At 42.3% G+C, this 567,981-nt stretch overlaps 1 protein-coding gene across 1 annotated transcript; it reads left to right on the forward strand.

Moving 5' to 3' along the window:
* The first annotated feature begins 110,223 nt into the window (after positions 1–110,223).
* CUX1 (cut like homeobox 1) lies at positions 110,224–467,142 on the forward strand. Its single transcript, XM_030536988.1, is given in 25 exon segments — positions 110,224–110,391; positions 191,219–191,329; positions 272,704–272,751; positions 292,515–292,593; positions 310,470–310,607; positions 321,398–321,521; positions 323,578–323,654; positions 325,394–325,422; positions 325,424–325,461; positions 375,555–375,603; positions 385,741–385,845; positions 389,290–389,478; positions 404,060–404,118; positions 407,741–407,789; positions 410,091–410,187; positions 411,239–411,910; positions 412,954–413,019; positions 414,426–414,527; positions 417,011–417,834; positions 420,397–420,562; positions 421,160–421,216; positions 439,143–439,445; positions 444,753–444,941; positions 450,227–450,491; positions 455,346–467,142. Coding segments are annotated over 25 exon segments (4,617 nt in total). The 5' UTR covers positions 110,224–110,328; the 3' UTR covers positions 456,064–467,142.
* Positions 467,143–567,981: the final 100,839 nt, after the last annotated feature.

Consider the following 567,981-nt stretch of genomic DNA (forward strand, 5'->3'; position numbering starts at 1 on the left):
GCAGCCAGGAGGCATAATTTCCAACCCAGAAATGCTATTTGCACTATAAACATATACCTAAGAATGGTCTGGTCCAAGTTTCAAGTGAGAACTCAAGAGACAGGAACTCACCAGATTTAGCATGAGAACAGATCGGAGGGGAGGCAGGGGGCAGAGAAAGTAAGCACGCTGTAATTTCTAAATGACTCATTCCTACCAACCCTAGATGCCAGCCCTGTGACTTCAGAAGTCAGGTGACAATTGCTCACAAAAACCTTTAACCTGTTCTTTACAAATGGATACATCACTATTACAAAATACAGGCACGTGGAAGAGTCACGATGCAGTTTTCTCAGTTCAATTCCTCAAAGGAAGAAAGGCCGATGATAAAGCAGAACTGGCACTGGGAGAAACACCCCAAAGAAAGGGTGCCTTTTTATAGCTTTGCCACAATATCTCTTCATCTCCCTGCTTTTTAATCCACTGCCACAGTTCACTTCTTTATGCTCATTCATTTCATTGAATCAGTCTCACCGATCTCAAAAGTTAATAAAAACAAAGGGTAACATCTTCAGATGCAGATATCTGAAGTCAGGCATTTAAATACATATTCTGATTTTTCAGAGGTGCTGAGCACCCACAGATCCCAGTGACTTCAAAGGAATCTGTGGATAGGCTGCATCTTTAAAAATCACTTATTTACCTGCTTAAGTAGGGTCACAATCCAGAATAAATACATTGTGGGGAACATTTTCAAAAGCACAGAGTGATTTAGGAGCCTAGGATCTATTTTCAGAAGAGACTTAGGTTCCTATATGTTTAAATCACACTAAAATCAAAGGGATTTAGCCTCTAAATCCCTAAATCTCTTTTGCAAATGAGATTTAGGCTCCTAAATCGGTAATATGTTTTTTAAAAGTTTACTCAATATTTCTCTTTCTCACAAACAGGCCCCCTCCCCACACCCATGGGTGATCACACCTGTAACACTGTAGGTTTCAGAACAGCCCATATGTAGTCCAAGCCATGTTAATTGCCATGTATATTTCAACAGAAACTCTGTTGCCTAGAGACAGACTACCCAGAAGCATTGAGTTCTGTAGCCACTTAACACCCCGAGGAAAGTCTCTCCTGCATTTTTCTAATGCTTCTGTTCAGAAGTTGGAGGCCATCACGTGGGAACATTTTTTAGATTTTTCCCCTATTAGAGGTTTTTGGCCAAGGTTCAGTTTTCTCCTGGACATCTGTTTATCACTCAGCTAGTGATAGCCTCACGGTACCCAGAGTATTGCCATGCAGCACGTGACCTGCCAAAATGCTTTAAGAACAAAGAAGAGGTGCTGTTGTGGGTTTGTGGTGAGTGGGGGGCAAAGCCAGACAATCATGTCAGTCTAAGCCTGCTGGCAGATATAGGAGAGCTGCAGCTGTCATAGGGAAAATGGATAAGGGGTCCAGAAAGATAAATTCACAACAGTGACAACTACAGGATGGAAAAAATATCTCAACACATGGCAGCGTTTTACTGACGAATTGTTGGCCTGCAGTTCAATTAATATTGATCTAATGCATTGACCTTTAACATTTGGATTCCTCTTGGTGTCAAATAAAGTCAAACAAGCCGCAGGTCTTAGCAATAAGGCTCTCAGAGTGTTGACTGATCAGTGTCACTGATTACAGGTCAAAAGTATCTTGCCAGTATTTCATAGAAGCCCAGAGCAAAAGATTCACTCAACTCATATATTCTCTCTCTAGCTTCTTGGATACTTTTCCTGCCTCTAGGAAGTGGTGAAGAGCCTAGACATTGTATATATAATGCAATTGTTATGGGTTTTAATTAAGAAGCATCTCCAACAGGACAAAGCAGTCGGTAACAATGTCTTCCAGAGCCTGGATCCTGCGAAATTTTGAATAGGCTTGGATCTGCTATCATCTAGAAATAGGGGGCTGATTCTCCTCTCATTTATACCAGTTTTACACCAGTGTGACTCTATTGACCACAGTGGACTTACTCTTGCTTTACACTGGAATGAGAGAAAATTCATTACCACTATGATCTTTGAGAAGATATATCTTACCAGTCTACCCCACAATGTACCACACAGGAGAATTTCTTTAGGACTACTCCCTTGTGTGGAAGACCTGGGATTGATGTTACTGTACTGATCTCTATCTGCACTGTTGAGTCCTTCTTAGAGCTGTTGAGGTCCCTCATCATTGTGGCATTGGAATCACTGAGGCTGATACTGTGGCTGTCTTAAATGGACATAAATCAGAGCTTCTCTTGATCTCCTCGTGGACTGTGAGTGTTAAATCCAGACAAGGAATGGTGTCTGTCCATAAATGTCCATTTTTATGTGGTCCATTGTTTCTAATAACATAACTTATAGCTAGTTCAGTCTTTTATAAGTCTATTTCAATCTCTCTAGTACCGTTATCCATTTGGTCTGGAGCAATGGCAGGAAGTTCTGATCTCCCTGAAGAGAAAGGTTGGCTTTGTGGTTAGGGAATTGCACTGGGAGCCAGGAAATGAAGTTCTCTGCCACAGACATCCTACATGATCTTCAGCAACTCATGTTTTCACTGCGTGCCTCTGTTTCCCATCTGTAAAATGGGGATAACAATACTTCCTTTCTCCCACTCTCTCTTGTCTTTTTAGACTGTAAGCTCTCTTGGGCAGGAATTATCCCTTACTATATCTGTGCCTCGCATCGCACAATGGGACAGAAATTAGTTGAGGCCTCTGGATGCTATCATAAAACAAATATCAGTCATCTCTAGGGGAAACTATAATTGGTCTTTTTCCGGATACTCTTCTAATTTCTGTACCCTGTGTCCAGCTACAATCTTCTTCTAACTCCTCAGCCTACTATTGTGTCTGCCTCTGTACACTCTTTGGGATGGTATTCCAGTTCACCTCTGAGCTGGAAGACAATCACAGGAATTAGATAAGATTCCAGTGAAATACTTGATTTGTACAAATTCTTCCTTTGGGTTTCCTCATATATACAAGACCCTTTCCTGTTCCCTAATATAAAATGTACCTTTCTAATATGATAAATAAAACTCCCTATCTGACCATGTCTGGATAGATTTTTTTACCTCGACTGTTTCCTGGGCACAAAATCCTGCTTGGAGCTCTCGTCTTGCAATAAGCTTTCCATGTAGTAGCTATTCATCATAGCAATTTCATAGGCTCTCTTCAGCTGTTCGCTCCATGAGTTGGTGTAGCTGGCATGGGTATTATCCTCTTTGTTCTGTACAAAGTCAGAAAGAGCTGTGAATAACTGTGGAGACCACCCATACAGCAGCAAAAATGAGTGGCCAGTTTTTGTGCTTAAGGCAGTGATAACCATGCAATATTTGGGTTACAGTCCTTCCAACTTGATTTAAGTTCCCCAGTCAAAGTTTGTAACTTTGCTAAAGTGAATCTCTCAAGCAGGTTTTCTTGTGGATGGTAGAGTGGGGAACTGGAGCATTGTAACCCACTATATTTGCAAAGGTTTTTGTTTGTTTGTTTGTTTGTTTTTTTAACAGTTAATCCTCACATCCTGTATCTTGGTCAAGGTGGACAGTTTCAGGAAACTCAAATGGCAGGACAATGTCTCTGAATCAGCTGCTGTTTTGCCTGATATACTGGTTGCTGGATAGGCCTGTAAAAACTGATGATGTTCTTAGGCACGAATGATAATAGAACAAGAAAAACAAACATTACTAATGTCTAAATGAAGGTCAGCTAGAGACAAGTGGTGATGGTAACTGTGCATGTTTGAGAGAGGGGAGTTGTTTAACAGTAGGTTCATTTAACGCATAGCATGCCTGGCCTGCTGTGCGACCTTGGGCATATCACTTCCCCTGTTTCCATTTCCTTCCCACCCTTTGTCTGTCCTGCCTAATTAGATTGTAAATACTCTCATATTTATCTCTTGTGTTGGGATGTGTTTCCATAGTGCCTTTTACAAGGGGATTGGGGCTTTGAGGTAAAAGTCCTGATGATGATATCCAGTTCAGGTAGAAGCAGAGGGATGAGACGCACTATTGTTAGCAACTATCACCACTTTCACACTTAGAACACTACAATGGCACAAACGACTGTAGCGTTTCAGTGCAGTCACTCACTACAGCATCAGGAGGTGTTCTCCCATCACTGTAGTTAATTCACCTCTCTGAGTGGTGGTAGCTAGACTGATGGAAGAATTCTTCCACGGACTTAGTGCTGTCTACGTTGGTGGTTAGGTCAGTTTAACTACGACGATCAGAGGTGTGGATTTTTCACACACCTGAGCAACACAGCTAGTTCAACCTAACTTTTCAGTCCAGACCAGCCCTGAGAAGCTCCAGAAAACATCTGAAAGTAAATGGCATGGAGGAGAGAAATTGCTTCCAACTTTAAAAAGATATTTCCCCTATTACTTATTATTAATAATAGTTACAACAGCTATCTCTTGGGGCATTTCATCCATAGATCTCAAAGAGCGATACAAAAGATGGGGAAACTTTTTTTTACAGATCAGGAAATGAGGCACAGAGAGTGAAGTGATTTGCCCAAGGTTACCCAGCAGGCCAGTAGCAGAGGGAGAAATAGTACTCAGATGTGCTGCGTCCTAATCAGGTGCTCTATATACTATGCAGCATTGCCTTCAGCTATTAGAAGTTTATAATGGTAATAAAGCCTTCTACAGTGTTCCTTTATCTGTCCAATAAGGACAGAATTCTTTAGAACCCACCACTGATAGCTAAAGGCTCTTTGGAATGGATCTATGGATTATAATTCTATAGTCTTTTTCTGCAGGCCCATTTCTTGTGGCATTGGCTCATGTATTTAAGAGATTAATTTTGTGTTTGGTTCAAAGCAGAAGGATTAGGAACATAGGAGGCTCAAAGTGCTCAATAAGTAGTTAAGAAAACATCTTCTAAATAAAGATTATTTCAGAACTGCACTCAGCGCAGGTTACAGCTGAATGCACTATTTAAATGAAGAAAGGGTTTTTTGCAATTCCCTGCCAAGAACAGCAGCTCTTTAACCTCCTTGAAATGAGAAGACCTATGGATTGGAAGGATGTGAGTAATCTCATTGACTTCCTTGGTGCTCAGTCTTTTTGCAAGATCAAGTCCTCATTCTCAGAGGCGGCTCTAGGGATTTTGCCGCCCCAAGCACAGCAGGCAGGCTGCTCCGGCGGTTTGCCAGCAGACCCTCCGCAGGCACGCCTGCAGGAGGTCCACCGAAACTGTGGGATCAGCGGATCCTCTGCAGGCAAGCCGCGGAAGGCAGCCTGCCTGTCACCCTCGCGGCACCAGCAGAGCACTCCCCACGGCTTGCTGCCCCAAGCACGCGCTTGGCGTGCTGGTGCCTGGAGCCGCCCCTGCTCAGTCTGTTGGTCAGATATCATAGGTACAATATCTATGTAACTTAGGGCTTTCTATAGCACCCACTAGTGTACTAAGGGCTCTGGCTGTTTAAATAAAGTGATAATAATAAAATAGTCACCTTTAGCTGTAAAACAGCTCTTCAACTGATATGGCTCTAGGCCACATTGCAAAAAAACGGTCATCTGCCATTTTAGCTTCTATGTGCTGTTGTCACTTAGCTCATAATTTCATATCTTTACATTCCTAACCTCTGAGATAATCTGATGGGGATAGAACAAGACAGATGCCTTTATGCAACTAGAATCAGGTGGTCTCTTTGCTATGGTAACTAACCTGCCTACTGGAGAACTGGTTTATCCATCAATTCAGCCTAACCCTTTTGTAAAGTTATTGTTTGATATAAAAATAATGATGAGTTCTTTCTATTTTTAATTATTGAAAGTAATGTGCTGAGTGCATGCAAGTGAAGATGGTATGGCCTAAAGCAAACAGGGGATAAAGTCAGTCCTTCACACTATATACTGTGCAGAATAAATACTAACACAGAATACTGAAAGCAAGGAGAAAGAGAATGCGGGGGAAGGTTTGGGGATGAGCTTAATATTCTACACTTTCCACAAAGCTATCAATTCTGGAAGATGAGACTGAAAGTTTTGCCATCAGAATGAGAAAATGTTGTGGAATGTGGGGGTGAAATCCCAGAAATGTTGAAATCAATGAGAGTTTTGCTGTAGACTTCAATGGGGCTAGGATTTCAACTGTGATGTTTAGAGCAGATTGGGAGTCAGGGCTCTTGGCTTTGAGCAAGTCACTTAGGACTAGACTTGCAAGTGCTCAGTACACCCAATTGGGCCAGATTTTCTGAAGGGCTCAGCTCCCACTTAGACACCTAGGTGAAGGTGTTTTTTGAAAAATTGTTCAGCAACCAACATGCCCCATTGGAAAACTGAGTTTTTTTCAAAATCTGCCAGATTACTTTGGTGTCTAAATGGGAGTTGAGTTCTTTTTTAAAATCTGGCCCTCAACTCCTTCAGGGAAGAGGGATAGCTCAGTGGCTTGAGCATTAGCCTGCTAAACCCAGCATTGTGAGTTCAATCCTTGAGGGCCATTTAGGGAACCGGGGATTGCTCCTACTTTGAGCAGGGGGTTGGCCTTGATGAGAAAATGTGGCAAAAGACCACCTTGGCTTACCCTTGAGATCTTGCGTGACCTACAAAATAAAAAGGCGTCATATAAAAAATGGAAACTAGGTCAGATCATGAAGGATGAATATAGGCAAATAACACAGGAATGCAGAGGCAAGATTAGAAAAGCAAAGGCACAAAATGAACTCAAACTAGCTATGGGAAACAAGAAGACTTTTTATCAATACATTAGAAGCAAGAGGAAGACTAAGGACAGGGCAGGCCCGCTGCTCAATGAGGAGGGGGTAACAGTAACGGGAGACTTGGAAATGGCAAAGATGCTTAATGACTTCTTTGTTTCGGTCTTCACTGAGAAGTCTGAAGGAATGTCTAGTATAGTGAATGCTTACGGGAAGAGGGTAGGTTTAGAAGAGAAAATAAGGAAAGAGCAAGTAAAAAATCACTTAGAAAAGTTAGATGCCTGCAAGTCACCAGGGCCTGATGAAATGCATCCTAGAATACTCAAGGAGTTAATGGAAGAGGTATGTGAGCCTCTAGCTATTATCTTTGGGAAATCATGGGAGACGGGGGAGATTCCAGAAGACTGGAAGGGGGCAAATATAGTGCCCATCTATAAAAAGGGAAATAAAAACAACCCAGGAAACTACAGACCAGTTAGTTTAACTTCTGTGCCAGGGAAGATAATGGAGCAGGTAATCAAAGAAATCATCTGCAAACACTTGGAAGGTGGTAAGGTGATAGGGAATAGCCAGCATGGATTTGTAAAGAACAAATCGTGTCAAACTAATCTGATAGCGTTCTTTGATAGGATAACGAGCCTTGTGGATAAGGGAGAAGCGGTGGATGTGATATACCTAGACTTTAGTAAGGCATTTGATACAGTCTCGCATGATATTCTTATAGATAAGCTAGGAAAGTACAAATTAGATGGGGCTACTATAAGGTGGGTGCATAACTGGCTGGATAACCGTACTCAGAGAGTAGTTGTTAATGGCTCCCAATCCTGCTGGAAAGGTATAACAAGTGGGGTTCCGCAGGGGTCTGTTTTGGGACTGGTTCTGTTCAATATCTTCATCAACGATTTAGATGTTGGCATAGAAAGTACGCTTATTAAGTTTGCGGACGATACCAAACTGGGAGGGATTGCAACTGCTTTGGAGGACAGGGTCAAAATTCAAAATGATCTGGACAAGTTGGAGAAATGGTCTAAGGTAAACAGGATGAAGTTCAATAAAGATAAATGCAAAATGCTCCACTTAGGAAGGAACAATCAGTTTCACACATACAGAATGGGAAGAGACTGTCTAGGAAGGAGTATGGCAGAAAGAGATCTAGGGGTCATAGTGGACCACAAGCTTAATATGAGTCAACAGTGTGATACTGTTGCGAAAAAAGCAAACATGATTCTGGGATGCATTAACAGGTGTGTTGTAAAGAAGACACGAGAAGTCATTCTTCCGCTTTACTCTGCGCTGGTTAGGCCTCAACTGGAGTATTGTGTCCAGTTCTGGGCACCGCATTTCAAGAAAGATGTGGAGAAATTGGAGAGGATCCAGAGAAGAGCAACGAGAATGATTAAAGGTCTTGAGAACATGACCTATGAAGGAAGGCTGAAGGAATTGGGTTTGTTTAGTTTGGAAAAGAGAAGACTGAGAGGGGACATGATAGCAGTTTTCAGGTATCTAAAAGGGTGTCATCAGGAGGAGGGAGAAAACTTGTTCACCTTAGCCTCCAATGATAGAACAAGAAGCAATGGGCTTAAACTGCAGCAAGGGAGATTTAGGTTGGACATTAGGAAAAAGTTCCTAACTGTCAGGGTAGTTAAACACTGGAATAGATTGCCTAGGGAAGTTGTGGAATCTCCATCGCTGGAGATATTTAAGAGTAGGTTAGATAAATGTCTATCAGGGATGGTCTAGACAGTATTTGGTCCTGCCATGAGGGCAGGGGACTGGACTTGATGACCTCTCGAGGTCCCTTCCAGTCCTAGAGTCTATGAGTCTATGAGATCCTCTCCAACCCTGCTAGTCTATGACTCAGTGTACATATCTATGTGGATAATCCTTCATTAATGTTAGCAAACTGTTATGAGATTCTCAGCTGAAAAGTGCTGGAGAAGAACAAGGTGTTCTACCATTACTCATAAAGAAAAATAAAATGAAACCTTACCTCATGGGCAGAATGACCAGTCTCCTATGCTACATCACGTGTGGATGTAATGTTGACTCAGTCTATTCTAGAAGGAAGGGTAGGTCTGTTTATCTGCAAAGTTATATTCTCCTACATGCACATTAGAAACTTCCAAATATGAATGGCAGAACTATACCATACAATTCTGTTCACATGCACAGCTTATTGTTACTGGGCCAGATCCTTGGCTTATATCACTCAGCATAGTACCACTGACTTCATAGATTTCATTTACATCAATGGAGCTACGCCAGTTTGCATGAGCTGAGGATCTGGCCCCCCAATACTATTGTTTTTAAAGAGCGTGTTATTGCTGATGTGTCTGAGAGGATTACCACCGATTATCCTAAGATAAGCACAAAGAATGCAAACATTACCCTTCCCTTTAAAATAATTAAAATTTAATAACGCAAAGTAACAGGCTGTCTCCATCTATTTTGTGTTAGTGGTCTATGGAGTTTTTTGTTTTGTTCTTAAAATAATTTTTACTGGTGATTAATGCTCATAAGATTACTCCTAAAAGGCTCCTGGTTACACCCCTGTAAGACAATATTACCCTTGATTACACTAAGGAATAAATATGAAAGTAGAAGACAAAAAGAGAAGGAACAAGATTAATAAATTACAATAGTTAGTGAGTGCTAACATGTATCAGAAATGGCAATCCTCTGGAGGATAGCTGAGCCACTCTTATTCAGGTCAACGACTCCTTTTGTGATTCCCTTCTCCAAAAAGAGCATTTTTCAATGATTTATGTATAATTACCTCTACATCAGCATATCTTATTTATCACTATTTGTTAGCTGAACATGTACCAAGAGTCTTGTACTGAAACCATTAGCAGTGGAAAAAACAAGTGAGATAATGGCATAAAATTATACATATATAAAAATAAATATCAATGTAACTATTGAATATTTATGTGAATGTACATGTAAACCAAGAATATGTGATGATGTGGTATAAAGGCTTTACTAGCATGAGTTCCTTATCCACATTGTTAGGGCTGCTTCAAAAATTTTTTGAATGAAACTTTTTTTACTATCAGAAAATGGGGTTTAATCAAAAAGTAAAACTTTGTGAGAAAAGACTTTGGAATTCTCCATCAGGAAAATCTAAAAATATTTTCTTTTGGGCCAACAGTCATCCTGGCATCCCTCTGAGCCAACATCACGCATCATTGGAGTTGTGCTGGCTCCCTTGTGCCTACCCCCATCACCTCCCGGACTACATCAGCCATAGTTTCTCAGTGTGCATCTTGGGAGATCCATGGTGACTCAGACTGCAGTGCATCATGGGAGATACAGTCCTGCTGAAGCACTTGGACAATTTGTTGATTTGATTTGGGGGTCAGAAAAAATACTAGTCTATAAGAACATAAATGTATATCCCAAATTAAAAAACACCGTAAAAGAACTAAAAAAGAGCCACCATGGCTTAACAACCATGTAAAAGAACTAAGAAGCAGTGAGAGATAAAAAGGCATCTTTTAAAAAGTGGAAGTCAAATCCTAGTGTGGTAAATAGAAAGGAGCATAAACACTGCCATATTAAGTGTAAAAATGTAATAAGAAAAGCCAAAAAGGAGTTTGAAGAACAGCTAGCCAAAAACTCAAAAGATAAAATGTTTTTTAAGTACATCAGAAGCAGGAAGCCTGCTAAACAACCAGTGGGGCCCCTGGACAATCGAGATACAAAAGGAGCACTTAAAAGACAATAAAGTCATTGCGGAGAAATGACACTTCAGTCTGTGACAATTCCTCAGATGTGTCACCTACAAAGGACGGCTCAGGTTTGGGAATCTCCCTAACATCCTCATCTCAAAAAAGATATACTGGCATTAGAAAAGGTTCAGAGAAGGGCAACCTTCAGAGAAGGTTCAGAAAAGGGGTTTGGAACGGGTCCCATATGAGGAGAGATTAAAGAGGCTAGGAATTTTCAGCTTGGAAAAGAGGAGACTAAAGGGGGATATGACAGAGGTATATAAAATCATGAGTGGTGTTGAGAAAGTGAAGAAGGAAAAGTTATTTACTTGTTCCCATAATATAAGAACTAGGGGTCACCAAATGAAATTAGCGGGCAGCAGGTTTAAAACAAATAAAAAGAAATTCTTCTTCACACAGCACACAGTCAACCTGTGGAACTCTTTGCCTGAGGATGTTGTGAAGGCTAGGACTATAACAGGGTTTAAGAGAGAACTAGATAAATTCATGGAGGTTAAGTCCATTAATGGCTGTTAGCCAGGATGGGTAAGGAAAGGTGTCCCTAGCCTCTGTTTGTCAGAGGGTGGAAATGGATGGCAGGAGAGAGATCACTTGATCATTACCTGTTAAGTTCCCTCCCTCTGGGGCACCTGACATTGGCCACTGTTGGCAGACAGAATATTGGGCTGGATGGACCTTTGGTCTGACCTAGTACAGCCATTATTATGTTCTTATTTAAAACCAAATGGAACAGAATTGACAACAGACTTGTTTTATTTTATTTAAAAAGTTTTCGGTATGGACAATGAAAGCTTCTGTTGTGATGGCTAATGGCTGTCTTGACATGACAGTATCCCATTTAGACTGATGATTCAAAGGACTGACATCCTTTCACTTCTGGGTCATCTAGTCACAGGTCACCTGGCTAGACAGTGACAGTGATGGCTGTTCATTGGCCTGTGCAAAATAAGATCGGGGTGTCAGTCCGGTTTATAGAGGACAGAGCTGGGCAAAAGCAAACTGTCCATTACTACTTGCTAATGTTTAAAATTAATTTTAAAAGGGCAGATTGGACCAGTTTTTCAAAAGACTTAGGGCCAGAATTAAAGTGCTCAGGACCCAACTGGGGCCAGATTTTCAAAATGGTTCAGCTCTCTTTGGCACCTAAATAAGGGCCAGATTCTCCAAAGTGCTCAGTACCCACCAGGCCCCACTGCAACACTTATAGGCAGGTTTTCAAAAGAGCTCAGCACCCAACATGTGAAATCTGTTCGCAGTTCTGGAATCCCTTCCTTTTTTGAAGGTTTCCGTAATCCAGTCAAGGAGCAGAACAATGCAATAGGACAAATGTGACAAATCATGCACCCCAAACAGCAAATCCTGAGACTGCAATATGACCAGGTATAGAGCACAAGGCCTGTGTGTCTTTAATCCAACTTCAATTTAAGTGATGTATATGCCTGGTGTTGGGCTTCTACACTGGGACGAATTTCACCACGAATGAATAGCCACAGCAACTCATAAGCAAAAATATGCTTAAAGAAAACATTCTGATAACTTTGGTGAAAATCCCAACTAAAAGAGGTAAATGTACTGAATAAATTACTTGCTACATATAGTTTCTTATTCTCATTAGCCGGCTCAGCAGAAAGGACCACGACTGAATAGGCCATGTAGAATAACTTTCTCCTCCCTGCTCCATCCTGGAGATAGTTCATTTGTTAGCTCAAATGTAGAACAAACCCGCCCTACAGCTGCTGCCTATGCTGTACCAGTACTGTGCAGCTAAACAGGATTTCAGTCTCCTACCCAGTCTATACAACATCTTTCAACAGCACAAAATCCATTTTAAAAACCTTGCAAAATCAATGGATAAAATGGCAGCTTTTCTGAGCCTCTGAGAGAACAAGTCTGCACCTCCAAACCTCTAGCCAATGTTTTGAAGGCAACACTGCCTTAACTCCTAGAGTCCTGGTCTTGAAATTGACTGGGTAATAAGTAGGCAGTCAACTCCATAAATATTTCAGAAGGAAAAAGAATGTAGTTTCCCAAGCATTGACTGGTCGCATATATTATTTATACAGAACCATAACATAAGTTGAAGAAGCACTGAATGCTTGGAGGATGTACTGATTCACAGCCTGCCCAGCAAGTAAACACAAAAGACACTACCTATTTCCAAGACTTCCATAATTAAACAGAAATATAATAAGATCTACACCTACAGGTGAACTGCATAGATGGAATACAAAATTCCAGTGGCTTTACCAATAGGTACCAATAGAATCTCACCAGGTATCCCTGGTGCTTGGCCTGTATGTGCATCTAGTGAGAGACAGTCCCTACATCAGTGCTACAATTCCAAAGAGATGACCAAACAAAGGTGGAAGAAAGTACAGCATCATTACCCCCATTTCACACCTGGGAAACTGAGGCACAGGGAGATTACAATGTGCAGGGCAATGGAAAAGTCCAGCCGGTATAGTCATTTATGGCTATGCAGAATGGTAGCATTTTACACAGCAGTAAATAACTACATACAGTGAAGGACAATAGAGAATTGGGTCCCATGTGTCTTGCAGGGGGCCTGCTGCAGAGCTAGAAGTTGAACAGATCTCTCAAGTCCCAGCCCAAGGCATCAACCACAAAACCATCCTGGCCTGTTGTTCTATTCAGGAATGACCAACAAACAGACTTATGGTTTTTATTATTCAGTATTGCCCAAACAAACATTTTAAGGGAGCATATTTCAGCCCCTGGGAGTGTGACAAGCTGGCATTCTTTGCCCAAAACACTCCACATTATCAGTATGGAGCAGTGCTGCTGGGAAAGGACTAAGGCTTGGTCTAGACATACATTCAGTCAACATAGGTACAGTGGTCATGCCTTACCAACACAGGTATGCCAACCTAACCCCCAGTGTAGACCCAGCGCTGTCGACAGACAAATGCTTTCTTTGACAAAGTTACTGTTGTTCGCAGAGGTAGTGGTCCCCGGGGAAAAAGTCTTTCCATCAGCTGCATCTACTCTATGGGTTATGCTGACATACCTTATGGTAGCATAGCTGTGTCACTGTAGGTATATCCACACTAGGGCAACTAAGTTGTTTTGCTAACTCATTACCACAGCTGGATAGCAGGGAGGTAGGAGGGGCTTCCTTGAAGAGAGATAGGAGTGTGATGGGTTTGGGCCTTTCGGGGTGTCACCTGATGTGCTGGGGTGCCACTGAGTCAGTCTATTCTGCCAGCCTGGATCCCCTTTACCTGGTCTTGCTGGGTTAGGCTCACAAGCCAATTCCAGCCAAGCGCACAGGCAGGGACACACCCAGCTGCACAGAGAGACAGAGATCCGCTCTGGGAAGATTCAGCCTTAGGGGCTAGCTCCAACACTCTGGTGCTCACTCCCTTTAAGGGGCACAAACCCAAAGGTTTTATGAAATTTGCCCCCTCCATCAATGTGGTGGGAGATATCCACAACTCCACCCCACCCCACCCCAATCCCTGGTTAGAAATTGCATAAACTGGATATTCTAAACAAGAAATAAATTTATTAACTACAAAAGATGAATTTTAAGCGGCTATGAGAGATAGACAACAAAGCAGATTACTGTCCAAATAAAGCAAAATATGCAAGCTAAGCTCAATATACTTAAGAAACAGGCTAAAAAATGTAAATTCTCACCCTAAATGTTATTTTAGGCAGATTGCAAAGATTCTGTGGTTCAGATTTCCAGTTATATTCCCTTTCAGACTGGACCCTTGTCTCAGTCTGGACTCGCCCCTTGTCTTCCCTTCAGGTGGCTTTAGCAGTCTGTCATCTTGGACAGACAGGCCATGGTGCAGAAGAATCCAGTTTGCAGGGCTGCCCGGGGGGGGGGGGGGCAAGTGGGGCAATTTGCCCCTGGCCCCGGTTTCCACAGGGGCCCCAACGAGAATATAGTATTCTATAGTACTTCAATTTTTTTTATGGAAGGGGCCCCCGAAACTGCTTTTCCCCAGGCCCCCTTAATCCTCTTGGTGGCCCTGCCTGTTTGCCTTCCTCCCCACCCTTAAATAGGATTTACATAAGGTGGGAATACTTTGTTTCCCAAACACGACCGCCCTTCCTTTCCAGTGGAAAGTTACAAGAAGTCCAAGGTAATGTTTAGGGCATGTCTTCACTGGCAAAGTTAAAGCACTGCTGTGGCAACGCTTTAACCTGGCTTGTGTAGTCGCAGCAGAACACGGGGAGAGGGCTTTCTAGAATACCCACTTCCACGAGGGGTGTAGCTACCAGCACTGGGAGCACGGCTTCCAGGGCTGGTGCACTGTCTATACTGGCACGTTACAACCCTGAAACTTGCAGAGCTCAGGGGGGAGCTTTTTCACACCTTGAGCGAGAAAGTTGCAGTGCTGTAAAGTGCCAGTGTAGACAAGCCCTAGTATCAGGTGACAAGACCACTTGACTCTGTAGTATCACAGCATCCATGAGTCAGTGACAGTATGTCTGCAGGAAGGCCAAGCCTTTTCACAGTCCATTGTCCTCGCTGATGGGCCATCTGCCCTGTCTGGCTTTTCCATTGTTGTACCTGAAGTGGTAGCAGTGAGCGTCACCCAAAGTAGCATAGTTGAAATACAGCTACATAGTCAATATCCCTAACTTCAGATACAGAAAAGATACAGGAATATATTTTGGATAATTACATCCAGTAAATTATAATCTTTCCAATGATATCTTACAAGATCCATCTTGCATAAAGTACATCAGTTATGTCATTCATATCATAAGTATATTTTCATAAAGAATATGGAGTGAAACATCACAAGGAAGTCTAAGACGTAGGCAATAGCACCACTATTTTATGTATTTATTACTAATCAGGCAGCTAAAGACCTATGTTTAAGCGAAGGATAAAAGTGGGCAAAAAAATACATTTTAAAAAGCCAGGTGCACTAACAAAGCTTCCGCCAATATCAGTATTTCCTTCCCTTTTCCCAGGGATGCATTTATTGTTCAAACACAGTTCAACATCAACTAAATCAGCTCCTGCCCCCTAACTCCTTCCAAGGCCTCTCCGCCTGCAAGGGGTTCTGCTGCTACTTGCATAGCAGATATCCCAGCCAGGTCTTCCACCGAGCTGCTGTCACAAGCCTCCTTCCAGGTCTTTTCCCTAAGCGGTTCTTCTGTTGCTGACTTAGTTTAATATTCTACATTAACATAGCATAGCAAATTTCAAAACAAAAAGTCATTTAAAAAACAACCAACCAAAAATCACAATGTTCCATTCCAGTAAGGTCAAACACTGGGTTTTTTCCAAGTTTTTTTGCAACAAAATTTTGTTAAAATCAACATATTCCAGCAGATTTCTACAGAACAAATCTTCCAATCAAAAACAATACAAAACATTCCTTTGGAAAATTTCTATCAACTTTAGCAGAGTCTACACCCAACTCCCTCAAAGGAACAGCCCATCATGTGTCACACAGGAATTCATTCCTGTTGTTACTTCACTGACATGACATCCAGTGATTAGTTTAGTCCTGAGCTCACAAAATGTTTCCATCTCTATCGTCTGACAGTAACATTTCGGTTACTTTGCTGTAAAACTGATTTAGACAACAGTGATGTTGTGTCAACTTGTTAGATGCATGTTTGTATACAGTTAAAGCTGTTAATGGGACTTCGGTGATGCATAGGCCTTGACTGCATCCCACCCTAAACGTGAAGGGAAACAGGATTGTGTCCCACCAACTTCCTCCTGCACTGACTTGTGCAGAAGTGAATTCACATGAGAAGTTTATGAAGGCCTGGGAAAGGAAGTCCTGACACAGCAGTATGAAATCACACGCAGTTCTATCACTTCAAAGCCTCATGCTATAAAACCTTCACTGCTCAACTCTGTGAAACAAAATGACAAATGACACCAGTCTAAACTTTGCAGTCAGGGTTCTAAATCTCCCCACCACCACCCCCTTTCTGCCTGAATTAGTTTTAGGTGCTATGTGAGAGAAATTGAATTTTGCATTCTTCCAATCAAGGCGATAGATGGATCTAGTTTTTAAAAGAAAAAGGAAAATATTAACATAGCTAAAAGTCAAAGTACCATAAAAATAATCAATACCAGAAGGGTATTAAAGCAGCTTGTATGATATTTATCAAAGGAGTATCAAAGGGAAAAACCGTTTTTGAGAGTCCTTTTTGGAAGGACTTTGAAGGTTAAAATAAAAGGCTGCCGTAACATATAGCTTTAAGTTGCAAGGTGCCAGCTGAAAGACTTTAGTGGGTGCAGGAATGGGCCATGAGTTCTGCAGTTTGTCTTTTCTCTGCTCAACAAGTGCTTTGGTGTCAATTCTATATTTTGTCCATTAGAGTAACTTCCTCCAAGCAGGCCCCACACATCATCGTCTGTGTCCTGAACAGCAGCAAGTGCACTGTTGGTACTTAGTACTGATATCCAGAGCTGGGGACAAACTTGCCCTGAAGATGGGGAGCTATCAGTTGAGCTGCTTCAATTCACTCCTATGTAAAGGGCAAGACCATGCCTACGGGCTCTGAGAGCTTAAATGCTGCATGGGCCTTGCTGGCTTATTATAGGAGGATGGATTCCTTCCATCCATCCTGACTACTGAAACTTTTGGGATGTAAGACTCCTATGACCATCGTCTGTGCTCTTCACATACTATCTGCCTACCTAAGATACTCCTCTGGGTCCTCACCATAGTATTTGAGCAATTTATCCTTACAACCTTCCCCATGTGAGGCAAGGCCATGCTATATCCCCTATGTTACAGATGGAAAACTAAGGCACAGAGAGAATGTGACTTATCCAAAATCACATGGAGTCTGTGATAGAGAGGAGAGTTGAATCCAAGTCTGCAGTTAACATCCAAATCACTGAACTATCTTTCCTGTCCTATTGAAGAGGGGGGCTGAATTGGGCCCCCTACACCTAAGCGAGGAGAGGAGAGGAGGGAAAAAATGCAGGGTTGCAATTAATGGCTAATGTGGCCAAGCCCTATAATATTTGTTTTTCTTAAAACCCCAGCTCCTAGAGTCATGTGATTATGTGAGAATTTCAGCTTTCATTTTTAAAAGGAAAGTTTCTAGCCTCCAAACATAAGCTTGAAAGTGGGAACCCTGAAGGCTTAAATCCCAGATGCAAATAAAAAGGATCCATATTTTATAATCTTTGTAAATGTCATGGTTTTTCAGGCAAGGTCATTATGACTTTCAAATGCTTGGGCTAAGTGCAAATGATCCTTTCAAGGGTTCTGTTAGCAAGATGGCTGTCTGCAAATGAAGAGAGACTGTTGCTCTTCCCTCCCCAACCCCGATTACAATTTGTTTCTCTGAGAAGGAAATATTCAGCCCATTACCTTGCCATCCCCACAAAATAGTAAGAGTTAATTTGCCAGAATGTATCTGAGTGTAATAACTGATTACATTTTTCCCTGAAGGAAACTTCAGTTAATTTGGTTAGTGACTCATATGCCAGGCTGCCAATTACAATACAGATGATTACACACATAAATTCACATCAGAGTGGCTCAACAATTGGGGGGGGGGGAACAACCCAGAACAGATTCCCCTTTTCCTTCCTTGTGGGAGGATGTGCTGCAATCCTGCAAGGTGTGGGTGCACTTAACTCCCATCAAGGTTTGTGAGAGGAGAGGTCTTTTGTACATAAGACCTAGCACGTTGCAGGACTGGGCCACAATATCTCCAAAACAGCAATGTCTCTCCAGCTTTCTGTTTGGGGCTTTTGTTGCCTAAGTGTACTGTGCACTCAATAAAGGATTGTTTGCTGGGATTGTTAGAAGAATCCACAGGCAAAGAGTGCAGCAAGGAGGTTAAATTAGCAGTGCTTGGCAATACATCAGTAAATCACTTAAAGATAACCTGTTCATACCAATAGTGGAAAAAAATCCAATTAGAGTAAATTACAAACCTAGTCCTCTTTCTGAAGCACTTTACATTTCATAACGCCAGGCTGGAGGAGGACCAGGACAAGGAAGTCCGAGCCTGACACTAAATTAAAAGCAAAGCCCAGACTAGATTGTAGATATTCCTAAATGCCTGGTCAATTGGCCAGTGCAATTAATACCAGGGCAGTTGTTCAGGCTCCTTCAGTAGCTATATTTGGAGGAGAGATAGACTTTGCACTTTGTAGCAAAGGGAAACCCTGGCATTTGCTAAAGCATGTAGGTGGATGGAGGTGTTAGTCTAGCCCAGCTTAGCTGGGGAGGTTTTTTGCTGTCTTAAATCACATTAATCTCTCTGTATTGCTCTATATAAAGATCTAAATACATTTCATTTACTTAGGATCAGTAGGAGAGTTATTGAATAACTCCTTACCGGGGTAGGGTGTGGTGTGATGGAATGCTTTTAAAATATTTAAATTTTACAGCACCTATGTATTATACCAGTATTAAAAGGGTCTAAACAGAGGTTAAGTGACTTGCTACAGAACCCACAATAAGTCAGTGGCAGAGAAGGACATTGAACTCGAGAACTAGTCTCCCAATCCCAGCTCTAACCACTAGACAACAATCCTGTTCTGACTCTATATTAAATAACCATTACAAAGTATATTCATGGCAATTTGGAACTAAGTAAACTGACTCCTTCCCATAAGGCAGCAATTGCCTGTTAAATAAATACCAAGTGATTATTAAAATCCTATTCACTGTAGGGTGGATCATCAGCATGACTCTTAGGTTTCAATAAGGAGGTTATTGCTTGTTAAATAAACATGAAGGGTCAAATCCAGATTGATACTGAACACATTCAACAATCCCTGATTTTAATGGGAATTGCAGCTACTCAGCACCTTTCAGAATTTGGGCTCAAGTGATTATTGAAGTCATAGGTATTCAGGGACAGGATTACCAATGCCAAAGCAGAAATATGTCTATTAATGGAATAACTAGGGGCCAGATTTTGCTACCATTACTCAGGCTGAGTAGCACTTTACTCTCAATTAGTTGTACTACGTGCAGAGTAAGGTACTCTTCATAACGTGAGTAATGGTGGCAGAATCCAGGACTATGTTATTAGTTAACATATTAAAAACTGGCTTTCCTCTTCATGCTAAATTGAATGCAGATATGGGAAACTTAATTTACTTCTGGTTTTATTATAACTGCACCAAAGGGGAATGTTCCAAATACACTGGAATGGACACACACGTTCTCTCCCACCCCCAAGAGAAAACTGTCAATCTGCCAATCTTTTCATGTTGAATCCAGGTGTGAGTCTGACTTGTGATGCGTACCTTGTTTTGCCATTATCAGTGTACCAAGATCTGTGCATGCTATGGACCTGATTCTCATTTGCACTTCAACTCTTTTACACCACAGGGGTGTAAATTATACTTCCATTCACTCTGAGGTTCCTTACCCTGCCAGAGTGGTGTAAAGGGGCCCTAGCATACATGACAATCCAGCCTGATATATATAATTTTTTTTAAAAGCATCAAAATGTTTGTTTCACAAAGATACAACATCCACACTGCAGCTGGGAGCATGTGTCCCAGCTCTGGTGGACAGCTAAGTGCCAGTTCTGCTCCAGTTAGTACACTAAAAATAGTAGTGTAACCAGTGATAGCACTGGTGGGTGCTGGGCTAGTCACCCTGGGGGTCCTGGAGTGTTTGCACTCAGGTGGCTAGTGTGAGCCATGGCACATGCTATTTTTTGCATGCTAGCAGGTATGTCTAACACCCCATCCTCATCTCCCAGGATGCCTGCTTCTAGCTGCAGTGCAGATGTCCCCTAACCCTAACAGCACAGGATGCTTTGCAAAAGCTAAAGTGCCCATCAGAATCCTAGCCCCCAAGACAGTCCTGAGCCCCTCCATTTTGCATATACCATGCAACTGCTGCTTTTGTTAAGAGACAAACATTTAAAAAGTTGCTTTCCCACCCTTGACTCAAGTCCTTCAGTTGTGGCTCAAATAAAGATACCTGCAGTTCCAGACTTAAACACTAGGTGGCGCGCCTCTAACAAAGAAACAGCTTTGGCAAGCCCATCATAAACCCAAGCTTTCAGCAGTCACCTGACACAATTTCACACTGTGGAAAAATGTTCTTGATTTAAACACCTAGTGCTTCACATTAAAAGCTAAGGCCCTCGCCGCAGGCCAGCATGGAATTCCAGCTAAGGCGTACAGAACACGTTGTACTGCAGGCATTACATAAAAGGAATTATTCTTGTGGTTCTTATCTACAAAGCTTTAACAAGATGTTCGTTTCCTGTTAATGTTTCCTTAATAGTCTGTTACTCTTTTTCTTGCGCTTAGTCTGTTTTGGTCTAGGCAACTGGAGGAGACTGAAGGTTAAGAGATACCAAAAGTAGGATACAGACTCCATCTATGCTTGACCGAGAGGGGGAGAGTGTGCCTTTAACCGTCCAGCGTGGATTCCCTATGAATCCAGATCCAAACAGCAAGTGCACACACACATACACTCCAGTTAGAATGTTAGTAATAATTAAGTGTCTGACTCCTTAGATGCTCCCACACACGGAGAATGCTAAAGTGCCAGTCAGCTAATTTCTTTATACCTAACAGACACCTCTAATGCACTGTGTGTCTGCTAAGGAAATGGAACAGGCAGAACCTGGAACAGTGATCCCAGCCCCAGTCTGTTTCAGGAGACCTGCCTAAAAAAGGGAAAATGGATAAGAATAGGGAGGAGTGCTGCTGTTGCAGCTGGGCTGCGCCTTTGCCCCAAACTCAAAACAACAAATAAGTACAGGGAGAGACCTAATGGTTTCAGTTCACATAGCTTCCTGGGAGTCTTTTATTTGGTTTTGGTTCACACACTTCAAAGCTGCTTAGTTTCAGGTTTTAAAAAAAATCCCCAAATTCAAAACAATCTTGGCCACATGCAAAGCGTCACCTGATTTGCATTCAAAAACACAACTCAACTGAGGCTCATGGGAAATTAGCCTGAGCCCATTCAGGGCTTGGTCCAAGCATGCTCAGTTCTCACATCAGCTAAAGTAAAAACAATGAGTCCTTGTGGCACCTTAGAGACTAACACATTTATTTCAGCATGAGCTTTCATGGGCTAGAACTTCATCTGATGCATGGAGTGAAAAATTCAGTAGGCAGGTATAAATATACAGCACATGAAAAGATGGGAAATGCCTTACCAAGTGGGGGGTCAGAGCTAATGAGGCCAATTCAGTTAGGGTGGATGTGGCTGAAGTGTGATCAAGGTGGGGTATCATTCAATGTGACTCGTGCTTCAGGTTTGTAATAAACACACAGGCAAAGGTCACTTCCGCAGCTGGCTTTGCTATGACCTTTCAGCCCAGCTCCGATAGAACCAACCCACTTTCAAAGTTCCTAAAGTTCAACAAACTATTTTTTTTAACTAGTGCCCAGCTCTTTTGCCCCAGTGCCTGCCCCAACAGCAGAAAGGCTCTGAGAGGAACTTTGGTAATGGTATTTCCAACCTAGTCCATATCATGAAGTACTGAAAGTCTCACGAGCAAACATCTTCTCATAAGGTTCCCAGGCTGGTTTTTAGATGGAAAAAGACTCAGAGGAATTTGGATACACTTCAATCCAGAAGAAACTTTTGGATGAATCTACAGTCCTTGGCAGCTTTATCATCACTAGCCAATGGAAATATCTTTGGTGTCTCTAATATCAGAAATGGCATGGATACAATTAACTAAAACCTTGACTTCCACTGCATGGGTCAGGTGAAGGAACAGCTATAGAAGCAGGAAAACAGATCTCAGAAATTCCTTTTAGTTCAGTGCATGCTTTGTCTTTGTATAAAACAGCTACCAGCAAATTTGTGAAGGCAAAACAAGTCATTCAAAACTTCAATAAATTAAAAGGAAAAAAATTCCTATCACCTTTTACTCTACTTCACATCAGAGAAAATCACAACAGATTACACACATAATGTAATGATGACTTTCCCCCTCAAGGGGTTTCTCTGCATCTCTCTGAGCTTTTAAGATCAGCACATTTCCCCCCATTTTAAACCTCTCCGCTCCTGGCTAGAGCGGTTTCAAATGCAGTGGTTTTGATTCATGGAGGGTTGCACAGTTTCTGTTTGCATGATTAGTACCCACTGATCTTTTTACCTGCTCAGGGATCAAAACCATAATAAAACACCTAAAGCCATCAATTTGATCATTTCGGCTTAAAACTCAGCTCTGGGCATGCTCAAAACTCAGCCCTGAAACTGCTCAAGACTCAGCTTTGGGGTTGCTGAAAGATTCAGGAACTGTAGCAAAGCCAGAAGCAATTCCCTTCATTTCAGGTTTTATTACCAAAGTTTCATCTGCAATTGCAAAGTCCCACATCGCAGTAAATCATCCTTGCAGTAGATTAAGATTGAATGACTCTCCCTTTGGAGCTGTCGGTGTGTCTCATAAATAACCTAAGGGAGTCACTGTTGAACCAAGTCAACTGCTGGAGAAGGAGTCCTTCAGTAGCTAGCCTCTGTTGAACTCCCAAGCCCTGGGGAGTGAGGACCTAGACTAGGGATCAAAACTAAAGGCCCAATTGTCTATTGTGTTATGGCCTCTTTACAGCACTCTGGTGGTACAACAGGGCCTTACAATCAGTGGCTATGGCCACCAGAGAATTCTCCCCTGTGCCAGGAGCTTCCTTGGATGGTGCAGAACCAACGTAATGGCTCTAGAAACCACCCTTTTTTACAGCTCCTGACATACAGAGAATGGCTGGGGGGAAGTTGGCTGTGCCATACAAGACCTAAGGAGTCATTTTAAACACGGTGTGGCTGATACTCAATGAAATTCAAACTCTACCAGAACTAAACTAGCCACACAGACTGACACAAGTCTGATAGGCAATCATGCAATTGCTCTGGGGCCTTGGAATAGCTTCAGGAGCTGCATGATGTCATGATGTTACAAGACTATGTGATGTAAGGAAGCTATTGGATCTTCTTGACGATACAGCTTCCCTACTTTAGTTTGAAAGCTCTGCCACTTTGAAATGAAGCATCAGAGAACAAAGCTTTTCCTGTCAGCCACACGGTGCCTCAGTTCAGAGTCCTGGGTTCAAACTTCCCCGTATTCAGACCCAGAGCTTCGGTTTGGACTCCTCTCTAGTAATCAACCAGCCAATTGTCTTTCCATCTCTGAAGCAGCTTTGTGGTGGTCTGTTTTTCTCTCAGGTATTCACACTAACCCCCACACAGCTTCACCCTTTACTACTAATTGCATATCCCCAATAAGTCAAATTCACTTGCAGCTTTTGAGAGTCTAAATAATCAAAAGAGGGTAAAAAACTATGCATGTTGCATTCATTAGAGCGATCAGAGTGGGAGCTTAGAATGGAAGAATTTTCATTCCAAGGTGGCCCAGGTTTGCTCTGACCTGTGAGAACCCAGCTCTGCATGAAGAGGCAAACTAGCACTGTGAGGGGGATACGCTAGGTTAGGCTGCATGCACAGTCCCACCTGATATCAGTGGGAGTGCTGTGGCTGCGCAGGGCACAGTGCTGTATAGGTCTGAATTATGAGCACCGGCGGTTTCCACAACAGTGCGTACCAGGTGTGGTATGCTCAGAAAAGTAATTACAGCTACAAATAACTCTCGCCTCGTGCATGCACAGCATGGAAATTTTGCTTCTGTATCAGTAGTTCCCATATGCCCCCTCCCCATGGGGGATCATGAAGCCATAATATGGTGTGAGGATGATAGGGGTTAGACATGAAACCAAGCAAACACAACAGAGACAGGGGCATCCAGAGGAAAGAGTACAAGCTGGAAAAGGAGAGATATATGTACGTATACAGCCAGATTCAGCACTGGGTAAACTGGAATTGTATGGTCTTATGCCAGAGCTGAGTATAACCTAGACAGCATAGGAACATACTCCTACACAAAGCAGGCACATCTGTATACGGAACATAATAGTCTAAAATACACACAGACCAGGCACACAAACATAGCTACACACAATTCCTTCTCCTAATCTCATATCCAGGCATTTCTCTGTGTTGTGCTCTTTGCATAAAGACCCCTCCAGCCACAAAGGAAGCATAGCACAGACATGCGATATGTAAGGGCATATACACATGATAAAATATATAAGATAGGCCTATACAATACACATGTATGGTACATAAAACAGGCCTGGACACATACATGTATACATCTTGGAGTACATAGAACAGGCACATGCAGTTCACATATATAGTCATATGTATGGCACCCAGATAGGGCTTCTCTTTTTCAGGTTTTAGTTTTAGCAATTTTTGAGCTTTATGTAGCTGATTAAAAATCAGGGTTTGGGGCCTCTTTGTGCTGTAATATTATATACATTACTCTTTACAGTAGTATATACTGCAATGAGTAGTCACTTTGTAATGTTCCTAATTATGCTTTAATGTAGTACTGTTTCAAACAGCAGTATGTTAAAGTACTGGGCAAACTTCAGTGCACAGCAGCAGGGTCTACACAGACCAATTATTAAGCAGCATATTAGTGAGCTTTAGAAATCATACCCCTGTAGTCTGCATTGAAAGAAACCTCAGAAGGTCATCTAGTCCAACCCCCTGCTCAAGACAGGACCAATCCCAGCTAAATCATCCCAGCCAGGGCTTTGTCAAACTGGGCCTTAAAAACCTCTAAGGATGGAGATTCTACCACCTCTCTAGGTAACCCATTCCAGTGCTTCACCACCCTCCTAGTGAAATAGTGTTTCCTAATATCCAACCTAGACCTTCCCCACTGCAACTTGAGACCATTGCTACTTGTTCTGTCATCTGCCACCACTGAGAACAGCCAAGCTCCATCTTCTTTAGAACCCGCCTTCAGATAGTTGAAGGCTGCTATCAAATGCCCCTTCACTCTTCTCTTCTGCAGACTAAACAAGCCCAGTTCCCTCAGCCTCTGTAGGCATGGCCCAACATCTAAACAAATACTTTGCCTCAGTCTTTAATGAGGCTAATGAGGAGCTTAGGGATAATGGTAGGATGACATGTAGGAATGAGGATATGGAGGTAGATATTACCACATCCAAGGTAGAAGCCAAACTCGAACAGCTTAATGGGATGAAATCAGGGGGCCCAGATAATCTTCATCCAAGAATATTAAAGGAACTGGCATGTGAAATTGCAAGTCCATTAGCAAGAATTTTTAATGAATCTGTAAACTCAGGGATTGTACCATATGACTGGAAAATAGTTAACATAGTTCCTATCTTTAAGAAAGGGAAAAAACGTGATCCGGGCAACTACAGGCCTGTCAGTTTGACATCTGTAGTATGCAAGGTCTTGGTAAAAATTTTGAAGGAAAAAGTAGTCAAGGACATTGAGTTCAATGGTATTTGGGACAAAATACAACATAGTTTTACAAAAGGTAGATTGTGCCAAACCAACCTGATCTCCTTCTTTGAGAAGGTAACAGATTTTTTAGACAAAGGAAATGCAGTGGATCTAATTTCATTAAGGCATTTGATACGGTTCCACACGGGGAATTATTAGCTAAATCAGAAAAGATAGGGATCAATATGAAAACTGAAAGGTGGATAAAGAACTGGTTAAAGGAGAGACTACAACGGGTCATACTGAAAGGTGAATTGTTAGGCTGGAGGGAGGTTACTAGTGGAGTTCCTCAGGGACTGGTTTTGGGACCAATCTTATTTAATCTTTTTATTACTGACCTTGGCACAAAAAGTGGGAATGTGCTTATAAAGTTTGCAAAAGGCACAAAGCTGGGAGGTTTTGCCAATACAGAGAAGGACTGGGATATCATACAGGAAGATCTGGATGACCTTGTAAACTGGAGTAATAGTAATAGGATGAAATTTAATAGTGAAAAGTGCAAGGTCATGCATTTAGGGATTAATAACAAGAACTATTGTTATAAGCTGAGGAGGCAACAGTTGGAAGTAACAGAGGAAGAGAAGGACCTTGGAGTATTGGTTGATCACAGGATGACTATGAGCCACCAATGTGATTTGGCGTGAAAAAAGCTAATGTGGTCTTGGGATGCATCAGGCGAGGTATTTCCACTAGAGATAAGGAGGTGTTAGTACCGTTATACAAGGCACTGCTGAGACCTCATCTGGAATACTGTGTGCAGTTCTGGTCTCCCATGTTTAAGAAGGATAAATTCAAACTGGAACAGGTACAGAGAAGGGCTACTAGGATGATCCGAGGAATGGAAAACCTGTCTACATGCTCAGGGTTTAGCCGATCGCCATATTTGGAAGGAATTTTCCTCCAGGGCAGATTGGCAGAGGCCCTGGAGGTTTTTGCCTTCCTCTGCAGCATGGGGCACGGGTCACTTGCTGGAAGAGTCTCTGCACCTTGAAGTCTTTAAACCATGATTTGAGGACTTCAAAGGCTCAGACACAGGTTTGATACAGGAGTGAGTGGGTGAGATTCTGTGGTCTGCATTGTGCAGGAGGTCAGACTAGATGATCATAATGGTCCCTTCTGACCTTAAAGTCTATGATTCTAAGTCATGTGCCTCAACCCCCTAATCACTTTAGTTGCCCTCCGCTGGACTCTCTCCAATTTGTCCACATCCTTTCTGTAGTGGGGGGCCCAAACTGGACACAGTAGTCCAGATGTAACCTCACCAGTCCAGAATAAGGGGAATAATCACTTCCCTCGATCTGCTGGCAATGCTCCTACTAATGCAGCCCAGTATACCGTTAGCCTTCCTGGCAACAAGGGCACACTGCTGACTCATATGCAGCTTCTCGTCCACTATAATCCCTAAGTCCTTTTCTGCAGAACTGACCAAACTTCTATTATTACTGCTCCATGTAGACAAGCCCTTAAATACAAAGTAACTATTTCTGGAGTTTATTGGATAAACACTGATTTTTTTAATTGGGGTGTATTATCACCATTTATCGATTAAAATGTAAAATCGGAAGCCCTATACATAGAAAGTCCCAGGCCCTATACACATTAAGGATAGGGGGAAAGCAGAGAAAAAGATGATTCAAAAGTAATGCAGAAGGGAAGTCACATCCAATCTAGCATACAGCAGCTGAAGTCTTTGTGCTGTCCATTTTGTGCGGTTTGGGTAGGAAGAGGTGACTCAATCACACAGACATTTTGCATCGGCTGCACTTCTGAGAAAAGGTTGAGAACCGTTGCTCAGTGTGACCCTTTGCTCAGCAAAAGCAAAGCAAACACATATCTCTTGACGGTTCCCAAGTACCAGCTTTAATCAGGCACCATGATGACATCAACCTTGCTTTCGCAATTATTTAACCTCTGTCTTTCAGATCAGCAATGAACCAGCAAGGGTGACTAATACACACATCAGCTCTGGAAAGTTATCAACATACTGGAAAGGATGCCAGCACAGAGGAATGAGCTATCTTTTGTGAGTTGATTCATTTTGTACTGGGAAAAAATGTATGAAACTGAACATCATTTGCCCATATGAGGCTGCAGGGATGCTCCTTGTCTCATGAAAATGTCAATCCTTTTGTCACAAAGCTTCAAATACAGCAAGGACAACTGCTTGTTCTTATTTCATGTGTTACTTTGATTCCCCCTATATTACCCACACAGGTAGGGGAAATATGGACCCTCATCTCCTAAACATCTGCAATAAACATGCCCAATCTTCAAGACGTATACTGACAGGATGGCATTTTAACAGAGTCTCTGAGTCAACCCCCAGACCTAATTAGCATAATTAATGACAGAGAGGCAGAATCCTTGCAAGATCCATAACAATGAACACTACCACGGCAATGTCTGGACAGTTATAGATTTTCTAGAGGTGAATTCTGTCACTTGAAGTCTTTAAACTATGATTTGAAGAGTTTGGTAACTCAGCCAGAGTCTAGGGGTCTATTTCAGGAGTGGGTGGGTGAGGTTCTGTGGCCTGCAATGTGCAGGAGGTCAGACTAGATGATCATGATGGTCTCTTCTGACCTTCAAAGTCTATGAATCTATAAGAGCAAATCAGAACATGTGTGAGACAAATAAGTTGTATGCTAAGTATAGTCTCATAGAAATTCTGAATTCCACTGGAAATATCAGCAATCACCCTTCGGCCATCGCATCCCTGCTTTTAACTAGAGATGACCTTGAGTCACAACGATGGGATTGGAATCGGATCTGAAAAGATTCCCCCCAATGTTCTTCTGTTCTGGATTCAGTATTCCAGTTTGGCTTATTAGAGAGAAAGGGGGACAGCTGCAAAGTTTGGATCCAGACCCCAAATTTCCCTAGCATTCAGCAGGGGAGGGTGGAATTCCAAATCCAGTGCTCTGGTTTGGGTCCATCTCTGCCTTCAATATAACCCTTGCACCCTTTTAAATTTTACCCCCTATGAATATTTCCCTCAAGAGTTACCAGTGAAGAAAGTGAGCCAGGATTCATCCCTAGAGTAATTCTTTTGAAGTCAAGTCAGCAGCAGTGAATGTGGCCTATTTATTAATCATTTATTTATTAGCCCTTTGTTCCTCAATAGTACCTTTCACCTAAAAAGATCAAAGCCTGTTGCAGACACTAATGTATAAAAGCCTCATTGAACCATTGCGAGACAGGGAAGTATCAACCCCCCTTTTAGAAATGAGGTGGGGGAAACTGAGGCACAGAACAATTAAATGACTTCTGCATGGTCATACAGTGAGACAGGGCAGAGCTAGGAAAAGAAGCCAAGAGTCCTGAATCCTCATCTTTTTCTCTAACCACTAGTTAGATATAGACCCTGTCTTCGAGAGGTCACAAATACTCCTTCCCCAGGGAAGATTTCTGACCTTCTTTGAACACAGAGTGGTGGGGTGAGGGTGTCTCTAATTCACAGACAAGTCTGGCACTCATATGGGGCAACACAATGTACCTCTTTGCACCCCAACAATATACCAGGAAATGCTACATCTTGAAGGTGTAGTCAGTTGTTGGTTTTTTTATTTATACTGTAATAAAACCTCAAGACCCCAGGAAGAATGGGCCTGGCTGTGCTGAATACTATCTACACACATAGTAAGAGATAGTCCCTGCCCTAGAGAATTTACATTGTAATAGTAACAAGTGAGACAATGGAAGTCTAGCCGATGGTGGCATGCTAAACTGATGCTCTTCTTTAGCTTGAGTGTCTTGAGAATCCAAAGTGCCTGTGTTCGGCTGGCTCCTGCTGCATGTGTCTGGTCTAAATGCCAGTGCTGTTGTTTTTTGGAGCTACAAAAGGAAACATTTTTGTTCATCTCACAAGAGCTCTTCAAAGAGAAACAGGTGCTGGAAAAAGTGCACACAGCAACTGCAGAGCTCCCTGTTTTCTGCAGGTTTTGAAATGGGAAGTTACAATTACAGACCATGCCGAGCTTTCTTATTTCACACGTATGTGAACCTCGTAAGGGACCAATAGCTCTGCCTGGAGCCAGGAATAGCATGGGCAGCTTCCCCACATGCAACCTTGCCAATGCACTTTAGCGAGGACCTGCAGCACATATGCTGTAACATCAACTGCTATGCAGGTCTGCTAGTGTCTCTTACTTCTCAACTCCAGCAAGCCTGCTATTCCAGTTCTGGGTCACTCTTGAACATCATGTGGTGATGTGGGATATCTTGGGCATTAGTAGCAAAACCAGAGCACACTTATTTAGTGCTGACCCCAGGCTTCCAGCTTACTGTTAACTAGAAGTCCCTGGAATAAAGTAGAGACCGATCAGAGGCACAGGATGACATTAGTGCTCTGTTTTAATTTCAGCCTGTAGCCAGAAACTGCCAGTTATGTCAGATTCTAGGGACCAGTGGAGACTAAGAAGAGGCTACTGCTTCCACAATTGTTAACACTTGTATGAACTAACCAGAACTGGAACCCAGAGTGCAGATCCTCAGCTGGGGTAAACTTGCAAACCTCCCAAATCTCAGTTGAGCTATACCAGCCTGCACCAGCTGGTAGTCTGCCCCCAATCATCAAAGACAATAGGCTAAAATCTGCTGATCCATGCCAGCCTCCCCAACTGGCTCTTTATTGTGTTTTGTATTTTCTAGGAAAGGAAACATGAGGGAATTTCAGCACAGAATACGGGACTTGATTCTTTCTTACATCTGATTTACACTAGTGTAACTCCACTGATTTTAGTGGAGTAACTCCTGATCTACACATCTGAGAGAGGAGAATTAGGCCCTTTATGTTAATCTTTTACTTGTTCTCTCTTTTAAAACATCTGCACTTGCAACAGTTAAGAAGAGTCAGAAGAGGAGACAGTTTGCATCAATTTCTTCCGTGTCACCATCTTTTGCTGCTATTGTGGAAGCAAAGCACCGCTCTGGCTATTTCAGTCCACAGATCCATCCATCAGCCCCAGCTGGTGACCATATGATCAGTCCCTCTTGAGAGCCAGAGAGATATTTGTCCTTCTGTGTTTGACTTCTGCATGCAAAACTGTGTTCATCTAAACCTGCCTGCCCACTGCAGCACCTGGGTGCAACACATAGTTCTCTTTAGGTCTCCAGAACAGACCCAGACTGACAATAAACGATTTTTGGGAAAAGCACAACTCGACTCGATTAGAATTTCCTCCATGAATAGCTCCCTATGTCAGTACTTAAGGCCCCAATTCATAGGGAAATCTGGGACTCGTTTCCTCTGGAATTGCTAGTTATTTACAGAGAGAAAGTGCGGCATTCTGGTTTTGTTTTCTGGATTGGGTGGGGACACAGTGTGCTTTGTTGCTTACTCTGATGGGCTGGATTTGTGCTGAGCTGGTAGTGAGAGGGTAGAGATTTTGTTTCTTAGTGTTACCACTTGCTCCAGATCTTTCCTTGCCTCAGGGAGGGACTAGTGCTGTGAATATCTGATCAGCTGCTGGAGAGTACCACACCTTAGTGCTCAAATGATGGCTCCATTGGCTTCTTATCAAAAGCCTGGGGTGTACCCAGTTTATATAGAATGGAACAAAGTGCAGCCACCTTCCCTCTTCGGTAAAGAAGCCCCAGAGCCCTTAGCCTGTGCTTTTCCACTTTGATCTGAGGACGCTCTGCCTACAGAGATGACAGTTCCGAGCCTACGTGGGCCACAATCATTAGCCCATAGCCTATATTGTGGGCACAACTGCCTTAGAGCCACATGCAGCCGCCTTTACTCATGCTCGGTAGTACCTCACTGTACATTGATTTCGGTGCTCTATTGATGGAGAATTTAAGGGTAGTAAAGATGGCACAATCTGGCCCTTAGATGGCAATTATAATGTGATCAGACTATATCACAATGGTCTCTTCTGGCCCAATAAGTTATGAATCTATTAAACTAACCCCCCAGACCTACAGACAGTTTTCATATGATCAGGGGGTTTGTCTCACTTGCAAATGCCTAACCCTTTCCACATACTGCTTCTTCTGATCTCAAGTGCAAACAAGATTGGATGCCTATGGCATTTTACTTGCTACCGCCCTCCCACTCAGCCAGTGTCTGTCTATCTCCCTGTCATTTGACCTCAATTGCTAAGCCCATGTCAGGACCCAGTTGAGAATTTCACTGTGCTTTTCCTGCACTTGCTAACAGGATATACTCGTCCTTTATATGGACAGCCTTCTCAAAGTCCAAGTAAATTATATCTGCTGCTTTGCTCCTGTCAGCTCTCATTGTCACATCCTTGAGGGAATTAATTGGATTAGTTAAGCATGGTGCTCTCTGTATAATCCACGCTGACTGTCTAGGACCAGTCTGTGCCTGGTCCAAATGTTCTGAACCAGGAACTCTTGAATTGTTCCCCTCAGATTGGTCACACTGTACTCTTCAGAGATGTCCTGTTAAGAAACAGCATCAGGTTATGACTTCTCTGTCTGGTCCACAGCACTTCTGTTGCCAGCGTTGAGTTTCATAGGTTCTTTTCTTTCCTTTTCAGGTGTACCAAGATTCTGGGATGCAGGCCTCCTCCTCGCTCCTACAACCTGTTCTATGTGATCCTTTATTCCAGTCCCTTTTGGGTCCATGCATGCATACAAGGAAATTTTCCTTCACTTGGTGTTCCTTTGCTTGCTGATGTCAAAAAAAGCCATCGATTATCCCAGCAGAAGCCACCCCTCATCAGCAAATGTTACCCTCCTCTTGATATTTCATGTGGTCCAGCAGTCTGTCTCAGAAGCCTCTAGTTTATGTGCTGTTGCTGTTATGGGAAGGATTACAGGCATCTCCAAAAACTCACAACATGAGCCCCACTGAAGGAGATCACATGATTTTAATAATGGTCCTCTCCCACCCTTGTACTTTTCTGTACCGCACATTGCATGGACAACGTCCTTTATTTGTCATTGGGTCTTCTGCAAATTTCTGTAGCGGAGATGCAGGAGCCTCAGTTTCAGTTTGGATTAGCACCCACAAGTCTGTATATATGTTGGAGATGGGCCTGAACTTTGTGGGGTTTCAGAATCTGAAGCCAGAAGGGGGTTCAAAGGGTGTGAGTGCATGATTCCTTCATCAGTAGCACTGACCTGGGGACTTATATCCCTGACCTTTCCCTCTCTATCCTACCCACCAGCCACAGGATTTCCTTTCCACTCCTAGTACATTTCTTTCTCAGAGAAAGGCGCATTTCCTGAGCTCCTGCTAAGGTGCCTTTGAAGGCTCCCTATTTCCTTACTGGGTCTTCTCAATCATATACAGCCTGAGATCAGAAATCTCTCCCAAAACAATGTTTCAGGGCAAATAAAGACCCAGTTCAGCTAAGCACATCCGTATGTGCTTAACTTTGGCTGAATCCCCTCCAGCAGCTCCTGACACTTCAGTCTCCTTGTCCTGGATAAGCCAAGTCCAGTGCTTCTAAATGATAATTTGTTTGGAGAGTCAAATCAAGACTACCACCACTACTACCACCCTCCCCCCACCCCCCCCCACACACACTTCCAGTGGTGCCAGAAATTCCAAAAAAGCAAAACCATCCATCCTTTCCCCAGAGCTCAGAGCACTTCATATGCTTTTCGCCCTCCTCAAGCTCCCCCAATCACCTTCAAAGCAGGGCTTCACAAGTCCTAGTGAGCTCTTCCTCAGGACTTCCAATGGCATTACAGAGCCAGGCCTGAAGCCCTCTCAAATCCCCAGTTTCTCTCTGAGCAGAGTAGTTCTGTCAGGCTTTCTCCAAACACAGGGTTTCCCTTCAGTCCTTTCCCCTCTCTGTAGATCCCCTTTAAAGAAGCATAAAATGAAACAAGTGATTAGCATCAATCAGACTTCCTAAGTATCTCAGATAAGTGCCTGCAGATCATGTTTCAGACCCATTGCTTAATTGAGTTACAGGTACTCCTGTGAGGTAAAATACGCACCCACCATCTTATTGTCACACCTAAAAGAATTCAAAATGGTGCCTTTCTAAAAGTTTCCTCCTGCCATGGCAGGTACCTGTAAACGTTTACTGCTGGGATCTTCATTAGGAGAAAGTCCTGTAAACAAGGCTAGTATTTCAGCTCCTTTGACTTAGTTTTTCTTTCCCAACACTACATGTGTACGAGCAGATCTGTCTACCACTGTACATCTGCAATGGCAACTTTCAGAAGGGGATAATCTGCAACTGCACGAGTTTTATCAAAGTTTGTCTGTTGTCAAACCACAAACCACTTTCAAATAAAGCTGCACCTCTCTGGCCATTTCCTGGGCCTTCTTCCTGGCCCACTGTGGAGACGCTTCCACCTAGTCCTGATACAGAAGAACTACCCTGCTCCCTATGGGTCTCTTTATCTACTGAGCTCAGAGCTTGGCCGTTTATCAGCTGATGCTATTCAGTCTTGTGACCCTTCCTTGCATGTGTCTGCAATTGTTAGTTGCTGAGGCTGGCAGCTAGATAGAAGGGTTAGCCCCTTCCCTGTCAGTCAACTGACTGGGAATGGGCTCTGCCTCCCATCTCATGGTGCAATACAACCTCATATCCCAGTTCTGGGATTGGAATGACCTCGGTGGCCCCCACCAACATACAGAGTTCTAATGGCAGGATCAGAGTCTTACTTCTCAAATGCCGTACTGAGCTAAACAATAACTAACAGCAGAGGGAGAGAGGAAGTAAGTTATAAGGACAAAGGAGAAAATGTGGCCCAGGTCGTTCAAGGATTTTGCTTAGCTCCATTGACTTCCCTGGAGTTACTCTGATTTACACCAGCTGAGTAGCTGGCACTACTTTTTTCAGATGAGCTTTGAAATCAGGAGAGGCAGTGAGGCACAGGTATAGGGAGGCTGCCCTGAACAGCCGGGGCTGAAGAGGCAGAAGGACAAACAGTGTGGCAAGGCGGTGGGAAGTTAGCAAAGAGGCCAGTGATAACGTGAGCAGATGCTGAGAGGGCAAGAGGCAAGTCCTGAAGAATCAGTGTTAGTAGATACATGTTTTGTTTGCTTTGCATTGCAAACCGATTTCTCCATCTGCAGCCTCTTAGCTTTCAGTGTATGACATTAGGACCCAGTGTCAGACTTTAGGGTACTCTTTGGAGGGGCAGAGCTGACTCATTTTTGATAGTCAGAACAGATAAATCCTATTAGCACCCTTCCGGAACATAAAAAAGTCTGAAGTCCCTCTATGAGCCAAAAGGGAGGGACAGGAGGCCCTGCTGGGAGGAAACCCTAAGAACACCCTATTCACGAGGAAGCTTGGGCTGGGGGGGATAAGGCCCAGATCCTCAAAGGTATTGAAGCTCCTCACTTCTACCGATTTCATTTCAAGCCTCAATCCCACTGAAGATCTGGGCCTATGTGTTTGAGTACAGCCCTGCTTTACATCCAGAATAAAGGGAAAAGCCTCAAGACAGGGTGAATTTGGGCAATAAAAGCCCGTTGTTTGCTGCTGTTTTAGGAGCAGGATGACACTTCCACCTGTTTGCAGACAGATTGTACTGCATGGTTACCCATCCCCATCTTTTCCAGCCCTCATCCAAAGTAACAGCAAAGTGGTGACTTTGTCCTTGACCAGAAAAATGCAGCTTTGTTCTATTTGTTCCTATCAATTTTTTTTTAAAGGGCTGTGAGGATTTTATACCACATGCCCATGTTTATTACCATATAAAATTCCCTGTTTGCCTAAACCCCACCCAGACACTTGTACACACCTGCATAAGTCTATAATTTTCCCTTATGAATCATCTATATCATCGGATCACACCCGAGTTACCAGAACTTAAGGAAATGGCAAGCTCATTACACTGGTTTTCATCTTCCAATTTTCAAATAAAAGGATTTTTATTGCCTTGCTGAATCACAAGTATTAAAAAAAAATGACAGGCAAAAGAACATGTAAAATTAATTAATTAAACACAGAACAAAAGCAAGTACAAAGGTAATGAGAGCTAGTAAATGACTTGTTAAAGAGCTGTTGGGACCCGTCCTACAGTGGTTAGACCTAGCTTACCTCTATTATCAACCCCAAGCATTCAAAAATCATGAATCAAGCCCCCCCAAAATCAAGAGATTGGCTTTAAAATCATGAGATTTAAAACATACATTTTGGGTTCCATTTATTTGCTTTCTGGTTTTTGAGTCTTGGAGGGGGACATTCGGGTCATATTTTCAAGCATTTCTCTACAACCATGAGGGTAGAAACTTACAATTTTTTAAGGAAAGCTGAGATTCTCTCATCACTTGCAGAGCTGAGGCTTTAAGAAAACCAAGAAATATCATGAGCTGTCAACACTACTCACTCTGCTTCATGTTATCCTTTATGATTATGGCCTTGTACTCCAGTTGATAGCTCAGGCAAACACAGCAGTGAGAGACATGCCCCAGCTTCTGGAGTCACATGATTAGCTGAGAGTGATCTGGTATTTAAAAAAAGAGTCAATTTCTAGCCCTTGTGGTTGTAGAGTAAAGCTTGAAAATATGACTCTAAAAACTGAGTCATCTAACTCCCACTGGAAATACCAACAGGAGTGTAAGTGCCTAAATACCTTTGAAAAAAAAGAACACAAATAAAAATACAATATTTTACATTTGTAATGATGATTTTTAAGCTAATCTCATGACTCATGATTTCTGAACACTTGGGGTTGGCGATATGGCTTAAACAATACATAGGCATTGGGGTGTCCCTCCACCTAGGGATGAATTTTACCCTCACTATGGACTGAGCCAGGGTTTCTCAAACAGGGGTCGCCGCTTCTGTAGGGAAAGACCCTGGTGGACCAGGCCAGTGTGTTTACCTGCTCTGTCCACAGGTCCGGCAAATCACGGCTCCTACTGGCCGCAGATCGCTGCTCCGGGCCAATGGGGGCTGTGGGAAGCAGTGCGGGCTGAGAGACTTACTGGTCGCTGCTTCCAGCAACTCACATTGGCCCGGAGCACCAATTCGCGGCTAGTGGGAGCAGCGATTTTCCGGACCTGCAGACAGGGCATGTAAACACCGTCCCGGCCCACTTGGGGCTTTCCCTACAGAAGAAGCGACCCTCTTTGAGAAACCCTGGACTAAGGCCTGCTGTCCTTACTTGAGCAGACTTCCAACCACAATAAATGAGAGTTCTGTTTGGGTAAGAACTGGGAAAAGCTGCATTTAGTCCTGTGAGCCACGCAAGGCAATAGTGAGAAATGTATGTAAAATTGTTCCACAGTAAGAATCCAGAATACTCCAGTTTATCAAAGAGCTACTGCAGTGTTTGGGAGCATTACTGGAAAGTACAGGAACAAGAGACAACCTTCATATGGTGCTTCTGTTAAGTGGCTGGTGTTTTTTGCGCTCTGTATTTTGTGCAAATACCAATGTCGTCAATTGGCCACTCGATGTTGATTTACCGACCTCCTAGTGAAGGTAGTAACGATTATACTTCCTCAAACTGCCCTTTCCAGGACCAAAAAGGACAGTTGGAACAGTCCTCGCAGTATGCCAACTTAATGTAGACGGGATATCCAGGGAAAAAGCAGATTACCTCTTGAGGATCCTCAAAGACCATCACATTGACATTGTTACCCTCCAAGAAACACATGTGAAAGAAGAAGATAAAGCTGCCAGACATAAAATCCATGGCTATTCCAAAATCGCTGCTGTCAACCATCCAAAACATGGGCTAGCAGTGTACATCCGAAATGAATTAGAGGATGTGGAAGTTTTGGAAGAATCATTGATCAATGGAAGAGAGATCAACATGGTTAGAATTAGGGACATCATTATAGTAAACATATACAAGCCACCTAAAATCATCTGGCCTCATCCCATCTGACCTTCCCTTCCTCATCCGGTCATCTACATAGGTGACTTTAACAGCCATCATGAAGACTGGGGATACTGCTCAAATGACACAGCCAGGGAGCAGATCACAGAATGGGCCTCCCTTGAAGACCTCCACCTGCTCTATGATCTAAAGCAATCTGGATCTTTTTGGTCTGCAAGGTGGAAAACGGATCACAACCCTGACCTGTGTTTTATGACCCATAATAGTGCAGGTGTCCCACTAGCCACAACAAGAACCATCCTGAGTCACTTCCCACACAGTCAACGTCACTCAATTATCCTCTAGATTGGCGTGGAAGTGCCTCTTCTGCAGTCTGTGCCAAAGCCACATTGGAATTTCCACAAGGCTGACTGGCCCGCCAGCACTTCAGAAACAGAATTGCAGATCCTACAGCTCAAACCAATACCTAGAAACGTCGGTCTTTTTAAAAACATCCTAAATTTGACCGCTAAGAAGTACATCCTGTATGGTCACCACAAGGCTTTCACCCCCTGCTGGACAAAAGAATCCGAATCTCCCCTGAGGGAATATGAAAGGAGTGGCAACCCAGATAAAGCCAGCATGCAGCTTGAGTCCTTGAATTCAGTGTGCCTGGAAAAATAGTGTTGAAAGCCTTGATTTCACCCATTCAAGCTGTATGGCATGGGCTCTTTTGCAGCAACTTGGAGGATCCCAGCCAGTAACGCAACGCTCAGCGAAGGTGACAGCAAATGCTGTTGCCTCTCATCTTCTTTCTAACAGCAAGATGCCGACAGACAAGATTACATGCTAGGAGGTCCAGCCGAAACTCCACAGAAACCTTCAACAATGCCTGGAGGAATCCCCACTCTTTTCCCCATATTCTGTCAAGGAGATCAATGTTGCACTGTTGGAAACCAAAAGCCAGAAAACTACAGGGGTTGATGACTTTCCTCCAGAGTTTCTCAAGAATATGGGAAGATGGGGATGGGAATGGCTGGCGATGCTCTTTACTGCCTTGCATAGAACTGGAGAAGTGCCAACAAGCTGGTGACAGGCAACTGTGTTTGCCCTACTGAAGCCTGGGACACCTCCAGAGGATGCAGCCAGTTATCGCCCCATCTTTCTCCTCTCAACCACCAGCAAGCCCATGGAATGGGTGCTGTTCCCCATCTGTCTGATATTATTGAAGACATCCTCCCAGTGGAGCAGGCAGGATTTCGCCCAAAGAGGAACTGCTGTGACCAAGCAGCTTCACTTACCAGCCACACTGAGGCAGATTCCAACGTATGTTGAAGATAGGAATCGCCCTTGTTGATCTGTCCTCAGCATACGACACTGTCTGGAGACAGAGCCTCCTCCTCAAGGTCTCCTGTGTCATTCACTGCTGGCGAACGATCCACGGTCCACTGGGGACCACTGCTTTAAGATACCCATTAATGGCCAGATCAGTAGATCAAGAACTCTTAACTCAGGCATCCCTCAGGGCTCTGTCCTGGTCCCAATACTTTTTTAAATCTATACACCGCAGATATACCAGCGACGGAGTTCAGGAAATTCATGTATGGGGATGGTATTGCACTAGCTGTTCAGCATACAAGCTTCCATACCATCAGCTGCACCCTAACCCGAGATCAGAGCACAATGGCTGATTATTTCCAATGCTGGAAATTTAGGCCTAATCCAAAATAAATCCATGGTAACTGCTTTCCACCTGAACAATGAAATGGCTAATAACAAATTTGATGTGCAGTTCTGCGGTGAGCACATCAGGCACAAAGCTAATCCAAAGTATATTGGTGTTACTCTGGACTGGAGTTCGACCTTTCGACAACACCCTCACGATAAGGTCAGGTCTTGTGTCGCACTTATCAGAAAATTGTCCAGAACATCATGGTGCTCCAGTCCAAGGACCCTAAGAACCACAACACTTGCCTTGGTATATTCTACAGCTGAATACTGTGCACCAGTGTGGTCTCACAGCCGTCACACTAAACTCCTTGACACTCAGCTCAATAATGCTATGTGCATAGTGTCGGGGATGCTCTAATCTACTCCAGTTGACTGGCTTCCAGTCCAATCACACATCCAGCCTCCACAGATTAGAAGGGCTGCTCAGACATCTCACTTTCTTAATCATGTCAATGCAAATACAAGGATCCACTGCACCATGATTGCATAACCCACCAAAAACTAGATTAAAATCCCGTAACCCTTTATGGAACCGTATCAAGATCCTTACACTAACTTTGATGCTGAGGCTCAATGGAGAGTCACATGGAGCACTTCGACCACTCAAAACAAACAGCTCATCATTGATCCTGTTGAGGAACCACCAGGTTTTGATTTATGTCAGAAAGACTGGTGCAGATTGAATCACATCAGGACATCTCGTGAGAGGTGTGGACAAACATTCTTTAAGTGGAAAATGAGGCAAACACCTGTATTCAACTGTGGTCACCAGGCACAAAAATAGAGCACATCATATCTGAAAGTCCCCTTTGTTCTTTAGCCAAGGGCCTGAAAGACATTCCTGAGCTCACTGCTGCAGCAATGCGCTGGCTTTCAAACTTAGATATAAATTTGTAGTTGTTGCTACCTACCCAAACCATGCAGAAGAAGAAGAAGACTGGAAAGTACTGCAGTATTTTTTTTCTAAAAGAAATACAACTGACAATAGATATGATTTACCTCTCCACCGGCTGCTCTGGGTGCCTGAAATGATGTACCCGAGCTGCTAGGGAATGGTGCATGACTGCTCTTGCAGCTTCCCTGTGGGAAAGTCATTTTTCTGCAGGGAAGCAAAGAAATCTGCAGGGAACATGAATTCTGCATGCACACAGAATTCCCCCAGGAGTAATCTCTCTCTTCAGGCAAAACTCCAATCTTTCTTACAGTGGTGTAAATCTGAGATCAGTGCAAAGGAGATCTGAATCAGCCCTTTAATCTCTTGTCACCCCCTCCTCTCCACCAATGGTCTGTTGGTCTGCTTCCCCAGTAACCATTGCTGAGCTTTTACCAAGCTTCCACCTGGGTATGAAAGACCCTCTTCTTGTCCACCAAGTAGTCACCTTCTTTAAAACCTCACCTAAAGTCACACTTCTTTCATCACATCCCTGAGATTTGTCACCAACAATATTACATGATTTTTTTAAAATAACTTAGTCATTTCTTCAACATTAACTCAGTTGGATTGCCCATCCTGCTTAGTTATGGGTGCATGTTTTATGGCAAACCTTTATATATTACTGTACACATCTAACCAGAAAAGCAGGAATAGAAAAAAGTAATTTTTCAAACAGATCTGTGGCCACTCAGGCTTTTCTGGAGGCAGCAGGAAATAGAACTCAAGTCCTTCTACTTCAAAAGGCCTATAACATGTCAACCCCTTGTTGGGGCTTATGACACAACACAATTGAGCTGTTCAGATTCTATGCAGTAGAGCACATACATACCTTACAACATGTGCAGGGGCACCAAGTTAATGTTGCTGTTAGAACTCTTCAGCAACTCCCTAGTGTGCTCCATCCTTCCCATTCACATACATCCACATTGCAAAAAACCAAAACCCACAAACACAATGAGTCTTCAAGCCAGGATCTACAGACTCGGGCTTGCCAAGCTCATACTATGACACTAAATATAGTCGTGCAGCCGTTCCCACTTGGACTGTGAGACTCATCCCCCCCAGCTAGGTTTCAGAGCCCAAGCAGGAATGTCTACACTGCTATTTTTAGCACCGTAGCATGAGCTGAAGTCTGTAGATCTGGGCTGAGACTTGCGGCTGTGGGGATTTTTTCTTTTAAATGTAGATGTACCCTTACAGTCCCCTCAGGTCCTCCAGTGTTTTCATAGACCTTACTGCTTCTCCTCCAGCAACTTAGCTGGTACCTAATTTCTCCATGACTTGATGCACGAACTGTTGGGTGAAGCTGGATGCACAAACTGCTGCTTTGTTCTAGGCCTTTGCTGAAGAGGCAGTGAGAGCTAATGGACAGGGCTCTGGACTATAAGGGTATGGCTACACTTGCAGCTGTACAGAGCTGCCGTGGGAGCGCTCCCACGGCAGTGCTTTGAAGTGCGAGTGTGGTCGCAGCGCAGTGCTGGGAGAGACCTCTCCCAGTGCTGCAGGTACTCCACCTCCCCGTGGGGATTAGCTTACAGCACTGGGAGCCACGCTCCCAGCGCTGGGGCACTGTTTACACTGGCACTTTACAGCACTGTAACTTGCTGCACTCAGGGGTGTTTTTTCACACCCCTTGAGCAAGAACGTTGCAGCACTGTAAAGCGCCACTGTAGCCAAGGCCTAAGTTAGGAGACCTAGGTTCTATTTGAGACAGTACCAAGTGACTGTACATAAGTCACTTCCCCTCTGTTTCCCTTTCTATCCATTGTTGGTGAAGATGAATGAGTGTAGTTCAAGATCAGTGTGACAACCAGCCAGTAACCAAGCACAGTAATATGAAGAACTGTAGGAGCTCTGATTCCATTACAGCACAAAGTACAGGAAGTCTGGGTTAGTTGTTTTCAACCTGAGCACTGTTGTAAGAAGGGTTTGTTTTGTTTTGTTTGGTTTTTTTTTTTGTTGTCTGAATAATTCTATCAAGTGGGGATAACCCTCAAGGTATATTAAGGTGTGATGGTCTCTGTTAATTTAGCAGGTGGTAGCTCTCTGTCTCTCTCGCTCTCTCTCTCACACACACACACAGTGCTAACAAAATCTTTTCATTACTCAGCAGGTTATCCAGTTACTGGTGAGATGCAGAACAAGTTTAGGTACCAATGAGTTTGAGCCAATAATAGGCCCAGCATATTATTCTCTCTCTTTCTCTCTGCTTATCACATATGACAAGCTATTGTCAAAGGAAAGAGAAACTGTCCGTCTCTCAGGTTCTGCTCTTTGGAAGCCAAGTCTCTGCTCAGGCTTGCCATTTGTCTGTTCCCTTTTTGGAACTCTCAGCAAAAATGAGGCTCTTTCTCCTATACCCTTTAGAGAGGTTTCCTATTAGTCACCAGAATAATTAAAGGTTCCAGTTGCATTGCATTAGCACCTTTCATGTCATTAGAGTCCAGCTGCAGCACGAAATTGCATATTTGCAGAGACTTCCATGCCAGCCAGCACTCCAGGAGCAAAGTTTTTACATGTCACACTTTCTAAAAGCAATATAACTAAGTGTTCCCTGATCCTATTGCAGGCAGCTTGCAAGAAGGACTCTAAGTACTGGTTCACTGCTGTATCTGGAGCTAGTGATATTTAAAACAATCCTTTCAAAAGGGCATTATGAATATTTAAACCAGGGTATCTAAGGCTTAGTCATGTTATGCTGTACCATGTGGCCACACACAACATTCACAGGGAGAACAGGGCTAGCACGCTGACCATTCTGCTCCAAACAGCACAGCACGAGGCATTGCCACTTTGGCATAGGAGACACTGTGTTAGATGGAGCATAGTGGCTCTATGATACACCATTGAACAGTTCTGATTCCATCCTGTAGAGGGCAGTGGGGAAGACACTCTCAGTTCATTAGAACATTAATGACAGATCTCTGTGGGCTAGTCTAGTAATGAACACTGTGCTAAATATACAAATAATAAATAAGCTGCTCAATAAGTCTGCCAGGATCCTCAGTTTTGATCTACTTAGACACATGGCCTCAGCACTAGTACTGAGAACCTCACAATCTCTTACTGTACCCTCTGAAAGGTAGCAAAATATTATTATCTCCATAGTTAAAGTTGGGGAAACTGTGACACAAAGAGAACTACCAGAGGCTGCCACAAGAAGTCTGAGCAGAGCACGAGATTTGACCCTTCATCTCTAAGTCTTATGATTAGCATCCAATCCCCGGATGATCTTGCTCAGTCTTTTTTTTTTCATTTCAATTTACATCAGTTAAATTTACACCAGTGTAAGATTGACCCACTGCTTTATAGCTTGATTTGTTTCTCCTTCTGTCTTAAAAAAATAAGCTAGTGACCTATAGTAGACTAAATGCTGTTCAGAATAAACCTCCTTCCTCCCCAAAAAATCGTGACTGAAATTGCAACCATTTATGTCACAGACTAAGTGTGAGCCAGCTACCTTTCAAAACAAAATAGCTTAAAATCAGCTCCGCTTACGTCGCTGCCAGGACCCAGATTTCTAGCCCTCAGGGTTCTGCGTGCCCTCTGGCTCTAACATCTCTAACTCAGGATAGAGAGTAGGGGATAGGGGACAGATGCCTCAGTTTTATAGGGACAGTCCCGACTTTGAGTTTTTTTTTATATGGTTCCTATTGTACCCCATCCATCCCAATTTTTCACATTTGCTGACTGGTCACCCAAGTAGGGGGACCATGCTGTGCTGCTTTCGAGTTTAGCATATCCACAACAGAAGTAGGGGAAATAGAAATCTCAGCGCCTAATCTGGACTTCAATCCTGGCAAGTATAATAGCCCTTCAGTTCATCTATCAAATATAGATTTGTAATTGCATAAGTGGATATATGTGCTCTGTGAATAGTATGGGATTTCATGCACTGTTGTAATGTGAGTGACTAATGTTACACTGCGTTATTTATACCTCTAGTGTGCTAGGCATTTTACAAACATAAGAGAGGCATGATCCTTGTCCTGTGAAAACTTGCAGTCTGAATGAGACATCACTAAGAAAGTGAGATCAGCAGGGAGCAGCAGGGCCTGGAGTACATCAGTGGCAGACAAGAGGTGATTAATAACAGGGTGAAATGTGCTTTCATACAGCAGCCATGCTCTGGGGTTGGCAGCTGAGTGGTAATAGTCACACCTAGTCTTGCCAACAGGCGGCAGGAGGGCTCAGCCCAAGCTGGATGAGAGAAGCCCTGCCTCGTGCCCATTTCTCTGATGCTCCAAAATGGGGCAGTCTGTGCATGACCAGCTAAGGACCTAGCCATGCCCCTGCCTGTCACGCCATTCCCTTGGAGTCACAGGGCACCAGGCAGGCAGCAGCAGCACCCAAGCCCCTCAAGGTGCTCACTGGAGCACTAGCTCTTGTGTTGCACGTACGGGCTTTTTCGCCAGCACAGCCAGCAAAACATGGGAAGTTTCTAGTATTCGTCAGAGTCCGGAAAACAAGAACCTCTAGTCCGAGAACAAGCGCGATTCCATTTTCTTTTCGTTCTGATCCTTGACTCACTCCCTTTCCAGGAAGACTCTTACATCTTCTCAATAGATGCTAAGGATCTCACTGCCATTACCTCCTACCACGGCCCTCAAGATACACTTCCCCATAATTGTAGCTACTGCCATGAAGAGCACTACACAATCCCTCTCCAGGACCTTGTCAGCCACAAGGGGGCACTCTTGGGTGACATGAGGATCTTCAATCCTTTCTCCTGGTGCTTCTGGTCTGTAGACAGCACAATCACTGTTACTTGCGCTGCCTTCCTCCCCTATGAATTTCTCTCTCTCTCTCTCTCTCTCCACAGTTTAGGCAAGGCTAGGGGACTGCACCAGGAAGTCACATTTTGTTGCTCTGTGTCTTGCAGGCAGTTGTGGCTTCAGCTGCTGCAGAAGGCCATGACTCGGCAATTTTTCCTCCTTTCCGGCTAATATTAATCTATCTAGCCTGGTTGCTCTTTCAGAGGTGTGGCAGGATGAATTCATTAAGTGCTGGTAAAGTACATTGAGATCCTGAGATGAAAGGTTGCTTCAGAAATGCAGAGTAGACTATTAAATAGGGAGTAATCAATCAAACATAATAATAATCAGTAATTAACACTTTGTACTTCCATAGCACTCTGTCTAAACATCTAGGGCCTGATGCAAAGCTGATTGAAGTTAATAGTTTTCAGAGGTGTCATTGGTGTCAGTGGCTTGATTCCTTCTCCTAGATCGCTTTACACAAATATTAATGAGCTAAGCTTCCAGCATCAAAGTCTCAGCTAAGAGATAGGTCAGGATCATTAACCCCATCTTACAAACAAGGAAACGAGGGCACAGAGAGGGAAAGTAAGGCTTGCTTGATAGAACCCACTGTACCAAGCAGGAAGAAACCCGGATCTCATGTCTCCCATTCCTGAGCATCAATCACTGCTAGATGATGCTGTCTCTAACCTCCAGACCGTTTAGCAGAGGCTGGACGAGGGTAAGAGGGTTGGTTATCTCAATCAACCTGAATGCCAAGTTTTGAAAGCCAGCCACCACTAGTTACAGTAATTTGCCTAGAGCCTGAACTTTGAGACAGCACTTTAGCTGTGTAATCATCTAGCCAGTCAAAGTAGTATTAATTGTTATTCGGCCAATTCAAAAGATTAAAAGTGGTTCAGCTAAGGCAGGGGTAGGCAAACTACAACCACGGCCACAAGCCGTTTAAGCTGGCCCACGAGCTGCAGCCAACTGGGCACTGTATAGCATTCCCAGTAGCTTGCTGTAGCCTGCACCTGAGTTGGGGCACAGAAACCAGGCTATTGTAACTGGGCTTGCTGGCACCCCTAACTCTGTTTGCTGAGCACAGCAAAGAATCAGGCCCTGAGAGTCAAGCTGGGGCCTTTCCATTTCAGATTCCAATCACCAGTAATGAGGACCTGCGAGTCAGATTGGGTCCCAGTGACATCTGAGCAGCTCCATGGGTGTCAATGTGGTTTACACAAGATACTGATTGAGTTTAGTAACAGTTCTGATGTGGATAAACAAGGAGAAAGCTAGAATTCAGCTCTGAGCTTGGGCTGATTCTGTAGGGCTACATCAGTGGGTGATGCCAAAAAACTTGATGCGGGGGCAATGTGTGAAACCCAACAACATATTTTTCTATTTTCAGCTAATTGAAAGTGGGGTGGGGCTGGAGTTTGGACTGGAAGCATTTTTTTTTATTATTATTCGAGTATTTTTCAGTGGTTTTGAGGGTTTTCTAAATAAAATTAAGGAAACTTTCTAATTAAAAATGACATTTGAATGAAAAATCAAAATGTTTCATTTGAAAAATGCCAAAACAAAACAGTCCATTTTTTTTTCAGAATTCCTTTCCCATGAGCTAAGAATTCAGTAAAATCGACATGAATTTGCAAAACATTTTGGTGCCCCCGAATCCTTTTTTTTTTTTTGCTGGAAAAAAGTTTTGGCTGAATATTGTCGCCCAGTTCTGCCTGCGATACGTAGGGAAACAACTCTTTTTTGGCTATGAAGTTACCATTACTACAGCTGAACTGGCGCTGCGGGATGAACCGAATGCCGGGTTAAGGCGCCCGATGCCAACGCTCATTCGGCATTATTGCATAGTCACTTTTCATACTAGAACTGCATTCCAAGGAAAGAATTAACCAGACTTTTCCAACCCTCTCACCCAAGGTTTGTGCTTCTTTAGGTTCAAGGTCTGGAGGAAGGTTAAGTTTTGTTCCTATTAGAGATGTGTGGCCTGGTGGTGAGTGGGCACTGGATGCTCCTGGATCCCCAGCTCTGACACTGACTCCTTTTGTGGCTGTCAGCAAATTACTTTTTCCCTATTTTACAGATGGGGAAACAGACCGGAGAGTTTGATACTTACCCATCTACCTCATAAGGTTGGTTTAAGGATTAATTAGTTTGAGTCTGTAAAGGGCTTTGAAGATAAAAAAGCTTGACACAATTGATAATTGCTGTTCTGCAAACCGGTTCTGCCATCCCTGGTAATGAATCAGTACAGGAGGGTGACGGGGCGTTATTGGCTGAGAAATGTTTCTAATGGCAAGTCTTAATTTGAGTAGAGATGGGCCAGAACCAAACCCCCTCTGATCCAAGCACCCTGAAACTCTGGAAGAATTTGGCTCCAGATCCAGCCTTTGTAGGTGATCCCAGCTCTAGCTATCAAAGGTTAGATTGTGCCAGTTCAGGATTCCATTTTTTCCCCCCTCTCCTGGAAAAGAAGATTTACTTCTATCCCTCTCCATAGTCCCTCTCAGTGTTTAATAGCATTCTGTGCCTTTCAAAAGCTTCCATCAGTCCATGAAGCCTCCCCTTTCCCTGCATGGGGTTCCATCTTATTATACACTCATTTGTTACATCCTCTGCTTCAAAGAGCCCCAGTTCAAAGGGTCCTAGAAATGTTGAACAGGTCAGCAGTTTAAGGCTGAGCTACACACCGTTAGACAGCAGCCACACTGCCCCAGTTTTGTTCCTGAGGGAAATAGAGATTCACTGGTTTATAGAGTTTCCTTTGGCCTTGAAACAGGCCACAGAATTGTATGTGTCTTAGTGGCAAAGATCAAGCACCAAGGAATCCTGTAGTGGAGGAGCTCTGGAAAAGCTCATTATGAGTAACTGACTTGTTCTTAATGGGAACTGAAGAGCGACAAAGGAAGGGAAGAGAAAGGAGAGGGCATACCACAGGGGACAGTTTCATTTAAAATAATTCTAGCCAAATACTGATTTCTAAGAGGGGCAGGGTAGGGAAGGAATGGCTCTCAGTAGAGATGAGCAAAGCCAGATCAGGTACAATGCTACCTCAAATCTCAAACATAACCTGAAATGAATGTTCCTCTGAGAATGAAAAAAGTGCAGGGAAGATCATTTTTAGCATTATTTTTCCTTTGCACACAGCTCTGACCTCGCAGGTTCTAGCTGAGCCTAGGTGTGAAAATCCTGTGCAAACGGCTCTTCTGGACCAAGAGGAAGCAGGAAAAAGCAGAAATCCTTGAGTTCTCATTAGATTTTTTAACAGTTTTTTCTAGACAGAGGATGTTTAAATAGTTTAAAGAAACAACACTCAAATACTAGGTAATTATCTAGGCTGAATCCAAATGCCAAACTTTCCTTAACAATAATACCTATCTCTTATCTCTCAAACCACTTGACAAAGGAGGTCAGTATCATTAGTGTTGTTTCACAGATGGGGAAACTGAGGCATAGACAGGAGCCCTCTCTTTGTCCAAGGTTAAATGGCAGGCTCGTGGCAGAGCCAGGAAATGTCCTGGGGCCTAGTCTGGTGCACAATCCACTGGGCACACATCTTAAACTCCTTATTGACTAAGCTAAACTGCAGCAAGCCATTCTTTGTACTAGCTTAACTACACATGTTTTTTAAACTAGTCACAAGAGGGTTGCACCAATTTAACTTTATAGTGACATCCTGAGAAGAGAGGCGGCGCGTCACTCATCTCTTTTACGCCTGCTTTACACATATAATTCCATTGGCTTCAGTGAAATGACTCCCCGTGTAGCGCCATATAAATATGTGCAGAACCTGGCTTGTGGTGTCTATTTGTGATTGGGTAATAGATAGCTAGGTGCTGTAGAGAGAAAAGGATTGAGAGATTGCCGGTGGGCATGTTACATGTGGAAAAGCTTGGTGTTATGGCACCTGTATTCATTGTGTTGTGAAATACAGCTCAAAGTATCTCCATCTAAGTTGTTACAGAAGACATATAAGAGTGTGAAATTCACCCCCATGTAGGCAAGTTCAAGGCGTATGCCTCACTCAACCACTTAAGCCCTATTTTGATGGCTTGAAAAGTATATGGGCCTTGTGCTGCAGGGGCGTGGATTTCATTCACTGTGAGAGACTTGGGTTATGGATTTAGGGCAGGTGAGCAAAAGGAGAGGCTCAGGCTCCAAAAACCCTGTTTTATCCCAGTTGCTTGATGCTGGTTCGGCAGAGAGAGAATCCAGGATATAACTAAGAAGCTGCTTTCTTCTTTTCTCTTACCTTCTCTCATTTTATCTATTTGCCTTTAGTTCCTGGGGGAATGGCATTTTAATTTAATTGGTGAACTTTTAAAAGCAACACTTAGCTTGGTCCTCAGCCGATCTACTCTTTTCTCAGCCAGCAAATCCCGGCACTAGAATTTCTGGAAAGCTGTACTAATCATTATGCAACCAGATCCAAATCTAAGCCAAACTTTCAAAACTAGAGCCTTAAGTTGACTGAAAAACAAATGAGGTGTGCTGTAAAAATCCACATTGCACAAGCAAACATGTACAGGTGCTTGATTTGAATACATAAAAACAAGTTATTGGATGCAACACAAGGTATGAGTTAGACAACTCTGGCTCACACTATCCTTGGGTAAAGCAGTTTGTAAGTCCCAAGCCATCCTTGCACCTTCAGTAGAACTCTCGGAAAAAAGTTTCACTGTTCCTCTTTCCAGGGCCTGGGTGGCAGGATCTCTTAATGCATCTGCCTGTTTATGTTAGTTAATGGAAAGCAGCTTTGTTTATGGAAAAGATCTATTTTTGTTTTACTTCTTTCTCTCGATTAAACTGACTTTTATCCAAGATTGCTCTCTGCTCTGGGAAAAGAGGTGGTCTGCTTCTCATAGACTCATAGACTTTAAGGTCAGAAAGGACCATTATGATCATCTAGTCTGACCTTCTGCACAATGCAGGCCACAGAATCTCACTCCCCCACTCCTGTAACAAACCCCTAACCTATGTCTGAGTTATCGAAGTCCTTAAATCGTGGTTTAAAGACCTCAAAGTGCAGAGAATCCTCCAGCAAGTGACCCATGCCCCACACTGCAGAGGAAGGTGAAAAACCTCTGCCAATCTACCCTGAAGGAAAATTCCTTCCCGACCCCAAATATGGCGATCAGTTAAACCCTGAGCATGTGGGCAAGACTCACCAGCCAGCACCCAGGAAAGAATTCTCTGTAGTAACTCAGATTCCCACCCCATCTAACATCCCATCACAGACCATTGGGCATATTTACCTGCTAATAATCAAAGATGAATTAATTGAAAAAATTTGGCTATCCCATCATACCATCCCCTCCATAAACTTATCAAGCTTAGTCTTGAAGCCAGATATGTCTTTTGCCCCCACTACTCCCCTTCAAAGGCTGTTCCAGAACTTCACTCCTCTAATGGTTAGAAACCTTCATCTAATTTCAAGTCTAAACTTCCTAGTGTCCAGTTTATATCCATTTGTTCTTGTGTCCACATTAGTACTAAGCTTAAATAATTCCTCTCCCTCCCTGATATTTATCCCTTTGATATATTTATAAAGAGCAATCCCATCTCCCCTCAGCCTTCTTTTGGTTAGGCTAAACAAGCCAAGCTCTTTGAGTCTCCTTTCATAAGACAAATTTTCCATTCCTCAAATCATCCTAGTAGCCCTTCTCTGTACCTGTTCCAGTTTGAATTCATCCTTCGTAAACATGAGAGACCAGAACTGCACACAATATTCCAGATGAGGTCTCACCAGTGCCTTGTATAAGGGTACTAAATACCTCGCCTGATGCATCCCAAAACCGCATTAGCTTTTTTAACGGCCACATCACATTGGCAGCTCATAGTCATCCTGTGATCACCAATACTCCAAGGTCCTTCTCCTCCTCTGTTACTTCCAACTGATCTGTTCCCAATTTATAATCAAAATTCTTGTTATTAATCCCTAAATGCATGATCTTGCACTTTTCTCCTAGCCCCAGCTTGAAAATCTGGTCAAGGGCAGTGGGGAGCGCATCCTGCACATATTCTTTAATTGGGTAGGATTACAATAAAGCTTAAGAAATCTAGCAGAACAGGATAGTTAATCTCTCTCTCCTCTTTGCAGCATTTTTTCATATGTCTCCATGAAATGGCATTTGTTTGTGTACCACACAAATCTAGAAAAGCCACACTGGAAACAAGGCCCATGTTTGCATTTTATGAGCAAGGAACTGTGTGAAGAAGCGAGATGACTGGAGTTTGAGTCAACCAATATCTGCATTTCCTGGAGAAAAAAACTTTAGAAGTGTCAAGGTCCTGTGAGGATAAATCACTTGACTGGTGTGTCTTTCAGCTACTTTGGGCTTTGAGCTTGAGCCAAGTAGAGTCAGGACTTGGACGGGGCATCTTCCAATGAAGACCCAGGGTGGGACAGTCAGTGGTGTGGATGCGTCAGAGGGCAATGCTCTTCCCTTGAAGTCATTACTGAACCAAGAGTCATATGAGTTCTGCTGGAAGTGCCGCCTTCTGGATGAGAAGTGACACTGACGTCCTGACCAGCTGTGGTCATAAGAGTCTGCTGGATGCTTTTTGGCCCCAGTAGGCATTGTATCCCTGAGTCCTAATTCTGACTCTAATACTGACTTGCTTGATGGCTGTTGGCAATTCTCTGCTTCCTCCTCAGTGAAATGGAGATAATACTTTCCCATCTTGCAGAGCTGAACAGAATACTTGCAAAGTGTTGGGTACGTGGGTGGCTGGATAAAATATGGCCACCATTTATATACCATGCTAGAAATACTGGGTGAAATTCTGGCCCCATTAAAGTCCATGGCAAAACTCCCATTGATTTCTGTACAGCCAGGACTGCTTCACTCATAGCTTTGTGACATAAGAAAGTATCATTTTTCACAAATGAGGATGTAAACTGTGTATGTGTGTGTGTTATATCCACTCATATTATCATCCTTTATGTTACATAAAAAACACAGTTATTTAGGTTGCACAATCAAGCCCTGTGGAACTGCCAGAATTAAGGTTGCCCATGCATTATAGTACAGTCCTTAATTACATGATCACATATGATTTTGTTCCACAGGACTACTGCTTCATTTCAATTTCAAAGTCCTGCTGCAAGCCAGGAAGGTGTTAAAGCTCTTCAGACTAACAGTAGCAAGAATTTTTAGATGGAAAGTGTTAGGTGTCCCAAGTATAGTGGTGCTGCCACTCTCCAGTGATAAGTGGGTAGTGTAGCCAGATTACAGATAATTAAGAAAAATAATACCAGTAATAATCAACTCAGAGTACAGGAATACTAATTTCTGGAGCTAATCATTTGTCTCCTTTGAGACCATCCAATTCATATAAAGAGATTAATATGGTCATCTCATTGATATAGTCTGATTTCTTGATGTTTTGCCTAACATCAGATTTGATCAACGGAAATTATTAGATTTATCCATGTTCTGAAGTGCAGTTCAGAGAACTTGTTCCCACAACACAGGACTGGTTTAAGAGGAAGGGATAATAAGAGATCAGCTAGCTTCTGGCAGGTTGCCCATTTGACATTGAAGATCTGTGCAAGGCTGTTTGTTGCATTTGAAATAGAAAACAGCCAGCCATGGAACACCTCCTGGTGCGTATGCGCACACAAGCACACACCAGTTATGGGCTCCTTACCCACAGCCATCCGTCATTGTGTGCCAATCAGAGGAAACCACTAATATTACTCAACCAAGGGTTCATTATAGCTTCCTCTTCATCTACTGGGCTAATGTAACAATCAAAATCTTTAGGTATGTCCGGCCAGGAGGACTGGGCATTTCAGGGTCTTGGTAAAGGGACGCAGCCTTTCATTGCTAGGTGAGCATGTTAAAGTGACCCACTATTGTTACCATCATCCATGACAATATTCCTTCTTGCACTGAGCATAACCCATGTATTGTAGCAACGCAACCTTTACTGGCATCCAGGCTTCTCTGGCTTGCACTGGACTGCTTTAATATTTCCTCATCTATCTACCTATTCCACTACACAGCCTTCCAGCTCTCTGCTTGTAATGGGATACTGTCCCTTTAAGGCCAGACTGTTCCATGTGTCCTGGGAAAGTGGATGAGGGCCTTGAAGCAGTCAGATGGAGAGAGAGGTGGTCTCAGGGAACAGTCAGTGTCTGGGAGGGGGAAGGTATAGGAAAACCCAGATCACTAGTCCTCTAAGGACTGGGCACCAGAAGCCTTGTAGAGTGGGTGAAGCACAGTTCCCCTGTCTCCCAGCCAAACACAGACAGATATTTGGGGTTATTAAAACCACTTGGGAAGGCTTAAGAGGCTGATAAAATGACTCGACAGGGAGTCAAAGAGAGGCTCCAAGCCAGTCATCTAAATATATTATCCCCTAAGAGAGGGGTAATATTGTTTTAAAGACTCTGAGTGTATGTGAGTTATCTTGGTACTCAGGGAAACTGAGGCAAAGTGCCCACAGGGCCACCCCAGGCCATGACTGGGCACCCTAGGATGACACCTGTCTACACTATCTCTCTCAACTCACCTGTTTACATTAAATTCTAACAAGTCTCGCTCTAAGGAATGTGCCCAGCATGCTGGATTTCCCGAAGCCCTCTCAGTTTATTGCAGCCTTCCCAGAATTTGCTCCCAGATGCCTCCATGCTGTATTTGCTCAACATTCATTCATATGATGCAGCCTGAAACTCTACAGGACAATCAAAGGTTGCATCTTGGTAGTAATCTCTATTGCTTGTCTGGACTGCAGTGGATTTTGCTATAGTTAGAACTATTTGTATGGGAATATTGTATGGGAAATCCTTGGGGCAGAGACACGTATGTACAATGCCCAACACAATGGGGCTTGGATCTCAATTGGGCCCTCTAATTGCTACCATAAACTGCAAAGGGAGGAGGGGAATTCAGTGAAAATCATGCCACACAATCAGAATCCCCGGGCCCCAATTTCTACCTGAAGCACATGCTGAGGATACATTTAATGTAAGGGGCGTTGCTAACTGACACCCTTGTAAAAATCAATCCTTAAGGCTCCTTCTCATGTGCAACTTCCATCTAAGTAAAGGGGATATTGCATATCAAAGGTGGCTGCACCAGCCACTTTAGTTTTATTAGTAAATCCATTGAAAAACATTTCCAGGGAAATAAATCTCAGCCTGCTGACTTCCTCCTATTCTTTACTTTATCCTCTTATTGATTTTCGTCTCAGGAAATTTACCTCTCGATTTGTTTTATGAGACACTTGTCGAACAAATGACAAGAAAAAAGACAGCGCTGGATATTTTCCCTTAGCAGTTTTAAGTGTAACCCTTCTGCCCCTCTAGTTGGCAGCAACAAGGGCCGGGTTCAGTATCCAGGGGATCCGTTTCAGTAACACAATGCATAACCGGCTCGAGCCCCCACCCAGTGACCTGGGACACTCACATACCACCCCCCTGGGCGCCTCTAGGAGGCAATACTTCCCCTCTCGCAAGCGGGGAGTCTGAGTGTAGCAAAATCTTTTTAATAAAGGAAGGAATCAATGCGGCATCCCATTGGAGAAACACCACAAACAGGGTTATAACACAAACCATAAACAAAAACCCACCTCCAAGTACATTTACCACTGTCCTTTTTCCGCTTAGGGTTTTAAGTCCAATCACCCCAAAGTCCAACAACCCAAAAGTCTCTGGTCAATGCCACCCCAGAGTTCAAGAGTCTATCTGTAGAGGTCCCCCCCCCCAGCCTGGGTAGAAAGGGGCACCTTACGTGGTCCGGGGCCAACTGCCCTGCCTCTCCGTGGGTTCTGCTTCCGCCTTCTCCACGAACTGCTCCGCTTTACCAGCTGCTCCACTCTGCTCCTCCAGCCATCCTCAGGAACTGCTCCGCTCCACCAGCTGCTCTGCTCCATGAGCTGCTCTGCAAAACTGCTCGGCTCTGCTCACTCTGTGGGCCGCTCCACCTGTCCCACAGCTACTCCGCTCTGCTGCCACCAGCTGTCCCATGATCCGCTCCAGCCATCCCCGCAAGTGCTCCGCTCCACCAGCTGCTGGCTCCCCCACTAGTTAGCACAATGCTCAGTGCTCTCAGCTCAGTCATTTCAGCTTTTTTGTGATTTCAACTCTTAGTGATTCCAGCTCATAGTAGGGGAGCCCCAGTGCTAGTGCACCATTAGCCCAAAGTGATTTCAGCTCAGTAACCTGTATCTGGATTCTTAAGGAAATAAAAAATCAACTCTGACATTCCACAGTGGAGAGAGGAGGGGGTGCAACTGGTGCTTCTAGCTCCACAAGGTGCCTGCACCACCAGGCACAAATACCTGTCCCCAGCCTCTCTCAATTCTCTGGGTTTTGGAACCCATGTCCCATGTCTAGCCAGTACCACCCAACTGAGGGTGAGCAATTTGTCACCAAGCAATCCCACAGCTTGGGAGTCTGAGATAGGGTGGGCGTGCCTATGCAAATACACTCTCTGACATTCTTTCCACCAGATGTCAGGGTAGAGCTTATCCTGACTCTGCTTACATCAGTAGGAATAAAGAGCGTTGCTTTGAAATTAGTCTTGCTCTTGTGACACGGAAGGAAGAATATATCTGACAAGCCCTTCAGAAAGCTTTAGTTCAGTGCATGGAGAAAGCTCGCTGGCCAGCCTCTGACACAGCTACATGGTGGCTGTGCCCCAGAAGCTCATTGATAAATTTGACATGTAAACAAGCTGTTGCTAAAAATATTTAACCCTGGGGACACTGGATGGTTTGGGAGACTGGTAATGGGATACTATACATATCTTTTCATCTCTAGGCATCAGTTCAAATCCAGGCCATTGACTGAAACTCATTATCATCTGATGGCTGCTCAGTGCCCCATGGGAAGTGAGTTGGTGTGTTTCTATTGGGTAAATTGTTATGCCACGGATGTTGAGGCTAGCTCTTAATGCTCTGATGTCTTAGGCTGCTTCTACCCATCAGAGAAGGTGCCCTTAAAGGGGCAGACTCTGTGAACTTTGTCTGGATGAGGAAGTGGCATCCAGGACACAGATGCCTTGGTGCAACAACTTCCTGCCCATCTGCTCATGCTGGCTCCAACTAGCAGGGATGGGAGGGCTCTCTTAAAGAAGCAGGGTCCCTCCCCTCCACCTAAGCTGTCCCAGCTGATGAGTGGGTGGCCAGCCTGGAGTCAGTTCTAAAACTGAGCTATCTTAAGTAGCATTGATATGGCCCTCCCCTAAACTTGGCCCTACAAAGAGGTCAGGGAGTGAATAGGCCACAGACTGAAATATCCATTTGCCTTAGAGGTCATTCTTTCAGAGCAGCATTGCATCGTGTTGGGGAAGCTTGTACTGCCCCCTTTAGACTGTAAGGTCTTTGGGGCAGGGACTTTCATTTATTATGTGTCTCTACAGCACCTAGCACAATGGGTCCCGAACCTGGTTGTTATCTTTAGACACCACTACAGTATAAATGTTATGGAACAGAACATGTCCTGGGGATAAAGAATTTCACTCTCCCGGGCTGGCAATCAGGCCCCTTTCACCAGGACTAAACTGAAAAAAGAAAGTTGTGTTACATGGCAAATAAGGAGTGCACACTGCACATTTCCATCAGGACCTTCAAGTGCCTATAGACCTTCAGTGTCCAAAATTTACTTGCATTCCCTGATGTTTTGCCTTTTCTAGACGAGTACAGTTTGCAGGAACAGCTGGTTCTGTTAGTTTTAAATAACATATCACAAAACCTGGAATCAGCAGTAACAATGAGTAAGGGACCCTTCCTTTAGTCTCTCCTTTTCCAGTGGTCCCAGAATTGCACTTTTTGTAGAGATTTGGGGAGGGGGAGGAGTTACTAGAGGTGGGTGAGAGCTAAATTCAGTGTGAGATTCAGCAGTAGGTTGAAATCAGATCACAGCTCTTTACAGTGATAACAACCTGAAAAGAATAACCAGTCTCTACTGGCTTGGCTACTCTGCCACAGGCTCTTTCTAATATATGTGTTGGGATTATACATTTAGACAAACATAAACTTGGGGTTTCCCCATACAGCTGACAATGGCCTCAATGCCATTGAGTTCAGTGGAACACCTCACATGTATAAACATTAAGCACTTGTATACGTGTTTGCAGTATTTGGTCCTTGGTCCATAACCTTCGTGCATGTTGTTAGCAGTGTTTCCACAAGAAAAGCCGATCCCTATTTTCTTTTTTCATACTTGGGAGACTTTCTATTGCCGACCAATGGTGTAATCCCCATGTTCTTCCTGGGTAGAGGCATGCTTAACTGAGGATTAAAGGGTGCAGAAGCGTTCTGTAGGTCTCTTCCCAGCGAATTTCCTCTACTGTGAGTACTTGGTATAGTAGAGCACAGAGCAACCACACAATGGAGACCCTTTCTGCCCTGCAGAATTCAGAATGCTTTTGTCACTAACTTAAAAAAAAACTGAAGTTATTAATCTGGCACCTTGACTAGTTCTTTCTTTCATTCTATAGGTTTTCAGTTCAGATTTAAGAGCAGGGATCTCAGACAGCCAAGTTGCCATGGTGCTCCCTAGGGCAAACTCTAGCTCTACACATGATGGAAGGGTAGAAGGGACTATGTCAGACAATGCTACCAAATCTGCAGCAGCTTCCTCCATCCTGGATTGTACAGGTTAGGATGCTAGTGGGAAGTTTACTCCTCCTCATCCTGTGTTCTGCGTTTTAGAGAGAGCATTTTCTTGTACTGACCACAGTAAGTTCGAGGCCCTCGTGGAAATCCAGACATCTCACCACTTGTCTTGGCTCTGGTTAGAGGCACGTTGCAAGCTCCCCTTCCTCCTGTTTATACCAGCCTCCATCCCCTGGTGCCCTAAGTCCCTAGACAAATGCACGCACCAGTTTGGGACCCATCAACTATACACCCTCTTTGCAGGACTGATCCCTCCCACCCCCAGCCATCCAATTGGCCATGGAGCAGGACAGGAAGGGAGAAGATTACAGGCAAGTTATTGGCCATTGCTGCTGAAAAGCCCATTCAAATAGCCCCATATTTGCTTGAAACCCACCATGAAATAATTCCTATAGATGCATAAGGAGTTATTTTTGCGTACGTTAATCAATGTGAATGTTTCACAGATATGGAGAGGGGTATTATTACAAGGAGGCCTTCCTCCCTGCCCCCGCCATAATTTTTGGCTCTCTTTGGAAGGCATCTTGAGAAGGACTAATGGCCCTCTGGTACAGGCCCACTTCCACCAATAATTGTGGATCAAAAGTTAAACTGGGCAGAGAGGAATGGAGACCAGGTAATACACACTAAAAATCTTGACATTCTAACTGAGAATGATCCAACGCAAATTACAGTAGTGTGTCTGTTTTACCTCAGTTCTCTTCAAGTGTGGCCTGATCCTCCTGTGCCCTCAGTGGCTCAAACTGCCCACCTGACTTTAATGGGACTGTTCCCTTGACTAAGGCAAGCAGGCTTTGAGCCCTGCAAAGTCTCCTGGAAATAACTTGAAGAAGTTTGAGAGTTTAGGGTTTGGCTACATTTGCAACTGTACAGCGCTGGGAGTTAAAGCTGTCTTGTACAGCTGTGTAGGGAAAGCGCGCAGTGTGGCCACACTGACAGCTACGAGTGCTGCAGTGTGGCCACATTTGCAGCATTTGCAGCGGTGTTGGGTGTGGTGCATTATGGGCAGCTATCCCAGCGTTCAAGTGGCTGCAACGTGCTTTTCAAAAGAGGGGGTGGGGTGGAGTGTGACAGGGAGCATGGGGGAGAGAGAGAGAGTGGATTTTTGGAGCTGACTCTGTGTGAGCTCCCTACCTTGCAAATTCTGACCACTTCCCCCACCCCTCTCTCATTCACTCTTAAATGCAAATAGCCTTCAGACCAGATAAGCAGCTGCTCCGACAGACTCCCTCCCCACCCACCCACCATGCTGTTTCTCTCCTCAAGCAAACACTAGCTGTGGAAATTCCCTGCCTGCCTCTGCTCGAGCAAACAGTAGCTGTGTTTATTTTTTAGATAAGCAGCTCCCGGAACCCCAAGTTCACAACAAAACAAAGAGAGTTCTTTAGTTAAAAGCATTATGGGAAAATTCCGGAGGTCAGTTACAGCGTAGTAAGATTAATTGCTGTTTACACTGGCACTCCAGCGCTGCAGCACCAGCGCTGTTCTCTTTATTCCTCTCATCCATGTGGAGTACAACCAGCGCTGTAGCCAGGGAGATACAGTGGCTGTATGTGCCTTGCCAGTGTGGACGGGGAGGAGAGTTGCAGCGCTGTAAAGCACTACCAGCGCTGCAACTCTCCAGTGTAGCCAAGGCCTTAGTATAACTTCCCTCCTGGAGTTATATGAACAGGAAGATATTTTGCTTCCACAGTAGAAGGATCTTCATCTCATTCCTCAGGTAAAACAGACACAGCTATCTGGCGTGTCCATCAGAGGGAAGGTGTTTCAAAAGGGAAGGGATCTTTGGATAAATATAGCCTGTAAAGAGAATTTCTTATATCAACTAATACTAGCGTTTTTCACTTAGGTGCTATCTGAGGGCCCTAAGAAGTTTTACAAACATCACAACACTCTGACAAGGTAAGGAAAGAAAGAATCATCCCCTTTTATACACTGGCAAATTGAGGCAGGATGGGCCAGTGGCAGTGTTACCCGAGGTTCTCTCAACCCAAAGCTCTTGGTAACTTTCACTCTGTGCAAGGTGGTGTCAGGAAATAAATCAAGGGAGACACGGCCATCCAACTGATAGATAGCTGGCACAAACAGGACAATACAGCCAGCCCTATGTACAGCAGAGCCTGGTAGAGAATTCAGGATCTAGACTGCCAGTCCAATCCTCTAACCCAGTGGTTCTCTTCTGATTTACCATTATGGACCGCATATGCAGCTGTCTGTGTGTTATGTGGGCCCCATCCACACAATATAATACTGCCTGTATGGCCCAGAGGATGACACATGGGTCGCAGCTGTGTGCTGATTGGGCTGTGGGTTGAGAACCGCTGCTCTAACCAGTAGCTCACACTGTTTCATTTGTTTTGTTGTGTGTCCATGCATGACTTTTTCCTCTCCCACCCACGTATCTCCCTTTTGGATATTTTGAATGAGTACAAAGTCAAAAACAGAAGTTTGGCACTCGTTTATTTGTCTGCTTGTGTATTAACCATTAGTTCAGCTTTCATTGAACAGTAATCTTGTTGTTCATATTTTCATGCTGTTTCTAAAATATTAGAGCTATTAATTTCAGACTTCAGTTATTCCATGTCACAACTGAACATGTAGACACTGAAACAAGCTCCCTATCATGGGAGCAGACCGCTGTTGTTGTGATTCGTGTCCAAGCGGTTCAAGAGAACAATCCTGTAACACTAAATAAGCAGCCTTTCATTAGAGTTGCACCTTGGAGCTCTTCTCTGAATAGGAAACATTCCAAAAAAGTATTTAAAGTTATATCCCACACCCCTAAACTTTTTTTCAGCCTAGTTAACGTCATAAAATGGATCATGATATGTCCTTTGAAAAAGATGCCAGTTCTGTGTAGCTTATACAGTGTGTATTTGTTACCACTGAGAAAATTTGCCAAGACTGTATAGAATGTATGTGCTAGAGAAGACGAGAAGGTTAAGGAGGGAAAATATATACTGGAATGTGGTGGTATAACAAATCTATCTTGAAAGCTGCATAGATCATAAGTAATGAAACTAAAGATGAATTATCACATCTCACCCTCATTATTTACAGTTACATGTGTATTATCTTACGGCATAAATATTCCATCTGTGCTTTGTGATTATGTTTTTCTTCATCTAAGAAATAAGTCACATTTGTCACACATCCATAGCTGTGAATGCCTCTTCCAAGGGAGAAGTTACAGAGTAACGTAACATTTACAATGAAGCTAGTTTTCATGCAAAGACATTTTCACAATTCAGAAAAGGGTCTTTTAATTTTAAGGGTTACAAAGTCTGCTCCCCTTGTTCCTGTCCTTTATCATCTTCCACACTGTGTTCTTATAGACAAGAAAGGCTGGGGGAAATCCTAGTGTGTGTCTACACTACAGTGTAAGCCCAGGGTTTGAACTCAAGCTCAAGCCTAAAACCCTTTCTGTCTACAGGCAAATCACTTGGACCCAGGGTCCCAGGACCCCATGGAAATGGAGGGGCCCAAACTGAGTCAAGACAAGAACCTGTGTTCAACCCCTATTGCTTTGCAGCACAGACCCAGCCCAACTGGACTCTTGCTCTGGGAGTTCGCCAAAAGTATCCCACAATCTCATGGGCTGACTTTCTTTGTCCTCTGGACAGTCGAATTTTCCCAAACGCACCATGAACAAGGGCTAAAGCAGTCACCGTTTGGGAGGACTCCATGAAGTTTGGGATATGGTGGCTGGACTCGGGCCCACGTAATACAGTGTAGGCACTGGAGCCCCAGGTTGGGACCCAGGATTCACAAATTCCGACCCTTGGATTACAAATGAAAGAGAACACTCAAGCCCTAGGTTAACAAAGCCAAGGTCTGCTAACTCAAGTTCTATCAAGGCTGGGTTTACATCCCCTGTGTCTAATAAATCTGAAATCCATCAGGCCCTTGAAACACTCAGTCTCCTTCCACGGTTCAGGTGGCATTACATTCAGCAAGAGAACAAATGCACTTTGTTCTCAGAGTTTTTGCTGTTGGTTACAGAGAAGTCGCACACATCCAGTGTTTTTGCCCATGGAAATGTTACTTTTGCTCATCCTGTTGACTTTCCTTATTTTAAACTAAAGTCTTTCTAGAGTGAAAGTAAATATGTTGCTTTTTGTAAATGGAAACAATGTGGGAGCCAAAAGACCTAAGGGACCAATTTTCAAATGTTCAATATCCACAATTAGGCTCAAATTTTAAAAGACCTCAGCTCACATTATGCACCTAAACTAAGGGGCAGATTGTCAAAAGTGCCCAACACCCGGCAGTTCCCACGTGGACAGGGGTGCCAGATTTTCTAAAGAGCTGAGCACTCAATGTGCCAAGCTCTTTTGAAAATCTGGATTCAGTTGTGGATACTGAGCCCTTTGGAAAACTCTGACCCTACTCCCAGGGCCCTCTGTGGTTCAGTTTTCTGCACCTGGTAAACGGGGAAAACAACAAGCCATTTCACAAGGCAAATTCATTAAGATTTGTGAAGTGCTGTTCAGATCCTTGGCTACTGGGCACTATATGTATCACTATATGATTTGCATGGCCCCAGTCCTCCCTTGTGGAGTTTAAATAAAAATATACAAATAAATTGCTCCAAACAGGAAAATGTAAATGCACCTAACAATTCATGCCAATTTGCAATGTGTGTAATAACCAGTGTGTGTGGTTTTAGTAAAGGTGAACGTTCCACATAAGGAAGACATCGTGCTTAGCTAAATGTTGCAATAGCACCTTCAGACCCCATAGGTGTTCTCGACTGCAGGCAGGAAACCTTACAGACAACAACAGTTTCAAGGAGAAGCAGGAGAATGGTCACTCAGGGCCAAACTTTCAACAGTGCCCATGCTAAATTGCACACATACAGACTGTGTACCGAACACCAGCAGGGTTTGAATGCACTGGCACTTTTGTGCACAATTCAGGCTTGTGCAAAGTACACATGCAATTTAACACATGGACTCTTGAAATGTTTCCTTCAAATGTTACGAGAGCTATGTGGAACATAGCTGTAGCCAAAGTGTGGGCAAGCAAAGTGTGTGCTGTATTAACTGTTTGCTCTGCTCCCTCAGTCTGGGTGAATGACAAAACAAGGCAACAACCCAGTCTATCCCCCATCAATGGCCTTCCTTGATGGATGATCTGAGGCTGGAATTGAGACACTTTCCATGGTATGTAAGGAAAAGATTCATAAATTCCAAGGCCAGAAGGAACCACTGTGATCATCTAGTCTGACCTCCTGTATAACACAGATCATAGAACTGCACTGAATTGTAGCTCTGCATTTGCAAAGTTAACACCATTATTTGGGCTTGAATAGGGAGTGGGAGTGGCTGGCTCACTACAAAGCAATTCTACCCCTCTAGGTATTGACACCTCCTCATCAATTATTGGGAGTGGACCACATCCACCTTGATGAATTGGCCCTGTCAACACTGGTTCTCCACTTGTAAGGTAACTTCCTTCTCTTCATGTTTCAGTATATTTATGCCTGTATCTGTAATTTTCACTCCATGCATCTGAAGAAGTGGGGTTTTTACCCACAAAACTTATGCCCAGATAATACGTTAGTCTTTAAGGTGCCACCAACTCCTCATTGTTGTTGTGAATACAGACTAACTCGCTACCCCTCTGATACTGTATCAGATCAGGTTAGCTTAAGGAAGGGAGCTAGGTGGTACCTATTGCTGTTGGAAACTTCAGTACATGCCAGCAGCACCACTGCAGAATTTCTAAGGGAGTCCGCCAAGTTGAGTGTTCACACATTAGAGCAGAAGCCTCTCTTCAGAGTTGCAGTCCCCAGTGGTGGATTCTTAAGCAAACGGTTGAAAATTGTGTGGTAGAAAGCTAGAGCTATTGCAGCCATTTCCTATTAGATTGTGTCTCAGTGGCAGGGTAGGGTACTAGGACAGGCCTGAGCTGCTTAGCATCTAATATTACCCTTAATTTATACATTTATCACTGGTTCTGGTGGAAACTCAGAAGTTATATGCTGTGGAAAATTGCAACATTTTAAAATTTTTGAAAAAAATCATTGACAATGTCCCACAAAAATGAAATTTTTGAAAAAAAAATCTATTTGGGTCAAAGTTCTGATTCAAAACTTTTTAAATTTATATACGACATTACAATGTATAACATATAATTTATCTTGAAACAAAGTCTTTTGAAATAAAAAATTGAAAGGGTTTTTTCTAATAAGGTTGAAATGGAAATTTGGTTTTAATTTTTTCTAAACAGAATTTCATCAAAGTGACACGTTCCCACAGAAAGTTTAATTTTTGACAAAATTGGTTTTTCCAGTGGAAAAACATTCCATTGAAAAAGATTTTAGCCAGCATTAATTATCATACTCTACTAGAGAATATCTCCAAATTTAAGAGGGGGGGTGTATTTATTGTTTTGTTTCAATACATTGCTCTGAAGAAAGAAATTATTTGAAACAAAATAGCCGCTGTTACTTATGTAGGGTGTAAGGTATTTCCATTTTGCTGGCACAAAGCAAGCAGCGGGAGCCCAAGAATGACCCGTATTCCCCATAGCTGTACTGACATCCCTGTTGATTCATGTACACTAACAGGGTAATAAACAGAACATCTTTTGAATTACAATTCTATTAAATACAGGGGAAAGATCAGTGTTTGCCAAATGGAGAAGGACAAAACTGGTAAGGAAGGAATCTTATGTGTAAGCTTCTCAGAGGCGATTAAAAGCGCTCTCTTAATGACGACTGAACAAAAACTGAAATGGTGTGTCATTGACCATACAGACACTGCCCTGCATATGTCCCACACCCACACCCACACCCCATGTGCAGCAACATGGAGCCAAATGCATAAGGTTGCTGCAGAGCATTTTCTAATAGCTTTTCATCCTTCATCTCCTCGTGCTAATATATAATAAGAGACCTTGTTTTCTTGCCCTGTAGTCCCATGTGACCAAAATGAGGGACATTAGTGAGTGTTAGAAAAAGTATTCAAGTGTGAAATGAATTTCTCAAACATTAATAAGTATTTCTAGAACCTCACTTTCATAATTTGACAGTTCCACAGTTAATAAATCACAGTGAAAGGAAAGTGTGATAACAGCACAGCAAAGGAAGCCTGGATCTATGAAGTGCAGCTGAGGGGTAAGTGAAAGAAAACATGCTGATGACCCCATGTTTACTTTTTGGTGTTCTGAGCTTCACTTGATTACATTCATTCCTCTCCTCTGAAGCCCTCTTATGTGCATTTACCTGTGTTCTCAACTGTTGTTTTTTGTAATTTGGCCTCTTTGCCAAGTTATTTCCATGATTTAAGGAGCACCAATTTTAAAAAAGCTGAGATGAAAGGAACATCTACAGTGGAAGCTAAAGGCCTTTCTAAAGAGATGGGTTGATTATAGTTGAAGTGCTGAGCGAAACAATTTCTGGACTTGACTGGCAATCTCCAATAATCATACTTTGCCCTGTGGATGAAAAGGGGAGTCAGTTACACACAGCAATGTAGCAACAAGGCAATCAGTGGGAGTAATTATTTGCATTAAGGTAACAGCTAAAGGCCCCAAATGAGGTTAGGTTCCATTGTGCTAGGTACTGGAAATACATGTAGTGTAAGATAGCCCTAGCCCCAAAGGGCTTGTTGCATTGCAAAGTTAACTCTCACTGAGTCTGTCTGCACAGCAACTAGACCCCCAGAGCTGGCCTGTGCCAGCTGACTTGGGCTCACGGGGCTTGGGCAATGGGGCTGTTATATGCACTCCCCAGTGAAGTGGGAGGTCCCAGACCTCTGGCTCCAGCCCAAGCCTGGAAGTCTACACAGCAATGAATAGCCCCGCAGCCTGAGACAGGCGGGCCCAAGTCAGCTGGCACCGGTCAGCTGTGGGTTTTCTTTGCTGTGTAGACATACCCGCTCTAACTCAAGTGTTACCCTAACTGAAGTCCCATCCCCACACAAAAAATCCTTAACTCGAGTGTGGCAGTGCTTTAACTCAAGTTGGCTGGCCCATGTCAGGGCACAGTCTAAGCTTGAATTAGCATAACTCATCGGCTGCTAACATGACCAGTCATTAGTGTGGATGCGGGCTAGTGACACCCAAGTGCTGCTTGTCCTCCAATTTCCCTCCTGGTGCCCAGAGGAGACAGACTATTTCTCCAACAACTTACTGGGAAATAATTCATAGAGTGACTCATCTTACTAAGAATCATGAGATCTGCCCCCAGAAGTCTTACAGACACACATGAGGGAGTGTAATGCCAGTGAGAAATTGCAGAACTGGAATTAATGTGCAAACTGGATACCATCAAATTAGGCCTGAATAAAGACTGGGAGTGGATGGGTCACTACAAAAACTAATTCCATCCTGCTGATACTCACACCTTCTTGTCAACAGTTTGAAATGGGCCATCTTGTTTACATTGGCCCCATTAGCACTACAAAAGTGATTTCCACCTCTTCTTGTTAACTGTTGAGAATAGCCCACTTCCATCTTAATTGAATTGTCTCATTAGCACTGACCCCCCACTTGGTAAGGCAGCTTCCATCCTTTCATACGCTGTGTATTTATACGTCCCTACTATATGTTCCATTCCATGCATCTGATGAAGTGGGTTTTAGCCCATGAAAGCTTATGCCCAAATTAATTTGTTAGTCTCTAAGGTGTCACTGGACTCCTTGTTGTTTTTGCTGATACAGACTAACACAGCTCCCCCTCTGAAACAACAGATCTGGTGTTATTTCACAGTGTGACTGCACTCACTCAAGCTAAGCTAACTCAAAAGGAGTAGCTCAAGTGTAGATAACTCAGATCAGTTCTTTAGTGAAGACCCAGTCAGAAAGTTTACAATCTAAATAGACAAGCCAGACAAACAGGGAGAGAGGAAACAAAGGCAGAAAGAGGGGAAGATCACATACAAAGTCAGTGGTAGAAACAAACTAATCTTTGTACAGCACTTAGCACAATGGGGCTTTATTTCAGTTAGGACCACTAGACATTACCATAATGCAACTAATAATAATAATATAATTAATAATAATAACACTCCTGCTAGGCAACTCTTTCACTATACTATTTGTGGAAATAGACCACCCAAGTGCCACAAACACAGGCAAACTGAACCAGTTTAATGATTTGAACCAGCAGTCACAGAAAAACATTCCCAAGGCCTGGCCAGCTCAGACAAAGACGGACAAGGCCACCAGGATTTAATCTATAAAGTAGCATACTTCTCAGTTCCTGCAGCTTTTCTTACACACAATTCCTAGACCCCAGTTTTGGAAACCCTGCACACAGTATAGAAGCCAGAGCCATTCATAACTTTTAATAGGTATCGAGATGACCGACTGGGCATCTGCAGATTTGTTATCGTATGAGGTTGAGAACTCTGACACTTGCATGTCATATGCTGGGACAATGCAGCAGCAGCATGCACACCAATGTGCTCACTCACTTAGGATGTGAGACTGGGGCAGCCACAGGAGGTCAGGCTATGATACATGGAGAGAGAGCGGAGAATGGAATTAACTTCAATGAGAAAACAATGCTTCCTTCTTTCTAGCCTCCTTTAAACCAAATGACAGTTTGTGGGGCGTCCTTGAGGCTTTGTTAAGGATGGAGCTGTAGAGTCATGTGCCTGTTAATGTCCTTCCAGTGGCTTACTGAAGGTCTGTCTGTGACAGAGTGAAACTCCAGCAGGAATAGTTCATCTTGTGTCCACTTGATTTCTTGCTCAGTCTTTTCACCTGTGGTGAAAAGGTACAGTAGTTGTGAACTGTCACTATCTACACAATAATTACAGCAGGGTCAGTTTACTAAGGAGGGGCATAACTAGAGAGGGGCCTGCCTGTGTATCCAAAGAGACCTGAATCTCCTTGCTCCACAGTTTATGCAGTCGCTAGCACCTGTGCATTCTGCTGCAAATTACTCAGAGTGGGAGCATTTTACACCGCTTACTTTGCACTGGAATAAATGATGACAAGTAAACCCCAGATCCAGATCTAGCTTCTGTTCCTTAATTTGCAACCTGAACCCATACAGTATGATGTGCTGCATCTAAACACCTGTACCAGTGTGTATGATTCTGATAGGAGTGAACCCAGATCTTAGGAGGCTGTAACCCTAGAGACAGACATTCTGTCCCCTGCTGTGGCCTCTATGCACACGCCAGCAGGATACAGGGGCCCTACAGGAGCTGCAGCTGGCCAATGGAAAATTCCCTGGTGCAGTCAGTCAGCTAGCTCTGTGACAAACCCTGGCATAGAGGGTGCACTGGGAATGGCAAAGAAAGGGCACAGGAGGACTGTGGTGCATGAGGTTACCAGGATTCTGCATTGCACTTCAACCTGCTCGCAGTCAGGGACAGGCCACTGAACCTTAGATCCCCAGAACAGCCCAAAATGCAAAGCCACCCACCTTTTCCTCCAGATTCCTGGAGCACATATTCCCAATGTTGTAACAAAAGCTTCTTTTCTTCACAAAGTCAGACACTGGAGTTCGATAGGCTTTCCATGGACTCCAGGGCCAGAAGGGACCATTGTAATCATATAGTCTGATCTCCTGTATAATAGAGGCCACAGAACTTCCCCCAAAATATTCCTAGAGCAGATCTTTTAGGAAAACATCCAAAATTCAATCTTGATTTAAAACTTTTCAGTGACGGAGAATTCACCACAACCCTTGGTACGTTGTTTTAATGGGTAATTACTCTCAGCATTCAAAATTTACACCCTATTTTCAGTCTGAATCTGTTTAGCTTCAGCTTCCAGTCATTGGACCGTGCCAGTTATTAAATATTTGTTCCCTATGTCGATACTTATAGACCATAATCAACTAACTCCTTAACCTTTTCTTTGTTAAGCTCAATAGATTGAGTCTCACAATAAGGCAGGTTTTCTAATTCTTTAATCATTCTTGTGGTTCTTCTCTGAACCATCTCCAATGTATAAACTTCCTTCTTGAATTGTGGACACCAGATCTAGACACAGCATTCCAGCAGAAGTTGCACCAGTGCCACATATAGAAGTAAAATAACCTTTCTGCTTCTACTCAAGTTTCCCCTGTTTATGCATCCCAGGATCGCATTAGCCCTTTTGGCCACAGCATCACATTGGGACCTCATGTTTAGCTGATTATCCATACAATCCCCAAATCATTTTTCAGAGTCACTGCTTCCCAGGATGGAGTTCCCCATCCTGCAAGTATGGCCTAAGTTCTTGGTTCCCCGAGGTTTACATTTACATTTAGCCATATTAAAATGCATATTGTTTGGTTACACCCAGTTTACCAAGTAATCCAGATCACTCTGAATCAGGGTGAATCTCAGTATGAAGGCCACCATGTATAGCTATCTAAGCAAACAAAGGGAACCCAGCAGGGTTAAAGAATTTTTGTCTGTTGTCTGTTTTAATTTTCTTCAGTTCCAACCTGAATATATTGCCCTTCTTCTGCCAGCAGTGCCTGAAAACCTGTTTAGTTCAGGGTGGCTATGAGCATCCTCTCTTCACACACACACAGCTCTGCTGATGTTCCCTAACTCTGGACCAACAACACTCCTGGGCCTCAGCTCAGTGGAGTCTTTAAGTCTGGCCACTTGCGCTGCACTGCCTGGTGGTTTTCTGCTATGGATAAATGGGAGTAGGATAAAACCTGCTAATTCATTGTTACTTTTGATTGGATTTTAGAATCTGAACCCAAGTCTGAGCCAGATTCTGACCTCCGATACACTGGTGGAAATCTGAAATAACTCCATTGACCTGAATGGAAAAATTCCAGTGTTGGGCCCTGCTTTAGGAAAGCATCCATATTCAAGACAGCACTTCAGCATGTGCTGAAGTCCCATTTAAGTCAGTGTTGAAAGTTAATCACTTGCTTAAATGTCTTCCTGAACTGGACCTTTTTGCCTCTGTTGTAACTCCAATCTGAATTTGAGCTGCTGACACTAAAACCAGAACATGATTACCATGGAGTTTACCAGCCAGGCATCCCTCCATGTTTAAAGAATTTAAATGGGTTTTAAAAAGCTAGAGGTCCCTCTCCACTCCTTGGGTATTTGTTACCCTTGTGAGCAGAATCCATGAATAAAGGGGCAGAGGAGGCTGAAAGCTGCTCAGACTCTGGAGTCTGGGGCTTTGGGGAAGAGTTGGCTTTTTTATCAGAATGGTGTAAGTGCCACTGGTTTGTGTTAAATCACCTGATCTCTGGATTAAGCCAAAGAAACTTTGACAAGCTTGAAAAAATGAACCTGGAGGAGGGGGGAAGAGGCTTAAAGTAAAAAAACTCAGGTCAAGCTGTCCAAACTTCACATGTATCAATGTCTCTGCTTCCTGCAGTGACAGGAGAACATAAAGGTTTTGGGGAGGAAAGGACTCCTTCTAGAGGCTATTGTTCTAATGCACCTATGTTTATTTTAAAAGCTTTTCAAGGAGGAAGGGAAGGGAAGCTACTGTCTCTCTGTGATAAAAGATGGATGACTGAAGACGCCATTTGGGGGCAGTCTGCTCTCTGTCTCTCTACTTGCTGTTGCTTACGAAGCCCTTAGTACTCAGGTAAAGCAGGCTAATGAGGAGGCAGTTATAGCTGTAGAGTACAGTTGAGCGCTATAGGGAGGGAACTGCGAACTGGAACTCCTGGACGGTTTTATTCTTGGTTTTGCGTGGAACTCTGTTTAATTCAGAGGCAGGGAGATACGAGATTTCAGTCATGTTTATAAATCACATTGGGATCCTTGGCTGAAAGGAGGTACAGAAATATGATATATTAGATAGATGAACAGATACATAGGTGGATTCATGAGACCAGATCCTCAGCTAGTCTAGATCAGCATTGCTCAATGGAGAAACACTAACTGACTTCAGATGAGGATCTGGCCCTATAATAGTGAGACATGTTAGATCGATACATACATCCTCCATCTTCCTATTCTACCTGGCAAATAATACTGTGGCTTATGACTGCACCATCTGCAACAAACCCTGGGCTTGTGATAGATTTTATATGGCTTCAAGCTGAAGTCTACTGTGCTGCACGGGAGCCTGTCTGTATTAGAGGATAAAGCTTTTGCTTCAGTTGCTGTCATGAACAGACACTGCATCCTAGGTCTTGCGGAGAAAGCTCACTGTGGACCGTATCTCAGCAGGTTGTTATAGATAGTGGCATTCTTGGTTTTTAGTTCAGGGAACCTGTTGTGCCAGAAGATCAGAGTCAGTTCCAGCACTGGCTGACCCCTGGTGTCCTCACAACTGCCCTTATTGAAGTGAAAGGGGGGGTGGAATTCTCTCTCTCATATGATGCTGTCGGTCCTTTATGAAAAATGACATTTCTCCCCTGCTTTTCAGATGTCCTCAGCTCACCTGAAAACATTGGTCCAAGTTAATCTTCAGTGTAATTCCAAGTGAAGGCATTGAAGTTGCACCAGGAATCAGTTGCGCTCTGTGTTTTACTTAAATTGGGCTTAAAAGGACAGACTTCTGAATGCTGCTTTCTAAGGATGTGTGAATTAGGGCCCAGTCTGGTGAGGTTCTCAGCTTCTTTGGCTCCTGCTGAAGTCAATGAGAGAGCAGGGTTCACAGGACCACACAGTCATCAGACTCTCGCAGGGTGAGTCCCCTTCATAATGAATGTAAAACTCCAAAAGCATTCTTCCTCATCACAATTTGTGATACTCTGAAGAGCTGGCCCATTTTCCAGCAAATTGGCCCTCAGTATTTAGATAAAGTAAGATAAGAAGGTGAGGAGGAGACAGTTGTCTGAGAAATATTTGATGCAGAGCTAATGAGGAAGAAATGTGGCCAGTTCAGTGCACTGGGAACCAGGACTCTTGGGTCGTAGTCCTGGTTCAGTAACTAGCATGCCATGAGATGCAGCTTCATGTCAGAAATATATGAAAACTCTACTTAATGAGTGGTTTATTTATTTATTTCGTGTATTGCAGTAACACTAGCAACCCCAGTCATGGACTAGGTCCCCATTGCGCTAGGCACTGTACAGATCACAAAAAAAAAATGGCCCCTGCCCTAAATTTCCTCTAAAGTTTTCCCAGTGCTGAATTTAAAGGGGAGGGGTCACATCAGCTAAAATGGAGACCCTTTTTCATAAAGTTTCTATGAAATGAGAGCTTTGAATGTCTCCCAGCTTTCTGCTTCCACCCTTTTCTTACCATGTTAACATCTCTGTCCATGTCCCACATGTTTGTGTCATGAAGCTCAAAGTTACCATCAGAACAGTATATCTCAAGAAAATAAATCAAGTTTAGTCCATAGCCAACTTTGTGGTAGACTTTTATATAGTGATACAACTTTAAATAGCACCTTTCAGAGATAAAAAAAAGACATGGGGTGAAATCCTGACCCCACTGAAGTCAATAGCAAAATTCCCATTGACTTCAGTGAAGCCTGGATTTCACCCCTGGTCCCTGCCCCAAAAAGCTAACAATCTAATCCTGAAAAGGTGACACACTTCTGCAGACTCCCTCCACCAATAAGGATTCCCATTTAAGTCAGTAGGATCCCACACAACCATAAGAATCTGTGCAAATGGATACCATTACTTTAATTAGATATACTAAGGAAATGTAGCTAGCAGACAAAGGATGAGGAAAGGAAGGACGAGAGTTAAAGCAAATAAAAAATATTATTATGTAGCAAAAAAACCTCATAAGTTTTGGTATTTTTGACTGAGCCTCCAGCTGGGCAAGAGGAGAGGAGCAAAGAGCACAGGAATGGAAGCCAGTGATGAAAATGAAGATGAGCCTTGAAAGAGGTGAGTGAGGCCATTGGGCCACGGGAAGATAGACTTTGTAACTATCATATAGGGCCCAGTATCACAGTTCAGGGCAACTGCACCTGTGTTCCTCCTCCATGGTCAAGCACGTTTCTAGCTCTCCAGTCATTCTTTCTCTTGGGTGGAGACCCGTGTCTTTCTCCCTCCTGAGTGGGGATTTCCTAGGCTGCACAGTTCCCTGCCTACACCTGTGAGTTCCCCAGCAAGCCAGACTGTTTAAGCAGGCCTTCTCTGCTTTCTCTTCAGAGGCTATAAATAGCGTAATTGCCCACTGTCAGAGGGTACCACACAGCTCTCTCTGAGAAAGCACATTTATTCTTAAGGTGAAAGCATTACAGAGAAAACATATTAAAAACAATAAAAGAACCTACAAGCATGCTAATTATGAGAGATCAAACCCCCAACTCCAACAGAGTCTCTGGCAGGTGTCAGGCTTTGCAACCCTTCACTAAGGATTGGGGGTCCCCTTGGACAGAAGGTCCTGTCCATTTGCTCAACCAGAAGGAGGCCTTCAGTCAGTTTGAACTCAGGCTATTTACGCAAAAGACCTTTCTTTGTCTCTTGGTCTTTGAAGAATCCAGTTAGAACCAGTATGTGTGAGCATCTCCAGATTGTGGTACCTCCCTAGAGGTATTACAACCTGAATGGATTTCTTTAATCACTCTCTGGCTGTTCTTAGTTCCGGGAGAGTTGTGGTCACCCTTCCCCATCGAATTACAGAACATCACTGGCTTACAATGGTACATCAATTGAATATAGCCAGATCTCAAAAAAATGTTGCAGGAAATTGCAGTATCTGTCAGATAGATTTTCAAAAGAGATAAGTACCCAGTGTGCTGAGCTCTTTTGAAAATCTAGCCACTTATGTGGGTGCTTAATGGGACGTGAGCCCTTGAAAATGTGTCCCACATAGAGAAACATGAGAAAGGCCCCAGAGATGAAAATGAGATGAGGAGACCAACGGAGCCTCAAGGTGATAAAGAGGACACAGGGAGCAAAATGCGGAGCAACAGAAGAGGAGATGGGAGAAGAGCAGAGCTGTGCATAGTGTTAGAATACAAGATAAGGAGCATAAACTTTATGCAGAATGAGACAGAGGCCTAGTAAAGGGACTCTGACAGGAAAAGGAAGAGGTTAAATGAGCCCAGGGAGAGAGAATCAGGACATGAAGCAAGGAGGACTGGGAGGAAGAGATGGAGTTTGAAAATGCTCCTTCTTCTGATACTCTCCTCTAATGAGCACATCAGCAGCAGGATGGGAGGGAGCTCTTTGTGGAAAGCAAAGAGGGTGTAAAACAAGGGAAATTGATCTTTAATTGACCAAGGTTAGTTTATTTATAATTCAGTGAATAAAGAGTCCTTCCGCATTTAAAGAATTTCTAGTCTTTTCCAAAATTACAAATAAATGAACTGGGAATTAGCTAGAGATAAGCCTGAACCAGAACACTGGATCAGAACCAAGACGCTCATCCCCATCCCAGAGAAACTTTGGGGATGTTTGGATGCAGATTTAGAGGCCAAACTTAGGCCTATCACAGAATGGGCTAAAGATGGTCACCCAATTCCAGCAGCCCAGACACCAAGGAAATTCTGATTTAGATCTAATTCTGGGCCCAAACTTCACAACTCAGGCTCATCTGTAGAACTAACCACAAAGGGAAAAGAGGTTATGAACTCTGGCCCTTAAAACATACATGCACTTGACTTAATCACTCTGGGATCTGTCCTTCATAGTCTATGGCATTGGCTTAATGGAGCTAAGGCCTGGGAAGGGAAACAGGTTGCACTGATGCAGTTAAGTGCAGCGCTGTAGCTGCTGTTTGTCATTCTGCGACTCGTGATTTGTCTAAAGAGAAAAACAAATAACTTGTTGGGGAAATAAGGAAGAAATTGGTTGTGGCCAGGTCTTCCAGAAGTGGGTATAAGGCTCAGCATCCAGAGAGCCTGGTGTCAGCAGCCCTCAAGGGTGGCTACTAATTATCATTTCAATCTCTCTCTCTCTCTGCTGGTTGTTGGGGTAGGAGGTGTCTGTGTTGTCAGGTGAAGGAGGGAGCGAAGATAAAAATCTGTGGTGAGGAAATGCGACAGCTTTCTCAGTCCCTCCTTTGATGTGACAGGGTAAATTAATTTTACAACGGAACTACCCTGAGCAGTTGTGGTCATGACCTCCTGAACTGCCCTAGCGCAAGGAAAAGGGCCCAGCAACATCAAAGACAAAAGACAACTGAAGTTCCCCCAGCACACAAGGTGAAACCACGGCAGGGCCACTAGCACAGACCTCCATTGGAGATGGGTTATTACCACAAAGGAAGAAACAAATACCTGACATCTGACATCTGGGAGGGAGCTGCTCCTTGCTCAGTAGCCTCATTAAGTTCAATGGGGTTTGTTCTCAGTAAAAGAGAACAGAGATAGGGCCAAAGATTCCTGTTTAAGACTGATTCTTGCTCTGCATCCAGGAGAAAAACAAAACAGCGATCATGCAGCAGGACAGAATTCCCCTAGTGGAAAGAAACCTGTGAAGGGTGGAGTCATCCTTCAAATCTAATTCCCATGATTTTGGACTGAGTTCTAAATTTGGTGAACCAAATTTCTTTCTTTCTTTCTTTCTTTCTTTCTTTCTTTCTTTCTTTCTTTCTGTGTATTAGGACTCAGGAGACCTGGCTTCTATTCCCAGCTCTGCTCTTGATCCGCTGGGTGACACTGGGTAAGTAACTCCATCTTTCTGTGCTTTAAGTTCCCCATCTGTGCAACAAAGATCCTAATGCTGATCTTATGTTGGTACAAGAGCTGGGTATTAATAGTAGTATTGTATTATGTTTAGCTAGTCTTAGATATTTCTAGGGTGCCCTTTACCATTGTCTCTGAGCTCCATGACACTTTCTCACGTATTCCCCAGCTGTAAGGACTGATCCTGGACAGAGCTGAGCACCTTGTATTCACATTGGGAATGTCTGCACTGCAGCGGGAAGCAAGCCTCGGAGCCTGGCTAGATAGACTCACGCTAGCAGGGCTTGAGCTAGCATGCTAAAAATAGCCATGTGGGTGTTGTGGCAGAAAAGCCTGAACTGCAATGTCCACACTGCTATTTTTAGCACACTAGTGCAAGTTCATCTACCCAAGCCAGGAGGCTTGCTCCCAGCTGATGTGTAGACATCCTCATTGATTTCAGAAGAAGATGTGTGTACGTCTCAGGCTTGGGCTCATGATCCCCACTCCTCTGTTCAAGCATCTCATGAGAAGTTGATGGCACTTGAAGGACATCTGGCCAATTTCTGAAGCCCTTACTCCCCTTGATGAGCAGTTACCATCTCTTATATGACCCCCTATTAATCTGGGATCTAAGCACCTCATAATGTTTATTGTCTTTATCTTCACAACACCCCCATGAGGTAGGGGAAAACTAAGGCACAGAGAGGTTAAATGATTTGTCTAAGGTCACATAGGAAGTTTGCGTCTAAATAGGGATGTGATCCCAGGTCTCTCAAGACCTAGGCTGGGGCACCAGCCACTGGACCAGCCTTGCTCTCATGAGCAGAGTTACAGCAGTGAACACAAGGTGAGGATCTGTTTATTTTTGCAACAGTAAAACAATTCAGCAGCCTGTCTTAGCATTCTGAGACAGCCCCGAGGAATTCCACAGCACCTGGCTACCAATAGAAGCTCAGTTGTTCCATTTTTTATTGTCCTTGTGCCTGTTATAAAACTGTAGCAAAAATAACCAGAAGCAAGTAGATGTTCTCAGTAGGCATCAGTGCTCCAGAGCAAACTTTAAAAACCCATGCATGATATATATAAAGGCATTGGGAGTCTGGCAACACAGTAATGGTGTATGTGCACCCTGGAGTCCTCAGACACAGCAGGATCAGAGGCAGCAGGGAATGCAAAAGCTAATCTCCTACAATATGTAACAATAACACAGTGGAATGGCTCATTTTCTGATAGAGCCAGATCCTGTCCCCATCCTGTGGAGAAACTTAGGGCCAGAGAAAGGGGAAGACTGTGAGGCTGTCCTGACAACTTGCCCCAAAGCATTCCTGCAAGGGTGAGAAGATTGTGGGGGCTATAGAGACAGTAGGAGATGAAGTGTCCCAACCCTTCAGATCCAGGATATCCATGGAGAAGGGAACATCTTCATTCACAGAGGCAGGAGCCATCCTGCACACATATGGCTGTTCCTCTGTGTGTTTATTATTGGCTGAGTCCAAGGGTGACTGCAAATCCTGACCCTCCTCCATGGAATAATCTGGAGAATGTCAGGGGTTACAGGAAGGGGGAAAAGAAGGCTGATGATGATGTTGAGGTGTGGAGTCCTATTGACTTCAATGGAGCTGCCCTGATTTACACCAGTTGAAGGTCTGTAAGATTGGGATAGGAATACTGATGCCTCTTTTCTAAAGGGCTGTGAGGTCTGCAGATGGAAAGTGCTATGTATTATATTGCTGGACAGCTATAGGGAGCATTGTTATATCTATTTGGATTATAGATATAGAAATAAGGAAAGAGTTTGGCAGACTAATGCAAGGACTAAAAAGAAAACATTCTGATATGCTGTCATGCGGAGAGACCCCTCCCTAGAAAGGTCGGGTGAGGGCATTTCTCAGTGCCCACTCTTTGTCTGAACTCCAGCTGCCTCAGTCCCAATCCAGCATCGATTTATCTGATTGTGTTAAAATCAAACATTCTTACAGGTAGATGTCAGTCAGCCATTGAGGGAAAGGGAATCACTTAACTTTCTACTTAAATTAAAAATATAAATATATGGAGATATACCTATCTCATAGAGCTGGAAGTGATCCTGAAAAGTCATCAAGTCCAGCCCCCTGCCTTCATTAGCAGGACCAAGTACTGATTTTTGCCCCAGATCCCTAGTGGCCCTCTCAAGAAGTAAGCTCACAATGCTGGATTTAGCAGGCCAATGCACAAACCACTGAACTATCCCTCCCCCCTTGCACTATCCTTCCCTGCTTCTTTGTCAATTTCCCTCCATAATAGTTCTTGTCAATTTACATTATTCATGAATAGCAGAGCTAACTTAAAATGTATCCTTGATGGAATATAATGCAAACAATTTTCTGTTTGGATGGGGAAAAACAAAATAATAATTACAATACACGATGATAGCACTTATAACAAAATAACATTTAGTATAAAAATCTTAGTGGCAAAAATAAATCTTCCAGCAACAAAAGAACATCAAGAAAGAAAAACATCTCTCTGTCTGTATCAGATTCTATCAGTGACTCTGGTGGTATCCTTGTGTAAATAAACATTGTGTCTTCATTGGAAAAGAGGAAAAAAGTAGAAAATGTAAGACCTGTGAAGTAAACCCTTAGCTTGACAGAATAAAGTAAATCAGCTTCTGTCTTTGTGTCTCCTGGCTTACACACAACTAGCTTTCCCCCATGTAAGGCTTTTACTGAAAGCTTTTGTCAGGATCCACTACCCAGTTATTTAGGGTTTGGTAGTTTATTGGAGTCCCATGAAATTGTAACAGTTCCTGTCATTGAATCCATGCTGATTTTACTCTGCCTTCAGTAACATGAGTTGAAGATTGTCAATGGAAGCAGTTTTGCCCTGGATAACTGACATTGATTTTGAATTATAGTGTAATGAACTGTCTACACACACAGCCCTCTGTGGAGGGAATCAGAACTGCTCAACTGTGTGTCATAGGTGGTCCGCTGCCAACAGCTACAAGAGTCTCCTTCACCTCAGATAAGGGATGATGCAGTCAGAGTAAGAAGATCTGAGTTCTATTCTTGGATATTTGTGCATTTCCCAGTGGCCCTGGTGTGCAGCAGAAGGACAGCCATGAAGCTGTATGTGACTATGGATTTTTCAGAATGTCCTGGATTGATGGAGCAGTCCCTTTCATAACAGCATGGTTGTATGTGATTCCCACGGGGTAAAGACCTCTTGAAAAAAGATTTTTTACTGAAAAACTATGATGATCTGTAAATTATGGTGTGCATCACCAAAATACATATGACCTCAGCAGTGTTAAGTGAATCCAAACAGCATGCTCAGAAGCCAGCTGTTAGGAAGATAGAGTTGTCTGCAGCATTGATTTTCTCTATGGCCTCACTCAACTTACTATCCCAGACTCCTTCATAGACCACAATCCATCCAAACTGAAGACAAACACATGAGTCAAGCAAAAGAGATCATGCAAATGAGTGGAATTGCATCACATGTGACGACAATGTGAAAACAATCACCCACTGAGCCCAACCGAGGGATCTCCTTGCCATCCTAGAAGGGCTTATGGGTGCTAAACCCAGGTGGCCTGTTGGGTTAACCCAGCTGGGGAATAGGAGGGCTGTAGACTAGAGAGCCAATCTAAGAGTGGTAGAAGTATGTGGTTCCAACCAAAAAAAGGGGAAAGTAGAAAACCTGTCCACTAAGGGTGAATCGGAGACGGACAAAAAAGGGTGTAAGGCTATTGGGCAGAACCCGAAAAGATGATGGGAGAGGGACACAAAATGGAAAAGGAATAGTCTTAGGCAACTATTCATAGCCCCTCCACCCCTCCCATCAGTACTGTATTCTAGCTGCCAAGCCACTTCCTCCAGCCCATTTCTTCTTACGACAGGACATCAGGTTAGTTCCTCTTCTAATTTAAAGCTGGTTTCCGAATGTGCCTTAACTGGTGAGAGGGTGAAAGGGTGGGTAATAAATTGTCCATGGAAAACATTCTGTGAACAAACAATCACTGAGACAAGCTCTATTTCCAGATGCCTTGAGTAATAATATTTATATGGTCCATTTTAACATAAGAACATAAGAACAGCCCTACTGCGTCAGACCAAAGGCCCATCTAGCCCAATATCCCGTCTTCCAACAGTGGCCAGTGCCAGGTGCCCCAGAGGGAATGAACAGAACAGATAATCATCAAATGATCCATCCCCTGTCGCTCATTCCCAGCTTCTGGAAAATGAAGGCTAGGGACATCATTCCTGCCCATCCTGGCTAATAGCCATTGATGGACCTATCCTCCATGAATTTATCTAGTTCTTTTAGCCATAGATCTCAAGTCACTTTACAAAGGAAGGTAAATATCAGTACTGTATCCCTATTTTACAGATGGGAAAACAGAGGCACAGAGACAGGAATAGATTTGCCTGTGGTCACACAGTGAGCCTTTGTCAGACTCCGAGGTGAGTTTCTATCCACTAGACCACACTACTTCCTATTAATTAGTGTGGGTGTAACTGAGAGTGGGTAGTGGTTTACAATCTCCAGTTTTATTCCATCAACCAGAGTTTACAGCAAAAATGAATATCAAAGATCTTGTAGATGGTACCTGCCTGTTCAGCTGATACTTCCATGGCATGCTGGGGGTTAGAAAGTAATTCATTTCATGTTTTCTTCTTTTTCTTCTTCAAGCTCTCTCACCTGTAGTGGAATACAGAGACTTTCTGCTGGAGGTCAACAGTTCACATCTAACCCTGGTTTGTAATGAATAAAACTTGTTCTTTTTTAATGGCTATTAAGAGGACTGTGTGAAATGAGGCAATAGGTTTTGGTTCGGTTGATCAGTGTTCATGTCACCATAACCATCACTGGTACTGGCTGGCAGCTTTAGTAGAAAGATCAAGGACTGAATGGACAGGGGGCTAGGCTAACCTTTCTGTGCAGGAGAAGATCACTGTGTGTCAAGCTTATGAACAGGGTGTTGTGTGGGAAGCTTGTACTGTTGAAACTCGTGCCATGCCTGTTTGGCAGATAAATAGAGAATTTCAGTCTCCAAGGCTGTCAAGTCAGCACTAAATTCACATTAAGAAAATATCTTTGAGATTTGCTTGCAAGACTTCAAGATCCTCCAGGCAGGGATACGCGTTTGTAAAGCACTCAGCATAATGACCTTGATCCTGGTTGGGGGCTCTGGCTGCTACTACAATACAAATAAGAAGAATTGCACAATGGTTCCTTGGGTTTGCTGTGCCAGGTGCAATACAGGGACAGTACCAGGACACTGCTTGCAGGCCACAGCTTTGTATGTGGACTCAACACTAATTAGTGCACTTGTCCACTTGCCCTTTCAATTATCTTGGTTAACAAGATATTTTGCAACACCACCTTTCCCCCAGAGGCTTTTACCAGAAACACAAGTGGCAGCCAAAAGGCAGCCATGGATTGAGTTTAGGTCTAAGAGCCAGGAACTCCATAATTCTGTTCCTGGCTTTGCCACTGATTTACTTTGAAACCTCAGGCAAATCACTGATAGTTGGATTTTCAAATGTGCCTAAGTGACTTAGGAGCACAAGTCCTGTTGAAAGTCAATGCGCTCATAAGTCACGCACGTGCTTTTGAAAAGAATACCTTTAATCTCTCTCTGTGTGTCAGTTTCCCATCTGTAAAATCAATCTTAAAACTTACCTATTTCAGAATGGAGTTGTGAGGTTCAATTAGATAATGTTTGTAAAGCACTGAAGTAGTGCTAGCCATTATTATTATGCATCTTCGTGGCAGCTAGTCACAGCCAAGGGAGAGCTGTATTAGGTGAGGAAATGGTGTCCTTTCCACTGGAAAACTTTTTCAGTGAAGCCTTCTAATCTCTTTCCATTTGCAAGGTAACTATTTCCAAGAATCAAAACTCCCACACAGTATTTTTCTCTCTGCCTCCCTACTTCTTCCACAGTCACACACACACTAAAATGTGCAATCTTCCCTTGCAATGGAGCCCCATGGAACCAATCTGGCTGGTGCAGAATGCAGACCCTGATCCAGTATGCTGCAGAATACAAGAGAGGTATTACTGGAGCCGTAATATCTTGATGGAGGATGAATTTATCATGGCTCCATGAGGTCCTGGTTTCACTGCCCCCTCTCCATCATCGTTAGAGACATCAAAGAGGTGATCTGTCATCTGAATGGCAAGACGCCTAATATTCAAATTAGAAAGAGCCAAGCCCCAAGCAAACTCAGATTAAGACCACGTGAAGAGAGGGACTGAGGGCCTGGCTGGGACCCCAAGGAAGCTCAAAATGATGGGAAGTCTAAGAAGAAAATTTAAACAACCTTCCAATTAAAATCCCCAGGGATGAGAATTTTGTCGGTGTTAGTATTAATCAAGGATAAGAAATCAGACAACTCAAAGAGACAGGAGCAATTGTATTGAGAAGAGGCAGGTGAGGAAGGAGTCCTCAGGCCAAGGGTCACCTTCCCCACCTTGTGCACTTATACAGGAGCCGATGACAGTGGCGCCCCATGTCATTTGCCCCAAGGTCACAGCAGGTGTCAGTGTCAGAGCCAGGATTAGAACTCCAGGGGTTCTTGTCTGCCATTCTGCAGTTCAAATCACTAGGCCACACCTCTCATTATAAAATAATTTCTTGGTTTTCTTTTTGAAATCAAAGCTGTTTACAATTATATGGGAGAGAGCGAGAGAAGATATAAAATGGGATGATCCTATTTTAAAGGCGTTCACATTTTTTTTGGTCAAAATTCAGTTTTAAACAACCATGTGTGGGCTGTCATTAAGTTACCCCACTCCCCCATCTATTCTGGGACTTTTCAGCTTGGAAAAGAGATGGCTAAGGGGAGATATGATTGAGGTCTATAAATCATGACTGGTGTAGAGAAAGTAGCTAAGGAAGTGTTGTTTACTGCTTCTCATAACACAAGAACTAGGGGTCACTAAATGAAATTAATAGGCAGCAGGTTTAAAACAAATAAAAGGAAACATTTCTTCACATAACATACAGTCAACTCCTTGCCAGAGGATGTTGTGAAGGCCAAGACCATAACAGGGTTCAAAAAAGAACTAGATAAATCCATGAAGGATAGGTCCATCAATGGCTATTAACCAGGATGGGCAGGGATGGTGTGCCTAGCCTCTGTTTGCCAGAAGCTGGGAACGAGCGACAGGGGATGGATCACTTGATGATTACCTGTTCTGTTCATTTCCCCTGGGGCAACTGGCACTGGCCACTGTCAAAAGACAGGATACTGGGCTTGATGGACCTTTGGTCTGATGCAGTAGGGCCATTCTTATGTTCTTATGTAATTCCTTTATTCTCCTGTCATTCAGTATTAAGATTTTGTGTCCCTTTTGGAGATTCTTCCCAGTAGTTTGAATCAGCAGAGACTGCCCCCAGAGAATTTCTCCTAGATTTTACCCTGAGCCCAGGGCACATTGAGCCGGAATTTTGGGAGGTTAGGAAGTGCTCTGTGGATACACACGTAGCATAAATATGATCAATAAGATTCACAGTTATGAACCTCACCATTGTGACCCTCTCAGTGCTTTGATATGAGGCACTCCCAATAATTTGGGATATGACACTCACCAGCTCAGCTTACTCTTTAGAGCTTGTCAGTGGTGCAGCTAACCCTGCCTGGGGAGACTTCCTCCCTCTCCCCTCCCCCGCCACGGCAGCTAACCCTGCCTGCGGAGACCTCCCTCCGCGGAAGCTAACCCTGCCTGGGGAGCCCGCCCCAGCTCACCTCGGCTCTGCCTCCTCCACTGAGCACGCCGGCACCGCTCTAATTCTCCTCCCCACCCAGGCTTGTGGTGCTGATTGGAGGAGACTTAGAGCTGGGCTGTGTGCTCAGCGGAGGAGGCAGAGTGGAGGTAAGCTGGGGCGGGGAGCTGTTCCCCTGTGTGCCCCACCCCATTACTGCAGGTAGCCCTCCCCGCGCGGCCCCCCACTCAGCTCACCTCCACTCCACCTCCTCGCCTGAGGGGACTTTTAGGCGCCCCCAACCACTAGGTGCCCTAGGCGGCCGCCTCGTTTGCCTAAATGGTTGCACCGGCCCTGGATCCCAGGCACTCCTTTTAATCAGCAGAAGAAATGTTGGTAGCCAATTTTAAACTCCTACATCAATGGAAGAAATGCTCGTGTAACCCTAACTGTAGCTGTTAAACTGAAAGCAGTCTTGCAAAATTGTCATCCCAGTTTACGAGCTGAGGCACAAAGGGTAACATTTTCAAAAGCACCTAAGTCCTGTTTTTTTAAAAATTACTTAGATACTTGGCAGCATAAGTCTCATAGAAAGACTTCAGATGTGTCTGCACTGCACCTCAGTGTGGACTAATGGGTGTGAGTTGCAAAGCGCACCAAAGTGTTGTGATATAATTGTCCTTTGTGGATGCTGCTGACATGAATTTAAAGGTACCTCATTCTTGTTAACGTACAAATGAAGTACCTTTTAGTTCATGCCAACAACGTCCACATGGGGCAATGAGATCGCAATTCTTTGGTGTATTCTGCAATTCGCACCCCCCACAGCCCACACTGCAGTTCAGTGTAAACATATTCTTGGGCTCCTAAAGTGCCTAAGTCATTTTTGAAAATGAGATGTAGGCTCCCAGGTCACTTAGGTACCTTACTCAAAATCTATTCACCCTCCCCGTTTCCCATGATAATTAAAAATTAATGGGAAATCTCAATTATTTTGCTAATTCATCATAAAACAATTTACATGCCAAGGATAAGTGAATAAGTAGAATTTTTGCCAGACTGGATTGAAGTTAATTGGTTGAAATGGCTACTGAGCACTAAAATAATGGCTGAGTCAGGAGCGTTAGCTGCTAAACTAGGGGTGTTTGTTAGCAGCAAATTGAAAAGCAGGAGATGAGCTCACAGCAAATGCTACATGAAATTCAGGTGAATTTAGATCTATTTTTACCAGGGTCTGAACTTGCCAGAGAAAAATTGATCATGATAAATGTAAGCTATTTTATTGGTGAGTATTATGCAAGTCACTAAACTAGAGCAGAAAGGTTTCAGCTAGGCGTCTGGAAGACTTGTGGACTGACCATGAATGCTTTTTCTGAGCAGAGTTATTCTGAAACTCAGGATAAACCTGCACCACTATAAGAGCAATCACGGTGCCAGAAATAGACTTTCTTGGGTATTTGGTCAACTTGTTATACCCCATTTATCCTAACTAGAAAGCAACAGTCAGAACAGCTAAGGCCTCATAGCTCACACAGATCCTGTAAGATGCTGAGTGCCGTCAACTCCCATTAAAATCAATGGGACTACTCGTGTTTATAGTTAGGCAGGTACTTAAGTACTTTGCTGAATTGGGCCTATATTATTAACAGAATGGCTCACCATCTCCAGAGAGGTTTGACAGGGTTAGTATATACAGCCGTTAAACCAAATGAAACACTAGTATAACTCTATTGAACTCAGCCATGTTACATCAGGGATGAACTTGATCCTTAGGACCTGATCGAATTCCCATGGAAGCCGGTGAGAGTCTTTCCACTGACTTCAGTGGAAAATGAATCAGATCCTTAATGTTTAAGGTAATATAGACAAGTCTGCATTATAATCAGCTTTTGTATGTAAGTGGTAAAGTGTACTGCTCATGATTATTATGAAAATTATTGAAATTATAGAGGCTGTGATCTTAGTTAGGCTAGAGGATCTGTCTTTTAGCTGAAGAGTCACACCAAGACCTATCATTAGCAAGAGTGGCTGAAGCTGGTGTGACATTTCAAACTATATATTTCCACTAAAAATTGTGCTAATATATTATTCCTAATCTAATGTTCTACAGTTAAAGTCAGCAAAAATCAGGAAATGCAGAACTTAAAGTTCCAGTAGCAGCATTAACTCAGCTGCCTTTCACTTCCTGTATGTTTTATGGCAGTGGTTTTCAAATTTGTTTTCTGGTGACTCGGTTGAAGAAAATTGTTGATGCTGCAACCCAACGAAGCTGGGGATGAGGAGTTTGGGGTGTGGGAGGGGCTCAGGGCTGGGGCAGAGGGCTGGGGTGCAGGAGGGGGGTCAGGGCTGTGGGCTGGTGGTGTAAACTCTGGGGTGGGGCCAGGGATGATGAGTTTGGGGTGCAGGAAGGGGCTCTGGGACGGTGGGGGCTCAGAGCTGGGGTAGGGGATTGGGGCGTGGGCTTTCCTTGAGCAGTCCCAGTCATCGGCCCCGGGGGATGTGCTTCCTGCCTGTCCTGGTACTGTGGACTATGTTTTGCCCTGAAAGTTCCCTGCCAATGGGAGTGCGCAGCTGGTGCTTGGGGCAGGGGCAGCGCACACAGCCCCATGGCCCGCCCCGCCTAGGAGCCGGACCTGCTGCTGGCTGCTTCTGAGGCACAGCGCAGTGTCGGAACAGGTAGGGACTAGCCTCCCTTAGCCAGGCAGCACCACCAATGGGTCTTTTAATGGCCCGGTCAGCGGTGCTGACGAGAGCCGCCGCTGCAAGCCAGTATTGGGTCGTGACCTGCAGTTTGAAAACTACTGTTTTAAGATATATATAATAAAAATAAATATTAATATCTTAAGCTACATATTTAACTGGAAAATCAGTACAAAATACTATATATTTTCAGTGCAGTGCAGCTGAGTTAATGCTGCTCTTGGAACTCTGAAGTTCAGTTCCCCTCTGGAAATTGACTGCAAAGATAGCATTGTGTGGTTATATACTATTGTCTTTCAATGATTCCATATCCAATGTGCTCACTTGATAAGTAAAAAACTTTATTTTTCTGATCACCAACCCTATGAACTCGACTGGAGATCTGAAAGTCAGCCTGGTTTCTTTTCTTCTTCGTCTCGTTCCCAGGAACAAAGTTTTTCGATTTCAAATAGGGCCTCGCTGACATCTGTGTAGCCTCATTGCTCTTGGTGGGGTGGCACATGTATAAACTGATGGGAACATACTACTAACCCTGCTGATGAGGTACAAGATGAAACAGAATCCAGATCACTCTCTCAGAGCTGCACTGGCTCTGTAAAAGCAGTCAAAAACTTATTTTTGGTTCTAAACTCAGCACATTTCATGCTGAATACACCCAAGAAGCAAACCCACTGTGTTGGAATTGCTACATAGCACCTTGTTCAGAGTAGACTTTCACCTTAATGTTAGCATTTCCTGACTTTTGCTGACTATGGGAGTTTCGCTGAGAATTACACTAGTGTAAATCTCCACTTATTACTGCCCTTCCTTGGAGCTGAGGATGGTCAGCACCTTTGAAAGATAAGGCTACAGCTGTGTCAGCTTGAGGACCCAAAAACAGAGGCACTCAAAGTTAAGGGGCCCTTCTGAAAATTTTGCCTTCATCAGTTCATGCCTTAATTTACCCATCTGTTAAATGCAGATAATTCCTCATCTGTCTAACAGGGCTGTTTTGAGGCAAAATTTATTATAAATTCATTATAGAAGTGCAAAATATTATTCATAAATACCTTTAGTTGACATTGTCTTTTGTACCACCTTAAAAATAAAGGAAAGCAAAAGCCATTTTACAGAAGCATAAATATGTGGACCCTGATTCAGCAAAGTTCTTAAGCAAGTAATTAGCATTAAGTATATGAATAGTCCTATTGACTTCAGGGGGACTACTACGCATATGCTTAATGCTTTGCTGAATCAGGATCTTTAACAGCTAGTAACATAAGTGTGATAAGTGTACACTTACGAAAGATCTTAAGCTGCTTTAAGTCCTTCAGGCCAACTTGTGCTTATGACATGCACAGAAAATTGTCCGTTTAGAAGGTGCAGCAATAGAAATTCCATGCATACACAGCACACCTGTCTGTGAATGTGAATACTCAGACTTCTCTGAATCACTGAAATCTTCTGATGTGTGCAGTTGTCAATTTTCAGTCATCCAAAGCTTTAACGTTATCCAGCCAGGATTTTTTTCCCTAGTGGGGCTATGGACAAACCCCTCAGTGAGGACTGTTTATTTGCCAAGTATCAGGTGTCAGAATTCTGCAATATTTGAATGAGTTATCTGTATGGTGAGGGAAAATGTGGTAATATTTAAACAAAAACAGAAAAGATGTATTTATTTAACTCTTGCAATACTTAGAAATTGCTGGGGAAATTTTATTCCATTTTTACATGCACTCACAAACACAAACAGATTTTTTTGATCTAGACCATGGGTGGCCAAACTGTGGCTTGTTAGCCGCATGTGGCTCTTTTACATTTAAAGTGTGGCTTGCAGAACCCAGACCCCCCACATTCTCTGCCTACCAGACTGTGAGGGTGGGGAGCTCAGGGCCTCTGCCCTGTGGTGAGATGATGGGGATAACCCTCCCCACAGGGCTGAAGCCCTAACTCCAGACAGGTGCTTACTGCGGGGCTGAAGCCCCGAGCCCCTGCTCCCTGCAGGGCTGAAGCAATGAGTCCCAGCAGGCACATCCCAGCTCTTGGACTTCTGAGGATTTTCAGAGGATCTGTAAATTTGGCCATCCCAATCTAGACCCAAACATGGACAATTTCACTGCAAAAAGTAATTTTTTTCAGAAATGGGGAACTAAAAATATAATGGAAACTGCTTTGTAATTTTAACTCTACTGGGTGCTACCATGTGCCTACTATAGTCTAGAATAATGTTTCTCAACCTTTTCCATACCAGGACCCCTTTTTCCATACTGGGACACCCACATAGTCCGATCTAGTTGTATAGGAAGAGCAGAGTGGCATAATCCTCTGGCAAGTTTGGGATTGCCAGGCTAAGAACTCCTGATCTAGCAAAAATATAGAGGTGGTCCTATTTCAGAAGTGGCAAGGCAAATTGGTCATGGAGCAGATGATCTTTTGAAATTCTTGGAGAAGGCTTTGTCAGAAAATCTTGGGCCAAGAGATTGATCTTAAGTGATCAGGTCACAGATTGAACAAGACTCTACCGGAACCTTCATTCAAAACTCAAACAAAATCCCAGCCTTCATTCAAACTTCCATGTGAAATGAATCATAACCTTTTATGAGATGCCATAATGTCTGCACATTACAACCCTGATTCAGGAAATCATCCCTTTCCAGGATGTTGCTTAAGCCCGTGCCTAATTTTAAGCACATGCTTAAATCCCTTTGAAGTTAACCATGTGATGAATTATATTCCTGAACTGGGGCTTAGCAGCTTGATCCTGCAAGGTGCTGAGCACTCCAGCCCTGATCCAACAAAGCACTCGGCACATGTTTATCTTTACACATATGAGCAGTCCCGTTGAAACTGATGGAACTACTGACATGCCTAAATCAAGGATATGCTTAAGTGCTTTGCTGAATGGGGGGTCAGAATGCTTAGTACCTTGAGGGACTGAGCCTTTATTTAATTGCATAATTTGCGGTGTTTGTGCTGGATCGAAAGTATTGGTTGTAAAGTGCTAGGAAGGTCTTTCTGTAGATCACCCAAACTTCGTAAAAGCACAAGGAATGCCAGGCCTAAACAACCCACCCCAGATTTTACAGTGCTTTGGTTTGTGCTGGAAAGAACTTTAGGCGATTGATACTGTACAAATGATCTATAGGGTGCTATTCATCCCTTTGCAGAAGGCCTATCTACCACTTAAGTTCTACTTAAACATTATTCATTTAACAAAGAAAAACAGCTCTGCAGTTTTGCCTTCTGGAATCTCTACTTTATAAACATAATGTTGGACTCAACGGAGGAGGCAAGGTACCCCATCTATAGTACCAGCAATTGAACTCCATCAGAAGACAAATATGTTTCACGTAGACCTTTAAACAGGGATTGTATGTGTCACTTCAAAGCACGCTTTTTCTCTCAATCATGGCTTGGGATTCTTGTGCCAAGATTGACATATTTTCCTCCCTTAAGAAATTAGCATGGTTTCTGCAAGCTTTTTATTGACTGCCAATGCCTGGCTACCAATAATTTACCAGTATTGAGAAACTTCTGTGTTTTTACTGTGCTCAATTAAATTGGCTCCCACATGCCTGGATTTGTTCATTTCTGAATTACCTGCTTTGGGCTCAATCCTACAAACTGCTGAGCATTGTCCTCAATCTAGTAAAACACTTACGCATCTGAGCGTTCCCATTGACTTCAAAGTTAAGCAAGTGCTTAAATACTTTGCTGGATCAGAGAGCTCAACATCTTGAAAAGAAAACAGAGCCTTTTGTGAGCTTTATAATAAAAAAACAAAGGGTTTTTGTTTCATCTTATCTTTAGGGCTTATGTAAGATATTATTATTAATTATTATTCTTAGGGGGAGGGATAGCTCAGTGAGTTGAGCATTGGCCTGCTAAACCCAGGGTTATGAGTTTAATCTTTGAAGTAGGCCATTTAGGGGTCTGGGGCAAAAATCTGGCTGAGGATTGGTCCTGCCTTGAGCAGAGATTTGGACTAGATGACCCCCTAAGGTCCCTTCTAACCCTGATATTCTATGAACTATTATTTATTTACTATTTGTATTGAAGTAGTGCCTAAGCCCTAGTCATGGACCACTCCCCCTTTGTGCTAGGCGCTGTACAATCATAGAACAAAGAGCTTGCAGTCTAAACATAAGACAAGATATGACAGATTGATACAGATAGAAGGAGGAGCACAAGGAAACAATGAGACTTAAGTGGGACTTCAAGTAGTGCATAAGCCGTGTTCTGGGCCTCTGCACGGAGGTGAGTTGCACTCACAGCAAAAATGTGCTCTATAAGGCTCAAATTGAGCCTTAGTGCTGAAATTCAAGCTCCCAGTAACCTGGTATGATGCTGGCAGACCAGTGTCAGCTCATGCCAAGGCCTCTAGGCCTTATGAGCACTGACAAATGCATAGCTGGAAACCAGTCTGGCTCACCTCTGTGTTAACTTTGTTAAAATAGATTTTAAGTTTATAAGAATGTGTTTAGTATTTGGACTTTATGAAATGTTTGTGAGTTGCTGCATGTGTTAATCTCACTTATAAGATTAGTATCCCATGTTATAAGGTAATATTTCTTTGCGTTGTAACTATAAAACTGTTTGCTATGAGACTGGAAAACACCATAGTCAGGAGAGAAGCATTACCACATGTGAAATTCTAGTTTATCACAAGAGGTCTCATCTTCTGCCCCACAAAAGAAGGCCTATAGACACCAGACAAACCATTGTGGAATATCACTGGACAATAGAGTTTGTTGATTGCTCCCCCCACCCCCAACCCCCAACCGTGAAAAAAGGATGTGTAAAACCCTCTTCCCATCACAGTTTGAAGTCTGGGAGAAGGGAATAAAAATCCCTGTCCTGAAAGATCAGTATCTCTGTGCTGCTTGGAATTTGCAGAGGGCAATATTTCTAAGCATAAGCATGGAATCCTCAAGCTGATTAGCTTTGGTTAGCTATAAAGAACATCTAGAGCTTGCACACAGCAGCAGCTTCTATAACTTTTTGACACTTAAGACTGTAACTCATTTGTGTGCGTATATTACCTGCTTTAACCTTGTAAATAACGCCCATTTCTTTTTCTTAGTTAACAAATCTTCAGTTAGTTTATTATAGGATTGGCTACAAACATCATCTTTGGTGAGAGATCTAAGGTACTATTTACCTGGGGTAAATGATTGGTCCTTTGGGACTGGAAGTAACCTCTATATTGTTGTGATTTTTGGTGTAAGGGACCATCCATCACAAAGGCAGGCTTGCCTCGGTGGCAAGATAGACTGGAGTACCCAAGGGGAGTGTCTGTGACTCCCTGTTAAAGCTGTGGTAGTGCTTGAGGAGTTCACACTTGATAATAGCTTGGTGAAATCTAATTCCAGAACATGCAACCAAATTGGGGTTTGCACCCTGTTTCTTAACAGTCCGCCCTGAGGTTGGAACTCATGGTCATGAGCCACTCTAGACAGCTTGATACTTGGGAAATAAAAGAAATACCATGAAAAAGGCTATTTTTGTAATATTTCTGACCCAGCTCAGACCAGTTCTGAAAGTCTTAAGGGGGACTTTGTGTGACACACAGGATCCTTGGCAAAGGGTTCCCTGTTCATTGCAAACAACACTCACCTCAGACCTGACAAACTTACGACACCAAACACATGTCATATATTAGTCTTTATGGATAAATATCTTGTAAGATATCTACAGAAAACTTGTAACTTGTCAAGATTGATGATCACTGCAAGATGTATATACAGGTAATATTTAAGGAATAATGTATTTATATAGAAAGTATGGACTTGGAGATTAGTCACAGGGGGTAATACATCTCAGTGATGGTTCATTCAACCAAGCGGGAGTTGTTACCCCTTCCTAGTCAGCTAGCGTGGCAATGCAAGGGTCTGTTGTCTACTCTGGCCACATCCCAGAACAGGCAATGGAAAACTATCAAGGACAATTGCAAAAGATCAAAACCACTTGGAGGTGAAAAGGACTGTTATAGCAGGTAGGAGATCACCCTCGCTATGAATAAAGACAGAAGGCTGTTTCAGTATAACAAAGTGTAAGGGAAAACACTCTTATCCATTCACTGAGGAAATTCCTTGAACAGCAGGGCAGGCTTTCATTAATATTTGGATCCTAGTTCTTGTGGAAAAGACAGACACCTCTCTAACAGACTGAACTTTTGGGGGGAAACCTACTTTATTGTATAGGAAAGATAACTAATGATAAGGGTAAATCCAGGTTCACATTTTATTATTTTGTTTTGTGTTGTAACCAGTTTGTAACAGGGTGCTGGCTAGAAGAAACAAGCCAGGCCCCTGTTAGCCTGTTCCAGAGGAAGAAGGGTCTTAGTTGGGCTGGCTCAGGGGCCACGCCCTAATTACCAGAGTGGATCCACCTGCAGGCCTGGGTAGCCTGCCCTATAAAGTTGGCTAAGAAACAGGAAGCAGGGGGAGATAGGAAAGGGAGGAGTGTGGGTTCTAGATCTCTTCTGGAAGGTAGCAGTCTCCCAGAGAGTTGATCCCTGTAGATATCTGTAAATAATAGGTGGTGGGAACTGACACAAACAATAAAAGGACACGGGCTGCATTTCAGTTGGTCTCTGACTGTGTTTGTGGAGGGGGTGGGAGAAGGCACCGCTACACAGTTGTTTCCATCACTTCCTTTCATTTCTTGTTAAATCTTTATTCTCACCTAAATAAACCTCCTTTTTTTAATTATAAGTGCTCACAAGTGCTGTGTGGCTTACAGAAGTAGTGGTTTAAGGTAAAACTGGGGTACCCAGCTCCTTTGAGAGCACAGGATCTGGAATTTTTGTGAGTAACCAATGTCAGGGGCTGGACGTCTTGTTAATCTGCAAGGAAAAGATAGGGTTCGCATAGCCCCGAGGAGAGTGCTTGAGTGGCTGAAAAGCTGGTGATACTAGGAAGCTGACATCCAGCCAAGCACAAACAAGACTACCTCATGCTGACAGCAGGGGGCAACAAGGTGATTCACCGTCCTGGGTGCCCTAAGAACTGTTGCACCTTATTCTGACAGCAGCCCTCAATTTCCAGACTTAAAGCAGTTCAGTTGAGCACTGACTAGACATCCAAACATTGTGATACTTATCTCACCTAATCAAAACCTCTGAGTGTTTTGAGGTTCATGCATCTCTAATTATTGCACAATGTCCCAGTCTAACTGGGAAGGCAAAAGCGAGATCAGAAAAAAATAATTACTTTTTTTATTAGCTTATGATATGGTCCCACCCTTCCACATTGCCAGCTTACCCAGTCATTCACAAATGATGACTGTGAATTATATAATTATCAACCTATAATTACAGGCAATATGTACAAATTAATCCCCCTGGAGGAGATCAAGGCTCAGCACATACATGCTAGCACCCTTAGGTCTCTTGGGAATTTATACCCATTGTAAGTGGAAGATTATTTATTTCTCAAATGCCTGAGACATTTTATGAAAAATGAACCAACAATAAAAAAAAAAAGCCTTGTGCTTTTAAAAAAATGTTCATAACATAAGTAACTGAACAAATCCAGGCATGTAAGAGCCAATTCACTTTTCCACAGTGAAAGCAAAAGAAGTTTCTCAATGCTGGTATATTATTGGCATCGTGGCATTGGCAGTCAATGAGGAGTTTGCCAAAACCATGCTGACTTCTGAAGGAAGGAGGAGATGCCAGTCTCAGCACAAGAATCCCAAGCCAACATTGAGAGAAAAAGTCAGTATTGTAGTCATATATACAATCTCTTTTTAAAGGTCTAAGAAAAGAATATTAGTCTGTTTTATTGATGAGGTTCAAATGTTGGAACCATACGTGGACTGCACTGCCTCATCTTTCCATCCCAGAGCATTTTTCTGTTACTGGACCAGTTTCTCAGGTGGAATAAATCAGCACACTCATGAAAAATGGACTGAGCCTTCTCCAGAAATATACCATGGGAACTCACTAATCACAATTTGAGTTCAGTAAAGGAGAAAGCCACCCCATCTGTGTCCTCTTTCTCAGTATGCTGACATCATCACATGGTAATGTGCCAGATGGGAAAATCTGAGGTAGGGATAAAGTGAAAATCCTAGTTACACCTGTTTTCTGGGCTATTTGCCTCTCCATCATTATACAACATCACAGGGAGTCTCCATCAAATTGACTCCACCAACCCCAAAAACAGGTAAATGGAGCAAAAACAGGTAAATGCTGAACCGTTAACTATCAATATGTGTTTCCATCTGCATGACAGGTTACACTGCACTCAGCTAACCTAATTTAATTGCAGCTTACTTAAAACCACTGGTATATTTGAATAGAAAGCAAAAATAATGGTATAAACTCTGATTCATATTTCTAGAAAAAAATGCACTGAATGTTTATTGAAACTGAAACATATGTATTAACATATGGCAGAATTTCACTTACTGTATGTTTTAATGCAGAGCTGATGAGGAAGGCATCTGTGCTGAGAGCATCTGAATGAGAGCTCAGATAATGAGCAGAGCTAGAAAAATACACGTTGAAGGGTTGGGATGTATCAAAGTGCCTGATAGTTGACTGTGTCAGAGCCAGAAGAATGCATACGAGTTTCTATGCAGATACAATATTGTGCTTTGTTCTCTGCACTGGGACCCAATCAATCATTCATGTACAACTTTGGATGCACCAGCTTCTGGAAGTCATGGCCAAGTTCTAAATCCCTGACAAAAGAAGGTTGCACACTGGAAATGCTGACACAACATTTATTCAGTGTTAAGCAAGTGCAACTACTTAATTAAGAATTTCCTTAATTCAGGTTATCAGAGACAGCCCTGAGACACAAAGTGGATCCACTTCCCGAAAGTGTGGATCGGAATCTGTCTCTGAACATCCCCGAAGTTTGGGGGGTTTGGAGCTGGGATTTTCATTATGGATATAAATAAGCGCTAACCCAAACCATTCTCCAAGCAGGGAGCTGGGAGCCAGAATCCTGGCCTGCAGACCAAGTCAGAGTAGGGAGTGGGGAGCACGGGCAGCAGCCCAGCTGGGAATGGGGAATCAGAGTTCCCTGGGGGGCAGCAGAGCTGCCAGCAGGAAGTGAGGAGCCCAGGTGGCAGCCCAGCTGGAGCCCCTCACTTGCCCTGGAGTGGCAGCCCAAGCTGTGAGCTGGGCTTTCCTGTCAATTTCATGTCTCCAGCAGGAGCCGTGAAGTTGACAAGAATGACAGCCAACAGCCAATATAAGTAGCCCTTAGTGTCTACACAGACACTGAGTCTCCCTAACTACACTGACATAAACCCTACGTCTCTCATGGAGGTGGAGTTATTATGTCAGTGTAGTATGGCACTTACATCGGCCGGAGCAAGGCTGTAATGAGGAACCTGACATAATTAGGTTGACATAAGCTGCCTTATGTCACCCTAAGGCTTTGTCTACACTACAGACCTTAAAGCAGCCCAGCTTACTTCAGCAGCTGCATCACTGTAATGTCTCCTGTGTAGCCACTTTATGTCAATGAGAGAGAGCTCTCCTGCTGGCATAATTAACCACCTGCAATCAGCAGCAGTAACTGACATAGCTCTATCCACACCAGCACTTTTGTCAGTGGAATTTTGTCAGTCGGGGGAGGTGTTTTTTTCGGATCCTGACCAATAAAAATTTTATTGACAAAAGTGCCAGTGTCCTGTAAACCAAGTCTTTATAACCCACTAAACTTCCTTTGTCTTACAACTGCAAAGATGTTAAATGCCCACTTCACCTTGAATGGTCTCTCTTCCAACATGTTAACTCCTTATGCTAAACAATGTGTTCCACCTTGTAATAGCTCTGACACTCAATGCTTCTCCAAGACCTACGGCTTGGTTTCCATTACACACTTAGGGCTTGTCTACATTACCCGCTGGATCGATGGGCAGAGATCAATCGAGCGGGGGTGGATTTATCTTGTCTAGTCTAGATGCGATAAATCAACCTCTGAGTGCTCTTCCGTAGACTCCAGTACTCCACCAGGGCAAGAGGCGCAGGCGAAATCGACAGGAGAGCGTGAGCCGTTGACTTACCACAGTGAAGACACCGCTGTAAGTAGATATAAGTACGTCGACTTCAGCTATGTAATTCACGTAGCTGAAGTTGCGTAATTTAGATCAATTCCCGCCCCCCAATGTAGACCAGGCCTTATTTAGATATAGCTACATCCCTCAGGGGTGTAAAAAACCCATACCTCTGAGTGACGTAGTTATACTGACCATAACTCCTTGGGTAGATAGCACTTTGCTGGCGAGAGAGCTCTCACTGACATAGCTACCGCCGCTCATGGATGTGGAGTTATTAAACCAATGGAAGAGCTCTCTCCTGTCAGCTTAGAGCAGGGAGGTCAGGACCCCTCAGGGGGTCATGAGGTTATTACATGGGGGGTGGAGAGCTGTCGCCTCCCACCCAAACCCTGCTCTGCCTCCAGTTTTTATTATGGTATTAAATATATTTAAAAGTGTTTTTAATTTATAAGGGGGGGGTCGCACTCAGAGGCTTGCTACGTGAAAGGGGTCACCAGTACAAAAGTTTGAGAACCACTGGCTGAGAGCATCTTCACCAGATGCACTACAGTGGTGCAGCTGTGCCAATGTAAACTTGTAGAGTAGATCATCCCTTTAGAAGAGCTCTGTGTAAGCTTGAAAGCTTGTCTCTTTTATCAACAGAAGTTGGTCCAACAAAAGGTATTACCTCACCCATTTGTTTCTCTCCTTTTGTTATTACAGAAAGAGCTCATGATAGCTCTGGGCAAAACCCAGAAACAAGGAGATAAGGAAATAGCCTCACTCTGTTCTAATGGAGTTTCTGAATATCAGAGATAGTACTTAGCTTGGCCAAAGAAAAGCACAATTGATTTGCAGTACAGCACAGCTCAAAGTGCACCTCTCCTAGATTTTATTTCATCCTTTGGTGCAGAGAAGCTTCTTTCTGAGTAGAGATATATGGATCATTTGTAGGATGCTTGTTGGTGGCCTGTTACTGCTTTGTACAGTCACCAGTCCTTTGCAAGCTTTTAACAGGTTATAACACCCATCAGGGATGGTCTAGGTATATTTAATCCTGCCTCAACATAGGGGGGATGGATGGGGTAACCTATTGAGGTCCCTTCCAGCCCTCCATTTCTATGATTCTATGTGCTTAAACACTTTTCCGAATTAGGGCCAGAGAGATTCCAGGTATTTAGGTTCCTAACTCCCATTGATTTCAATACCTTTAAAACACTGGCTGTGTGTGACTTACCCAAAGTCACACAGGAATGTCTGCACTAGAGATGGAAATTGACCCTAGATCTCCTGAGTCCCAGTCCACTGTCTTAACCACTAGATTATTATTCTTTCTGAGTACAGACATGATTATCCCTTATGTCTTTTCCATGATAGCTAATTTGTGTGGCTCCTATGATGTGTGGTTGTAAGTCATAAACCATTAAATTATGACACAATGAAATCAAAGCCAAGAAATGTATTGCTAGGGTGTAGGCTACTTTCTTAACTCAGAAAACCACCATTGCAACAAATCCTCATTGCAGCATGAACAAAGAATGCAGAGTCAACCTTAATTTTTCAGTTTTGGGCTTTTATCATTTTGTATCAATTTAAGCCTGTGTAAAGTATGTAATTTCCTTGTCTGATTTTTCTCCCTTTAGGAACTGAAAATTATTCTGTCTTGAGGTCTGGAACCTACCGCAAAATAAACACTGCTTAATTGGGACGTGCTTAATAAGGATGGCTACTTTAATGGGACATTTCCTAGGAAACCTAGTTACACTAATGATAGTGAATGACAATGACTGTTTCTTAAATGGGACAAAAATAAGAAACAAATTCTACTTAACAGAGATGCATTTAGATAAGGTAAGTGCTGTGTAACCAGGTATTAAATAGTTTTGAAATTCTGAGATTCCATCTTTTAATTGAGAAGATGCTAAATATTTTAAAATCACTATGAAATGCATTATTATTTATATTACTGCATAGTGCGGGTATAGGCTACATTCTGCTGTGCGATAGTATAAAGACTCTGACCCTATTGTATTAGAGGCACTGTACAAAAATATAACAAAGGGATGGTCCCTGGCCCAAAGGGCTTAAAGCACCCTTTTTTATCCAGCATGGCAGGCTGGGCTATAGGCTGAAGATACACAAAGAGTGTTTGTCAGAGCAGGGAATAGAAGTCAGTTCTCCTGACTCCTCATCCTGTATTTTAACCAGGAAAAAAAATCTACCTTTTTCTCTAATATTTAGAATAATAACAGTAAACAATAAAATAAAAAAAATCATAGGAGATCATAATTAACCAAAATCATTCTTTTTTCAGGATTCTTAAAACCTCTAAAAGGAAATGTCTGAAGAGTTTTAGGCATCTTCAAAGATCTATTAGCTTTGTGTAAGATTATTCTCTGCTTGAAGATCTGTTGTGTTCTGCGATATTCTTTGAAAATCCTTGAACATTTCAAGGGAGAACAGGAGACCATGTTAAGAAGTTGATTTAAAAACAAAAATCCCATCTTGGATGACAGCTACATAAATTCAGGGACTGTCCCTGGCAAACCAAGACATCTGATTATGCCATTTTATCCTGTTTGGCGAAGGAGAGAGTGAAGGAAAGTGATAGACGTGAGGGGCAGATGGAGTTTGCCTAATGTGTCTGTTCTTTTCTATGCTGCCTTTTCAATATAAGAATGTAGCAAAATAGCAGCTGCTCATAATTTCATGAATCAAGAAGTATGTAAATTTCAGCTACAAGATTTGTTGCATTATTAGACAAAAAAATCTTGTTTGCGTCTACAACTTTCTTCATTTCATATGCAAATTTGGGCTTGAGGCTTGCTTCTCCTCTTGTTCCAGTGTGAATCAGGAGTAATACAACTGAATTCAGTGGCATTACACAGGGTAAACTCTGCGTAAATGAGCATAGAAACATGCCCTAAGAATTTAGCTAATCTCCACTTGCTGCCCTACAGCCAGCATAGCCAGCTGTCGAAGAATCACCAGCATAGAGGGAGCCTTGAATAGTGTAGGGCCACCACAGTGCTTTCTATGCCATACTCTTCCCGACAGCCTGCCCATGGCATATGGTAAGGAGGAAGGGCCATGGAAAGAATGCCCTTGTGTCTTGGCAATCTGTAGCTGCTGAAATAACTCCTTGGGGCTGTTGGCAAAGTGTTTCTCTCTGCTCCATGCTTCTGATCTTTGCAGTATACTCAGCACTCGCTCCGCGAATGGAACTCCAGCTGAACTCAATGGAAGGTCTCTGAACTGAGTTTGTGCACCATATGTAACAGAGAGCCATACTATGAATTGGAGAGAAGAATTTGGCAACATGGAGAAGAACTCAGAATGCAAAACATCGGGAAATAGTTTAACACAATGGGCAAAATTAGTCCCTGGTGTAGCTCCACTGAAGTCAATGGGCCAGATCCTCAGCTGATGTAAAAGGGCATAATTCCACAGACGTCAATGGAACTGCCACCATTTACACCTATTAAGGATCTGGCCTAACAGTTTGATTTTACACCAGTGTGTAACCCCACTGATTTCAACAGAGTTAGTCTTGATTTAAACTAGTGTGAACAAAAGAAGAATTGGGATGACAGTCTTCACAAATTAAATCTGTCTCATAACCAAATTCCACAACAGTCTTAAAGTTGAAATTGGCATACAAAAGCTGCAGTAGGAATTGAAAATGAAGCAGAAGGGCAGGAGTTTATGATCAATGTTTTATTGGGTTCATATAAAAAGGAAAAGCATTTCACATATTTAATAAAAACATTTTATGTATGAAATTAATATGAAGCCTTTTCTTGTTAAACAATTGTGTGATCCATGAACTACAATATGTAAAACACAATGCGGAACAACTATGAACAAAGTTTATTTAAACATTTTTATCTTCTGTTGGCATCACCAAGCCTGGCTCTCGTGATCTTATCAGAATTGACATATTTCGCTGTTACCTTCTTCTCACTCACTCTCTCAAATATCTCATGGAGCTACAGGAATCCAACTCAGGCAGATCTAAAATATGTTGCTTTATCTGGTTTGGGACTATGACTCCAGGTCCAATTTTGCAGTCCTCATTCAGACAAAACTTCTATTAACTTCAATGGGATTTTTTGCCTAAGAACTTCAGGATTGGTTCCTTATTGGTTTTAATTTAGTTAACAGTTTGGCATTAGATCTGAAAAATATTATCCCAATAATGTGAAGAATCCAGTTGGATCATATACAATCTAATATATACATGGAGCGTGACATTCACTCTCTTATACTGGGTTTACATTGATTTTGATGTGAGACTTCTTAATTTATGTTGGTGTAAGAGTGTGGAAAAGCAGGACCAGATCCTATAAATAAATCACATATGTTCAAATGATAAGAACAAAGTTTAAAATGAAATCTTGCTGAAATCATAAGCCAGGAAAATGTTATTCTATCAATCACCTGTAAGCAAAGTTTCCATTTTAGAGTGCACACAAAAAACACCAAGGATAAGCAACAAAACAATAAGCTATTAAAAATAAATAAAAGGCTAAAATAAGTATCTAAACTGCAATGTGTTCTCCTCGCCAAAAAAACCTTGAGAAGGATAAACAAAGGAATTGTTTCATGCCTGCGTGACAGCTACAGTCTGAAAAATTCAGTTATTGGCTTCATACGAGTTCACAAATTGCATATATAAACACTTCACAATCAAATGATATTTGTTTCCTCCAGCTTTTGTGCCCTTGAACATTTCTTTTTCTTGATGTTTTATTACTCTAGTTTTTCTATAACCTTCACTTCAAAATGGGACTTATGGCTGGATGCTGAGGCAGGGCTCAAGTACACAGGCCTAATTTTAGGTATCTGTAAATTTTGTCATGTGCTTAAGTCCCTTAGGACTTAAGGGATCCTTGTTACAAAGCTTCTATGGGCACCTGAGAATAGAGGAAAATATGAATGCACCACCCTCTCCTACCCCCCCCTCCCCCAGAATGCCCTTTGCTGCACAGACTTCCAAAGGGGAGGATTTCTACATGGGGTATTCCTGTGGGCCACTATACCAGTTCTGCCAGCATAAAGTGGATGCAGTGCACCCACAAATTCTCCTCAATATGCCTAGTTCCTTCCTTTATATATTCATCTGGAATTGCTGTTTCATCTGCATCAAAACTCAACAACTACTAATAATGTAATCTGAATCACAGTTGTGTTTCTGAAGCAAGGCCAGGTCCCAAAGATAAATCTGATGGATTATTTCAGGAAGGATCATTGCAGATATCCTAAATATCATGTATTATAACAGGGCCAACTATCATGCAATTCTTGTGCTGATCATCATCAGGTCATGCTAAAGTTATTAGGTGGCAAAAGTAAAGGTTATAGCATTTTGTGGCATCTAGATTGCATATCACAGTCAAAGTTTGATGGCAACATTATGACATCCATGCAAAGGCAGTATATGACAATGCCTTTTTCTTCAGTGTCTTACTCTCTCTAGCTAGCTATTACTTTACTCACTCTGTCTCTATCTGCCAGAGTCACTTCTCGCATCAGTTTTACATCAGTTTAACTCCATTAATGTCAGTGAAGTTACCATTGTTTGACATCTATACCAGAGGAGAAGCAAGGTATCTAATCTATGTATTGTTTTACTCCCTCTTGTATATATCAGGTTAGCCCCAGGATAACTATCAACTTCAGTGCAGTCACTTTTATTGTATACCGATGTGAGAGGAGAATCAGGGCATCTGTCTTATGGTATCTAAGCACCTAAGGTGCATTGTAATAAAGACACAGGAGTGAAAATCTTTCCCCTTTGACTCCTGCTGTTTAACAGTGAGCAGAATGATACAAGTGCCCTTTAACAGGCAAGGGATGGCATGTGACCCAGAGCACTTAGGAGTGACTAAAAGCTGGAGCTGGGGAGAGAAGGAGGGTTCTGAGGGCAGTGACAGCAGCAGGGACATGGGAGGAAAGAGGTAGGAAAAAAGCAGAGAGGGGACTTTAATAGGGAGCCAGGGAACGTGTGTAAGAAGAACGGTGACAGGAGGCAAGGAAAGAAAAAGGAAGAGAGTAAAAGGAGAAAGCAATTGAACAAGGGGAAAGAGAAAACAAGGGGCCAAGAAAGAAGTGGAGTGAGAAACCTAGCTGGAAGGAGAAGGGACTCCTGGTTATTCTCTCTCCCTGCTCTGAGGGGGCATGACAGGTTGAATTGATGTCTATTGTTTAAATCTAATAAACATTTCTGTTTTCCCTCCCCAGATAATGGGGATTTTTATAATCACTCACTTTTCAAACCCTTGCCAAAAGTGAATATAGTTAAAAGTTATGGGTGGGGGAAGTGTATTTTGAACTATTTGTATATACACATGTGATTTCCCTCCTCTCCTTGAGTTCTTCTAGTTTGTTTCTTACTTGGGCCTCATTATTATTGTAGTGCCTCACAATCACTAATGGATTTTATCTTCACAACACCCACGTGAGGTTAGGAAGCATTTTGTAGATGGGGAACTAAGGCACATGGGAGATTAAACCACTTGCCCAGCATCACACAGATGTTCCATGGCTAAGGCAGGAACTGAACTCAGGTCTCTTGAAAAAAAAAACAACACACACAGTCCCCTGCCCTAAACACTAGACCACCTTCCTTATGCTTGGTAGAGCCTGCCCAAGAAGTGAGACTGTAAACATCACAAGCGCTTTGACTTAGCAGTGCCAGTTTAAACGCACCATCGCAAGGGCTCCGTGGAACGTTGGGACCGGAAGGTTCTGTGGCAGTTAGGAGTGACAGTTGGAGGGAACCGGAAGGAGGAGAGGTCTGAAGGAAGGGCAGGGACAGCAGTAAGGGGTCTGTGGGGGGGAGGAAATGGAAGAGACAGGGAACAGGCCATGGGAGGTGGGGGTTGTAAATAAGGAGCCAAGGAAAATACATGAGAAGGACAATGGTGAATATGTGAGGGTGAGTTAAAGAAGGGGGAAAGGAGCAAAAAATAAAATAAAATAGAAACCAACAGAACCAGTGGGAAATTGAGAGTGAGGGGGCTGAGAAAGGGAGTTTGAAACCCAGCTAGAAGGAGAAGGGAGATCAGCCTCCAGTCCCCTGAGGAGGGAGAAGATAAGTATTCAAGTTAAAAAAAACAACAACAAACACCTTGACAGACATGTAGAATGGAAAGATTGTGCCACCCTAACCCTAAGGTAAAAGTATGGAAGGGGAGCTCCAATGCTGGATTATTTTTACTCAGTGCAAAATCTTCCACGTTAAATGGCAGAGGGATTGACTCTCAATCAGCTGAGGAAGGGCATTGACCATTCAGATACAGGCTCCATTCAAATACAGTACACTCCCAATTATCCAAATAGGATGAGGGACAAGGATTTTATTGGGATAATTGGGAGTTCAGCTAATCGAGAGGGTAGGCATCATTCAGCCACTGGGTGGCATCGCACATGGCCAGGGGCTCCTGCTCCTAGCTGTTCTGGCTGAGGGAGTAAGGGGGTGTTTCTGTTCTGTTATCTGAGCCTCTGTATTATTTGAATTCCTTCCTTATCTCCCAGTATGAGATGGGGGTGGTGGGGAAGAATAGGTTTGGATAATGCAGAGGTTCGAATAATAGAGTTTTGGGCAAATGGAAGTATACTGTATTCCTGGCCAAAAGAATGGGATCTGTAATAGCTCTCCAAAGTTTAACAGGAGGAGATAAAGTGGGGGGATTTTTTATAAAGTAAAATTAGACACAACATGACTCTGATGTGCATTCATTAGAAAGAATACCAAAGAGATTGAGCAGATAACTTTACAGGTCTTCCTCATCTCTGTTTTCTCTGATTCTCTATGATTATGGTAATAATTTTGTATCATCCAAAACATGTCCATGCATCTGTATAAAATTTACTATTCAGTAAAGCAGTTATTTGACAGAAATGTTTGAAACTCATACTTCCTTTGAAAGATTGAATCGATATTATAATGCACATGAATGTACTCTAGTTGGGTCTTTTAATAAACTTTATTGTAAATGAGAGAGAATACCACTAAAAGTAATCATATCTTTTTCTCCCTCTCAGATAAGCTACCATATAAAAATTTCTGTGGGTTATGTGTGAGAGTTACTAATGCTAACACTTGTTATATAAGGAATGGAGTAAACTTGCACAAACAAAATTGTTTTTTCTCTTCTTTTCTGCAAAACAGTATAGGCATTTGTAATGAAGTCACAAGTTCATGTTTAGATCATGTGTACTACCTTGTATATAATCTATGTTATGATGTTACAAATTTAGCCTCCTTGGCCAAATTCTACGGTGACATACTCTGTGCAACACCACTGACTTCAGAGGGATTACACAGCGTATAAATCAGTGCCAAATTTGCTCCTTTGACTTCAGGTTATGCACAATTGGGGAAAAAAATGCTCTGTGGACTCTGAAAGACAAATATGGGGCTTGATCCTTGAATCCTTACTCAGGCAAAATCCACCAATGATATAAAGTGAATCTATCTATCCGGCACCATCACCATGGTATCTGAGCACCCATGGGCATACTGTAATAAAGGCTGATGGAGCAAAATTGTTTTCCTATCTACTCCTATTTAACAGCAAACAGGATGACATAGCATTTTGGAACCAGAAATTCCATAGCACTTGGGAGTGTAAGTTGCTGTTGGGAAGCTGGGGAGAAGAACAAGGAGTCTGAAAAAAGTGCAGTGACAGCAGTGACTAAACTGGGAAGAGAGTGGAAGACATAAGGAAACAGAGATCCAGGGAAAATGTGTTAGAAGACCTACGATGAGCAAGATAAAGAAAAAAAAGGTAGGGAATGGAAGGAAAACAAACAAGCAAACAAACAAACACCTCCACAGAACCAGGAGGAAAGACACAGGGGCTGTAAAAGAAAGTGACAAATCGATCTAAGAGGACAAGTAATTTAACTCAAGATGGAGTCTTGACTGGATAAGGACATTGTTAATCAGGAAGAGCTTTCACATTGGCTCCTCATTCTTTGAAAGATCTGCGGCCTTTAGAGTGAAGATGCTTTGATCCCCAGCATTCTGAGCAATCAGGTGGAGAAGTAATCAGACCCAATACCACTGATAGTCCAATAGTAATTATATAGCAAACGTGTTAACTAAAAAAATTGTATTCGTGATATGCTATTGACATGGATAAGATAAACAAATCTTAATGAGAGACTTTTAAGTTGCGCAAACTGGTCCTGTACATTTCTATGTAGAAAAATTAAAAAGAAACCAATATAATAAATTGGTAAAAATACTGCATACACTTAACATTAATTAAATATTATTAGCAATCACTCTCATTATTAAAAATGAACTTCAAATATATATGGGAATGTTGTACTTGGTCAGTATTATATGTACTGAATGCTAAAGGCAGTCAGCATTTACACAGCTAAAATCTAACCTTTTAAAATATTTTTTTAAGGTCCCATTCATTGGACCCTTTAAGCTATGATGCTTCAGGATGTATTATTACAAGGTCTGATACTGTCTGGAGCCATCCTTTGGGGAATCAAGTATGTGCCATTTTTTTCAGTATATAAAGGAATTTTCAAAGTTTCTTTGTAAACAAGCTATACTGGTATATTTCAGCAAAGTGCTGATCATCCTCAACTCCCAGGAGCCTTAATGAGAACTAAGGGTGCTCAGTACCCCACAAGAGGCGCTCAGTACCTCACAGGTTCAGTGCCTAAAAGAACAGAGCATTAAAGGTATGTCTACACGTCAATTAAAATCCCACGGCTGGCCTATGCCAGCTCACACAAGCTCGCAGGAATAGGGGGTCTACTAAATTAAAATGTAGATGATCAGGCTTGGGCTGGAGCCTGGGCTTTAGGACTCTGTGAGATGGGAGGGTCCAAGATCTGGGGCTTGAGCTCAAGCCTGAATGTTAAGCCTGCAATTAAACAGCCCCTTAGCCTGAGCCCCTTAGCCCGAATCAGCTGGCACAGGCCAACCATGGGAGTGTAACTGCAGTGTAGACATACCCTACGAGGGCAGAGCTGTCCAGCAAGATTTCCTGGGTCTTACTGTTACACAGAATGACAAATAAGGGGGTTGATCCTGCAACCTTTATTCACAAGAGTAATCCCATTGAAATGGGCAACATTATGTGGGTGGTAATATAAAGTTTTTTATTTTTTTTTTGGTAAGTAATGCAAGATCAGGTCTGTTACAAGTTAAGATTTAATAAGACATGATGTTAAATAACCAACTCAGCTGAAGTTTTATTTATGTAAGACAATCAATCAATACTTAATGCAGCACTGTACAGAAAGGAAAACCATACATTACCAATCTGAGATTGGCAAAGTGTGGGCAGCTTACTTCACTTCTAAACTCCCCCAAACTCCTCCCTTAATACTGGTATAGAACAAAGAAAATCCCTTTAAATCTTTCTTTCCCAGGGTTGGACTCACTAAATCTTTATTTCCCATGCTTTGATCTTATTCTGAAAAGTCTCAACCTATCTAATTAATAAGCCAATGACATCTGTAACTAGTTTATCACTACTGAGACCATCTGTGGCCATATTTAGTGACTTAGACATTAATCAATATATTGCTCAATGATTTGCTGTTAAATTGATTATAGAATAACTCTGTTATAACAAATGTATGCTGTCCACTTTATCAATTACTAGTATCTTATTAATTACAGTAAGCATTTGTGAAAACAAGCATCCTTTGTTAGTTATTAGTAGTCCTTCCTGGGCCTCTGGACTAGGTCAGGAAGGTCAGGGTAAGAAGCAGAGTGGATAATTAAATACAGACCGATTACCAACAATATAGCTCAGTTTAAAACAAAGCACTATTTTAGACACCCTTTGGCCAATACGGCAAGAATTCTGTGATTTTTGGCCAGGGAATTATGAACGTTTAGTATATAAAAAGAATAATAAAAACATCATATTTACTAACAGGCCAAAGGTTAGTTTTAGTTGTTATAGGCCTGATCCTGTGCGATAGGTACCCTCAAGTCCCGCTGAAGTCAAGAGGAGTTACAGGTCAGGCCACTGTCTTCTGCTAGAGCTGAAGTTTCTCAGCACTTCACAGGGTCAAGCTCTACAGCTTATTTCTACTCAAAATGGTATTACTAAATGTACTGACACCTAGTCATAAAGCTTTTATTTCTAACGGACAGTAATGTGACAAGATGTAACTCTTGCAAAAAGATTACAATAAAGTTAAAAAGTAGAATAAATTTTTATTTATATCAGGATTCATTTGTTATACACATATGACAATCATTCATATTTCTTGATAGATGTAAATCTCTGCTTAACACATTAGTATAATAAATATTTCCAGATATAACACAGTAATTTAATACTTACCAAATGTATTTCTAAAATATTACTAAATTTAAAACCTTGAATTTTAACCAGATGTGTTTCCAGAAAATGACTCGGGTCAGATACATATTTTTCCCTACTGGGGTATTACTACATAATTTGTTATACTGAGGCTGTATGACCCAAATCTAAAACACTAACCTAATTTGTCATCCTTGATTTTTACATCCCTGTACATTTTTCCTAGTAAGTCCAAAATAAAAATTGGGACTACCTACCCAGCATTGCAGGATTCTTTCACATTTCTCTTTACGGCTGCCTGGACTGGGAACTGACTGGCAGAGACAGTGGTGAAACGATGAGGATGAGCATCCTAGCCTCTTTCAGTTGAAAATAAACAGAGTAACTTGTGGCCCTTGATCGGGGAAGTAAGAGTTTGGAGAGGCTCGCTGGAGGGGAAGAGTTCTTTCTTCTTCCCCTTGCCAATATTCAACTCCCATTTCGGTTCTGTCAGCCAAATACACTGTTTCTGGGACTGCACAGCCTAACCAGTCTCTCTCTCCTTGGCTGTTGTCAGCCAAAGAGGAACCCCGCATCCATCTGATATATCAAGGAGGACTTTGCATGCTCAGTCCCTCTCCTAACATAACTGTTAGGTATAATAGCAAGTTGGGCAAAATCACAAACGCTGTCCCAGCAAAGGGATTGGGCAGCCAAAAACATAGCTACTTAAGCAAGCAAAAGAGGCATCTTTCTCAAAACAAGCTAAACTGTCTGCAGCTGCATAGTCTGTCTGCCTAACAGAGGTGCTGTGAATTCTGCAATACAGGGAATGTTGGGCCTACACTAGTGGAGCTACCAGGTAGAGGCCTGGCATTTTCACAACCAAATGTTATTAGTGTTATTCCTAGTAGAAACAACTAACAATTTTCGTGTCTGTATGTCTGTAGCTGTTGGTCATTACATATGCATAGCATAAAAACCACCCTCACAATTAATATCCTTGTAAGCATCAATTTTCACAGAAAGGCCAATGTGTGAAAGGAGATGGAGTGTGAAATAACCATGTCTCTAGAACACATTGGTGGATAATTTGTAGAAATTTGCTCTGCTGTTGTCCGTGCCATATAAACATTTTCCAGTACTGTCAATCTAGTACCTTTAGTGAGTACTAAATTCACTAAAAAGAGATCAAATACATTTTTCAATAGGCTGTTTAATTATAAAAAATTATACACACATATATGTACATATATATCTATTCCCTTTGTAGACCCACATATATCAGTATTACAAAGAAAGATTTTTCACAGCTCTAAGTTTAGTTTTAACTAATTATGGGCCTGATCTTCCATCCCAGAATACTCAAAATTCCCACTGCAGATAATGGAAGCTTTGGCACCAAAAAGACTACAAGTTGGTGCTCTGTACACATGTGCATTCAGCATTGAATTTGCTCCCCTCACCCACATTGAAATGTTCAGGACAAATAAATCATGACATAAACATCAATCATATGTATTACAAAAGTAGTATTTTTTTGTTGTTGTTGAATTATGGTCCTGGTTGAAGTCAGCAGGAGTTTTGCTATTAACTTCAGTAGGGACAGATTCAGGCCCTGTGTTTTTTTGTAGATTTAACACTAAAGAAATAAAGAGATAATTCTTATTTGTATAAAGGAGGAATGTCTCTTTAAAATACTTTATTTTATTAAACAGATAAACTTGGTAAAATGGCTGTGGTTTAAAACACTAACAAGGAAAAAATGTTTCCCTTCATAGAAAAAAGTTGTTTAGTGCAAAAAAGTTCTTATGTCTTCTTGGTCTCTGCTTCCATGAACATTCTGTCCACATGACCGTACAGTTAAGGGTGCAAGCTGTAGATCTGATCTTGCAGACTTTCAAGTGAGCAGTCCCACTAAAGTCAGTGGTCACTAACACAACTCATGTGAGTAAAGGCCCTCTATGTAAGGCCCTGATCCTGCAAAGACTCTTGAGAATGTGAATACATGCCTGTCCACATCTAGGCAAATTCCTCTTAAAGACCCACTTTTACTAAGTTGGTTACAGTGAATCAAATTAGCTTTTGTAGGTTACACACTATTTTTCCTCCTCCCCCAACCTCCGTCTACTTGTCTGACTTTAGATTGTATGCTCCTTGAAACAGGGAGCATCTTCACTGTCTATTTCAGAAGCATCTGCCACAAAGTGAGGACTACCATAAATTAATAATCACATTTAATCAATTATTTATTAATATATGTATTATTTAAAAAATAAAAATGACTCACAGGGCCTGATCCAAAGCCTATTGATATCCATGGGAATCTTTCAATTTACTTCAATGGAACTACTTACACGAGTTAAGCTACTGATATAGGTAAATCTTTTCAGGATGGGCCCCAAATTCCTGAAACTGTGTTTCAAATATCACCTGGATTATTAAAACTGAAATAATTTAAAAAATTGAATTATTTCTCAGTCATGTTGTTTATTTAGCTTTTGCATTTCTCTCAGCTTGGACAATAAAAACACACTAGTCAGTTTCACCTTTATTTCTAGTCAGTTTTATTTTCAGGTTTCCATGCACAATACACGTTTTACAACATTTGGATTGAAGGGGAACAAACATACAAGCTGATTCTATTGCAACTGAAAATTGTAACAAGGAAATGCATAGAGCTAAGGTTTTGTAAACAAATTTTTTTGTTATAAACTCAATTTTAGGCCAAATTTGACATAATGCATATATTTAATTTATTATTATTGCTGTTCCCACATTTGTTTGCTTATAGTTACAAACATAAAACAGGATGCATCAACAACACTTAGAAAACAAGAAAAAAGTAAGCAATCTGGCAAAACCAAGTTAGAAATTATATGTATAAAAGTGTTAGTTTTCTGTATTTCAGTTGGTGTATTCTTACAGAGTAAAACATGTATTGTGTATGTGTTCTCGATTTTTTTTAAACGTTTGAGGAGTTTTTAGATTATTCTTGTTTAATACACATCTCCCTTGTACTGTAAAGCCTTGTATGTTCTGGATATTGTGGGTATTTATATAGGTTGCAGCCTTGTACGATATAAATACTTTTTGTACTCTAGGCGGTTGTTTTTAACTGGCTCCCCACATCGTAGCTTTAATATGAATTTTTTCGTCTACTTCTATTTGTCCTGGATGTTTTTGGATTCCCCCCCCCCCGTTACATTGCCTTGTCCACTGCTGCAAATATATTTCTGTACTCTAGAATCTTGGATTTCTTTGGGGTGCTTTTCCAGCTTGTCTCCGGTGTAGATTCATTGTTTGCGGTGCTCTGGAGCCTGGGTTTGTCCAGGATGTTTTGGGTGTTTCAAGTAGGCTGTCTCCTTGCCTAATATAAATCTCTCTTGCATTCAGGAGGCTCCCTGCATTTGCTCCGGATGGTCGCGGGTTTTCCGTGCCCGATCTCCCTGCCCTGTGTGTTAGATCTCGTCCCTGTGCGGCGGCTGGATGGAGGCGAGCGTGTTGGCTGCTGCGCTGGTTCCCCGGTGAGAGAGAAGCAGCTCGCTGTATCTCTGTGCAATGGCTGCGAGTCCGTGTTCCGGGCCGGGCTCGGGCTCCAGGCCGGGATTTGGGCGCTCCCTGCCCGCCTCCCTCCCCCTCCGCCCGGCTGGCTCCCTCCTTCCCCCTCCCTCCCGGCTCCTGAACTCCAGCCCCTCTCTCTCTATCAGCCGCTCACTCTGTCTCAATATGTCTCAAGATGGCGGCCAATGTGGGATCGATGTTTCAATATTGGAAGCGCTTTGATTTACAGCAGCTGCAGGTCAGGCTTCTCTGCTCGCCCCGCCGGCCGGACCGCGCCGCCGGGCCTCCCCGCCGCTCCCCGGGCCCGGCCCCCCGGCCCGCGCCGCCTAGGGGGAGCCCCCCGCGCGGCCCGGCCCCGCTCTCCCCATTGATAACTGGCTTTATCAGAAATTGATCCTCTTTGTTCAATTCATCGATCAGCCCAAGATGGCGCCGGAGCCGCAGCTGCCGGAGCTGCCGCTCGCCCTGTCCCGGGCCAGCCCCCCGGCGGGGTCGTGCGGGGCAGAGGGCGGCCGTGCGGGGGGCAGCCCCCGCTCCCCTTTATTTCTGGGAGCCGGGGAAAGTTTATTGAGTGCTGGGACTTTGTGTGGGGCGCAGGCGGCCGGCCGGGCGCAGGCTGCAGCCTCTGAGCGGCTGGGGCTGGGGGCGCTGTGGTGCCAGCGCTCGGCGCTTTTAAAGCAGCCCGAGCCACTCGCTTTCCCCGCTGCTGCCGCTGCCGCCGCCGCCGCTCGGGCAGGCTCTTCCCCCTCGCCGGCTCCCCCCACAGCCGGGGCAGGGGAGCCCAGTGCCGGGGGCGGCCTGTCAGATCCCCTCCCGCTAGCTCTCGCTCTCCTTTCCCAGGGCTCCCCACAGCAGGGAGCGTCCGGCCAGCCTTCCCTAGGGTCCCCGAGCCCCCCTGCCTGTCCCGGGTTTGTTTACATCTCGGCATCCATTGCTGGACCTTCCTCCCACCGTCCCTCCCCGGGTGGGTTTGAATTTGCTGGCGGGTTCGGGCCGCGGGTGTTGGACGTGCGGAGAGGGCTGGGTTGGGCTGGGCTGCCGGGGTTGGCACGGGGGTGATCTGGCGTGCGGTCCTGGGGGGGTCCGGTTTGGGCTGACATGGGGGGAATCTGAGCTCCGGGGCCTGCTGGCGCTCAGGTCCGGGTATTGCGGGGGCTTAGGTCCGGCTGGCCCGGAGGTCGGAAAGGAGAAAGAGCCGAGGGCTCGGTCCTGGCTGGGCTCAAGCTGGCACGGGGGGTGTCTGTTTTGGGGGGAGGGAGCTGCATGGTCCGCCTCCTGCTGGCTGGCCCTGAGGATTCTGAAGTCCGATTCTTGCTGGGGCTCGGGAGGCTCGGTCCTGCGGGGGCTTGGGCTGGCACTGGCGGCTGAGCGGGGCATCCGCTGGGGTGTAAGCGGGCAGCGTTGCACATATTGTGGCGTATGCAGTGCGTTAGTTTCCATGCTCGGGATGGAGGCGGGAGCGAAGAGTCTGATGGAAGTTAGCTCCTGCTGACTTCGGAGGGTTGAACTTCTGGGGAGTGGGAAGTGTGTCGGGGAGACGTCCGGTATGTGTATGGAGGGGGGTATGGTATATTCTGAGCTTATCTCCGTGTGCGTGTCTCGGGGGCTGACGGGCATTTCCTCCTGCTGTAACCATACGGCCTGAACTCCCTTCTGCCTAGGACCTGACACATGCGTTGAGTGTTGCTGTTTTAACGTGGCTACTCATAGCGCTTAGGAATCCTGTCCTTTCAAGAAAAAGTACTTGCTCTGCAGCTTTTCTTTACCTTTTGGGTGTATGCCTTGATGAGATTCAAGATCCACTACTTAATATACGAAAGGGGGGGGGGCGGAGGGAAGCGATTAGTCGGAGATTTCCCTGCCGATTAACAGCGCTGCAACATTTAGCTTTATCGTACTGTGGTTGATTGGTGCAGGAATATTATGTCCTGCCTCTTTAAACTCCATGCGTTTCAGGATTTAAATAAACTGGCTAGAAAGCTTTTGCTACCCACCCATCGCCCCCACTGAGGAGTGTGTTCAGCAAGTGCCCATGCTTAGCGTGCAGGCAGCCTGAAAAGAGCCGAAAATATGTTACATTGATGTTTGGCATAGTTGCAGTCAACTTAAAGGTGAGAAGATGCTGTCAGGATGGGTTTATGTTTTGGAAAGAAATTAAAAGGTATAAGAATATGGGACTAAAACAAGCTGCCTTAGGGTCTGTGCGGGGGGATGATCATCTGCCTTTCCGGGCTGTTGAGAGGGTTAATTAGTTAATGGATGAACAGCACTGGGAACTTATAGCACTTTCTGTTTTTCAAAGTATTATCTATAGTGAGTGGCTGATGCCCTCTGACTTTCAAATGAATTGCGGGGTGGCAGGAAAGTAACGTCTTGTTTTGTTTCTGTTTTTTAAAGATTTTGGATTAAGGTAGATTTGGCTGAACTTTCCTAATTTGAAAGGATTCTTAATAGTGACCCAGAATACCTACAGGAATACAGAAAATGAGAGCCAGATACAGGATTGTATCAAATACAGTGGTTTAGATTAATATGTATTTAAACAAGGTCTGACAACCTTAATTGTAAATGCTTGATTTTGCATATGTATATGTGCAATTATACTTCCTTAGAATTGAAAACTCAGCACTCCTAATATGATTTTTCTTAGTGTTACACTTAACACAGTAGAAAGGTATCTAAAATACATTTTTGTAAAGAAAATAAAGCTGCAACAAATGTTTATTGATTTAAAGCATATTACTCTAAAGTAGCTATCATGTAAATCAAATTCTAGAATGTAATGAACACAGTCAAATTGCATTGTGAGAGATTGGTCTATTTTGTTTTTACTAAAAACAACTCACTTTTACTATAATTCCTGTGCATACTGTAAAAACTGTTGTAGAGTATTAATGTGTAAACTTTAATCTTGTGTATGGTAGACTAAATGTGACAATCTGACTTCAGCAGTGCTAGGCTTCCCTTTTGAAGCAATAATGAGTTGGAGTTTATATTTGAGCACTAATGCCTTAGTCACTACTTACTTGATAACTTTATACATGTTATATGTGAACTGTATGGATCTAGGTTGTGTGCCCATCAGCTAAATCACTGATGAATTTGTATATAATAACCTTTGTGCAATTTCTCGTCACAGAGAGTTTTGGAGTGACCAAAGAGGTGGAGAGTACATTCAGACAAGCCATTTACTCATGCACAGAACTGTAATTTTTGATTTCAGATATCTTTATTTCTCTACCTCCTCCCCAACCAGCATGACGAGAAGGAATAAATTAGTCCATCCTGAGGATAAAGCAGTACCTCTTTGTTACTCTCTGTATGGCGATGTGGGGGCAGTTTTAGTCTTAAAGTATTTTCTGTACAAGGAATTTTTCTGGCATTTGTAGTGGGTTGTTCAACCAACTGTGGAACTGCGTAAATGTTGTTCTGTCTGCACTTTCATTGCCTCACTCAGGTGGGAGATTCCATGCATCTTACAAGTAACACAGTCCCACCTGTGTTCTGTCAAGAACTTCTCCAGCTCTGGCTGTAGTTTGAAACCAGCTACAAGGCTGCATCAGTTTCAAGCTATTGCTCCACCCACCTTTTTGCTGGGAAACTTGTAAGGAGGTCAAGTGAGACTCTGTTGAAGGAAATAAGGGACAAAAACAGGCACACATACTATCTAGTGGTAACCGCCGCTTTTCAGTTGTTAGGGGAGCCATGTTTACTGTTACTAAACCTCTACCTGCACTATAGCATAAAGCAGTGGGTGTTTAAATACTGCAGTCAAGATTGCTTGTGACACCTTAGAGACTAAGAAATTTATTTCAGCATGAGCTTTTGTGAGCTACAGCTCACTTCTTCGGATGCATAGCTACGAAAGCTCATGCTGAAATAAATTTCTTAGTCTCTAAGGTGCCACAAGTACTCCTGTTCTTTTTGCGGATACAGACTCACATGGCTGCTACTCTGAAACCTGCAGTCACGATTGTATCTGTGTAAATTAAAATACACAGACAAGAACACTATTAGCTCTAACTTTTGTATTATTCATTTCTCCTTTCACTAAATTTATTTTGCTTCTCAGGGGAGAGACTTCAGCACTCGGCGGCAGGGCTAAACCATCCAAGAAAGCTTGGATTAAACAATAAAGCTCTTACTTACGACTTGAACATGTTGGAAACAAAAACTTTAAGGTTTGACAGGTGTCAAACATGAGCGCTCCCTCCACTTGCTGTTGAGATTGTTTAAAATGGTTCAGCCAGGCCCCAAGTTCAACCCTTTTCCCTAACAGAGGCCATCACGGTTCCTGAATCAGGTGTTGAAAATGGTTTGGCGGCACCTCTGGACCACTTGCCAAACTGGGTTTAACCATGCACTAGATGACCTCCTGAGATCTCTTCCAACCCTAATCTTCTATGATTCTGAGTGAGAGAGGAACCATATTTGGCAGCTGCTGCCAAATAAGTCAGTATGTTGTGCAAACAGATCTTTGGAAGCACTTGGCTATCATTATGATGAGCATGGATTAAATACCTAGATGGATGCTTGGTGGAGTGGTGTACTGTTGCTCTGAAGAGTTGCAGCTGCAACTCCTGCTATGAAAATAATCATGTGATCTTAGTTATCTTCCCGTACAGCAGGATAAAGGTTACAATGGAAGAGTCTGACTCTACTTAAAGTATTGTGTTCTTGGTTTATTTATAATCTTGATGGATTATTAAGCAACTTGCCCATCAAATAATTTGTTACGCTCCTGTGGTTATAGCATAAAATCCTCCTTAAGATGCATCAGTAATGAAATATGAGGGTGAGAATGAACCCAGCTTGATAGTCCTGCAAACTCAACCTGAGATCTGACAAACAGAAAAACTAGAGATTATTTGTAAATTGAATAAATTTGATGTGGAAACATTAAGATAAACATAGAAACTCAATACGATCAGGTGTCACTTTTCAAAGCAGAGATGCATTTTATTTAAAAACGCACAAAAAACCCCATGCGCACGCGCACATAAATCTTTTAAAATAAAACTGCTTGGCTTGTACTAACAAACCAGGGAATTTAAACTTAAAGCCAAATCTTGTCTGTATACTTTTGTCTTGTGTCAAGGTATTTGCAGCATATGGTTAGGGTAAAGAGGGAGCATTATCTGTTTGTTGCCATTGATTGTTTCAAAGTAGGCCCATTCACAAAAGAAAAACTGATTTCTAAATAGTAATGAATAGTTTAAATATTGAAGTACTTCTAGCATCTAATTGGAAACAAGGGGAATTCTTGGCGTCCTATAGCTGACCTTGATTGTACCAAAAACCAAGATCTCTTTGCTTATAGCTGTCCACTTTTTGTTAAATCAAAAGTGGATCTAGAGAGAATTTTCTTTTCCCAAGTCACAATGGAATTTATAGTTTCTGTCCTGAAGGTGGGGTGAGGGAACATCTCCTTGCTATATTATCCGTGATGAGAATTATGCATGTGTCAAGAGAAGATGTGCCAAGGTTTATAACTAGATTCCATCCACTTCTGCCTGAACATGGAGGTACTTAACTCAATAAAAACATTGTGGTTCTATTTCAGGTTGAGAAGCAGAGTTTGGGGATGTGTAGGGGATCTTCTCTCTGTCTCACAAAATTCTGCTTTGTTGAATCTTCCTGCTTCCTGCTGGAGTTCATCTTGGAGGCAAAAGAGATGGGATGTGTCAATGCTAGCTGCTGTTTGCCAAGGAAGGAAAGCTTATTCTCTCTACTTTTTGGGGGGGCTGTGGCAAATACCTCCCCTCCTATAACAGGAAAAAAGGCACAACATGCAGACCACCCATCTGTCTAACGAACTGAGGATTTGGCCCTAGTGGAATAATTATGGAGCAGTAGTAGATGATCCATAGTTATAAGTGAACTTCCATTGTAAGTGTGTGTGTGTGTGTGTGTGTGTGTGTCCCCTCTCTTCTCCTCTTTCCCCAAATCCAAAAACAAAAGAATGTCCACCACAAAATAAGTAGAATTGATTTATGATTGAGGTAAACATTTTTTTTGCCAGATTTGAGGTCAGTTGGACAAGGAGTTAAAAAACTGCCACATGCACAAAAGTATTTACCAGAGTTCAGAACTGGATAACAAGTGCATCTATTATGTGGATCTGATTCTGCATTCCTTTTTTCCCCTTTGATTGTATTGGGAATTTCCTTAACAAGGGCTACATTACTGGCCCTTATATATTTAATATATCAAATAAGTAACAAAAGTTATTACAAAAGGGGTGAATTACAGATTTAAACTGGTAGACACAGGTAATTATTTACTAGCTGCTACATAACTTAAAAGTAGACAGGTTAAGCACTAAATAACTTCTTTTATGGAAAGGAATGCTGTTGAAAGGGAAAGATTGTTTAAAAACCAACTTAGTGTTGCAGCAGCCATAGTGGTCTTTTATTAAGAAGAAAATGATTTGAGGTTGCCTTATGGCAAGTGGAAATAGGATGATGGGGAGAGTTGGAAACTTTTTCCTTTTGGCTTGTTGTTTTTCCCCACCCGTATAACTTAAGGACTTGGCTAGATTTCCAGTTACCTCAACATTCCTTCTTGTAGAGCTGCAGATAACTTCCTTAGCATCAATAGTGAAAGCTACACCCTATCTAGCAAGATGTACTAGGAAAACAAGCTTTTGTTGTTACTATTATGGGTATTTTCAATCAAATCTAAATATGAAATTTACTTTCTTAAATGTATTATATTAACTGTTTTTTGTTTGTTTTTTGTTTTGTTTTCCCCCCCTTAGAGTGAAATGATTTCTAATTTGCTCCTCTTCAGGGCAGGTACCAGATTTTCCTTTGTGTTTGTCCAAGGGCCTGATTCTGATCTGAGCCTTTGGGCATGAGTGGAAGAGAAAAAATAAATGAAAACAACAATGATAAACCATAGCTGAATATGTATTTGTATATAAGTGGAAAACATGCATGAACTATCCTCCCAGCTCTGTGAACAATAAGTGTGGAGGTACTGCATGCTTTGTGTAACACTCCCAATAAAGTGTTGTTCCAGGATGTTTGCTTTTAACATACAGTGTTGTTCTAAATTTAGTGTAAATTTGCAAAATCTGCTGATAAATTTGATTCATATGTTTGTCTTACAGCATTCCAGGTTCCAGTTGCTAATGTATTCCATTTGGTAAAGAAAGGGAACCTCTGGGAGTTTACCTTTTACTGTGGTAAGGAAGGCTGTTTTGTGCAGTTCCCTCTGGAACTTGATACTCTTCCTACTGCCAGTTGGAGAGGGACACTAGAGAGTACGATGATATGCTCCTTTCTTGTTTCTTCAGTCTGAGTACCTTTATGTTCTGAACTGCAGCAGTTCAAAGCTTAGACCCCAAACTCTGATCCCTGCCTGCTCAGGGAACTTTCTGTCACTAGTCTGATTTGTTTTTGGAGATACACTTTTAAGCATTATTACATTGTTAGCTGTACCTCAATTAAATTTTAACGTAATAATGCAAATGATGCAATATCAAAGCAGATTCCAACTTTCAGCCCTCAGCCTGGGTTTCCATTTAGTTGACATGTAGTTAATTACTGCAGAGATGAACAAAATTAGTTACCAGTTGAGTTGCCAGTGGAAGGAAGAAGGTCTCTCCATCACATTTGAATGAGATGACTCTTAAATCAGCATTCTTAATAAAATATCCAGTTAACTATCCAGGAAATAATACAAAGGATGAATGTGCCAGTTTGTTTTTCTTAATGTAAGAGGAAAATTGTTGTGGAATGAATGTGTGACGTTAAGGTCTCAGTCTGAACAAACTGAGGATGAATGTAAAGATAGCTTCTTTACAGATCTAGAGGAAGACATAAGCCAAAATCTTCATGTTTTGGGCACCTAAATGTATATGTAAACATTTAAATAAAAGTAATTTTTTTTAAGCTGATGAGCACTTGCAGCTCCCACTGACATCAGGCCCTTTTTATTCAGGTGCTGAAGTTTGAAATTGTAGTTGTGGTCCCTTTCATAAAGAGCTTGCTTCCAAAAACACATAATACAATTTGGACACAAACACCTGCTGACCAGATAAGTGTTAACCTGAATGTACCACTTTAAGATTTTGAGTTATTTATTTTGTGGTGGACTGTCCTACACATGCTTCATGAAAAAGTGCTGTTAAGGAGAGATTGAAGGAAGGGAGGGTTTATTTTTGGTGCAGACGGAAGATAGAGAGAGTTCCAAGTGTAGTGGCAGCATGGAAGAAATCACAAGGTTGAGGGGAAAAAAGCTGAATGGAAGTTTAGCAGAGGACAGGAGGACTAGGAAACAAGAACAGACACATACACAGGCAGGGCTTTGGAGCTGTGGTCCAGCTCCGCTCCAGCTCCAGGCAAAAACCTGCAGCTCCACTGCTCCGGAGCTGCTCTGCGCTCCAGCTCCGGGCTCCGCTCCAAAGCCCTAACACAGGGAAAGACTTGTGCAGGATCTTAGCTGTTGGTGAGAGACCTGAACTTGGGGAAAAAAGATGAGAAGACTGAACTTCTTTATTAATGTATTGAAGAGTATCTTAAATTATTAAAACCCATAATGAAAATGTAATAATTAAAAGAAAAATCTCATTTAGTTTGAAGCACCTGTACTATTTATTTACTTATTGTTTCTTCCCTCTGGCTGGACAGTGAGACTGGACTAGTCATTTTCACGTTTGTTTTTAGTTTGTTTTACTTGCTGGATATTACTCAAAGTATTTTGTGTTCAAGTATTTTGGATTGCGCACCCTATGGAAGAACATCTAAATCCAAATAACTGTGTATTTTGAATTTGAAAGTAATGAACTAAATATTAGTATTAACATTACATTTTTATAAATATTGTTAGTTTAGGCCCAGTGTTTAGGTTGTTCTGTATTTACCAATATAAACTATCTGAAAATAACTCTTTAACTTCCCATTCTTAAATAATATTTGGATTTGGTAGAAAACAAATGCAACTTGCAGAATTTGTGTTAGATCAAAAAGTATTCATTGGTGTTGCTAATGACTAGGGTCTTGGATATCTCGAGCTGTGTGTTTTATATGCCATTACTACTTGGTCAGTTCTGTATTGTGATTTAGCAGAATATACTAATTTTTTTTTTCAGTATAAATATTTTAAACTAAAAGAAGGCAGGTGACATGATAAATCTGTGAAAAGCTAGTGCACTGTAGAAGGCCTAGTTTTGAAGTCTGGCTACTTTTAAATTAAAGATTCTTAATTATGTGCCTGAATTGCAACTCCGGTGCCTCAATCACTTGGGAAAACTAAACACTCTTGGTGTAGGGCTGGGTTAATAAGGATTTGTTATGATTGAGGTATGTTTTCAGTTGCATAGGGGAAGTTGGAATGTACGTGCCCTGCACTATGCCTGATTCTAGCTAGCCCTTTGCTTTTTTATGTGTTTGGGTAATTTTAAATAGACACTTTTTTTTTTTTTTTTTTTTTTAAATTTGATGCCCAGAAGCCCTGATTGGGATTGGGGACCCAGTTTGCTAGGGGCATTATGAATAGTGGTAATCCTTAGAAGAGCATAGTTCATAGAGTATGTAGGCCTCAACCATATGTGAGACTCATCACATCATTGTTTGTTTGACTAGTGATTGTTTTGCTGTGGTGGACCCTGGGGTGTGGAACTGTCTCCCTCTCTTTTTTCAATCTCTACCCACTTGAGGAGGAGGAAAAAACCCAACTGAAACTTTTCCCTTGTAAGTGCTTTAGTTTGATCACAATTGGCCCTATATTTCCCACCTTTATCTTTTTACCCTCTTTATTGTAGTGGAGCCTATCAATTTGTTGTTGCTTTTAAAAGGGGGGTTTAAAATCCATTTGTTGGATTACATTGTATTAATTTAAAATACACTGGTCAAATCTGCAAGGGTTTTACAAATATATAAAGTATATATGCAAATTATCACGTTCTGGAAGTACTGAATATGTCTAACAGGTGTAGGCATTTTGTAAACAAACCATTTTGTGAACAAACTCTCCTGCTCCAAATGGGACAATTTCAGTGTTAAGAGTGCTGCAGCAGCAGCATTGTGCAGCTGACCTGATTCTTGTTATGTAATTGGAGTATTATGAAAACAACTGTTAGGGAACTAGTTAAAATATTGTTAAAACATGGGTTGCTCTTGTGTGTGTATAGATGGCACCAAACTGTTTATAATCATGCCCTGGTCTTCACCCATTTTAAAACAGTTTGCACTACATATAAAGATAGTACCATGTTGGTGAGCCACCATGGTACAACTAGATCCCTCAACATTAATTTTGTTAGTATAGATAGAGCCTAAGTTACTCTTCCTGCTCCTGGTATCAAGTTATGAAGTCTGAGAAGTGGTCAGTTTCAGTTTGTGGTTATTGCCCAACAGAAGACAAAGGGCATAATCATGTAGGAAGCTAGGACAGGTGAAGCAAACAAGGGAAAAGTGAGACTCCAGATTTTGGATGGAGTGGGAGGAAATGGTAAGTGATGGAGAAGGTTGCTCCCAGTGCCAAATTTGCCGATGCATACTAACCAGTACAACTGGAAACTGAGTGTGTCTCCCAGTGGATATCCAGTACTACATCGTATTTACCAGTTGCATTGGATGTGTGGTATGGAGTGGTGTGCTGGAATTACCAGCAAGCTACTGCTGTTGGACATTGCTGGAAAGGTCCCATCTCAGATACCAACATGATAGCATGATTTAGAAGTACCCGTGGTAGATTTGGCTAATCTCTAGTTATTAAGGTTAGTGTTTATGCTAACAAGTTTTGATACACTTCTCATATAAAATGTCATTCAGTGTTTAATTTTTTGGTAGTAGTTAAAACATTCTCCCCACTCCCATTTTATTAAACAAGAAGTGTTTGCCTCTGATTTAGTGTCTAAAAATAAAGTTGATATATCGTAAATAGAAAGGCCTCATCTTTCACTTATTAAGGTATCTTGGCTTCTTAATATACGTAACATTTAAAGCAAAAGCTTAAAGGTGTGGATTGAGTGAAGTGCAATTAGAAGTTGTTCCCTTTTTGATATCTAGAGAAACTTTTATTTCTCGCAACTCTTTCCCCACTTGTGATATTAGGTATTTGAGAGTGTTTATCAAAAAGATACAGATATGTACACGGGTATAGGGATACTTTGATATGGACTACAAATTGGTCAGATAAATCTATAATTTTCTTTAAAGTAGCAAGTCACTGATATTGACCAAGTGTGAACTAATCATATTTTGGAACTAATGATTTGGGAACAGACAGAAGCACAAGGTGTCTTTCAGCTCTATCTCACTGGTTCAAATTCAGCCTAAACAGATAATGACTGAGGCCATGCCTATACATACAGTGTTGTAGCTGTACCAGTACAGCTGTGTTGCTGCAGTGCGTCTGGTGAAGACGCTCTATGCTATTGGGAGCGAACTCTCCTGTTGACATAAAAAATATCACCTCTGCGAGCAGCATAAGCTGTCTGTGGGAGAAGCTCTCCCACTGACAGAACACTGCACATGAGCACTTATGCTGGTGTAATTTACATCGCTCAGGGGGGTGGATTATTCAGACCCCTGAGCGACAAATGTTTTGCCGACATAGGCAGTAGTTTAAGCATAGCCTTAGTTTTTCTGCCATCAACATGGTAATAACTTTGTGAATTGAGTTGAGGCTTTCGGTTCTGTTCTTGGTGGTTGTTAGCTCTGCTACTGACCTCCTGTGTGACCACAGGCACTTTGCTTCACCTCTCTGCGTTTATTTCCTATCTGTGAAGTAGAGATAATGATACTGACCCTCCTTTGTGAAGCACTTTGACATCTGTGGATGAAAGGTTCTGTGTTATAGTTAAGTATTCTTTATTGACACAGTTTACTTCTGTACTTGTATGAATAAACAGGGCTTTAGTTTTCAGGGCTGTCGGCCACCTTTCTCCAGGATTAATTTATATTTTTAAACAGAAAAAACAGCCCAGTAAAGGACATGGTATTCTTAAAATATGGATATTTTTCAGCTTATTGCTAGCATCATTTGGAATCATGAAAAAAAAAAAAAGTCTATTGAAGTGACTAGGAAGTGGCAAAGTCTTGAGTTATGTATATCCTAGTAAAATCTTGATGTTGGTACCAAATCACCATAAGAACATTTTTGCTAGCAATCAGTTATAAAATTTGGATATCCACACTCAAGATGACACAATGTCATATATATGCTCTCTTATGTAAAAGCATATAGTTATAAAGTATGCGACTCAGTGTTGCTTGTAATATGAGAGCAGGATGTCTGGTGTATCAAGTTTTTCTCTAGATTTTTTTCCATGAATTGTAGATAGCACACGCAAAACATACAACACAAGTCTGCAGTGATGTAAAAGATGAATTTAGTGTGCCACAGTTTGTGGTTGCACCACTTGAAACTGCAGGCAGCTAACTGCATGCATAGGTAATGTGACTCAAACAGCTCTGCATTCTAAAAACAGACAAACTTCTACCAGTTTAGCTATCTGTAGTTTGTAGGGTTTCTATCCAAGCCAGCTATTACTGGTTGTAATGATTGTAGACTGCAACACTCAAGCAGATCTGATACTCCATCTGGCAGAAGGCAGTGGAATACTCATAAGGTCGTATATGATATGTGTTAGATTAATGGCTGGAGACTAAAGTCCTTTGTTCACAGAACAAGTTCTATATGGTAGGGTGAAGCTTTTTCACTGCACCCTTCATCCGTTTCTTACTATTTACTTATTGTAATCCGAATATCCATGCTCTCTGGCAAGACTGCTAACAAGGGTCCAGAATGTGATTTAAATAACCTACCTGTGCTGTCAGAAATTTGGGTTGACTGTCAACTCATTTCATCTAGTCCATTAGCACCTGATAACTATTCAGTCAATGTTTAAACATTAGACTGGTGAAAAGGTGCTATATCCTATTCTCAATTCCCAAAAAAGTAATACTTTGTATTTATCATATATAGGGCTTCTCACCTGTAGCTTTCACTGGATTTTACAAAGGTGGGTAAGTGTCCCCATGTTACAGAGCAAAGACCCTGATCCAACAAAGTACTCAAGCATGTGCCTAACTTTTAAGTACTTGAGTATTCTGAGCACTTTACTGGATTTGTGATAGAGAGTTGCCCTTTGTCAAGAGTTCAAGGCAGAGTTGGGAATAGAACCCAGTTTTCTGAACTCTGTTCTTCAGTAGCTGTGTCACTGAGTTATCTTTATCTTGTGTTCCTGCTAAATTTAAACTTATCTTTTGATTATTTAGCGTGGAACTATAAACATCACCAGAATAGCTCAATAAATTTAAAACTTACGGTTTGTCTGTGTGTCTACACTTAATTTATTTTTCATTGTTGAAGTTGACATGCGTTCATATCAAAGTAACTTCGGAATCAAGTTAGAGTGGAATCCTGTTTATCTGATCTAATTGGGGCCAAGTTGGATAATCAAAAATTCAGATAACCAGAAGAATGGGCAAAGAGTTTTCTATTCTCTTTCTATCTCTGTCTGTCAGCTGCGGGCCGGGGGGCTGTGCTGCCTAGTTTGGTTTATGGAGAGCTGGATAATGGAGGCTTGCTTAAAAAGGATTCTACTGTATTTAAATGAATAGATGTTTTATTTCAGATATAAATAAAGTACCATTTGTCTGTCATCTGAAAGATGCTCTTTAGCTGTTAATTTTGTCAGCAAAATACTTACCTATTTTTATGTTGCTTGATTTTTTTTTTTCATGTTCATAGCATTGAAATAAATGCTGGGTTTGGCATGTCTGCTGTGAAAATAGCTCTTCTGCTATTTAATCTGCGGCATTGGGATAACAGTAAACATTCTTAAAAACAAGGTGCCAGTAATGTTAGATTTTTGCCTAGACTGCTTAGAGTTGGGTCTCAGTCTTGTTTTTAATATGGGCAGTTCCCTGTATATGGGGTCGCTTGCAGGCCTAGAACCATAATCTCTGTTTTTGTGTGAGCACAAGAATTATACAGTATGCCTTAAAAACAAATCAAAGTTATGAATATATTCACTTTCAGCATTGTCAGTTGTGCTGTGTCATTGTGTCACTTTCAGGAAGTGATTGCTATAAACTTCAGGTTTTTTTAAAGTAGGCTCACCCAATTTTTTTTTCCCCATGCTCCTGAAATTCTCAGAATACTAGAGAGGGATGACTGGCTAACTAAAGATGCCAGCTTAATTTATCCTTTATCATCCATGCCCACTCATTTGTTGAGGTGAACATATTTTCTGCTCAAATAATCTCCAAACAGTTGTTTGTTACCAGGAAAATCTCCTGACTGAAATCGGTGATTTAATACTCCCCTATTTATAGGGTGAGTGATCCTGCAGGAGGATGGCATTTTCTTGTCCTCACCATTGTAAGAGGATGTAAATGCCATGTATGTGGGCTGATATGGAAGAACATTCAGAGAATAAATCAATGTAGAAGAAATGTCCTTTAGACCCTATGTACACTCGTGCTGGAGCTGCACTTAGGAGAACATGAGGCTTAATACTGCAAGGTATTGAGTGTTCTCCCTCAGGCTGTCTGCACCAAATAGGATTTGGCATTGTTTCGTCATCTATTTTAGATTGGCATGTGAACCATGTAAAATTGCTCTACAGATATATGCTGTTGATTCCCATGTATAAAACACTGTTCATTTCTCTCTGTGCATGCCAAGGAAAAAGCCTTGCTATCAAGGTTTGGCATGTGTAGAAAGCCTCTGTCACTTGGTCTTTGACTGACAAATTCTGTTGCAAGACTACCACGCTCTGTCTCCTATCCTTTGATATTCATTTGTTTCTAGCAACCTTTCTAAATCCCTCCCTTTCCCTGATGCTGTAAAACATCTTAGAACTTTAATTTAAAAAAATAAGATAAAATAAAAGCATATTTAATGCAACATGAAGGATTAAAACTTCTCACAAGACTATGTTGTGGTCTGTGTGTGTGTTCCAGATAGTGAAATAAAATCAAGTACTAGTTAAGAGATGTTTTGGCATATCCTCAGAACACTTGACTCTTCTTTAATGTGTCATGTCTTACAGCATGCTACGTAAAACTTTATTAATGTCACTACCTGGAATTTTCTGCTCTGTAAGTGGGGTTTGAAGTCTAAAATTGAAACTGAAAACCTACATCAAATGGGATTTAAAAAACCAACACCTGGTGGTTAAAATTGTTCTAGAAATCTTGGAAAGTCAAGATGTGTAAATACTGAAGATAGTTACAAAGCTCTAGAGCTATTTACAGTATCTTTAACTTAAATTTTAATATTGACATAGATGCTTAAAAATTAGTCAATGCAGTATTTTTAAAGACTTGAGCAAATTACACTTTGTCATTCCATGCCACCTTTCCCCACTGTTGAACAGTGTGCTCTGTCTCATTTTGTTGTGGCCTTCCCACCCCCAACAGTTGCTGCATTTCAGGAGTGTGGGTGGGGGATGACAGTGTAATCTGTGAAGCTCTTTGGGATCCTTCACAGTAAAAGGTGGAGGTACATATATTAGTCTCTCTTCCAGATGTAATGTTAATTGTGGAGGTATTGAAATCCAGAAATAGTTATACATTAATCTCATTTTTGATTGTACATGTGAACTGTGATTATTGTATGGATACATTAAACTGAGCTGGTACGATAGCAAGTGTGTTTTGGAACAAAATTACTTTAATTGTTTGAGTGTTTTTTGCTCTAAGTATTTTATTTGGTCCTGTTTTCGTCCTAGCAAAATGTAACCTGATATCTTAGTGCTTTTACACCCGATTTTGTTTTGTAATTCTTTTCCCAGCAGATTGAGGTGAATTTCAAATGGCAACACATTTTGAATCTATAGCTCGTTTTTAGAGTTTTGATGCTTGATAATAATCCTTTTATGTAAGTTTTTTTTTGGACTAGGAACTAACTTTTATTCATTTTGTGAATTTATTGTTTGAATGATGACTCAAGTTTTGACACTTCCTGTTTGTTCAACTGTCTGTCACATTAATTTGGAGACCCAATAAAGTCCTTCTGATCTTTATGTTGAATTAGGTCATCCTTTACCACCCTGAAGATCTGTTGTGAAAGAGCTGTAACAATTCCTTTTTCTTTTTCCTGAAACTGGTACTAGTACACTTTTAAAATCTTATCCCAGTGTGGAGGTATTTAATACACCATAATGTTTTAGTTGGCTTTTTAAGATGCAAGAGATAAATTAATATATCTTTATTTGGGCATAAGCTTTCGTGGGTAAAAACCCACTTCTTCAGATGCATGGAGTGAAAATTACAGATACAGGCATAGATATAAGGTAACTCCCTTCTCTTCATATGCCAGTATATTTATGCCTGTATCTGTAATTTTCACTCCATGCATCTGAAGAAGTGGGTTTTTTTACCCACAAAAGCTTATGGCCCAAATAAATGTGGTAGTATTTTACGTGCCACCAGACTCCTCATTGTTTTTGTGGATACAGACTAACACGGCTACTCCCGATACTTAATATATCTTGTGTGTTTATATAGGGACTTCCATCCTGAAGGATCCTGAAGCACTTTTCATATTATGCATGCAGGAATTGCTTCACCTAAACAGTCATTCCAGTATATGTCAGTTCTACTATGAAATGTGGAAGCTGTTTTACAGAAGAGTATATCGCTACCCAACAGGGCAGCAGAGGAAATGAGGATCATATTCAGTTGAAATTGTAGGTGGAATTTTCAGGAGACAGAACTTAATTTCACAAACTGGAACTTTCCCAGAATACAGGGCTTACCTGTATACTTGCAAAAGGTGCCATAGGAGCTTTCAAAATTAGTTTTTGTTTTATGCCTTACCTAAAGGCTTCAAGGGAGATTCTTGATTACAGACAATTAAGGAAATAGGTCTTAACTGACCTTGATATATTTTTTGAAATTATTTTGCACCTCAGTTATCACTGATCCGCACAGATAGCTAAGTGAAAATAAAGACAAAAAATAGTAATCTTAGCTGGATTTTTAACCAGGTCTTTTGAATTCTTGGTTTGTGCCTGTCCATGGCAGACACATCAGATTAATCTGTCAGGGAAGATCTATTGTGCTTTCAAGGAGAAGAGATCAAAGTGGGAACATGTCTGCACAATACAGGTCACCACAGCAGGTTCTTGTGTTTCAGGCACCCTCCTCTTTGCACAGCCCTGAGGTATGTTGCACAATATCACCTTGGCAGGCAGCCAAGCCTTTGGGAAAGCTTTTGTGACCAAGCTGTCATTGTGGAAAACATTTTTATAGGGTGCTCTTTTCTCCATTCTCTCACTTGTGCACACACAACTCTTCAGCTTCTGGGCTGGGCAGGATTGCTAGTTCTTGTCAACCTAACCGTACTGGGATGACTTCAGATCACCTGAGGCTGGAGTTTTCACGAGGGTGTTAGTTAAATCTGCTCTTTCTAAATAGCATGGCAGTTAAAAACCTGTGAAGTGGGAAGAGCTTGTCTGTGCTGGGCTCTCACCAGTGCTACTATTGCTGCAACTGCACCCAATTTAGGACTGGAGTAGAGTTTTTCCCCAAAAGTTTCCTAGACATGGCTGTAGGTGATTTGGGGAAAGGGGACTCAAAAAAAACTGAACAGTGATTGAATTAAGAGTTCCTCTGTACAATTTGGGTTACGTCCTGATAGAAAAAGGTCTTAAAAGCAATATGATCGTCCCTGTGGTACTATAAAACAACTTTCCCTCTTAGCTGCATCATTTTGAACCTGTAGATGGCTTGAAGTGGAAAGCAGTGCTGTATAAAAACACAGGTGGAATTTTTGGGTGGAGGAAAAAAAGTGAGGAGGTGTGCAGTGGGGAAACTGTTTCCTGAGGTTCTGCTTTTATTACAGTGTACACATCTTGTTTCTCAAACTGCTTTGCCAATTGCTGAACCAGATGTACTCAGTAGTTTGTGCTATAAGATGTTAAGTAATTAGATCATTCCGAATCTAGTTAAATGTAATTAGAGTCCTGTGTAACCTGAGTGAAGCTGACAGGTTTTATAGGTTGATCATAACCAAAATATCAAATGTTATACTTTAGTGTTGATACAAAATGATATAACCTCCCCTCCAATCTCCCCACTGAATAGAAAGCTGTTTATACTCCACATTTAGGCTTTCATTCAAGACAAAACTTATAGAATTTACTTTAAAAAAAAATTGTGACTTAAAACCCAATGCTTTTTTAAGCATGTAATCAGTCCCATACAGTGTTTGTAATGTAAACATTACATCTCCTGTGCTTATTCTGGATGTGAAACTGACACAACGGAGCAATATAGTTTTAATTGTAAAGCTAAGTGAAGGGCATAAAAATCAACAAGACGTTATTTTTTTCCATTTATGTGCTAAATTGTGTGAGTAAAGTCTACATTGATAATTCTTTCACTTCTCAAATAATTTGAGGTAGTGTGGTTAAACACAGGAGGGACAGTGTTGCCCAGTGAATAGGGGTGCTGGACTGGGACTTGAGCCTCCGTTCTCAAACTGATCTGCTGTGTGACCTTGAGCAAGACAATTCACCTTTCTCTGTCTCTCTCTCTCTTTTCCCACTCTCTGTCTATCTTGTCTGTTTAGTTGTAAACTCTTCGGGGCAGGAATCTTTTTCACTAAGGCTGTGTCTACACTAGAAACCTGACAGTGGCACAGCTGCATTGGTAGAGCTGTGCCGCTGTAAGGTCTCCTGCGTAGCCTGCTGTATGCTGACAGGAGAGAGCTCTCCTGTAGGCATAATTTAAACCACCCTCAACGATCGGCAGTAGCTGTGCTCCCGCCAACATAGCGCTGTCCACTCTGGCATTTCTGTTGATGTAATTGATGTTGGTCACAGATGTGGGGGTTTTTTTTTGTTTTTTTTTTCTTCACACTCCTGAGCAACGTAAGTTTTATGGACAGAAATGGTAATGTAGACATAACCTATGTGTTTGTACACCACCTAGCACAATAAGGCCCTTCTTTCTCCAATTGTCCAACTCCCAGCAACACTCAACTGCTATGGTGCCTTTTGGATTCCAAAATTGCATTTCTTGCCTGTTAAAGGGGCCTCATCCGTATCATTCTAATCACACTTAGCAGGAGTAGAAGGAAAAGCATCTCCTTTATATGTTCCTTTTACATCAGCATATGCTGCTGGTACCAAAGAATGGCAAAGGTAACTTGGACAAATATGAAAGAAGAGCTTGAACATAAATCATATTTTATTTGTCATGGCTGATCCCAGGTATCTGAGCGTTACTTCATTCTGAACTGCATTTCCCAATTCCCCTTGTTACATTTGCAGCAAATTATTTATTTATTTATTTTTTTTGCTGTCTGAAGCTTGTTCTCTGGAAGAAAATGTTGATAGAGATGCTGATAAGCTGTCTTTTTTTTTTTTTTTTTTTAAACTGGTTTTATTTCATAGTCTCAAGAGAAATTGCATATTGACATACCCATATTATTTGTAGTATTTTGGGCCCTGTTGTGCTTGATACAGTACAAACACATAAGGCAGTTTCTGTCCTGAAGAGTTCACACTTGACATTTTCTGGGTGGTGAGGGGGTCCTAAATTGCTAGACTAGAGTCAGTATTTAACATCCTTCATATTGAATGCACTGCACACACTGTTTTCAGGTTGGTTGAAGAATTTTGGTACTCTGCCACTTAAACACTGAAAGTAATTCACTTTTTTGGGGGGGATGTTTTGTAGAAAAAGTTCTATAAAAAGTTTGACAGTTGGGAAGTTCGTTCAAATTCAGATAGTGAAGGTCATTATGCAGTTAATCAAATTGACTCTCAGAGGTAATGAAATGTAAGCAGATTTGGTAATTCTAATGATTAACTCCCTCCTTCCCTTTTTCTCCCCGTTATAACTAATTTCCCCCTCCTTAGTACTGAAGGCAACTCTGTTGCATACACTGCAGAAATGTTATTCCATGCTATGGCGTCTCCTCTCTCCACTGCATAGGTAGTTATGTCACTTCTATTTTGCTTCTAGCCTTGCTGTCCTGGCTGGGATCTTGCAACTGTTTCCAAGCTTGTAATTTCTCACTTGGCAGCACATGATGCGGCTGTTGGGCAATCTGCTGTATCCCTTTTTTGTCAAACATCAGAGCTGGTGTCTGACACTGACTCTGAAAAACAGTTCAATGATGAGAGGAACTGCAGAAACCTGTTTTTTTTGTGTGTGTGTAGGAGCTACTTTTCCTACAATTTTATGCTTATAAATGACATGGATTTTTCAAGTTCAGAATAGTATTTGTTCTCTTCATATGTTTAAACAATTAGTAGTTGAAAAATGTTCAGTTCACAGAGTATTTTTAACATCCCTTTTATGTCAGTTATCCTATTATAATAAAAACGAAACACGCAAACAAAAAACAGTTCAAGAAAATCTCTTGGAGTGCTTTTAAACTAAAAATGTTTATAAAGCCTTGTGTGTGTGGCGCGGGTGTGTGTGCATGCATGCACAATCCTTTTCTTGGAGTAACACCTACTGTCATGCAAAAAACCTGGAATATAATTGAACATAGGCAATAGGAAATGGACAACCAGGTTCCAGGGCTGCCCAGAGGATTCAGGGGGCCTGGGGCAAAGCAATTTTAGGGGCCCCTTCCATAAAAAAATATTGCAATGCTATACAATACTATATTCTTGTGGGGCCCCTGTGGGGCCTGGCGCAAATTGTCCCACTTGCAAATTGCCCCATGGGCAGCTCTGGGAAAAATAAACCCTCTGCATCTTGGCACAAACCCAGTTTTGAGAACTTCTTTATAGGGTATCACTGGTTCTTAGCATCAGCTAGTGCTAAAAGGCACTAAAGCTCATTAAAACGGTTGGACAAATTTTCCGTCAAAACTTTTTCTGGATCGAAAACTAGGGTTTTTTTAAAAAGCAGAAAAAAATCACGGACAATTACTTCTTTCCTTCAAAATTTGTTGTGGGCTTTTAATTGAAAAGCTGAAATTGGTCTGCCAAAACCTAAATATGGTTTGGGGTTTCAGAAGTGTGTGGCCAAATATTTGCTGCTTGCTGTGTTTGATTGTTTAAAGAAACAATAAAAAAATTCTGCTTAAAAAAATCCAAAACTTTTGAACCACCTCAGCTTGTGACCAAACACCTGAGCCCATCCAGAGATTTTTCCAGGTTTCTGATACTCTGCTCGCTTCCTTGACTCATATCTGTCTCCATGACTTTGGGTTCATTTAGGTTAGAACATAAGAACAGCCATATTGAGTCAAACCAAAGGTCCATCCAGCCCCGTATCCTGTCTACTGACAATGGCCAATGCCAAGTGCCCCAGAGGGAGTAAACCTAACAGGTAATGATCAAATGATCTCTCTCCTGCCATCCATCTCCACCCTCTGACAAGCAGAGGCTAGGGACACCATTTCTTACCCATCCTGGCTAATAGCCATTAATGGACTTAACCACCATGCATTTAGCTGTTTCCTAGAGACTGGCTCCATGGGGTCCCTCACAAACTGGAGATGGTTACTGTGGGTTTGTCTTTAGTATAGCTTATGTACATACTCCACAAACTCAGCATTTGAGCTTGTTCCAGAATCTAGGATGAGCCTCGGTTGTGAAAACTGAAATGCTCAAAATAGCACATGCATGTGAATGGACACAGGGTGCTAAAATTAAATTAACCCAGGGGTTCTCAAACTGGGGATCAGGACCCCTCAGGGGGTCACGAGCTGTCAGCCTCTACCTCAAACCGCGCTTTGCCTCCAGCATTTATAATAGCGTTAAATATATAAAAAAGTGTTTTTAATTTATAAGGGGGGGTGTCTCACTCAGAGGTTTGCTCTGTGAAAAGGGGTCACCAGTATAAAAGTTTGAGAACCACTGAATTAACCCCTCTGGAGCCTCAGGGAATGCAGGGGAGAGGGGGGTCTCCCTTGGTAGGGTTGGGAAGGATATTGCTCTTCTCATGTGATCCCTCCCCCAGTGGCTAATTTTAAATGAAGCTACCCTCCCCTGCCATGAAACTCCCTATGGCGCTGAAATTAAATATAGGCTATAATTTGGCATTTGAGACGTGAAAGAGATGGTAGCCCTAATGGAAGACCTAACAGCTTGGCTCTTCTGCAAGCCTCAAACTGCTGAATGAGCTTTAGGGTAGGAAAGGCTGTGCCTCCCAAACAGCCTGGCCTTGCCCCCTATCCGACCCCCATCCACTTCCTGCCCCTGACTGTCTGCCCCCCTCAAAATCCCTGACCCATCCTGCTCCTTGTCCCCTCACTGTCCCTCAGAGACACCCCCCTCCACTCTCTGTCCCCTGACTGCCTCAACCCCTATACACCCGCCTCCCCGAGTCCTGACAAACCCCTGAAAGGCCCACGATCCAACCCCCCCCACTCTCTGTCCCCTGACTGCCCCCCCCAACCTCTGCCCCCTCCCTATATCCTGACTGTTCCCAGGACTCCTTGCCCTTTAGCCAACCGCCCCAGCTCCCTCCTCACCTGGAGCCTCAGCGTATCCAGGAACTTCGCTCGACAGCGGCAGCGTGGCTCCGCAGGGCCCCTGAGCTCCGCCCCGCTCAGAGCTGCGTGGTCAGGGGACGGGGCTGGGAGCTCCGGGCCGAGCGGAGGGAGCTGAGCTCAGCCTGGAGCTCATAGCCCCACCCCGTGACCACGCGGCTCTGAGCGGGGCGGTGCTCAGGGGCCCTGACGGAGCCATACTGAACCGCTGTTCAGGGTTGCTGCTGGATGCGCTGAAGCTCTGGGAGAGGGGCGAGGACGGGGTTGGGTCAGGCAGGGGCCAGAGAGGGAGCTTCAGGCATTCTTGTGGGGGCCCCTGCAGGGCCTGGGGCAAATTGCCCCACTTGCTGCCAGCCCCCCCCCCCCCCGGCGGCCCTGCCAGGTTGGGGGAGGGGGAGGAGGTGGGGCCTGAGAGGAAACAGGAATGTGGCCCAGACTTGTCAAATAATAGAAGGGAAGAGGATTCATTTTTCAGAAAAAGAGAGAGAACATTTTAAACAAAACAAGGTCTAAGAATTGAACCGGGGGGGGGGGGGAGGGGAGAGAAAATACAGTAAATTGAGAGATCTGGGGGAGGCGGAAGGAATCAGGAAGAAAGAACATGTAAGTTTAGGTTAGTACATGTTCATGTTCTTCTGGTTTAAGTTGTTTCCTTGGCAGATGTCCCATAGCTCTAAGGTCTTTGTCTGTGTGAGAGAGAACCTGGAGGAGAGCTTGGCAGAATGCTTCTATGTCATGCGTGTGAAGGAGCTGGCATTCTTTTTTGTACTTAGTCTTGTCTACTGGCATACAATGCTGATAACAGGCAAGTGTTTTGAAAAATTACATGCTGCGTTGGCAATGGCAAGCAAATGTCCCTTAAATTTCCACTTCTGATTCCATAATGTAGATACATCTTCTAGGATCCCCAGGGATGAATGTAGCCTATTAAATCAAAATATTTCCTTATTGTTGCCTAAACTTTCTAAACTGCTGACACTCTTCATTGTGCTCAGATAGTGATGGAGGAAGTTAAGAGTAATCCCTGCATGGAAAATATTATTTAAATTGAGAATAAAAAAAATAATCAAACCTAGAGGGGCTAAAATCTTTTTTAAAAATTTTAAGTCTTGCATGTATATATATAGACTCCCCCCTCCTTTAATGGTCCTCTGTAGTTCCCTATATAAAGGCTCTTGCACTTTGGTGCTCAGTGATATTGAATTTTTATAAAATGACTTTTTTGCTAAAATCCAGTGTAGTGTTGATCCAGTATATGATCTGATAGGTCTTTTGTTTCTGAGATCCTAAATGGATTTGGAATTCTAGTGGTAATTTGAATTTTTTAATTGACTGTCAGTGATGTCAGACTCTTAATGCCCATGTGGTTCTGCTTATTTTTTATGTAAATTTCATATGAACAGTAAAGTACTCTAAGCATGGCATTTGAGGCTGATTACTATGCTTTGAGGTGTTCTAAAGTCACTCTGGCTTCATCTTCAGCCTCAGGCTTTTAAAACACTTGCTGTAATGGCTTAGAAATGTACTTCCTGTCAGGCTTTGTTGCTTAATTGTAATCATGTTTATGATAACCAGTCTTTTGGTAAACCCATAAAATGTCAGGTTCTGAAAATAGGATTCTAAAGAGAGTTATTTGGTACATGCATTAGTATTACTGTATGAAAATAAATTTTATTAGTGGAGTAATAATGCTCTTTGTTAGCTCCTTTATCAGAGACTCTAAAAACACTAAGCCTTATAAACAACGCACGTGAAGAAAGAGAAACTTTCACTATCCTAATTTTATAGATGAAGGAAATATGAGGTACCAGGGAGATTGTAACTCAAGAGTTACACAGCAGGTGTGTGGCAGAGTTGGCAATAGAAAACAGTAGCCCTGACTCAGACTGGTTCTTGACCTATTAGACGATGTTTTCTTTTATTAACCAGCACAGTTTATGTATAATGTTTTCAAAGGAGTAGAAGATTGTTTTTGTTAAATTTTATGTTAATGTTTAGGAACAGATAGCTGAATTAATAAATCAGCAGCACCTGAATATTGGCATCACAGATTTGTTCTGAAACTTTGGGATTAATCCTCCACTCTTTTATTTACGTGGAGTGCCCATTGTCTTGAAAGGGAGTCCTGTTCATACAAGGACTGTAGGATTAGGGGGAGGGATAGCTCAGTGGTTTGAGCATGGGCTTGCTAAACCCAGGGTTGTGAGTTCAATCCTTGAGGGGGCCATTTAGGGATTAGGGTGGGGGAAATGGACCTGCTTTGTGGAGGGGGTTGGACTAAATGACCTCCTGAGGTCTCTTCCAACTCTGATATGCTATGATTAGGTTCTTCATAAATGTAGTCGTGGTAGTATGTTGTTAAGTTTCATCAGTCTGCATGTGGGAGAGCTACCAAACAGCTGTTTCATGCTCAAGTCAGTGAAGCTGCTGTAGATATAGTGCAGGCCACCAAGGCTGCTGAACCTGATTAGCTATCTGAAGCTTGAATTCTTCAAGAAAGTTGCATCAGGTTGCTCATCACTAAGCAAAAGACAGCAGATTTTTAGTGGAGACTTGGGAACTTTAATTAAAAAAAATGCATAAGAAAAAATAAATATGCTGTTATATACTGTATTTATAAATAATGCAAAGTTGAGGAAACAATTGAGACTGGCACTGGTACCCAAAGTGATTAGTGCAGCTGGAGCATGACTGATTTGGGGGCGGGAATATGTTGTTCTCTCATAACCATAAACCAAGAAAAAGGTGAGGAATTTTGTACTTTTGCTCCCTATTTTAATATTTAAACAAAAATAGTGGAACTCTGGGACCTGCAGTGTCAGAACACCTTGATTAGTTGTCTCCATCTGAGCACCTTTATCCCCAAGCAATCTATTTCCGTTGTTTTACATCTTTGAAATTTATGCTACTCTTCAAAGAGAGAATCACATTTTCCTAGAACGAGACAGTATTGTGAACAATAGATAAGAATGTGAATATGTCACAGAGGTCATAGATTCCATGACTTTAACGGACCTCTGTGATTTCTGGGTTCACCTTCAGCCCTCTGTAGTAGCAGGGCTCTGGCTTGGACAGAGCCTCCCTGCAGCAGGGCTGGGGCTTCTGTGATTTATTGTTTGTTGCTTGCGTCCTGCCCATGAATTTTAATAAAAATTTCTGTGCTAAAATTTTAACCTTTAACAATAGAAATTAGAGATGATGAAGACCTAGTAGTTTGGTCTGCACACTGTTCAGTTGGCTCAAGATACTAATCTTGCAGGAGAAGCAAGATTAGCACCAGTTCAAAACATGGATGGCAGACCATGAAAGAATACATATGCTTCAGAAAGTGGCATTTATGATTCAGTAAATGGTACAATATCTTCTGCCAACTGGTCTGCACTACAGAATCTGTATGTGTTTTGAACCCAGTTGTGAAATTCCAATTTAGATGACGTGATTCATTTAGTTGGATGACATCATGTGACGGATGCAGTTATTTGATTTGATCATTCATAACCTTGTTCAAACAAGTGATTCTGATATAATCGCTTAACTGTGTAACAGGGATATAGAGTGTTTTTAAGTAAAGGGACTATTATAATACAAATGTACAGTCAAATGCAGTGGTGTGGCAAATACTGCTTTCAATAATGCTTGTGGAAAATTTCAGTTCCTTAACTTCATCCCGTTGCTTCTCAGTATACTTTTTGGTACCATCCAAAATCATTTTTTAAATAATATTATGCAGTATTTAGTGTACAAGACAACATTTAGAACGACTTAAATTGGCTTATCTTTTATGTGTCACTCGCCATCTGCAGAGTTTCAGTCAACTGAGGGCTACTGTTTAACACAAGGTTGAATGTTCTGCATGTTGGTACAATAGTGGCATTTATTAGACTTAAGATGCAAAGATAATTTCCACCCAGGTGTTTGAAGATTATTCACTTTCACTATATAGGAAACAACTTATTTTGTGGTGTCTATATTTTAACATTGGTCTAAAACCAAATGAATATGGTCACTGAAACTTGAGTCTTGCAGCTGTCAATGATATATCTAGAGTTGAAATAATGCCCTATCTCAGAGTAAAGGATCTAGTAGTTGAATTAATGGGATCTGGCTTAAGGCTTGGGTAGTTTGTGTTCAGCATACATCAGTCTGTTGATCTGCTGCCAGCAGAAATTTCTAGGTTGAGGATTTTCTGTTGTTGCATACAGGCATATGACATCAGTTGCCTGTTAGCAGTTCAGGGAGTAAATAGAAGCATGCTAGGATAACATCAGTACTCTGTACTGCATTGCTGTAGGACTAGTACGAGATACAGGAGTTACAGTAGCTGATTGTGACACAGTTCGTTGCATGGGCAACAGTAAACAGTCTCTGCTCTGAAATGGGTAACTGGCTCACTCCTAATCCTATCATGCATAGCAGGTCCTCTCTCACTCTCCATGATATCTTTACTTCTTTTCAAGCTTCATGCCACCAACATTTTTGTTCTGTGCAGAGAAGTGTTGATCTATTTAGGAACCATTTCACTTTTGAGCAGTGAGTTACTATAGCAAAATATATTCTATAGTATTCTTCATAAGGATCTTAGTTCTTCACAATACAATTAATGTTAATTTAGGAATATTTAAAAGTGCTTGTAAATGTGTGAACACTAGTGAATCTTTTCAAATTAATTTTAAATGCTGAGGCAGATTGAACAGTTGAGTAGCGACAAGAAATAAGTTCCATAAGCATGGAGCATAAATAAAATATGCCCTACTATTGTGTCTTGAGGCCGTAGCTATTATAGACCACCACAGCTATTGTTTGTAGATATACCACCTTGTCCTGGGAACTTCGGAGATCTGGCAAGTTAAGCATGACCAGTGTAGTCAGTATTTACAGTAGAACCTCAGAGTTCTGACTAGTCAGCCCCATACCTCATTTGGAACTGGAAGTACACAATCCAGTAGCAGCAGCAGAGGAGGGAAATAAATAAAGGGAAAGCAGCATTTTTTTTCTGCATAATATAGTTTCAAACTGTATTAAGTCAATGTTCAATTGTAAACTTTTTTGAAAGAATAACCATAATATTTTGTCTAGAGTTACAAACATTTCAGAGTTAGGAACCACCTCTGTTCCTGAGGTGTTTGTTACTCTGAGGTTCTACTGTAGTTGTCAGATCTGTAATAAACAGGAAGTGGGATTAGTGACTTCAGTAAGTACTGTTATCTTCTGTATTCAGTTCTGAATCACTGTCCTATCCTAGTGTTAAGTAATACTGTACTGCTGGTAATGCCCTTTTCAGTTAAGACATGAAATAGCTGCATCAATTTAAATTGCTTAATTTATATTTCTCAGCAGATCTTAGCATTTCGCTCGAACAGTCTTGGCATTTTTGTGTAAGCAGTTGATTCTTAGTAAATGCCTTTTTTAAACATTTCACTAATGCTTTAGTAAATGTCCCTTATTTTGGGATCTAAACAGTTGCTAAATTTTTACTAAACATTTTCCCAAATGCTAGGAACATTTCACAAGAATATCCTTAAAATAGGATTCACAGCTGGGAGACACTGTTCTTCAGAATAGATGTGGGTATACTGTTTGCATATTATTATATGCAAGGTGTTATAGTGACATGAGTCAGAAGGAATCCATGCGTGAAAGCGCGCCTGCAGTTTTCATAAAACTGAAAACGAAGATTTTTGAAGTCCTTCATGTGCCATACACATTACTGGTGCATGGCTCTTTTGCTATAAGAGCAATAACGAGGATAGGTATCTTAATTTCACTAAACCCTGTGCTAGAAGTTGCAAGGAGGCAAGGAATGGGAACTGAGGGCAGGTCTGCACTACAGCAGGGATCAACGTTCTGAGATCGATCTGCCAGCGGTCAATTTAGTGGGTCTAGTAAAGACCCGCCAAATCGATGGCAGATCACTCTCCTGTCGACCTGTGTACTCTACCCCCAACGAGAAGAGTAACGTAAGTTGACAGGAGACCCCACCGTGCAGCCCCTGTAATAACTTGAACTAAGGTACGTCCACTTAGCGCAGTAGCATAGGTCGACTTAGTGCAGTAGTGTAGACATAGCCTGAGTCTTTGGGTAAGGAACTGTAAATTATTTCTATCGTGATTACTAGTTAAATTCCTGTTCCCTTAATCTATTTTGAGACATTCATGCTTGCCAATATCACCATATGAACTAGATCCTCTCTCTCTACGTATCATGTAGTCTGTCTACAAACCAATTTATCCATTTTTGCATGGATCAGCTTAATTATTTGTATTCCTAATATAGCATAGGATGGGGCTTGAGGACTGCAGTAGACTGGGAGTTGAACAGAGAGAATAAGACGGTAGTATCAGTTGGGGGGGGGCACTCTAGCTCTTATGCAACCCTTGCTCCCATCAGCCTCTTATGTACCCCTTTCCCTGCACCCTTCTTTGTTGGTTTGTTTACTCTCAGTGCTGTTTACATTTAAAGGAGGGGTAGAATTGAATGTCATCTGTGCTGTTGGTACTTAAACTTATGTTGTCTTATTGGCCCTTCCAGCAGTTTCATGTATTTGTTGAGTAATATGGGGGAGAGGATTGAGTCTTGTGGGGTTTTGCAGTTGAGAGTTTGAGGGTATGTCTACATCTACAGTTTTGCAGCGCTGGTTGTTACAGCTGTATTAGCACAGCTGTATAGGGCCAGCGCTGCAGAGTGGCCACACTTACAGCAACCAGCGCTGCAAGTGGTGTTAGATGTGGCCACGCTGCAGCGCTGTTGGGCGGCTTCAAGGGGGGTTTGGGGAACGCGAGAGCAAACCGCGGGGAAGCAGGTCTCCTTCCCCGGGTTGCTCCAGTGTTCCCCGAACCCCCGTGCAAGCAGGTCTCCTTCCCCGGGGTTTGCTCTCGCGTTCCCCGAACCCCCTCCCCGCAAGCAGGTCTCCTTCCCCGCGGTGTGCTCTCGCGTTCCCCGAACCCCCCTGCAAACCGCGGGGAAGGAGACCTGCTTGCACGGGGGTTCGGGGAACGCGAGAGCACACCGCGGGGAAGGAGACCTGCTTGCACGGGGGTTCGGGGAACGCGAGAGCACACCGTGGGGAAGGAGACCTGCTTGCAGGGGGGTTTGGGGAACACGAGAGCAAACCGCGGGGAAGGAGATCTGCTTGCATGGGGGTTCGGGGAACGCGAGAGCAAACCGCGGGGAAGGAGACCTGCTTCCCCGCGGTTTGCTCTCGCGTTCCCCGAACCCCCCTGCAAACCGCGGGGAAGGAGACCCGCTTGGGGGGGGATTCGGAGAACACCGGAGCAAACCGCGGGGAAGGAGACCTGCTTGATTACCAGAGAGGTATCCTCAGGTATGCTGGGATACCTGCTTATTCCACGGAGGTCAAGAAAAGCGCTGGTAAGTGTCTACACTTGATTACCAGCGCTGGATCCTCTTACACCCGAGACAAAACGGGAGTACGACCAGCGCTGCAAACAGGGAGTTGCAGCGCTGGTGATGCCCTGCAGATGTGTACACCTCCTAAGTTGCAGCGCTGCAACCCCCTCACCAGCGCTGCAACTTTGTGATGTAGACAAGCCCTGAGATTAAGTCTATTGCCCATAATGACTCTTTGGGTTCAGTATGAGAAGAAGAATCTGAGCCATTGGGTGTATTTCCGCTCACCTCTGTAGTTTCTTGGAAGTGGGACAGAAATGTTTGCTGATAAAGGGGTTTCATATTTTGCAGAGAGGTTCAGCAGTGAGAGTATGGAAGTAGTTTCTCTCTATGGACAAGAGCATATTATTCACCAAAGCAACAAGTGCTGCTTCAGTACCCTGCCATGGCCTGAAGTCTGGCTAGAGGGAATCCATGATACTGTCAGCTAAAAAGGTGGCTAATTTTTCTGGACCAGTAATTGTGTAATAAATCTAGGCTGCCTTGGCTAAACTTGTAGCTTGCAGCAGTTTGAGTGAAATTGACCTCTTATTTCACAGAGAGGATCACTAGTATCTGGGATAGTCTTATAGCCAAGCAAGAAAAACAAGCCTAGAAGAGGGCCAGGAATGTAATGTTCTGCTTCCAAGAATTTGACCTATTCACACAAGTTATGACAAAAAGACTGAGAGCAATCAAGGCTCCCACAAGTGCCTCTGATCCTGCCCCTCCTGGATAGTGTTGACCAGTTCTTTCCTGCCACCCATAACACACAGGTTCACAGACAGACTCTTGAGCTGAAGAAGTATAGGGTTTATTAGCTACTTCAGTCAGTGATCGGTCCACTGTAACAGGGCACAGCATAGGGTTAAATGCAAGCATGCCCCCACAGCTCAGTGGTTTGAGCATTGGCCTGCTAAACCCAGGGTTATGAGTTTAATCCTTGAGGGGGCCATTTGGGGTTTTAGTTGGGGCTTCGTCCTTCTTTGAGCAGGGGGTTGGACTAGATGACCTCCTGAGGTCCCTTCCAACCCTAATAATCTGATTCAGGTGCTTGCATTAAATACAATTACAAAGTTATTGATTGTACATTGTATAAACACTTTTTCTGTCTAGCATTAAAAGTTATTTGCTTACTTAGTTGTTTACTTGATGGGATTGCTGACCCAGTTGTTTACGTGCGGATTGCAGTCTTATCTTTTTACCTGGCTGTTCTCTTTCCTTGCCAGACAAGCATGCGTCTTTTCACACATCCCAACACCTAAAATATACATTCTACATATTGTATCCTACAGATAGTTAAAGAAAATAGAGAACTCTGTCTTGTTTAGAAAAGGAAGGTTGGATACTTTGGTGGTGGTCACGCTATTAAATATCATAGGATGGGTGGTAGATCCCCCCTTATCAAAGAAGAGGTGTTTACAATCTGTTGGTGTCCCAAGAGTAAAGTCATATAAAATGTCACTGGTCATAAAGGTGTTAAAGTATTCCAACAACTTCTGTAGTAGGTGAGATGTTCTAAAACACTGTTTTTCACAAAAAACACTGTCAAAACAGTGACTTGAAAATGAGCTGGCAGGAGATTTATTTAACACACAAGGAAATATGAAAGTGAAATTGAACACAGACTTTAAAATGCCTTGGTCGAAGAATCAACTGCACCTAGAAAATAGACCCAGATTCAGCTATCGCGTAAATGGAGGCAACTCCTATAAAGTCTGTGGAGTCCACATGTGCCAACATTCAATTTGGGCCAGTCAGAGGTACGGGTCTGTGGCATCTTACGCGCATTTAACATGTGTGATTTCAGCTTTACGCGGTCGGCAAAAACAAAAAATAACGCCCCCCCAAAATAACTATTTTAATACTGTACCTGTAGTGTGGACATTTCTGCCTGCCATTACACTCAATGTAATTTTGACTAAACACGATTTTCGCTTTACACGCTGACTGCAGAACGTAAGTAGGAGGTAATGTGACATTAAAAGCAGGCATGTGTTTTTTAACAAATTGTCCAAAAGAGGTTTGTATAGGATTAATGTGAAATTGGTTTCAGTTCATGAGAATTTTAAAACTAACTATTCTTAAGAATAGAAAAAGATAGTTTGTCTTCAGAAATATTGACTCTCATGCCTGTTAATAATTACAAAATTTTTAGTTCTTTTCTGAAATAAAGCTTGGCTACTGCATCCTTAAAATTTTAAACTTGATAATACTCAATAAAGTTGTGTTCAGTTGGGTGTTTGCCAAAGAATCAGTTTAGCAGTGACCGTGAACTGTAATGATGAATTATGCATGATTGTAGCATGTTGGTCCCAGACAAGGTGAGTAAACTAAAGACCTGAAGAAGAGCTCTGTGTAAGATCAAAAGCTTCTCTCTTACCAACAGAAAAGCTTCTGTCTTACTAACAATCGTCCAATAAAAGATTACCTGACCCACGTTGTCTCAGTAATGACAACAGACAGAATTAGCCTAAATTCAGATAAACTGATATAAATTTGGCTACAGACAAGTGGTTGAGTAGATGTGAAACTCTGGGATCTAAAAAAAAATATTTTCACATTAAGATGAAAGGGGCTGATTTTTCAAAAGTTGTGAGCATCCAGGACCCAGTGACTTCAGCTGATACTGCTGAATGATCAACTGATGAAAATCAGCCCACTTGGTTGGGAGCCTAACATTTTTAAAAATGACTGTTTATTTAGGGTGCTTCAGTATATAGGTGCCCAACCTGAAGGAGTCTGATTTCCAGGGAATGGGTGTTTGGTGCTCTCTGAAAATTAGGCCTGAAAATCTTGTCCCTATATCCTGTTTTAGGCTCCTATAGTGTCCAGGGTGTCTGTCTAACACAAGAAATTTTCCTTATTCTTTCCTCTCAAGAAACTTGCTGTGATAGTTTGTAGTGCTGCTGAAGGCATACTTGATGCTTGCTTTCTCCCCCAATGGATAACTGGTTGTATCAATGACTACTTGTGAAAATGAGGTTACTGCAAATATTCCTATTTGAACATTTTAAAATGTATGCTGAGAGTTAATACAATACGTCTTGCACAGTAGAGCAAGGTTGGGCTTTAAAAAACTGAAGTTTCACCAATACCATTTTATCTTGTTGAGTAATATATTATAAAACTTAATTTTTGCACAAGATCCTGCAATTGTTCTGCAACACTTGCTGTGCATTACTACTTTGGTGTTTGGGTGAAGGATAAAAAGTTGTTGAACTGCTAAAGTGGACAGGGTTTAAAATTACAGACACTACTTGCCTTTGCAGCCATAATATGTTTGTTTTGGCAGCCTGTATCCTCACTGAAACACACAACCATTCCTTTTTAGTAATTATTCACTGTTCTCAGTCATGCTGTATGAAGTATCAGTGTATTTATTCATGGTCCTGGAAAAAGTTACTCTTTCACTATACCAAAATGCATAGGAAATATTTTAGGCTGGCTAGTTACATAATTGACAGGTATTAACAATGTACTGGCAGAATGGTCTGTGGCATTTGACCTATAAGAAATATAGACAGAGATTTTATGGGAGTGCATAGGTATCTTAATGGCTGTGTTGTTGAATATCTTGGAATGCATTATGGATTGTTGCTGTAGATCCTTCACTAAGTACTGTTTGTATTCACCTGAGTTTGTGCTAAGCTTTTCCCACATGGTGGAGCTTTTATCCTCGACTTGCCCATAAAAAGACTTTTATAAAGTGTAGAGAACCAGCTTACAAAGTGGGACTGTGGTCCCATCTGCTCATAGATATGCCTAATTCCTGCATTTTGTATAAGAAATTTAACGATTCTTTAGAACAGCACAAATATCTGATACTATGATAGCATTAATGCGCAAGAGTTGATTTACCTTGATTAGCAGAGCAGTGTGCTAGACATTTAGAAAAAAAAAGTGCTATACAGTTGTAATGATAGACATAAAATGCTGTGCATTGCCACAACTCTTGAACAAATGCTCATCAGTTTTGGAACCGTAAGGCAGGTTCATCAGTTTGGCTTTGTATTCAACAGGTGCCTGGCATCTTCCCAAAACGTATTTTTGGAATTTTGTAGCACTAACCCCCAAAATAAATAAATAAATAAATAAAAATAAAATAAAATTCAACTTTGGTGAAGCATCTATCCTGTAGTCTCTCTTTCTAAGTTAGGAATAGTCAGATTCTGACAAAACTTAAAAAATACATTTATTGAATAATAATCTGAACTCTGTGGCTTAAACCACTCCTGGACAACTGAGGAAAATGCATTGAGCCAAGGTTTCAGAGCAATTATGTGTGTCCTAACATTTTAGCTTTCTCTTTTTACATACCATATAATAAGATTTTCACAGTTGTGCAGTTTCGTCTTTAATTTGCTGTTTTTCTTATCTAGTGCTCAACTGTTTTCCAATAATGCTTGTTTGTTAAAAAGTGAAGGCCCTTCCTTTTTTTCTGGAAAAAGGAAAAGAATGTCACTAGTGGCTCCCCTCCCACCTTCTAACCAAGGAAAATACTGGTTCTTCAACTGGAAACAACTAATGGTGATTGGGTCATTTTAGACTTTCATATTTAGTCTTTGAAAGTCTCCATTCTTCTCTTCATGTGAACGGTCTACTCATCTAAAATCCATTCTTTTCAGAACACCGCAACCCTATTTGTCTGTACACAGAGAAGTTATCCTATCACTCCTGTCCTTGGAGATCTCCACTGTCTCCCCAGAATCCTCTTTTTCTAGGTCAGTTCTGGACTCTTGTTAGTTCTGTGCTTCCTCCTTTTTTGTCAGATTGAGCCTTTATTGTTGCTGCAGCAGCTCTCTGGAGCAGTTTTCCTGTCTTCCTCTGCCTCAGCCATTCTTCTGTCACTTTCAGATTTAAGTTCAAAATCTGCCTAATTGTTGCCTAATATCTGTAAACTGTTGACAAGTTCTCCCATACCAACAACTGCAATGGCCAACCCTCCATGCCTGTCCTTACTGCCTGTCACCATCTACAATTAGATCTTCTTATAGAAACATTTCCTTTGTAAACCTAGGAGAGTTAAGTTCTGTGTTGTAATACTACAGAATAAGTTCTGAGGTAATCTATTCTTGCTGAATAAAATGCCATCTTTTAGTCAGTAGAGGAGCCAGTGTTTTCAAAGTTGCAGATAAATGCTTGTACTTCGAGTCAGTTGGTACTTTCAGATAGCTGAAAATGGAAGAAATTTCTCACACAACTTTAGTAGATTTACTTTCAGTTTTGGTGGCAAGGTCTAGAGATGTAGAGACAGAAAAATTATAGCCTTTAAGGTTGTTGAAGCTCAATAAATAAAGCTGAATTAACCCAGATTTCTTTAGAAAGCATCTTCTTTCATAATAAGTACAAAGTCTCAAAAAAAAAAATCAAGCCATTAGTTTCTTGAGAGATTTTGGGCACCTGCTGCTCACCTGAAGTCAGTGGGAGCTAGAGGTACTCAGAAACCTGAAAATCAGGTCATAATCCTTGCAGTCCCACAGGGAAATAAGTATTATTTGAGTAAGGTGCTTCGAAGAGAAATGTCTGCTCCTGATGCCATATAGCACTCCTTACCTGCATTTTTATAAACGTTTCTCTTTTTTTTTTCTTTCTAACAGATAAATTCAGTTTGGTCATTTCATAGCTTGCTCCACCTCTGAGTTTAAGATCTTAAAATCTGTTCTTGATTGCTTGAGTTTCTAGGTTAGCAATATAGTATAGCATAGTTTTTTTCTGAAGCCTCTTTTGTGTGTGCACCTGTCTTCTGGGGACAGTTTAAAATCAGATAACTCTAAATTGTTAGGAAATAAATACTTGAATGGATTATCTTTACCTAGCTTCTTTTCTTTTAAACTTGAGGGGATTGCATGTGTTTAGAATATCAAGATTTAAAAGAATTAAGTGTGATTTAGTAGTTTAAAAGGAATGTTAATATAGGGCAACAGAGCTGAGTGTGGATGCCTATCTAGCCAAGGAGTTTGTTTTCGGCTATCTAGTTCTTGATTATCATTGTAAATAAAATCTTGTGTGCAGCAGAGCTCAAATTGGGAGGGTGTGTCTATGTATTTCCTACTCCTACTTCTCATTGTAGCCAGTTGAAGAAAAGGTGGATGGGAGCAGAATATATGCCAATGTTGTTTTTCTTCTTTTTGAGGATTGGATGTGCCAATGTATTATATCATACCAATCCTTCGCTCTTTCCCTCTCCTCTTGAGGCGGGTGGGGGGGGGGGAAGGGAAAGGGAGGGGAAGAGGGATAAGGAAATCAGTATTTTTTTTGTTTGTTTGTTTTTGTTTTAAAGGAAAACAAAGCGAATGATTGCCCATCAGAAGTTGGCGCTATCAAACTTGTTTGTCCTGAGGAAGCTATAAAAAATTGCATGTTGAAAGATGCCCTTTTCCCCCTGTAGTATAAATATTTCCTGACGACTAGGAGTAGAGGTGTTTTTTTTTTATTTACTGTTAAATAAAGACTAATCCTTCAGACTAGAATAACGACTATCAGAATTTTACAAAGCACTATTTGTCTCTTTGTAGACTTTCACAGCTGACGATTCACGTTTTGGTGGTTTACTCTTACCTTTGTCAAAACACAGAACTGTTTGATGCTTTGGCATGTTTATGCATCTGACCTTTGGGACCATATTTTGTGGATCCTGTAAAAGTTCCCATGTAATACTGCTTCATTAGCAATCAGCTTTCTATTCAGTTATTCAGGTATCTAGTTTGACTTAAAGTCTCTGTGTGTCATATAACTTGTTCACAAAACTTCAGGTTTTGAACCTGCCCTCTATTCATCATGATAGTCTTTGTGGTTTCACAGTTACATTTTCTTATTCTTAAATGCATTTCTCCCCAATACTGTGGTGTGTAAGACTCTCTAATAAGGGAAACTATTCATTGCAATATTTTTTCTATAGTCAAAGTGATAAGCTTATGAGATTTTTTTCTTTAGTCAGTTTGTTTACCTTATTTTTGTTTTCTTTTTTTGTTTAACTTTTAATTCCTTAAAACATACTGCTGTACAATGAATATGATGAAAACAATAGAAGTAATGCCTGAAGCTTTATAGTGATTTGTTTCTCTTGTGAATAAAAATATTTGGATGCAGTTGAGTCAAAGTAGAGCCAGAAATGGGCCCAGAATAAAATCAAGACATGATATCAAGTCAAACTTTGTATGTGTGTATTGAAAGTATCCTGACTTGGATGTGATTTATGTAAACTGTTGGAAAATTTTCAAAGATAAACTTTGTGTTAGAATTAAATAATGTATAGTTAACCAAAAAAAAAAAAAAGTGAATGTGACTGTATTGACCATATGGAGTGTAAAGAAAATACCAGTTCTTTAATGATTGCTTTTCAAATTCACTCAGTAACTGTGTAGTACTGGGGTGAGAAATCTGCTAACAGGATGTGTATTTTTCTCTCCTAAATGAGCAGCAGGGTGGCTGCCCTTAAGTCATTGCCTGAGCAACATTATCTAATCTAAGTGGCGTGCTCTAGTTCTTTTCACAAACATTTAAGAAGACAATGTTAAACTGATTTGACTGATGGTTCTTTTGGATTAAATCAACACCAGTGAATTATCTGTAAAAAGATGAAGGGAATAGAGTAAGGCATGAATATTCCTAAATATTTTAGAAAATGGATAAAGGAAAGAAAAAAATATACTAGAATGGTAAAGATGATTGTGGCTATTCAGTAGCTGGATGGCAGAACTGCAGATGTGGTAGACTTAGAATAATTTTGCACTTGAAATGAGTGGTGTTTTTGGGTTGTTGATGTAAGGGACTAGAAATAGCTGGTGTAAGAATGGCAACAAGTGCTACGCTGCTTCGCGTATGAGGAGGATGGTTTTGAGAAGGGAGTTTAAAATATTTCACGTTAGCTACTTCACATTATATAAATTTAAAAGTTGTTAGTAAAAATAGTAAAAGAAGGGGCTTGGGCCTTGAGCAGGAAATCTAGCAGATGGACAGATTATGGGAAATTTTTTTTTTAAAAGTAAAAATTGTTATACTTGTGTATATTTCACTGGTAGCAAAGCCACCGTGATTGCAAAATGTGCTTATAAATTTAAAATTAATGGCAGTGGTGTGTATATAACCAAAATTCACTGCTGGATTTTTTAAAAATTATATATATCCTGTGCAACAGGATGGTTATACTGAACAGCATTTCAGTGAACTTGAGGTTTTTACAATGAGCTGTGGACCAGTTGGGCAGTAGGTTGCTAGCGTAGGGGTTGGACAGTTTAACAGCTTTACAAATCTGGCTTCCTGAAAGTACTTGGTTATGGAAACTGAAAGGATGCAGGTGCTAACCTTCTCTGAAGTTCTCTAGTCACTGTTGCAATAATACCGTGTCTTTAGACTATTGTTGTTTTTATTATAAGAGAACTTCATCTTTTGTACTAAAGAATGCTTGGCTCCTGAGCATGGTTTTTAACTGATGATAGTGCATATATATGTAATTTAGCTCTGGAGTAACAAGCAGAAGAATTTGATCAAAAAATTAGAAGCCTTTCTGATCCAAAAATTACCTATAATAACTGAACTCTTGGGTTTCTGTTTGCAAGTTGTAGGTTTCTTTAATCGTTTAAGGCTGGTCTACACTTAAAATGCTGCATCCTGATGCAGCTTAAGTGCTGTAATACTCTAATGAAGGCACTCTAAGCCAACAGCAGAGAGCTCTCCTGCCGTCTTAGTCAATCTACTTCAAGAAGCAGTAGCTATGTCAATGGGAGAAGCCTCCCTACCAGCGTAGCACTGTCTACTCCAGAGGGTGGGGTTTAAGTTGGTTTAACTACATTGCTCAGTGATGTGGATTTTTGACACCCTGAGGAACATAGTTATACTGACCAGGGCTGGCTCTAGGTTTTTTGCCGTCCCAAGCAAAAAAAAATTTGGCTGCCCCCTGTCCCATCCCTGGGCTCCTCGCTGCAACCCCCTGCTGCCCCAGCCCTGGGCTCTTCCCACCGACCCATCCACACCCCCTGCCGCCCCAGCTCTGGGCTCCCCCCTTCTGCTCCCCCCTTGCACCCTCCTTCCACTGCAGCCCTGGGTCACTGGTAACTCGCTCCCAGGGCAGGTTATTCAGCAGGAATTTTAGATGTGCACAGAACACAGACAGGATTGGTTCCCATATGGTTACAGAACTGCAGTAAAGTGGAACCATGTTGACTGGAGGACATCTGGATGCATATTATAAGACTGTCCTCCATAAATGAGGAAAAGTTGAGGTGCCTCAATTATTCTTTTGTTCCACTCTTTCTTCTATGGGGAATTTGCCAATGCAATATCACTGTCTTCCTTTTAAACAAACAAACAAAAACAAAAGGCAATGGCTGAAAATAGCAATTCCAGTCCTAATAACCACTGAGAAGCATTTCCTGATCAATTTTATCCTAATTTTTCTACAGCAAGTTACAGTGGATCAGTATATTTGATTTGGGAGAAATGAAGTAACAGCAGTCCAAGCTGAACTTGAGCACTCCTGAATTTTGAGGTGTTCAAATATGGAAGGCAGGTGCTGCGGGGGGGGCTGTGGCTCCACGGGGGAGCACGGCAGCATGTATGTAGCAGCGTGTCTGGTGCTGTGTGGAGCTAGACACGCTGGTCTGAGTGGCATGGTAAGGGGGCTGGGAGGTTGGAGAAGGGGTAGTGGGTTCCAGGGAGGCAGTCAAAGGACAGGGAGCAGGGTGGGGTTCGGGGGGGCAGTCATGGGACAGGCAGCAGTTTGATAGGCATGGGAGTCCCAGGGGTTTGTCAGGGGACAAGTAGGGGGTGGGGTCCTGGGGGGAAGTTGGGAGGGGGGCTCCCAGGAGGGGGCGGTTGGGGACAAGAAGGGAGGCTTAGGGGATGGGGTCCCAAGGGGCGGTTAGGGGCAGAGGTCCCAGGAGTGGGCAATCAGGGAGCAGGGGGGGTTGGGTGGGGTGGGGTTTCTGTGAGGGGGCAGTCGGAGGGAGTGGATGGTGTCAGGGTGGGGCTACCCTCCCTCCCCGTGGAGTGTCCTATTTTTTGAATGTTAAAATATGGTAACCCTGTCCTTCACAGTGCAACTCTCCACTCACAGCACGATGCAGCATGAGGTCCCCTTCTTTCCTTTCCTGTTGGTAGTGGCTAAGGGAATGCTGGGAAGTGTAGTTCTTTCCCTGCTCCAGGGCTGGCTCTATCGGTAGGGAGCTAACCAAGGAACTACAGCTCCCAGGGCCCCCTGTTGGTTCTCAGCTCCCATGCTGGATCCCTGCTGCCCCTGCAAATGGGCTGTCCCAAGCACATGTTTGCTTTGCTGGTGCCTAGAGCCCTGATACTGATAAAGGTCTGGGGTGTGGACCAGACCGTAGGCTGTTATTTCAAGCACCAAGTTGTTGGAGTACATGTTTGTGGCTGTGTGGGCAGTACGTGGGACTTCCAGATTTTTTGCTTTGAGTATTCGGATACAAATTTTATTATTGCAGTTTTATTTTAATTTTAGAAACCAGCTTTTTTTTGTGCAGTTTCTTTCTAATTATGTTTACCATGGTCCTAAACTACTTAAGCTATCTGTGTTTGTGGTATAGGTATTATTCAGGGCAAACAAAAGGTCTAATCATGTGAAATGCTGGATGTTTCCTATAAATGCCTTTCGCTCCCGGTGATTTCAAGGAGAGTTGAGAGTGCACAACACCCTTCAGGAAGTGCTCATCTCTCACAATCCAGTACAAAATTCAGATACACATCCCAAAACCATTCAAATGGTATTTATACAAGGTGCATCCTATCATCCATAAAAAGGAACATGTTAAAGATAGACACAGACAGGGCAGCTTGATTGGAACATCAGATTACAGAAGGAATTTGTTACTTTGGGATACTGAATACAGAACAAAATCACTCCTATTTCCTGTAGTCTGTCCAAAATTTTATAAATATATTGGAAATATGATTCTGCATTAGGAATATCTACATCAGGATTTGGGCATGGGGAGAAGGAGTCTTCAGAGCTGACCATTATTCCATTCTCTCAGTTTAATAGGCGTGAGCAGCAAATAAGATGTTTTGTAAGAAAATGGTGCTGGTGTGGCTGCATATCTCTTAATAGTATTGTGTTAGTTACTAAATTGCCATATCTTTACTTAAATGAAATCAACTTTTTGGTCAGTGTTGCCTTTTTCAACCATTATATTGCTATAATATTTAATGAAACTGCAAATGACAATGATCTGGGTCTATGTCTTGTTCATTTGGACTCTGTCAGAGGTGATGAGTTCCCTTAATTCTTCACAATATTCCAGAGTGGTGGTCTGGAAAGATTCTCCCTATTGGAATACTAGAACAATATATTGAAACAAGCAAAATGTAAACACACCAAATTATTAATTAAAATCTCTCTCAAAGGCTTTTTTCCTTTTTTGTTTTACTGTAAATTTAAATATACAAAATCCTTGACCATCATGCACTTAATTGACTTTCCAATTCACAGCAAAAAGTTTATTAAAAGAATGTCATTAACTTCAGTTATAGGGAACTGACTTTGTCTCTCCCATGTTCCTAAATTTCGTGCTTTTACTCATGTAGACTTTTCCCATTAAGTAAGGTGCCACTGATAGACATGGTTTTCATGTGACTATTTGTTCCATTCCCTTGTTGTTGCTGTAAAACTTCAAGAGTCTTCCTAAAAAGAGAAATTTTCAAGGATCCTCCACTAGATACGCTTCTGGGAATTGATAAATAGATCCTTGAACATCATTCATTTTAGGAGTGACTTTTTGATGTTTTTGATGTCTGCTAAAATTGATGTGCATGTTAAATATTTACTCCATCTATTATGAAACATTTTGAAATATGTATTCCTTTTGAAGCTGCTTCTTTTGCATTTGCTGTGGAGATGCACAGTTTATAACTAAAAATGAGGTGGTTCAGTGGGGTGGTTTTTTTAAAATGGGACCTGCATTTCCCCATCCCTAATGTTTCACAGACCTCTAGCTGGCCTTGTAAAGGAGCAGATGGTATATCAAGAATAGTTTGCAAGTTATGCTGGCCAATGGTGGTGGGTGTTTTTTTTTTGTTTTTTGTTTTTGTTTTGGGGGTGGGGAGAGTAGTGTGGCCAGTTTTGGTTGGATGTATTCCTGGCGATTTAATCACATGACATAATCTTTTAATTAAAGATTAATCTTTAATTCCTGGAGGGTTGGCAACCTTAGGAGGAAATGTCAATATGGAAATCTGAAAAATCCCCTGGTAACGAAATGGGGAGACCTCAAAAATGGACGAAATAATAGAGTAATTCTAAACAAATCATTCTGAACCCAAATTTAAAACTAAAAAGGTATCTTGGTCACCTCTGCTTAAGACTTTTTAAAATAAAACTATTCTTATGTAGAGTATTAGGCCTGATCTACACCTAAGACTTAGGTCGATCTAGCCATGTTGCTCAAGGGTGTGAAAAATTCACACCCAGAGAGCCGTCGCTAAGCTGACCTAAGCTTCGGTATAGATACCACCAGAATGGAAGAATTCTTCCATCACCTAGCTACTGCCTCTTGAGAGGGTGGATTTACTACAGCAATGCAGAACCCCTTCTATTGCTGTAGGAAGTGCCTGTGTTACAGCGGTATAGGCTGCAGTGCTTGTAGGGTAGCCATAGCCATAGAAGAAACTTCAACCAGTCTCTCTTCATTCTTGCTTTTAGCTTTCATTTCAGTGAAAAAATAGTGATAAGGAACTGTTTTAGATGAGGAGGAATTTTAAATAAAACTGAGGAACTGTCTCATAAGTGACACTTATGAAAATTTTAAGTGTAGTGGTGGAGGGGATGGTAAAATAGGTAGATTTGTTAGTCTTGAGAATACTGTGGCATTACAAACTTATGAGGCAGCTTTTTGAACATTTTTTTAAATTCTTCTTTGCATATGAAATGATTTACCATGTTTCTATAGAAGGTTTTTTAAATAATTGTAGTTACTCAGAAGATGTCTGATAAGATTGAAATAAGATTTTAAGCTACAGTATTTAATTCTGGGTTTGGTGGAAGAATGTTCTAGATACCTGTATCTGCATGTGGAAATAACCAATCTTACTTTTAAAAAGGTAATAGAAGAAGAGGCAGTTTAGAGTCCTCTGAAAAGGAAGTGGAAAGTTAGAGTTGCTTGAGATCGCATTTGCTGCCTGTTTAGCAAACGATAATTAAAAAGTGCCTGAATGATCCTAATAACACATGATTCAACTGACAAGCACTAATTGCTCTGTATCAGGCCAAAAGATGAATGTTGTCAAGAAAACCACAAGTCAGACAAGCTGATTTTCTTTTAGTTTGACACCGTGTTCCCATGTACAAACCAGTTTTTACTGGAGTCTTTCCAGCATCAAAAGAAAATCCTCGCCTTCCTATTAATTTTCATTGCTGGCAGGCCTGAGCTGTTTGTGACGAGTCACTTTCATTACTGTTGCTGGCTTGCTAACACAAAGATTGTGTTTAAAGACAAAATGTAAACAGGTTTCCCAACTTTCCTTTTGCCCTTTTGAAAATAAATCCTCTATAGTTTAAACTTAACACACTTTTACACTAGTGTATGAAGCATACACTTTTTTTTTTTAAGGTATAGAGACTACATTTGCATTTAGTTGTTGAGTGTATTGGATAGGAACACTAGGTAGATTAATGTTTTTTCCATGGACGATCAAGAGAAGTGGTAATTGACAAAAACTGCAACCTTTTCTGACAAGTAGTATGAATAGATAAATATGTATCAGCTAATATTTGCTTTTTGAATTGTAATGATATATTCTTTAAGGCTTTATGTATGTAAATTTCATCTTTGCTGTGAAAATCTCTGATCTTATATAGCAGTTACTGTCTTGCAGGATTTAAGTGCAAAGTTGAGGATGTGTTATCTTCTGCCATGCACCTCGCCTTCTCAGCAGGCTATGTTCTGCACCTCTGACAGCTGCTGTCTCTCTCCTTATCCACCTTGAAAACCTCTTTCCTGCTGCTTGAGCTTAAATCTTATCTGACCTCACTAGATTTGTATACAAACAGCAGGATATATGTTTTCTCTTCTCCCCATGCTCCCAGTCAGGGCAGCAGTTGTGGAATTTGTTCTTCTAAGAAGTGTGGGAGGAGAGGTATGGCTGGAATAGTGCAAAAGGATGAGTGCAAATAAGACCCAGCGTACTTTCCTCTGAGCCTTATAAAATGGCAGCTGCATTGCATTTAGGTAAATTTTAAGCTTTTTTTCTATTAATTTCAATATTACTTAAGAAAGGAGAGACAATACTATTTTATTTCATACAAGCTGAGATGGTTCTCTAATTAAAAACATTAGACACATCATGTAAGCAAACTCTCTTTTGATCTGGTGTTTCAAGTTGCATAGTCTTCCCTGAAGTTCAGTAACACCAAATCAATTACTAATTATTTTTTATGAGGATTTGGTTATTAAGCAATTTTATACTACTGAAAAAATGTTAATGTATCCAGTACAGTGACTCCTCACTTAAAGTCATCCTGGTTAACTTTGTTTCGTTGTTATGTTGCTGATCAATTAGGGAACATAATTGTTTCTAACGTCTTTGGCAGCTGCCTGCTTTGTCCACTGCTTGCAAGAAGAGCAGCCCATTGCAGCTAGCTGGTGGGGGCTTGGAACCAGGGTGAACCAGCAGTCCCCCTATGTGTTCCCTGCCCCCCTAAGTTCCCTATGCAGTAACTGCCCAGAAGGCTAGCAGTTGAGGCTGTCTCTCCTCCCGCTGCCATGTGCTGCTCCTGCTCTCTGCCTTGATGCTGCTCCCCGAGACTTCTGCTTGCTGTGCAGGGGGGGCGTGGAGTAAGAGGGGGGTAATGTCAGGGTCCCCCCATACCCCTGCTTCTGCACCCTGCTTACCCCATCTTCCATAGAGCAGGGTGAACACACCACAGGGCTGAGGACGGAGGGAGCTTGCTGGCAGCAACTGAGGTCTCAGCAAGCTGATCTAATTAACAAGGCAGTGTACTTAAAGGGGAAATGTGCATCTCTCTCTCTCTCTCTCTCCCTCACACACAGTGTGTCTGTCTCTGTCTGAGATGCTGTCTCCCCTCTCTCCATTCCTGCTGCCTTGTAGAGTGTGAGAATTAACCCTTGAGGGCTCAGCCAATTGCTAGTTCATCATTTAGCAGGAAGGCATTCCCTGGGAAATATCCCACCTCTGACTCCTCCACCTCAACCAAGCTTCACAGTCATCATCACTGTGTACCAGTATTAAATTGTTCGTTTAAAACTTATACTTTGTGTGTGTGTCTATTTATTTTTGTCTGTGAAAAAAATTTCCCTGGAACCTACCACCCCTCATTTTCATTAATTCTTATGCGGAAATTGGATTCGCTTAACATTGTTTTGCTTAAAGTTGCATTTTTCAGGAACATAACTACAACGTTAAGTGAGGAGTTACTGTACTGGAAAGAAAACAGAGCCTGAACTGTTCAATGGTGAGATTGATTTTAAATCAATAACTTTGGATCAAAACCTACAAAATCATTGATCTAAATTTTCAAAAACCTCTATGATTTTGGGTACCTGGTTTGTTGTATGTCAAACCTGAAGCATATTGAAAAAGGTCTGATTTTCAAAAAGTGCTGATCACTTACCTTCTGAAACTTGTACCTTTCCCGTATGTCTCAAATTGGGCATCCAAATGTGGAGGTACCCAATAATAGTAGTAATTTTTGAAATTGAACAACTACAGAAATGGAGCTAGAACATACAAACATTGCTCACCAACCAGTTTCTCTTTTTGTAATAGGAAATAAGGTTGGGGGTAGGGCAAGGGAAGGGTGAATGGGAGCATGGAAAGATAACTACTGTAACTTTTTCTCTAGGAAAGATGCCAGACGTACATTTATAAACTGCTTTTATTTAAAATGGTAGCAAGTGGCAATTTGAGCAAGTGATCTGATACCGGATGTCCAAGACTTCATTTCCTTCATGTACAGCAGACTCTATCTGTTCAAGTGATTCAGCCTGTGCTGTGTTGAAACACAGATTATACAATTGTTGCTAATGGTTTGCTCTTTGGTCTGGCAAAAAAATATTGCCATATTTTTATGCCAGAACAATATCAAATGTGTGCAAAGATCACAGTAATCAGTGATAGTAAGCAAACCAACTTATGTATGTTTAATGTGAAGTGATGAACTCCAGTTCTCAATTTATACACACAACCGAAAATGACTAATTCCATCAGGAATGATAGCCTGAGCCATTGTTTGCTGTACTCATGTTCTGCATCCAAAAAGACACTGGGACTTATTAAAAATAAGAAGGGAGAAGACCCATTTGTCAGCCAGAGTTAAAGTTCCTTTGAAGGCAACAGAGACAGAAGAGGATTTTCATTTGTAACTGCTTCAAAATTCTCTGCATGAAATAATGAGAACCCTGGGGCCTGCCCTTTAAATCCTGGAATATGTTACTTCTATAGAAATAGCTTACAACAGTATCAAAAAGGATACTTAGGTCACTTTAACTGAAATATAGTAATTCCTCACTAAAAGTGTATTGAAAAAATACAAAATATCAAAAATACAAAGAAATTAAAGATTTGATAACTGTCTGATACATAAAAGCAGATATAGAAAATAATCTTCCAGATGCTGTAGAAATTCACATAATTTTTATATGTAATCTTCCATTTTTATTTTAAGCTTATTCTTGTTTCAGTTAAAATGATGTAAAAAAGCCCAACAAGCAGTGCCTTCTGTAAATAATTGAGCTGAGATAATGTAATAAAATTTTCAGTGTAACCAGAACAAAAACAGTATTTTGGTTTCCTTTATCAAGGATTCTAGAGTATTCTGTAATAGTGGTATCTTAATGAGAATAGATCACTTAAAGTTAGTTCCCATGAAGGGAATATTATGTGGGAGTTTACTCCATTGGGCTTTGTCATACTAAGGAAGCCTTCAGGGGTTTCAACCAGTCTAGACCCGCTGTAAGTGTAAAACTAAGGGTATATCTGCATTATGAAATTAAGTCGATTATATAGAAGTTGATTTTTAGAAATTGATTTTGTAGTTGATTTGTGTATGTTCACACTAAGCACATTAAGTCGGCGGAGTGCGTCTTCACTACTGTGGCTAGCATAAACTTATGGAGCGGTGCACTGTGGGTAGCTATCCAACAGTTCCTGTAGTCTCCACTGCCCTTTGGAATTTTGGGTTAAGCTTCCAATGCCTGATGGGATAAAAACATTGTCACGGATAGTTTTCGGTACATGTCATCTGTCGCCCCTCCCTCCGTGAAAGCAATGACAGACAATCTTTTTGCGTCAGACACCAGGGCGATTAGAGGAGCACAGCAAGGCATGCTGTGCATCAGAGAGGCTTTGAAAGCCAGTTTCTTGACTGGCCAGGCTTTAGCGTGACAGTTGTGTGTGATTTGTTTCTCCTTGGTGCAAATCTGCCCCCTTTGTTAATTTTAATTCCCTGAAAGCCAACCACCCTCCCCACTTCGAAATAAAATAACTATTGTTTTGAAACTGTGCATTTTTTCTTTATTAATTAAAAAAAATGAGGTTGTGGAACATGGGGGGAGGGTAGGTGGTTATACAGTGGATGCAGTGGGGTCTGTGCTCTGGTTGGCTTTTCTGCAGCTACAACAGACGCTTTATCATGTCGTTTGCTTGTCCATTAGCCTCAGCATCACGTCCTGCCTCCGTTCTTCGCGCTCACGTAATTCTTTCCTGGCCTCTACCACTGAATGCCTCCATGCATTAAGCTGTGCCCTATCAGTGCGGGAGGACTGCATGAGCTCAGAAAACATGTCATTGCGAGTGTGTTGTTTTTTTTCTGCCTTCTAATCTGCAATAACCTCAGGGATGGAGATGATAGGGGAAGTGTAGAGTGTAGAATGTTTCTACGATTTTGGGGAGACTGCATGGTCACCTCTGCTGCTGAGTTCACCACGCTGACCAAACAGGAAATGAAATTCAAAAGTTCCCGGGGCTTCAAAAGTGTACCTGGCTAGTGCATCGAAGTTCAAAGTGCTGTCCAGAAACGGTCACAATGGAACACTCTGGGATAGCTCCCGCAGGCCAATAATGTTGATTTGCGTCCGCACTACTCCAAATTTGACCCAGCAAAGTCGATTTTTAGCGCTACTCCCTCGCCAGGGAGGAGAACAGAAAGTTGATTTTTAAGAGCCCTTAGGTCAGTGGAATGGGGTTGGTTGTGTGGATGCAGTCATATTTAAATTCGACCAAACCCCATAGTGTAGACCAGGTCTAACACATCAAAGCGGATATATCCACTTGGTTATATAGACAAGGTAGATTATAGCTCTCATCACAAACAATTACAAGGTGGTGGCATGGTGAGAGCCATCTGAAATTGGAGACTTCTGAAATTGGAGACTTCTAAAACGGGGGAACTGCTGGGAGGAAAATTTGGAGGAAAGATGTAAGAGAGCAAGGCAGACCAACTAGTTTTAAAACAGAGCAGAGGATAATTGTGCTATTTTATTAGCTTATTATTCATGCAGTAAAGACACAGGCATGGTGTCTTGTATGCAACAGCCAAGAAGTTACAAATGAAAATCCTCTTCTGTCTCTGTTGCCTTCAAAGGATCTTTAACTCTGGCTGACAAATGGGTCTTCTCCCCTTCTTATTTTAATAAGTCCCAGTGTCTTTTTGGATGCAGAACATGAGTACAGCAAACAATGGCTCAGGCTATCATTCCTGATGGAATTAGTCATTTTCGGTTGTGTGTATAAATTGAGAACTGGAGTTCATCACTTCACATTAAACATACATAAGTTGGTTTGCTTACTATCACTGATTACTGTGATCTTTGCACACATTTGATATTGTTCTGGCATAAAAATATGGCAATATTTTTTTGCCAGACCAAAGAGCAAACCATTAGCAACAATTGTATAATCTGTGTTTCAACACAGCACAGGCTGAATCACTTGAACAGATAGAGTCTGCTGTACATGAAGGAAATGAAAGTCTTGGACATCCGGTATCAGATCACTTGCTCAAATTGCCACTTGCTACCATTTTAAATAAAAGCAGTTTATAAATGTACGTCTGGCATCTTTCCTAGAGAAAAAGTTACAGTAGTTATCTTTCCATGCTCCCATTCACCCTTCCCTTGCCCTATCCCCAACCTTATTTCCTATTACAAAAAGAGAAACTGGTTGGTGACCAATGTTTGCATGTTCTAGCTCCATTTCTGTAGTTTGTTCAATTTCAAAAATTACTACTATTATAACTCGGACGTAGGTTAGGGGTTTGTTATAGAAGTGGATGGGTAGGGTTCTGTGGCCTGCTTTGTACAGGAGGTCAGACTAGATGATCATATTGGTCCCTTCTGACCCTAAAGTCTATGAGTCTGTAAGTTAGGTCTGTGCTTTCAGTGGTGTGTGTTGCTTCGGCACAATAGGCAGATAAGTAATGAGAAATAGTGCCATCTAGGGTTGAAATTCTGTCCTAGTGTTTCAATAGGCAAAGCACTATCTAAGCATTCCATTACATCCATATGGTTAAAAGCCAGTGTCAGGATGTCCACCCCTTGCAGTAACTATCATCAGGCTAACACTGTATCTATGTATGTGTTTATAGAGGACTCAGCATGATGAGGCCCTGATTCTAACTAGGGCCACTGGGTGGATGCTACTGTAAAATATTTAATCTCAATGCTTCTGATTGTGAAATATATGGGGCACTTGAGTTTGAAGTCTTCTGGTAGACGTCTTACTCTTCTTGTGGTCCTAATTATTGATTAATTCCTAAAAGATATAATGTCTTGGCTTTTCTTTGGAGGCAGTGTCAGTTATCTTCTTGATAAGGGAGGTGGGAACTTGAATTACTTCGAAAATCTAAAATATTCGCAAAAAGAACAAGAGTACTTGTGAGGATAAGCTTTTGTGGGCTACAGCCCTCTTCATTGGATGCATGCAGTAGAAGTCTGTAAGGTGCCACAAGTACTCCTGTTTTTTGCAGATACAGAATAACATGGCTGCTACTCTGAAATCTAAAATTTCTGTTTTGTTTTTTTTTCTCTTCCACAGTATATCTGGGGAAGATTTATTGCAGTTGTTTGAAAGGGACAATAAAATAGTCTGTTCACTATACATCATGTGGTGGAAGGACTGATAGACTTGCATTGATAGACTTGCATTTCTAGCTAAGCTAAACAAGACTTAAATGTTGCCCAGGAATAATTGGGAACCCTGGCTAGACCTTCCTCAAATGAAGCTTCAAGTGGCAGCCAGTGTCTCTTCTTTGAAAATGCATGAATTTTTTACATGGCATATAGGTGTTGCCATGCTTTCTGTTTTCATAGTCAGAGTAACCCTTGATTGACTTTCAGATTTAGCCGCTAACTCTAGAGCTGACCTGTATCCAGAAACAAAGGAGTTTGTTTTACAGATAAATCTGAGGCTTCTGATTATAGTTGTCTGGACTTACTTCTGTCGGACAGTAAGTGCTAGGGACTTTAGTATCGCCCAGAAAGCCTTCTGATTTAGGTTTTGGATTACATATCTTTCCACAAAGGACCTTCAGTATGTTAGAAGTAAACTTCTGTCTTCCTCTCAACATGTGTTCTAGACTAAGTTGCTGCTTTATCAGAGTTAATGTGAGTATAGATCTAACATGGATGTGATGGAATTAAATTAAACTAAACGGTTGCCATGAGCAGGTTCCATTTACAAGCAACCTTTTAAACTTTGCTGGATTTAGGGCCAGACTTTCAGTGGTAGTTGTTGACAGGATTCCAGCTACTTTTGACTCATTTACCCAGCCTCTCTCCTTCCTTTGTTGTGTTTTCCTTTTTTTTTTTTAAATTTATATATATATATGAATATGCGGATGTAAACTTTTTTTCATTTAGGTGCTTTTAAACTGGATTCATTGGTTGGTAGACAGTACCAAAAACGTAATCTGTTTCAAGAATAGTTTTCTTGGAGATGCCATCCCAGGCTCAAAAGAAGCAGGCATTGTTGGCAAGAAATACATTCATAATTGGCTTTTTCCTTCTCCTTCCCGTTTGAATGCCTCTGTTTGCTGATTGCATGGTGGCTACCTTCTCTGCCCTCTCCCCACCCTCCACTCCCCCGTTACTCTTTATTTTCTTGCTCCCACTGAAAAATCTAATGTGTGCAGTGCATGATGGAATGACTAAAGGCTGGGACGGATGCCTAGTCTGGGAGTTTATAATCTATTGATTCATGGATCAGCGTCCTATAAAGTGCATAGTTGGTGCTGCTCTGAGTTAAGGGCTTAATATTTTTCAGAGATCTATTAGGGAAAAATACATCAGTTTGACTCTGACTTTCTTATTCAGAAAATTCCCACCTTTCATTTCTTTCCTTCATATTCATCCATATGTTATATGTCAATTTTCTTGCTTAGTGAGTTGGGCACAGTAGCCTACAGTCTCTTTTGAACTAAACCTAGCCTCAAGCAACTATGTTTAATCACTTAGTTCTAAAATTTTCAAGGGTCACAGCCTGTTAAAAATATGTTCAGGCTTCAAAACACTACAAAAAACCACAAGACTATAGGAGGGCTACAGTTTTGAGCGTCTGCACACTTGTGTAGTTTTCCTTGTGGTACAATTGGTGGACACCTTCATATTGCCCACAGTCCTTAGCAGACAATGGGTAGCAGCAGATAGGAGGTGGAGGGTATTTAAGAGCAATAATACTAGTCATGTGCACATTTTCAGTGATTAAAATCTACATAGAAACTTGTATATAATGCACAATCTAAAAAGCATGTTTTCCTTTTCTCAGTTTTGTTAAAGCATTTCTTGCACAGTGATAATTTTGGCCTCAATGTTTAGGACAGTGGTTCTCAACTTGTTTACAGTCGTGGACCACATATGCAGCGCTCTGTGTTATATGGGCCTTATCCACACAATATAGATACTATCTGTGTGCCCTGAGGATGTCACATGGGCCTGCAGCTCTGTGCTGATTGGGCAGGCAGGTTGAAAACCACTAGTGTAGGGCAGTTAATAACCATAGTAGTTTATATACAACCACACCCATCCAGGAATACCAGGTTATGTAAAAAGTGTTAAGCCTGCGTTTGCTACTTCATTAAATGGAAATAAATCACTTATCCCAGTGTTTCTCAAACTTTTTCTACTGATGACCCCTTTAACATAGCTAGCCTCTGAGGCGATCCCCCCCATATCAATTAAAAAAGCTTTAAAAGTATTTAACACCATTATTAATGCTGGAGGCAAAACAGGGTATGGGATGGAGGCTGACAGCTCACGACCCCCCATGTAATAACCTGTGACCGCCTGTGGGGTCCTGACCCCCAGTTTGAGAACCCCTACTTATTCTATCCAAAAACAAGTGTTTTGCAAATTACCCTAGAACTTTTTTGTTGGCTATGAGGATTCATCCAAGCTTTCTTTCCTCAACAGATTGGTTTTACAGTAAGAGTTTTTAAAAACTCCAACTTCTCAGGCACCCTCTGTCATGAAGCAGCAAAGAGTCCTGTGGCACCTATAGACTAACAGACGTATTGGAGCATGAGCTTTCGTGGGTGAATACCCACTTCGTCGGATGCATGTGGCTTCTGTCATGAAACTTTGTGCACATTCTACCAATAGCTGTGTGCACAGATGGTCACTTTTGAAATCACACTATTGCAATAATTGATTGAAGGAGGAAAGGGGAAGAGAGGAGGTCATGAAGAATAGCTTGATAAAACTTGATTATCTACAATACAACTTTTAAAACACAGTAATGGAAGCTTAAGAAGAAGGTTGATAACTAATTTCATTACTTGGAAATTTGTTGTTCTCTTACCTCTGGCTTAGTTTAGTTATTAGTTTGAAAGTTTGATAATGAAAATATACAGTGGAAATATTTTAAGAAGCCTTTTTGTATTCCTGGGCACTTTCTTTTTAAAGTATTTTAGTGCTTGTTGCACTCTAATTTTGCTATACCCTACATAAAGGGAGGGAATCTTGAGGTACTGAGCACCTCCTACAAGGCAATAAATTGAGGTCACTCAGCCCTTGCAAAATTGTCACCAAAGCAGCAGAAAAATAGACAGTATAATAGTGCACTGCAGTCATATTGCACCTACTCACTGAGGATCTTGAAGTGCTTACAGAGATGGATCAATAAAGCTTCATGTCAGTATTTCCATTTTACAGATGAGGAAACAGACACAGAGCAGTTATGATGAGAACTTTCAGAAATGAACCACTGATTGCATTAGTACCCAATTTGAGATACCTTGAAACTAATTTTCAGAAATGCTAACACTCTTATTCTCCCCCCCTTCACCCCCAACTGAAGTCAACAAGAGCTGTGAGTGCTAGCACCTTTGAATACCTGGCTAGAGTGTCTGTGTGGGCCAAACAAAATTAGAGGCTAAAATCTGAGATACTGAAAACTAGAGGCCATTTCAGAAATAGATTTGAGAATCTAGTTCAGGAGTCCTGAACTCTGATGTGCCTCTGCCAAGTACCCTACTCAAGGAGTATCATCTAGTTTAGGAGAAGTGGGAAGAGTATGGGCTATTCTTTGGAAGAAGAGGGTTTCAGTGCATTTGATTCTATCTTTTGTTTATTGTTTATGAGGCTGATTATTAATTGACTAAAACAAGCTTTGTATTGTAACTGGAGCTAGCAGTATAGCCTATGTGAGAGGTAAAACCAGGAGGTGATTGGGTTGTTTTTTGAGCACATAGCTATCTTCTTAAGCCTTAGTTTCATATGTTAGCTATGTTACCTCTGCAAAGTAAAGTTCAGTATTGATAAAGAGAATGGCATTTAGAAGAATCCACATCATGTAAGGCGGGAGATGTTCAGCATTTAGCTAGTATTCTGTGCATTGTGTTTTGGACTTTCCAAATTGGATTGGATGTTGTGATTGAAAAGAGTGTCAGCACTATGTAAATGAGCAAGGGAAGTGAAAGTGCATCTCATGCAGATAATTTCTATGTAGATAATTTGCCATAAAATTTAATTGCAGTCCTTAAAACCTCAAAGATTTATTCTGTCTAGGGAAAGTGATTATGTGGTATTAAAACACTTTTTATGTTCCAGTCCTTTAGATTTAATGTTTATTGCCTATAAAAATGAAATCTTCCTGGATATTTAAAAGTTTTGGTACTGTGTGAAATATATTCAGCTTAGAATCTGGAATGCTTGGAGATGCAGTAAATAAGTGGTGCAGTATTACCTCAGATTCACTAACCTAGATGGTCCAGACTTCTTGTACATAATGGACTCAACACTAGACTATTGATGTGCTTATCTCCGAGGGCATGGTGAGTGGAAGTGTATATTGGTGAATCTTGTGTGTGGAATTTTGTCACTTCATTTTGGTTGACCATGGTGACGATACCTCATAATGGTTTCTTAAACAGAATTTGGCCCATTATGTGTAGGCACAGTACAAATATAGAGGCAGATTTGGTCTCTGCCCAAAGGAATTTTCAGCTAAGGGTCAGGGTTTACTCCAATCTACACTTCAACATAGAGATGTAAGGAGGAGGGAAGCCTTTCCCATTATGTCCTTTCATAGCCTTCCTACCTTGGGGCAGGCAGGCATTACGTGCCTATTACACTCCCCTTGAACAGGCAGGTGAGAAGTGGGTTGAGCCATGGCTCTACTTCTTGTGCTCTGGGGGATGCAAGGCTAGTAATTCCAATAGTAATCTGCTATTGACTGAACCCTCCCACTCCTCTTCCTGGGCAATGAGGAAGCATAACTCCTAACACCGGAAAGCTCCGCGGGTAGTACCGCTCTTACACAGAGGAACTGTATAAACACAATCAGGCCTAAAACCTTGACAACCTACAACGAATGGGAGGAGAGAGAGAAACCAAATCAGACATGTAAACATTATATACGAGTTTGTAAGTTAACAGCAGTGGTGTCATTACAAAGTAAACAAACCCCATAATGTATAGCATTGAGTCTTTTCCGCAATATTTTCTGTATTTAAGGATATTCTGCAATAGAACCTTTACTCAGTGACACACACTATGTAGTAGGCAGCAAGCTGATAGAAATTGGGAGAAAAGTTTGGCAAGTTCTTTTTACGTTTGCAGGATTCTGAACACTCTTTAAATCTTGTATTTAAACTTAAGATTCATTCATGTTTAACCAAGTCTTTAGTAATTTGAGATATGATTGAAAATACTGCAGTTCTGAGGGTTTATAAATATGCTAAGTTTGCTACTGTACCTCAAATAACCTTTTAATGCAATAATTCATCTTTTCAAATTATTTTGTTCTAGAGCAGGGATTGGCAAACTTCCAGAAGTGATGTGCCAAGTCTTCATTTATCACTCTAATTTAAGGTTTTGTGTGCCAGTAGTGCTTTTAATGTTTTTAGAAGATCTCTTTCTATAAGTCTACAATATATAACTAAACTATTGTTGTACGTACAACAAATAAGGTTTTAAAATGTTTAAGAAGCTTCATTTAAAATTAAATTAAAATGCAGAGCCCCCAAGACGATGGTCAGGACCCGGGCAGTATGAGTGCATTGAAAATCAGCTCGCGTGCCGCCTTTGGTTAAAGACTAGGCCCAGATTTCTACGGCCTAGGAAGTGGCTGGATATTGCAGTAAATACATTTAAATGTCTGTAGTAAAGTGCAGCACTTGCTGCGGTATGTTTTGCTTGGTAATTTGTGTATCATTTAATAGTGGAGCCCACTACTCATCCTTCAGGCTGGAGGGTAAGGCATGACCTAGTATTTATCAAAAATAACAAGGATGGAGAGCACTGTTCTTATTCTGGTCTAGATAGTGTGGAGTGAAGCCATACGTGGAAAGCAGGTGGGCCAAAGAAGAGCTCATTCTGTATAAATTGGAAGGAGCAGGGAGGAGGAGGAAAGAGTCCTGAACATAAAGATAGTAGGACAGATTCTTCTTTGAGTGCTTGCTCATATCCATTCAGTTAGGTGTGCGCGCGCTGCGTGCACGTTTGTCGGAGATTTTTACCTAGCAACACTCGGTGGGCCAGCAGGGCGCCCCCCTGGAGTGGCACCGCCATGGCGCCAAATATATACCCCTACCGGCCCCACTGCTCCTCAGTTCCTTCTTACCGCCCGTGTTGGTCGTTGGGACAGTGGAGTGCGGCTTAGCTGATCTCCACCTCCCTACGCTCTTCGCTCGTTTATATAGTTATTGTGTACATAGTTAGTTTTATATAGTTCTAGTTAACTTTTATATTATTGGTGAGTTGTATACTAGTTGTGTATATAGTAAGAGGGTCGGGGGCTAGCCCCTTCTCCCCCGGTACCGGGGCCCATGCCCGGTTCACCGGGCTTCAAACCTTGCGCGGCCTGTCATCGGCCGATGCCACAGGAGATCCGCACGACTCCTGTTTAAAGTGTCTGGGAGAATCCCACCTTGCGGACAAGTGCCAATCTGCAAGACGTTCAAGCCCTGGACGAAGAAAGAGTGGGACATTTGCCTCAAGCCACTCTTGATGGAGGCAGCTCTAACTCCCTCCATCTTCGGCACCGACTCTGGCACCGGAGCGCACGGTTCCAGTGAAAACCCTGCAGCACCAGCCTTCAACCGGCTCAACCCGCTGGCAGGCACCGATCCCTCTCCTCGAGGAACAAGAGGCATAAGGCTCCTGCGGCACCTGTGTCTATGCCGCAGTCGGAGCGTACATCTAAGGCGGATGGCCCAGCACTGTCAACTGCTGTGGCACCGTTTGCCTCCGCACCGTCGATTCCGGTCTCTCAGAAGCCGTTGAGGCCGGTGCCTACCAGCTCCCCAGCGCACGCTGGGTCGAGCTCATCGTGCCCTCGACGCCGGAAACTTTCTCCACGGCTCGGGAGCTAATTGCTCTGACGACGAACCTGAGCTGCCCCAACCCCTGGCACCGCTGGTGCGGGTTCTTCAGTCACTGGGCAAGCCTGCCATGATGAGGCCATCTTCACCGGACACAGTGCAATGCCGCCGGTCCTGATCCAGGTCTCGCAGACACTCTCGATCCCGACATTGCTCCTGCTCTCAGTGCCGCTCGCAGTCCCGGTACCGCTCTCCATCCCGTACTGGTCGTACTCGCGGCACTGCTGAGATCCCGCTCTCAATCACGGTACTCTCGCACCAGGTCCAGATCCCGCACCGTCGGTACCTCTCTCAGCAGATCTCGTGCACGGTGATACAAGGCACCGGTCGCCTCCCGCCACCGCGCTGGTCGTAGGTCCCGGTCCTGCTCCCGGCACCGCTATGACTCTCCGTACCGTTCGCTGGTACCACGCAGACAGGAGTCCAATGGATGCAGAGAGCTGGTCAAGCGACTTCAGCTCCTCCATGGCCCTCGCGTCATCCATCTGTTTCCTCCCATGCGGACAGTGCCTCCTATGGAGACTCGGATACGCATGGCCATGGCCCGGACCACGGACCCCCTCATGGTCTTTTGGACATCTTGGGGTATCATCAAGCCCAAGGTGAACCCGACTGGCCCATCACGCTCCAGCCACTTAGAGCACCGTGCGCCCGAGGCCAACATCAGCTGACCTCTCCCCGCTGACTTGGAGGAAAACGGTGCACACACACCGGAACCGCATGACTTCCGGAGAGATGGAGGTCCCCCCGGACCAGGCATCAGTGCAGGACTCACTCGTCCCGGGACTGTCATCCTCCTCTTCCCGGATGAGGCAGTAGCGGGGATGTCATCATCGGTACCACTTCCGGTCTCACCAGGACTTCTGAGGCTTGTCGCCAGAATATCAACCTGCTGGTTGAAGAGGTCCCAGAGGTGGAGGACCCGGTGATTAGTATCTTATCCGCAGAGACACCCGCCAGAGTGGCTCTCCCTTTCATCCGTTCTATCCAGGCTAGAGCTGACACATCTGGCAATCCCGGCTTCCATCCCACTCACAGCCAAGGGGGTCGAACGGAAGTACATGGTGCCTTCCAAGGGGTATGAGTACCTCTGCGTGCACCCGCTCCCTGTTCATTGGTGGTACAGTCCATCAACAAACAGCGCCACGGCCAACAATCCCTGTGCCTAAATCTAGAGAAGCCCGGCGCATGGACTTGTTAGGACGAAAATCTATTCTAGCGGGAGGTCTCCAACTCCGCATAGCGAACACAAGCCTCCTCGGCAGATACAGTTACAACACCTGGGAGGCTGTCTGGAAGTTTGCTGAGTTGGTTCCGCAGGATTCCCGCCAGGAATTTACAGCACTCCTGGAGGATGGGAAAAGGGTCACGAGGACCTCATTACAAGCTTCATTAGATGCCGCTGATTCGGCCGCCAGAACGGTCGCTTCTGGCATAGCCATGTGCCACATATCGTGGTTGCAAGTGTCCAGCCTACCACCTGAGTTGCAAAACACAGTACAAGACTTGCTGTTTGATGACCAAGGCTTGTTTTCGCAGAAGACGGACCTCAGACTGCAGAGTCTGAAGGACAACAGAGTATTTATGCGTTCGTGGGAATGCATATGCCTCAGACTCAAAGACGGTCCTTCCGTTCTCAACCACAGCGCCCTTACCCCCCACCTCGACCACGGCAAGACTTTGCCAGACGAAGAGGTCTTACTAATCGCAGACGTCAGTCTGGACCTCAAGGGGGCAACAATTCCAGTCCCACCAAACCAATGCAGGGACCCAAACCAAACTTTTGAGGATGCGCCCGAGAGCAGTGTACCAATTATCCCCGGAGCCCCTTTCAGTTCTACAACCACCTTCCCGTTCTCTCGGCGTGGTCCCAGTTGTGTCAGATCGTTGGGTCCTGCGCACGGTGGAGCTTGGATACGTCTTCCGTTTGTTTCACACACCCTCCTTATTCCCTCTTCAGGGACCCCTCTCACGAAAACTCCTCATCCAGAGGTCCACGCTCTCTCCGGAGCTATAAATAGGGCCAGGATGGGAGGAGTATAGTAGTTGTGTAGTACAGCAAAGTAATAGGGGCAAAGGGTTTTTTCCCGATATTCCTCATTCCCAAGGCGAAAGGGGGCCTTCGGCCCATCCTAGACCTGCAAGGACTGAAAAATTCATCAAAAAGTTCAAGTTCCGCATGGTATCCCTGGGAACCATTCCGTCCCTGGATCCCGGAGATGGGTACGCCGCCTCGACATGCAGGATGCATATTTACACATAGCAATTTATCCCCCTCACTGGAGGTATCGCGCTTTGTGTGTAAACCACCGTCACTACTATTTACTGTCCTCCCCTTTGCCTCTCCTCGCCCCTCGGAGTTCACGAAGTGTGTGGCTGGTTGTCGCTGCTTCCCTACGCCGTCGTCGGATACACGTCTTCCCTTACCTCGACGACTGGCTCATCTGAGGGGCCTCCGAGGCACAAGTCATCAGCCATGTGGCCATAGGACCTCTTTCTGCGTCTAGGCCTGATCTCAACTTAGACAAGTCCACTCTGACTACGCAGAGAATAGAGTTTTATCGGGCAATGCTGGACTCCAACCTTGTGACAGCCAGTCTACCCCCACCGGTTCAGGCCATAGTCTCACTTGTCCAAGGTCTTCAGTGTTTTCCAACAACCTCTGCCCGCACCTGCCTTGGTCTCCTCGGTCACATGGCTGCATTCACATTCATCACAAAGCACGTCAGGCTGCGAATGCGTCCTCTCCAAATCTGGCTCGCTTCCGTCTATCGGCCGCGCAGAGATGCCATAGACGACATTCTGACAATTCTGGCCGAGCGTTCTCGGCTCCCTCGACTGGGGCGAATGCCCTCCCAGGTGTGTGCAGGATGACCGTTCCATCCTCCCCAGCCCTCCATGTCCCTAACAGACGCGTCTTCTCTGGGCCGGGGTGCTCACCTAGGGCGCCTGCGCACCAAGGCCTTTGGTCGTCCTGGGAGTTGACTCTACACATCAATGTCCGGGAGCTGAGAGCGGTCCGGCTGGTGTGCCAAGCGTTTCAGCGCCATCTGCACGGCGTTGTGTTGCAATCTTCACGGACAACAATGGCCAGTATTATATAAACAAACAGGGAGGGACGCGGTCCTCCCCCTTGTGTCAGGAGGCGATACTACTGTGGGACTTCTGTATAGCCCACTCCATAGACCTAGTAGCCTCCTTCCTCCCAGAAGTCCGGAACACGCTCGCAGATCACTGAGCAGGTCCTTCCTGGCGCACGAGTGGTCCATCAATCCGGACATTCTCCATTCAGTTTTCCGGAGGTGGGGCTTTCCCCAAATAGACCTCTTTGCCTCCAGGGACAACAGGAAATGCCAGGTGTTCTGCTCCTTGCAAGGTCGCTCCCCGGGCTCTCTGTTGGACGCATTCCTCATTCTGTGGACGGGCCACTTCGTTATGCCTTCCCTCCGTTTCCTGTGGTCCAGAGTTCTGATCAAGATGCGCAGAGACAAAGCCGCCTTATCCTGATGGCTCCGACTTGGCTGAGGCAGCATTGGTACACCATGCTCCTCGAGCTGTCTCTATCAGACCCGATTCCCTGCCACTCTGCCCAGACCTGATCAGGCAGGACTTTGGCAGGCTACGCCACCCGGACCTGCAGTCCCTTCATCTGACTGCATGGTTGCTGGCTGGGAGCCGATGGGAGTTGCGTTGTTCCGCCGCAGTGCAACAGGTGCTGCTGGGTAGCAGAAAGCCCTCCACGCGATCAACGTACTTCGCTAAATGGAAGCGATTCTGTCACTGGTGTGCTCAGCAGGACCTTTCTTCGCAGACTGTATCGGTCCCCACCATCTTGGGACTATTTATGGTCTCTCAGAGAGCAAGGTCTAGTGATCTCTTCGCTAAGAGTGCACCTTGCAGCTATTTCCACATTCCATCCTGGGGAGGCTGGCAGTTCCGTTTTCTCCCATCCTATAGTTTCCAGATTCCTTAAGGGCTTGGAGCGACTCTATCCCCAGGTCAGACAACCAGCCCCTACCTGGGACCTGAACCTTGTCTTGGCCAGGCTCATGGGGCCCCCCTTTGAGCCTTTAGCCACATACTCGCTACTGTGCCTGTCCTGGAAGACAGCGTTCCTAGTTGCTGTCACCTCAACAAGACGAGTCTCGGAACTTATGGCTTGACTGTGGATCCTCCGTATACGGTGTTCCATAAGGACAAGGTACAGCTGCGACCACACCGGCGTTCCTCCCTAAGGTCATCTCTGCCTTTCATGTCAATCAGGACATCTTTGCCAGTCTTCTTTCCAAAACTGCACTCATCACAAAGGGAACAGCAGCTGCATACTCTGGATGTCCGCAGGGCTCTCGCGTTCTACATCGAGAGAACCAAACCCTTCCGACGTTCACCTCAGCTATTTGTAGCTGTGGCGGAATGTATGAAGGGCATGGCAATCTCTTCCCAACGGATTGTTTCTTGGGTGACATCCTGTATTCGGACATGCTACGACTTGGCTCATGTTCCGACTGGCCATCTTACTGCCCACTCTACTCGGGCTCAAGCCTCATCTGCCGCGTTCTTGGCCATGTTCCCATACAGGAAATCTGCCGCGCGGCCACCTGGTCTTCCGTCCACACCTTTGCATCGCACTACGCATTGGTCCAACAGTCTAGAGATGATGCCTTCAGCTCAGTGATCTTACGTTCCGCAACGTCTCGCTCCGACCCCACCGCCTAGGTAAGGTTTGGGAATCACCTAACTGGAATGGATATGAGCAAGCACTCAAAGAAGAAAAGACGGTTACTCACCTTTGTAACTGTTGTTCTTTGAGATTTGTTGCTCATATCCATTCCACACCTGCCCTCCTTCTCCACTGTCGGAGTAGCCGGCAAGAAGGCACCGAGGAGCGGTGGGGCCGGCAGGGGTATATATTGGGCCCCATGGCGGCGCCACTCCAGGGGGTGTCCTGCCGGCCCACCGAGTGTTGCTTGGGTAAAAATCTCCGACTAACATGCACGCGGTGTGCGCACACCTACCTGGAATGGATATGAGCAACACATCTCGAAGAACAACAGTTACAAAGGTGAGTAACCGTCTTTTCTGTTTTCATCTCATGCAGATCCATTGCAGAGTGGCATGAATATCACTTAACAGAATTAGAACTAGTTTTAAAAATATTACTCAGGCTTTGATAAGATGAACATCCCTTTTACGTGATGTGGTTGCTATATTTCATGCCTTTTCTGTGGACATACTGTGTGGCTACAGAGCTTTCTGCACAGTCCTCTTTACATTGTAGCTGCACATTTGAAAGACTGTCTTCACACTCAGTACTAAACTCATATATTCTTGAAATTGAATGTTGGATTCTGTGAACAGCAGCAAAGATTACAAAGAGCCTAAAATATTTTAAAAGTAATGTTGGCATCTTTTCATTTTGCTTAGATACCTTCATATAGGAGGAGTCATGTTCTTTATGATCATAGCAATTTGTATATATTGTTAGAAATCATAACCACTCACTGCAGGAAGCTGTGGTGTGCAGGATGCCACAGAACCCAAGACTTGGATATCCAAGTCATGCCAGCAGCATCTCATCCTTAAAAATCCCTAGGTGGTGTTCAGATAGGGCACTTTTGCCTTGTGTTCAAGGAGAATACTAAAGTAAGGTGGGTTGAAGAAAAAACACTAAATTCTTGATTTAAGAAACTTTGCATGCATATGTGTGTGCAGACTAAGAGTTTTCTCCTTGATTTATTTTACAGCTTATTCCATTTTAAACTTACGGGCGTCCTGGTCTAACTGTTGTACCACCAGGCTTCAGGCTTTACAGAGCTCCATTCTGATTCCTCTCCACAAGGGTACACTTGCTTCTAATGTCCAAAGGCCTGTCCACAACTTCCAACTGAATAATGGAAATTTAAAATGGACTCTAATCTATTCACTTTTTTTTTTAAAGGGGTGTGTGTGGCGGGGTAGTCTCCAGACATGGGATCGGGGAGGATGGGGTGTGCTCAAGGACAGTGAGTCTCATAGGACAGCTGGTAAGGAGTAATCTTGTCATTAATAATCAACATGAGGCCTCCAGAAGTGCATGGGAGGGAGAGAAGATGGTATTGATTTCAGAATGGTCAACTGAAAATTGCACTGTGCACATGCTACTATAGGTCAAACTTTGGATGCTGCTTTTGGCTGAAGAGTTTTGGGTAAGTTCCTCTAACCTTGTGTTTTTTCTGACGTGCCTCCTCTCAAGGTTCAGTCATCCTCTTTATTGCAAGAAGAGGCTGAAGTGTTGAGTGCCCTTGAGGTTAGCTTTTGCTTTTTTATTTTCCTTATTAACATCTAGAGAAGATCTCCATTAGAAAAAAAAGATCCTAAAAAATATAGAGGGAAAACATTTGTTTCCTTCTTTGCTTTTATTTTTCCTTTTTGGTTGGTTTCATCATGTACTCTTAAACTATCAATCCTGAAATGCTGGCTCTAAGTCAGGGGTGGGCAAACTTTTTGGGCCGAGGGCCACATGTGGGTGGGGAAATAGTATGCAGGGCCGGGGCAGGGGGTTGGGGTGCAGGAGGGAGTGCCGGATGTGGGAGGGGTGCGGTGTGCAGGAAGGGGCTCAGGGCAAGGGATTGGGGCAGAGGAGGGGTGTGGGATGTTGGGGGGCTAAGGGAAGGGGGAGTTGGGTGCAGAAGGGGTGCGGAGTGCAGGAGGGAGCTCAGGGCAGGGGGTTGGGGTGCAGGAGGGGTATGCGGTGCAGGCAGGGGGCTGGGTGCAGGAGGAGTTCAGGCTCTGGAGTGGCAGCAGCATGCACCGGGGCCAGGGCAGGCTCTGTGCACGCCGGCCCTGTCCCCGGCCCTGCGCTGCTCCAGGAAATGCCGTGGCCCCTGGGAGAGGGCTCTGTGTGCGCTGCCCTTCCTGCGCCTCAGGTCCCTCTCCCAAAGCTCCCATTGGCTGCGGTTCTTTGTTCCTGGCCAATGGGAGCTGCAGGGGCCAGTGCCTGGAGACAAGGGCCCGGGGGCCGCAGGGACATTGGACCGGTCGCTGCTGAAAGCAGCGTAGAGCCTGTGGTGCCACAGGGGACAATCCTGTGGGCTGTAGTTTTCCCACCCCTGCTATAAGTCATGGAAATGAAATTTCCACAAAAGAAAAGTATCTGTATTCAAAGTGGGCTGGATGGTATTGTGTGAATTTGATACTCTTACATACAATCCAGGAAAATTACATCTTTGCTTCACCGAGGTCGATGGCTCTAAACCTGTCCAGACTACTGTATCCCTTTCAGGAGTCTAATTTATCTTGCATACCCCCAAGTTTCACCTCACTTAAAAACTACTTGCTTACAAAATTAGACATAAAAATACAAGTGTCACAGCACACTATTACTGAAAAATTGCTTGCTTTTTCATTTTTACCATATAATTATAAAATAAATCAAATAGCAGTATAAATATTGTAATACATTTCAATGTATAGTGTATATAGAGCAGTATAAACAAGTCATTATCTATATGAAATTGTAGTTTGTACTGACTCGGCTGGCCTGTTGTAAAACTAAGCAAATACCTAGATGAGTCGATATACCCTCAGGGGTACATGTGCCCCTGGGTTGAGAACCCACTGACCTAGGTCACTGAGTAGAAAACCCGTAAGAGTAATGCTGTGTGTCTCCAAAGAGATATCAATCCAGCTTCCTTGTTTGGAAATCACTGTTTGGCACAGTGCCTTTCAAGGAATGAAAACCAAAAAGGATCCTTAAGAAAGTACAGGGGGCAAATTGCCTCTATCACCACCAAAGCAAAAAGCACTGTACTGTAAGTGATTGCATCTAAGGGTATGGCTGCGCTTGCAGCCGTACAGCGCTGCCACGGGAGTGCTCCTGCAGCAGCGCTTTGAAGTGCATGTGTGGTTGCAGCGCCAGCGCTGGGAGAGCGCTGCAGGAACCACCCCCCGTGGGGATTAACTTGCAGCACTGGGAGCTACACTGGCGCTTTGCAGCGCTGTAACTTGCTGCGCTCAGGGGTGTGTTTTTTCACACCCCGAGCGAGAAAGTTGCAGCGCTGTAAAGTGCCAGTGTAGCCAAGGCCTAATAGAATATCTTTTGCTGTGTGTAAGGGCGAAGGGGATGAAGTAATTTGTTCCATCAGCTTGTGAAACTGAACTAATTAGCAGACAGGCTGCATTGATTGATACAGCTGCATTCTTTACTGAAAGATTGTAAACAAACTGTCTTTGCAGAATCGTTTTTACTGCTGTAAGTGCAAGATACTGAAATGATGTCTTTGATAGCCAAAATTTGGGACTTTTCAGTGACTATGTATTATAGCAGGGTTGACAGCGGTCACTGTAGTTAAATCTGTTGTTTTGATTACAAATCTCCTCCTTCTAGTGTGGTTTATATAGTTCCACTGCTATTCATTGCAGTGAAACTTGACAAATTCTTGAATTAAGATGTTTGAAGAGTTGAAAGTTGTTTAGCCTTAATTTTGCTATGCCCCTGTAGGACATGGAGCAGAACTGTGCTATCTGCAGCTGTTGCATCTGATTCAGTGCTACTCCCAGTGTGGACAGGGTGTAGAGTGAGAGAAATTCTAAAGTGTGTTTTTATTTTAATATTAAAAATGCTGCACAATAATTAACATGCTAATATGCCAAGTTGTCCTGAATTTTAAGAGAACTTTGGGCATTGCCTTCATAAGAATTCCTTATTGTGTAATTCATATTATTGCTAATGTACATTAACAAGGGGGAAGGATAGCTCAGTGGTTTGAGCATTGGCCTGCTAAACCCAGGGTTGTTAGTTCAATCCTTGAGGGGGCCATTTAGGGATTTGGGGATTGGTCCTGCTTTGAGCAGCGGGTTGGACTAGATGATGATCTCTTGAGGTCCCTTTCAACCCTAATAATCTATGATTCTATGAAGCATTCAGTGAATTGCATGCTAAATTGTCAATCCATATTAAGAACACTATATAGAATATGCCAACTTTGGCTCTGTGTTAGCTTTCAAAGCTCCATAATATTTGCTGAATATTATTCTTAATATACTCTAATGATATGCACATTGTCACCATAGGGCCTGCCTCTGTGTGAATGCACATGTACTAAACTTTTTCTTTTTCATGTCACAAAGAATGAGCTAAACAAAATATCCACATTATGTGTCTGGGAACACTTAATTAGAAACTGTACTCTGTATCCCAACAGATGCATTTCAGTTTTAGGTCAATATAAACTGGTGCTTAGAGGACTGCAAAACTCTCCCAAAAGGTTTCAGAATCTGACAACTTGTCTAAAAGTCTAAAATTCATAACACTCAATATTGGTAGCCTAATGACAGGCATACATTGTTACTGTTCCAAAGGAATATATTATCATATAACTAGTTCATTCTTACGGGTTTGGATATGAACGCTAATAGGTCTAAGGGAGGTTTTTTGTTTTAAAAGAGTTTTTAAGTAGGATGGTGTCATAGGAGTAGCCGTGTTAGTCTGGATCTGCATCCGACGAAGTGGATATTCACCCATGAAAGCTCATGCTGCAATACGTGTTAGTCTATAAATGCCACAGGACTCTTTGCTGCTTTTAAATAGGATAAAACTTGAATAAGGAAAATGCTTGCTTGTTTCTATCATAGTTATTTCTACAGTTATTTTAATTTCTAAATAATATATTGTACAAACAATGTTACAAAAATAAATACAAACTGGATTGATATCAATGATCATCCCCCTTTTCCAAGCCTGGGAAAAATGTCTAAGCCTTGCAGCATGCCCCAAAAGTCAACAAACTCTAGCTCTATCAGTCCAAAGGAGGAAGCAAATTTCAGAGTCAAGGACCCTCTCTGAAAAGTCTCTGCCAGAAAACCCCTCCAGCTTCAACTGTTTGTATGAAAAGCGATTATAATTTGCCAGTAATTTTCTTCTGTTCTCGCTGTTTTGTAGATATTTGTGTTTTGTGAATACAAGCTCACTATCCAGTTTCTTCTGCAGAGTCCTGCAATGAACTCATCAGCCGCATTTGACATCGGCCTGTCATTATGTCAGGTATATCAGGAATCCAGCCATATGACTTGACTTCAGGAAGAAGAGAAAAGCTGAGATATCGCTAACCAGTATTTAAACATGTCTTTTAGTAATGCGTAGAAGTGGCAAGGCCAATTACTGAAATTATTAGAGTGGGTAACTTTGATTGAATTTTCAAGAAAAATAAACTTGCAAATTTTCCCTAATGTGCAAGTCTGTCTTGAATGTTTTTAAACTAATAAAAACAAGGAATTTCTGAATTAAAACTCCCGCTACATCCTTCCAAACCATATGTGCTGTGATACATATGATACGACCATGCACTGTGATCTGCTATGATGTTTCTACAATACCCGGGCATAGTAGGGGGAAATGAAAGGTGATGTGATGTGTCAGCTCAGATTCAGAATTCCCTAGTTTTCTTCTTCTCCCAGAAGGTTACTTTATTGGAATATAATTAGGAAAACATTTCCTTTAGGTTTCATTTTCAGATACTTGTTTGTATTTTCTGTTAATGGTTGGGCGTAGGATATTTTCAGGAAGGTTTTAATAGGTGCAGTTTTATTAGTGGTAATCTCCTTTGGATACCAAAGACAATGGTAATAAATGTGATGGATGACCCTTTAAGGCCAGATAGCAGTTCTCCTTCATGCATAGTCGCATGATAACTGTTCCCCGCATCTTTGGAAAAGTTCTCTCCTTTATCCAGTGCAAGCTAATTGTGAAATTTGAGTGTTTTAATGTGCTCTGGATTTGCAGTAATGTTTTCTAAATTATGTATATTAATGTCTGCAAATTTAATTTTAAGAAATACATATGGATATTTTTCAGAAGTTCTGAGCACTCAGAATTCTGATTGAAACAAGATTAGGTGTGTGTGTGTATTGACTTGTAGCAACATTCATAGTGAGTTAGAAATCCTGGTCTGTGGTGTTGTATGGGTTTTGCTCACAGCATGGTCATACTTCATTTATTAATAAAGTTTAGGTTGGAGAAGAGGTGTAACTAAATACTTTAGCTAAGCCTTGTTACATCATTTAAAGGCTTGAACTTTTGTTTATTATTATTTAAACCCATGCCTTAAGGTTAGTTTTAATTTCAGTTGAGGCCCTATGAATGTTTAATGTAACCACTGGTGCCCAGAATCCACATTGCTAGATATTAACAGCAAATAAAACACTACTCAGAATTTAGTGAAGGGATATTATAAAATGTCAGTAAAACTTTCTCACCTGAGAGCACTGCTGCTATGCCACCTGGCTAAGAGCAAGTTCTGACTAATGACAGCATAGTATATTAACTCCAGTTAAATTGATTGACTGTTCCAAAATATAAAGACCTAAACCGTATTAAATTCATATTCATTGATATTTTCTTTCAACTGACCTGATTTGGATGTGCTATATGCACTGATCAAAAAGCTCATAATCTGTAGTTGTCAAGAGGCATTGTCTTTTTTTTTTGTTTTTTTTTCAATGCCTATTTCTGTGATCACTGTACGATGCAGCAGTGCTTGTGGTCCCAGCACTAGCAGTCATTAGCAATGCATTGCCCATTTGACCGTACTGCTTCCTGAAAGATGCAATCTTGTACTCTCAGGAAGAAGGACAAAAAAGAAAGTGTCTCATGTGGAATCAAATATGCAACAATTATAGTCATTGTTCTAAGGGGTCACTGTGTCAGTAGAGAATTATAATAAAGAGGAACAATTTAATTATTAGGAAGGTGCTGTTATGATTATAATTAAGGATACAATTCAGTCACGGGTATTTTTAGGAAAAGTTAATGAACTGGTCACGGGTAATAAACAGAAATTCATAGCCTGGTGACTTGTCCATGACTTGTACTATATCTTAGCTGGGAGTGGGGAGGGGTGCTGCTCTTGGAGCTGCTACTTTGGGCCAGTGAGCTGGGGGCCAGTGGCACCAGCTGCCAGGGGCCATTGAGGCCAGCAGCACCAATCCTGCTGCCGCTCAGATGGTCCCTGGGGCCAACCACACAGGCCCTTGCTTGGGGGGTCCCCGGGGACAGCTATGCTGGGCCATCTGAGCAGTGTCTGGTGCAGCTGGCCCTGGGGCTGCTCCAGCAGTGCCAATGCAGCTGGCTGTGGGGCCACCCAGCCACTGCTGCTCTGGCCACCCCTGGGACACTGCTGGGGCCACCGAGCTGCATCTTGCTCAGACGGTCCGGGGGGACAGCTGCAAGCAACAGCCGTGTGCGGCTGGCCCAACTGCTTGGGCAGCCCTCGGATCAACTACACTGGGCCACTGCAGAAGTCATGAAGGTCACAGGAAGTCATGGAATCCATCACTTCCATGACAGGCACGGAGCCCTAATTATAATAGCTTGCTTTTCAAACTGATCAATTGTTGATCAACTTACTATGATCGGTATGTCAGGCAGATATTGTACAGCTTATTTTGTGCAACTTGGCCTGAACAAATCCTTAGCTGACACCTAGCAGTTGATTTTAGACTCATGGGGTTTAGAAGCAACTCTAGGGGTCTGTTGATTCTCTTATTTTATTTATTTTTTATTTGGCATGGTTCTGGGTATGACCATAAGCTGCATCTAACTGGAGGGCCTGGTGTCAGTGGGGGTGGCTACTTATGGTGGAGCAGCTCCTATAAAATACCAGTGTTGCAACCTTCAGAGTAAGGCAAGTATAGGGCACCTTAAAACCCAAGCCCCCACTGCCTTGTAGTTATTCCTTGTTTGGAGTAAGGCTAAGGGACATCGCCCTGACAGAAATGTGACCTCACTGAAGCGTTAGACAGTCTGCAGTAGTTCTGATCTGTTGCTCTCTGACAGAAGATACAACCATACAATGGAGCATCTGAATTTGGTCTGGCCTTTGGGACTCTGTCTCAGTGGTCTAAAGGAGGGATGGTAGATCTAGGGTAGCTTCCGCTCCTCCATGCGCTTGCTTAGGCATACATGTTGAAGGGTTGTTGGTGTGATATTCATCAGGCACTTGATTAGACCTTTTACGTGTATGCTATGATCCAGTGGATCGACAGTTGCCTGTTTGGCAGAAAGAGATGTAATCTGATTTTGCCATCAGTTACTATGAGAGTAACAACTTTTAAAGGTGTGGGTTTTTTTCCTTTCCAAATGATTTAACTACATCTAGCGTGTGATTACTTGGTTACATGTCGTCATGTAGCAAGTCTGAGGTAAAAGTAGTATGGATGGTTGGATTGAGTGTGGGGCTGGGAATCAGGAATTTCCTTCCTTCTAATCCAAGTTTCTAGCTACTACTTGCAGTGCAGCCTTGAGCAAATCACCTAAACTGTCTGGGTCGCAGTTTCATATATATGAAACAGGAGTAGGGAAACAAAGGTCCTTAGCACTGTGTAACTACTAAATATTTGTTTATTTTGTAAGTGCTAAATAAAGTGGGAGTGAAATCTCATTCTTTTCAGGACCTATACATTTCCTTTTGGGACCTTTCCCTCCTTGATTTAAACCTGGTGTTAAGTTGGCTACATATTGCTGCTCCTGTGGAGGGCTGCTTTCAACATTCACTTTCTGGGAGAGAGAGGCAGTTACTTAATGTGTGGGAAGTTGGTTGAGCCATAAGTCCTGACAGTCACAGGAATTGTCATGGTCTAGGCTGGACTTGAAGAATAAAAGAATTGATGTGACTTGTTACAGAAAATGAGAACCAAACTACCATTTCATCTTTATGGACATATGTTTCTGTTGAAATAAATGAAATAAATGCAATGAGAAACACCTTCGTTGCTGTGCATATAAACAAAACAAGGAAAAGGCGGGTGGGGCCAGGTGTGGCTAAGAGAGAATATGTGTGCTGCCTTCATTGCATGAATGGGCTCAGTACAGATGCTTCTTAAAAGAAGTTAAAAAATAAAATTATTTGAAGAAATGCTGGCAGAAAAGCAGAGGCATAGATGCAATGAGCACTTAATTCAACCAGTGTTATAGCACAAATGTGCCAAGTAAATTGCCAATAGTTAAAGTAAATGAATTCATTTATGTTGGGACAACAATGAGGTGAACAAGACCCTGGTGGCTTGTGGCCTTTGTAGTAGTGTGGCATTAGATTTGTTATGAGTGGAGTTGGGGTGACAGTTGGATGTGAGTAGAGAAGGAGTTCTGAGAGGTATACTCTAGGCATGATTGAAAACTCAGTGGTTTCAAGGATTTGAGGAAATACAGGATAAAATGGGGGAATGCTAGAGGCTGTCCTAGACCTGCATGGCAAAGGATTGTGAGCACTGCTGTTTGATGACTTCATGGAGTAGATGAATGGCTGTGGAGACTGTATTGTTGCTGTGTCTGATTGTGTATTCCTAACACACACACCTTGGACGCAGCTTCTCTGCTGAATCTTAATTCACATCTGAACAATGGATCAGAGGACTATGCAAAGCAAATAACGGAAATGTGGAAGTAGTTACTTGCAAGTTAGTTTTCCCAGCTTTTGCAACAGATTGCGGTACATGGGGAGGGGGAATGGACAAAACTGAGTTCTTGTTCATAGCAACTCTGGAAATGAATCCTGCCTTGCTTATGTTGCATACTTTTAAAAAATTTGTACCACCAGTGCAGCTCCACTATTTCTAGCAATGGTGGAAGTGGTAGTGTAAGCCTCACTAGCATTTACTACTATGTCAGATTAAGAACCGTTTATGTGAACGGCCATATTTTTTGCTGAACGAGGAAAAGAAGCTCATTAGTCAAACCTATTGAATCCTCTGGCTCCTTTATCCTTACTGACCCAAGAACAGCCTCTGAGAGTTTGGGACCCAAGGTGCCGATCCAAAGCAGGAACAGTAGGGACTATAGCATTGTTCTTCCCCCAGTACTAATGGACCTATTGCAGTTTCCTCTGCAACTCCAGCAGTATTCTGCTGCTGTCACTGGCTCCTTTGGAAGAGCTGCTGGCTTTTTGCTCCTGTTTCTAGATCTGTTGATGAGTTGCTCTCTGTTTGTGGCACTTGTTTCTTTGACCTGATGTCAACATGGGAGTCAGATGCTACGATAGTGTTTTAAAGTGTGAGTACTACCTCTCATTGATGTCCATTGAGATACATTGTTGCCTTCTGTATGTATTCACCCTTTGCCTTATGCTTCGGGTACTGCATAAATTCTTTTCTTACCATCCAAAAGTACTGTATGCAGTACAGTACTTGTTGCAGTTAAAGTATGTTTAAATTCATGTTTGGTGTTGTCAGCAAATAATAAATGTTTCTTCCACGCTGGAACTTCCTAACCAGTTCCAAAGGTGAAAGGTAACCACAGTGGTTCTTCAAAATGACAGTATATCTGCTATACAGCCTCCTTGCATTTAAAGCTTTTGGCTTTGAATTCTCCTACTGGAGTCTGAAATTCAGGCATTCTGTGCGTTGCCTGTTGGTTGCTCGCCCTCCATGTTTGTTTTCTAAGGGCTGGTCTACACTGGACAGAGGGGAGGGGAGGGTCGATGTAAGATAGGTTCGACTTCAGCTACGCTATTCCATAGCTGAAGCTGCGTATCTTATTTCGACTTACCTCCATTCCTCACGGCGCGGGATCGATGGCTGTGGGTCCCCCGTCGACTCCGCTTCCGCTGGTCACCCTGGTGGAGTTCCAGAGTCGATGGGAGTACGTTTGGGGATTGATATATCGCGTCTCATCTAGACGTGATATATCAATCCCCGATAGATCGATTGCTACCCGCCTATGTGCTTATGATGAAGTTCAGTGTCCAGCTCAATGGTGTTTGATTTTGATTTGTGCTAATAAATAGCTCTGGATTGAGCCAACAGGAATGTATGTTACAGGAAGAGTGAGAAACTTCTGCATCAGATCTTAGCTTACTGTGTCACCTTTTTTAACATTAGTTTAAATTATTTTGAGTAGTTTTTTTGTTGAAAGTGCTGTTTTAACTGGTTCATTTTCCTTTCTGAAAATAAACCCTAATTTCACTTTTAACAAAAGCCTGACCTTCCAAACCTCTTAATAGAAATTTGGGTGTGCTAATTTATAATTCTTTGAGTGCTTGTCATGACAATTCCAGTCAGGTGTGCCCTTGTGCCGCATGCATGACAGCGGGAAGATTTTTCCCCTAGCAGCATCCATAGGGTTGGCCTGGGGTGCCCCCTGGAGTTGTGCATTCATGGCGCCCAATATAGGGCCCTGCCAAGCTGCCACCGATCAGTTCGTTTTTACTGCCAGTGACAGCTAGCTGGAATTCCCGCGCTCTTGCTTCTGGCAGGCACCTTTAGCAGTGTCCCATGTATTTTGTATATAGTTTAGTAGTAGTAGTTTTTGTCTTAAGTTAATAGTAGAAGTAGGGTAAGTTTTTGTTGTGGGGGTTTCACCCCCTTGTTTCTCCCCCGCCATCGGGGCATGCCTTTGTGCCAGGGTTCAAACGGAAGTGGAGTCTAGGGAAAGTTTATGCCAAAAAGTGACGTGCCGCACTTCTTGTTTGAAGTGTTTGGTGAGAGTCACCGAAAGGAAAAGTGCCACATTGGTAAGAGTTTCGACTGAGGACTCTTAGGGATCGCAAGCAGACACTCAGGCTTATCCTCATGGAGGCAGCCCTCTGCCTGCAATCTGACCTGGGTTGGCGAAGCCCGTGTGGACTGCCGCCATTCTGTGTGCAGCACACCGCACCAACGCATGCGAGTCAGCTCCTAGAAAGGAGATTAAGTACTCCTGGCACCGACACGGTACTGAACATAAGACTTTTGGTAGGCGCAGATCTGTATCCCTGTGTCCCAGAAGAAAAAGAGGCAGGAGAGAGGGCATTCTCCCCCTCCTAAGCCTAAGAGACAGTGGCAGGGAGACCTCAGCCCACACAGCCTACTTCAGGCCCGGCAGTTTCCCAGGGGCTCGTCTACTCCTGCCCTGCAAAGGGTCCAGTCGAGTCCGTCCTACTACCATTCTCCGGACCATCATGGCTGGGACATTCAACTCCCCTCTACTACGGAGACTTTTTTGAGGCAGCAGAGGAACTTATTCACCTGATGGATATGCCTTCTTCGAGGGATGAGGCATTGGTGTTAGCCAGGCTGTGTATGGAAACCACCACTCAGTGGCCCTTTTGAACTCTCAGGGCTTACCATCAGTCAGACAGGTTCTCAGCAGCAGGAACCCCTCGACAAGAGCTAACTGCCTTGCCAAGTGAAGAGATTTTTCAATTTGGTCAGCGCAGCACCATTCGTCCCTGACTTCCATGTCAGTGCACTTATACAGGACTATCTCTCCACTTCAATCAGCAGGGACTGTCCTGTGTCGTCCATAAGGATTCACTTTGGCTGCCATCTCTGCCTTCCACCCAGGCACAGAGGGATGCTCAGTCCTTGCCAACCCATTGGTCAGCCATTTTCTTAAAGGTCTCGATAGGCTATGCCCACAGGTCCGACAGTCTGTCCTGACTTGGGACCTCAGTTTGGTCCTATGCAGACTCGTGGGGCTGCCATTTGAGCCCTTTGGCGACGTGCTCCCTGAGCGCGCACAGCACGCACTCACTCTCCCTCTCTCTCTCTTATATATACAAGGTCGAATTTCTGGTAGCGATAGTCTCAGGTAGGAGGGTGTCTGAGCTCAGGGCACTAACATCAGAGCCCCCTTACACTGTATTCCATAAGGACAAGGTCAGCTCAGGCCTCACACGGCTTTTCTCCCAAAGTTTGTCTCCCAGTTTCACATCAACCAGGACATCTTCCTCCTGTAGTCTACCGTAAGCCGATCTCGAGCAGCAGGGAGCAGAGGCTTCACTCATGGGATGTCCACAGAGCACTAGCCTATACGTTAGAGAATGAAGCCATTCTGAAAGCTGTCCAGTTATTTGTGGCAGTAGTGGATGGAATGAAAGGTCTTTCTTGTCTCCTCTGAATGGATTTCATCGTGGATCATGTCCCGCATCTGTGAGTGCTACATTCTGGCAGGGGTGCTTCCTTCGATTACTGCGCACTCCACCAAGGCTCAGGCCTCTTCAGTGGCATTCCTGGCACAGGTTCCCACCCAGGAAATCTGCAGTGCAGCGATGTGGTCCTCCATCCACCTTTCACCACACCTGTGCAGGTCACCCAGCAGGCCAGAGACGATGCCCGCCTTTTGGAAGAGCAGTGCTCCAATCATTGGCAATTCCAACCCCACTTCCTGAAACTTGGGCTTATGAGCCACCTGATTGGAATTGACATGAACAAGCACTCAAAGAATAAAAAGTTACTCACTCATAACTATTGTTCTTGAACACATGTTGATGTCCATTCCAATACCCACTCTCCTATCCCTCTGTCAGAGTAACCGACAAAAAGGAACTGAGGGGGTGACGGATTGGCAGGGCCCTATATTGGGCACCATGAAGGACCAACTCCGGGGGGGGCCCAGGCCGACTGTACGGTGCTGCTAGGGGAAAAATCTTCCAGCTGTTGTGCACATGGTGTGCTCACACACTTGATTGGAATGGACATGAACAACAGTTATGAGAAGGTGAGTAACCATTTTTTCCTATCAAGATGTCTTTGTTTTGGATAAAACTGCAAATTGTGTGTGTTTCCCTTCACTGTTTTGCTGCATGCCTGGAGAAACGTCAAACATACAAAGCAGTTTTTTTAGTTACTCTAAAATATTTTATTCTTCAGACTATAATTGACTCCCCCACACTTGTCCTCCTGTTGCAGGACTGCTGAGAAGTGTCATAGTTTAAACTTTATTCTCTCTCTTCCCCCCACCTTATCAGCAAGCGGTCAGTATACTTCTGCTGGCATGGTTAGTAGGCCGCAGAAACATGTCAAACATATAATGCAGATATCTTAGCTGCTGTAAGAAACACTTTCTTTTCAGTTTCCCTTAATCAGGTATTTAAAGAGAGGATAATTTTCAAAGCTGCATTGAATAAATTTTTGATCAGTAGATAAATGTAGTCCCAAGAGAAGCCTGAAATGAACTATTACATAATACCCTTTTCATTTTGTTGACTGGTAGCTAATGAACAGGGAATTATTGATAGTGCATTACAGAAGAAGTCAGCTTCATGGCACTGCACTGTCTTGCCCTGTGGCAAACTGCATGGAGCTCAGGCTCATGCACTCACACCTGCGAGCACTGAGGAGATTAAGCTTTGTTCTCCTAAAAGGGAGAACAAGTGTAGGATAATTATAGTATAGTGCATATATATTATTTTCATTGATTTTATAACTAAATGTCTTGATGTGACATTCCTAGATTAGTTCCAAAATGAAATGGAATGCTACTTTTTCTAATGTTAAACTAGAACAGTTTCTCAGGAGATCATGTCTCTGAGCCTTCCTTCTGGAGTCTTGGTGCCCCAGCTAAAGTTCTGAAGTAGAACTGTGACTGACCATAGTGTGGATTTAGGAGCATGATGCTGTTGTAGCTACTGTGAATGCATAACACCTATTGAACTCCGTGGGAGTTCAGTGTGGGCAGACCTGTTGAGAGAAATTTGGGCCCTTATACATCACATTCATAAGTCCCATTTCACCCCAGTTATAAATATTTTATGGGGACTGTGCTCAGGGTCCTGGTACAATGTTCCCTTGTCCCCACCCCCTCGTCAGTCCTGAGTGTGTGCAATGGCCGCAGGATTAGCCACTTAAAATATTGGAAATAGTCCGGGGAAAAACATAAGTGAGAGTAAGAAATGTAAATGGTGCAGGGGAAAATGCAGAGAAATAGTTTTTTAAAATTACAACTTAAGTTATAAGAAATGAGGCAAGAATAGTGCTGCAGGGGTGTTGAATGGGCCTGTTGCTATGAAATTGGTCCTCAGCCCTGGGCATTCTGTTATCTCCCGGTTCTGCCTGCAGAGCCACCAGCTTGTTTCTGTTTCTCTCCCAGTGGATTTATCATTTGCCACTAGGAAGGAGAGGAGAAGATGGAGGGGTGCAACGCCTTTTTAGAGACACTGGTGGTGGGCACGATCTCCTATTACCTGCCCTCTCTCCCAGTGGCAATTTAAAGGGCTCTTGAGAATTCTGATTCTCCTTCCCTTACCTCTCCTCCAGTGCCCAAAATTAAACTATTATTTACACATCCTCCTCACTCACCTATTATCTTTTTCCAATCTCCACCAAATCTAGTATCTATGCACATTCTCACCATTGATTCTTTCCTCTAACTTCTCCTTTCCACCTCCTGTTTCCCTCACTGCTAGGGTGAAGGGAAGGGAAGGAGATTGGAGAGATGCAGATTGGAGATTCTTGGTAATGCATGGTCTTCTCTGCTTGAGGTTCATCTTCTTTCACTCTTCTCTGGAAACATTAACTGTGGGTGGGGTGGGGAGTTCTCTTGCAGTGTTTTGAATACATAGCTGGTGTCCCCTTTCTGAGAACTCTTCCCAGACAGAGCAGTAACAAAGCTCTCGAATTCCAGAAGAGTCAGGTGCTCGCACATAGTGCTTCTGGGCAGGGAGCTGGAAATACTGGTTGCAGCCCTTAATTACAAAATGGGATTTTTGTTTCCACACATGTCCGGGAGTGTGTATGATCTGTTCGGTATTCTAGAGGGTCAGTGGGGGCTGCAAGTAGCTTTCAGGCTTTGAGTACCAAGGGAATATACCATTGCTTTCTCTGTTTTTAACATGTTAAATAAAAATTAAAGGAAAAAATATTAAATGATATCTTGTGGAACTTCATAATTGTCACATTAATCAAATTTATGATTAATCTGTTTAGTATTAATGTTACAGTGAATATCAAATTAACCTTGTGTTGTGTTTATGATGTAGTTCTGATACAGCATAAAAGAAATATTTGATGTTGATATTTAAGGATTCCTTTTTAATAAGACTTACATTTAAGAGTATAATGCTTTCTTTACCTTGTGTTCCCCCATTTAAAAAATGAATGTAATGTTGACGAAAGGGTCATGGACAGCTCCAGAGAGGATGTTCATTACCTAACCACAAGACAAGTGTACAATGGGTAATATAAAACTTCCCTAACCACCTCTCAAATCTGCCTTAACTTGGTCTGACCACCGTGGGATGGAATTAGTTTAGCTCCATGTCTCTGCTTGACCTCGCTTCTCGAATGAGAGAGTGTCCTGAGATCCAACTCATTTTGCATAGGCCGTTGAACAATGGTAAAGTTTGGATATCCTTCACTAAAAGTTTAGTATCCAGATTTGAATTAGTGACCCTGGAGGTGATGAGCTCTGAATCCCCTGCACGGTTTGGTCCCCAGTATAACACCTTTATGATTTGGTTTCTGTTGCTTTTAATCTTGACAATTTTAGTCTTCAAAGTTGTGGTGAATTGTTAGACAACAAAAGAATATTTGGTCTGAGAGATTGGCATCCTGTAATTTTAATAGAACCTCCATTACTTTTCTCTTTGTAATCTTAAATCTTCTCTTATTGGCCACATAGAACCTATTGTGGCTGGTGGGCCACAAATTTGTCTTATGCAGAAGGTTTTGGGATCACAAATTTATCCATGTGGTATCAGTCTCTTAAAAGAATAATTCAGTGTACGGTATTGAATTTTGCAATAATCCCAATCTCTCCTGAGACATTCCTGTGTATGCCACAAATGTGAGAAAATCTTCCGTAATTATTGTATGGTTGCATCCAATGCACAACTATTTTTTCCAATAAATGGACTTTGCAGCTCTGGTGTCTAAATAGTTATGATCAAGAAATGAAGAACAAATTAAGATGGTGCTAGTTTTCGGCTTGCCAGCCTTGACAATGTCTCTTTAAGATTTCATTAATTTCTATTCTTCTACAATTTTTTAGCTAGAGGACTGGATACTTTGTTTGAGTGTCTAAACTATTCCTAGATCTTTCTGTTGTTACTCATAGACACTGGACCAGGTTCTGAGTTGTGTATCTGGGCTGTGCTATATTACGCTTTCCATCCATTGTGTCAAGCTGTCAATTCAGCAGCTCAGGAGCATTGATACATAGTTTCATATCTGTCATTCTCCTTTTTTCCTGGGCATGTCCTGTATGCTGAAGGGTGGCATAGCATAGGTACTGGTATGGTAGTTTCTTACCACCAACGGATTCCTCTGTGCAGGGGAAATTCTGAAGAGGATGGATCAGCTGCCTTAAAATCTGCTTTACACCAGTAGAATGGCACAAAGCAAACAGGCCATGGGGAAGTGTCTGACATACTATCTAACTCCTCTACTCTCATAGTGCAAAATAAGATCTTTGTTTGAAGCAGTTCTTCACTTTCTTCCTCTTCTCTAAAATTGGAAGCAAAAAACTGTATTGTCAAATCCGCCACTTCTCTATTCTTTTTTTCTAATTCATTACTAATACTTCTTAGTAGACAGCATTTGCTTGATATTTTTGTCTACTGCAACTCTCTCTCCAATGTCATCAGTTTTTCTTCTATATTTTAGAAATGAGCAGAAGTTAAAAGCAAGATTTCCAAATTGTTGTCCTTACCAGATTTTATTTATACTTTTGAAAAGCCTTCTGTTTATCCATTATTGCTCTTTATATTAAAGTCTAACCACATTAGTTTCTGTTGCCCTTTTGTCTTGCATAAAATTAACTGGGATGAATTTCAAATGTGGCTTTTCCAACTGTTAAATATTTCCAACTTTTCTGCAATAGATTTCATATGCTGTTGTTATAGAATTCCAAGCCAAAATCTTTTGGACATATTGCCTTAAAATTTACCTTTAAAGTCAGAAATATTGAGTTTTTTTTTTTTTAAGTGCTATGTGGATATTTGGATCACTATCTCCAGCATGGTTCCTAGTTTCAGATATATCATATTTTTTAAGATTAAGTTAATTATGGTCTATATGTAACAGTAAGAAACTTAAGATATTTCTTTGTGAGGAAGTGAAAATTAAGGAAAAAACCCACATCCATCCATCTGAGTTGGTTACTGCAAAAGAAAAACCTCAGACCTGTCCTCTTCTCCCCCCTACTCTTGTTGGACTTACGGAATCATGTAAAATATGTGCACATCAACCCAGTCTATGCTTCAGACTTGCTAAATTAGTTTAAACCTAAGAGTAACAGAAGAGTGGCAGGATTTATATGTGAGAGAACTAATAATTTTAATCCAGATTTCTCTCACAAAATGCCTAGAAAGAGGATCAAGGGCTAAAATCCTGGCCTTATATTTTTTCATTGGTTGTGTCAGTCTGATTTTTTCAACTGATATTTGTTTATATCTAAATCTTTTATTCAGTTTCATAGGATTGGCAATTTCTGCCCAGGAGAATAGCAGAGGTTTTTTAGACCAGGAGCAAGATTTATTGGCAGAGTTATGTGGAGAAGATGGCCCAGAACCTGTCTACATTATGCCTCACTTTAGCAAGTAGTTTTGATCACTTTTCATGAACATTAGATTAAGTCAAAATGAAAGAAAATCAAATAAAAGTAAAGAAAATGTAGTGCCAGATTCTCTCCATAAATACATGGATATTGCACCTGTTGACTTAAGTGAAAATGTTGCACATATCTGAGGTGGGAAAATTAATATTATAAATATAACATTCAAATATTGCAGAAGCAAGTAGAGTGATTCAGAATGATGTGAATAGTTGGCTTATATGCTGATAAATGACCAGTGCAATGCAGCATGGTTTAATTTAAAGTACGGTGTTGAGTACAGAAGAAAGATGTGATGGTGGATAGTATGTCGAAATTATTTTGGGTGAAGCTTGGCAGTAATGTTATAGCTGTATTGGTAGTTCTGTTTACTATAAATTGGTGGAAGTTATTCTGGCATTCATAAAGTATGACTACAGATGAAGGATATTTTGTGTGTTCCTAGTGGCAAAACAATCAGCAAAGGGATAACTACAGTTATTGATAATGTAACGGGGACAAGTTCCAATGTGAAGTAGAGACTGAGGAAAAGATCATTTGGTCTTTAGAACAGAAGGAAGTCTCTTATTGTGGGATGTCCCCAAATTTTAAAAATTTTGTATGGAGAAGAACATAATGATCCCAGTGAGTAGTTTGTGATTTTAAAAATAACTTTGAAGTAAAGCCATCATCAGTTGAAGTACAGGAACTTGTACTTCAGTTATTTAGACATAGCTTTTTCACTCAGAATAACTAAAACAGAGAGTGCTTCCAAAGTCAGCAAAGGAAATAGGTGATGTTAGCCATTTGAAAATGGAACTGACTTGAACGTGAAGTAGACATACTACTTTTAGTTTGATTTGGGGATTATTATGAAGTATATGTTGCATTAGTTTTGTTTCTGGTATCTTACTATATTACCTTATTATTATATAATCCTAAATGTTTTTAGAAAAAATATCTACTTGATTTTCCCACATGCAAGCAAGTCATTTTTGGTTTCAGGACAGAATTTAAGTTCTGTGGCACTTAGTGTTTAACTACATTCAGGGGAAGTAATTTCTGGAGGTTAGTATCTTTGTTCTGTGCATTCTTGAGAGGAGTCGGTATGAAGGCATATATTTTTATTTATCTGGGGTAAATGACCTTCTCTTCAACTAAGAGCAATTACAATCTTGCTGTTTCTTTTCTTTTTCTTGACAGAGAGAGCTTGATGCCACAGCAACGGTATTGGCTAATCGACAAGATGAAAGTGAGCAGTCTAGAAAAAAGCTTATTGAGCAAAGTCGTGAGTTCAAGAAAAACACTCCAGAGGTAATGTGAAAAGCTACTTAACAGTTATTTGACTTTCTTGATAATAATATATTTTAATTGACTTTTTGGGGATCTAAATTTGAACACCGTACTTAACATAAATGGCTTGTTTACATTTCATCATCATCTAAAACTCAGAGACGTTGTAAAAATCTTTTTTTCTGTGGTAATCCAAACTTTATCACTCTACATGCATGTAGACCCTTAAATGTAAATCAAGGGTGAAATTTCAGCTCTGCTCTGCATTGGCTCATCAGTTTCCACTGAAATCAAATGAAGTTTTACCATTGACTTCAATGGGAACAGATCTAGGCCAGTGCTCAGCATTGAGGCAGAAGAAAATAATACACCAGTGAACAGAAGTGGGCAAAGCTATGGAGGGGGAGAGGTCTGAGTCATGGAGCGTTCAGAACGAGGTGTGAGGCAGAGGGGATAAACATCTTTTCAAAGGCTGATTTCTCAAATAAGCAAAGTATCTGGAAGTTGGAGGATTTATATGTGCATTCTGCAAATTTTATGTGTTTTCTCACCTTTCTATGAAGAACAAAACTTCAGATTCCCCAGAATGCAAAAATGACTTTCTGCATTTACCAGTTTGTTGGCTTATTTGGAGAACTGTCCTTGGCAAATTTCTTCACACACTGACAACTGTATTTTTATCAAGCAGAAATTTACTGAAAAAGGTGCTTTTAAATGCATTGTGCGAGGTGTCTCAGTAAACTTTTAGTACATTGTCTGGATGCTCATACTCAGAGGAAAGCCCGGCATTCTTATAGAGGCATTGTTTTCCCACTCAGTTTTTCAAGTCAGTGACTTGCTTCTGCAGTAAATAAGCAAGATGTCCAGGTAAGTTAATGGTTTTTAATATGTTAATCATATGGTTGTAGAAATTAAGATTTTTTTTTAATAAAAACACAATACTGCAGCCTTTTGTTCACTCATTTGGTACAGAATGCTTTCCTTGTCTTCAGAAGTAGAGAGAGATTAGATCCAAAACAATGATATGGATCATCCTCAATATTTGGGGAAGCTGGGTTCTGCATATTCCTACCAAGGACTCTGAATATTCCTACCAAGGACTCTGAATTCCTCTTCTCCCACCCACCTTGGTACTGCCAATTACAGTAGTCCGCCTGGCACAGATGAGTTCTCCATCTCCCACAGCACTGCCAAAGGGATAATCAGTACTGGCAGAATTCCACCAGACCAGGGAACTCTGCATGACAGAGGCACTCGAGTCTCAGCCCCTCGGTACCGACATCATGGCACTGAGCCTTTGCTGGGCACAGGAGATATCCCTGCAATCATGCCATGCCCCTCCACTGTCAAGTGAGAGGTCAGATAGTGAGCCAGAGGAGGTCTTCCTAAGCTCCATAGGAGACGCACTATCAACAGGGTGCGGGAGTGCCACCCATGACATCTTCACCAGGCCCTATGCCACCACAATGGCCATCCTGGGACCCTGAGGTGACACAACAGCCTGCTTTGCACCCTTCAAGCTTTGCCCGGTGGCTTTGCGCCAGATGAACCAGGCATGCCATCACCACCGTCCATGGCAGATAACTTCTGATTGTTCCAGGAGCTGGCAAAAAAAAGTAGTGAATACCCTCCACATACCACTGGAGGAGGTCAAGGACACACACCAGTAGCTCCTTGATATCCTCTACTCTTTGTCCTCCTTGAAGACCACCCTTCCAGTTAATGAAACCATCTTGGATCTGGCTAAAAAAGTGTGGCAAAACTTGGGATCTGTTGCCCCAATGTGCAAGTGTGAGGACAAGAAATATTATGTCCTTGCAAAGGAATCAGAGTTCCTTTTCTCCCACCCATCACCCAATTCCATCGTGGTGGATGCCATGAAATCCTGTGACTGACAATACCATTCCAGGGCAAGGCGCTGTGGTGGGGATTGGAAGCACCTTGATCTCTTTGGCAGAAAGGCATATTCCTCAACAACCTTACAATTCCATATTGTCAACTATCAGGCGTTCACGGCAAAATAAAATTATGCACACTACAATAAGTTGAGTGACTTTATTGGTAAACTGTCATCATTCAGGAGGGACAACTAGTGGCAAAAATATTGCTACCGTCCGCCCCTGACACTGCCAACACAGAGGATAGATCCATCTCCACAGCTGTGGTGATGAGGCAGGAGTCATGGCTCCACTTGTTGGGATTCCCAAAGTAGGAGCAGACCACAGTAGAAGACTTCCTGTTCAAGGGTTCAAAGCTCTTTGCTGAGAAGAGAGATGCCTCCCTCGAGGCAAAGGGCTCTATTCTTGTTACTTCCTAATAACCAAAAGAAAGGGAGGATGGAGATCAGTACTGGATCTCAGAGCTCTCAACAAGTTTGTCAAAGCTCAGAAGTTTAAGATGGTCACCTTGTAGATGATCATTCTATCACTGGAACAGGGAGGACTGGTTTTTGGCCCTCAACCTGCAGGACACCTACTTTCACATTTCGATTCTATCAGCTCACAGATGATTTCTCAGATTCACTCTGAGACATTACCATTACCAATACAGAGTCCTTCCCTTCGGACTCTCATCAGCCTCTAAAGTATTTTCCAAAGTTTCTCTGTGGTAGCTACTCATTATGCTTGCAAGGGATAATGATCAATCTATCTATACCTGGATGATTGTTTCCTCAGAGCCTGATCACTCCTGGAGGCTCGTAGAGCCATCGACACCATGATACACTTGTTTACAGACCTGGGCTTACAGATCAACATCCAGAAGTCAACCCTCACACCAGTGTAACACCTGGAATTCATAGGGGCTGACCTGGATGCTCTACAGGCCAAAGCCTTCCTACCCTCAATACAGTTTTCTATTCCTGGTCTCACTCAGACACAGCTCAACGGAATCCCCAAATACCAGTCAGACTCTGTCCTGAACTATTGGGGCATATGGTGGCACGCACGGCAGTGATACCACGCGGCAGACTCCAGAAGTGATGCTTCCAACTGTGGTTCAGTTAGGTTTACAAACTCCACAGGGACAGGCTGGACAAACCCCTGTCACGACCTACTGGGATGAAAACTCCTTAGACTGGTAGAAGGATCCAGCCAATGCATGCAAAGGGATCCCCTTCTTGCAGATGTCGCCATCCTTGCTCCTTACCACCGATGCATCTCTAATACAGTCTGGCATGCATTTAAACGTCCTCACGATGCAAGGCAAATCCAATCTCCTCAAACTGAGAGCTGTCAGAAATATCTGTGCCCGTTTCCTAGCAGGATCACATACAAAGATCTAAACAGACAACATAGCTTGCATGTACTACATCAGCTATCGGGGAGAGGGGCAGGTCATCCTCCCTATGTGTGGAGGCAATGAGACTATGGAACTGGTGCATCTCTCACAACGTCACTTTGTCTGTTGCCTACCTCCTGGGCATGCAGAGCTTGATAATGGACAACCTCAGTCGCAAGTTCCTGCATGATCACAAGTGGGAGATGCAGCTGTCAGTACTCTGTGACCTTCAAGTGATGGGGAACACTGTCCTTAGACCTGTTCACCACTTACCAGAACAAAAAGTGTCCATGCTACTGCTCCAGGACAGGAATGGGACATCTTTGGCTCCACAGTACTGTAATCTGTAACTGACCCGACTCCGAAGTCCCAATCCTCCAAAAGGGATACTGCTCTGAGTCACCTACAGTGAAGCATTCATAGGGACACAACTTGAAGAAGTTGTTGTTACTCACCTTGTGCAGTAACAGTGGTTCTTCGAGATGTGTCCCCCTATGGGTGCTTCGCAACCCACTGTCCTCCCCTCTGCTTCAGAGTTCTCGTTCTGACTGTGTGGTAGAGAAGGAACTGAGGACAGTTAGCTCGCATGCTCTGGCTGGCCTTGTGGCGCAGCATGAGGTAAGACAGTGCATGTGCAGGCCCAACTGACACTACTACCAAAGTTCTTTGATTAGCAGTGCAGAGGCGCAGACACACTTATGGGGGGGGGGGGCAGATCTAAAAGAACCATCGTTACTGCACAGGGAGTGTAACTACTTTTTTTTCTCTTCTGTGATGGACACTGCTTCGGATTCACTAAGAGTGGATTACCCATAGGGATGCTACTTGAAGAAGAGGTTACTCACTCTGCAATAACCTTGGTTCTTTGAGAGAAACTGTAGTCAGCCTTAGAAAATAGATATCTGACAGAAAAAACACAGGAAAAGGACAATTTAGTCTCTCCAGAGCATAGCATTCTGAGTAGGAAGAATAGTCCTTGGATAAAACTTGAGGAACCAAAGCCTATGGAGGCTGGAAGACAACTAGAAGGTGAAGATAATTACTTGGGCAGGCTTCTAACCAAAACTGCAACTTTGAGTCCTTGTCACAAAATCTATCCAAGGCAGTGAAACCATCCCTGAGACCTACACCAGGGAAGTACGACTAAACTCCAAATATGCATCTGACACAGTGGGTATTCACCCATGAAAGCTCATGCTCCAATACATCTGTTAGTCTATAAGGTGCCACAGGACTCTTTGCTGCTTTTCCAAATGTATTGTTGTTAACAATTTTTTTTTAAAGCAGCTTATGTACAGAACATCTTCCAAAATAAACAAGGCTCTTCTTCGAGTGCTGTCCCTGTGGGTGCTCCACTCTAGGTGACAGTGCGTCCTGGCGCTGTCGATCGGAGATTTTTCGTAGCGGTGCCTGGTTGGGGCACCTGCACCCAGATGGTATCTCCCATCTAGTTGGAATCTTCCTGAGTGCGTACACTTCACACCCTCCTGAGTTCCTTCTCAATTGTCCTCGGCTGAAGACAAGACTCGGGGCAGTGCTACCTTCTCTTCCCTGGTCTCTATAGGAAATAGTAACAAAGAACATAGAAATAATTATTAGTTACATCCCAGTTGTTTCCCTTTCTTTAGTGTAGTTACATAGTTAGTTACTTAGTTTGAAGAAAGAAAAAAAAAATCCCTCAGGCTTGTCTCCCTTTGAGACACTCTCCTCAGCCATCTCTAATTCATAATGCCAGGAGCTTCAGGATTCAAAAGGCGTATTTCCTGTCAGGAATCCATGCCACGGACAGATGGGCACTCATACTGTGTGAAGTGCCTCGGGGACACCCACATCCCTGTGAAGTGCCTCCCTTGTGCGAGCCTCAAGTCAAGAGCTCGTCGCGACAGGGATCTGCGGCTCAAAATGCTGATGATGGAAAAATCCTTACAGCCACTTTTGGAGATGGGAAAGGTGAAACCCACTCCCACACGTGCCCAAGCCAGATCAGAACCAGTGGGCAGCGTTGCTTCACCCTCCCTGGAGCGGAGGCAAGAAGCAGAACAGTCTCACAGGAGAGACTTTAACAAGGATAGGGGGTCTCCTGCGAGATCCCTACCCTCTGTGCTGACAGCACCAAAGGCAGGTGCCTCAGCTTTTCTAGTGCCTCAGCCGCAGCTCTGACAGAGTGCAGAGGCAGGGACCCGATCTCCGGTGTCAGGAAGGTCCTTGTGGCTCCGGTCCCCTCGGCACCGCAAACGGCCGCTGTGCCGGTGGCGCGCCACTCCTCCTGGGCACTGCAAACGGCCATGATGCCACCAGCGCAGTCCTCCCCTGCAGGGAGAAGAACGTTGGCACCGAGACTATCTGCCACCCAGGCACCAGTAGCAGACCCCCTGCAGGGCACCTCCAAGCAGTCTGCAGCACTATTGTCAGTGAAACTTAGAATATTAATGCTTCTATTTCAGGAGAGCAGATGGGTAGGAGAATCCAGGTGAAGCTTTAAAAGATGTAGCAGATATAATAGGGTATCTTCCTTCATGTACCTTGTAAATTATCAACTTTGATAGAAAGGTAATATATTAGGCATTTCCCTTTTTATGAGATCTTTTCCTTGTTTTCATGGCTTCGGAACAAATGTGAAGTGCAATAGTCAAAACTACCAGCAAATGTTTGACTGTTGTAGTCAAGGGTGTACCTTCAGAGTAGCAATGATTATTCTGAGAATGTCTGGGCACAGGCAAGTGTGTGTCAGGAGTTACAACTAGAGGCTTCAAATAAAGCTTTACAAATGTACTATATTTCAAAAAGTGAGTTTTACACTCTCAGAACTTGTAAAAGGACAAGATATTTTCACTATATTATATCTGCATTCCATATATGCAAATAGGGAGTTGTCAACCTCCTATTTATTTGTGTTTCATTGTGAGCAACAGCTAAAAAGGTCTAAGGTTCAGAGGTTGGGTTATCTAATCATAGATCTTGCTTATAATAATTTAAATATTTCAGATCATATGAATTGTCATGACAGATCAGATCACTGGTCTGATTCTAATCCATGTATCAGACAGTGGTCAGTACCCATTGATTTAGGAAAAGATGCAGTAACTAGGAATGGTGCATGAACCCTGTAGCTACCAATTAAAGCAAAATCTTCCTATAGCAAACATTTCTTCATAACCCACATCCGTGAGTGGTTGGCTTATACCCTGAAGCATAAGTTTTTTCTCTTAGGGAAAAAATATTTTTCCAGTGTAATGTAACAAAGGATGTTCTCATCTGTATAAATGTCTAATCAGTTTTTTAACCCTACAAAGCCCTTGGCCTCAAAGTTACCTTGTGGCATTGAGTGCCGCATTCATGGAATGTCCCTTGTTCAGTATTTCATTATTTATGTTCTAGTGCAGGGGTGGCCAACCTGTGTCTCCAGAGCCGCATGCGGCTCTTCAGAAGTTAATATGCAGCTCCTTACCTAGGCACTGATTCCACGGCTGGAGTTTTATAGATGCTAACTTTCCAGTGTGCTGGGGGGTTCTCACTGCTCAACCCCCTGCTCTGCCCCAAGCCCTGCCCCCACTCCACCCCTTCCCCCAAGGCCCCTACCCCTTCCCCTGAGCCTGCCATGCCCTCGCTCCTCCCCCCCTTCCCCCAATAGCCTCCTGCACATGTGAAACAGATGATTGTGGTGGGCGGGGGAGGGATGAATAGGCACAGATTGGTGGGGGCTGCCATCAGGCGGGAGGCACTGGGGGCTGAGGAGCGGACTAGGGGCTGCTGATGTATTACTGTGGGTCTTTGGCAATGTACATTGGTAAATTCTGGCTCCTTCTCAGGCACAGGTTGGCCACCCTTGTTGTAGTGCATAGGAGTCCCAGTCATGGACCTGGACCTCATTTTGCTAGGTGCTGTACAAATACACAACAAAAGATAGCCCCTGCCCTAGAGTTTACAGTTTAAGCATTAATAGAGAAGATAATTCAGATGCTATTTATTCTAATATTCATTATTTTGTCTAGCTGTATCATATATCCTCTTAATCATATCCTTTCTAAATAGTCCCAATCGTACTGATTAATAATTCTTGGCATGAAGCCAGGGGATTTCCTGATGTTGATCATTAAGCTCCCTAGTTCCTGTTCAAATTCCTAGTTAGGTAATTACATTCTGCCTACTTACATTTATTTAACTAATGAAAACCTATCCAGTGCTCTAGGTGCTTCACAGTAAGTTTAAAAAATATAGAAAAATAGAGGAAATTCCAAAATACAATTAGATATAGGCAAAGTCTTGGCTCAGCTATTTATTTATAAGTAGTAAATGTTAGATGCCCAAGAAAAAAGGGCCAGTAAAATTAATCCCATTCAGCCCATCAATCTTCATCTCTTCGCATCCCCATCTACCCTTATTAAATCCCTGGACAAGAGAATATGCCTTGCCTTATGCCCAGAAGATTAGCAAATCCAGAATTTGTTGGACCAAAGCACGGTGGCGTTTCAGAGTAGGGAATTTCATGTTTTCATTGCAGTTTCTGTTAGTACGTGAAGAATACTGTATCAATCTTAAGCCATTTTACAGTATTACTATGTACCATTAATAGCTTTTGTCTTCCATCACAGATGTGTCTGGACTTCAGTATTGGGGCTGGCTAATCTTCTAACTATAGTCCTGTAAAGCATTTTAGAAGCCTTTTGGATGAAAGGCCATATTTGTTTTTGTTTCTTAGTAGTTGATATCTGATTCTCTGCAGCAGGGTTGGGAATTGGTACAGATGTAAATGTAAGGTGCAGTAGCTATTTTAGGGCCTGAGCTGGCTATGATTTTTCCAATTTGAAAAAAGATACTTACTTCCTTTTATATGAGAGGTGCGTGTTGCTTTATTTAGAGCATTATGAGACAAGATCATGGGGGCTTTGATAGATAGTCTGGCATTCACTATTTACTTTCTGAATTGGGTAAATTTGGATAATTTAAAATCAGAAAAAAATAATCTGTCAGTTCAAATTACCATTGGACATGTGTAAAATCCTTTTTTTAGTTTATTGAGCTCTTTATTCTGCTTGACAATGAAAATTTGGTGGTAGTGATTTGGATAGCTACATATGTGGACCCAAAGGTTGCATGATTTGGTCTTTGACAGAAATATAATTTATGGAGAGAAGACTAGAGATGTTTTTGTCCAGGTTTGTATTTAAGATTAAAATGATTTTATTAATATGGGTTTCAGTTGTACCTAAGATACTACGCTTGAGATCTTGTTTTTTTATTAGCCATTTTGAGGTTCCTATATTTATCTGACAGAAAAAAAAATAGTAAAATGAGAGGGAAAGGAGGATGAGGAGCAGACCAGCTGAAAATAGTATTAGATACCAGTTTGTGGTGTGACTTTGTGAGTCATGCAGAATCAGTGTGAGATTTAGAAATAAAGGAACTTTCTGTATGAAGGAGCTTACCCTCTCATTCTTTAGTGCTTTTTGCTTGCTTGTTACTTTGATCACTGGTCTCTTCTAAGGATCAGTTGAAGAACTGATTACTCATTGTGGCCTTTCCCTGTTTCCAGCTTGCATATGTGCTCCATCAGTAAGATTTAGAAGGTCAGGATTACCTTTTATTGCCAAAATTGACATCTGTATTTTTATAAAGCTGATTAAAGATCAGCTCAATAGGGATACGGAACTATACAGGGGAGCCTTTGAGCACAGCTAGCATAGATTCATTCTCGGAGTAAACAGCTTCTAATATCCTATTTCCCAAACCATTTTGAAGTTGCCAGGAGACTAAATACACCTCTACCTCAATATAACGCTGTCCTTGGGAGCCAAAAAATCTTACCGTGTTATAGGTGAAATCCGCATTATATCGAACTTGATTTGATCCGCTGGAGTGCACTGCCCCGCCCCACCGGAGCCCTGCTTCAGCATGTTGTATCCGAATTCGTGTTATATTGGATGGCGTTATAACAGAGTAGAGGTGTAAATGAACACACGAACAGAACACCTCAACACGGTTTGTCACGGCCACCTGCTGACCTCAAATTCTTGTCTAAATAAATGGAAATTCTGTTGGGTGGCAATGTAGTTGCCCTTGGAAAGTTATATTGCAACATTCAGTTAAGATCTTAGGAATACATAAGATATATCTGGTGGTGGTGATTTTTTGCTTTCTAAAGTCTTAGAAAACTCTCTTTAATGTCTTTAAATCTTTTTCGTTTTAATGGAAGCTCCTTAATTTGATCAGCTTTGCACCATCCTGGTTGGTTGATGTTATCCACCTGAGTAAAATCTGAAATTTCACTGTTTCATTTAAGTGAGCCACAGATGCAGCCTAAATTCTACTTTGGATGGTGTGGGTGTAAATGAAGGAAGAATCGGTACTATGATCTCGTTATGAAGGAAAAGCTTGTATTAATCATATGGTTGTGGACCAGGCTGATCTGTCTAAAAAAGCGTCATATGGAGTTTGTTTTACAAAAATCTTTGCACAACTACTTGTCAAGGATTCAAAATATTTTAAAATTAAAAATCAAAATTACTAAATTGTTACTGTCCAGCATCTCCAGATTACTTGGTTGAGTTATTCACTCTCCACAGCCAAAGATGGTTAAACTGAACTAAAAGAAAAATATATATTTTTTTTAAGTACATGATGAAAAGGAGAAGAGTGAGAGAGACTCTTGCTTTAAATCTCTCTTCCCTTTTCCACCAGAGTTAAAAACTTTTATAGATATGTAAGTTTAGTAGAGGGTTTGAGTATTAGTCATAGAGCATTTTTGAATGTTGTATGTGTCTCTCATCACTTTAAAACTTGACTGTTTCCTGTTAAGGAATCAAAAGATAGGAATGAAAGAGTAAGAGATGTATTTGCAAGGCCTTAAGGCAGGGGTAGTCAATAGGCAGACGGTGGGCTGAATCTGGACCGCCAGATGCTTTGTACAGACCCCAAAATATTTTTATTTAGTAGTAGTATTATTATTTTCTTCTGAGTCTGGACCTTGACTATACCTTGACCAAGAAGTTTGGACCTTGACAAAAAATAGACTACCCCTGTCTTAAGTTATAATGCAGAGGTCGGCAACTTTTCAGAAGTGGTCTGCTGAGTCTTCATTTATTCACGCTAATTTAAGGTTTCGCGTGCCAGTAATACATTTGAACGTTTTTAGAAGGTCTCTTTCTGTAAGTCTATAATATATAACTAAACTATTGTATGTAAAGTAAATAAGATTTTTAAAATGTTTAAGAAGCTTCATTTAAAATTAAATTTAAAATGCAGAGCCCCCCGGACCGGTGGCCAGGACCTGGGCAGTGTGAGTGCCACTGAAAATCAGCTTATGTGCTGCCTTCGGTATGCGTGTCATAGGTTGCCTACCCCAGTATAATGTATACCTCTACTACTGTAAAACTGTCTTACTACTGTAGGTGTACACTAGATCATTCAGTCATGCTTTTAAATGTCATATTTTTGTTACTGAATTTGTCTTATGGACTTTTTTACAGAAGCTGTGTGACTGAGTATTTTAGCTCTCTGAAACTATTTTCAGAAAATTAGCATATAGATGCGTGTCTTAAAATATTAATTGTTAGGTTTGGTGGTATTAGAAGAAAAAATACCTTTATAGTGCAGGTCCTTTAGTCAAGGGTTCTTAAATAATATAAAATGCTATTGTTTAGATATAAAGTTCACGGATTTTTAGGATACTTATTAATAAGACAAAATTACAAATAGCTTTGAGATGTTTGCATAGACCAAGATCTTTTTGCTTTTTTCACTTTATTGCAGTTAAAGGAGTCATTAACAGTACAGCGTACGTTATATTCAAAATCACACTCCCATTAAGACAACCTCAGTTTTTCCCACACATATTAACCTTCTCCACACTATATAACTCATAGAAGCTATTAAAAGAAGTAAAAAATACAAAATATTACCTTGGTACCTAGAGGAAGCTAAGCCAGATTCTATTCGAACTTAAGTTTCTCCTCTAATTTACTGCATATGTTACTTAATTCCAGCATCGACTCCTGTGCCATGTTGTACTCTACAGTATATTGGGAGAATGGCATAGTCTTTACAATGGCCAATAACCTATTTTCTAACATACATAAGTCCTTGTAGTCATCTTCTTCTTTCTTTGAATCTCCTCAGTTTTTCAGGCTTCAGAGAATCATTTTTAATTTTGGAAGGAATTTTTGCAAGATAGTCCTGATATGCAAAAAAATATACATTGTCAGTTTGCTTATTAGCATAATATACCCAATTCACTAAACCCAGTCCACCTCCAGCGGTGGTTTCTCTTCCAGAAGAAAGTGATCACATTTTTCCCAGCAAAGTTGAGATGGTAGCAAATGTAGTCAGGAGAAGGATATTGGGATGCAGACCTGATTCAAGAAATACCTTTGGATTTAATAGAATTTGAGAGGACATTTTCATACTGAATATTTATTTCAGATATCAGTAGTTGTATAGATTGCCTAAATTCACTATGTACGTCTACACTGGCATATGCATGCAGCTTTGTATTCTAGCAAAATAACTCCTTTAAATTTTAATTGCAGAAGAGATTACTCTGGATTATAGGTTACTAAGCAGAAAAGTTTCATTTGAAACACATTTTTCTGCGATTAACTCAAAATATCTTATATGTAGACCTTTCCCTTCTACTTTCTTCTCCTTTAAAAAAAATCCTTTAATCAGTTTTCTTCAAAATTCTTACCCCAAAAAAACTTTCTCTAAAACTGAAAATGCAGGTGAGTGATTGTCCAAAAGTTATAAACCTTTAAAGAAAGGGGCAGCTCTGACATCATGGACAGCATTTTAAGGAACTTCAGGCAATTAATCACTCTGGAATCATTCACAGTACAAAATTTGTATTTATTCTTTTAAAACTTGTTTTTTCTGGTTAAGTTTCTGGCAAACTTGACAATTCAGGAATGTACTTTTTTCTCTTTGTGATATCAGTGACATCTTCATTAGTATCAGTAGAAGGATTTGCATTTTCCGCTGAGGTCAAGTAGAATGGTGGGATAGTTTTATTGATTTACTATTGCTTGCAGAGGAATAAACAAACATTTAAGGGTGAAGATGAGTATTGAAGGTGTTCGTAGATTATCATCATCACTGAACAATGAAATGCATTTTTTTTAAAACTTCTTCTTTTGTGAGGGCTTAAGGGAGTTGCACTTTTTCTTGGCCTTTCTACTGATGAACTTTTGTATCCTGGCCAGGATGAACAGTTGAGGTGGGAAAAGGGAAGATTTAAAAGAGGAATACATTTTCACAGTCAGATCTTGAAAGTGAATAACCTGATTCTGCCAGGCAGTAAGCACCTTCTGGGAGACCTCTGATACTTCCAAGATTGAGTAAAGGTGTGGCTTGTGTGGGGAGAAAGGAATGATGTGATTGAGACATTTGACAAATACCTCTAACCAATGTCATATTTAAGGAGAAAATTAAGTTCCAAAATTCATATTGAGGCTCCTAAAATATTGGCCTGACTTCAAAACCCAGCTTCTCTCTCTGTCGCACATGCGTGCGCACGCACACAGACACAGCAAGAGGCCTGGTCTCCCCTCCAATGTGTGTGTGATAATCAGGGCTGGCTCCAGGCACCAGCATTCCAAGCAGGTGCTTGGGGCGGCAATCTGGAAGGGGCGGCAGTCCATGTGTGTTTTGCCCCCAAGCAGCATGCTGAATTGCCACCGCTGACGGTGGGGGCAGTCTGTGTGCCGTTAGGATGGCTTGCGCGTTCCTGTGGCGGCGGCAATTCGGTGGCAGCTTTTATGTTCAGCTGTCCACAGCGGTGCAGCTTCTGTCTTCCGGCTGAAGACAGAAGCTGCCGCTGAATTGCCGCCGCCGCGGAAACGCGTGTGCTGCCCTAACGGCACACGGACTGCCCCCGCCGTCAGCGGCGGCAATTCGGCGCGCTGCTTGGGGTGGCAAAAACAGTAGAGCCGGCCCTGGTAATAATAGAATAAATCATTAAATTTCTGATTGTATGTACTTTTCTTCTTAGTTTGAGAATAAACATGCTATAAATCTACTTCATGTCACCCAGTGGACCATCTCAAGCTCATACTGGTCCAATAGTTCAAAATTTAATTAAAAGAACATGTTGTTCTCATTAAACTTATCACATTGTCTGTCATGAACAACTCTTAATGGTTACTGGTGAGAAGAAATTCTTGTTGCTTCTTCTAACACATATGTGAAAAAGTCACATGCTAAACTAGGAGCAGCTTCGATTGTTCATATTTTTACTTGAATATATTAAACATGAATGATAGGCTAAGGATCACAATTTTGCAATTTTCATTTGTTTGTTCAAAACAAGTGAATTCACTTTAGGAATTTTTTTCATAATTATAATTTTTGGACGAAATGGGGAGAAGCTGAATGTTGGGAAGGAAATTTCCTTGTAGCTGAGCTGTGCATAAGTATCTGTTTCCACAGATCATCTTCTGTATATGTCTCACTTGTAAGAAACATTGGTAACCATTTTAAAGTAAATTAAATGACACATAAGAAGTAGAGGAGTTGAGAGTAATTTTTATTTTAGAATTCTTTTTGCATTAACACATCTGCAATGTTGATGAATATATGGAAAAACGAAATTGTGCTTCCATTCTGTGTCTCCAATGTGACAATAAATCAACTATTTTTCCGTTTTAAAACGTCTGGCCTTGTAATTTATGTTTGCATGACCCATTACTAAGTTCGTGGTAATAGGTGTTTTAGTTGGCAGGCATAATTCCAGGGATTCCGTGGAACTTTTTTTTTATTACTGAGCTTTTGTTACTGCCTGTAATTAAGTTCGGAAATATATATATTTTCTTAATCATGAAAATTAGCTCACTTCAATTCTGGATCTCTCTTTCTCAGCAGAAACTTAGCATTAAGTACTCTTTAAATAATCACCATCTTAGATTTAAGAAAGCGATAGGCAGTGTTCCCTCTAATTTTTTACATTCATGTGCGGAATGAATTTTATGGAGGTGATGTGGGGGGGAGGTGGAGTTGAGGGGTTCAGAGTGTGGGAGGGGGCTCGGTACAGGGGCAGAGGGTTGGGGTGCAGGGAGGTGAGGACTCTCGGGTTGTGGGCACTGGAGTGGGGCTGGGGATGAGAGGTTTGGGGTTCAAGAGGGGCTCAGGGCTGGGGCAGAGGGTTAGAATGTGGGGAGAGAGGGCTCTGGCTGGGGGTGAGGGCTCGTGAGTGGGGCTGGGGATGAGGGGTTTGGGGTGCAGACTACCCTGGGACTGCGGTGGGGAGAGAGGACTCCCCACAGACCTCTTTTGACGCAGGCTCCCGGGGGGACAGCTCTGAGGCTGGGGCTGGGGGAGAGGCGCCTCTCCCCATCTGCGTGGCCCTTGATAGCTGGCTGCACAGCCAGATGGCTGTACAGCTTAGAGGGAACTTAGGCGGTAGGCATATTATTTTGTTATGTGATAGTTCTTGAGAGAACACAAGACCTACTCTTCATGGTCTTGGCACAGTCATGCTACTGCAGTTAAAGTTTTTATTGGTTTGTTACATATTCCTTTTTTATTATTATTATTTTTAATATTCAAGTCCTTATCAAGCCAGGATGCAAGCAAGAGTTTAATATAATAATTAGTATCTGGACCCTAATAATATGTGCATGGCCTGTTTCTGAACAAACTCACCCAAAGAATAAAATATGTAAGCAAAGCAAAGCAAAACAAAACATTTTTTTATAAAGTCCAAAACAATGGACTTGTAAATAGAATAATTAAATGTATACAGTAGTTAACTTAGTCAAATTACTGCCACTGTAATTCTATCTTCCTTCTAAACCAGAGGTAGGTAATCTATGGCGCGGGTGCCGAAGGTGGCACGTGAGCTGATTTTCAGTGGCACTCAAGCTGCCCAGGTCCTGGCCACTGGTCCCGGGGGCTCTGCATTTTAATTTAATTTTAAACGAAGTTTTTTAAACATTTTAAAAGCCTTATTTATTTTACATACAATAATAGTTTAGTTATATATTATACACTTATAGAAAGAGACCTTCTAAAAATGTTAAAATGTATTACTGGCATGCGAAACCTTAAATTAGAGTGAATAAATGAAGATTCGGCACAGCACTTCTGGAAGGTTGCCGATCCCTGTCCTAAACTGAAGGGTCCCATCTGAGGCACATATATACCTCTCATGATTACATGTCTTGTCCTTACTTAACTTCTGAAACCACAATTTTATGATTTTTTGAGGCATTGACACAGCCATATTCCCACTTCTACTACTGCAAACACAGTTATGTGTATGCTCAACATGCACATACACATTTATTGACTTTTCAGAGACGTTATTTTAGTATGTTGTAACACCTTACTAATCTTTTGGAATAAATATGGGTTCAGATTCTAGATGTGTGTAACTGCAAGTGTCTAACTGCTTAAGCAAATAAATATCCAATGGGTATGTGCAAATCATATATTCCTGTGTGTATGGATCGTCATGTGCTCATATAACTATCTGACTTGTGGTCCCAGTCACCTGGCTTCAATGGGACTACTCATATGCTTAAAGTAAAACGTGCGTAAATGCTTTGCTGGATCTGCCGTACTTAAGTGCTCACATTGGGTATTTATGTGCAGAAGTTAAACACTTGCCACTGTATGCACTCTGGTGTGCAGGCCTAACTTGGAAAATCTGGCCCAATATGTATTGATTGATTTTAGTGTATTGCTTATAATACCGAACTGGAGATTTGGGATTGGTAAGAGCTCTGTTTATTATACACCTGTTAGAAAATTAAACTGTTGTTGTATGATGTTTTCCCTTGGTACTCTGACTTTACTATATAGTAAACAAAAATTGTGCCAGCTAGTTCACAATATTGTCTAATTGCTTTAATTATTTTGTAAATGAAAAAACTATCCAAGATATTAAATTGGCTAATGAAGACACACTGTAATTACATTTCATACCAATTTTTATTGTGTTTTTTCTAAATATTCTAAATAGGTTTCCTACTGGGTAATAATTGTGCCTTTAAAAAGTTATAACACTTATTTGGTTAATTTTAAATCAATTAGCAGGAAAAATGGCTCTGTTCTTTCTTGTAAATACTTATTTAAATAGCTTAAAAGACACACCACTTTCTGAAAAGACTGGAAGGATGCTATCTCTTGATTAAATATATATTAAGGTAGTTGTTTTATAACCCTCCACAGGAGCTTGTTCTAGCCTAACTACGTATTTACCCAATAAGCTGAAATGGCTTCTATTGAAGTTGCTGTCTGTCAGGTGAATTATCTTGTTTTATTTTCAAATGCTTTGTAGGCAGTGATCTAGAATGACCAAAGTTTGTCACTCCGACTGTCAGATAAATGCTGTGTATGTATTTTAAAATAATTATCTGGAAGCCCAGAGTTGCTGCAGGAATGTGCAATGGAATGAAATGTATACTTTTTCCAAAAGAACCCCATCATCATCATTCTTTGAGTTTATCAAAAACAAGGGAGTTAAATATTAACATTGATGTCTGTCTTTAACCCACAACAGAGTATATAGGAAACATAGGTACAGTACACAGTGCAAGAACGATAGTGTTGACTAAGGATAGACTGAAAACAATCACTTGAATTTACTTGTATTTTTGATTCTGTAGCAGATTTAAAAGCACGTATTCTGGTATTCAGTGTTTTCAAAAGCTCTGTGGAATCTGTTAGCTCAGAACTATTTGGACAAAACACTTTTTCTTGTGGCTGACTTATATGGTAAGTTTCATCTGTAGATCTCAGTGTTTTACGATAGGCCTCTTAAAACCCTTGAGAGGTAGATAATTAATTTTAACATTATCTAAGTGTTACAGTATCTAAGGCTCTGGTACTGCAATGAGCTTTGTCTTGTCTTGGCACAGTGATCCTCACTGTTGGGTATATTGTTGAATGTGGCCTAACGGAAAAATCAGCCTTAAGTTAATTGCATCCTGGTTATATGCACTGTTTGGATGAAAAAAGCTTAATGAACAAAATGGTAAAGAAAAAAAGAAAAAATAGTTTTTGATTGTATGCTGAATGAATGTTGCAAAAGATCTCCATCTTTTTAAGAGAGAGGCTTTTTTAAAAAAACAGAAAACTCTTAAAGAGCACACTTTAAACTATTACAGTTGTGTTTAGCAAAAGATGGCAATGAGAATTTTCAAAACCTCCTAAATCATTTAGGCTTCTGAGTCCCATTTTCAAAAGTGATTTGAGCACTTAGGAGTCTGTAGGTATGTCTGTACTGCAAATAAAGTTTTCATTGCCGTATGGATCGGTATACCTGTGCTAACTTTAATCTAGCTAGCACAGGTGATAATAATGATATAGATGTGGTGGTACAGGCTTGTATTCAGGTTAGCCGCCAGGAACCCTGGGCTCTTATGTGGGTTGCTATCCAGCACTGGGACCCATATCTCCATGTCGTCACTACTATTGATACCTGTGTGTGCCTACCTATACTACACGCACACCTTCACTCGTAGTGTAGACATGTCCTAAGTCTCACTGATGTTCAGTAAATCTCTAAGTCACTTTTTTGAAAATGGGGCTTAGGAGCCTAAGCCACATAAGTATTTAAAATCTTACCCACTGACTTGTGTTCATGTGTGTCATAAACAGATGGTTAAGGGTTAATGTCTCTTTTACCTGTAAAGAGTTAAGAAGCTCAGTAAACCTAGCTGACACCTGACCAGAGGACCGATAGGGGGACAAGATACTTTCAAATCTTGGTGGAGGGAAATCTTTGTTTGTGCTTTTTGTTTGGTTCGTTGTTTGCTCTCGGGACTGAGAGGGAAGGGACATCATTCCAGGCGTTCCCAATCTTTCTGAATCAGTCTTCCATGTTTCAAAATTGTAAGTAATAGCCAGGCAAGATGGATTAGTCTTATGTTTGTTTTCTTAACTTGTAAATGTGTCTTTTTGCTGGAAGGATTTTTACCTCTGTTTGCTGTAACTTTGAATCTAAGGCTGGCGAGGGGTCCCTCTCCTCTATATGAATCTGAGTACCCTGTAAAGCATTTTCCATCCTGATTTTACAGAGATAATTTTTTACCTTTTCTTTCTTTAGTTAAAAGCTTTCTTGTTTAAGAACCTGATTGATTTTTCCTTGTTTTAAGATCCAAGGAGTTTGGATTGGTGTGAAGCCTCTCAAGGCAACCCAGGGAGGGGAAAGTCTAGGGGGGGAAGGAGGGGGATGGTTAATTCCTCTTTATTTTAAGATCCAAGGAGTTTAGCTCTGTGTAAAGCCTCTCAAGGCAACCCAGGGAGGGGAAAGTCTGGGGGGGAAAGGAGGGGGATGGTTAATTTCTCCTTGTTTTAAGACCCAAGGGGTTTGGGTCTGAGTTCCCCAGGGACAGTTTTGGGGAAACAAAGTATGCAAGACACTAAATTCTGGCTGGTGGCAGCATACCAAATTTAAGCTAGTAATTAAGCTTAAAAGTGTTCATGCAGGTCCCCACTTTTTGTACCCTAAAGTTCAAAGTGAGGGAAAAAACCTTGACAATGTGTGAGCTTTGCAGAACTTTTTTTGGTTAACCTGTGCTTAGGCTTGAAAGGACTTAAGTGTCTTTACAACCTTTTTTTAAAAAAAGGTTCAGTCTTAGCTAATTTGAGTTAAAATAGCAGTGAAGATATGACTGTTTTGGTTTTTTGACTCTGGTTAGCAGCTTGAGTTAAAGCCTATAGGGGAGTTTGAGGTTGAACTAACCTACATTAAAAGTAGAGTTGATGTGTCTTCACTGCCAACCAGGGTTAAGAACACTTTTATTTTATTTTATTTTATTTTATTTTATTTTATTTTATTTTTCTTGCAGTGAAGGCATACCCTTAGAGACAGTTATCTGTGGTGCCCCCTGATGTGACACATCCATAGTGGTCAAAGCACTTGGGGTGAGAGATGGTAACAAAAAGTTTTTCTTCAAATAGAGAAAAGATGAAAGGGGATGGGAGTCTTATGTGGAGGGTGGTGGTGAGTAGGGAAAGTTTCTGATGGCTAGGAGGCAATTGAAGAAGCTGATGTCCCTAAGCAATTTTACACTTTCTGTAAAAATTATAGGAGGGACAATTAAGTCCCACTCATCTTTGTTTCATGTTAAGACTGAACAGAACAAGTAGGCACAGAGGGTAAGTACTGCAATTAATGTATTCTTAAACTCAGCTATCAACAGATTCCAGTTAAAAAGGAGGGATTAAGAACAGTAGGAGTTAAACTACTGTTTTTGATTTGATGAGATGTCTCCCTCCTACCATTCTTCTTTCATCATATCACAGTCTCCACTGTGGGGATATTTCATACTACATAACATAACTACATAAGCAAGCTCCGTTACCAAATAAACCCACGCAGATGACCTAATCATGAAATGGGAGAGGGGAAAGACCTTATATATGACAGTGAACTCAGTAACTATATCAGTTATGTGAAAATTGAAACTCAGCCTATTTAAACAAACTTGACCATCTTTGGTGTACAGTAAATCCCTTTCTGAACGTAATAAACCCTTAAAACACACCACCCTATTGTAAACAATACATGTAACTGCCTAAAACATACTGGATTCATCCATGCAGGTAAAATAAAGACTGCAATAGAGGAAATGAAAGGGCATCTAGCTAGGAAAGAGAAGTCACTTTGGAGCAACAATGCGGGTAACTAATCAAAGTGGCTTTTTAAATTAACTCCTGATAAAGTAATAAAATAGTTAAAAGAATATGCTTCATTGCCGCAAAAAATAAAATACATTAAGCTCACTTGTTCAAAAGATTATCTGCTAAAAAATATATTTTACATATGTTAAACCAAAACAGATCACTTTTAACTTTATTAATAAAATTAACAGACTTACGGAAGATGCAGAGGTTTCCTTCAAACCTGTTTTGTGGTTTATTCATTTACTTTTTTCAGGGATTTTAGGTATTGAAGGAATGAGGGAAATGGTTCTGCTTTGAAATAGGTGCTGCTTTGTTATGCTTCTGATCTGTTCCCAGAGTTATGGCAGCAGATTCAAACACTCAGATTGTGAAATTGGGAGTCTGAGCTGTAGCTGTAACAGCTTCAGTTACTTTCCTCTCTGTCAGATTCAATGCACAGGACGTTGCCAGGAGATAAAACGATGCAAAATTAAAGTAGTCTGCTAAATTTACCTGCCATGGAGAATACACAAAAGAACTGCCACTTTTAATTCTCAAATTTTGTTTCAAATTACTATTTTTTCAAATTGGGCTCCCTGATCTCTTCAGCTCAAGCTGTTGTAAAGATCTAAAAAGCTGTCTTGTGTTTTCAGATCACTGGTTTAATAATAATAATAATAATTAATAAAAAATAATATATCAATTGAATCAAAGAAACTGTGGCTTTGGTGTATTCACCATCACATTCACCTGCTAGCAATACACCTAGCATGAGGAGAACGTGTGGGTAGATGCATTCAGCGGGAAGTCTTATGACTAAATTGCTCAGTGATATCCTCACTATGGCTTAGATGGGATAATCACAGATAGACCTGTTTACACCTAGTCAGAATGCCAAATATCATTGGTGCTGCACCAGGGCTCACAAGGATAAGAAATATTTATCAGATGTGTTCCTGCTGGATTGGAGTAGTCACTTCTCTATACTTTCCCTCCCATTAGTTTAATAGCCAGTATCGTAAGGAAGATCAGAGGACAGAGCTTATTGCATACTGATAATACCAATATTCCCTCAGCAGTATTGGTACACAGATCTTCTTCAGCTAACCAGATAAGTATCTGTTTGTCTTCCTCTGTGGCTGGACCTCTCAGCAATGAGGGAGAATTCGTCATCTGAATCCAGAGACACTTTTTCCCTCTCTGTAGAGGATAGTCTACTAACTATACAGGAGTTCAAGCAGTACTGTTACAGTCCAGAAGGAACTTTGCCTTGAAGTTCTACAGACTGAAATGGACACTGTTTGTGTTGAGTGAAAAGTAAAGAGTTAACCCCATCACGAGTGACTGTCCCTGTAGTTTTAGGGTATTTTTTTTGCACTTAGAGTCACATGGTCTAGTGGTAGTTTCCCTGAAGGTTAATTTAGCTCCCCACCACAATTTTGTTACAGATGAATCTTTTTTCTATCACCCTATCGCTTCTAGATTTATCATACATACTTGCAATACATATAGTCAGATAACTAGCCGTTCCCCTTACAGAGGGCACTGCTTTTAGTTTCCCAAAAGTGGGAACGTATAGAGGGCCTTGAAGACAAAAAAAAAAAAAAAAAAAAAAAAAAAAAAAAAAAAGAGGTGTTACTTAGTAGTAACTTTCTTCAGCATTTACCTGCCTTCCCCTCTGCCTTGGAGTTCTTGGTATCTTAGGGAGATGTAGGTGACTGAGTGAGCGTTGTCTCTTAAATAGATAGGCCTGATGACATCATAAGTGCAAAGGCATGCTGCACCCTTCATCAGACAGGATTTTTCTTTACAGTTCTTCAGCTCAGAGCTAGAGGTGCCAAATACACACAAGTGTGAATGCACAGCGGCAGCTCTTGAAGATCAAGAGTTATTAGTAAATAATCCCTTTCTTATCAATTACTCTGTAATTGGACAAAGCAAATGTGTCTAGATTGTATGTTGTGCTGCACAGCATTGAACACTTAAGCCATTCACTGGTCCAGAACTGGTTTTGTGCTGTACCTCAGACTGGTATAATTTTGGAGCCAGGGGAAGAAAAGAGAATTAATTGCGTTGCTTGTGGTAGAAGGGAAAGAACACCTTCTTTCCTTCCTTTCTTTTCATTCTATAGAAAGCTTTTGAAATGTTGGAAGTAGTTCTGGTGGAGATGAATTAGTGGGCACAGTGTGCATGAGAGCATTAAAGGCATACTGTAATACAGTTTCATGTGGATTTTGAAATCACCACATATGTGGTGGTAATGTGTGTGTAGCTGTTTTTAAGTTTCCTTCTGTTTATCTAATAAACAAATTTTCGGTAACTGTAAGTATTGTGATCATGTCACAATCCTAAAAGGAAACGTCTTGATGACATCAACAATAAGTTACCATTTCTTAAATAGGTAGCTGATAGTGATTTTCTGATGCATCCTGTTTACTTTATAACGCATGGGAAGATGTGCTGTTATATTTGCCATCTATGTGCTTCTGGGTGCATCAAGACACACATTCGTACATGTGTCATTGTCTAACTGTGTGTCACAGCGTTTATACATTTGGGGGGCTTATTTTGAAAAATATCACTTTAAAAAGTAATGTAACTTTTTAAGCTTAACTAGCAGTTGATGCCCATACTCTTCAAAGTGCTGAAAACCCATTAACTAATCGGAGATACAGCCTAAACCACCATGTAAGTGCTAAATACTGTATTATTGATTTTTTAAAATGAGAACATAAAAATCAACTGAAAAAATTCTTAAGTAAAACTCTAGGATTTTATGGAAAGAGATGATTTAACTGGTTGCTTCTATTTTTTATTCTTTCAGTTCTGTGAAAGTGGCAGCTAAAGCTCTTTGTTGTCAGTTTCAGTCATGGCTGTAGGCTGAGTGCTGACTGTGACAGCATCTACAGATTTTAGTAGCCACCAGATTTCTAAACCCTAATAGTTTTTATACACGTTAGAGATATTATCTTTACTATTTTCCCTTTCATAGGCATGATGATTTAAGGAAGAAAATGGCTAACAAGTCCCAACCTGGGCTTTTGTCTGACTACCGGCACAATTGAAACTTTGGCATCAACTGAATGACTCTTTCATAAGTATTTGCTTTACTTTCTTGCAGGATCTTGAAAATAGGAATGAAAATCTAAATAATATAAAATGATGCTATAAAAATCTTGTTGCCAAGTATTTGCCTTTTGAGAAATAAAATATTTTTATGGAACCTAATAATTTAGGCTCATTTTGTCGAGGTGCTGACTGTCTTGTTTACAGAGATTGCAAATTGATGATCTGTTGTTTTGATAATCCAGTCTTGAGAATAGATTTATCTGTTGTCCGCATGTAATATTTATAAACCTTAATGTTTCATGCTTTGATATTTTTTCAACCTAGTCTTTTTAATTTCATGCCAGAGATCAGAACGTAATAACTGAATGAATTAAAAACTAGAACATTTCAAAGGCTATATTTGACTAGTTAGGATAATAGACATAGCGTTATTATCTTAACTAGTCAAAAAATATAGCCTTTGAAATGATCTGGCTTTTAATTCATTCATTTAAAATTCCGGACAGATTTGATTTGAGGCATCCATTAGTAAAGGTTAGGCATTTTCTCTTATTTTGGCAGATCCTAAACATGAAAGGTTAACTTCAAAAGTTCAATGAAACATGACAGTTTCTAAATACTTAATAAAATATATTTTGGACTCCATTTTATTTCTGCTTTTCTTCATTTAAGGCCTTACTCGCTTTTTACTCAGCATTTATACAACAAGAACTCTCACTGAGTTGAATGTGATACTTGCCTGAGAAAATAATGAGTAAAAAGACCTTTAGATAAATTCATCAACTAAGCTTAACATTTTTCAGTAATAATAAGAGAGAGGCATTTAATTCTATTAATGAGTCTTATTTCTGGGAATTATTGTGACTTTCATTAGATGGAAAGGTTAATATTTCCTTTCGGGCAGTGGGTAGAGGAAGAAAAAAGATGCTCGGATCGTAATATCATGATACTTATCTTTTTAGAAACAGGGACTTGTAGAGTTGGATTTCTTGTTAGAGACTTTCCAATGTGGGATGACGAAGAAAGAAATCACAACTCCCAAAGCTAACAGGATGGAGTACCTTGACTGATACCGGAAAATGGCCACTCCTTAACTTGAATTCTCGGATCCAAAGATTATAAGTACTTTTAGTACTCTAAAAACATACCCATAATATTGAATCTCAGCCCAGAAGGCTCAGAGGGTGTTTTAATAGGGATTATATTAGGGTATTTGTTTTACCTAGTCCAGTGCCATTAAAGCTGTAGATTAAATAGGTGTGTTTAAATAGTCTTGTTTTATATTATTTGTTAAGGACAGAGAAGGGAGTGGGAAAAATCAAACAAAAACGTAAGTATGGCTATACTGCACTCAGTTTATTAACAGAAGAGTTAACTGTGAAGGGTACTGAGGTCTAAAACTTGACACTGTGTGGTTTTTAAATAACTTAAATCAATGGTAAAAGCAGTGTAACGCTCTACCTTCACAATTACCTTTTGTAACAATACTTTATTCTCTATTTACAGAGTGTTTTACAAGTATTAGTTAAAACTTTTATGGTCAGACAAGTTGAATACCCAACATATATAAGAATTCTATCATCTAAGAAGAAATAAGCTTAACTAACATAAATTAAGTAGTATAGGAACAATTTAACTAAAATATGCACCTGTACATTATCAGTAAATGTTCATGTGTTGTCATATATTTTATATTTAATATAAGTGTATTCTTTTCACTTTTGTATGCTGCGTAGTTGTAGGTGTGTTGGTCCCAAGATATTCGAGAGACAAGCTGGGTGAGGTAATAGCTTTTATTCTGTTGGTGAGAGAGAGAAGCTTTCTCATGAACAGAATTTGGTCCAGTAAAAGATTACTTCACCCATCTTGTTTCCTTATTCTTTTCACTGTTGATTATGAAGGTGCAGATGCTGCAGGCTACACTAGAAAAGATATTGAGACCATTGCTCTGAAGTTGCAGTGGGGGAGTGTCATAAACAGATAGCTAAGGGTTAATGTCTCTTTCACCTGAAGCACCTGACCAGAGGACCAATCAGGAAACAGGATTTTTTTTCAACTCTGGGTGGAGGGAAGTTTGTGTCTGAGTCTTTGTTTGTCTGCCTGCTTTTCTCTCAGCTTTGAGAAGTAATTTCTGTTTTCTAATCTTCTGTTTCCAAGTTGTAAGGACAAAGAGATCAAATAGTGAGTTATATGATTTCTTTTCTTTGGTATTTACATGTCTATAGTTGCTGGAGTGCTTTGATTTGTATTCTTTTTGAATAAGGCTGTTTATTCAATATTCTTTTAAGCAATTGACCCTGTATTTGTCACCTTAATACAGAGAGACCATTTGTATGTATTTTTCTTTCTTTTTTATATAAAGCTTTCTTTTTGAGACCTGTTGGAGTTTTTCTTTACTGGGAAACTTCAGGGAAGTTGAGTCTGTACTCACCAGGGAATTGGTGGGAGGAAGAAGTCAGAGGGAGATCTGTGTGTTAGATTTATTCGCCTGACTTTGCATACCCTCTGGGTGGAGGGGGAAAGAGAGATTAGCTCTCGGTAATTCTGTTCTCCAGGACTGGAAAATGGGGAAGGGGGAGTCCCTCTGTTTAGATTCACAGAGCTTGTGTCTGTGTATCTCTCCCGGAGCACCTGGAGGGGGGAAGGGAAAAAGGATTATTTCCCTTTGTTGTGAGACTCAAGGGATTTGGGTCTTGCGGTCCCCAGGGAAGGTTTTTGTGGGGACCAGAGTGCCCCAAAACACTCTAATTTTTTGGGTGGTGGCAGCCGTACCAGGTCCAAGCTGGTAACTAAGCTTGGAGGTTTTCATGCTAACCCCCATATTTTGGACGCTAAGGTCCAAATCTGGGACTAGGTTATAACAGGGAGGTCTAGGTTGGATATTAGGAAAAAACATTTCACTGGAAGGGTGGTGAAGCCCTGGAATGGTTACCTAGGGAGGTGGTGGAATTGCCAGCCTTTAGAGATTTTTAAGGCCTGGCTTGACAAAGCCCTGGCTGGAATGATTTAGTTGGGGCTGGTCCTGCTTTGAGCAGGGGGTTGGACTAGATGACCTCCTTAGGTCTCTTCCAACCCTAATCTTCTTTGATTCCATGAAATAGGTATTTTGGCCTACACAAACTTACGAAGATAGGCAATAATTTTTAAAAGTTGGTAAGTTACTCTGATTTGAACAATGTATTTTGCTGCCTGCAATGATTTTTTTGTGCTTTCGTAAAGCTTGTAGGAGATTATAAACATTTATTTATTTTAAAAACATTTCAACTTATTTCCATTTTGTGGGAAACTGGGGAGGGACAAGAGACTTAAATTCCCATCATTTACCAGTGATCTTAAATGTAGAAATTCCAGTGTGAACCCTTGTCTTAAAGATTATTTGGAAACCTAGAAACATAATCCTGGCATGTTAAACAAGTTATACTGTTTACAGTATCTTATATATTCCATTTGGAGCTGGATCTGATGAACTATGTTAGAAATATGTGACATTTTCATTCCTTTCTTCTGCTTGAACTACTTTGATATGCATCCGTAGGAATATTTTGCCACTCTTCTACTGTACCTCATCACTGTTATAAAACTGTATTGTAAGTGCTACATATTGAATCTCGAGTTGTTTTTCCTCCAAATCAAAATATTACTAAGCAAATAAAGTTCTGCAGAACTGGACTGACTTCCCACATTTCCAGAACTGTTTCAGGATAGTGGGGAAAGAGGAATCAATTATATGGTCCCAGTTTTGATCCATCTCTGGTCACTGACTATTACTCAGACAAATATATATCCGATAACAGTGCAGAAAAACATATAGTTGTTGAGAATAATGGTGGAAGGTTTCATGTAGTAATTTTTCTAGATTTTTTCCATCTCTTTCTGTTATACTTACTATGAAAGTAAATTGCATTAAATTTGCACTCTTGTTTCATGTGAGTTCGTCTGCTCCTGCTTCATGTTCCCTATTTGAAGTCATTATCATGAGTGAACACAGTACAATTATTCCTCCAGGGTTTTATGTTTTTGGGCACCTTGTTCTTTGAAGAAGGTGATCTCTTATTTGGGGTCAATTCCATTTTAACACATTTAAACATTCCATTGACTTTGAGGCTGGAAGGCAGGTATCTTCCAAGGGTGCACTAATGCTTTGCAGCTATCTTTGGGGAACATTTAGGAGTGATACCTGGTTGTCCTCCCCCACAAAAGTCAACTGTGTGACCTCCACAAAACTACTGGTTGCAATCCATAACTGACTTATGAGATGCACTGAATCAGTAGTGTGCATACACAGAATTAACAAAACAGGAACAAAGATGAAGAAATGCCAGAGCATTTCACCTGTCATGCATTATTTAAATTAATGTTTTTCTATAAGGGCTTTAGCTCACAATTCTGATTTAAGATAGGCTATGTCATGTAACTAGTTATAATACTAAAGGGCATGTTACTCATCTTGAGTGTTTTCCATGTAATAATCAGCTAGTAACTATCTTGTTCTGCATGTTCCTTATGGCCATTTTGTAACAAGTTGCGCAATAGTGATGTTTTGCTTTGCCCAGTCTCTAGCCATAACATTACAATGTTGCTTTGCTGGAGACCTGCATCATCAGTCTTATCCTTGCAACATTGCTAAATGCCCTCACTCTAATAAGAGAGCTATAATTAACTTGCAAGATGCTAGTCAGCCAGATTCAGCAAAGTGCCAAGAAATCAACCCCAATTACTATATTCACATTGTCAGTAATGCCCACTTCACAGTTTTTGTTAATTTGAAATGGCAAGCACAATTTCCCATGTAAAATTGCCATTTTTATACTATTCTTTTATTTTTTTTGATATATATTCTATTATTTTGACTATATAAAATTACTATGGTAAAGAAAATTACTTGAGAATTTTCTGAAATGATTTGCAATAGCAATGATTCAATGGAAATACAGTAGACCTAAGGTTATACTGTTTTCTCTATAATTTAGCATAGACTAAAAAGGAATCTATTAGGACAGTAGTTACGATTAGGTCAAAACTCAGTGAATATCTTCCAAGAACCTAGGTGTAATGTGAATCACTTGAATAAAATAGTTGGACGATGTCACGAATCTGTTTGTTCTTTAAAAAACTTCTACTGTCAGTAGACCATTTGTGATTCTAGTGTCCATCCTAATGTTGATACTAAGCCTTAGATTCAAGTGGATTCTCCCATTTCTCTGATTTCTCCTGAACATGTTCATCTCAGAGACTCCATACATCAGAGTCCAATGCTAATGAGGGATAGGACAATGATCTCGTTGCCTTTCTGCTGTTTTTCCTCTGATTTCAGGTTTTCTAGAGCATGCTGCATTATAGGCTTTGATATTCTTCTCAAACCAGGGTAAATGCCAAAAATTGTTAATCTTTTCTGAAAGATCATTTGTGTAAGTAAAGCATGTGATGGGGGTAAATATTTCTATCAAGGTCCTGAAGATCCTGCCAAGCTCATCTGGGTTAGCTTTTGCACTATACTATTCCGGCAATTTGCTAATATTAATTTAGATTTTCTTCACTTCCATATTGAATTTCTGATTGTCACATACTACTAATCTGAGTTGTGTAAGTATTGTATTCCATTGTATCTCTCTTAATAATTAGCTTAAAAGGTTAGCTCATTGGGTAAGAAGTATTTCAGTTTAGCACTTTGCGTCCCTTGGTAGATATTGGTCATTAGCAACTCCATTTATAAGGGGAGCTGATGTGGCCTCTCTAATTAGATTGCTTAATACATTCCATTATAAAAACTCTTCTGACCTTCTTTAATATAAACAATTGATGCAAAAGATGACAGGTGCTCCAAATTTAGTCGTGAAGGAGCCATTTTTTATTTTTATTTTATTTTAAAGGCTAGAACATCTGTGATTGAATGGATGTAGTGGAATATCCCTTCTCCCATGCTATATGGTGTTCTAAGAACAGCAAGGAATGTCACACCCATAGTGATATAGCAGTACTTCATACTGACAGGGTGGTGAGATGGTAATGATTTGGAATGTCAGTAATTTTTAAAACATTGCTTCTTGCAACCTGTTTTCACTTTCACTCGGTTTCAATGTTGCTTGGGAATCTATGCTCCATTAGGTTGTGATTGTGTACTACACAATATAAGTGTGTGGTTTTCTTTTATATAAAAGATGATACATAGGTTGATAATATTTTCAAAGTTATTTTGGTTAATGAGTGACAACTGTCTGTACAAATACTTATTAGTAAAGTTGAATAACTTGTGTATTTAATGAAAATAATTCTATTTTAGTACTTTGCTCTTCTGCAGTACCTTCCATCCAAGGCTCTAAAGCACTTTACAAACGTTAATTTAGTTCCAGAGAGCCACTTTGAAGTAGGTATTTTCATTATGTACACTTAACGTCTCTGTACCTCCATTTTTTCAGATGTAAAGTGATTTGTCCAGGGTCACGTAGGAAGTCAGTGGCAGAGCAGAGACTAAAATCCAGGTGTTTGGATTTCCCGGACTTGTACTTTAATCACAAGACTCTCCATTTTCTCCCTTTTGTTGTTCAACTGCGGTTGACCTTTAAACCATTGTATTTTAGAATTAGACATTCAGAAAGTTTTATTTAGGCCGACGGTGAAGTTCGTGGTAGTTTGAAAACTTCATTAGTAGTAAGAACTATTTGGTGAAATTTGTTTTTCTTGTTCTTTTTTTAAGCAGAGGTTTGATAGTTCAATGGGGAGGGAAAGCAGTCATTTAGGTTTAGCAAATAGATTGTTACACTTGGGTAGCTCCAGGAGTAATCTGGGAGAGAAGCTCTCTATTACTCAGAAAGAGGCACAGCATGAGGTGTTTACAAAACATTGCTAAGCTGTGAACAAACAGGATTTGGAAATACGAGATTAGTATTGACTCCAGTGCATAGATGTAAAACTCTGGAGATGTACAGTACCTGTACATTGGAGAGCTTGATTTAGTCTTCATATGTTGGGGTTGAAACGCCTGATAGCTAAGGTGTGGATCTTGGCTTTGTGTTTGAGCTGCAGTTGCAGGAATGATAGTTGTTAAGAGTCTCTGGTGGGTGAAAGAGAGAGAAAAGCTAAAGGCTGAAGTTGGTATGTTAATTGTATTATTAATATAACCCAAGAAAGAAACCAACAGGACTCCACTGGCCATCACATACAGTCCCCAGCTAAAACCTCTCCAACGCATCATCAGGGATCTACAACCCATCCTGGACAACGATCCCACACTTTCACAGGCCTTGGGTGGCAGGCCAGTCCTCGCCCACAGGCAACCTGCCAACCTGAAACATATTCTCACCAGCAACTGCACACCACACCATAGTAACTCTAGCTCAGGAACCAACTCTGCCCACATATCTATACCAGCGACACCATCACAGGACCTAACCAGATCAGCCACACCATCACTGGTTCATTCACCTGCACATCCACCAATGTAATATACGCCATCATATGCCAGCAATGCCCCTCTGCTATGTACATCGGCCAAACTGGACAGTCGCTACGGAAAAGGATAAACGGACACAAATCAGATATTAGGAATGGCAATATACAAAAAACTTCAGGACCAGACTTCAAAGAGAAACTGCTGAGCTTCAGTTCATCTGCAAATTTGACACTATCAGCTCAGGATTAAACAAAGACTGTGAATGGCTTGCCAATTACAAAACCAGTTTCTCCTCCCTTGGTTTTCACACCTCAACTGCTAGAACAGGGCCTCATCCTCCCTGATTGAACTACCTCATTATCTCTAGCTTGCCTGCATATATATACACCTGCCCCTGGAAATTTCCACTACATGCATCTGACAAAGTGGGTATTCACCCATGAAAGCTCATGCTCCAAAACGTCTGTTAGTCTATAAGGTGCCACAGGATTCTTTGCTGCTTTTATTAATATAACTGTTGCTCTGGCTTGTGTTCATAAGGCAAGGTGGTTCTGGGCACTCAAACTGATTGACTCTCAGCTCTGATACATAATACAGAGAGTGATAGAGTGAAGTCATTGCTACCCAAGCTACCATTAAAATCAGTGTTATTTTGGAGACCATTTGCAATGTAAATTGTTTACATAATAATCTTTTTAACTTAAGGTAGTACATCTCGTCCGTGCTATGATGAGGAAGCACATTTTTATTTAAAAACAAATTACTTCCTCTGGACAATATAAATATTTTTCTTTCTCTGAAGTGTGTTTTTAACCAAACAGCCAAAAAAAACTCCCAAAAAATGTACCGCCTGAATCTTCCAAATGTTAGTGCCAATTTTAGAAAGTGATTAGAAGCTCCCACTGGCATGGCACACTCATAAGAAAGGGAAAGGGGGGAAAAAAGCCAAACCTTCATTAGCACCCTTCTCACTTAGAATCTTACTGGTGGCTAGAATGAGTGATTATAGGCATAACTCGGTGTGAGGAGCCAGGAGGTATGATAAAATAAAATATTATATGTGAAATGATTGTTGTAAAAAATCACTTGCCCTAGAGTGAGATTTGATATCGAATAAAAAGAAAACCCAACTAAAAAGGTCTTGGAGAAATACTATTTTCAGAAAACTGGTCATGTGCAGCAAGCCATCCGAACAGAGAACACTGATTTATATGGAGAGTGCTGTAGTTAATTTTTGTATTTTTACAAGTAGTGCATTTTTCCCCATTCCCTGTTTGTTCTTGCTAGATTTTTGGGAGGTTCCTGTTTTCACTGTTTAATTAATAGGAAAAATGTTCTCCTCATTACTATTTCATCACATACAGGTTCTGTGTTCCAGCATGTGGTTCTTTTAAGTATAGCTATATGCTGTATTATTTTTATAACATTAATGAGATTAATTTTGCAATAGTTTGCTGTTAATTCTGCCATTATTCTTTAGCTGAGAACTAACAAAAGCAGAGTTTTAATATGCTTTTAATAGCTCCAATATCCCTTTTATTATTGCTTACATTTTTATTAGAGTTCTTAAAACAATCATTTAAAAAGCAGATAGTGGCATCTAAATAGTTACCTATACAAATACACCTCTACCTCGATATAACGCTGTCCTTAGGAGCCAAAAAATCTTGCCACGTTATAGGTGAAACCGTGTTATATTGAACTTGCTTTGATCTACTGGAGTGCACAGCCCCGCCCCTCCGGAGCACTGCTTTACCGCATTATATCCAAATTCGTGTTGTATCGGGTGGTGGTATATCGAGGTAGCAGTGTACTATACTTGTTCTATCTTGAGTACAGGACAATTTATTATCTTTGTCCCCTTCTCACTGGATCCCAGATTGCTTTGTCTATTAACATTTTCAGAACTTTGATTTTTCTAGTTATATACAGTGCTAGTCTTTGAGTCAATGCAGTGATTTTTTTCTCCCTATCAATATGGCATTGTGGCTCATTTAAGAGCTGCCTGTTTTGCTAGCAGCTGTCCTTTTGGCCAGCCAAATATTATCAGGTTAAAAAAAACCCTTAAAATAATAGTACTTGGAAATAACAACTAAAATCCATATTTGATTTAGCTATTTAAAGGCAGATGAACTGTTGCATTATTAGTGAATAAGTTTGTATTTAAGTGCCACCTGTTTTGGTCTTAATTTGCGGAAGGCAGACGTTTCCAAGATAATTTCATGAGATGAATATTTTTTGTTGATATTTGTTCCTAATTCTCTTTCTGAAATACCTTCCTACTAGTTAATTATGAAATGTAGTATGTAAGAAACTTGTGACATTACATATCTTAGGCCACGTCCAGACTAGGTATTAAAATCGATTTTAGATACGCAACTTCAGCTACGGGAATAATGTAGCTGAAGTCGAATTTCTAAAATCGAGGTACTCACCCGTCTGGACGGCACGGCATCGATGTCCGCGGCTCTCCGTGTCGATTCCGGAACTCCGTTCGGGTTGATGGAGTTCCGGAATCGATGTAAGCGCGCTCGGGGATCGATACATCGCGTCCAGACTAGACGCGATATATCGATCCCCAAGCAATCGATTTTAACCCGCCGATGCCGCGGGTTAGTCTGGACGTGGGCTTAGAACAAGTAGATTTTCTAGTGATAGTTAAAAATCACTATATATGGAAAGATTAGCCAAAAACAATTCTCTAAGTCTTGAAGACTGATTAGACAAGTGTATTGATTTCTCCATTTTAATCTTTCTTAGCTGCAGTTCATCTTGTCTGGAAATAACATTTTGAGTACTGCAGTGTAAATGTAAATCTGATTGCAAAAAGGCTACTATAATAAAAAACAAAAGGTCACTAAACAGATTTCTGGTTTGCTATGGTTTTAGGGATATGTTTGGGGTTTTTTTTGTGACAAATCATCCTTGATTTTTTCAATATGTACTAAAAATATTTGGAGGAGGAGAAGAGGCGAAGATTGGGCTTGCACACAAGGTAAGTCAAAACAGAACTTGGCTTATTCTGTATTAAAATTATGTAGTGAAATTTTGTTTAATGATCCCATCTTACATTTATAGAGCATTTTTCATCTTTAAAACTTTCATTATATGCATATAAAAAGAATAATACTTTAGAGATTTTGTAATACCCCCTCATTTTAGAATTGGTATGATTTAGAAATAAGCTACACATCACAATTATCTAGTTAAGTGCTCCTATCTGTTTTACAAATGGGAAATTGGAAACACAGAAGTTAGGTTGCTTTCCCAAAATCATAGAGTGAATGTAAAAATGATAGTACTATCCATCTAGCCTACTGTCTTGTCTTCCAACAGTGGCCAATGCCAGATGCTTCAGAAGGAATGACCAGAGCAATTACTAGGGTGACCATAGGTCTGATCTGTTTTGGCCAGGACAGTCCCCTTTTTCAGCTCTGTCCCAGCAGTCCATGCTTTTTCACCAAAACTGGGCGTTTGTCCCAGCTGCAAGGCAAAGCTGAGAGCAGTGGCTGCTGCCTGGGGCTGCCACCAGCAGCAGCAGAGAAATTTGCTACAGGTGGGCAACACTGCCTTCAGAGCTGAACCCCTCCGCCCCCTGAGGTGGCACAGGGCTTGGTGGGTCAGCCCCAATCCCAGGCGGCATGTGGGAATGGGAGGGAGCGGCTCAGATGAGCCACAAACTGTCCTGTTTTTCCTTTAAGAAATATGGTCTCCCTGGCAATTACCAAGTGGTCCATCCCCTGTTGTCCAGTCACAGCTTCTGTCAGTCAGAGGTTTAGGAATACCTGGAGCATGGGGTTGCATCCCTTTCCATCTTGGGTAATAGCCATTGATTGGCCTATCCTTTATGAATTTATCTAATTCTTTTTTTAATTTGGTTATACTTTTTGCTTTCACAGTATCTCTGGCAATGAGTTCCACAGGCTGACTCTGTTGTGTGAATAAATTCTTCCTTCTGTTTGTTTTAAATCTGCTGCCTATTTATTTCATTGGGTGACTTCTGGTTCTTGTGTTATGTGAAGCGGTAAATAACACTTCCCCACACTTCAAGAAGGATGTGGAAAAATTGGAAAGAGTCCAGTGGAGGGCAACAAAAATGATTAGGGGTCTGGAACACATGACTTATGAGGAGAGGCTGAGGGAACCGGAATTGTTTACTCTGCAGAAGAGAAGAATGAGGGGGGATTTGATAGCTGCTTTCAACTACCAGAAAGGGGGTTTCAGAGAGGATGGATCTAGACTGTTCTCAGTGGTACCAGATGACAGAACAAGGAGGTAATGGTCTCAAGTTGCAGTGTGGGAGGTTTAGGTTGGATATTAGGAAAAACTTTTTCTCTAGGAGGGTGGTGAAGCACTGGAATGGGTTACCTAGGGAGGTGGTGGAATCTCCTTCCTTAGAGGTTTTTAAGGTCAGGCTTGACAAAGCCCTGGCTGGGATGACTTAGTTGAGGATTGGTCCTGCTTTGAGCAGGGGGTTGGACTAGATTACCTCCTGAGGTCTCTTCCAACCCTGATATTCTATGATTCACTTTCTCCACTCTATTGCTTTTGTATTTGTAGTGAGCCAGCCACTCCTAGTCCCTATTCAAGCCCAAATTAATAGTGTTAAATTTGCAAATGAATTTTAGTTCTGCAGTTTCCTTTTGAAGTCTGTGTTTGAAGTTTTTTTGTTCAAGTGTGGCTACTTTAAATCTGTTATAGACTGTCCAGGAAGATTGAGTGTTCTCCTACTGGCTTTTGTATGTTACTATTCCTGATGTCCGATTTGTGTCCATTTATTCTTTTATGTAGAGATTGTCCGGTTTGGCCAATGTACATGGCAGAGAGGCACTTCTGGCACAAGATGGCATATATCACATTAGTAGATGTGCAGATGAATGAGTCTCTGATGATGGGGCTGATGTGGTTGGGTCCTTTGATTGTGTCGCTAGAGTAGATATGGGGCAGAGTAGGCAATGAGGTTTCTTACAGCGATTGGTTCCTGGGTTAGTGTTTCTGGAGTGTGGTGTATAGTTGCTCGTGAGTATCTGGCTTACTACAAAAACAACTTTCCCTCTCCTGGCATTCATGTGTCAGTATAATAATACCTGCATCTGTAATTTTCACTCCATGCATCTGAAGAAGTGAGTTTTTTTTTATCCACGAAAGCTTATTCCCAAATAAATCTGTTAGCCTTGAAGGTGCCAACGGATTCCTTGTTGTATAAGTGGTCCCGACCACCTGTGGTCATTCAAGATATTTGGCACTTTGTATGTTCAATTTCAGTTCATAGAATTTAGAGAGAGGCTAGATCATCTTGGGTCTTATAACATTTGTGCATTGGCCAGAGTGATGGTTATTGTATATTTTCTAATATTTTGTCTAGTGTGTTTTTAAATCTCCCAAGCAATGGGGCTTCCATTATTTCATGGTTTAACTAATCTTATTGTCATGAATGGTTTTGGGTTTTTTTGACCCTCTGTTCCGATCCTGTGTATAAATTATTGTATTTGAGTTGCGGTGTGCTGTCAAACTTATCTACCCTGTTCCCGCTAAGAGGGCGCTGCATTTCAGTGATAAATGCAGTGTATTCTGTATATAGTCTGTAAAATAATTTGGGACTCTTCAATGTCAAAGCAGCTTTGTTACTGTAAGGTTTTATTAATGTTTTTGTCTTGTACTTTTTAAATCTTTTGGTCATCTTCTAAATGTGCATATCCTTTGCCTTTAAGGATAAAGAGATGTGTGTATTTTTAATTCTCATTATAAGACCAGAAATCTGCCTTTATTTTGTATTTCAGCACACAAGACAGCCTTGAATGTCTCATGTAGTTAACAAGAAAAAAGCAGTTAAATCATTGTTGGCACCTTAGTTTTATGTCCAGAAGCAGTAAAAACTGTTACATATACAGGCCTTGAAACGCAGTCACAGGAAGGTTGATTAATAATGTGGGGGGGGGCAAAAGTCCCTGTAGATTATAATTAAAACTGAAGATTTTGTGGACATTTTTGTTTCTGACAATGCTTTCACGTATTGTGGCAGTCAGTTGTGGGAATAGTAACCAATTAAAAAAGTCTAGTATATTTATCTAGGAACTGACAATGAGGTCATTCTGCTCTTTGAGAGAGGATTCTGCTTTGATGGGCAACTTATTTATGCTTGTTGTTATAAATATCACAACCACTGTCTTTGATTAGTTCTCGTGTGAGGTGAGAAGCCACCTGGTATTTTCTGAAGCGGTAGAAACAATGAACTTCCTTATAACAATCTAGGAGTGTAACAGAGCATGAGTGTTTCATACTATTGTGAGAAGGTGCCTAATGGCTCACAAGAGCCAAGTTGTGAGAAATGATTTCACAATAAAGAGTTTAGGGTTTTTGAATAGATTGCTCTAAACTATGAAATTCTGAGCATGATTCTTTTATCAGAAATAGCTGAAGAGGTCTTACTTTCTGGAGCCTCTGTTTGAAGGCATCATTTAGGAAGTGAGAGAATTTAACTTAGAGATTGTACTGCTTATTGTACAGGAATACAATGTGCCAGCCCTCTTCATTCAATGCTGAAATGCATTTGGATACGATTTTCTTCCACAAGTGAAAAGTATCCAAAATTGTAAATAGTTTTGTATGTAAGAGCTGCACGGGTGTTGTCTCTAGAATTATTCAGTTCCCTATGAGCCTTCTGAAGCGCCTAACTGGAGAAGTAAACTTTTTGAAATAATGTTTTAATTTGGTTTCAGCCAAAGGGCTGGTGGGTGCCATGCACTCTGTTGGGGTAACCTCGAGCATTTGAGACGTTGGTGTGATCTCTGAGCCCTGGTTTGATCTCTGTGAGCAAGAATAGGTTGACAGTATCTCTCAACTTTAAGAAAAGCTGTATCTCAGGAACCCTTTGGTCAAAGGATCCCAAATTTAGATTACAGACTGTAACAACCCTGTGAGGCAATCTGAGTAACCACATAGATTTTAGAGCACATAGAGTTGAGCTTTAAACAGAAAGCTGGTCTTAACTATGCAGAGCAGTTGCTCTTCTATAATTTAATGTTTCATATGCGTAGTGGAACATACTGAAAGTACTACATACCTTTTAAATGATGTCAGTTATTTTTTGTGGTGGGTAAAGAAACTGCTGCTTCCAATCTACTACTGACAGTTTTATTAAATGCAAAAATGGTGTTAATGTTTTGTTATGGTAGAGATTTTAGATAGAGGCAATTCAGGGAATTCAGAGATGTTTGTATTTAGTAACCTCAGCCCTGCCATTTTTGCACCTAACTTCGTGTTTGTATGTGATTGGGTGTGTGTGTGTATATGTATGTATGTATATACACACTCTCTCTTTCTTGCTCTAGTTAATAATAAAATTTGTTTGCATTGTTTCCTTATTAAGAAAAAGATGTGCCAAGTACATTTATTTGACAGCACAGTTAAATTCAATTACACTTCAATGGACTGCTATCTATTTTGTTTAAACAGTGATTTCAAATTTTCCACGCTGTGGATTTCCATGCTGCATTGTACACTGAATTCTGCAAACCACACACAATTTGAAATGGAGGGCCCTTGGGTCCAAGCAAATAGGCTGCTAGAATGCTCAACTTCTTGAAGGCTGGTGATGGAATTTGGTGAGGGGGAGAGTTATATCGAAGATTGACTGATTGGCTAGATCCTGTGGAGTTTAAGATGAAGATCTCTTAGAGTATCCAGTTACACACCTGCTCATGCTTGCATGTAACTGAAATCTGTACATGCTTTAATCAGTAGGGAAGGCAAACTTCTGTATTCCTTAACCATTTCTTCATACTGTCCAAAGTGCACATTCCTCCTTGACAACTTTATATAAGAAGCTTGAAAAGTTTTAAGTTCAAATCATGTTTGAAATAGTTGAAAGCAAATAGTTTCAGATCACTTTTCCCAATTTACAAACAAATAAACCCAAAATGGGGGTGGAGGGAAAAAAGGTGAGAGAGCCCACAGATAACTTTTTAAAACAAGCGAATAGATTTTTTTTTCCAACTTGGAAAAAAAAATTCATTTTACGGTGAGAACAATCATTAAAAATTTCCGCTCAAAGATAATTTTTTGGGAAATAATGACTTTTTTCCAAGCATCTTTAAGCACTTTGCAAAGGAGCATTTGGCAAGAATTATCATCATTTTACAGGTGGGACATAGTCTTCATCTTACATGTGGAGAAACCGAGGCACAGAAGTTAAGTAACTTGCTCATCATCATTAAGTGGGTAGGTGGTACTCAGGAATAAAACTCATGGCTCCAGACTTCCAGTCCTCCACTCAAACGGCTAAAATTCCTGTGGAAAAAGGGACCTGAGATTGGAAATGCTTCTTCCACTGTAATTATAACAAATTGTAGGAGGTATTGTATAGAGTTGGGTATTCGACCAATCCACAGATAATTGGTCAATTGACTGGTGAAATATTGTCAAATAATGTCAAAAATGGTCAGATATTTAAAGCACTAATTTATTAGAAAAGTAGCAAACAGTAAGATTATGTCTTAGCCTTAGGTACATACTTAACCCTAATTATGAAAAACAAATTACTTAACTGCATTATTTTAACTAACTTAGAAAAATGTGAAACGCTGAAATGAAGTTCACAAAATGAAAGGCATTGTGATGCAGTCAAAAAGATAGGACACTGGCTACATTGGGGTATTTTTGCTGGAATATTTGGCAGTATTTGTCTATGATCAAATAGGTGCAGGGCCGGCTCTAGGCACCAGCTTAGCAAGCAGGTGCTTGGGGCGGCCACTCTGGAGAGGGGTGGCAGGTCCAGGTATTCGGTGGCAATTGGGCGGAGGGTCCCTTGCTCCCGCTTGGAGCGAAGGATCTCCTGCTGAATTGCTGCGGACTGGGACCGGGATTCGGAGTGAGTCATCAAGGGTTTCCCTCCTGCTGCTATCTGGGATTGGCTTTGGAGGAAGAGAGAAGAAAAATGAAAAAGGAACAGAATGGGATGGATGTGTTGAGTGGTGTGGAAAAGTAGAACAGCAGAACTTCGAAATTTCTATTTCTACCCAAGAAGCATGCCTACTACTGTCAATCTGGAAGCAGTAGAAAGCAGGCAGCAAGTATTTAGAACCACCTTATGCATGAGGTGGGGAAGGCTCAGCTACCACTTGCTATGCCCCAATACCTGTGACTGGGGCTGTCTTTGAGATGGGGACATGTGGAGCAGCCAGTAAGATGGGAAACTAGGAAGAGAGATGAGAGAGAGTAGCTAGAAAGGGTGTGTATGAAGCGGGGGTAGAGGCCAATAAAGAGGAGATGAAGAAAGGTGGGGGGAACAATCAGTGACTGAGGGAAACATTGAGTAAATGTGTGCCTGAAGAAGACTATAACTGACACGGGTTGGGGGAGTGGAGAGCAGGAGGGTTCGTAATGGCATGAATTAAGGTGAATATTATGAGCATAGAGCTTTCCTCAACAATGAACATGTTAAAGCTACAAATTGCCTTGCCTACGCTAGGATTTTAACCCAGGGTTAGTAAAACCTTGTTAGCTAACATATTGAAAAATACACTATTTGTCCTAATGTAGATGTGATCCTGAATTCTTTACTTCTGTTGAAACCAGTATGAGTTTTGTCCAAGAAAGAGGTTGAGATATACAAGACTATTTGCGGCAAGTACCACATATGAAATTGAAAAAAATGTTGTATAAAACAGATTAGCTGCCCTAAAGGGTCCATGCACTCACTACTTACACTTACATAATTGTCCATTACTCCTTCAGATTAGCTCCCCAGCCTCCCCTGATATTAAAATTACCAGCATGGGGTCCTTAAGAACGCCATTATGGGTGGAAGGAAGAGCACAACTGTAATCAAAACAGTGATTACTATCAAATTCATTTAAATGCAGAAGGAGAAATGAATGCGTTCCGAAAGGGTATGTAGAAAATTTTGAAGTAATTCTTGGCTTTTGAGGTTAAGTTTCTGATGCCCATAGGGAGAAACTTAATCTCTTACCTTTTTCCTTCTGAGTGAATATTTCTGTATTCATTTCTTTCTGCATCTAAATGAATATGATAGTAATCATTGTTTTGATTACGGTTGTGCTTCCTTCTACCCATAACAGTGTTCCTAAAGACCCCGTGCTGCTACTTTTAAAGGCAGGGGAATTATTCTTAAGGAGAAGTAATAGATAATTATGTGAGCTTTAATGGTGAATTTATGGACTCTTTAGGGCTGCATATCTGGTTTATAAAAACGCTTCTTTCCATTTCATACATGGGAATCTCTCCAGATAGTCTTTTATTTAATCACATGGAGGTGAAGTGTGAACCTCTGATTTGGGCAAATTTCATATTGACTTCGACAGGAGCTTTGTGTGAGTTAGGAGTTCGGGATTATGCCCCTATAAAGCATGAAAGCTGCAAACAAAAAAGGTCTGACTTTATTTTGATTTGTCAATTTGGGCCAAGAAAAGATTTGCAGTTGGATCTCTAATAGGTAGTCTGTCCCACTCGCAGTTAGATTTCAGTATTTCGGTGTGGAACTCTGAAACCCCAAACTGCATAAATATTCCATAGCTGTCAACGTAAATAGGCATTTTTGAATTTAGTAAATGAACAGTCCCAGTGACTATCATTATCTCACTCTCTCTCTTTTTTATCCTACTTTTCCCTTTAAGAGGCATGTGAGCTAGAAACTGGGGATTAAAAGAACAGCCCCATTTGGCAACAGTTAAGTAAGCATCAATAGTGGATGCTTTCCTGTTCTTGAGTAATATAAATATTAGCAGAAAAATATCTGGAGGTAGTTGGCTGACAGGAAACCTTGATAGAAAGTCAGATTTTCTTATTTGCTCAGTAGTGTGTCCTTAAAATGTTAAACTACTTTCGAGCAACTGCAAGCACATTTTAAAATGTGTTAAAAATGCTTTTAGTCCTAATTTTATTGTATTTTTCTACTATAGCTTTAATTTTTTAAATAATGCATTTTTAGTTATTTTAAAAACATCTTAGAATTATAGTACTATTTGGGGTGGCTGTCAGTACAAAGGCTAATGCTATTTATTAGAGTCCTGGTTTTATTTAATAGCCAGATGAATGGAACAGTTAATAAAAGAAATATTGCTCTATTCCCTGACATTTATGTCCTTGGTTTCCAATAAAGAATTGGAATTATGAATAGTTGATGGTTTAAATTGATGTTTTATGTTGAACGCTGGCTATAATTTGCCCTCTGAGGATTGTAATACCGAGAAACAGATGGTTTTTCACAGTAACAAATTGCTGTGTGTATACAGTATATAGAACTGGCTTTCAGATCCTTTCACCTTCAGTGCCGAACAGTCAGTGAGTCAGACCAAAGAGAGATGTAGCCAGCACACAAGAACGCTTTTTGCAAAAGGGCTTCCTGACTCTTTAGAATACAGAGTAAACGCTATAGGAAACATGACCTATTTTTTCAGGTGTGATAAAGATATGAAAGCTGCAACTAAAATGGTTCTATTGAAACTTAGTATGGCAACTAAGAAGTATAACCACAGAAGCCTTTTAGCTATTCAGCAAGTCTAAAATGTGTGCAAAACATTCTCAGTATCTTTCTTTCACGATGCTGTGCAAAATGAAAACTTATGGGAAAAAATTTGTGGTGGTGGGGAAAATAAATGAAGTATGTATGAAGTTAGGTTAAAGAGACCATGTCTGAAACAATCGTAGCAGTTTCATTGTGGTAACATGATCTTGTGTTTCTAACTGAATGTGTAATGCTACACTATTAGTTTGTGATCTCTTGGGATTTATTGACTTTTGGATCCCAAGTAAATGAATGGGTACGTATAGGTTTTTTTATTTATAGCTTTTTAGAATGTTGTGTATCATGATTGCAGGAAGTAACATGGGATGATTAGTGAAGAGTTTGTTAATCTACTAGGGCTGGCGATTAAGTCATGCAATTAACTCAAAAATTTATCGCGATTAAGTGCACAGTTGAACAATTGAATACCAATTGAAATTCATTAAATAATTTTGGATGTTTTCCTACATTTTACAATATATTGATTTCTATTAGAACACAGAATGCGAAGTGTATAGTGCTCACTTTATTATTTTTAATTACAAATATTTGCACTGTAAAAATGATAAAAGAAATAGTATTTTTCAATTCACCTCGTACAAGTACTGTAGTGCAATCTCTTTATTATGAAAGTGTAGATTTTTTTTATTTGTTATATAACTGGACTCAAAAACAAAACAATATAAAACTTTAGAGCCTACAAGTCCACTCAGTCCTACTTCTTCAGCCAAAGGCTAAGACAAACAAGTTTGTTTACATTTATGGGAGATATTGTTGCCTGCTTCTTATTTACAATGTTGCCTGAAAGTGAGCACTGTACATTTTGTAGTGTGTGTTATAAGTGAACTCAGAATATTTGAAAATGTAGAAAACATCCCAAATATTTAAATAAATGGTATTCTATTATTGTTTAACAGCACGATTAATCATGATAAATCTTTTGAATTGCTTGACAGCCCTATAATATATATAAGAAAATTATACTTTGATATGATGATTTCTTTAGCAAACAGAAGTAACTGCCGTGATGACAAAGATCCTGTACCAAAAATAGCATGTATTGTTTGGAAGAGCAGCTTTAAATGCCACCTATTTGGAGTGGTCATTATTTCTGTGCTCCTCTTACTACAGGCTTTTTTGTTCACTATTTATACAGTGCTTAACCTGATGGTGTCCTGATCCAAGACGGGGCTCCTAGGCACTACTGTAATGCTGCTGCTTCTACTTATTATTTATTAATAATCAAATGGTACATTTTTCCCTTTTTGAGTAAATTTCTACAGCATCCTATTTTACCAGCACATCTTTAAGATCTTATGTTTCATCCTGGAAACAAAAAAAATGCAGCAAGATAAATTAAGTGTTCAAAATAAATGGATGCTTTATTTCATGTATATAACTTGAAGTAGGTAATGTACATAAAGACTCTAGTTATATCAACCCTGAACTAACACAACCTTCTGACATGCTTTGAGCATTCTGGCCTGAGAGGGCATTCCCCACTGAGTCACTGATCACTGACTGATTTTGTATTTTCTGTAAATTTTTGATATAAATAAAACTGATTTCAATTATTTTGTCCATTGTTTGGAACTTAACTGTATACTAATAATATAATATGTTTAATAAAAGTAATAAAGTATTCTTAATATGATGCCTCATAACATCTGCTGTCAAATCTTTTCTGAAAGACAGGAAAACACCAGCATTTGTGTGCAGTTTATCAGAGTCTGGATTAGTGAGATTCTTTTGTAGCTGTAAAGCAACTATTCACTAAGAATGTAATAGGAAAAATCAGAATTTTTTTAATAAGATGTTCAGCATTAAAGCACAGTTTCATAGGGAAAAATTTAAACTACATCAGAGATTGAGACGTTTAAAAAAAAATCAACTTGGTTAACTAAATGTTACTTACCATAATCCTTCTGGTTGCTCTGCTTAATGGCTCATGTTCAAAGCAGTGAGAAGAAATGTATCAGGAATCCCGGCCATCACTGTTTTTCCCTTTTGGCTTCATGTCAGGAAATGGCACATTACTGCAATTTGTCTGGCTCTCTATTACTACTAATGCAGATAAAGAACTAAGAATGCTGGAACTTAGACACTGGAACTAAGTTTAGCCATTGACAAGGAAATCAAAGGTCAAAAAAGGGTAAGAGCATTGTGTAAAGCCATTTTAACGTGCATCAACCATGTTGTTTAATAAAGGCTGCCTAGGGCCAGTTCCTAGCAGATTGTATCAACTGAGTTTAGAAAAGAAAAATGAAACAAAATTTACATTTAATCCGCAGCATGGTAGCAGAATTGCAGTATGCAATTTATTAGGCTCAGCTTTCTGATAGGTATGTGGTGAGAAGCATGCATCACTTTGAGAAAAAATATTTTGTTAAAATTGGTACTTCTGCAAATAGTTGGCAGTTGCCATTTGATTAAAAATATGAGACAATTTGAGATATCACTAGACTTACAAGAGACTGCGAATTGGGTATAATTACAACATAAAATTGAGTTAATCAGAACTATTCTGTTATTTAGGTAAAATGTTTAATATTTGTAGAGATGGGGTCAGCCTGTAGCTGGACTTCTCTTTCCATTTTTGAGGAGGTATGAAAACAATATTTCATAATTTAGGTTGATCTAAATTTAATGTCCTGTGAAATATAACAAATATAACATACAAATACGGCAAACTTTACTAACCCATGAAAAGCCCTTAGGCTTAGGTTCAGTGGGGTATATGGGTGGAGGGTATTGTCAGCAGAATGCATTGGTGGGATGATACATCAAGGGGAGCCAGTGATCCACAGCTGGTCTAGGCTGTGTGGATTTGAAGACTAAAATACAAAATTGTGTATCATCTTTAATGGTAACTTAGCTGCCCTGAAATTCATACAAGTAAAATTGCTCTTCCTAGAAACCTATTTTCAGTAATATCTGTTTCCTTTAGAACCAAAATATTCATGCTTGTTTTTATCTGAATCAGTTGACTTTAGCTAATGCTTTTTCACTGTTACTTGAACAGCAGCAAATAGAGTTTTTGTGGGTTGTCTGGAGGGAGGTGATGGGCAATGAGATATGGAGTCTCTTACCTCTACGTCAGTGGTTCAAATCTAACCCAGATCTTTTACGCATTTAATAGAGCAAACATTTTGACAGCTGGGTGCTGGCCTTCGTCGTTGCAGTCTAGTTCCAGAAAAATATCCACATCAGATCAACTGCCATCTCCATTGCTACTAATGGTCAAATTTGTTAACCAATTTTTATAAGTAAAAATCAGTACTGGTACTGAGAATGAAAACTCCCTCACACTCAGAGCTTATCCTTCTATGTGGGGCTTGAGGCACACTGTTGAGAGAATTTAAATTGCCACTGCCTGTGCTATACCTGTTCTGGATAAAGGACATAAACGCTCCATGTCTCTCAGTCAAGAATCTCGCACAAGCACAGAATAAACTAAAACAAATATGCTGCTCTACATTTGTACATAATGAGTTGTAGAGTTTATCTGTGTAGCATGGCTGTCAAGACTACAGGGCTGTGAATTGTAGAGAGGTCTAACAGGTTTTCCGACTGCCCCATGTAGACCTGCTAGTGCGAACTGAAAGGTATGTCCTGAGTGGTTCCCTGGTCGGCGAATTTGCCTGGGACAGGGGCGACATGGCCTTGCTGTGGACCCGCACCCGCAATGCCACGCGCCGAATGGGAAAGCGACTGGGCTGCCGCTGAGTGTGGAGTGAGGAACGGCGGGAGCTGGGAGTCCTAGTGCCTCAGATCGAGACGGAGGGCAACACCATCATCAGCCCTGGAGCCAGAGGCATGCTGGAGAAGACCCTGAAGGCTGCCGTCCACGTGTTCTACGTGGACACCCTGAGGAAAAAAACGGACCAGGGCAAGGCCTTTGAGGTCACCAGCAAGTGGGACTCCAGCAACCACTTCCTCCCTGCGGGCAGCTTCACCCAATTCGCCGACTGGCGGTTCATACACTGCGCCCGACTGAACTGCGTCCCGCTCAATGGAGCCGTCCGCCATGGGAACCGGGACAAGCGCTGTAGGAAGTGTGGGTATGCTGTGGAGACCCTGCCCCACGTCCTGTGCAGCTGCAGGCCCCATGCTAGAGCCTGGCAGCTGCGCCACAACGCTGTCCAGGACCGCCTAGTGAAGGCCATCACCCCCCACCTGGGAGAGATCGCTGTCAACCACACCATCACCGACATCGACAGCCCATTGCGCCCGGACATCGTCGTGATGGACGAGGATCAGAAAAAGATCATCCTCGTCGATGTGACGATCCCGTTCGAGAACAGGACCCCGGCCTTCCGCGAAGCCCGAGCCCCCAAACTTGAAAAATACGCTCCCTTGGCGGACACCCTGCGGACAAAGGGCTACGAGATCTACAGCAACACTCTGATCGTTGGGGCCCTGGGTGCCTGGGACCCCTGTAATGAACGCGTACTTCGCACCTGTGGGGTGGGCCGTCGCTACGCGCGGCTCATGAGACACCTAATGGTCTCGGACACTATTCGATGGTCTAGAGACATTTACACAGAGCACATCACCGGCCACCGCCAATACCAAGTGTGAGCCAGCTTGACTTTGTGAACCCACGAGGGGGAGGAAACTTGTGGACCTCCCCTGCTGGACTTTATCCCCTGAGCCCACCGAACCGAACTCCACCATGTGAGGGTCATCCTATCCCCATTACCCAGCCCGCTTATCTTTACCCATGACTGTCTGTAACCTGTATGTATGAGCGATGTACCCCCACTGCTTCCTGCCTGTATCTTGATCTCACCCACCGTACACCCCGCATTGGGAACATGGCAGACTGTATATGCTATGTGCTGTTCAATACCAAACTACTAGCATCCCCCTATACTCTGTATGCTACCCCCGATGATCAATAACTGACTTTTCAAACTCTCTGTGTCGTTTATTTTTAAACATTTTCTAATAAACTTTTAAATCTGTTCTTCAATTCACAGCCCCAAAGGGCTGAGTCTGGCACCATAGAGACAGATCCATAGGTACTAGGCAGCCACACCAATCAAAGGAAGAAATAGTCTTGTTTCCAAAATCATTTGTCTGTCACTACTTTATGTGCTTACCTATAGTATCATTTTAACATTTTAAAATAAATGGAATAATAGCTTTACAGTGATATATAGCGGATTATCATCTTGGATGATTGTACGTGCACAGCTTGTGTTAGCAAAGATTAAAGTGTATCTTAAATAAAGACTTTACTTCATACTGGGATTTGATTTTACTCTGTGAAAATGCTTGCTAAATTTTTGGGCTCTCTAAAATACTGTTACAGATGCTCTTGCATCCCAGCAACCTTTGACAGTACAAGAGATGAGGAAAATGTTTTAAACCACCTTACCTGTCTTGTCAAATCATTCACTTGGACTAAGCAGAAGGACCCTGAACACTTTTTACATATGGGATGACTTATGGACAAATTAAATGGTTCCTCTTTGGTGCTTAATGCAGTGGAGATCTTTGTATAGAGTGAATTTCAGACCTAGTGACGCTTAGTGCTATATGCCTCACTGACTTTGCAGTGACTGCCAATGACACTATGTCAGCCTCTTGTAAGAGCTGCTGCTCACTGTTTATTCATCTATTTTAGAAACCTTGGCACATGAGACCATGAAAACTATCACCCCACGTAAATCCTCATAAGCTATTCATGTTACTAGACAACTTCTGCTCACGTTATTTGATTCACAATCCTTTGCTTCTTTGGTCCTTTCACATATTAATGAGTCTGATCACTGCTCCATATAAATGAGGCATAATCTGAAGCTGCCAGACCTAAACTGGGTCTTGAATGTGTTCAAATTTCTCTTTAAAGCTAGGAATATTTATAATAAAACTTGTCAAGGTTTCAGTTAACAGTTTACGCTGGAAGTATTTTTGGTTGTGAAGTATAAAAACAAGTTAAAAAATGACCTTGTGGACTGATATGTTAGAGTTGTTTATGCAAAATCTTGTTGGGATTTCAAAAACAAATGAGAATTGTTATATTTCCATTAAAATTAATTTGTGATGTCCCAAGTCTGTTAAAAAAAATAGGTTAAGATGATATGAATATATCAATTATAAATATCTTATTTAAACTAAATTGTGGAAAGTGATAATGAAACAATAGAATATCCAAAAATATTTTAAATTTTGGTTATACCATTCCTCTTTCTGAAGGTGAAATTAGATACACATTAGAATAAAGGGAGAGTAAACTGATTCCATACTGTATATGGAATAATAAATAAAGGATACTATATAAAAATATCACAAGAACCTTGAGACAGATCATCTCACTTCTTTTTCTGCTAAAACTTTGTTCATTTTGTTACATCATCCTCAGACTTCCCCTGCTTAATTTGTTTGCTTTGTCCACTTGTCACATCTTTTCTAATATCTTCACTGTAAGCTTTCTGGGGCAAAGGTTAGTATGATAGGGGCCCTGATCTGTGTTTGAGATTCTTATGTGCTACCATAAAACAAACAAATAGGAGCAATAAAGAGAACGCTTTATACAGCTAAATAGTATGGTGATGATGTAAGCACAAAAATAAGTGTGTGAAAAGAGCTTAAAAGAAAAGGCTGAATTGCTAAACATTGAAGATGCAAGAAAGGTTGACCAGAATGTCAGTGGATGAAAAGATGCAGTAATGGAGGAAAGAAAGGTGAATAAGGTTTATTGGCCATCTTCTGTTATAATGTGAGCATTTGAAAAACCGCTAACATCATATGGAATTATTTTTTCTCCCTAGTTATTTTCATTGTGAACAGCTGATATATCTTCAAAATGTATGTCATGTCAAGAAAAATTAAAACAAAATGATTAATTATGGAAAATGCAGGATCTCTGAATATTGCAAATTGTAATACCTGAATGATGGTCCCTTGAAAAGAAGTTTTATTATTTAATGTTTAAAATACAGCTTTGCTAGACTGTCTACAGTATCCTTAGTTTTGCAATCAGTCTATAAGCAATCAGTTAATGCAGCACAGAGTGATCCAAATCATTATCTGTTTGTTTCTGTGTTCATGGCTAAAAAGGCACTTAAATACAAGTTGAATCAAACATGCAGAAGATTTACTTATCAGTCTTGATGAGAACAGGAAATTGACACTCCAGCACAAACTTCCAGAATGCCAAAAGCTCATTTTTCAGAAAGATAACTAGAATAGCACAATGGTGCAAGTCAGTCAGTTCTAGTTTAGCTTATGTCCAGTTCAGTTATTCTCATAAATATTTTTACTTGGAGAATTCCTAAATACTTTTGAAAGCCTTTGTGTTGGAACTGATAGTTTGATTGTGTGGTGTTAAAAAACACTGGCCATTCAAGTTTTAGGATCAGTGTGTTTATAACAGAGGTCTCAAACTCAATTTACCTTAGGGCCAGTGCCAGTTCTCAAATCCTCTCAGCTGGCCAATATCACTCATGCCACCCAGAACCTGCTCCCCAAAAAACTCCACCGCCCACCTGCCGAAGGCTCTGGGACGGAGTTCAGGTGGGGGAGGAGGTGCAGGGTGCAGGCTCTGGGATGGAGTATGGGGAGGGAATGTGGGCTGGGGGAGGGCATTTGGGGGCAGGATGGGGTATGTGGGGATGGGGCGCAGGCTCTGGGAGGGCGTTTGGGGGCATATGGGGACAGGGAGGGGAAAGAGGGTGCAGGCTCTTGGAGGGGTTTGGAGCTATGGCGCTTACCTGGGGCTCCAAGGCGGGCTGGCCGGGGGGCCACCTGCATGCTTCTGCCCCCAGGCACCGCCCCCATAGCGCCCCATTGGCTGCAGGGGCACTCTGGGTCGGGGCTCCGAGCTCGGGAAGGGGGTTGGGATGCAGAGGTATGTGTGAGGGTTCTGGCTGGGGATGCAGACTCTGAGGTGGGGCTGGGGATGAGGGGTTTGGGGTGTAGGAGGGTGCTCTGGGCTGGGACCGAGGGGTTTGAAGTGAGGGAGGGTGATCAGGTCTGGGGCAGGAGGTTGGGGGGTGGGTGAGGGCTCCGGGTAGGGGTAATTGGAGCTGTAGAGCCAGAGAGGGGACTTGCCGCGTCTTCCGGGAGCTGTGCAAAGCCATGGCAGGCAGAGAGCCTGCCTTAACCTTGCTGCACCGCCAACCGGACTTCAAATGGCTCAGTCAGCAGTGCTGACTGGAGCTGCCAGGGTCTCTTCGACTGGGCATTCCGGTCGAAAACCGGACACCTGGCAACCCTATTATAAGGCTGGATGCTGTGGAAGAATTTTGATTTTTGAAGTATTCTGTGCACAGTGATGAAGCTGATCACTGAATAGCCGAAGGGGACTGATTTCACAGAAGAATATGTAGTTGTTTGTTGCAAGGAAGTTGAATCCTATGTTAAACTAGTACATTCAGAGTCCCTCTGTGTTTCTTTTAGGTAAAGAAATTAACATATAAGAATGTAATTTTAAAACTCCCAGATTTATCATTGCAATATAGCTTTGAAATGCATTTCATTAGCCATGTGACTGAAGACTTCCTCGTTAGGACCAAATTCATGTCCTCCGCAAAACCTGAGTAAACAGACTTTGTATTAGGTACCTGAAAGAGGTTTGGGAAGAACAGAAGCCTTCTGGCTATAGTAGAGTTTGAGACTCACTATATGTTCTCTTTATCAGTGAACAGTCTTAGTTCACGGATGCACTTGCAATGCTCCCATCTCTTAATCCTTCCTCTTTGCCACTGCTGAACAATACATCACAAAACACTGTTCAGCCACACGTTCCCTTTGTGGTCTTCTCTCCAGCACCAAAGGAGAACCACATCAGTTTTGCAGCTTTTCAGGCCTTTTATATTGCACAAAATGAAGATGGTTTGCTGCTTAGCACATATCATGTGACAAAGGCAGCTTGTAAGCCCATAGTTTAAAGAGACTTATGTGTAGAAAGCTTGCTACTAGCTTCCTAACTCCACCAGGCTTCCTTCTTTTAAGTTCAAAGTGCTTCTTGGTGTTTAGTAGGAATGATGTATCCTTCTGCTTACCTGGGTCACAAATCCCCATTTCATACTTTACCTTGCATGATGAGGGCAGTATGACAACAGATGGGGCTGCTCGAAGGTTATCTATTAATCGTTATTAAAAAGAAAGTTTCCTACTGTGTTCATACTGCTAGCCTATAACCTATCTCTGCATTGGAACTAAGCACAATTCCTGCTTTGTCTTTATGGATTTCTTTCTAATACAATTGCAGTATCACCTGTGGCAGTCTTAGGTATCTGAATTGAGCACTTTTGAACTTTGACTGCTTGTTTTAGAAATATATAAATCTCAATTCTCTGGGCGCTACTAGACTTAATACAGCAGATTTTTCTTTGATTTATGTTTACTATACTCAGAAAACAGCATTTCAGCATCTAATACTTCACAATTACAGCATCTGAGAGAGGCGGCTTCTGTTGCGCTGTGGTGTGATAAACAGCGCAAGAAGATTCCGTGACAGTTTATGATGTGTTCATCTGGAGCAGGAGCACTTGTTGCAGTGATTGCTTCAAGATTAAACTTTCTTGAAATGTAGCTTTGAATTCAGTGAGTGCGTCTGTATAAGCTCCAACTATGCTGTGTAGTGATCATCTAGGTTGTAAGTCAAGACAGCTGCAGTATCTGGAGGGCCACAGAAAGAACCACTTGAATAACTTGTCTGATTTTGTTCCAATTCAAAAATCCCCTTTTTCATGTAGATGGCAGCATACCAGGCTTTAAAACAAAAATTAGAATTGTTTCTTTTATGCTGCCCAGGTGGAGTTAAAAAGTGCTTGGGGTGGTGAAAGGTGCAACAGAAGTTATCTATGCATTTGGAAGAGTATTAAAACATTAGTTATCTACTTTCCTGCCCACAAGAAGGGTAAAGTGTGTGTGTGTGTGTGTGTGAGAGAGAGAGAGACTCACCAACTGAAATAAATTTTAACAGTATACAACAACCCCACCACACAACATTTGAGCGTAGGAAGTACAGACTTGCCGTATCTGTTTGTAATTGCAAGAGGAATTTAGGTAGGCAGAGTGTAATTGCCAGAGCTGAAATTTGGCTGAATGAAAGGCGTGGGGAAGGTTACATCACATTTTTTTGTTGTATCCTAGTAACTGGAGTAGTAATCTTCTTTCGTATGGCTTGGGTAGGTAAGTAATATCAATTATCCGAACTGAGCACTTTTGAACTTTGACTGCTTGTTTTAGAAATTACATATAAATCCCAATTCTCAATTGATGATCGTAAGAGGTCCTTGAGCTTGTGTTTTATATGAGAGGCACCCTCTCCGATAGCACAGTACTTACTATTGCCATTCTGAGCAGTTGGTTGAGTACCGACATGAGAGGAAGAATGACTCCTAATGAATTGCAAGTACCATTTCCTGTATTTATCTGGGCTTTTCTTGGTGGTCTCCCATCCGAGTACTGATGTGGACCAAAGCTGCTTAGTTTGTTAGATCTGCTGAGGCTCTCAGACAGAGGTAGTGTGGTTACAAAAGTGTAAGAGCATTTCACTCAGGACTTGACAAACTTGTTTGTATAAAATAAGGCAATCCTTCATTTCTTCCTCCCCACCTTTACACAGTTTTAGAACAGAATCTGTTCTGTGGTTTTTGATGTGTTATGGGGAAATATTTTTTCTTGTTTTGGGCATGAAATGGATTACAATTAAAAAAAAAAAAAACTTGCGAGAGAGCTTGTCCTTGTAAAATTTCCAACTTGATTTTGCAGGTCCTAAGGGTTTGGATAAGCATGCTGATTTTCAGGGTTCTTTTTTCTACAGTCCTGATTTATGAGCCTTAACAATTTTGATTTAGTTATTTTGGTACATGACACCTGTCGGAAACATAACTTTTCCCCTTTTCCATGTGCATGCAGTTAAGCTGTTAGGAAACTTACTACTCATTTTTTAAATTTGCCTGTAGTCTCTGGCCTGATTCTTCAGAAGTGCTGAGCACTCATAATCCCATTTGAAGTTAATGGAAGCTGCATCTGCTCAGCACTGAAAATCAGGCATTTGATAACAGTTACTCGAAACATAACACTTGCTATGCATTGTAAAGTAAGTATTCAAAATGTGCTCTGCAAACCATTTATGCAGATGACCAACTTTTTGTGAGTTGGTTTTGCATGTATGTAATTGTGTTCTAAAATGGCTACGTGCATCTTTAAATTAGCAGTGATTTTTTAAAAATATTTTGCTGTTTTAAAATTTTTTTTTATCTCCGAGTGTCTGAGTAGCTTCAGGCCTGTGAATGAGAGTTCATTCTGCTCTGCCCAAAGAGGGATCCATGGCAAGGTTTTCCACCTTCCCAAGGTGAACCAGTAATTTTGGCCTGCTGGGCATGCATATTGAAGTTTCTTAATTTACGCTCTTGTTCTGGACTACCAGTTTTTTCTTATGTCCAGTTCCACCTCCTGCAAAGTACCTGCTGACTTTGAACACATTCATCCTGGGACTGGGAACAGTGTGGTGTATGCATGTAAGAGGCGTCCAGGACTATCTATCGCCACATTGTTTCCTACCTTGTTAAAACCATGGGATTATAGCACCAGAAGTAGTCTTTTTATTTAACGTTGTGGTTGTATTAGAATGGAATTTCTCTAAAGATTATTTTGTAAAAATATCTATAAATACTGCGTTAATATATATTTGTAAGTCATAAGTCTGCTTGGCATGAATGCACTGTGTTTCTTGAAGCTGACAAGTTTTGCCGACCTAAGGACAAGAATTGATGTTCTTTAGGAGCCAAATGAAATGGAAGAGAAGCCATTGATAATTTATAGATCCCTTTAAAAATTAAAATGTATGTTGAAGTCATTTTAAAAATGAAATGCTTTCAATGTTCTAAGTGCATTAGGCACATTAAGGAAAAAAGTGCGCATCTCTCATAAGGATATTAAATACTTTAGGAGCAGAGAAGGGCCATGTGGCTTGAAATGGTGGGCCTATTCAACTTTAAATGCTCACATGAATCTGTTGGATTGTTAGAGTTGTACTGGAAATCTCTCAAACATGTTTCCTTTCTGCATCTGATCAGGCTTGAAGTATTTTGGTATGAGTCTTTGTGCTATTTTTGTTCTTGAATTCATTGTTGGAACCTTAAAATGGAGAGGTGCCTGGAAAAATGAAATATTTTGGGACATGGGTGGAAAATATTAAGCATTCACATAAACGTTTTCACATCTGAAAAAAATGGTTATAAGTTTACTGCTGGAAAAGGAAAAAGTTTTAAATTTGTTAGATTTAAGGGTGGATGTTGGTAAGTCTGAAAAGAGAGAGCTGGTTTTCAGAAAGGGCGTGGATGCACAGACCAGATCTTCCATCTACGAAACATAATAGAACAAATGCTTAAAATGGCAATTGCAACTCTACATAAATTTCATAGACTTTGAGAAGGCTTTTGATAGCCTTCACAGTGAGCTCAGTTTTAAAGTCAAAACTGGAATGCATTGGGGGTGTGCCATATCTGCAATCCTCTTCAGCATTGCCATCAACTAGTTCATGCAGCGTACAGCAAAAGACATGCCGAGAGGCATGAAATGGACACCCTTCCCACCCCTTGAAGACCTGGACTTCGCAGATGATCTCGCTCTCCTATCATGTACCCAACACCATATACAAGAAAAAACGACTCAACACATTCAGCCAGCAAATTGGACTGCAAATCAACCTCAGTAAGACAGACATCATGACCATTAATATTGCCTCATCATCAGCAGTACAGATAGAGGATGATGTTCTCACCAATGCTGAAACATTCACATACTTGGGCAACACCATCAGCCAGGAAGCTGGAAGAAGCCAGGACATCTGGAACAAAATCAGAAAAGCCAGGAACACCTTCAGGATCTTCAATACAGTCTGGAAATCATCAAAATACAGCACCAAAACCATACCCAAGATTTATCAGAGCTGCATACTTTCAACGTTACTTTATAGTGCAGAATGCTGGGGAATGAGAAAATATGACGTGTCCAAACTGTCTTCATTCCATACAACCTGCCCCAGAAAAATCCTCCATATCTTTTGGCTCAGAACAGTCTCAAACCAAGATCTAGTGACAGTGCAGTGCCAACCATCATTGCCAGGAGGCGTTGGAGATGGATTGGCCATGTGCTTCGGATGGAAACTGATTCCATCACCAGAGTAGCAATAAGCTGGACACCTGAAGGCAAGCAAAAATGAGGCTGCCTGAAAACATGGTGAAGAGGAGTGGAAGCAGAGCTGAAAAACCTGGGGCACAGCTGGGGAACCACTGAAAGATTACCCAGAAACAGACAGAACTGGAGGAGTTTTGTCATCGCCCTAAACGCCAGAGGCATAATGGGACCATCATGATGATGATGGTAACTCCTGAAATCCACCCAAAAACCAAACTGTGACTCTTGACTCTTTTATGCTTCTCAGTTAGATATCCTGGCCCTGGTGAAGTCAGTGGAGTCCAAAATTTCATCATAAATTGCCTACGGAGGTTGTGGAATTTCCATCTTTTTTTTCTTCCTTTTTTTTTTTTAAGAGCAGGTTGGACAAACACCTGTCAGGGATGGTCTAGATCAGAAGTTCTCAAACTGTGGTCCGTGGACCACCAGTGGTCCACGAGCTCCGTTCAGGTGGTCCGCGGATAGTTCCCTCTAAGGTGTGTGCCTGGGCGACTGCACGTGAAAGAATGGAGGGCCACCCACCTAATTAGTGGAGCCAAACAAGTGTGGCTCCACTAATTAGGTGCCTGGACCTTGCAGAAGATGCACATGTAGGGTGAGATGGTGGCCTTGTGGGCAATAAGGGGTAGGTGGGAGGGGGCAGTGGGGTGGGAAGAGGGCATGGGAAGAGAGGGTGGGGGGAATTTGGGAAGTGCAGTTCTGCAGTGGCCAGAGAAAGAGGTGACTTTCCCCAGCTCCAGGGCTGCGGCTGCTGGGGAGAGCCCCCCTGCCCCCGGTCCCCAGCCCCAGCTCGGGGGCTGCCGTGGCAGGGGAGAGAGGGAGAGACTCCCCTCCTTCCCAGCCCCAATTTGGATGCTGCCACAATGGGGCAGAGAGGGCATGTCAATCGTATTAGAAAGGTTAAGACTACTGATATTAAAATGTGAGTTGTGTGCTTTTATTTGTAGAACCAAAAAAGTTGTTTGTTTTTTTTTATATAGTGCTTTTACCCAGAGCACTTTGCAATAGTTAGCTAACGGTACAAACAACATTTGGAAAGATCATTAAGTGGCCCACCGAGACCCTCAGCAATGTTCAAGTGGTCTGTGAAAAAAAAAGGTTTGAGAACCACTGGTCTAGATAATACTTAAGTCCTGACTTGAGTGCGGGGGACTGGACTAGATGACCTCTCGAGGTCCCTTCCAGTTCTATGATTTGTTTGTCCCCTTTCTTATTAGTTTAACTTATGTAAAACCAAGAAGGGATGAAAGTCAGTAGAGATTAAAGAAAAATAATAACTAAGTAAACACAGAAATCACTCTTACACATACACCAGGCAGTTAGAGACCAAGATACCATTGCCCTTTTGGACATCTCCTATGCTATCTTGCTGCTGTTGTCTGCCAAGTAGGTATTTCCAAGGTACCCAAGTATTGTTTTTAAAATAGCTAAGAGAAGGAAAAAGCTGTTAATTATTCTTGATTTGAAATAGTCTTCAGAAAGTACCTATTAATCCTAGTTTCTTAACTTGATTGTCTCCTTCGCACATGAAAAGAGCTAGTCCTCCTTAGTTCATGTAAAGAGTCATTTATAATGCAATACTAGTTTACATAAAAACATGAGCAGTAACTTTGAGGAATTTAATTCCTGATGAATACTTATCATTATCACAACATAGAGTATCCATATTTTAACCAGACATAAAAAGGTACTTAAAGGTGTGTGGGGAACAAACTGGGGAATATGTTTTTTATGAATATGGGTAACACTTCTTTGTGTTTGTTTCGTCTTCCATGTTTGGTTCTTTTAACAAATCCTTTTTGATCTAACTCCATAGCAAGTAACTCATCATGAACAATTACACAGATAAAAGTCCTTGAGGAAACAGTGAGGAAGCTGTTTACTGGAGGATTATTCGCTACCTGGTTTCAACCAGGCTAAGAACAATCTACTTTTCTCAAAGCTAAACTTAAGATCTAAAGGAGGACACTAAACATTAGAGGAAGCTGGGGCCTAGAAAAGAGAGGGGATTGAGTGACTGGCCAGAGATTGCCCAGGGAGTATCAGCAAGAGCTGACAGGCTGGCAAGGTAATGCTCAGTGACAGGGCGAGCACAACTGGGCTGAGGGAAATTTACAAAAATTGTCAAGGAAAGATTAAGGTATGCATTTGCATGGGTGCTCCCAGTGGCCGTGGTTCGCTGTTCCCAGCCAGTGGGAGCTGCGGGAAGCGGCAGCCAGCACGTCCCTGCAGCCCACACCACTTCCCCGCTCCTCCCATTGACTGGGAATGACAAACTGTGAGCACTGGGAGCTGCGGGTGGTGGTGCAAATGTAAACAAACTGTCAGCTGGCCCACCAGCGGATTACCCTGATGGACTGTGTGCAGTTCGTCGTTCCCGGTCAATGGGAGGTGCAGGAAGCAGTGCGGGCTGCAGGGACGTGCTGGCTACCACTTCCCGCAGCTCCCATTGGCCGGGAACGGTGAACCGCAGCTACTGGGAGCTGTGGGCAGCGGTACAAATGTAAACAAACTGCCTGGTGGCCCGCCAGCGGATTACCCTGACTGGTTGCGTGCGGCCTGTGGGCCACAGGTGACCCACCACTGGTCTAGAGGGACTAAAAGAGACTCTCAGTTTGTTACTGTGACAATGTGTTTTCCTTAGGCATTATTTTTCCCCACATTTTGAACTATTCAAAATGCATGCTGGCTGTAATTGAATTGTATCTTCTCTTTTCAGATAGTAGCTGCCACATGATTATGCTTCTCTGGTTTGATAATGTCATTAAAACATATTTCCACGCTTCTTATAGATGTAATGTCTTCAAGAACGGCACTGAAAATGTTATTTCAGATATTCTAAAATGTTGAGATCTGCATCTTAAACAGCATTGTCTGCTTTGATGAATAGCTGCACTGTTGAATTATTTCAATCACTCTTATATGTGAAGAACTATTTGAATTCTAGAATAGCTGTTGTAGATGTTTGCTGGAGTCTGTTCAGGTGATTCTTTTATCAGATGGTGTCAAGGAGAAAACTAGATAACTCATGCTGACATGGTTTCAGGGGGAGGTGAAATTCTGTTAGGGTGACCAGATGTCCCAATTTTATAGGGACAGTCCTGATATTTGGGGCTTTTTCTTATATAGGCTCCTATTAACCCCCCCACACTCCCATCCCAATTTTTCACACATGCTATCTGGTCACCCTAAGTTCTGTGGGGATGGAGTCAAATAGCCCAAGTTTCACAAAGGACTAAAGCATGGTCTATACTGGAATGGCGTACAAGTATAATTGTGACAGTTAGTGGGATGTGCATTTTTTACTGATATCATTGTACTAATACAAGCCCTAGTTTGGATGCAGTTCTTATGATATAAAGGTGCCTTATGAGAATATAGGAATAGCTGTGCTGGCATAATGCACCTTTATTCCAATATAACTGTGTCCATGCTAGAGCGGTTGTACTACTTTAACTATATCAGTATCGTTAGAGTGGTACAACTTTCCATTGTAGACAAGGCCTTAGGTGACACGTCTTCTAACAAGCTACCTGTGTGCTGATCTCAAAGGTGTTTTGCAAACATATCTGTATGTAATGGCAACAAATATTAAAAAGGTAGAATATACTCAGACCTTTTAATATTTAACACAGTGCATAGGTCACATGAGTTAACTGTCAAGTTACATACTACATGTTATCTTAAAACGAAATTTGTATTACCACTGTATGTTGCCTAAAAATATAAGATATAAATACCCTGGATAGAATTAAGAATTCCTTTTTGTTTATATAGAAATTCTAAGATCCCAATTCATCGCTTTGTTTCCTGTTTACATCTGGACAAAGTGGATGTAAAGTGCTACCAAGTCAGAATTCTCCGCTGAATCATACTAGTGGTAGTGTTTTATATCACCGTGTGCCATATGTAGGAATTTACACCCATGCAAATTAAGTGTAAGGCCGGGAGAATCAGGCCCTATTTTTATAGTCGCTTAAAACTAGAGACTTTCTTGCTTTTCTGCAAACCAACTTTTGAGGTGAAATGCAAAGATTAATTGGAGGGGGGAAAATGGGGTGAAGAAGCTAGCTAAATACTAGACTAATTTCTGTAGTGCTTATCATTTTCATAGTGGAATGCAGGTAAGTCTGAGCATTGTTAGGAATCATGGGGTATTGGATTATTTGATTGCTTGAAAGATGGCTGGCAATGTTGCTCCATAAAGTATTATAAACCATCAGTTGGCGATCTACAAATATAGAAGTAAAATTACTTTTTGGTCATATGCTTGCCAGCATTCCACTTGCCCAAGAAATCTGAAATTTGTGAAGTTTAACTGGTGTCACTTAGAACCCCAGTGGATCCTAAACTGTTGTATCGTTGTCAAGTTATATGAAGTAACATTCCCATGAGCATTCTTTAAAATATCCCTCCACTCATGTAAATCTAATGTACATGAAAAGATGGGAATTAAATTGTATCCACAAATGCTTTACAAAAGTGATCATAGCCCCTAGAGCCTAGTGTATCCAATATCCATATTAGCTTTCTAATAGAAGATAATCCTTTCTAGACCAATTGGCAAATTACTTAATTACAACTTTGTTAGACTATTAAAAGAATGTTTAAATATTAAAAAAAGTAATCAACTCTCACATTGTTTCTTTATTTGATCAGGGAAGATGAAAGTCCAAACTCATTTTTTTGTTGTTCTTGAACAAACTAGTTTACCTTTCTTCTCTTATGATTTCACTATTAAAAAAAAAAAAACCCAGTAAAGAGAGCACAGTAAATAGTCAATGGGAGTATAAATCATAAAAGAAGTTTATCTGCTCTTAATTGTTATGATGAAATATACAATGGAATGCGAGTGTTCAGCCTTGTGATTGCCCACATGAGAGAGTGCTTAGCATCTTTAGCATAATTGTTGTTTTTTGTTGTCCAATGGCAGTTGTCAGGATTGATCCAACATTAGTTAGTTCAGAAATGTTAGGGAGATATAGTCCATCAAGATATAAGCTTTTAGTAAAATTTTATACGTAACTTTGGGTCTAAGAAATACTCTCACAAATATAGGGATTCTGATAGATATCCTTTTTGGGGGGAGAAAGGGGAGAAGAAATGTTTTGATAACCGATTTATCAGTCATGCTCTATCAGCAGCCATAGTAAGTAATGATATTTTTTGGCCCTGGCTCATTCTCTTCAGTTGTTAACTCTTATGCTTCCACATTCTGTTTCTCCTTTCATAAATAGCTACATTTCGTAAATAGTAAAGCTATATGAAATACATTCCTCGGTGAAAGTTGTGAGGTTTAATAGATTATAAACTTTATTTGAGATCTTCAGATGAAAGGCCCTATACCGAATACCCAAGTGCTATTATTTATTTTTTCCCAGAAGATAAACAGTAATTACATATCCATGTGTGCAACCCTATGCTTTTATATAATATGTTTTGTAATCATCAGTATTACTGAGAAACAGTACTGAAGCCACACAATTCTCACATAGGAATTCCTTTAGCTCTTTTCTTTTCTTTTTTTTTTTGTGGGGGGGGGGGCAATGGGACTTAATTCTGGAAAAAATATAGCTAGTCTCATAAAAACTGTAGTTTTCTTTTGCTATGTGTAATAATTCTATCTCTTTCCAGTTAACCTGACAAGATCAGGATCCTTCTCTCTCAGTTGTCCATATCTCCTATAATTTATTATCATTGGGTGTCCCGTTGATTGGAATTTCATAACTTCTTTCAATAATAGCTATGTGCAGTTTGAAGTCCAAAGGCAAAGTTAAAGTTCAGTTTCAGATAGCATTGGAGTGCCCCGACAGACCTATTATTATGAAAGAGAGACTGTCAGGAGAGGTAGACATATACAGAAGATAGTTGCTTTAAGTTTCAGTGATCCCTTCAGCCCATTAAGACAGAAGAATCTTTAAATTCCTTTACACTGGCAATCAAAGCCAAGTATCCAGTCACAAGAATCTGAGACAAATACCTTTAGAGTGGATCTGGTTAACTTATTTCTGAAGCAGTCATATTGACCACTGAAGGAATATCACAATGTCCAGTTTGAAATAGGCTGAGTGAATCACTGGGCGGCTGAGGAATAGAATGTGGTTCTTCTTCGAGTGATTGCTCATATCCATTCCAGTTAAGTGTGCGCCTAACTGGAACGGATATGAGCAACACATCTCAAAGAAGAACAGTTACAAAAGTGAGTAACCGTCTTTTTCTTGCATCCAGTCTAAAGGAGTCTGCATTAATTGTACTAAGCAATTTTTCAGAAACAGAGTGCAACAGTTATCAAGCATTGTATTAGTGGCTGTATTAACCAGTCATTATGGAATTTCACATCAAACAAAATTGCCAGAGTACAGTTTGAGTACCATTCTGGATAATATGAAGAATCTGTCAGAAATGACTGAAGACAATGAACTATTTGTACATTAGACAGATCTGTTACCTAGGAGCTATGAGATATCTTAGCACAACACCAGTTTATGGATGTTTTACTTGTAATGGATTTTCTGTCTTGCAGATCTTCTAAATAAGAACATAACATCTTTAATTAATTATGTAAGAGGTATAGAATAACTAAAATAGACTGAGAGAATAGGAAGACTCACAGTGATACAGTGAAGGACAAAACACATTGTTAAAGCAAGTAATGAATTTTAAGCAGCTAACATATAGCATCAGAACTATTTCTTTTCTAACTAAAAATTATTTCAAAATTGTTTTATTATAAAACAACAAAACACCCCAAAGCTTGTACAAAGCAAGAAGAGAGATAGTGTCGTAGCCAGTCTAACGGTATGTCTACACTGTCAAAGTTACATTGCCAGAAGTTACAGCGCTGCTCAGAGAGCACTGAAGGGAAACCGCTGTTGTGTATTCACACTGTCAGCCGCCCGCGCAATAGCATGTTCGTGCTTGCGGCACTTGCAGCGGTATTCGGAGCATCTCTTCCTCTTCTGCCACTGAGAGTTGTGGGAATGCAGAGGTGGTTGCAGGGCATCCTGTATCCTGTCCCAATGCCTTGTGATGCATTGCTTCACAGCTCAGCAATCCCTGTGCTTCTGGACGCATTTGGTGCCATCTTTCAACTGTTTGTGTACTGCGCGCTTTGCCTCTTTGATCTGCAGGAATGGATCCCATACCACTGACCAATATGCTGCCCGCTCTCACTAACACATCATGAGTGGAAGTGGAGTTATTCCTTAAACTACACAGTCAAGAGGAGTTCAACATTGATCTCGCTACGTGTAATAGCTATAATATTTATTGTTTTCATTTTGTGAAGTCCAAAATGTTGTAAGACCACTTTTGGTCCAATCTAACTCCCAGTGAAATAACTGGAAAGAATCTCAGGCTTTTCCAATGGAATTCTGAGGACCAGCTATGTTCAGAGCAGGCCTATGTCCAGCTAATTTTCTTTAACTCTGACTTTTTGAGATTCATCACAAAGCACCCAAAGTATGCCTTGTGAGTTCAGTAAGCTGAAGCGTGTGGAATCTGTGAATGCCACAAGCAATCTCATGTTTTGTGTTGCATACATTTGAATCTGAAATGAGAGCTTCAGGGACTCTCAGACATAGCACATGATTGGCACTGTAAAATAATAAACTACAATGTCTTGAACCTCTGAAGAGGAATTTTTATTGATTATACCTTCTTTGGGCAGGGACTGGGTCTTCCTCTTTGTTTGGAAAGCACCTAGCAGGTTTTAGGCACTACTACAACTTAAATAAATAGTAAACTACATTGTTATTGATTACATGAAAAAATCCAAATAAGATTTTCCCTAATTAAGGGCCAAATTCTCATCCATGAGACAGTCCCTTTTCACTACTTCTCCGGCAACGAGGAGTTGGAATAACTAGCTCCAATGCAGCCCTCGCCTTCCCCACACGCATCCTTGTCTTTGGGGTGAATCATTGTTTGCATTAGAACTAAAACTCTTGATTCTCATTGAGAGAGATCCTTGAGCACCTTTTTGTAATTTCTCGTCTACAGGTTTGCTTGTTATCAGGACGTTAGTGTTTGCATGAATTAACGTGTATGTGTACTTTTTTTTTTCCCCCTTAAGTCTAAAGTTTCCTTGAGAGGCAGTTTCTTTTGAATCCTAAACGGAATCTTGATCATCTGTGCTATTACAATATTTTAATCTTTCAAATATTTTTGTGTACAAAATTTCCTTTGTTAGAAGCTTCACATTCAGCTTTTTGTTAATGATACTCTTCTCCTCCATTCTTCTCTTGACATTATACACTTTTGCAGATGCTTTGGATTTACTTTCAAACTGATTAATGTATCAAGATAACTTCTCCATATGTTGTACATGGATTTGAGGAACTCCCTTATAGAGCCATGCTATCTTGAGCTTTGTGGTGCCTGAGATCTCTTCATGTTTGTTTGAAGCACTTCCCTCAAGGAAGTCAGTTTTTTCTCCACCTCGTATTTGCACTTGGGTGCCCACAGTGACTTATACTCCGCTAGATAGTCTTCTCTGCGCTGTATATTAGAAATGTGAATGTGTCGGGGTGTAACATTAGGTAAAAATAAAACAGGTATGAGAAGCAACAAATAGATATTGTCTTTTTGTTGCAAAGAATTACAATACAGAATTTGTATGGATTATCTGAAGCCCTGAACATTGTAGGAATTCCCTGGTAAGTCCATGCGCAGAATGCCGGTCCCCAAGTGGTAAGAGTTAAGGGCACTGTGTTAGTCTATTTGAATCTACTGCTGATTCCAGTCTCTTTATTGGTTTGTATGATAACTTGAGTGACATTTTGTGGTGTCTTTTTTAAGTCAGCAGTAGGGGTCCTATTCCTCTATTTAAGAGTTGCAGCACATTGGAAATGGAATACACATTTTACAATACATGTTTTCCACAAAGCAGTTTTTTGGTTAAGACACAATATATTGCTGATTTTTCTCTGAGGAGCAGAAAGCATTTAAATAGCTTCATTTCCAGTTAATTATACCTTTATTTAAGTCAAGTAACTCTACATATAATTTTTACAATAATGGATCATAAAGAATAAGAAAATACATTTCAGATGAGTGGTTGGCAGCTTTATATCCATATTAGCTGTTTTGTGGATCAAGGATGTTTGCCATGAAGCTCGGAATAAGGTAAGAAGTCTGAAGCTTAGGTTAAAATGATTGTAGATAACTTGATCGGTACTTGCTATATATGGTCATAGAAGAAAAGTCTGTACAAATCCTCAAGACATTTATGGACTTCTCTGATTCATCTGTCAGAGCCAACAGCTTCAGCCAAGAGATAGGGAATTTGTTAAACTGCGCTAAGTTTCTGAAGAGCTGCAGCTCACAGGAGCAACTGCTTATTGCGTGTGATCACAAGGAAAGGGGAGAGGGGGAAATACCATGCATTATGAAGGCCTTGTAGTTGGTAGCAGTTTCAGAGAATTTGGATGCCAGTAGAATTCCTCAGAAAACACAAGTAATTTATTTTGCCATCATCAAAGCAGTGACTTTCTAAGTGCTTAGTCTCCTATAGAAAATAGAATTTTTATAACAGTAAAACTATTTTTTTCTTTAAGTGCAATTTGTCACGTCTCCCTTCTGTGTTAGTGAAAGAGCAGCCAGTACTCATGCTGTTGATATATTCATACACAAGTATGTCTCTTGTTAATCTTATTTAGTGCATTGTGATTCACTGCTATGCCTGAATGCTTTCAATGATAGGGGAAAAAAGTGAGTATAGAGACAGTAAAATGTTTGAGCTTTTTTCTTTACTTGAATCCAGTTGGTTTCTTTTCCTGATCTGCCTCTTTTTCCTACAATATATTGGAACACTTCACAGGTCAGTCTTATAAATTTGGGAATTAGTCCAAGTGGAGACTACATATTACAGTTTTGAGAAGATGCTGCTGTTAGAAACTTCTTAGAGTTAAATTAATGAAATACGCATTCCCCCACCAAATAAACAAAATAAGTGTATTGAATAACTCTGTTGTACTGAGTTTGCTCTCACTCCTCCTCCTTAATTGATTTCTTTATATCTATTATACCAGTTTGCCACCAGAGCATACAAACTATGGGCTTGAGCCTTCTTCCACTGATTTTGGTGGGAGCAGGGGCAGATCAGTTGTCACACTTCAGATTTTTGTGGCAAAAATTCTAGTTATAAAATAGAACAACAACCTTACAAGTTAATCAATTGCTAGAATGACGTCAGACGATCTATACTGTATTTGTGATTTAGGTCAACAGAAAGATTAAAAATTTAGCTCATCAAACTTTGGACTCATATTAGTGGGTGCACTGACTAAGGCAGTGTTTCTCAAATGCAGCCACCAGGGGCTTTTCTTGTGGCCATAGCCTCCTGGGCTGTGATAGGGAGGAGGGAAAAGAAGCTGTTGCTCCTGGATGCACCGCCTTGGTGTTGGTTGCGGGAGCTACCAGCAGGGATTGGGCTCTGCTCCCCTACCTCCCGCCCCCAAGTCACCTGAGGCACAGCACCATAGGAGAGGGCAGCTGTGAGTTTGATTGCCTCCCCCACCCCACAACCCCATCTCCTGTGACCCTCACTACCTTCCCCCTGACCTTTCCTCCAGGGCTTAAATTGTCCCCAGGCTTGCCAGGGCTGAGTAAGTCTGCTGCAAAAAGTGATACTTGTATGAATGTAAATATCACTTTTCACAACAGATTTACTAGCTAGCAACAAATTACAATAACTTGGACATGTATATGTGCATATTTATTTGGTTTTCCTAAAGCTAATTAAGTATTTTAGGAAAAAGTATGAGATTGGCCACCAAGAGTTGGTGGCCACATTCTGAGCCTTCAGATTTTGTCCTGAGAACTCCTGGACTAAGGTAAAATGAGATTAATCTATGTGTTGAGTTTTGATGTACAAGTCCTTTTGTTGGTTTGTCACCTTCTTGGAAATTTTGTGGTACTAGCTTGGCTGCATTTAATGGTAATTTCTCTTAAGCATATGGGAAACTGTAATGTGTTGCAATGAAGAGACTTCCTTCACTAAACATATTACAGTGAGACACTTTGTAGTGAAATCTGGGCACCTCTTTTAATGTTAAAGCACCATTTTTAACGTTGAAGTTCCCTTTACTAACCTTAGACTTTGCCAGAGTCCATTATACTGCTGTCTCCATTGAAATTGGTGAAGTTGAAACTCTGATCCCCTGAAAAATTTGATGCAGTTACTGCACATATGCAGTACTTACTTATTTAACAATAATTTAATATGTTCTATCAAATATAGTTTAATATGACAATTTGTATTATAGCTATAGCCCACATTTCCTTTTTTTTTTTTTTTTTTAAATTAAAGTGTGGTTTTTCCCTTAGAGGAACCACTCTCTGTGAGCAAACAAATGTCTATAACCAAGGCTGGGAGGGATTGGGGAGAATGATTTGGAAGTATGAAGAAGATGATGATACTTTTAAAAAAATATATTTATTTTCTCCTTCTGAAGCTTCAGGGATGACCCTGGTTGGAGATCGGACATAGGATGGGAAGGGTCTGGGCTTTGAGTTTGCACCAAGCATATTCATTCTCTCTCTCTCTGGTGGTTGGCTAGCTGGTTCTTGCTCATATGCCGAGGGTCTTACTGATCGTCATATATAGGGTTGTAAAGAATTTTCCCTTAAATAAAATTGGCAGTTTTTTCACCTTTCTCTGTAGTGTGTGGGTGGGGGTCACTTGCCAGGTTTATCTGGGCATATCCACTTAATCATTTCCCTGCTATTGCAGGGGCTTCGAGCACCAGTGCACCTCAAACCCCTTCCTCCCCTCCCCACTTGCATGTGGCACATAATAGTCTAGTCTCCTATGTGCTGCAGTACTTTGGTCTAATCCGGTTTTTGGGTTTATTGTGCGGGTGCTGTTGGTGGCCTTTGCTACATAGGAGGTCAGACTAGATCAAGTGGTGGCCCCTTTTGTCCTTAGAATTACAGTCACACAGTTTAAGATTTTTTTATTGTGAAATTTGTAATAGCTCTTAATATATTCCTATTAATTCTTGAAATATTTTATTGGGACACGTAAAGTGTTTGTAGGCCCAGTGCCTCATTCATAGTGATGGCACCATAACCTGTTTGTCCAGTTAGGCGTTCCTGCAGTACCACATTCTGTCATGAACATTTTATGCAGAGATTCCTTAACAAATGGATTTAATATAGTTTGTTTGGACATTCATTCGATAAATGCACATATTCTCTATTAACAATACATATGTGTAAAATATCCTGATGCAATAACTTGCACTTCCAAAACTGGTATACAAATAAGTGTCCAATTTCCATAGATCATAACTTGATAAAGATATGAAGCTATGTAAGATTTTTGCTTTGAATACATTTTCTTTTAGTAATGCTATTCAGGATGCTAGGTGTAACAGTGGTTTTGTGATATGAACACCTCAGTCGGTCCACATGAAGCTGTCTAAAATAGCAATAATATTCAGACTTTTTCTCAATGTTTGAGATGTGTTCTAAGGAAAAATGATTTGCACTTTTTGGTTGGTTATGCTGTCTGACCATGACCATTTCAGATCAAGATTGTGACTAATATTATATGAGGAAGGAAGAAATACTGTGAGGACTCGTGAACATTTTAGCCAGTAAAGAGATAATTAGGTCACCTGTTGGTTATTGGAGAGCCAGACTTTGGCCCATTACAACCATACAAATTAGTAAATGGACCTATATTTAGACAAATGTTTGCGGGGGGAGGGGGGGAACTGGAGTTGACTGACAGGTATTTGTTCACAACCACTGAACATGACTTTGAAAAATCTATCCATAGTCAGATCCAAGTATGGAAAAACCAAACAGTAGAATCTGCAACTTCCTCTCTTGTCCTTGCGCACAAAAGTTCTCTGAAATATGCAAGTTGTGTGTATGGATCTTGGAGACTAAAAGCTGGCCCTTTCTTTTAATATTCAAACCATAAAGTTCTGACAAATTAAAATGCTACTAAATTAGGACATTAACTTTACAGAAAATATTCAACTACATCAAATTGACATGCAAACTTATTGGTCTTTTAAGGTGATTTTTCTTCAGTTTTATTGGTCAGCTATTTCTCTTTCATAAGAGAAACAATAACTTCTCTTATAGCCAGAGCTGCAGCCTGTTGAAATAAATGGAAAGTCTTCCACTGACTTCAGTGGGCTTTTGAACAGGCCTTCTCAGCACGTCTACCTTCTATTTGAGCTTACAAGGAAGTCCAAATCCTTTGTCTACATTTCCTTTGCTCCACATATCACAAGATTTTTATTTTACTGTGGGAGAGGAGGGGAGACTGAGTGATGTATTAGGGAGCACTTTGATTCAAACACAAAATGCCACTACTTGCAGGCAGAATACAGAAAATTGCAGGCAAATTTATTTATCTGAACTGTCTCTGTGTAGTAGACTTCTTTTAAAAAATAAAAGTGTAAGTCTACCTTTAAACCAGGATGGACACTGGTTTGTAGTCTCTTATGGTGGGCTGTTAGACCTAGATGCATTTTCTGCAAGATGAATGCATCAGGATCTGATTAGGCCAAGTGTGTGTGTGTATATATATATTTAGTTGTTTTTTTTTAAAGCATGGTGATAATTACATTGTAAAAGTTCCAAATGCTGCACTGAACAGAGTTTTTCTGTTATACGAGCTCTAATTCTGAATAATGAGTGAAGTATTTTGAACTTTCTCCTCCTGTAAGTAGGGTGGACAGAGTTTCAAAATGGAAAATTTGAGAACTGTAGCAGGTGAAGAAGGAAATACAGGAGGCCATGGTTTTGGTAAGATGTCAGGGACATACTCATAGAAGGGCTTTGACTGCTTAGTGGGGAGATCTCATGGGGATAAAGAAAGCAAGAGTAGCAGTATTTGAGACTTGGTTGGAAGTAGTCCTTTAGTTGCACATATTTGCACCTCGTCTGTCTTTAGTGTCATTAGCTCAGTTATGCATCGTCAGATAGCCAGAATCTGCAGGTGTTAATGAAAACTGGGAGAAAATGCCTATTTAAAAACATCCAACAGGGATAATGGGACAAAATCTGAAAATTAGGATGTTCCTGGTTTTTTTGGGAAACATGGTTGTCCTACTATTAGCATAAGAACTGCTCCCTTCAAGGCATTTCAAGACCCTGTACTATTGACTAATCTTACAGTTTGCCTCAAACTGGGAAAAATGCAGCTCTGTGTTTACGATCATAGATTATACTTTCTATTAGACCTGTTAGGGTTTCTGAAAGAAAGTTGATTGTTAGACATGTGTAACTCTGTTGGCCTTGGATATGTACATAAAATTATTCCCATTCCCTGTGTAGCCATATATTTACTGTCACTTGTCACCTTCTACAGATAGTTTAGTGCCATGATAATTAGCAAGAAAGCAAGACAAAGTATCTGAAAAGGAAAAACCCTGTTATCACAAGAGTTACTCCAGAGGTTTTAAAATCGATTCAGTTGTTTGAAAATAACACCCAACTTTCCCGTTCAGTGGTGACCTGTTCTTTCTCACTGAGCTTTGGGAAAATAAAAATGTAACAGATACGGTTAGCAAGTGTGGGGAGGGAAAAGCAACTTTATTGTGATTTTTAAAATTAACTTTATAAGAAAATAATTCTCATTTTTAACATTGAAGAAAATAAAAGTATTATCAGGCTATAATTGCCTTCGATTTTAGCCTCTTGTAAAGATTGTCATTTGATATTATCAGTAGTTGTTTCTCCTTTGTCTGAATGAATTTGTTTTGTTGGCAACAACTGTTCAAAGTTTCATAATTTTTTCTGCTCATGTCATTATTGTCCAATGTTAACTTTTTGTTTTGTAAGTGACCATAAGGTTTTTAACATGTTTCTAAAATGTGTAGCTGGCTAAATTGATCTGTAAAGTGATAATAAAAAAATTGGTTTGACATAAGTGGATACCAGGGTGATTCTGTTCAACAGCTTATGCTGTAAACAATTTCGAAGGTAATCAATAAGTGTTTGCGCATTGCTGCATAGGTACAGAAGAAAAAGAAATAGAAAGCTAACAAGTTTTAAATTGGAAGAAATTATAAGATCCTTCAAAGGCTGACTCTCATGAGAAGTTCCATTGAAGTCAGTGGGCCAGATCTCACATGCCCATGGTAAATAAAACAAAGAAAGAAACAAACACTGGAGGTAGTTTGAGCAGGAAATAGCTGCAGAGATCTCCTTTCAGAGATTCCCCTCATGTTTTTCTGCTGGGAGAGGCGCAAAGGTCTGCTTCTCTCCCCCATCTCTACTGATTAGACCGTGAGGTCTGCCCAGAAACTCTGCAGGCTCACAGGCAATCCACACAGAAGCCCCATAAACTACTGGAGCACTCCTTTGCAGGGTCTAATGGAAATAGGCATGGTGCCACTAAGAAAGCTGAACCTCCCCTCTAGAGACTTGATCTTTTCTTCCACCTTCTTCTAGAGTTACTCACATAAGTAAAGCTTTGCAGGATTAGGACCAAGATAGGTTGACTGGAAAGCAAATGTGAAAAATTGGGACAGGTGGTTGGGGGTAATTGGAGCCTATATAAGAAAAAGACCCAAAAATCAGGACTGTTCCTATAAAATCGAGACAGCTGGTCACCCTAGACCAAGATGACTGAACATTCATCTTTTTCAAGGAAACCTATGTTTAATAATATCAGAACTCAGAGAATTCTGCCTACTGCAGAGAAGGTTCTATGGTGGGGTACAACATTCTAATTTCTTTGTTTTGGGGATAGTTCCTACTTTTAAACTGGAATCCCCAGTAAATCAGCCTTTTCACAAATGGAATATTCTTTCATTTCACTGCTGGGTGGACCCATACACTGAAAAAATAGGTCGAGAATAGTAATCTAATTCTTCTGCTAATAAATAATTAAAGCTAATGGAATTTTCACGAGATATGTGAACTGAAATCTTTTTGAAAGAAGTGTGGTGTACATTCTACTACTGTAAATCAAGATTGATTATTTATCAGTATGATAGGTAGAAACTTACCTATAAAATGTAATTTAAAATGATTTTTTTGTACAAAGGAGAAGCTGGAGTGTTAATGTGTTCTCATCTGTTAAAATGACCAAAAGTATCATTTTAAATTGATAGCGACATGAATCATTCTCTAATGATTAGATACCAAGTAAAGGTTTTAGCAGCCTTAAGCAACAGGAAGCTTTACATCTCATTAAATCATACCATAAATTGAGCAACAGAATTGTTTGATCATATGATTTTTAACATGCCTTATTTTAGGAAATAAATACCTTGTCTCAGCTCCTCAGCAATATCTGCTTGTGTATGCAACTAAGGTTTTAATCTGGAGGGCTAAACTGATTCCAGTGAAATTTATTACACATGAAAAACAGACTTACAGATGTTTCCATTGCTATTTTTTTCAAAATCATTTACCTGTGAGGGGGAAGTTATACTGGCTCTGTATTCATTCACAGAAGACCTATCTATGGGCACAACTGGAAACAAATAATAAAATACTTTAATCGCTGCCTATGTGTTATTTATGGTTATGAGTCAAACTTCAGATGACCACCATTTAGTAGTTAATATTGCCTCTAACTGAGTAAAGCATATACGCATGCCAGATATTTGTAAGGTGGCCAGCAGAACTCTAACTAGAAGCGACAGCATTCAGATTTAACTTGTCAATTTCCATGTTGCCTGTAAACTTTGAGATACAATTTGGGGCCTTAAAGCATGTAAACAACACACCTTCAAAGTTGAGTATGACTTTCCTCATCAAATACTTTGAGCTTGGTGCTGGGTTATTTCTTTAGCTGTATGTAAATATAAAATAGAGTTTCAATCATATATTGAGATAATAGATGTGTGGACCAAGTGTATGTAATTCTCCCCTGGGAAATATTTTCCCATTCTAAAGAAATAAACTGTATGCTATATACAATTAATTTTTGGCTAGAAGAGAGGTTTGCTACTGGCTGTCTCCTTTTTTAAGTGGTACTGTGGATTGAGCTAACAAATACCTTCCCCCCAAAAAAGTATTCTACTTTTTGTTTTTAAGTCTCATCAGAAAGCATTTGGAGTCATAATTTTCAGCCTTACCAATTTTCAGTGTAGGACCAGTTGTTAGTTCCTTATTACATGTAGCCTAACAAGGAAGTAAATGCAAAAGGGTAAGATGGCAGAAAAGCCTTAACATCGTCCTGTGATGAGCCAGCTCCGAAATAGAATGTGACAGCTGAACTAACGATGTCACTGATGCTGATACAACTGGGCTGCTTCTCATTATGATTTCTCCCGCAGATACTCTGACATTCACCAGCCAACGTGCACCTAGAATAGATAATCTAGAGAACAGATCATAGAAAATGTGGCACTATAGGTAATTGGAGGAACACTTGACCTGCCCTAGTGGTTGTGTGCGCCTCCCCCCACCCCCCCAAGGGATACAGTATTTTTGTGGATGATAAAGCTGTACAGGTCAAGACAATGTTGTAAAACCACTTTATCAAACCAGGGTCACATGGCTTTTGTTGTGGCATTTTAGATATGAGCTTTTTGGAGGTAAATGAGATCAAGTAGGCTAAGGGCATGTCTACGCTGCCTTGTCATTCACAGCACTCTCCTGTGGACAATACAAACCCTGTTCTTAGGGGGTGGAAATATTTTGTTGGCAAAAGTGCCAACAAACAGCATTTACACTGCTTGACTTTTAGCGACATGGCCGTGTCACTAAAAGCTGTGTAGTGTAGACAAAGCCCAAGACAAAGCAAAAGGTCCTGTGTAGGTTCAGAGGTAAAGTAAATTAAAAGTGCAGCGTTGCTAGCCTAACCCTGAGTTGGTATATCTGTATACACCAGTGCAATATATGAAGATGGTAATAGATAAATAATACAATCTGGGTACCAAAAAATATGTGGTGTCCAATTTTGTATCATAGATTTACTTTTGCTTCATTGTCTAAAGGGTTATTTTTAATGACAATGAAAAAGGAGTTAAAAAAATTATTGGGATTCAGATTTCATTGTGAAGCTCTCTTATCAAAATGTAAGACTGGTTGTTTCTTATTACTTTAAAGAAAAGAGATACCATATTGGCCTTCAGTGTTGTACAGATTTGATCTTGTTAGTGCTATAACATACTAATTCATACTCTTTTGAGGTGCTCAGTTTGTCTGTGATAGAGTGGCTTTCTGAAAAAGGCAGCATCCTGATAAATCATCCACAGAGAGAGCACATTTTAGATGGCAAGGAAAAATGTGCTTCTAATTTGACTGTATAGGAGCACTTGAGTACAATCTTTGATGCATTTGTGTTGACAAATTATCATTTTTTCTAATGTTCAGTTGAATGTACCCTTTCTAGCTGTAGTATTGGATCACAGTGATTTGCTACAGAGCTGTGTATGAGGGCTGGATTTGGTTGCATCTCCTATTTTGATCACAATCCAGACAGTAAAGGCCACTACATTTTAAAAGAATAATAAATCATATGATGTCCTTGCTAACCAACATTACAGATTCCCATGGGTCATGATTGAGCATCCTTATTTTTGTCTGTTCAGTTTAGGACAAAGAAAGTAGAATTATATCTGACATTAGTATAATATTTGGAGCCATAGTCTGGTAAGTAATTTCTCAGACTGCCAAAAATAAATCTAGCAGGAGTAATATCTGGTGACTCGGGGCATACGTAGTTCTGACTACATTTGTAGTTTTATTTTTACTTCCTTTCTTTTATGACATGTCTGAAGTTTTAGTGCCAACTAGCCTAGTAAGTGCTTCTAAAACTACTAGACCAAACTAAAACAGTTTGCAAAAAATAACTAGCAGTTGAAGATGCATAGTCATTTCTTCTGATGTGTGACACTCTGTTGTTCAGTTTCCTTATCATTCCTCTCAAAGATGCACTTATTTTGGGTGTTTTTTAAATACTGGAGCAGAACAGAAGATTTTTTTTTTTGGTCATTCTTCTGAAAGTTTTGTTACATGAAAGGAGATAAGATGAAGAGTGTTAAGTGCCACGCCTTTATTGCCCTTAGCTACCATTCCAAGGTATGAAAGCCTCTTACATGTTTAATTGCCTGTATTAAGTGACTACCATTCCAGTAAGCCCAAAGACTGTGTATAATTGGTCCTCAATTCAATAGCACCCCTAGTAGCGCATTGGCTGAATCACTTTGAATGTCAGAGCCCATAAAGGGAATGTTGTATACACTCACAGGGTGCATCTACAATAGGAAATTTTGTAAGCATAGTTTTACTGATGGTGGAAGCTGTAGAATAAATGTGTCACAAGTATTTTTGCCACCATGTCATGTAATCCTGCTTGTTAGTATTTTGATTACTTGGAGGATGCATTTGGAAGTCTAACGTTAGAACCTGGGCGGTTGGTGAATGAAGAGCCACGTTTCAAGTTGTAAATATATTTGTATTTGTATATAAATTGTAATCTGTTGTTTAACTGGAATTTTAAACAATTACTCAAAAAATTTCACAGTTCATTTTTAAAATGACTCAAGGGCCAAATTCAGAATTGGTGTAGCAAGCACAATTTTCCTGATGCTTTTAGTTACACCAGGGTTTCATTTGAACCTTATGCTATACTTTGAGATGAAGCTTTTTTCTTAAAATAGAAGCTCTGTTAGCCTGAAGTATTTATTAGTGCTTTGATACTTTAAATTCTGACCTATTTTAAATGTCTGCTGTTTTTGTGTTGTGATGTAATAAATCCTTCAGACTTTTACTGTTAACTAGTCAGAATCACATAACACATTGCAAGCAGTAGTACCAGATTTGTGAAATACAAACTTAGGATATTTAAGTTGCCCACATGTTGCCCAGGAATGGGGGAGGTTGGAGATCAAATTTGTGTTTGACCTTTTTTTCCCCCTTATAGCCTGATGACCGGCCTTTCTCTTCCTCTGGGTGCCAGCCACCCCCATTTTCTTTCATAGACTCATAGACTCTAGGACTGGAAGGGACCTCGAGAGGTCATCGAGTCCAGTCCCCTGCCCTCATGGCAGGACCAAATACTGTCTAGACCATCCCTGATAGACATTTATCTAACCTACTCTTAAATATCTCCAGCGATGGAGATTCCACAACTTCCCTAGGCAATCTATTCCAGTGTTTAACTGCCCTGACAGTTAGGAACTTTTTCCTAATGTCCAACCTAAATCTCCCTTGCTGCAGTTTAAGCCCATTGCTTCTTGTTCTATCATTGGAGGCTAAGGTGAACAAGTTTTCTCCCTCCTCCTGATGACACCCTTTTAGATACCTGAAAACTGCTATCATGTCCCCTCTCAGTCTTCTCTTTTCCAAACTAAACAAACCCAATTCCTTCAGCCTTCCTTCATAGGTCATGTTCTCAAGACCTTTAATCATTCTTGTTGCTCTTCTCTGGACCCTCTCCAATTTCTCCACATCTTTCTTGAAATGCGGTGCCCAGAACTGGACACAATACTCCAATTGAGGCCTAACCAGCGCAGAGTAAAGCGGAAGCATGACTTCTCGTGTCTTGTTTACAACACACCTGTTAATGCATCCCAGAATCATGTTTGCTTTTTTCGCAACAGTATCACACTGTTGACTCATATTAAGCTTGTGGTCCACTATGACCCCTAGATCTCTTTCTGCCATACTCCTTCCTAGACAGTCTCTTCCCACTCTGTATGTGTGAAACTGATTGTTCCTTCCTAAGTGGAGCACTTTGCATTTATCTTTATTGAACTTCATCCTGTTTACCTCAGACCATTTCTCCAACTTGTCCAGATCATTTTGAATTTTGACCCTGTCCTCCAAAGCAGTTGCAATCCCTCCCAGTTTGGTATCGTCCGCAAACTTAATAAGCGTACTTTCTATGCCAACATCTGAATCGTTGATGAAGATATTGAACAGAACCGGTCCCAAAACAGACCCCTGTTTCCCTCCCATGAAAATAATCTCCTCCTTCCTATTAAAGGTTAATATGGAAACAGCAGCATCTCTGTGAGGTCCTGTTACAGCCAAATCAGGGGCACTGCAAATCCCATCTTTCGCACAATCAAGTATGTGCTAGAGTGTACAATTCAGTAGACGGCTCTCTTCTGAGACCCACCAGGTGAATGGTCCTAAACTCATATATAGACAGTGTTTCAGGAAAGATTGATGTTAAGGTGGTAGTTTTAGAAGGACTTGCTTAGTAGCAGATTGGCTAAGACAGGTCTGGCAAACAGCAACTTTTTTCCCTGTCTATGGACCTGGCCATGATTTATCTCACTTTAACATCATGATACTCCATTATTTTCAGATCTACCTTCTGCATGAACTGATTTTAACCTTTATACCTGAAGCTTTAAGCAAAAAACTTTGCACTGTGCTTGATCTTCAGCATTTTGCAAATCAGTGATTTGAGGGAGGTGCTGAATCCAAATCTCCTGTACTTCAGTGTGCAGCGCTGTCACCAGTTTGGCTGTGCGAAGAAATCACAAATGAATCTCTAAATTCAGAGGAATTACTAGGGACAAAGAATTCACCTTTTGGGGGGGTTAGGATATTTATTTTACAAAATGCTACCTCTTTGCTTGAGTAATATGATTATACAGGTCAAAAAAGTAAAAAGTAAAAAGGATGCCAGTGTTTCTGTGATAAATCTTGTTTCTCAAAAGTTTAGAACTTTTTTGTAAACTAAAACTTGGTATGCAAGTCTTGGCCCATGACCCAAACTTTTTTTTTTTTTTTGGTTAACTTTTTTCATCAACTGGATACAAATAAAACATGTAATTGAAGTTACATAGCAGAGTACTGCATTCTGGTGTCACATGGCAGCTAAAAATTGGGAAATGCAACTGAGCTAAAACCCCATTATTGACTAGGCGAAGATCATGGAGAGAGAAATCATAAAACTTAACAAAGTTGGCGCCACAGAAGAGAGAAATGTACTGTCACACCACTACAGAATAGACAACAAAATAGATCAGAGGAAAAATATCAGCAAGCATGTAGATACCAGTAGCACTTCTAAGTGCCCCGAGGAGAAAAATCTCACTGAAGTGTCTTTGTTCTAAAACATAAGAATGGCCATAGTGAGTCATGCTGATGGTCTATCTAGCCCAGTATCCTGTCTTCCAGCAATGGCCAGTGCCAGATGCTTCAGAGAGAATGAACAGAACAGAGACATTTTATCATCCAGTCCCAGCTTCAGAGATTTAGGGTCAGAGATTTAGGGACACTCAGAGCATGGTGGTGTTGTGTCCCTGACTGTATTGACTAATAGCCATTGATGGACCTACTCTCCATGAACTTACCTAATTCTTTTTTTGAACTCAGTTGTACTGTTGATCTTCACAACATCCTCCTACCAACAAGTTTCACGGGTTGACTGTGTGTTGTGTGAAGAAGTACTTCCTTGTGTTTGTTTTAAACTGTCTGCCTTTTAATTTGATTGGGTGACTTCTGGTTCTTGTGTTTTATGTGAAGGAGTAAACAACACTTCCTTATTTACTTTTTCCATATCATTCATGATTTTATAGACTTATTCTCATATCCCCCCCCCCCCATATTCATCTCTCTTCTAAACTAAAGAGTCCCATTCTTTTTAATCTCTCCTTGTATGGAAGTTGTTCCATGTCTGTAATAATTTTTGTAGCCCATCTCTGTATCTTTTCCAATTCTGATATATCTTTGTTGAAATGAGATGACCAGAACTTCATGCAGTTTTCAAGGTGTGGGTATGCTATGGATTTCTACAGTGGCATTGTGATATTTTCTGTCTTATTATCTATCCCTTTCCTAATGGTTCCTAATATAATTAGCTTTTTTGACTGCTGCTGCACATTGAGCAGATGTTTTCAGAGGACTATCCACAATGACAACAAGATCTCTTTCTTGGGTGGTAACAGCTAATTTAGATCCCATCATTTTGTACATATAGTTGGGATTATGTTTTCCAGTGTGCATTATTTTACATTTTTCAACATAGAATTTCATCTGCCAATGTGTTGCCCGTTCACCCAGTTTCCTGATCACTTTTGTTACCCTTCACAGTCATCTTTGGACTGTTTGAGCATTGGCCTGCTAAACCCAGAGTTGTGAGTTCAGTCCTTGAGGGGGCCATTTAGGGAACGGAGGTTTAAAAAAAACTGGGGATTTGTCCTGCTTTGAGCAGGGGGTTGAACTAGATGATCTTCTGAGGTCCCTTCCAACCCTGATATTCTATGATTCTATGACTGAACTATCAGTGCTCTAATTAGTCTTTTAGTTAGGTGCTAAAGAGAGTTTTATATGGCTACCACAGTATTCTTATCATGAAATGGATGTGTACTGTAAGGTAATAGCCATATGATACAGTGCAAAGCCACGTAATGAAATTGAAAGACTGTGTGATAAATTATACTTACAATGTAGTTCTTAAACTAATCATTTGTCTTTGACACATTCACCTGCATTCTGGGCAATAATCCATCCCAGTTGGGACTTCTGATATATCAACCTCTGAAACAGATTCAGAGAATTGGAATATTAAATGGCTTCAAACAACTGCTATTTAAAAACAATTAATCTGCCAGAGAATTGTTCCATTTCCTCCAAGAAATTACACTCACATAAGACCCAGGATGGGCAAAATTCAGTTCTGGACCAGTGAAAAATTTCAGATCTAATATCTTGCAGAGCAAAGGTTAAAAGAAAATGCCTGGCTTTCTAAGAGGAGTCGGCTCTCTAGAAGTCTCTAAGATATTGGACATTGAAATTGTGATATTTAAGTTTATTTTTAAAAAGATAATTTTTAGAAGTTTTTCTGACTTTGATATTCACTATAACTGGGTGTCATAAACAGATAAGTAAGAGTTAATAGAACAGAAGTACTTCATATCTCTTTTGCCTGTAAAGGGTTAACAAGATCAGTGAGCCTGGCTGTCACCTGACCAGAGGACCAATCAGGGGACAGGATACTTTCAGATCTTGAGGGAGGGAAGTTTTTGTGTGTGCTGTTAGATTTTGGTGGTTGTTCTCTCTGGGTTCTGAGAGCGACCAGACTTGTAACCAGGTTTCTCTCCAGTCTCTCTGATACAGTCTCTTATATGTCCAGAATAGTAAGTACTAGGTAGATAAGGCGAGTTAGGCTTATGTTTGTTTTCTTTATTTGCAAATGTATATTTGGCTGGAAGGAGTTCAAATGTGTATTTGGCTGGAAGGATTTTAATTTGTACTTGTATACTTATGCTGGGAGAGTATTCCCGATGTCTATAGCTGAAAGACCCTGGAACATATTCCATCTTAATTTTAGAAAGATAATTTTTACTGTTTTTCCCTCTTTAATTAAAAGCTTTTCTTGTTTAAGAACCTGATTGTTTTTTTATTCTGGTGAGACCCCAGGGGACTGGGTCTGCATCCACCAGGGAATTGGTGGGGAGAAAGGAGGGAAGGGGGAGAGAAAGGTTAATTTCTCTCTGTGTTAGGATTACTTTCTCTCTCAGGGAGAGTCTGGGAGGGGGAGAGAGAAGGAGGGGGGGAAGGTGGATTTTCTTCTCTATTTCAAGATTCAAGGAGTTTGAATCACAGTGATATTCCAGGGTAACCTAGGGAGAGGAAGCCTGGGAGAGGCAATGGTGAGGGAAAGGGTTTACTTTCCTTGTGTTAAGATCCAGAGGGACTGGTCTTGGGGGTCCCTGGGCAAGGTTTTGGGAGGACCAGAGTGTATCAGGCACTGGAATCCCTGGTTGGTTGCAGCGCTACAGGTTCTAAGCTGGTAATTGAGCTTAGAGGAATTCATGCTGGTACCCCATCTTTTGGACGCTAAGATTCAGAGAGGGGAATTATACCATGACACTAGGGGACTCTGATTTTACAGATGGAAGGATATAAAAATTACCATAATCAATTTTTAGAAAGGTTGAAAACCATTTTTGTATTAAAACGTGTGGCATGATTGTATGAAGTGGTATAAAGTTTCACTGATACTTATTTGGGATGGCTTTGCCACTTTCCAATCTATAAATTATGCCAATAAAACCTTAATGCAGCACTTCACTGTTGTTGTGTGGAGTCTCTGTATTATAGATCTATAAACTATTCAAGTGCTGCATATGGTTTCATAGCAGCAAAGAATCCTGTGGCACCTTATAGACTAACAGACATTTTGGAGCATGAGCTTTCGTGGGTGAATACCCACTTCCTCAGATGCATGGTTTGATAGTTGACTTTTGTACTTCATGCTAATGAAGTGGTTAAATCACTGTTTGAAGAATCTACAGAATAGTCTCCTCACAGTTACAGCACTTGCTTTTTGGGCATAGAATAAATTTTCTGAGAATTTATAAGTACTTCTGTTAGTTAGAATTAAAATTAGTTTAAAAGAAGGTCCTTTAAGAAATTTAGTACTATCAGTCCACTGAACTATGTTTTTGTCCTAAATGATCTTGATGGTGAAGTAATAGACTTCCCATGTAGTATGTGTAGGTTACATCTGAAACCTTTTTAATTTTTTTAAGGAGTAATGGCCATTTGTTGTCATACTTCAGAACTGAAAGACTCTTCTTTAGCACGGGCTAACGAATAATGAATTCTCTGTAGAAGAACCACAAAGAATTCCCACTTTCAAAATGTCTACTATTTCTCATTGTTCTCAAGGCACTGGAATCGCAGCAGCCCTTTACAAAAGTTCCCTCTTTCAAAATTGCTACCATCTCTCATTTTCAATAGGGGCGAAGCCAAACTGTCTTTAATTAAGGTGGTGGCCCTTTAGGGTTGCCAACTCTGACTAAAGCTTTTTCCACAAGTTTTTTTCCCCCCAACATGATGTAATGTCATTTTCTGAAAATATCCTATTAAAATCCCCTGGATTGCTTTCGATAGTCACCGGGAGATCAGTGCCAATTCCGGGAGACACCAAGCCAATCCTTTGGGTTGGCAGCTCTATGGCCCCGATGACCTTACACTCAAAAGGAGGAAACTTCCATTAATGCAAATTCACACATGTACAAAGGAGACTTTGACTTCAATTCAGAGCTGTAGTTGGAATGCTTTTCAGGTGGACACACAAATTTACTTCAGATCGCATTATTCACTTCACTGTTCCAATACACTTATAAGATAGAGAGAGTTAACAGCCTGCCCAACGTTACCACAGTCTTTAACCAGTTATCATCATTTGCAACAATCAAAAGTGTGTACCAAACTGGAAACTATTACATTGGAAACATGATCCTGTTCAGAATGAATTCTAGCTAACCTCTAATTAAACAAACATTTCCATAAAATACAATCAAGCTTCAAAATCAGTATTCAAAAAATTGGAGAAAAAAGATTGACAGCATGCTGCTCCATTCTAAATATTTAATAATCACTTCTAGTCTGATCAAAATTATTCTTTATATGCTTTCTTTTTTTAAAATGGCTGTTTCCTAATGGAATCCCTTTGCTTTTGTCTTGCAGGACCTGCGCAAACAGGTAGCTCCGTTATTGAAGAGCTTCCAGGGGGAGGTAAGAGACAATACTTTAATTTATCTTGTCGCTTCTGATTGCCTACGTCTGTCAATCTAGTGTGATGTAGCTATTCAGTGGGGTTGTATGGACCAAGGGCTCCGCCATAAGCATGGAGCAGTTTGCAGGAGTAGGGTCCATGTGTGTTTATGTATATGAAAAAGGAATATATTTTGGTTTCTACAAATGCTTAAAAAAGGCATCTGTTCATATGTTTTAGGAGTTCTTGATATAACCTAAAAACATTACAAATACCCTAAGTGCTGCAGTACAATGGAAGATAGACTGGTGGTAGGCTATCAGGCAACTTAAAAACTGAAATCTTCCACCCCATCACAATCCTTCCACCCCATTTTCAAATGCCTGGAAAAAAAAGATGAACTCTACAATGTGCCTTGAATTTCATGCTATTATGGATTAAGGTCCGGAGCCAGTTTCAAAGTTTGGAGGAGGGAGTGGCCCTCACAGAGAACACTGCCAGCAGCCCCCTTTTGTTTGTAACAGTGAGGCTTCAGGTCAGGGGCTCCTGCTGATCTCAGCTGTAACATAGTGGAGAGAGACTCTGTATCTGGGGTAGGTCCTAAGCCATGTAGATCTTAAATATAATGTAAATGTTATATATATTATGTAATGTGCATGTATAAAATATATATAGGTTTACACTGAAGAGGGACAACGATGTATAGAATATATAATGTGTAAATTTTCCCTCAAAGTTGAAACATTAGACTCTAAAAGAGCTTGTTGGACCCTAATGTTTATAGGTGATACTTGGAAGAAAAAATAATTACAGAAAGTTCTAACACCGTTGCTACTACTTCTGTTCCCAGAGACATTTTTGTCTTAAGAAAAGTCACAATTTCAACCTGTAAGTATTTTGATGTGAGGTCCTTTCCCATGGGAAAGGAGGTTGCAGCCTGCTGCAGAGTTGTAGGTTTTGACTGTGGCTGACAGTAAAGCACTCGTTGCAGGTGGTGTTTTCCCAAACAGTAGTTAGGCTTAAGTGGAATTTTTGTATTGATTTTAATGGCTTTTGGATCAGACTGTAACACTTTAAAAAGTAATATGCTCTAAGGCTATGTCTGCACAGCCCTGCAGTTTGGATGACAGTGGTGTGAATTGCAGTGCTCGCTGGTGTGCTGTGCTGAAACTCCCCTGTGTGGATGCTGTGGGTGTGAACCAAAAGGTGCCTAGTTCACCTTAAGTTAGAGCTGGTCTACACCAAAAACGCTGCAGCGGTGCATCCACCTCAGTGAGAAGCGGTAGCTGTGTCGATGGGAGAAGCCCTCCTGTTGATATAGTGCCGTCTACACTGGATGTTAGGTCAGTATATCTACGTTGCTTGGGAATGTTCATAGCTCTGAGCAACATAGTTATACTGATGTCAGTTTATAATGTAGATCTGGCCATAGTGTTCTTTAAACAGGACTGAAAAGTTAATGTGAACTAGATAGCTTTCATTTTGTGCCTGTTGTGTCCAGGTGGTGGAGTTACAGCACAGCAAGCTAGTCCATGCTGAAATTCATACCCCCAGAGTCTGAATTGCAGAATCATGTTAACAAGTCCTGTTTCTTCACTGGTATTTTTCTTCTGGTTTCCCTTGGTTGCATGGCATTGCTACCACACCAGAGGCAAAGATGGATTGTGTAGAGCAACCCACCAGTGTTTTTAACCTGTGTCAACTAGACCTGCTCTGAGCAGAGCTCTGAAATGCACTGATAAAAATGTCAGTGGCCAGTGTGTGCTAGTGCTTCCACTAGTGCAAGCACCTGTGGAAGCCACATTGAGAAATGTGAAGAAAAGTTCTAGTGCAGAAGACTCATTGGTCTGTCTGCTGTGAAAAATCCTGGAAATACAACAAAATAATCAATTAATTCTGTTATAAGAAAAACAGGGACTATTTATATGTGACCTTACACCATAAGAAAGGTTAAATTTTTATTTAAAAAAAATCAGATTTTAAATTTAAACTCGTACTTCTTAATAATAATAATAATAGTAATAATAAAAATTAGTGCATCAGAAGCTGTAAGTAGTGGCTGTAGCTTCATACCTTATGTGTTGTAGATATCTTACCTCAAAGAATGTACCACAGCTGCAGTTGTGTAATGCTGATAGACCCTGGTCGTTGGTGGGCGGGATCAGACCTGGGACCTCTGAAGCTTAGTATATGAACATAAGAATGGCTGTATTGGTTCAGACCAAAGATCCATCCAGCCCAATATCCTGTCTACTGACAGTGGCCAATGCCAGGTGCCCCAGAGGGAGTGAACCTAACAGGTAATGATCAAGTGATCTCTCTCCTGCCGTCCATCACCACCCTTTGAGCATCTACTATATGAGCTAAAAGCCACGTGGCTGTAGCAGACACATTAACATCTAGGCAGTCTAAAAGGTGGTGAGCTAAAAGCCATGTGGTTTTTAGTTAAGGCTGTAGCAGACTCATTAATCTAGCAGGCATGGGGCTGCCCAGAGGATTCAGGGGGCCTGGGGCAGAGCTGGTCTTCAGTGGCAATTCAGCGGTGAGAAGGATCCGCTGCCAAATTGCCGCCAAAGAATGAAGCGGCGGTGGTAGAACAGCCTAAGTGCTGCCAATCACAGCTTTTTTTTTTTCCCCGCTGCTTGTAGCGCTTGTACTCACTGGGTGGCGCTCCGAGGCGTCGGAAGCACTTCAGCAGTGGGTCCTTCACTCACTCTGAATCTTCCGCTGCACTGAAGGACCCACCACCAAAGACCTGGAGCGAGTGCAGGGCCCGTCGCCTAAAACCCGGAGTGGCTCACAGGGCCCCTGCGGGGCCCAGGGCAAATTGCCTCACTTCTCCCACCCCAGGCAGTCCTGAGCAGGCATAGGTTACATCTTTCCCCTAGTTGAGGAAAGCCCATCCTGAGCTTCAGAGGCTTCCCAGTTGATAAGTTGGGAGGAGCCCACGCTTGTAATGCTGACAAACCTGGGTCGTTGGCAGGCGGGATCGAACCTAGGACCTCTGAAACTTAGTGTATGAGCATCAACTGCATGAGCTAATGAGTCTGCTACAGCCATGTGGCGTTTAATGTCTAGGTGGCACTAGACAGGGACAGGGCACCGCACCCAACAGGCATAGGTTACACTTGCTAAATGTGTAATAAGCTGTAAAATGTTTATTTTACTGTTGCAGTTCCCATCAGAGCGTGGAGAGAAATTTAGGAGTATATTTTCAGCAATCTGCATAGGGAATTAAGCGCGCACATATTATTTTTTATGAGAGTTATATTTCAGATTCTTTGCACATTCGACTGAATATGTCCCTCAAACAAGCAATAATTTCTTTGCTTGGAAGCAATATGTTTTTTTAACTACTTAATTTTCCAAGCACAATTATAAAAACTTACCAGATGAAGTTCCTTATATAGTAGCAACACGTGAGGAAAAAGAATGACCTGTGTAAGTCAGTTTGACAATGGGAACATGCATATTAACATTGCTTTATATGAATTGTAACGCTCTATAAGACACTTTCACTTTGGTTTCCATCTTGTAATATATTGACAGAAGTCTATGTATGTGTACTACTTTTCTCTAATGAGTGGAATGCTGCATGCTCAAGTATGTGTCATAAACCCTGATCCTGCTACATTTAAAGAAGCTTCTGTGAACATGTCCTATCTATTTTAGAGAAATTTGCACTTATATAAATATATCAATGTTGCAGCGAAGCAAACCTCTGCTGTAGACTTACTTCACTGATGTAAATTACAGTTTGTACTGGTTTAATTTGCTCTGGTAAATTACCAGAGTAAGATATGGTAGTATAAACCTCATTTTACATCAGTGTAACATGTCTGCATTAGGGCTGGTGCTATTGTAACTGCATCTATGTTGTCACATTGGTGTGAATCTCTGTAAGGGTAGGTCTATACTACCCACCGGATCAGCAGGCAGCGATTGATCCAGCGGGGGTCAATTTATCGCATCTTGACCCCCGAGCGCTCTCCTGTCGACTCCTGTACTCCACTGCCATGAGAGATGGATGCAGAGTCAATGGGGGAGCAGCAGCAGTTGACTCACCGCAGTGAGTAAATCTAAGTACATCGACTTCAGCTACATTATTCACATAGCTGAAGTTGCACCCCAATGTAGACTGGGCCTAAAACAGGCCTTAGAAACTCCTTTTATCTCCAGAATAATTACCTTCATCATGACAGGTTTCAGAGTGGTAGCCGTGTTAGTGTGTATCAGCAAAAACAACGAGGAGTCCTCGTGGCACCTTAGAGACTAACAAATTTATGCTTATGCCCAAAGAAATTTGTTAGTCTCTGAGGTGCCACAAGGATGCCTCGTTGTTTTTACCCTCATCATGTCAATTGTATATAAACATAGCATGGATGACTCTCAACCATGGTGTTTCTTAGAAAACAGTGCATCAGCCTTAATATGAAATTATTTCAGTAAATAACAAAATATGAACCCAGTTTCTGGCAAGTAATAATGTACTATCTACAGTTGGTTCGCAAGTATTAATCTTATTAAATAACTTATTACAAGCTTATTTGCTGGATGATCCACAGAGCACAAGAGGCATTCGAGGCATACCTCCATTTCAAATCCTCTGAAGTTGTGCGTCTCACCCCACTCCCAGAGATATTGCAGCATGCATCATGCTTGTAATTTTACAATTGCTATGTAGTCCTTCTGGAACTACCTTTTTGGGGTCATGTAAGTATCATTTTCCCCTTTAGATACAGAATGGTTTTGCAGGGTTTTAAAATATTCTTATGCTGTTGGAACTACCCATTGACTGTCATTTGGCATGTAAAAGAGTAGTATTAAATGTTTAGCAAACTTCTGCCCTATAAGGAGAAACAAGCCTTTACAGGTCTGCTGTAGGATGGCTCTCTGCTCCAGTTGGGCTCCATGTTTGCCGTGACATCATGAGCATAGTTCATGCTGGGAGGTATCCTGGAGTGAGGGAGCATGGGACATCAGTTATCCAGACATGGCTTGAAGGAGACGGTAAACTTAAAATCACTTATGTTTTCACCGTCCTCCCTGTGCATAATGTGTGGAGCATTCAAGCACATATACTTGCTGTTAGCTAATTTCTTTAAACATATTCATTGGTTTCCTTCAGTAGTAGATGTTTTGCTTTTAGTTTGATCTCTCAAGTTTTCTTTGTATTTCACTGTACAATATGGATGGATATTTATAAATATAAAAAACACAGCCAGAATGTTTTGTTTTCTATGGATGTTTATCTAAATCAGGGGAAATTGCAGATGGAAACTGTTTGTTACCAAATATCCAGTTTCCATTAGTTGCTTGAAAGAGCTGTTTTCATCTGCGGATCTTGGAACTGCAGATTTTTCATGGTAACATTGAATGTAAAAGCCTTCTGAAATAGAATTTAGGATACTGTAAGTTCACAAATGTACTTAAAACAAATACAATAAGAAAACCTTTTAAAGCAGGTTTCATGTGGGGGATTGCTAGCTAAAGGGGAAAAAAATGAAGTTCTTAAGGTTCTGAAATGCATAGTATAGTGGTGATTTGATCACACGTTTGTTCTGTGAGCCTAGCCATAGAATACATTGAGTCTCAACAGTAGTGTTACAATTACAGTAACATGGATGAAAAAACAGGATATCAAACTAAAATGAAAAAATAATACAGAACAATTTTAAACTTCCTGACTTATTTGGGAATAGACAGTCTACTTGAAGTATATTGTTGTTTTTATTATGATATTCATTCCATAATTAAGATTGCATTTGGATTTCTCTTATAAGCCCTCCTTTTAAAATCCACAAAAAGCTTTGTGCTTCAAAACTGCTAAGTTAGTTATTTGACTTGTATATGTTTGTGGAAACTTTAGGGGGCACACTTAAGCTTGTGAGATGATGTAAATGAGGTGGTATGAGAGGGAGGGATGAAGAATTAATAGAACAACAGGGCCCATTAGTGTTTTTAGAAATTATAGAATTTTATAAAGAACGTAATTTTGTAGGTGTCTTAGCTGGACTCAACTGAACTCCACTTTCAACCTTAACTCTTTTTTTTTTAAATCATTTTTTCTTTGTTTACAATCAATAAGTTGAGTGTGCTTCCAGTTTACTCTTCAATCACAGTATCCTAAAAGCCAGAATGAATAAATAATGGACAGAGTATTGTATTATCCAATTATAATTTGTTTTCCAACTTAGAAAGGAAACGCCGTCTAGTTATCATTTGAATAAACATTGTCTGCACATAATATATAGTAGGTTGCAATGGGTTATCACATTTATATAAGCAGATGAACACTTGCACATGAAATCCTAAATATAAAGCTTTATGTTCTTAGGCTATGCTTTCTGTTATAGAAATAAATTTGCTTTGTGGAAATTTAATGTCTCAATCCATATTTGTGATGTCATCAAGTAGATATTAAGGCTGGGAAAGGATTTCCTGGGGTTATTAACATTCTTTTCATGTGGCATAGCAGGACTGTCCAACAGGAACACACTAATCCTTAAATTGAAGCATCCTTTAAGGCAAATACTCTGAAAGAGTAGACTGTGATCTTCTGTGACTGCCATATCTAGTTTTCTTCTTTCAAGACAAGTAGTTTTAGATGTATTGCCATTCTGATGAGAGCACTCTGGCTCAGTGCTTAGCTGAATTGCTCTTTAAGCTATTGATTTGGTCAGTAGAGTAATTTAGTAATTGTCTATATGCAGACAAAGGAGTTGAAAATATGACCAAACTGGTGTACTGGAACTACTAATCATACCAGTGAAAGGGTGCTTTAATGAGTTCGTAAACAGAATAGCCTAAAAAAGTTCAGTCATCTGTTCTTATCCCCTGCATTTTATAGGAATATTCCTTGGCTAATATCAATCTTTTCTTTTCTTTTCTTTTTAAATTTCCTTTTGTTAAATTTACAAACCTGATTCATATGATTTCTTTCCTGTAAGTTCACTCCATGATGGCTCAATTAGAATTGGTTCAGTATTCAGGCCAACTTCATAATTGAAAACACATTTTCTTCTCAAAAGCTGCAGCTGGTTTGGTTCTGCTCATGCAGAAAAGGATATAACCTTGCATAACATAGGAAATGAACGGTTGAGAGAGAAGCCAAATTCAATTTCAGTCAGATATTTTGAGGATAAGTCCATGATCTATGGAAGCAGGGGAATGAAAAGTGTGTGTATGTGGAAAGCAGCGTATTCAGCAGTCTATTAATCATGGCTAGCCTGAGTGCTGTTGTGTGCTGTTGCATTAGCACTGATGCTAGTACAGAGGCTGGAGAGCAGCCAAGCACTCCAGAAGTTAACCTCTTAAAGACCCTGAGCTGCTTTCTGTTGAATAAATGTAATTTTGTGGTCAGAAATAAATGCTTGTGATGTAGCAGGAGCTTTGAAAACAACAGTGAGGCAAAGCTATTACAAATTGCTCTGTGTTATGGAAGTCAACAGCATACATCAAAATTCAGAGCTTTCATCTCATTGATTTAGGCCCAAAGCTTTGCAGCTTTCCAATAAAAGCCCCATTAAACAATTGTATGTAACAGACAATGTGGAGCAAATCTAATATTTCCACTAGATAATTGTTATCTTTAACATTCTCTCAGCAGCTGCCAGTGGAGGTTTTTTTTCCTTAAACATGAACACAGAAAAAGGTTTTACACACTTTATTTTAATCTTGTGTTACGATCCTAAACTGCAAAAGAAAATGCTGAGCAGCTTGGAACAACAATGGTGCTGTTAGATTTTGTTTCTTTGGTTTGTGCAAATGTGTAAATGATCAATTTTGGCTAAGTTTGTTGCAATTTAAGCAAAGTCTTCCCCCAGGAAGGGGATTTAATATGTTTAGACATCTGGAAAGGGGTATGCTCTCTTCTTGATGAGAATGCAGGACACCCATTAATATCAATAAGAGTTATACATATGGAGCGGGTAGCCTTTGAGAGAAGAAATATTATATTCAAAACTATTAACTTTACAAACTATGAACTCTGCCATAGGTGAGATATGTTCAACCCCAGCACACAAGAGAAGGGTGTGATTAGCTTCCCTGCATCTGTTATACCCCCTTCACATGCCACTGGCATTCTATTCCATCCCAAATTACAATGGGCCTTATTCTTTTCCCCCTCTTGCAAGATATCAGCAGGTCCCACTGAAATCAATGGAAGTTACTCATCCTGCAGTGGGAGAATCTGGCCTAGTGCAGTGCCTCTTAGAGCACCTACTGGTGGTGGTCAGACTCCATGCTGCCTCCAATCTCGGACAGTACCTTAAGGCATATTTTCATTTTATACATTTAATAAATATTCCCTTCCCATGTGTTTCCATTTTTAATTATATCTGTGTTAGAAATTAGAGCTGGAGAAGGCATCTCATCCATCTTCCTGCCCTGGGATCAGACAGGGAATAAAAATATTGGCACTCTTCTCAAGCTCTGTCCATAACACCACACTCTCTTCTATAACCTCCCTCCTATACCACACCCCTATCTCAGAGTAGCTGAAAGTTTCTATTGAAATGGTTAGTGTTGAAATAGCTAAAACTGACATTACTTTGTCACCAGACTTTAGAAACACCTCATTGAGAAGAATTGGGCAATTTGCACCTTTCAAAGGCATTATTTCTGTTTGTAGACTAGTCCTTCGTTTGCAGGTACATACAGTTTTGTACAGGTTAAATGTCCTAAAGCTTCATTAAGAGAGTTAAGATTGCCTAGTGGTGCTTGGTGCCCTTCAGAACACTGAATTTCGCTACACTCAGACCTCTGGAAATCAGGAAATACAAACTTATGGTACACTCCATCCCTGCTGCACAGCTTTACCTCTGTCCCTCTGGAGCTAGTAATAGCCACTGGCAATGGTTCAGGAAGGGAGAGGGTGCCATAACAAGTAAACATAAGGAAATTTTGGGAGAGTGTGCCATTGTTTGTCTTCCAGTGATGTGAGTGCACTCCAGCTAGGTTCATTGTGCTAGGTATGTAGTAGTATTGGATAGTAGAGGATTTAGTTGGAGCAGGTTGGCCTAACTGTTACTGTGATATGAAATGTACCGAGGTGTTTTTGTCATGTGGATCATCAATAATGTGATGACATATGGCAGTCATCTCTGGGTTAATGAGGGGTATGAAGGCAGTGTGTCAGAAGGAATCCTCTGGGAAGGGTGAAGGGGTTGTAACATTTAGCAAGTCTAAGCTGATTTTCATGGAGTAGGCTCAGAGTTGGCCTGTAGGCCAGGTGTAGGTAGCTCCTGTTTGCTATTCCTGACCTACACTTGAGTCTTGCTATAACAAAGATAAGATGTTAGGCTTTGTTGGGCACTGCTCACATATCCTATTCCCTGAGTGTCCTGTAACATCTGTAAGGGTAGAATGTTAGTATGTGTTTATTGGCATGTCAGGTTTTGCTCAAAGGCGGCAGAGTTAAGTTAGTGTTTCAGAGGTGACGTATTCTTTAACTTGGATTTTCTATTTTCAGAGGTTTGAGTGTAGCTGAACAAAATGTTCTGAATCAGAGGGGTAGCCGTGTTAGTCTAGATCTGTAAAAGTCGCAAAGAATTCTGTAAAAGAAGCAAAGAGTCCAGTGGCACCTGATAGACTAACAGACATATTGGAGCATGAGCTTTCATGGGTGAATACCCACTTCGTCGGATGCATCCGACGAAGTGGGTATTCACTTATGAAAGCTCATGCTCCAATATGTCTGTTAGTCTATAAGGTGCCACAGAACTCTTTGCTTCTTTTACAGATCCAGACTAACACGGCTACCCCTCTCATAAAAGAATTCTGTGGTTCTGAAGGGCTTGAGGTACCCACTAGGCAGCGGTAGCTCTGTGTTAAGTTTTGGACTGTTTAATTTCCCTTTAAAATAAATAAATCTCAGCATCTGCATGTACCAAAGCTCTGCTCTCTGCCTCTTTTGCCTCGAGCTCTTTGGCAATGATTACTTCAACACAGAATGCACTAGCTGCATAGAATCATAGACTATTAGGGTTAGAAGGGACCTCAGGAGGTCATCTAGTCCAACCCCCTGCTCCAAGCAGGACCATCCCCAGATTTTTACCCCAGTTCCCTTAATGGCCCCCTCAGGGATTGAACTCACAACCCTGGGTTTAGTAGGCCAATGCTCAAACCCCTGAGCTATCCCTCCCCCCATGTTAGTCCCTTCACTGACTCTATGGCATCTCGTCATCTCCCTCCTCCCCATGAACAGGTGGTGGTTGGAATGGGACCCGCAGGTTGAGGAGCAGGAGAGGGAATGCAGGTACAATGCAGGGAGTGATGTGGAGTCATTGAGGGTGTTTTTTGAAGTGCGAGACAAATATGGAGTGAATGACGTGGAGCATTTGGGAGGAGGACAGAGCTGAAGCCCCCTGACATTCCCCACTGCACATTTGACACCCTTCTTTTCATCCCCATCTTCTCTTCATTGCTCTAGTACTGCTCCAACATTCCTTCCATCACCCATTGTTCATCCCCATACCTTTTGCTGCTCCAGGCCCCCTCACATGCACATCAGCTCCACTCTTCTTTTTGCCACGCAGGGCCCCTGTTAACCTTGGAGGATCATGAGGAGGTTGGGAAGGTGGTGAGGCTGTGAGTAGTGTATGTACCAGCTTGAGGTAGGAGGTGCCAAGCCTAGAGGTGCTGGGGCTCAGCCCTGGGAAGTGCTGGCACAAATTAAGCACTGACTTTGGTGCAGTGACCACAGCATGTGTCATTGGGCCACCCAGTTACTATGGCCAGGTCTGCACTCAACAGTTACATTGACCCAGCTATGTCACTCGGGGGTGTGAAAAATCCATACTCCTGAGCAATACTGTTAAGCTGACCTAACCCCTGGCGTAGACAGCACTAGGTTGATGGAAGAATTCTTCCATTGACCTAGCTACTGCCTCTTGGGAAGGTGGATTAACTAAGCTGATGGAAGAACATCCCCTGTTGCTGTATTGAGTGTCTACATTGAAGCACTACAGCTATGCAACTGTAGCTCTGCAGTGTTTCAAGTGTAGACAAGCCCTGTGACAGCAGACTGCCTGGAAACAGTCTGGCACTTTAAAATCCTTCAGTCTTGCTGTGCATGTGCATTTCATTGTCTCTGGGTGTGTTTCTGCAGCACTCAGAGGACGTAATTGTGGCATGTGCAGACATACCTGAGTTACCTTTTGATTTGAGTTAGCTCACTCAAACTAGCACTAACAGTAGTGGTGTGAGTTAGCTGCCACAGACAGTCCCACCTGGAACCTTGTGTATGTACTCCTACCGCTGGCCCATGCTGCCACCTGTGCTGCTGTGGCTACACCGCTAGTTTTAATGAGTTAGCTCAGATTAGGCCTACACATGCAGCCCCAGTTGCAGTGTAGACATACCCTTTGGCTGAAGCTACAGAAACCCTGCTCTGGAGTGCCTAACTTAACCCTGAAAAATTTCTTTAACATAACCAGCCCACAGGTACAGTGGGTGCCATGCACTAGCTGAGATAAATCCCAAACAACTGTGATAAGTTTGGGAAGGATTAGAGCCATAGTTTAAGCCCCAGATGTGCTCCAAAAAAGCTGGGTGGGAGGGGGGAGTTGATTTTATTAAAACACTTTTTTTTTTTTTGAAGAGTGCTGTATCTCAGGAACCTCTTATTCAAATGACCCCAGATTTGGACCTCTATCCCTACTCTGCACCTGTTGGGCATAGCAAATTTAAAAACAATCTGAGTCAGCATGTGAATTTTAGAGCACTTAAGAATAGTCTGTTAAACAGTAAGCAACTTTCAACCTTCACTATAGTAAAGCTTCTTTCTCTTCTTAAATTTAACTGTTTCAGTGTGTGTGTGGGGGTGTATTTTCCCCTAAATTTATGGGGAAAAGCATCTTTATATAAGTGATTACTGCATCCACACTAAAGTTTGGACTGCTTTAACTATACATATTTCAAATAGGTATAGTTAAAGGGTTACTGCTGATTAGAGGCTGCGGTGGGAGGCTGAAAACAGGTTAGAGAACCACTCAGTTTAGCATGGTGCTGCTTTTCATACTGGGAAGTTGGATGGAGCTGCATGGCACAGAAATTCAAGAAAATGGCTACTCTGCTCCCTAATTTCCATTGCGTGGATGAGGGTTTGGCATCATTGCCCTAGCCATGTCTAGACTCCACTTTCCAACACGTGCCATTTGGGTCTTCCACATGCATGTAGAAAGGCATATTGACACAGGTGCTGGGTCACTGCACTGATTCCACTGTGTATTGCTCTGCTGATTGTGCTTCAGCCCCTGCTGAGATGGATGTACAGATGCAAATCTCCACTCTTGCTCTATGCTACTTATGGGTGTGGAGGATCAAATCCTACAGGCTGTTAATTCTTGCCACTTAGTTTGCGTGTGTTCCAGATATTCCCTAGGCAGGAGGCAGATTAACACAGGGTACGTGGGATCCACGTTCAGCTGCAGTTAGAAGGGACCTGAGCACAACAATGACTTGAAGGCAGAGCAGTAGGTGGCATGAGCAGTGAAAAGCACAGCATTGTCATTCACTAGTAAATACCTACCGGGATGGGATGGGACTGGAGCCCCGAGCTGGATTGCAGAGCAGCTCCGGAGCAGTGGAACTTCAGGTTTTTGCCTGGAGCTGGAGTGGAACCAAAGCACAGCTCCAAAGCCCAGCATACAAGTGTAGGACTGGAAGGGTCAGTAAGTCATCTAGTCCTGTCCCCTCTACTCAAGGCAGGACTACGTAATAACTAGACCATTCTTGACAGGTGTTTGTGTAATCTTAAAAAACTTCCAATAAGGGAAATGACTCAGTGTCCCTAGACAATTTGTTCCAATGCATAACTACCCTGACAGTTAGAAAGCTTTTCCTGATGTCCAGCCTAAACCTCCCTTGCTGCAATTTAAGCCCATTGCTTCTTGTCTTGTTCTTAGAGGTTAACAAGAACATTTTTTGTCCTCCTCCTCGTAAAAATCTTTTATGTACTTGAAAACTGCTACTCTGTCCCCCATCAGTCTTCTCATCTCCAGACTAAACAGTCTTTCCTCAAAGGTCATGTTTTCTAGCCCTATAATCATTTTTGTTGCTGTCCTTTGGACTTTCTCCAGTTTGTCCCTACTTTTCTTCAGTTTATCCAGATCATTTTGAATTTTAATCCTGTCCTCCAAAGCACTTGCAATTCCTCCTAACTTGGTATCGTCCACAAACTTTATGAGTGTACTCTTTATATCATTATCTATATGATAGATGAAGATATTGAACAGAATCAGACCCAGGACCAATCCCTGTGGGACTGCACTTGATATGGTCTTCCAGCTTGATTGTGAACCACAGATAACTACTCTCAGGGAACAGTTTTCCAACAAGTTTTGCATCCACTTTATAGTAGCTCCATATAGGCTGTATTTCCCTAGTTTGTTTATAAGAAGATCATGCGAGACAGTATCAAAAGCCTTCCTAAAGTCAAGATATACCACATCTACTGCTTTCCCTCTATCCACAAGGCTTGTTACCCTGTCAGAGAAAGCTACTATGTTGGTTTGACACCATTTGTTCTTGACAAATCCATGCTGACTGTTACTTATTACCTTATCTTCTATGTGCTTGCAGATTGATTGCTTGATTATTTGCTCCATTATCTTTCTGGGTACTGAAGTTAAGATGACCGGTCTGTAATTCTCTGGGTTGTCCTTATGCCCCTTCTTATAGATTTGTTTTATATTTGCCTTCTTCCAGTCCTCTGGAATCTCTCCCATCTTCCTTGAGTTTTCAGAGATAATGGCTAATCTGTTTTATCTAATCTTATCTTTAATCTGCTGCTGTTGTCTTTATGCCAGCTAGCTTTTGATCAAACTGTAATGTGCTGGTAAATGTAACTGGTGTACATGTCCCTCGGACTGTATTGCTTAGAAGGTGGCACACCTGTGCACTACATTAGAGCAACTGTGTTCACAGGCTTCCATTGTTTCCATAAGGCCCCATTTTTGTTCTATCTATCAATCTATTGCGCAGCAAAAAATATACCATATCCTGTAAGCAGATTCACAAGCTTTTTCTTAAACGCATCATTAAAATCCTTTTAAATGTGTTTAATTTATGCAAATAATCAAACAAAACAGTTTTTTCCTGTGTGTTCTGTCACCTTGAGTTTCTAATTTAAAAAAAAATAATTCTCAGCCCATTGGTTCATGATGCAGATATTACTGTTAGCATTAAAAAAGGCAGGTTTTTAATCTTAGAAAAGATACTGTACCTGTACAGTAAGTGGTCTCTAGCATGCATTGTGTATTGCATAGCTGTTAGGATGTATCACCTTTGAAACCAACATACTAATGGTTTAGATGAAAAACAGGCCTGGTTCTTTTGTAATTTCTCCGAAGAATGAATTGTATGATTGCTTAATGTTAACTTTACTTACTAGCACCATTGTTTGTTTTCCAGGTGGTTCCTCCAAGAATTATGGCATGGTTTAAAAACGTGAAAAGCGTGGTGACAATCCTTTACTATTCTTAATGGCACTTCCACACTCCAAAGAAATTAAATTCAAACTACCTTAAAAAGAGCTAATTTTGTAATTCAAAATGACAAGAGTAAAGAAATTCTGGATTGAGTCTGTGTGTGTCTGTGCATCCATGCATGCACACCCTTAGTTCAGTCGGTTGTATCCCAGGTTATCCTGTATATAGAGACCTCTGCAACAGGAAAAATGGGACCAATAAAGGGATTTTCGTTTGGTTAGTTACATGGAAAATCTATATTTGTCAGGAATCTATCAAGTTAACTATTAGAGCCATTTATTTTAAGGTGGTAAATTAGTTGCAGATTGGGTACAGTACAATAAAAGGATATTTATTCCTTAGAGTATTGGAGGGTTTGTGAGGATGAATATCACAAATGTACATCCAGTGGTGAAATGTAAAGGGATCAGGACTAGAAAATCCCTATTAAATCTCCACACAGGTTATGCATGTCTGACATATTTTATGTGCTGCTAGCATACTATAATTATTAAAGCACTGACATGGTCGTTGAAATACAAGGCACAGACGACAATATGATCCCTTCCCTGATGAGCTATATTTGGAATATTGAACTGCAAAAAATATATATATGTAGTGATCTAACTGTGATCCATGTTGAAAGTCTCAGATCCTTTAGGTCCTCTATGGCTGTCACTGTCATGTGTCTCTTTCTCATTCTGCATCCAGAGTTTTTACCCATTGATCATGTCATCACAACTGCAGCTCTTGTTAAGTGTCAGTGAAAGATTCATTGACAGCTGGAAATCCCAACTTCCCCACTAAAAGCTTTATCTCTTGTGCTGTACCTTTAAATTCTAAAATTCAGTAGTGCAATGTTCGGTCTGTGACTGTACTGTATGAGAAAGTATTTAGTTCAGTACAGCCTGTTCTCCTGTGCAGTCCACTCCTTTCAGATCAGAACACGGAATCTAGGGGATTTGTGGCAGTACAGTCTCAGACTTTCAATTAGTATTGAACTTCCTCAAAGCATGAAGAATTAGAGATTACAAATTAAAGTGATGGGTTTTACCTATCTCTGTTTGAACTTAAATAGACATGGGTCTGCTGTAACTCAGGTAGTTCTAATGTAAACTTAATCTTCCTAGACTTGGACAGTGCTCACTAAACTCATGGCCAGTTTCTGATCTTCGTAACATGTGGGTAAATCCAGAGCTCAGTCGAGTGATTTCATTGGCATTATCCAGGTGTAACAGAGATCAGAATCTGACTCAGTGTATATAAATTAGTCTGTCCAAGCTAGTATGGTGGTATGCCAATAATTCATCTGTCACACTGGCGACTAAGGATTGGGAACAGATTAAGGAGTCTCTCTGGTCTAGTAGACAGATAATTATGGAAATGATTTCTTCTGTCTGTGGGCTGAACTTTGAGCTCTGTTCAACAACTCATGAAAGAGCTTGACCTTGGAAAATAAGGGGGACAGGAGGAGGATTGCTCACACACTAGTTTCTTATTTCTGTTATCTCCATATAGCTCCATTGGTATTTTAAAGATGAACAGTATGCTAAGGAGGGAGGATTGCTAACACACTAGTAGTGTCTTATTTCTGTTATCTCAATATAGCTCCATGGTATTATCAAGACACATAGTATGCCAAAACTTAAAAGTGAACATATGCTTGTGGGGGTGGGGAGTACAGAGGTCACTGCTGTTTCTTTCTAGTCAGAAAAGACTTAATGTGCTTGGTTTAGATAAGTTAAGGTTCACAGCTGAGCTGATCTCAGAAGTTGGCTAGTGTCATTTTTAGTTGACATGTGGCTCCCTAAACTTTTTAGAGCTTACAAAATTCCACAGCCAGAGTTTTTGTGACATAGTTAACACTGTTCTAACTTACTCCATTCCCAACTGGTCGTCATTGACTCCTGAGGCAACACCACCTTGATTTTAAAAGTGTGTTGTGTGAACTGTACAAGTATATTTATTTCCATGTTATTTCATGGCTTTGTTTTTCCTGTGTCTCTGGTGGTGGTGGTGGTGGTGGTGGTGGTTTTTTTTGTACTCTGCTTCTTTGTGTAATTGAAACAACCATATGTTTTGGTGCTTTGTCTTTCCCTATTACATAGAATCATAGGATTGGAAGGGATCTCGAGAGATCATCTGGTCCAATCCCCTGCACTCATGGCAGGGCTAAGTATTATCTACTTTACACTCCCTACCTCTGTACATTCAGAAGCAGTATCCCTACTTACTTTTTAATCCATGTTAAAACAAATATTGTGCTTTATTCTAGTTTTGTGTTTGTGTATTGGTTGTAAAATGTTCTAGGGTGCTCACAGTAAACACAATCTGTAAATCAGATAGATTGATAATTTGTCAGACTGCCCAAACAGTCCTAAAATGAAATAATGTGAATGGAAATCCTGGTGCCTTAGTCTAACTATTTGCAATCTCAGTTCTGGATTTAGGACTCGAAAGAGTCAGGAGCATTACTGTCAATTACAAAACTGCTTGCCATCTTTGATCCACCTGGTGTATGTCATTTGAACTCTCTTTTATACTTTAATATTAATCAGTTTATAATCAGGTGTTCGTGCCTCAATGATACACTTTATATTGTTTAAACAGGAAATAGGTTTGTGTCATTTTTTAGAAAAGAAAAACTTTTGATATGAAAATAAATCCATTCAGGTTTTTCATAGGGTGTCTCAATCAACTGGAATGCTGTTGCTTTGATAGAAGGGGTGAATGATTTCCCTCCCCCACCTCCCAAAAGTATAGTATCGGTTCTCTACTGTTAATAGGGTTTAATAGTTATAATTTAGATCTGTACTATGTAGAAAAGTTGCAAATGGAGATAAAATTGTGCATAGGGACATTGAGATTCAGAAGTACCATATATGGTACATATGTCCTTTCAGAGCTTTCATTTATATATCCAGGATATACCTCTTCATCTGAACATGAAAAAGCTAGCTAGCGGCTCTCCTATCTATTCTCTCTACTTCAAAAACATTGTTTAGTTCTCTCAAGCATTGATTTACACCATCTTATGCTTTTCAGGCTTTGGCAATTTGTTCCAAATTCCAGTTTCCAGATTGCTTGTGCTCATTCCCTCATGAACATCATCCCATTTGTGGTTTCTTGTGTTTGAATTAATAAACAACTTACTCACAACCATCTATTCCTTGCTTTCCAGTGTGTCTTATGCCCTATGAGATTCCACTGTTTTTCCATAACCTTTTTTGGTAAACTGTAAACGCCAGGCATAGCCAATCTTCCTTCAAAATTTATATCTGCTCCCCTAATCCGCAATCATTTTGCACTCTGCTGCTTGCTTTCAATTTCACCAATACCCTTGATTTTCTAAGTTACCAGGAATTGCACAAAGTAGTCTAGGTTCCAAAATTACATCTGTGTTAATTAGGTGTAACTCCACTGAAGTCTGTTGAGTTACTCCATATTTTCTTGGGTGCAAGTGAGATCAGAATTTGGCTCATCGTTCTACTTGCAGCCTTGTATTGTGTCAAAATAACTTCTGTCTCTACAACCTTTCTCTGTATATCCCAAGATTGTGTTACTACTGCCAAGCATTGTGCAGATAGCTTTAGTGTCCTTATTTTCCTCCTGGACCCCTCCTGCCAAGTCTTGTCTTAGTTTATATACCGTATTGTGCTGTTCAGTAGTTTTTACAATTGTCCATCTCTCCTAGTTTTGTCGCCTTAACTTCTTTATAATGATCTCTACAAGTCAGTTATTAGTCCATAAGATTAATCTATACATTTGGAATTTGTATGCCCTGTTCCTGTGCACAATGTTTGATTCCCTCCATTACGTTAATCATCTATAGTTCTAGGCTTTTTCAAAATCCTTCCCTTTACAAAGTCATTTCATATCAAGTAAACAGATGTGGCACCAAGTCTGACCCTGCAGCACCCACCTCCTTATCTCTCTCCTCCCTGAGCTGTTTCCTTTCACTGGCACCCTGTGTTTCCTGTGCCAAAGCCAGTTTAGAATCCATTTCAATAGGTTGCTTGTAGGATACTTTCTAATTCTGCAAGTCAAACTCTCATGTAGTAGAGTATCAGATACTTTCCTGAAACATGGATACAGTAAACTCGGTCCATTGTTTCAGCCTTATCTACCAAATCAGTAACGTGGTTAAAGAATTCAAGGACGTTTTTTAGACAGGACCTTCCTTTTTGTAGTTCTTGTTGACGTACAGATCTTTCAAATGTTTCATAATCTTATCCCTTATCAATTGTTTCTCTCTAGTTAAAATGAGGCTTACATATCCAGATCCTTCCTTGTGTTTTAGTAAAAATATGGATATCATAATATCCATCCTTTTGAGTGCTGAGACCTCCGTGTACTGTTAAAAAACTTTGCCAAAGACTTTCCTGTTTCCCTAATTGTCTCCTTCTGCACTGGGGTGTATAAAAAGGTGCTTTGTCAACCTTTAATAATTATAAATGTTTTGTTATCTAATCCAATGCACTAGGAACTTAAACATAAATTATTCTTCACCCAAGGAATGTTTAGTCCATTCTCAGAGTTGTTAACCTTCCATTTATTTTGGGAATGAAATCACTGAGAAAAACTACAGTAAACAGTATTGGGTAATTGTTGTCATCACACATGGATGCACAGCTCCTCTTATCTTCAGGAGGAGTTCCACATACATATCTATGGGCAGCATCTGCCCCTACTGGTGTAATTTAAGCTCACAAAAGTCAGGATATTCAGAATTTAAATGGAAATATGTGTCTAACCTTTACAGGAGAACTCCTTTGTGTGTGAGAGATCCATGACTGCTTAGTCTTTGCTATAGCAGTGTTCTAGGAAAAATGTCTCATGACCTGCCAGGAGACCTGATAGAAATACAAAGCTATGCACATGTTGCTGAAAAAGGTGGAATGAGGTACAAACCTTGCCTCTGTATGATGCTATAGTATAGGTAGGCTTCAGTTAGTGGCAAACAAAATAAATTATTCATGGAAAAACCTGTGTCCCAGATATGTTTTAATCTATATACTGTGTGACTAAGGATTAAAATAGTTGGTATTGGGCATAAAATATGGATGTTCACTGTTCTGCTAGAATAGGTGTTTTTAGTATATAATACAAACATATAGAAAAATCATATTCTATAGCTGATTCCCACTAGTACTTCCCAATGTGTATATAGAGAACTCAGTTTCCCATTTTACAATGAATTGAAACTGCTGATTCATTTATTCATTTATTATATGGTGCCATTGCTCTGTGTGTGTGTCTTTGTTTTGTTTGAACAAGTCTAAGGCTTTCTTTTCCCTCACCCTTTTTAGATTGATGCATTAGGTAAAAGAAGCAAAGAAGCAGAGGCAGCCTTCTTGAATGTCTATAAGAGATTAATTGATGTTCCAGGTAAGCGAATTATTATCCTACTCTGAAAAGCAAATGGTCTCTTTAGTTCCAGATGCTATTGGGAATTTCTTCTTCTTTTGCCTTTGCTAAGTTATGTTTGAGTAGTGGTTTTATTCTCAAATTGATGTACTATGGCATTGTTTCTAACTGAAAGAACTGTAACTTAGGCGCAATGATGGCTCCTCTTGAAACAGTTCATTGAGTTCACGTATTAAGTACTGTGAGAATCACTTTATATTTAATTGTTTCAGTACCATATGATTCTGAAATCTGTTCTGAATGTTATAGTTTATTAAATAAATTCACAGATTTTTGAGAGAGACTATCTGAAAACTGTATTAGTGATGCAAACAGAAGGAATCAATGTCGTAGCGCCGTTTAAAGTGCTGATAAAAGAGCAACTCTGCGCATCTCCAAGCACACACACACACCTTTCAGTTTGTTTGCAGAGCTCAGGCTCTACCACTGCTGCTAAGTAGTTGTGAATAGGAAAAGCATTTTGGATATTGACAAACCAAACTCTGTCAAGCTTCACTTTTATTAAAATTAAGTCTGTACATAATTATTAAGTAAAGGCTGGTCATGTATAAGTATCAGATTGGAAGTTTCCTTTATTCCTGGGGCAGCCCAAATTTCAACGTTTTTTTTTTCTACTTACAATTTGAGAGGGCGTATATTTGTATATGCTCAATAGGTACATTAGATTGGTTGGAAGACACTTTTTTTTTCTTTTGCTGTCATGTTCAAATAAGATGGCTGGGAGTCAGAGTCCTGGGTTTTCTTCCAGCACCACCATTGTCTGCATGGTCATGGACAAGTGACAAGTTAGACAATCATATATTCATTGCAAATTTCTAACAATAAAAACATTCTCTATTTTATTTACAGCTTGTTTAATGATTAAGTATTCGTCACTTAATTCTCCAGGCAATGCATTATAATTAAAATTATTATCATTTGTATTACAGAAGTGAATAGAGGCAAGGGCCCCTTTTTGCTGAGTGCAGTACAATTAATATATAGATCACATATATCATAGACTCGTCCATATTCAGTTCTGCCCAACTAAGGGGGCCCACCTTTCCCCCTAGGCAGTAGTTTATCCAGTTAGGTTGTTCAAATATGGCCTGTGAGATTTCATTCATTTACTTATTTCCTACTCTGTGTCTTCACTCTTTTGTAGATAAGTCACAGTTTACTGCACATGCCCTGTGGCTCAGAAAGGTAATAGATTTCTCCAAGAAGGCCTATACTTGAGTGTCCCATGCACGTGGCATATGGCAGCCTGCTATGTTTCCTCTAAGCCATAATTTGTCGTTCTCCATGATCCATTTTCAGCACTGATTGGTTGCGTAGAAAGAAGAGAGCATGCTTCTCCCCCCTCCTGCACAGTAGAAGATATTTTTAGTAAAACATACATTATCATAGGTCCAAGATCCAAAAGGCATAGAGTCAAATAGAAAATTTCATGTGGAACATAAAAATGTACGACTCTCCTGTTTGGGGATCTTCACTTATGAGAGAGATTTCTATAATACCTAGTTGTGAGTGAAAGACTTCTTCTCTTCTTCCTTTCCTTCATTAGCCTAAGCAACGTTATACATATGCACTCATTCACACTCCACGGTCCTTCATTGCCCACTTGTTACATATACACACATTGTATTTTGTATGCCAGTCAGATTCTCCCCCTCGATTCTTACCATCACAGGAAATTTTAAGATGGCTAGTTAGAACACATGGAATCTGTGGGGCTGGTAATAACTGCACAGTTTCCCCCCCTCAGTTAAATCTCCAGAAATCTGCCTCATGGACAGTGGCATGGAACAAGTTTGTAGCGGGGGTGCTGAAAGCCATTGAATAAAACTGTTAACCCTGTTTATGATGGAAGCCACTTCAGGCCAGGGGTACTGCCACACCCCTAGTTCCAGCAACCCTGCTCATGGAAGGAAGAGCCTGCTTGGTGTTCACCTTTAAATGAGATTGGTGGTGAGTGGAAAGACCTCTGTTAGACCCCCGCCTATGGTGGAACAAAAATTTAAAAAAATTGAAAATAAACCCAACATATCCCTTTATGGCTATATACAGGTATGCAAGCACTTATTTTCCATGAACCATTTAAAGAAAATTAAATCTAGTCCATCAAGGTGAATAGGAAGGTGTAGCATCTGTGTACTTTCCCAGATGACTTTGTGTAGATGTGCTCATTATAATGCTGATACTGATACGCCATCATTTTGTGCTAGTCTTTCATGTTTTTTTCCGTCTTACGTGGTCTTCTGTGTTTATGGATGGCCTTCTCTCACTAAATGGTATCAGCATACCTTTGTCAGGCATGTGGGGTTTAGCACTGTATATAATTTGACATACTACTTCTGTCTGATGTCTGAAATATTTACTCATATTTTCAGTTTCAAAATGTAGCTATGGTTTTTCTTCCGATATGCGTACTAAGCTATGCCATTCTGATAATGCTGTGATCCTGCAGAGATGCAGCACGGAATGAAGGTTGGAATGCTACAGAGTGGCTATTTAGTATCACACATCACTGTTATATGACAAGGGTACAATTGTATCAGAAATTCAGTATCCTTTATAGTACCATATTTAAAATTGCACCTAATGGTCTAATTCCCAGCAGGTGGTTTTATGGGTCTTGAAGAAAGCATATATACCTCTGTTCGGTAATAACATGCACACTTTTTATAATTAAAAATGCTACTATTTTAATTTTACTCATTAATGTATCCATATTGAAACACCAGATGCAATCCTTTATGGATTCACTAAATTTGAGGACTTTCTTTACTGCTTGTATGAGAATTTTCCACTTGGACTCATTTGTAAAGAATTTGGAAAAGAAGTGACATTTTATCTGCAAAATTGCCCTTAGAAATAGAATGGTTTGCTCATATAAAGGATAGCTATGCCCATTCCCACCTACACCTCTACCTCCATATAATGCGACCCGATATAACACGAATTTGGATATAACGTAGTAAAGCAGCGCTCCGGGGAGTGGGGCTGTGCACTCTGGTGGATCAAAGCAAGTTTGATATAACACTGTTTCATCTATAATGCAGTAAGATTTTTTGGCTCCTGAGGGCAGCATTATATCGAGGTAGAAGTGTATTTATATTGCTATTCAAGTACCCCATCAACCTGTGTGCTAAAAAAGTATCATTCTTAAAGTTAAATCCCACAGAGTATACCTTCAGTATGTTTTGTGTACATTTTCATCACTTTAATTGTTCAAAAATGTACTGTTTGTTTTGTTGGGTACCAAAACCTTTTTAATTAAAAAAAAATTCTTTTCTAATTTAACTTCCTTTTTCTTAGATGTAGAACAGAGTTAATATAAATGTATTCCTATTGTGTAAATTGTCAGAATTGTGCCAATAGTGGGAACTTATTTTGAAAAATTAACGTTTTTTTCATTCATTCTTTTTTTTCCTCGCTCTCAGAAAACAGAAGATATTAGGGAGGTTTTCTTGTCTTCCTGCTAATGCCAATTGCATTATGCCAACATCTGAGTTCACAAAACTAGAGACTAAAATACATTTGAGTAGCATTTAATATTTGAACTACTAATACACTCACAAACCTGCTCTGTGATTAGGATTCCAGTGTGCTGATGACATGGTCCCTGCCCTGAAGAGTTTACAGTCTAAAAAAGACAAGAGGAATAAAAAGGATGGAGGTCGAGGATAATAAAATACATACAGATTTCTTATGTATATTTGCATGAATATTACAGTTGCAGATTGCTAAGGGGGCAACTATCAACCCTTACATCTAACCATCATAAATTAGCTGACTTCTTTTATATGTGCCACAGTGGGAGTAGGCCTTCAGAAGAAATTTGCAGGAGAAGATGGACTTATGGATCAGTTGAGAAAGGGCCTTTCACACAAAGAATTACATAAGTTTTTTGTTCATACATGATTATGATTCAATCCTGCGAACGCATCATGCTTTCTTCTGTAAGATACACTATGCAAGTACTGGCAATAGATAGTAATAAAATGATCAAGTAACCATTAATAAGTAATCAATAATAAACAAAAGGGAATTATTTCCATGCCCAGAAAAGAAAATCTGCTCGCTCTTAAAGAGCTCTTATACTATGATTCTCAATTTGCTTATTATTTGTTTTTATATATTAAACAACTCTGTCAGGGTATTAAGATAAAAGTAAGCTAACTTACTTGACAGAGTTCCAGCACTGCATTATAGTATGTTAAGAATTTCAGTTATGTTGGAGTCTGGAGAATTTATAATTGACTAGAGAGAACTTCTTTCATGTAGGTCACCATTTCAAATGCTTTATTTGTTTATATCACGGTAGCCCCCAGAATGTGCTATGCTCTGTACAAACATGTAGGAAGTTCTGCCCCCAAGAGTTTACAATCTGGAAAGTCAGGCAGATGGGGCTTGGGAGGGAGAACAGGATACAACTTAAAGGTTCATTTAAAAAATGTTTTTTGTTTAAATCGTATGAGATCAGAGGTGAGGTAAGAGAAAAGGAAGGATGGGATGAATTAATGGGAACAAGGGAACAGGACAAAGAAGGAGGGAAGGGGAAGAAGAGACCCATGCTGTTTTTGTAATCTGATAAAGACTTCAACAGCTACTAAAGATATTAGAACACAGTTTGTCAGATGAAGTGGAAGTTTCAGGCTATTACCTTAATTTAGTGCTTTTCAGAAAAGGATACAGAAAAGTAATCCTTCACTTATACCAGAGGTGAGGAATGTTGGGAAGTAGGAATTGTTTGGTTGGTTTTTTGTTTCTTTCCAAGTACAATGTATAATATTAAACAAGAGGTACAAGGTTCATGATAACTCAGATAACAGGAGAGTGTATACACCAATTTACTTAACAAAATGGTCAGAGAGCCCCTGAACTTGCTTAATTACAACATACGCATACTGCCCTTTGTGCTTATAAAGTAATGTCATTCTTCTTTGAGTGCTGTCCTCTGTGGGTGCTCCACTCTAGGTGACGGTGCGTCCCGGCGCCGTTGATCAGTGCCTGGTTGGGACGCACGCATTCAGTTGGTATCTCCCATCTCGTTGGACTCTTCCTGAGTGCGTGCGCCCCACACCCTCCCCAGTTCTTTCTCAACCATCCTCAGCCAAAGACGGAACTCGGAGCAGTGCTGCCTTTTCTTCCCTGTCTCTATAGGAAACAGTAACAAAGAACATAGAAATAATTATTAGTTACATCCCAGTTGTTTCCTTCCTTTAGTGTAGTTACATAGTTAATTACTTAGGGCTTGTCTACATCAGAAAGTTGCAGCGCTGGTGAGGGAGTTACAGCGCTGCAACTTTGAAGGTGTACACATCTGCAGGGCATCACCAGCGCTGCAACTCCCTGTTTGCAGCGCTGGCCATACTCCCGTTTTGTCTCGGGTGTAGAGGATCCAGCGCTGGTGATCCAGCGCTGGTAATCCAATGTAAACACTTACCAGCGCTTTTCTTGACCTCCGTGGAAGGAGGAAGCCTCTGGTAATCAAGCTGATCTCCTTTCCCGGTTTGCTCTCATCGTTCCCGGAACCCCGAGCAAGCAGGTCTCCTTCCCTGCGGTTTGCTGGGTGGCTCCGGGAACGCGAGAGCAAACCGCGGCGAAGCTGGTCTCCTTCCCCGGTTTGCTCTCTCGGTCCCGGAACCCCGAGCAAGCAGGTCTCCTTCCCTGCGGTTTGCTGGGTGGCTCCGGGAACGCGAGAGCAAACCGCGGCGAAGCTGGTCTCCTTCCCCGTTTGCTCTCTCGTTCCCGGAACCCCGAGCAAGCAGGTCTCCTTCCCTGCGGTTTGCTGGGTGGCTCCGGGAACGCGAGAGCAAACCGCGGCGAAGCTGGTCTTCCTTCCCCCGGTTTGCTCTCTCGTTCCCGGAACCCCGAGCAAGCAGGTCTCCTTCCCTGCGGTTTGCTGGGTGGCTCCGGGAACGCGAGAGCAAACCACGGCGAAGCTGGGTTGCCTTTCCCGGTTTGCTCATCGCGTTCCCGGAACCCCCCTTGAAGCCGCCCAACAGCGCTGCAGTGTGGCCACATCTACACCACTTGCAGCGCTGGTTGCTGTAAGTGTGGCCACTCTGCAGCGCTGGCCCTATACAGCTGTAACTAATACAGCTGTAACAACCAGCGCTGCAAAATTTTAGATGTAGACATGGCCTCAGTTAAAAAAAAAAAAATCCTCAGGCTTGTCTCTGTTGAGACACTCTCCTCAGCCATCTCTAATTCATAATGCCAGGAGCTTCAGGATTCAAAAAGGTGTATTTCCTGTCAGGAATCCATGCCACGGACAGATGGGCACTCATACTGTGTGAAGTGCCTCTGGGCACCCACGTTCCTGTGAAGTGCCTCCATTGCACGAGCCTCAAGTCAAGAGCTCGTCGTGACAGGGATCTGTGGCTCAAAATGCTGATGATGGAAAAATCCTTACAGCCGCTTTCGGAGATGGGAAAGGTTAAACCCGCTCCCACATGCTCCCCAGCCAGATTGGAACCGGTGGGCAGCGTTGCTTCACCCTCCCTGGAGCGGAGGCAAGAAGCAGAACAGTCTTACAGGAAAGACTTTAACAAGGGTAGGGGGTCTCCCGTGAGATCCCTACCCTCTGTGCTGACAGCACCAAAGGCAGGTGCCTCCCCTTTCAAGAAGTTCAGGAGACATAACACACAGACTCCTCAGAATCCTTCAACCATCTGCTCCTCAAAAATCGTGCTCCCTATAAACGAAGCACTCCTGGAGTCAGCTGACACTCTCTGGCAAACCCCAGCGTCTTTAGTACCAGCTTGCAAAAAGGCCGAAACGTAAATACTATGTCCCTGCTAAGGACGCTGACTTCCTATTTCTCATCCACCACCAACTACCTTGTCATGGATGCAGTTGCACAGAGGGCGAAACAGTCACAATATCGACCCACCCCGCAAGACAGGACCTTAGACGTCTTGACGTCTTGGGCCACAAGGTTTATATGTCCTCCACAATTCAGAATTGCAAACTATTCTGCTCCCCTCGCCAGTTACGACTTTGATAATTACAATAAACTTTTGAATTTGCCTCCTACATTCCAGAGGATAGGAGAGCAGACTTCAAATCAATCCTTACTGAGGGCCAGCTGATTTCCAGAACCGTCCCTACAGGCATCTCTAGACACGGCAGACACAGCAGCCCATATAACTGCAGCTGCTGTGGTTATGTGCAGATCCTCATGGCTCTCTGCATCTGGCATCCTCAAAAGAACTGCAGACCAAAGTGGAGGATCCTCCCTTTTGATAAAGACAGACTTTCTCCTACCCTTCCCTGTCCCTGTTCAGGGACCCTTCTCATGACACTCACTTCGCACAGAAGTGGCGCATCTTCTGCAACTAGGTGCAGTGGAATCTAGTGCCGACACAAAATCAAGGGACAGGTTTCTACTCCCGTTACTTTCTAACTCAGAAAAAAGAACCGGAGGATGGGAGGCCTATACTAGATCTACACCGACTGAACAAATTCGTGAGGATACAGAGATTCAAGATGGTCACACACTGGGCACAATAATACCTGCACTGGATCAAGGGACTGGTTCACAGCCCTCGACCTACAGGATGCTACTTTCATATATCAGTTGTTCCAACTCACAGACGCTTCCATCGATTCACAATTGGCCACAGACCATTTTCAATACAGAGTTCTTCCTTTCGGACCACCACAGCACCGAGAGTTTTTTTTCCAGACTCTAGGCATGGTTTGTGGCTCACCTCCGCAAACATGGGGTCACGCTGTTCCCCTATCTGGACGATTGCCTCATCAAGGGCAACTCCTATGGCGAAACACTTCAAGCTACCCATTTCGCTATCTCCCTCTTTCGCAGCCTAGCCTCCAAATAAACTTCCAAAAATCCACCCTGACACCTAAACAGATCGAGTTCATCAGAGCTCATCTCGACTCAATCCAGAGCAGGGTCTTGCTCCCATATCACAGATTCCTCACCATCATGCAGCTCAAACGCACGCTCTCTATTCGTCCCAGGACACAGACAAGACTCTGCCTACAGCTCCTTGGTCACATGGCAGCCACCACCTTCATGGTTCACCACACCAGGCTACACACGAGATGTCTTCAGGGCTGGTTCAATTCCAATGTCAAACCCAACAGACACACCTTAGGGATGCTGCTAACTCCTCCTCCCAATGTTATAGCTTCCCAACATTGGTGAACAAGTCCAGAAAACCTCTGCACAGGAGTTTCCTTCCACCAATGTTTCCCAATGCTCATGCTCACCGCGGACGCTTCCCTAATCGCTTGGGGAGTGCACTTAGGGCGGCACAGGGCACAAGCCGGTGGTCCGCATCAGAGACGCATCTACACATAAATCTCTTAGAGCTCATGCCTTCACTTTCTTCCCCTCATAAAGAACAAATCTCTTTGGGCCTTAAAAGACAACATAGCATGCATATACTACATAAACAGACAGGGGGGAGCCCGATCACATTCCCTTTGCATGGAAGCCATTCAACTATGGAATTGGTGCATATGACATCGAATATAAATCATTGCTTCCTACCTACCAGACTGCCACAACACTACTGCCGATGCATTCAGCAGGCACTTCTTGACACAATGTGAATGGGAACTGCACCCCGCAGTACTCACACAGTTCTTCTCCCTCTGGGGCACCCCGTCAATAGATCTCTTTGCCACGACCCAAAATCGAAAATGTTCCATTTTGCTCTAGTGTGGGGCTCGGGACTGCATCCCTAGGAGATGCATTCCTCATCCCATGGAACAATTCCCTCCTGTACGCCTTCCACCAATCTCTCTGTTACACAGGGTTCTTCGGAAGATTGCTGACGACAAGGCCCGGGTCATCCTTATTGTCCCGGCTTGGCCAAGAAAGATGTGGTATCTCTACCTACTCTGCATGTTCTCCCGTCACCCACGGGCTCTCCCCGACAGGCCAGACCACATTTCCCAGGACAACGGACGGGTTCTTCACCCTCAGCTCCAAAAGCTCCACCTCACAGCCTCGTTCCTTCATGGTTCCAAACCCATGAACTAGCCTGTTCCGAGCAAGTCCAATATTTCCTCCTGCACAGTTGGAAAGACTCCACTCGTAAAACCTACCTGCAGAAGTGGAAGCATTTCGCCCTCTGGTGCTCACGTAATCACTTAGCACCCAATAACGTGACCCTCCCTAACATTCCAGACTACTTCCTGAAACTAAAACAGGATGGACTTTCGCTCAGCTCCTGTGCACCTGGCACAGTGCTTACCACCTTCCATGGCCTATTAGATGGTTATTCATTCTTTACCCACCGCACCATAAAATGCTTTCTCATGGGCCTGCAGAATCTCTACCCTGAAATTTACCCAACAGCAGCTGCATGGAATCTTAACCTCATTCTTCATGCTCTCATGAAACCTCCATTTGAGGCCCTGGCTACCTCCTCTCATCTCCATATGTCCATGAAGGTGGCTTTCTTAGTTGCCATAACATCAGCAGGGAGAGTTGGTGAAATGAGCGCCCTGATGGCCCACCCTCCCTACACAATCTTCTCCAAAGACAAAGTCACTTTGAGACCACATCCTAAATTTCTTCCTAAGGTGGTATTGACCTTCCTCCTCAACCAACCTATATACTTACCTACTTTCTATCCCAAACCTCACAACACTCCACAAGAGGCAACCCTGCATACTCTCGATGTCAGGCGAGCAATCGCCTTTTATTTAGACAGGACTAAACCATTTCGTAAGTCCCCACGACTCTTTGTTTCCATTACCAAAAGATTGAAAGGTATGGCTATCTTTAAACAATATCTATCCAAGTGGATCTCTGACTGCATCAGATCCTGTTACCATGCACAAAATCTTCAACCGCCCGAAGGCATTAGAACTCATTCCACTCGAGCCATGTCGACATCCGTTGCCTTCCTACACAATGTTCCCATTCCTGACATCTGTAAAGCGGCTATGGGGTCATCTGAACACAAGTTTGCAAAACGCTATGCTCTCACGCAAGACACCACGGCAGACACCATAGTAGACCATACAGTACTATCTACAGTACTCACTGCCGCATCTCCAAAGTCCCACCAACCACAGTGGGTACTGCTACACATTCACCTAGAGTGGAGCACCCACGGAGACAGCACTCGAAGAAGAAGAGAAAGTTACTCACCTTGCAGTAACTGAGGTTCTTCGAGATGTGTGTCCCTGTGGGTGCTCCACTCCCCGCCCTCCTCCCCTCTACTTTGGAGTACTAGTATGATTCTCCATGGTAGAGAAGGAACTCAGGAGGGTGTGGGGCGCACACACTGAGGAAGATTCCAACTAGACGGGAGATACCAACTGAGCGCATGCGTCCCAACCAGGCACTGCTACCGAAAATCTCCGATCAACGGCACCGGGACGCACCGTCACCTAGAGTGGAGCACCCACAGGGACACACATCTCGAAGAACCTCAGTTACTGCAAGGTGAGTAACTTTCTCTTGTATGTCAATTTAAAAAAGGGGGTGAAGACGTGAGAGTAAGGGTGAATCGGGTCTCAAGTGAGCAAGTTACAAAGATTCTGAAATGAGATACTAAAATATGTTTTAAAAAGTTAATACATTCTAAATACTTCTAATTGGGTTGATCTTCAGTCATTTGGCAAAACTCTGTATAAAGAGCAGGTGCAGCACAGAGTTATGCTAAGCTTCAAAGTGTAGTATGTAGAAGATCAGGACTGATTAGCATTGACAGACCTGTGAGAAACTTATACAATGTTTGCCTACAGTGTGCCAACTCTAATCGGTGCCTAACTTCTGTTAGAAATAACATGCATCAAAATAATCATCCTTTTATAAAATAAATCACAGGAAATTATATTAGAGTAATAAAATGAAATGGCTTAGGTTTTTGCTGTCGCTAGTGATAATTTGACAGCGGCGATAAATATGCATATTCATTACCAATTGTCGAATACCTGGTCAGTCATTTTGCTGTGAGAATTATATATATATAACAGTAAATGAAACTGTGAATTCAGTCTACTGTGGCTCTTTTGGGTAATGTTGATTGCTAATTTGGCTCTTGAACCGTTGAGGTCTGAGTATCACCGCTTTAAAGCTTTCTGAGGCCTGCAGAATTTAGGCTCGTACTATTAGTTGATAATGAAGACTAACATTCCCTTCACTGTTTGTGGCCACCTTAAATTCCCTGCTGTATTTTTTTTTTTAATGCAGTGTCCTGTTGTTTTAAATCTAAATGGGTGGTGTGTGTTTGAGGATCAGGAGGGAATGCTCTGCTTTGTAAAAGTGGAAAAATAACGGATAATTTAGCCCAGTGAAAAAAACAGATGATATTTATAATTCCTGATTTTTAAAGCACAACCGTTTCATGTTCTATATAAAACGGGGGAGGTGGGGGTGTGGAGATGATGGGCTTTGTTTCAAAATGGAATTAGGGCTATAACTCTTCTGTCCCTTAGGCTAGTGGAGTCATAGGGGAAGAGGAGGAGAGCTGCAGTTTATTGCAAGAAATCTTTGCCTCAGTCTCTGTAGGCTATTTCAGTTTACCCCTGAATTTTGGGGGGAATAATTAATGAATTAATTAAGTATGCTGTGAGGTATTTGAATATTCAAAAGCTACAATGTAATTATTATTTTTCTAAAACATGTTTTCAGATTTTCACATGTGATCTCCCAAGAAATCATTTGCATTTACTCCATCAGGACCTTATATAACTCATTGCCATGCAATTTTACTAACCCAGAGACAATATTCCTAAGGAATACCTCCACCACAAATGTTTATTGCAAAGATAAGGCAGCGGGTTGGGGAGAATGATATATTTAAAAACTCATTTTGCTTTGTGATAATGACAATGTGACACAGCAGAACTTGTGCACTGGCTTGGTTGTGGTTTTTTGTTCATTTAATTATAATTGTACGTTTTAAAAAACTCGCATTAAGGAGTTTTCTTTCACTGCTTTGTCATTTTGTGTGGGAGTTTCTTGAGAACAATTGCTAAAATAGCATCACTTAAGACATAGTTTAGGCAAGACAAATAGTCTCTTTGAAAGAAGTGCACTGCATTGGATGAATTATTTTTAGATCCAAACCGTAGGAAACACATTGCCAATTTTATAAAATATTAATTGCCACTAGTTCTGGCAGTGTTGCATAACTTGCTGTCTTACTGTTGTCAATGTTCTAGGCCTGTAATGAGGAGAAAGCAGGGGTATGAGAGACCAGACTTTTTGTTTTGAAAAATCACCTCAAAAGCTCCATATCTAAAATACCAGGTGAACAAGTTTTTATAAGGTTATTCAGATTTTCATTACTAAACCAAATAAAATGGGAAACCTGATTTTCTGTTCTTAAGTATGGAGTTGTGTATACTTTTTCCTGTATGGCACTGAACAAGTACACCGGTAAACTCTCTGAAATAAGAGGCTTATGATTATTTTTAAAAGTTTGATTTGCATCTTTCATGTCCTAGCAACATATAGGTAATCCACTCATTTCTCCTGTACATTTCAAGACCGGTATTACAATACTAGTTACTGTTAGAAACAGTGCAAATGTGAATATTTTAATACTACCACTGTGGCACGAAATTAAATCCTACAACATAAATAGACTTGAAATTTATAGTGACCTGTGTTTCAGTACATGTTACTCTTGCAGAAATTTTAAGTCCCCAGTCATGCTGATGTAAAAGCTTTGTGTGGAGACTTAAAATTCACAGAGAACGTTCTCCTGATCTTGTTGAACATACTCCATTCCATACATTCCAATTCTCTCTCATTGGCAGAACAGGAATCAGTCCCTATGGTTGAGTCTAGGGAGCACTTTGTAACTCATACCTTCTGAGGTTAGGAGTTCCCATTTTCCATAATACCAATTAGCCACCTACAAAATGTTTTAAATCTAAGAAACAATGCGGCTGTATACCAGAAATGGCTAGGACAATGTTATGTTTGCTGAGCAGTCAAGTAACCATCACTTCTCACATTTCAGGTACAGTCTCAAGGCTCAGTAAAGCAGTTTCTATAAAGAAACCTCAAGCCATGCAAATGTCTTCAATTTTTTTTTAAATAGTATCAGGAATAGTTATGGGTTGCCCAGTACTGTGTGAATTATAAATTTAAACAGTGACATTTTTTCTCTTAGTTGTTAGGATTTCCCTTTCCAGTCTGGCTTTGTATTAGTCTCTGTGTCTTGTATTAGTTTGTAGATTGAAGAATTAATTTTAAATAGGGAAGATCTACATAAAATAGGGCACAACTGATTTTTGCTTCTGAAGTCTGTTAGCATGATTTGAAAAAAATTCACTATTCACTATTTTTTTCACTTCTCTATCTTTTCAAACGTACTAGCAGAGAAATATTTTTAAAGATTAACTTCTTAAAATTGATCTTATTTTTTTCTGCTGAGGTGCTTTTTTCTTTTCCTTTTTAAATAAATAAGGTGGTCCCAGCATATTCAATATCTAGACAGCTTTTCATCAGTTGCTCATCAGCATGCTAATTGCTGTATGACTAATTATGCCCTGAATGCCAGTTGATTTTCTTAATGAGACAGCTGGGTTAATTATGTAATCGTATGATTACATTAGCCTAGAGTGCCCTGGCGAAAAGTAACGCATGCAGGAGCGTGATGTCATCGCATGAACAGCACTCACAAGGGGGTGCATTCATTTTCTGCCTAATGACAGGGGAGGGCAACGTTACCTACAGTGCTCTTTGTGTAAACAGTTATATTGAATTATTACGGTCTGTGTCTTTTTCCAGCTTGTACAATGCATGGAGAATTGTTTTTGAAGAAAACTCGGTTTAGAAATTCATTCGTTCAGCGATAGTCCAGTTTTACTTTGTGTTACTATGGCAGAGTTTACATTTGGTCTAAGCATTAAAAAGTTATAGCAGTTGCTGAAATGTAACCTCAGGCTGCTAACGCAGTGCATTATTTTATTAAGATCCACCTTTCTTTTACTTTAAAACCCTGCTCTTAAAATATGCACAGTAGAACCTGGCTCGTCCACACGTTTATAAACTCCACCAAAAAATTGGTGTTCTTTCCCCTCTGAGAAGTGGTTTAACAGTAGTTCCTGTTGTGAGGTCTTATATTAATTTGACTTTGTTTTTTAAACAAAATACACTAGTGTGCATTAACTAGTACATTATGAAGTATTATCGGCCAGGAAAACGAAGTTAACACCGTTGCTTTTTGCATGGCTTTGTTCATTCAGAGGCATATCCAGCCCTCTCCTTCTTGACCAGAGCTTCATTTGTAGTGGATTTGATATGATGCACATCTGTGCATTCACACAGGTCTGCCGTGTGGCTGGCCGGGGAGACCTGCTCAGAGTGAGCTCCTTGTGAAACAGCACTGAGAGGGCAGCACATGGAAAGGTTAGGGGAAGGACACTAATCCATCGTCAGGGCTTGAGTGGCATAGAAGAATAGTTTTGACTATTCTTTAGTATTTCTATTATGGTACTATGTCTGACGCTCAGTCAAGGATCAGGGCCCCATTGTGCTACGCACTACACAAATAGAAATAAAGATGAGTTTCTGTCTTGGTATTAGGATGCAACAGGTGGATTAGAGAGAAAAATGGGGAGTTGGAAGGTGAGGTCATAATAAAATGAAAGGTTTAGCGTAAAAGCAGGTATCTCTACTCATCTCTCACCTAACTAATGCCAGGTGGTAATGATTTGTAGGCATTTTTGTATACTAGTGATTTAAGCGTTTCCTCTCTTTCCCCTGCCTTCTTGTCAGCCCTGTGTCCAGTCAGGGCACCAGACTCTTGATTTGGGTCTTATTCTGTAGCTTGCAAAACTGTCATTTACAGTGAGTCTTCCAGTTACTAGTATCAGTTAGCAAGGGTTTGCTGTACTGGAGTTTAGAGAAAAAGCACTCCATTATTTCGAAGCTTTTCTTTGCTGCTTTCTGTACACTATCACCATTCCATTTCAGTTCCTTCAAATGTCAATGATCTGCTGGTAAACTATATGAAATCTGCATAACATAAAAAGACAGGCTTTTATATGTGCAAGTTCTGGTTGTGTATTTTTTTCCCCCAAAACCCCGCACCAATCAAGAAGGAAAATAGCACATCACAGACTTCAGATTGTGGTGTTTACATTGAACACAGTAATACTTGTGTGAAGTTTAAATGATGTTGTAGATAATTGAGAAGACCAAAAAGCTGTGATGTCTAAAGTATAAAATGCTCTTTGAGGTTTGACATACATAAATTAATTTTTTGACTCTCTAGCCAAAGCAAGTCATAGTCATTATGTTGTCATGCAGTAATTAGTTTTGTTTATAAATTAAGCCTAAGAGGTACTTTGGCAATGCCTTTTACAAATCCCAAAACAATATTCAAAGGCTGCAAGCTTTTAGGTGGTCAACTAAGCTATAGTAAAGTTTGAAATTTAATGCATGGGAGACTGTTTTTACATTTTGGTGATTCTGCGATTGTTTGCTACTTTAGCATTAGCCTTTAATAGAGCTAAAGTAAATATACATATCCTGATGAATAATTATGAGTATGATGAATTTTTATTTACACTATAATGCTTTACAGGGATTGAAAATTTGACTAAAGGTTTAGTCATTATTCACTTTATAACGCACATGTTATTTTTATATGTCTTTGAATTCCTTCCTAATTTCAGTCTAGAAAAGCATTGTTTATTTGGCGCAGACACAGTGTCTTGTATGGTGCCAAGTATTAGAGGGGTAGCCGTATTAGTCTGTATCCACCAAAAACAACGAGGAGTCCGGTGGCACCTTAAAGACTAACAGATTTATTTGGGCATAAGCTTTTGTGGGTAAAAAACCCACTATTTCAGATGCATGGAGTGAAAATGAAAGGTTATATCCAAATAAATCTGTTAGTCTTGTGAGTATCCTGGCTTTTTAAAGTGAATGTACTAAAAAAAAAAAAAAGTTTTTAAAAAATTGTAGGCATAGAAGGCAATGTACAAACACTGGTTTTTATAAATACTGTTTGTATTGGCTATGGTATTTTAAGTCTGCTAGCACAAATGTTGTTAATATTTTATAGAAATATCATGGATTAAGTTTTAGATCCTCATTTGATATATTTTTAAGTTTGTATTATAGCCCTAAATCAAATAGGCTGACACCATCCAGTCTTTCTTTAAGATCAGTAGTCCAAAATGCTGGACAGGCCCTGCTGGAGAAACACTGGACTGAAGAAATGTGACAAAATGATCATTCTAGGTAATGGTTGTTTTGGCTGCATTGGAGAAGGCTCATGTTGTGGCAGCCTGCACCCTAATTGGACTGTGTGTAAATATTGTAGGGACTTCTCAGTGCTGCTGTAACTTCAACTTTATGTATAATTCCTTACCCAGGCCCCCTGCACCTGCCACAATAACATTTTAAATTTGATTTATTATAAATATTTTAATAGGGATAATAATAATGAAAAGTATTTGGCCTAAAAACATAAATGAAAAATCTATGTAGTCATAAACTATGTATGTACAGAGAACAGATGACAAGCAACCTAGATTTTATATTATGAAGAAGGTAATGTCATAAGCTGTTGAAGAACTATATAACAAAATGCAGTATACTGCTACTTATGATGTCTCTGAGTTCAACATAACCCAGCACTGTTCTTTTATAAACTGTGAAACAACACTGGCATATTGAAAAACGCACAAGCTCATGCTTAATGTGTTAACAGAGGTACAATAGACTTATTATGTTTCCAGAGACTGAGGGTGGTCTGAAAAATTAATGACTACTACGGTGTTTGAAAATTAAGTGAACTCCCTAATATATACTGTTGTTGATCCACTGAGTTTAGTGTTTAGCATTCCTCAACAGGAGACTAAATCTTTGCAGCCATTTCACAAGTGATGCTGGCGCCCATAACAGAAATGCATTCAATAATTATTTATAAGCCCATTGGACTCCAGCATTTTCCTACACTGACTGGGAAGCTGAGTTCCCAGAATAAATTCTCTATCCGTACATGGCAGGTGTATTGTAACAGTGTTTTTAGCAGAATAGAAAATGATAGAATTGACAGTAGGAGAGCATATAAAGTGTTTCAAATTTTTATTTAATTTGTGTAAGAAAAATAGAGAATAAATACCATAAAATCTCCAATTAGCAGAATTAATATTTATTAGCATTCGCATCAGTTGTTTACTAGTAAACGTCACTGATAGGAAATGAGCCAAAGGTTTGTAATCGTATTCACACAAGAGTTTCTGATATCAAATAACAGATCTTTCACGGATCTCCACAGCTGTACTTGTTTGTGCTTTATGGTTGAAGGCCTTATGGTAAGGTACCAGCTTATTCAAAAGGATGGTTCTTTGAAAGGGATGGTCTAGACAGTATTTGGTCCTGCCATGAGGGCAGGGGACTGGACTCGATGACCTCTCGAGGTCCCTTCCAGTCCTAGAGTCTATGAGTCTATGAGTATTTAAAGGACTCCATTAATCAGTATTTAACATATTTTTTGTTCCTTTTACTCAACAAAGGAACAAAAGAACATCTTGTACATTAATGTCTTTTTCATGAAAATCGATTGGATCTTGAGACTTTCATGCCTCGTTAATCTGTGTCATTTTAAAGATATTATCAAAATACTTTCTGTCACTTTAAAAAGATACTATTCATCATTTAGAAAATAATGGAGAGCTTAAATATAAAGAATTGTATATAATTTTCAAAGAAAACATGGGGAAGTAGAGGAAAATAAATCAGACTTAGGCCTTACTACAACACTACTGCATATGACCATTAGAATGTCCTTTTAACTAAGGAAGAAGGAGAATTCCTCCACAAAGAATTTCAAGATTCTGAGCTACTAAAGCTGTAGCGGTGTTGCTGTTGTCTTTTTATTATTTAGATCCAGTTCCAGCTCTGGATCTAGGACAGCAGCTTCAGCTGAAAGTCCAGCGAATGCATGATATTGAAACAGAGAACCAGAAACTTAGGGAAACCCTAGAGGAATACAACAAGGAATTTGCTGAAGTGAAAAATCAAGGTAGGTGGAAAAAATTGCACTCTTTCTCTCAGATTGTAATTCTAACAGTTTGAAGAATGTTAGGATTAGCCCTAATTGTATTTCATAAAATTAGTGTGTGCATATATACTGGTATTTAATAAAGAAAGACTATTGTATGCTTATAGCCACTTGGAAATTTGCATGTCTGCATATGACTATTTTACTTTGACAGGACCAATAGGATTTCCTTTAGAACTTTTCCTACAGTATCATGTAATAGCTGGGCAGTCTTCTTTTAAGCATTCTGTTGTTGCCTTCAGCATACTTATTAGTGATCCAGCTAGCATACTGAAGTTACATAGCAGTCATTAAATACTGAGATTATAGTAAGACTGGTCTAAGGCCAAACAAGTATTTTTTTAATCCACTATTTGTTAATAACTTTATTTTGTTTTTTAAAAAAGTATATCTTCTCTGCTCAGTTTTTCCTCAGATAAATTAATGAAGTTCCTCAGTACTTGCAGCATTCTGTATAATTACTATAGGGAATGCCCAGGTAATAGTGCAAATAGAGAGGTAATGTTTCAGTTTTTAAGGAAGTTGGCAAGTTTTTTAAGGTGACCACAGTACATGAGAAGACCATTATCTAAGGTGCAAAAACCTGCTGTCTCTGAAAATATCCAAGCTTTCTTGTCTTTCAGAAAAACATGCTTCCTGCATCAGGAAATAAAATATGCTCACTCTAAACCTAGTTCCCTTTACACACAACTTGTGGTTTCCTTGTAAATATGCAATTCTGCATTACACTAGCAGCCAATTGTTCTATCGCAGGGATAGGCAACCTATGGTGCGCATGCCGAAGGCGGCACTCCAGCTGATTTTCAGTGGCACTCACACTGCCCAGGTGCTGGCCACCGGGCCGGGGGACTCTGCATTTAATTTAATTTTAAATGAAGCTTCTTAAACATTTAAAAAACCTTATTTACCTTACATACAACAATAGTTTAGTTATACATTATAGACTTCTAGAAAGAGACCTTCTAAAAATGTTAAAATGTATGACTGGCATGTGAAACCTTAAATTACAGTGAATAAATGAAGACTCAGCACACCACTTCTGAAAGGTTGCCGACCCCTGTTCTACCACATAGGAGAATAGACATTGCCCAGCTAGAAGTCTAATCGACAGTTTACTGGGTCATAGTTTGCTGCATCTAAATTGCAGCAAAAGGTGCATATTACAGCCACCTCTCTCTTTAATATGAAGGGAGTGGCCCATTGAGATTGCAGGTCCCTTAGCATGCAGGTCTTCAGACTGGACTGCAACAGATGTAATATTTGCATACTGGGAGCTCTACCCTTGGCAGTTGCGCTAATTTGATAAAAGTAGAGGCATGACCACAGTTCACTTTGTGGCACTCTGTTGGTCATGCATTTTGACCACCTTCGTGTGGGAGCTTGTGGCCTGATCTTGGAAAGGACCTTCAACTCTAGTTGTTTTCTTTTTATTTAATTATTTATTTAATTATTTATTTTGACAGAAGCAGCACTTAAATACTTCAGTAGGACCAAGGCCCATTATGGCTAAATGTCATGCAAACATATAGAAGAGCATGTCATGAAGAGCTTGTGATCTTGAAACCAATGGGACCGGGCCCTTTAATGCAACTACAAAATTTCCATTTTTTATGAATGGCTTTTTTATGCTATATGTATTTATTTCATTCATATACCAAATGATCTTTGATCAGTGTTTCACTCTGGAATTGCAGTTCTATGCCATACTTTAAATAGAAAGGGTCTGAAGATGATAAGAATGACCTGGAGAGTCCTGTTACTAGTTGAGGATGGTTTGATTTCTTTCCATAGATGGGTTGCACGTGGTCTTAAATGAAGTTAAAAACATAAAAATGGCCATACTGGGTCAGACCAATGGTCCATCTAGCCCAGTATCCTGGCTCTGACCATGATCTGTGCCTGAAGGTTTCTGTCAGTTGGAGGTCTAGGGATACCTGGAGCATGGGATTGCATCCCTGACCTTCTTGGCTATAGTAACTATCGATGGATCTGTTTTTGAAGCCATTTATACTTTTGGCCTTCACAATATCCCATGTTAATGAGTTCCGCAGGTTAACTGTGCATTGTATGAAATAGTACTGCCTTTTCTTTGTTTTAAACCTGCTGCCTGTTAATTTCATCTAGTGACCTCTAGTTCTTGTGTTATGTGAAGGGGTAAATAACACTTCCCTATTTGCTTTCTCCATACATTTATGATTTTATGTGTCCTTAGCTTAGCTGGTCTTCAGGTTCTTTCTTGGCTTGCCTTCCTGTACTTTTATACTTGATTGCTTCTTTCTATGTTCCTCACTATGATTAGACTTCAAATTTTTAAAGGATGTCTTTTTGCCTGTAACTGCCTCTTTTACTCTGGTTAGCCACTGTGGCATATTTTTGGTCCTTTTTAAATTTGGTTTGAGATGTGCATTTAGTTTGAGCCTCTATTTTGCTGTTTTCAGTCTCCATGCAGTTGGAAGGCATTTCACCTTGTGACTATTTCTTAATCTCTGTTTAACTAGCTACCTCATTTTTATGTACTCCACCTTTTTGAAGGCAAATGCTGCTGTGATGGGTGTCTTTTGTCATTTTGCCCCTTGCAAGAGTGTTACATTTAATTATATTATGGTTGCTGTTACAGAGCAGGTCATCTCTATTTACCTCTTGGACTGGATCCTGTGATCCATTTAGGACTAAGTCAGGAATTTCCTCTCCCTTTGTGAGTGCCACCAGCAGCATCTGTGGTGTCTAGAATTTTCTCTCTGCATCCCTTCCTAAGGTGGCACATACCCAGTCAGTCTGAGGATACTTGAAATCCTCCATTATTATTGCTGCATCTGCTTTTTCAATCTCTCTAATCTTCCTGAGCATTTCACATTTGATGTCACCATTCTGGTCAGATGGTTGGTAGTATATTCCTACTGCTATACTCTTATTGTTCAAGCATGGAATTTCTATCAATAAAGATTTTATGGTACAGTTTGATTCATTTAATGGTGTTGCTTTTATTTGACTTTATGCTTTCTTTCACATACAGTGCCACTCTCCCACCAGCACAACCTACTCTGTCATTCCTATATATTTGGTACCATCCAATTACAGTACTGTGTCCTCATGCCATCAAGTTTCCATGACACCTGTTAGATCATTATCCTCGATTAATACCAGGCACTCTGGTTCACCTATCTTAGAATTTAGACATCTAGCATTTTTATAAGAGCACTTGTGCATTTTGTCAATATTCAGTTGCTTGCCTATAGGTATTGTATTTAAATGGGACTCTTGTGTTCGAGTGTTCCTCATTAGCTCCTACCTGCACTTTACCAACTTCCTTTATATCCTGTTTACTAGGATATAGAGTTCCCTCATTAATAAATTCATCCACAAGGGAGTCTCTGCATCTGTCAGTTTTCCCCCAGCACTTAGTTTTAAAAATTCTCTACGACTTTTTAATTTTACATAGAATCATAGAACCTTAGGGTTAGAAGGGACTGCAAGGGTCATCCAGTCTAACCCTCTGCCAAGATGCAGGATTGGTTGTGTCTAAACTATCCAAGACAGATGGCTATTCAGTCTCCTTTTGAAAATCTCCAGTGAAGGAACTTCCAGCAGTATGGTTCCATTTTGGTTTAGGTAGAGCTTGTCTTTCCTATATTGGTTCCTCCTTACCCAAAAGGTTCCCCAGATTGTAATAATCCTACAACCCTACTCCCTGCGCAGTCATGTCATCCATGCATTGAGACCTTGCAATTCTGCCTCTTTTTCTGGCCCTGTACATGGAACTGAAAGCATTTCAGCGATCCTGGACGTTAATCCCTTACCTAGCAGCCTAAATTTGGCTTCTGGGACCTCTTGCCTGCCTTTCCTTGTGTCACTGGTACCTACGTGGACCACGACCACTAGCTGCTACCCAGCACTGCACATACATCTGTCTAGAACTCTCGTGAGCTCCGCAGCTTTCGCACCCAACAGGCAATTTAGTATGAGGATCTCCTGGTCATCACAAACCCAGCTATCTATATTTCTTCTTTGAGGAGTGTCTCTGTGGGTGCTCCACTTTACGTGTCTTAATGCCCAGCGCTTGTAATAGGAGATTTGTGGTAGCAGTGAACGGTTGGGCTGCGCACACACTATTGCTTTCTTGCACCATTCCGAGTGGTTACATAGCGGTGTGCAGCCAACCATCCTTCAGTTCCTTCTCTACCATCTTTAGATTGAGTTGGAGCTATCAGAGGCACCCTCTCTTTCTTGTTAGATAGATTAGAGGTCGTTAGTATCAGAGGGGTAGCCGTGTTAGTCTGTATCTACAAAAACAACAAGGAGTCCGATGGCACCTTAAAGACTAACAGGTTTATTTGGGCATAAGCTTTTGTGGGTAAAAAACCCACTTTTTCAAATCCCTGGAGTGAAAATTACCATAATTATTACTATAAAATTACCATATTACCAGAAATATTACCAGAAAATTACCATAATTGCCAGATGACCAAAAAAAAAACCAGTGTAAAGCCAATATTGCCGAAGGCCATCTCATTACCAGCATGGTGCTACAGCCTCACTTGACTCATCAGACCTGGCCGGAAGATGCATTGCAACATTGGTGGTCATGCACCGTGCATCTTGGCTCCCCAGGGAAGTCCGTGCATCTCCGGGTTCCCCAGTCAACAGTGGAAGACCTGCCCTTTGAAGGCTTGAAACTATTTGCGGACAAGACTCCCTCAAGGACTCTAGGGTCCCCCTAAAATTACTGGGTATTTTTGCACCTGCAAATAAAAAGCAAGGCAGGTATTACAGAGATTCTGTTCATCCTCCTATACACAACTGTATGGACAATATGACCAATGCCACAAACAAAAACATTTCAGGAATTGGCAGATGCAAAATCAACCCTTGACGTCCCAAATATCCAGCTTGAGACAACAGTTTTGAAGTCGTGGTTGAGGACTTGAGACCAACACTCTCTCCAATGCTGGAAACAGAATCATTTGGAGATCAACTGCTACCATTCTATCAGGTCTAGAAGACCATCACCATAAACAAATGGGTTCTGGAAATAATTCAAAATAGTTATTCCATCCCCTTTATCTCTTTCCCACTCACCTGCTCCCCTTCCCCATCCTTCTTCAGGGACCCCTCTCATGAGTACCTTTTGCAATAAGAAATAAACCACCTCATGCAACTAGGACCAGTAGAACTAGGACCAGCACAACACAAGGCGAAAGAGTTCTTTTCACGTTATTTTCTAACACAGAAACCAGAGGGTGGCAACCCATTTTGGACTTAAGAAAACTAACACATTTGTAAGAACTCAACATTTCAAAATGGTGACATTAACTATAATTCCAGCATTAGAGAAAGGAGACTGGCTCTCAGCCTTGACACCCAGAATGCGTGTTTTCACACTTATATCCATCACGCACACAGGAAATTCCTGAGGTTCACCCTAGGGAAGCAACACTTCCAGTACAGGTATTACCTTTCAGTCTCTCAGCCACTCCAAGGGTGTTCTCAAAAGTACTAGCAGTAGTGGCAGCACACTCTGCAGTCAGAGTCATAATATTTCCATATCTGGATGACTGTCTCATCAGAGCACCACCCCAGCTCGAAGCATTAGGCGTCACTCAGAGCACAATAACCCTCTTTACAAACTTAGGTCTGCAGATAAACAGACAAAAGTCCACATTGACTCCCCTCCAGAAACGGGAATTTTTCAGAGCTCATCTCAACTGCGTAACAGCAACACTACCTCAACAACACTTTACCACACTCATCAACTTAATTTCAGCGGTAAAGGACAGCCCACGAATATCTGCCAGAACATGTCTCCATCAACTGGGACACATGGCAGCAACAACATTTGTTGTTGAGCATGCCAGGCTTCACATGAGATGCCTACAATCCTGGCATTGAACAGTGTACATCCCACGCAGGCACAACCTAAACAGACCTCTCATGATGCCAGGCAAGGTAAAGGGGACACTGGACTGGTGGACAAATGTCTGCCCAGGAGTCCCATTCCTACCAAGAGCTCCAACGATGACAGTCACCATGGACGCCTCTCTGATAAGATGAGGAGCACATTTACTAAACAATACTGTCGAGGGCTGATGGTTCCATCAGAGTCCATACTACATATAAACCTGTTGGAACTCAGGGCAGTTCTCAATGCATGCAACCACTTTCTATCTCTTATCAAAAACAAAAACATCAGGATACTTACAGACAATGTAGCATGCATGTTCTATATAAACTGCCAAGGGGGTGCATGATCACAATCCCTATGCACAGAGATAATACACCGCTGAAATTGGTGCATCAACAATAACATTCACATATCAGCATCTTACCTTCCAGGGTGCCAAAATACAATAGTGGACATCATAAGCAGAGACTTTACACAGAATCCCAAATGGGAAATGGATCCTGGAATTCTGCATATGATATTCAACCTATGGTGAATCCCTACCATAGATTATTTGCAACAGCGCTGAACCCCAAATGCCCACAATATTGCTGCAATATGGGACTGGGACTCCTGCTCTCTGGGGGGCACTCTCCTTATCAAATGGGATGCACCACTGATGTATGCATTCCCACTGACTCCATTCTTAAATTGAGTCATAGATAAGATCAAGAGAGAGAAATCCAAGACAACCTGAATAGTGCCTACGTGGCCCTCACAAAAATGGTTCTGGTACCTTCTATGAATGGCGACATGCCCACCTTCAGCCCTCCCTTAGTACCTCATCTTCTAACTCAGGACACAGGTCACATCTGCCATCCCAACCTCACAGTTCTCCACCTCAAGGCTTGGTTACTTCATGGCTGAGAAGGGTATTGCTCAACAATCGCAATCCCACTACAAGAAGGACCTATGTCCACAAGTGGAAATGGTGCCAGGATAAAAGCATCCTACCAACATCTTCCCCTCTACCGAGGGTCTTGGACTACATACTCAAACTTAAAAAATCGGAGCTTTCCACAAACTCCATCAAGGAACACTTAGCAGTTATCACCTCTTTACACAACAAAGTGGAGAGGAGCTCTATATTTGCCCACTTGATGACTAAACGCTTTCTTAAGGGCCTTGAGAACACGTACCCAACAGTGACAGCCCCCCCACCAATGCGTGACCTCAACCTCATCTTATACGCACACTCATGGGTTAACCATTTGAACCTCTCGTGATGTATTTCTTGCTACATTTATCAGTGAAGGTGGCTTTCCTTATTGCCATTATGTCTGCCAAACGTGTGGGAGAGCCAGAGGTGTTAATGGCACACCCCCCATACACAACTTTTTTTTTAAGGACAAGATCACCTTATGACTACATCCCACATTCTTACCCAAAGTCACCCCCCCCCCATTTCACCTTAATCAACTTACCTACTTACTTGTATTTTTTCCAAAACTGCATGCAGATGAAAGGGAAGACTCATTCCACACACTAGCCTTTTGCAGAGCTCTTGCTTTCTACAATGACACAACAAAACCATTCAGAAAATCTCCAAGACTATTTGTCTCAATAATGGAGCACTCAAAGGGAGAAACTATCAAGATGGATATCAGGAAGAATTAGTCTGTGTTATGAAAACTTTCATCTACCAATCCCAGCGGGCATCCGTACGCGTTCGACTAGCGTACTTTCAAAATCAGTAGCCTTCCTCAATAATGTACCTATCATTCACATTTGTAAAGCAGCAACTTGGGCATCAGCCCCTACATTCACAAAACACTATGCCATTGAACAACAGTCTGCACTGGATACTCGCTTTTGACACATGGTGCTATCCACCATTGCTACAGCAACTCCGAAGCCCCTTCCTTCCACTGAGGGGCACTGCTTAACAGTCCCCTAAAGTGGAGCACCCACAGGGATATTCCTCGAAGAAGAGAAAGTTACTCACCTTGTGCAGCAACTGAGGTTCTTCAAGATGGTTTTCCCTGTGGGTGCTCCACTACCCTCATCCTTTATCCCCTCTACTTTGAAGTTTAAAATCAATTCTCTGAGGTAGAGAAGGAACTGAAGAATGGTTGCTTGTACACCACTATGTTAAGACTCAGAATGGTGCAGGATGGCAATGTTACGTGCACAGCCTAACCAGGCACTGCTATCACAAATCTCCAACTACAAGCGCAGTGTGTCAAGACACGTAAAGTGGAGCACGCACAGAGACAACCATCTCGAAGAACATCAGTTATTGTACAAGGTGAGTAACCTTCTCTCCTGATAATCAAATCCCTGTCACTATTACCTGTCTCTTCTAATAATTGCTCTCTGCTCTAGAGGGATATCCTCAGTGTGAGAGGATACCATTACATAAACTGGAAGGAGGGTCCCAACGATAGGATTGTTTCGTTCTGCTCCAGCCTTAGGCGCTCCTTACCTGAGATTTTCATCCTCCTTAACAATACAGAGGCTGTCAGATTAGGGCTGGGACCACTCTGTTGTGTGCCTGAAAGTCTTGTCTATGTTCCTCTGTTTCCCTTAGCTCTTCCAGTTCAGCCAGTCTGGCCTCCAGAGCCTATACTGTGTCTGTTGGAGGTCAAGAGCTGCTTGCACTGCATGCCCACACGTCACCTGCCCACAAGGCAGATAACTGAATATGCCACATTCAGTGTAATAAACTAGATAGCCCCTAATCTGCTCCTGGATTTCTGCCTGCATTATTTTTACTCTTGCAGGGTTTTTTTTGTTTGTTTGTGTGTTTTAGTTTGGTTTAGTTTGGGGGGAGGGGAAGCTATTGGTCTAAGTTTAGGTATGTTTTCTGGATGCATCTTCCTGTCATTCTTCCTTGCAAAACTCCCGTTTGCTGCTTCTGTTCACTAGCTGATCACTTAGGAGCTGACTTTTCAAACTCCTGTTCTCTCTGAGTTAGCCCTGCCCCCTTGTCAAGGGATTCTAAAGGGGTTAGGGTTCAAAAAATAGCAGGCTAGAGGCTCATTAGTAGGCTGCTGGGCTCAGCACACAGCCCCCAAAACAGACCACAATATATTTGTCAGTCTACCAAGCACATGGCAAGGAAGCAAGCAGACAAAAACAAACCAACAGAGAAACTCACCCAAGGATAATGTAACCTCTTCTCCTTAACCTGAAGAACTCCCTCGCAAAACTCTCTTGTTCCTGTAAGTGCCATCCCCCACGCGTGGTATTTCTGTATTTCTTATTGAGTTTTAGCCAGCACAGATTATAAAGAAGGTGCTTACTTCCTGGAGCAGGGTAATTCCATTGACTTCACTAGGAATACTCAAGTGAGCATAGCTGTGAACAGGGTTTGGGCCTAAATCATGACCATTTACTGGTACTTTTTCACATCTGTGTAGCTTTGAATGCGTCAGGCATTTTAGTTCTTTTTTCTTTTAAAGTCTTAGGGTGCAAACAGGAACGTCTCTCATGGTCCTTAGTGGAATTGCACTACTCATTCAGTGCTGAATGAGATCTATATATTACTTAGTTCATTTTGTTTTCTTACATTTTAGTGATGAAAATATTTAGGGCAAAATTCTCTCCAGTCCAAGTGGCAAATACCAACTCTGCACATCCAAGAAAATGTCAGGTGTTCAGATCTACTTTGCAGATCTGAAGGAAGAATTTTCCTTGGGGTTTCGAGGAATACTATAGATTGATAGGGCAAAAGGGACACCATGCCATGATATAATTAATGAGCCTCAGTTGATTTTTTTTTTTTTAAATGTCTAAAGTACTGTCATATTTAGTCAAAAGCAGGTGGTTGGTTATGTGCATTTGTTACCATTTCAGTTCTTCCGTATTAGTTGGTCAAAATAGCTCTGACTTTTCCCTCTGTGTTCCCTACACCAAGATTCTGATCTCACTTATTCTGGTTTTATAATAACAAAATTCCATTGACCTAATTTTACATGGTATAAGTTCGATCAATTTCAGCCTGTAGGCATTTGTCTTTCCAACTTGTTTATGGACGGTGTTTTTGCACCTGGTAATATTTTTCTCCTTTCACCAATATTCCAAATAATGTAACTTCTTGGAGTGCTACATCTCTCCCTGGCAGCATTAAAGTATTGCCAGCTTATGGGTCTTCTCTAAATATGATTTCTTTCCAGACCCTCTTTTTGTTGCAAAGCACACTTGTCTTGGTCCGTATCTTGCTTTCCTATTGTAAGCCTTAAGGCATAAAGAATTCTGCCCTTAGATATGGGTGGAGTGAGAGTCTGCGTGCCAATGTCAGTTACTATAACAAAAATATGAAGGATTCCAGTTTGTCTGTTAAATCTGATCTATGTGTTAACACAGCAGTTAAACCCTAATTGCCATATTTTTCATCAGTTTTGAAGCTGGTGTGTGTTCAATTACTGAAAGATTGAATCTGTAGAGAGCCATATTAAAACTGCTTCTTTCTACATGAGTGAGCCACAATAATATATATGAACTATTTGTGTAAATTCATACTTAAACCCACAGTGGAACTTTATTTATCTCCACTCAGCAGAGAGCTAATTTGAGACTAGTTAATAAGGTGATATTATATTTTACAACTGATTTTTTGAGTCATGTTATAGAAACCGTAGCTCTGCTTCCCAGCAAAATCCATTGATCCTTCTCAACCTAAACGTTTAAAGTTCAATTTAACATTTAGGGAGTAAAAGGTCTCTGAAGAGACTCGTATCCATTGATTTTGTGTCAGAGTTGAAGAGCTAAAGTTTAAAACACACTGAGCCTACAGGGTAAAGAGAGCCTTGTATTCTTGTAGCCACATGCTGCTGTGTAAACTCATTCTTTGCCTATTGTTTTTCTGTAGAGGTTACAATAAAAGCGCTTAAAGAGAAAATCAGAGAATATGAACAGACCCTGAAGAACCAAGCAGAGAGTATAGCTCTTGAAAAAGAACAAAAATTACAAAATGACTTTGCAGAGAAGGAGAGGTGAGTGTTCGTGCGTGTAGGTGTTGTATGGAGGGAAGGAAATCATATTTTTCTGCTTTATCTTCCCAACTAGGGTCCTTCCTTCAGTTCATTGAGACAGCTCATACATTGAATCATTCTAGTGATTTGTTTGACACAGAATCATTTGATACTCAACTTTACACAGAAAGACAATTGTGCAAGTGAATAACTGAAACAAGGACAGATTGTTACTTCACTGCACTGATGTATTTGGAATGTTACTTTCAGAAGAGTGCAAACCTACTTTTATTCTTCATTAGTTGGATTCTCCTTTGTGACGCTAATCTCTCTCCATTAGCTGACAGTGTAATTCAGTCAGTCTTGTGTGTCACAGTACCATTGTACATCAGTTCAACACAGAGCATTTTAAGAGGAAATATTGTACCCAGCAATATGGATACCTACTTGTATGGTAACAGGAATCTGGCAGTGAGGCAGAGCTCTGTGGCTCTCACTCAGAACTTAATTTTGAAAAGAGTTTGCATGCTCCAATATGTCAAAATAATATGTAATTAATTTCTCACTTAATTGATTTTTTTTAATGCAAACTTGGAAGCATTTCTAATTTTTCAAAAGCTATCAAAATCTAACTACAAATCTTTTCTATAATTTAGATCAGCTGTCATGGAAGTTAAGACTGTGCATTATGGAAGGGGGGGTGTTAACAGGTGGTTGTTCAGTAATGAACCCTCAACTTAGGTACCCTTCCCTTAGTCCAACATTGGCTGGATCTGGGAATCTTCAGTACATACTTCAAGGCATACCATTTTCCTAGGCTCCTTGTGTGGGTGGTTGGATCGATCATTTAGATTAAGGTATGAGTGGGATGAAGCTACATGTGAACTGGGGGATACTTTTTTAAATCAATATTTGATAGTTACTTTTTGTTGTATAATAGGACCAAAGTTTCTTGTTTCAAACAAATCCAGTTTACTTACATATATATATAAAAAAATAAAATTAAAGTAATGACAGTTCAGTGGAAGGTAAATTACAGAAAAGGCTGTGTGTTAAAGAGGTGCTTTTTGACTACAAAACACAACCTAAAATTATATAGTTTAATGTGGAAGAAAAAAAAACCTTTGACCTGAGTTTCTTGACATTCTTACTGTATCAGAGAATACATAAACATACAAAGTAATACTCAAGATTTGTGACAGTTAGAAAGTTTTGGTTGATTTTTGTTCTGAATAGGATTTTTTTTTTAAATATGTTCCCCTAGGGAGACCGTTAGGATGTGGGCACTTTATGCACTATCATTACTATTAAAAGCTGCAGAATAGCTAAAAGTCTCCAGAAGGATGTCACAGCAACTCTATGCCTAGTGTAGGCTTTATAAGTCTGGACTGTAGCAAAGAGTATGGTGACTGGATGGCCAAAGTGACTGAAAGCGTGTGCTGTAATGAACAAATAAGAGAACGTTGCTTGTGGGACATAAGAAATGTGAGCATATGAAAGCTCTGATCCTGTTATATAGGAACTAACAATGTAAATTGTTTTGAAACGTGTATAGTTTTTTTTAGGGGTGGTTAATACTGTTGTTGCATCTAGAATCCATTGCAATTATGATGAAACAGCTGTCAGATCTATTGAGGATATCATTTATAGCAACAAATTCCTTCATTATGATTGAAAAATGGAAATGTATCATTCTTCTTGTGCTAACTTGTACAACAGTGGGTGCGTGGGTGACAATTTTCTTAATGTGTGTGATTTTCCAAAACAAATTATGCTACGGAAAACCTTCCACTAAAGATATCATGTAGATAGCAGTCACTCTTTTATTATGTTAACAGCTTAACATTTTGAAATAGCTACACTGTTAACATGTTAATAACCAGGATTCCAAAATATGCACAGCATTCCATGAGAAGTGGCTTTATGGGTCCAATTGGGGTATCTTGTAGTATACATGGTGGTGGTATTTGCCTGATTACAGTTGAGCTGGGTTAATCTCTGTCTCTCTCAAAATTGCAAAATACAATTAAGTTGGTAAACAAGATCACCAGCTCCATTTTCATCTCTCCTTTTTCAGAAAGTTGCAAGAAACACAGATGTCGACAGCCTCGAAGCTGGAGGAGGCCGAACACAAAGTTCAAGCTTTACAAACAGGTTTGACATTGCTGTTATGATCTATACCAATGGCCAGGCTGGTGGTAGGATAAATACAACGAAATGAAATCAGGACTGAGCTTGAACCAGATCTTGCAAGTCTACGTTAGGACTCGGGAAGATCTAGCAATGCTTAAAAATTGCCCTGCAAAACAAAGCTTCTCTTGGGCTTCTTAGCCCGGGGGCCTCAGGCATTGGTGGCTGTCACGGAGTCACCGGGCGATGCTCTGGAACTGCTCCCCACCAAGCCAGTCAGGACTTTGGGGAGCCTCCTCTCCTTTGGAGCAGACTTGTTCAGGGCAAGAAGCTCACACGGCTTCACCTCCTGGGTCTCTCCTTGGAGCATTCAGCATCCTCTGCCCCTCCGTGCGCTTCCCACAGCGAGTCCACCCCAGCGGGGTCCTGGGGAAGCCACCGGGTTCTGCAGCCCCACTTTGCAGTCAGACGTGACTCTCAGCCAGCCAGTAAAACAGAGGTTTATTCGATGACAGGAAACAGGTCTAAAACAGAGCTTGTAGATACAGCGACACCGGACCCTCGGCGGGTCCATTCTGGGGGGCAGGTGAGCCAGACCCCCAGGTCTGCCCTCCACCCTCGACCCCAGCCAGCTCCAGAACTAACAACCCCTCCCAGCCCCTCCTCTCTGCTCAGGCTCCGTTCCGGGCTAGGAGGTCACCTGATCCCTTTGTCTCCAACACCTTCAGCTGGCACCTTTGCAGAGGAGGGGCCCCAGGCCATCAGTTTTGCTAGGAGACAGAGTGCCAGGCATTAGGTTGCACTGGCCCTTGGCTCTGCCAGACTACTTAGAACTGCCATGGGGACACTGAGGCACCAATACAGTATTCAGAGAAAACATTAAGAACTTTCCCAGTTCGTCACAGTGGCATCTTGATCTCTCCCCTGTTCTCTGCCTGTGGCACACTGCCGTTTAGTCTCCTGAAGACTGAAATGCTGTTGTCTAATCCAAAATATTGAGCTCAGTATAGCGGTAACTGAGTGAAATTTAATGGGCTGGGCCAGATCAGTCTACATGATCTAATAGTCCCTTCAGGCCTTAAACTGTATCTATCAAATAAATGCACACGTGTGCTATAGCCAACTATTGGTGGCCGTAGTGGGTAAAACCTATATAGTATAGGAGATACGTCATTGGAATGTTCCTGCAACTAAAACAGGCCAAAGAGCTGCTGACTATATCCATGTTTTCCTTTCCACATTGTATTGTGCTCTGGTCTCTCACATCCCTAATTTGTGCTATATGTTATGGTCAGAATTCAATGTGAACCTTATTTCTGCTTCACATCAAGCAACCTGCTATTTACTTTGCTATTCATCCTTGCACAGTTATGTTTGCCAATCCATCTAAGGTAGGGCCCATTGGGTTCCTTTTTCCTTGTGAACACAAGACATTTAAATTTGACTCGATGGACTGATTGGAATAAATATTTTAGTTGAAGGAGCAATGTGAAATGAATAATGTCTAGCTACATTAAGCAGAATGGTAACTGGAAACTTTTACAATTCAAAAGAAACATTAAAAATACAGAAAAAATAACTCTTAAAACCTTTTAATCATCTAAGTCATTATTTCTTTGGTCAGGTAGAATACTTAATACACAATGATTTTTTGGACAGGAAACAGTTTATAGTGGAATAAAAAATTGCGTAGCCTTTTTACATTGCACAAAGTACTGGTCTGTTACAGTACCAGTAATGTTTCAATGTTTTATGCCTTCTAGCCTTGGAAAAAACTCGGACAGAATTATTTGGACCTTAAACAAAAATATGATGAAGAAACTACTGCAAAGTAAGATTTCACTATATTCTTCTTACGTACCTTCCCTTAGTATCCCACCTTCCTAATTTTGCATGCTATAACTGGAAAGAAGGATGAGATGGAGGTGGTTTTGAAGGAGAAATAAGTAGGAAAACTTAGGCATAATTGAATATCCTATACTGAGACTGATTACGCTAGTGTGTTTTCCACAGAGTCCATAGTTCCTCTCCTGTCTTGGGTGGGCAGGGCAGGAGGTGGTGCAACAGGGCAGAGAGTGGGTGGAGCCTTGGTTCTGTCCCAACTAATGAACCAGCGTGCTACAGGAACATATACTGTGTTGCATAAGGATTCGGACAATTATGCCCTCGTGGAGCGGTAGGGAGACCAGGAAGAAGATTGACTCTCCAAGTGGCGTCTCCAGGGCAACAAACATTACCCTATGCTGGGCCATAGTTATTGCAATAATCTCTAGTCTTTAGTAATAAGAGAATGTGGTTGGTCATGTTTTTGCCTATAAGATGTTGGTAGGTAGAGATCTGTCTGTAGTAGTACTACTACTAGTAGTAGTCTGTAGTAGAGGCCTACTGGCAACCATTCTTCAGTTGTCTAAATCTGCATCAAAGTTGAGTTCTTTAGGGACTAATGTTGCAAGTTCTGAGATTCAAGCTACAGTGCTTGAAACTTGTGACTGGGCCCTTAATTGTTAAGGTTCAGTGTTGACTACAGAAACAATTTTTATCCCCTTCTTACATGGACTCTATTAATTAAATTTTAAATGCATTTTTAAAATTCTCTTGTTTGAAACACCTTACTCAGAATTTGGTTGTATTTTGTTTTCTTACTGACTGCATTCTTTTATCAGTGTGTATCAGTTGGAACTGTGTTTCTAATGGAGCTAGAAATTAAGATAGATTTTGCTTATCCTTTTCCATGGGTTGGTATCATTGATGACACTAGTTCTGTTAATAAAAATTTCTATTACAGTGGATTCACAAGCCTCAGTCATGGATGAGGACACACAAACATGTAAACTCTTGTTTTTATATAAATATTTCACTGGCAAAATGGTGGACTTCTTCTTTTCAAAAAGTGGGATTTCCTTCCGCTGTAATTATTTTAAGGTGGGAAAAATTTTACTCTAAACTATTTGGTAGACTATCTAGTGTATTTTTTCCTTCTGAGATAGTTATATACAGAATATTTGGAGTTGGTCTCGCCTATGATCCTTGCTAGCTATACCTACAATTAAGTAGAACCAACAAGTAGCACATCAGGTAACATTTTCATTGTGTTGTGTAATGCAATGATTTTGTGGCCTGAGTCAAGAATATAGGCTGGCATCTCTTTTGTCCTCTACGTAAGTTTGATTTTCTAAAACCTTAGTTTAATCTGACATCAACAGAAATGTTCTTATGATTGTTTTACAAAACTATTTACACAGAAAATAAAAAACAATCTCCTTCAGTGTTTGCAACCCAAATTTTGCAGTTTGCATGAAAACATGAAAGGGGAACTGACTATAAATGAAAGTTAAACTAATAGTGTATTTTCATTGTCTGAGTTGAGAGAACGTGGAAAAGTAAACAAACAGCAAAAAGGGTGAAAGGGGAATACATTTTTTTAAATTCTTTTGGTCTAAATAATCTGAACTGCTAATAGCCTTGACAACTTGTAAATTTTTTATTTTAAATATATATGTGATTGTTATCTTCGACATGTATTTAAAAAAAAAGTGGTTCTGGTCCTCTGTGATTTGGTGCAGATGAATTGGAATGCTTACAGACAAGGAAGTCAACTCTTTTTTTGTTTAAGTTAATACTGGTTGTATGACTTTCAATTGTGGAATGCAGAGATTGGTGGTAATTGTCTGAAATGTCAAAAGTATCTGAATATTATTAAAAAAGGAAAAGCACAGCAGGATAAGTTAAGGCATTAGGTATCTCAGCAGGCTTGGATTTTTCCACAGCAACTGTTCAGAATAATTATGTATCTGAAACTTAATGTGTAAAAATTGCTTGTTTATCTTGTAGTGGTTTTCTAAATTTTCTAGTACTATGTGGTATGTGCAAAGCGAAGCACAACCGAAACCATGTTCTTGACCATTTGCTAGCAGTGCAGCTTAGAATGAGATCAGTTTCTGAAATTAAAACCTTTAATAGTATTAAATCCTTTTGTCACGTGTTGCATAAAGATTTCCCCTTCTCACTAATGAGCAGGTAGACCACTTAATATTCTTCTTCTGGGAGACTTGTCATCTGAGCACCCTTCTCCTGCCTTCTTTTATTGAACAAATATCTCATGTCTAGGGGCACTGAAGGTGTTAATGACAAAAATAAGTTTATGATGTGCAGTCATTGCAGTGTGTCAGCTGGAATATCAGAAGCTGAATTTGACAAGATGGTAGCAGTAAAGTTTTCCATGTGTAGGCTTGAAGTAAAATGTGATTAGCCTTTATGCGCAGAACAAGGATCCATTGATGAATACAGCTGGTCTTTGTTTTCTTCTGTCATTGAGTGTGGGAGGTAAAAGTGTTCTTCTTCATGTTTATTAATGCAAGATTCCTTAGACAAATGGCAAGCACAGTTTAATATTTGTTGGAACACAGAGAGTCTTGCCAAAACAGTTGTGTAAGAGGATTTCAAGGTTTTCAGATTATAATCATGTCTGGGTTAAATAAATGAATGATTGCTCTGCCTTTTTCAATTCAAGAGGCACATCCTCTCTTGAAGCCTAATACTCATTTTGTTTGCGATCTCGCACGTTTCTGTCAGCAAACCTGGATTTCACCAACACTAATGAGTTTGATCTGGAGATTCTATCAAAGCTGGAACAGAAAAAACAAACTTGGATCTTGAGTTCCTGTCATATTAAAGAAAAGCTTTTTTCCTAGTGAGAACAGACTGTCTGTGTAGGAAAAGAAATGCTCTGCATGTTTTTCCTTGTGTTTTCTCCAGAACACACATTCTACTCATATCCTCTTTCGCTTCTGTTTTGGTGCTGCACACTCCAACAAGTGTTTCAGATTCCTAACCGACTTGTTAATGCTCTGTCAGCCAAAGTACTGGAATTCAGTTTTAAGTGAACTCCAGAGCCTCCTCTTTGCGCTTACCCCTTCCCCCACAATATACACTAATTGTAACTAGGAAAGGACCTTCAATTATAACAAGCCTACTGTGTGTGCTACTTTACTGTTAACATGTGGGTAGAGGTGCCTTTGATGAAAGAAAGTATCCCTGAAATACCACACTCCTGGTAACTGGTGACTTTTCTTAGGATCTTTAGATTTTGTAATAACCTGTAAGGGAGTATTTACTGAAAATTCAGTGCAGAAGAAGGTTTTGACATTTATATCAAGGATAGACTTAAAATAAATACTTCTGGTGATTGTGGGCAAGACAGTGTGGGGAGGAGGCGAGCAGCCGTCGGTGGTGAAAGAACAGGTTAAGGACTATTTAGAAAAGCTGGACATGCACAAGTCCGTGGGTCCATATCTAATGCATCCGAGAGTGCTGAGGGAATTTGCTGATGTGATTGCAGAGCCATTGGCTATTATCTCTAAAAATTCGTAGCAATTAGGGGAGGTCCCGGACGATTGGAAAAAAGCAAATATAGGGCCCATCTTTAAAAAAGGGAAGAAGGAGAATCTGGGGAACTACAGACTGGTCAGCCTCATCTCAGTCCCTGGAAAAATGGTAGATGAAGTCCTCAAGGAATCCATTTTGAAGGAGAGGAAGGTGATCAAGAACAGTCAATATGAATTCACCAAGGGCAAGTCATGCTTCACCAACCTTATTGCCTTCTATGATGAGATAACTGGCTCTGTGGGTATGGGGAAAGCAGTGGACGTGATATATCTTGATTTAGCAAAGCTTTCGATACAATCTCCCACAGTATTTTTGCCAGCAAGTAAAAAAAAGTATGGATTGGATGAATGGACTATAAGGTGGATAGAAAGCTGGCTAGTTGTTGGGCTCAATGGGTAGTGATCAATAGCTCGATGTCTAGTTGGCAGCCGGTATCAAGCGGCGTGCCCCAGGGGTCGGTCCTGGGGCTAGTTTTGTTCAACATCTTTATTAATTATCTGGATGATGGGATAGATTGCACCATCAGCAAGTTCGTGGATGACACTAAGCTGGCAGGAGAGGTAGATATGCTGAAGGGTAGGGATAGGGTCCAGAGTGACCTAGACAAATTGGAGGATTGGACCAGAAGAAATCTGACGAGGTTCAACAAGGCCAAGTGCAGAGTCCTGCACTTAGGACGGAAAAATCCCATGCACCCCTACAGGCTGGGGTCCGAGTGGCTAAGCAGCAGTTCTGTAGAAAAGGACCTGGGGGTTACAGTGGAAGCTAGATATGATTCAGAAGAAGGCTAACAGCATATTGGGCTGCATTAGTAGGAACATTGCTGGCAGACGAGGGAAGTGATTATTCCCCTCTGTTCGGCACTGGTGAAGCCATATGTGGAGTTCTGCATCCAGTTTTGGGCCCCCCACTACAGAAAGGATGTGGACAAATTGGAGAGAGTCCAGCGGAGGGCAACAAAAATGATCAGGAGGCTGGGGCATATGACTTACAAGGAGAGGCTAAGGGAAGTGGGCTTATTTAATCTGCAGAAGAGAAGAGTGAGGGAGGAATAAAAGCAGCCTTCAACTACCTGAAGGGGGATTCCAAAGAGGATGGAGCTAGGCTGTTCTCAGTGGTACCAGATGACAGAACAAGGAGTAATGGTCTCAAGTTGCAGTGGGGGAGGTCTAGAGTGGATATTAGGAAACACTATTTCACTAGGAGGGTGGTGAATAGGGTGACCAAACATCCCTATATTTAGGTGTCTGTCCTGCATCCTGACCAATCTTTGGTCGGGACACAGTTTGTCCCGATATTTCGTTCCGCCAGCAGCAATTGCCTTTTTTTTTTCTTTTTTTTGCTCTGCTGGCGGACACCCTCCCCCGCCCCCCCCCCAATTTGTCCCAATATTTTCTCCCTCTCATCTGGTCACCCTAGTGGTGAAGCACTGGAATGGGTTCCCTAGGGAGGTAGTGGAATCTCCATCCTTAGAGGTTTTTAAGACCTGGCTTGACAAAGCCCTGGCTGGGATGATTTAATTGGTGTTGGTCCTACTTTGAGCAGGGGATTGGACTAGATGACCTCCTGAGGTCTCTTCCAATCCTAATGATTTTATGATGTGTAACAATAATCCTCCCTTCTTATCTCATAAGAAAGTAGAACAATCTTCATTTTATAGGTTTGAATTATTTTATTATAATTACAGCTGAGGATGCTGCAGATGGGTGAATAGGTATATCAGCATTAAGACTATATCAGCCCCATGTTACAAATTACCCTACAGTGTAGATTCAGATTACTTTTTTTTAATCTTGAATTACTTTTTAATGTACAGAGCACAGTTGATAAAAGGACACTCAGATCCAGTAGACTCTGATTTAAGATTTCTGAATGATAGCTTTCCAGTGTTTATAGGCCTGAATCTGAAAACTTTACTCGCATGAGTAAATCTGACTTGCAATAAAAAACATTTATTTCAATAATAATTATTTATCAATAACACTTAGGAGGCCCATTTTGGTAGGCACTGTGCAAATGTCTCTGCCTTAACAAGCTTAAAATGTAAGTTATTGACAACATACAACAAGTGGATGAAGCCAGTAAATAAGTATACAGGGATTAAGTATTATTAGTACAAGTACATTTTCTGTGTTCACTAGCTGTGTGTACTGTAGCTGTGTATACTGTAGCTCACCCATTGCCTAGCAATCACAAACTGGCAGTGTTATGCAGGCATCGTGGCAGATGGGATTTTAAGAATAAATCGGAAGGAGGATAAAGCAGTAGTGACTTTACATATAAGTAAAGGTTGCAAGACTGGGCTCTTAGACAGAAAACAGCTTTCCACTTTCCGTCCTTGGGAATTATCCTTCCCCAATGTGGTGTTAATGGACTGGGGTTCAAATATTATATAATAGGGGCAAAATTCTCTCATTTATGCTGGTTTGAATGCAGATTAGCTTTGTTGACTTTGACAGAGGGGTTCCTAATTTACACACTTGTGAAAAAAAAAAAAAAAAAAAAAAGGAATTTTTATACTTTAAGTACTAGGTTTATACCGATATTTCATTTCTCAAATGTTTGTCATGTTCCAGTTTGTTGGTGCTGGAAGCCAGACTGAATTAAAAAACAGAAGTCTTGCTCCAGCATTACATAATTATTTTGATAGATGTTCTTAAATGTTACTTCTCCACATTGAACATGAAACACTGCGATTAGTATGGCTGTGTTGTATGTGACATAAAATAGTTTCTCTTTGCTGTGCTTTTAAGCTCTTAAAGTTTCCTACATCCTGTCCTCCTGCTGAGTCATTAACTTCTAATGCCTGTCTCTGGAACTATTTCCCTAGTTAAAATGATTTCCCTAAAAATGAAAGATAAGGAGTTTCATAAGCGGTGTATGCTCTAGCCTTTTTGCTGTAAAATTTCCTACAGTTGCCATCACTGGTGCAACCTCAACAGTAATCATAATGGGAGGAAATACAAGAGAGGAAAAGGCTATCGTAGGTAAGACCATACAGTCTTGAAGGGAAGAATCTAAAGAAAAAAGAACGCCACTGCACTAAATCTCACTGGACTCTAAATGGTTTTTGGAATTTGAGAGAGAGAGATTTATGAAAGATTTAAACCATGCTTCATGCAAAACTTACACTAAGGTTTACAAGACCTAGTTGATAATATTTTGCTTAATGCACCAAACACTAGTGGTAGGTGAAAATATTTTGGAGGTTCTGGACAGACATTCTGCAATTGATTCAAACCTCCTGGTTCTGTGAAATTGGGCTGAAAGTACAAAATGGCCTTTTTTCAAGATGTTTGTTCTAAACTTACCGCTTCCAGTTATGCCAATAGAAACATTACAAGGCTATTTGCTGCCTCACCTGTAATGGAGTTCTTCTCTGGATTACAGTATTACTACTGAATGCGAACCCACCTTTATATAACACTCTGAGAGCCTAGTATAAATGTTGTCATTAGCCTCTGCTTTTGAATGGGGAAATTGACGCCTGCAGAGATTAAGTGATATGCATAATGCCAAAAAGTCTGCTCCTGGCTGGAGTCTTGAAATGGGGGAATGGGAAGGAGGGAGATAACATAATGGGACAAGTTTTCAGAACTTTTAAACATCTACAGTGTGTGCATTTTTGATAAATCTAAATAAAGAGAATGTAATATTTGAAAGTTACTATTGAAGTCAAGCTGTTTGGACTCTGTTAAATTCTTGTAGCTAGTTTAATGTATGTACTGTTTTGATAGTGTAGACCTGAGCTGACTCTTGCAAGAGTTTCTTAAATATTGCCGTTGAAAATAATCAGTTCTATTTTCTGGTATAATGTAAAAGGCAGTGTGTTTTTAGCAGTTTAGAAAAAAAATCAGACATTCAAGCACACCCCTGGTTTGTTATCCTAGTTCATTTTCTTTATCCTGACATTGTATAGAGCTCTTCAGATGGAAAGTCCTATACAAGTACAAAGTATTAAACATAGCATGAGTGGTAAGATCATGAAACTATCGCTCTTCCTGAGCAAGGCTGCCACTGATAAAGTTTGCTGATGACACAACAGTTGGGTACTTCATAAATAATGATGACGGCAGGTCATTGATAAAGTGATCAGGATTGCTTGGTAAGCTGGACTGTGCGTTTTAATATGAGTAAATGTAAATACATACATCTAGGAACAGAGAATGCTTATGCAATGGGAGACTATCTTAGGAAGCAGCAACTCTGAAAAATATTTTGGGGAAGGGGAAGCTGGATAATCAGCTGAACATGAGCTCTCAGTGTGACGCTGTGTCCAAAAGAGATCATTGTAATCCTTGGATGCATAAACGAGGAAACCTTGAGTAGGATTAGAGAGGTTATTTTACCTCTGTATTTGGTTCTGGTGCAACTTTTGCTGGGAATACTGTGTCCGGTTCTGATGTCCACAGTTCAAGAAGGATATTGATAAATTGGAGAGGGGTCAGAGAATAATCATGAAAATGATTAAAGGATTAGAAAACATGCCCTATCATAATAAGAGCTTAATATGTTTAGTTTTACAAAGAGAAGGTTAAGGGGTGACTTGATTACATTCTGTAAGTACCTACATGAGGAATAAATATTTAATAATGGGCTCTTCAATCTAGCAGTGAAAGGTATAACGTGATCCACTGAACTAGGATAACGACCAGGGGTGTGTTTGAATGTCTGTGATTTTTTTTTCTAAACTGCTAAAAACACACTGCCTTTTACATTATACCGAAAAGTAGAACTGATTATTTTCAACGGAAATATTTAAGAAACTCCTGCAAGAGTTAGCTCAGGTCTACACTATCAAAGCTAAACAAATTCAGACTGGAAATAAGGTGTACATTTTGAACCCTGAGAGTCATGAGCCGTTGGAACAATTTATCAGTGGTCATGGTGGAGTCTCCATCATTGATAAATTTTAAAATCAAGTTGAGATGGTTTTTTCCCCAAAAAATCTGCTCTAGGAATTATTTTGTGGAAATTCTTTGGCTTGGGTTAGAGAAGTTAGACTACATTATCGCAGTGGTCCCTTCTGGCCTTGGTATCTCTTCCTATGCATGAATAACCCATGGAAGAAGCTAGTTTCCATTTCCTTAATCCATGGGTCTTGGGGAATTCACAGGAGACAAGTGTCATCTGCACAATCTTGTCCTGTGCTATCTGTTCCAACTGCACAGAGGCCATGCTTCTGCAGGCCTATCCCAACTGCAACTGCCCCTGATTAGAAGAGAAGCAGAACAATTTAATATAGTCTATTAACTGGTACAAGTTTCCCCAGTGGGTCTGGGGGAAAGGATACCCCTGAGTTGCCCAGCCAACTCCCCCACCTGATTCACTCGTTTTCCTAAAGACTAAGCCCCACAGACTTCCTGCAGAGGGGTTCCATGGGGAAGAAGAGAGGAGTGTGTTTCAGAGACAGAACTCCCCTCTTCTTCTTCTTCGAGTGATGTCGCTATGGGTGCGCCACTGTAGGTGCGGCAGTGCCTCCTGCACCTGGGATCTGAGATCTTCATCAGCAGTGCCCGCTGGACTGCACATGCATACCTCCCCCCTCGTGTTGTGAACAGGACCTATATATAGTGCTGTGTGGTCTGACCGCCCCCTCCCCCCATTTCCTTCTCTCCCACCTTTGGTCTGGGATGGAATCTGCAGCAGAGCCCACATCTCCCGATCCCTCAGTAATGCCGTACCTGTTAGTTGTAGTGTAGTTAGTACCTTTCTTCTGCTGCTGCTGCTTTCCTCTATAAAAAAAAACCAGACCAGAAGTCCTTGCTCTTTTTTTGTTTTAGCTTTACCTTTGCAGTTATTCCATAGCCTAGGTTTTCATTTCCCCGCTTCCTGCCGTTCCTGGCCGGGAAGCATTGTCCCTCACTCTTATGCCCAGATCTCCCAGGTTTAAGAGGCTCTTGCAAAGCCACCTTCTTGGTAATGGATAGCCACCTGCACCTGTATTTGCTGTCTGGGAGACAGACACATACCACAAAAATGTTCCCGCTGTCACGACTTAATGGCCGGGGCCAGAAAAGACTGGGACATTTGGTTAAAATTTCTCTGCATCCAGTATCAGACCCAGACTCTCCTCCTATGAGGCCCTCATTCTCTGCCAGGTCATCTGCCGATGCTCATTCCCCACATCCCTCTAAGAGAAAGTCGCTTCCTCCTCCCACTCTGAGGCACAGCCTGCCAGAACACCATCCCCTGTGAGGTCAGTCACCTCAACATCCTCTAACAGGGGACATAGCTCCATGGCATGAATATCTCCTGACCAAAACAACTGTCTAAAGATACTAATAGGGCAGACCTACAGCTCTCAGTACCATCTCTTAGCTCTGGAGTCCGAGACAGACCACCTGTGCATGGATTCCAGAGGGGATAGTGGAATCTTAACAGCATAGTCAGCTGAGCTTGATTTTTTTTTTCATGCTGTCATTTTAGCCACACATTGGAGGATAAGAGTCCTAGTGTGTTTGAGTCTAAAGTAGCTAAAATATAGTATATATTATACCTTTGTAAGGAAATTTTGCCCTTGAAAATAAAGAAAGCACACAGTACTTGCCGTGGTCTTTGGGGCATAGCTACTGCTCAACTTGAATAACAGGAAAAGATAATCTGAATAAATCCATGGATCATCATAAACAAACAGTTAATCTATTTTCTATAGGAACCTGTCTTGTGTGATATGCAGGTTTGCATATTCCTAATCATAAAGCAAAGCCCTTTGTCAGGTACTATATTAAAATGTCACATGCTGCAATATACTTTTCTCTACCTAGCCATACATTTAATACATAATCTTTTTTATTAGCATTTATTTGGTACTTTTCTAACACTTCTGAAGACAGATTCCAGCTGCTTAACCCATTCCTACATGATGATTGTGTGGGGAAACAAATGAGTATATCTTGTGTGTGGCATGCTTCCTTGTTTAACTGAAAAAGGTGGCTGCTCAAAAATGGGAAGCAAGTAAAGAAACTTCCCTGTTCTGTGACCTTTCAGGGTTGTGAATTACGAAGTCCAGAGCCCTGAAAACACACGCTGTCACTGTTCCCTTTATTTTCCTTCACTTTTTGGAAAGTCACACATTTTCCATAAGTGTTGGAGGACCATCCTGGTTATATGCAGACTCTGGAGTGCTTCATAGGCTACGTCTTCACTATCTGCTGTACCGGCGGGTAGCAATCGATTTATCGGGGATCGATATTGCGTCTCATCTAGACGTGATATATCGATCCCCGAACGAGCTCCAGTTGACTCCGGAACTCCACCAACGCGAATGGCGCTAGCGGCATCGACAGGGGGAGCTGCGGGCGTCGATCCCGCGCCGTGAGGACGGTAGGTAACTCGAGCTAAGATACTTCAACTTCAGCAACGCTATTCACGTAGCTGAAGTTCTTCTTCGAGTGATTGTTCATATCCATTCCAGGTAGGTGTACGCGCCGCGCATGCACGTCTGCCGGAAACTGTTTACTAGCAACTCCAGTGGGCCGGCAGGTCGCCCCCTAGAGTGGCGCCACTATGGCACTAGATATATACCCCTGCCGGCCCGCCCGCTCCTCAGTTCCTTCTTACCGCCGTGTTGGTTGCTGGAACTGTGGAGTGCGGCTTGCTGACCTCCACGTCCCTAGCTTTCCTGTTCGTCTTCGTCGTTTGATTGTAGATAGCCTTTTAGTATAATAGTTACTTAGAATCCTGTAAATAGTTATCTAACGTTGCCTGCGGGTGGGCCGTTGCCCTCCCCGGCACCTGGCACTGGGCCCATGCCTGGCTCGCCAGGCTTCAAGCAGTGCTCGGCGTGCAAGAAGCCGATGCCTACGAGCGATCCCCACGATGCGTGCCTTAAGTGCCTTGGGGAATCACACATTAGCGACAAGTGCCGCATTTGCAAGGCTTTTAAGCCTCGCACTAAAAAGGAGAGAGACCAAAGACTTCGCGCTCTCCTCATGGAAGCGGCCCTGTCTCCGGCACCGGCGGCGCAGTCAGCCAGTTCTACTCCGGCACCGGACCGCGCTGGCACCGGCAAGACTCCCCGGCACCGACCATCTCCGGCACCGGGAGCAGATCTACGTCCCTCGGCGTCTGCGACACCATCAAGGCAGGCCCGAGCGGACCGCCCGGCACCTACCTTTGCCGCGGCACCGCCTGCAGGACTGCTGTCGACTCCGGGCCCAGAAGGTCCGTCGAGTCCAGCTCCACCTAGCTCCCCCGTAAGATCAGGGGTCGAGCTAAGGGTCCCATCGACGCCGGAGACCTTCCCCTCGGCTCGGGACTTAATTGCACTAACGGAGCCATCTCAGCCTCAGCCGGCACCCCCGGGACGCATAACTTCCAGGGGTAAGCCGATGCTTCGAGTGCTGTCTCCCGAGTCCCGGCACCGATCACCCCAGAGGCGCGAACGCTCACACTCGGGGCGCCGCTCGGAGTCCCGGCACCGGTCGCCCAGACGGTGCCGATCATACTCGCGGCACCGATCACCATCCGCACGGTCCCGGTCGGGCTCATCTCACCACCGGCACCGAGACTCCAGGAGCCGTTCGCCTCGGCGTTCGGCCCCGCGGTCGACCTCCCGGCACCGACATCGTTCCCGCTCCCGGTTGGGATCTCGGCACAGATCATCATGCCGTTCCCGGTCCCGATCCCGGTACCGATGTGGGTCGCGGCACCGAGCCTCGGCACCGAGGGGAGCGTCAGTCACGGCGCATAGAGCTGCATATCAACCAAGCTCAGCGCCCCCCTGGCCTTCTAGGGAGCCGTCGGTTTCCTCCCACACTGACAGTGTCTATGCCATGGCACAGGACAGGCACGCGGCCCTGTTCCAAGACCCTCCGCCACAAGAACGAGGGCCTCCACAGTGGGGGTTTTGGACCCCATGGGCATACTCTCAGACCCAGGGTCCGCAACACATTACCCCCCCGCCCTGTGGCGGAATGCAGACCACCGGAGGCGACGGCGTCTAGACCCCCTCACTCACCGGAAATGGACGGTACTCACCGGCCTCCATCCCTCCGACGGCTCGAGGGGTGGAGCGAAAGTACATGGCCCCCTCAAAGGGCTATGAATACTTATATGTTCACCCGACCCCCTGCTCGTTGGTGGTCCAGTCAGTGAACGATAGGGAGCGCCACGGGCAAGAGGCCCCAGCGCCCAAGTTGAAGGAGGTGAGGCGGATGGACCTCCTGGGCCGCAAGGTCTATTCGACGGGGGCACTGCAGCTCCGGGTCTCAAACCAACAGGCCCTCCTCAGCTGCTACTCCTTCAATTCCTGGGTAGCGGCGGGGAAGTTTGTGGAGCTCTTGCCCCAGGATGCACGCCAGGAATTTTCCACCATCCTGGACGAGGGCAAGAAAGTAGCAAGAACATCGCTACAGGCCTCCCTTGTTGCTGCTGACTCGGCCGCTCGGACCCTAGCTTCGGGGCTCACGATGCGCCGGATTTCTTGGCTGCAGGTCTCTGGCATTCCGCTGGAGCTCCAGCACACAATCCAGGACCTCCCCTTCGAAGGCCAGGGCCTGTTTTCGGATAAAACAGACCCTAGATTGAAGGATCTTAAAGATAACAGGGTCATAATAAGGTCGCTGGGCATGCATACGCCGGCGACACAACGTAGGCTGTTCAGGCAGAAAAACCAGCAGCAGCAGCGGCGGCCATACTCTCAGTTCCGCCCACGGCAGGACCTTTCGAGGCGCCGAGGCCGGAACAACCGCCGCAGGCAGTCTGGTGGGCAAACGGGGCAGAACCAAGGCTCCACCAAGGCCCCTCCAGGACCTAAGCCTTCATTTTGAAGGTGTGCCCGGGGGCGCAGTACCGGTTTCCCCTCCGGATCCTTCCCTGCAGTTTTCCAACCGCCTTTCCTTTTTCCTCCCGGCGTGGACCCAAATAACGTCGGACCGTTGGGTCTTGTGTACGGTGCAGGCCGGTTATCGCCTGCAGTTTTCTTCGCCCCCACCCTCCCACCCACCTTCCCCGTCCCTCTTCAGGGACCCCTCTCACGAGCAATTCCTCCGTCAGGAGGTGCACGCGCTCCTTGCCAAGGGAGCCATAGAGGTGATTCCGGAAAACGAGAAGGGCAAGGGGTTTTATTCCCGTTACTTTCTAATCTCCAAATCCAAGGGCGGCCTCAGGCCCATTCTCGACCTGCGGGAACTCAACAAGTATATCGTGAAGTTGAAGTTCCGCATGGTATCCCTTGGAACCATCATCCCTTCCCTGGATCCCGGAGACTGGTACGCCGCCCTCGATATGCAGGACGCCTACTTTCACATCTCGATTGCCCCCAAACATAGGCGTTTCCTCCGCTTCGTGGCCGACCGCCAACATTACCAATTTGCGGTCCTTCCGTTTGGCCTCTTACGGCCCCGAGAGTGTTTACAAAATGCATGGCAGTCGTCGTCGCACACCTTCGACGTTGCCGCATCCACGTCTTCCCCTAGTTGGACGACTGGCTGATCTGAGGCACGTCGGAGGTGCAGGTCCGCGACCATGTCGACAGGATCAGCACCCTCTTTGCGACCTTGGGCCTCGTAATCAATGTGGACAAGTCTACTCTACTCCCCACGCAGCGGATAGAGTTTATTGGGGCCGTTCTAGATTCTACCCTGGCCAGGGCCTTGTTACCCTTGCCCAGGTTCCAGTCGTTGTCGGACATCATTCTACGTTTGCGAGCAGCCCCGCTGACCTCTCTACGAACGTGCCTGGCCCTCCTAGGCCTCATGGCAGCCTGCACGTTTGTAACAGCATATGCCCGACTCCGCATGAGACCTCTTCAATCATGGCTCATTGCGCAGTATCGGCCGGCCAGACAGTCGTTGGACACGGTCGTCACCATCCCTCAGAGGGTGCTGGACTCTCTTCGCTGGTGGCTGGACCAATCGGTAATCTGTGCGGGGCTCCCGTTCCATCCGCCCCAACCTTTGGCATCCCTGACCACGGACGCCTCCGATCTGGGATGGGGGGCTCACTGCGGCACCAGAGAACTCAGGGCTTGTGGACACCACAAGAGATCAACCTCCATATCAACGTACGAGAGTTGAGGGCGGTCTGCCTTGCTTGTCAAGTGTTTGTCCATCTCCTTCAAGGTCGTTGTGTCGCAGTCTTCACCGACAACACAACGACCATGTTTTACATCAACAAGCAGGGCGGCACCAGGTCCTCTCCACTCTGTCTCGAGGCAATACGTCTCTGGGAGTTTTGCATAGCCCATTCGATTCACCTGTCCGCCTCCTATCTCCCGAGAGTGCGGAACACCCTAGCGGATCGGCTGAGCAGATCCTTCCGTTCGCACGAGTGGTCCCTCCGTCCGGACGTCGCCCTCTCACTCTTCCAGAAGTGGGGTCGTCCCCGGATGGACCTTTTCGCGTCCAGGGTGAACAGGAAGTGTTGAACATTCTGCTCCTTCCAGGGTCAGGAGCCAGGGTCTCTAGCGGATGCATTCCTGATCCCGTGGACAGCCCACCTGTGTTATGCTTTCCCGCCCATCCTGCTGATTCACAGAGTTCTCATCAAGGTGCGCAGAGACAGAGCCCGGGTAAGTCTCATAGCTCCAGCATGGGCCAGACAGCACTGGTACCCCATGTTGCTGGACCTCTCAGTAGCCAACCCAGTTGCCCTGCCCCTTCATCGGGACCTGATCACTCAGGACCACGGCAGGCTCTGTCACCCGGATCTTCCGTCTCTTCACCTGACGGCATGGCTCCTGTGTGGTTGACAGACTGTGAGTTGCGATGTTCCACCCTGGTTCGCGAGGTTCTCATGGGCATTAGGAAGCCTTCCGCCATAGCGACTTACACAGCTAAGTGGAAGCGTTTCTCCTGCTGGTGTTCAGAGAAAGCTCTTCGTTCTACGGAGACTCTCGTCACCACTCTTTTAGACTATATCTGGTCCCTTAAGACCCAGGGTCTGGCACTGTCGTCCCTCCGAGTCCACCTAGCCGCCATCTCTGCGTTTCGTCCTGGAGTGGACGGCTGTTCGGTCTTCTCTCACCCTATGGTGGCGAGATTCCTGAAGGGGCTGGAGCGGCTCTATCCACAAATTCGCCCTCCGGCCCCTTCATGGGACCTCAACCTGGTCCTGTCTCGGGTCATGGCCCCTCCATTCGAGCCATTAGCTACTTGCTCCCTGCTCTATCTTGCGTGGAAGACCGCCTTCCTTGTGGCCATTACCTCAGCTAGACGAGTGTCAGAGCTGAGGGCCCTCACGGTGGACCCATCGTATACCGTCTTCCATAAAGACAAGATACAGCTGAGACCTCACCCTGCCTTTCTTCCCAAGGTGGTCTCAGCTTTCCATGTGAACCAAGAGATTTTCCTCCCAGTCTTCTTTCCCAAGCCCCATTCGTCCCGCAGGGAGCAGCAGCTCCACTCGCTAGATGTCCGACGAGCACTAGCATTTTATGTGGACAGGACCAAACCCTTCCGCAAGTCCCCCCAGTTATTTGTGGCAGTAGCGGACCGGGTCAAGGGGCTGCCGATTTCCTCCCAAAGATTATCTTCATGGGTTACCTCCTGCATCAGGACCTGCTACGACCTGGCCCAAGTTCCGACGGGCCGTGTGACTGCTCACTCCACCAGAGCACAGGCATCATCGTTGGCTTTCCTCGCCCGCGTCCCGATCCAAGAGATCTGTAGGGCGGCGACCTGGTCATCGGTCATACATTCGCTTCCCATTACGCCCTGGTCCAGCAGTCCAGGGATGATGCGGCCTTCGGTTCTGCAGTGCTCCAGGCCGCGACTTTTCACTCCGACCCCACCGCCTAGGTAAGGCTTGGGAATCACCTACCTGGAATGGATATGAGCAATCGAAGAAGAAAAGACGGTTACTCACCTTTGTAACTGTTGTTCTTCGAGATGTGTTGCTCATATCCATTCCACACCCGCCCTTCTTCCCCACTGTCGGAGTAGCCGGCAAGAAGGAACTGAGGAGCGGGCGGGCCAGCAGGGGTATATATCTAGTGCCATAGTGGCGCCACTCTAGGGGGCGACCTGCCGGCCCACTGGAGTTGCTAGGGTAAAAAGTTTCCAGCAGATGTGCATGCGCGACGCGTACACCTACCTGGAATGGATATGAGCAACACATCTCGAAGAACAACAGTTACAAAGGTGAGTAACCGTCTTTTGTGTATCTTAGATCGATTTCCCCCCCCCCCGTGTAGACCAGCCCATAGTACCACTTTGCAAATTCACCCCCCGTTTCCATTTTGGTTTTATTTGTTATTTATAGAGAGCTCCTTGTGATCTGTCAATAGCTATGTAACTGGTACAAAGCTTTAAGTTTCATTAGATATCAATATGCTACTTCTTCATTGGTCTTTTAGTGTCTCTTTAGTTGTGACCATAAACGTACCAAGTCCCTTCACTTTCTTTACATTTTGATACAGGGTCCAAGATATCATATATCCTCTGACCATTAGAGATGCATACTAGTTTTTACGTAGTTAGTAAAAAGAGGTCTTGCACAAAATGCTGGTTTTATACTGTAGCTTTCAAAGTATTACACTATAGCCCTACCTATATAGGATCTGATATTGAGAGAGGCTGAGTATACCCACTGCTCCTGTTGACTTCAGGAACTTGATCAGGGCTAGAGAAAGTAAATTCTACTGCTTCTTCTTCGAGTGATTGCTCATATCCATTCCAGTTAGGTGTACGCGCCGCGCGTGCACATTCGTCGGAAAACTTTTACCCTAGCAACTCAGTGGGCCGGCAGGTCGCCCCCTAGAGTGGCGCCACCATGGCGCTCCATATATACTCCTGCCGGCCCACCCGCTCCTCAGTTCCTTCTTACCGCCCGTGTCGGTCGTTGGAACAGTGGAGCGCGGCTTAGCTGACCTCCACTTCCCTAGCTACTCGTTTTCTCGTATATAATTATGCAGTTATAACACTTTTATATATATATTTGTATGGTTAGTTTAGTTAGCGGGGTTCAGGAAGTAGCCCCTTCCATGAGCCCAGTGCCGGAGCCATGCATGGCTCACCGGGTTTTAAAAAGGGGCCCGGCTTGCCAGAAGCCGCGGCCGAAGAGAGATCTACATGACTCCTGTTGAAGTGCCTCAGGGAATCACACTTGACAGATAAGTGCCCCATTTGCAAGGCTTTTAAGCCGAGAACAAAAAGGTGCGGGACTTTCACTTGCCCCTCCACCTTGGGCGCGGAGCGATGTTCAAGCGGCGGGCAGAAGCGCCTCCTCGGCACCGGACCCCGCCGGTACCACCAAGGCCTTTCGGCACCGACCGTCGCCGGCACCGATGTCGACTCGGCACCGCTCCCTTCTTCCGAGGTCGAGAGAGTCTACGATTCCTGCTGGTGCCTGGCGGCTCCCCGGCACGCGCCGTGGTTGAGCCCCCTGCTCCCGCTACTTCCGTGCCACCTGCATCGCAGCCAGAGAGCTCGCCTCAGTTGCGTTATCCGGCACCGTCACCTGCAGAGGCACCGATGACTTCGGCTCCGTCGATTCCAGTCCCCCAGGACCAGGGAATCCGCTGCCTGGCAGCTCCCCGGCTCGCGCCGTGGTAGAGCTTACTGCTCCTGCTGCTTCTGTGCCAGCTGCACCACAGCTAGACAGCTCGTCTAAGATGGCTCGCCCGGCACCGACGACGTCGGCACCGTCGATCCCGGTCCCACGAGGGCCGTAGAATCCGGTGCCTGACGGCTCCCCGGCATGCGCCGTGGTTGAGCGTATTGCTCCTGCTGCTTCCGTGCCAGCGGCACCGCAGCCAGAGAGCTCGTCTACTCGGATCGCCCGGCGCCGACACCTGCTACGACACCGATGACGTCGTCACCGTCGATCCCGGTCCCATAAGGGCCGTAGAATCCGGTGCCTGACGGCTCCCCGGCACGCGCCGTGGTTGAGCGTATTGCTCCTGCTGCTTCCGTGCCAGCGGCACCGCAGCCAGAGAGCTCGTCTAGTCGGATCGCCCGGCGCCGACACCTGCTACGGCACCGATGACGTCGTCACCGTCGATCCCGGTCCCACAAGGGCCGTAGAATCCGGTGCCTGATGGCTCCCCGGCACGCGCCGTGGTTGAGCGTATTGCTCCTGCTGCTTCCGTGCCAGCGGCACCGCAGCCAGAGGGCTCGTCTACGTCGGATCGCCCGGCACCGACACCTGCTGCGGCACCGATGGCGTCGGCACCGTCGATCCCGGTCCCACACGGGCCGTAGAATCCGGTGCCTGACGGCTCCCCGGCACGCGCCGTGGTTGAGCGTATTGCTCCTGCTGCTTCCGTGCCAGCGGCACCGCAGCCAGAGGGCTCGTCTACGTCGGATCGCCCGGCACCGACACCTGCTGTGGCACCGATGGCGTCGGCACCGTCGATCCCGGTCCCACACGGGCCGTAGAATCCGGTGCCTGACGGCTCCCCGGCACGCGCCGTGGTTGAGCGTATTGCTCCTGCTGCTTCCGTGCCAACGGCACCGCAGCCAGAGAGCTCGTCTACGTCGGATCGCCTGGCACCGACACCTGCTGCGGCACCGATGACGTCGGCACCGTCGATCCCGGTCCCGCAAGGGCCGTAGTATCCGGTGCCTGACGGCTCCCCGGCACGCGCTGTGGTCGAGCTAATGCTCCGGCTGCTTCCGTGCCAACGGCACCGCGGTCAGAGAGCTAGTCTAAGTCGGATCGCCCGGCACCGACACCTGCTGCGGCACCGATGACGTCGGCACCGTCGATCCCGGTCCCGCAAGGGCCGTAGAATCCGGTGCCTGACGGCTCCCAGGCACGCGCCGTGGTTGAGCTCCTGTTCCGGCTGCTTCTATCGGCACCGTCGATTCCAGTCCCACAAGGGCTATCGAATCCGGTGCCCGACGGCTCCCCGGCACGCGCCGTGGTTGAGCGTATTACTCCCGCTGCTTCAGTGCTGACGGCACCGCAGCCAGACAGCTTATCTAACTCGGTTCGCCCGGCACCGGCACCTACCGAAGCTCTGATGACCTCGGTACCGTGGATCCCGGCCCCACGAGGGCCGTCGAATCCGGTGCCTGACAGCTCCCCAGTACGCACTGTGGTTGAGCCTGCTGTTCCCTGCACGCCGGAGATGTTACCAACGGCGAGGGCTCTCAGTGCCATGACAGAGTCAGTGCTGCCTGACCCGGGCACCGCCGGTACGGGTAATACAGTCTCTTCAAGGGACTGTCCCCTGTCAGTACAGCAGAGCGGCACCGTCCATGATCACGGTCCCGCAGACACTCCAAGTCCTGTCGGCACGCCGGACACCACTGGCAGTCCCGGTACTGTTTTCCTCGGTACTGGTCACACTCGCTGCACCGGTCGGTATCCCGTTCGCCGACCCGCTATCGGCACCGTTCCGACATCTGGCACCGGGGCAGGTACCTTGACTCCTGTAGCTCTTCTCCGAGCCTCGAGATCTCGGTCGACCTCCCGAAACCGTTCTGGTTGCGGGTCTGGATCTCGTTCCAGGTACCGATACGCCTCCCGATGCCGGTCCCCGGTGCCGAGTTGGGCAAGGTCCGAGTGAGTCAGAGACTCGGCCCGTGCCTTCTTTTAGTACCTCCATGGCCATCCGGACACGCATCCGTGTCATCCCATATGCGCAGATTTATGCTCAGGACCATGATCCTGATATCATGGCCAGCGGGCGCCAGCCCCGAAGCAGAAAGAGCCTTGGCGAATGCAAGGTGTACTCTGCAGGGGCCCTGCGCCTCTGGGTAGCAAAGCAACAAGCCTTGCTTAGCTGCGATAATTATAGCACCTGGGTGGAGGAGTTTCTCCCTCGAACCTCCCACCTAGAGTTCGCTGCCGTCTTGGAGGACGGGGGAAAGAATTTACCCTTTGTTGGTAAAGGCATCTTCGCGGCAGAGACAGCCCCAGACTGCGAAGCCTGCTGGACAATAGGGTCCTAATGCGTCTCAGCGTGTATACGCTTGCGACCAAACGCAGGCCTTTATGGCCCCAGCCGCCATACTCTGTGCCTAGCCAGAGGCAGAACTCTGGAAAACGGCAAGGCCAAGGTGGTCGCAGACAAACGTCAGGCCCCCTAAAAAGCCAGAGTCGAGGTCCCTCGCAATTACCACTGGGACCAAAGACGGACCTTCCAAGGTTCGTCGGAGGGCGGTGTACCAGTCGCAGGACGGGATCCTGATCCCGCTTTCTCCTGGCATGGCCCCAGTTACTTTTAGATCGCTGGGTCCTGCGCACGATGGAGCATAGGTACCACCTTTAAATTGCTCCAGCCCTGTCCCCCTTCAGCGGACGAAAGGGGCTAGGGGTTTTACTCCCGTTATGCCCTAGTTCCCCACTCGAACACAGGTCTCAGACCTCCCTGGTCCTGCATGGACTCAACCGGTTGGGGATAAGGTTGAAGTTCTGCATGGTATCCCTGGGAACCATTATTCCATCCTTGCCTCCTGGGGGCTACTATGCCGCCCTGGATAGGAAGGACGCGTACTTTAGCAATGCCATCTTCCCTCCGCACGGGAGATGCCTCCGCTTTATAGCCAGCGGTGAATACTCCCGGTTTACGGCCATAGTCGCCGCCTACCGTAGCTATGTCGGATATGCGTTTTTCCGTATTGGGACGATTCGCTTATCCGAGGAGACTCTGACACACAACCCACTCAGCCGTGGGCATCGTCACGGTCTTATTCACAGATCAAGGCCTGATGATTACTATAGAGCAATCCACTCTGGTTCCCACGCAGAGGTTGGGCTTCCTAGGGGCTATCTTGGTCTCCTACCTAGCCGGAGCCTGCTTATCGCAACTGCGGTTTTAGGCGATGGCATCAATCATCTGAGGTCTGAAGGCTTTCCCAACGACCTCAGCTCGTTCTTGTCTCAGTCTCCTGGGTCCATGGTTGCCCGCAAGTTTGTAACCAAACACGCCAAGCTCCGCCTCCGTCCTCTCCAAGTCTGGCCCACCTCGGCGTACCGCTTGGACAGGGAGCCAATGGTCATGGTAGTCACCGTTCCCTCGAACGCCTTAGGCTCCCTAGAGTGGTGGCTAACCCCCTCCTTGGTGTGGACAGGATGCGGTTTCATCCGCCCCAGCCCTCACTGCCCCTGACGGCGGACGCATCATCTCTCTGCTCGAGTGCTCATGGTCACCTCCGAGCTTAAGGCCTTCGGTCTTCTAGGGAGCTGGCATTCCTCATTAATGCCCCAAAAATCAGAGTAGTCCGCCTGGCATGCCAGGGGTTCCAGCGGCAGCTGCGAGGCCGTTGTATCTCGGTGTTTACAGCCAACACAATGGCCAGGTGCTTCATAAGCATTCAGGGGGGACATAGTCCTCCCCCCTTTTTTGTCAGGAGGCCATCCATTTCCGGGTCTTTTGCATGGCCCGCTCGATGGAGCTGGCGACGTCCTTTCTCCCAGGCGTTCGGAACGTCTTATCTCTTTGACTCAGCAGGTCTTTCCTGTCTTACGAGTCATCACTCTGCCCCATGTGAGGCGTCCCGCTTTCCGGAAGTGGAAATGGTTCCTCACACAGACCTGTTCGCTCACCGCGAGTGCAGGAAATGCCAGGTGTTCTGCTCCTTCCAAGGTCTCTCCTCGGAATCGATCTTGGACGCATTCCTGATACCGTGGAATGGCCAACTGCATTATGCCTTCCCGCTGTTCCCACTGGTTCGTTACGTCCTGCTCAAATTCCGCAGGGGCGGAGCGTGCGTCATCATGATCACTCCAGAGTGGTCCAGGCAGCACTGACATACCACGTTGCTCGGCCTGTCAGCCCAGACCTCATCACTCAGGGCAATGACAGGCTTCGTCACTCGGACCTGCAGCCTCTTCGCCTCACGGTGGCTCCTGCGTACCTGAGTTGGGGTGACAGGCAGCCTTCCACCTGGTCAACGTACCGAGCCAGGTGGAAGCGTTTCCTTTACAGCTGCAGTACGCTCGATCTTGCTCCTGCTGAGGTCTCGATCCCCTCTATTTGGCCTGCCTCTGGCCTTCAGCGGCAGGATCTGGCGGTATCATCGCTGAGGATACTCTCAGCAGCCGTCCCTACCTTCCAGCAGGCTAAGATGGACGTTCAGTGTCCCACGCTCTATGGGTTCGAGGTCCCTCAAGGGCTTGGAGCGCTTGCACCCTCGGGTGCGCCGCCCAGCCCCGCCCTGGGGCCTCAACCTAGTCTTGGCCAGACGGGTCTCTGAGATCAGAGCTCTTACGAAGGTTCCACAAAGACAAGGTGCAGTTGTGACCGCACCCGGCTTTCCTCCCTAAGGTGTTTTGGCCTTTCATGTTACCCACAGCTCAACGCAATGGGCATAACCGTTGCACTCCTTGGACATCTGTGGAGTGCTCGCATTATGTTGTGCTGACAGAATCATTTCCTAAGGTGCCCCAGCTCTGCCCCGGTAGCGGGCCAAAGGGAGGGCTTGCTTGTTTTCCTCTCAGAGGATCTCATCTTGGGTGATGGCGGACATCCCCACTTGTTCTGATTTGGCTCATATTTCCCCAAGCCACATCACCGTGCATTCTACCAGGGCTCAGGCTTCATCTGCCGCCTTGCTGGCTCGTGTTTCTACCCACGAGACCTGTCGCGAAGCTCCATTGGTCCTCGGTCCTTACCTTTGCTTCGCAGTATGCCCTGGTTCAGCAGTCAAGAGAGGCTGTAGCCTCTGGCTCGGCAGTTTTATTCTGCCACATTTCACTCCGACCCCACCGCCTTTGTAAGGCTTGGGATTCACCTAACTGGAATGGATATGAGCAATCACTCGAAGAAGAAAAGACGGTTACTCACCTTTGTAACTGTTGTTCTTCGAGATGTGTTGCTCATATCCATTCCACACCCGCCCTCCTTCCCCACTGTCGGAGTAGCCGGCAAGAAGGAACTGAGGAGCGGGTGGGCCGGCAGGAGTATATATGGAGCGCCATGGTGGCGCCACTCTAGGGGGCGACCTGCCGGCCCACTGAGTTGCTAGGGTAAAAGTTTTCCGACGAATGTGCACGCACGGCGCGTACACCTAACTGGAATGGATATGAGCAACACATCTCGAAGAACAACAGTTACAAAGGTGAGTAACCGTCTTTTTCTTGATGATTTACAGATGAAAGCTTCAGCCTGATTTAGGAGTTTAAAACTTTTGACGACATTAATTTCCCCGTCTCACCCATATATAACCAACTTTTAAGGGGCGCTATAAACTTCTGTAGGCCCCCCCCCTCCCCCCCAATTTTACTGCTTTACAAAATGCCAGGGCTACTTTGCTTTTAATCCATCCTTCAGGTGCAACCCAATTGCAGCAGCGAGGGAATTGCTCTTGTGGAAAATGTCTCTGGGGTGTGAGTGTTCATGCATTCCCAGAGACAATCTGTCTGCACCTGTCTGAGTGAAGGGAGGGATGGGCAATGTTCTAATTAGTGATAAGGGGGATTGTGTTGCCTCAAGACATTCAGCAGTCTAGGGAGTGATATGTCCCAGCTACTTCAGAGTGGTCTAACGGTCACAGGGATGTGTCACCTGGAATGACCCAAGAATTACTGTGTCATTTGCAGTAGTTTAACCTACCCACCCCAGTTCCTTATTCAAGGAGCAGTTTCAGAATTGAGAAGAGCGAGGGTAAAACACGTTGCAGTACTTGGCACAGAAATAAAGCTTCAGATCAGGGAGTAGCCTGTTTTATCTGCTTCAGAAACTTATAATGGTCACAGGGACATGTCACTTGGGGTGAGCCAAGAAGTATTTTGTTTGTACACCCGCTTATCTGTTACGTATTCAAATGAAGAGACAATTACAGCATGTGGAGTAGGAGTTTTATTTGTTCCACAGAAATATTGTTATGAACTTCAACCACAAGTTGGTGAAATTTCTAAAACAATTAAACATTTATCCAAGTATATTTTTTAAAAATCAGCCTTTTGACTAAGGAATGGTAACCACAAATTAGGAACATGGAACCAGCAACCAGTTTCAGTTATGTCTTTGTGTTTGAGAGGGAAGAGTGTATTTACAGGCCTGCAAATCTAGTAATAATCTTTTATATTTATCTAGCATGACTCCCCAAAGAAAGATCTTTACAAATATTAACTCATTGCCTAGCTGCTGTCAAAGTTATTGCTATTTTATAGAATAGGAAACTGAGGCACATAGCTGCTGGTTAGGTCCACTAAAGGGAGTTAAAGCTGGGATCAGAACTCAGAAGTCAAATCAGTGGGTAAAGTCCATACCTCTGTCTCTCCAGCTCTCTGCCTCTTTCACTCACATAGCACTTCTCAAAGCTCAGTGTGAATGCTAACTAATTACATTTCACATGTGATGGTGTTAGCAACAATTTTGAATAAACAAATTAACAAAATATGGTTTGTGTTGACAGTAGCCCTTTAAAATAATCCTTTGGTCAGTCTCTTGCAACATCTGATCAGCCAGAATTTTCTAACTTTGTGATTTTGAGCAGTGAAGGCTGGTGTTACAGAATGCTGACTTTCAGCTGCTCTTCAGTCCTCTTTGCACGTCAACAAGCCCTATACTTGTTTTGAAATTATTTTTGTTTAATTTTTGTTTCTGGCGTTTTAGCTGCCCTTGGAGCTTAATATGTTAAATACCAAGCAATGGCTAAGAATTTGTTTGCTGCAGTTTTTTTCAGTTGTTATATGTATTTGTTATACAGTGCTACCCTCTTACTCATGCAACTGTGTAACTATAGATTAACTAACTGTCTTATTAGATCTAAAGTCAGTCTTTATTGGAGACACTTCTGTGAAAATGGAAACAGTTTATACAGTGCTATCCCACATAGCTGTGATAATGTAAAGGCAACCGGAGTCACGCTGCAGAGAGACAACTATGCCCTGCTTTGTGTTTCACCATGTGCATGTGGGAATCTCTGCCTTATGTAAAATCAAATGAAATGCTACGCCAAACAGTGGGCTATGCAGCCAGAGTGCCCAGGATCTTTGTTCAGGGCCATCGTTAAAAGATTTCACAAAGCCTTAAAAATGAAAAGTTTCCTTTCCGAAAGAGAGATAATTGAACTCATTGATTTGTTTCACGGTTTGTTTGCCCTTTCATTCCCTTCCTGAGGTGCTGTTTGTTGAGGAATGTCTCCAATTGCCAGAAAGACAGTGGGGTGTCTAATATTTCCCTGGCAGCTCTCCTTTCAGCCAGAGCAGAGTATTGTGGCAAGCCTGCGATATGAATTTTTAATGCGGAACTTTATAACATAGCCCTTGCAGCACGGCTGCACTACTCTCTTGAGCTTTCAGATTTAATGCTCTGATGAACAGAGCACAGATTTGGGGCAGTTTACAACAGTCAGAATTAACCCCTCAGTTACCAAATGTAGATCAGTTAATTTCCCTGTAGATTAACACAGAGTGTAGGAGACAGGTTTCAAATAATGTGCTGGAAAAGGTATCAGAATAACTTTGAATTTGATTCCTAAAATGCTGATCTACAATTCATACCTTGGCCTCTTTTTCTGTTTCTGATTATGGGGGTTTTTTAATGTTTGTTACTCTTTGTTACAGTAGGGTGGTGGTGAAGCACTGGAATGGGTTACCTAGGGAGGTGGTTTTTAAGCCCCGGCTTGACAAAGCCCTGGCTGGGATGCTTTAGTTGGGGTTGGCCCTGTTTTGAGCAGGGGGTTGGACTAGATGACCTCCTGAGGTCTCTTCCAACCCTAATCTTCTATGATTCGTCTTTGATTCTATGCTGCCGGGGGTCCTGGCTCCCCACCACCAGCTGGGAACCTGATTGAACTGAGTCTCCCCATTGGGAGCCTAGTTGGCTGCCCTGTTCCCGGCGGAGAGCTGAGAGCCTGGGCCTCAGCCTGGCTCCTGGTGGGATGCTGTGTAGAACTGAGCTCTAAGCCTCCCTCTTAAATTGGTGAAAGCATTCCAAGTGGAATGCTCACCAGCAGCAGAAGGGAGGGCAGTGTGGACATGAATCACCACAGTAATTACTGAGGTGGCTGTAAGTCAGCTTAACATAATTTGACGTAAGTTTGTAGTGTAGGCGTGCCATTAGAAAAGGGTTTATACTCTAGTGATGTTAAACCAGTTTCCTTCAGCCTTGTGAACAAGACATGCAAGTTGTTTTTAACTGATACCACAGAAGTACATTTACACTTTTAAATCATACATCAGGATCTTCGCTTGTTCCAGATGTTGACCTTTAAGCAGTGTGTCTTACTGATCATGGGCCCAAGATTGTCCTCTTTACTTATGGAAAAACTCCTATGATATTTCAATGGAAGCCTTGCAAGAGCAGGGACCTCTGATTTGGCTTTACAAGTAGAGAGATCCCCTCATTTTATTCAGTGGTTCTAGTCATGTGTTTACTTCTACAAAAATAGCACATTTTGGTATGAAGTTTAAGATCTTGTTCTTAGAGGAATGAAAGTTGTGTGTTTAATGCACTGTTCTGGCAATTCAGAGATCTGTGTTGTATTCCTGTCACTTTCAGAATGTTGCTTTGTGACTTAAACACGTTGTGACTTGGTTTCCCCTTGTATAAAATGAGTATAATCCTTCCTTATGTTAAGGGATAGTGCTATAGAGGTAGAATATTATTATTCTGCTGACATAAAGATTGTAGTCTTTTACAGATTCTAAGAACACAAGGCACACTGTGATCACCTAGTCTGACCTCCTGTATAACACAAGCCATAGAACTTCCCTAAAATAATTCCTAGAACAGACCTTTTAGAAAAACATCCAATCTTGATTTAAAAATTGTCAGTGATTGAGAATTCACCATAATCAGGGTAAGTTTGCCTCTGTATGTTGCCTTTATATAAATCCATGGTACACTCACATCTTGAATACTGAGTGCAGATGTGGTCGCCCCATCTCAAAAAAGATATATTGGAATTAGAAAAGGTTCAGAAAATGGCAACAAAAATTACAGGGGTATGGAACAGCTTCCATATCAGGAGAGACTAATAAGACTGGAACTTTTCAGCTTGGAAAGAGATGATTAAGGTGGAATATAATTGAGGTCTATGAAATCATGGCTGGTGTGGAGAAAGTAAATAAGGAAGTGTTATTTATTCCTTCTCATAACACAAGAACTCGGGTCACAAAATGAAATTAATGGGCAGCAGGTTTAAAGCAAACAAAAGAAAGTATTTCTTCACACAACGCATGGTCAGCCTGTGAAACTCTTTGCCTGAAGATGTTGTTAAGGCCAAGACTATAACAGAGTTCAAAAAATGATTAGATAAATTCATGAAGGGATAGGTCCATCAATGGCTATTAGTAAGGCTACGTTTTAGTTATGGGTATTTTTAGTAGAAGTCATGGACAGGTCACAGACAATAAACCAATATTCACAGCCTGTGACCTGTCCATGACTCTTACTATATACCCCTGACTAAAACTTGGAGGGGAGGGGGCGCCAGGAGTGCTCAGGGCATTTACGGGGCTGGGGCAGGTTCCCTACCTGGCTCCTGGGAGGCAGCGACTTTCAGCTCCTAGCTCCACGTGCTGCCTCCGCTCCTCCCCAGGCCGTGGTTTTGCAGCTCACATTGGTGGAGGTAGCACGTGGAGCTGGGAGCTGAGAGAGGGGAGTTACTATCACGTGGAGGGGGCTCCCTGGAAGGGCAAGTGCCACCCTGCACCCCAATCCCTAGCCTTCATTGCCCCCTCTCCCCAATTCCTGCTGCTGGGGGGTGGGAGAGCCCGAGAGTGCCCCAGCAGCAGTCAGTGCGACTGGCCCGGGGGCTGCCTGAGCTGCTTAGGTGGCTCCTGGGCCAGCGGCACGGGCCGCTGCTGAAGTCATGGAAAATCACAGAATCCATGACCTCTGCGACAAACACAGAGTCTTAGCTATTAGCCAGGGTGGGCAGGGATGATGTTCCTAGCCTCTCCTTGCCAAAAGCTGGGAAAGGGTGACAGGGGATGATCACTTGATGATTACCTGTTGTGTTCATTCCCTCTCGGGCATCTGGCATTGGCCACTGTCAGAAGACAGGATACCAGGCTAGATGGACCTTTTGGTCTGCTGTTCTTATGTTAAGTTGTTCCAATGGTTAATTACTCTCCCTTTTCAAAATTTACATATTATTTCCACTCTGAGTTTGTCTAGTTTCAGCTTCCAGCCATTGGATCATATTATGCTTTTCTCTGCTAGATTGAAGAGCCCACTGTTAAATATTTGTTCCCAACGTATGTACTTACAGTCTGTAATACTGTCACTCCTTAACCTTCTCTTGGTGCCTTTAAGAGGCAGGAAGATGCACTGATTGTTGTGGGATGATAACTGGCTGATGTACTCTCTGCTCTCAGTTATAATGTCCAAGCACTGAACTATTGCACTAGCAGGCAAACGTTCTCAAACCTGGCCACTTCAAATTAGGCATCTACACACCAATGTTTAGGCAACTAATTAAAGTGTGGTCTGATTTTGAAAGATGCTGAGCCTCAGTGACTCTCATTGTCTCAAAATTTCAACCACTGTATTTATTTGTTTTAATCTCAGATGCTGAGACTCCTCGAGTTCCAGTGAAGTCAAGGCACTTTGCAGTATCTGACTCTTTGTTTTCAGAGTATTGTGAAATCCCTAGAAGATGAGATGCACCAGAGATACTGTGTAATTCTATTCTTCACAGACTTTGAAAAAACAAGAGGTGACCAAAGTCATGTTTGGGATGATGGAGCTACAAAATCCTGTTCAGAAAATGCATGCAGTTTAGTTAAAACTGTAGTCTTTAGATATTTCACCTCTTTTAGTGAAACCTTGCAATGAGAATGACATATCTCACCATGGTCTCATTTGTGTTTTAGTCTCGCACACACAAAACCAATTGCTTTCATCAGCAAAACACATATGCAAACTCAATATAAATATAGGACTTAAAAGGCATTATTCAACAGAATTTTTGCCTCTTCTCTATAATAGGAAGTATAAATAATATCGTAGGCCTTAGCTAGCAGATATGCTTCTTTTTGCTCAATAGCATAGCATTTACCATTTAGTAATAGGCCATCTAGAGCTCCTCCCACTAAGTATTAATGCACTCTTCAGTAGTCCCACCTCTTCCCCTGAGGCCCTGCTCCTGTCCACTCCTTCCCCACCTTCCATCTCTCTCTGCTTCTTTTCTTCTCCATCCCTATCCCCTAGCCTGGGTGGGAGCTGCAGCTGCCCGACAAAGGTAGGAGGCAGCTCCAGCTGAATAAGGGCTGGAGCCGGCACTCGCAGTAACTTAACTTTGGGTGTCTAGTCAGTAGATCTGACTGGATGCTGTCAGGTCCTCCTTTCGACCGGAAAGTCTGGTCGAAAACTGGGCACCTGGCAACACTATTAGCACTCTGAAACTCCTGACCGGAGGCAGGAGGGAGTGACCTGTGGTGCTATTTGTTCAGGAAGATAAGTGATAGTCCCCATTTGGGCATGTTTGAACAAGGAAATACATCAGTGTTCTCAGTCACTTCAGACCCAGAGAGAACATGGGCCTATCATGTTTGCAGTGTGCACCCTTTCTCAACCAAGTGTTCAAATAGGCCCTCAAGTATAACATACACAAATTGAGAACAAAGATGTCTGTTTTTAACCTGCAAATGCTACAGTATAGCCAACTTCTGTGCAGTGAGGTGCAAATGAGTTCACTTTATTTGAATAAAATCATAAATAAATAAATACTAATTTGATGAAGACCTGTTTTGGGGGGAAAGCAATTATTTTCATGTGAATATTTCATTAATTACTCTGGGAAAAAATGCTGATTGTGTATTTCTCTGAATCAAGAGAGGTTTTCCAACAGCTCTTCTTTTGTTGTCCCCATGACTACTGCACACTTACCTGACACAGTAGGACAGCTCGAGGAGGAGTCAGATTCAGACAGTGCATCTGGGTACAATGTAAAAGTTTGTTTAAAAGATACTATACAGATAGTTTAAAGCTGAGACTTATACAGTACGTCATAGAATCATAGAACTGGAAGGATCTTGAGAGGTCATCTAGTCCAGTCCTCCCACGCTCATGGCAGGACTAAGTATTATCTAGACTGGGCTGGCTAACCTGTGGCTCCAGAGCCACATGCGGCTCTTCAGAGGTTAATATGTGGCTCCTTGTATAGGCACTGACTCTGGGGCTGGAGCTACAGGCACCAACTTTCCAATGTGCTGGGGGTGCTCACTGCTCTCCCACAAGCCCATACCCCTCTTACCCTCCCCCCACCTTGAGCCTGCCGTGCCGTCGCTCCTCCCCTTCCCCTCGATCTTCCTGCACGCCACAAAACAGCTGATCGGGAGGTGCGGGGAGGGAGAGGGAGCTGCTGATCAGTGGGGCTGCTGGTGGGCAGGAGACACGGAGAGCCGGGGGAGGAAGGGGAGTGGTGAGAGCTGATGTGGGGCTGCTGACGTATTACTGTGGCTCTTTGGCAATGTACATTGGTAAATTCTAGCTCCTTCTCAGGTTCTGGTTGGCCACCCCTGATCTAGACCATCCCTAACAGGTATTTGTCTAACCTACTCTCAAAAATCTTCAGTGATGGAGATTCCACAACTTCTCTAGGCAATTTATTCCAGTGCTTACCCACCCTGACAGTTAAGAAGTTTTTCCTAATGTCCAACCTAAACCGCTCTTGCTGCAATTTAAACCCATTGCCTCTTGTCCTATCCTCAGAGATTAAGGAGAACAATAATTCTCCCTCCTTCTTGCAACAAGCTTTTATGTATTGAAAAACTGTTATTTTCCTTTCAGTTGTCTTTTCTCCAGACTAAATAAACCTATTTTTTTCAAACTTTCCTCATAGGTCATGTTTTCTAGATCTATAGTAACTTTTGTTGCTCTTCTCTGAACTTTCTCCAATTTGTCCACATCTTTCCTGAAATGTGGCACCCAGAACTGGACACAGTACTCCAGCTGAGGCATAATCAACAGAGTTGAGTAGAAGAATTACTTCTTACGTCTTGCTTACAACACTCCTCCTCCTAAAACATCTCAGAATGATGTTTGCTTTTTTTGCAACAGTGTTGCACTGTTGAGTCATATTTAGCTTGTGATCCACTATGATGCCCAAAACCTTTTCTGCAGTACTCCTTCCTAGGCAGTCATTTCCCATTTTGGAAATCTGATACCATTATAAGGAATGACAGCACAGTTGAAAAAATTGAGTACCATGTCAGGAATTGGGTGACCTAGAGACTAGTCTCACCTCTGCTATCTGACCTGCTGTGTTACCTTGGACACAGTACTTACTCTGTGCCTCAGTTTCCCCAGCTTCAAAAAAATAGCCACCAATCTTCATAAGTCCTTTTGAGATCTATGGATGAAAAGTGTGGCTGTATATCAATGTTACCACTATTATAAAATGAACTTATTTTAAGAATGTACAATTTCTTTTTGGTAAGGAAAAAATTTGTGGCCGTTGCTATTGACCTGACATTTTAAAAAACTCTACATACACTATCTTCATAACAGTGTATATGTGCAGGATTGCTCTTTTCAGATGTACACTAAAGCTGTGGGTCCTTTTATTAATTATTAACTGAAAAAATCCTCAAATGATGGTCTAGAAACTTACCCTTGACCCTAAAAAAGACACAACAAAACAAAAAACCAAACAACCCTCACTAAGGTGTGATGAGCACAAATACAGTTGAAAATGAAGAAAAATAAACGTCAGCATAAATCATATTTGTGGATATCACAGTATTTTTTAACAACAAAATAGTGTGTGCGCGCACGCAGTGCATGTAAAGGTACTTTTGTTACTTACAGCAACAGCACATTTTGTATGGTTTTTGCTAGGCTAATTATTTCAACTTGTAGGTAATTGGGTAATTTTTCCATGTCACTTTGCACATGACAAGCTATATTAAAATGGAACCAAAACTAGGTCATAGCATATTTCAGTTTTTTTATCAAAATATTGGAAGTACATCATAGAGAAACCTTCTTTTAATACAGGATTAAAAAAAACAACAACCCTATTTATTACCCAGGATATCTTTTTCTTGTTCCCTGAACAATTGTAGTGACATGATAACATTTATGATGTAGTCATAAATATATTTGGAGTTCTCCATTTACACACCATTGGTCTTTCAGCACCTTGGGCAAATTGACACATCCTTTCATAGTTTTCCTGTTGCCAACCACACAAGTAACATCACACACAGCTTTGCGCAAGATCATATTCCTTTCAGCATATTTTACACAACAGCTGCCCTTTCTTGCGAGGGACATTGCTTCTTTCATCATCTACTCTTATTGGCTCTCTTTTGTAGACACTTACAAACATGTTTTTCTTGTTTATCAGTACTTAACCTAGAGTAGCTACTATATCATTAACAATTAGAATGGGCTATAATTATCCATTTTTAAAAATTAGGCCAAATGCCATCTACTATCATTTGCATTTTCCAGACATTTGAAGGCTTTCTGAGGCAACTACATAACTTTGAAGTTGTATTGTTTTCTTATCTGTATCTTACCTGTTTTCTTATCTTCTTATTTTGTATAATATAAACGTTATTCTGTGTTTTAAAATGTTAGACACACAAGGGAACTGAACAGGAATGTATCTTTGAGCACTCCAGGATTCAAGATGTACATTCAGTGTGGCCCTGCAACGTTGATCACCATCCTGCATGACATTTTTGTTTTCAGGTGTCTGGGGGTCTCTGTTAAACTGCAAGCGGCCTTGACTGCAGCATCCTAACTCAGTGAACCAGTTCCAGATACTTGATTCAGGCCCTGATTTGACAAATTCTTAATCATTGCTTCAAGTATCCAAAACCACCTAAGAGTCTGCTGTCACCAATACTGTTCAGTGGCCACCAAAGAGTTTGCTGTCACCAGTACTGTCCAATGGCCTTTGCAGTTTTGTGTAATTTGTAAAATTTGTATAATTTAAAATATATACACTGCTGTAGTATGTTGAGCCAGGTTAACTAAGTAGGAAACCACTTCTGTATCAGGACTTACTGCAGATAATAGCTATACTTTCAGTCTTCTTGATTGAAAGGCAGAAACCGCTAAACAGCAGTTTGAGCTATTTTTGGTTACATAAGATCTCCCTCTCTCTGTACTGTGATGAAAGAATCTAACTACTACTACTGACAAAGTAGTAGTAGTTAATGTTATTGATCAAAAACACATTTTAATTGTGATGCAGATAACTTACTTGTTTTCCTGACGGAGGTCATTGATTGATTCTGTCACTGTCATCTTCACTGATGCTGTGACATATAACTGGCAGACTGAAACTCATCAAATCAAGAGTGAGAAAAGTTGGATGGACAAGGAGTTCTGACTCAAGAGTTCAGTGTTAAATGGACTTTGTGTGATGATCCTGAATGGTTGCGAAACTTTGCTCTTTTCTCTTGTTTTTCTTGTAAAAGTACTTGAAGAAGAAGAAATGTCCCTATGGGCTCTCCACTTCAGGTATGCGTACACCTCTTTTGCCCTCATTGGAGATTTTTGGTAGCAGAGCCCATTCACTCCACGCATGCATCCTTCCTATCCTCATGTTCTGTACTGAGGGTATACTGGGCTTTGATGCATGAACCATCTTCAGTTTTTTCTCAACTGCCTCAGCCTAAGATGTAGTATCTACTGGTGCCCCCTTATGTATGTAGCTACCCTGTTTGTACATTATAGTTTACTTAATCTTTAGTTTAATTAATTAGTACTAATAGATTAATTTTAATTGTTGTAGTTTTTATTGGATTTTTTTCCTAGGGGCTTTTAGTTTCTTCGTCCTCCTGCCCTCCTTTCCCGGTGGAAATTTCCTTCCCTGAAGGAGCTCCTTGGGGCATGACCAAATCCCCAGGGTTCAAGCAATGCCTAACTTGATGGGAGTCCTTCCCAGTTAGTGATGGCCATTCACAATGGGATATACTCATGTACTGTCCAGAGGCAAGATCTGCTCAGATGCAAGAGTTGTTTTCGGACAGACAGAAAGATAAAGCTTCGACTCCTCATAATGGAAAGCTCCCCCTGACCTGGGTCAGACCCAAGCCCAGGTACCTCTCTGTGCAGCATTCAAGTGACTACAGCACACGTCGACTTCCGCAGCTTGATTGCCTTCCAGATTTTTGTGAAACAGATCTGCAGGCGAGAGCGCCAAATCTTCTGTCAAGAGGAGCTCCAAATCTCCTCAGAAAGGAGCTGGTCTTAAAAGACCTGCTGTATTCGAGACCTTGCAGTGTACCACTGAGGCTTCAAGTGGTCTTGGTACAAAGAGTCCCTCTATAGCTAAACCCCTGAGTACATCTAACCTCATAAAACCCAGCATTTGGTACCAGAGCATACCTCGGTAAAATCTAAGCATAATCAAGATGCTAGGGATTCCAAAGACTCTGCACTAAGGAAGAAGGTACTGACTGTGTCCTCCACTTCCTCTTTGCTGCCTATGGTAACCAGATCCATCAGTCAACCAAACAGATATGCCTCAAACAAATATTTCTTCATCTTCCCTGGAGGAGGTAATTATTGCTCCCCACTCCTTTACTATAGTTATTGTATTTAATGTAGGAAGTACCACATCTTGCATAGCACTGAGTGGGATTCATGCATAAATACTTACTTTTAAATGGTGTGCACAGGATATAGTCTTATTTTGGATCTAAAACACAGATCCCTTTTTTGTTACACATTTTAGCTTTTGGGTTACGTAAATGACGTTCCTTGAGATGCCCCTGACCATTTTACACCTGAAAGTGACAGCAACGAGGTCCCTGGAAAGAACTGTACAGAGTTAAAGAGGTCAGCAAGTCTGGCTGCCTCATCTCTGTTTGTATAACACTTCAAAAGCAAAGAAGGGATGGCTTAATTACTGATTTACTACTTAGTCCCATAAAAGGAGCTTAGCATGGGGAAAGTCCAAAGAGGAAAGACAGGATATACTGTAGTTGGAATCATGTTTCATTGCATTAATTCCTTTACAAGAAGAGCACTGGATCCATTCTTGCAAATGGCCTTTTAACTTGCTATCAGTATGTCCCCATGCTGGTACATCCTATAGATAAGTGTTTAGTTGAGCCATTATAGAATAGTGTTGCACTCTAGGTTGAGGAAATCCCTCATTTTACTACTTTTATGATGCTTGAAGCTACCATACCTTCACCTTCAAGCAACATAAGAAATCCTAATTACTGTTCTTAATATTGTTAATATTAAGATGACTCTTTTAAACATGTTTATGTCCTAGGCAATGTGCAAGACATAAATCAAGACAGTCTCCCTCTCAAGAAACAACCTTGGACCCAATCCTGTAGTTGATTCTGCATAGGCAGACCCTCCTGCATACACAGATAGAATCTCATCCAGTGAATGGTGGTTGGCCTGGACACACAGGACTGCACATGTGGATCCTCATTTGCCTGTTAATAATCCAAATACCTGGTTTCTGGCCGTAAGACTTAATTGTTACTAAAGTCAGAACACACATTTCAAGTGTTTCAAGTGAGGGGAAAAAAAATCCTTAAACAAATCTGTATCATCCCATTTCCCTTCTCTTCCTGTAGGAGTTTTTACATTTAGAAAATGTAATCTGCATTCATTGAAAAAGATTCTGACATCACCTTATCATTTTGACGTAGTAGGAACTTTTGCAAAGTTATCACAGGATAGAATACAATTTACAAATGGTTCTCCAGTTCAGTGGAGTGCTGAACCTATTTGTATTAACTGGTACAACAAAGTAACCAAAAGGTTCCATATTGCAGTTTACAACAGCATTCTACAGTTCAGCCTAGAGCTATTTTGCGGTTAGAATATTTTAAAGGTTAAACAACTGTGGAAAGGGAGCCAGAGAATCTGAAATATGTTCCTGAAAATAAAAATGGAAAAGGTTAAATTGGAAAAAATAGCACTGTCACCACAGGGAGAGTTTGCGCTAGGACCTAGTGTTGCCTGTAAGGGAGGATTAGTTTGGAATAAATAGTTTTCATATATACAGCCATTATATATGTCATACCTGTGACTCTCATATAATCCTCTGATGTCTGGAAACTTTAGGAGGAAAAGTGTTGACTCTTCTTGGTTACATGAATTCACTGCTATAATATTGTCAGTGTAGTTTTTTTGTTGTTCGGGGGTTTTTTTAAGAACCAGAAGCTAAACTCATGTTAGCTAGATCCTCATGTGACGGGTTGGATCAGAGAAACCCCCTGTGAGCTGTCAACTGATGTGCCAAGATTACCTTTGCTCCTGTTTTCCCTGCCAGCTCAGGACTCCAGCACCCTGTCTTGCTGAGCCAGACACTCCCATCTGCTCCAGCACAGACCCAGGGTCTGAATTACCTGCCCCAAAGCTGCAGGTTTACCTGAAAGCAGCTAACAGAAGTGTGCTTGTCTTTAGCACTCAGACACCCAACTCCCAATGGGGTCTAAACCCAAATAAATTCGTTTTACCCTGTATAAAGATTATGCAGGGTAAACTCATAAATTGTTCGCCATCTATAACACTGATAGGGAGACATGCACAGTTGTTTGCTCCCCCAAGTATTAATACATACTCTGAGTTAGGTAATAAGTAAAAAGTGATTTTATTAAATACAGAAAGTAGGATTTAAGTGGTTCTAAGTAGTAACAGAACAAAGTCACTAAGCAAAATAAAATAAAATGCGCAAATCTATGTCTAATCAAACTAAATACAGATAAGTTCCTCACCAGTTCCAGAATGCTCCCTTTTACAGACTAATCTCCTTTTAACCTGGGTCCAGCAATCACTCTCACACCCTGTAGTTACTGTCCTTTTTTCTAGTTTCCTTCGAGTATCCTGGGGGCTGGAGAGGTTCCTTCTTTAGCCAGCTGAAGACAAAATGGAGGGATCTCCCAGGAGTTTAAATAGACTTTCTCTTGTGGGTGGAGACCCCCTCCTCACCCTGTGTAGAATCCAGTCACAAAATGGAGATTTGGAATCACATGGACAAGTCATATGCCCATGCATGACTCAGGACTTGCAGGTGGCAGCCATTACCCACATGCTACCTTGAACGTCCTCATGTAGACTTGTTATGTGGATTGGAGTCTTCCAAGCTCTTTAGTCTGTTAAGTGCTTCCTGATTGAGCATTTAATTTGCACATTCCTTTCCCAAGAAGTGACCAAATGTGCTAACTAAGGCTACTTAGAAATCAAGCAATTATACAGCCGATGTTCACAACTTTGAACACACAAATCATGCCTGCATACAACTAGGATGAACATAACCAGTAGATCATAACCTTTACATAGATATATTACATGGCATATGTAGCACAAAACATATTCCAGTTATATCTTCCCCTAAAGCATTATGGGGTACAGCATCACACCTCAGCTGGTATAAACTGGCTTCTGTAAAGAATTCAATGGAGCTATGCTGATTTATAATAGGTGAGGATTTGACCCATGCAAGTCTAAGGGTTGGAGAAAAGAACTCCTAAGACTAGCCATATATTGAGCTCTCTTTTCTTGTGCTCAGCCTCTGTCTGAGGCAAATCCAAGTGGTTTTATGGGTCCTCAGTCTTTTCATTCAAGGGCCACCAGGTTCCTCTCTACATCAAATGAATCTTCTCTAATAATAATAAGCTGGTAGCTGTTGTGAGTTGCTGAGATTGTGATAGCTACGTTTCTTCTTCTTTGTGCTTCCTCTTCATCTCCTTCTCTTTTGGCCTCCTTTTCTCTGCTCAGTTTATTTTCTTTTTCCTGGTCATTGTCCCCTTCTCTCTCGCTTTCTCTCCCATTCAGTGTGATTTATATTGTCCATAGCCTGAACACCCCCTCCCCCAAACAGCAGTGCAGTACAATTATAATTTGACATAAAATTCTATTTCCCTTAAGAAGAGAGTAAGATTTGGAAGGGGAGATAGACATACAGGCAACCCTAGTTATATTGTTATGTAGATAATTATTTGAATTTCTGAGCTCAACATGCTCCAGATCTTCTGGGTGTTTTAACAATTTAGTGAACAAAATAATACAAATAAAGCAACAGGCCTAAGTAAGTATCCAGCACAGACGTGAGCAACACATTACACAGATAAAACACTCAACAGTACAACAACAAAAAAAGTCAAGTGTTCAGTCTTTGTGATTTTGCTGTGCCCATCTGTTAGCTGGGAGGGCACCCAACCATCTTCTCTGAGACCAGTGCCAATATTACTTTGTTAGTCAGCCACTAGGAAGCACTTGCTTGAGCATCCATTATCCTTCCAGCAGGGAACAAGCATTTTACCTCTACAACGCAAACAGTCCACCAGAGCCAAGAGTGTTTGAAGTATTCTCCAAATGCAGCTCACTCATGCAACTGTGTTTTACATTGCTGCTGAGCTTATATTTGCCTTTTTTATGGTTTTGTGTTACATTTTTTACGTTTGTTATTTATTACATGCTTTTATTTATTTGATATACATTTTTTTTTGAAAAACAGATGAGTTGCATTGCTGTATGAATACTATCACTGAACAGTGACAAGCATATAAAAATGGGGGGGAAAATTGCAGGTGTGTCTCCTAGTCTGGAGGAAAAAGTATAAGCATCAGTATAATGCATTGGTCAGTAAAAGAGGAAAAAATCCAAACTCAATCTCTTTTCTTCCCTTCCTTTGTCACCATAGTTTCTGAGTACCTGTTAGTGAGTCTGTCTGGAAAGCTATATAAGCAACATACTTGAGAAAAACTATCCAGATTGCAAACTATTGGTTATTTTTATCTTGCTTCATGCAAATAAGTCATTCAGGCAGTATATTCCATATTCTACAGTACCCTACAGTATGAATTACCCAAAGTGAGGCTGGGTGGGCTAAGCCATGTGACTGCCAGAATAAGCCTGACAACAATTTGGAGAACAAGTTTGTTCAGAGAATTTTGGTAAAAGTGCGGTGTTTTTTCTTTAATTTTTGTGGTTACTTGAATATGTGCATAAGCCTCTGGAAAAGTACCATTCACCACAAGGTAGGCATTGATGGTCTGTCATCACTACATTGGTAAACCATGGCATGAGCACATATTTAGAGTGACACATCTATATAAGATTGCTTTGTTGTATTGTTACACTGGGCACCCATTTTCACTGATTATGATTTGATCTTAGTGGAAGAAAAACACATGTTGTCATTTTCTTAAAGAACGAAGATGCAGAATAAAGAGTATAGAGAATTAATGAAGTTACAAGGAGCTTGATTTTCAGAAATGCTGAGCCCCCACAACACCTTTGCTGCTAATGGGAGATGCTGGTGCTCAGTATCACTGAAAATCAGTTTCTAAAGGTAGATTTTTAATCTGCTCTGTTGCTATAGTAAAAAATCATGTGTAGTTTTCTGTTTTTTCTAAAGTTATTTTTATATTAAAGAAAACAAAATACATAGAAATGTCAGACACTGCCATTCATTTAATTAAGACTATGTGCAACTGTGCTGCTATAGTGCTTCAGTGTAGACACTTATTACAGCAACAGAAGGGTTTTCCCATCACTGTAGGTAACTCACCTCCCAAGAGGCAGTAGCTAGGTTGATGGAAGAATTCTGTTGTCTAGGTACAGTCTACATCTTACCTATATTGCTTGGGGGTGTGAGGGGATTTTCACACACCTGAGATATGTAGCTATGCCGATATCACTTTTCAGTGTGGACCAGTCCTGAGGAGGAGAGAGATTTCATACTGAGATGATTATATTTGAGAAGGTTGACGTTGTGCTGCCTAGAGTATCTTAGGCCCTGATTCTGCGTATTTATATATGTGCTTAGCCTTATGTCCTGCAAGGAGTCCCAATGTCTTTAATGTGACGATTCACAGTGTGCAAAGTTACGTATGTGAATAAGATCACAGCCTTAATTTGTAACAACTGTTGCTTATCTACTAAGTATCAAAGATTTTATAACTATTACTTCTTGGCCTTTACATGTTGTTGGTGTTACAGTAAAAGGAATGGTATTTAACATTTCCAATTAATGTCACTTATTTTGGATTTGGATTTGACTCAATAAAAATAAGTAAAATTATTCTAAGCACTGTGTTTCCCAAAACCAAAATCCTCCATTGTTATTTTTATTACTTTGAAGAAAAAGTGATAAAATAACTTGCTAAAATTACAGAATCAGTTAAAGCTTGTCACCATCAATGGATATTTTTATGCTTTGTATATTTTTAAAGCAAAAGTAAACACATCATTTCAGCTGTTCTAGGTCTTACTTCAGGCAGTGTGTTGGAATTCCACAGAAGATCAATTTCACATTTGTCCATCTGGAGCACAAAATGAACACATTTATTCTTATACTTATGGATGATAAAGTTATTACCTCTGTGCAAAATACCAAAGGCTGGATATAGAGATATCAGCACATAAGTTACCATTTAAATAGGATTCACTGTGTTCTGCCAAAAAGTTTTGAACACCATACAAGATCACAACATCGTAGGGGAAATCCTGGCCCCATTAGAGGCAATGGGAGTTTTGTAATTTGTCACTGTATATTAAAGACATAGCACTCAATCCAGCAAGGTACTTTGACCCTTGACCCTGAGTCAGCAAAATATTTGCTCAGTTAAGTCTATATTGACCAAGCAAAAGACAATTTTTGTAAAGTTTTCAAGAGTGATGTAATTTCTAAGCAGGAAGTTGTAGTAAATGAACTGACATCTAGAGCAGCTGACAAATAAAATCAATTTATAGAAATGTGATCATTACAATAAGACTGCTAACTTCTGGGAACATAGCTACTTTATTTTTTTAAAATATGGTTCATGTTTTTAATCAAATACTGTCTAACATAATTGTTTTTTGAAAGATCGTTCTTCACAAAACACATTTCCACCTGGATATTTTTACCTACTATTGTTACAAGGAATAGTTAAAATTACTGTAACTGAAATATTGGAGTATCAGAGGGGTAGCCATGTTAGTCTGGATCTATAAAAGCAGGAAAGAGTCCTGTGGCACCTTATAGACTAACAGACGTTTTGGAGCATGAGCTTTCATGGGTGAATACCCACTTCATCAGATGCATGGCACATGGATATTCACCCACGAAAGCTCATGCTCCAAAACGTCTGTTAGTCTATAAGGTGCCACAGGACTCTTTGCTGCTTTTGCTGAAATATTGGAGAAAGTTATTTTTTCTTAATTCTTTCAATTTGTGTATTTTGTGCATTTGACAACATTTTTGCATTTCTTACTGGAACCTGGGGATGACAAACAGTTAGAAATTGGGAAATGATAGGTGTGGAACCTGAAACTGATTTAACTCATGTTTTGAACTGGAAAAGATATTAAGTAGAATGTCGTTTTTGATGTGTGCAAAGTTAAACTTTTAACAGTGCAAAGTCCTGCAGACTGGGTAAGTCTTTAAACCTTCCCTTCAACACTTGTAAACTGCCTTATCTGTAAATATTTATGAATTACTACATTTGATTCATCCTTTTTTGTTTTTTTGGTATGCTTTATTTTTTTTAATTAATAAGTTAAAAGATTTTATTAAATACAGAAAGTAGGATTTAAGTGGTTCCAAGTAGTAACAGACAGAACAAAGTGAATTACCGAGTCAAATAAAATAAAACACGCAAATCTAAGACTAATACAGTAATACGACTGAGTACAGACAAAATCTCACCCTCAGAGATGTTTTCATAAGTTTCTTTCACAGACTGGATGCCTCCTAGTCTGGGCACAATCCTTTCCCCGGTACAGCCCTTGTTCCAGCTCAGGTGGTAGCTAGGATATTGAATTTTAAATAGTTTGTTTTCAAAGGAATCCCTTAGCACAAAAGGTTTCTTCAATGAGTTTTATTGGCATTTCTGTGTCACTGTACTTTTTAACCAAAATACATATTTAAAAAGAAAATCAAACAGGCAGTCAGGAAATGTGACGTCCCAAAATAAATTGGTTTATGTCACCGTTATCTAAGAAGGTGTTTCGAACATAATAAAGCCAAGGTTATCTTGGACAATTACTTGGTAAACCCCCTTAGTCAATACAATATGGTATCAGTGTAACCAGATATGTCATCCTATTGGAAAACTGTATCCTATATTTACAGGATGGATGATCTCAATCTGATAAACCCTTTCTATCTCTATGATCCTGAAGCAAGATCCATATCAGTGATGGGAATTTGCTTACAGTTTAAGTACCTATTGTATATGACATTTAAAAAGATTGTGCTATCTAAAAACCCAGTACTGCAATTAAAAAAAGAAACCTTCATTGTTTTTTACAAAGAGAACAGTTTCTCAGCTCCCTAACTCATGGGAAAAATATGCTTTTTGTCTGGCACTCTGGCTGGTCATAGCACGCTGTTCTGCAAGAAACTCTTCAGTGACTGTACAGGATAGTCATAAGGTACTCCTATTGTGCATATGTACATACTGAACATGTATATCCTGTTAATGGGGTGTGAGGGAGAGAATAGCTCAGGTTACCAAGGGGGAATGGAAACTTCTTGTAAAGGAGTAAGTAATGGGTTTCAAAGCAGAGGTGAGATGACAAGGAGAGGAGTTAATCTAGGAGATATTGAAGTACTTAAATCAGATGTGGGGGAGGCAACCGGAGGATAAAAAGGTGGTCAATTGTTGATGCTTGTATGCTTAGGAAGTAATGACAGTACCGTCAAATATAACTATAGAATGGACCCAAAAGATTCAAACTAAATAAAATTACATTGAATATAATATTTAATACTGGTGCCATCTTAATGTGTTTAACAAGACGGATGATTTCCCACATCTTACAAGCAGACTGTAACCCTGTTTTGTATAATTGCTATCTACATTGTTGTGTTGTGGGATGGTTAGATAAACAGGAAGACCACTAAGGCAATGGAAAACAAAAATAATCAAACATGTTTATCACTGGAACAATAAAATGGCTCCAATGGCAGACACCAAATGAATTATGCAATACATAACTTAATTTTCTGGGGCACAGATGTTTCATTTTTCCTGTATGAAGATGACTGAGCCTTGAATGACAGTTGCAGGCAGTCTTTGATAGCTCCGTGGCCCACATGCTTGAATATGACTTGCATTTTAGTTGCTTTTTACATGCTGTTGCTTTGACACTGTATTGAGCTGCTCAAGGCCAAACCAAGAGTAATTCCATAATTTTGATATGCTTTGTGTTTAAATGAGGGAGAAGGAAGGTTGCCGGTATTTAAATTCTGCAACATTATTAAATCAGCGAAAGATGGAAGAAAGGAGTTGTGAGAAACCCTCTCAATTTATAGTTGGAAACTGTAGATTTATTGACTGAGGTCTGTTTTAATGATTAATGCTATATAGCTTTAATGTGATGGTTATGTAAATGAGAGGTGAATTGTGGTGCATTGCTGAGCAGTCATTTAACACTTGAGTTTTTCTTTGAACATTTGTCCATGCAGATCCCAGTGTGTGTGAGAGAACCTGGAATCTTTTAACCATTAGTGTCTGGTGGGGTTGTGCATGTACCCTGTACATTCTCGCATCCCTTACAGTGAGGATATAAAAGGCAGAACAGCCCCAGCTGCCACTCCTTTCCTTCTCACTGCTCATGGGACTGCTCCTGGGCAGGACTAAGCCTGGAGACACATTTCTACTTCGCTGCTAAAATAATATGGTTTGTCTCCTCCACAACCCTCCTTTAGTTCCTTAATTCCAAGGGTTCTAATGAAGGGACAAAACTCAGGTGATATTGATAGCTGCAGCCTGGGCATGTCAGTTCTGGTATTCCCATCTAATGCAGCAGCTGATCAGTCACCCTCTTCTTCTTTTTGAACCTACTTGACATCATCTGACAGAGCCAAGGCCTGATGCTGCCCCCAGACTCAGAGTCAGTGCATTAACAGCATAGAATCTTGCTGACTTTATTCTGTGAACAGATCCCTGCCAGCATCTCTGCAAGCAGTTTTGATTCAAAGCAGGAAAGCTTCCACCAAAAAAATGCATCAAAGAGAAAACTCTTCCCTTTGTACCTTTTCAGAATCTTGTTAAACTCTTGGTTGCTTCTGTTTTGGGCTAGTTATTGTCTTTAGAATGTGTTGCTTTTGGTTAGCTTTGTTGGAGTCCATTTAGCACCCGTTGACAATTGTCCATTTTTTCCCCCATTCCACTGTTTCTTAATTTTCTAAAAACCCTATTAAGATGTTTCGACCAATGAGGGAGCCATTCCCTACTTGGGACTTGAACGGGATACTTGCTGCTTTAAAAGACTCTCCCTCTGAGCCTATGCATCACCTTTCTGATAAAATGGTTGTTTTAGTCCCCATCATCTTGACTTGTAGAGGGAACAAAAATCAAGCTTTAATGGTTGAACAGCCTTATACAGTATTTCATAAGGACCAAGTAACTCTCACATCGCACCTGAAATTTCTATCGAAAATTGCTTGATTTTCCTATAAACCAATGTATTCACCTACTGGTATTTCTTCCTAAGACTCATTACTCTGTTGAAGAGTCCATACTCCACACACTAGATATTCTTAGGGCTATGTCTTTTTCATTTTACCTTTCCAGGACAAAGTCTTTCTGCAATCACCTCAGCTTTTCATGGTCTATTATAAATCTAAGTCTGCGTCCTCTAAGAGTGTGTCCAAATGGGTTATAGATTGGATTAAAATGTCCTGCTCTTTGAATAAACTACCCATTCCCTCTCAGGTTAGTTCACATTCGATGTGCATAACTTGTTTAGAGAGTACTTATTCTTGAAATCTGTAGAGCAGCTACCAGGAGTTCAGTCTATTGGCTCAGCTTCTAGATCAAATGCACAACTTAGCAGGGGTGTTCTACAGTCATTTAGATAGGGACTCCAGTCACCCATATCCTTGTGGGATAACTTCCAGATACTCTTAGTGGGCAAATGCTTAGAGAGGTTGCCTATTTTACAGTACTGGAGTTATTCAAGGTGCTTTTGTCCCTGTGGCTTTCACAACCCATCCTCCTTCCAAGTGATATGGAGTCCTTACCTGGACTTGTTAGTGAAGAAGTTGAGGCAATTGGGGCTGCTCTATCTTTTACCCCTCTCTGTAGTGGGCCCACGAGTTGTGAGACACCTAGATGAATATAATTTGTTGGAGAAAAGTCAACATGGTTTTTGTAAAGGGAAATCATGCCTCAGAAATCTACTAGAATTCTTTAAGGGGTTCAACAAGCATGTGAACAAGGGCGATCTAGTGGATATAGTTAGATTAGATTAGATTTTTCAGAAATCCTTTGACAAGATCCCTCACCAAAGGCTCTTAAGCAAAGTAAATTGTCATGGAATAAGAAGGTAGGTCCTCTCTTGGATTAGTAACTGGTTAAGAAATAGGAAACAATGGTCAGTTTTCATAAAGGAGAGAGGTAAATGGTGGTGGCCCCCAGGGGTCTGTAGTGGGGTCCCAGTCCTATTCAACGTATTCATAAATGATCTGGGAAAGGGGGTAAACAGTGAGGTGGCAAAATTTGCAGATGATACAAAACTACTCAAGATAGTTAAGTCTCAGGCAGACTGTGAAGAGCTCTCAAAACTGGGTGACTGGGCAACAACATGGCAAATGAAATTCAGTGTTGATAAATGCAAAGTAATGCACGCTGGAAAACATAATCCCAACTATACATATAAAATGATGGGGTCTAAGTTAGCTGTTACCAGTCAAGAAAGAGATCTTGGAGTCATTGTGGATAATTCTCTGAAAACATCCACTCAGTGTGCAGCAGCAGCCAAGAAAACAAATACAACAGGGGTCCCCAATGTGGTGCACCCACGTACTGGCCAGCGGACGATGCCTCTGGATGACACCGCTTGTCGGCAGCATTTTGGCTGATGCTCCATCTGCCGCCACAATCCTTCGTGGCTCGTCGTAATAAAATGTTGGGAATCATTAAGAAAGGGCAAGGTAATAAGTTAGAAAATATCATATTGCCTCTATATAAATCCATGGTTCTCCAACACCTTGAATACTGTGGTAGGTCTCTACATTATATGTCACTCTGGTGAAGCCATGTGGAAATCAGTGGCAGCTTCCTTTAAATTAAAAAAAAAAATTGACTCAATACAACAATGAATAAAGCAGTAATCCCTGCCTTTTAATGTCAATTAAAATGAAATTGATTTTATTCTGATCCCACATTTTCATTTTCAGTGCACTCTAGATTTAGGGACAGTAGAAGGGTGAGTGAGGCAGTTGTTTGTCCCAGGATCACACATGAGTTGGATATTTCTTCTAAAATGGTCAGCAGTGTAATAACTAATAATGTTGACATTAAATTGTCTTTCTCAGAGCCCATTGAGATAAATAGGGCAGTTCACGCCTCTCTTAGAGCTGTTGTTTGAAGCCATTTCCAGATCCAGGATTATAATCAATTCATAGTTTTTATGGTTATTTAAACCTGATCATATTCTTTTAAGTTTCTTATTAGATTTTAAGTTTAAAACCCATAGGACCCGATTCCGCGCCGCCTCCTCCCCCCCGTTAGGTTGCTTGTGTAGTACGGTGCTTGTTGAATAGTTCCATTTCAATAAATGGAACTGTTGAAAGAGTTTACTCAAAGTGAGTAAACGTTGCAGAAACTAGCCCATACAGAGAGTACACTGGAATGACCTTTGTGGTTCTGATTCAGTGAGCTGTGTTTTCTAGACCAAAATGGAACCATCCATTGCCTCGAAGGCTAAACATTACACAGTGCTTTGTAAGTAATAAATAAATGAGAACTTGTTTTTATAAGCACATAAAAAAGTGAGAACTTGCTTTTTTTTATTAATAAATACTTTTGCTGAGCAAACAATGTACATAGCTATTGGAGACTTTAAGACATAAGTGATTTTAGACTGTCGGAGTGCCAGCTATTGATGTGGTAGTTGAGCTTTTAAAATGAAAAGAATGAATCCTTTTGAAGATTCTTCTAAATGCTGTTGACACTTGCTCTTCGAAAGAGCATACAGTGATTTAATTCATTACTGTACTGAAAGATAATATTTATGGTTACAGCACAGCCTCACTGAGTGTTCAGATTGCTGCACCAGAGATGTTTATTTTGAAGTTCTTAGGGAGTTTGCATCTTTTTATTAGATGTATACAGAAGTATTATGAGGTAGAAAAACAAGGTAGGACAAATACCTGTGTGAAAAGAAGAAAGAAGTACACCCCAAAATTAGTCAGGTGGTATATAGCTGAATATAAGGAAAAAGTTGCCCTTAGATACAGGTGTACACTTCCCACTGTAATCAATGAGATTGTATATCTGAGGGTAGAACTTGAATCACTATTTTTAGAGTCCTCCAACCTTGTTTAGCCTCTTGTACATGAGTGTCCCCAGCAGTGCTATGGTAGGTCTCTTAAATTCTGTCCCAAATATGCTATTGCTTTAAAATACTGGGATTTATACTTCTTTGTAATTAGATAGTGATTGTCCTAAAAAAGTTCAAGCACCTTGTCTTCACCTGTCAGGCACTGCATTCAGCTCCAGCTTAGATCTCTGCTTTCCCTTTTTCTATTTCCTCTCCCATTTCTTGTCCCAAGCCTCTCTCCTGCCTCCCTGTTTTGTATTCCCGTCTCACAATGTTCCTTATGTTTGGAATATACTCCCTGTTCTCCGGTACCAGACAACCTTTCCCTCCTCCTTAAAATTCCTCCTCAGAATACATTTCTTCAGCAAAGTCTTTAAGAAATGACCGGTGCTGGACTTTTACGCCACCTCCGACTCATACTGGCATTTCATGCTCTGTATGTGTCAGAACTGTTTATGTCTGTCTATATTAGATTGTATTCTTGTAGGCAGGGACTGTCGTTGTCTTCTTATGTTTGGAGCCAGAAATCTTGTTGGCTTGCAGTGAATGACAATAATAATAATAATAATAACAACAAAATATTTCTTTTATTACACTTCAGTTTTCTTTTAAGAGCTGTAAAGTTTTTTTTTTCTAAAGTGAGATAAAACAACAGTTTCTTCAGTGCTTTAGCTTGACTTCTTCCATATGACACATCACTGGAGATGCCTGATTTGATCATTTGAATGTTCTGGTACTTATCCTGTTAAGAGAGACTGTTTTCCATATGAAAATCCCTTTCTAAAAGTAGTTTCATTTTAATGTGTGGTTTAGCAGTGGGAACAGACTTTTCAGGCCTGATGCTAAAAAAAGAGATTTATATTTCAAAACTGCCATATAAAAGTAATCACAGGCTCATATAACCTCTCCAAGTTCATCATGTCATTGGGACCTAAACACTTGGAACTATGTTTGTCCCAAGGGAAAATATATAGTCCAGTAAATAATGCGTATTAGCAATTCAGAACATCTTGTGCATGTCTTCTTCCCAGTATAACAGTTCATCAGCTCCTGCCAAAAGAGAAAAGATTGCACTGCGAAACACATGTTAGTCTGTTTTCCATATTATCCAATGGAGACCTCAGCAGGCAATCCTTGGAGCTCCTGTAAATATTAGAAATAAGGGATACAGTTTAAAACAATTGCATTATTGCACCTCTCTCCTAGGATGACCAGATGTCCCAATTTTATAGGGACAGTCCTGATTTTTGGGTCTTTTTCTTATATAGGTTCCTTTTACCTTCCTACCCTGTCCCAATTTTTCACATTTGCTGTCTGGTCATCCTACCCTGTCCTAGCACAGACCCAAGCAAATAAATGGGCTTTATTGCATGCCCAACAGGAAAACAAATTCAGACTGTTTTGCATCGGCAGAAGGAGGAAATCCCAGACTCTAAAAGCCTTCACTGATGATGTCCTGCTATCAGGCTTGCCCCCCTCTCCTCCCCCCCCCAAAAGGATGTTTGCATAAAATAGAGACCACTTTTATCTTCAGGCTGTAGGACTCTCTGATCCTGCAACTGCATCCAAGTTGGCAGAGTCCCATGGAAATCAGTGGGGCTCCATGCAGGGGCAAGAGTTTGCATGTGTAGAGCTAGTTGTCTAAGGTAGCCAGCCAGCTATGAATTGTTTGATTGAACTGCTTTTCCTTAACTACTTACATTTCTGTAACCCTTCAACAGTCTTATCAATTTTTGTAAAATGTATTACAGGCCTGACTCTAAACTAACAATACTGTCTGATACTTTAAATCTATATTTAGATTTTTTTAAACTTCCTGGATGTCATTTTTTGAAAATTTTAAATGTAATGAATGTTAAAAAGAGGAAAATTGCCATAAATGTTAAAATATGGTCAAACATAAAGTTGGGAAATTCAGATGTAAATTTGAAACTTTGCTATTTACTTCCTTCACTTTGCCCAAGTATTGCAGCACTTCTTCCAGTACAGAATGTAAAATGGCCAGATGTTTGGAGAATGTTATGATATTTAGATACCCTAGCAGAACTGAAACACTTTCAACCTTAATCTTTTTTTCAGTATTTAATTTTTTCATGATTCAGAGGCCAAAAATCTAAACTTTTGAGTAATCGATTCTAAGTACTGTAAAATTGTTTTGTTTTACTTCTTAAAGTTTGCAAGCCAAGTATTTTTAGATAAAATGTATAATGGTAGTGACCCTAAAGCAGCAAATTGATGCATAATTCTTTTTCACAGTCTTACATACATAGTGGGTAAGAGGTAAGTACATACCTGTATGCGCGAGTGAAATCCAAAATAGAGCTAATAGGTCAAAAGCTTGGTCTTTCAGACTTAACTGTGTCCTTTTAAAATATTTCAGTCTGGTATTTTTCTACATGAATGTTAAAAATTGCACAATAGACTGAAAACACACAACCTAGAGGCTCTTCTTCTCATATAGTAACAGTGCTTATGCTTTTTTGTTTTCCCAGGGCTGATGAAATTGAGATGATCATGACGGATCTCGAAAGAGCAAATCAGGTAGGATTTTAAAACAAGTTTTACTCATCAAATTTTAATAACTTGCATTGATTTTGATTTTTATCTTGGGGAATGTTCCCTTCTGTCGTGGTCTCATGACTGTTCTCGTGTCCTGTCCATGTTTAGCAGTCCAAGCTTATTACTTTGTATGGCTGTGCAAGCTGCAAATATAGTGAGGGAAACTCTGTAAGGGGTCTATTTATGCAGTATAGTAATATATATAGCAATGGATAGTAATATATATTGTAATGGATGCTATTTACAAGCAAACATTTTTAGTTTTTTAAACTCATTTTGTTTTTTAAATGCCTCAGATGTTTGCCACAGCAAGGGACATGCCCATAGATGGTGTCTAGCTTAATCCAAGTTGTACCGCTATTGTTTTTCCAGTGTTGTTGTAGCTGTGTTGGTCCCAGGATATTAGAGAGACAAGGTGGGGAAGGTAGTATCTTTTATTGGTCCAACTTCTGTTGTTGTTCGCCCCAACAGAAGTTGGTCCAATAAAAGATATTACCTCACCCACCTTATCTCTCTCCTGTTCTTATTGACTGCTTGTGGGAATTGAAGCAGTTTGGTCACAGCAATTAATCTATAATGCACCATATTAGGCAAATCAGCTCTTGTTAAAAATAACGGGCAGCAACTGATCACGACATTCCAAACCTGATCAAATAGATGAAAACCAATAGATAAACTCTCAGGCTTAAATTTTCAAAAAGTGACTAGTGATTTTGTGTGCCTCAATGTTTGGGTGCTCAACGTAAGAGACATTATAATGGGAATGTTTATTAGAACTACGAAGCACTTGCCCTTTGAAAATCCAGTTCCTCTAAGGTGTCTCCCTCAGTTGGAGCCAGGGCCAGGGCCAGATCAGGGGAGCGGAGCAGAGCTGCGGCTGGGGACAGAGTTGCTTGGGTGATGCTCCCTCCCTGCCCCTCATTGGGGCTTGTCTGTGCCCTCTGTTCCCCTGCCCCAAATGTTCCTCCACACCCCTCTAGTGGGGCACACCTCACAGTTTGGGTGACTACTGCTGTATACAAAGAACATATTTATATTTGAATAGTCAAAACTGGAATGTAGTTTAGAAGAGAGATTCAAAGAACAGCAACGCCTTGGTATTAAAAACATTAACAGAGTTTTTCTGCTTAAAATAGTAAATATATTTTTGTTTTCAAACATAAATATTTTATATTTGAAAATTATTTCCTTTTTCTCTTAGCTGTCAAATCCTGAGTTCAGAGCCCTGTACTTTCCTTGCTTTATTTGATAACATACCTAGAACTTTTAGAGCCAAATGGGAAATGCTGTTACCTTCTCTACTGCAACTGATGATATATTTCACTTTGTAGAAGAAACACAGATCCCTGATCTCAGGTGTTGGAAGGGAATCCGCTCTTCATTTAACCTTTAGGATATTCAAAGAGTACATTCTCATTTGCTTAGGGCCAGGTTCTCCCCTCCCACTGAAAAAGTGCTCTGAAAAGTCAGCAAGTTAAAACTTCTAGAATTTGTGAAGCAGAAGATAGTATTGTCTTCAAATCTCAAGAAGACAAAGTTGTGCAGTTGTTCTGTGATTCTTTCACTTCCTCCAACTTCTCAGTCCCCATATATTTTCTCTTCAGCCCTCTGATCAGTTCTATTCATGCAGTGGGCATTCTCAGGGGTAGGGGGAGTGTGCTGTTGGTTGTGCTCCCAGTGCCCAGAAGGGATTGTAGACCCTTTATAAATGCATTACACTGAAGTTAGTGATTTGTGATTGGAAAATTTGGGAAAAGAAAAACAACTGGTAAGGCAAGAGCACACTTCGTACATTGAGGTCAGAGGAATATGTTATACTTGAAAAAGAGGGCAATGGTCATAGAATTAGGGCTTGTCTTCATGGCATTATTAGCTCCAGGTATAAGTTGAGTTTTGCCCAACTCCTGTGCACACACAAAAATCTCTAAGCTCGAGTTAAATAATGCTTTAAGGGCACACATCCAAGGTGTGTGTGGAAGCTCAAGTGCTGCTGATGCTGGAGCTAATAATGGAGTGAGTTTCCAGCAGCTTGAGTTTCCAACAACTCATCAGATGCTAAGCCTCTCACAGCATCCTGCTAATCAAATCATGTTATGTAGTTTGAATGTTTTATAGAGCAGCCACTCTCACTGCACTCAAGCTAGGCTAGCTGGAGTATGGGAACTCGAGCGTACTAACTAACGCTGCCTGTTGCAGTAAAGACAAGCCTTTTGAGAGGTATACTGACTGGAATAGGGCTTGCTAGGGAGATTGTGTAGAGACAGGGTTCTGAAGTTAGAGTATGAAGTTTTATAGGGTTAGTTTGATAAGGTGATTTATACCACAAACCTGAAATGGAGGGACAATGCTGAAGAAGCAGAAAGATAATGATAATGGAGAATGAAGCAAAGCATTAGAGTAGTGAGAGGGATAAACCAGTATAAAAAGACAAGATGGAGCAGTAAGTAAAGTTGGCTACTGGATCGAGAGTTCTGTTAAGGGGAACAACTTAATCGTTCATTAGCATTTAACTTTATTTTAACACTTGGTTTGAGTCTGAAGGATTCTATTGAGACCTACTGCAATTGCCTTAGTAGTAAAATGCTGCCATTTCTGTTGCAGGATAACAAAAGAACTGTCAGATGAGCATGTATCTCATTCTTTACTTCTCTGTTAATCCTTAAGGCTCTATTACTGAATACTTTAATTGGTATCAATAAAGGAGCAGAGTGGAAGTATATCTGAATACAGCAGAACTTTGCTACTTTTCAGTTTGCTGATCCACAAACTCACTGTTTCTCACGAACAAAATCTAGATGTTTTACCTGGCATTTCCATAAGGATTTAATTAATAGAGCTGTAGTGAGGAATCTCATTTTATTGAGGTTTCATTTTACACATATTTGCTGATATGCTGTGAAGTATGGTAATAAATAATTAAAACAAACTGCCCTTACTTGCCAAATAAATTAATTTAGCATAGTTGGGGACTGTGGAATCTTTAATGTCCAAGCTGCTGTGGATCACAGTTGAGTTTATCTGGCTGTGGTTTCACATTACCGATGTATGCAGATCTATATGGCCAAATATTGGGTATCCAAATTAAGAAAAACAAAATTAAAAGTGTGTTGTGAACTGGTACAATTTATTCTTCCTTTTTAAAGGTGTTTGAAAATGTGTTCCGCATGTAGAAATGAGAAAGGAACACCTAAATTAAGGAAGTGCCAGTTGTTTGTCATTGACATTATAATATCAGTGTAATGCCTTGAAGAATCTAACATGATTAACAAAAAAAAAGATCAGATTGAGAAATGTCATGTTTGCAGTGTTTCTTGTGGAGCAAGAGACAGGAGAATATAAGAGACTTTTCCACCTCCAGAATGCATTGGAAATATATAATTTTGATTTTTTTTTTTTTGTACAGTATGTTATGCTATGTTGTATCTTTGGAAGGTCAGCGTGTTTTCATTGGTCCCCTTGTTTCTCCTCATGATGCTGATACAGTTCCTGAATTTGTCCTTCACGCATTTGTGTGTTTTGTAGGGTAGAGATAATTTCTGATTATAGAAAGTTCTGTCATAGTGGAACAAGAAAAGAGGAAATGTTCTTTTCAGAGTGCCAGCTGAATTACATAGCAGTTTGTTAAAGGATCTAGACTGGATTTGTGCTATGCGTTTAATGAATTGTTCTGTTGAATTTTAAGATCAGTAGAGGAAGAATTAATGATTTAAAAATTGTTGAAACAAAAGAATACTAAAATGTAAAAACCACTGCATCTGCTATAGCAAGTATATACAAAACCAACAATTTTCTTTTGTCCCAAAGGCATAAGGAAAATGAAATTGTTTTAGCAGAAATAGTTTTCAGGTTTTTTTAATTGAAGTATAATCTCATTCTAGCTTCATGCTGGAAAATTGTTTAGATTTATATTTCCAGCTAAGCACAATTGCTCTGAAATATGCATATGTCAGGCCAATATATGGAGTGATATTTCTTCTTGTTCAGTTAACATCACTAACAACATATATTCAAAAGATGAGTATTGGACAAAAATAATTCAGTTCCACAACTGATGGCAGCAACAACAATGACGATGCGTTCCTGTTTTTATTAACTATGAAGATAGTATTGTTACCTCAGCATGATTCCTTCATCTGCACCAAGGCTGATGCAGCTAACATTAGAATATCTGGATTCTGTTTCTGACTCTTCAACTCACTGTCGCTAGATCCGCAGCTAAATTAAATCGTTTACACCAGGGTGCCCAATTTACAGCCCACAGTCTGAACATAGCCTATCAGAGCATTTCATAAGGCCTGCGGCCTCCTTCAACACAGTATAGTAACATCCAATTCATTAGTGTTTTATCATCTTGTTTACATAATTTTAGTTTACATGAATGTGTAAATAGGTTGTTTCTATGTATAGTATTGTCTGTCTAAATACATACAAAATAAGCTGAACTTAAAAGGGTAATCAGTACAGGTGACTTTAAATCTTATTAAAAGATGTAGAATCTGTTTGGATCACACAAGATTGTGCTTAGGTTTATCTGGCCCTCTCGTGTAATAAAGTTGAGTACCACTGGTTTACACCATCTAATGCGGTCTGGCAGTGTTTGCACCAGTAATTTGATCCTGTGCCTCAATTTCACCATCTGTAAAAGAGAAATAATTATAGTCACCTTTGTAAAGTGCAGAGTGTAAATTATAAAGAGAAGAAACATAAAGCTGAAGATTAAATTCTGACTCTTAAAAACTTACATTTGGTCTGTGTTAAATTATAGCTGTGAAACGTGGATGTTCAAACACTGGATAATAAGAAATGATGCGATTTTCTGTACTTGTAGTGCTGAAACAGAAAAGTCCTCCTGTCGACATAGTGCTGTCTATACCAGGAGTTAGGTCAGTTGCTAAGGGGTGTGGAAAATCCTGAGCCAACATAGTTCTACCACATAAATTTGTAATGTAAACCAGTACTACGGTACTTCAAATTATGATGTTATAGAAGAATTCTGAAAATATAATCTAGCCAATAGAAAATTGTTGGTCAGCAAACACTACTCAGAGATCTTATGGAAAGAAAGATTAGATTTTCAGGGCACGTTTTAAGGCACTCAATGGCAGTGCATGTTTTCAGGCACTGGAAAGGCAGACAAGGCAGAGAAAGATGATGTTGGATGGACAGTGTGGTATCCTGGGTGGATCAAAAGGACTATTATCCACACCAGAATTAGCAGAAGATTGTAGAGAATACACTACCATGGATGCAGATCAGCTCAGGCTGATTTCCTCTCCCCCCCCCCCCCAACTTTCAGCAAAAACTGCACAGCCATTTGTGAGGAAAAGATATAGGAAAATGTTTTTCCCACATTAAAATTCTTGTAACTGTTTTGCTAAGAAGCTCTAGTGCCTCCATACTTTAGAGCAGGGACCTGAAACTTGGCAAAGGCAGGTGTCCTTTGTATCAGGGTTGTGTAGTCTGTTGTTTCTGTGGCAAAAAAAAGAATGTCCAAGTTTGGTCTATTTAAGCCTCTGAGAAATCTCAGTTTGTACATCCTCAGTTGAGACTTGTTATAGTTTGGCAACTAAATTCTCTGATGCTTCTGTCAATACTGAGCACTCTCCAACTTGGGGGTGCAGGGGCTGAGCAGGACTTTCCTTGCAATTTCTGCTTGTGGTTGATATAGGCTGCTTTGGTGCTGGGCTCTGGCACTGATAGCAAAGAGACTCTCCTTTGCTTTCAGTGTTCCCCCTGCTGGCATTGGGGAAACATGGAGCAAACTGTGACAGGAGACTGGAAATGGAAGCTAGCAATGGAGTCAGGGAAGGACTGGGGCTGAATGGACAAGAAAACTGGGACATATTCCCCTTTTCTACAGGACAAGTACCTTATTCAGAGGACCAAATAGAAGGTGTTCTTTGGAGAAATCAGGGTTGTGTAATCATAGAATATCAGGATTGGAAGGGACCTCAGGAGGTCATCTAGTCCAACCCCCTGCTCAAAGCAGGACAAAACCCCAGGTTTGTTTTTTTAAACCCCCATCCCTAAATAGCCACCTCAAGGATTGAACTCTCAACCCTGGGTTTAGCAGGCCAATGCCCAAACCACTGAGCTATTCCTCTCCCCCACTGAAGCTGTTGTCTACAGGACCCATGCTTCATTTGTGGCAAAAGATGGAAGGTTTCTAGTGAATGAGGTAGAGGACTGCAGGAAGAGAAAGGATGGTCTTGTAGTTAAGGCAGTTAAATGCTGCCCTAGAGAATTGGATTTTATCCAAACCTCTCCCAGAGGAGAAGTGTGCTGGTGAGCAAATCATTTAAGCCAAACTTCTCATAGATGGCCACAAATGGTGTATTCCTCATTTCCTGGTGTCCACCTTGAGACCCTCAAGTCTCATTTGCAGAAGTGTTGAGTACTCATTGCTGCAACTGAAGTCAATGGGCAGTGTGCTTTGAACCTGTGATGTGCTATCGAATGTAAAGTAGTCTGAAGAATCAGGTTCTAGTTGTCCAAAATTGAGCACCAAAAATTAATGAATAATTTTTACTTTAATTTCTGTGTGCCTCAGCTGTCCAGGTATAAAACTGGGATAATACCCATTCCTCTTACAGGGGATGTGTGAAAATACATTACTGTTTGAAGCATTCAGATACTATAATGATGAAAAACTATAGTTTTCCTATAGAAAAACCTATGAGGAAATGAATAACTATTCAGAGCAGAGTTTGAATAATAAGCAGTAAATAAGTCACAGGGCTAGTAATAGAACAACAAGGATAAAACAAAATATTCAATAGCTGCTTAGTTGTTGAGCACCATGCCTTCTGTGCACTGATACAGGCCTGGGTCCTTTTGGGAAAAAAATAGCATGTGATCATGCAACTGAAGATTGTATCATAATACATATGTACAAGGGGAGGTCAACTAAGATTGCACAGGAAGCCTTATTGTGGCATTTCCAACTTTTGAGTGCTTGATTTTGCAACCTTAACATTCTTTTTCCACAGTTTTTTGTATGGTAATTTCATTATTTATATTGCAGGAGCATCCAGAAGTTTACTAAGTGCTTTTCAAATGCTGAGGCATACACAGTCATTACGCTTAAAAGCATATAGTCTTAAAACAAACAAACATATTTTTCCATATTTTCCAATCAGAGTTGTCTGAAATTTGTTGATTTCTTTCATAGCAATGGATAGTATGAAATCTTGTTTAATATTAGTCACAAGATTACAACAGATGTGCTAAATTGGCTAGGGAAACTATGCGGGAAGGAAGGGCAGCTGACAGCTTACAGTATATGGAGTTGTAACATCTATTAGAAATATCCTCTGTGGTTTATTAGCATGCAAAGTGAATAGATTCTCAAAACAATGCTGCTATGAATGGGAGCCATCAGCAGAATTGCTTAAGGGTGCAAAACATATTACTTATACAACACTAGATGTAGTAACAACACAGTGTAGTAACTTGTTCTGTTTTGCAGTAATTATTTAGAAATTATTAGATAAATATTTTCTCACAAAAACAATGAAGAGTCTGATGGCACTTTAACGACTAACCGATTTATATAGGCATAAGCTTTCAGGGGTAAAAAAACTATTTCTTCAGATGCATGGAGTGAAAATTACAGATACAGGCATTCAGATACTGGCTGATGAAGCGAAGGGAGTTACCTTACAAGTGGAGAACCAGTGTTGGCAAGGCCAATTCAGTCAGAGTGGATGTGGGCCACTCCCAATAATTGATGAGGAGGTGTCAATACCAACAGAAGGAAAATTGCTTTTGTAGTGAGCCAGCCACTCCCAGTCCTTATTCCCTTTTATGCAGAGAAGAATAAATAAATGAATAAAAATTAAATAATAAAATAATAAATGGACACAAATCAGACCTCAGGAGTGGTAACATACAAAAGCCAGTAGGAGAGCACGTCAATCTCCCTGGACATTCAATAGCAGATTTAAAAATAGCCATCCTTCAACAAAAAACTTCAAAAACAGACTTCAAAGAGAAACTGCAGAGCTACAATTAATTTGCCAACTTAACACCATTAATTTGGGCTTGAATAGGGACTGGGAGTGGCTGGCTCACTAGAAAAGCAATTTTCCCTCTGTTGGTATTGACACCTATTTTTTACCCACGAAAGCTTATGCCTAAATAAATCCGTTACTCGTTCAGGTACCATCGGACTCTTCATTGTTTTTGTGGATACAGACTAACATGGCTACCCCTCTGATATTTTCTCACATTCATCTAATGTAAATGAGAGAAAATGAATTATCCTGGTAAGACTTGATAGTCCAGTTTTCCTTCCCAAATTTATCTATCTATGGAAGCCAGTTTAGTTTCCCTTTAGTGAGGAATAGTATTACTGGAAAAAGACTACTTCGGGTATCTTTTCATGTATCACACATACGGTATGCTGATTAAGTGTCTCGTGCTAGTTATTAGAACTTGTACAACTCCACGTTTGTTCTCAACAGCTATTGTGAAACCTATGCAAAATCATCAAAATGTTGCAAGAAAGTATCACAAATTACATATTTATTTGCTGATAGTATGCTCAATGAGATCTGAATTAACACGCAGTTGCTGTTCAGTGTCGCTTACAATTTGAAAGTCAGACAATGATCAGACAAAAAATACAGATGACACAAAGAAAATGGATATAAGCTTTGTTTTTGTTAAAGTTTGTGGACCTTGCAGGAGGGATTTATTGAAGAGGGGAGGGAGTATGTGTCACAGAAATAGGAAGATCGTTCCAGGTATAAAGTGATGCATGGAAGAAAGCATGAAGGAGAGAGTGGGAGAAGATAATAAAGGGAGCTGATCATTGGCATAGTAAAGGAGACAAGTTGGATCACAGAGACAAGATTTACAGTGTAGATAGGGGGCAGCATTGCACAGAGCCTTTCGAGTGATTGTTGGTATGGTGTGCTTCATCTGAAGGCAGGACTGAACCAGCTCAGGGATTCAGAAAAGGGAGCAACGTGTTCTGAGCAGTGGGCCTAAACGATGATTGTAGTTGCTTTATACTGGAAGAGGAGTGATATTTTAATTGGTGGAACCAGATGGAGCAGGGGATAATCAGGGTGGATAAGAATCACTTTTACTTCTAATAAGCCAAAAGCAGAGTGTGCTGTAAAAATAATTAGATTTTTGTGCTGTTTTTCGTAATGGGAACCTGAGAACAGGTAATAGAAAGCACTTTTTCTCCCACGTGCCCTCTGAAGTCACCTGTGATCCACCATTCCCCATCCAAACTCCTATGTGGACATTCTTTCCCCTGAAACCTATGTTTTTTAAATCTTTTTTTAAATTATTATTTATATTGCAGTAGTGCTTGGGAGCCCCAATCATGGTTAGGACCTAGGGTGACCAGACAGCAAATGTGAAAAATTGGGACAAGGGATGGGGGATAATAGGAGCTGTATAAGGGAGAGATCCAAAAATCTGGACTGTCCCTATAAAATCAGGACATCTGGTCACCCTATTAGGACCCCACTGTGCTAGGCACTGTACAAACACCCCCAAAAGCTTATCAGATATTGCTGAAATTGTCAGTAGCTGGTATCTGACCTATGCAAATTTGTTGGATTTGGAGGGGTTAAGCATTGTTACATAAATAGAACAGCTGAAAAGGACAAAACTTCACCATTCACTTTTTGGCAAATATTTGCTGAAGAAAGATAACCCACAGCATTTGTATATTTTAGGGAGACTAGCCAGAATGTCTTTTAATTCAGTGTTTGCCCGTGAGAATTATTCCCATGAGGAATCCTGCAATAAAATCTGCTTGGTGCGTAGAAGAATAGAAAGAAATTGAATAAAAAGACTCCATTTCCACTTATATTTATTCAGTCTGGGAAATTCAGTGGGCCACAGTATTAGTATCAGCAGGGGATTCTTTGCTCCTAGCGTTAAATTACTGTCATAATCGCTCAATTATTTCTTCCTTGTACTGTTTAAAATAAAAATCCATCACATTCTATGTATTTTTCCTAACATTTATTAGGTTCAGTGTTTAGGAAAATCAATTATAGTCAGTCAGGCATGAATTGATGAATGTTCTTGTAATAATTGTCAGTTGTTAAACTGAATGTACTTTCTCTTTTCATCCCTTTTCATTTCCTTCAGAGGGCAGAGGTGGCTCAGAGAGAGGCAGAAACCTTAAGGGAGCAGCTCTCATCAGCTAACAAATCTCTCCAACTTGCTACACAGATCCAGAAGGCACCTGATGTGGTGAGAAAATATTTACCTACTCTTACAGGTTTCTGACATTGTCCAGTCCAGCTCTTTCAATTTATGCTCACAGTTATAAAAAAATATCTGTTTGGAATAATATTTTAACTGAAACAAAATGGTGTTCCTGGGAATTGTAAGTTGGTTACATTTTTGTTGGACAAACTATACATTGGGATTGGAGGCAGTCAAAGACAGGGGACAGGAGTGGAAATCCCATCTGCTCTTTGGATGCTAGTATGAGCTGGGCAGCACTCATTCTGCAACTGCTCAGGGAGTCCAGGCAGATCAGAGTCCAGCTATCAAAGATTCTTTTGAGTTGATAGAAGCTGTGGTAGCTGAAAAATACATTGAACAATGCCATACGACAGGGCTTGCATTAATAGGTTATTAACACATGCGTTGGGTATACAGTGAGACATGAGGCTGTAGGTAGGCCACATGACTTCATTCCGCCAAGAGCATTGCCTACAGTGTCGTATTGTTCTTAGAATGTGGTTCTAGAAGAAAGTTTAAAATTTGTATTTTAGACTGTAGTATCTTTTTCACCAAATATCTCCTCCTACTGTGAAAAATTAGTTCATAAGCAAATAGGAAAAAAGTTAGCAAATTGATATAATGCGTTCTCTTTCTTATTTTTATAGACTTTTGGGGGGGTTTGGTCTTCCTCCAAGTATTTTAAAATGCAGTGGATGTATTTGTTTTGTTTTTGGAGATTGTTCACACTATCCCTTTTCCTGTTCCACCTTCCAGGCACAGAGTATTACATTCCCCAGACTTTTTCTGCATTAATAACCATCATATTTGAAAGGACAATTCCTTTTGAGTTTAGCCTAACAAGGTGACTAATAGGTGGTGGTTACCTTAAAAAATGGAAAATTGGCTCTGATTGCAACTAATGTAATAAAAATGATTCCTGATGTGCTACTTTTTATTATGAAGAAAATACATTCACTCCTCGATATCAGACAGAAGAATCCATAGTTGCCTTAAAAGTACTTTTTGGTGCAGTACCAAAAAGCCTAAAAAACTGTTTAAGTGCCCAGTGATATTCTCACTGAAGTTAACCAGAGCAGAATCAAGACCTAACAGCATAAATAAAAAGTCAGAATATTAGCCTTAACTTTGAATTACCTGTCTCTTCCCAGTTTATATTCCAGCCTTCTTATTTTAGCATTAGGTTTTTCTTGTATTTAATACTAACTTTGCACCTCATTCATATTTAATGACAGCTACTGCAGGATGAAAATGATTATTATCTATCTTATTTCAAATTTGTGCTCTGGTCTCAATAGAGATATGCAATAGACAGTTACACAATTTGTGATGTTTCAGGCAAGCAAATTAGAGGTTTTTTCCCAAGATAAAAAGTATAATTCACTGTAATAGGAGGGCATTGTTAACTGCTGTTCAGATTTCTACCTCTCTGTGTGAGATATGACACTAGTATGTAGACACTGGAAATCAAGCTAAGTGTTGGGAAGATATGGAAAAAGCATTTAGTTTATTTCTATTCTGGAAAATATATGGGTATCCAGTATCTGGCAGTGTCATTTGTTGTAACAAGAGAGACTAGGTGTCAACATTTATGAGTTGGGTTTTCAACACTGACTCATGGTATGAGCTTTGGCATGTCGCTCGCCATCTGGGTGACCCACTTCATCCATTAGTAAAATGGGTACTTACCTACCTCAGCATATTGTGAGATTTAGTCCTTAAAGTTTGTAAAAGTGCTTAGTGATCTTTGAATGAAGATTGCTATATAAGCACCTAGTACTGGGCTAGATTATGCTCCCTAGATCTGAATGTGCAGTATCTCTTCTGCACAAGGATTTGCTCTAATTCTGCATGGGAGCTCCAATTCTGCATGGAAGCTGCTTCCACAGCACAATACTTGACCTCTCTACATGGTCTGTTTGCTGGGGAAGAAGTTGAGATTGAATGGGTGGAGAGAAAAGAGGTGGAGTGGGGCCAGGGGTGCAAGTCTACTTTACCCAGGCCCTATCTGGTCCCATAAAAAGTAGGTGAAAAAGATAAAACATAGTTTCATCTCCCTCTTCCCTTATCTATCTCCCTCCTAGTTCCTGCCTTACTGTCTTAGGAGATGTTGGCAGCTAGGAAGCCACAATAATGGGGATGTGCCATGGTACACCCAAATATTGAATGCTATGGGCAGTTCTGATCACCCCATTTCAAAAATATATATATAAGAAATGAAAAAGATACAGAGAAGGGAAGCAAAAATGATTAAGGATATGGAACAGCTTCCATATGAGAAGAGTTTAAAAAGATTGGGATTACTGAGCTTTTGGAAAAAAGGCAACTAAAGGGGGCTCTGATACATCTATGAGGATCATGAACAATGCAGAGAAAGTGAAAAAGGAAGTGTTCTTTACTCCTTTAGATAACACTAGAACCAGGGGTCTCCCAAAGAAATTAATAGGTGGAAGGTTTAAAACAAACAAAGGAAAGTACATCTTCACACAGCCTGTGGAACTCATTGCCGGGGAGATGCTGTGAAAGCCAAAACTACAGTAGGGAGTCTAAAAAGAATTAGATAAGTTCATGGAGGATGGACCCATCAATGGCTATTGCCAGAAACTGGGAGTGAATAACAGGGACCGATTGCCTGTTTTGTTCATTCCCTCTGAAGCACCTGGCATTGGCCACTGTGAAAAGACGGGTTATTGGGGCTAGATGGACCATTGGTTTGACCCAGTATGGCCATTCTTATGGTATGTTCTGATTCTGGGCTTGAGGGCAAGCCCCCTCAGCATTTTAGCAAAGCCTGATTTGGGGAGGGAGATTTCTACAATGAAATACTCAGGAAAATGTCGTCTTAGTGATCCCTTCCTGTGTACTTTTCCTGGGGAGGAGACAGTCTGGGCCATTATTATTCTCCTCAGTGTTCCCAGAAGTAAACAACCATCAGCAAACAGCACTTTCTGGGGCAATATTTCTGGGAATGATACCTGAAATATTTGGTGGATGTAGTCCCAGTAGCCAAAAACATGTCCTTTCTGTGATTTATAGGCCAAACATTTTCCCCCGTTCTTCCAAAATGGCATACTATCTGATTATTTTTAAAGCACAAGATTTCATTGCCTGCGAAGCACTATCATTATTATTATTCAATAATATTAAATAGAGCATTTTGTATCTTCAAAGCATTGTCTCAGTTATTGTGCAGACATTAACTCCTGGGTCCTCCCAACACCTGTGTGATGTAGCTAAATCTGTTTTCTCCATTATCCCCATCTTACACATGAGCCACCTGAGACACAGGGAGCTTAAATTCCCATGTCTACAGAGTAAGTCAGTGGCAGAGCCAGGGTTAGAATTTAGAAGTTTCTGACTTCCAGTTCCACGCTTGGTCCTGACCAAACTCCTGTTTGAGCATGTTGCCTTTATTGATATGGTATAATGTTATTTCTTTCACATTAGGAGCAGGCCATAGAGGTGCTGACGCGATCTAGCTTGGAGGTGGAACTGGCTGCAAAAGAACGTGAAATTGCCCAGCTCGTAGAAGATGTCCAGAGACTCCAAGGCAGCCTCACCAAACTTCGTGAGAACTCCACCAGCCAGATATCACAGCTGGAGCAGCAGCTGACTGCCAAGAACAACACACTTAAAGTAAGGATCAATTGTGCATTCAGAACAGTTGGCTCATTCCTTATTCAGAGTAGGACTCTTGTGCAGATTCATTGTAGTTCTGAGTGGCACAGTGTGTTCTTCGAGTGATTGCACATGTACATTCAACTCTAGGTGTGTCAATGCTCGAGCGCTGTCACTGGGATTTTTTCAGTCAGTTGTACCTGTCGGAACAGCTTGAGCGCCCTCTGCTGCCACACGTTGCTAGCACTGGTATAAAGCACCCACCCAACCCCGCACCCCCTCTGGTCCTTCTTACCACCTGTGACAGTTGCTGGAACTGCTATGCTTGCTTATAGAAGCTCTCTGTGGTCTTTTTCTTCTTTCAGTATATAGTTAGTTGTTGACTTTTAGTCACTTTTAGCTAATTTTAGTGAAGTTCTGTAACTTAATGTTTTAGCAGCAAGGAGTTCTGTGACACCTTATAGACTTAAGTCTGGGCATACAGGTGAAGGTAGTGAAAGAGTCCTCCCATAGCCTGGTTGACATTTTAGCTGCTGCGGGCCCCTCTAAAGTAGCCGTGCCTGTAAATAAGGCCATTACGGACCCTGTTAAGACCTTGTGGCAGATCTCCATGTCCTTTGCCGCCACGTCAAAAAGGGCTGAACACAAAGACTTTGTTCCTGCCCAGGGTTATGAGTTCCTGTGCACCCATCCCTTCCCTCCCAGGGATCCCTGGTGTTAGCTGCTGCCAATGAGAGAGAAAGGAAGGGTCATCAGGGTGCAGCCCCACAATCAAAAGACTCAAAGAAGTTAGATATGTTCAGTCAGAAAGGTAATTTTACTGGGGAATTACAACTCAGAATTTCAAACCAGCAGCCACTGCTGGGCAGGTATTCTTTTCATATGTGGGACTCCATGCAGAAATTCAAGGACTTGCTCCCACAAGAAGCTAGACAAGGGTTCTCTTTGCTGGTGGACAAGAGAAAATCAGTGGCGAGGGCCTCATTGCAAGTTGCTTTGGATGCAGCTGACTCAGCAGCCAGACCTATGGCTTCGGCAGTGGCCATGCGCAGGATTTCATGACTACAGTTTTCGGGACTCGCACAGGAGGTCCAGCAAACCCTTCAGGATCTACCTTTTGAAGGAAAATCACTCTTTTCAGAGCAGACTGATGTGAAGCTTCATAGTCTAAAATACTCCAAGACGATCCTTAAGTCTCTGGGATTGTACACACCAGCTTCTTCAAGGAAGCACTACAGACCTCCACAGCCCATCGGGTTCTGTACCCCAGCTGCCAGTCAGGATTCGAAGAGAAGAAGGGGTTTTAGATGTAGGCCACCACTATCCTCTACCTCGATGTCAATGCCTGCCCCACCCAGACATCCAGGGGGTTCTAAGCAGGCATTTCGATGGGACTCTCAAGGACTCTGTACTAGTTCCCATGATACCAAATCCTGTTTCTCCTTTATTTGAAAGCCACCTTCCTTACTTTTTCAATGTGTGCTCCTGTATCACCATGAACCATTGAGTGTTGAGCACTGTGGAAGTGGGATACATGTTCCAGTTTATTTCTACCCCTCCCTGGCCCTCTTCAGGACACCTCACCCAAAGAACTTCTGGTCCAGGAGGTTCAACCTCTCCTTCATGTGGGAGCTGTGGAAGAGGCTCCACAGAATTTAAGGGGGAAGAGGTTCTACTCACGTTATTTCCTAATCCCAAAAGCCAAGGGAGGTTTGAGACCCATTTTAGATCTGCAGCAGCTCAGCAACTATCTCTAGAAAATAACGTTCCACATGGTCACCCTGGTATCCATTATCCTCTCTCTGGATCCTGGGGATTGGTATGCTGCCTTTGATTTAAGAAACAGCTGTTTTAATATATCAGTATACCAAGGACACAGACGTTTCCTCAGATTTATAGTGAACCACTCACACTACCAAGTCACAGTCCTCCCGTTTGGTCTATCTGCAAATTCATGGGTGTTCACAAAAGGCATGGCTGTAGTGGCAGCTTTCCATAGGAGGTTAAGGGTAGTCCTGCACCCCTACCAAGGTGACTGCCTAGTCAAGGGGCAATCCAGGGCTCAGATAGTATCCAACTCACCCTAGGTCTTCTGAGAAGTGCAGAAAAGTCTGCCCTCACTCCAGTGCAGAGGTTAGAGTTCATTGGGCTGGTGTTCAGCTCTATTCAGGCCAGGGCCTACCTGCCAGAGGGGTGTTTTAATGCAGTTGGATCCCGAATAACGCACCTTAAACGTCATCTAATCCCAACAGCCCAAAATCGTATGAGACTTTTAGGGCACATGGCCTCGTGCACATTTGTGGTACAACATGCAAAGGCTGTGCCTCAGACCCCTCCAGATGTGGCTGGCCTCACCAAACCGCCACCATCTGGACACTGTACTCATGGTACCTCAGTGGGTCCTCATCTCTCTCAATTGGTGGTCGGACCCGCTCACGGTTTGTGCGATTGTTCCCTTTATACACCCTTAACTGTCAATGTTCTTGGTCTCAGATGTGCCAGCAGTAGGCTAGGGAGCTCACCTAGGGCCCCTCAGGGTCTCTGGTCTTTGGTGGAACTTTCTCTTCACATTAATGTCAGGGAACTCAGAGTGGGTTCAACTGGCCTCTCAGGCCTTTGTGCCTCACATTATGGACAGAAACTTGGCTGTTCTCGTGGACGACACTACGGCCATGTGTTACTTCAACAAGCAAGGAGGAGCTTGCTTTTCCCTCCTTTGGCAAGAAGCAGTGCAGCTATGGGAGTTTTGCATAGCCCACTCAATCAACCTCAAGTCCTCTTACCTTCCACGAACACAAAAGAAGTTGGCAGATTGCCTCGGCAGGTCTTTCTCCAGTCACCACAAGTGGTCCCTTTGCCCAGCTGTGGCAGGAGACATTTTCCAGCAATGAGGGACTTCCTGTTATACCTGTTCACAGACAGGTCTATCCAAGAAGTCTCACCAGTTCTGCTCCCTATGGGGACACAGTCCAGGTTCTATCACAGATGCCTTTCTGGTTCCTTGGATGGAACATCTTTACTTTGTTTTCCCCTTTTCCACTCGTGCAGAGTGATGCAAAAGATCAAGCAGGACTGGGACCGTGTTATTCTGATAGCCCCAGCATGGGCTCGCCAGCTGTGGTTCTCCCACTCTTCTAGATTTGTCAGTGGCAACTCCAATCCTGCTTCCATTGCACCTGGACCTGATTTCCCAGAACCACAATTGGATGCTCCACTGGAACCTGAGCTCCCTTCATCTAACAGCCTATAAGCTCCATGGCTAAATCCCAGAGAGCAACCTTGCTCGGAGCAAGTTCCTCAGGTCTTACTAGGTGATAGAAAGCCTTCCACCAGAGCTACTTACCTCTCAAAGTGGAAATGGTTCTCTGTTTGAGCATCCCAACGTGGAGTCTTGCCCACATGTTCATCCATACAAGACATACTTGAGTATCTATTACACCTAAAGCAACAGGGCTTAGCAATCTCCTCTAACAAGGTTCACCCTGCAGCAATATCAGCTTTCCACCCCAGGGTAGATAACCAGTCTGTTTTTTCAAATGACATGTCTGTCCAATTCCTGAAAGGCCTAGAAAAGTTATACCCTCAAGTAAGAGAGCCCATTTCTCCTCCCTGGAACCTGAACTTGGTCAAAGCTTATGCGACCACTGTTTGAACCTTTGGCAATGTGTTCCTTATCATAACTCTCCTGGAAAAATCTTAGTGGCCATCCCTTTGGTCAGAAGGGTGTTGGAACTATGTGCCCTCACATCAGAGCCTCTGTACACATTCTTCTTTAAAGATAATAAATATTTACGTCCTATCCCAGTTTCCTCCCAAGAGTGGTTTCACAATTTCATAGCAATCAGGCAGTCTACTTACCTGCATTTACCCAAAGCCACATGCAAATAGGGATGAACAATGTCTTCACTTTTTGGATGTTAGACAAGCCCTAACATTCTACATAAAAAGATCTAAACCATTCCAAATGTCCACCCAACTATTTGTAGCTGTGGCAGACAGGATGAAAAGGTCTCCCAATCTCTTCACAGACAATTTTGTCCTGGATTACTTCACATATTCACACTTGTTATGATCAGGCAGGTGTTTTGCTGCCAGCTATCCTGATAGCTTGTTCTACAGGGTCACAAGCATTCTTAGCACAGATCCCTATTCAGGACATTTGTAAAGCAGCGACCTGGTCATCGGTGCACACATTCTCCTCCTATTATGCCATCATTCAGCATTCTAGAGATTATGCCAGTTTTGACCAAGTTATTCTGCATCCTGTGTCCATGAACTCCGATCCCTCCCTCTGTTCAACTGCATGTGAGTCACCTACAGTGGAATGCACATGTACAGTCACTCAAAGAAAAAAATGCTATTAACCTTCTGTAACTATTGTTCTTCAAGATGTGTTGCCCATGTCCATTCCCTGATCCACCCTCCTGCCCCTCTGCATCGGAGTTTTTCCAGAAAGAAGGAACTGAGGGGGCGCCGGGTTGGGTTGGCATTTATATTTGCACAATCAGCACGTGGAAGCAGAGGGTGCTTGAGCCACTCTGACAGGTACCACTGAGAGAAAAATTCCCAGTGACTTTGCTCGGGGTGCGCACACACCTAGAGTGGAATGGACTTGTGCAATACATCTGGAAGAACAACAGTTACAGAAAGTTAATAACCATTTTTTCCTTGTCTTGAGTTAGTCATTTCTTCAGAATGTTGTTCAATTGCAGTTTTGCTGGCATTTTGTACGGTTTGTTTTAATTAATGACTTTTTGTTGTTGTCGCTCTACCTGTTTCCAGTTATATTTTAAGTTCAGATTTATATATATCATTATTTTTAGTTCAGATCCTTTCTGAATAATATTTTTTCATAGAACAGTAAAATTACTGTAATTAGGATAATTTAAAAACTTAACTACCATGTATATGTCTGAAAAATAACCAAACCAAAAATCACACAGCAAATCCTTTCAGGACTTAAAACTCTCTAAGCCATGCCTTTATTCAGTATCACTGTTTTGTCAGGGACATCTGTCATTCAGCAGTAAACCTGTAAATGCACCCAACCAGGTTTTTTTCTCCCATTGGAAAAAGGACTTGCCTTGTTTGGATGCAGACACAAGAAAGCATAAGATTGAAAGGAAGGCTCTTAACCTTATTAGAACGATTTTTTATTTTTGGCTCTGTTTTGCCCAAGATAGTACCTAATTTGTAGCTAGTATCTCAGTCCTGGGCCTTTTGCATATCAGTCAGTAGCACTCTCCTGAAAACCACAAGAACGGTATATCTAACTGTTTCTTGAATGACCCTGTTCTCTTTTGTTTCCACTGTCTGTACACCATTCCACACATTTCTGATCTGTCAGTAAGCATGAAAAATGTTTTCCTGACATCTGTTGTGAATCAGTTTCCTCTAACTTCTGTCTCTTTCATTGTTCTACCAGCTATAAACCGTAAATAGTAAATGAAGTTAATTTAGCTATTTCATTAAAGATTTCTAGTTTTAGCATTCCTGAAAGTCAGGGGCTGATAGTGCCAACTTAAGCCAGCCATGGTTTAGGCAGTTACTGTGTAAGTTTCTCTAGCTCTGCTATATCAGGGGAGGGCAAACTACGACCCATGGGCCGGATCCAGCCCATCAGGGCTTTCAATCCATGCCGCAAGATTGCCAGCCCCATGGCGCGGTGGGGCTAAGACAGGGTCCCTGCCTGCCCTGGTCCTTCACTCCCAGAAGCGGCTGGCACCATATTCCTGCGGCCCCTGGGGGAAGGGAGGTGCAGAGGGCTCTGTGCACTGCCCTTGCCTGCAGGCACTGCCCCCCACAGCTTCCATTGGCCAGGAACAGGGAACTGTGGCCAATGGGCGCTTCAGGGGTGGTACCCACAGGCGAGGGTAGCACGCGGTGTAGCCATGTGCCCTGCACCAGCCCCAGGAGCCACTGCTGGACATGCTGGCCACTTCCAGGAGCAGTGTGGGGCCAGGGCAGGCAGGAGCTTGCCTTAGCCCCGCTGCACACCACCGCCACCCCGGAGCCACTCGAGGTAAGCGGCACCAGGTCAGAGCCCAAACCCCTCCCGCACTCCCTCCTGCACCCCAACCCCTTGCCCTGAGCCCCCTTGCGCACCCTGCACTCCCTCCCACATCCCAACCCCTTGCTCCAGTCCTACATTCATGGCCCTGCGTACAGTTTTCCCACCCAGATGTGGCCCTTGAGCCAAAAAGTTTGCCCACCCCTGTGCTATATCAAAGTGCCCCAGCTCTCAGTTGCAAACCTTGATACACTGTTCTAAATTTGACTTTCTTCAGAGGGTACAGGCTCTATTGTGTTGTAGTTTTAGTTTATGTGGGGAAAATGTATTTTAGGGATGGAATTGAAATTCTTCAACTCCAATCCACTTTCTGTATGTTCTAAGACATACTTGCAAAATTGTCATGAAAATTCAGTAGAGGAAATAAAAATCTGCTAGGTCTCCCTTGTTGTTGGTAGCTGTAATGATGGTATCGGTCTTTGCCAGTCTGTCATTGTGTTTGCATCACTTCTGTGGAGAGATGAAGGAACTGGGCTGTTTTTGAGGAATACATTTTCTCTGGCTATACCACTATTGTGAATTTTTGTTATAAAGCTTTTTAGACAAAATAGCTTGAACCTCTGTGTTCAACTTACATCCTTAGAACTGGATCATGTTCCTATCAAGGTCAATAAGAGTTTTGCCATTAACTTTAATGGGACCAAGATTGGTCCTTTATCTGAGCTGGTGACAGAGCAACTCTGACTTTCATTTCATAAATCTTTATATATGTTCTCATAGGTTTGTCCAGCTAAAGCTAATATTTTGGTTCTCAGTGATGATTTTTTGATACCTTGATTCTATCTAATTTATCATGTGTGCCATTTTGTCCCTATTTGTGACATTATTATTATGTAATTTACCTGTCTTTCCTTTGGTGCTGGTAAAGCTGAGATCTGAACTCTGTTCCACACAGAACTGTGTCAAAATAGTGTTTTGTAGACCTTAAATTTTGATTATAAAGCAACTGCTTCTAAAATAGCTAAGATTTTAATGGTTGCCTTCACAAAAAATGAATCAGTTTTACAAATGAAAGCAATGTTCTTTATCCAGATCTTGGGGGAATTCTTTAATGCTGTCTGGTTTAATGAAACAATTCAGCAGTACTTTCAATGTCTTTCAAAATTATTGCTTCCTTATCTTCATCTGATGTAATCATTAGAATCTATCCACTAGTATCAGGACTTTTCTAACTGTAGCTATCTTAACCCTGTCTTGGTCCTGGGGCCGATTTTGTTCAATATCTTCATTAATGATCTGGAGGATGGTGTGGATTGCACCCTCAGCAAGTTTGCAGATGACACTAAACTGGGAGGAGTGGTAGATACACTGGAGGGTAGGGATAGGATACAGAGGGACCTAGACAAATTAGAGGATTGGGCCAAAAGAAATCTGATGAGGTTCAACAAGGACAAGTGCGGAGTCCTGCACTTTAGATCAGAAGAATCCTGTGCTCTGCTGCAGACTAGGGACTGAATATATAGGCAGCAGTTCTGCAGAAAAGGACGTAGGGGTTACAATGGACGAGAAGCTGGATATGAGTCAGCGGTGTGCCTTTGTTGCCAAGAAGGCTAATGGCATTTTGGGCTGTATGAGTAAGAGCATTTCCAGCAGGTCGAGGGCTGTGATCATTCCCCTCTATTCGACATTGGTGAGGCCTCATCTGGAGTACTGTTTTGGGCCCAACACTACAAGGAGGATGTGGAAAAATTGGAAAGAGTCCAGCAGAGGGCAACACAAATGATTAAGGGGCTGGAACATATGACTTATGAGGAGAGGCTGAGGGAACTGGGATTATTTAGTCTGCAGAAGAGAAGAACGAGGGGGGATTTGATAGATACTTTCAGCTACCTGAAAGGTGGTTCCAAAGAGGATGGATCTAGATTGTTCTCAATGGTACCAGATGACAGAACAACGAGACTGGTCTCAAGTTGCAGTGGAGGTGGTTTAGGTTGGATATTAGGAAAAACTTTTTCACTAGGAGGGTGGGGAAGCACTGGAATGGGTTACCTAGGGAGGTGGTGGAATCTCCTTCCTTAGATGTTTTTAAGGTCAGGCTCGATAAAGCCCTGGCTGGGATGATTTAGTTGAGGATTGGTCCTGCTTTGAACAGCGGTCAGGACTAGATGACCTCCTGAGGTCCCTTCCAACCCTTATATTCTATGATTCTGTGAACCCCTTGTCAGTTGGAGTCAGAACTTCCCCACTATCCAGCAAAAATGTAGTAGCCCTTGTTAGCCAAGAGGTCCTGTCTCCCTGGCACCAAATGACCTAGATTAAGTAACTGTTTGTGTGTGTGATCTTTGATTTTCAGTGATAATGCAAGCTAAAAGATTGTTAGTTATTATTTAACTGTTAATCCCCTATCATCCCCCGTGCAAGTCTAACAAAAGAGAGCTGTTTTAATTAGTTATTTAATAATAATTTAATTATTTTAAAAATATTTTCGGAAAAGATACAATCTAGTGTGCACTCTGAGACTTGGGGTTTGTATGTTCTTTTGTATAATAAATGCAAGTTGATTTCTTGATCAGATGACACTTCCTAAGCTACTTTGTAGAAATGTTTTTCACACCCACCTTCTGATTGGAGTATTTTTAGACTTTGGGGGATGTTAGAACACACTTTATTTTGCCAGAATTAACCAGGTTGATATTTAGAGCAAGAGATTAGTTCCTTCAGATTGTTTCACAGTTTGAACCTTTTCTTATTCTTTGATGTGTGCATTTTACAGGGTTGTTTGAGACAATTACCACACTAATACATTTTACAATAATGATTGGCTGGGGAGATGCCAAATACCTAAATGGTCTGATTACATACAGATTGTATTGTCAGATGTGTTTATTTGTATTGTTTACTAAAAGTATAAAGTGTAAAATTTCCTTGGCAGCAATATCTATATTAATTATGAGGTTTCCCCCTGGGAACAATGGGTATATGTCAGTGGTGGCCAACCCTTCTGCCCCCTGCCTACACTCTCCACCTACCAGACTGGTAGGGGGAGCTTGGGACCTCTGCCTTGCAGTGGGGTGGTAGGGTAGGAACTTCTGTCCAGCAGGGAGGAGGGTCTCAGGGCTTCAGCCCTGTGAGGTGCACATGCCAGGGTTTGGGGCTTCAGCAGGAGTGGGGCTGAAACACCGATCCCCGGTTCCTGGCAGGTATGCTTTGGCTCTCGAACTTCTGAAGATTGTCATATTCGGCTCAGAGGGCCAGTAAGTTTGGCCGCTCCTGATATTTACTTGATTGTAATGTTCAAAGTATTTTAGTTGTTTTAATGTTACTATCTTTCTGTGTTGCCATCCTGTTATAAGATTGATCTGAATGTTTGAGGCTCCAAGGGAGACATCTTCACATCGAAAACAAAAGCTGTAGATAATGTTCTGTTGCTTTGGGCAGTGATAACAATCACATATCTATTCTTAAAACTTCCTGAAATACAGCTGTATGAAACTGCACATCACATTAAGGCTGGCTTATAAGTGGAAGTCATGTTAGTTATTCTGTATTTGATAAGTATCCCTATAAAAGGCCTTTCTACTTAGCATATCCCTGCAGTAGTAACTAATGCAATAACCAGACTGGTATTAGTGTTACTATTTTTAATTCACTCCATCACATGGCTTTCTGTTGCAACACTTAAAGTCAGAGTAACTTGGCAGTTGTTCACATTTCGATTGTCACTGTATGTCACATAGTAACACAGAGTTTGTGGATCTGAGAGCTAGTATCAAAAGAAGGATGGATTGTAATGCACCCCAGGTTTTAAATCACTTGAAAGTATCACAAAGTGGATGTTGGCTGTAGAGATCAACAAAGTTGTTAGAAATGGCTGGCAGAGACGTGGCCAAAGTGGGCTGTTCTGATTCAGCAGCCCTCTCAGTAGACACACTGGCAGGGCTCTTTTAGAACACCTAGAAAGGTTGAAAGCTGAATCCCTTCTCTAGCCTCAGGGGCTGGCTGGATCCTTTACATCTCCCTGCTTCAGTGCTAGTGACCAGGTCTGATTTGTAAATGTTGAGCCAGATTCTCTGGTGCACTAAGGTCACTTTCCACAGTGTCAAGCTATAACTTGAACAGTTGGTTACCCCTATGAGTTGCTGTATCTGGCTTTACAGAAAGCTGAAGGAACTGAAGTGTCACTGGCATGATCTTGGACATCAGGATTATACAAATGTGCAACAGTTTTGTAAAGAGGTGGCATTCTGTACAGAGCTTGTTTAAAATGTGCAGGATATCCTTCAAGATTTTCCTGAGAGCAGCATGGGATATGTTAGAGGGGTTAAAAACTCACCCATAGTTATTGCTATAGAAGAACAAAATCCAGTATTCTTCTAGTCCTACTAATTCGAGTATCCTTCCTTTGATTAATGGCTATTGTTGGCTGCTTCAGAGGAAAGCTCCAAAATGTGCCATACTACACCACATATAGAAGTTTTGTGTTAATCCCAATAGCCCTTATTATTTTTTACATAACTAGAATAACTATAGAGGTTATTCATTTTCCTGTCTAACTTCTTAAAAAGGTGCTCACTTCATTAATATCCTTAGAGCTGTGAGTTCCACAAGTTAAAATTTGCTCTGCTTTCCTGGAATTCACTGTGATGATGATTTGTTAGAACATGTTGCTTGATGAGCAACTGGCATAATAGCGTCTCCTGCTACTTGGCTCTGGGTGTTTTTAATTGGATGGGATAATTTCTTTTTCATTAACACTTCCGTTGAATCCATTGTAGCAAAGTTGATCAAACTGTCCTAATTTTACAATGTGGAAACTAGAATAAAGAAGAGGAAATGGGCAGAATTATTTCAGGTACACAGAAATAGGTATGTAATGCATTATAAGAGAGAACATTTGAAGCAAATAGTCTAAGAAATACAGGTGAGGATGTGAGGATTGAAGAGTCTGATATCAAAAAGCAGGAAGATAGATTTGAAAAGGGGCAGCATGATGAACCAGATGGCCGTTTCCTGTTCCTACATTTTTATGTTTTTCAGAATATTTCCAAATCTCGCAAACAGAGATTACAGTAATTGACATGCCAGGAAGGACTGAAATGACCACCAGAAATACCTGGTAGGCGCTATGGGGAAATTGTGGATTAAAAGAAAGAAGGGGTAAATTCTAGCCATGTTGCAGTTTCAGAAGAAAAAGCTCTACAACTGGACGCAAATGCAAATATTTTACTAGATTGTCTGAATTATCCTTGTATCCTTTCAGGTCTTGGAGACTTTTGTTTAGTTTCTTTGATAGTAGACGTGAGAACCAATGATGAGGATGAATTCGTTACTGGGTTGGCAGTTCTTTCCTTCAGTCAGTTTTTCTACCTGATGTGTTTGCCATGTTCTAAAAAGTGACAAGGTAGATTTTTGTCTAATAAGACCCAGCTCTGCTATCTTTACCCTCTGAAGAAGTCTCACTGAAGTCAGCAGGGTTATCCAGATACTCAGGTGATTAGCTGTCTAATCTGTTGAAAGAACAAGAGTACTTGTGGCACTTTTTTTGTTTCTTTGGTGAAAGTAGTTTGACATTTAGCCCTGGTCTACACTACAAGTTTAGGTCAAATTTAGCAGCATTAGAGTGATTTAATCTTGCACCCGTCCACACAACAAAGCCATTTTTGTTGACTTAAAGGGCTCTTAAAATTGATTTCTGTACTCTTCCCTGATGAGGGGATTAGCGCTGAAATCGACATTGCTGGGTTGAATTTGGGGTAGCATGAACGCAATTCGATGGTATTGGCCTCTGGAGCTATCCCAGAATGCTCCATTGTGACCGCTCTAGACAGCACTTTGAATTCAGAAGCACTAGCCAGGTACACAAGAAAAGCCCTGTGAACTTTTGAATTTCATTTCCTGTTTGGCCTGCGTGGTGAACTCAGCAGCACAGGTGACCATGCAGTCCCCCCAGAATGTTTCTACGCTCCCCCTATCATCTTCATCCCTGAGGTTATCGCAGATTAGAAGGTGAAAAAAACGCGCTTGTGATGACATATTTTCCAAGCTCATGCAGTCCTCCCTCACTGAAAGGGCACAGCGTAATGCATGGAGGCATTCAGTGGCAGAGGCCAGGAAAGAATTGCTGTTTGCTTAACGGCAAAAGTATCATGCCGCGCTATCAATTCTGCCCAAGCAAGGTCGCTGTGTCACATTCACTCCACACTGTGTCAGCCTTGGGTGGGGGCATGACCACTTTGTGAGCAGGAAGGCCATAGATATAGCCCTGTAGTGTAGTGGTTATCATGTTCACCTAACACGTGAAACGTCCCCAGTTCAGAAACAGGTCATTGTTCCTTTTTCTGACTCCCCTCCTGCATTTTTAGTCTTAAAACAGACCACGCTGTGAAATTTTACTTTGAATTATATCAATTATGAGTTAAATAATATGGAAGCACTCTGTAAGTTATAGTCCCGGGTTCCTTACCCTTTCAGCTGCTCTGATAAATTAACATTTCTGTTAGGGGCGAGGGAAAATTTTCATGAAGCTTTTATAGGGACTAAATGCTATCTAGGACTCTGAAAGAATCTTAACGTGGCCCATAGAGTGCAATCCTTTGTTCTACATTTGTCATTCCACAAGTTAAACTGCTCCTTACTACTGTCCAGGCCTCATGAACCATGGGAGCAAGGGGCAGGCTGGGGTAGGTGCAACCGCGCAGTGCTGCCGGCTGGGCGAGCAGCCGGAGGTAGAAGCCTCCCAGCTCGCATGATATTCCAGGCAGGACTGAATCTCTATGAGACGAAACTTAAAGAAGAGAATGACTTGGAGTCACTCCCATTCGGTGCTCTAAGAGGAGGATAGCCATGTCTGTCCAGGCACCTCGATCGACCTCACCGAGATCTGCCAGCTGAGCGGGCATGAGCGGGACCCCGGCTGGCAGGAGCTGGCGGACGGAGCCCCAAACCCGCAGCGGGTTGAGCCACTCAGCCTGCTCCTGGTCTTGGGCTCCATCCGCCAGCCCCACTCAGCCCACTGCCTGCCTGGGGGTTCCGATCATCCAGGCACGCAGCGGGCTGAGCGGGTCCGGTGGACAGAACCCCAGAAAAAAGGCGCGAAACGATTGTCTGCCATTGCTTTCACGGAAATGGGGGGGGGGCGGCTGACGACATGTACCCAAAACCACTTGCGACAAAGTTTTTGCCCATCAGGCATTGGGAGCTTAACCCAGAATTCCAATGAGCAGCAGAGATTGCAGGAACTTTGGGATAGCTACCCACAGTGCACCGCTCTGTAAATCAATGCTAGCCACGGTAATGAGGACGCACTCCGCCGATTTAATGCGCTTAGTGTGGACATATGCAATAGATTGTATAAAATCGAATTCTAAAAAATCGACTTCTATAAAATCAACCTAATTTTGTACTGTAGACATACCTTTAGTGAGATTTTGGATTCTGTGCAGATGTTACCATCACAATTTTTCAGTGCATAAAAAGTTGGCACATGGTTATTTCCTTCCACCTTATACTTTATTGCTGTAAATATATTGGCTTTGCTTGTGTCATGCTTCAAAAATGCACTGCTGCTGTCAAAGTTGCAAGGGGAGGAGTGTATTTATTTTTACTTCAGATACTGATTATCATTTTGGATCAGTTAGCTGAACAAAAATTAAGCCAGTCAAATAAAGCAGAACCAACCTCAACTTGTCTGTGGGAGTTGTAAGCCCAAGAAATTCTCTTGCGTAGCTAGGCTGTGTCTGTACTAAGCAAGGAAATGATTTAAATTGTAACCTCTTTTGGGGCAGGGACTGTCTTTTTAGTTCTTTATTTGTACGGTGTCTACCAGTCATGTGGCATCTGCAAACAGCATAGTTGGCAACAATCATAACACTACAGTTTAGGATTCCTGGAGCATTTATCTTACAGTGCTGAGCACTGATGTTGAGCATAGGGGCTTTTGGGTAATGTCCACGTGTGACATTGCATTATGGGTTGTGTAAGGAAGATCGGTGCTTGTTGCTGCTTCTCCGCACTATTAAGATTGCAGTAGATTAGCCAGACCCAAGCAAAAGATCTGCTCAGCAAGTCTCAGTGGTGCAGTGTTGTTGGTTACTTTTCAGTGTATAATCGTATTAGTTATTGCAATAAGTAATGCTTGTAAAACCACTTGCTACAAGCTGTTTTGTTTGGACACAAGGTATTGAACAAGTGTTGCAAGCCTAAGGCATTCTGGTCAATAGCTTCTTGAACTCTTTTCTTATTGTAGACAAGACTATACAATAGCAGTACAGCATATTCCAAAATACTACTCTTGTTTTGTACTTTCATAGCTTTGTGAAAATGTTAACGTTTGTGAATGCAATACAGTTACAAACAGTGGTCACATTGTCAGTTGTACAATGCTTGGTATTCTGTAAACAAGGAAAAGAACATCAACAATCATTTGGTTTAATTTAATTTATCGTTTGTTTTCTGCTGTATGTAAATTAGGTATCAGTAGTAACCCCTGACTCATGCCCGCTTTGCTGTATCTAAGAAACAATTTAAAGACTATTTGGAAAGTTTACCCCCTCCCCTCCATCCAAATAATAATTTATTTATTTTTTAAAGCAACTGGAAGAAAAACTGAAAACACAGGCTGACTATGAAGAGGTTAAGAAAGAATTAAAGTAAGTGTTAAATGCTTACATAATTTCTTCACAAACCGTAGATTACAAATGCTTGTTACATAAAGCCACAAATCTGTGTTCTTGGAACAATAAAGAATAACTCAAAACCACAAAAAGCACAGAAGTAATGTTTTGGCTCAAATTGTGTCAAGAGCCCAGTACAATTGTTCATCTTCAAAAGATTGCTCATGTCGATTCCAGGTAGGTGTGTGCGTGCCACGTGCACAATCGCTGGAAGGTTTTCCCCCTAGCAGTACCCATCGGGTCAGCTGTGAAGCCCCTGGAATCATGCCTTCATTGCGCTGCCTCTTCAATTCTTTCTTGCCACCAATGATAGTCATTGGAGCAGCTCCTCTCTTGCTAACAGCAAGTGATCCCCTAGTGGACTGTTTTCTCGTTGTTACCTGTAAATAGTTTAAAAAAAAAAAGTGCATTAGTTCAAGTAGTTTAGTTAGATTTAGATAAGTTTCAGTTGGGGGTTCCCCCTCCCAACCACATTTCCCACCCTGGGGACTGGGGCGTGCCTCGGTCTCAGGGTTTCAAACCATGCAGGTCCTGTCTGAAGCCTATGCCAAAGGGAGATCCACATGACTCCTGTCTGAATGCTTGGGGGAAGCCCATCAAACGGAGAAGTGTAAGATCTGCAGAGGCTTTTGGCCAAAGACCAAAAAAGAGAGGGACTGTAGGCTGAAACTGTTTGTCATAGAGTCGGCCCTTTGTCCAAAGTCAGCACGGGCGGTGTCTGACTCCAGGCCCAGCACTTCGGTGCAGAGCTCACTGGCCTCTGTAAGAGAGGCCGCAGCACCACGAAAGGACTCAAGCTCCAGGGACCCTTGGCACCGCTGTTCCCCAGCACCAAAGACCTCCTCTGATGCGAGTGCCCGGCACTGCTCCCATTCACTGGTGCCGCACTAGAGAAAGAATAAAGACAGAGGTTGCTCTCCCACTAAGGTGGTAGAGCAAGGAGGCACCAGTGGGATGAATCTTGCACCAGGACACCCTGATCTTGCTCCAACTCCTCCGGCACCGTTGACTCTAGCCTCACAGGGAGGTCTGTCAAGTCCATGGGAGTGTCGGGAGGAGGACTTAGACCTTCCCTCTACATTGGACATCTTTGAGGTGAATAGGGACTTCATAGCTATGACAGCGCAATCACCAGCACTGGTGCCGCAAAGAGGCACCGTGCCGTCTAGGGGCAAGCTGAGAATAAAGAAGCATCGCTCGTCCTCACCACAGCAGCGCTCACTGGCAACATCTCACTCTGCAACACCTTGATCATCAAGGTCAGAATCCTTGTTGGATTGGAGGCAGAGTCGTATGCCTCTAGGCGAAGCCAGCACTGCTCTAAGTAAGAGGAAAGGCAGCCACTACCCATGATGTCCTGGCCTCCGCAATGGCAGGTGCTGGCTCAATGGCCCTTCTGAGCCCCATGGGCCTACCACCAACCCCCCCAAGGGCCTGGGCCTGGGTCTGGATCCTTGTCAGTAGCTTCGGAGGCATGGGTCCCATCATCATCAGCATCTGTAGCCTGGAAACCTGCGTGAGGGTAGCAGATGGGCACAGAGTCTGCTGTGTGACCAGAGCTGGTACTGAGATGGGTGCAGGCCTGGAAATCAGCACCACTCCCGGCACCGCACAGGGCGTTTTGGTGCAAGAGGATCCATGAACAAGAGGGCCAGGAAGACCCGGTGCATCTTCCTCATCCTCCCGGGATGAAGCAGTGGTGGGTACTACCACCACTGCCTGTCATGGACAACAGTGCACACTAAGAGTTGCTCAGGAGAGTGGCTCAAAATTTGAGCCCTCCAAAGGGTATGAGTATCTGTTTACTCATCCTCAGTCGGGTACTCTGGTGCTGGAGGCTGCCAACCAAAAGAAAAGGCGGGGACAACTGGGGACAACTCCTAAGTCAAAGGAGGCAAAGAAGCTGGATCTCTTCAGTAGGAAGCTGTATTCAACCAGGAGGTTCTAGCTTTGCTTTGCCAACCAGCAGGCAGTCGTCATCCGCCATAGCTTTAATTCCTGGAACATACTGTCCAAGTTTCAAGAACTGCTGCCAGCAGACTCCTGTTTGGAGTTTGCTGCTCTCCTGGAGGAAGGCAAGGTCATCACGAGGACCTCCTTACAGGCCTCCCTAGATTCGCCGGACTGAGCAACCCATACTGTGGCAACTGCGGTAGCCATGAGAAGGAGCTCATGGCTTCAAGTGTCAGGACTCCCGCATTAAGTCCAACAGAGTATTCAGGACTTGCCTTTTGACTGTTTAGGGCTCTTCTCAGAGCAAACAGACACTAGGCTCCACAGCCTGAAAGACTCGTGGGCAACTCTGAGTGGCAGCCCCCCAGAGGAAGCAATTCAAGCTGCAACCTTCTACTCAGCTCCTCCTAGGCAGGACTATAGCAGGAAGTGGGGCCAAGAGTAATAGACAGAGGTCCTCTTAGTCCTCCTCTAACCAGAGCCGAGGCTCAGCGAAGCAGCCCTCAGCTTCCAAGCCAAACTTTTGAATGTGCGCCCGGGGGCAACACACCAGTTCAGATCCCAGATCCTTCCCCTCCCTTTGTGAATTGTCTATCCCATTTCTAGCATGCCTGGAAACATTTCACCTCAGACCAGTGGGTCTGGAGCACAGTAGAATTGGGATATTCTCTCCAATTCTGTTCCCTCCTGCCTTTCCACTCACCTTTCCCATCCCTCTTCCAGGACCCTTCTCACGAGCAGCTTCTAATGCAGGAGGTGCAAACACTCCTATAACTCGAGGTGGTAGAGGAGGACCCTCTGGAGTTGCATAAGTCACTAAAACTAAACTAAGTCATTTTCAAAAGTGACCACTAATTTTGGGTGCCTCTGACTCTGGGTCCCCAACTTCTATAGCCTGATTTTTTATTTCCAGACTCTGGTTCTGCTAATGTGGCACCGAGAATCAGTGTACACATCTTAAAATATTGGCCTTAACCTTTCTGTGACTTGGATTCCCCTTCTATAAAATGATAGTGCTTATTCTGAACTACCTCACACAGCTCTTTCGAAGATTAAATATTTCTAATATGCTTTATACATAAAAAGTGCCCTATAACTTATGTATGGCTCTTTCATGCATCTTAAGAAATATTAAACAGTATGTCTTCCCCATGCTGTAGAACAGAAAGTTATTAAAATGAAGAACTGCCTTTTAGGCTGCAGTGCATTGGTCAGAAAAATAATTTGTGCATATTTTTTTTATATGCAAACTGGTGTATTTTATATACAGTATTATAACTGTTATGGTGATATCCCCTGTTTTGTAGTTTTCTCATTCCCTTCAAGCTTCACAGATAAATTTATATTGTTTCTGACAGCTTAAAATGTTATATCCTTATTAACCTTTAAATTTATGCTCTAAACTGGCCTGATGGGATTGTATATAGAATGAATTAGATGACGCTTGAGAAAATTTTCTTATCCAGTAACTAGTTGGAATAATTTTTCTGTATTCATTATCAGATTATATTACTGCAAGGAAAGTTGTTAAAGTTATCACTTACGGTGTTCCTGGAGAGTAGGAAATTGTAATGTTAATGCTCATTAGTGGAACTGTTATGAAAGGAAGAAATAGAAAATAACTAATTTTTCACCCTTTACACAGTATACTGAAGTCCATGGAATTTGCACCCTCTGAGGGCTCTGGTGCACAGGTACTGAATCTACTTTTGTTTTCTTAATCCATCAGTTCAGTTAGTGAATATTATTTTTATGTTATCTAGGGCAGGCACAAACAATTTCCTGTTGATCTGTAAGCTACAGGCTCTTAAGTGTCCATAAAATATTGTGGTACACAAATTGGTCATTGGCTTCTCAAGCCTCTACTATAAAAGCTGAACTGAACATTTTTTGCCTGTTAATTACATTTCCTTTAAGTGGTCAAGGTTAAAGAATGATATTGCTGGTGGTGCTTGAGTGAATAACTTGAATATTATAAAACCGAGTCTTTTTAAGATGCTGCATTGACACACAATTAAACTGAAACTTGGATATTTATGAAACTAATAATAGGCTGAAAACCTTGTTCAGCAATTTGTAAATATTGAAAAGCCTTGAATATACCATTCACAAAAGAAAACAAGCAACCCTTTGAACACTGAGGGCTTGTCTACATCAGAAAGTTGCAGCGCTGGTGAGGGAGTTACAGCGCTGCAACTTTGAAGGTGTACACATCTGCAGGGCACCACCAGCGCTGCAACTCCCTGTTTGCAGCGCTGGCCGTACTCCCGTTTTGTCTCGGGTGTAGAGGATCCAGCGCTGGTGATCCAGCGCTGGTAATCCAATGTAGACAGTTACCAGCGCTTTTCTTGACCTCCGTGGAAGGAGGAAGCCTCTGGTAATCAAGCTGGTTTCCTTTCCCGGTTTGCTCTCTCGGTCCCGGAGCCACCCAGCAAACCGCAGGGAAGGAGACCTGCTTGCTCGGGGTTCCGGGACCGAGAGAGCAAACCGGGAAAGGAGACCAGCTTCGCCGCGGTTTGCTCTCTCGGTCCCGGAGCCAGCCAGCAAACCGCAGGGAAGGAGACCTGCTTGCTCGGGGTTCCGGGACCGAGAGAGCAAACCGGGAACGCCGCGGTTTGCTCTCTCGGTCCCGGAGCCAGCCAGCAAACCGCAGGGAAGGAGACCTGCTTGCTCGGGGTTCCGGGACCGAGAGAGCAAACCGGGAAAGGAAACCAGCTTCGCCGCGGTTTGCTCTCTCGGTCCCGGAACCCCGAGCAAGCAGGTCTCCTTCCCTGCGGTTTGCTGGCTGGCTCCGGGACCGAGAGAGCAAACCGCGGCGTTCCCGGTTTGCTCTCTCGGTCCCGGAACCCCGAGCAAGCAGGTCTCCTTCCCTGCGGTTTGCTGGCTGGCTCCGGGACCGAGAGAGCAAACCGCGGCGTTCCCGGTTTGCTCTCTCGGTCCCGGAACCCCGAGCAAGCAGGTCTCCTTCCCTGCGGTTTGCTGGCTGGCTCCGGGACCGAGAGAGCAAACCGCGGCGTTCCCGGTTTGCTCTCTCGGTCCCGGAACCCCGAGCAAGCAGGTCTCCTTCCCTGCGGTTTGCTGGCTGGCTCCGGGACCGAGAGAGCAAACCGCGGGGAAGCTGGTTTCCTTTCCCGGTTTGCTCTCTCGTCCCGGAACCCCTCTTGAAGCCGCCCAACAGCGCTGCAGTGTGGCCACATCTAACACCACTTGCAGCGCTGGTTGCTGTAAGTGTGGCCACTCTGCAGCGCTGGCCCTATACAGCTGTACTAATACAGCTGTAACAACCAGCGCTGCAAAATTTTAGATGTAGACATGGCCTGAGAAAGGAGTTGAAACTTCTAATATCTGGTACATTAATCTCCCTTAAGATCAAAGGTTATGAATTGGATTCCTGCTTCTGAAATCCAAACTGAATATCAATATACTAGGCGTAAAAAGGATTACTTTTTAATGTGCTTTTTCATGATCAAGGGTTAGATATTTAGTGGAAGGTAAATGGCCAATTTCTGTGACTGATTTAATTTATGATTATATGGTCTGTTTGCACTGAAACACACAGCATTTCCAGGAAGTCTATAAGGCCAAAGTAGTGGAGTGGAAGAAGAAATATAATCTTAACTAATACTTCAGTCAAATTAAAACAGCTTTTTAATTGTTCATTGGAAACTATACCAGCACAATTTAAAAACAAAGAAAAAAGTAAGTAGGATTAACAAAATGATTAACAGGACATTTAAAAAAAAAAAAAGTAACACTGAGTTGTTGTAAGTGATTTACATTGAAAATTAAGCAGCATAGCTGTTGAGTAGTGTGTTTAGAAATCTGAACATTAACATAATATATGCATGATGAATTCTACTGCCTTAGTCATCACAAAGGCAAGTGCTTTCTTCCTTCTTCTGAATTCTTTCACAATAGCTGAATGACCTCCTTAATTTGTTTTAACACCTTCATGGCTAACCTGGAAGCAAACCTCATGTTTTGACTGTGTTTAGGATGCATCCAAACCACTGGAGGTGTTGCTGCTGGAGAAAAATCGCTCGTTGCAGTCTGAGAACGCCACACTGCGTATCACTAATAGTGACCTGAGCGGTAGGTTGATGTGATTTTCTGCTGTGATATTTTGTTTACTATCTGGGGAGGGGGAAAGGAGAGTGAATGTGAGATGAGAGTCCAACCTAGAGTGTGACAGAAAGATTAATGGACAACAAGGACCTTGAATAATGTTTGATTTTGCTATTGTATAGGCCTGCTAATAGAATAAGACTTGGAGACCTGAGAGCTGCTCTGAAGGTTAGAAAAGGGAGGCATTGCAGGATGTACCAAATGGTAGCATTCAAGGCTGGTTTCAGTTTTGGTAACAAATTCAGCAGTGGTACGAAAAGCTCAGTCCCCTCCCCCCCAACACACACACAAATGTGAAGCCAAATGTTTGCATGTAGAATACAATTATCTTCCTATCTAATATACTTAGATATTTTCATGAGCAAGTCAGTTTAAAAAATAAATACTGAAATAGCTGTGTCTTCATTAGCTTTCCTGATGTGGGTATTTTACATTTTCTGTGCAAATTTTTTAAAAGGTGGCATCATGGAATTTCCAGATACTTTAATGCTTATGGCTTTTGCTGCTGGTAAAGAGTTAAAGTTTGTCATTGGCACTGGGGTTTCCTGTGTTCTGAAATGTATATGACTTTAACTGCGCAATCTTGTTGCATCCACTTAAATGTGATTTCTTTAATTAAATTGATTTGTTCCAAAATGTAAATGTTTGCTGCATTAGGTTCAGCCAAATCCATTGAGTAATGTCTTGAATAAGAGACACTACAGAAACTTGCTGTTTGTAACTGACTTTATTTTAATTGTATAACTGCACTTCATGTGATTGTTTTAGTTTTAGAGTTTGTAAGGGGGATTCTCCAGGCTGCAACATACAAGAAAGGTGCAAACATGAAATGCATGTTGTTTGTTTTGGGGGCCTTGTTTGGCATATTAAAATTTAAATTAATAAAAAAACAAACCACCACCTTATTGGCCCTTGTAAAAACTGCACTTTTTCCCTTTTGTGGGGCAAACTTTGCATTTTATCTTGGTTTTTCCCTTTTTAATCCCCCATAATGCATTATGTTTGACCTTCCTTGTAGGGTCAGCCAGGAGAAAAGGGAAAGACCAGCCTGAGAGTCAGCGTCCTGCAACCTTGCCGGCCTCCCCTTCTTCTCAGTTGCTCCGCAACACAGGGGAGCAGGCTTCCAATACTAATGGTACACACCAGTTCTCACCAACGGGTTTAAGTCGAGACTTTTTCAGCTCATCCTTGGCAAGCCCCAGCTTACCCCTGGCCTCCACAGGAAAATTTGCACTAAACTCTCTCCTCCAGCGACAGCTAATGCAGTCCTTCTACTCCAAGGCAATGCAGGAAGCAGGAAGCACAAGCATGATTTTTTCAACAGGTCCTTACAGCACAAACTCAATATCTTCCCAAAGTCCATTACAACAAAGTCCGGATGTTAATGGTATGGCCCCATCTCCCAGCCAGTCAGAAAGTGCTGGGAGCATCTCTGAAGGCGAGGAGATAGACACAGCAGAAATTGCACGTCAGGTGAAAGAGCAATTGATCAAGCACAATATTGGACAGCGGATATTTGGACATTATGTCTTGGGACTGTCACAAGGGTCTGTGAGCGAGATACTAGCCCGGCCAAAGCCATGGAATAAACTGACTGTGAGAGGCAAGGAGCCATTTCACAAGATGAAGCAGTTCCTCTCAGATGAGCAGAACATCCTGGCCCTACGCAGCATCCAGGGTAGACAAAGAGGTAAGTTCTGTTTACTAACTGATTTAAACTTTGATCTCGTGGGCTATGAATATGCAAACCAGTGAAAATGTTTCTCCTGCTAGGCCATTTATGCAACAGAATTGTATTTCACCTTACTCTTTTACAGAGCTACGATGCAGGAACGTATGCTCTACAAAACATGACTTTCCTAAATCTAATTTTCTGACTATATTGTTTTCCAGCAGTTATATAGTATAGTATGTTTGACATTGAGAAGCCAAGATTTTCCTTATACTCTGGACTGGATTGATTTTTTGTTGGAAAGAGTGAATATTGGTATATTAAAGCCTGTCTTAATTGAGAATAGCCCTATATCGGAATGAAACATTGAGTGAAAAGTAGCTCTCAAGAATGTCAGCCACCACATATACCTCCAAAATTATAGTAGAGATTGTTTGCAGAGAACGGGTGTTTATTGTGCCCCTAATAACTCTAGTGGCAATTTTTCCTGTGTGTCTTGAAAAAATTATGAGTGATGCATAAGGTCATTAGTTTAACAAAAAAATTAACCCACATTTTTAAGCAGCTTTGCTTATTTATATAGAAAATCTTCAGAAGTAAAATTCACTTTCACTTCCGTGTGATTAATTTTAAATAAATTCTGAAGCTTGCATTTAAGAAAATGAAAGGAAAGCTGTTAAAAACCTAGAAATAGTTGAAAGAACAGGCAGCAATTCCATAAATGTTCCTTAAATGAAAATGAATGTCATTACATTTATAATTTATTCTTCCTTTTGATGATTATACTTGGGTGGTTTATCTACCCATCTTTAGACATTTATTTATATCTATCTAACCTCTTTTCTATATATAGATGTAATTTTTATTAACAAATCAGTCAGCCTCACTTCTTCCAAAGTAGCCTGCTCCTCTAATGCTCAGACAAAGACTCAAAAGGCTTAAGAGAAGCTTGAACTCTTGTATTTAGTGACAGGCAGCTATCTTTTCATGTCACGCAGCCCACGATGTCAGCACAATCATCCCCCGATTGTTTTATTCTTACCAAACTTGTTTTTCAACAGAGAATCCAGGCCAGAACCTGAACAGACTATTTCAGGAAGTACCGAAACGAAGAAATGGGTCTGAAGGTACGTCACAGGCAGGTGTTTTTCTTTGCAGTTAATATCTAGAAAATGGAGTGTGCTCTAGCTGTGTGTTTCCTTAAAACTGTGCAGTTTGATTCTGGCCTGGAATCTGATGGAAAAACAGTAAGTATAAAACAAACCATGGGTTAGAAGAACACTTTACTTTCTAATTCCATCACTACCATACTAACTTGACAAGTTTTGGATACTTTCTCTATACACCATCCAAATATGTATGTTTATATAAAAAGAGATAAGTGATAGAAGTGGCATTACAAATAATGAAAACCTTTTAGATACTGTTTGGCTGTCTTCCTTGTAGCTTCCAAGCAAGAAAATTACCCAGTATTAAGTAATTCCTTCACAAATAGGTAAAAAGTATTCCATCCATACTACAGGTATCCTTCTCCTAGGATTTTGGGTACATGTTGACAAATATACTACAAGCTGCTGTTAAAATGGTGTAGAACCTATCTAATATATGAAAAAGCCTGGACAAACATGTCATTGACTATCAGATCAGTAAACTACTAATTGAGGAAGTAGGAGTTGCTATTTAAGTATCAACTTTTTTGTCTTGTTTCAGACCAATGGCAGAATTTTGCTTTTAGCCAGATAGCAAAACAAAAAATAAAAGAAAACTCACTCTAAAAGAGTTGTTTTGTTTCTGGTAGAAAATGATATGGCTCCTATCAGTGATATATGTAGATCATTTATAGAGCATTACTACATGACGGAAAATGCACTAAACTGAAGTAATCTTCAAAATCATTAGGAATTTTCTATCTTTCTTTCTTTGCTTGAAAAACAAGAAATAAGCCTCATATTGTTGGGGAATATCTTAAGGGTTATCAGCACTTAAAAATGTATTTCTCCTATTGTTTTTACATCCTGGAGAGGTAAAATAAACTAGAATAAATATTGCTTTCTTCTATCCAATGTTCTCTATTTTAGATTCCAGTCTGGAATAAAATGTACAGTGTACTCAGATACCATACAGGGTCAAACCAGCTAATGTGATATTTTATAAGTGGTTCATGCCATCACATTTTTAGCTGCCCCAAAGAAGGGAATAGACTAAAGATTTTTTAAAAATTCCTGCTACATAGTACAATTTATGTAGTACTTGACAGTGAGTAAGTACATGACCTGCTGATTCTTCTACTGTTTATATATTAGTGATCCTGTAGCTGCTGCTGAATGGTAATATACAATGTATTTTCAAGCAGAGAAAATTTCTTGAAAAGAATGGAGTTTCCAGTACTAGTAAAGATCAATAAATCTTAAAATCCTCCTAATGAGTGCATACAAGCACCTCTGCAAACTGTTCTCAGAATGAATTGCAGGTGTTGCACTCGATGTTTGCTAAAAAGATTGCTTAACGTCATTAGTTTCCTCCTTCTCTTCAGGTAACATCACCACAAGAATTCGAACCGCAGAGACTGGCTCTGATGAAGCCATCAAATCCATTCTAGAACAAGCCAAAAGGGAGCTGCAAGTACAGAAAACAGGTACTGGCTCACTTCGTCTCTTGTTCCTTTTACTTCAGAATTCAATTAAAACAATTATCAGGAGCTTTCTGGTCGGTTAATTATGTTCGTAAAATCTTGAACATGTTTTTGCAGAGCAGTTTCTTTGGAGTGGGGAGGGGTTGGTTCGTGTAGATAACACATATTCAGTTTTACTTTCTGTTCTTACTGCTAGATGGAACCTTTAGATAAAGTCACAATTCCTCTCCTGCTCTTGCCTTGCTCCAGGGGAGAAGTAAATTGTGACATCCTTTACATTGCACCGCATACGTCCTCCCTTGCACTTATCCTCGTCTTCCGGTCAGGATGCTGGAATGGAAGAGCCATTTCTACCTGCTTACTCGTAGGAGTGGGAATACTGGCCTCACAGCTCCTGTCCTTCTTTTCCTCAAATCTGACCAAACATCAAAAGACCCACCGTGATTGGTGATTTAATCTATCCTACTCCCCTGCTAGGCCAGTCATGAGCTAGCCCTTAATTAGCATGTTCTCACTGCACTGTATTTTTCATGAATTGGGATTATAACATAATCAGTCCCAAATCTGACTTTTACAGGGCTTTATTTCATGGTGTACATTGTTCCTTGGAGCTTACTTGCTTTTCATTTTCTGATTTTAGAAATGCACTTCAAAATGGTCATGCGAGTTCAAACAGTGTTTCCTTTTCCAATGCGCCTGTCCAGGTTATCTTCTCACTCTGTAATTTTCCGTGCATTTGACAGCTATCAAAACTTTAACTAATTCTCCAATCCTGCGTATCCACTTATGGAGCTGGCACTGCACTAGAAAGTGCTTTGCATTAAATTTCATTTTTAGATATAAATGTTGGTTTATTACTTTGGATATTCAGCTTCCAAATTAAAACAAATCACATGGCAAAAAAAATCTGCAGGAGTAATGGAAAGATGTTTTTAGTGAACAGAATAAGATATTAGATGTCTAAATGTGGAATAGATACAGTAATTTAAAACAGATTAATTGCTATATTCTTTTGCAACACACTTCATATGAGGATCTCAAAGTGCTTTGCAGACATTAATTAATTAAGCCTAAAACTTCCTAGGAGAGAAATAGTTAGATAAAGCAGAAGAGGCATCCCTGTTGACTTTTTTCCCTTGTCTTTATTTTTGATTTATTTTGTGGACATGAAGGAGAAGGGACAGAGGGTGACAGAATGAAAACATGCATAGATGACACACAATATTATTATAGGATAATCTGCATAATTATATTAATCCTATTTATTTTCATTTGTGGCCACTTCTTGAAGTGCACAGCTCCCTTAGTCATATAAGGTGCATCACATTGCCCAACCTGCATAATGGGATTTTTAAGCCTTGGAATTCTTCTTCAACTGAGGTTTCAGTGGAGACTGCTGTAAATCCAAATGCAGGACCACCTTACCAAATCTCTTGACCCTGGAGAAGAGTACATTTGGACTCTCCTCTGGAATTCCAACCTCTGCTGCTGCATACATTGGCTTAGGAAGGCCATATCAGCACTAATTTAACAGTAAAACCCTTCAGTTGGGTTCTTTGTCTCTACTTTGATGCCCATAGGCTCCATACAGGATAGAGATCAAGAGTTCTTCCAAAGCTTCTGCTTGGCAATGCAGACCACTATGGCTGAACATCACACTTACTTCTGAAAACTGTTGAATAATCGTGTTCTTTTTAGTGACCTGTCATTCAGTGGTTTGGAAAAAGAGAGAGAGAAAGCTGAATAGTCAGGAAAAGAAACAGGGCTGTCCAGAGGATTCAGGGGGCTTGGGGAAAAGCAATTTTGGGGGCCCCTTCCATAAGAAAAAGTTGCAATACTATAAAATACTATATTCTTGTGGGGGATCCTACAGGGCCCGGGGCCTGGGGCAAATTGCCCCACTTGCCCCTCCCCTCCCCCTGGGCAGCCCTGGAAAGAAAAGAATTAAGTTCTTTGTAAAAATCCTTAAGTTTTTAAATTTCCAGTTCTGTTTTGGGTAGTAGAATGATTAACCCTATCAGATTATTTTTGTTGTAACAGGACACTAACAGTGCAGCCAAGTGACCTGGATTTTGTTTGTGCAGGATTCATTTGGGGGAGACAGAGAACCAAATGCTTAAGTAAATGTAGCTAGGACCATGACATGTTAATGTCACTTTTGGGGAAGTATACATTTGCGGTGGGGAAAAGGGGGTCAGTTTTTCAAAGCAATATATTTGCAAATGTTTGCAACACATATCAGTTATACATATGTAGTTTGGGTGTCTGTGTGTGCATGTGTGGCTGCAAATATTTTCCAGGGCCTAACTTTGAAAACTGTCTTCTTTAATTAGAGAAAAACAGATTTTATATATATGTAGAAATGTACTGCAGACCATCTGTTCCCTCACAGGTTTGTTAGGAAACATTTACAGTGGCACTGAAGTTAGAAGACTGTGTATATTATATAAAAAGTGTTACAATTCATCTTTGATCTGTTTTCACAGCTGAGCCGGCTCAGCCACCTTCTGCATCTAGCAGTGGCAATTCTGATGAGGCCATTCGATCCATTCTGCAACAAGCCCGACGTGAAATGGAAGCACAGCAGGCTGCCCTTGAACCTGCCTTAAAAACAACACCTTTGTCTCAAGCAGACATTTCCATGTTGTCCCCAAAACTAATATCTACACCTGCAATGTCTTCAGTTTCCAGTTATTCTCCATTGGCCTTGTCACTGAAGAAACATTCAACTGTCATGGATTCTAATATGTCTGCATTGCAGAACCTCTCTGGGCTAAAAAAGGAGCACCAGGAAACACCAGTTTTAGAGCTTCATGGAATAACTGATTCTGCACAGGGTGTGCTGAGGCATGTTAAAAATGAATTGGGACGTGGTGTTTGGAAGGACCATTGGTGGAACACTGTTCAGCATGACAGAAGAAGTACCACTCTTTCTGAAGATACAAAGGTTGAGGAAGCCAGCAGTGGAAAAGAAAAGGTCAGCAGCCAGACAAGGTCAGATCGTAGCCAACTCCAAGGACCATCCTCTTCAGAATACTGGAAGGAGTGGCCAAATGCTGAATCTCCATATTCCCAGAGCTCTGAATTGAGCATGACTGGGGCAAGCCGCAGTGAGACACCACAAAATAGCCCCCTTCCTTCCTCTCCTATTGTACCTATATCAAAGCCATCCAAACCCTCAGTTCCTCCATTGACACCTGAGCAGTATGAGATTTACATGTACCAGGAAGTGGATACAATAGAGCTAACTCGTCAGGTCAAAGAAAAGCTAGCAAAGAATGGCATCTGCCAAAGGATCTTTGGGGAAAAGGTAAAGAACTGATTTTTCATTACACTAACACTTTAAACATGTAGCGCTATATCCTTATGTATAGGCATGTGAATCTGCACATAAAGGCTCAACACTTCTTTTTCATTCAGTAGTTACAAAATATATTTACAAGTGAAAGGTATGAGTCATATGTCTTATTAAATTTCACAGATTTTCTGCTTCTAACTTCTATACAAAAAGCTTCTTCAATAGCTTACAGTAAGAACATGAAGCTAATTTCTTCTTTTCACAGTTCAGGGCAACTGCATATTTATTCCCCCTCTGTGGTCCACTAAGAGCACCCGCTTAACGTTTTTTGGCTCCCAGTCATCACCTCTCGGGCAGAGACCAAGGCTGCACATTCCTTTACTACACTGTAATATTCTCAGCAAGCCAGGCTACCTAAACAGGCCAGGATCTCCACTCTCCTTTCTCTGTAAAGGTTATGATTGCCTGTAGTTACAAGTTACTACACAGCTCTTTATAATCAAGCACATTTATTCTTAAAGTGCAAGCAATGCAGGAACTTTTACTGGTTTAGTATGTTTTTTTCTATGTGCTAACCAGAGGTTACTCATCAGTCTTATGAGGGCTTAGTAGGTCTATTCCTTCTAACCCTTCCACAAGGATTGCCCCCCCACCCCTAGACGGAAGGTCCTGTCCATTTGCTGGATCAGAATGAAGGCCCTGAGTCAGTTTAAACTCAGGCTATTTATGAATAAGTCCTTTTTTCGTCATTGGACTCTGGGGAATCTAGTTTGAGCTATTATGCGCAAGCTTCCCCCGGAGACTTCACTTACCTCTTGGGGTGGGGGGGAGGGGAAAAAGACAATCTGGCTGATTTGCATAATAATCACTCTTTGTTTTTAATTCCTGGAGGAGCTGTCGTAGCCCTGTCCCATGAAGCAGAACACAGTCATATATAAACCATTCATTTAAAACAAATGGACCTCACCAGTATTGCATGTGGTTGCAATATCTGTCACTCCTCGGCTACATTCATTTTAAGTTGGAACATATATTGAGACACGATATTTAATATCCACTAAAGCAGTGGTCCCCAAAATGTGGGGCGCACACCCTCAAGGGGGGCACGGAGGAAAGTTTGGGGGGCGAGGCGGCCCAGATCAGCCTCCACCAAGAGGGGAAGGGGAGGAGAGGGAGTGCCACCCAGCCGCACTCTGTTCCCAGCCGCAGTCCCAGCTCCCAGCCCCATGCACAGTCTCACCCCATGGCCTCAGCTCCATTCCCAGCCCCAGCCCCCTCCTCCTCCACCCCCTCCCCACTACAGCCCCATTCCCCCCCTCCCCGCGGTAGCTGCAGCTCTGGCTCCTGGGGGAAGTAGGGGTGTGTGGACAGGATATGGGGGGGTGACCCTGAAAATTTTGGGGACCACTGTGCTAAAATGAACTCATGGTATATTTGAGTAATATCCTTGCCATAGATCAGTAAATCTAACAGATTTTTGTAAATGAAGGTTAAGGGACTCCGGAAACCTGAAATTTCTTGTTTTATATTTAAAAATAATATAAGGGGATTTGGAACTCTCTGCTCTTCAGTCTTATATTTTTAGTTAAGAATTCTTTATATAGTCATTGCTCAGCCCCTCCGTGTCCAGCCTCCCAGTTAGCGTTAGTATCAGCCCTTGGTGATATATATTCATATTGTAGAATGTGGCATTTTGAAGCTACAACAGTCCGAGTTCTGATGGCCTCAGATCTCATAGCTAAGCAGAGTCATTACTTGGATGGAAGACCACCAAGGAGCATCTAAAGCTACAGGAAGTGGTGTTGGTATTTCAGCAGGTGGCATTATTCCCTCTGATTCAGTGCTGAATCAATGTCCCAGCAGGATACGTACATTATGTTACTACAAGTACCGTGTTTCAAAGAAGACATAAAACTAAGAGCTTGACCACTTGGGGTCATTAGATATTCTATGGAGCTTTCGTAAAACAATGGATGTTGAAGTCAAGTGTCCTGACTGAATTCCATGTCAGCTAATTACATTCTGCCTATCTACATTCTTCCTGTCGTTTTAATTGGCTGCAGTATGACAGTATTCACTTCCTCTATCAAACTATTGTGTACAGTTGCAATTCATTTTTAAAGATGAGCTAACGTGTACAAAACAAAGCTGTTCAAGATATAAATGATTAGCACAATTGATGGGTAAATTTGAAAGTTTCGAGGATGTTTATTTTAAAACAAAATACATGAAAATGGTTTCCTATTTTTATTTACCTGCTAGGACCAGGTCTCTGTGATTCTCCCATTAGAACTGGTGACATTACATCATACAGTGTGCAGCTCCCTGTGCTCTTGTAGGTGTTTGCTCTTGTAGAAAAACGCATAGTCCTTCCTGAACTCAATATTTACACACACACAAAGTTTCCATTTACTTATGAAATATGCATATGTAATTAAAACTACTCCTGTGCTTTCTGGTTAATGATTAATATACACATGACATGAGCAATAGGCCAGTGGTAAGTATATCACAAAAGTTACCCACCCCTAAGTTAAATACGCTAATATTTCATTCTTGGTTGCTTCATTTCAGGTGTTGGGCCTATCCCAAGGGAGTGTCAGTGACATGCTCTCCAGGCCAAAGCCATGGAGTAAATTGACGCAAAAAGGCCGAGAACCATTTATTCGTATGCAGCTCTGGTTGAATGGTGAGCTGGGACAGTGTGTCCTGCCTGCACAAGGACAGCAACAAGGACAAGGTAATTAAAATTACACTATGTTGTTTGCATCGAAGGAGAGGAATTATTTTTAAATTGCAGTAAGCAAGAGTTTTTTCTTAAGTTAGCTCTGCCATTTGTATAAGTAGAATTGCCCACCTCGACTTCACAACCTGTTGTTAAGGGACTCACCGGGATTTTACACAGAAGGATTAGTTTCTGCTTAATTCCTATGCAGGAGATGATGAGTTAACAAATAAAATAGCAGTGTTTAAAGATAAAGAGGTAGAAAAATGTGAAAGTTAAATTCAGTCACATTTTAATAGGAATTACTTGTTGAGGAGGATATTTCTAAAGTTCTCTGAAGAATTTTGATTCCTGTAATCAGATAAAAGAATTAAGTTTTAAAGAGTGGTTGTAATTGTGTTTTTTTTACCATTGTTTTTATTATGCTGTTTAGAAGTAGATCTAGTTGTTGTTTTTAGTAATACCAAGACAGATTTTGCCCTTACTTGGTTGTAACTGAGATCAACATTTGACTAATTTATTAAATCTGTTTAGAATTGGAGTTATTGCTTGGTTTGGTGGATTGGGAGTCTCCTTTATTGTTCCCTGATTTTACTGTTCTCTCTTATTTAGTCCTCCACTCAGTGACATCACTGCAGGATTCCCTACAGCAGGGATGTGCAAGCTCAGGTAATCAACTGGTTCAAATGCTGTGCTGTACAGTAATTCACTACATTTTATTCTATTTCTGCTGCCTTGATGCCCAAAAGATTGTTGTGTTCTTTTGTTATAGCATGCAAGAGCACCTTCAGGGTTTTTATTAACAGTGAATTCCTCATCCCCTCTGTGTTGCTATGGCAGATCTTGAAAATGCGAGCATTTAACAGGATATATTAGGCTGGAAGACTTTGATCTGAGATCACTTGCTCTGTATTATTTTTTACCATAGTTTATCAATTTGACATGTGACAGTGGCTGTAAAACAGAAGCGTTTCATTTGTAATATGATCTATATACCTCAACTGCCTTTTTTGTTGATATATTCTTTTCACCCTCAGTTGTGGTTCTAAACCAGCTTGTCTAATTTAAAGTTGAGGAAGATTGCTAAATATGCAGCTCACCCTCCCACCCCTTCACTAAAACACAACAGAGATTTGTGCAAAATGCAAGTGAATTGCTTAAAGATGTTTCTGAGGATGACTATTACAGTAGGGAGCCCCAGTATAAAGCAGCTGTGTTCCTGCTGTTAGATACCAAACTCTACCCACGCACACGATTTAACCAGTAATAGAGTTAACTAATGTAAGCCATTTATACTGTATTCCAGGCAAGAGAAATACTTGTGTTCTGTGGTTGTAAGATGATCAGGTGCTATGAATGCTATAAATGGGAGAATTACAGCAGTTCAGAATGTAAAGAAAGGACCTGTTAGGTCATCTTGCCCATCTCCTTGCAATTGCAACACAGTACCTTTTTCTAATAATTTGTCCAGTTTAGGTTAAATGTCCTAAATAATGGGGTTTCGACCATTTCCCTTACTATGAGACTCTGACAGTGAGATGTATTAGGCTTAAAACAGAAGCGTTTCATTTGTAATATGATCTACATACCGCAGCTGCCTTATTTGTTGGTATATTTTTGCATCCTCAGTTGTGGTTCTAAACTTATTTATTTCTCATATTGAGAAATTCTCTAAATTTTCCCCAGGAGTTAGATGAAAATGGAATGAATAAAGGCAAAATGTCAGCATTAAAACCAACCATGAAAGTAAAATCTTCATGAATAAAATTAGAAACAGTCTTTGCAATCACAGAGCTATTGTTACTTACCTACAAGCATTTAAAGAACATGTAAATTTCCTGAGACATTTTTACAGTGCTGCTCATGAATGTATGCAATAGCTACTTTTCTGTAGCATTTATCCAACACCAGTCACTATTCTAATTTAAAAATATATATAAATACTTAAGAAAACATAGAAAATATCCTAAATAATACATTTAACAGGTCATTTAAAACTGGTAGGGTTTCAAATGGGAGGGAAGGGGGAAAAGGCTATATTTTTATTAATAATAATTTTTCTGGTCCCTAACAGTAATTAAGAAAGGGTTGAAATACTGACCTACAGTATTGCAATCTGACCAACTTATGGGTTCCCAGGAGGATTAGCTAGTAGCTAACAGTTATTTTCTTCAGGAAGTTTGGATGAGTTAGTGTGAGGTTCTGCTCCACTGCTCCACATCTCCGCCTAGTCTGGCAGTTACTGCCCTTGAGCTAATATTTTGCAATGTGCTAAGTTTTTATTAGCTGAATGGGCATATTATTGATTACCACCCCTTATTCTTGCCTTAAAGGTGACCTGCAAAGGAGGGGGAAAATGGGATTGTGTCCATTTTTCTTTTTATGATTAAAAATAATAAATACATGAATAAAATTGTTTAGCTTTAGAATTAGAAGTTCATTTCTTGTTTTCCCTTTTATACTTGGTAGAACTAATAGGCTTATGACATCACAGATAACAAGAGAGTGAAGCATGGTCAGTTGAGACGGGAAGGATAGTTTGATGATAGTTTTTGTTGCCACCTATATTTCCATTCAAATGCCTGGCAGACAGTTGGTAGAAAAGCTGTGTTTGTGAAAGATTCAACATCCCACCCCTATACTTGAGGGCTAAAAATGCTCCAACTGTCTTTCAAGAAGTTTTCCAGCAAAACCAGTGAAGACAAAAACATAGCTAAAGTAAAAATCAAGGGCATTGTGACTTTTTTTAAGCATTCAGGACTTCTCTGTATGATGCACAACCATATAGATTTATGGTCTTATATCATAAATAAACAAAAAAGGGTCCAAACCTTTAATACATTTAAGTATTTGCAAGAATAGCCTTTGATACCAAAATATAATCTGATACTCTTCTGCATTCTGTGTCTGTGAGTTTTAAGCATCAGGCTAGTAATCAGAAGATCCTTGCGCAAGTTCTACCAAATAAGTTTTACACACTAATGGTATCTTTACTTCCAGTGGTGAAAAAGAAAATCAGTATGTTCTTTCTTACATTTTCTTCATGTGTGTTTCTGCCTTTGGGTAAATCTGTCTTTTTAATGAGGTATCTGTCGTCAACATGGACTAAATCATATGGACAAAAAATCTGAATTAATGTCACCCAACTGCATCAGCATGTTTCTTTTTTAGTGAATTTGGCCCTTATTTAGTTTCATTTTTGATGATCAAAGCTAGATTAGAATTAGAGAGTTGCAATATATATTAGGACATGTGTATATAATGGAGTGTTTTGAACACTTGTATGTAGCTCCTGTATTGGTTTTATTTGGATTTTTTGGGTTACTTTCTTTACTGAGTGTCTGTAAAACTTTACCAAAAAAAAAATAAATAAATACCATGGTATTATGTACCAATTCTGTTGATTGCCTTGATATTCCCAAGAACGTTGAATTTTTAATTCACTTCTGTATTTATTCTTTGTGAAGGTCGTATAGTATCCATATATTACATTAAAGACTTACATGTCTTTTTGGTGTGTGTTTCTGTTAGGGTCTTCTTTTGACCTAATGTGGAAATCTTCGTTTGTCAGTACAGCTGCGGGTGATCTCAGGGGATTTTGAATTTCCCTTTGTTTGTCTTCCTTTCTGAATATCATCCATCATTCCGAACTTCATGCTGCTTAACAGTAGTAATGCTTGTGGGAATTGAAGGAAGGATTATAGCTGCATAAAATGGGGAGCTCTAATTAAAGCTTGTTTTTTAAATCAAAATCTTGCTTGAGATAATTGCACATCACCTAGTGATTTAAAAACCAAAGATCTACTGTATTTAGATCTACTGAAATATTACATAAAACCTTTCTTTTCAAAATAAAAAAATGTGTAACAAGGGATGATTAATCTTTATCATCCCTTGGGAAAGAAATATGGAAAAATCCGAAGAAAAGTATAACGTTTACTCCAGATGTTATAGTAGCACATGCTTTGCAGAATGACAGGAAAGCCAGATATCTGATCTGTCTATCTCTGTTCATACCATGCTCATCATGATGTTATCTTTCAATAACAGATGCTAACAGGTAGTTAATTGTGGATTGAGTCAATCTCCCTATTACACAGCAACAGAGTTGTGAGATATTGTTTTCGGTCTTGTTTTAATTACTGTTGTGGGAAAACTAAGGCAAAGATATGAGTGTTAACTCTTTTGTTCTGGATGCAGTGAGATTCCGATCTCTTGAGGAAAGGAGTTTGATAGCCTCAAGCTAGTCATGAAAAAAGCTGTATCCTCATTTCTCATGATTCTTACCTTGATTGTGCGTGCCTTTGTAGTTCCAGAGGAGCACAACTGTTATAGGAGGTGTTCCAGTAGGTAGCTCAGACCAATCTATTGAGAACTTTGATCATTATAACCATGTGCTAATATATACATGGATGTTGGTTCCTCTGCTCCTGAGACCATCTCAGATTTGGATTTTATCATCTGTGAAACAGGCTAATAATAACTCCTTGTATCAAGAGATACTGGCTTCTATGAGAATGCATTCTTGGTTAACAAAGTTGTTTATGGTTTGAAATGGTTTTGATGAATATGACTTTATGGCCAATAAGATGGAGAAGAAAGGGCGATCTCTTGACCTAAGAGTCATAAGACTAATGGAATTCCTTACAGAAGTAGGTTAAATTCAATTACTTATTTTAAACTTTGGTTAAAGAGGCTAATAAAAATATTACTGCCATTATCATCAGTGTGAGCCAGATCAGAATAGAATTTTTTAGTTAGTTACTTAGAGCTGTATGGATAACTCAACGGAGTCAAGCCCCTTGTGCTAGCTCTAAAATGTAATTTTAATAGGCAAATTGGTTAAGTTTCCATATCACTTGTGCATACTGAGGTTGCAGCTCTAAAGTAATTGGCCCCAGTTTCTATTGATTTTAAACCATAGGATATCAGCTGGCACCTCACATGGGCAGCTGCTGTAGTCTGTCTATCTTGTGTGTATGATTAAATTCTGTGCTATTTCCTCGATAATTTGGACTGTGAAAATCTTCCTGGTAACTTTTCTAGAATCAATAAAGCGAGGAAAATCACTGTCCAATGCACTTTATTGGAACCTTGAAATGCAGTGCAAAGTTGCCTCTTAGTATAACATGGACAACATTGCTAGAACATTTGTTCCATGTTTTTTTTCTATAACTGTTCTTTTATCACAATCTGTTTTGTGTATCAATAGTACTGTGCGTGTATTATTGATGCTTAGTAAATAATTTATTTTATTGAAACTCTACCCGCTATTCTTTTTCGTAGACCCTTTAGCATAGGAGATGCCTTTATCAAACAAATGTTGTTGATCTCTTTTTTTATGCATGTTATCCTAGAATTTCACCTGTTTAAAGCCCTTTCCCACTCATTTTTATGTTGGGTCCACATGCACTAGGTAAACAATGACCAAAACTTCCGCAACACAATTCCCTCCTCATTGTGGTCCATACCTTACAGATATAAAACTGTGTTTGGCATTATAAAATCTGTAATAATGAGCACCAACATTATAAGGGAAGATTCATAGTAGACATAATGCAGTAACTAGGTGACAACTCTCTCTCCCTATTTAAGTCGAGGAAAGGGAACTCGTGCAGTACCCTGAAGCTGATCTTCATTTATTTTAAATAGTGAATGTGTCTGTATCTTTATTTTTAGAAGATCTGCACACAATCCATTGCAACCTATGTTTTTTCTTCTTTTGGTCAGGCTGTGTGGATTCCATAAATGCACTGTCCTATGGTCTGAGCACAAGACTGGGAGCCAGGAACTCAGGCATTCTAGTACTTGTCTCTGTCACTGAGTCCCTCAATAAACTTGGGCAAGTCATATGGGTTCTCGGCCTCAGTTTCTCCGTTTGTAAAAATTGAGATAATACCTACTTCACAGGATGCTTCTCATAATTAGTGAATATGTATAAAGCTTGAAGATGAAAAGTTTCATTAGTTGTACTGTTACCAGTGCTATTTTTGTCAGGCAGCTATGGAAAATTACCAGTTAGCACAATATGTCAGTGCATTGAGATTTTTCTAGATCAACATAGTGCTTAGAGTTCCTTATTTAAGGGATTGCAATAGTCCAAAATTGTTGATGAAATCTTTGCTTCTGGAATAGTTTGCTATAATTCATTAGCTCAAATGTATTTTAAGATCAACTAAACCATGTGACCTCCATGGTGCATATTCTTTCCAAGCTTAGTTCAGAGTGAAGATCTGGTCTGTTAAATATGATAGACTTCAGACACTCATTTCTCTCAATTTCTTTTTATTCTTAATCATTCATCTATGTTTTTTCCCCGTTCATCCCCTTTTTTTGGAAGGGATCTTGCCCTGTTATAAGAGAGGCTGGATCTTCTGACCCTCCTTCAATACAAACAGTCTGTGGATTCTACAGCTAGCTGCTAGCTCCGGGAGGAGCTGAGTATGAAAGAATGATCACATTTTGAAAACTAGAATGTAAGAGTAACTGACCCTAAATCAGCAAGCAGCATTGACATAAAGGATGCCTTAGTATTTGTGTTGTGGTGCCGGAAGGTCTGACAGCTTGGGGCGGGGGGAGATAGGGCTCTGGATGTTTTGGCAGCTGAGCAGAAGGGTCAGGCACCTTCCTCTATATTGAGAGGAGTCTGGAGGGCTTGGCAGCTGCAAAAGAGGTCAGGAAAGGTACTTATCACTAGGGGTCAGGCATGTGTCTCAGTGATAGGAGGGTTTGTCTGCTGGCGAGGAGTCATGTTGGGGTTTTGGTTGCTTGAGGGAAGTGAGGCACATGTCTCTTCATAGGAAGCTACAAGGGTTTGGCTTCTGGGATTGGTCACATAAGAGTGCTTATCAGGGGGAAAGAGGGTATTAATCTATTTCATCCCCTTTGGCTGTGGTCATGGATACAGGCAAACTCCAACTTCAGTTGAGATGGGTGAGAATTACCTTGCTTTGGCTGCATAAAACAGATAATGGACTGTTTCCTTCCTGAGTTACTGAATAGAAAGTGTATGCTCCAAATGTACAGGTCATTGCTTCCAATCCATAATGAGGATACAGCTTTAAAGCAGGTATGTTTCCCAGGAACTCATCTTAACATGAAGTAAACATTCTGTGCTGGAAAGTATCAGATTATACCTCTGACAAATAATTAAATGATCTTTAAATTATAAGGAGCTGTGTGTTGGTTAAAATCATTTCCAAGGAGAGAGAACTGAAAATTTCTGGAAAATTAAGTATCCTCCAGTTACCTTGTGGCTGTCCTTGTTGTTTCAGTGCAGAGGAAGAAAAGATAAGATGTAGGTGTCGAATCTAATTTGATAGATATTTGAGATTTTTTTTAAACTTTGTAAATAATCATCCACAAGATTGTTCCTATGATTATTTTATTTTAATTCTAATGGAAACCTTCTAGGTCATCGTTTCCTTCTAGGTCATCGTTCCCCCAACAGACCAAATGTTGAAATACAGTGTTACTGTGTGGGAGCCAGAAAGTTAAATAGATTAGAAATCAAGTATAAAGAAAACTGAAACTGACTGGTCTATTTTCATTGTCCAAGTTGAGTGAAATGCAAAAATTAAACAAAGAATATCAATAAAGTGAATTTGATATTTAAAATTCTTAAAGTTTTAATGATCAACGGTGGTACTAATAATAAATTTAAGGAAATTTGTTTCTTAAAAAAACAGTATTTGAAATCCTGTGTCCCTCTTTAAGAAATGTATTCTACATCCAGAATAACATAAGCACCATTTGAAGCATTTTAAAGGCATGATCCTGAGAGATGCAGAGCACCAGCAAAATTCCTTTGAACATCAGTACTCTGCACATCTCCTATCAGTCAATGATAAAAATACTTCTTTTAAAACAAAATTTATCTTTGCAGTTTGTTCCTTCCACTTCTCCTTCACCTATCCTAACAATATAAAAACATATCCTAGCTGCTGCTTTCCCCTAAAAAAATTTAATCAGATCCACCTCTCAGATACTTATTCAACCACAGCACCCTCCTTTTCACCTTTGCTTTCTAAGGAAATATTGGACATGTAAAGGTGATGGAAGCTGCGCCCTTCCCACTCTCCGTATCTTCACACAGATGAACAAGTAATTAGTTTAGTCTCAGTGTAACTTCAGTTTTGTTTTACATTTGTTTCTCTCTTTTTCTCTTTTGGAACTTATATCCTAAAAATAGAGTAAGTTGGAACCAGCAGATGTTTCATTTGTCCTTTACAAGAGGACCAAAATTAGCCTGTTATTTGGTACCTAAATAAAGCAGCTAAACTGTCTTTGTACGAACTTTACAATTACAATCTATTGAAGTTGCAACATTTTATTTTGTTTACTTGTGTTATGTAAGCAAGATCAGCACCTAAAAATCCATAAGACCTTCAGAGAGAGAGAGAGAGAGGATGAGCAGGAATGAACACAACTGTGTTTTAAATCTTCTGTTTTGAGACAGTTAGTTATTTTTCTTGTGAAGGTTTTTTGGTTTTGGTTTGTTTTAAAGGTAACTTGGAAATGCTCTAAAACTGCATAATGTAAAGGTAAAAAAAATCTAGTAAAAGAACAGCAATGGTTTCTCTAATTTTCAGAGTGAAAATCTGCACAGAATGCCTGAAGCTGGGTTAGCAGTGGGACTCCCCAGGGGCAACAGAAAGATGTTATAATCAATTACCACATCATAACACTGATGTATGATAATTACTGAGTGTTCCTCCTGAGATAGTGCAGCATTTGGCTGGGATGCAGCTCTTTCATGGTCCACTGCCTGATTAATATGCAAATAATAGGCTGATTGCATGATGAATGCAGAAAATGAGTTCGCTGATAACGTGAGCACCGAAGCGGGAAGATGATAAATTACTTTTACTGACTGTCCTACATTAAGTACCCTTTCTCAACAATTTTATCACAAATTAAGTAAAGCAGTATGGAGAGATTGTGTGGATGTGTAAAATAATGTACCTTAATAGCTTTTATAATATTTTTGCGTATAATGTAAATGGCATTTTCTTTCAGTACTTTAGCCAGTACTCCTCCAGAACGGTTTTGCATTTCGTACAGGAACACGCAGAGACAGTCCATTCAGCCGTTTTCTGTTTAGATGAAGAGCAATCTGCTATACCAACATATATGATTGGTGATGTGTTGGCTTTCTTTCTTATTAGAAAAAGAATCCAGATATTAGCCCCTCAAGTATCTTGCCCCTAGCAAATGAATGTCTACATTGTTTAGTGAGGGGGGAATATTCTTCAATACAGAACAGGATGTACACAGGACATATGTATGCTGTTGCACCTGGTTTAAGCTGTATATCCAGGGGCAAATGGGGTTAAGACACTGAACACATTCATAGAAGCACCTGCATACTTTATCATGTTTGTTAAGAAGCTTGAGGTGGAGAGAGGACCAAACCGATATGATGGTGATAACATGTTGAGTTCTAGTCTCTAACCGCCTGGTCATCGGCTGGAGCATCAGCAAAGATGTTACAATAATAACTAAGTTAGGACCTCTTAGAAACATTGAATTGGTGAAAAATTATTGTCATATGACGATTAATGTTTGCTCAATAAGGCAATTTAAACACAAGTTTTGTTTTTGGCATCTTGGTAGGATGTTTTTATGACAGATATTTGTTTAATCTTCAGGAACTCATGAATAAAACTGTTCCTACACACAAGCTGCTTTAGTAATAAGGTTACTGAAGCTAATTTCTAACAGTTACTGTATTCTTTAATCAATATGGATTTCTGAAGAAGTAATGAGCTATGGTAACACAGAAAAATCAGGTTTTTAAAGAGGGTTTGGTAGTGCCAGGATGTGAGTGTTAAGTCGAATTTTAATTTATATAATTATCTTAAAAATAATCTTCTAAAATTATCTCAGCTGTGGTTCTAGAAACTGTGATTGGCTATATGCTGACACAAGCCCCCATTTTTATTCCCTGTTTCTCAAAAAGTGCATTAATGTAATGATCATCTAGTCCATCCCTGGACCAGTTCAGGAGTGTTCCTTAAACCATATCTTTTGGAGTTTTGTCCAATCTTCTTCTTCTTTTTTTTTTTAAAGTGCCATCTAATTCCACGGGCTAATAGCATTGTCAAGAAGCTTTTTCTGGTAGCCTAAATTTCTCTGTTCTTAATTTTGTCCCACTACCTCTAGTTATACCCTTATTAGTACAAGCTTAAATATTGTAATTCTCTACATCTTTGATGTTCACACTGCCCATCATTTCTGATTACAGATCTTCTCTTTAGGACCCCTCAACTCTGCAACTACAAGTGTAACTTTGTAACCAGTTAGAGGCCCAGTCCTCTTAACTTGTTACATATTATATGTTTTGGTTTATGTCAGTAGTGTAGTAACTCTTCCCATGTTTGCATATAAATTCTTATGTGCTGCATAACTCTTTGTATCAGCACATCAGGGAACACCTGGGCAGCTACCCCATAGTGCACAGATTGCCTAGACCAGTGCTTTTCAAGATATCTGATGTGGGGCACCGGCAATTTTTTTTCTAATGTGCCAGGGACTGGTGCCATATTCTTATCCTATTCGACACTCTTAGGAGGAAACTTGCCACGGACCACCAGCCGATGGCTCGCGGACTGTCATCGGTCTGCGGACCACCACTTTGAAAAGCATTGGCCTAGAAGACATGCTCACAGAGGTCTTGAGAAACAGAAGACTAGCCAAACTAGTAGCACAAGAATAGCCCTCCACAGCAAAATACGTTGAAGAACCAGTTACAGAAGAAGGCAACCATGTGTCAGCCTAGGCCCCTGGTAAGGATAAAACACTGTTAACTGCTGTAGTTGCTAACAAAATATTATCCATGATGCGTGTGGACACAAATCATGTTTGGAGTGAAGTAAGCTTCTGGCTGGTTATAAATTTGATTTAAAGTCATAGGATGGGCAAAGCACTCTTTAGCCAGTTAGATAAGCTATCTGTAAATGAATAGGAATGCACACCAACTCCCTCCCGTGGATCCTGCAGACGTGAACTAAAAGGTACCTAGTTCACATTAACCTACCTCTTTAAACAGGACTACATTAATACACACTAGGCACCTTTTAGTTTGCATCCACAGCGTTCACACAGGGAGTAACAGTGGAGCACCTTTATGCACGCTGTATAGTCCAAACTGCACGGCAGGCTAGACATAAACTTGAACTTTTCTCACTGTTTTGCCAGTACCGGTGCTAGACAATGATAAAAACAATCATTTAGACTGAGCACTGGCCTAACTGACATCTTTGCTACCCTATCACATTATAAATTAAGGCAGTTTGGGACTACATGTAGATAGAGATGGTATGGCAGAGACCAAAGAAGTCACACTTTTCAGCTTGCAGCTGAAAACATACATAAATGTGAGTGTGGAATGAGCATAAAAGTGTGGAAAATGCAGCATAAAATTGTGGTGAGATTGTATAATCCCGTGCCAATGCTCAGAAGTAATTTTATTCAAGTGGTCACAACCTTTGGCCCTAATTCTGCAAACATTTCTGCACATATGTAACCTTAGACACATTCATGAGCATGAGTTTTGCAGAGCAAGGGCCTTTGTCGTCCCCTTCCCCCCCCCGCGAATGTAAAGAAGATGAAGAAATAGCCGCATGATGAGCCTAGGCTTTTTTGTTTTCATTAAGTAATTTTTGAATTATTGGTTAAAGGAATTAAATTGATTTTTTTTTCTTTTAAAAACACAAATATGGCTGAAGGGATTTTTTTCAGATTTTTTCTGTCACCTACAAAAATTCACCTCTGAGGCAAGACCAAGCCTGGAAAGTTTTAGACATAAGAGGTTTTTTCAGTTATAACACTTGCAGTAAACATGTCCACCGCCACCACACTACAATTATCCAGGGAAATCTATAATCTTAACAAGAGCTGGCATTCGCTACCATGAATTTATACACATACTTGCTTTATATTATTGTATGTGTGTCTCTCGCACATTTAGGCTCTGGAGAGGTGGTTTATTTTCATAAGCCATATTAATGTGCAAACAGGCAAGGTTCACTCACTGAAAACAAATCTCTTAAAACACAGTATCTGAGAAAATACTCAGTGTTCCTAGATCAGTACTATTAATTAGTCATAAGAGGGCTTTTTTGTAGTATTGTGCCACAAATGCTTAACTGATTTATTACGCATGTAGATAAAACTTGTGTTTCATTTCACCACTGGTGCACAAAAAGCTCATTACTGTGTTTTAGAAGCGCCTGTGAAGACATAAATTCCTATGCAGAAGTTAAAATCACAGTGTAGAAAAATGGAAACCAAATTCTGCATGAAATTTTCAGATGCCAGAAAACTGAATGCATAACAGTGGGAATCTTGCAGTTGACTTCACTTGGAAATGGACAAGGCCCTAAAGATACATCAGTGAGAGAAGACCCAACATACTCTGGTTTTTAATCTGTAAAATGGAGAGATTATACAAACTAATAATTAGGAAAAACTAGGAGCTAATCCAGTCTCAGTATGAGCCACTTTGATCTTGGGCAACGTGTCAAAATCTGTTTACTGCCCATCAACTCACCTGTGGGTAAAAACAGGCCCTCAGATATCAAATGGTCCTTCTGGGAGGTGGTGAGAGAATCCTTTGTTGATGTTTATCTGTCTTCCTGTTCTATGATAATTTGCCATAGAAGAAATAACTGGAGTATTGTATCCTCCCACTGCTATATGCCCTATGTTGTTGTTCTGATATTCATTTTTAAGTAACTTGAATATGACTAGTTTGGTATGGACCTAAGCCTGAGTTATGGACATTATGAAAAGTGGTACATCAAACCAACCGCCAGTTAAATAATGTTTGGGTTATTGTCGGAATGTCACAGAGTACCCTGTCATTTTGTTTCAGCAACTTGTCCTTCCAAATGCACAGTTCGCCTTATGGCATGCCAGCAGTAAAAATGTCACTTACAATAATTACTTTTTGGTGAAAATGCTTGCTGACTTCCTACCTTCAAGCTGTTTTTTACACAGTGGGGAGATAATAAGAAATGACTTTATCCTGACTGCTCAAATGAACACTAAATGGAATTTAGGTTATTACTGTATATAGAGGGCTGTGTACTGAAATTTAAATAGTGGATTGGAAAAACTGCAGAGATTTGTTTCTGAAAATTATAGTGGATCTGCTTTTTCAATCCACTTCTATCTAAAACTTAAGGCAGCTGTTGTCTGCCTGTTGCCTTCAGAATATAATATTTTCCTTAATCCTTTTAGAGGCCCCTGAATAGGCCTTCTGTGTTTCAGATGGTCTTTCCCCCAACATCTCAATGTTTTGTACTTTATTCACCATCAGTCTCTTGGCAGTAACACACATTCAACCACTTATCCACACCATTATTGTTGAGCTAATATAGGATTGAGTACTTCTTTCTAGAAGTCAAATGTGCCACAGAAAAAGTCTCGATATAGTCAATTTTTATTTTGCTCTGAGAACTCAGATGGTTTTGGTTCAGATCACTCTTGTCCTACCAAAAGGCTTTGGATTACATTGTCTTGGCAAAAGGACAAAAGGGAAGGAAACTACTTGTTGCCATACCTGTAGAAATTAGACAGTAGCTTGAATCAAAATGTTTGGTGCTTCCTGGGATCCATAGTTCTCAAAAGAAATACAAACAATTCTGCTTAAGGAGCCATGTTGTAAACATCCCACCAAGATATTTCATGCTTCTGGGAATAACAAGGTTGCATCCATCACCTAGTGTTTTAACACTTCACCATCATCCATTTACCTCTTTTGGAGGGCATACTTCCGTGCCTCGTATCTCAATCATGCTGAAGTCCATGCTATTCTAAAGAGTTTGTAACTAGTTAAGTCAAGCACTACCTGCAAGCCGCTGAACACCGGTATCTGTGTTGTTCTAACTTAGTTCAGTTTCTCTCCAGGGTGAACCTCCTGTTGGCCATCTTCTGTAGATCTGGCCAGTGTTAGTGCACAGATAGGGCAGTTGAGGACATGCTGCTGTAAAAGCTACTTGTAGTTGAAAGAATCAAAATAACATACATCACCAATCTGTTAGATTATCCCATCCAGCCTCTGCAATTGTAGGATATAATTTCCTGCATAGTCCACATGAAGAAAAATGGAAATCCTTCCTTTGAGCGTGTACAAGAGAATCCCAGTTTTATGTAAATTTCAAGCATGCCCACAATTTTCAGACAGCATGTGGGAGTGAGTTCAGCAGACTTTGAAGATTTATGCACAATAGGTCTAATTCTTTTTTTTACATCACTGTAAATCCAGAATAAGTCCATTGAATGCAATGGAGTTGGACCCATGTAAAAGCAGTGGAAGTAAGATTCGGGTCCACTTGTCCTTCTACCTGAAGTGAGACTTATACCCTGAAGTCCTGCTGAACCTGCAAGTTTTAAGGACTCTGGAGAGACTTCACAGCTTGCTGGGCTGGCTCCCCCAATCATCCACTTGGTCTTAATGTGGTACATCTGCCCTTTGGAGGAGTGCGAAGTTTAGTTTAGTAAATTGAGATTCAAGTAATCAAAGTTTAGCTGTAATAGTATCTTCTAATCATTCATGATAATCATTGATATCTCATATAACACTCTCTATGAAGAATGTATACATTTGGTGCTGATGCTCAGGACGTTATTGTTGGGAGTATTCATTGGACATTATATCTGTCTGTGTGTGTGTGCTCAGCACAGATCCACCTGATGCTCAGTTCCTTCCACTAAATCAGAATCCATTGTAATACTCTGAAACTGTGGAGAAGGATAATATGATTCAACATAGCAATCATCTGTACTAGCTGTGGTGGTTCTTTGTAAGTGGCTGCAGTTTTCATTTCAAAGCATTGCCTCTGTCATTCCCCACTTTAGTTGATGAACAAGTAGACCCAATCCCTGACCAACCAGGGACTCTCGACTAAAGAGATATTGCAGAAATGGTCTTTCAAATGCAGCATCTGACCTATGAATTAGATCCATAGCATAATACTATAGAAAGGAGTGACATTTCAGAGATATGCAATAGCAGCCACTCCAATGCACTCCAACACATTGGTACCAAAATCCTCACTCAATCACAGCAGGAATTTATACATCATCTAATTCATTTAGACAAGTCATTTTCAACCTTTTTTTCATGTGCCAACCCTTAACAAATGGAGGTGCAAACTTCTTTGGAAATCTTAGACATAGTCTATGGACTCTTGGCTGAAAACTACTGATTTAGACAATCTGATTGTTCCACCAACTTTTTAAGTATCACATTCAAATTCCAGAAGAAAGTGACTCTCACACTAGAGGAAATGCATTAAATAAGCTTTTCAGAATTGTTATCACCTTAGGATTGGAGAATGTGGTAGAGTTCTGTACAGAAAAATGGCAGTTTGACATTAGAAAATCCAGCAGTCGGGAGGGAAGAACAGAAAAATCCAATACTAGGTCCAGTAGAATGTACAGCCAAAACTAATGAATGAAAGCAAGAGCTCTGAGCAGTGCTTCAGACTGTGTGGTGTTCTATAGAACTTTGGTGATGAGAAAAAGTGGAAGGAATGCATAGAGGAGGTTGGATTGAAAAATACCCACTTTTAAGCATGCTGTGGCTTCGTCCAATGCAATAGGGAATGCACAACCACAGAACATAAATCTGTGGTTCATGTAGTAATGAGGAGGTTGCTATATTGTTCTCAGCCAGCTTTGCAGTATGCCCAACCAGAGTCAAATCGTATTCTCTCAATTCGGAATGGAATACAATTTTGCACTATTTATTTTTTTCTTAAATCACAGGAATTAAATATAAATATCAGCATTGCGGTTGAGCAATCAAACTATCACTCGTCAGGAAATTCTGAAATGTAGGTATTTTTCTGCAGCATTAACACAATTATATTGGATAGCTTTCAATTTTTTTATGTTATAAAAATAATATAATTAATTCACATTTAAGAAAGAAAACAAAAATAGAAAGCAGATGGGCAATGTTGACTTATTTTACGTTCATTTATTTATTTAGCTTTATATATTGTTCTTATACCACACTCTTGATTGCAGTAGAAAGCTTAACTTTTGGAATTTCCTAATTTATGAACAGTTTATATGCAAGGAGACTAGTGGGACCCTCCCAAGCTTGGTCCACAAGCCACGCTCCAGTTGCATCAGATGCGACCCAGATTAACTGTGCAGATCTTTGTAATGTGATCGTTTCTCTCTCTCTCTTCTTGGCTGTTTTGATCAACTGTGAGGAAGTTAACAATGTCGACATCTCAACTGTCATCTGCATGCTTCAGTGATGAAGGGGGTCGGAGCACACTTCTCAAATGATTCCGGTTGTCTGGACGTTCAGCCGATATCATTTCACTGATTATATTCAATTCACATTTGAAAACAGCCATGTAAAGAATAGACAGCTTTGGGGGGGTGAATGTGCAGGCTATGTAAAAGCTTATATTCTACAATACAGGAAGGCAGCCGCCTTGGAAACGTACTGCTCAGCTGACTATAGGTGCTGGAACTAGGTGGGCTGCCGCATCCCTTGGCTAGTAATGATTTCTGTCATGTGCAGGGTTTGCAGTTTGGTTCAATGGCTCTCAGCACCCCCACTGTACAAATTCTTCCAGCACCCCTGCAGCTGACACAACCCTGCACAGTCAGACTCCAGCTTTAGAGTACTTGATTTCTCATCTCTAATGTTGCACTAACACTAGTATTTTGCGTTTATATATATAATTATATTATTCTATCCCTTTTAAATATTTCATCTTTCACACTCAGTATATCCAAGTGCTTTACAAAATAAATATATATGCCTTGTACCTGATCCTTCAACCTTTCGTTATTTTTCTCAGCATACAGTGTAATGATGATCTTAGGCTACGTCTAGACTACCCTCCGTATTGGCGGGTTAAAATCGATTGCTCGGGGATCAATATATCGCGTCTCATCTAGATGCGATATATCGATCCCCGAGTGCGCTTATATCGATTCCGGAACTCCACCAACCCCAACAGAGTTGCGGAATCGACAGGGGGAGCCGCGGACATCGATCCCGCGTGGTGAGGACGGGTGAGTAATCTTAGATATTCGACTTCAGCTACATTATTCATGTAGCTGAAGTTGCGTATCTAAGATCGATTTCCCCCCGTAGTGTAGACCAGCCCTTAGAAAGGGTGTGCATACAAAAGTTGTACCTGTTTTAGATATTATAAAAATCTGTGGTGTGTGCATACGTGCGTATCATACGTAGTTTGAAATCACAATACAGTGAGTGCTCCTAGAATAGACCAGTTGTTTTCCTTTGCGTTCCAAAATCAGATTCAGCTATTCTTACCTTTTTGAGTAAATAAAAAGGTTGGTTGCTCTTAAAAACAAAATTCCAGGAGGCTGTTGATATGTAAAAATAAACAACAAAATTTTAACTAATCCCCTCTGTCAGCAACATACTACATTTCAGTAATGGGAGAGAGAGGTGTTGTTTTACCTTTGATGTCTGCAGTAGCAGGCTGAAAAAAACGATACTGGTGAATGCTTTTGTTTAGTTCTCTGTGAGGTGTTTTGGGTTTGGTTTTTACTGGATATGTGTGGCTTGCAGGGAATGCATGGAAAATTGCATAGGAAATTTGCAGCTGCTCTAGTTATTTACTAAGATTTGTTTAAGTGGCACAAGGGACAAAATTAGAAGAAACTTGAACCATTGCTGTGCAGTTTATTAGCCAGGCAGCCATAATTTTGACCTTGATGTGGGTTAAAGGACACAGACCTGAGAAGAAATCTGTTTATCATGTAGGGAATTCATGCCATCCCTGACAGTGTACAGTGAACAAGATGGATGATCTGCCAGATTGGTCCCTCGCATGGGTGAATCGGGGCAAATTTACAGTACAATTCCTTTGCTGTTCCTGATACAAAAATAACATTTGCTGGGTTTATATTCTATTGTATGATGAGTCGGGGGTGAGCAGAGAGAAGAAATTAGATTTGTAGAATTCTTACTGCCTTAAAGATTTATATAGAAATGGCTCTCCTTTTATGTCTGTCTCTTTTGCATCTTTCATAAACTACTAAAAAAAATTCAATTACTTTGGTTGACAGAGCAGTTTTTGTGAATGTGTCAGGAAGACTTCCCTAAATACAGTGTGGTAAAAGCTTCTATTGTTAAGATTTTTATTGCCTTCAATTCCCCCTCTTTATTGTGATTGCATTCAAACACCATGTTGACTTATGAAGTATGTTCCTCTATAAGAATTGACACATCAATATTTTGTAAGAAAATGACACAGAAAACAATACCTTGAAATCTTATAGCCAAGTGAGTTTCTTGCAGCCCTACACAATATTGAACCTTAATTATTAGATTTAAATTTCTGTTGCACTTATATCTTGCCTCTCTGAGAAAACAGAGATTAATCAAATAGTAAAATTACAAAATAGTGTAGTTTTAAAATGAAACCTTTCAGTAGCCTAGCCCTTAAAAGCAGCATTTTGCTGTACTTTTTGCATACCTGGGCATTTGTTAAAGTAGAATATAAACAAGAAGGAAGGTAGGTGTAATGCTTTGATTGCAAGATAATTATGCTATAGTCAGCTTTTCTTTTTTTTTTAATTACAGAAAGCACTCCAAAGACCTCGGCCAGTTGCAGTCCTGCTCCTGAGTCTCCTATGAGTTCCAGTGAATCAGTGAAGAGTCTGACTGAATTGGTACAGCAACCCTGTCCTGCTATAGAGACAAGTAAAGATGGCAAACCACAAGAATCAAGTGAGCCACCTGTTTCTGAATCCCAGTCGACAACACCTTTGCCTCTCTCGGGCCATTCAGCACTTAGCATTCAAGAACTGGTTGCTGTCTCTCCTGAATTGGACACATATGGCATTACGAAGAGAGTTAAAGAGGTGTTAACAGACAACAACCTTGGTAAGTTGCTTTGTTCTAATGTCTTTAATGAAATAAAACAAAGTATTAATGCTTTTTTTAAAGTACTGTGTCTCTAGAAAGAATGTTAAAGGGACTGTATCAAACTCATAGACTCATAGGTCAGAAGGGACCTAAACTGTTTAGGTCTAAAATGTAATCTGTTTTGAAATTGTTCTAATCTGATAAAGAATATCCTCCAGATTTTAAACACTACTTCCAAACAAAAAATAATTACTTTGTCACTCTTCTACATCATGTACACCTGGCCCACCAAGCAGACTACCATCCCCAGTTCCCTGTCCACAGTCATCTGAGTCCTGTAGGCTCTTCAAACAGCAACATTTCTGTGATGTTCAGTTCTCCAGTTGACAAGTTGTACTTCACCTCCAGCTTCAGGTATCCCTGTCCATGTAGAGATGGTAACCAGGGGCCCTAGAGCTTTGCAAATAGATGAGGGAAAGGGTTGGAAGAGGAGGAGCATCACAGGCAGATGGAAATTAAGGAGGTATGTCATGGATGTGGTAGAGGTGGAGAAGGAGAATCCAAACACACAAGGGTAGTATGTGGAAGTGGATGGGGCTGTTTAATTGTTACCTCACACAGAGTCCACAAAAGCTAATGCTGCCCTTGTCTGTGGAGCAGTTTTCTGGTTCAGGATGGAGTTACCAGATGACAGCACTGTATATTATCAACCACATCAGCAGTGCATCCAAGGGAAATGTAAGGAGTTGGCTAAGGCACAGGAAAGGGAGCCAAAGAGATCTGGGTTCTACTCCCAGCTCTGCTAGTGCCTTGATCTCTGACCTCTGTATGTCAGTAACTCCTCCTATGTGTCTGTTTCATTCTTCCTTTCTTCACAAGGTATTGGGAGATTTAATGCATTTATGTCTGTGAAGCACGTGGAAGTCGTTGGATGGAAGGCACTAGAGAAGGGCAGAGTATTGTAGCACCACTCGTACACAAATGTTAGACTTCTGATTATGTCACTTAATGCAGCCAGCATCTGCCATGAGGCAGGAATGCTTAGTATAAGTGTACGGAGGCTGCTCATTTCAAACCAAAAAGTGTAGTTGGGGATCTAGATATTGAGGCCTGTCTTCGAGTTGAAGTTTAGAGAAAACTATTGTCCTGTAAGTTTAAAAAGAGATTGAGGAGGAGGCTTTTGGTCATTCCTTCCCTGTACTCATCCCTTTTTCAATCCAAGGGCCAACTTTTTCCTAGGAGCTTAAACAGTTCAGACTGTCTCATTTATTATAACCATTTACAAGCATTAATATACCCAGCTTCTGCTAAGTCTACTGTATTTTAGCAAACAGGATTATATGACCCTTTTTAAGTCTGTTGCAGAATAACAGCGGCTGCCATCTTAGACTAAAGTAAGACCCATTTTACTCTTTTTTTCTTTTTTTTTTTTTAGTGTCACTCATATTCATTTAAAAAAAAATCTAGGCAGATCCTCTACAAAAAGTCATACATGAAAGCGAGTCCCATTAAACTTGAGGGAACTTCTCATGTGCTTATGTTTGTATAGTCAGAGCCATAGTGCTTATTCTATGGAGCTACTCATAGTAGTAAACTCTACATGTGGTTGTAAGGGTTTGTAGGATCAGGCCCTTCGTTTTTGGTTCAGAATGCTATTGGGTACTGTTCCTCCTCTGGTGTTCCAGAGAGGGTTTGAAAAGTATTTTTGTTTACATTTATTTTGATGCCATTTTTACTTAGTCTTTTTTTTTTTCCCCATGATTTTTGTTTTTCTACAGTGTGGCTGACAAGCCTAAAAAGCAGCAGAAGAGCCAGGAAATGTGCCCCAAACTCTGCATTAGGTGTGGAAAAAGTTTAAATGTCTCCTTTTGCCCTCAGTGTGCTGAAGTGCCAGATTTACTCAGTGCTGAGGCTTCTGTTCTAGTCCACAGGGCCACATGAACCTGTCTCAGCCAATTCCTAGTGGCTCAGTAGTTCACAGACCATTAGCCACTAAAGAGGGCATTAGAGTGAAACTGGTTTGGGTCACATGACCCATTAAATTGGATTGTGTTTGGAAAGTCTTCCCTCATGGGCCGCCTTGGATTCAAACACTAGTAACAATTCTAGCAACCAGTACTAACACTGCCAGCAGGGAGATGTTTGTAGCACAATAAGGATTTTCCAACTGAGGCAGCACATCACACTGTCACAAAGAGGAGAAAATGTAACAAGCTACCAAAAAGTCCTAAATTTGAGGGGCTGCAGAAAGTGCCAAAATACTGTAAAGAATTTTCCATAACAATCACAACAAAAGTAGGTCACTAAATACAAAAGCTAACTCTTGTGGCTACCGAATGGCAGTAAAGATGGAGCAAACTAAATGGCATGGGTTTTACAAATTCTCTGAAATCTATATTTAAAAAAATACAACTCTTCAATTGCTGTTTGAGTATATAGTGTATGATACACCTGCTCCCTACCGGTAGTGATTTATAATCTGGTTCCCATTAGCTTTACAGTCTTTCAAACCAGGTTGTTCAATCCCTTATGGTTGTTCTTAGGGAAGTAGAATAAACACAGCAGAATAAAAACATTTCAGTTTTGCCTTTTGCCGTCCATGTAATATTAATGTGATATTTGTAGTATCCCCTAACTTTTCATACGTAGTATTGGGAATACTTAAAGATTGCTGGGAATACTAAGGGAACGTTGTTTAGTTACAAAGACAATTGAGAAGATTTAAAGAGGAACTGCTGTAAATAGGTTACAGTGCTAATATTCATTCTGGAAGTTTCAACTAATTGGCAGTTTTAAAGATAAGTAGAGGGTTTATTTCAGAATATCCCCACTCAGTACCAGGGTACAGATATACTCTGGAATGCAGATGAACCAAAACTGGCATTTACTCTGATTTTTCAGAATTTCGGGTAATCAGGGTTTACCTGTACATGGACAGGTACAAAATGAAAAATGACTGTATTTTAAAACAGTGTAGTTGGAAAATCACTACTTTTACTTGCCAAAATATGAGTTTAGGGTTCTGTATTTCCACAGTAAGAGCCAAGAAGAGGGACAGCTTTAGGTAATATTGGGCGCCACACAAAGTAACATGCACACAGAGTTCTCCCTCCCCAGCCTAGGGTTGCCAACTTTCTAATCACACAAAACCGAACAGGCCTGCCCCACCCCTTCACTGCAGCCCCGCCCCTGCTCACTCCATCCACCCTCCCTCCATTGCTCACTCTTTCCCATCCTCGCTCACTTTCACCGGGCTGGGGAATGGGGTTGCAGTACGAGAGGGGTATAGGCTGTGGGCCAGGGGTGCAGGCTCTGGGGGATGCCCAAGGATAAGGGTTTGGGGTGCAGGAGAGGGCTCCAGGCTGGGGCGGAGAGGTTGAGAGTGCAGGAAAGGGTGTGGGCTCAGGGCTGAGGCTGGGGATGAGGGGTTTGGGGTGCAGGAGGGGGGATGGGCTGGGGGTGTGGGCTCTGGGATGGGGCTGAGAATCAGGAATTTGGGGTGTGGGAAGGGACTCCATTCTGGGGCAGGGGATTGAGGGTGTGGGAGAGGGTACGGGATCCTAGCAGCTCTTACCACGGCTCCAAGGAAGCAGCCACCAGGTCCCTGAAGTCTCTAGGCACATGGGTAGCCAGATGGCTCTGCGCAGTGCACGCTGCCTTCACACCCACAGGCGCCACCCCGTGCAGCTCCATTGGTCGTGGTTTCTGGCCAATGGGAGCTGTGGAGCTGGCACTGGGGGGACAGGGCAGCACATGGAGCCTCCCTGTCCCTGGCTGACCCAGCTCCTAGGGGTTTCAGGGATCTGGTGCCCGCTTCTGGGGGCAAAGCGGAGATAGGTCAGGTAGGGAGCCTGCCTTAGCCCCAGGCCCCCCTTGCACCCCTGACTGGACTTTTAAGGGCTCACCAGAGCTGCCAGTGTCCACTTTTGATTGTGCAAAAACCAGATGCCTGGCAACCCTATGCCAGCTCTATATACCCATGACCACCCCCTCCTCTGACTGTCCCTTATTACAACTCCCTCAAGCTTCTGTTGAAAGAGCAGATGGGCAAGGATTTATTTGGATGTATCAGGAGTCCCTGCCACACACGCGCACACATATAGCTCAGGAGTCCACACACGCCCCTCCGCTGCCCCAGTAAATCGGGAAACTAAAAAAGGGAGCCAGTGTGAAATTTTCCAAGGGCTTAGGTCATATGGGCCCAAAACTACCACTGGCTAACATCTCTTACACCTAGAGCAAGTGAAGGAAAATACTCTGTTGGGGGGCAGACACAGGACCCTGAGGCCAAGTCTTAGCAGATAAAAAGCTTTTCAGATTACTTTACAATATACAGTAGCTAAAATACTATCAAAAATCAAGGTTTGACTCAGATGACTGCAGGCTTCTCTTTTGTAGCAAAAGTTAATGCATATCAGGACAGTTTTGCTCAAGAAAAGCATTAAGTGAAGGTTGTTAGAAAACAAACTGTCTGGCCTGGTTTCGAGTGCGGTGGACATTTTTTATAGTTACTGCAAAGTTAAATCTTAAACATATAAATGAAAACAATAACTATGTGTACATTCAAAGTATGTATGTCCAAAATACATACAAATTGCCATCATGCTAGAGCATAGCATTTGAAACAGGGCTTAAGTACAGAATTCTTGAGAGCAAGTACTGCATAAAAGTTACAAAAATACACTTTTACTACATTTTGTAAATGGTGCCAACCTGCAATTGCTAAAGCACATTTACAATAGTAGTAAAAACAATATAAAATGGAAAGTATTTGCATGTGTCTGTGAAGACACTAGCATGAATGTTGCTGAACAGGAGATGTGTACAGTATTAGCGTTTGTTTCACTGATGGAATTGTCTGTATTATCTTAATGGAAGGAAGCAGTTATAGGACCTTCCCTCATAAAATCTAAGAAGCTGTAGTTGTCTTGCTGGAATTGACTGCTTAGTTAAAAGCTTGATTTACTTTTTAAAATCTTATTACTTTTTACTTCTGCACATTATGTCCATTATAAGGTCCTGATCCCAAAAGGTATTGAGCTCCTCTGCTTGCCAGAATCAGACCCTGACAAGTAAACTAAAACTGAGTAATTTCCAACTTGAATAGGGGAAGAGTTATTATTCTTCCTTTTATTTCTGTTGGGTTTTCAGGCAAGTGTGAAGTAAGAATAATTGACAGTGATTATATATACCAGAGCTCTGCTATTCCTTCAAAGAATTTGCTCCCCTTCCACCTCTAGCCTTTCTTTTGCATTGTTTTCTTCTTTTTAGTTTAGATTTGCCTCTTAGCTGAATGAATACATTTCAGTTTTGATTTCTTATTAGGTCAGCGATTGTTTGGGGAGACAATCCTAGGGCTAACGCAAGGCTCAGTCTCAGACCTCCTGGCTCGCCCAAAGCCCTGGCACAAATTGAGTTTGAAGGGACGGGAGCCCTTTGTCCGCATGCAGCTGTGGCTAAATGATCCCAACAATGTGGAGAAATTGATGGATATGAAGCGAATGGAGAAAAAAGGTAATTTGCAGCAGATTGCTGATGCATATTTTTTATTATTTCAAATGGGACCTTTTTTTAAACTATCCATGAGTATTATATAGGTTATATTGATCCAGCATTATTGAAGGATATGGAAGGGGCTTCACAGCATCTTTCTGTTTTCTGAACTTGATGCTAGCTTTGCTTTTTTTTTAATTAAAAACACCCTGAATGCTCAGTGTCAGGAAGCCATTGCTAGATTCACTATAGAATTAATTACTGTTGCCCTACTGCATCAGTGATAACTTGTCTTACCAAATGAGAAACGTGAAAAAGACAACTGGCTCAGGATATTCATTACTAGGACCAGAACCAGTCTCAGATATTGGGATGGAGGGAGTAAGCAGTGATTCCTAAGGGAACTTCTTGCTGTTCTAACACTGTTGATCACTAGGAGGAAAGATAAATGTAGTGATTTAAAATGATTCTATGAGGTGCATTTGTATCATGTAATTTAGTATCCTTATGTGGTTCTGGCTCCCCTCATCTGCTTAGAACAAAAACATTTATCTATTAGGTCTCTAAATTGTTATATACAATTTTATTATGGAACGTGTCCTGTGGATTTCAGATCCTTCTCTTTATTTTGAATCCATTGCTGAGAAATAGCAATTACAAAAACAGCCATCTTTTAGTACGATCACATGATTCTACAATACAGAAGTTCCAGATGCCGACTTCTAGCAGCAGTTAGCTGAGGGCAGATTTGTGTACATTCCAGCTAGTTATCCTGGATGACGATAGTGCACCTTTGCATCAACATGCTACTGTTGACTGATTTCACAGTAACATTAACATGTCATGAAGAAATTTTGTGGTTTTACTGAAAATTGCAGTTAAGGGGGCTTACAGGAGAGCTAGTAGTCTCCTGTTGAAAGTGAGCAAGAGAAACAAATCCCTGCTACAGTAACTTCTGGTACTACAGCACGATAAAATATCTCATCAGAAATTGCATGAGGTCTTCCACTGGGAGCAGAATCCTCTCAGGTTTCCCACTTAGCACTGTAAACTAAAGGGAGCTGAGATGGTTTCTGCTGCATTAGAAACAGAGCAAAAATAAATGGGCCAAATAGCAAGATATGTAACATTCCTAAGAGATTATCCTGTACAACGTTGAATAAAACCAAATAAAAAATAATTAAAAAGTAACATGGACAGCCTCCTTTGGAAAAGAGTTTCTAAACTGGATTTTTATCAAAGTCTGACGCAATACATATGCTGTAGGAAAGGAAACTGTGCCTGAATAAAGATAAGGCTGTAAATTGTTTGAGGGCCTCAGCTGAGCTCCTAAACTGTGTAAGTGCTGTCCTGGTAGCAGAGCACTGGAAGTGAATTCAGCCCTGTATTCACTCCAGAGTTCTCTCTTGCAGCTAAAGGTCCTGTTGTTCAACCATTTAAATTACCCTGGAGCCACATCAACAATGTAAATTTCCATTCAGATAGTGTCAGTGAAAGAACATTGCAATGGTTTCTGTTGCCAATGAAACATTACAACCAATTATTCCTCTCCTACATTTTATCATAGAAATAAATTGATAGTTATGATAAAGGTGAGATGAGCATATCTCTCCCCCACTCCCATCAGTTTGAAATTTATGCTATGAAAGCCCTATATAAACAGTTCAGCAGACTTCCAACATATGTTAAATCAACTTTTAGGAGGGTCTTCAGACCCACCAAGATCAGACTCCTTCCCCCCACTTCCCTTACTTTGAATAATTAGCTTCTGCAGCATATGGCACACCGCTGTGCATGCTACTGGAAACATTGCACTCCACAGTGAATAGTGCTGACAGGAGAAATGTTAATTCTCTATATTTCCCCATCATTTCATTTTTAATAAACTTGTTCAGTACCAGGTAGGATAAGAATTCTATTTAAAAAGGACTCTGTTTTACCCCACTAGGCAGGCTCTAGTGGTGGGCGTACCATTTCCAGCTGAATGCATGCTGGGAAAACTCACTAAGGGAACATGGCAATGCTGGGGCTGCAACGACAGCAATGAAAAAGGTGGTAAAATCCTGGCATAGAACTAGGCCCAACACCAACGATCCAGGTCCAAACCTGCCCATGGACTGGATTTAGGAAGTGAGTTTGGTCATTATGAAGTAGTGGCTAATGGATAAATTCAAAACTATATCCAAAACCAAACTTCTCCAAAACTCAGGGATGTTTGTAACTTGCCTTTTGAGTTGAGTCTCTCCTTATTTGAAAATGTGCTGAAATCTCCCATGACCTTGTGTATATTCACCACATACACTTAGAGTTAAGATTGTTTAAGATAATTAAAGCATCTAGAGTGCTTCATGCAGAGCTCATAGCTAGTTATCTGGTTCAGCACACTGACAGATGCCATAATATGTGATCTTGAACCAGTGGACTGATGGTCTGATAACCTGTTCTGGATGAAAAAATACCAACTAGTGGATGTTGTGGGTTTTTTGCAGTGGGGCTCCCTGTAAGTCGTCATTGTTTCTTTATTCTAGTCTCATGAAAGATACAGACTTAGCAGTTGTTGCTTCATAGTGACAGCATTGAGAGTGAGGACAGGTCTGCACTTGGATGGAACACCTCCCAGGAGATTCCATTTCTCCAGGAAGTGGTGTTCATCCTCTTGAGTTTGGCCTGAGCTGTTGTCCCAGAAAGAAGATTGAAAACTCTGTGTTGCTGGAGGTGCCGTCTTTTGGTTGTGGGATAAGAGAATCTGACCACTCATTAAAGATCTTTTTGCATAAGAGGAGGGTGTGAAGCCCAGTGACCTGACCAAATTCTGGCAGCTTCAGTTGGATATAGCACACATTTTTTACATTTTTAATTAGATGTGCTCTTCTCCTTCATGTCATCTGCTAAATTTCTGTGTAGTGTTGCAGTGTTCTAATGAGCAGATACCATTCTTCACCCTTGTTTTGGCTGTTACAGTGGTGAATAAAGGGAGCCCTGTGTCTAGTTTGTATATCAGTAGAAGTTTGTAAAACACTTTAATCTGAAAAGACTCCAAAGACCTTTTATAAATGTAAGATAATATCATTTTCTTCGTATTAATTGCCAGCATTACAAGTTGTAGCATTTAGCTCCACCTCAGGGTCTGCAGAGGTAGGGCCCCATATGTTGTTTACCACTAAGTGCTTCCCATTTTCCCCACTGGTTGACACATCCTATATAGCTTTGGTTGATTGGAACAACCTTTAAAACTTTCTCATATAAACAATGTGGGTGAGGTAATATCTTTTATTGGATCAGCGTCTGTTAGTGAGCGAGACAAGCTTCTGAGCCAGCCTCAGGTCCTGAAGAAGAGCTTTGTGTGGCTTAAAAGCTTGTCTCACTCACCAACAGAAGTTGGTCCAGTAAAAGATATTCCCTCCCTCACCTCCTCTCTCTAATATCCTAGGACTGACATAGCTACAACTACATTGCATATAACTTTCTTAAATGGGTGCAGGACTTTATATGACACAGCAGAGTGATGGAGCTTCTTACACTCTGCTCCATACCAGCAACCTTGCACAGTAGACAATCCAACAAGCAAGACGTCATATTCAGGAAAAAATGTAGGCAGTTCAGGTACCCAGGAAGGTTAAACAGTATGTTCAACATTCATTCTGATACTCCTGTGACTGTGTAACAGTCCCAGTAGATCCACCACCAGTACGGAGAGTGACATGACAAAGCAGAGCTGGACACTACAGGCCCAGGCAGTCCTGCAGAGGAAAAGGGTACTGTGTTAAAGCAGTTCCCTGGTACTGTAAGGAGGATGAGCTCTATACCCAGAAAACTTGAGTTGTAGCTCAAGGTGGCCTGTCTTTTTTTTTAATCATCTATGCATCCTATTCCTAAAGATAAAACCTGTAGTAAAGAAATTCATTTCACGAAAGACTTTGTTGCTGGCCTAGGTGACCCACTTCACAAGCTTCCAAATCTCTATAGCATGAGTCTATGCTCTGAAAGATTGATATATATATATATAAAAGGTATTTATCAGGCCACTGCCACATTATATTGATCAAGGTCAGCTGGAAGTGCTTTTTTCTCACTGCAAGGGAAAGGCCTTCTTGACAATGCTCTTGCATGACTCTGATCCCATCTCCCTCCACCCAGTGCAAATCAATCAAGGCAATGACATCATTAGCAAATCTCTTTCCTCATGAACTTAACAGGATGGTTCACCACCACCCCTCTCCCCGTGAGGATGAAGGCGCCTAATGGAATTGCTCAGATTCCCATCACTGACCTAAGTGAGCTACCTGCACACAGAGGAGTAGCCATCAAATCGTATTGTAAAAGAATCTTGCTTAAAGGAAGGAGCTGTAGGTTGTTCTTCTTTTTTATAACTTGTCTCCAGTGTATGCATCTAAGATAAGATCTGTAGGAATAAGCAGCAAACCTCTGAAATATTCCTTAGGGCTGAGGCAAAATTATCAGGATTCCACGGGCTCCAAGCGCCATCTTGTGTTGGAACATGTTTGTGATTTCAGCTTTTATCACCTGCTGTAGTTTAAATTTAATCCAGTAAGAAGCTTTAAATACCAAGAAAGACAGAACATTTCAGTTGCAATGAAGCATAACTGTCCTAACAGAATGTATATGTGAAAATGTCATACTCATAAAATACTCAGACTTTTGTTGAGTAACATTAGAACTATGCACCACACTTGATAGCTGCTTTCAACTACCTGAAAGGGGGTTCCAAAGAGGATGGATCTAGACTGTTCTCAGTGGTACCCGATGACAGAACAAGGAGTAATGGTCTCAAGTTGCAGTGGGGGAGGTCTAGGCTGGATATTAGGAAACACTGTTTCACTGGGAGGGGGGTGAAGCACCGGAATGGGTTCCCTAGGGAGGTGGTGGAATCTCCTTCCTTAGAGGTTTTTAAGGTCAGGCTTGACAAAGCCCTGGCTGGGATGATTTAGTTGGGAATTGGTCCTGCTTTGAGCAGGGGATTGGACTAGATACCTCCTGAGGTCCCTTCCAACCCTGATATTCTATGATTCTGTGATTAACTTATGTCCATTATTTGTCTCACATATTCACCAATGGGGTGGAAAACTTAGAAAGGTTTATGGTCAGTTTGTGCTCTCTTCCCTGCCACCTCTGCCTTCTCTTGTGGTCTCTTTCAGATCCATGCCAGAATTCATTTCCTGCTCCTTCCTGCTCTGTCCTTCCCAGCATGCATCCCCCCAAGCTCACAATTTGGGATCTTTGCATTTACTCTGCAGTTCTTGTATTTGGTGATTTTATATTTGCATGGTTCTGTATTTCTTTTCCAGCCTACATGAAACGACGGCACAGCTCAGTTAGTGACAGTCAACCTTGTGAGCCCTCTTCAGTTGGAATAGACTATAGCCAGGGAGCCAGCCCACAGCCACAGCATCAGCTAAAGAAACCACGAGTAGTGTTGGCACCAGAAGAGAAAGAGGCTCTAAAACGAGCATATCAGCAAAAGCCATACCCATCGCCAAAAACCATTGAGGAACTCGCTACACAGCTCAACTTGAAAACCAGCACAGTGATCAATTGGTTCCACAATTACAGGTACAGTACATGTCCCACACAGCATCTCCAGTGAGCACAATATATACTCTAGCCCTAAAAGGCTGTTTATTTCTATCTGTCTTAACTAGTGCTGGCCAGTGATACAGAAGGGACTGTCTCGTTAGCAAGGAGTTTAGAGTAATAATGATAGTGCAAACAGTATATGCCAGTTTTAAAATAATTCCTGGGAAATAAAAATACCCACATATTGACTTAAATAGTTCTTGTCTGTGTGAAATTCTGCATTTTGATTTGATATGTCAGAGTGGGACTTTAAACTAACAGGGGTCACTGTTGTGGGATATTTATAATTCATATTGTAGTCTACCAGATGGTGTGTACACTACTGCCCTCTATTGGATGGAATCAGAACTATTCTTTTGACATAGGTCCTATAGTGCTGAAAACTAAAGGAGATTTTCCTTTAGCTCAAGATATAGAGACCTGTGATTTGGGACCAGGAGAATGTGTTCTGTCTCCATGAAGTTCCAAATAGTCATGGTGTGCAGCCTAGTGACAACCATGATGTCTGAGGTGGCTGAAAATTTATTACTCTATTATGATAAATCCTTGATTCTCTGATTCATCCTGAAATGAAATGAGATTAGTCTCAATTTAATCCCTTGTTCCCTTTAAAAAGAACCAGAAATTGAGTGCACTGAGTAGTTTCTGACTGCTGAAGACTCAGTGCTTGACCAGCTTGACCACTGAGAAGTAGGACCTGGATAAACACACTCAGATTTCGTCTGAAAGGAATTGATCAGGAATCCTCATCATCTTAACACACTTTTGTCCCAGAAATTGGCACTGGTCAATATAACAGTTATAATTTGAGAGGTAGAAGAAAACATACAAGCCTCAGTCCCTTGCTTTTTGAACCAAGACTCCCTGATTGTTATAGGACAGTTTAAAAAACCTTAACAAACAATTCACATTTTAAAAGATTTCTCCCTCTGAGCTCCTCTCTGCTGCTTCCGAGGCCACTATGGACACAGAAAATGACTCCTTGTTAACAACTGAGCTAAGCAATAGCAATGTGCTGTTCTCACTTATACAGATGAATGAGAGTACACTGGTGACATGTGTTATCTTCCTCATTATCATGAGGTCTTCTGTTAGGCACATTGTGAGAAAGCACGACAAGTCATGATCGATCAGCACATTTAGCCACACCACACTATACATTAACTCAGAATAGTCCTGCAGTTACAGACAACGTAAAATATGTACAAGCGAGGCAGCAACCTAGTCTAATGGTTGGAACACGACATGGAATCAAGAGTTCGGGTTTTGTTGTGTGACTGTGAGCAAGTCATTTATGGCCTGACTGAAGTCAGTGAGATTTTTTTGAGTGCTCAGCACCTCTGAAAATCAAGCTGTGGACTACTACTCTATGCCTCATTCTCACCATCTGAAAAACAAGAATATTAACAAGGGTTTTGTGAACTTGAAGTAATGTCTATGAAATGTTTTTAGAGCCTCAGCAGAAAGGAGTTTTATGAATGTTAGGTATCTTTTATTATTTATTAATATATATAAGGTAGTACAAGAAATGAATTCATGGAACTGAAGAGGTTTCCCTTTCTAATTATAAGGAATCTTGAAAGATAAGAATGTGGGGTGTTTGTTGTATTTTAAAGGCGTCAAGAGCCCATTTTCAAATTTAGCTTGCATTGTGGGTTTTAAATCTTCCATACAACTGCTGTCTGTCCCATTTACAAACCATAGTGTACTGTTTCTCTTTAATTTGATACCTTTTACTTCATTTCTTGCTGTCATGGATTCGGGGTCTCAGGAATCTTGTTACTGCAGTGCTTATCCTTCAGGTATATGGCTTATGCCATACATTCCACAAACTGTTGCTGCATTAGAGTATGCCCTCTCAGCCATCTTTGTGTAAAGAATGTGTGTTGGCACATGTATGTCACTGCAAGAGGCACTATGGAAATACCTGAGAGAGAGAATTTCACTTTGAAATATAAATATTCCGAAAAGATTTCATTGTATCCATAAATACATCGAAACCTTTCTGTTTGTTTCCAGAACTCAAGACTCAGCACATACATAAGAATAATATACATCTGACTGTATTTATTTGCATTACATAAGCTCTCAGAGGCCCCTTTTGAAATTGGGGCCCCATTGTGTTAGAAGCTGTAACAAATACGTGTTAAGAGATGGTCCCTGCCTCAAATGACTTACATTCTAAATAGTGGGAGAGACAAAGGGTGAAAGAAAGGAAGTAGTATTAACCCCATTTTACACATGTGAAATTGAGGCACAGAGATTAAGTGACTTGTTCAAGATCACTTAGAGAGCCTGTGGTAGAGGTAAGAATTAAACCCTGTTCTCTTGAATCTCAGTCCAGTGCTATTAAATTATTAAACTCCATTCAACTTAATTTATAAAAGTTGCAGGAAACATCACTGTATTAAGTGTCTATGATACTGGAAATTGTGCAAAGACATGAACAGTGAACTCCAACACAGTCCCTAGGATAGCCTCATATTTTGAATAACACTGAAGAATGTTGCTGAGTGTGGTTGTAATGGTCTTCATCTTCCACTGATAGGCACTTTCTGTCCAGAATTTCCTAGCTGCTGCCACCAGTTCCTGTTTATTGTGCAGACTTTGTCTCCTAGTTAATGTAGTGCTTGATTGACTTCCAGACCTAGTGTGTTGGGGATCAATTCCAAGGATTTGCACATCCATCAGTCAAGCCCATACTAAATAGAACTGTGGCCAAATATTCAATGAGACTGCTGTGATTCTCTTTCTTAAGTGGAACTGTGATATTTTAAATGACATATTTCTTAGGTGGGCAGACACAAAGTTCTCCATTTCCTTCTCTTGACTCAGGGAAGCACGTCAGGAGCAGTGTGCTTTGGGTCACTGCCTGTAAAGGTAGATTTATAAGAAGTAAATAAAGCCTAGTAATAAACACAAAATGCAGGGAAGTAATGTTAATAGCAAATTAATATTACTACCTATGGTCCCTGGTCTGGTGAATATTATTCTCCGAGGGACATTTATAGACTGGTAATCCCTGAGAAAAGCCATGTCAGCAATTACTGCCGAAGCACTCTACTGTCTCTGAAGCAAGTCAATAATGTCATTAGCTTCAGACACAAAGCAGACGTTCCAGCAGTGTTCTGTTGCTAGTCTGTGTTCTTCCCAGTAAGCATTAGTTCCTGCAAGAAGTTTAAGGTTCTATTGAAAACTTGCTGCAAACATGAAGAGGGTTTTTCATCTGTGACTTGAAAGACAAGGCAGCACTTCTTCATTAACACCAGCGGTATTTTTCTTTTTGACAAAGTTTTCTCTAAATTGTTACTGTGTGTACACTATTCCTGTGCTGAGCTTCATTCTTCTTGTTATCTAGGAACACGGGGCATATCTTGCAGTAGAATGCACAGAGGTCATAAACAATTCTATTAATCACGGTCGAATTACGATTATATAATTGATTTAGTTATCAAGGCTAAGTAAAACCCCAGGACACGCATCATTTCATTTCCCTGTGAGATCCAGGACATTGGGAAACTCCTTATGGGAAGCTCAAATAAAATGACATGTACATTGCTGGGTGATTTTTACACACTTCATGTTGTAGGAAGCACAGCTGACCATTAGATGACTTTTACACATATGTGGAGTGCATTAATTCCCTAGCAGTGCACTGCCTGTTATGTGGTTATTAATGTTCTGAAATTTAAATTTATAAATAAAAAATAAGGCAGAAGTCACACTAGGCTCATAGACTGAAAACCAGTCAGAAAGCTGCACTGCCCTAAAGTTGATTCAGAATTATATTCTTATTTTTGATCAGGGTTTCCTGTTTGTAATAATTATTTTTTCTGTTTTTTGTTTAATTGTAGGCAAGTCATGGCTAATTTTTAGGAGTAGAAATCAGAATGTTGTTGGTGTTTTTGTTTTCCCTCTAATTATATATTGAAAAAATCCCTTCCAAATTCCTGTGCCCTCAGAGCAGAGAGGAATCCGTAGGTTCTTCAGGCACCCTCTGAAACTTCATGCTTTCAGAAGTGAGATTCTTGAGAATGGGAGATCTTTAGGACCTTGTCTCTTGATCCCCCTTTATAATCCATGTATGATCCTTCAAAAATTGTAAATGTCAGTATGTGTGTAACTTGGATTGAAGTTCTCCTAAAGCAACAAGTATTGTTTTAACTAAACTAGAAGGTCTATTTATGATTTAACATGATGTCCTTCTAGAACAATTCTGTTATCTGCACAAAAATTAAATGTACACTGTTTGCATTATTGAACTGAACAGTCAGAAGGAATCAGATTTACAACAATTATATATGCAGTGTTGTTGTAGCCATGTTGGTTCCAGGATATTAGAGAGACAAAGTGAGTGAGGTAATATCTCTTATTGGACAACTTCTCTTTAAATCTCTTAAATTTTGGCATATTGTGAGTACTACCCAAAGTAAAAATGGGGTGCAAATCAAAACCCAGATCCAGACATCCCCTTTCTCTTCCTGCTGCACTTTGGGAGAGTTTCTATATGGATATGGACTTTGTAAGTTGGGCCTAATACAAAGTGCTGTTTAAAAGCAGGTATATGACATATCATAGTAAAGTATTAAAGAAGAGCCTTGACTGCATTTCACGTTTTTTCACATGTTTCTTCAGCTCATCCTTTGAATATATAAACACTTCTAAGGATTCAGATTTGGCACTTCTGTCTGCAGGCCAAGGAAAAAGCTTTTTGTGAATGTTTTCATTTTTTTTGTCAGTTTCTTGAGAAAGCATACATTATATATTACTGTGGTCTATGATTATGAATGACCAGCACCAAACTTATCGTTCTGTTACCATGTCTTCTAGATCTCGCATCCGTCGAGAGCTGTTCATTGAAGAAATCCAAGCAGGAAGCCAGAGCCAGGCTGGATCAAGTGACTCTCCTTCAGCCAGAAGCAGCAGGGCAGTTCACAGCTCTGAGGGAGACAGTTGTGATGGTGTGGACACAGAAGGCCCACCTGAAGGAAAGCAAAGTGGTCTGGAGGTGGACGAGTACAGCAATGCAACCACAAAGTCTCAGGGAGGGCAAGCAGAGTCAGCTTTTGAAGTGGGGGAAGAGGTACCACAAGATGCCAGATCATCAGAGAAAACAGAGTCATTCCATTTGGGAATGGAGAGCCTGGAGGATACTGATGATGAGGGTAGGCTCAAAGCACCACGTCAGAGTTCTCCGCCAGGGTCTCAAAGTTCAGGAGAAACTCTGGAGACAATGCCAAACTCTGCTACAGAAGAGGATGCCTCTACCTCAGCTGCCTCCACCTCAGTCCTTACAGGGGAGAGCTCCTTCAAATCAAAAGAAAGTTCAGAGAAAATATTGAGTGTGCCAAGTACAAGTTCCACATTGGCTGCAGGCTCACAGAAAGCCAATTCTATTCAGAGTTTATTCAGCTTTTCCGAGGTAGCAAGCTCCAAGAACACGCGGGACAACACCTTGAGGAAAAAGAAAGCAGCAAACTTGAACAACATAATACACCGTTTAGAGAAGGCCGCTAGTCGAGAAGAGCCCGTTGAATGGGAATTTTGAGATTAAACTCACCCAACTCTAGAGAGCTGGGAAAGTTAAACTGGACTTCTACTGGTTTATTGTGTTGCGCACTTACCGCCCTGCAGGCCACAGGGCAAAAACGCCATAGGCCAAGGTGCATATAGAAAACAAAAGGAGCGTAAAGCCCAATTTATGTTTGTGTTTTCAAGGAAGAAAACTGAAATGTGTGGTCAAGCTTTTTTGTACCCTGAAGTGTTTTTATTAATGCCCTAAGTGATTTCCACAATTTCTGGAATAACTCATACAGCTTTGCCTTGTGCCCTCCTCTTTGGTGTGGGCTTTAAAAAAACAAAAACACAAAAAAAAATCAAACCCACATATTTAAAGGGGGCTTTTTATCTGCCATCTAATGGCTACAGAGCGATAATACACTATTATCTTCTTAAACCAGGAAAAAAGGGGAGATTTTTCAAAAAGGAAAAATAAAAAGTTTTTTGTAGCTGTTCAGTTGCCACTAAGAGATTGCACAGTCAACCGACTCTAAACACACTAGTTTGGATTCCTAAATATTTTCAAGAAAAGAAAAGAATTGTGTTGTTTGAAACTTTGAATTAAAAAAACCACATGTACTCCACATATTTTTTAACAAAACAAAAAAAGTCACATCAGGAAAATATCTTAATTTGTGGTAGCTGACTTAGTGTTTTCTTGTAAGTGAAATAGAATATTGACACGTAGTGCACATTGTTTCATAGCTTTAACTGATTCTGGTCTTTTGCAGACCAGAATTTGTTTAATACACTCCATTTTAGGCCAAATCAGGACAAAAAAAATCTGAATCTAGGTATTTTATAATCTGCTTTTTAACCTCTAACCACAGAGCACGCTGATCAGACCTCATATCCAGGAGGTTTAGGAGACAACTTAGAATAGCATGTACTTGATCATTTCATTTGACTTGTAGTATATCTAGTACCTTTTTGTTTAAGAAAGAGAAATGAAAAAAGTTGGCCAGTAACATTTCAGCCTGCAGCTCTGAGGACATATTTTACAACCTGAAGCATTCAACTAACTTGAAATCAGTTAGTTTCATTTACATGTGTAACTGATAACACACACCACTAAGAAGGAATTGGGGCCTGCCTCAGATGAAGAGATTTCTTCCTACAATAGGTTGCCCTTTACTGACTCTCTTCCCACCATAAGCACTGATTTAAATGTTTTAGTTTGTGGGAAGTTTATTTTTGTGTAGAAAAAGAATACATTGCAGGTATCAGATGGGGTTTGACCAAGATGTAAATAGCCCAAACTCCAAACCAAAATACTCGTGCTCTGGAATCCAAGTCCAGACTATTCCACCCTTCGGAAATTTAGCCTCTTCAGATTATTTTATGCACAGCATAAAACTGATCAAAGTACAAATCAAATTCTGACTTGTCTCTAACTCCTCCTGTTGTCTATATGTATATGCGTGAGCATAGAGGTGTGTGGAAGGATGTGTGTGTGTGAGTGTGTGCGTGCAATTTTATACGTCTGTGTATTTTCTTATGTACTTGTGCACACATAGAGTGCATTACTGCCACCTTTTTTCAATAAGCTGTTTTATCAGTTATGGCTTCTACAAGTTTGCTAATTTAGACTCCTTTATTGCCATATCTTTAAAACTAACAATAGATGATTTCGGTATATATATATATATTTTTTTTTGCTTATTTATAGGTGCTGTATTTTATTATCTGATTGTTAGGAAGGGATGAAAGGGGGCAAATATTCTTTAGAGGGATAGACTGCCGGCAGTATTGGGTATAATTTACAAGATGTAGTTGTCATACTGTATATTATTGATTGAAGACTTTTTGACCGTATTGTGTATCATTGAAACCTTTGTCTTAGGTCAGCATCTTTTGATGACACTTTAATGGTGCATTCATTACTTCTTAAGTTTAATTAATATTACTTTTTTGATTTTTGGAGGGTGGGGAAAGGAGTTCCAATTTTAAAGGTATGCTCCCAATATTACACCTCAGTGTGCTTGTATTAATTAACTAATAGGACTTTGACTGTACGATGTGAACCCACATTTCTTGCATGATGTTTTAGAAGTGATGTATTTCATTTACAGTCTCAATGTGCAACAGCAGCACTTAGTTCAGGTTTTCACAAATTAAGCGTCACTACACTATTAGCCTTTTCATGAATGCGAAAAGAAGGCTCTAGGAGGCTGAAAGGCAGAGATTTATTTACCTGTTTTTACTGTCACAGTCGTTTCAAATTACCTGCTTGGGTAACCAGAGACTTAGCTTGTGGTGCACGACTCAAATTTGATAAACAGAGACCACAACTAGCCCTTTCTGTGGTGAGCTGAAGAGAAAATTAGGAACATGTGATTGCATTATCTAGAATCACTGTGACTTCTACTTAAAGAGACATAACGTTTGGCTGAGAAAACTTCCAGAAAAGGACATGGTAAATCAAAACATTACCATTAGAAATCTTCTCTTCACCATAGTGTCTCCTTAAAAGCAAATGTTTTGACTTGGTTTATAAAAGTCATCTCCATTTATGAATGTGTGTCCCATTCAAATATATGTACTTGAACATGGGTAACAATGAAATATAAACATCTTCAGTTCAGCCAAGAGACAGAACTTATAATTAGACAAATCCAGATATTGTCTTACATTCTAACTTAATCAGTTTTCTTTGTTTACATTAGAACAATATATTTGCCATGCGTTGCCACCCTCTATTTCTAGCAGGTTGATATCTGGGTGCTTGATGCAGTCAAGTGGTTAAATTTTGCTTGCTTGTAGGTTATGGGCTTTTTTTGTTTTGTTTGTTTTTTTCCTATTTATTATTTTGCTTAATTAAGGTCCCCAGACCTGTTTTTGAATAAGTGTGTCTGTTTATTGCATTCAATAATGCTTACTGAGAGCTGTCACTGAAAGCAAAATTTTATTAATAGGATGAACCCAAATGCAGCAGTAAGGGTTAATCTCTCTTCTTGATAAGCAATACTTAAGTGCCTTCAAAAGTATCCTTTTTGTTCTTTCGTTTTGTAGTTTTCAGGTTTCTGCTAATTACATTAGAGGAGCCAAACACTCAAAAATGTCTGCTTATTTTTGTTAATGCTATGTCAATTTTCTAAAAGCATATTTGTAGCTCTCCTGTAGAGGATGTTTCCTTTATAACACTAACAGTGAAATGTAAACTCTATTATACCACTTACAATGCATAGAATTTTGTTGAATGAAGACAGCACTTGTAATTCATAAATCACCCCATTCTGCCAAGGGCTGTCATCAGTATTTATTATAAAATTAGTCAGATAAAATGCTCTTGGTATTCCCTATATTTTGGCACTTTATTAATGCTTTAGTTCCTTTTGTCATTTCATGCATAATATCATACGTAGAAAGTACGTAAAACTATTAGAATGCCATTGGGATGACTCCAAGCTTCCAGTTAGGAATCACGTTACAATTCTTTGACAGATACCTTACCTTACTCTCCTGTTTGGAGATTTTTTTCCTTACTAGTTTTCCAAATTGGCAAGACCTCCCTGGTTGAAAAAGGGTTAAATTGCATCTGTGGTGAATGATTTTTAGCTATATTTCTTCATGGTAATGAAGGATGTTGTTTAAATTTAATGTTGTTGGGGAAATTAGTATTACGCTCCTAGTCTTCATTACCTGATAAAGATCTACTGGGGAAGTAATGTAAAAAGAGTTGGACTCTTCAGTGCTTTCTAGTTGTTAATTAGTTGAGAGTAACAAAGGTGAAAGGATGTATAAGGTGCCACATGTTCAACATGTGGGGCTGTTCTCTATGCACAGTTATATTATAGAGTTAAGACGACTGAAAATGGAGCACTTGCTGAAGGCATGCTGTTCAGTACTTTTCCAGATAGATAAAAGCACATATAGGTCTCTAGCATTACAGGTTTTCTGCAGACTGTTTCCATTTTTATGTTCTTTAAAAGCCTTTTTTAAAAACCCTTGTTTCTCTTTATAGTTCAGACTTTGTCTAAAGCAATGGAGGGATAGGCCCCAGGCTGTTTTAACAAATATTTTTATACTGATGGTAAAATTCTGTCATTTTTATCTCTGGACGGATAGTGCTAAAAGGAGAGAACAATATTGAGATTTAATGAAGTGTGATGGTCTCTTTTATTATCGTGTTAATGGAGAGCGGATGAAGCGTGCCTCTGATTATAATTGTTCCATTTTTATAAATACGATTTTCTTTATCTGTGGAATCACAAGATTTTTCTTACTGATAACAGAAGAAAAAGGGTTTTGTTAAAGTAGCTATTGAATGCCATAGAACTTGATCATTGTAGTTTAGCTTGCACTCCTGCAAAATTTATAAATAGACTTTATGGGTAGAGTCACTCCATAAGGAGCCTTGCATTGGTATGCTCTATCCATATCATCTGTCCAGGAGCTGTTTCACAATAAGCTCTTTACTAGAATAAGATGTCTCAAAGTAAACATCGCATGCCTTTCTCGTTAGGTAAGAGGTTTTTGTATTCATTTTTAACATAACCTTCATGTGGGGAGGCTATAGTGAAGGAGTTAATGAACACTACAGAATTCTATGCAATATTCTCTAGTCATTATTTAAAAACGTTACCATTTTGCAGTCTTTTAAAAGTGAAAACCGCGATCTAGAGAGAAAGTGTGTCATCTCAGTGTTTGCGCAAAGTGAAATTATAATACTGATTAATTTAAATAAATTAGAGTTAGGGGAAAATCTGACAGAATAATGTGATAAATATAATAAAAAAGATTGCAGTCCCCACTAGCAATGCTGCAGTCCAGGGTCTGTCAGAGTTTCCATCTTAAAATCCCTAATTTCAAGGGTTTTAGAACTCTGCTGTAAAACGAAAAAAATTGCTCTTGGCAGGAACTTAGTAGTTTAGAAATGGAAAAACATTTTGACCATATTTAAATTATAAAAATACCAAAAAAGTAATTGGTTTCAGATGCATTTTTGCACTTAAATCCAAAACAGCTTCCTTATTTAAACTGAAATGTCATTAGTAATAGGGACTAATGCCGTCACCAGGGTTACTAAGAAATCAGCAGTGTTATGTAGCAAAGTGATTCATTGTAAATGCAATAAATAAATATATTCATAAAGATTTTTGACATGCAGATGGAGGATCTGTTTGTTTCTTCTTTTTCCTTTTAAGCAAGTGAGTTCTTTAAATCATCTCTCTTGCTTATATTACAGCCCATGTATACTGAGTCTTAAAATCACTCCCTATACTTGAGTTCCATAGGTTCTAATTGTGAGGATTTCCTGTAGATCGTAAGAAAGATATAGAGAGAGGAAGAAAAGCTGTCACTTGGTCTTAGGCCTGATCTTATGTCCACTGAAATCAATGGAAAGTCTTTCCTTTGATTTCAGTGGGTTCAGCCCCTAACAAGACATGCTGCTCATATCTGACCTTATACAGACATAACAAGTGTAAAACGCAGCATTTAGTTTAATTTACTATTATGCTAGGCCTTCCAGTCTCCATGGCACATTCTGTGGTCCCTCTGGCCAAGCACTAACATGTCTTCCTCCATGTCATACATACAATCAAACAGTTTTAAATTAAAGAGCCTGTAAAAATTCTGTATAATATAAGATTTTCAAAAAGTACCGAGCAACTTAAAATATAACTCCAAATTACTTTAAATAATGAAAATAAACATTAGCGTGGGACAGCTGGGTTCCATTCTTGGCTCCGTCATTGGGGTGACGTTGGCCAAGTCACTGCCTCTCTTTGCCTCAGTTTCCCCATCAGTAAAATGGGGATAGTGATACTGACCTCTTTTGTAAAGTGCTTTGAGATCTATGGATGAAAAGCACTATATGAGAGTTTGGTTTGTATTATTCATCTAAAATCATTTTATTTTCTTCCCCTATTCATTTTTGTGGCTTTAATATAGTAGATATTGAATAAACCATGTATTAAATATATGTAACAATAGACTTTTAAGAAAAATAAGTCCATTGTTACCATATCTATCCAGATACTATTATGGCCTTTATCACCCCAGTATCTGAGCTGCTAAATTTTGTGTGTAATGCAATATGCCATATCCTATTAATGTACAGTGATTAAAAGACCCTCCTTTGGGGAGGGTCAGCTATAGGCTCCTGCAGTCCTTAAAAACTCAGTTAAGCCCTGAAAATATATCTTAAGTGGTGCTTTGGTTTTGTGATGGCCCTCAGGTATGAATTTCATCCTGATAGAGCTGTTCTTTGGCATACATGAAATGAATTATTTGGTCTCAGGTCAGTTCCTCATAGAGAAGTGTTCAGATCACAAAAATTAACCATACAACTTTTACTAATTGGTACCCTTATTAGCATCCTCTGTAAAGGCCAAGAATTGATTGGCCGTGGAGACTAAACACCCTCCTCACCCCTTCTGTGTCAGGCCAAAGGCACGCTGACAGAGAGGGGGAAGCGTGCACTGCTGTACCTGTTGTGTGGATAAAAAATGGACTTGAGTCACCAGGGTTGTCAGTTCATCACAATTCATGAGCATATTCAGGCACAAATATGTGTAGAAGGAAGAATGTCTACTTAAAAATTATACGGGGATTATTTAATCTTTTATTTTTGGATAGATGTATGCCAGAGGACAAGTTTTGCCATCATACAAGCATGCAACTCCCATTGACTTCAGTGGAAATCATGCATGTCCAAGAGCACAATCTAGAGCTCTTTCTAGATTCTTTCTATTACTAAATCTGGCGACTTTGCTGTATCACTTCAGTTTCTCTATTAAACTGAAACAGTCAAGTGAGCCCTGACCATATAAAAGTAAAATGACAAACAGTCATATTAGGAAACTATCATAAATACTAACTGCTGCCCCACTTCCCCCAGTCCATCCATTAAAGGCATATCTATGGCTGTTCATTTTATTTTTGGAGATATTTGTACTACCAAGTAAAGTACTCACTCAAAGATCCCTGGAAAGTGGAGAAGAATCCCAGGAATTTCCTAAGTAGTGGTGACAGGAGTTCTTTGCATAGTTACTGTGTAATTTTGTGGTAATGTTTGTAACAGCACAATCTTTCTATTGGTAACAATAATATGTTAATTGTGTTATCACCTTCTAGCTGTGCAGGTCAATAATATGCATTTTTTAAAGTTTTTAAACACGTATACTTACACTATTCCTGTTTGGAAAAGTTGCTAAATATGTAGCATATTTACAATATAGGCCTTAGTGGCTCAGTAAGGAATTGCTACAGTCTATCAGGTAAATTATATGCATTGGGGCATGGGTGGATGGCAGGTTTAAAAATGTTATTTACATGCTAATATGTATATTAATGCATAGAGTGCCAGTTTCCCACTTGCTAGGCAAAATCCACATTGCAAGAAAGTGACTGCAGGCTTCTGAGGGATCAGATCGTTTGAACATGCGGGTTTAATTAACATGAAGAGAAAAATTCACATTTAGAATACATAAAAATAATTTCAAGGGTCTGGCTGAAATGTACAAAAGCTAGATAATTTAGAACTAAGGATGAAATCATGTCCTAAACTCGCTCTGTAACTGTATAAATAGGTTTTCTTTGATATGGCTATCAGGAACCTCATGTACTAAGCACTCTTCCTTGTACAATATGAGCTGCTATGCCTACATACAGTATGGTCAGTTAAAGGGAGCAGGATTCCATCCTTTAAAAAAGGTTTTAAAAAAGAGAGAATTTTTCAGTAAATTAAACCAAGTGACAAATCAAAACCAGCAATTCATCTCTGGTGCCCCTGCATCCTTAAAATTCTACTTCTGAGGTGTATATAACTGAAATTGCATATTATGAGTTCCTCTCAGGGGACTTTGTTTGCTTTGGAGGACTAAGCATTTAACTGGCTTTATAAATCCAATCCTACATATGTGGAACTAAGAAAAGTATATCTAGATGTGTTATAAGATTGGTACTCAGGGTTCACTCTGCATTTCTCTGGCTTTTGTTAGTTTCCATTAGACCCTTAGTATTATTTGTGTGTAAATTAATTAGCTTTAAAGAAAGTGTTTCCAAAGCACCTAGTTACCTCTGAATGCTAGTATAGTATATACAGTAAGTGTTCTAGATAAACTAGCTTAAAGGAGGGCAGGTGAAGAATAAGCAACACAACTATATTGTGCTGTTGGGTGGGGGTTTTTTCTGTCCCCACTTTCCCCTCCATAAGATGCTTCCATTCTTTTTTCATCCTCGGGAATGAAGAAGTTCACGGATTTCCTGTTTGTTTGTTCTTGGGGGGGGGGCACGAGCGAGGGGGAGGGGAGGTTTTTTATTATTTTGAAATGTTTTTAATTTAAGCAATATTATTACACAGTTTCCTAGAAGCGTTTAGCCTATACTTCTTTCATAAAATGTACTATTTATCAAACTTTCTGTAATCAGAAAGATAACGTGCCTTATCTTCTCATCTCTTCATTGAGAATAATCTAAAGCACAGTAATCTAGATTTCAGCATACGCAAGAGCCTACTTTTTATTTCAGAAGAAAAGACCAATCAAGGTGCATTTCAGTAGCCCAGGGCCACTAATCCCTTTGATAAAGAGCACTTAATACTACTGTGCATTTAAAACTTTGTGCAATAGAAGTTCTAGTTTTATATTTAGGAGCTAACACACTGTACACCCAATGTAGGCAAATGTAAGCTTTAGTCTAGGAGGATTCAGGTGACTGAAGAGTATATTCACACTGGTTATATTTGCATGATGACATTTTGGAATAAATAGTCCACCATTGTGCAACAATCTCTCTTACATTCATAACAACAGTCTCTGAAAAAACATACTAATGGGTCTCTCAGTGAGCATTTAAAAAACTTGATTGGTCAAGCACCCATGTGATCTCCAGCTGTGGCTAACTTTCACCATGTTCTTACATAACTTTAAAATAAGCACTTGTGTGTTCATTTCAACTTCCTGAGCCATTTCCTCTTCAAATGGTGATACATCGTAAGGTCATTCCAGTCTAACTGGGACTTGTGAAGAATAGGGTTTTTTTTTCTCTACATCACACTCCTACCTCCTCAGTTTGTACTAGCACTTGTTTATTTCTAAAACTCACTCTTTACACAGCAACATATGTCTAATTATATAAAATTCATTATTAGAACAAAACAAAATTCTGGTCTTTCCTATTTATAGTGAGATTACTTTAAAATGCCTTTCAGAGATTTTTATATAAACACAACAGAAATATACATATCACTTCTTATTGCTTAAACAGACATAGATGGTCCAAACTCATTCTATTCCGTTCTGTTTAGAAGAATTGGCCTGCTCTGGGAATTGGATGGGTTGGCATGTACTTAACTGATTAATACCCATATCAATATGTTGTGTTTTCTGGAGCAATCCACTTAAAGGACTCTGTGTAAATGTCTACTAAATATTTGTATTTAAATATTAAAAACCATTTAGTATTGAGATTTAAAAGACTCAGAAGTGAGGGAAGAGACTCCGATATAAAGAGAGACAAAAAATACCGTAAGCCTCCTAGAGCCTCTGTTAAGATTTCATGAAGACGCAATATCCCTTTTTCAAGGTACATTGCAATCTGCTTAAGAGTATTACTTTAAAACGAGAGACTGGTTTTCTATGATGTTCATCTTTGTTGGCATATGTTTTAATTTCTGCATCCATAACTATTTTTTCTTATATATAAAGTTGGCTAAAACAATCTTGTGCAGCAACAACTCTTCCTGGTATGAAATATGAATATACTAGCTGTAAATTTGTATCTGTGCTGGAGTTGTTTGGTTTCCTTGCAACGTAGAAACACATTAAGACAAGCATTCTGTGGGTAGGTAACAGTTTGAGAGAGAGCTGCTTAAGCAACAAGAGAAATGTTGCTTTAGAAATAGCCCTGTTTGTATGAGGGAGGGATGTGTCTGCTTGGGGGACGATGTCAAGGGCCATCAGTAAGCGCTGAACCAGCATAAAGAGCCTTACAGAAGGCAAAGATGTAAGGAGCTGGGATTGTTGCATGGCGCATCACCTCCTCTGTGGATTGGAAGCAAACTTGCACTTTGCCTCTTTTTTTTTTTTTTTGAGGATGTCCCACTAAGAACATCAGATTAATTTTTCAGAAATAACATTTTCCCAATGCCGTGACTTTCTCCTTCTGGTGTAGTTAGAGGGGGGAGAGGCCCTACATTAAACTATTAGGTAATTTCTGCGAAAGGTTTTCATTTCTATCTATCAGAATAGTCTATGCATTTCTGTGTTGAAAGCCGTTTCCTGCTGTTCCTTTTAAGAAAACAGGCACTGTCTGTCCCACTCTCTGTAAATGCTCCAAGAATGTCAAGTGTGTGAATTTGGACGTTAAATCCAAAGTAAATTAAGACTAACTTGTTTGGGAGTGGAAGTGCTTTTGTTTTTTAAAATTGTTTCCCTCATGTCCCTTTTCATTTTTATTAAGAAATTAACTCTTTGCATTTGTGCAATAACTACTTGCCATGATAATGGGCAGCCTTTTGAAATGAATGCCCTGACTACTAACACAGCACAAGATGAACTCAGACAGACAAAGTGGTGTACTTTTTCCTGAGAACTTTTTTGTTTTTAAGTAATAAGCTGAGTTTTACCCCCGTGTATTGTGGTGTCTTACATTTTTAGCAGTATTTTATATTTTTTTCTGTAACGCACTAAGTCTTAGACATTTTTAGAGCTTGTTTGTTATGTTCACAATCACAGATTTAAAAAAAAATCCTCACAAAGAACCAATTGACCAAAAAAAGTGTCATTTTTTTTTTGTACAAGTAGCTTTGAGAAGCCCACATTGTGTTGCTGTGACTCATCTTTTGTAACATTTTATTTCTTGGTATTTGTTTAAACATAAAAGTAAAAGTTTATATGGCTGGCAGTAGCGGGGAAGTGCTCCCTCCGTCAGCGGAATGGCATTGTTTCTTCTGTCTTTGTTTGGTTAGCCATATAATGTTTGTTCTCAGCACTGTACAACGGTCCCTATATGATATGGAGAAGCAATATCACTGTATGAAACTCACATGATGTATTATTATTATTATTCACTAGCACCCTAGGTGTGATAATTGAAGTAAATATCTTTTATACAAACACAATTATGTGTGGGTCGTCTTTATTAAGGTGAGAGTCAAGACCTGATGGTCAAAGCAGCAAACATTTACATTGGTGGTTTTGATCATTTTGCTAATCAGTAGGGGTTTGTTTTTTTTTGTTGGTAATTGACTTTTCTAGCTTTGTATCTTGATTTCACTGAAGAATCTGTTTTCAGTATCTTAAATACTTTAAGTGGCTAACCTTAGAATCTAGTCTCTCTCCAAGTAAATTCAGTGTAAAGATTGCCTTTGCAGTGTGAGTAGGATTGGATACTTAGGCAGCAAAGAATGGTTACATTCTGAACTTGAGGAGAGAGATGAGAACCAAAATAGCATGTTCGATTTTTTTTTTTTGTAAAATCATCATTGATTGTTGAGATTACCAGTGACTTATGATCAGAAGTGCTTACCATTCAAAAATGTAGATGTGGCAGAACTTTGGCCAATATTTGGCTTGTATTTTGACTGCATTTTTTTTCAGATATTCATAAAGAAAATTGCTTGCTCTTGTGGTGCCTTAAAATGTTAGCAGGCTCTTTTTTCCTGTAAATATATTGAGGGCTTGCTACAGGTGTGGAATAGAAATTTTGATATTAAAGTACAGTTATTTAGATTCAACAATGAAGTTTTTTGAAAAAACAGTAGAAATCTGTAGCTTGAAATGTCTTCAAATTCAGTTGTAATGCATATTTGTTTCACACCCTTTTACCGTTCCTGTTGTGATCTATTCTTTAAATTGTGACTTTGAGGTCACTGAAATTATTGCAGGACTGGGACCTAACCATATGATGTCTCCTCGGTATCCGTGTATAGGCCTGTCTCTAACATTTTTCCTGTCCTGCAGTAAGAGAGTATATATCTCTTTTTTTCAGGAACTATTGATTATTCAATGGAGTTCACACTGCAGGACAGGAGGAATTTTAGAGCTAAGACTGTAGATTTTGCAGTGTACAATCCCACATTGTTTAGCAATATTTGGTCTATTCCTTCAAGCTGTTCCAGAAATTCAGCCTATTGGTTTATAGTACACTAAATTACATTAGCAAAATAGCTATTTATGTTCAAAGTGAAAAGCTTGTTCATTCTGTATCTTTGCCATCTCTAGCTTTGCTTATATTTAGTATCTCAGGAGCGATCATTTATCTAAATACAGTATTAATAATGTTCAGTACATTTTATTTAACTTTCATTCTTCTGTAACTGCATTTCTTTACATATGACATGTCTGTGACAATTCACTCAGTAAGATGTAAAAATTATAGTTTTAAAATAGAAATTTTAATAATATGTAATGACTGATCAAACTGTTGATTTCTAGGAATATAATAGGGTTGTCTTGTGTAATGTTACCTCAATCATTTTAATGTTAAAGTACCTACACTTTAAAAGCAATCTCAGTCTGATAGTTAATCTTCTGTATATATTTATAACTGTGCATGCTTTCAGGTATACTAGGTTATGTTACCATCAAATATACTGGAAATGTACATGTAATTATGCAAGAGAAATGTACCATTTTCAAAAACAGACAACTGCATCTAAACCTACACGGAGGAGTAGGGGGTTCCTTTTCAGTGTAGCATGGAAGCATTTGCCTGCTGTAAAATCAAGTTATGCTCCTTGGCCCAAGTCCTCCTGAACTCTTTGCAGATGAAGAAAAACACCTAAAACAGTGGGGTTCTGCATGAGTTAGGAGCAAGTCTCAGAGAGCTGAGAGGTCTGCAACCTGCTATTTCATGGAGTTACAAGAAAGAAATATGCATCCTATGTGCATCCCGGATCTTAATCTGAAGCGTTATGGGAAAGCTGAGACATCTGTCTCCAAAAGGGAGGTGTGTGGTATAAATGCCATCAGGCCCTTAGTGCTTGTTACTACAGCATTCTTATATGCCATGATTGTTTTCATTTTATATGGGTCCTTCTAGGGTCACATGTTTGATGATGCCCTGAGATTTTACAATGGAAATTCAAATAGAGTCAAGCAGACAAGCCTTTACTGTTTTTATCAGGAGAAAGTTTGTTTCTAGTATCTAACATTTTCTTTATTCTCTATTATTTCTTTTTGTTGTAATAAAGGTGATGAACAAACTGTTCACATTATAACATTATTTTACTGTATTAAACAGTTATTTCTTTATTGCTACAAGCTGGAAGGACTGATGCTACAAGGAAATTATGATGGTTTTCTTGAACTCATTAGTTACCCATGTATGATCCTTTAAAAATCCTCCATCATGAGGGAATTTCTTGCCTTACAGAGTGAATTCCATTGAATAACACTAAATTCCTGGTTTTAGGGGGGAAGCCCCTAAACCACCCATCCTTTTTAGGGCTCCAAATTCCATAGTTACAGCAGCTGTCATTTAAAAACAAAAAAGTCAGAATTCCCCTTCAAGTGATTGCTCATGTGTATTCCACAATAGGTATGTGTGCTCGCCACGTGCACCAGTGCAGGAACTTTTTCCCCTAGCAGTACCTGGAGGGGAGTGCCCTAGCGACCCCTGGAGTGGCGCCTCCATGGTACAGTATAAGGGGAGCTGCACGCTCCCCTCACCCTCAGTTCTTTCTTGCCACCAGTGAAGGTGCTTCGGAACTGCTCTGCTCCAGCTTTGCTGTAGCTTGTCCCCAAAACTGCTTGTTCGTTCAGTGTATGGTACCTGTAGTTAGTTAGTTGTTTAGTTTAGCTAGAGCGCCCAGGCCAGGTCATGCCCTGTGCCCCGGGTTTTAAGTTGTTCAACACTTGTAGGCGATCTACTCCAGTGAGTGATCCGCAGACTGTTTACGCTATTTGGGGGAAACCCATCTCAGTGATCACTGCAAGATTTGCAAGTTGTTTAAGACTCGGACCAAGAGAGAAAGGGACATTAGGCTCCAGGCTATTCTGATGGAGTTGGCACTGACTCTGGCTCCAGCGCGCTGCTCTGAGTTGGCACCGTGGTGTCGGTGCATGGCAATCCTTCGGCACCATCGACTAGTAGGCACCACTCCCTGTCCACGAGGCGTGCCAAGAAGGCCAGGAAGAGGCCTTCACCACGGCACCGGAGTAAACCCAGAACAGAGGCTAGACCTATATTGAGCAGTCCTCGATCCCCACCGGCTTCCAGGCCTCCAACTCAAGTCGAGCTGAGTAGCCTGGCCCATTTGGAGCAGGCCTCCCCGGATGTCTGGATGCCCTTCACACCGGAGGCCCTGCAGGCAGGCCAGGATGTTATATCCACGCTGGTATCAGGAGCACCACCAATGTTGGCCCCGCGTTACAGAGGCAAGCTGCTGCTGGGATCTCCACATTCACCCCCAGATCAGGACCAGTCTGGGTCGAGGGAACATTCCCGACACTGTTCACTGCCCAGTGACCATTCAGGGCAAAGACCACATGGATCGCCCTCGACGCCCACCAGACTGTCTAGTTGGGTTCTATCCGACTGAGACTCTCAGTACCACTCCACCTTGAGGAGCAAACACCGATGGGACCGGGGCAGATGACGCCAAAGGTCCTCATCTCGGAGGGGCTATCGCAGCTGGTCACGGCACGAATGTCAATGTTGTTCCTCTTCGTCATCTCGCTCCAGGACCCCGCCACAGCCCCGGGCATTGATCACTGTCATCTCGCCATCACGGGTCCGCCCGCCAGAGCTGATTGCGGAGCACCTGTTACCAATAGTACTGGTCCTCCACGTCAGGATCATGCTCCTGTGGTTGGCATTGCTCCCGGTGCCACCACTCCTCCCAGTCCAGGGACAGCGGCAGGTCATATGTTAGCCTGGCCTCCCTTTGTAGTCGTCCCATCAATGGGCCAGGCCAAACATGCGGTTCCACTGGTGCCACAGCAGGTGCAGTGGCACCAGGCACCATGGCCAGCCCAATGGTACCTGTGGGCACCGTGGCCCCCATCGCAGCCCCTGGTGGCTGAAGCCTCAGAAGGACCACCATGGCAGACTCCCGCTCAAACCACCCACCTACCCAAAATACGAGACCGCTTATAAGAAGTCGCGGGACTATAAGAGGCGCCCAGAGAGGCTGTCTCGGCCTGCCCCCCAGCCTGGATCCTCCGAGGGCAAACAAGTGGGGAAAAGGCAGTTTTGATGGGACGCCCAGGGGCACCCTGCCAGTTCTCATCGGAGATCAGCCCTCAATAAAGCTTACCTTCTCCAATCGGTTGTGTGCTTTCCTCCAGGAGTGGTCGCGGCTCACCTCGGACTGATGGGTCCTCAACACCATCTCCCGGGGCTACACCCTCCAGTTTACTTCCTCCCTGCCCAACCACCCCCCACCCATCCCTCCTGGGGGACTCCTCGCATGAGGCTCTGCTCGAGCAGGAAGTGAGGCGGCTCTTGGGCCTAGGAATGGTGGAAGCAGTATGGTGGAGTTCAAAGGCAAGGGATACTAATCTCGCTATTTCCTTATCCCGAAAACCAAAGGGGGGCTCAGGCCCATCTTGGACCTGCAAGGCCTGAACCAGTACATGGTGAAGCTCAAGTTCCACATGGTCTTTGTGGCCTCCATCATCCCCTCCCTGGATCTGCAGTACGCATACTTCCACATTCATATATTTGAGGGGCATAGATGCTTCCTCTGTTTCACAGTGGGACAGGAACACTACCAATTTACGGTCCTCCCATTTGGCCTGTTCACTGCCCCCAGGTATTCATGAAGTGTATGTTGGTGGTGGCAGCCTACCTCGGGCGCTGGAGGGGTCCAGATTTTCCCCTATCTGGATGACTGGTCAAGGGCAGCTCCCGGTTGCAGGTGTGGGATCACGTGGCACTCCTTCTGTTCACGTGCACCACTTTAGGCCTGTTGGTAAACAACACCAAGTCCACGTTAGTCCCGGTACAACGCATAGAGTTTATCGGGGCGGTCCTGGATGCCTCGTCCTCCCTCCCATCAGACAGGTTCGAGACCCTGAAGGGGCTCATTGACACAGTCACAAGGTTTCCAGTGACAACAGCCAGAGTGTGCCTCCAGCTCTTGCGTCACATGTCAGCATGCACATGTGTGGTCCATTACACCATACTCAGGATGAGGACCCTCCCAGCTCTGGTTGGCCTCAGAGTTCTCCCAGGTCAGGGACAGGATGGACAAAGTCCTCACAGTACTTGAGCCAGAGATCACCTCCCTACAGTGGTGGTCCTCCCCAAGAAACATGCTCCAAGGGGTCCCGTTCAAGGGCAGGGCCCCGTCGCTGGAACTGGTGTCCAATGGGGGGCCCATGTGGGGAACATTCAGACCCAAGGTCTGTGGTCGGCTCAGGATCTGATCCTTCACATAAATGTCAAGGAGCTCAGGGTGGTACGGCTGGCGTGCATGGCCTTCCACTCGCACCTGGAGGGCCGGGTGGTCAGGGTCCTCCTGGAACATGGCTTTGACATTCTCCATCAACAGGCAAGGCAGGACCCAATCATCTGCTGCAAAGCCCTCAAGCTGTTGGACTTTTGTATAGCCCACATCATCTGCCTACAGGCCTTCCATCTGCCGGGCACCCAGGACGCGCGGGCAGATCGCTTGAGCAGGGACTTCTCCTCTCAGCATGAGTGGTCTCTCCACCCAGAGGTGGTGCACGGACTTTTCCAAGTGTGAGGATCTCCCCAGGTGGACCTGTTCATGACTCAGCAGAACTGTCGCTCTCCCCAATTCTGCTCCGGGGGGGGGCTGGGATGGGGCGCTATCTCTGATGCCTTCCTCCTGTCCAGGTCAAGCCAATTTCTCTATACCTTTCCCCCATTCTTGATGATCAGCAAGGTCCTGGAAAAGTTAGACGGTCAAGGCCCGGGTCCTTTTGATTGCCCCGGCATGGCCCAGGCAGCACTGGTATGGGACCCCCATGGGCCTGGCGGTCGCCCCACTGTGGCCGTCCCACCCAGACCTGCTCTCCTAGGACCAGGGCCGCTGCCTTCACACTAACCTAGCAGCACTCCATCTCACGGTGTGGCTGCACAATGTTTAGGTAGGGAGGAAAGGACTTGCCTGGTAGGGGTTCAGCGTGTCTTCCTAGCAATCAGGTGGCCCTCCACACGCCGACCCTACCTGGCAAAGTGGTCTGGGTTTTGCAGATGGGTGGACAAGTGGGGCGTTTCTCTGGTGGCTGCCCCGATCCATCTTATTCTGGACTATCTCCTTCACCTTAAAGCCCAGGGCCTGGTGCCCTTGTCAGTCAAGGTGTACCTGGCGGCCATATCGGCCTTCCATCCGCCGGTGCAGGGCCACACAGTATTCTCCCATGCTGTGACTGGCCGATTCCTTAAGGGGTTTGATCGTCTCTTCCCATATGTTAGGCCCCCAGTCCTTCAGTGGGACCTAAACTTGGTGTTGGCCCATCTCACAGGGCCCCCATTTGAGCCGCTAGCCACATGCTACTGGTCACACCTCTCGTGGAAGGTGGCCTTCCTCGTTGCGATCATGTTGCCTAAGCGGGTCTCAGAACTCAGGGCCCTGACTGCTGAGCCCCCCTTACATGGTGTTTCAGAAAGATAAAGTCCAGCTCCCCCACACCCTTCGTTCCTCCTGAAGGTGGTCTCTGCCTATCACATGGGTCAGGACATTTTTCTGCCGGTCCTCTGCCCCAAGCCCACGCGACCAATGAGGAGCGCCACCTCCACACTCTGGACATGAGACAGGCTCCGGCCAAACGCATGGAGGGTCGACCGATCTCCAGTCAGTGGCTCTCCAACTGGATCACCTCGTGCATCCGTACCTGTTATGACCTGGCGGAAATCCCTCCGCCACCAATTGTGAAGGCACACTCGACACATGCGTAGGCCTCGTCACCTGCCTTTTTGGCCCATGTCCCCATTGAGGACGTTTGTAGGGCTGCCACGTGGTCTTCCGTTCACACGTTCACCTCACATTGTGGGATTGTCTCTCGGACCAGGGAGGACGCCGGGTTTGGCAGGGCTGTTCTCCGTCCCAAAAGGTTGTGAACTCCTTCCCACCTCCAACAGATATCGCTTGGAATCACCTATTGTGGAATACACATGAGCAATCACTCGAAGAATAAAAGACAGTTACCTTTTCCGTAACTGGTGTTCTTCGAGATGTGTTGCTCATGTCTATTCCACATCCCGCCCTCCTTCCCCTCTGTCGGAGTTGTCTGGCAAGAAGGAACCAAGGGGGCGCTCCCCTTCAGGTACTGCTAAGGGGAAAACGCTCTGCCGTCGACTCCAGAACTCCACCAGGGCGGGAGGCGGAAGTGGAGTAGACGGGGGAGCCGCAGCCATCGATCCTGCGCCGTGAGGACGGGGGGTAAGTTGATCTAAGATGCGTCGACTTCAGCTACGCTATCCTCGTAGCTGAAGTTGCGTCTCTTAGATCGATCCTCTCCCCGCCACACCTCTCCAGTGTAGACCAGGCCTTAGACTAGAATGAATTTGCTTACTCATCTGGGGCAGAAAAATCATACGTCCCTGGTTTGAAGATGAGAGGTCTTTCCTTGGTGCATAAATATGTCAGCAGATGTTACCATTGTCTGTCTCTGGGCTCCTTTCTCCCTTCCCCCCTCCCTCTCCCCAACACACGCACAATTTTTATGGGTTCCAGTGGGAAAGGCATGAAATGTGTCAAATGCTAGCTGATTCCAGAGTTCTGTGAGTGTTTTCCCTTTTGGGGTGCACTGAACCAGAACCCTTTGGAAAGTTTTTTATGCTATATTCTGAATGTCTGCAGAGACACCAGCGCACTTCAGTCAGGAGACTTTTCTAATGGGCACAACTGTGGCTACAGATTGGGCAGATGTGCCTGAGCATTATAGAAAGCTTTTAGAGAATGCTGTTCACAACTTTCTAATCCATAGCTGCTGTCTTTTTTTGCCCCCTTTTTAAACTCCTGAAGAAGATGAGATACTCTAGGAACGGTCTTGTGCCAGGTACAGATGTAATAAATAAACACAGCTTGATTGTTACTCATCTGTAAAGTGACTGATGAATGTGACTTCTGGGATAGCTCTATCTCCTGGGCATCTTTGTCACCTAGTGTGGTGATCTAAAAGCTGACTGGCCATGCCTCCTTCAGACACTATTAAAGAAGAGGAGTTTAGCTGTTCAAACTTTTCACTGCTCAAGACAAAGTTCAGTTTGTCTGACACCTTGAACAGTCATTCGTGTAGAGTTGCTGTATTTGTTAATGAAGGCTGTGAGGCATGGCTAAGTACTTTAAGGAAGATATCAGCCTTCATTTCACCAACTCTGTGGAAAGCAGAGTGATAATATTCGGCCCCTCCTCAAAGAATTGATTATTTTTTCAAAGTCAAATGTCTCTAAACTCCTGATGAGACCATTTTGGCAGGAGTGATGATGATGCTTCTCCTATATCATCTTCTATTGGAGGATACAAGTTGTTATGGATTCTAACCTCTACAACCTCTTCAACAGGAATGTCCTTTACTAATGGAATAATTTAAACTTCAATGAGGCAGGTACTAACGGGTGCTTTGATAGACACAAAAGACTGATCTCACTGGAGCTGATGCAAGGCAGAAAAAGGAGACTACAGCATTATCAGCACCCCAGTCATGCTCTAAGACTGCTGACCCAAACACTTAACTTCCTGCAGTTACCCCTCAGATGTAGGTGCATCCATGATCTCTGTATCTTTTAGAAGAGGAGCAGGGCTCTGGGGGATGAGGGTGCCATCTCTCCCTTCCTTTCTTCCATTGGCTGAATGCTGAGAGAACTTTCCAGACCTCCTCAAAATGGATTGCTGTACCCCAACTCAACAAAGAGCCTGAAACTAGCTCTAACTGATCTGCCAATTTGACTCCTAATCCTTGGGGAGCCCAGCAGTGAATTTCAGATGGGGGACATCTATTGGGCCAAGTGCCCTTCACCAAAGCATCTAAGTTGTTGATTAGGGAGGTAAGACATCAATATCTTGCCTCCACAAAAAGAGCAATATGTAAATGAGATTTTCTTTCTGGGCTCTACCGTTGCAGCAGAAGATTAATCTCACTGGGTTTCAAAGGCAGCTCTTGGAACAGATATTCCAAAAGAGATTAGAATTTACTTCCCTATGTAGAAAAATACACATTTCAACTTCACTTCTTCTAAATAACTATTCACAACAAGTCAGTCCAAACTAGGGGGAGAGAAAAAAGAAAAGATCAATAAGCTAAGAAAGTTGAGGTACTAGAAGGTGTCCTGACATGCTGCTTCAGTGCCAGGGTTCCATCCCTGGCCCTGTCAGAGATTAGCTTTGATCTTGGGTAAATCACAGACTCCCTGTCTCAGTTTCTCCATCCTTCAAATTGGGATAGTTCTGACCTATCAACGAGTGACATAGCAAATTGTAATAGCTGTAAAAACATCTTCCTTCCAGTCAATAAAGTAATCTTAGAACCTCCAATCTATCTGTGTTTCAATACACTTCCATTCTGTCTGTTCACTTCTAAGAGGATATAGTTTTTTTGTTGTTTTTTTAAGTCTCTTCTAGCTTGCCAAATCACTGCTGTTCTTGTTTTCTGTGGAGTTATCTAAATCCAGGGTGTCCAGGACATTTAGAAAACAAGCTATCAACTAGTGGAATCATAAAGCTTGCCTCTCATTTGTCAGGCCATATAGTCTCGAACTAAATTGCTGTTGCATCTCAGTTTCCTCCATCTGTGAAAACAGATGCTGCACATGATTTGTCAAGAGAGTCCAATCACTAGAATTATTTCCATGACTTGAAGTTCTTATCAGTCTGAGAACTGTCAGGGCTTCTTTATTATGAACATGCTTCTCATGTGTGTACATCTGCTGGACTCTTAACTGTCATGGTTGAGTGCCATCCAAGGCTCAGGCTGTCAGTTTTTTTTTTCTTGATATTAAAGACAAGAAATTTAACCTTCAGTTTAAGGAGGAAAACTGTGCAATTCTAAAACTGATGATACTCTCACAAATGAAAAGGGGATGGGCAAATAATTCAGTGCAAGTTGCTATCAAACTTAGCCAGAACATTCATGATTGGTCTAAACCAGTGGTTCCCAAACTGGGGTTCATGAACCCTTGGGGGTTCACGAAATGTTACAGGGGGTTCTCAGGGGAAAAAAATCCCTAATGGCGGACAGAGCTGTCCCTGGGGACCCCAGGCAGCATGGGGCCAGCAACCTGGAGCCCCTGGACTTCCAAGAGCGAAGCAGATCAAAGCAAGCATCTCTATCACACTGAGGCGATTTAAACTTCAAGATTCCTTATATGAAATGGAAAGGGAGGTGGATATTTTTTGCTGTTTTTTAAATTAAATAGGCAGCTAGTATTGTTTTTAAAATTATTATGAAGAACAAGTTTAAGCTTTGTTGTAACATGTGTTGTTTGCCTGGACTGCTCAAGACCTGAATGCTTGTGTAGGAGGAACTCTTTGAGTTGACTTCTTAAATACCTTCATGCTATTTCACATCTGATACTCCCTGATGAAACATAGAAGCCTTGTCTTACAACAGGCTTATTTAAAGTGATACAAGCTATGAAAGTGAGATCTTGGAAGAGTTTTCATAATATAATAAAAATATTGTAATGATAAATAATCATAAATAATGTATAATAAGCATGTCATAAAAACATTTTATATTTCTAAGATCACTGCATTTTATAATTTATACTCAGGTAAAGGAGAAAAAAACCTGGAAATACTCATTTTTAGGAGGGGGGTTCGCAAGACTTGAGATTTTAATGAAAGGGGTTCATGGGTTGTTAAAGTTTGGGAACCACTGGTCTAAACCCATTACAATAACCTTTTTGTACTATGTTTGTTCTCTTCCTTTGGATGTCAGTGTGGTCAGCCCTAATCTTTTCAAATGGGCAGCAAAACCCTTTTAAGACCCACGGGCCTGCAGATGCCTTCACCTATGATGCTGTCCATCAGACAGTAGTGTGGATGAATCACTAAAGATTACTCAGTGCTAGCCTTTTCCTTTTCAGTACTCTCTGGTCAGGAGATGCCTTTATTCACTCCACTCTGCCAGGTCAGCCCTTCTGGGCATTACATGATCCTTTTCAATAATCCCTGTCATAAGTGTTGTCTTCCTAAATGATCAGTCCTTACAAGAGACTTGCCCCAACTCCCATTGTTGTCAATAGGAGTTGGATCAGTCCATAAGTCGAGAAATATTTCTAAGATCTCATACCAAAGAAATCAAGGTGTCTGAGGCTTTCATTCATTATGATTTGACACCTTTCCTTTCCTAAATCAGGAAGATTCTTTGTGCCCTCAATTTCTGGGAGGCATATTTGTACATGGCCACTTGTCCCTTAGTTAGTTTTCTTTTTGAAATGCTGGATTCCAATTTTCAATTGTGTGTGTGTGTCATGAAGGCTTTTCCCTCAGCCTTTTGTGTTTTCACTAAGCTCCTAACAGTAATGGCTTCTAACCTTTTATCCTCATGCAAGCTGTTTGATTATGTAAGAAGGGTTTTCCATCACTAACTTCTGTGACCCAATTCTCCACCTGGGCCATCTCCTCCACCACCTGAAACATGCTCACCAAGCCTCAGCATTCCCCAACTAGCTCTTTTCAAGTCAGAGGGGACTGCATGCTAGGGAAGCAGATTGACATTTGACACGCCTGCCAGTTTTCATCTGACTGAAGTGTGTCATTTAAATTGCTTCATGACCTCCAGGGACTCTTGTAAACATCAACCCAATTACCCAATAGAAAAATTCATTTACCAGATGGGAGCCCCAATTTAGCCCTTATTTCTGTGACAGTGGTGGTTTTGCTAAAATCCAGATGACAAGATTCAGGTTTAATAGAACGAAAGACATACATGGAGGATAGCGTTTTTATAGCCAGTTAGAATCAATAGTGGCAATATATCTAAACTACAACTGAGATCACCTTAAACTAGCTATCTTGCAAGGGTTTAAGGCTCAATTCTAATCTCACACATGGGCATGCATTACTCAGCAGCCTGGGAATCTTGCTGGGCTTGTGCCAACTTGTATAGAAACGCCTGTTTCAGGATACACAATGCTGAGCGCCCATATGCCTCTTTGCCAGGTTGATAATCCTGTCAGCCTTCTCAGTCAACAAAGGATGTTAAAGATGGTTTTGTCTTTACTGCAGTGGATCAGAACTCCAGCATTATTCAAATGTCAAACCCCAGCCCCTGGCTGGTATACTATTTAGAGGAATCCCAGTGCCACCCATGACAGAAAGTCAGACAAATTAAATTACCTCCCCACCTCCCTGATGGCGTAGAATTCTAACACAGTGCTGTTGGAATTAGAAAAGATAAGCAAACAGGATTTGTCTTGGCAATGGTACCCACTGGCTTATCTCATGAATGCTGCCAGTATTGTGAACAGTTTAGGTAGGGGTCCTTCTTGCTCCTCAGTTTTCATATTATTTACACAGCAGAATAGCTTAAATCAAATGAGAAAAGAAGCATATGGCAAGATCCTTTTGTTGCAGTTATGCAAGATGTCTGTCTTTGAGAACTTTAATGTGATTTCTAGCTCTTCTAGTAAAATCTTGCAATGATACATTCAAAATTGTTTTGTTGAAATTACTAGATTTAGACAGAGGCTCAAATCTTACCTTTAGAGATGAGCACAGCCAGCAAAATTCTTATTAGGATTTCGTACACACCAACGGTCAGGATCCTTGAAATCTGCAGAATTCGTTTCAGCCAGTCTCTTGTTAGTTTTTATTTCAAAGCCATCATGTAAATTTGTATATCTTTTTTTAAAGTAAGTACGGCACAATCAACAAGTCAAAAGAAAGTTGAAGGCTTTGAGCCAGAATTTTCCCTAACTCCTAACAGCCATTGTAATAGTGCAAATGGAGTGTAAAGCTGGTGGATCTGGAAATCAAAGATACAGACTTTCAGCCTCACCCGGTCGGTCTAGAATCTGATGATATGCCTCCATCTCAAGCTAGCTTCTCATAAACAATAACAGCTCCAAATTTCTCTATCTCTTGCTTCTTCAGATACTCCCAGGAAAATAGAATATTACTGAAAAATCTTGTATTTCCAGCTGCATAATATTTTATCCTTGTCAGGCTGAGTTGACAGGTAAAAGGACCATTCTCGCTCCAGACAGCACTAACATAGAGAGTGACAGGTTTCAGGAGGTGTTGCTGGTTGAGTGCATAAGATTGTCTGGTTGTTTCAGTTCATCACCACCCTTGACAAAGTGCTGGAAGCACTGAGAGCCCCAGTAATTCAGACTGAGTTGTACCCAGGGCTGGCTCCAGGGGTTTTGCCGCCCCAAGCAGCAAAAAAAAAAAAATAAAAGTCACGATCTGTAGCTCTACTGCCGCCACTTCAGTCTTTGATGGCAATTCGGCGGCTGCTCCTTCGCTCCGAGAAGAAGTGAGGGACTTGCCGCCGAAGACCCGGACGTGCTGCCCCAAGCAGCTGCTTGCTGGGCTGGTGCCTGGAACCGGCCCTGGTTGTACCTGTCAAGTATGCTAGAGGCCACCAAGTTTGAGAATGAACAGTACAGTTGAGAATTCTAGTTTTCCCAGGCTTTTAGTTTATTTGTGCCATTATCTCTTGCAGTATGTTCACTGGAAGTTGAACAGGCAATGAAAGCTCACTTACCTTAAACTGGTTCAATGCATATGAAAGTCTGAAGGGTTATAGTGAGTTCTGTTAAATGTGGCAACATACTGAAAATAAAACACTGATATTCTTTTGTTCTAGCTGAAAGCTTAAGTCGTAGGCATTCTAATCCACTAATGCAGGTTATCTTACATACTGGGTGAAGTTAAAGATCTGCATAGAAACAAAAAGGAGGGTTGTGCTCCTTTTTTCTTTTTAGTGATGGCAATCAAAGCCTGAAAAGAGGCATATCAAGAGGAAGGGTGGATTGTTCTAATTTTCATTGTCTTTTACATTAGAAACTTAAGCTGTGTCTACTCTGTTTTCCTGAAAGACACTGTGGATGACTTGAGAATCTCTGTAGAATTATGACTTGGCCAGTACCAAGGAGTGAAACCTGAGCAATTGAGAGAACCCTTTTTTTACTCCATTTAAAATACAGCCAGTTGAGGGTGGGGTGGGTACTTTCCTATTAAAAAACAAACGAATCATTTAACTCAAGCACCTGAAGAATATTTAGAAGGAAAGTTCTGATAAGGATTGAGAGAGCTTCCATTCCAGTCCTCTGGTCTGCCTAAGAACATGGAAGTCAAAAATTCAATATTCTTGATGTTTCTAAGGTTTGGAAAAAAGCAGAGGTAAAAAAATCTTTTCAGGGCTCTTTTTGTGCATCAAAACATCCCACTACCCCAAAAAATAAGACCCCAAATTAATGTTTCCTTTGCATGTAAACTTTGAGGCCTATATTTGTATATACTGACAGGTGTCCACTGAGCGACTGGAAAATGAACAAAAGAATGTTTTTAATTTCTTCTACTTGGGCAGGCAATGTTGCCTTGTGATCAGAACTGGAAAGTGAGAGTTAGGAGTTCTGGCTTCTGTTTCCAGTTCTGCTGCTGCTTCACTGTGTTACATTGGGCACTGTTGTGCTTCCATTTTCCCATCCGTAAAATGGCGATAATGATACTGACCCACCTTGGTAAAATGCTGTACAAGTGCAAAATAACATTAATTCATTTCTCATCCCTCTTACTCTGATGCGTTTATACTGCTGCTGAATGTGTCCAAGTAAAGATTCCTCAAATGTATTAAACTAATTTAGTTCTTGAGTATGAATTAACAGTTGGCAAATCCAAGGTTCAACTAGCACCTAGATATTTAGCTAGTTATCTGACCCATCCCCATTTGAGGATGCCTGTCTCTGAGCCCTCCATGGCCATCTCCCTTCATTCCATGACAGGCTTAGCAAAACTTTGTAGTCCTTTTCTGACACTGTTCCCCAAGAGGCTGCAAGCATACAGTACCCAGTGAAACCTCTAGCAAACTTCCAGATCTCTGTGCTGCTCCTCCCTCTACCAGCCTCTCTAGCCAGTGCTATAATCGGTTGCTTTATGAGTGCTACATTTCCCGGTGCACAGGATTAAGATTAAAGGAAACATTTCCCTGGACGTGCCATCCTCTACATGCCAATCTTGCAAGGTGCAGAGCGCTTTCTGCCTGCACTCATACCAGTGGGGCCAGGCCTGGTCCTGCTGGGGTTAATGGCTGCTTTGCCACTGACATCTGTGGGTACAGGATTGGGGCCAGTGGACATAAAATGATGCTGAGCATACTGCAGAATTGGCCCCTAATTTTTTATTTTTTTTTTGGAAAGAGGCTTTGTTATTTCCAAATATTTTGTATCTGGAAATATTCCTTTGAATATAGTGAATTCACAGGTTCTCCCAAGTACAAACATTTGAAGAACATAGAGTAACCCTCTCACATTTCTTAAGAGACAGCACCCTCTAAGGATACTATAGTTCTATTACAACTGTACAGATACTATTCCTGAAAGGCCATTGAGTCCAGCCCCCTGCCTTCACTACCAGGACCAAGTACAGATTTTTGCCACAGATCCCCAGGTGTCCCTCTCAAGGATTGAACTCACAAGCCTGGGTTTAGCAGGCCAATGCTCAAACCACTGAGCTATCCCTACTGTATCTTTATAGATAAGAATTCTCAGCCCCAGTCCTTCTGCCCCAAAACTGTGAAGTGTTGTATAATGGATTTTGAATATATATGCAGCAAAAATAAATAACTGGATTGTGCCTGCCATATGTATCTCTTTTCCCCTGTAAACATGCTCTGACCTTATGCGGCTACCTGCTGTGTAAGTAGTGTTTGAGACGGTCAATAATAAGGGCTTGTCTACATCAGAAAGTTGCAGCGCTGGTGAGGGAGTTACAGCGCTGCAACTTTGAAGGTGTACACATCTGCAGGGCACCACCAGCGCTGCAACTCCCTGTTTGCAGCGCTGGCCGTACTCCTGTTTTGTCTCGGGTGTAGAGGATCCAGCGCTGGTAATCCAATGTAGACAGTTACCAGCGCTTTTCTTGACCTCCGTGGAAGGAGGAAGCCTCTGGTAATCAAGCTGGTTTCCTTTCCCGGTTTGCTCTCTCGGTCCCGGAGCCACCCAGCAAACCGCAGGGAAGGAGACCTGCTTGCTCGGGGTTCCGGGACCGAGAGAGCAAACCGGGAAAGGAGACCAGCTTCGCCGCGGTTTGCTCTCGCGTTCTCGGAGCCACCCAGCAAACCGCAGGGAAGGAGACCTGCTTGCTCGGGGTTCCGGGACCGAGAGAGCAAACCGGGAACGCCGCGGTTTGCTCTCTCGGTCCCGGAGCCACCCAGCAAACCGCAGGGAAGGAGACCTGCTTGCTCGGGGTTCCGGGACCGAGAGAGCAAACCGGGAAAGGAAACCAGCTTCGCCGCGGTTTGCTCTCTCGGTCCCGGAACCCCGAGCAAGCAGGTCTCCTTCCCTGCGGTTTGCTGGGTGGCTCCGGAAACGCGAGAGCAAACCGCGGCGTTCCCGGTTTGCTCTCTCGGTCCCGGAACCCCGAGCAAGCAGGTCTCCTTCCCTGCAGTTTGCTGGGTGGCTCCGGGACCGAGAGAGCAAACCGCGGCGTTCCCGGTTTGCTCTCTCGGTCCCGGAACCCCGAGCAAGCAGGTCTCCTTCCCTGCGGTTTGCTGGGTGGCTCCGGGACCGAGAGAGCAAACCGCGGCGTTCCCGGTTTGCTCTCTCGGTCCCGGAACCCCGAGCAAGCAGGTCTCCTTCCCTGCGGTTTGCTGGGTGGCTCCGGGACCGAGAGAGCAAACCGCGGCGAAGCTGGTTTCCTTTCCCGGTTTGCTCTCTCGTCCCGGAACCCCCCTTGAAGCCGCCCAACAGCGCTGCAGTGTGGCCACATCTAACACCACTTGCAGCGCTGGTTGCTGTAAGTGTGGCCACTCTGCAGCGCTGGCCCTATACAGCTGTACTAATACAGCTGTAACAACCAGCGCTGCAAAATTTTAGATGTAGACATGGCCTAAGAGTTGGCACTAATATAGCACCTAGTGTTAAATGATCTCTCTGATTCACAAACCATCCCTCCTCACAATACCTCTGGAAGGTAGGGAAAGCACTGTTGGCATTTCACAAATGGGGAATGCAGCCACACAGAAAAGGAAAAGGACTCCCAAGCCCAGGAAGTGAGTTAGTTTCAGATCTGAGGCTAGGAGCCAGGTCTCCTGATTCCCAATCTTTTGCCATCTTGTCTATGGTGATAAATTATCTTTGAATTGCAGGTTTAAAAAAAACAACCCAGGCCATGATGATTGGTAAACAGTAGGAGTACAGGAAATTCTGTGGTTTTGGATCACAGGGCTTTGTGGGAATAGTGTGGCACTAGCAAGTTTGAACTTTAATAAGTTGCAGATTCTAACAAGCTCAGAATCTCACTGCAAGACATAGTCAAACCTGCCAGATTTCACCTGGTTTTATGTCAAAAGGGAATCTGCATCAGCCCAGACTCAGGCTAGAGGGTCACAAACCATAGCCAGGCTTTCAGGTTTGTAGTAATGCTCCAAACCAGCAGAGGTTTGCATGTGATTTGGGCTTTTGCTGTAAATGCTTTGCATGACTCAAAACGACACCAGGATGACTTCTAAGAGGTGTTTAAGGGCCTGTAAGAGTCTGTCCTGGCTTTCCACGCACAGCTTCTTCACATGGAATCTGAGCATCTCTTACTATCCAGCTTCTGATAAATGAGCATTTTGCCTCCTAGCTGTTTGGAATTCAGGCAACAGATGGTTACTCACCCTGTGCAGTTACTGAGATTCTTCGAGATGCGTGCCCCCTGTGGGGGCTTCACTTCAGCTGTTGGTGTGTCCTGGTGCCATTGATCAGAGATTTTTGGTAGCAGTATCTGTCTAGGTCACGCACGCAGTGAGCATCTCGCAGCACCATTGGTGCCTCATCTAATGGGCACAAGACCCGATGCCCTCAGTTCCTTCTCAACTGTCCTCGGCCTGAGATGGTGCTCTGTAGTGGTGTCAATGAGAACCTAGGAAAAATAATTAGGAATAGTTAGAATTAATTAGTGACATTTAAGTTTTAGTTTGTTAATAGTTAGTTTTCTCATCTCTTTTTTCCTTCTTTTAAAAAAAAACCTAATTACTAGGTGCATCATCAGTGAGGGACTCCACCAACTGTTAACTAAACTTTCACCCACCTGAAAATTCATATCCTGTGGGGTTGATCCTATAGTCTTCATGGAGGCTAATGAAAGTTTTGCCTATATGAAAACTGCAGCATTCAAATCTATATACTTTATCAAAGCTTTTGATATGGTCTCCCACAGTATTTTTGCCAGCAAGTTTAAAAAAGTATGGATTGGATGAATAGACTATAAGGTGGATAGAAAGCTGGCTAGATTGTCAGGCTTAATGGGTAGTGATCAACGGCTCAATATCTAGTTGGCAGTCGGTATCAAGCAGAGTGCCCCAGGGGGTCAGTCTTGGAGACGGTTTTGTTCAGCATCTTCATTAATGATCTGGATGATGGGACGGACTGCACCCTCAGCAAGTTCGCGGATAACACTAAGCTGGGGGGAGAGGTAGATGTGCTGGAGGGTAGGGATAGGGTCCAGAGTGACCTAGATAAATTGGAGAATTGGGCCAAAAGAAATCTGATGAGGTTCATAAAGGACACGTGCAGAGTCCTGTACATAGGATGGAAGAACCCCATTCACCACTACAGGCTGGGGACTGACTGACTAAGCAGCAGTTCTGCAGAAAAAGACCTGGGGATTATAGTGGATGAGAAGCTGAATATGAGTCAGCAGTTTGCCCTTGTCACCAAGAAGGCTAACAGCATATTATGCTGCATTATTAGGAGCATTGCCAGCAGATCGAGGAAAGTGATTATGCCCCTCTATTCAGCACTAGTGAGGCTACATCTGGAGTATTGCATCCAGTTTTGGGCCTCCCCACTACAGAAAGGATGTGGACAAATTGGAGAGTCCAGCAAAGGGCAACGAAAATGATATGGGGGCTGGGGCACATGACTTATGAGGAGAGGCTGAGGGAACTGGGCTTGTTTAGTCTGCAGAAGAGAAGAGTTAAGGGGGATTTGATAGCAGCCTTCAACTACCTGAATGGGGGTGGGTTCCAAAGAGGATGGAGCTCGGCTGTTCTCAGTGGTGGCAGATGACAGAACAAGGAGCAATGGTCTCAAGTTGCAGTGGGGAAGGTCTAGGTTGGATATTAGGAAAAACTATTTCATTAGGAGGGTGGTAAAGCACTGGAATGGGTTACCTAGAGAGGTGGTGGAATCTCCATCCTTAGAGGTTTTTAAGGCCTGGCTTGACAAAGCCCTGGCTGGGATGATTTAGTTGGTGTTGGTCCTGCTTTGAGCAGGGGGTTGGACTAGATGACCTCCTGAGGACTCTTCCAACCCTGATATTCTATGATTTTATACCTCTAGTATATTATTTTTTATTAATCTTAAACAGATGGAGAGCTGGATTTTTCCTAATACCAACAGATACAGGTGGAGTCCGTAACTAGTAGGTACATGATCATATCAAAAGAGAAATTCATTTGTAGTATAGCGGGCCCTAATTCTCTCTTAGTAAGTTCAAGACACATTGATTTAATGATATTTTGTGTGTGTATAGAGATGTGTATAGCTATGACATTAGTGATGAATAGGGACTTTCATTCTAAGTTCCTAGTTTTAGTCATCTAGAGATTTTCTTGCACAGAAAAATCCTTGTCATGTTTTAAGGTGTGATTTTATTCAGAAAAGTTATTTTAAAATTGACACATGCTTACCTATTGACTCTCCTATTAACTCACACAAAGCCAGTAAGTAAATCAGGCAGATCTGCTTGATCAACAATAGGGACAAAAATAAGCTTTTGCTGCTGCTTATTCCTGGCAGCCCTGCAGAGGCAGCCCAGCTCAGAAATGGGGAGCTTCTTGTGCATCAGCAGAATTGGTTGGCAAGTTCCAGTCAGTGACAGCCGTGGAACCCCCCACTCCCCAGTAGACAGTGTTGTTTTCCAGGCCTGATACAGGGCAACCATTGAACCCGCAGCTCCTTTAACTGGTTACAGTCAATAAGAAAGAACCTAGGCTGACTCTCAGATCCCTGACTAAGTTTTGTTACTATCTGTGAACTGGGCACATTTGATCTGGAAACACTGAGCGATCAAAAACGTGAAGCCCCACTCTGCCATTTTCACAGCCTCATTTTCAGAACTGCATGTGGGTGATTTTGTTCCTTTTGCTCAGGAATCTCAAAAACATTTTCATCTTAGAAGTGTAATAGGGATGGGTCTGAACCAGACCACCACATCCAAACTCTCCTAAAACGATGCAGAAGTTCTAATCTAGATCCATGCATTATAGTGCAGAAACCTCTCTACTCAGCCTAAATTAAGCCCTTCATGTGTTTTGCCAGTGGAATAAGCTACCTGAGCAGTACTGACAGTACTGAACGCATGCAGGAAGTTATTTTTTCACTGATATTGAGTTCCAGAGCCCCAGATATAATGCACAAGCCTTGGCTCTTGCAAATGGGATGTTGCGCAGATCTTAGGCTAAATGGCTTTTATAGCCCTTGCCATTCATAACTGAACTTGGATGGCCACTGTGCAAGACTAAAACAAGGCCACGTTGCCCCAGTTCATTGTGCCCAGCATGTGGTTGTGATTGGGCTTGTAGCATCGGGCAGCTGTGAAGAAAGCTGTTCAGCAGCACTGTTATCAATCATTTACACTGCTCTGGCACCCCAAGGATCTGTATTGTGGGTTCCTCCCTCAGACGCCTGTTAGATTCTAACAGGAACGCAACAGGGTTGTTAGTGCATCATTTAGTGTTCTGGGTCTCATGATGTAAAACCTTCCTTTTTCCCCACAGCATGTTTTTTGAAATGAGAGAGGTGGAGGAGTGTGCTAGCCATTCAGACAGCTACAGCACTGTCTGTACCATTCGGAAATAACCATGACAGAGAATCAATCAGGCAACACGTGGGAGTAGATAATCTGAAATCAGATCAATGAAATGAACGTACAGGGATGGTCAGCTCAGAGGAACTGATGATTCTGTCTGCAGCAATCAGTCGAAAGCTGTGTGAGATGTTGTAAAGTATGGCCCCAGGATGAAAACTGGTACCTGAGGAGGCCCATGACATCATGTTAGGCAGCTGAATTCACATATTTCTTCTAGAGCAGCAGATGCTGCATGCATCAGACCAAAGTGGAGGCTGTGTGAGATGAAAAGGGAGTTAGGTCAAGGCCCTCCACACTGACCAGCCAGTTTCACGGGCGTTCTTTTTCAGCACGCTATGCTGAGCTGCAGATCCAGTTCACAGAAGCCGTTTCTACTGTTGCTGATCAGAAAGAGCTCATCACCAGCCTGGAGCATGACCTCAGCACTATCCAGTCCATGTCTTCGGTGCATCGCCCTGATGCCGAGGTAATTCCAAAGATTTCCTTCCAGTTGCTGACCTATTGATTACAGGGCTGCCGAGAGCCAGTTCAGGCCCCAGTGAAAACAATTTTTCAGGCCACCCAGCAGGGGCAGACCAGCTAAACAGGGCTGGGGAAGCTGGGCCCTAGGCCCCCTTCCGGACTGCCAGGCCCCGATAATTTGTACCGGCTTCTCCCTCTCCCCGCTCGTCGGCTCTGTTGATTACAAAAGCTTTATTTGCATTCAGTTCCTTTTCCTCTCCCCCACTTCTCTGCCTTCCACCCCTTCTCCTTCCCCTTCTACTATCACAGATACATCACATCCCTCAACATCTTTTCCATAATCCCACTCCCATGAGCCTTAAAAACCTCAGTGCTGCTCCAAGCTGGGCTCTCAATTCTTCATTCTCTTTGCTGAGTTAGCTGATCTATCAAAATATTCCCTGCTCTAGTTTCCCTAGAGCCCAGAATTCATCTCTGGCTCCTTATACCCAACTCGAGAGTGTTCCCATTCCTCACAAGACTTGAGGGCCGCCACTAGGACCCTGGAGGGGTTGGCAAAACTTCTGAGACTCTGAGATGGATTTCAGCAATGATGGGGAAGCCTACTGGGAAAACAGAAAGGAGGAACTTAAACCAAAATGTATCCTACCATTAAGAAAAGGTTCAGGTTTGAGATTTGGACAGAGGTGCCTTTTTCCTTGTCCAGCCCTCCCTTATTGGACTAGACATGTTACGGCCACGTTTGCGCTCCTCGTTTCCATTCTGACTTTCTCGTCACCCCGAACTCCAGTTCTCCCTGAGCTCTCAGGAATGCTTCTGGCTTCTGCTATTTCAGAGCCCGCCTGCATTCTGCTTCTTTGCATATTTATATTCAGGCCTTTTAGGTGGGTTGAAACTTAATGCTGCTGGCTGGACTGAAGCACTGGGTACAGCCACCGGTGTCGATGCAATGAAAATGTCTCTGGGGCAGGAAGTCAGAACTTTGACCCATCGTCATTTCCACAATTCAGCCCATGAACTTCCCCAGGAATGCTGTAATTTGTAGCCCTTGTTCCCAGAATATAGGAAAGCATAATCTTAAAATCACCCCCAAAGAACCTGGTATGGTCCAAAGCTGGGACAAGAGACTGCATTTGATGAACTATTGCTCTGATCAGCTGTGGGGTTTCCTTACCTTCAGACCGTGCTACTCACCTACACTAAGAGTTCCTATTCACATCTGATTTCTCCACTCAGGGTGCTGCTGTTCACAGTCTAGAGATGATTCCAGACCCCATTAAGGAAGCTACAGCTCGCTTTTATGGTAAGAGTCTGGACTGAGTCCAGTTCATGTTTTGCTGTTTGGGAGCTGTGTGTTCCAGGGAGCTCAGCACAGACGCTGGAGCTATGGAAGATCACTTTACATACTATTTATGGGGTCCATACGCCCAGCACTGGCTCTAGGTACCAGCGCTCCAAGCACATGCCTGGGGGGCAAGCCACAGGGGGCACCCTGCCGGTCCCTGTGAGGGCGACAGTCAGGCAGCCTTTGGCGGCTTGCCTGCGGAGGTCTGCTGGTCCCACAGATTCGACAGCAATTCGGCAGCGGGTATGCTGAAGCCGCGGGACCGTTGGACCTCCTGCAGGCAAGCCGCCGAATCCGCGGGACCGGGAACCTCCTGCAGGCATGCCGCTGAAGGCAGCCTGCCTGCCATGCTAGAGCCAACCCTGCATACATCAGACACTGAACTTGCTGAGCACCTAACTGAGTCACATTTGTAAGTAGTATGTTAACCATGCAAGGGAAGTACCTGTGTTATGGGAGATCCAGTTCAAGAGTGTGCCGAGGTTTGCTGAGGCACTCTACTGCAGACAGCTGGTAGGGATTCTCCATTACCTTAATGGTCGGGACCTGTGCTTTCAGAGCTGAAGAATCAGAGTTCTATCCTGATTCTCACGGTTGCCATGGTGTGCAACATAACAGCCATGAATTCATAAGTAGGTACAGACCTTTTGTTAAACTCTCCTTGGGCCTGGTTTTCTGGAGTGTTGAGCACTTCCATCTCCTGTTAACTTTCAGGGAGACCATCCCTCAAAATCAACCCTTGTTAGCCATTGTTCCTTCACCCTCTTGCTGCAGAAGAGATTCTGCTGCAGTGCTTCCAGCAGTTTGTGTCAGTGCCCCAACAGTCTCTTCCCAAATCACACCTGCATGCAGAGGTTCATTCCCGCCCTGTCACTAGTCTATTGTAGCAGATTTGCCTTGTTGAAGAGCAAATGCTGACAGTCTTGGGAAGGGTTTAACTACATAGCCTGGCTATCAAAAACGATTGGTTCTCACTGCACAGAGTCACTGACTGTTGATTCTCCTGATATTTTCTCCCTAAAGTACAGCCCTAGACAATATAGCAGATCAGTTCCCCCTGTAGCCGCTTCACTGTTCCTTTCAAATACACATAGAATTCAGACCGAAATCAAAATATCCCGTGCTTCAACTTTTGATCATTCCAGAGTGAATCCCCTCCAGAGCCAGAGAACTAAATGTTTCCTTTACATTTGCTGTTTGCTGCAAGGGCTGTAGGAGAAAATGAATCAAATAAATGATGACTGTTGGCTCCACTGGAAAAGAACCCATTTCCTTTCCTTTTTGTTTAGAAAGGTTTTTATGTAGAATGATAAACAATATCATGGCAACGATTCCACCAAGCAAAAACAACCTGAAGCCACCCATCCTGCTGCTATGAATAGCTCCACTGTGCAGACTAGCTGAGTCGCTGCCTTCTAGGACATATTTATCTTCTGCTGTCCTGTGTAAACCCTAGAGATGCCTGACCTCATTCACGAGGCCATTGGAGGGGATGGCCATCCAGTGGGGTTACATACTCACATGAGTTCTAACCCCAGCCACAGCCGGGCATGTTCTGTGCAGCTTCACAATGCAGTTCCCAGTCCCAGGCACAGGAAATAAACGGTGGTTTTAGTGCAGCAAGCAACCAATGAATTTTTGAAGAGGGATGAAAAGGAGGCACTTTGTTGGGCTAAGGTGAAAAGAATAAAGTGCTTGGCACCATTTTACAGGCTTTGGAGAGGGACAGAGAAGGGGCTGAAGAGACCTTTGCCCTGCCACAGGAGGGTCAATGCAGCCCAGAAAGTGGGGGAGATTCCCTGGATAGGGAGTGTGACCAGGACAGCCAGGGATTGCTGGGAATCAGCACATTGTGAGCAGGCGCTGCTGGCGAGTGACCAAACCCTCTCCCCTAACAGGGCCAATGGGGTTGCCTTTGGGAAAATGTCCCCCTAAGGTGTGTAGAGATTAGTTGGCCCCATACAGTAGGGATAACAACACCTACCTCGGGGGAGAATTAAGTTTTGATGAATTATTAGAGCTGGCCAGTGAACAGTAATTCCCTTTCCCAGAGGATTTTAAATGTTCAAAATTTGGTTTCATTCCAATTTGGTATGAAAAAAAATGTTCAAAATTCTCCATGTATTGGAATTACCATTCTCCACCTAGCAATACTGGGAATCTCGGCTCCAGGTCTGCCTGGGGCACTTCCCAGTAGCAGGGCACCCTGAGCTGGCAAGAACCGGGGAGCCTGAGAGCCAGGGCTGCTGGGAACCTGGGCAGAGCAGCTGGTAGGAAACCGGGCAGGTTTTTATCGGAACCCTAACGGTTTCCAGAGGAGTTTTGTAGAAATTGAACCATCTCTGCAAAACATTTCAATTCCAGTGAATTGGCAAATTCTGAGAGAGAAAAATGTTTTGTCTACGTTTTTCCATCCAGCTTCATTAATTAGCCATCGGTGAAGTCCTTTAAACGCTCCAGTGGAGGGTGCCATAGAAGTGCCATGTGTTATTTATCTTCCTTGAATGTCTGCTGACTGAGGATGGTCTCTCACAGTTAGCTCTGCTTCCTAGGTTATCCTCCATCATCTCCCAGCACTCCACTTCCCGAAGGGCAGATGGATTCCCTGTTGTCCATCATCTCCAGTCAGAGGGAGCGCTTCCGAACAAGGAACCAAGAATTAGAAGCGGTATGTTCGGCCGCTTACAAAGACCTGACTTTGGAATGCTGGGCCTGGGTTCTATCCCTGTCTCTGCCATTGGTCTGCTGGGTGACCTTGGGAAAGTCACTTCCCCTCTCTATGCCTCAGTTTCCCCATCTGTAGAACAGGGATAGTGATACTGACCTCCTTTAAAACAATTGGAGATCTACTGATAAGTGCTACATAAGAGTTAGAGATTAATATGATGGTAAAAAGACACTCCCAGCTGTGTATTTCTGGGCAGTTATTGCACTTCTTAGGGTTGAAGTCCATTAGGACTGCATTGAACCCCAAGTGGGAATAGTTCTCTCTTCCTATTTTTGTTTATACTAATTCATTTTGATCTGTGGTTGGAAGTACCCTCCTTGGAGGCAAACCCTTTGCTGATTGCACCTGTGCTTTGTCTCTGCTGGACTCAGCCCAGCAGCATACACAATGGTTTGGAGGGGATTTTATTTCTGCGATAGGACAAGTTAAATCCCCAATTCCCTTCCCAAAGAATCTGCAAACGCTGGGCCCTCCAGCTAGTGGCGTTTGTTCTGTGTGTTGCAGGAGAACCGCATGATGCAGCACACAATGCAGGCTCTCCAAAGTGAACTGGACAACATGAGAGCTGATAATATCAAGCTATATGAAAAGATCAAGTTCCTCCAGAGCTACCCTGGCCGGGTGAGTATGGAGCCTGTCTCTATCTCAGCTGTTGTCCCTTGGAGGGTAACGCGTCTGCATTCTTTGAGATCCACTGTACTGGGGAACTGGAAAATATGTGTAACTATCTTTGTTCATTTGCAAAGGGATGACACAATCTTTTTACTCGCATCTGCTTGACCCATGCCTAAAACCACATTAGAGCATAGTAATTACCTCTCCTGCCTGTCCAGTTCCTAGGCTTTGGGTAGTCCAAACATTCCATGATTGGGGCCACCATATAATGCCATAATACTGTCTGTAGATCACCTTCTCTCTCTTGTGTGGAGTAGCTTGATAGAAAGTTGCCCCTATAAATCCTACATGCAAGACTCAGAATCATAGAAATTGGAGATGGAAAAGATCTACAGTATCAGGCCACTTGGGCCATGTCCCTGCTGCTTCAGGATTGTCCTCTACACCTTAGGTCACACACCCCATCTCCCTCCAGTATAATCGCTAATGTCTGGTTTTAAACATCTCACTGCTGGAGTTACCCTCTGAGGCCAAGAGTTGGCATTTCCTGCCACAAGGTGCCAGTGCAATATGCTTTGGTGTTCACACACTTGTTCTTCACCTGTGGGGTCATAGTTGCTCCTGACTGGCCAGGCACCAAGGAGTTAAACAAATAACTCCTGAAATTATTCAGAGTCTGAGAAATAATTCAGCCTGTGTCAAAAAAAGTGACTCATTCTTGCGTCCCAGCACATGTAAGAGTTGCACTGAGGAATTTAACAAAGAGATTTATGTGGCACGTGCTCCCTTTCACAAAACAATATGCTCATTCAACTCACTGATCTCAGGAACTGTGGAGTGGCGACCTCTGAGATTACAGTTCGTGACAAAAGGCTTTGTTTCATGTGCATTAGTCACCAGTTTTCTGCACCTTCCCCTGCACGCTACATCAGAATGGCAACTGATTTTCGTTTTTCATATGCAATTGCAAGTGATGACGGCTGACAGAGAATCACTCCTCTCCTGCTATACTGAACTAGAAACTCTATCGTGCCTCTTACGGAACCCATTCTGGCCAGCAGGGAGAGCTCCTCTCCTTTTCAAGGGGCTAGCCACTGACCTTTCATATACCAGCAATGGTGTGGGTCTGTCATACTCCTAAGCAGAGAGGCTAAAGCGCATAACGAGAGAGAATAAGCCTCTCTGTAATACACAAACATGAAACAACAGCGTAAAGGTGTACACAGCCACACAATACTCAAATGTCACTGCTCAAACAGTACTCAAACATCATCTCCTCTCCTTGATGCTTGCTAGACTATCTATCTGATGTATGAGGACTTTCTCCCTTGGCACACAGGTGGGATTTTAATACGTAGAAATCTCCCTCCATGCCAATGGCCAAAGAGACCCTATCACAACTGTTAAGCAAACTGCATAAGCTGACATTTGAAGAGCTTTTCATGGTAGCTGTGTCTTCCAAGCTGAAATGTCCAGTCATGTCCAGACCTTTTGTAACAGCTCTAAAATGATAACAGATATATTGTAGGAAAGCTGTCCTAAAAATCTGCTTCTTGTCCTGACCTGCTGCCTGGTGGTGGTCTGTGCTGTATTACAAATGCTATGATTCACTCCAGAGGTGGCTGCATTTCAATAGTGGGTGAACTGAATCCATGTTATGGATCAATATCTTAAATTTCTTTGGGATCCTTCTGGAGGAAGGTTCTGTATGTATATATTAAAGACCTAATCCTGAGCATCTCTGATTAGTCTCATAAGGGATGAACTGGGTTGGGCCTTATGCTGTTGTTTACTTTTCCTATTAAAATGGAAGAGTGTATCTCTGTATTTACTACACCAGAATATCATCCTAATTGCACAAGGAGCCACGAATCATGTACTGCAAACTAACATGGAGGGTGACAACATAGAGAACCTAATGAGACATGTGACGGGTTAAAAATAATAATCAAAGACCATAAAATAAGGCATGCATATAATGAATGCATGAGCCCTAAACTGGGATCTAATCTAAGCCAAGGACTATGAGATGCAGTGGCCCATGTATCATATTCCAGAACATAGGGGCATATTCACTTGACTAAAGGTTCATTCAACTTGGGATTTACCCTGCTGAGAAGGAACCACGAGATCATGGTTGGATGACTGGGCAGAACAACAAGGAACATGTAGTAATAAGTCTTGAAAGACATTTTAAAGGTCAACATCATAATTTTAAAATTGTATGATGACAAAGACATTGCAGAGATGGAAAAATAGGGGACAGCTGGCTATCAGCAGCATTGTAAATATGATGCATCCTCATAATTAATGCTTGAGGCATGCAGATATGGAATCATAAGACACCAATGCATAAATAGAACATGTTGACAGAGCATCAAACTCCAGCACCGTAGGGGATACTACATTTTTAGTTCCTGTGTTTTAAGCCTACTTAAACCCCCCAGTGGCAAAGCAAAAAGTGGGAAAATCCAAAAGCAAGAGCAGCAAATGGAACCAAAGCATGAAAAGTTAGCACCAAATCAGTAAATGTACGCATATCAATACATGGAAATTATCCATTCAGACACGCCCTAAGATCCAATGCATTGTACTGACTCTGTGTCCACACTATGCACTGTTTGTATGAGCTAAAACACTTTGGAGGAGATCATTGTTTTTCCTGGGTACATCAAATGTTGTTTTCAGGGTGGTTTGAGGAGGAATCAGTAAGCGGGCTTGGAATCTGGATGATATTTTAATAAGCTGGAGCACAGTTTGCAGACTTGTAGCCTCACATAGGGCTTTCAAGAAGTGCTCGTTGTGAGTTTAATCCAGAGCTGGTTATAAGGTTATGAAATGGAGACTTCCATACTGGGAGAAACTTGAGATCAGAATGTAGCTTGCTTGAGAACATAACGTGCTTAAATAAGATCTACATCTCTCACCCCCTTCCAGGGGTTTTTCACAATTTCCCTTGCCCTTTTGGCTACTAATAGATGTGTGTTTAACTAGTGCTTTCCTCCCCCTGAGCTCCGCTCTCCCTCTTACCTGATCCATCAGGGATCATATGCTGGATTTGTGACATCCTAAGCATTTCCATGGCAAGAACATTCTGTGGTGTTGCAAACAGATAATTCTGACTTCATTGTTCTATCATGCAGCTGAGGAAGTGGGTGGTCTAAGATGCTGTTATTTACCTAAAACAGGAACAAAGGAAACACAAAACTGCTGGTAAACAAAAGGGTTTTGTTTAAATGGCCTTTTCTGCTTTGCTTGAGTAGACAAGTCCAACTTTGGAGCACTGATCAGCTCAGCGGTAGGACTGAGTTTTTACCCTGTGCACAGAATTGCACAGGCTACCACTATGTGTGTAGTTGAGCAGGGATTGTCTGGGGTGATGGGAGGAGGCTTGGAGCCAGGAGACTTGGGGCTTGGCTACACTCGAAACTCCAAAGCGCGGCAGCGCTTTGAAGTGCGAGTGTGATCGTGGCGCCAGCGCCGGGAGAGAGCTCTCCCAGCACTGCACGTACTCCACTTCCCCGTGGGGGTTAGCTTGCAGCGCTGGGAGCCGCGCTCCCAGCGCTGGGGCACTGTGTACACTGGCACTTTGCAGCGCTGTAACTTGCTGCGCTCAGGGGTGTGGTTTTTTCACACCCCTGAGTGAAAAAGTTGCAGCGCTGTAAAGCGCCAGTGTAGCCAAGGCCTTGGATTCTAGTCTTGCTTCCCCGTTGCCCAGTTACTCATGTCTGTGCAAGGAGTTGTTCTTCTGATTAGGAAGCATTTTACACCCACTCTGCACTGGGGTCAGTGACTATCACTGGGGGCCAGGCAGGGGAGAATCAGGCCCTCTCTGCATAACCTTGGGCAAGTCACTTAATGTCTCCGTGCCTTGGTTTTCCCATTTGTAAAGCGGGGATAAGATCACCCAAGCCCTTAGAGGTGTATAACTATTGCTGTATCTACCACCAGTTTGCAATGGCTCAGTGTTCCAGCCCGGTATCAATTCCTGTGCTTCTGCCTAAAGAAATGAACCGAACATTTATAGGGTAGGATGCTTAATCCACTTAAAACATTTCTCATGCTCAGATTTATAAAGTCTCCTTTAAGTTCTCCAGCCTAAATATGTGTGCATGTGTGCAAAGGGCAAGAAACTTGGTGGGATGCCCTTAATTAATTAAGGTGTCCCTTTTAATTACAAAAATAAATTAGGGTGAGCAAAGAAAGTTGCCTGGCTAAGTCGTCGTCTTCCCCGTTGCTTGGGAATGAATGTAGAGTCCATGGCTCACCCCAGAAATGGAGATCTCCAGTGGGTGAACAGTGCTGCAGGGAGCCATCTACCCCCAGGAAAGGACTGTGTAGAAAGTAAGTCTTGTGCCACCCAGCCCAGCTGTCAGCAGAGAAGAAGGAACCTAACTTCTTGTTTGATTCCTGTAGGGTAGCAGCAGTGACGACACGGAGCTCCGCTACTCCACCCAGTACGAAGAGCGCCTGGACCCCTTCTCCTCTTTCAGCAGGAAGGTACGGAAAGCCAGAGGGGTTCTCTGCTCCTCAGGGCCCTGTCTGGCAAGGTGCTGAGTTGCCTTCCTGTCCCCATGAAGACCACAAGGGTTGGACACACTGAGCACCTCACTGGATTGGGTCCTAAATGATTAGCACGCCAGGATATTTTGACATTTAGTATCTTCATTAAGTGTGTGTGGGGGAGGGTTTCTCTCTTGCTCTCTCTCACTCTTCACTTTCCCTCCAAACTCCACCTGTCCATGCCTCCCCCACAAGAGTTAGCAGGGGTACCTCAGTTCCATGGGACTGGCGTGCACAGGACACGCGTGTCCCACAGCACTAAATGGGCAGCAAAGTGCATGGGCCTACACGTCTTCTCACGTGGTGCTCTGTTGAAGATGGTATCTGAAGAGCAACACCAGGGCTTTGAAAGGCTCATTCTAATTCAGAACCATAGGCAGCCCTTAGTCAGAACGGCTTTGGGGGGGAAAAAAGTGTGTGTGTGCGCCTGCCTGCCTGCCTGCCTGCCTGCCTGCCTGAAGCCGGATGACAGCTTTGTCTCCCATCCTGATCCATTGATCCATGGCCAAAGCATGACAAAGGGACACTGCTGTATGTTTCATTGCTACTGTAATGTTCTCCCCCAGCCCATGAGGTTCCACAGCAAGTGCTGGTGGAAGAGGCTTCTTGGTGCACAGGAAGGGAAGAGGTCCCTGGCTAGCTGCAACAACCATGGCACAGGCTTCCTTACCCAGTCCTGTCTGTGTTCCCAGTTGGCTGGTCTGGGCATATCAGTGAGGGAAGTGCCTTTCAGAGTGATGAACCAGGCAGTTAGAAACCAGGGAGTGTTGCTCTGCTGGATCCACCAGACAGAGACATTTAAAATGGCATTTTTCCATTCAAGCAAAACTTTTCATGCACCTAGCCCTCACTTCCACCTCCAAACTTCTTAAACTGAAGGAGTTCTTTGGTTTGGAGGGATTTTTTGTGGGGGAGGGGATTATTTCACAGTCCTAGGGCCAAATACAGCTTGGAGTAAACACATGTATCTGTTGTGGGGGTTCCCAAGCCAGTTTTTAGCACTGATGAAGCAAGGTGGGTGTTAGATGCTGTCTGTAACTTGGACCAAGCTGTTGGATGCAAAACAAGAGGAACCCACCAGCAAGAGGGTATAGCTAGAACAGCCACTAAAAAGAGGATGTAAAATAGATCCAGCCACCCTCATGCACTTCACCTTGCACCCAGACCATTCCCAAGCCTCCTAGGGGCCCAGTTCTGCTCTGGTGTAGGAAGGCACAGCCCCCATTGGCTCTGAATTTTGCACCGGACAAAATCCCCGAATGCTGTAGGCTGCATCTTTCCTGACAATGCTTGGAATGCATGACTTAGCCACTTGCATCTGACATGTTACACCTGCCACCCCTGAGTTTGGCCTGTTCTCTAGAATTCAGTCTTGCATTTAGCTTGCTGTCCAATGCCAGCCAAAATCTCTCCTATTCTCCAGCTGGATGGAGCATTCTGTCCAGTGGGATGCTTGGGAGCACGTTGGGGACTGGGATTCCACACCAGAGCATTGCCGACTATGGGGTAGGGAAGAAATTGCCTTGTGCTCATGCAGTCTCTCTGTACAACCAGCACCTGTCAGTTCATGCAGGGTCGCTGTTCATCCTGCTATTTTAATCTTAAAAATTCCTCCCTCCCAGCAGACAGACCGGGCAGTAGTATTTATCCCCATTTTCCAGACAGGGAAACTGAGCAGAGAGGTTGTGCCTTGGGCCAGACTGTTGAAGGAGTCTGGGTGATAACCCAGTAGCTCCAGGCTCCCAGATGTGTATTGAGACCCTCTCTGCTCTACAGCTGCCTGGCACAAATGCCAGTGGCAGCAGAATGAATACTAATTAGGAAAATTGAGCAATAAATAATCACAGTAACAAGGTGGAAAGAAACGCTCTGACCCTTCTGGACCCTTTGTGAAGGAGCAGGTAGTAGCTGACATCTGGACATCAAGCCATTAGAGTGAGAACATTGGTGAGGGGTAGATTTGGGAGTAGAGGGCAGTTAATCTTGCCCTACCACTTACATCTCTCCCTTCCATGAGAGGTAGAAAGTCCTGCTTGGCTTTTTGGCATGCAACAAGCCTCTCCTATATTCCTCCAAATCTAAAATGAGCACTTCTAGCCCCAAATGAAACCTCTTGTGCCATTTACTTTCAGGAACGCCAGAGGAAATATCTGAGCCTCAGTCCTTGGGATAAAGCCACCCTCAGTATGGTAAGTAATGGCAGGTTACCTACAATACATAATTCTCTTGTCTCCATTTGTTGCTGTCATCATGCCAAAGAGTTTGTTGGTCTCTGTGCTTTCAACAAGGATCTTCCTTCTTCGGAAATTGCCAAACCGCGCACACTCTTGTTTACAGGGTTGCATGCTTTCAGATCCTTGACAGAGTTTTCCTTCCTGGGTTTGCTGGTTGCCATTCAAGCCAGCATTGCCTCCCTCTGATCCTGTGGCAGAGGTATGAATCATGCTGTATTTGTGACGTCCTAGTTTCAGACACAATGGCACCAGGCTGATGTCCCAAATACAGAACTAGGACTTCTCTGCAGCCAGTTCTTGCATGGGAAGCTGAGCTGTGAAGGAAACTATTTTTTTAAACACAAATACTTTCACTCTTAGCAAAGGGACCTCTGAAAAGTAGCAACCGCCAAGTACATTTTCTTCTGGTTATTTGACGTGAGAGAAATGTTTATATGCTTCACCCACCTCCTGTTTTCTGAGTCTTGAGCACTGGGTCCCAGCTCGGTGTGCTCAGAGTGGATCATTTTATGAATGTTTTGTTAACTCCACTTGGACCTCACGAGTTAATAAGGACAGACAGTCGCTTCTTCCACTCTTAACTCTCCTACTGAGTCTTTGCAAATGGCTCCACTTCAGAAGAGGTGATAAGGACAAACATTTTCTCTCTTGCTGTCCCTTCATCAGGGTGTTTGCATCATTAGGGAGACAGCTGACTGGATTCCAGAATGGCTGGAGGGGCAAAGCTCAGACCCAGCCCATGGCCACATGACTCACATGACATGGGGCCCTGAACTGGGGTGGGAGGGGGCCAGATGGTTAGTGTTGCATTGGCTTTCATTTAAGAGAATGTTCTTTTAGAAGTGTTTTGGCTTTTTCCCTTGACATCAGTTAGTGGTGACTTGCAGAAGGTGGTGCACAAAAGGTGGTATGTTGCCGTGGAGAGTGTACAGGGAAGATGTCTCCTTTCTGCTGCTGTATAATGGATTATGGAGGCAAATCTGCTTGTTTTCCGCTCTTGTTTGACATCCTTGCACGAGGAGGGTCGTCTTGAAGCTGGCTATAGCAACGTTAGAGCCCCTCGCTATGGGGGTGCAGGACAAAAGAAAGATCCAGGCCTTTGTTTTTGTTAACATCTAGTTAGCTCATACGCTTGGAAGGAGAGATTCAACCGCCCACCCGCCCCCAGCCTATCAGTTAAGGGCTAAGAAAGCTCCTGCCCCTGTTCTCCTCTTGTCCTATGGCAAAACAAGAGAAGACTTGACATTCATGATACTCCTGAGCTAAAAAACAAGCAGAAAAAAACTTCCAAGTCTCTTTCATCCACAGTAAGGCAGCAGGAAGTTCACACCCCCACCCCCATACACAGCATCTGTGCTAGAGCCAGAGTGTGTTTCTACTGATGTGCTCCTGAGAGGGAATAATTTCCCCTGGCTCCTTGCTGTGTGATCAGTCATTCCCTGACATTACAATTGCCATAATACTTCACCTGTTTAGAGCATCTTTCTGCTGAGGAGCCAAAAGCATTTGGCAAACACCAGTTGCTTTAAGGCCATAACTTCACTGTTGCTTTTACAGCAAGCCAGGCGTCCTGCTGTAAAATCCTCGTGTTCAAGGCAAAGAGAGGTTTTTTTACCTTGCTGTAGGGGGCACATTGTTGATCTCATCAAGCCACATCAAGGTAAAAACTCCTTTTCTCCTGTCTCCACTAGGATTTTACGGTGAGATGATTCACCAGTGTTAGCTATCTTGCTGTACAAACACTCCTTTCTGGCAGCGAAAACATACCCTTAGCTTCAGAATACCCTGTGCTGAGTGTTAACCTCGTGTGACACAGGAGGAAACTGAGCAGAAGGCCTGGTTTTCCAAAGCTGGGGTGTGCAATGGCACATGCAGCAGTAGCTCTCATTTGCAGATGCAACAGTCATTAGATGGATGTTTTATGCCTTACCGGCTAGATCAGGGCTGATCCTTGTGCAGGTTGACTGTGCCTTGTTGGGTGGGAAAAGGTGAGGTCACAGCCCTTGCTCCTGTACTTGAGCTAGCAGAACTGGCCTGCCACTGAGGGGCATTCACTTTACAACCTAGTACGAGGTGGTACAACAGGGAGGCATTGCATCTCCCTGGCACTGTAGCTTGGAACAGGCGCTGGGGCACTGGTCACTCCACACTGCCTGCAGTGCAGGTCTGCACCTAATGGGCACAGTTTTACTTTAATAGAGGGGGATTGGTCTGCATTCAGTGGCAACATACTGTGGATCACTGCATGTGTGCAGGGAGGACTGGTCTCTGGCAATAGAGTGTTTGGTTCCATTGTCCCTTTAGCAGTAAGCATGTTTGAGGGGCAGGATTTGCTAAATGTGTAGCTGACTTGTACGTTTCCTCAGTGCTTCAGAGATGCAAAGAGAAGAGCTGCAGTAACTAGTGTGGCAAATAGCAAAACCTTCTTCCTCGCCGTGGTGTCACTGCTGCATCAGCTCTTCCTTGCTTTGAGATTTCAGGTTGTTGTTAGCACTGTGTGAGGTACAAAGCAAAGACAGAGACTTCTGTAAAGCAGCAAACATGGTTCACACGGCAATCCCTGGGAACGACATCCCAAGCAGAGCAGTAACTGAACAAGCTGTTGTACGGTACGTGCACCTGACAGCCCCAGTCTGAACAGGAGCCCACAGCTGAATGGTAGGCCATTGCTGCTGTACCAGGTGCACCAGGTGGTTGTGGGAGCTCAGGTTGGGATTGGAGAGGTTATCCTGTACTCAGCAATTGCAGCAAAACCGTGATTACAGGGGCTAGTTATGAGGCTAAGATTTACAAAGCTGATATAGGGGATTTGGAGACAATTCCTGTGAAAACTATTGGGAGCTATGTGCCTAAATCCCTTGTGGCTTTCCAAATCTGCGGCTGTATGTTTACAGAGACAACAGCCAGAAATGGTGATTGTCAGCATCTGCTCCGACCACATGAGCTAAACAGGGGACTCCTTTAACTGTAAGTAAGTAACAGGCTGTTATAGTTGCTGAGACTAGCCACTAGTTGTCATCTCCCCCACTAAGGGCTTGTCTATACAAACTGTGGGAGGCAGGCTGGGGTGTAAACTGACCTCATTCTACCGGCTCCACACTAACAGTCTGTATGGACCCTGCCGCTGTGCACAAAAAGCTCCCTACTGCACTTTGATCTGCACCACTTTGAAACATGAACTGTTCGTATAGACAAACCTTAAGACAGCGTAATGGGATGCATTTTGAGCCCAGATCCAATCATATTCCATGTGAGCTGTTCAAAAATGCCCAGGAACCAGTTAGATGAGCCTGCATCAACTATTCTTAAGTGTGGACATCAGGCAAAGTGCCAGCGGAATGGAAAGATGGCAGGAGAGTAGCCCCGTACAAGGGCAAAGGATCTTGCACTGACTGTGGCAACTACAAGCGGATCTCATTGTTACTGGTCCCTGGAGAAGTCTTTGCTTACATTCTGCTTGATAAGCTGCAGCTGCTTGTTAACAGACATCATCATCCACAGCAATCAAGTTTCACCGTTGGATGATTGGCCATGGATGCTGTCCTTATCCTCCAGCTTCTGGCTGAGCAGCACTGAGAATCAACTGCCCTCTTTGTGTGGCATATATTGACATGAAAGCAGCTTTTGATTGATAGATGGGTCAGCACTTTGGCTTGCGCTGGAAGGAGCTGGTGTTCCAAATCTGCTAAATCTTCACACCGGTACCAGTGTGACTACGCACGTTGGTTCATGGCTTTCGCCGCATTTCTACACAACCTCAATGTGCGGCAGGGATGCACTCGCCCCAACACTAGCCTGTTGAGCTATCGACTGGATATTAGGATTTGCTGCTCCATACATTGGACTCGAGGTTGGTCAAGAAGTACTTGCTATGCTTACGATGCTGCCTTGCTTGTTGAGAAGACAGAGAATATCAGCCCTGCCCTCCAAGCTCTGCAAGACACTCCACTATGTGGTTGAATGTCTCATGGGAGAAAACAAAAGTCCAGAATATCCGAGTTAGGCCACCAGAACCCTGGTGCAGGTGGGGTTGAGTACCATGAAGAGTGCTGATGAGTTCATCTAACTAGGCTGTAAGCAGAATTCAGTCACAGCAAACTGGACATCCTCCAATAACTCTCTCACCATCTCCTGCATGAAACCCATATCTCACTTATGGAGGCAAAAACATCTTTGCTCTGAGACAAAGTTCAGGATCTATCAAACCTGTGTACTACCTGTATTGCTATATCAGTCAGAAATCTGGCCCCTCCTGTAGACAAGCCTGCAGTGGCTAGAGGCATTCCATATGTTATCAGTGCCAAATCTTGAGCATAATGTGCTTTGACTTTGTGTAAAATGCCACAGTCTAACAGACATCTGGCCTTCCTTCAGTTGCTCATTATAGTCAGCAGCAACTTTGCATGCTCTTGGGCACTTTGCCAGGATGAACAAAGACACACCAGGCCACCATGCTCCCAGTCTCCCATAAATGTGCAAAGGGGTGCACACCCTAAGCCAACCTGGAGCCACGCACACAGGGCCATCCGGGGTGGGGGTGTGTGTGGAAGTGACGAATCCATCACTTCCGGGACTAACCACGCCAGCCAATTGCACCGCCCTGCAGGGCCCCCAAAGGGTGGAGCCAGGAGCGTTGCCCCGATTCGCCATACCCAAGGGACAGCTCTGCACGCACAGGTCTACCCCAGAGATTCATGGATTTGCAGGATTGAGCCAGATCTAGGAAATTCACTACATGATGCCTGCTGTGACACTATCAACCATGGTGACTCTGGCTAGCGCAGTGATCCTCAGTAGACTATGCATATTTGATGATGATGATTTGATATCTGTATTCCACTACCTGCCCTTGTTCCCCTCTGCTTTGGATCATGACTGGATTCACAGAAGAGAAGGAACTCGTATGCACTGCTCCTTATACCCTCAGCATGGAGCACAAGCAGAGCCAGGGACCAATGGACATAGCTTGCAAGAATTCTCTGGTCTCAGGTGCACAGACTGCGTGCAGACCCTACGATGGACTAGAAATGGGAACCACACATCTCCAAGAACTGCAGTTACAAGGCAAGTAACTTCCTTATCTAGAAGAAATGCATAAAAAATGCAATTGGGCACCAGTAAACACATTAATCATGGTCAAAAGCAAAATCAGTGACTGGAAAAGAGAGAACCAACACCATATAAAACCACATTAAGCGTTTTATTAGAACCATAAAATAGATGCATTGTTGGCTTATGCTGTGTGTTGAAAGCAAAAACACAAACATAAGGGCAATGTCACTACAGGAGAGGAGCCAGGACTGGAATCCCAAATCTCAACACCCAAACTTTATGGGATTTCAAAATCCAAACTGAAGTTTCTTAGCCTGGGCCCAGAGTCTGACACCTCTGAGCAGAATCTCCACTATCCCTTACACCTGGGCTGTTGGTGTCAGAAATCCAAACCTGATCCCATTCTGAATTAGATGGCCTGCTGTTGGTAGGGATTAAGATTGTTGCTGCATCTTCCCAGGGCTGCATGAGTCCCTTGCAAATTTTTGCACTAAATCCCTTTCTAAAGAGGAAGTCATATAGTACCTGAATGTTGTTTGTTTGAATTCTGTCTCCGGGGACCACCTCCGGAGCTGCTTCCTTGGGCAAAATTCCCATGGACTTCAAGGGCAGTTTGTCTGAAAATCATCTCATGATTTCCCATTAGCTGACTCACCTAGAACATCCCTGGGTCAGTCTATATCCCAGATAAAGTTAGGAAGAATACCAAGCCTGTACAGTGTAATAAATCCCCAGGTCTCTAGCTTTATTGCTGTCTTGTAGAACATGTTCAAAGTGCCACTGAAGCTTCTGCTTTCCAGATGATTCAGGGAGATCCTGAACCTGAGCTGCACTGTACATTGCTCTGCATCTACTCTCTCTAATTCTGTTGGAGAGCCCAATAATTCAGTTTAATTTACTTTTTATCTAGCATCCTTCACACAAAGCGTCTCACAATGCTTTACAATGAGAGATTAAATAATGAGCAAAGGCTTGGCATAATTGTGTATGCAGAGTGCAAGGCACAGTGTGGCAGGAGGAGACCAGCGGGTAAAGGAAGCTGTAATTTCAAAGGGGTAATAATGGAGAAAAGTGTTCTTGTAAACTAATTACAGGGAGGAGAGGGGAATGTGATTTAGCCTTTGCCTGAGGCTAAATCCAAGAGGAGGTTTTAAAGGTGAGATATGAGAAGAGTGTGCAGTGCAGAACAATGGGGAGAGAGAAATGAATTCCAGAGCATGATGCTTCTAAAATGCAGATAAGCAGAATTCTATCCGGTGTGACCCCTCATTGCCTAATTCTGCTGTTCACTAACACTCATGGTGGGTAGAGCAGCTTTGGTTATACAGGTTTCCTGCTAAATAACAAGTTTTAAGCACGTGTTCCTAAAGAAAGAAAAGCAGTGGCTCTGCAAGGTGGAGGCATGCTAGCAGTCTCAGCAGGTGCTGTCTCCTGCTGCAAGCCGATGGAGTCAAGAGGGAAATGAATTCTCATGATGGCCTTCTCCCATAACCTGGATAAGCCTTGTCTAAACCAGGAACTTGACAACAGAATTTTCACTGGTTAGGGAGTGTAAGTATAGACAAGCACCTGCAACTAAATTTGGGATTATACTAATTAAGCTAGGCTCTAAGCTAAAGGCTGCCCCAAGAGAGCTGCAGAGGTAACTGGGCACAGTACCATAGGGTACAGGACTGGATTGCTGTTGGGATCCAGAGAATAATGACTGGGTGGCTGGAGTGAACTTTGAGAAACATCAGACAGATTATGATTATTTTGTACTTCCAATGTTAGTAGCCCAGGCCCCTGGAATCCTTAGCATTTTGCCCAGAAACTGCCAATTTGCTGCCCTAACTCTGCATTCTTACACCACACAGCACGTTGTTGATTTGCACAGAGATGAATTCGATATGGTTGCCCACTGACTTTTCAGCTGGTAACACTAGCCATCTGGTGGCCTGCTCGTTATTCAAGCTGCCTTGCAAAACTAAATGCATCGGCAGATAATCCTCTCTCCCCATCCTGCTTCTTCCCTCAAAGAGGAGTTATAAAAACACTCTCTGGGTATCGAGCAGAGGCCACAAAATGAATGGGTCTGGAATAGTAACGTCTCTGTGACACAGTTGGAGGTGGTGTGGAGCTGGCAGAGTGGGTTGGAAGGTGCTTCACAATTAAATGCAAGGTGTATATTTCCATATTAGTGGCTGAAACACCTGACAGGACAACCTGCATTTATTTGGTTTCAGCAATCAATGCTTTGAGCACCTGGACATTTTGCAAGCTGGGCAGTTATGTCTATTTCATTTGGCTTGTAGGACATAGAGCGTGGCGAGGGAATAGGCTCCCGTTCAATCAATATGTGCATGTAGCTCTTTTTAACATCAGCTGGAGTTAGCGAGAAGAACACAGAGCTGTTCCAAATCAAAGGGGTCTGAGGTGGTGCCTCCTTGGGGGAAAAGGAGGGCAGAGAACTGGTGCCCCAGTGCCATGTGACTGGCCCGTGGCTAACATCTCTTGCTGTCGCTATCAACCTTATTCTGAGCCAGATCCTGCTACTTTAGAAATCAATTGCAAAACTCCCACTGCCCTCCCTGAACAAATGTGTCATCCAAGTTCATATTTAAATCTTGCTTTTCCCAAGATTTGACTTAAATTTGAGTTTGTGGTGTTAGCAGCCTCAGGCACTGGGTTGAGTGCTGTAATGCATTGATAGTCCAGCAAGAAAAGGGTTAAGCATCTGAGATTGTTGGCTACAATACAAAAATATACTTTATTAAAAGCAAAATAGTCTTTGCATCATTCACATAGAATCCAAGCAAATGCTGGCATGAATATGGATAAAGTGGAATGCTAGCGTCCCAGTGAATTGATGCAACTCATTTGCAAAAAACTGACTTAAGGGAGTTATTCCTCTGTATATTTAAGAATAAACTATTGTTTGTTAGAGTAGTGATCTCCATTGCCCTGAGTCACTGAAAGGACATCAGCAAAGAATTGGTTGTGGGTTTTGTTTCTTTAATTCCATCCTGTGGAATCCCCAGTAGAATTTTGGGGGCTTAAATGAGAATTTACTTTTTGTCCAGAATTTGTCTCCGCTGTTAAAACGGGGATAAAGTCCGACCCCGGGTGTGTAAAACAATTCCATCCTGGATGATGATAGGGGTTTCAGGTTTTCCCTGGCATCCTGAATGTCCCAAGGGAGCAGGCCATGGAGATTTTTCCATATTAGTCACCAGCTCAGATTTGACCCAGGTCAGTAGTGACTGAACATCATTAACACCTGACAGCTGTTTGATGGCAACACAGTTCTTATAAGAACAGGTGTCCACATCACAATTTGCAATGACATCCTGGCCAGGATTCGATTGCCATGGAGGCTGAATCTCCCTCTCATCTCTACCAATGACCCTGCTGGGTTGAAGTTTAGGCATTTCAGCAGGGTAGTGTAGATGCTCGTGCTGGAGATACACAGAGGACTCCAGCTTCCAGGCATTGTTCCCCAGCACGGATTTCCTGAAAAGTATCTAATGTGTATGAATGTCATCGGTTGCTTACCTTAAAAAGGCTCAGGTGGGGGTTGCACGGGACCATATTTCACAACCTGTGATGGGAAAAGGTGAGTTAGTTACACAGGAAAAAAATGCATCCTAGAATGCCACCTCCTGTTCTACAGTAGAGCATCTTGAATGCTGCTCACCAGTGTGCAGTAGAGGGACATCTCTGGGTACCCCAGGCAGCAGAGGGCCCCAGGTGAGAGATGCCCACCAGTCAGCAGCTTAGGGACTAACCATGAGAAACCAGAAAACAGGGGAAACTAACTATTAACTGGGAAAAACCCACCCAGTCTTTTGATAAAGACAGGATGGGCCTCTTGGGGCATCCTGAACTCCTAATGGCTTGTGTTTTTCTTCAGTGTGAGGGCCAAGGGCTTCCCTCACTGGGCACAGGCCAAGTCAACGTAGGGACCATGAGGACTTCAAAGCACCAGCCTCCGTGCCCACTACCCCATTTCCCCTACTGCCTGCTCCACATGTGCTGGGTATTTAGTCTGGGGATCTGTGCAGTCATAGTTCACAGAGCCCTGCTCTGGCTTCCAAACTCTGCCCATGGACTGAGCCCACTTCATTGCAGTCTGCTCCTTCCACAGCCTCATGCCTGCTGCACTGGTTCTCTTTTCCTTTGGGTCCAAGGCCCCTTGCTGTATTATCAGCCTGTATTACTGGCCCTAAAACGGAATTCTTTTTTGCATCTGTAGGTTTAAGCTAGACCTTTACGGTAATGTTGGGGGCGGGGATTGCAAATAAGAGGATTTTTGAGGAATTTTTTAGATGCAAATCTCTGCCGCAGCTTAATGTAGGATTTTCGAGCTGACACTGCCTGACAGCATTGCATAAGGTACCTGGTGCTGCGCATATTGTACAAAGTTCTTGCCAGGCCAGTACTTCAGTCTGCTCTTAGAAAGGGACTTCCACAGCAGCAGCGGCAGGGGGAATCACGCTGGACTAAAAGGGGCTAGGAGGAAACCTTCCCTGCGAGCAGCTTGTCCCATAAGAGCCTTGCAAGAGTTTTTTGCATCTTCCGTTGAAGTACTTGATACTGATCTCTGTTAGAGACAACATTGATCTAAAGGGTCTGATCTAGTCTGGCACTTGCTATGTAAAAGGCACATTTCAGCCAAGAACAATTATTTTGCCTGTAATTTTTTTCTTCTCATTGCTGCTGCTAATTAACGACATAGAATAAATTCACCTCTCTGAACCCAGGAGAAGGAAGGCACAAAGGGGCTGGGAAGTTTGTGTAACTGCAAATATTGTGTCTAGGCTGAGCTATGAAAACCTCCTTAGAGACATGTCTGAGCTGCTGGATCCATATACAAACTTCACCGGAGTGTTTGGATCTGAGCTTTGCTATTGCAGATGTCAGGGTGTGAAAGCCCCTGAAATCATCACCTCCATTAGCTATACAGCAGCGGGCGTATGTGTGTAGGGCTGAAACTTGCAAGGCTCTGGGTACTCATCTCAATCTAGCAAAACACTTACGCACCTGCTTAACTTTCACCATGTGAGTAGTTTCGTTGGGTACATCTACACAGCAATAAAAGAACCTTCAGCAGCAAGTCTCAGAGTCCAGGTTAGATGACTCAGCTTTGCGAGGCTAAAAATAGCCATGTAGATGTTGAGGCTTGGTCTGGAACCAGGGCTCTGAAACCCTTCCCTCTTGCAGGGTTTCAGAGCCTGAGCCCAAACATTTACACTGCGCTCTTTAGCTCCAGAGCCTGAATCAGCTGACCAGGGCTCTGAGATCTGCCATGGAGCTTTTATTGATGTGCAGACCTACCCATTGCTGCCAAAGTCCTGAGCCTGCTGGGGCCAGAGAACTCATCACCCTGCAGGACTGACCCCTTAATCATACCTTCCAGGCTCTGTTTTATCTGTCTGAGCAGGTGTGCGGCGCATGCTGCCTGGGGTATAAAGCCACAGAATGACACCTTGTTTATTGTACTTGGAGCACACAGGTTTGACACACTGTTTACAAGTTTGGTAAGGCTGCTTGGATTTATACAGAGAAAGGAATGAAGTGGGCCAGAGTGAGATGCAGATCTGGAAAACAGAACGAGGCAATCAGGAGAATGATCTTCCTTGTCCAGGTACAAAGAACTGGTTGCCTCTGAAACGTGCAAGAAAGATTTTAAAAGTAAACTTTAAACAAATATATGGTATTCTGGCTCGCCTAGGGAGTCAGGAATGGAACACAGAGCATTCCTCCTCTAAATCATCTGTAGGAATCCAGCCAAGGCTGGCAGGGAGTGGAACTCATCAGCATATATCAGCTGGCACAAGGTCTGCTGGGAATTTCCAGTCCCCTGGGGCAAGAATCTACACCTCAGAAAGGACTACCATGATTGGAACCAGCTGGCAGGCCCTACAGATGGGCCAGGAACTGAATGAGTCAGAAACTGAGCCCTTTCTTCACTCTGGATATAATCATTTTCACTTTAAGATTGAGGCCCATTGCAGGGAAATTTGCACTGCTGCTGCCCATGTGGTACCTATTCCATGGACTTCAGCCCCGAAGGCCCGAAGAGATTAACTGAGGAGCTAGTCTTCAGTCCAGCATTCCCATAACTAGCCGGTAGAGGAAGAGAATGTGACCATAACTGCTGTAGAGACTCAGTCTATTGATGAGCATGGTGTAATACCAGGGGCTGTCTGTCAACATGTCATAGGACTGAGTTGCTCACCTGCTTTCCTCTGTTCTAGTCATCCAGCATGTGAGAGAACATCACAAATCAAAATCCCTCAAGCTCAGACACTGCAAATGTGCGAGACTTAATTATTAACGGGACTCCTCTCGGGAATGACGGTGAATTGAAGGCAGAGCCTGTGTCTAGGTCAAGGGGAAAATGGAATAAATTGGCAATATAGAATAAACTAAAAGTGACAAGGAAAAAAATAGTATGATACAAATATATCGATGTCCAGTACGTTAAAAACAAAATGGAGGCCTAAAGTCTGTGCATGGGCATGAGTGGAAAAAATGGTAAAAATCTTGGACACGTACATTTGTGACTAGGGAAAGACCGGAGACCTGAGGAGCTTTTCCAGTCCAAGGTGTTAACAGTCACATGTCAGACTGAGCCGGATCCATATGCGGCTGAAGGCCCAATCCTGCATGATACTGAGGGACTCCTAATGAAATGCTGAGTACCCTCAGTTCTTATGGACTCCAGCTGAGAGTAATCAGTGCCACAACTCAGTACAGACTCTCCCCTTCTGTTTGTTGTGTCCTTTTTCAACTGAGATATGTGTGACCCTGGGCAAGCGACTTGCTCTCTCCTGGTGCCTCACTTCCCCATTGTAAAATAGGAATCAAAATCCTTCCTTTCTTCCTTGACTTGTCTGTCTTGTCCATTTGAACTGGAAGCTCCGTAGGGCAGGGACTGTCTCCTGCTGTGTATGTTCTGTGCTTAGCACATTGGGGTCCTGAGCTCAGCTGGAGCCCTGATAGTAGTGAATGTAAAATTATGTGGACAGAATAATTTTGCTTTAACTGGACTGAATCTGTTTCTCCTTCTGATCTACTGTAGGGGCGGCTGATCCTGTCCAACAAGACTGCTCGCACCATTGCATTTTTCTACACTCTGTTGCTCCATTGCTTGGTCTTCCTGGTAAGTGTTTAGGTCTAAAAGGGGAACTAATGACTGCTTATAACTGCAGGAAAATACCCCATAAAGTGCTCAGCTTTTCATTTTAAACCAGGAGACGTACTCTTGTCTCTTCCAAGTAAATGTGTGATAGCCCATGCATCAGTGCACCAAAAGGCCTGTTTGAGCCAGGGGACACGTAGCACGATGCATCCCAAGGAGATGGGGAGACAGAGGCACCGAGGTGGGGAAGTGACTCACCCAGGGTCACCATGTGTAAGTGGCAGACCTGGGACTAGAACCCAGGTGTTTCTTGATACCTTTCCCTGATCTAGTTGCTTGGATGCGTTGTCTGTAGGTACCTCTACACTGCAGTAAAAGACCTGTGGCTGGCCTGGATCAGCAGGCTCGGGCTAAAAATTGCACTGTAGATCTTCAGGCCCCAGCCCAAGCCCAAATGATTGGTTCAGTGCTGCAGGGTTTTTATTGCAGTGTAGGCAACATACCCTGAGGTTCTTCCAAACTGGCATTTTGTTGACATGCTAGTCTCCTCCCACTCTACTTTCAGATAGTTGCATAGGATTTCGCCCTGTGTAAATGCAGGAGTCCTTGGGAGTTTCTACAACTCGCCAGCATTAGGGAAATCCATCCACTCACCAGGGCATTGAAGGCTTTTATTAATTTAATCATTCAACATGAAGTTCAGAGTGTAAGAAATGTCCCTGTGACCCAACATGCTGGCCTACATTTAACCCATTGTGATCCCATCTTCCTGCTTTCTCACCACATCCCTTAATCTCTTCACTTTTCAGAAACAAGTGGAGATGGTTCTTGAGCTCAGTCAGTCTCTGCTTTGCCTTTCCTGGCAACTTACTACCATCTTTGCCTTACACACTGCAGGTTACAGTTCTGCTAGTGATTCCTTCTCTATTTTTAGATTCTTGTTCCTTTAGTTTCTAAACATTTCCCAGTGTAAATACATCCCCCCACACACAAAACACACACACCCCTCTCCTCCATAATGTTAAAAATCTTAATTAGGTCACTGCAATATCTCCTTTTCCAGAGGGAATAATCTCCAACTCCACTATGGGAAAAATCCTATGGAACTTAATAGTGTTAAAACAAACCTGGGTTTAAAATCCTGTAGAATTGTAAAAATCCTATAGAGGTTAATAGACAATGCTCTCCTTTCTGTAGACATTTTAAAATTTAGATCATCCTATAGGGTTTAATAGAGAATTATATCCTGGCTGTCGACTTCCATAGGTTGGTTTGAAAAGTTATCAGTCTCTAGAAATATCCCATAAAATTCCCTGCCTGGTAGCTGTGTTGCTTTAGCCCCTATGAAAGCTGCCCATACCGTATTCCCCAGGACTAGCAAACACTACAGTATCATCATTGTATGCTGTTGTATTTTGGACCACGGCAATGATCGGCTGCTTCGTGAGCAGTGATCAGCCACCACACAGTATCTTAGACGTGGCCGTTTGGAATTCTAGCCCTCACTGCAAACCTGGAAAGAAGTGATCCTGATGTGCTCGCTACAGTCTTTTGGACCTTGGACTTTGTTTGCCTTTTTTAATGCAGCTGTGCCTAGTGACTTTTCCACAACAACCCCACAACGTCTTCTGGCCGATCTGCATTTCCAGAGGGAGGAAGCTACTAATTGTGGATTTGCCTTTCCCAGTCAGTAGGGCCCCAATCCTGTGATCAGATCCAAGCAGGAAGCCCTTTAATGGGGCTCTGCATAGGCACAGACAGCCCCATGTGAGGATCAGTTTGTAGGATATGGACGTATAGTCCCAGTATGATCCAGTGGAGTTGGGTGGCTGCCCACTCAGACCAGATGGATAAAGAAGGTCAATCTGGAAGTTCCCTTTTTCTCAGGGCTGTGTTCACAGCTGGGTTTTTCCCCCTTTTGTGGATTTCAGTTACCCCTAATTTGGAGGCCTGCTGAATTGTATTTCTGGAATTACAGTATTTTCCCAGTGGCAGGATAATGAGTTGCACAGAAGGGATTAGCAGCAGATGCCCAGGTCTCCAGCTTGTATTTGTAGTGGCATTGTGCTTTTCAGTCTATCCTGTTTTGAAGTTTTATTTACAGAATTTCTGGGAGTTTATCTGTCATGGCAGGAAAAACTCATCAATAATTAAATGAGACAAGATGAAAGACAAACGAATAGCACAAATATTTCTATCTAGATTTTGTAGAATAAAACCAACCTGCAGTCTTGTGGGGAAGAGAACAAAGAAAATAAAAAGTTAAGCATCATGAAAGGTTAAAATGCAACCGGAAAAATATTAGGCCTAAGAATTGCACGGATGAATAATCTCATTCTATCTTAAACATTACAAGGCCAGAGCTGCAAAGCCATTAACACCAATGACCTTTGGATCAGACTCCAACTGCATACACTTAACAGGGGGCTGGATGATTCTGTCTGATCCACTTCTACCATCTGAGAAATGTCTTTCCCCTTAATCTAGAAACAGAGGCCTTCACCTCCCTCCATCTGGCTTCCTTTCCACAAATCTTTTCTTTCTTCTCCCTTTTGGGAATTTCAATTAACCCTAATTTGGAGGCCTGCTGAATGGTATTTGTGGAATTGGAGCATTTCCCCAGTGACAGGATAACCTTCTGACAAGTCACAAAGGCGTTAGCACATCTGCTTCGGCAGCAGATGTGGAGGTCTTCTGCCTGCATTGCAACCCCATTGTGCTTTTCAGTGAAGTCGGTTATAAAGTTTATTTAAATAATTTCTCCACCCCCAATCTGCAGAATTTGAATATTTATATATCAAAGATGGTCAACAGACCAGTGAAACATACAATGGAGACCACCATACTACAGCCCTGCTCTTCATTAATGGAAGCAAATGGCAGAGAGGTTGTATCTAGACAAACACACCAACAAGCTAAACATTTCAGGGGACAGCACTTAGAATGAGGGATAGCCGATTTTCAGAGGTAGTGAGTAATCTAAGCGCCTATTGACCTCAGTGTCTTTGTGGGTGCTCGGTGCATCTGAAAGTCAGGTCCCTAGAGAGGCCCTTTGCACATGACTTCTGCTGAAGAGTTTAAAGAAGGGCAAAAAGGGATCGAGCCCTTCTTGTTGATGTGAGAAAGCATCATTGTTTTGGCCTGAGAGCTGCTCTTTAGCAGCTACCCATTGGCTCAGTGAATGGCACTGCATATGCTTCTATGGCTCTGTGAGTGGTATAATGAAAATCACTTTTCATTCATGGATTTCAGAAAACACTACAAAGATGGGCAAGGGACAATATTCTGGTTTTATAGAGGAGGGGAAATGAGGATTGGTGATGAGTTACTAGCCCATGGTCTAAAAGCAAGTCCATGGCAGAGCCAGAATTAGCATCCAGGACTCCTGATTCCCAGTCTAGTTCCAGACCAGCTGGACCATGCTGTCTCCCTGTTGTTAATTTCATACTGCATCAATGGACCTGGACAGCTCTGGAGCCTCTTCTCCTGTTAACTCTCCAGTTTATCTCCATTCATGGATTGTAGGCCTTCCCGTTCCTGTAGTCTTATTTCCTCCCCTTCAAGTTGCTCTGTTTACAGAGACCCTCTGCACATTACAAGTGGCAAATTACATCAGGCAAAGCTTATCCAAATTTGGTGGGCAAAAGTCCTAAAACTCAAGGAGGGGAAATTGAAGCTTCTGGCTCCATTCTATTTTCTAAAAATTAACAACACTAATATGTAATAATGTAGTATATTTAAATCTCTTAGTAGTGGTCATTAATAACTTTGAGTCTTGCCGATCAACACCTCCTCCTCCCTCCCCGCACCTCCCACCTATCATGATCAGCTGTTTCGCGGTGTGCAGGAGCCTCTGGGGGGAAGAGGGGAGGAGCGAGGGAACGGCACATTCGGCGGAAGATGCAGGGGCCTTGGGGGAAGGGGTATGAGTGGGGGTAGGGCCTGGGGCGGAGCAGAGGGCGGAGCAGTGAGCACCCCCCAGCACCCTGGAAAGTCAGCATCTGTAGCTCCAGCCCTGTCTATTGGCCACCCCTGCACTAGAACATACATAGTTTATGGCTATGAAAAACCAAGAGATGTGTGCATCCAAAGCATGCCCTTACTGTTCCACCCAGCCCATTGCTGTGTGCATTTGATTGACTGGGGCAGACAGTTATTTCTTTAAGGCTGTGGCAAACATTTCGCTAACCAAAATGGAAGAATCAGACCCTGTGGTTAAGTAAAGCAATATAGCATCGCAGAGGGTTGGTCATCAAAGTCAGGTTGGTGGCTTATGTTAAGAGAAGTGAGATGCTGGTCACAGCTGCACTAACGTACTGAGCAGAAAGTAAATACAGGGGGCCTCCTGTTTCGATGGGAAACAGTAAACAGCATTTCTTATTTCCCAGGTACTCTACAAAACTGCTTGGAGTGAGAGTGTGGGAAGGGACTGCGCTGCTTACTGTGCTAAGAAGTATGTATGAAAACAAGACAATTCAGTACAATCCAGATTTCAAAACAGTTACTGTCTTGAGAAGAGGAGCAATGTTGAATTAACCAGAGGAACATTTGGGTTTGCAGTCACTTTCTAAACATGTGGTCGCATTAAAGTGTAGTTCTGTTCTGAAAAACAGCACCTTATTTCAGCAGATCAGTTCCCTGTGACTGCTTTTAAGAGTCTTATCTACTGTAGTTAGTACCAGAAGTAAAGGCTGACTGCTTTTGACTCTTGATAGCCCTGTAAAAGCAAAACCAGTTCAGACAGAGCGAGCTGAATTTTGTTCCTTCTTGTGCATCAATAGAATTGTTTATTAAGTTCTAATCATGACACCTTTGTCAGCAATGGCTAATAGCATTTGAGAGGTGTAACCTAAGCCTTAATGTGGTGAGGAGGACGTTTTGCTGGTGAAGATGCACAAGAATAAAACAATCCAGGCTCAGCTTGCTGGAGGGACTGTTTTACTCATTAGAAATGCAAACCTTTAAGACAATAAACATGGAAGCCACTGCACCATATTTACACAGGCTTTATAGAGCAGAACAACATGTTAGTCAGTTTTGAAATTAGCTGCAGAATGACACATCTAAGAGATCGATTAATTTGGAGACTGGTGTTTCAGTAGGTGAGGACCCAGTCCTGCAACGCGCATGTGCACTCCTCTCACATAAGGAGGATGTGATAAAGCTGGGTGAAGATTTTAAGGCCACAACATTTTTTCCACTGAAAAATGTAGATCAGATTACTGAAACATGGAGAAATTGTGTCTAATTCACCAGTGGTTTTGGCTAAAAATCCCCCCACAATAAAAGTGCTATTTTTAAACTACTTTGTTTCAAAATGTACTTCCATTTTTTAAGTATTTTTTAAAAAATTAAACAAAACATTTTGTTTTGAGTCGAATGAAACATTTTGAGCTGAAATAAGCTTTTTTCTAGTTTGCCAACAAAAATTCATGTTGGGTCAACCCAAAATGGATTTGTTTCCCCAATTTTTTGGAATGGCTACCAAACAAAAAAATCCGTTATTTGCATCACTCCAGATGTGAGTAAAGATGTCAGGATCAGGTCCCATAATTTGTTTTCAGCTGCTCTGACTAACTCTCAGGGATTTTCTGGTGGTGTAAAAAGGCTATGGTCCTGATTATGATAGCTGTTGTTGAAAGGGCAGTCTGGCTTCATACTGATTTCAGTGTGTATTGGGTCTTTCCATGGGTTTTGTGCTGATTCATTATTTAACTTGTTTTTTTCAGGTATGCTGATCACTTGCACAAGTTCCACGAGAATGGAGATAATGGTGACATGTGGCAGTGAAGGCCGGAATCTTCACCTCCCCAGGAGACTGTTAATTCCATCAGTAGCACTTGGCCACACTTTTCCTGTCCCTGCTGTGACCATTGTGCACAGACAGCTGCTTGACTTGAACCTTCTAAGATTACCTTTGCGCTTTGTAAGATGGAGAAGCGGCGATCCCTTCCCCACTCTGACACTTGTAGGTTAGAAGCAGCAATAATAGAGTGTCGTTTTGCAAAATATAAGTGTAAGGAAACAGATTCCATCTGGAATCGTAGGAATTCTGTGTATTCCCTTGGTGCTGGTGTCTGAAACTTTAGGAATCTCCAAAGTAACTTGGGGGAATTCATCCTCTTTCAATTAGATTTGCATTATAAACCTGTAGGAGGTAGGGGATTGTTCTGGTGAAAGCTAACATCTTCATGTAGCTTTTGAGGGCTGGAGAACAGGCTGGGACCCTACTTTGAATGTAACCACCACCTTGTAACCTCTTCAAAGTCCAACACACTAGCCTGGCTAAACCTCCCGTGAAATAGGGAAAACTGACCGCTTGAAGTTACTGGGCTTTACATTCATTTAAATGGCCTTGTATTAAAAAAAAACTGTTCATGCTCCAACAAATTCTAGATCAAAGACTACAGCTTTTACTAGGCTTCGAAATGGCTTGTTGCAAGAGCCGACAATAAACTGTCTTACCCTGTGTGAGGTCAGTCATCCAGAGACAGGAAAACAGTGTTGCCATCCTGCTGTATTTCTTATTGAATTAAGATCTTGTTCAGTTCAGTATTTAATGTGCATTTCTTGAGGCCTTTGAAAGTGCTGTAAAAGTTGAGTAAAAGCAGATAGGCTTTTTTACTGGTGTTATTGAACTGGAGACTGACTTACAGTTGAAATGGACTCAATGTTTAGGATTTAATTGGCATGAGGGAAGTGTTGCTAATAAGCATGGAGCTCACTGGAAAGGCAGTGGGCACTCCCGGAGAATAAAAATGTTTCTGCTGTGCACTAGTTGCTTTGCTGCAAAGGATGTGTTAGCATAATGCGAGATGTCTGATGGGCAAACCTGCTTGCATTGCCGCCTGACGGGTAAGTGTCTGACCCTTCTGGGCTGCTCTTCAGCTTGAATGAGTTAATTGTTGACGGTGGGTTATTTGGGGGGGAAATGTGACTGCTCTGCTAATAAGTCATTGATTTAGTTGGGGAAAAGAAAATACTTGGTAAGCTGATTTATATAGAGCTTGTAAATTTCTACTAGCATTCCACATTCCTGCAAGGTGCTGAGCACCCTCCGCTTCTGTTGACTGCAGTGATCATTGAAAGTACTCAGTACCATGCCAGAGCAGGCCCTTACTCTTTAGTTAATAGCATGGTCCATTCTTGTTCAGTTAAAATCCCCATTCTAGGCCAGAAGAATGTTGTTGCCGCTTGGTTAATATTGCATAGCAAACCACACGCATGTGTTGGTAAGTGTGGTTGTATAAATAGAGTACGCAGTTGGTGATAAGACTTTCCATATGCCATGAGCAATGAACCTCTGTTTATGGTTGCTCAGCCTGTAGAAAACAGCAAAATATTAATTGCAATGAAGAAGATAATACACAAGGACCAATCAGCACCTCTCTGTACAGAGCGGTTCAAGAAGACTGGGGGCTTTACTAGTATAAATCCTGTTTTACATTGCAATGAATCTACCGGGGATTTGCACTCTTTGCGACTACATTGAGAGAGCTATAGCAGCATAAAAATAAAATAAAAATAGACTGGGCCTAAGTATTGGTGTGTTTGTTAAAATGAATGGGACTCTCTAAAGTAAACATGCAGTTATTTCTTATGAAGCTACTGGGCTGTCTGAGCTGCAGCATTTTGTTTGTTGTCACTCCCTGTTTCCTCTCTTTGAATAACTCAGTGATAAGTATTTCTTCTCAGAGATTGTGATCGTGATCAAAACACAGCCAATTCTCCATAGATTTGTATCCAGCTCAGGTCTGTGCTGCTGCTTCAAAGTAATGTTTATCAGCATTTCTAAGAGGAAGGCAACTTTATCTGAAAGGACTCCAGATTGCTAGAGATTATGCACCATCTCTCTCAGGGCCTGATTCTGTGTGGTGCAGAGCACCTTCCAACTCTCATTGATTTCAGGGGCAGCATATGGGGCTCAGCACTTGCAAGATTGGGACCGTAAAGTAGATGTGAGCTCTCAAGGACCAGAGCAAGTTCGGGGTGCTTTTCACATCCAAAAAGGTATTGGTCTTTATATACAGAATAAATTGCTCTTTTAGCGAGTAAAGCAAAACACCTATCTTGGTAAGAATGGGATATTTGCAATGTTAGGCTAGTTTCTTTTAGGTTTCATAGGGAAAGTCAAACTTATTTTATTTAGAAGCTATATTGAGTGTATTAAAATCGCAAAACATGCTTAGAAATTGGCACATGTAATCTTCCATAAATGATTTAAAATAGATATTATTGAGCTATGCAAGACGTGATCAAATAAATCTAGACATGCATCAAGACTGATTTGCCTTTGTGGTTCTGTTCTTTACAATCAGGAAGCATCCCAGTTCAATTCCCAGCTACAGGAGGATAAAGTTTGCAGCTAGTTTTAGCAGAGCCGCCCAGACGATTCAGGGGGCCTGGGGTCTTCGGCGGTGGGGGGGCCCCCACTTCAGCAGTAATTCGGCAGCGGGGATCTTTCCATTCTGGGACCTGCCGCCGAAGTGCCCTGAAGACCCACAGCAGGGCCCCCTGCCGCCAAATTGCCGCCGAAGACCCGGCACTTCGGTGGCAGGTCCTGGGGCGGAAGGACCCCCTGCCGCAGGTCTTCAAGGCACTTTGGCGGCAGGTCCCGGGGCGGAAGGACCCCCACTGCCAAATTGCCGCCAAAGACCCAGACTGAGTGAAAGACCCCTCCGAGGGTCCCGAAAAACTCTCATGGGGGCCCCAGGGGCCCGGGGCAAATTGCCCATCTTGCCCCCACCTCTGGGCGGCCCTGAGTTTTAGAAATCCAGTCTGACAGCTAACGTGACTGTTTGAGGTCTTGTGAGGTCAGAAGGAGCAGCACCTCCAGTCCTGTGAGGCAGCCTTGGTCCCTGCTGTGTGAGGACCAGGGCCACCTGCAGTTGAGATGAAACATTCTTTGCTAGGTGTAGACAGGAGGGAGAAAATACCCCACTACAGAGGTGGTAGGGCCATTGCTGAATACCCTCAGTGCCCAGGGATGAGTAGGCTCTGCCCCTCACAAGATTAGAGCCTGAATGCTGTTCTGGGTCCTCCCATCATGCAGATGGTCAGGCTGAACTCAAACCAGCAGTCTCTGTGTTGGTTTCATTCCCTGGCTGACAGTGCTTCCTGTGGGGAGTGAGAAACTATTGTGTTTATATTTTAAACAAGATCTTCAGACAGTTTTGAGGAGTCAAAGGTTATTTTTTTTAATTTTAAAAAACCCTCAAAAGTTCTATTTGCTTTACTTAATGTTGGTGGTGATTTTTTCCCCTTTCTAATTTTTCTTTTATCCATGACCGAGCACAGATTTTACATTTCATCCATTTACATGCACGTCTCCTCATGTGTTTGTATCAAAAAGACATGGCAGCCTCCAGGTCTCTGGAGATGGCAGGAACGCTCATGTCTTGTTGTGGGGCAGTAGACAGCATTATCTGGTTGAGATTAAAAGGGAACAAGGAGGGAGAGACACTGGCTCTCTCCACAGGCCCAGAGGTGGGCAGGCTTCTTGTAAATGAGTAAAGTGACCTTTTTAACCTGTTGCATTCCAAGTGCTAATAAAAGGGCCCATTTCAGAGGGAATTGTTTGCTCCCAGTTGTCCTCCTATTGTGTCTTGCTGCCTATTTTGGTCACCTCCCCACACACACATTCGCATGGCCTCTTTGTGCTGAATGAGTCATCACAGTCAGAGACAGAGTTGAAAAGGGAAATGTTTGATGGGATGATCATGAGTAAGGCTACGATTTAGTCACTGAATCCGTGACTTCCAAAGACCTCTGTGACTTCAGCCCTGGTGGCTGAGTGCTGCAGGATCCCACAGCCTCCCGCAGTGGCAGGCAGAAGGGGTACTTTACAGCTCTCTAAGGCAGTGGTGGCCCCAAAAACTCTCAGCCACTGTGGGCAGCAGAGGGGATCCCAACAGCTCCCCAGCTGCCAGTCTTGGGGAATTCCACAGCTCTCCACACCTGGAGAGCAGGGGGATCCTGCAGCCCTGGCTGTAGGTGGTGGTGAAAGGTGTGTGTGTGGGGGGGAGAAGTGGAGCTGGAGCTCCCAGCCACCCAGCATTTTTTGCATGGATATTTTTAGTAAAAGTCAGGGACAGGTCATTGGCTTCCATGAATTTTTCTTTACAGCCCATGACCTGTCCCTGACTTTTACTAAAAATATCAGGTGACAAAATTTTAGCCTGATTCATGAGATGAGAGTTTGACTTGTGAGCATCAATTCAGCCCAGTTTTCTTCTGAGTAGTTGGTTTAGTGTCTGCACTGCAGAACTGCAAGACAATTCTCCCCACACCCACAGGGGCTCAAAGGAAAGGGGAGGAAAATGCATGGCCAGAGAAACTTGGAGGAAAGCTAATGCCCGCAGGCCCCCATGTCTGCTTCCTTCATACCCCTTCTACATTTACCTGCCCGCAGGCCTCTTAAGCTAAGATATTGAATTAGGAGCTGTAAACCTGCTCTAGACAACAGCAGCTCGCAGTTGCTGCTGAAAGAATTGTCATTTTTCTTTTGAAGTTCCACAGGCAGAAATAATTCTGTTACGCTGGTGTAAACTCAGTAACTCCTTATTCACACAGCCGTTAACAGAACAGAATCCAGTCCAACATGTTTATGCTCTTTTTCCCTACTGTTTTCTCTTAGCCTTCTGTTGGGAACTACTTTGCATCACCGAAGGAAACATTACCTAAATCTCCAGCCCTCTAAGAAAAACAACACACCATTCTAATAAATAGATGCCTCTCCCTGGCTTATCAGCCATCTGTGACTTCTCTGCCATCAGCCTTAAAGCACAGTTGAAGTGTGCATCAACCTCCCACTTATGTCCCATTGAGGGTTACCTGTTATGTTGCAATGACCTCCCCTTCCCCCATCTGCTCATCTTTCACCTGCTGCAGTGGTAGCGCAAAGCCAAAGTTGCAGGGGCTGGCGGAAGGAAGAGCATGCACATGTTTGTAGCCTCTTTGGAAATCTGGTTCTACAGAAGTCTCCCTATCCACAGGCTCGCTGGCCTCTTGGTCACGGTATTCCAGGCATAGAGGAGGGAAGTGGTAATTGCAGCTGCTAACTCTAAGATGGAGGTTTACAAAGAACCAAAACCACTCTTCATCCACTTGGTAATTTCCTGTTAACTCTTACTCCAGTGGTTTAAACACACAACGTCACTCCAGGGCTCGTGGCCTTCCTCGGGGCCATTTCAATAGAACGGAGTGAAGAGTTCCAAGGTGGGTGCTGAAAGTAGGCATGCAGCAAAGGAATCTTGCAACAGCCTTGACTTACAAAAAAAAAAAAAAAATCAGTTACTTCAAGCAGCACCAGCCCCTTTGCTGCAGCTCAAGAACTTTGCTGTTTCTGTACGAGAGAACACAACTGTTGCCTCCTAAAGCGCCAATTATCAAGAGCAAGGATAGCCTGAATTCAGGAGGACTCTGACGTCCTGCCTGCATGTATGTGCCAGAGACCCAGGCAGGGTTTCAGTGAGTGTCAGATGCCTCTGGGTTTCAAAGCTTCTCAGGGGTAGGTGCCATGTGGAGACATGCTGGGAGAGTGTCCCTTAGAATGATGTTCAGAGAATTATATGCTGCACATGCTGTCACTGTTTGAGGCCCACTCCAATGGAAAAGAGAATTATTCAAACCAGGCAGGCCAGGGTTTATTTACTTGATTAGCAAGACAGATGCTATTGCAGAATAGCAGAAACACACACAAAAATAGTTGTCTCACTGAATTATATTTCACTTGCTGAGAGCGACCAGGCAGGGAAAGCTTGGTTGTGCCTCCAGAGATGCCCCCTTCGTGTCTATCACCCCCTGGGCCTCAGTTTGCTCTCCATAAGATGGCTCAGGAAAGTTCATATGATTCCTCCAGCCAGCCTATGGAATTCTGAATGGACCTATCGTACATTTTAGCATCTCCAAGCTTGTGACTGGATCAACAAAGTGGCAGCGCAATGATAGCAGGGAACGACTAGATCTGTGACAAATGATTAATATTTATTATTTATATTATTGTAGCACCTAGCAGCCTCCAACATGGGCCAGGACCCCATGGGGCCAGTGCGGTACACAAACAGAGCAGAGAAACTCCCTGCCCCAAAGACAAATCCTCGTAAGCAAACCTGGGCTGCAAGCAAACCTGTCAGCTGCTAACCCGATGTCAGTTCAGCTCAGCGAAAGTTCTGCTGGCTGAGACTGGACCCAGGTGCAGGACAGTCTTTTCCTCTAACTGCACACAGGCATGTAAAGACGTGAAGGGCTAGGGAGGCTGCATGCAGACGCGGCTGCCCTCTTCCCAGCAAACGACAGACAAAAGGAAATTGGGAAATCCCAGCTCAAGATATCTATTGTTTGTTTCCGGTTCTTATACTGCACACACCAGCCCTCAGGACAAAAGTATCCAACCCTAGTCACCAGCCCTAAGTTTCATTATTAAAATTCCATTTACAATCAAACCTGGCTCTACTCTCTGACTAAAGAGAGAACCCTATTAAAAGAAATACAGAGCAATGGTCATTGTCATAGATGCAATACAAAGCGCTACACGAACGACAGTCATTACAGCAGAGTGGGGAGGGAGATGAGTTTGTAAATGAAGCATTGTCTATGGCAACATGAGGTCAGAGAGCCGATCTAGGATGATGGCATTATTCCAGAGAGATTCAGTGAGGAACTAGTGATTACAGACTCAGGAGGGAGTTGCAGGGTTAGCACAAAGGGGAACAGTGTAGAAAGATATGGCCATGTTCACACTTAGTAGCTGTGAGATACAAACAAACCATATCACAATAGGACAATGAGGGCAGTGCTGTAAAAAACAAAAAACACACAAAACACCAAGCTCTCTCTCAAAGCCAACCTAGGAGGCACCTCTCACTGGTTCCCAATCTAAATGGGTTTCCATAGCCACTAGCAGGCAGACATCGAAGTGTTTTCCCATGCACTGTAAATGGGCGAGAGATCAATAGGGTTCAAATACAGCTGAATGAAACCAGCTGCATTTAATACAGCGTGTCACAGTGACTCTCATATTGACGGCATACCAGGAAAGGCACTTCAGAAGCATAAATATAGGCACAGCCAATGCCCGGAGAGAGGTACTCACCCTTCCAGTTTATTCTAGGATCAGGGTGTGTTTAGTAAACTATGAAACACACCAGATCAGCAGGCTGCCCAGGGAAAACAGGAGTTACTCAAGTTCCAGAGGAACCAGACACATGCTTTGGGAACTTGTTGGGGTTTACAAGGGTGGGACTCATGTAGCAATGGCAAGCAGATGGGTCAGTATTCATGATGAATTTGTGACTTTTTCCAAGGAAACAGCACCTGGCATTTCGGAGAGGGCCTAGGTCATTTCTTCCCCTTTTATTCATAGTTACAAATGTGCACAACTTTAAAGCTAACACTGTTCTCAGGACAACAGCTAAGTAGCCACAATCAGAACCCATGGGGCATTCTGCAGTCCTCCCGACTGTTAGTTGCCGAGAAATGGGTAGAACATTGTCCACTAAACTTGTCCTCTGTTTAGGTTTTTCTCAGATACAAATAATAAACTAGTGCAGTAGCACTGAGGCACCCCATTTGCTATGTGCTGTACGAACACCGAACAAAAAGATGGTCCCTTGTATCTTTCATAGACAAACACTTTCAAGACTCTGTAAAAACCACACAGTAGCTGTTTCCAGGATAAGCTATAGGCTCAGGCAATCTTCTGTAGGCCAGCACCGACTGGCAATGCCCACTCTGGCCCAACCTTCACCTCCAGAAGTAGGGACAGAGGGGAAGGAACACCCCAGCACCTGCTGGGAAGGGGTCCCAAGCTAAGCACCAAGAAAGAGAGGCACCCGGTGCCACCGGACGCTTTGATATTCTTGGCCCAGATGTGCACAGTGATTAAGTTAACGTTGCTGCAAGAACAGCCAGGCACCCTGCTTACTAGGCATGCAGAAGGACACTTTACACTGCTCTAGCTCTTTCCAGCCAAGGATCTCAAAGCAATTTAGAGATGCTAATTAATTCAAGCTGTTTTGAGAAGCTTTTGAACATTTAAGACCTGCTCCTGTCTACCATGCTCTGTGCCACATTCTTTGCACCTCCTAGGTTCTTACACCATGTTTATTGCCGTACCCTTTTAGAGACAGGTGTCCGCAAGATGCCTGATCATCCTGCAGGCGCTACCATGCTACATAACTACCACAATGGAATCTCAGCGCATCTGAATGCCAGTGTGGGGGGCAAGCTATTTCCTCCTCAAGCATCTTGGAAAGTGGGATGTTAAACTGAAAAGAGGTCAGAGAAGAGGACAGGCATGTGTTGATGCCTGGAAAAGCTGCCTTATAATGAGAGTGTACAGAAGCCCAGTTTATCCAAGAGAAAATTGAGATGAGAGTGGAACACAGTCTACGGAATAACCTAAACAGAAGATGATTTCATATCTAGCAGATAAAAAGATCCCAATGGCTAGAAGCAAGTCAAATTCAGAGTAAAAAATAAGACACTTTTTTTTTTTAATCTTCAAGGGAATTAATCACTGTAACAACTTATCTAAGGCCGTGATGGATTCTCCATCACTCACAGTCTTTAAATCAAGCCTGGATGTCTAAGACACACTGTAGCTCAAGCAGAAATGATGGGGTTGATGCAGGAGTTGTGAGGTGAAATTCTATGGCCCGTGTTACACAGGATGTCAGAGATAATGGCCTCCAGATCTATGAACTATCATCCTTTTCATTTCTTTTTAAATGGAGGGAGCCATTAGCTCTGGGAATCAACACTTTACAGAAGGATTGATTTTAAAGTGACAGGACAGTTTGAATGCAAGGAACACAAATTGCCAAACAATATTTTCAGTTTCCTGCCGCTGCCCCCCAAATGTTTGCTCCAGTCCAAGTCATCAGCTCTGTACTTTCTTATATCCACATCCCTTATTCTGTCCATCTCAAGACTAAGCACCATGGTGCTGCCATTTAAGCACAATTTCCATAAGCTCTAACAAATAGTGTCTAAAACGCTCGCTTTATTTCTCAAGGATTAGCAGGGTTTTCTAGTTAAAACTCATGGGTTTGAGATAGTGATAATTGCCGTGGTTCTCACCCCCAAAAAAGATACAGAGGGATGTCAGAACCGATGAGCAACTTTATATAATCTACTAATATGGAGATTCCCAATGATTGGAGGAACCGTGGGTTTCTGGTTAGTGACTACTTGATAGACCATATGTACGCTTCTAGATGACACTGTATCAGAAAGGATGGTCTTGTGGTTAAAGCACTGGGCTGGGACTCAAGAAATCTACATTTAATTCCAGGTTCCACCACAGGGAGGGAGAGAGAGAAAGTGTGTGTGTGTGTGTGTGTACGTACGTACGTACGAACGTACATACAAAGCTCCTAATGTCCCCTCCAAAACAGTCCCTGCTACCTCCTTTATCAATCACTGAGCACCACCACCATCCTGCCTGTCACTCAGGCCCGGAACCTGGGTGTCATCTTTGACTCAGACCTCTCACTAGGTCCTCACATCCAGACTGTGTGTAAATCTGGAAGATTCTTTCTGAAGAACATCTCTAAGATACAGCCTTTCCTATCCATCCACATCCAAGCTCTTATCGTCTTGATTACCGCAACATCCTACTCTCTGCCCTTCACTAATCCAGTCTTGCCCCCTCATCTCCATTCAGAATGCTGCTACGAAGATCATTCTCCTGGCCTGTAGGTTTGACTATGTCATCCCTCCACTGGCTCCCGCTTCTCTATGGCATCATGCATAAGCTGCTTGTCTTCACTTTCAGGGCCCTGCATAGTCCACCCCACCCTACGCAGCCTCTACGCAGCCTCGCTTCTGTGCTATCGAGATGTCAACTCTTGCCTCTGATCGGCCCACGGTGCTGGCCTCCATCACACACTTGTTCAGTTTTCTAACAAGCACCTTCGTGCTGTCTCCCACGCTGCCCCTCACGCTTGGCAGGATCTGCAAAACTAACTAATTATCCCTCCTTCCAAGCCCTCCTCAAAACTTGACAACGGTCAGCCTGCTGGTAGGCTCAGACCACTGCAGATCATGCTGACAGATATTGTCTCGTTGTTTCTTGGTACTCCTCCGTCTGTCTGTCTGTCTCGCCCTCTATTGTCTTATACTTTGATTGTAAATTCCTTGGGGAAGGGACTGTCTCTTTGTTCTGGGTTTGTATAACACTTAGGACAATGGGATCCTGGTCAGCGACAGGGGCTGCTGGGAGCTACCACAATGCACATATTAAATAATACTGTGTACATACAGTGCCTGGCACAATGGGGCTCTGATCTCGGCTGGGACCTCTTGAGATCTACCACTCTACAAATCAGGCGGATGTTTATATTCTTCCATTGAGGCTTCTTGCGAATATAGAAGGCACATTGAGCAGAACTTACTGAGTTTTCATAAAGTCTTTGCTAGAACTGGATATGAGCAACCAGTCTCCTACCTCTGCACTGCTAGAACTTGCATGGACTGTGTAGGAGTCCTGCACTGGCTTAGATAAAGAGACAATTAAAAATTAAACCACAGTGGATTCAGTCAAAGCAGAGGGGAAGTATTAAGTGGGGCCCTGCAGGGGCAGTGTTTAGACCTTTGCCATTGCTAATCTACATGAATGAATCTACCCAGAGAGATCAATAGTAAAGTAGTTAAAGCTGCTGCTGACAAAAAAAATCCAAACAAACCTGGGGGCGACAAACAAAGACATGAGCAAATGCAATTTAGAGGCCCGGCATGTAAACCATGGCAAGCGATCCGGGAGGAGAGAACAAATGTAACTGTGCTAGGCGGGTCCAGTTGCAGGACCGGACATGGAGGAGGAAGGCTGCGCCAGTCACCGAGTGTGAGGACAGTCTCCGCACAGGACTCGTATTCTGTTGGAACGATGCACTTCTATTCCAGCGCTTCAGCTTCATTTGGCTGCAAGCCAATCTGTAACCATGGAAACAATACACCCAGAAGCTAGCCCCATGAGGCCTCAATGTCAGCTCCAGCTGTGTTCTTGGTGTCCCCAAAGCACTGTGCTTAGCCTGGTCTTTCCTTTACAGGTCCCTCACCTCCACACTCTTGTTTGACTCGTGCATCAGAGGCACCATTCCTGAGAAGAGTGAGTGCCTCCCGCCACGCCTAGGGGACGTTCACAGGAGTGCAGGGCAGGCGGCAGGACCAAAGCCCTGATGAGGCAGCGTTAAACTGGCTCTTTCAGCCCCAGCCTCAGCCGGGAGCGATGGTGTTTAAGAGCCTGGGTAGAAGAATAAGAAAATTCACTCTCCCCTAGAAGCTCTGATCCAATCCCCTCCCTCTGGCATGCCCTGCCTGACACAGGGGGGACAACTCCTTCCCACTTATCATGGAAGCAGCACGGCCTAGAGCAGGGGTCCTCAAATCTTTTTCTTTGAGCCCCCTCCACCCCCTGACATGCTATTAAAAACTCTATGGCTCACTAATGCCACAACCATTGTTTTTATACCATTGTGTATAAAAGCCAGGGCCGGTATTAGGTGGTAACAAGCAGGGCCATTGCCTGGGGGGTCCATGCCAGAGGGGCCACCGCGAAGCTGAGCTAAGATTCCTGGCTGAAAACCACAGGCCTAGGGAAGCACTGGGAGGGAGGAAGTCCTGAGTTCTAATGCAGGTAAGTCACTGCACCTCTCTGGGTCTGAGGCTGCGCGCACTTACCTACATATTTCAGACAGTGTTGAGCAGGTCAGTCAATCAATGTGTGAACAAAAAAAAAAAATGCCTCCCCTGGTCTTGTGCCACCCCAAGCACATGCTTGCTTTGCTGGTGCCTAGAGCCTGTCCTGCGAGTGACTATATTCAAATTTAACGCTGTTCACTTTGGTTGCCTGGTGCTGATGTGAGTTAAGCGGCTGTGCGATCAGTGCTCGTGATCAACTAGGTGAGTGGTCCCATTGACTACAAGGGCCCATAAGTGCTAGAATTCTTAAGTACTGTGGTAGCACCTAGAAACTCCAGTTGCAGACCAGGAACCCACTGTGTTAGGTGCTGTACAAACACAGAGGAAAATAAAATGGTCCCTGTCTCAAACAGTTTGCAATCTAAATATAAGACAGCAGCTGTTTACAAATAGAGACAGGAGCGCACAGGGAAGCAAGTGTTAATTGCAACTGTGGATGGTGCATGACAGACATCTGGGATCTAGACTGAGACTTTCCAATCCACTTAAGAACATCAGAACAGCCACAGTGGGTCAGACCAAAGGTCCATCTAGTTCAGTATCCTGCCAATGCCAGGTGCTTCACAGGGAATGAACAGAACAGGCAATCATGAAGTGATCCCTCTCCTGTTGTCCATTCCCAGCTTCTGGCAAACACAGACTAGGGATGCCATCCTGGCTGATAACCATTGATGGACCTATCCTCCATGAATTCATCTAGTTCTTTTTTGAACCCTGTTATAGTCTTAGCCTTCACAACAAGGAATTCCACAGGTTAACTCTGTGTTACGTGAAGAAATGCTTTCTTTTATTTGTTTTAAACCTGCTGCCCATTAATTTCATTTGGTGACCCCTAGTTCTTGTGTTACAAGGAGGAGTAAATAACACTTTTGAAAGGTCAGTGAACAGTCCGTGGAGGATAACAGTGTAGTGATTACACACCTTGTATTCCAGCATCCCGTTCCCTCTCTGGTTTAGCAACGGTCAGAGTTGAACATATGACACCGGGGTGGCTCTATGTATTTTGCCGCTCCAAGCATGGCAGTCAGGCGGCTTTCGGCAGCGCACCTGCGGGAGGTCCTGCGTACCCGCCGCTGAAACCGCAGGACCGGCGGACCTCCCACAGGCATGCCACCGAAGGCAGCCTGACTGCCGCCCTCATGGCTTGCCACCCCAGGCATTCGCTTGGAGCGCTGGTACCTGGAGCCACCCGAATGACACTATTGAAGAGTTTAAGTTGTATTAAATGGTCAGACTGGTGTTCTGCTCTGCCAACTTTAGTGTTGGCCATTCTTATGCTACTAAGAACGGATATGTCTTAAACGTTCAACCACAAGTTATGATGCATGATGAAGAGATTTCTGGGTGAAAGTCTCTGCCCTGTGTGATGCAGGTCATCAGACTAGAGGATGGTCCACAATTGTCCTTTCTGGCCTCAAAATCTATGTATCTATGCAAAAAGGATAGGCCTGTTGCAGAATTTTCCAGCTCTGGGAGGATCTCTTTAGAAAAGGTGTTATTACCCAACACAAAATATTACATAATGGCTGCTGGGGGGGTCTGATTTCCTACTATTATTTATCTGGGGTTTCTGGAACAAATAGCACTTTTCATTATTAAAGCTTTTGGCAATGAATGGGGAGGAAAATCATTAGCAGATTTTTGTAAATTCTCTGCAATTTCCTTAATAACTATCTTGGGGAAATTGTAACTAATCCAGGCTGAATTCAAGTGGAATAAAAATAAGTACTATTTGTCCTAATGCCATTTTGTTATTTAATTATACAATTATTCTATTGTTCTCCTCATTAGGGTGAGTGAGCCTGCACTGGATAATACTTCACACAAACATTTTAGACCTGCTAGATGGTCAAATGAATGCAGATGGCGTCAGAATGACAGTGTTTAAATCAACACTGAATTTTTTAATTTTTTTTTTTTAAATATCTGTTCTAGTCCAAACAGGTATTATTTTGGGCAAGTTCTCTGGCCTGTGTTATGCAGGAGGTCAGATTAGACAATCACTTCTGGATTTATAATCTATGAATTGTTCTTGTCAAATAAATTTGGTGCTATGTTCATTGCACTCCTAACTGACTTGAGCTGAACAATTCCTTCAACCCCATACCCAGCATCTCTCCATTAGGTCACTTGTTTATATTGGGCCATATTTTATGTACCTGTCTTAGGCCTTGGCTACACTGGCGCTTTACAGCACTGCAACTTTCTCGCTCAGGAGTGTGAAAAACACACCCCCCTGAGCGCTGCAAGACACAGCGCTGTAAAGCACCAGTGTAAACACCTCATCAGGATGTGGAGTACGTGCAGCGCTGGGAGAGCTCTCTCCCAGCACTGGCACTGCGACCACACTCGTACTTCAAAGCGCTTTGAAGTTTCAAGTGTAGCCATACCCTTAGGCACTTATATACCCATCCCCTATGCCCATAGTATCTGAGTGCCTCATAGTCTCTCATAATTTGATCTCTCAACTCTGTAAGGTAGGGTAAGTCTATTAGCGCCTCCTTGCCTCAATTCCCAGTCTGTACAATGGAGGATAAATGGCTGGCCCAAGGTCATACAGGAAGTCTGTGGCAGAGCTGGGACTTGAACCCACACCCCTCTAGTTGTAGGCTAGTGCCCTAACCACTAGACCATCCTGCCATCCCTTACTTGTGCTCAATAATGCCTTATTCCATGAGCAGTCCCACTGACATCATTACATACTATGGCATATAAAATCAAAGGGCCTTCTCAACTCCAAGGTTAGCAGAATTTGGCCCATGGTTATAACAGGTACAAATTTCCAAGAGAATCCAGGGATAGATTTTCAGAGATCCAGCACCTACAACCAGGGGCAGATACTCAAAAGAGCTCAGCACCTGTATATATACACCAGTGTTGAGCCCTTTTGATTATTTTGGCTGTAGTAAAACTTGCCAGAGAGATTGTTTATAACCTACCCCTTGGTTTATTCATAACTTTCAGACAACAATATAAACCCTCTTCTTTTGAGCTCAAGTTTTTTATGCCTGATCTTAGTTAAAAAAAAAAATTCTGGGGGAATAACCATCCATGTGTTTAACTTGCTCATTCTAAGCTCTCCGGGGCATGGTCCTTGTCACTTTATCTGTGCATAAAGCCCCCAGCAGGCTGTTGATGCTACACAAAGAAGTCATGTGCCCACAGAATCTGATAACACAGTGTGATCACCCCTGAAAGCTTAGCCTTGGTCTTAGTTTATTGCCGCCTTCTGTGCCTTTTAAAAGCTGAATGATTCTGAAGGAGTAATAGGGTCTAAGTATTTTGAGAACAAGAACGTTAGCATCCTCCTGATGTACCCAGAGGAGTATAGGGTTAGAAAAGAAAGCGCCAGGAAAGGAAGAGGCTCATTAGTTACTGAATAAGAAACAGGTTGTACGTTGATGATTTATGCACCCAGCTGCCACAGGAGGACACAGGGAAACGGAGTCGCATTTCACATCAAGTGCTAAACATTGTTGTCCCCTGGCCTCTGCTTCTCAGCTACTGAGTCCTGCTGAAGCAGACGTGGTCGGATACCCCCAAACAATGTGCAGTCTACTGCATGGTACTAGCTTTGTGCATATGAGCTAATTATGTTGCCCTCTAGTGGCAGGACCCACACAGTGGATAAAGACCTACTACTGTTAAACAGCATGAACGCACTCCCCTACTCCAGAAATCTCAGCCTACACACTATAGCCTGGTTTTCAGGAAGCTACTCTGTCCTGAGAATTGCAGTGTTGCCATCTCGTGTTTTACATGAAGTCCCAGCTCCTGGAGTTGCACAGTTACATAAGAATCTCAGCTCTTTATTTTATTTTTTTTTAAAAAGCTTCTGGCTCTCATGTTTGCATAGAAAAATGTCCCTCAAATGAACTTAAGTTTCAAGAACCAGAAAATAAATGTAAAAGCCATGTAAAAAAACACCTCACAATTATTAAATTAATCTCAGGTTGTTGTTTTGGGGGGGGGGGCGGAGCGGCAGAGGTGACATGATTTTTTAATATTTGGGTTTGACAATATTGGAATTGCCTCCAACTACTGAGAATAAGAAGAGAATGGACGACTTCTTAACAAACTTAGCAACATTACGAAGACAGAAAATTTGCTCACATGCTAAGAAAAAGAACTTGTACATCCCTGTCCCACAGGTCAAACTACAGACACCTGTCGTGACAGTAGGATTTCTATTACAGTAGCATCTAAATGCACCAACCAGGATCAAGGCCCCAAATCTTTGTTCTGGACACACTACCCCTAGATCTAATGGGAGCTGAATTCTGGTCACCATGCCTTCACCCCTGGGATAACCATTTTCAGCACAATTTGGGAGGGAGTATTGGGGAGGGGAAATAAGAGAGCGACACAGGTTGACCAACCTGTTAACACAAGCTAGGCTCAGCCTTGCCTGTGATCTGGCAGCTGTCCCCCCAGCTGAACATAATAGGGAGACTTAATGATAATGACTGACTCCAGCTGCAGGTGGGGATCAGAGATGACTGCATAAACAAAGAGGAGAACTCAGGTAGGAGGGAGCCCGTAGGGAGTTAAAAGGCAGCTTGGAATGAGTTGGGTGAAGTGTCTGGAGAAAGGCTCTGCTGTAAGCTGTAGCTGGAGGAAGCAGCACAAGACCCCTCAGGAAGACGGTAAGCCTAGAGCAGGCAGGAAGGTACGATCAACCCCTCGAGAGTGAAGGCTGACCCTGGCAGGGCAGAGACCCAAGCTCTAACCAGTGGTGAGGTGCAGAGGGACACACGGAGGCGCAGCCGAGAAGACTATGATTATGCCATAATGGGAGGGCAGCATTCTGAACTGACTCCTTTGAGGATAACTGTGGGCTGTGCCCAGGAGAGGCCATGAAAAGCCTGCAGTGCGTGGGGCCAGGGAAAAGGGGTGGAATGAATAAAGCCTAGAAGCAGAATTGCTTGAAAGCTGGTGCGTGTTTATGAGGCAACAACTCGGGAATTCTAGTGAGTGGGCTTTAGGTGCATCGTTTGGGCAGAAGGGGGCATACACAGGGCCTCTTAGGGAGTCAGACACCCTACCTCTGTGTGACTGAGTTTTCAATGTCCTCTTGACTCCTGTGAGGTGGGTCCCCACCCCTCCGACATACAGGGGAGCAACGGGTGCCGTCTTGTCAAACGCAGTCACACATCAGACAGACAACCCCATTGTGCCAAAACCAGAGATAAAAAAACCCTTTGGCCTCACAGCAGTGAAAGACAGGCAGCTGACTCGTTCCTCCGGGTTTGGTGTAAAACCATTTCAGACCCGCCACTGACCCTGCCACAGGGCTCCTCCACTGGGACAGACGGATGAGGTGAGACAACCCGCTGCTTCCATTACTCCTTCCTGCAGTGCTTGATCAGTAGGAGGAAAATCCAACTCTTTCAGACTAGAGACTTGGCTCTTTTGAAAGTCATTTTAGCTGAATCCAGCAATTGTATCTGCTACTATTACCCCTGTGCTCCCACATTTATCAAGGCTACGTGAGGCTGACTGATGGGATAATCATGGGACTAATATGATCTTTGTCACAGCCCTGGTTAATGAGAGAAATGGATAACTGAGCGGGCTGGAAAATGGATTTTCCATCTCCTGAAAAATGGAGAAGTCCCAAAGTGGGAAGGGAAATGTTCACAAAATGAAATTCTAAAAAAAGTTTCATTTGGATTTTAAAAATTTGATAAATTTTAAATGTTTCAATATCAACCATTTAATTTTTTCCCATAAAGTACATTTCTAAATGTAGTTATTTTTAAACAAAAATTTAAATCAAACATTCCATTCCTCAAATGTGAACAATGGACAGTCTGACATTTTCAAATTGTTTTCTTTCCAACTTTTTTTTCAATACCAAACTTCAGCAAATTCTATATGATTTCAAGGGGGGGGGACACAGTTTAATTGAAATGGCATTTTCCAATAGAAAACTGTTTTGACCAAAAAAATTTCAACCAGCTCTAATGGATAGCACAGAATTCCCCATGCACTGGGGGAGTGAGAGCGTCTTTGACAATTTTGGTTGCTAGTACCTCTAAACTGCTTATCATGAAAGCTGTTTTGCTTGATTCATGAAAGACCCCATAACTTATCCAGCATGATAGGATCCAGATTTGCAGAGTGGGACCCATTTTAAAGAGACCCATTTGGGCTGTTGGCAGTATAGAATGCACCCTGGGTCTCTAATAAATTGAGCAAAGAAAGTAAAATCAGATGTAGGACTGAGATTTAAAGTCTGTTCTTGCCAATTAGCCAACCACCAGCCTCTACCATGAAGGTTTGCTTCAGTCTGCCAGTGCAGGCAATAGGAAATACAGCTATGATTCTGAGCAGCAGGTCAAAAGGTTTTGAGGTTAGCAGAGACTGCAGCACCAGTTCTGGGCAGCTGCAGTGAGCAACTTCGGGGACTGAAGTCACTGCATGCTCTTAGGTTTGGCTTCCTCAGTGTGCATCACTGTCCAGTTTTTAGGCTCTGTATTCAGCTTTGATGCTTTCTGCAGGCTTTGCACTATGCCCGTCAGCAGGATTAGACACCTGGGAGGTATCACTCTAAGAGAGATTCATTGCCATTTGTCATTTTGAGAGGTTATTCACAAAACACAGTGATTTTTGAGGGGAGTGAGAGGAAATCAGCTAGCACTCCAGTCAGCAAGCAGATCCCGCAGTCATCTCCCCCAGGCAACCCTACATAAAGACCCCAGCGCTGCCCTCTTGGGAGGAACTGGCTGGTAATAGCTATTGTGTTTGACATCTGATGGCAAGAAGGAGCTGAAAGCTACTGCAGCATATGGAACAACTTTTCACAGTTTTATTTACGGGGTTTCCCTGGAGATGGGCCTCACAGGCTTTTCCAGCTCAGAGAGGAAGCGGAGAAATATTTACCTCCCTCCCCCCCAAAATCTGTTCTCATTAAGGCAGTTAAAAGTAAACGAGCCACAATGTGGAAACTCCGGCTCTTCTGTTCCTGTAAACACACTCCTGCTGCTTAGAGAAAACACTGAGGGTGACCGGAACCATGGGAGGGTGTGACGGCCTGGTGAACGCAGTTTTGCTCAGTGCAGAAGGACCTTCACCAGCACTTAACACCGCAAAGGGTTCAGCACCAGGTGGGGAAGGGTGCTCAGCACTTTGCAGGAGCCACCCAGAGTCAGCTGGGTGCAGCGGACAAATGGTTTCCCGAAATTGTATGAGACCATGTGAAGATTAAGTTTTGTGTTTCATTCTCTTGGGTGGTTAGGAGATAGTGGTTGGGCAACCCCCCACCCAACCACAACCAACTGCCCCGTTACTTCCACACACACCTACCCCACCAAGGACACATACACTCACCATACCACCTAACACCGCCAGTCTGTTTACATGGCCTCCCCGGTCCTCCTCTTCCAAGACTAATCCTATTATCATTAACATTAGTTTGTATTATGGAAACGCCTAGGAGCCCGAATCATGGATCCCCTGCCCTCGGTGTCGTACAAACACAGAACAAAAAGAAATTCCATGTCCCAAAGCGCTTGCTGTTTGAACACAAAACAAGAGATGACTACAGGCTAGGGGTGGGGGTGGCATACAAGTGAAACCATGAGAGAATATTGGCCAGCACAATAGGGAGTGGTGTCTACACACCAGCAGCCTGACCATTGTCAAGTTTTGTGTAGGGATTTAAAGATGGGAGATGAGGTAACTTTCCAGATGTTTATGGGGAGCTCCTCCCAAGCGTGCGGGGCAGCATGGGAGGCAAATTTGCAAACACCTTCATGCTAACAAGTGGGCAGTGGAGGCTGGTACTGCGTACTGATAGAAGGCAAGCACTGACAGATGGATACTGAGTGAGAGGTGAGAGGATAATAGAGGCCGTATCTTACAGATGTTATGAAGCAAGACTCAGCAAGATGTAGTGGTAGTCTGGATGCAAAGACCCCTGCGCCCATAAAAGCAAGGAGCTATCAACAGGTCACAAAGGAGGTTGGGAAGGACGAGAGGGAAGGTGATGCTATGCCAGCTTTGCCCAGGATCCCAGAGCAGCTGGGTGTTTCTTTTCCTAATGACAGCTGGTAATAGGTTGTGATGCCATGTCAATGGACAAGGTTAAGTTCCAGAATTAAAACCACACAGAGATGAATGGGGCAGTTTACACCTCTCTGAGCGATCGTATCAAGTGGGCTGCAGACCCAAGAGAACACTTCAGCAGCTCACGTATAAAGATATGTTTGTGAGTTACCCCAGAATTTCCCATTTCATATTTTAAGTAAGTGCTAAGGCCCCCGCAGAAGTGATGTGGCTATGCCAACCCTCAGTTATATAAACACTGGTCTATACGGACACAGAGCAAAGCATAAAAATATACAAGCCCTGTGCACCCTCCTCACACCCAACTCTGCAATCCTTCACTGTAACCACGTACCCATTGCTGATCGATTTCTAGGTCTCCTTTATTCAGAAGCTGCCAAAGGTGCCAAGCTCTGTGTCTGTTCTCTAGGATGCAGTCACAAGAACCCAATCTTACCATATGCAATTTTACACCTAGAAACATGCCATAGTGCTGGGTACTAGAGTTCCCTCACCTGGGGGACCCTAAATAAGGATTTGGGTATATAGGAGCTTTGACCTCAAAAGCATCCCAGTGGCACAATATAATATATAGGGATCGCCTCACTCACCATGGAAATGCAGCAGCTGTTTGACATTGCACATCACAGCAGCTGAGAGCTGGGAGAGAAGGGTGCCACATCCAATGGGAAACACAGTCCTCAGGGAATTTTAGGTGGGCAGCTGTAATTACCTTCAATAAAGTCAAACTACACGTTCTAACTTGCCATGCCTGACAACATCTCCAGCAGCACAACCTCCCCACCTCGCAGACGTGCTGTGGCATTGGTCCAGCACTAACTGTTAAGGAGAATACCCCTTACAACATGAAACACACCACATTCTGCACCACCCGAGATTTGCTTGAGGTCTCCCATTGGGCCTGGTCATGTTTCCTGTAGGAGATCCGATGGATTCACAGCCCTCCTTGGTCCAGCTAAAGGCACGGGACAACGTGTTCAAACCTGGCTGCCTCAGCTCCAAAATCCATATTTAGGCACTTTAAGGAAAGCGGCCTGATTATGAAAGGGCCCTGAGCATGTGTGACTCTCACTGAAGTAAGGGTGTTTTTTTGTTGTTGTTGTTTCCTCAGCACCTTTTAAGAGTGAGGCTGCTTTTATTTTTAAATGCCGAAACACGGATTTAAGAGCCAAGGGAGCCAGGTTTAAACATGTTGGCCAGAGCTTATAGAATGAAAATTAATGAGGAGTTAGGCTAAAAATCATCAATTCATTGGTTAATCCTATACTTTACAACCGAGCATAAAGATTAACAATATAGCAAAAGCTTCTCTAAAATATGGATCATGGCAACCACCATCCTTGCTGAGTGCAGGGCTGCAGGGTAGTCTGAAGTATGAATAGAGCAGCCGTCATTGCGAAAGGAGCCAATGTCATTAAAGCATCTAAAGAAAAGAGAGGGCTGTGAAGTGACGGCTTGGGATTGGACCAATGGAAATCGCAGGTGTGTGATTTGCTGTGTTTTAGTGCAACACAAAAAACAGAACAGATGGTCCTGGAAAATTCTCACTGGCTGGCAAAGAACAAGAGACTTTTATTTTTTTTTTTAAACGGAGAGAGTGTGCCAGCTACATTAACTGGGACCAGGCGCGGGACCCAAATCCCTTAGCAAGATGAGACCGGAATCTTTTGCCTCATTAGGATGGCCTCCAAGGCCACATTTACAGGTGCTCAGAACCCATAAACTGGGACAAGAGGTTCAAAAGAGCTCAGCACCCAACGCACAGAGCTCTTTGAAAAGCTGGCCCATTCCCAGGTGCTGAAAATGCTGGCCTAAGTCACCCATAGATGGCAAAATCTAACAATGCAATGTATATAGCAATACTTAGCCCTTCTACTGCAAGCTCCATCTGCAGATCTCAGACTTATAAAGTACTACCCCATGCATAAACATCCCTCCTCCCACCTACGTGTGGATTTACAGAGACTGTGGTTAAACAATTCGGAAGTTATGGTCATGTTCTTTCCCCCAAGTAGCCACCAATTTTGGATGACCATCTGGAGACACCTGAGCTGTGATTTTCACAAGTGCTGGGCGCTCAACATCGCAGGGGGAAAAGCCTCTATTTCTCTTCTCTCCCAATGCAGGGCTGAGGAACTAGATTTGCCTCCTGCATCACCAGTGTTTCACAAACCCCCAAGAAAATAGAGAACTGCTCAGCTTTAAACAGTCTTCAAATGGATTTTTGCTGGTTTGTTCTTGCTTTAACGCGGTGAGCAAGAGTCCAGCTCAGACCCTTGGAAATGTTCTTAGAAATGAGCGACTTTTCTCCCCCTGCAGCTTTTAAACAAATCAGACAAGCCATGCCTCGGGGAGCCATCACTGCCAAAGCCTCGTGCCATTCTCCTGCTCGGGCAGCAGCAGCCTCATTAGCCATGAACGGAGAAGTTGGTCTGGTTTATTACCAAGCCTCCCCTGCTGCAGGAGTGCAATTGGGGGGAAAAATTAGCTGGGGGAATCATTCAGGAAAACACAGGCATCGATCGGCAGCTAGTTACTCAGCTAATGTTTCCCTGCTGGGGTTGTTGCGAATTCTCTCTTTTTACATGTGCACCCCCCCCCCCCGCCCCAATCCATTAGTGCTGCTGGGAGAGGCTGCAACCGTTATTTGTGAGCGACCTTTTAATTAGAGAAACATCAATGCTCGCCCTTTTCAGGATCTCTCGGTGGGATTCTTCAACCTCTGTGTTGATTCTGCTGTAAGACAAAAGGCTCTTAAGCTTCTGAGGGGGAGTGCAGAGGCAGGGTGGGCGAGTGGGGATTGGAGATGGAAACCTGGTGCTATAGTACTCAAATGTCCTCATAGTTCCTCCATTTCAGCCTAGAGCTATTTTGCTTTGCAAATTCCTTTCCTAGGAGCAAAGCGCCTGGCAGTTCAGAGAGGACAAAATCTCCATTGGTTCTAAGGAGAGGAAGAAGGTACTGTCCAGAGACAGTGATAAGACGTGTGTCTATACGCTGGGGAGGGTGATCAGCTTAACCAAATGTGATGGCTTTGCTCAGCAGGGAACGACTGTTCTCATCCACCCCCTCCCCACTGCACATCTCCTTTCTTCCTTGGGTGAGGTTGAAGGGCCAGAAACTCTGGGAAGACCATGATCCAGGAAGTGTCCTGGCATTTGGCAGGGCAGCAGGGAAGCCAGATGCTGGGAGAACACCCCAGGAGATGGGGACCAGGCAGGCTGCAGCAGGAGATGGGGAAGTGTGTGTGGAACAGAGTGTGAGTGTTGGATGTTGCAGCATGCAACAGGTCTAGGTGGAGAAACAGCAGAGAATGGGCTGGGAGTCATTGCAGTGAGACCCCCAAGGAAAGCTACACCACTAAAAGATCCTGCCCTGGAAACCCACAAGTTCCTATCTGTTTCAAATACAGGACAGGCCGGGAGAGTGTACCCTAGGCCTGGAGAACCCTAACCCTTGGACTGCCCCCACCCCCAAGACCGGCTCTAGCCCACTGTGAGCTGTAACAGTCTTTGCAGCCATTCCATTTCCTGCCTGCCCGAGTGGAATGCCCTTCCACTTTAGACTTGTTACTGGGACCCGCCAGTGCTGGCACCTATCGGGCCCAGCAACCGAAGCATTTTCAGAACTTGCCTCTGGATCGCGGTGCACCCAGAGCACTACTGGCACCATAGAGGTGTTGCGCTCCAGCAACGAGCGACTGTAATCACAGTAGGAAGAGAGAATGCAACAGCACATTGGTCCACTCTACAGATTTCCAACACTTCAAACAGATCTTCTAACAGACTGAAGCCTCATCTTCCTGCTCCCTTCAGAGGGGAGTGCTACCGAGCAATAGGGAGTGCTGGCTTCTCACAGGGCACAGTATGTGCTCTGCCGGAGGAGCGTGGAAGAAGACTGAGAGAAATCACATTAACTACCACTCGCTTCCAGCCTGAAGAATATACATACACAGCAGCTCCCTCCACTGCTGAGATACTGGTGCCTCCGTAGAGTAATGAGGCAGCTGTTTTACCAAGCCAGTGACTCTCTACAAGCATTTTAGACTGGAAGCAAGGAATATTGTGTGCAGCTGAAACTCAGCTGCATCTTAGGAATTCACTAGGGCCCTGATTCCGCAACGTTGATGTCAACGGGACTTTGGTGCATTGCAGAATTAGAGTCTCAGTGAAGGAAAGGTATGTGATTTAGTGGCACAAGCTAAACTAGGCCTTTTGCCTCCCTTGTGGTCAAACTGGGCCTGTATCACACATCTATAAGTTTAGCATCTGCTAGGGGAGATCTCCGCTTCACAAACCACCACACAGTTTGCCACAACTGCAGCACTACCAGTTCCATTTGGGATAAAGACAACCGACATGCTTCTCCTTCCTGAAGCGAGCATCGCATGGATGTGGTTGTGGCCTATCTAGGTAATTATATCGCATCTCACCCCACAGGACAGTATCCATTACATGCTCAGACATGATAGTGTTCGCATTTTGGCTTTCTGAGGCTCAACTGACAAGAGGAGGCTTTGGAAACCAATTTTGCCTGGCAGGATAAGTGGGGTCCAATGGAAAATATAGCTAGGAGGCCCGTCTGGCCTGTTGAAATGATAGCTTGACGCTAGTTTAGCATATGCTAGTTCTAACCTGGTCATGCTTTTTCACACAAGAACTTTTTTCCCTTTATACAAACAATGAAATTTTCCAAAAAGTTAGTCTCAACATTTTCCATTTTAGGCTAAATTTTCTGTGATGTTTTCAATGAAAGTTTTTGAAATGACAGGAACTGGGTTTTGGTAACAAAACATTTCAATGAGAAAGCATCTATTTCCCAGTAAACCAAAAATATCAATAATGATTTCCACTTTTGGCAAAAGTTATTGCAAAAAAATTAATTTTGAACTCTGTGTGTGATGACCTTTTTGGGAAAATTGCTTTCCTGTTTTTCAACTATTCTAATCCTTTCAGTACACAAGCTGTGGGGAAATAACTCTTGGGGACAAAGCATAGGAAGCACTGTGCAAGCTAGCTCTCCCTAAATTAAACCTCCCACTCGGAACTTGAGCAGTGACGTGCTGCCGTTTGTATAAAAGGTTATCCGTTGACTCTGTCTCAGCCAAAGAGATGAGAGGCCATTTACAGTATGTCTACACTCCGTTGTAAACCTGGGTCTCTAGGATTGAAGCTTGTGGACTTGGCATTACCAAGCCCAAGCCCACTCTGGATTGGAAACTTTCGTTTACAGTTGCTGGACTGAGTCTCACAGCTGTGCTAATGCATCCACACTGTGCTGCGCAGATCTTCTGACTCGGTGCTGTGGCTCGACCTGCATCCACACTGCAAAATGACAGGGCGTGGATCCAAGTCATAACAAGAATCAGGCTTCAAACCCCCCCCACAGTAAGGTCCTAGGGCCTGTGTCCTTGCTGACCCAAGTCAGACAGATTTGTGTATGGATGGAAGGAGGGCTTGGGCTCAAACCTGAGTCAGAACCCAGGATTAGTGTGTAGTGTAGACGTACCCCTAAGGCTGTCCTGTTTGCTTAGGTAGCCTGATTCCTTAAGGGGTAGAAAAATTACATTAGAACTAAGAATTAAGGCGAGGAGGGAAGGGGGGAAAGAGGGTAACACTGTTATGACAATGGAAACTATCTGTCAGAGCTATTTGCCTTTAGCAGAGACCCCAAGATGGCTTGAGGACTGTGGACAATTTCCTTGGAATTATGGGAAAGCCTCATTTCCTTGACTGGCATCTGGCTGAAACTGACTTGTTTTGGGAACTAGATTGCTGCTGACTGGTGCAGAGGGTTCACAGATACGGTGAGCCTGGATTGTACATAATATAGACATTTTCCAGACAAGTCCAGGCCCTGATCTTTGACAGAGTTTTGAGTCAAAGGACTCCTGAAATCTTCCACAGATGGCCGATGACAGAGTATGAATGAAAGAGAGTTACAAACCCCGAGGGGCTGGGGGAAGAAGAGAGAGATGAGTTGAAAAACCCTGTGTGTTGGTTTCTGTCTCTTCTCCTCACTCCAGGTAGTGGGTCTAATGGGCATTTAGCCAGGCAAGGCTCAGGTCCTGGTGTGCTTGGGCTTTCACAACAAGCCCTCCTAGATGTGGTCTCTGCCGGCTTGTATCATGCTGCCCCAGAGAGAGAAGGAAACTTGGAGTGTCCATGGACAAGGGTGTGCCTGCCCAACAGAGGGTGCCACTGTCGGCCTAACTTAACCCCTCTACAACCAAACCTGGCTAGAACCACCATCTTTTTTTTCCTTTTACCGTTTCTCCTGTCTCTTCCTTGTCTGTCTGTGTTTGGCCAGGGGAGGGGTTTGAATGGTATACACCCCATCCAGGCTCTGAAAGGGTTAATAAGGGCCTGAGAGGCCAATTAGCCCACCTGGCTGCTCCTGGAGGGCGGTCCAGGCTCAATTAAAGATGAAGCCCAGCTGGGCGGTGACTATAAAGAGAGGAAGATCAGATTAGAAAGAGGCTGCCATGAGATGGGAAAATGCTTCAGCCCATCTCTTGGGCTACCGTAGAGCTTAACTTTTGCCAGGACTGGGCCCAGGCACCTCTAGACTTGGCAGTTCAGAGCCCTGGCACCTCTGGCCTTGCTGCATCAGCTCTGAATGTAAAAAAATTGCTTGAGCCCTGGCACCTTTCATTACAAATTAAGCACTGGGCTACAGAGACTGGTCTGGTCAAGGAGGAAGCCTGGGGGAAAACTGGCCCTGAGCTTCTCTCCTAAGTAGAGAAGGCTGGCAGGGAAGACATGGTTCATGTCGGGCCTTGATAAAAGGGCAGGATCTGGGCTTCCAAAGAGTGGGAGGCATTCTGTGGAGGAATCTTAGAGGGATGAAAGGCCAAGCCTGAGGAGGGCAGAAGTTGGTTTAAGATTTATTGAGGGCTTCCAGGGGAGATCACTGAGTCCTGGCCCAGAAAGAAGGGTCAACTTAGGCAGCAGGAGAGACCTGCTGAGAGGCTACGGGAGGAAGTCGTCCAGAGAGGCAGCAGCAGGGAATTGAATGGAGCAGACCTTGGCTGATGGTTATAGGGCCCCTCAGCTGGAGCCCATTGCAGTGATTTCCTCCACCAGCCACTGGGGAAGGCCCCTGAGATGACCGAAAGCCCTGCGAGGATGGTGTGGGGACCACGAGGCCCAGAGTTGGGCCTGAAGACCTTTCGTAAGGATGATGGACTCTCTGTTGGACTTTTTCGTACTCCGGAAGGGGTGGGACTAATGTGTGACTGGGCCGGAGGCGCAGTCACAAGAAGATGCAGACCACCGCAGGGTGGGAGCAGCTGTCCGCAGAAGGTGCGAGGTAAGAGCTTGCTACGCCATGGACAGTCACATGAGGGCACACCAGCGGTGAGTGTACCCTCTATAGGGGCAAATCGATTTAACACAATTGGAGCTTTATTGATTTTAGTAGCAACCCATTTAACTGTGTCGCCAACACATTAGTGTTGCCGTTATGAACTTATTGCTGTTAGCACTGAAAATGAAGACAAGGGTCAGAGATAGGGCTGATTTTGCACGTTAAGTTCTCCTGGTAGCATGCAGTTAACGAAATAGAAGGCTGCTGTCGTGGGGGGCTGTTGAGAAGTTGGAGCTCGAGAATCCTGAAACTTGGACCTAGCTGAGGGCTGTCAAGTAACACCAAAATGAACCTTAGCACCACAACTCACCCCTTGCCCAAGACTAGCAAGCTAGCGCCTAGACCTGCTGCAGGGAGGAGATCTCCTTCAAGGAGGAAGCAGGCATCCATTGAAACCCCAAAGACCCTCCAGAACTGCTGCTCCCTTGCTGTGCAGGGACAGCAGAGTCAGGAAGTGCCAGCGTGCCACTCACAGGCGAGTTCCCATTTCCCGCAAGGCTGCACTGGCTTCACCTGCAGCCAGCCAGAACGCCTGCCCCCATAAAGCAGCGCTGACTGTGAACTCATCTGACATTGCCTGTTGCCCAGAATAACTGTCACTGAACATAGCACAGGGACAAGTCACGCACAGGCTGTTGGCCGATGGGCTAAAAATAACCAGGGAGGTGGAATCCGCTTTATCCTCTCAGCCTGCCACAGCTAGAGTTTTAGGCTCACTACTATTTCTCCCCCAGCAGTGAAAGCCTAATTCAGATTAGCTCTTGGGCACTGCAGAGGAACTGCCAAACTATATTAGGTCTGGAGGCCATCCAGTCCAGTATCCTGCCTCTGACAGTGGCCAGCACGCCCGAGCCTCCAGAGTGGACAACTCTGCAGCACAGGGCCGCCCAGAGGGGGAGGGGGGGCAAGTGGGGCAATTTGCCCCAGGCCCCACAGGGGCCCCCGCAAGAGTTTTTCAGGGCCCCTAGAGCAGGGTCCTTCACTTGCTCTGGGGCCCCCGGAACTTCTTCCGCTCTGGGTCTTTGGCGGCGGTTCCCGGGGTGGAAGGACCCCTCCCACCGCCGAGTTACCGCCAAAGAGCTGGGTCTTTGGCGGTAATTCGGTGGCGGGGGCCCCCTTCCGCAAGTCTTCAGGGCACTTCAGTGGTGGGTCCTGGAGCGGAAGGAGCCCCCCGCCGCCGAATTACCGCCAAAGGCGGGGCCCCCCACTGCCGAGGACCTCAGGCCCCCTGAATCCTCTGGGCAGCCTTGCTGCAGCATCACTTTCCAAGAGATAGGCTGTCGCGCTTGAGAGTCCAAAATTTGGAGTAAAGTTGAGTGCTGTGGTTTAAAAAGCCATGCTGGTTTGGTGAACTTGTCGGCAGCTGAATGAGCTCTGAAAGCCACCATTATGTGGAGCCGGGAGGGACCTTGGCAGTCAGCAGTGCCTTCCAACAGCCCTTAACACACACTATAGAGGTTAGCCTCAAGGCCACCAAGAGGTAAATATTATCCCTGTTTACAGAAGAGGAAATGCAAGGGGATAAAGGTTAAGGGCCTGGTTCTCCCCACCCCCCATTTTATTTAGGCTAGTGAGCCTTTCCCAAAATCACACGGCCTGTCAGTGGCACACAGGGGAATAGAACTCAGGTCTTCTCATTCCTAGTCCTCTGACTAACCATAAAGCCAGTGCACGTCCACTTATGTCTCTTGTTCCCAAGGAAGTCCAGAAGATGAGTCATTTAATGGATGTCTGTCCTGGCTGCTAGAGTGAGGGTGGAAATGTGCTTAAATGTAAGGGGAGGGGAGAAAAAAGCTGTGTGATCTGACCCTGAATGACCATGACTTGGGGATCTCTAGCAGCATTTCCACCATTGACCTAGACACTGACCAGTGTGTTAGGATGAAATTCTGAAGGTTCCTCACATAACAAGGTGCCTGTTCTAAAGTCTATGTCAAAACACCATCAGTCCACATACTTAGATGTCGCTCATTACCATAGCATCTCATGATCATTAATGGGTTTTTATCCTCAATGTTCGTTTGAGGTAGGGAAATGCTGTCCCATTTTACAGATGGGGAACTGAGCCACCGAGTAGGTAAAGTGACTTCTCCAAGGTCAGAAATCTGTGAACCCAAGTCTCATGAGTCCCAGTCCAATGTTCTACCCACTAGACCATCTTCAGTGTCATAGGGAGCCTGAAAGAGGTGCTGACAGAAATTCCTGATTCCTGCTATTTGTATCCCATAGTTGTGGCACTTTCCTATGAAGGTACATCTACACTGCAATCTAAGCCCAGGCTCAGATTCCGTTTCAAGCCCAAACTCCCTTCCATCCACACACAAATCTGTTTGACTTGGGCCAGTAAGCCCTCAAGACTCGGGTCCTAGGACCTTGCTTCGTCTCCCCTCCAGCTGAGAATAGAATGACTCCCAGGTGTAAGAGTTTGGACAAGGATCAGAGTGCTCTCCCCACTCTGCCCTCCCCTCTAGCCTAACCGGTACAGGTGAGGTATTAATGCAGTTTGAGGGGTTGCTCTGTGAGGCAAGGTTTTGGAGTCTGCCTTTATCAAAAGGGGAAAATGCAACTCTCCACCCATTGTTACAAGAACCATCAGACAAACGCCCTGCTGTTGATGAATGAGCTCTCCCAGGCATTGCTGATATCACTCAGGAACAACTTAAGTTGTGCTTTGGTCCAGTCTATAGAATTCACTTTCACATTCTCAATCAGATCCTTCCTAGCGCAGGGGGAAGGGCAGACACTGAACTTGGAATGTGCAGAGATCATGAAGGTGTCAATCAAGTAGATGGGAGATGAACGGCTGCGGAATTGCTAGTTTTTCTATTTCACAAATAGTTTGATCTGGGCTGACATTGCACCATTTTCATGAAAAATTACAGGTAAAAAATTATTTTACTGTGGGCCAGTTACTGTAATTATTTTACTTTTTCCAGTCTTAGAAGCCACTGCAGCATAGCAAAGATGGATGCACAAGAAATTATGGCAGCAGTAAGTGGCAAAACTATCCTCTGTACTCCTCCTCCCCACAAACACCACACAGCCCAAGCAGTTGCTCTGTGCAGGTGACAAATACAATGCCTCCTACAAGAATCAGTCAGTAAGAACCAGAGCCTATGGTGGTGTTGATTTTTTGTGTGCATCTATAGGAGTAGATTATGGTCCATAAAAATATTGCTGCTCCAATTCCCCCCACCTTTACAGGCAGCCAGCTGACCAAACCTGAGCCCTACAAATCCTTGCCACTGCTGGGACCTTGATTCATGTCACAATGCAGTAAAAAGAAATTGGGAACTCCTGAGTCCACCCTAACCTTATCAAGTCCCTTCACCTGGTGCTGGCCCAGCACTAGTCAGCCAGGTAGCATGCTATGCTCAGAGAACCCGTTACATTGCATTTACACTGGAAGAAGAGAACGTCACAGGTACCCGTTGAGTAGAGTTCCCCTGCAGAACAGAAGGTCTTCTGCAAGTTAGGAGGGATACAGCTCTGAGGCTCTGCCAGTATATAGGAGTTCATGTCCCTACAGTTAATGAGGGCCACCTAGGGTGTGTCTGCACCAGCTACGATATGACCCAATGGAGTATGGCACTTGCTTGAGAATGCCGCAGGTAACAAAGCAATGAGTTCCTGTGCTTCTGTCCAACTGCACCAGCTAGACACAGAGATTTGTGCAACCAGTCATGTCTATTCTATTATAGCTACAGATGTATCACCTAAGATCTGAGTCCTTTCAGGTGGCTGTTGCTATGGAAACCACTTCCTAATATTGTCAGCCCACAGGCTGGGCATATTTATCTTTGGCTGGCTTTCTAGGAAGCAGCAGTATGCAGCAGCCTGTCTGGGAAAAGGAGTCTTGCCATTTTACAAACACAAGGAAAAATCAGACCTAGGGATGTTGGCCCTTCCAGCTAGGAGCCTTTAGAGATTATGTATTTGAAAGAGGCATCTTGGGAGTTTTTAACAGCATCTTCTGGTTCCAGCTATGCTAGAATCCTACTAGAGATGGATCCCTCCCCTACACCACAAAGTTGAGAAATCAGTGGTAGAGAAAGGTGCATCTCACACACACACACACACACGTTAGTGGGCCAGATCCACACCTGTTGGCACAGGGGGTTGCAAATGATACCCACTGTTACTAGCACCTGCTCCCTCTGTATACATGTAAACAGCTCGGGAATATTGTTTCTAAGTTTTGCAGGACGTATGAAACTAGCTGTGTTCTGCAAAAGGCTTCCATCAGCACACCACCTTTGCCTGGGGAGGCAGTGCTTAAAGTGTGTGGGTGGGTAGATGGGTGGGGTTCCTATCAGCATCTGGGAGCAGCAGCTTTGAGCTGGATTCCTGATGCACTGTCCTATCAATTTCCCCTCCCTTTTATTTTATTTTTTTTTGGCTCTGGCAATCCCCTCGCCGTCCCCAAGCCATTCTACCCACTGCTGGGAGTGAGGTGGAAATTCACCAGTGGGGGAAGGGCAGCTGGCATTATTGCTGCCAAGCTTCCCCCAGGGGCTCTGCTGAGGGATTACACCTTTAAGTTTCCTTGAGGTCTTAATTGGGTCCCTGCTGGCAAAGAGGCTGCTTGGGAAGCAATAATGAATGAGTGCATCTCCTGGCTGGCCCAGCCCCTCCTGGCTCTGTATTAAACATTTTGAGAGCTGGGCTTCATGGTCCCTCCAATACAGCAGAGCTCAGGGGGGAGGAGACACTCAGCTGACACGGCCCTCACATAGGTCCAACTTTTGGGGCTGCATCAGATGTCTCCAGCCCCCACTTCCTGGAGTGGAGGCTGCAGCAGTGGTGTGGCTTCTTATAGGAACAATCAGTGAACTGGGCCAGAATCAAGATGCTCTTGGGCTTTTTGTGGAGGTAACATTACAGAGCTCCCTGCCACACTCAGAAGTCACTGAAGTTTATGGAGTTCAGAAATTTCACAGTTTCTATTGTGAGTTGCACAGATTCATTTTAGAGGCATTTTGCACACAAGCCTTTCCGCTTCTAGCTGCGTTTTACTGCCTCCCCAGGGCCTGGGAATGTTGAAGAGGTGGAAGAATCTTTCAAAACTAGGGGAGATCTGGGATTTTTGGAGCAGACGACGTTTTAAAAAGCGGCTCCTAGTCAAGGCAAACATGTTTTTGTTTAAATATTTAATGGATTTTCAAAAAAAAACACAACCCTGATGCTACAGAAAGAGCATTTTAAAAATAAAGCCTTGTCACTAAGGGAATGCCATTGCTTGGATTTAAACTGACAAGAGCTCAGCTAGTTCACAGCCAAGGTTGTCAGCCACAAAAGTGTTATGGGGATCAGGAAGGAGCAGGATCTAATGTAACTGGCTGGACATGCAGGACAATGGGCCCAGTTAAGGTGTGCACAGCATGGGATGCGTATATGGTAATCAGCAGGGATCAAACCCAGCTCCTTCTGCATCAAAAAAGCAGAGGTTTCCACCACTTGACTAAAGGAGAGCTCCTTGACGTGTGCGCAAGTAGCAGGCTGCTGTAATTGCTGGGCGCAGCCACTAGAGGGAGACAATCAAGCACACTAACTCAGTGTATTACAAGTGGCTTTCAGGAGTGGGCTGCCCTTTGGACGGTTAAGTCGCTGTGTCTTGAGCAAGGTAACTGAGAGTCCAGAGGTGAACAAGGAGAGAGACAAGTGAGATTTAACAGATGCACACATGGAAACATTCAGCTCTTCCCCAGAAACTCTGCCTGCCCATCTGGCGCAGGATACCAAAAGCACAAGCCTGCAAGCCGTCCTGCAGCAGGGTTCACATGGGAGAGCTGCACAGGGAGGATTTGCAGGATTGGACCCTGACTGATACCACAATCAGCCAATGCAACACAAGTTAGAAGTATTATACAACATTAGAACAAACTCATTGGCCAGTTGTATACTGAAGGCGCACAGTTTCCAGCAGCTGCCTTTTCCCTCTTGTACTGTGACCTGGGCACATCACACAAGTTAAACAGCCTTAGACTAAGTCACTGCTTTGGGTGAGAAACCTCTAGAGATAATCTAGGTGTTGCAGAAAGTGGGACTTTCCTCTGTGCCAGTAACAAACCAATGCCCCTGCCTGGTACTAAGGGGCACTGCACAACCAAGGACCTGACATCTGGGTTCATTAGAGAACTCTTAACACCCTTACTCTTGCAAAAATTGCCAAGTCCAATGAGTGGAGTATGGGAAAAACTGTGTTAAAATTACAAGCTATCACTTTAATTTGTAAACTGTTTCCTGGTGCTTCTTGCAGTCTGTGGGGCTCTGCAGAGAAGCATGTGTGACCCAAGTCAGTCTGCAGAGAGCAGCCTGGAGCAAAGTGAGTTGAATGGTGCCTCTCTGTTTTTAGGGAGCAGCCTGCTTTGTGTCTCTCTGGTTTTGGGTTCTTGTGTGTTAGGGTTCTAAATTCTTAAAAATAAAATAGTGTTTACATTACAGCCTTCCAACAACAGTATCTTATGTTTTAATTTAACTTGTGAGTGCACTATGAACATAAAATAATACAACTTCTGCAGTCACAATTTTCCTCCCTAAATTCCCTCTTGCAGTTTCAGTTGCGTATGGTAGTCTTCACTTCCTGTCCTAAACTGTTGTGTAGTATTGCTGTGATCAAAGATACAGATGCCTGCAGTGCTACGTGGGTTGGGGTCAAGTGATCCCAGAATAGCCCACACAGGGTGATTGTGGAGCTTAGACTACGTCAAGCTGTCAGACAGCCTGCGCTGTAAGGGTCTGCAGAAGTGCTGAGTACGGGCATCACATTCTATTCTCTAGCATCTGCCACAGTGAAGTGAGCAAACACACTTCACTGAATGGAACAGTGATGGTCCATTAACCTAATGTGTGAGGGAAAGCTTATGCTAGCCCTCTCCTGCCATCTCAGCTATTTCTCGCCAAGCCCTCAAACCCCTTCAGTCGCTTAGATCTACTAACCTTCAGGACACTGCAGGGCTGTCTCCACCTCCATTCTTACTACCCCTCCTCCTCCCAGTTCCTTTTCTTTCATCCTCCTCTCACCTGTGGGACTTCTTCCCTGCCCGTCTCTGTGCTTGGAACTGCCTCCCACCTCCCCCACACCCAGCCATCTCCTGCACCCAGCCTTGTCACATGGTTCTCTGCCCCCTCACATCTCTGCCCCTTTGCATTAGTTGTTTGGTCCAATCGTTATGGGCGTGTTTGTCCATGTTCCTTAATCAATCACTTGGGGCAGGGGCCTTGTCTTAATAAAGAATATTCTGGGCTTTTGTCACTTGAGCATTTCTGATAGCCTAAACGGTTAACAAACTGAGCTGCTTTATCCCTGGGAGGTTGATAATTATTATTCCCAGTTTACAGATGCAGCAAACAGCCACAGAGAGATGAAGTCACCAGCCCATGGTTACTCACTGAGTCGGGGCAGAGCTATGACCACACAGAAGATCTGTGTTATATCTATGTCTATCCATCAGATCTATGTCTATCCATCCCCCCCACCGATTATTTGTAGAGGACCATGGGAACAGTGTGCCTCCTCTATTTTAAGATAGGATGACTGACGGGAAGGTGATCTGAGAATTAGAGCTGAGCCTTGCACCATTTTTTTCCCTTTGCGATGCACAAAGCAGATTTAAATGGATTTGCCTCATGGTGAGATATGTAAAAGAGGCCATCACTGACTGCTGGAAGTCCAGAAAGATGAAGCCTCAGCAATGTTCCCTTAAGTATGACTCTAACCATGAAGAATAGTGCCAAGGAGATGAGTTTTTTTCGGACAGCAAGTGAGATTACTGTTACCTAGGGTGAACTGATGTCCCAATTTTATAGGACAGTCCCAATATTTGAAGCTTTTTCTTATATAGGTGCCTATTACCCCCTCTCCCGATTTTTCACACTTGCTATCTGGTCACCCTACAGTTAACAGCCCACTAATGATTCTCTAAGAGGAAAAAGGAAATCATTTACTGAGAGAACTTGCTGCAGGTTAGCACAATGCTAGCTTCTAACTTCTGTAGATCAGAAGAGGCACTGGCCCCGCTGTCATCTAATTGGGGGACAGAGACGCTTGAAGGCAGAAGCTGCCCAAGGAGTGCGTTGGGCAATTTCTCTGCCTAGGTTTATTGTAGTAAGGAAACATTGCCAGAATGGAGTTCTATTGGATCTCATTTGCTGAGACTAAAGAAGGCGGGAAAAGCTCAGGATTAGACCCTTAAATATGCATCCCTTATAACGTGTGAGATTAATGTCACATGTTCCATCCTGAAGAATCCCAAAGTCTGCATGTGCAGCACCCCTCAATTGCAGCCAACTTTATAATGGAAGGCAGAGACCAACCTCTTTGACAGCATGTGTGCGTGCATGGGAGAGACTTTGTTTTGAACACCTGTGCAAAGCCTTATCCTCCAGTACCTGGGGGAGAAGAGATGGTGTTGACTGTATGTTAGAAATACAGGCACTTCAGGCCTGAAGTTCCCAGTAAAGACTGCAGCTTCTATTTCACACACACCCACCACAGATTTTTTTTTAAAAGGACCCCCTATTCAATAGACAACATATTGCTCCATCTATCAACCTTGGAAGGACAAAGGTCTGTCCCGAGCCTGCTGGGATTTGAACCATGGTTTCCAAGAAAGCTTAGGTGTCACCAATAGGATGTTTGCACCACTGAGTCATTCAGCTAAGTGTTAGGGGAATCTCCCACAGAGACTGGCCACAGCAGGAGACGGGACAGCGGATAGGGTGGCCCAGTGCTTTGGGGTGATGCAGAGAAGCCAAGCTGGTGGGTCTTGCTCACATGCTCAGGGTGAAACTGATGGCCAAATTTTGGGGTCAGGAAGGAGTTGTCCCCCCCTGGTCAGATGGGTAGGGACTGGGTGGGGGGATGTTTTGCCTTCTTCTGCAGCATGAGGAACAGATCACCTTCTGGGGTCATCTGGACATATCTTGCTAATTAATTCCCTTCCATTGCAGGGGGCTCGGGCACTGGTGGTCTCCATCTCTCCCTGTGGCACACAACAGTTTAGTTTCCCCGAGGACTGAAATGCTTGGTTCTAATTCAAGTCTCAGTGGTGTTACCTAGATGGCACTTAGCGGTCCCACATATAGGAGGTCAGACTAGGATGACCTACTGGTCCCATCTGGTCTTACACTCTATGAAACAAGCTGCCCCTGCTGGTAAAATACAAAAGGGTACAATTCTGCCCATTTGCTCACTTACCTAGGTGCTTTTTGATCTTGGCTGCCCTCAGATTTCGTTCTGTAAAGTTCTTATGGCCCCTCTCTCATGCCAGTCATTAGTGTGTTTATCCTCCCCCACCCCCTGGAAGTAGGGCAGTGCTAATATCCCCTTGCACGGAGAGGGAACTGAGACACAGAGAGAGAGAACATCTACACAGCCAGCGGCAGTGCCCCTCCAAGCCTGGGTCGACAGACTTGGACTCCCACTGCCATGCTAAAAAGAGTTGTGCAGACTTTTTTAAACCGAAGCACCAGGCTGAGCCACAACATCTACCCAGCTCTATTCAGTGCAGGAGGCTCACTGCTACAGGCCATGTAGACATAACCAATGGGACTTGCCCCAAGTGGGGGAGCACCACCCTCCCTCTCCTGACAAAGCTCCCGCTGTACGAGGACTCTCAGGCTAATATTTTCAATGGGGCTCGGCGAGAGAGCAATAAAAATCCTGTCTAACAGAGGTCAGTGGGAGAGATTCTCCCTTTAGAGCGCCTAGTTCGCTCACCAGATTACAATAAGAGAGGGAAACTCTCAAATCATTTGATTGATCATAAGACTCTATTGATCCCCAAGTGAGAGCCCCTCCCCCGGTCCTGCATCCAATTGATCAACATTCACCCGGGCACCAATATAGAACAAGAGTGCCAAGAAGGGTTGGGAGCAAATCCTCTCACTGATTGGTGTAGAAACCAGTGCAGCCAGGGAAGCCAGACTCTTCCCCCCAAGTCAGTCAGAAATATCAGTGTCTGCATTCTTCACAGCTGGAGCCAACATCATAAGGTCACACAATACAATCCCTAACAGATGTTAAAACATGGAGGATCTGGGACACAGCAGGGGAACTGAACTGCAGGCGTTTGAGGGGGGAAAAGGATGTGGAATTAATTTTTTGTACTGCAAGATGATCAGGGGATTACATACCCCACCCGCCCACAATTTCTCACGCAGCTTCAGTGGCCCTTTTTCACAATGCAGGCGACGTTTGGGCAATCACCGCTGTGGAGATAGTACCACGCTCTGAGCACTCTAGCTTGTGTCAGGCTGCAACTGAAGTCTGCAGAGTTGATTAAGAATTAAACAGCTTTTTATTCACAATGATTACAGGAGCAGCTGCCAGCTCACCCTGTTCTCAAGACCTACCCTCTTCAGTTCATCATATTTGTTTCTTAAATGCTTCTCCCTCGGACAGGGGGCTCCTCTCTCTACATTCTTCTCTATAGGCATTAAGAAGTAAATGCTCAAGGCTATGGGAGCTGATATTGATCCATAAATCACAATTTTGGGGCCTGATCCAAAACCCATTCAGATTGATGGAAAGGCATCGGTGGGTGTTAGATCAGGCTCTTGCTGTATGGCCCAACGTTGCATGGCCTTTACCATCAGGCCTATGGATGACTAGCAGGTGAGTATTCCAGTTTCTGGAGCAGACTCCTCTCTCTTGTTACCAAGCATGGCCGGCTCCAGTGCTTTTGCTGCCCCAAGTGGCGGGGGGGGGGGGTGGAGCATGGAAAAGTCACCATCGGCACTTCTACCACCGCCGAATTATGAGGGACTCACTGTTGAATTGCCGCCCAAGAGCCAGAGGTGCCACCCCTTTCCGTTGACCGCCCCAAGCAGCTGCTTGCTGCGCTGGTGCCTGGAGCCGGCCCTGGCTGGCAATAGACTGATTCCCATCACAACCAGTTTCTCGGTTGGGGTGTTTATTTTCAGTCTTCCGTCCTGCCCAAGTCCCTTGCTCGTTTTGATTCCTCTGCATGGCAGACCAAGGCTTGATTTTAACTGGACCTATGCCAAGCTTATTCAGCAAATAGTCAATTCAGAGTGGTTCAACAAATGTTTTTGGTCAAAAACTCTGAAACCTCAAAAATGTCCATTTTCATTCAACATTAAAAACATTTCGTTTGACCCAAATGATTTTTTTTTTGGTGTTTTGTCTTGCCAACTTCCCACCCCCACAAAAACAATTTCAGTTTTGCTTTTAAATGTTTTGAGGCAGATGGGGTGGCTGAACCAAAAAATCCATTTATTCACTCAGCATTAATTGTAAATCCTGTTGGTTCTGTTCTTGCCCCCCCCGATCATCCCTGTCCTGGGACATTAGCTTGTCTGCCAACTGCTTTGCATTGGTCTTCAATTTACTCTGTATAGTTGTTTGAAAACCTCAATTATCTCATTGGATTGGTGTGCGAGGTGAGCCTGGATTATCCTTTCTGCACATGTTTGATGGCTGGATCCAGACCAGCTCCCCCTTCACCTTTTGTGCCATGATAGGTCACCAACCGATTTCCCCACTTGCTCCCCAATTTAAGCTAGACATTTTTTTAAGTTTTCTTGGGAGAAGGGAAGGATGCTTTTGAAAGGGACATGCTCTGCATCCAGGGATAGTCAGCCATCATGCAGGAGAGATTTTTTTCTGGTTACTTTCTGACTATAACAGAAATATCAGTCTGGTTACCTGTGAGGAAAAGGCCTTCTGCTTGATCTTTTCTCCCACATCATTACAGCCATCCTTCTGGTTTACAACTGAGGTTAGCCTGTGGTCTTTTACATTTCTTTGATGTACAGAACCTTCAGCACTTCAAAGGAGGTTCCTTATAGACAGAGATTGGCTAACATTCAGTACCTATACTCTTTAATTCCGTAAAAACACTGATTCATGTTTGAGATGCTCTGGAAAAGTCAATTACTACTAAGTTTTATATCCAGCAAGTCAATTGCCGTCTCCTATTATCCCCCACCCGCCTACGACAATCTTCCACAGCACATTGTTTGAGATGTAGTTGCTTGGTTTCTCTGAGAGGAGAAAAGAACACTTAGGACTATTTCTGGACAATTTGCTATTGTAACCACCATTTTCATTACTTCAAGATGAAAAACTGCATCTATTTGCCTGGCTTGCCGTCCTGAAAGATCACATATGCAGTATATCTTACCGTGTCTAAACCATGAAATGATTCTGAAAATAAGATTACAATTGGAATTTCTGAACTGCTAAGTTTGCTGACAAACAACCTCCTTTGTAATTGCATTGGTATGAAAGCCCACTGTTGCACAGTTAAACCCATTTCTACTGGCTTAAAAGCTGCAGGAGAGGTGTAGATTTTTTATTTAAAGGGAGTGTGTATAACGGAGCCAGGAATCCAGGGTTATTCAGCCACTCGCATGCTGAATGACCATGAGCAAATTACTTCATTTGTGTGACTCATTTTCCCCCATATGTAAGGTGTGGATAATATTAACCAGCCTCACATGCAGGTGTGAGGCTTAATTAAAGTTTTAAAACTGTTTTAAGCTCTTAAGACCCCAGGTTCTCTAGCAGTTTGGATTTAAGCATTGTTTCTACGGTCAGGCAGGCCCAAACCTGCAAAGGTTTGGACGTGGCTATTTGAGTGGGCTCAGGACCACTAGAAATCAGGTCGAAGGTACCTGAAAACGCAGCCAAAGTTAGAGATCACTTTGTAGTTGAGCCCTCTCTGTGTCTCCTTTCTAGTTTAACATAATGGGGTTCTCAAGCAGTGTACCCCTGAGGGTTCGCAGAGGTGTTCCGGGGGGTACATCAACGCATCTAGATATTTGCCTCATTTTACAACAGGCTACATAAGAAGCACTAGCGAAGTCAGTACAATCTAAAATTTTATACAGACAATGACTAGTTTATACTGCTCAATATGCTATAGACTGAAATGCAAGTACAATTTTTATATTCCAATTGATTTATTTTATAGTTATATGGTAAAAATGGGAAAGTTAGCAATTTTTCAGTAGTAGCATGCTGTGGCACTTTTGTGTTTTTATATCTGATTTTTGTAGGCAATGGTTTAAGGGAGGTGAAACTTGGGGGTACCCCAGACTAATCAGACACCAGAAAGGAATACAGTGGTCTGAAAAGATTCAGAGCCACTGGTTTAACATGTAGGCCACCCAGGGTGAAGCCAAGACTCAGAGAGAGATAAAACAACAACAAAAGATGACCAAGGCATCAAGCAGAATGGAGCTTGAGTAGCTCCTGGATCATTGGCTCCTCTCATTTTAGTCCAGTCCTGGTGCTAAGACAGTTAATTGGGATGGAAACTGATTTACATTCTGCATATATAGCATAAATGTTCCCCCAAAACTAGCCACTAGCAAACAGCAGTACTTTCATGCTGGGAAGCTTTTCCTACTCTACACAAATGGAGATGGGAACACATCTCCTTTAATATTCATTTAGCTTATACCCGCCCCAATATGAATCAGATTCTTCTCTCCATGACATACTCAATAAAATTAAACACTTACTACTCTATTTGTATTCTAGTAGTGCCCAAAGACCCCCAGCTAAGATCAGGGCCCCTTGTGCTAGATGCTGCATAGACACATAGTAAAATATTCCCTGCTCCAAATTGCATATAATCCAAGACAAAGGATGGGATCATATTGCCTTTTCACAGACAGGAAACTGAGGCAGTGAGCGATTAAGTGACCTGCCCAGAAAACAAATCTAATGGGGTGTCTGTAGCAAGGCTGAAAATTAAATCCAAATCCCCAGAATGGCCTTTCCACTAAGACCATCTATCCTCTTTGGGTGCTTAAAGTCAACAAGCTCCCACTGGTGTGATAGCACTAGGATTAATTTCTCACTAACCTAGAGTAAGCCTACACTGCAACCAGAGGTGTGATTGCAGCTCACGTAGGCATAACTGGGCTTGCTTTAATCTAGCTAGCTCAGTAATAAATAGCAGTGAAGATGCAGCTGCACAGCTTTGAGCATGGGCTGTATAAGCCCTCCCAGAACCTTAGGTATATACTCATGTTGCTGGCCAACACCAGGGTCCTGCCACAGGGTCTTTACTATGCTAGCTAGACTAAAGCTAGTATGGGTGTGCCGACCTAAACTGCAACCACACCTCTGACTGCAGTGTAGCCGTACCCTGAGGCAAGTGATGTTACCATCTTTCTTAGCCCTTGTCTATACTTAAAAGTTTTGCTGTGTTAACTTTGCCAGTTCAGGGAACCAAAAAACTATGCTGGTATAATTCTATCTATGCTAGGACTTCTATTGGTATAAGTAGGTTGGCAATAATATATATGTTTCTTAAAAAAAAATAAAAAAAAATAAAAAATCAAATCACACTCCTATAACAGGCATAATTATGTTGGTAAAACTTTAAGTCTCACTTTATGACTCCTTTTCCCACTTACACGGGGTCGGAGATGGCCATGAATCTTCGCCACTCCATCTGGTCCATGGTATGGGTTTGTAAGTCTTGGAGTTCCAACGAGAACAACGAAACAACGAGAGAGACAAAATACCTGCCCAACGAGAGGGACAAAATACCTGCCCAACCCCAAGCTACAGAAGGGAAGACTAAAATAAAGCCACAACTTTGTGACGACCAGAGCATCACCAAAGATGCAGCACACGCTGCAAATTCTGCCAATGTTGGGGTTGTCTAGGCCCACAGATGCTTTTAGGCAAAGGATTTCATGTACACACAAAGCTCAAAGTGAAAGTTCAGCCACAGCTTCTTCCATAGGCTTGCTGCACTACGTGTATTCCTTGTAGAGTTTTTTTGGGTGTTTTTTAAAAAATAAATAAGACAGCTAATAGCTCTGTAATTAGAATTGGCAGAAGTAAGCAGATATTAGATTTATTCAATAACCATTTTAACCATTTAACAGGGGGCTGTGTTTCAACATGTTACGCTCTGCCCTCCTTACAAGTTTATTCCTTTAAAAGGTTTAGCTATAAATCCGGGATAGTAATGTATTGCTACCCTGGGATGTGCTTTAGCAAGCTAGTGGTATGTGCTTTGGAGGAGCCGTGACACCCAAGTATGAAGGAGAGCCTGATCCTGACCTCATATCGTTGTCAATCAGGAGTAACTCCTCATTGCAATCAGAGGAGTTATAGAAACCGTGCAAAAGGAAGATCAGGCCCAGAACATTTTCAGCACAAGAGATGTGCACCAAGCACTGGAACCAAAGCCCATTGCAGACAATGGGAGGCTTTTCATCGACTCCAATGGGCTTTCGATTGGGTCCCCAAAACAGTGTATTGCTATTCAAGAGTGGCTCTTAGCATTTTACTTTTAAACAAATGCTTTAAAACACTTTGGGAGGGGAGGGACTTTGAACTGAATCCTTCTACTGTGAGCATAGTTCCTAATGAAATTATGATGGGGGGGGGAGAGGAAAATCACAGGAAAAAGTTAAACGGACCACTCCACATTACGGTTTTGCATACACTCAGGCCAAATGCAGATACCTAAAATTAGGCCCTTAAATCCATTTTTAGGCTCTCGTTAACATGATTTTTCAAAGGTCTGATCGGTGATTTTACAGCTGTGCTTGGAAAGGACTTTTGTAAGCTTTAGTAGTTACTAGGTTTGTTTGTTTGTTTTGTGTTTTTAAATACAGTACCAGAGGGATGTATGGCACTTTACCAAATAGTAAAAAGACATTTTGCCTATCGGGGTTACTATTAAAGTTAGATCTAGTACAGCAAGCAACACCATAGGGGGAAGGTCAAGAGGTAGGTTGTCAGTTGCTTTATAAAAAATCTTGTTCTAAGCTGAGGAAGCGAAAGCAGGAGTAAAAAAAAAACCCAACTACCACCCAAAACCACAAGACTAGAAGTCAGCCTAGGAAGGCCAGCCAAACATAGCTAGTAGAGCTGAGCAGGAAATTAGTTCTCCCCGACCCCACCCCTACAGCAAATTCGAAGCATAAAAAAAATTGTTTGTCAAAATATTGATTTTATTGACAAAAACAGGACATTTCCCCTGGAAGTTTCCACATCAACAAAATAACCATTTTCTGTCAACAACTCTTGGATGGAAATTGTTTGACCAATTCTAGTAGAGACTTTAGGGAGGGATCTGAAAGAGTAAGGTTATCATTTATATTACAGCAGCAGCTAGACACAACAACCAAGTTTGGTTGCAATAGGCACTTACATAGAGTAAGACAGTCCCTGCCCTGAAGGGCTTACTCGAAATAGGCAAGACAGCAAAAGGGTGTGAGAAAGGAAAAATGCTGATCCCTGCTGTACAGAGAAGGAGCTGAGACACAGTGATGAAGGGACATGCCCAAGGTCACGCAGGAAGTCTGTCCCAGTCCCATGCCTTAACCACAAGGCCATGCTTCCTCTCTACAGTTGCACGTGATTATTACCAGCATGAGAAGCAGCATTTAAACCAAAATACAGCATCCCTCTGTGGACTTCCTCTTTCTCCTACACACCCGAGAATGTGAATGGACACCTGCCTTACAGAGGGTGAAAAAGGTTTCATGGGATCAGCCCACTGTGCTCAGCTGATGTGTGGTCACTATATATAACTGGATCCTAATAAACTTTTCTTTAACAGATTCCACAAAATGACATAGAAAGCACAGTGAAAAGCTGGTGGAACTATGAGAAGCAACATATGTATATGAACCCCTCTAAACACCAAATGAAACAAACTTTCCAGAACAACTGAAAATGACAGCTGCTCCAGTCTAGAAACCTAAACGGGTGCATAAATCGAAGCCAGTATAACCTAGAGTCAATAGCTCATTATTGTTTGTTTGTATTGCAGTAGCGCCTAGAACTTAAAAGGCCCCAATCAAGATGGGGCAGGCACCATAGTGTCCACAAAGTTTGCATGCCTCTCCTGAAGAGTTTACAATTGAAATGGAAAGACAAAAACTCAGAGGGTAAACAAAGGGAAGTGACTTGCCCAGAATCACACAACAAATCAGTGGCAGAGCCAGGAGTACAATCCAGGGCTCCTGAGTCCCACTCCAGTGGCCTATCCCCTAGACAACCCTGCCTCTCAATCCAAATGTTTCAGTGGAGCAACTTTTAAGGTATACGCATTTCCATAAAGCCATGTCACTCCCATTGTCAATACCATTTTGATCTGCCAGCCCTTCAGCAAAGCCTCATGGTCACCTGTTATCAGCAGACATCTCCCGATGATCAGTTATCTCAGGCCTCAAAAAATCCTCCATATTAATCCCCAAACCAGCGAGATTTGTGGCCAGGAAGAGAAAGGCGCTTGCAGTTATCAACAGGGCTCTATGTCTTAGTTTTGTAGTGTTTAACTAGCCTTATCGAAAGCCACTTACCAGATCACACACTTACACCCTGACACCTTCCCGGAGAGCAGCCTCTGGAGCCAAAAAGCAATTCACAATTCCTGGAGAGAGACAAAAGATCGAGCATGAGGTTAAGAATGGTGCCAGCAGGAGTCCCTGATGGTTCTTGGAAAGCACACAGAGCACAATGCTGACCCTGACTAGCAGAGAGAAGGCTCCACTTCTAGGTACTGGCCTCTTGAGTTCATCGCTGGGGGAACGGGGTGAGCTGGCACCTCAGTGAAGTCATCCCACCCCATCCCCCAAGGTTCACAGACCCTGTTAAAAGGGTTAGGGAGCTCCTTTCTGAGTCTTTGCTGCTTCAGCCTGACACCTGCTTTCCTCTGGTTGTCTTATGATGTACAGCCCCAGTTTTGTTGGGTGCTGTATGACAACTTCTCCCCAGGGAGGTCACACCCATTTCAGCCTCATCCTGAAACCTGAGCCCCAATCCTGTCTATCTCATCTCCCATAACTCTCCTCACCCATTGGGCAAGTCTTCAGCATGTCCCAGTTCTCTCTAGCTGACAGCTCAGCTGTGGGCAGGCGAGTTCCTTTCCTGCACATGGTCAGTTTTCAGGAAGCACAGATTGTAGGGATTGATGTTTCTACACTTTAACCTGCACCTCCTGACTTAGTCATGCCCTTGACACAACTAGCATTTGAGCACCTGGGGCAACCCTGAGCCTTCTGAAAGAGACACTGGGTGGGCTTTCCTTCTCTGCTCCCTTGGCACGCACAAGCCACTGGGCTCTCAGAGACCTTGATACAGCCAAACACTGGCTTGGAAAATTTCCTTGTCCTCAGTTCCTCTGAGCCCTTACACAGGCTCCCAGCTGACCACTCACTCTTGTGATCAGAAAAAAAAAAATCAGAATTTGTTGATTTAGCAAAATAAAAGAGGACCTACTGCAGGACTGTGTCCATTTTGAGAAAGTTCTGCCAGAAGCCAGGCAGGTGTCTGATGAAACCCTACCTGCCTGACAAGTTTTGAAACCTGCAAGCCCTGGTCCCAGTTCTTCATTGGCCTCAGCTGCAGAGTAGCCCACCCAGTGCCGTGCCCTGGAGACAGGGATCCCAGCAGGGCTGAGCAGAGAACGGTGATTCCATTTAGGAAAATTTTTGCAATTTTGGGGTTTTGTTAGGAATTGAAACAAAAACCAGATTTCAAAAAGCTCCATGAACTGGAATTAGCATTCTCTACCCAACTCTACCACTCCCTCCTGTCTAAACTTCCAGTGCCTCGATTTACCCATCTGGGAAGTGAGAACAGCTCACTGCAGACCTCACTGGGATGTTGTGAGGCACAAGTCACAATGTCTAAGTGAGGGCATGAGAGAAGCATGCATATTATCCCAGCAGAACCATCCCTCTAGTAAGCCCCTTTTAACAATTATTTCGAGTGAGAGCTCAGAGTTCACTAGTATACGGCAGCCACCGAGCTATCTGCTGGATCAGGACTGCTCTCCTTATTCAGAGAGACAAGGTGGGTGAGGCAATATCTTTTATTGGACCAATTTCTGTAGGAGAGAGAAACTTTCAAGCTCACACAGAGCTCTTCTTCAGATCTGGAAAATGTACTCAGAGTGTCACAGCTAAATACAGAAGTTGTTCCGACAAAAGCTATTACCTCACCCAGCCTCTCTCTCTGATACCCCACTACCAATGTGGTTACAACAACTCTGCATATTTATTCAGGGCATTTACTTTAAGCTTTAAAAAAAAAAGCCATGTTTGCTCAAGTGATGTTTAATAAAAGCTGGGGATTTTTAAAAGTTCTTATGGTAATAGAATCCCATGGGGGGGGGAGCAGCATTTGAAATGAATAGCACTGTGCAGAAGCCTTTACAGAGACACTATGGGGAGTGTTCTGGTAAAGGGTTCATATGACTACTGAGGTCAATAGGACTTGCAGTGGCCTCCGTGACTTGGGATCAGGCCTGAGTGGGCCTAGAGTGGCACATAAATATATTCGCCATGACCAGAATTTCAATGAATCCACATTGTGACATATCTAGAGTACTGTAAAGATGACACTTGAGCTTAGTGTACATGTGAAAATTGGGACAGCCCAAAATGAGGATGGCTTAGAACACAAGATGCATCTCTGACCTCTGTGCAGTCATCCAGATGAAGAAAGATTCTTTCCACAGCTGTGTGCAAACAGGTAGGGTTTGATCTTGCACTATCCATCCCTGAAGCCCCTTTCACTTCTAGCTGGGATCCCCCCACCTCAGTCCCACTTAGCAATATGAGAAGAGCAGAGTGGTCATTGTTTCATGTAGCAGGGGCTGAGGACTCCACATTTCTAAAACTAAACCAGCTCTTTGTTAAGCAGTGCTACCACTGCAGGTAATATTCCAGCCACGTGCACACAGACTAGCTTCCTGGTGCCCCCTCCAAACTCTTCCCTCCAAGTTCCATGCAGATTGCTACAGTCATGACCCTTTGACACTGGTTTGTGATACCCCAGGCTCAGAACCCCTGGTGTATCATTTTCGCAGAAGGCTAGGCAGTGCTCACCCTGCATGACCTTTCAGAGATACTACTGCTCTGGTTATCAGGATGGGTATTAATTTGGTGCTGAAATCTCCCCACGCAGGATGGAACATGAGGCTAGCTACATCAGTGATAACTTGTCAAACCTTTGTTTAGTGACAGTTGATCTGCTGTGTGTACAGTGGATCTAAAGCATTATCTCCTTACAGCTATCAGCATTGTGGGTTACCACCACATGTAGCAGACCCCAGCACTCTCAAGGCAATAAATACCAAGTGCAATGAAACCCGTAATGAAATCTCAAACTAAGAGGCTATTGATTGTCTAATATTCTCTTTTAAAATGTACATGAATGAGGGAAGATGCTTTTTTGGGAGAGACAGTCAATGGCCCAAGCAAAGGGGCCAGAATTAAATGCCACAGACATTGTGCTTACTCTAAAGTAGCCTGATTTTGCAACAAACGCTTTCAGGCATGTATTTCCATTCTCCTGACAAACATTAATTAGGCATCAAAACACTCCTGTGAGGAAAGTATTACTGCCCTGAAATGGAGCGAATCCATGACGTCCAGTGACCTCTGTGGCATTTTCTGCTGTGAGACTGAAGTTCCAAGCCAGCCTCACCCTTGCAGCTTCCATCTCCCACCTTGGTGGAGGGGACCCTGCAGCTGCCCAGCCACGGCCAGTGGCCCCTGCAGCTTCCAGCTGCCCCAGGGGCGAGGGGACGGTGAAGCAGCCCAGCTCCATGGGCAGGGGGACCCCACAGCTCCCACACACTGCAGCGGTGGGAGCCCCAGGAGCCCCAGAAGCAGTGGTTGCTGAACCTGTTTCTATCCCTTTTGTCAGAGACAGGTCATGGGCTCCCATGAATTTTTGTTTATTGCCTGTGACCTGTCCATGACTTTTACTAAAAATATCCAGGACAAAAACTTAGCTTTATTCATGAGCAATAAAGACATGCTACTCCTCAGCTTTTCCTTCACACTATAGTCACATGTAGAGGGCGGGGGGTGGGGGGGTGGGGGGGCACATGATGGGACAGCCCTCCAGCCAGTGTCAATCAGCATAGCTCATCTTTTTGATCAGCATAACACCACTGAAGTCAATGGAGCTGATTTACACAGATCTGGCCCTTTTGATGTTCCTAATTTATGTCCTGTTCCCCAGCTGTGCAGGGTTCTCAATACCAGTCACAATCCACACACGGGCAGCGGCTTGCCAGTTATTCTCACACTGCAGCATAGCACTATATAATCCCCTAATGGCAGGGCAAAGACATTAATGAGCACGTACAGGTTGTAGTGTTTGTGTTTCTTGCATTTGTGTGTTTTGCCCACCAGGCACTTTTGGTGCCTAAATGGGGCTGAGAAAATAAGAAGCCTGGGCCAAAACTTTTCAGAAGTTCTGGACACCCAGGCCCTTTTCAGAGGTGCTGAGTATGCCCAGTTCCCATTAACTTTGGGTGGAGCTATGGATCTTCCCTGCTTCTGAAAATCAGCACCAAGGAGGCTCAAGTTGAGCATCCAAAAGGCAGTGGACACTTTTCAAAGTTTTGGTCCTCATCTTCCAAGAGGATTTCAGTTCCTGGAGGGCAGAAATTGAACCAGTTTTCTTATTTTTTTCCCCCTCCTGAAACAAGGTGTTAAAAGCCTGTGAAACAAAAATACAGGGCTGATCTTGGAGTATAGAATCATAGGACTGGAAGGGACCTTGAGAGGTCATCTAGTCCAGTTCCCTGCACTCATGGCAGGACTAAGCATTATCTAGTTCCTGCAGAGAGAAGCTTATACAGAGTTATAAGAGGGAAACCAAATGCCTCACAACATGGCAAGCACAGGAGACAACTTTAGCTCTATGGCCCCTGTGATAACCTCAGCTCCTTGTTTAAAAAGCAATCTCCAACCAGAAACAGGATCTAGAAGGCTTTACAAGGAGCAGCAGATCAGTTCTCAGTCAGTTTATGGCTCAGCTACAGATGGATCATGCTACATACCTGAGGGTGCCTATGTAAAGTCAAATTTCTTTGGCTCTTCAAGGATTAGTATTATCCACCAGTAGACTCCACAAGGCAAAAATGTCCCTTTCACCTTGCAAGTGGTGAGCTGCAGAAGGGGCACAAGGTGCTCTCCCCCAAAACCTCTCCTGGGGAACTGCTCCTACTTTAGAGATGCAGAAAACAACAAATCTCAGAAGATCCCTTTCCAAGCTCAACACAAGCTGTTATTTCCAAGAAAACACACTCAACTCTGCCACAGTCAATTCAGAGAAGCTAAAACCTGAATGTACTCTGCTCTCTTCCCAGCACTCCTGATTGCACACCTGGGTACACAGCTGACTGCCCTTAAGGGGATAACAATGCCCTGCTGAAACTTCAGACGTGCTCTGCTAACTTATCTGCTATGCAGAAGTGCTTGGCATATCATACACTGATCTGGTAACAGGCCTTTTGGTGAGAATACTTGGTATTAATGAACATAGACCTCAGTGTTTGCAATGAAAGGTACAGAACCTCATTGAGTCCAATGGGGTTTCTTGCAGCTGCAATGGTCTCTGTGCACACATCTAATTGCAGGATCAGGGCATTATTCTTTATTTGCACATTCAAATATATTAATTATGGCTATGAATGTAATAATAATTAATGGCAAAAGAGATGAAGGCTGGAACATAGGGGCAGGTGAATAGCAAGATTCAAACATCATAACCACCCTGCCATACCACCAGTCTGCAACAGAATTTTAAAAAGCTCTTCAGCTTATACATGTTACAGGTGATTCAGGGGTTACAATGTCCTGTAGGACCAGAATCAGGATATAGGTCCGTTGTGTCTTGGATTGTTTGGTGCAAGCAGCATAGTTTGCAGAGAAAGTATAGATTGAAGGAATTCCTAAACTCTAATTCCAGTAATTGAATGTATGGCCTGGGGTGAAT

This window comes from Gopherus evgoodei, chromosome 17, assembly GCF_007399415.2.
Source record: "Gopherus evgoodei ecotype Sinaloan lineage chromosome 17, rGopEvg1_v1.p, whole genome shotgun sequence".
In the NCBI taxonomy this organism is placed as follows: domain Eukaryota; kingdom Metazoa; phylum Chordata; order Testudines; family Testudinidae; genus Gopherus; species Gopherus evgoodei.